This window comes from Grus americana, chromosome 5 (assembly GCF_028858705.1).
Source record: "Grus americana isolate bGruAme1 chromosome 5, bGruAme1.mat, whole genome shotgun sequence".
Lineage (NCBI taxonomy): Eukaryota > Metazoa > Chordata > Aves > Gruiformes > Gruidae > Grus > Grus americana.
In genome coordinates, this window is record NC_072856.1 from 41,200,104 (window position 1) to 41,776,819 (window position 576,716).

At 38.1% G+C, this 576,716-nt stretch overlaps 2 protein-coding genes and 1 long non-coding RNA gene across 11 annotated transcripts in view; 2 read left to right on the forward strand and 1 right to left on the reverse strand.

Annotated features, from left to right (window-relative positions):
• The first annotated feature begins 17,997 nt into the window (after positions 1 to 17,997).
• On the forward strand, positions 17,998 to 309,209 carry AKAP6 (A-kinase anchoring protein 6). 4 transcript variants are annotated; one of them, XM_054828350.1, is made up of 15 exons: positions 17,998 to 18,132; positions 77,582 to 77,939; positions 118,459 to 118,710; positions 125,279 to 127,057; positions 148,315 to 148,437; positions 164,290 to 164,386; positions 165,635 to 165,801; positions 220,511 to 220,659; positions 226,445 to 226,565; positions 257,147 to 257,293; positions 260,726 to 260,950; positions 278,076 to 278,291; positions 287,671 to 287,841; positions 299,681 to 303,108; positions 308,263 to 309,209. In XM_054828350.1, exons 2-14 carry the CDS (start codon positions 77,616 to 77,618, stop codon positions 303,065 to 303,067), a joined length of 7,158 nt encoding a protein of 2,385 aa, XP_054684325.1. In that variant the 5' UTR covers positions 17,998 to 18,132; positions 77,582 to 77,615; the 3' UTR covers positions 303,068 to 303,108; positions 308,263 to 309,209. The 4 variants fall into 4 exon arrangements, with proteins under 4 accessions (XP_054684325.1, XP_054684326.1, XP_054684328.1 ...); XM_054828351.1 differs by having other exon boundaries at positions 18,047 to 18,132; positions 165,638 to 165,801; XM_054828353.1 differs by lacking the exon at positions 287,671 to 287,841 and having other exon boundaries at positions 18,047 to 18,132.
• LOC129207433 (uncharacterized) lies at positions 94,956 to 100,464 on the reverse strand. The gene is made up of 3 exons (XR_008577438.1): positions 100,415 to 100,464; positions 96,925 to 96,986; positions 94,956 to 95,468 (listed from the first exon to the last, which is right to left on the reverse strand). It is a non-coding gene; the product is annotated as an uncharacterized LOC129207433 (long non-coding RNA).
• Positions 309,210 to 359,506: 50,297 nt separating the features above from the next.
• Positions 359,507 to 576,716, forward strand: part of NPAS3 (neuronal PAS domain protein 3) — a 631,693-nt gene continuing 414,483 nt past the window's right edge. For 2 of the 6 annotated variants that reach the window (XM_054828470.1, XM_054828473.1), the window contains exons 1-4: positions 359,507 to 359,847; positions 445,985 to 446,074; positions 547,338 to 547,582; positions 547,695 to 547,745. In XM_054828470.1, the coding sequence (XP_054684445.1) occupies positions 359,690 to 359,847; positions 445,985 to 446,074; positions 547,338 to 547,582; positions 547,695 to 547,745 (544 nt within the window). In that variant the 5' untranslated portion in view covers positions 359,507 to 359,689. Of the gene's footprint in view, positions 359,848 to 363,314; positions 363,825 to 445,984; positions 446,075 to 547,337; positions 547,583 to 547,694; positions 547,746 to 576,716 lie in introns of those variants that run through there. The other 4 variants (XM_054828471.1, XM_054828472.1, XM_054828474.1 and 1 more) reach the window with 4 other exon arrangements.

Here is a 576,716-nt window from a genome sequence, read left to right on the forward strand (position 1 = left end):
CCAGAGTGTGATTGGGCCTGGTGGGCAATGGCTGAACCAAATGAAGTAGTAGCTACTGAATAAAGCCTTTTGATAAGCGTGTAAATATAAAACCTGTTTCATAGTACAACTCAGAAGTGCTATTTTGAAGAGTGAGATAAAGTGGTAGTTGAAGCTCCATGTGTCAATCTTGGCAGAATCTCTGCCAGGTCCTAACTTCTGTTTTCCAAAATAAAAGCTCAAGTATAAAGAATTTTCAGTGACATTTAGGATTCTAAATAGTCAAGCCAATCTGCAGTGTAGGACTTGGGAGCTTAATTTTTATATATTTTTTTTTAGATCAATTTAATCCCAATTACTATCATGCTCCATTGCATAGTGGTAAGCTGTAGGTGAGGCATCCTATCTGTGTAGGCTAAAATCTAGACTCAGGCAGTCTCATAGACTCATTCAATGTGTCAGTAAGAGGAAAAACTAATCTTTCAATTAAAGTGAGATTGCAACTAGGTTTTATTGCAACTATGTCAGTCTAATGACCTTAGTAAGCTTTAGCAGGTTTTACACCCCATGGTGACTGTTTGTCTCTTTCACACTTTTATGCAGAAGCTTAAAGGAAAGCAAAGCTGTGCTGAGATGTGCAATCTGCAGCTGACCAGTTCCATCTTGTCCACTGTTAGTAGCATCCAGTGTCTTGCAAATGAAGCTAAGAAAAGTCTTTTGCAGACAGCAGGATTTTCCCTACTTCCCCTGCAAAATCTGTGTAGAGGGGAATGCCCATATGTTTCCCTGTCTTTGAGCCAAATGGCGTCGTGAGATGATGTTCATAGTCTCATTATCTCAGGGGTTCCACGCAATGATATGATTCATGAAATGATGGAATGTCTTTTGAAAGCTCTGGAAATAGGCTGACACCTCCCATTGAAACTGTCAGAACGTAGCTCCTCGCTCTCTCTGAACCAGGAAATGCTCAGAGGGCTGGAGGCAGCATGATTCAGGCTGACATGTCTGAGTCCTAGGCTCAGGGAACAGTATCTGGGGAGACTTGACTGCCAGACCGGTTTCAAATCTGGAAAAGAGCAGTGAATAAATATTTGAAATAATAGTGAATTTAGACGCACACATTTCCCCATTGCATTTTAATTCTGCCAAAGATTTCAGCCGTTAAATTGTGCCTCTTTCTAAGTCCTTAGTCTATGAAGACTTTGAATTCCACCTTAGAGCACCAATGCTCAACCACTGTAGCCTAAATCTGACCTCAGGTGCTTGAGTCATGTCAGTCAAAGTCCTGCGTGCCTCAGTGTAGCACAGGAGGTCCAGAACCAGGATGTTCCTATGTCATCTGCTATTTGTAACCCTACCTTGTTGGTTCAGGCCATTTTCAAGAGCGGGTAGTGGGCTGTGTAACAAAGGTTCTGTTTTGTTTTTACAGGGGCAGCTTTGCAAGGAGAGCAGGCCTTCGTCCCTCTATTACCTACGATGTTGCTTCTCACTGTTCCGTCATGGCACTGGTAGGTATTTCGTATGCTCTTTGCTGTTGTAAGTAGCCACTGCTGTTTCCTAGTTCACCTGAAGTCAGAGAGAGGCTCTGACACTGCCGTGAGGACATGCAGCATATATAGTGTGGGGTTTTTATGATATCCTGTCATTTTCCTACTTTCCACTCCCATCTAGACAAAAAAAGTAAAACAAACCAGCTTCTTCACTAGGAGGGTAGAGTAGCACTGGAGCAGGTTATGCAGAGAGGCTGTAGAAGCTCCATCCTTGGAGTTTTTCAGGACTTGGCCAGACAAAGCTGTGGCTGATCTGATCTAGTGCTGGCAGTAGTCCAACATTATTCAAGCCATGGATTGGACCAAACACCTCCAGAGGTTCTTTCCAACCAACATTTCTATGATTCATCTCTCCTCTGCAGCCATGAGCTATAAAACCTTGGAGGAGCATGACCCAGCATAAGGAATGGATTCAGTTTTCATCTTTCACAGTGGAGCTGTGTCTGCTGCTAGTGTAACATGCATGTCTCTTCTTGCCTTGCAGTAAGATTACTCAAGCACATCTACTTTTATGGATTTTTTTAATTTTTTTTTTTTCATTTTGGTCATGTCATAAAAGAGAGAAAATGAGGGAAAAAAGAGAGAAGAACTTTAGTGTTACTACTTTCAGAGACTGAGTAGCTACAGAAAAGATGGAGTGGAAACCCACACCGCATCAGAACATTTTGTAGATTCAAAGCATACATGTTCCTATGCATATTTGCTGCTTTGGGGCAAATTTGGATGGTGACTAAGTGTAGCTTACCATGCATATTGCCAAGAAGAGATGATGTATTGAAATAGGCGCTCATTTTCCTGGCAAGACCTGGCTAAACTACCACATCACTCATCCCATTGGGATAGAATGTACATCCTTAATTAGCCTGGAAATAACATCAGTGACGTGCCCAAAGGCATTTCTGGGATATCTCTCTCAAAATTATGACATAAAATTTATGGGAGGATTCCTGGAATAATTGTCTCTTCTCTTTCAGAGTTTCCAAAATACCCTGTTGATAATGTTCAGTTATTTCTAAATGTTCAGTTAGTTCTATATCTTACAAAAATACATCTGGAAAATCCATTTTTTGAAAGGTAGAAAGCTTAATCTTTTCACAAATTGCCCTAGGATATGGAAGCTATGAATTTCTATCTCTTTTCATTTTACAAAAATTTTACTCTCATGCACTATGCAATAAATACATAACTCTCTATCTATGTTCCAGAGCAACTATAAAGTTTTATAGGGAAGTATAGCTTATTAGGGGATTGTTCATTAAATTATGCTGCTTTATAGATGCTGAAGTTAGCTCTTTGCATTATTACTGAACGTATTTAAATCTTATTGCACAAAAAAACCCAAATAACTGCCTTCAGGTAAGGAAACACATAATCTTTGTTCCCTTTGCCATCTTCTCTGTGGCTGTATACATCTTTAGGATATAGAAGTTACAAGACTTGAAGATGCAAACATTTTGGTAGTCTCATGTTACACTACCGATTCTATTAGAGATTTGAAATAGTGCCTTGTAAAATGCAGAACAAAATTGTCACCAAATATCTGAGAAGTCAAATATTATTGCAATCTTACTAATAACAGGAAGCAATTAATATTTAGGAAAAGGTGGATGACAGCCATTTAAGCAAACTATACTTTCATTCCCAATTGCACTAATATGATTGATATATTTTTTTAAATAACCTGTCTAATAGGGAGAGTTTCTAAACAGACATTATAAAATACACTCAAGGTTTAACTTTGCTGAAGAACATGACAGGCCACTCATTTCTAGCTGCTGGGAGCCAGCATGGGAGCTTCAGTGCACTGCCAACAGTTATTCCCTCAGCAGGTTACAGCAGGATGGCTGGTAGAGTATTTGAGCACTTTCAGGGAGAACCACTGGCAAAGATTAGACTTGTATGAGGAAATTATGTGTCCTTCCTGCTTGTGGAGCAAAGGGGAAAAGCCACCAGAATTTCTGTGCCAAGGAGGAGAGACAGATGGGCTGTGGGCTCGCTTCCAGTAGGGGAGACACTGACTTGGGCTTAAATACCTTTATTACAGTAGGATGAGTGCTTGCTTGTGCTAGTCTGTCAGGAAGTAAGTACAGTGTTTGATTTGCTTTTTTGATTTCTACGGCACTGTGCTCAGGTTTGCACTGAATTATTTATGAAGTCCACATGATTTCATTCCTGACTCAATGGACACCTCAGCACCTAGCACTGTATTTGCAAAATTAGGATAATTTTTCTTAGGTACATTACTTCACACTAATGTCTGCTGAATTTTATCTGCCATTTTAATGCACAGTCACTTACTCTTATAAGCTCTTCCTGCACTTCTTCAGAGACAGCCATCATCTTTACTAGACCAAATAACTTAGAATTATCAACACACCATGCCACTTCACCTACCAGCAGAAATCCTCTGGTGACCTCCTTCTACTGTAAAAACTGTTTTCTCCTATCCTTTCTTTCCAATATTTCATCTAAGAATTCCTTTTTGTTTCCAGGCTGCTTAATATCCTCGAGAGCCTGTGGTGAGAAACTTTTTTGAGTACCTTTTGGAAATCCATGTGGATAGTATCACTGGGACCTTTTTTGGTCATACACTGGCTGATGCCCTCAAAGGTCTCAGTAGATCTGTGAGGTACATGCTCCTTTATTAAAATGTGTGGTGACTCTTCCTCACTATATTGTTTGTCACAAATTCTACTTATTCCTCAGTGTAGACACCAAATTAACTTATTCATTGTTTCCAAGCCATTCTGTGAAATCCTTTTGATTTCACAATCGGTGGCAGGTTTCCTACATGCTGTGCTTAAGTTATCAAGGCAGTGTTAAAATAGGAGGTAACATACTATTGTTAGTATCTTAGTTATCTCATGTTTGAGTTTCTTTTGTACTCCTGATCCAAGACTATGATTATATTAGGCTTTTTTACCGATTTGTTTCATAACAGCTTCTCAATACTTCAGTTTGAGACCCATCTTGTGACTCCCCTGCAAAGAGTTTTGGGGTATAAACTTTGTAAGTCTCTTCCATAGTAACTGTAGAAGTGAAAAATATATTTAGCTTTTTTGTTATGGTCTTAGCTTATTAGTACCCCTTGCATGTTCAAGAAGGAAGTTATAGTCTGTTTTGGTTTTGTGCTTGTGCAAGCTTCTATCCTCAAACTCCTTTTATTTTTTTTTGGGGTCCTCACTTATCATGTTTGAACTGCTATGGTTTATAGTCTTTTCTACATTTCTCATTTGGACATAGCTTTTTCTGTTTGAATGATGTCTTCCTGCCACTAAAATCTTCTTTGCCCTGCTGCTTAGTGGCTTTTTGCCCTTCTATAGCCTTCTTTGAAAGATGATGTGTTTTTTCTGTGCCTATAAAGTGGTGTCCTTAAGTAGTCAGTCTCCAGTCTGCCTGCAAGGATTTAACTCTTAGATTCCTCATTCAGCTTCTTTTTAAGAAGCTGTTGATGTAGTATCTTTCTGAGTTGATCCAGTTGTGGTGGATTGTTTCTCCTGTTAGGACACAGCATTTGTACATTACAGCATTACAGCTGAAGTTACAGAACAGCTTCTGATCATGACTTATTGAAACAGGTCCCATGTGCTACTCCAAAGTTATGTTAGTTTGATGTTACATTTTTATTCCATGCTACCAGCTATTCCCTCTTATCCCATACACAATATTTTATCCACCTTTCTCTTTCTTATTGGGAGAATCACTGTATCACATCATCTCTCTCCAGCACCCTTTTTCAGTTACATACCAGCTCTGTTTTCTCTCACATTTTGTTCTAAGATTTTTTTTAAAGCTTTTATTCTCAGCCTGTGCATGTCTCTGAAATTCTTTATGTTTACAAAGAAGGACTAACATTTAATTTTGCAGTTTTGTGAGTTGGTCTAATGAAAATATGTCCTTTTCCAACTTCACTTCCAGTACTGGTTGGTTTGATGGGATGCTGGTACCTTGATACCTCTGCCTTATGACCTGCACAATGCCTAGAATAAGTGAGTTTTCAGAAGAGATTTCTTTGAAATTGAGAAGAAAGTTCTTCAGATGCTTATGAGGAGCTTTGCAAAAAAAAAAAAAAAAAGAGAATGCTAGATGCTAGTAAGCAAGCAGTTCTTGAGATTTTTTAAGAGTGATGAAGTTTTGCACCTTAAACTGATTTGGAGATGGAATTATAAAGAGATTGGTGTGGTGGTGATGAGTTAGGAAAGCAATTGAAATTGAAACAAACAATTCACACTTGTGAGAAAGCAGAGGAGCGCGGAGAGCAATACAGGCAAAGAGACAGTCAACAAAAAGATGGGTTTGGTTTTAGAATCATGGAATCATAGAATGGGTTGGTTTGGAAGGGACCTTAAAGATCATCTAGTTCCAACCCCCCTGCCATGGGCAGGGACACCCTCCACTGGACCAGGTTGGTCAAAGCCCCATCCAGCCTGGCCTTGAACACTTCCAGGGAGGGGCATCTACAACCTCTCTGGGCAACCTGCTCCAGTGTCTCACCACCCTCATAGTAAAGAATTTCTTCCTAATATTTAATCTAAATCTACCCTCCTTCAGCTTAAACCCATTACCCCTTGTCCTATCACTCCATGCCCTTGAAAACAGTCCCTGTCCAGCTTTAGGTACGGGAAGGGTGCTAGAAGGTCTCCCTGGAGCCTTCTTTTCTCCAGGCTGAACAATCCCAACTCTCTCAGCCTGTCTTCACAGGATAGGTGCTCCAGCCCTCTGATCATCTTTGTGGCCCTCCTCTGGACTCGCTCCAACAGGTCCATGTCCTTCTTATACTGGGGACCCTAGAGCTGGATGCAGTACTTTGGGTGGGGTCTCACAGGAGTGGATTAGAGGGGCAGAATCACCTCCCTCAACCTTCTGGCCATGCTGTTTTTGATGCAGCCCAGGACACAGTTGGCTTTCTGTAGTTGTGCTTGGGAGTGCCCCGACCCATGTGCAGGACCTTGCACTTGGCCTTGTTGAATTTCATGAGGTTTGCATGGGCCCACCTCTCATGGCCGTCAAGGTCCCTCTGGATGGCACCCCTTCCTTCCAGCTTGTTGATTCCACCAGCTTGGTGCTGTCAGCAAACTTTCTGAGTGTGCACTTGATGCCACCGTCCATGTCACCAACAAAGATGTTAAACAGTGCCGGTCCCAATACTGACCCCTGAGGAACGCCACTCATCACTGGGGTCCACTTGGACATTGAGCCGTTAATGCAACTCTTTGATTGCGACCATCCAGCCAATTCCTTATCCACTGAGTTGTCCATCTATCAGATCCATGTCTTTCCAATTTAGAGACAAGGATGTCGTGTGGGACAGTGTCAAATGCTTTGCACGAGTCCAGGTAGGTGACATCTGTTGCACTTCCCTTATCCACCAATGCTGTAACCTTGCCACGGAAGGCCACCAAATTTGTTAGGTATGATTTGCCCTTAGTGAAACCATGTTGTCTGTCACCAATCACCTCCTTATTTTCCATGTGCCTTAGCATATTTTCCAGGAGGACTAGTCTAAATCCATCAAGGTCAGATGCCAAAAGGTGGCTGTAACTGAGTCATAAAATGATGCCAGAGTAGATTAAATCTGTAGCTGTGCCTATGGACAGACAAGAAGGGCTGTGTCCTAAAGTCATAAAGCAGAAAGACCTCATAGGGTTTAAAGCCCGTGGTCATTTTGCTGACTGTTGAAGAGGGATTCAGGCATTTGTTTTCCTTTGTCAAAGTAAACTCTGGCCTTTGGAGGAATAAATGAATGAGTGAAAGCAAAACAGGACAGGAGACGATTTCTGTATTTTCCATCACTGTTCAGTGGTAGAAGTTGGGAGTTTGCAGCGAGTACAGGAAGGTTTAAAAATGTAGGCCATTGAGTTCAGAATGGCTCTTGCCTGTGTTTCTGCCTCTACTACAGAGCTTCTGTACAACATTGGCCAATTTATTTAAGCTAAACTTCTGTCACATTGATACTTGTTTCCTTGTTTTCCTTGGGCCTGACTTGAAACCCTGGGAACTGGCTGGCTGAGTGCTCACAGCTGAAACTGAAATCAACAGCAGCTGTGCTTTGAATAGAAAACATGCTATAGGAAGCCATGTGCTCTTGAAAAGTCAAGTCTTGGATGCACAAAATTAGTCATACTTTTATTTTTAATCTTTGTGTGCCTTTGTTTATCTTCCTTAAAGCAGGATTAAAACCTCTCCCATTATAGGGATTTTGTGAGCGTGAAGGAGCTTGGTTTTGTGAAGCTTTCAGGTACTCCAGTGAGGAATAACACAGAAAAGTTGACAAGGAAATTTAATCATTCTGCCTTTTGAATTCCTACAATGAATGACAGCCAATGGCTGTCCACTGAATGAGAATAAAACAGGATGAAGGAGCAGCATGCTAAATAAAGTTGACCTACCTTATATAGGGAATGAGATTGCATTCTCCAGATTGCCAAAAACATGGTCTCTCTGAGTTGAACAAATATATTTCTGTTCATATACCATAGTGGGGGATGGACAATTATTTCACAAAACCCACAAAAAAGGTAAACCCACTATAAGCACAATACGAAAAGATGGACACATAAGAGGACCAATATATACAAGCGTTACGTAACCACAGTGAAGTAAGTGTCAGGCTGTCTCCTGTCATCGCCAGCCCTGATCCAGCATCAAGCACTCTCTGAGGTATGAACCCTTCCCGACCAAGCCCAGAAACAATATGTCAGAGAAATATGCAGTTTGGAGAGAGAGGTGAAACCATCTATCAGCTTATTTCTCCTAAAAGTGGGAGCGGCACAGACTCAACTATTTACCCTCAGCCAGTCAGTTTATTTTACTAATTTAGCAGGAAATAAACCCAGCAAAAATTAGATCATTTTCTGCTGAACTACTAGTGAGTTAAATGGGCTGATGAAATTATCTGACAAGTTTCATTAGTGTGAGGGAAGGGGTGGAACTGCACTGCTGGAAAGTTAAGAAGGGACTAAGAAAGAAGGACTAAGATTTATCTTCTCTTGGTAGAAAGTGAACAACTGGATCAGCTCAGCTGCATTTGACAAATTTTTTTATGTAAAACTGTGGAATCCAATCTTGCAATAGTAAGATCTCTTTTCTGTTTTCCATCCAGAGCACAGATGCCTGTCCCTTCCCAGTGGCAGGCAAAGGCCAGACTAGACACCTATAGGGGCTATGAAGGCATGGGGCAGTGTCAGTCTCGCTGTACCAAGGACTGCGGAGGCTCAGCTACATGAAGTGAGAATGCAGTCTTCAGAGACTGTGGCCAGTAACATCTGAAAAGTTCTACCAACACATATGAATTGAGGTTCTGAGAGATTTCAAAGACCGAGAGCACGGAAGGATGCAAGCAAAGGAGAGGGATGGTGAGATGGGCTGTGGCATAGGAAGAGGAGGGTGGGGAGAAGGTGTGGTTTTGTTGTAAGACTGGGAGGGGAAGACGCAATGATGCAGAGCCAGCTCAGGTCTATTAGGACTTATTAGATCAGATGCTGTGCTGTGTGAATGCAGCTGTACTGTCTTCAGGGAGAAGCAAGATTTTGAGGCTATGAGGTCTCTTTAAATGCAGCACAGAGCTAATAATGCTGGTTCAGAGCTAGCTGTTCCTGTAGCTGTGAACTGTGAAGGTGCATTGGAGGGACCCCACAGGGCCAGCCTGGTCTTACAGCCCTCCCTCAGTGGCAGTGCCCACCCAAGCCAGCCCTGCCTTTTAGCAAGAGCAGAGCTGTGGAGCGAAACAGCTGGTGCTGGGGACCTAACATCTATGCTAGAAGCATTGCAGGAGGTTTCACTGCAGGGTAGAGCATGTCTAGTTCCCAGGATTAAATAGTTCTTAGCAGTTGGAGTGCATTGGGTGCACTCATGGAGTGCATCTTCTGGTTTAGCTTTGTGAGAAAGGAATGCAGTTCATGTCCTTGGAGACTGGAGACTGCACAGTGATTTGAACCCAAGTACAAAAAATGTGGATTATTGGGAGAGTTGCTTTAAAAATGCGTTCCTGCTTTGAACCAGAAAGCTAATTTAAGCACACACATGAGGATCAACCAATCTGGATCTGGTTTGTGTTTTGAAAGGCACCTGGGTGGCTTGACATGGCCTTCGCCACTCTGGGCCAAGGGGGACCATTGCGTTCAAAATGTCACAGGGCCAATGCTGCCTCTCGGTGTTCTGTCCCTGGCTGTCTCGGAGGACCAGAACGCCACAGGAGGATTGGGAGTTGCTACTGAACATCCCCAGCATGGCTGGCCCTGGGGAGAGGGGTCTTCCCTGAGCAGCAGCAGGCACTCTGCACCCACGTTTTCAGATTTCAACCCTGTCGGCTCAGGGCTATCTTTTACCTCCCTCATCCTAGGAGAATAAAAACTAACTCTTGTACCCACTCTTCCCATAGCAGCTCCCTCACTTTGTTTTGCATGCACATTCATTGGCCAACTGGCCACAAATCTGCTCTGTGGCTGAGGTCTGATATAAGTTGTTTCACATTATCCTGTGGGCACGTTTAAAACTCAAGAGAGCCATTCAGCACCTGTGCCCTGGCATAGCTTTGGCCTTTTCCTTTCAAACTCTCAACAGTTTTATCACTTTGAAGGAAATTCTGGTAAAACACAGGTAAAGCGTGGCCAGGGTGTTTCCTGTAGGTCACTGCGGCCGCTCTCTAGCGGGAAATCCACTCAACCTGTACTCCAGGGTCAAATGGGGTTTTGGGGCCTTGATGAAGTGGCCAGAACTGCAGAAAGCTTTTTCCCCCAGGACTGTCTTGAGGACCATATTTAGCATGGCCTGGGCTGGGCGGGGGCAGGAAGGGCTCTGCAGGTGGGATCAATGGGCCCTGATGGGCCCAGGGTTTGGCCATTTCAGCCTGCAGCAGAGAGTGTGCTTGTGGTGGCAGGTCAGTAAGGGGGATTTGTCTTTGGTGCATGGGGGTGGGGGGATAGCTGTTGATAATTTTGCTTTTTCTGCTTGTGGGAAAAGCTGTTTCTGTCTTGGTTTTTTTGATATAGATGCTAAGCTCACGTAGGCAGGCAAAGGAGGGGCAGGCTTGGAGCTCCAGTGTGCTACTTCCATTTAGAGAACTTGTTTTTAGAGCAGTGCTCTCTGTAGTCCGTCTGGACTTGCTGGGATGTTAAATCTATGCTGTGCTCCAGTCTGGGTGGTAATGTTATGCTTGCTCAACTGTTTTTATTGTCTCTGAAGCCCAAAACATTTGTGCAGACTGTAACTGTAGCTAGAGCCACCTCTTAGATGTAGAGAGGCAGTTAATGATACAAATAGTACCTCAACTCTGATGAGCAAAGGGTATTTGTCCAAGGGCCAAAAGATAGTTAATGCCCATTCTGACATGAGGATGTTTGTAATATATAATCTAATTTAAAAGTAATAGATATAATGAATAGTGATTGTATTTTCAATATATGAAGTGAAGTATTTAAAGATATAAGTGCATGTCCATGTGGTAGAGGTTCTGAATAAGCAAGTCGGCAACAAGATATTCTAGCTATGATAACATAACTAAGCGTATTTGTCCTTGGCTAGTAAATATAAGCAGTTATCGTTTATAGCACAGAGTGAGTAAACTTGTGAAGTTTGGTGAGGTCGGTCCTACAGCACGTATGTACGATGCTGGTAAGGCCTTGCACAGACCTCCCAAGGAGCTGTAGCTGCCTGTCCTGAGGAGGGTACGTACAGCTCTACTCCAGGCGTGGGCATCTAGCTTGCATCCTGTTCCCTTGCTGGTGAATATTGGTTGCTGTTTGATGCCAACAGCCAAGGTAAAAAACCCAAGCTGCTGCAGCTTTTTAACTTTTTTTTTTTTTTCTTTTAAGATAATCGTTTGTCTGGGTTGCTTTAGCAAATGGTTTAATGACTGGAATGTAAAATGTTTTATTCTGCTTATAAAAGTGCCTGCTACACAAACGGTTAATTTGAGGTGGTAATATGCCAAGTAGGGCTTGTAATGTGCTGATGGACCTATTCTGCATTTTATTTTCTAAAGCTGTCTTTCTTCAGGGGTATCAAACTGGTATATAACATTAACTTCCTAAACATATAATGAGTTGTTTTCTGCCAGTGCTAATTACTTCTGCTATATAGTGAGTTTTAGAACCTTGCAGCAATGTATAATCATCAGAAGTTATCTGATATTTCTTGCTGTATTCTTCCTGCTGTGTTTTTTCTTTTTTTTTTTTTTTTTGTTGCCCATAAGCTCTGTATTCCATTACACTAGTAGCCAGACTTTTTTGCCATCCTACTGTGTTTAAATACTAACTTGGACTCCACTGAACATTGAACTCTTTTTAAAAAGAGAATATGAAAGATTAAAGCAGCCTGGTTGTAAATAGATGCTCTTAAAAACATTGACAAGAACTTTTTTTTACATTATTATTATTATTTTTGTTAAATGACTGTTGCTTTCAGATTCTAAAAATAGATCCCTGCTTTAACTAGTATGGGTAGCCATGCTGTGCTTTAGCCTTTGTGGGTATACATACAGTAGATGACTTAGCTTTAAACTAAAAGTTTAGCCTAATAGTGCAATGCCTGAGCTAACTTTAAACTAGCCAGTTTCAGAGAAAATAGCTGTAAATCCAGCAGCATGAAGCCAAAATTATTATTCAGCTTTTCCCATGGATTTTTCAGGCTCTTTTTTATGCCATTAGCCTGTTGTTCCTAAAATGCAATACATAGTGAACATGTGATATGAGTGGGGAGGAGCATCACAGATTGACTGGAGGGGGCTGAGGTGGAGGAAGGAAAATAAAATGTTTTAGAACACGTTGGCCCAGTATAGAAGTCAATCAGTGATGGTAGTCAGCTTGTTGTTTTCCTGTTTGTTTACAAATGGGGTTAGAGCTGTGCAAAACAATGTTAGCAGAATTTTAATGAAGATTAAGATTGTTTCTGTTTTGTTTTGTTGTTGTTTTTCTTTTTGACTAGGGATTTTTCTTGTTGGCACGACAGAGTGGAAAAGGAAGCGCTTGTAGGAGGAATAGGCTGGAAAATCACTGGCAAAGTGTAGTGAGTTCTGTAAGAGCAGGAAGATGAAACTATGCAGTGTTTTACAGCATGTTTGAAGCAAAAATAGAAAAGAATTAATTACATAGGATTTAATGCTCACTGTAAGATGAACCAGAAAGATGAACTTATTGGTAATATCCTGAATGGAAAGGAGCAAAATTGGTCTTTGGTGGTTGGAGAGGAGGATTTTGCAGCTTTCAAGATGTGAAGTGATCAGGTCTCAACCATGAAGCAGACCAGTATAAGTGGAGAGGAAACATGAGAAACAAGTTCAGAAAATATGGAAAGGTGCACATAATGAGGTATGTTAGTCAGCAGATACAGCTGTAACAGGCAAAACCAAGACTGTGACCTCTGGTGCTGTCTATTATAGTAAATGATGGAGTAGGCAGAAATGTTCAGAGGCACAACTTACAGCTTGATTTGGAAAAGCTTAAGTTTTATTACTAGAAATGACTGGTCTGTATATTGCAGATAGGTTGTATTTAATAACATAAGGAGAAAAATCTCAAACTAATTTTACTTTTTTTTTTTTCATATAAATGTTATTTTAATAAGCTGAAGACCTTCTAAGGCATTTTTTTATTGTGTTACTAGTATACTTCTTGGGTGGTTGAAAGCATGAGACCAAAGGAAAACAAATACAGTAATATCACAATATTATATGCCCTGGAGTGTTCTAACAACACAGTATTTAGTCCAGAGCTCAATGAAAACACCTGGAGTTTATGTGTTTCTCCATCTGAGGACCATCAGCTCATTAGTGGCTGGCAGAAGTGTCCCATTACTCATGTCCCTGCTGTAATCTTTTGGTGTGTTGGGAATGAGGATGCTGCCTTGCTTTCTGACACAATACATTGAGTCATGACTAAATAAGGCTTATGCTGGAATGGAAAGATTTTATTCTACCATATGGGTGTAGAAAAGGGGTGAATTAATTTTTTCAGGTTGTATGTTTACTGCTGTCTTTGTTTATTACATATTTTTCACTTTTTAATAATTTGTGAAGCTATTTCTGAATAGACCGAGTATTGGATGTTTGTGCTAGATGCATTCATGTTACAGGGAAAGAAGAAACCAATGCACCACCAGTTACAAATGTATTAACTTTCCAAAAGAAGAAGCAAGGTAGTTCCACTTAGGGAAACTGAGTTTTCAGCCTTTTTATTTCGAGGCCCACATGCAGACAGGAAACCAGTGACACAGTTCCCTTCAGGCTGTAGTAACAAGTGTGAATGGTTCATCATGTAAATAGGGACTTTTCTGTGTAATGATTCAGTATGAACGAGGGGCTCCAAACTCAAGAGAAACTAGTGTATGATTCTGGCCAGTGTGTTTGAGTTTAGCTGTGGGAGCACTGCTGCTTTTTCTACTTCATACAAGGGTGCAACTTTGCACCAGAACAGGAGTTCCCACACCTAGTCTCCCTTACAGTAGGAAGAGAGGCTCAGATGATCTCAGTGACAGAGCAGAAAATGTCCCCTACCTACAATGGAAGTTGACATAGATGTTTAATGAGTGTAGTCAAGGCAGACTATGTATATCTCTGACCTTTGCAATGCAATGTTCAGTTGATGGATTCAATACAATAGATTCAATAAGACCTCGATTTATATCCCTTTCCTTTTAGAGGAAGTCAATGGTGGAATGGAAACCCTGATATATAGCTTTTTAGTTCAGGTACTCCATGCAAAATCTGGGAGATAGGGTCTTGAACTGGACTACAAAATCTTGAATGGGAATCATGGCTTCCTCTGCTGAGCGTCATTACACATTGCTGATCTGTTGTGCATCAACATTCAGTACTTACAATTTTGCTTTTTATGCATTTTATTTTTAATTTAAAGCCTGCTTCTGGCTTGTCTGACAGGTAATTCAGAATATGCAATTCTCATTTCCTTTGGTCCTTCAGTGCACTTCCCCTTTTCTCTCTTGGCTATTTGGGTAGGGTAGCTGGCAACTGGTAAGCAACTGCTTTCCTTCATTTGGAGGGGGAAACAACACAAAAGGAAACATCTGGATTTAGCAGAGAAAAGGTCTGCAATGGCATTTTACTTTCTTTAGCTGAGTTTGTGAGTTGGCTCCCAACTCATTTTCCTGAACACAGTTAAATGGAAAGTAAATTATGTCAAGGTTAGTCCCTGGCTTATTACTGGTCTTACTGAGGGGAAATAGAACTTTTAAAGTTAAGGCAGTGCCTACTTATATGGCAAAGGCTTGGTTATTGGAAACCTCTGTGGATTGTGCAAATGTTAGTTATCCACATAAACTGACCTAAGGGAAAACAATGGCGGTAGGTAGATGAAACACTTCTTCCTTTCAGATGAACATCAATAACACTTGTCCCCTTCAAAACAGTTGGGGAGATCCCAACGTGAGGAAAGGGAAAGACACTATGGCTCCTGTTGAAGAGGAAGAATGTGATTAAAATAACAATTTAGAATAAGAAATTTATGCCCAGCATTGACCTGCATTGTTATGATTGAAAGTAGGATAAAATATTTCTATTTTGATAGAAAAAGGTATAGTCAAAGCCGTGTGGTTTTGGCTTGGAAACCCACTGGTGATACTTCAAAGTGATCAAGGTGTTCATGTGACAATAGGATGTGCTGGGCTCTCTCCCCATCTCCTGTTCCAGTGAACTGGAAGGAATGCGAATGGAAAGCAATTGTAAAGCTTAGATTTAAAAGATATGTCAGTCCTGGGTTGGCTGAATAACTGCAGCTGTCTTAAAACAAAGGCACTTTTTTTTTTTCCTTAATAAGTGTGTGGGGGGAAGCATCCAAGGCAGCTAGGCTGTTGTGGTTAGCAGCCAAAACCAGGACATAGGCCCAGCTCTCTTCCTCTAGAAGTGCAATTTTAATTAGGAGGTTGCAAAGCTCATGAGTGCTACCTTTTGTATTCATAAGGTAGAAATTCCTTTTAGCATATAGTGGTTGCAGTCCTCCATGTAAAGTCACTATAGTACCTTTCATAACGCCTATATGACAAATCCTTAGTTTATACTCTGCCTGGGATGTTCCTGGTGTAGCTGTCTTGCATGCAATCTGACATGTGCCCTGGCTCATGATAAACATTTCTGGGGAAAAATAAACAGCAGACTGATATTTAAAAAATACCAAACACTTGAAAATCAGGAAAATCACTATAATTTTGTCTCCATTTACTTATTATCATTTGCATATGTGAATAGACAGACTCATACAGTCTGTAGTTGACAGTAAATAGGGCAGAAGTCTTTGTAAAAATAGCCCGATATTTTCCCTGCTCCTGCCTGACCTCCCTCCCCATATTCCTGTGTGTCCGTGTTAACCATGCTTCTACTTCCCCCGTGCAAAAGGAGCTTACACGGAGGTGTCACGCAGCCAGATGTGTTCTGGAGGGTCTGCAGCAGGATGCCTGGTGGGGATGGCTACCACACTTGTGGTGGGGCTAGCCCAGGGTGTGCTTCCCAGATGGGTCCGCCCCATCAGTTGCACTTCCCCAGCATTCAGGAACAAAGGCCGAGCTGACGGGCATGAGGCAGAGCCCCCGTGTCAACTAGATTATGACTCCTGGCTTGCCGTAATGATGATCCTCAATCTCATTATTTTCCTAAGAAAAACAAAAGCTCACTGCCTTGGTTCAACTCCATTCCCGTAGCAGTAAAAGTAGTAAAAATTATATAAAATAGTAATTAGCAAAAGAGAAATAATTCCTTTGATGAAAACTTTCAGAAACTCATGTCATTTGAACAGTATGGCATTCAGCATACTGTAAACTTTGCTAAGTTGCAATGACATTCCTTAACTTCCATGTCAGTCCAACCTAAATCATACTTCAATCATTTTGTCCTCTGTTAAATTGTGAATTATATCCTCAGAGACCTATGAAAGTTTTAAATGTTCAAAAATCTAGAGCTATAGCTCTTTTGTGAGTAAAACTTTATTATGGGTCACTAGACCGGATTTGATATTGAGTTAGTTTGAGAGCGTTATTTTGTTGTTTGGAACGACATAGGTTTAATGTTAGAAGAGAGAAACTATCAAAAATGAGAACATACAGGGTCAAGACAGCACTAATTTGGCTATGACATTTCCTAGATTCACGGAGAGGCTTTTAGTCCATTAATTAAAAGGTATGAAGTCCTTTTTTTTTTTTTTTTTATTCTTTCCCCAAAGGTGTTGATGGAGAAGACAGTATAACTATTTCCTATGATTTCCTTTGAAATCAAAGATTAAAAATTTTACTTACAGGCTGAAGTTTAATGGAATGAAGGGCTTTAGATAGTGGCACCCATATTTATTGGACATCTTCAAGGCATTGAGGCTTCTTGGTTCAATTTGGCCTTTTGTTTTACTCTGGGCTTCAGCATATTAAATGTATAGGGTTCAGGCTTTTTGTACTTTTTTTTTTTTCCCCTACCATGTAGAAAAGGATTTTCATGGCTAGTGAAAGCAGTTTTTGCCAGAAACTTTTCTCATCCAAATACAACTGGCGAGTGGCCAAAAATGTGCTGGTTCTTCTTTGGTTGTGAATTTTAATTTCCAGACAGTACTTGTTCGCATAGCCTTTGCTTCTCTCATCACTGCCGTGAACAGAGGATGCAAGCAGGTTGCTGGTGCCAAAGGTAACATCTACAGGCTCAGCCTCCAATCCCAGCCCCCGCAGGTAGGTGACAAGGAGGGACTCTCCCCTTTCCTGGCCTTCCCGCTCTACCTGGGAGGTGGAGGCTAGTAGCAGTGTGGCCCACTAGGTACGCAGCTTGCCCAACAGCTTTCAAAGTCCTCACTCATCTGTCTGCCTGACGGGCAGATGAAAGCCAGGCTATTCAGCATGCAGATGGTAGCGCAGGTTGCCCTACAGCTGAAAAATGATAAGGAGGTTTTTACTTGGTTGGCTAGAAACTTCTTTACCCTCTTGTGAATAAAAGGCACCCACCCCCCCCTTTTAAACTCGTTGTCATTCATTCAACAGTGTGAAATCTGCTCATTTTGAAGTATCAAGTGTTTTTCCCTAGCAACACAATTTTTCTTGTAAATGACAGATTGGATGTAGGAGCAGGGTGGGGCAGGTTGAAAATACATATTTCTTAAAATACTGTTCAATAACTATTGTCTTTACAGCCTTAGTGTTAAAATCATACTACTGACTGTTCATTTTAAGTAAGGTTCCCTTACATGACAAACAAATTTGACTTATAAAATTTGTTCTTAAATTGACACACACAATATTAAGTTTTAAATATAAAAATAATTTATAGCTCATACATCTCAATTGTGTATCACCATGCAGGAATAATTTGTCTAAAGTGTTCCTTAATAAAAGGCATGTAGTTGAACATGGGCTCTAAAATCTATGGCACAGTACTTTAAAAGCCTGTTTGCATTTCGTCTGTTTCTTTAAAGGGCTTCTGTATTGTCTCGGACTCCCCTGGAAATGCAGTAAGGATTCGTATCACATCTCGGTTGCCATGGCAACAGCAGTCTTTCCCATAATGAGCTGCATCATCTGAACTGATGTCACAGCATCATGCAGCAGGTCACACAAGGCACCTCCTAGTATTGCATCTTACAGATGTGCTGTAAACATCAAAAGAGGATGATTTGAACGGGACATGGTAAGTGCAAAATGTTGTGCTGTTTTTAATTGCACCATTATATTTTCCTGTTTTATGAGGTTTTCCTAATATAAGAATGTGTGGGTTTTGCCTTGTGAAAATCATTTTGAAGAAAGATGCTGCATGCCTAAATATTATTTTTCAGGCAGACAGGCTAAGACAAAGGCCTACAGAAAACGCATTCAGTCTGAATGTTTAGACTTGTCTTTGCATTTCTGATAATACCCTGAAGATTTGAAGAGAATATATTTAAATTTCACAATCTAATTAAAGTTGCTACAGTCTGATTTGCTTAAATGGAAAGAATAGCTGTTTTCAATTTTAATCGCGTAAACATAGCTTGTTCCTTTCCCTGTCTCTTTATTTAAGCATTCTTAGTATGTGTAGCTCTTCTTTTAACCTATTTTATTTCAATAGCATGAATATCACCTATTTACTTTCACTGGCCTTCCATAACGTGATAGTACAGAAAATACTTTGCAAACCAGTGCTGAACAAGCAACTGGAACAGTTTTGATTTTAAACATGGTTCAGTCCTGTTCTGTTTCTCTTGGTATTCTTAAAAAAGCAAAACATTGATGTAATTGTCAAACAATAACCAGATATTTTGAAAGTACAGTAGCTTTTAGCTTTTCTACTGTTTGACTTTCAATCTGTTTTTTTAATAATAATAATATGAATTTAGTGGATTGTAGATCTATCTTTTACTGGAAGGAAAACAACTTGGTGGGTTTTTTTTTTTTCTTCTGCTGCAACTGCAGTAAAAGGTGTAGCTAAAGATTCAGGCATTCTGAGGGGGTTTGCTATGAATAAAATAATAGGAATAATTCTAACGTCTTCCGCCTCTACCATGGAAAGAAATACATATCTTTTATATTTAGCAAGCTGGTTAAAATCATGTCTATAATATTTAGCAATTCTTTACAATGTCCAATATTTGTTTATTCTCTATTAAGGTCTTGCTTCTGGAGGCCATGCTAATTTTGCTGAACTTCAAGTTAATCTTGCTGGATGGTATACAACATTAATTGCTTGATTTTGCACGTTTAAAAGGTTCAGTCTTTCAGCTGCTTGCTATTAGAAGGAAAGAAAAGACCAGACACATGTCATTTTAATTGATCAGTATGTCCACTAGGAATTAGGGAGTGGTCTCTGGCTCTGCTCTCTCTGTGTAGTTTGTATTTCAAAAGTGCAGCAAGAAAAAATAGCAACCGCTAATCTTGTAGTGATGTCTGTATTTATTGTAAGGCTTAGTCCCTTATACTTGATAAAGTACGGAGTAGTAAATATAATGAGCTCTTCATAGGGATGGGTGTGATGGTCTTGTCTGGCACAAGCTGGAATGGAGCTCCTATATCTTAATTAGAGTCTGTACTGCATCATGTGTGCTTTTTTCAGCATGGTCTGGGTACATTTGTTGGGGTTTTTTCCTACTGCAAAACACAAAGCAGATGACTGTAAATGAACATTAGGATGATGTTGCTTTATTTATTTGTGATGCATTTTACAGCGTAAAAGTAGTGCTCTCCTGCGCTTGCTGTGCTCTCATCAGGCAAACTCGGAAGGTATGAGTTAGCAAGACGAAGGGAGGGAGGGCGGGACAGCTGATGTCTGGTTAGTGTCAGAATTAGAGATGTGAAGAGAGCTGGTGAGCAATGCGTTTAACTTACAACTTTAGGGACCATCAAAGAACAGTTAATAAGGCGTGAGTGTAAGACATGCTTGGTTGGAATATTATGCCTTTATTAATAATAACAACAACGTATTTTGTTAGATTTTGCAAGTGACGTGATTATCACTACAATTTCTCAGACTACAGTTAAAAATTAGGGGAAACATTGGGGAAAAACAACAACTTTTGACAGTATTAATGGAGAGATGACCTCCTATGAAACCCCTAGTGCAGATTTTATTTTTCTAATAATGAGAATGCAAATCATGTTGTTTTCCAAACATAATTTTTTAAAAAGTTCTTGTTACTTCCTATTCCACACCCTTCTCACAGCATTGTTTGCCCTGGGAAACACCTGCTAATAATGGAGCTGTGATGACACTACTTGTTTCTTGGTGAACATCTTGGCTTATTCTGACTCTAGCTGAATGTCTTCGTTGTAGAAGATTTCCTGCTCATTTTCATATGGGCCCAATTGTTTCACTGAGGTCCATATATGAGGATATGGAAGAGTATGGAGTGATGAAGCAGATCTTGCTATAAAAAGCAAGCCTGATTGCCTGAGTCAGAGCATGACTGAATGCAGAAACACTACAGATGTAATACACTTTTGCTTGCTGTTGAGGCAGATTCATAATTGGTACAATCATGTGTAAGACAGTGTTCAACAGTAGAAAAACTGTGTTGCTTTCAGTTTTGTTGCACAGCTGGTTTTGCTCATCATTACTGAAGGCAATACCATTTGTAAACACATATATTTCTGTCCAAAGTAGCTGAATTTGGACACTTAATCTGGAGGCTGGAGTACTTCTGTATATGCAGTTTCATACTGATGTATAGTTGGAGATGGGCGTGTACTAGTGAACTGAAAGGATGTTCCTGTTTAATCTTTGCTAAGGGATTTTATTGTATCGTCAATTAAATAGTTCCTACATAGCTTAGTACTGAACACAGAAACAGGAGCTTGATTACCCCCAAAACAGCTGTGGGAGTTGATGACAAAACCCGACTCCAGTTGCTACAATTTTAACACTTTGTGGATTTTTTTGTCAGCATATGACAATGCAAAGCCTACTGAGGGGGGATCAGAGCATGTCCTCTGCGGAAGGAAACCTTTTTTCTTCTCTAAACAGTAGTTGAGGGAACCCTGTGCTCTAGACTTTATCTTCTGTAGGTCATGTCCCATTGTGGGTGTCCATCCATCCCAGCCCCCAGCAGCTCTGGAATGGGTCTGTGTCCAGGAACTCATCCCTAGAAAGTCAAGTCCAAGGAGTCCTCTTCATCAGAAGTGCTCAGACCTTTATTAGAACTGGTGGCATTTCCAAAATGCTGGTGAAATATTTCCTCCAAAGTAATTGAGTAATTAAAAATAATTGAAAAATCCTATACCACATCATAATTTACTTGCACCCTTCTGTTAAAATCTCTACTGTGTCATGAAAGAAATATTGACAGAATTCTGGGCTTGATGGGGTTTTGTGTGTCTGCGTATGTTGAGCGCTACTAGCTTCAGGGAGAGGTACGGTTGGTCAGAACGTCTGAAATTCCAGATTTGTATTTAAAAGAAGATTTATATGTATTAAAGATACTGAGTTTGTCTTTTGAAATAGTATATTTATATTTTGTATTGTAGGTATGGCCTATGCTATACAGTGAAGTGTCTGAATATTCTGTAATGAGACATTGTACTGGTATTACTGGGATAAAAGTAGTGATACATGAATAGAAAGATCACTTCAAAGGATCATCTTGCAACTAATGTGTCTGAATACTGACATTTCTGTGGGCTGGAGGGGAAAAAAGTGCCCTTTGCTTTGTCCTTTTGATGAAAACAGCCACTCAATAAGGCAGATTTCAGCTGCAGAAAATAAAAGTTGTATACCTTACCCCTGTGACGAGTCACCTGGGCTGGGCCAGGTCTTCCTGCCACAGGAAGGGAAGGAGCAACAGGAAAAGCTGAGCTGGATGGAGAGCCAGGAGTCTAGATTGCTGCTTTATGCAGTGGGGGAGCAGGACGCACAGTGAATGGAAGTGGTAACCGAAGGGCAACCATATCTGACATCACTGTCATGATCCAGAACTCTCCTGAAGAGGCAGCTGCCATCCTGGGCTTCTCAGTTTCTGCAGGCTTTGACATAGGGGAAGAGAAACTTCAGCTACGTTCCTAACCCTAACAAGTTCTTGCTATAGCCATTTTCTATTTTGTCGGTGCTTAAAGGCTCCTTGCCCCCTGTTTGCTGAGTGGACACATATGCTTTTTTAATCAGTTCTCTTGTACAAAGGCCCACAGAGTGTTTTCTTTCTCATGCCTAGTTTTGTGTCGAACATTTTCTACTGATTTTAAAATAAAAGCACCTAACCCCACTTCACACCCATCAAGTCAAACCTAAAAATGCACAAGTCCCTTAATTCGCTTGGTATGGTCATAATAGCTTTAACTACATGAATAGTCATGATACATATATGTACACACACATGTATATATATGTTACATCAGAAGGGTCATCACGAAAATCACCCTTTAAGAGTATCGAAATGTGCTTTTCTGAAGCAAAAGGTTTTTTATCTTTAAAATGTCTTCAGAAAAGCTTTGCTTCATGCAGAAAAGGGGTGGGGAATAAAGAAAAAAACCAATCCAAATAGCTCTTCCCTTCCTGTTTTGTGATTGAACTACAGGTTTCAAATATCTGGACTCTTGGGTACTTTGAATCCCAGCAAGGCTGACTCAGCTTTTCATCCCTCCAAGGTCAAAAAATTCAGCTCTGTGCAGTTTACAATGTCTGGCGCTTCCAGACAAGATGTTTAAAGCCAGGGATGCTCTCCGCTCTGCATGAACTCTCAGTTCTCATGGCACGTGTCAGATACAGGCTTGCCGCGTCAGCCTTGGCCAAAATGCTGTTGCCACCTGCTTCTTGTCCAGTATTCAATCCTGATGCCAGGCAAAGAGGGACTTTCTCTCACCTGCTGAATTAATGTCTTCTAAGGCACCTGGAAGTGGAGATAGCTTGTGAATGTAAGTGAAGTGTCCTCCAGCCTGGAGGACAATCATTGTGTCCTGTGGAGAGTACTGGCCTCAAAGTTAAGGGTGGAGGATAAGCACTATGAATTGTAATGACACTTTCTTACCTTCGCCAGCTAAGTGGCTTCTGCAACTGTTAAGAGCACCCAGGTCAAGTAGTCAGCTCTCTGGATGACTGTTTTGCAGGGTGAGGCAGTAAAAAGGCGCTGTGCAAGGAGAACCGCAGGACCCTCCATGTGGCAGTCAGGCTTCTGTGAGGCTGAGGGCAGGCGCGGAAAGGCCTGACCCCAAGTACTGCTGGTCCACTGACTCTGCTTTCTCAGAGACACCAAGTATGCTAAGCATATAGCCAAAACGTGCTCTCTCCTTGGCAAAGAGATCTTTCAAGTGATACTGATTTCTGTGAGGAAATAGCTCTATGAAATAGATTTCCCAGCCCCCCCTCCTCCCATGGTACAGTGTCTTGTGGGAGCTGACACACTTGAAAAACCGGCCTTTGTTAGTATTAGGTTGTACTAAAAGAAGTCCTAGCTTTTAGGTGAGGGAGCACCTAACTGCAATAATTAGTTCTGTTTTCGATCTAACTGTAAATCTATTACTTATGCATATGTTTGGGGTTTTTTTTCTCTTTCAAGAGTTGCCCTGTACTGAATGTCTTGTAAGCTGGACGTTGTCATAGTTTCAGGATTAGGATGCAGACATGAAGTTGCTTCATGAGCTGTCAAAGGATAATATGAATTTTTTACCAGCTTGGTGTGTGGATAAAATAAAGGAGACAGGTATATGAATATAAAGCAAGCCTTTTTTTTTTTTTTTTTTCCTGCTGTGTCATTTTTGCAGCATTTTCTTTCTGGACTAAAAGCTTGCAGCTGAGTCTCTTCAATCTTAAAATGCATCCTACCTAACCTCTATAACTCCTCCTTGTACACTGTGTTAGACTTACATTTCTTGTTTTCAGCTCCTGCTCAATTCTATCGTGGATTGACTTCCTCTGTGTCTTACTTGTTCTTTCCAGCTTTCTGCTCCTGAATGTTACACCTGTAATTGCTCTTTTCTACCAAGTTGCCCTTCATTTCTTATTTAAATCCCTTGGGGAAAAAAGTTGCATTTCCTCTGGACAGTCTCTAAAAAGTGGTTTATGAAAAGTTATATATGGAAAAATTATGGAACTTTGGGGTTGTTACTATGTTTTAAAATAACAAAACACAATTCAGGTATCTCTACCAAAGTTTAGACAGGACCCTTCCAGTGCTAGGGGCTGTACGAATACCTGAGAAATGCTTAAGTCTTTCTTGACTAGATTGCATTAATTTTCAGTTTAAATTAAGATGAGAAACTATTTTCCTCACTCTTCCTAAATATCCCTCATAAGGGATAAGTAACATGCCCAAGTTTCTTAGAAAACCTTTGGCAGACCTGGGAGAAGAAGTTATTTTTCTTATTGCTCGTATAGTACTTCAGAAAGAATATAATCTTTTATCTGTCTTTGTACTTTCCTGTTTGTGTTTCTGTGTTTGTTTTCTGAGGTTGGCTGGTTTTTGTTCGTGGTGGATGCATTGAGTAAAGCTGAGCTCATACTGGAGATCCACAAAATTTCAAGGGATTTAAGGAAAAAATGATTGTTACCTACCCTAACTTAAGCTGCAACTTAACACAATGATCTTGGGAATATTCTAGTCTTTAAAAAGAGGAGGATCTGCTTGCCAACCTTTTTTACACAAACCTTGACTGTACAGTTTAAAATTAAATAATAAAAATCCATACCTTAGTCGCAGGAAGCTGGATCTTTATAAGCTTAGTTGGCAACAGAAAGTTGTGCGCTGCTTAGTTTTTTAAAGAAATTAGTGCATTTGTTTTAAAAGTTTTAAAACAGTGTTTCCTCTATTGGCTAGATAGTGCTTGTCCTTTGACAGATCGCTGTGACAGAATATTCACTGCCAAGGGAGTTTATGAAAAATGTTTCTGCAAAATAGATAAAATTAAGAAAACAACATACCTGCCTACTGAAATATGAGGATCATTAGGTAGGGAACTGGAAAGTAAAGATCGATGCCTTGTTTGCACTACAAAGTACAGCCTTATATGGCTGTGAGCCTACCGAGAAATAATGTTGAACAGGTGACTTGTATTGCATTTTTGCCCTTTCAATAGACTTAAGATTTTTGACAGGTATTTATTTGATGGAGGCTGATAGAACTCGTACAGTGAATGCAAACCAAAAAGAAAGGAGCCACATAGTCTCAAGTCTGAGGGCTGTGTAAGATTGTTTTTAGTTGATATTGCAAGACAAGCCTTAAAGAAACTCAAATAAAATACTAGTTAGCAATGACAAAACTAATGAAAGACTTTTCTCAACACTTAGTTTTTGTCATGAAAAACTGCCCTTCAGAGCTGAGTGCTATTGACAGAATAAGTAGGGTCTACTGAGAATGTTTTCAAATAAGGACGTCTTTCAAAGCTGTTGCATGTAGCTACTCCAGGCTGCTTACAATTTTCAAGTGTGTTAGATCATGTTTAGAAGCAGCTTTTCCTGCTGAGGAGGCTAATTCCTTGGCCAAGGCAGTTCTGTATTAACAAGTGTGTATCCTTCCTGTACTTCAAGCTGCACTGCTAGTCTCCTAAAGCATACCATATTTTGTCAGAATAATAAACCAGATTTTGACTGCCACAAAAAACCCCACCCAAACCCCATATCTTCAGTAGGAAAAGGCTGCTGTCTGTCAGATTTCAGCATGTCTAGTCTGTGTTGCTAAGGCAGTGACACAGCAGATATGCGAGTTGCCATTTTAAGGGTCAGCTTTTAAAATATGCAGGGTGTATTTTATAGATCCTTAATGTATGATCTAGCCTTGTTCCTTCTCAAAACTTCATTGCAGTATTTTACTAGGTCATTACCACCCCACCCCCCATTCAGTTTTTGATGACATTATGCCCAGATACTTTGGAAAATAATTAGGAGATTTCTGATTTTCTTGTATCTGGAGAAGGTGGAGTCCAAATACGCTCAGTGCGTGATGTAGGAACAGACAGTGCATCAGCAACAATGATGACTGCTCTTTCAGAAGAAAGCAATTTTAACCATCCAAGTGCTTGGCACCTGTTTGCAATGCCATAGCTTTTTAAAGTAAACCTTTTTAAAGTAAACGGTGAAACCTGATTTTGTATTTCTGTGAATTATGCAGAAAACTTCTTAATTATTGCTTTTGTTTAGCTTCATTATGCCATTTTGACTTGGATTTTTAGTTTCATTTGCTGGTTCCACCTATGTGATCCCTTTTCTTTGTTGTAACTTGTAAAGTCACTTTGGTCAAAAGGGATAAATCTTCTTCAAATGTCTGTTGTTCCCTCTTCTCATTGGGTAACATGGAGAAACGTTGAGGGCCTGAATGGTGAGTTATGTGGGATGCTAGTATGAGATAATATTTGAGGTAAAGATCTTAGGTGTTCTCCCTTCTGTACTTGTAATGAAAACGTACCAAAACTAGTATGAGGACTTCCTGGGTTTAATTTAAAATTTTAATGTAAAATGATATAGAATAAGAACTGGTCAGAGAAATGATAAGCTACAAAAAGGTAGCCTTCAGCAGCGGCCTGTGACACTTGAATCAGGGAGACCTGGAAACTGCTTCTGGCACTAAATGTGCCCTTTGGACATTGTCTCTGAACTTGTGCCTCTTGTTCATCACCTGTGGAATGGACATGATACTGATGCCCTTTGTAAAGCACTCTATGGAAGTGCTAGATGACACTACTATCAATTTACATGCACACACATATACGGGCAAGAAAGTAGCAGATGCCAGACAGAATGGTGCAAGGGAACATTGTTGAATAAAAGACAGATGTGGGTGCTGAAAATAAAATGTAAAAATCTAAAGGAAGGAAACTAGCTTTTAGGATTTTTGTTCTGGAATAAAGGATTGCACAGTAGAAGACTTACCAAGTGTGTGGAAAATTTTGTGGTTTTGGCAACACAAAAATTACATTTATAAGCAGCGTATGCCAAACTGTTGAGCCTGCTTAATTGACAATAAAAGCTTAATTCTACAATTCAGTTTGAAAAGACCAGGCAGATATCTCTACTGGCTGAGTCTAAGTGATTTCCATATAGACAGAGAGGCAGCAACACCCAGTCTGTAAAGCTTGAGGCAATATATGCATGCCATTCTGCTGTAGAAGAAATTATTCCTTTTTTGGGAAAGAAGGGGGACCCACCAGGCTTTTGCATGGTCTTCAAGGGCTCCTTTCCATGATTAGGGCTTGATAAGAATTATTCTACAAAATGCTGTTTTCTCAGTCGCTGATGATTCATTAAAACACCTATTGTTGATCTTGATTAAACTTTTTTTGCCTAGGTTTTGTTCAGAGAGCAAACAACCCAAACCAGCTAATGACTGATGGATTAAAATGAGATGTAAGATACACAGGACTAACATCTGTTCTGAATTAGGCAAACCCCTGGGTTCTGGTGATATCGTTCTTTCCAGTCTAATAAATACTTATTTATTTATAGAAACCAGAATAGTTCTAAGTGTCAAGTGAGCTAAAGATGTGTATTTCCGATTCATGTGCCAATAGCTCAGGGAAGAGGAGCGTGGCAAGAAAGGCACCTTATGAGTGATCAGGAGTAAAAGTAGCCCCCACAATCAACCTGTATTGTTTTCTGACTCCAAATACAATTTAGAATCCGCTTCAGTTTAGTCTTTCTTAGACCTATATACTGGCATGCAGCTTTGATTCCTGTATTCATCCTCTGAATTGTTAAGGAAAATAATCTAAGGATGTAAGTCACATGTACATAAAACAAGCTAGTATGCTATACTCAGCACCTAAAATTAATGTTAGACATATTTGAATTCCAACAGCAAATTTTCTTGAACTTCCTTGAATGGCTTGTAAATTAAATTGTGTGGTTCTCTCTGTTCCTATTGGGTGTTAATTGTTGATGGAGTATTAGTGGGTTTTTGGGTATTCTTATAAACTGACTAGTACATCATGGTTTTAACTAATCCTTAATAAATTCAGACTCTGGACAGCAATTACCTAATCAAATGTATGAAGATAAAATAAGGTTCTGAGAAACATTCTTTGATTTGTCTGGCGCTTTCATTGGTATGGGAGAACCACAGGGAAGGCAGAGGTTGTAGAGAATATCAACAAACCTTCAGTCTGTGAAATGGTATTTCTTCCCCCTCTACATCCGATTTGAAAATTATATGTTCTGAAAGTGAAATTTGATAGCATTTGGAGCCAGGAAAAATGCCAGTTTGGCAGGGCTCAGAATTTTTTTTTTTTTAGCAATATTTTCCTAGACCGGAGAAGGCCTCAGGGATTATAATTAGCCTGTCTTGGGCTGATTAGTGTTGGGTACTTGAAGATCCTTGATCAACAAAATAACATATCCTGACAGCCTAGTGGAAGGAAGTCCAGCATTTCACTCCTCCCTGCAGGGAGCTGAGAAAAGAATTGTTTTGGTAGATTAAATCCTTATGAAAAAAACCGCTGGATGTATGTACTTAGAGGTGGTTATCTCCTGGGCCAGGATGCACAGTGCCTTATTCCCGCCTTTCAAAGCATTTTATTGAAAGTGAAGAAAGTATGATCTGTGCCGTAAGACTCTGTTTAAGCCCTCCTTGTCTTCTTGATAGTTCATAACTGCCTGCTGTGCCGTAAGCAAAATGTAGCTTTCTTCTTAAAACGAAAAGCAGATATCACCGAATCACGGAATGGTGGGGGTTGGAAGGGATCGCTGGAGATCATCTAGTGCAACCTCCTGCTAAAGCAGAATCACCTGGAGCAGGTTGCACAGGATTGTGTCCAGGCAGGTTTTAAATATCTCCAGAGAAGGAGACTCCACAACCTCTCTGGGCAGCCTGTTCCAGTGCTCGGTCACCCTCAGAGTGAAGAAGTTTTTCCTCATATTGAGATGGAACTTCCTGTGTTCCAGTTTGTGCCCATTGCCCCTTGTCATGTTGCTGGGCACCACTCAACACAGTTTGGCCCCATCCTCTTGTCACCCACCCTTTAGATATTTATAAGTGTAGGTGAGATCCCCTCTCCGTCTTCTCTTCTCCATGTAGAACAGACCCAGCTCTCTCAGCCTTTCCTCATACAAGAGATGCTCCAGTCCCCTAATCATCCTCGCAGCCCTCTGCTGGACTCGCTCCAGGAGTTCCTTGTCTTGCATCTACATCTTGAACTACACACAGAAATGCACTGATGATTAAAAGACCAAATAGATCTTTTCTGCTGATCTATGTAGTTCTATGATCAGAAAAACTGTAAACAAGCATTTCAATTTTAATTACATGTATTTTAAATCTAACTTCATAAATTAGTTTATATTATTTGCTAAAATGGAAATGTTATTGTCTGTGTTCAACAAAGACTAGAGAATGAATAATTAAATGGGATGGAGAATGTATATATTGGAAATGGTTCAAATTTCCTTCTGAAAATTGTTTCAAGTGATCCTAAAAGATCTTCACAAAAAGAAATACAATACTCAGTAATATACTATTGCAACATGACTGTTTTCTCAAACTAAACCTCTATGAATAGTTGCACTGTTTGTAATCAAAAAAACTTCAGAGTTGGTTATACTAACAGACATCATTTGCTACAGTTTGTTTGCAGCATTTTAACAATCTCTTCTAAGACATATATTTAAAATATCACAAAATCAAAGTTAAATTCAAATGGGATGAAACAGGCAATAACAAACAAAATTCCTTTCAGTAACCCTTTAGAAAATTGGTAAAGATGTGGGTCAGATTACCAGCCTTTTGATATAAAATTTATGAATCTAGTGGCAACTCTGTGGTGCTGAGAGTAGGAAAAAGTTTTGCCATCATTATCAATCGTACTAGGGCCTAGTATTACACTTTTTGGGTGGTAATGCAATACAAATAATTTCCTTTTTTTTAAGGGGAGGAAAAATATTGTTCTCTAAAGAGATTAGAGGAGTAGAAGTATGGGGGTGGGAATGAAGACTGATAACCAAGCATTCACTTGACTAGCTCATCAAGTGTGTGTGCCAGGGACCTTAACTTTGACTCCAAGAAACAAATCTAGAACATATTGAAACACAGCAGGAAAAACCTGATTTTAAAAAAAAATGCACAAATAAAATGTGAGCTTCTGAGAGCGAGTTTTTTGGTTTTTAAATAAGAGTGAGGGAGCTAAAAGGGTATAATGGTACTTTAATGGCTCCCAGGCTTTGCAATGAGATAATTCCTGCTGCAGTGACAAAGAGGAAGACTGTCAGAGTTCCCTTGAGAGCAGTGCAGTGCGGAGGCTGGGAGGAGCAGGGTCTGCAGCTCAGCAGCTGTGGGTGCACTGCTGCTCAGAGTGGGGTTTAGTCTAGTTATTACCCGTGATGATCATGCGTGCTTATAAATTATGTCTTGGAGCAGCCCAGAAATGTCAGCACAAGGTTAGTCTTGAAGCTACCTTAGCACTTTCTTTTCACGATCATTTCTCTGCTGGAGCTATTACAGGCATGCCACTGAAACTTGCCTCAGGAGGTGTTTAGTTCTTGTTCAGGTCTAACTCTGTTCCTACTGATTTCTCATGTTTCGCTTCTAATGGAAATCTAAACCTCTGGGTCTTATTCTTATAGGCTTACACTAGTCATTAATAAGCTTCAGGCCCAGTATCTTCCCATGTTGTGTGGGTTTTGGTTTTGTTTTGGGGTTTTTTTTCTGGTTCTGTGATTTCCCCAAGGAAAGTGTCATGTGGTAAATTGAATGAAGCCAAGCAGAATCCTTGGAAGTAGCAAAACCATTTGAAATGTGTGTGCCTCATTTGAGATTCAAAGGTTTGAAAAAGGGCTGTGTGACTGTAAAGATTTGGGAATAATCTTGCTCCCCAGTTTCCTGCCAAATAATGAAAATGTTATTGGTATCATCTGTGATGTTCAGGTTGCTGTTAGAGTCTTGAGGAGTGCTAAAGTATTTCTTGTGTGTTGGAAAGCCCATTATGATCTGAGCACAAGTAATACTATGCAGGCGCATTTTAGATTCATTTTTCAAGAAGCTAAGATGAATTCTTTGCCTTCCTGAGTGATGAGAAAATATCTTACCAGATTTGAAGGATTTTATACTGGCTGTAATTTTTGAAATATAGTATCAAGCTTTAACAGCTTATCATTTTGTTGGTTTTGTTTTGCTCTTATTTGTAATGTGAAAAATTCCCAATACTGAATTTCAGAAAAAAAATTCTTGTTGTACAGGAAACAAAGTTTCAGGTAGTGATTTCTTTGAACTTAAGCATAATGGCAAACTTAAAACATGAATTTACACGTATTATTTATGATAGCCTCAGGGAATGAAGTCCTGTTTAATGAAAAAGCAGGGAAAATAGTGACAAAGTACACAGGCAGTAAGAACATTGGTTTCAAGATCCACAGCTCCATCTGCTAATGTAATTCAACCCAATTTTGGAAAAATCAACAGTAGGTACAGTAGATGCCAGTTGTTTTTATAGAATCTAAACACAAATAAGCCGAACACAGTACTATGATCTGTTTTGGTATTAGTGTTATATTTCTAATGTGGTGGTGGTTATTGTTAATGTTGTTGGAAAGAGAAACTTAGCGTATGAAGTAATGCACAGATGCAAACAAAAGTCCTAAGTATCTCCTCCCTACCCCAAAACACATACTGTGTGAGCCTGAGAACAGGCCTGCAAAGGAACGTACCAGGAACGTGGCAGGTATGTGAGAGGATATTGAAGATTTGTAACATGAGCTCCTACATGACCTGTTACACACTATGAGGTACTCCCTCCATCACTTATTGACAGGTCAGATTTTTTCTTTTTTTTTTTTTTAAGTGATTCTTGCTGCTGGAAATATGTGGGGAGTGCTAAACGAGACAGTCAATAGTATCCCTTTGGGATGCTTGGGCAGACAGGGAAGGGGCTTGAGAGGAAGAAAGGGTGTGCTTGTGGTATCAGGGCACCCTGCTGCACAAGTTGATATGGAGAGGCAGCCAGGAAGAGCCCAGCTGGTGAATTAGTCTGGAGAAAGCATTAAAGAAAGGGCACAGAGCAGGAAGAAAGAATTTGGAAAGAACTACCTCAAGCAAAAGAGGGGAGAAATTGGGTTGCTGCAGGCTGAATGGGTTTGCTGTGGGCTGTAACAAGCTGAGGGAGAATGAGGTAAGAGCTGATACAAGCAGGCCAGAAGTTAACTGCTGCATAAAGACTCCACAGGCTCCTACTCCTATTCAGCTCCTGTCAAAATAACATGAACGTTGCAAACTCCTCTGTGGCCATCTAATGGGTATGATGCACTATTTCTAGTCGTATTGGGAATAAGTCTAAGAAGTTTAAAGTACAATATGCATCAAAATATATCTAATGGCATTATCCAGTATGGTTACAGCATGCAGAAAATGAATCAGCAGCAATTTAAGAACATAATAATAAATTTAACTTCGGCTAAGCAAGCTCATTTTTTAAATCCTTGGAGACTCTGCAGGATGTTTTAATGGGTCTTTTGTGACGTGGATATTTCCTCAGTTTAAAACCTGGACTAAATAAGTTCATTTTGCATAACTTAGGAAGGAGCCTTCATATGGTAATGATTTTAGGTCACTGCTAAGCTAGACCAGATGTGGATGAATGGCTTAACAGTGAAATGCTGCATATCCCATTACAAAGCTTTTTAGGCCTATATACTTACCCCCTTGGCAATAAGCTTGCAATTAATGAGTAAGTCCTTAATACATAGTTATATGTCAAAAACGGCAATAATACTTCCACCACAGTTCTCAATGATTTTGGGGAACCTTTGAAGACAGTAATTGACAAAATAAGTTGATGGAGCCATCTGTACTTAGGAATAAGTTGCGTATTATTGCCACCTAGAAAGATATTGTCTCCCTCTGTGTTATAGAGGTTAGCAGAGAATCATACTGAAACCATAAACTAAAGGTATTTTCTGGGTGAAAAGAAGGAAATGGTGTGATGTAGAAAGCTGCTAAATAAGGAATGAACTTTCTGAAATACCAGCTGTAGTCTTTAAGATATGAACAGTTCTCATCTTAAAAGAAGACATTATTGACTTGCAGAGATCCCAAAAAGTTAACTTTCTGTTCTCTGAAATATCAAAAATAACAAAAGATAATTTATCAACCTTTCTTCTTGTTGACGTTTAGTATAGAATAGCTCAGTTGGAAGAGACCTATAATTATCATCTAGTCCAATTGTCTGATCACTTCAGGACTGACCAAAAGTTAGAGCATGTTATTAAGGCATTGTCCAAATGCCTCTTAGACACTGACAGGCTTGGGGCATTGATCACCTCTCTAGGAAGCCTGTTCCAGTGTTTGAGCACCCTCTCAGTAAAGAAATGCTTCCTAATGTCAAGTCTGAACCTCCCCTGGCACAGCTTTGAACCGTACCCACGCATCCTGTCACGGGATCCCAGGCAGAAGAGCTCAGCACCTTCCTTTCCTTTTCCCCTCCTCAGGAAGTTGTAGAGAGCAGCAAGGTCACCCATCAGCCTGCTTTCCTCCAAACGAGGCTAACCCAAAGTCCTTAGCTGCTCCTCATAGGACATTCCTTCCAGCCCTTTCACCAGCTTTGTTGCCCTCCTCTGGACGCATTCCAGTACCTTCACATCCTTGTAAATTGTGGGGCCTGGAACTGCATGCAGTACTCAAGGTGAGGCTGCACCAGCACTGAATACAGCAGGATAATCCCCTCTTTTGACCGGCTGGTTATGCTGTGTTTTTTGATGCACCCCAGGACGAGGTTTCCCCTCTTGGCTGCCAGGGCACACTGCTGACTCCTACTGAGCCTGCTGCTGACCAGCACCCCCAGATCCCTTCCTGCAGAGCTGCTCTCCAGCCACTCCTCTCCCCATTTATACTTGTGTCCAGCATTACCCAGCTTTCTATTATATTTTAACATAACATAAAGGTAAATGTGAAATGGTTAAAATGATTGGGCTCTTAAGCTCAAATAGTGTTGAAAGCTTGGTTGCGACTGGGGCCTGGTCCTCTATTCTTAAGTCACTTGTAGATGTCCTTTTTTTTGTTTGAACAGGTGTTTTGCAGTCAGAAATGTTACGCGAACCCTTTGACAATGACCGACCTTCCACTAAATGTTATGGAGGTGCTCAGTCAATTAACTGAAGCCCTTATTGCATCTGTTTTGTCCACCATTAATTTTGTCTATATGTCAATGTTTTCTCATAGATGAAGAAAACAAAATTTAAGTAACAGGTAAGAATATAATTAAAATCCATGTTTATATCTTTACTTAAAAGTAATTATCAGTGTATCTATCTGTATCCTAAAACAATAGATCTGTCCTGTATTTACTTCAACATCAGTCCACACTGAAAAATCTTTTTTAAAGATATGTGCTGTGTTTTTAAAATGAAGGGGGGGGAGTATTTTTACTGACTTTGCAATATCTGAAATATTAAATGTAAAAAACTGTCTACTTGCCTCTGCAAAACAACAAACTATTAATATAAATAGTTGTGTTACTTTCTGAAAATAATAGCTACATCCTTCTGGCATGGAGCTCAATTTAATCAATGCTGACTTTGCATCCTTTATTAATTACTTTTTTCCCTGGGGTGAGTGATGATCTCCTTAATAAATGCAAGCATAGTAAAACTAGATCTTTAAAACAACAGTTGAGGACTTAAAATACTGGCATAAATGACATTTTCTCTGTGTGAAACTAAACAAGAGCCAAAATTTCTTTTTTTTTTTTTTTTTTTTTTTTACATCTGGAGCATATAGGTTAGGCATACATTTTTCAGCAAATTTTGTAGACAAGCTTAACAGGCAAGTGATTTTCTTTTCTCTGGGAAATAATGCATTTTCTTCAATAGTTTGAAGGCTGCTTATGGTTTTAAAAGTATATAAGAGGATGTGTACTGACTTAGTACCATAGGTCACTAGAAGAACTATTCAAACACTGGAGTGAGACCCAGGAAATTTTTTTCAATGCATTTACATGGGCTAGAATTTAAAGTTCCTTATGCCTCCCACAGTAAGAAAAATTGCTTGGAACAAGACTGAAAAAGCCACTTTGGTTCCCCTCATTTAAATTTTTCTATGATGAGATCACTGCAGCTTGTTCATTAAGAGATATGTACCATAACTAAATTATCTTAGGGCATTTTATAGAATTTAATTTTTTTTCCTTTAGAAAGTCAGAGATGCAAGTGATTAATGATTCTTTGTTTTTCATTAAATTGATGGAAATGGGCATTTCCATTGAATTTTCTGCCTTGATGAGTTTATTCTTAAGATTTTTTAGAAGACATTTACTTTCACATACATATATGAAATCACTAAGAATAGTTGCATTGCAAAGAATCATTAAAATTGTTGATCAAAGTAATAGGAAAATGAAAAAAATATTTATTTTGTTGTAGAGCTTTCTCTTGTTTTAAAACCAATTTGAAACTGATTCTAAAAGATATTTTGACTGGTTCCAGAACTTCATCTACTTTATTCTGAGAAATGTAGGTACAAAGCTATTATTTTTTGGAGGTTTTTTTTGAACAGCCTTGTTCCTCTGTTGGCTGACTTACAGGTAAAAGTTTACAAATAGATTTTAAAGAATCAGGGAGAAGAATTTGCAATTCCAATGATATTTTCTTACCTCCCTAAGAGAAATTTCTGATCAGCACTGAAAAGACTAAAAAATTGTGACATCAGAGGTTAATGGTTGATGAGATATTAACAACAACCTAAGAGGCAAAAACTGTGTAACACTGGCCATGTCTTTACAACCCCTTTCACACATGTTTTCTAATCTTTCAGATAAGAAATATCTCCCTAATCACATTAATTCAGAATCATCTGTGTTTGTAGGAGTATAGTGTTATCAGAATAAAACATTTTCAGATATAAAAATAAATGAAGTAGTAATAGTAAAAATAAAGGTAGTAGCAAAGCTGGTACCCATTCCAGTCCCTTTCACGGACAGCTTCCTAAAGAAAGATGTATTATATATAATAATAGAATTAAAAGCTAAGTGAGAAATTGAAATGCAGCTAAAAATAGATAGCTTTGAAGTCTGCAGCTTTAATGTATAGCAAAATATATTGGCCTTTTCAAACTATTTGGTCTTCTCATGCTATTCAGTCCTCTTAAAAGGGAAAAGAGGCATTCCTGTGGCTAATACGTGGATTAGCCTAAATGCTTGTTTGGGTCTCAAAACAATTTGAGATGTGAATTTTTGGGAAGTTTTGTCCTACTTTGCTCTCTGTTTATTTCTTTCTGCATTTGGATATTCTGAAGTACTATGGGAACACATTCTTGTGGCATTTCTGACCTGACCCAAATGAAAAATTAAACACTAGAAAACACCATTGCACTTTTGTTGGCTGCTGCTACAAATTGCTTCTGTGAGATTCACTACCATCATAACTTTCTTAAGGCACTGAAACTAGTTACCTTAGGCAACATTTTGCTGGCTACCAAGCATGAGAACTGTTTCTCAGTTTATGCACTCTTGAGGCTTAGATGAGACATAGGTGTTCACTGAACTTCAACTCTGCTAAAAGCTAAGTAGCAGACATAACTTCTGAATGACTGGAAGTTGACTTAAAGCTAAATGCTTTATCTTCATTTTCACAGCCATTACCTTTAATTCAAAAGTGCCCTTGGTTTTATTCCATGAAGTAAGAAGTGATGGGTGCTGCTCAATGAACAAATTAAGACTGGAACAAAATAAAGTACAGTCTGGAATGAAAAGCATTGATAATTGAGCTAGCAGTCTCAATCTGTAAGTCATCTAGCACCCAATAACTTTCATTCCTGTCAATGGAACTAATGCAAATCTAGGTGCATTGCTTTTTATGGAGGTTTTAGAAAGGGTGAAATCCTTTAGGAAAGTTGGAGAACTGGATCAGCAGGGACGGTCCTTGTAACAGTTTGTTCCTAAATTGTACAAATGGTTGAGCTTGATTACTGCAAAACTGATACACTGGCAACTCTGAACATGCCCATATTCAAGCTTTGGCTGGTGAGAGCTTGGAAAATCTATACTGGACAAAAAATATGCTGTGTGTTTTAGCACATTTTTATAAGATGCACATCAGTGACTATCAGGGTACAAACAAGTAAAGTTACAATAATGCCCCACAGTTCCTAAAAACTGGAATGCGTATATTAAATCTCTTTGCAAGAGTCCCAGGACAAGTCTGGTGCTGGCAATTCCATAATGAAATGCGCTATTTAGAAACCCTGAGATAACAGTAAATGAACTTGATAGCTTTGCACCGTATAGCACATTGATATGGAGAGCTCAGGCCACTAAAGCAGGAAGGCCACATTAGTGGAGTACTCCACCTAAGGCAATAATTTATCTATGAACTGGACTTTTTACTCATGGAATATGGCTACTTTTGGAGTAGTCAAATTCACAAGCTTGAGAAGCCCCTCACTGCATCCTGCTGTGTTTCGGGGATGATTCCAGTGTCCCCCTCACACATAGCCTCACCTGGTGTCTACAAGCAACTAAAGTCATGACTAAAGGGAATCTTGAAAACTGACTAATAACTTCAAGTGAATATTCACTGTGGAAGAATTTGCATCTGATAGATTTATATGAAACCCTAATGTATGCATGTATACATACATATGTATACCCATAGATGTTATGTAATGAGTTCTGGAATACTAAAAAGCTTTCCTATATTTAAAGATCTTTGCTTGATGACTGAGTTCATCCTAATTTCAGGAAGTGTCTTTCCATCTTCTCATAGAGAGGTGACGATTCTTCACTTCACCACCTGCAGTTTGGTCACTGGCAGATGGGAAATGGGTCAAACCCTCTCAGAAGCCATATGTTTGCTCCCAGTTGGGAGCTGAAGGAAGAAAGGATTGATTTAATCCTTATTACTGCAAGAGCAGCCATGTGGAAGGTGGATTTCTCTTAGGACCTTAAAAAAAGTAATTCTAATTAAGGTAGAAAGTGAATTGGAAGTGCAATACAATAGAATAACTCTGTGTACATGCATTTCTATTTCATCGTGATGGGTACTTTCTGTTGTTGCTTGTTTGCTGCCAAGCAGCTGCTTCAGCATTTCACTGGCTTGCTGTTTCCTCAGCTGTTATCAGCACTGCCTTTCCTCCTCCCCCTCTCCTAATTGAGATAATGGCCAATATAGTTTGCTAAAACCTCCTGCAGCACCCGCTGGGCTGCCGACCAGCCCTGGCTGTTGTGCTACTCTAGAAGCTGGTTTGACTTGTTGGCAGTTTTCTTTGTAGCTCCTGCAGCAGCTTGCCTCTAGCCATTTTGCTTTTCTTGTTTCTTGGGATTCTTGTTGCTTTTGCTGACACACAATCACTTCTTTGGACATGCCTTGTTTGGACTGGAACAGAGTTTTGTGAAAAGCAGTGTAACAGTACTTTATTATTCCGTCTGGAGGTGGAGGAGAATTTTTTCCCCTTGATGTTACTGAGTCCCAGCAAAGAGGAAATGCTAGCTCTTTATTTGCTTGAGGTATAGGCTTAGATGCTTTGCTCAGAAACTGCTGTAACCAGTTTAACCACAGAACAGGATAAGACGTGATAAACAGAAATTAGGAACAACTAATCTGGCAGCAGGGCAGGGATCTTGCAGTGGCTATAAATGATCTTAGCAGTAACTGAGGTATCACTTGCACTGGAATGTGACTGAAGTGTCACATTCTGCAAGGTCCAGACTGCAAGAGAAAAGAGGCTTTTCAGGCGTTTCTTTTGAAGTGTGCTGTATTTTCTGATAACTTTTACAGAGATTAAGCTCTAAGAAGTCTTGTGAGTAACAAAAGCTTAAAAGGACCACAGATTAATTGTTCTGTTGTGTCCTGCCAACATTCGATAGTTTTTCAGACCTGCGCTACCAAGAAGATTTCAAAAATTCCTGATTTGAACAGCCTTTATGCATTTGCTTTTTCTTAAAATTCCTTAGTGCTGGTGTTGATGTCACAAAGCACACATAGTGAAAGCATATATAAACATGTATGCCTGTATTTGTACATTCTGCTCTACTTGTGCTAGTTGGTTGTTGCACATGGTGCTACCAAACAGAATAGTCTGCTGTTTGTATGCTTATTTTTCTCCCAGCTTCAATTCTCTCTTGAATGTCTGGGAGGCAAGAGTGGAAAACCATAATTCTTCAGGCTTTAATTTCAACAGCAAAATGAGATTATAACAGGAGCAGGATTTGCTTTACATTACAATTTAACTCCTAATGTACCCACCAGTTTCTTCCTTTGCTGCAGTAATTAACGCCTTCTGATTTTTTCTCCCTGTCACAGTATTCTTCAATAATTCTGAGCCATGAATCTGTCAGCAGAGTGGGTGTGGGCACCAGCCCCACATCTTTGTCTTTGCTTGTTCTTGGAGCTGTATTTCTTCACTACCTCTCCTTTCTCACCTGAAAGTAGCCGGTAAGAAAGGGAAAGGGTCAAACTCCTTTAGTAAATCCATGTTGTATTCCTTCGAATTTGAGCTATAGTTGTTTCATGTGCATTCTCAAAAACTTTGGTTTTTTCTTTAATTATTTTTTTTTTCTTGGGCTCAAAGGGGTATCCTCTGATACCTCTCTGCTTTTGCTTGAAATTTTTGTAGTGGAACTGCTGCATCCTGATGCCTCTCCAAAGTCAGGACTCCTACTAATACTCACTTGACCAGATTCTCCAGAATCTTTATGTACTTTTTCTTTTGGGGGCTAGTGGGCAGCATGTCAGGAGGAGGACTTGTTAGGTCAAACCTTTCTGTTGAAATGCTGTGTGTGTGGAAATATGGCCGAATAGCCCAGGATGTAAAAATCAAACCAGTGTAAGACATTTCTAATAAAGAAGGGCAGAAAGAGGAAACAGGAGAATGTAGCTGCGCTGGAGAGAAGCCTCAATGCATGCACTGGAGGGCTGTCAACTCCTACGCTTACGTCCTCGTCCTCAGAGCTGAATCGTTAACCTGTGCTGAAGTAAACTGAGGTCAAATCTCTTTCTCAGACTTACCTGTTGGGTAAAGTTTCGTAGGGCTTGAACCAGAGAGTTTTTGTTGGCTGGCAGAGAAGTTAGAGAAAAAACTTGTAAAAACCATAATTAACTTGCAATGAAATTTTATGGTAGGGGTACTAGATGTGTTCTTTATCCCAAGGTTTATTTATTTCATTCTTCCTGTTTCCCTTACTAATGCGGCTCTGTTTGTAATAACATTTATAGGAACATTGGTGCAGACCAGCCACTAGCGCTTTAATCACTGTGATATGTATACATATATTTCTAGTCCTGTTTGATAGCTACACGCACCATGATGGCAATCCCAGGATACTTTTTCTATGCTTAAAATATGCTGTAATTCCATAATGTTCAAACTGCAGGCTGGATACCACCCAGAGCAGTGATCTCTGACTCATCCAAAGAACCAAGTGCTGAGAAACCCCTGAAGATGGTTATGTGTGCAGGCTTGGATTTGCAGCTGGAGCTGTGAGACAGAATTGAGAAGGAAGTATATGTGAATATTATCAAGGGATTGGAAGAATTAAAAGATCACCACCACTAAGACTAAGAAATGAGATCAGGGTAATTCTCCACTGTACTGGGAGAAGTATCCAGAAGCATTCTAGTGACAGGAGGGTGATGCATGTTCTTCACTACATACTTAACTAGGAATAAGGTACAATTAGGACCGAGGCTCAGCTAGGAACAAGGTTTGGTATGTTTCTCTTGCATCTTTGAACACGCAGACTTAAACCAGTTGTGCAAGTGGAGCAGATCAGTGTAACTCTATTACCTTAATTGAGTCTGAGGATCAGCCTCAAGGGGCTTATGCTGTTTGTTTTGAAATTATTCCTTTTACCCCACTCCTAAGTATTTCCCCCCCCCGCCCCTAAATTTAGCTTGTAGGTTTGCAAAATTTGGTACAAAGACTATTTAACTTTCCTTTGTCCAGTGGCTATTTTGCGATTGTGCAGAGTGGGAATAAGGGGGTCACAGCACAATACTTAGGATGTAGAAAAGATTGCAGCTATGTAAGTTGTGCCCATTCAAGCAAAAATACAATCTATTACACAAGTTAAGATATTCTCCTCTATGAGACCTATTTACTTGTGCCTGGATGGTCACATAAAGATATAAATGCATTTATATTTATATGCAGGCGAATTTTTTTTTTAATATCTGTGTAAAGTGGTGTGTAAGACCTTGATAAATGTTTACCATTTGACATGAAGTTTTCCGGATGGATAAATGCCTCAGGCTGAATTTTCTTTGGATTTCTTTTGGGAGAGGGAGACAGCATTTTTTTTAAAAAATATGAGAGAAAATACAGATTTGCTAGAATTAATAGAAAAATGAGCAAACAGACTATGAGAATTTCTTTAAGATGCTTTAGTATCTTTAAAATACTTAAAAAGCACACTGTAAAATAACAACTTACTATTGGTAGGACGTTTATCCTCGTGGTTTTTTGCTTCCACAGTCAGGCGATATGGTCTTGAAAAAAACATTCTTCATGTGGGTGAGATTTACAGTTGGTTGCAGTTTACCATGTGTTGCTCCTTGAAATTTCCAAAAGAGAGCAGGAATGTAGTTTTCCTCTCTTTCTGGTGATCTCTTTGCAGTTTTGCAAGCAGCGAAGAGGTAAAAGTGATCTACAGGTTCATAAAAAGTACAAGATTTCCCGTATCACAAAACAGTGTTCTAGCATCAGATTGCATGCATCTTGACAGAACATTCAATTCTCCAAATTTTTTTTTCCTTTCCAAGTATTTAACAGGTTCAAAATTATTTGTCAGTTATAGAGTAAAAACCCTTTTTTGACTGTAGATTGCTTAATTTCCCCAAAAGCACCTTAAATAGAAAATACAGCCAAAATGAGTTTTACATTTCATTCCCTACCTTCAACAAGTTTCCAAAATTTGGATCCATTAAATATCAGGTAAGCATGACGTGCAGATACTCTGTGTGCTCCTGTGTAGCCTGAGCACCAACATCAGCGTTGCAGTAAAACTGATTATATATAATGGGTGTTGCTGGAGTTGCTCTGAAGAGAGCAACTACTCTCACTTGAGTAAGCTCCAGGAGTCTGAGCTAACTTTATTTGTCGGACCGTAACTGTTTCCCTTTTTCTTTACTTCCTGTTAATTAACATGATAATCTCTTTGCATTTCTTTCGTGGGCTTACAGTAACTTGTATATAACTACATATCCACTTTTGTTCTAGAAACTTTCCAAAACTGTGAAAGATACTCAGTAACTGTTGATGACTTATACTTGATATGTTTTACCTTGTCTGAATCTGATGTTAAAATAACTGAGCCACAGAAACAAGAAAGGTAATTTTCTAGTGCCAGTTTTTAGTAGATCTGTAACCCTGGGGTAAATGATTTTCTGCCTTTTTTTTTTTTTTCCTAATGATGCTTAATTATTAAAAAATAAATAATTATGTTACATCATGTAATTGGGGATTATAGATCTTTTAGAGTTCTGTGCATTTTGGGAAAAGCTATAAGGCAAGGCATGGAAGAGATGAGAAAGGGAGGAGATTTAAAAGCTGTAGTAATTTGGATTTTTAGTTTATATAGAGCTAATAACTGGAATATGAATATATTTAGAAAATTAAAAAGCCTGTAACACTTTAATTTCCTTTCCCATGATATTGTCCAAAATAAATGGTAGTTAATGTGGTTAATCATACAGAAGTGGTGCCATTATTAGAATTATGCTGTGCCTAGGGGAAGCCATGCAGATCTGTTCCCTTCTTTGTAATATTAAAGTGCATCAGAGAACTTCTTTGCCTACCAACTGTTATTTACCTAATTAACATTACAATGTCGTGTTCTAGTTCCAGTATGCATTACAGACCCCAAATCAGTTCATTAGTCCGTTGTGATTGTTTGGTTACTGCTAATTACGATGCTCATAAAAAGAGCCATCCTTATTATCGCTTTGAATTTAAGTTGCACGCATGCAGGTTTCTTGTCTTCGATTTCATTTGACTCTGATTGCTGTAAACTACTTGAACATAAATTATAAAGATAAGGTACAATCGCATCAAAGCATGCCTTATTCACGCCTGAGTGAAGCCAAACATTGCGCGTTTGGGGGTTTGTTTTTCCTTTCTTCTTTGGTGTGTTCACCATGTGTTATGGTGGCATATCATCATCTCTCATCTGATAGAGGTGCATTTCAAAGGAAGACAGCTGAGACTTTAAAGATATCATGTGTTTTTGAGAGTATGGTGTGCACAGAATTCACCAGCTATGCAAAGTCTGGTATGTTTTCTCCTTAAAGATTTACTGTAAACATAGAGCAGTGTGATGTTGGTTTTGTGTGCATTCGAATGCACTTATGAAAAGTTTTGTCAAAACTCTGTTAGTCAATGTTCTGTTACTCTAAACAAACAGATTTGTCTTTGTATTTTTACTTGGAAAGAAACAGTTTGGCATCTTTTAATATGTTTTATATGAACAAACATGCATGCAAAATATTTGCATAGATGGCTCTCTTCTCCTTTTCCTTTCTTTGCAATATACCCCATCGTTCTTATCACTTGTATGATTCTGTTACGCAGCAGCAAGGTGCACTGCAGAGATTGCTCCATTCTGACACACTGTGGCCTTGTGCTCAGCCTGTATTTCAATTTTTTCCATTAATTTAGAAAAAAAAAAAACCCGACATATATATATATATATTTGTGAGAGCATTCCCTACACAGAAATATGAGGAACACAAAACTTCTTACCTGGCTTTCACAGCTGGGTTACAAGACTGAGGACCAACACCACGTGTTATTACTTCTGAGACTTCTACTTGCCGGAAACAACTCGCAGCCGTTTCCTCCCTGCTCCCTGCAGACTTCTGCCTGCAGGCAGACTGTCCCTGAGTTTGTAAGGGTCATGGTAGAGCAGTTAAAGCTACTCTTCTGTGCGATTGTGATCTCTTTTCCTTCTCCCTATGAAATCCTGATCTCTCCCAAACAGCGGCTCCTACGGTTCTTTATCTGCAGCTTGAGACAGCTGACAGCTGGGTTTTTATCCTTATCAGAAGGGAGATTTCTGAACAATGTCTGGCCCTGTTTCCAGTTTGCCTGCTATTACTATTTCCTTTATAGATTTTCCACAACAAATGAGTGTCACCTTTGCTTCCATTGTGCTCCAGCCCATGCAGAATATCTCGCATATACTTACTATCAAAGGACAGCAGTTTACAGGTGTTACCTGCAATCCAGAGAGGTAGCAAGCCAGGCAGTTGTCACAGTTTCTTATTTTTAGATGTAAAGGAGCTGTATTATTTTGCCTTGAGCTTCCTAGAAACTTCACTGTCTATGAGTAACTGGTCCAAGCTTTTAAAATCAGGTAGGTTTTTTCCCTCATTTGTATTTAGGTGGCCATTATTATTCTATTCAGAAACATCTTTTTCTTCCACTGAAAAGCATCTGTACGGTACACTAGTCTCTTCTGTTTAGCCTTTCAGCTATTGCATTTTTTACTGGTGTTTATGAAAGGATAAAAAAGGAGCATACATCAAAATGAAAAAAACATCAGAGAAAATATTAGCAGACAGTCTATACTGGTGGATATTCCTTTTGTAAACAAAAAGCCAGTCATTTTAAAACAAACTAATCCCCTGGCAGATACGCATAGTTACGGTACTTCTGCAGGACTAATGTGTAGTTAAGCAAGAAACCTTGATTGAGTAAAGATTACAAACCAGACCCTTTTATGGGGTCAGAGAACAGGGCAAAGGCGACAGTGCTTCAGGTGAGGAAGGCTGTTGTGAATTGGACAGGTTCCCAGACGCTGTCTGGGTTACCTGTTCTGGGGACTGAAGACGCCTTCCAGTGTAAGGACTCAGAAATGAAAAAGTAGCTTAAAGTCACTTTTACTTCTTGTTCCTCTTGAGTTATGAGTTCTTGTGTTTGCCTTGAGGACAGACAGCAGGTAGCTTCGCTGTATAGCCACGTGAAGGCAGACAGAAAACTCTTCCGAACAGTATTACTGTATTTGTTCAGATGTATCTAAAGTGGTGTCCTTGGAGAGCTAGCTTATCTCACATTGTATTTCTATCACTTTTCAGGTTTTACTTTTAAAAAAGCAACCACCCTTCAACCGACCCTTGCATAAATCCTACACAAGTAACTGCTGTAGATGTATGTATATGTTAATTATGAAGAGCAGAAATAAAAGATCGCAAACCCAAAACACTTTTCTGACCAGACCATATCTCTGTTATGGTATGTTTGGGGGTTTTGGGGGGTTGGTTGGTTGGTTGGTTTGTTTCTGTGAACAACCTGGGAAAAAAATCTAGGCTTAACTGCTTGAAAACAAGCTGATAAGAGTCAGTGAATTAAAGGAACGAGATTCTTTGAAAGGCACACATGTTGGAGGGATAGGCTATAGCTGCAGCTTCAGAAAAGGTGTTGCATTCAGGATTTTTATTTTTCCTTGCTATGGACTGATAATTTTTTTTTTTTTAAGATCTTTTGAAATGTGCAGTTGTTGCCTTAGCAGCATGCTCATTATGGTTGTCACCTGATCATATGAACTTTCTCAGTCATATTCACACCTGTCATGAGTTGTTAAAAGATTCTTCTTACTTATGTCCTTGTTTGTCCATGTTTAAAATGTACTCTTTCATTTTACCTGTTTCATAGAAAATCCTGAGATATTTTTTTTTGTTTGTTCCCACACAAAGCAGGGTAAGTAGTGTAGACAAAGAAATTCTTGCTTTAGTCCACACTTAAAGCCTGAAATTGTAAAGAGAAGATTCTTAAAGTCAGCTTCTAGCTTCAGAGCATTTGATTTAATAATAATAATGACCGACTCTGGCCTTAAAAGGAGTGTTTAAATATGTATTTTTCACCCTCAAAATTTCAGATTTTGTGCAAGGCTTAGTAATGCTTACGTGCAAGGCACACAGAGTTCTGGCAGGTAGGAGCATGACTGAGTGTAACATTAGGTGGGTTTTGGAAAAGACAAAACATGTCTACTTTTTTGAAAAGGGTAATAGTAAAACAATGCAGCATGTTACAGCATTATCAGGAGCAAGGAAAGAAGAAGGGCGGTATTGCTCAAGTTCAGTATGTCACTTCTAAGGACTTCCTACCGTGTAGAATTAATAATCTCAAAGTCCAAGCACATGGAGGAATAAACCGTATTTGATGGAGTCCAGCATATTCAACAAGGAGCTTCTTAAACTAAAAAAACCCCTTCCAAAACAAAACCAGCATAACAGAAAGAAAGATATAATTTAAACACAACCTCAAATTCCTTCCCTCAGCTCAGAGTTAGATGTCTACCTCCTCAGAGGCTCATGGCTTTGCATTTAAACAGAATTATTTTTCTCTCTTGGAATAAGAGGTGATGACTTCACACCATGCACAGATAGTCAGAGTGGAGGAATAGTTGGAGTCAATCTCCCAGGAAAATGTCCTAAGCATGAAGCTGTAAGGAGCGAGCTAAAAGATTTCATGATGCAATCTGCTCCTTTTTGTTTAAGATATCAATTGCACCTTGGGAATGAAATAGAAATCTTCAGTCTTCTGGACAAGTTGTTTAAACCTTTAGCTGGAGAGCTGTTCTTGTGCGTTGTATAGCTCAGTGTGTATTTAATTATTACATCCAGGTGAAACAGCTCAAGAAGAGGAGTTCAGACTGCAAGCCTAGTAACTTAGAAGATAAACTATCTCTTGGGAAGCTGGAGATCTGGCTTCAAATCCCTTCTCCACTATGGGCATTTAAATCTGTCTCACTTCCCAAGAAAGCAAATTTAATCAACTTTTCCAAACTCAAGCTTTGATTAAAATAGCCCTCAGTTTCATCTCTGAAAGTTTGGATATATTTTGGCCACATCTACTGGAGCAGGTGCTGTATGGAAGACGTTGGGGAATTTATGCATCCTGTTGGGGTCTGAGATGACCAGTGAGTATTGTATAGATTTAGGTGGCTATATACAGGCTCAGGAACAGGAATGTAGCTGCCTCAGAGATTTTATTGGACGCTAAAGAGGCAAAGTACTTTGCTCTGAATCTCATAAACTTCCAAGGGATTTTGAATAGTTTTGGATAATGTTAATGATCGTGTGGTTTTCCTATAACTTTGCAGTCTCAGGCAATCACAAGCTAGTCATCAAAATGCTGTTACAGCCAGAAGCGGGTATGATAATCTCATTTTATTGGCTTATTGACCTATCCTTTTTTGTATATGTAGGTGATATCTAACCTCTTCTTATCTCTGCCCGGGGACACAAACTGTTGTAAGGATGTAGTATTTATAATGTGCTGTCAGTATTAAAGTAAGATTGCATTTATATTCCATCTAGCACTACACACTATGACAGCTTAGAATGCACTGACTTCTCTAAACTGACTGATGCCTCTCCTCTGTATTTTGTTTTTGCTTCTGCACTTTACATCCAATGGCATTCATGAATGAGCATTGAAATATGTAGTGGGACATTGATCCTGAGTATTTGAGTGTAGAACGCAGGTGGCATGATAATAAAAAGTTGAAAGAAAACTGTCAAAACAGCAGGAGGTTGAAATACAAAACAGAAGGCAGAAGAAAATTTTACTATATAAAGACATTTATATAGCAAATATAAGTACGTATAGCAAACGTGGCAAGATTTTGCCACAACAGAAGTTCCTGAAATAACTACATAAACAGTGTTTTGAAGGTAAGAACACAAACCTTGGTCTGTTTTTTTAAAAAAAAAAAAAAAAAAGTACTGACTGTCCTGCCCCTCCGTCCCTTGCCTGTGAATTTACTTTATATTGCAACATAAACTTTAGCTCTTTGAGGTGAGCGATGGAGTTGGTAGCTGACAGAACCCACCTGTGAATGAGTTTAATATGACTTCTGATTTTCTAATATAACATGTAATATATAAAAGTAACTGCTAAAGAAATGTATTGACTTTCAATTTTTTTTTGCAATTCTTTTCTACTGTGCAGTATGACAGTGAACTTTTGAATGAAAGTTAAATTATGTCTCGTTACTTTTACTCACTGTAGTGTGTAGGCAAACTGAGTTTCTGTTTTCTCTAGTTCATGTTATCATATAAGAACCAATTGATTCATTGTATTTTCTTAATAGCCAGAAATGGTTTGTTTGCAAAACTGAACAAAATTAGACCTTTGGCATCTGTGTTTTCCTTTGCATCTGTTGTAGCTAATCATTTACATAGCAACACTTGCTGTAGAACTTTAATTTTTGGTTAAGGAAAATCTCATTTGCTGAACTGTGGTCCAATGCATACAAATATTTTGGCATATAAATTTGATCCACACTTTTAAAAAACTGGTTTTTTGTCTTAATCTGATAAGCTTTATAAATAAAAGTTGAGTGCAGGTCAAAATTAGTGGATAGATTCTGAACATAAGAAACTTCAGTCTTTGGATCTCTGTTTGCTTTTTGACAGGGAACGGTGGTATTCTCAAATGCCTGATTCAGATTACTGATATTGTTCAAATATTCTGTAGTTCCATCTTTCCATGTACATTGTCTTTGTTCAAACCATGAGCAGTCAAACAAGAATGTGATGTTCAAAACCAGGATAGTAGTTTGGCCCTTACCAGTATGGAAATCTCATGCAAACGCCTGTTCTCTGGAATGGAAACAAATGCCATCATTGGTAATACCTTCTGGGAAAGAGGAGAAAAATCTCTGGGAAAGAGGGGAAAAAAATTAAAACAGTAAAAAAAATTGAGGTCCTTAGGTTCTCTTCTGTTCCATAGTATCAGAACCTTCTTTGGAACAAGTACAAAATAAAATGAAAATCTATTTGGGAAGTGACTTGCCCCAAACTCGTATCTTGGTTTATACACATGAAATGTATGCTGTGCTATATGTTTTCCCTGATTGTGTTTATCATTACATACAGCTACTGTTATACAGAAAAAAGGAAAACCGCAGTTAAGTGTTTATGATGGCAAAGAAAAATTTTAGCAGTCTAGAGGAAGGATGAAAGACAGACTTTTACTGTAGATCGAGGTATTGAACTGTGGAAATACTGCAAAAGGTCACATCCGAGGTAGAAAGAGTAAAGGGAAAGAAAGAGAACAGTGACCTGGACACAAGAACACTCTCTCATATGCACATATACACATTATAGAATGTACACATATCTAGATGAATATAGGAAAAAGAGACAGTCTAATTCATGTTGTTAGTATATAATACAGGGTAGCTTAAGCTCACCTTCTTCATCTGGCTTTTCTATCAGTTTCATCTTCAGATACCTGTTATGTAGAACTATAGCTTGCTGGTTTACAAATTACTATTTTGGATACATCTGTTTCATATACTCATTTTGCAAAATTACCTTGATATGTACATTACATTCCAAATCAAACTGTATTAGGTGGATAATGTACCTACCATATTATATCCTAAAGAATGGAGCTTGTTCAGACCAGTATAGAAAATGGTTATTTTTTAGTATGTGCGGTACCAATCTCTCTATAATGAGATTTATGCTAAAGATGTGAAGTACCAACTTCCGAATTAGTGCTTTTCCGATTTCCTTTTCAGACAAACTTTGTAGGAATAACACTCCAGGGGAGAGTCCATAGATATCTGAGATGTACGCAGAGGAGCAGGAATTCCTTACCTGTCCAGATTTTACACTTTTTTTCTGACACATTTTTTTAAGTGAATACAAATGCAAATTCTCAAGGCTGTTTGCAACATATGTTTCTTAGAGGAGATGTGTTTTTATTAATCTTTGCTTTACTAACAAGCTACATGTGCAGACAGGAACTGTTGCATAGATTTTTAGTAAAAACATTTTTGAAGCAAAACATTGGAGGGAGAAAAAAAGCAGTGATTAATAAGTTTGTGGCCTTAAGGGCAGTTTTTAGTTGAACATAGTAAAAATGGTTGCATTGTGCTGAAGAGGTATAATACATCATGAACTTTAAAATGTGCAAATGAAGCAATAAAGAGAACTTGTGTTAATGGCCCATAACATAACGATGTAATAAAAGTGATAGCTGAACAGCTGACAACTGTGATTATAAAAGACCTTCAAAGAAAGTGATAATAATTTTGTAGAAAAACCTAGCAAATCCGTTATGACTTTTCAAAGTAATTTGGGTTGGTGGAAAATTTAGCTTTGTGAAAGCAGAGTCTGCAGTAGGCATGCAATCTCAACTACCAGGGCCTGCGCAGCTGGAAGTGTGAAGAGGGCTCCTCTGGAGTTAGGGGAGCCAGGTGTAGGGTAGTAGTAGGTTTACATTGGCCTTGCCACCTAGCTGTCCTCACTGCCAGCATTGTTCCAGCAGGCGAGCAGCCTGTGATCAGCTGTCCACTGGCTCCACCAGCTGTCCTCTGTCACCTTCCCTCCTAAAGGGACCTCGGACTTGGAGCTGCAGCTTTTGTGACTAGTTCAAGCGACTGCCAGCATGGTCCCCAAGAGCCCCTCAGGCATGATATATCAGCTCACAAGATCGTGAAGTATGTGTGTGCAGCCAACTGTGTTACTGGCAAAAATTCAGTTGCACGATAGGGCACACGTGCACACACCCAGGTACGTGACAGGAGTGTCTCTGTACCGACGAGCTGATGGGGAAGGCTGCAGCTCGCTTTCCTCAGGAGGGTGAGCAGCTCTGCTAGGAACAACTGCCGACAGTATGAGGTGCAAAACTTTTGAGCTTGGAATGCAAAATGCATCAGGACTGTTTATACCTACTGCAAACAGGCATTGACAGCTCCATATCGCATAGGATACAAACAAAAGCCGTGGTAATGGCAACTGATATAAATTCTTACTGTTTAGCTATGCCAATGTTCTCTCGCTCGGTGTCAGCTCAGATCTTGTAGAGATTGCGCGTACTTTTTCCCCTAGACAGGATCATGTTTTTTTCAAGGCTATGAGTCATGCTTTGCTATTCTTTTACTTTCAAGCTCAACGGAAAAGATCCAATGTGCAGTCAGTGGAGTGCCGAAGTGAAGGTATAAATCCCTCATCCTGAAATGTATTAAACTGAGCCTATAGTATATATGATAGTAGTGGTTTGACAACAATCACATGGCGTGTCAGAGCAGTTTTACAGGAACTGCAGGCAGACTTGCTGTTCCTGGAATCATATTTATATAAACAAGTCTGCAGCTCTTCAAAGATGGAGCAGTTCTGTAAGTCAGTGAATTTTCAATTGCTTCGGTGTCAAATGAGAAAACATCTAGCAGAATGAAACCTTGAGCAATAAAGACTGCAGCTATATACAAGATTGCTGTAATTACAGAATATATTGCTATGTTTTTGAAATTATTATGAATATAAGTACAGAACTTTCAGAATCTGTTCAGGAATGTTATGAATTAAACAGAAGCATTCCATGAGTATGTCCTATATAAAAAAAAAAAGAAAAAAGGATATCTATTAAGTATAATTGTAGTTCCTTATTTACGGAATCATTGTTGAGGTTGTGTTCAATACAAATTATTTTTCTCTACTTTTATAGACCTGTTTCTTCACTTTTAAAGAAAGAGGTGAAAAGAAATGGAAGAGGAGGTCTATTTTTCCCTCCTCCTGTCAGGCTGTGTTTGCAGGGGATCTAATATACAGACTAACTATTCCTGACTCTCTGACTCCGCACTTTCGGAAGCAGAGCTGTTCTCTGCAATTTATCATAAACACCTCGCTTTGAAACTCAATTTCAGTGTCAGAAACTTATATTGCCAATAGGCTGAATCAAACCAGCGTGATACAGTATAGTGTAAATGAAAGGCACCCAGAATAGGCTCACTACATTGTCAATCATGTTACTTCAGCTCTGCTTCAGGAAAGAGTATTGAAAGGCTACCCTGAAGATGATACTTTCATTGTCTATTTTCTGAAGTTCTGGAAAAAATAGTGGTTGGAAGTTTATTGGACTATTTTATGTACTGGATCCAAGGAAAATTCTTAATCCAAATTTGGGGTTTTTTTAATTGGATTTGGCCATGCTGAATTTTCTAACTGTAGAAATACAAAAAGATACAGAAAAAGAGGAAAAAAAAATCCATAATTACTAAAAAGTGTTTTCAGTGTAAAGCTTCTTTCATTTCAGTCTCTTTTCCCTTCAGAAATGCTTTGAAATGAAATTTTCTTTTTCCCACAGAAGAAAATATTTCAGAAATGCTAGCAGATAGTAAAATCCATTATTTACAAGGCAATATGTGTTTACTAATGAATCTCTTCACTTGGTGGGGGAGAGGGGTTATAGCTGTGAAATGGTGTTATTCAGAACAATAATGACAATAAATCAAGAGTTCTTTAGAGCATGATTAGGAGGAGTCAGTTGCTTATTTTCCTGGTAGTTCAGCATTCTTTACCTTAATGAAATGTAGTACGACCTAAGGGTCTGAACACTGACTACAGAGATCCTAATTTCTGTTCCAGCAGTCTTTTCTGACAATTTTCTTTCCTGAATAGTTTCTAGGTTTTAAAGTATTTAGATTTTTGCATATGTTTGAGCCCAATAACGTTCATTTGGCCGACTGATATCTTCCTTTCTTGATCAGCAACAGGCAGAGAATCCACCTTTTTTTCTCAGTAATTTGATTATAATGATTGATTACCCTTATGACTTCTTTCATAATTTGAACTTGTCTGGCTTCAACTTTCACACCTGAATTTTCCTCTGCTTTTCAATAGGAAACATTCCTCTTTGGAGGTTCACGTGTCCTATATGGAAAATGTCCCTCAGTTTTCCTGTTAATACATTAAGTAGCTAAAGCTTTTTATGCCTTCCAGTTTAAGCATCTCTATTATTATTTCAGTGACTTTTGCAAGACATAGTCCAGTTTTTCAACATTTTTTGAAATGTGTGTACCATACCTCCACACAGCATTCCATTCTCACTGTTACTTAGATTCAGAGGTAGTGCTAGTTTTTTCCTACTCTTCCCAGCTCCTGGTTTGTTCCAAAAATCGTATGAAGTCAGGTGATCACAGTGTACCATATAGCGCTCATTTTCAGTTTGCCCTTAATAATCCTTAATTTCTTTCCTGAGTCAGGATTCCCCCGTAGGTTAGTTACTGATTTCATTCCTTGATCTCTACATTTGCTTAGAATAAAATGCATTTTATTTATCGGGCTAGTTTTGAAAAAGCGTGACCTTAGCCACCGGTGGGGCTCCCCTGGAAAAGCAGGGGAGGCTTTTTGCTTTAACAGACTTGGACCAATCATTCTTTAGATTTCCACCAGTCTGTCTATCTGCAAATATTACGAGCAGTGTTTTCATATTTGCCTCCAGATTACTGGTGAAAATGTCAAATAGCATAGGGCCTCTCTAATCCCTGTGGAATCTCACTCAAAACAGACTTGTTTGATTCTTCACCAAATGTTTCTTTCCAAGATCCCTCAAGCTAGGCAGCCGCCTCTTAAATCTTTTTGGTTCTTTTTCTATTGAAAAAACACTACGTGTTTTATCAGTGTTTACCCCTCCTCACTGTAAGCATGACTTTGGGGTTAACAGGCGCTCGCTCTTGCCACAGGAAACCCTGCCTACGTGCCTGAATAGAAGTAATCAGCTCAGAAAGTGGGTAGGTTGTTATGGGAAAACTTGCGTTATTTCAGCTTGTTTCTTCTTTCGTCACTGGAGAGATGCATTTCCTATCTTCAAGCCTGTTTTACTTGTATCTTTTAAAGATGACTAGATTTGTTCAACCAGAAAGAAATTCAAAGCAGCAGAGAGGTGGCACAGACTGTCACTGCGTATTACTCTAAAGAGCTACTGCTTCAGTTAAATTTTTAAGTTAATATTCTGTACTCTCTGTATTCTCTGTACTCTATCAGTAATATTCAAAGTTAATATTCAGTACTGTATCTCTCTTCTCTGGTAGGCAAAAAGCTGGCTTCTATTCTGACTAAAGCTGTTTGGTAACATCAAGATAAAATGGGGTCATTACTGTTACAGAAGAGAATGGCAGTTGCTATTGTGCTATGCTAATGCAAAAGGATGCTTTCACAAAGAAAGAAGCTTGAAAGAAGATATACATTAAAACTCCTACAGGGAGCACTAGCAAATGCCAAAGTTCACCTCTTCCTTTGGCATTGCTACATCCTTCTGATCGTTTAATGCCTGTTTATATTTAAAGAATGAAAGTTAGGTGACATTCATATAGCAGTGTTCATCCAGATACTCCTATGCACTAAAAAAACTTTATGAGTGTTATATCTTTATTTTTCATTTATGTGTTTCTGTTACATAGTGGTGCATAAACTATGTGAGTGAATTATTCCAGGTTTCAGAATATTCAGTGAGAGTATGTACTCAGAAAGAATTGCATGTCTTGCATATCTTGGCATTTAGAATTGCTTTTTGATATATGACATGAGATTCCGTATAGGGAGTCCATACTCCATAGTATGACAGTTTCTTACTGATGAAGTAGTAAGTTGAAACTTGGGGCATTTTTGTAGGGTAGCTATTCAACTGCATTCAGTTACTGTTGTTATTTAATTAATGAACAACCAGGATGCAGTGAATCTAAACAGTTTGATATCGACATAATATTTGTAATTAAAATATTTTTAAACCACTCCTGTAATTTACCAATTGGAAGATTTCATTGTCAAATGTTTTCACATTCTCCTTCCTGCCTTATTTGTGTTTTTAACAGCAGCAGAATTAGTTCCCTCGTTTCTCTCGTTTCTCTTTAACATTCTTTCTTTCCAATGACAATTCACTTTCTCCCCAGGATCAGTGTGTAACTCATCTGGAAGCTTTTGCTACTCAAGGAAAAGGTACTGAAGTCATCATGAAAGTGGTCCTCATGGTACATTCAACAGCTTTGTAATACAAAGTAAATCTCAAGTTTATTTTAAAATGTGTTACTCAAATTCCAACACATTCTGCTGTACAATTCTTCTTTCTGACTAACATTTCAGACTGAATTTAGTTGAAAAGTGTTTCTGTGTTCATTTTGGCCTTAATACTGTATGTGCCATCAGATATGCAATACTGTACACAGACCAGCGTATCTATTTTGAAGAGACAGCAAATCCCTTAGTAAATGAAAGCAATGACAGGGAATAAAGAATTTAAGACTGACAGCTGAAATATGACCAAAGGTCTCTAAAGTGAATCTGTCCATTAGCGCAGGGTATTTAATTGTTAATAATATGCATTATTTCAGAGGAATATGTATTTCTCATAGATTGGTGAAAAAATAGTCCTCCTAAGTTTTGATGAAGAAGATTTCTAGCTGGACATACAATTTACAAGGAAGATTCTCATTTGTCCTGAGTAGAAAAAGACTCAGGACATAACGTTGTGCGGTCTCAGAGTGCGATTCAATTAGGGCATATACTTTGAACAAAATTAGAGGCCAAAGGTAGATGAGCAGATGAAAACATGTTCTAATGGGACGTATTAGGAAAATGAGGTGCGCCAACCATAAGATGGACTGTTTGGCTTTGATTCAGTTGGCAATAGGCATTTGAGATGTCCCGGAGCAGTGGCAGCTCTAACGCTTTTAGATGGTGGGGATCTCAGCAGGCAAGGGCACCACGCTTTGTCTTCTGGCGTAGACTGCTGCTTCTGGTGAGTTGTGCAAGGCTTGATACTGGCGTGTGTGTGATTCGTACTTACTGTGAGAAGGGAAATACAATTGTAACATGGATTGTAAAGGTCTGGTGGAGCGGAACTGTCTCCAGGGTAAGAGCTGCACCGTCCTAGAATATTCTGCCTGGCCCCCGGCTGGAATATCACAGTTTTCCCATAGCTCCTGTGTCATAGCTACCAGTCCCATGCAAATATCTTAGATATGGAAAGGGCATGGTCCTAGGTGCTGATGTTAGAACAAACGCGTTGAGGTCTCTCATATCTAATGCTTTGATACAGGTAGGGAAAATGATTGCAACTTAAGAATTACTGGATGTGAGATTGTTTTGTAGGTAAGTTTAAGAAGAACCGATGATAAACTAATTTTGGGAGTGAGAATTTAATTCAAATAGAAATAAACATCACAACAAGGTAAGGGATAGAAAGCTATTTAGTCACAGATGTTTAATGAGACTGCAAACAGTCTAAACAAATTGTTGATGTCACTGTTGCAAGCACAGGAATGCCTGTGCTTGCATGAAATCACATGGAGAATTTTCAAAATAATTACAAACAAAAAAAGTTTAAACTATGTGTGTGATTGAAACGTTACATATCTGGTATGCTTTCTAAATATGGTAAATAGTTTATTGCTGTGAAAATGAACTGATTTCATATCAAAGAAAAACTCTTTGTGAATTGACTATTAGAGTTACTCCTGAGACTGACTCACGTTTTTACTGGGTTTTGTTTTTTTTTTCTTTTTATGCTCCCATCACTGACTCTTTTTTCAGTTACATATTGTCATACTCTTATAGACCTTCACTTTATCTAGCAAGCAACTGTTTAGAATCATTTCTCACTGCTGAATTACTGAATAGGAGATTATAACTACTTTTTAGTTATGTACATTTTTATGGCTGGTATAAAGGGATGATAAATAAACTGGCATGCGATATCATTTACCTGCATTATAGTATCAAGTACGATCCCCTTTCAAGGAATATAACACTATTGCATTATGTGCTCTTCAAAGCAACAGGAGAGGTAAAAATGCAGGATCATGGAATGGCTGAAAAATGAGAGAGTGGTGAACACAAGTGGATTCGAGTATCAAACAAATCTAGAAATGATTTTGCAGTTCTGGTTCTTTCTTGGCACTACAAAGAAGGAAACACCTAAATTTGCTTAAAACAAACTTGTAAAAGGCCTGTGTGAGTTTTAGTACCATGGATTTTTATTAGTCTTTGCATAAAGTGATATATACTATGCTTATTTAATTTAGTCTCCCCAATCAGTTCGATTGTGAGTGGGATTGTCTTCAGAAACTGGCTAGAATGTCAAGCACAAACACTGACCGATTTGTATAATAAATCCTAGTGATTATACTTTTTAATTCATTTATGAATATTGCATCATTCTGGGTGTACCCGTGGCTACAGAAGATGTGAGATGACATTCTTGAAAATACCCGATATCTGCTCACCTGACAATAAAATCTTTTGAGTTTGAAAGGCAGCATTGAGGCTAGTGCTGCCTATAGCTGTAAAATGCTGCCTTTAGCTGTAAAAATGCTTTGACTCGGCCAAGATCGTAGGCACGTAAACAGATATCACATATGACTTTAGCTGGACAATTTACATAATTCTATGAAGCACATGATTTGATGTTTCTCTAGAATGGCTTTGATCTAGGCCATAATTCTCAGTAAGCCAGATAAAGAAAATGATTAAAATATTGAAGGGAAAAGAACATTTTTGGTCAAAATCTCTACTTTGTATATATGTTTTTGGTCAAAATCTATCATTAATGTTGAACTTGCAATTTAGAAACACAAATAAATACACATATAATTATAAATGTATAGGTCATAAATGAAATTAGTATTCTTATATGATTAATTTAGGTAATTTTTATTTCTTTGAAATCTTAGCATTTTCCTCATAATGGCGATTTTAGCTAATTCCATCGGCAATCTTTCTCTATTGTAATCAAATATAGCATCTTGTATAAGAATATTAAAAGTGCTTAATAGCTATACTTCCCTGCTTTTAAAGCTCTTCCAACAAATAATCTCTGAAGAACTGCATGCCATAAACATGCATTTGAAAAACCTACATTGGATCCTCTCACAATCTTTTTATAAGATCCATCATACCACCATGTTTTAGCGTGTGTGAAACTGTTGTAATTGATGAATAGTAAGTATTAATAAATCGTATACTAACTGAAAAGGAAGAAACAGGAAAATCACTGTGATAAGTACTTGAATATGATAATCAAAATGGAATAAAATACTCTTGAAATTTGGCTTCCAAGATGACTTCCAGGAAAGAATGTCTAGTTAACAAACTAGATGTAATTTATGACAAGTACAAGCATTTGTATTCCTAGTTTAGTTCAAACAGATTGCTAAATGCATTACAGTAAAAAGAAAAAAAATCCCATTATAGGTAAGAAGGGTGAAGTTAATGTTGGAGGAGCTGTGCTAGGTCTTTGTATTTACTCTGGGTTTTTTCATAGCTTCATGCTACATTTTAAGCAAGTGATAAGGGATCATTTTCTCCCAGAAAAGAACCCTGGAAACAATTAGTGCTCAACAAATGTATGTCTTCCATTTTAATTATTTAATAGGAGTGAAACTGGGTTGCCCTTCATAAACAAGGTGTCCCTACTTCTCTATTTGAAGTGTTCCATTCTGTGTCATTGTTACTAGAGAGTGAACCGATGCTGCCCAGAGGGAAGATGGTAAGTCCTGTATGTTCAAGAGTGGCTGTTACTTCGCTTGTCCCTTTACTTCACAGCCTGTAGTGCTGTAGCACTACTCCCCGGAGTGCATAAAATTCCCAGATATAATTGGGCTCCGTTTTGTTACCTCTGGTGGATATTGAAAAGAGTTATTAGCCTGAAGAATTTGTTCATCAAAGGGTGGAACCAGAGGTGCGGGGAGGCGATTTGCTTATTCAACAAATGCAGAATCAGCAGTGGAGTGCGGGTGTCTGACATGGCTTGTTCTTCATCTGCACAATGGAAAAGGTGAATGACAGCACTAGAGGAGCAGGAAAGTGTTTTCTGTGTAACTGAAAGCCCTAGCTTCCTATGATACGTTCCATATTATAGTATGATTTTATTCCTCCTGAAAATGTTTATTAGTGAATGAAAGAAAAAGCTTGGGAAAAACAATTATCTTCTTATACTGTCCATCAAAAATGACTATTCTAAGCTTAGAGGAGTTTTTAAGTTGTGATAGAACAGCATAGTTTTCATTCCACAAAGAAACATCTGTAATCCTTGTAAAATCAATTTTTCTCAACAAAAAGGACAACCAGATACATTCATCCATGATGCAGTTTGCCTTTTGCTTTGCAAAATAAATTTGTTTAAGACAGAAGCATCTGTTCCTGTTTAAAATATCATCAAGGGGTGTAGTTACCAATTAGAAGAAGAGCGATGCAGAAAACATTCATGTCATCTTAATTGTATCAGATTTTGGCAACTGCAAAGAAAATTACCTTCCCAGCAGACTGTTCATCTCTCCCTCCCTCTTAGCTTTTCACCAATTTCAAGATTTTTCTGGAAAAAATGTTATCATTTGTGGTAGGCTCTATAAATAGCATTTCATTCCACAGCTGCTGGGAATGCAGACATTTCCAGCATTTTCCACTGTTTCTGCTGGTAGCTTTCCGGCAGCTGGAATATCTCTGTCTGTTACGTTCTTTAGCTAGGCTCTAGAATAACTGAAGCTCATCACAGTCTTTTCTGAATTTATGAGGTAGACCACTTATCTTCTTTCTTTTCTTTTTCTGTCCTGGAGCCCTGGTATCTGACCTAAACCAGGTAAATCTCAGGAACTCATGAAGTGGCTGCCCTCACTTTTATTTAAGCTGCTTGTTTGAGCTTCCAGTCCTCCTTACTGCTGAGTAAGTCAATTATTTGTCTCAGATGCTGCTCACAGATTTCCCAAACAGCAAAATGAATTTTCATCGGCAATGCAGAAGGAAAAACAATATAATGAGAATGTAGCTTAAGTAGGCCACAACTTTTGAATGAAACACACCTGGGAACTCTCCAGAGATAACTTATTTATTGCAGATTGTTTCCTTACCTCTCCTTCGCTCAGGCAGTTAACCTCAACCAATGCTTGATGTTTTGGTTGTTTCTATGTGGAGGGAACCTAGTCATAAAACTGAAATTACTGAGTTGAAGTTTTTTTTATCAAAACAGACTTAGACACAAATGTTTTTCATGGGTTACCTCTTTCCTTGTTCAAACTGTGAAACTACTTTTTTACAGCCTAGGAGTAAATGTTTTGGTGCAAAAAATATGTTCCAACCACTATTAAATGGGTAGCTATGTTTAATAAATCAGTCACTGATTTTGACCATCATATTGTCATATTATACAGCGTATACATATTATATCCTTTGCATTGGTTCAATGATGGGATAACTGAAATGTGCAAACTCTATGGTATTTAATAGCATCATTTTTCATACTGCTTTGGTTTCATGTTAGTTCGTTTCTACAGATTTTTACTATACCTTCAATGCACTGAAGTGACCCCTTGGCATGAAAGAGGTATAGAAATAGGTACTGGTATAATGATTTCTAAAATATGTGGGTTTTAGTAAGTGAAAGTGCACTTCTGTACTGCTAATTGTGAAGAAGCAGTGGGTGTTTCAACAGGAGAAAAGATAAGGCCTTTAGTTCCAAGAAAGTAATTTAGGTCCAATGCCATTTCATATCCACTGCAGCTGCTCAGAACTAATTTCAAGTCAGTAGAGTCGCATGAGTGGATATCGTGAAGGTAGAATAAAACATGTAAATTGGAATTTGACAGCTGATTAAACAGAGCTGACAGTGTGTCATTAGATATTTTTGACTAAATGCATTCTTTGAAAATTCAGTTGTTTTAAATTTGGACATGTATTTTTTTACCTGCAAAACCAGGTTCCTGAGAACCTAGCTTGGACAGGAATTACAATGCGGAGGGCTTGCGAAACCTTCCTCTTGGTGGAACGGAATGGCCATCTGAGTTAAGAACAGAACTCTCCTTGCAAGGTGTGAGGCAAGAGATACCTTAACTGCAATTCACCACGGCCTCAGTGTAGGCCAGCATAAGCCAATGAAGGATGCTAAGGACAGGAATTTATCTTACATCTTGTCCTAATCAAATAAGTCACACATGTTATGCAATTCAGAATTCTGTGGGTTTTTTCCTCCAGTCCCTCCAGTTCTGTATGAAAAGCATGCAGAATATTAGTTTTTCTGTATTTTCTGTGCACCTGATGAATTTTCTGAAGACTTGGCTACTTGTCAAGCATGAATATAAACCACGCGTGCTAAATTTAAAGCCTAATGCCCGAGGGAGAATCGCTTCCTTGTATTTAGTAAGAGAAAGTCATGATGGTGGTTTTTCCTCTGTGCACAAATGGTTGCAGAAATCTTAAGCCAAGTGAGAGCTCTAATTCCTGCTCCTTTTTGGAAATGGCCTCCACTGTCAAAGCAAGCACCTTTAACAGAACTTCATGAGGTGCTTTGGGTGGAGCTCGCTCAGTCACTCCGATTTAATTCTACTTTTTGTAAACTTTTTTTTTTGATATAGAGGCTGGAATTGAGGACTGAGCCTTCCCAAGTGAGTATCTTAAAAGTTCAGGTTACTGTGGGGTCTGTAAATCATGTTTGTTTTTCTCTCTCTCTGAACAAAAACTTAAGTTTTGAGGCAAAACCCCAATATTCTAATTTATGCTGAAAACCTGTATTTTTCTAAAATACTGCTCTAGTATAATCATCACAGTTGCGTGGTTTAATGTACCATAGGAGGTTGGCAGCGGTGAGTAATTAAACTTGAAACTCTGTAAAAACTATTTCAGAGTAAGTCTGTAAAATAATCAATACATGTAATCAATATGTTAACTAATGACACAATTAAGGGGCCGATCCTGAACAACTCTGGTAGGCCTTAAAGGAAGTGATAGGCTGTCAGAACTTCTCAGAAAGAAGCCATAAATAATAATATAAAATTAATATTTAAAATTGCTCTCTGATTTTTGAAATTATGCATTAGGAGTGAAGGAATTAGAGGCTTATGCTTATTAAATTTTTCATATGGCCTTGAGAAAACAGTTTAACATGTTTGGGGGTTTTTTTGGAGGGGGGTTTAAGCCTTTTATGTTCCTCTGAAATTCTTGGTTTAATTGAGGAACAAATAAGTGTCATAAAAGAAATTCCATTTTGTGAGCATTGCAAACCTAGAAAGTGGTGACATCTGGTGAGGGGGAGTCTTATGGAATTTCATTCCCAATTTCCAGACTAAAAGCTACATATAAAAAACAGATGCATAATGTTTTCGGCACAGAATTTGCTATTTAAGGTTAGGAAAGCACTTGTAGAACCACATGCCTTTGTATAAATTCAGTCATTGCACACTTAAAAAAAGTTATCCTTGTAAGTGCATCTGAGATCACAATCATCATTTATCTTCGTGTACAGCGCATACAATTTTCAAATGGCTACACATTATTTTTTTCTACTTATTAGCAGTTTTCCATTGCAACATTTTTCTGAATGTATGAAATATCAATCACATTCCTGCATGCATATAGTTTGTAGCTATATGTTTACCCAGCTTTCTGAACAAATTCTGCCTATCTATATAACTTGCTTTTGCTGCATAAAAATGGTTGTTAATAAAAAAAGATATAAACTGAAGACATATGATTGACTTCTAGCAATATGTTCAAAACAATGATGACAGTGTATTTTTTGAAGGAGGTACTATTCCATCATAATAAACATTTTAGTTTTATACAAAATTTGAAAATCATACACAACAAGAAAATCTAGAGTAAACCTTTGAAGAATAACACCGGAAACAATTTGTCTTCTGGATAAGTGAATATTTCTCCGTTCTGCCCATTTATACTCTTCCGTTTTCATGTACTGTACGCATATTTGGTAGTAGGATGAAAAAGTCTCTGAATTGGAAATGCCTGTAATTATATGTACTGACTTGAAATTTCATCAAAGAAAAATGCTAGTTCATATCAGTATTTCATTTCTGCAGAATGTATTAAGATCCTATTGTTTCAGTAGGTGCTTGATCTAAAATTTAAATTGCATATCAAATTGAATGGACCTCCTGTGGACTCTTTTATGGCACCTCTGTTTATTGATTTATACTATTGAATTGTTCAGTACAATTCTGAAAATAATGAGAAAATTGTGTACGTTGAGCAGACTTACCAGAAGCGTACACCATGTATGGTGCAGAGAACAAGGAGTTTGCAGCTTATTTATTCATAAAATGTGCTGGTGCAAACGTCTGACTGCCTGCTGGTGGCAGCAGACAGGGTAAGATCCATCATTCTCGAGCTACTCTTATGAAGCAAATTATATCTTAAGAGCCTATTTGGGCTAGTACAATTATTTCTGGCTCTGGAAAATTGAAATATAATTTCTTGGTCACATCTGTAGGAGAATTCTTTGTGCTTGAAAGCATTCAGAGAAGTCTTTGGAACATGACTTGGAACCTTTTGTAGCAGGAGAAAAAATAATAAACCCAAATGAACAACCATAACTGTCTGTACATTCTCACAGTACAAAATGAGTGTAGCCCAGTCATAATGGGCCAGACAACAAAGACAATGCTTTCTGAGTTTTAGGGGTCCATGAATCTGAACCAGAAATGCCCAAACCTGTTTATTCCCATGTATGAGTAGCTTTTGTAACTGGAGACTGCCATCCTTCTCATCCGTGCCAGCCTGCAGGTGACTATAAAAATCAAATTGCAATCTACTGTGCAGGTGGTCTGGTTCTGTGATGTCTATTCTTCTAGTGCATGTTGGCCAGGACCCATTGTGCAAGGTCAGCTTTGAGATGATCTTTTTGGAGTATTGTAAGGTGATCTCTGCACCATCATCCTCTGTTGGGTCTAACCGAAAAATCTCTGTGTTTCGTTGACTCTTTGGTCCATTATCATAGAATCACTCACACAAGAGTCAAAAATCATTGGGGAAAGGAGGGAGGAAGAAAGAAGGTATCCAGAGTAAGCAGGACTTCATTCAGAGTCCTTGTTACCTATAGTGAATCTCCAGGCTTTAAATCTATATCCTTTCCTTTCGTTGCTGAGCCAGAGTCCAACTCCCACACAGACAGCATCGACGATGCTTCAAGCCAGAATTCTGGTGCCATTTCTTTAGTACAGTTGCAACAACATCTAGTCCATCTTACGTGCCTCCCTGGAGATAGCAAAATGCCATATATAAACAATGAAAACATCCTTATAATTTTATAGATGATGCTGAATAGTACTGATTTTTACTGCCTCTGCTTGCCTTTAGGGAGTAAAGGGTTCTGTCCCTCTTAACAATTTGTAATTACAGGTATAGTTAAGCTTTAAAACTAAATTTGTAACCACAATTATTTGCGATTTGGGGGATTGCATAAGTATCTTACCACTTCATTGTGTGGGATTTTGAGAAGTATATCTTGCAAGATTAAAAGAGGAATATTTTTCTTGTAAGGAAGTTTTGACTGGCAGAAAGCATGAACGTAGAGCTTTTCATGAACGGGGCAAACGGCTGAGAGTTTTCTTTTGCTACAGTAAGGATGAATCGTTCATGGTAGAAAATATGTCAATAAAACCACTTGAGCTATATGAGTGAAACCTCCTGCCTATTCATTTCTTGTTTGATGATATCCTGTTCTTTGTGGTGGTATGCTCTGAAGTCTGGCTATTTTGTCTTGTGGAGGTTGAATAAGAGTGTACCATCAGGCAGGACACTGAATGTTTATCTTTTAGTAAACCTTCATTCTGGTGTTGCCTTCTTGCTGATTTTTTCCAATATAATTGTTGGGCCACAATTTCTTCCCTTAGTCTTTCTGTTACTGTTGACTGCAGATTCCGATAAGCTAAGCCTCTTCACTTCACTGGGGGCAAAGTGCCTCCTTTTGCCTTGGCATACTGTTAAGGTGTCACGGTTAAATGTGCTCAAGGTAGTGCAAGCTCTAATGTTGAATAGATGAATTTATGGGGAAAGGGCAGTGCAATGATACACTAGTTCATGCTGATAAGCAGTGGTCTTAGTTCTTAACCTGGTAGAAGCTTTTTTCCTCCTAGAACTGACATAATAATAATAATTAAACTCTTCTTATTTCTGCTTATATCTTTTCCTTGTTTTACACCAGTTAAGCTGTATTTTAGATTGAATTTCCTTTCTATTACTCTGATCGCCTGTTTTTTGAGTCTATTCACTAGCATCTTTTTGTTTTGTATTTAAGCTTCTCATTTTCTTGTAGTTACTGCTGATCTTTTATTTATTTTTCTCCAGTCTGTAGTCCTTGCACTTTTGCTTTATCTGTGCTTCTTTTCACAGCACCGCTTTCTTTTATCTTCTGGTCAAATGCTTAGCTCTTGGAGTTCAAAAGTCACGTACAAAAACGGGTTTGGTTCCTTTATCCCTGATCCTTCCAAGATACATGTGTTCTTCAAGGACTGAGCTTTCTTGGAAGAATCCTGTGCAAGAATGTGTAGTTTTCAGTGAAACATTTCAGTCATTTTTATAGTATCTTCAAGACAATATCTGTCCAGATTGGAAAAAAAAAACCCCTTACCAGAAGTATTTTTTTCAAGTGCACTCAGACTGCAGGGGTTTGGATTTGCCCTTAATGCTATAAATAGCTGAGGTACTGATATGCGCCTGCATGAAGGGGATAAAGGGGCAGGCTGATATCTTCCCTCCTTCACTCTTATTTTTTTATTGTTGCTTTTGTTGTCCTAGTTGTACCCTTCCATTGTAAAATGGTGGACAAAGGTACTTCCTTTTTGTTTCTTCTTCTTCAGGGACTGTGCTTTCAACAGCACATGTCAGAACTATTGTTTCTCTCCTGGAGCGCATACGATAACTAACATTTGTGCAAAGCTACCCAAAGCATCAGTGTTAATGCTGAACTGCTTACATTACAAATATTATTTTAATCTTATAGCTAAAGTTTTGAAGTTCTAAAGTTTCAGAACAATCAAAATTTTTATTCCTCTTCTAGCTTAACTTAATTTTGGTGTATCTGATCAAGTTTATGGTAAAAGAAAACAGTGTTAGGTAACTAAGAATGACTTAATAGTGTAAAAATGTTTGTGCCTTAATTTTCTGTGTTCAGCTCTAAGAGCCCTTGAAACCCTCCTTTCTTACTTTTTACATTTTATCGACTTCTGTGAAGTTGGTCTTAGTTAAAAAATAATCAGAGAGATATCAGAATGAGAGTTACTTACGTCAGGGGATGCAGTCTGTAACAGTGCTGGTGGGTAGTCTTGGTGCATATTATGTACTTGTGTACTCATAAAAGTGTATTAGATGAAAATTTGAGAGAATTTGATACTGAAAAATGTCTTGGCCACTATCAGTATTGTTGAAACTGATTTTGAATTTAAGAATTAAGTTCTGCAATTGCCAATATTTTTAAATTTGGCTAGAGTGCAGATGCAAAATGAAGCTGGAAACATGCTTAAACCCTATCTAGAGATGCCATTGATACTGTTTATCATATAGCTTTTTTTCCAAAATTTGTGAGGTACAATGTGATGAGAAAGTAATTTTTTGGATTGTATTCAGAAGATGAGTGATGGTGAAACTATGAAGCTCTGAGTACAAAAGTTGAAGTTGTCTCTGTCATTTAGTATAATCCAGAAACAATAATTCTGCACCGGGGTTGGGGAAATACCTTTCTGATGCTTTGAGTCAATCATAAATGACCTTGTAGAATTGCACAATAGAAAGGAAGGGGATAAAGCAACTGTACTTATTATCATGGGTGATGGTGTCAATCAACTGATAGCACAGCACAACTGGGTATCTGTTTTTAGGTGACGAGTAAGTCAACATCAATGGTCAGGATTTTATCCAAGTAGTAAGAGAGGGAAAGAATTTGCAAAATAGTTACTGAAGCAATGGTTCATCCTTGTAGTACAGGAAGTATCTTATTTTCATTTATATTAAAAATTAATCCCCAAAATGTGAAAAACATTTAACAGTGCACTGTTACTGTGATAACTGAATGTCCAAAACAACTGAATGTACACGTTTGATAATGTATTATTGATATTAGATAGTACCAGGAACCAAAACAATAGAGCAGAACCCTTTAGTATGACTCAGTACAAAATATGATTTGTGGTCCAAAGAGCTTAGTCTATTTCTGTGAATCCCCAAATTGAGACAAAAAGAAATGGCTGTGGCATTCTTCTAGATTAGGCCTGAAAATACTGTATTTAACAGGTAAATTATTTATAGTTAAACTTTACATGACAGCGAGAATTTGCAGGGTCAGCTAGCCACAGTGTTGCGTGTCTCATATGATAGAGAATACTGATTTCCAAAATGGATCCGACTCTCTGGTCTCAGCAGCTGAATTGTTCATTGTTCCATAAAATAGCAGTTTCTTCAAAAATCTTTATTTATTCTAATACAATTATTAAAATTTAGTGCAACAAAGCTGGTTTCCAAAATCAAAGCATATCTTATAGCTATTTTATCACTGGGATGGGGGCTGGGGCAGCTTAAATGACTGAAGTTGCATTGTTTGCTCCGACAGTCTAATATTGTGTCCTGAAGAATTCTTCAGGTAGACTATTCTTTTTTTCTTAATTATTATTATTATAACTTTTGTACTGAGAGACTGAGCATCCAGTATTGCACTACCTATAATATATCTGATACTGCCTTAATTTAAGGAAGAAGCCCAAATTATGATCTTGAGTGACCGACATACTTTGTACAGTACATATGAGAGGATAAGAAATAATAGAGCTTAAAAATGGGCTGAAATAACCTTGCCCAATTCTTCTTGTCTGAGCTGTTATGAGGTCATATAGCTTGATACAAGTAATTAATTTCTCATAATCATCTTCCATAAGAAAAAGGAATAAGCTTGTTTAGCCTCTGGATAATTTTCCCTGAAAGAATGTTAAGATTTCTCCTAAGTGATTAGCATGTATTTATTATGAAACTGGAGTGTAAAATTACAGTGAAACCTATTATTTTTATTTTCCCTAACTTTGAGCTAAGACTTACAGCGGTGTCTTCATTCTGCTGTCATAGGAGAAATCCTGAGAGTACTGGCTTTGAGGTAACTCCTGGGAAAAAGAGCAGGACTGGTTGGAAGTTTGCAGTGAAATTTGTTTGCATCAAAACACTGTGTTTTTTAAATGTCAGTATTTGCTGAAAAGAAATTCTTTGTTTTTTCCTGTTTGGGAGGAGAAAAGGAAGAATTATTATTATTATTATTTTAATTGTTCAGAAAAAAGCAAACTAAAATGACAACTTAAATATGGATAAAATGAAATTTTGACCAAAGGAAGAAAGCTCTCACCCTCTTTTTCTGATGAAAGATGTCAAAAGCAATTTAAATGATCAAAGAATTTGAAGAGGTTAATTATGGGAAATTTTTGATGTGGTGATTTTTCTATCTCAAATTTACAATTTCAGATCAGTCTTGTAGAATCAATTAACCTTCAGCTAAAAAAATCCTGTTCCCATCTGCCAGGTAAATATACAGTTAAAGAAGCAAACTTGAACTAGGGTTCTGTGAGCGACGTGATAAGATGTTTTCAGGTAACTGGAATTAAATTACATTTTTTAATATGAATAGGTGTTAAGTTTTATTCTGAAGTTGAAATAAGGAAGTTCCCTTTAATGCACAATTGGAATAAAATTTAACGTTGGCAAAACAAGCGGACTTCCATGTATTTCAGCAGCAGCAGCACCTAGAGAGCTCCCAAGCTAGCCGTGTTTAGAGAGAATTAACAGTGATCTTGCTTGGAGGTGGAAAAGGTTGGTACTAGCGTACTGCACCACTCGCTTGGTGGGGCCCTTGTGCCCGCCAGTGGATGAGCACTTCAAAAAAAGTGACATGCACAGGTATAAAATGAAATGCCACGTCTGTGAATTGTTTTGTTTTAGGGAGTGGAAATAATCTGATTGGTATTTTGATGGTGGATAACTTTTCAAAAACTTCTCAACGACTAGAGTTTAAGATTGTTTGTGTGTATTTGCATGGACACAATTGCAGATTGTTTCTGCTCTCCTGCCTGACGGGACATGGGTCAGATCTGGTAGGCAGTCAAGGACCTGTGGTGGTATACACACCAGCAAATAAGCAGATCCTCTGCAAAACAGCTCTGAATGTGCTCACCTACATCTCACTCACTGCCTCTGTGCATACTTGAAGATATTTTTTAAATCCAGATTAGTATTCAGCCAAGCCTAGTCTTAATTCTGCTGTCTTCCTATTTAAAATATTTTTTCATATTAACTCTTTGGAGAAAAATTTTGCAACAAGGGACCACCTTCTTGCTAGAATAATTATTTTGTGTTCTTCACCATCTGACACTTGTAGCTGGTGAAGGAAAAAATTATATTATGATTGCAAATGCTTTGCTTACTACTGGTCACTAGAATGACAAAAATGGCTTTATCCAGGGAGATTAAAAAAAAAAAAAACCCCCACCCAAAACCACAAACCAAAATCCAACAACTGCTCATGTGTATGTTGAAGAATCAGCATATGAGAGTTGCCACTACGTATGTCTTCTACGTTCTGACATTCTGGAGTAAAAATTAGGACAACAAATGCCTGCGGTGGTGTAGGGCAGTTAACTAATAAAGGATGCTGAAGTAATGATGAATTTATATGAAGCAGCTAATTTGTCTTTGTCCATTTTAATGCTAATCTCTTTGCACCACATCATTTCCCAGTCACTGTTTCTTACTGCAGGGCAAACCTGCGCTGAGTCAGAAAAGGCCAGGAAACACAACTGCTCATCCCAGTGCGTTTGATTCTCTGAATACATTCCTCTACCCGTACGAGTCTGGCACTGTACGATTGTTTTCAATGTCTGTACGTGCTGTGGTGTAGAATTTTTTCTGATGTACCTCATAATGGTTGTCTAATGGGATCACTGCCAGTTAGTCTCCCTCCTTTTTCTTAAGTGAGAACATAAAATGATATGAGCTGGGAGTGTGTAAATTTTATGCACTGTTTCAGGCAAGATTTCATTATACATCACAGTGTTTAGGTTTTTACATAAGCATGTATGACATATTTTCTTCAGTAGAGAAGTATTTCTTTCTCTCTATGCTGGCTTTCTAGGCTCAGTGTGACAATTCCAATGCTCAATTTATTTCAGAAGAATAGTTAAATATAGGGTTGGGGTTTTTTTGGTTGATTTTTTTCCCCCAGCTATTCTTTTTGAGAATAATTACAGTTAATGCTGGACTAGAACTATTGGATATATTTTCAGCTGAACTTGGTGCTTGTGTAAAGGTGCACATGATAGCTCTTGAGATGTGAACTTTCTCTCTGAAGGAGAACTCTGCTTTGCCTCAGGTATTAATCCACTGCTTAATTGTAGGGCTGTAATACTGTACAGTTTCCACTGTATGAAATTCCTGGAGTTGGCAATATAGGTGCAAATTTTTGATATGATGAGTATATTGGATTTATACCGAAAACTTTTATTCATATAGATTGTCATACCTGTAGCTTTATATATATATATGCATACACACACATATACACACTGAATGTACATATGTATACTGAAGCATATACACACACTCTGAATATATATACATATATATGAATTTATATGTGTATTTATATATGAATATTATATTTATATATGAATATATATACATATATATGAATTTAGATCAGGGATTCACAGTTTATTGAAGTGTCTGAAAACACTGAATAAACTGAGGGCTTGATAGAGGTGAGTTCAGGACTATTTGCTGTTTGAAATTTTCAGTTATGCTTTAAAAGGAAGCTGTTTGCAGGTTAAGGTCTTTAGTTGAGTTGTTCCTGAAAGGAATACCTGAAAGGGGTCCTGCTTGGATCCACCAGGTCCTCCTTTGGAGAACTGCCTGCAAAAACCAATGCAAGGAGACTGGCTGAAGCACCCTTTTAGCTGTATAAGGTGGTTAGGCAAAATACTGAGACCCTGAGAGGAATTGCGCTCTACTGCTTTAAAGATCTTTGGACAAAGAGCACATAGGAAATATAACGACTGCTTCATTGACAAGAGGTTGGGGTTCTTTTAAAGAATTAAGAGACCTAGGTTGTGAAAAACAGCAACATTTAAGGCTTCTGGATAGCATGGTCTTAAGGTGCTATTTTATGACCTCCATCCTATCCTCATAAGTTACCTTTTTTTCAAGGCTGAGAGTCTCAGCCTGCTCAGTTTTCATGTGAACAGAGGTGATTACATATTCCTCTTTGTCCTTCAAATTGCCTTTTTTGAGCCCTTTTCCAGCTCCACTGGATTATCTTTGTGCGACGAGGGGGGCAGAATGACGCAAAACATGCCAGATGTGTACCATGGATATATATAGCAATGTAATGATTTTTATTTTTTCTTTATTTCCTATTCTTTTGCTAAATGTTCCTAAATATTTGTTTTCCTTTTGACAACTATTGAATATTAAGTTGCTGGTTTTTATGGAACTTTGATAATTTTCCTTCCAAGACATTGCTCTTGAGTAGTAACATTCATCTTGGAGCCCATTCTACACATGCAATTAGGACTGTTTTATTTCTCATACACATAATTCATATTTGTGTATAGTGAGTTTAATCTCATATTTTATTGCTTTTTTGGTCTTGTAAGGTTCTGCATTTCCTCAGAGTTTAAATTTGTCCCAAGCGTTTTGATACTTTCTGCAGACTTTTTCACTTGATTTTTCACCCCCTTTTCAGGTCATTCATCAGTTTATAGAGAAGCACAGTCCCTAGCAGAAGTTTTGGTGAAACTCTGCTTGTGATGTCTGTTTGTCTCCATTCATTCTCCATTCCACTGCCCATTTATTGCTACTCTTTCCAGCCTTTTACTCAATTATTTGTCCATTCAAGGACCTTCCTCCTTATCCCATGGCTATTTAGATTCCTTTAACTTTTGGCATAGAGTCTTGTCCAAAGCATTTTGTAATCTGTCTGGTTTTCAAAAGCAGTGGAGTGTCTTCCTCTAAAAAAAATGGTACTTTTTCAGGTATAGCATTATACTCTTTCTACTAATTTTCCTGGTATAAACATCAGGTGGAAAGGTCCTCCAGAAACTTTCTTTAAAAACTGGTATCCTAAGAACAAAAGAAGTTTCAAGTGAAAGGTCATGCATACCACAATCAGCAATTTGGCTGTTTCACCCTTGGGTTCTCACAGATTGCCTGGGTAGATAATGCCTAGACCCTGTGATCTGTCAGTTTGTTTCGTAGTCTCTCCCACTATGCCATCGATTTCAGACAGATCCTTTGCTAAATCCTCCAGAACTTCCTCTTGCCCTGATTTGCCACAATGTTTTCCAGTTTCTAGCTAAACACTGGCCTTATAAGATCTACGTTTTCCTTCATCTTGTATTGGAAAAAGAAGCAGCAGATACCAAAGAGCATGTTGGGTCATTGCAGCGTCTTAAATCCTGATTCATAGACATGATCAGGAACGCAGGCATCCATGGTGGGATTTCCGCAGTTAATCATTGGTTGTCTGGCTTTGCCATTAAAGCCTTGGGGGTAGACTGTTTAATGGACTTTAAATCAGCCACATTAAAAATTTTAATCATGATTCACATTAATGTTCAGGCTTAATAATGGCATTACTATGCAAGGCTCTCTTGTCTGTATCCTGCAGGAGTTCAGGCATCATTGTATTCCCTATAAGATATACCTTCTAAGAGTCTACACCCATCAAATAGGAGGCCCAGCAGTGCTAAATGAAATTTTTTCCCTTTCTGTCCAATTTGTTCAGATTTTTAGATGTAATAGTAGGATAATTGTAAAGGAGGTATTTTTGAAATGTATTCACGGGGAATAATATGAAGAGAAAGAACTAAATTGGGTCTCTTGGAATTCAGTTCTTTGAAAGCTTTTTGAAATTGTATTTCTTAAATCATGTAGGAAATCAGCAACAGAATCAGTGTAGCATGGATAGTGTTAATGTAATAGTAAATTCAGGTTGCTCTATATGTAGTTACTGACATGATGTATTTCTGGTTTTTGGTGTACTGACACAGTTTATCTTTGCAGTAGATACAATAGATTGCATTTTCAAGGAAAGATGTAATGAGCCTTATAACTTGGCAGAGAATTCCTGAGACTATTGAAATGTAAAAGAAATGGAAATATAACTTGGCTGTCTGAGATATTCATTTTGACTGGATCTATTTAAGAAAACTCAACATCAACGAACTCATTAAATCCGATGTTAAAATTTACATCATTAGATTTCAAAGTCAGCAAGCAGACATAATTATTTAATGATGGAGTTTCTCTGGGTTTTTTGGGCCATTTTGGAGAATGAATTGTTTACTTGACAGACAGGTGGCTGTATAGTGCTTATGGCTGATTTTAACAATATGTGACAGTAAGAAAAATTAGAGCTCATTAACATTCACTCAACCCAGTGTCTGCACCACTGATCAATGCTTGGACTACTGTATGGCTTAAAACGCTTAATGAATCTTTGTTTGACAGGATCCAACTGCTGTTGGAGGAAAACATGGATGATCTGATAGCTGGCAGAGTGAATACGGCCCGCGCTTTATAAACAAGGAAAATGTGAATAATTGGGGAGCAGAATGAGTGAAGAAGTCTTTCAAGACTTGTGGTGATTGATGAAGTATATTATGGTTGACACACACATTCTATGTTTTGCATAAAAGCGTTAGCATCTGATTGAGCGGAAAACCAGGGGAAAGCGAGATTGCCTATGTGATTAGTGGAAGGTAATCAGCCATCTGTTAGGCATAATGCACTTACTAACGATGACGATAGAAAGCATATGTGTGCATGTGCTTACACAGGATCTCTCACCTTTTATACAAGCATCCATGAAAATATAGAACTGTATAGGAAGAACTAACACAAGGCAAAATATAGTCATAAATGTGTAGTTCATAAATGTGTCCTTTCAGCAGACTGAAACGCTAGCTTCAGAAGTGAGAGAAACAAATCATTTGAGGTGTATTTTTTTAAAAAATAATGGCATCATAACTGTTTCTTGCTATGGTTGTGATGATGAAAATAAGGCTATGCCCTGAAAATACTGAGAGATGAACTTTTTATTGATCAGGACATTTTAAAATGTATTTTCAGCTGTTCACCTGAAAATTTAAAATCATCTAGTTTATAAAGCTAATTCAGGTACAGAAAGGATTTGGGTTAGAAGAAAGCTAGAGTCTGATGTAACATTGCTTGCCCACCTAAAACTGTCATTAATGCCACCAGGATTTTGTGATGTAGAAAAGACAACTGATCTTAGCTTTTCATGTTTATAAAGAACTTTAGTGGTGATAGAGGTCCTGCATAGAAGGAAATGAATCAATTCTTTACATCTTTTAAAAAAAAATTTTTGCATAGTAGCATGTAAAGAGCAACTCTGAAAATGTATTCAGTTTTAATATGTGTTCTAACACTTGTTATAGTGGTTTACAATTCACTATCTGTACATCTCTCAAAATGTGGAAAGACAAAATACTCCAGAAATTTAACAAACTCTAAAGCCAGCATTTAAAATCAGTCACTTAAAATACCAAACACCACAATATATGAACCCATAATATTGTTTAACTTGATCATACATTCATATCTTTTTTTAGCAAATGTTTTCATCTACTAGATGAGAGTTTGGTATACAGAATATTATTCTCAAATACACTTTTTCAAATTTCAAATTAAAATTGGTTTCATTGAAATTTGTCACATGTCACTGATGGTATGTTATGCAAATACTGGAACTGCTGGAGAAGGATTTCCATGCCCCATCTTGCTGTTTCCACCTTCTATGTTTCAGTATAAAAGTAATATCCTAAATATTGGAAGGCTAAGGGTATAGCTAGAGGACGATAGATGCAAGTGTCTATACGAGAACGGGGTGGAAAGCAGCAAATTGAGTCATCTTCAGTAGCCAGTGCCTTAACAAAACTTTATGAATTTAGTCCTCTGCAAGGCTGCTGACCTAGTTAGAAATATGGACGTCTAACTTGTATGTGGTCAGTAATCCAAAAAGCAGAACCTACTTCCGATCAAAAGTATTTTGGCAAGTTTTGTAACTCCTAAATTGCTTCAAGTCGCTATGTCTGTGAGATTTGCTGTTGCAGCTGGGCCTTGTTGTTTGCTATTTAGTCACTCAACGTTAGAACTTTGTAAAAAACACCTCTGTGGCAGCGGGGATTTTCCTGTTTTCCTTTCATATCCAGCGCATGAGGGTGACCGAAGCTTGTGCTCTTGCACCGTGCCAGCGCGTTTCGTAGGTCAGTGCAGGCGTGACAGGGAATTATGTTGCTTTGCCACAGTTGCGGAGGAGCTGGGGGAGGGATAGCGGGGTGGAGCTTACTGTTTCTCCAGTGATTTTGGGAGCACTCCTGTGAACGCCCCGCTTCAGTGCCAGTTTTCTCGGAGAGTGCAGGAGAACCTTTCAGTTTTCCTTACTCGCAGCGTAGTTGGATGATGATGCCTTTTTATTCTGCCAAGAAACAATTTAATGAATCTGTGTCCTAGGGTTTGGATTCAGTCATTTCTAGCTGCAACAGTTTCTCCTTTCAAGCATTTGTGGGCTTTTTAAAGCTTTCCCAGACCTTGCTAATTAGTATCCACAGTGTGTTTTATTATCTTTGTACGATTTTTTTTTTTTTTTTAAGAATGTGAAAAGAATGATCTATTTTAAAGTTTCTCCACATATTCTTACTTGAAGTGTTGCAACTTGTCGTGATCTGGCAGAAAGAAAAGGATTCAAAGGACTTGACTTTAAGAGCAACTAGGATTAAGGAGGTATTAGCTGTAATGCTGGAGAGCCAGTATATAGAGTCAAGCACATCGTAACAAAAACCAGGTCAGCAGGTTCCTAATGGTTGCTAATTGCAAACTCAGTGTATCAAAGCTAGAACTATGCTCTGCATGCAGCATGGACTAGCTTTTGTTTGCTTCTGCAGGAGCATGTTTTAATTTCTGTTTGCTAATTGCTTTAATGTCCTTACTAGAGCTGAGTCATGTTGAAAAACTCTCGCAGAGTGCCAGGGGGTTTTTTTGTGGAAAAACTACTAAGCAAGTGCTGCACTTCCTGTGTTTCTGTATCATTTAGTGATTCAGGACCAACTCTTTTGCTGGTAGGCAGGTTTAATTTGTTAATGACAAACATGCAGAAATAAGGACCACATGCACTTCACTAAAATTTCATTTTCAGGAGGAAATTATGTAAAGAATATGCTTGAAGTAATAAGATAGTTTTGGCTGTTAGAACAGTTGGTTTATATGCTTTAAAACGGGGACTATGAGCAGCAGTGTCTAACACACAAATGTTTTCAATGTGAGTGATTTGTCTAACAATGCATTTTGAGTATGTATGGCAACAGAGTTTAAGTTGAAAAATGGGCAGTGGAAAGAGATGGACTTGAAAAATGCTCAGCATCTTGAAACCTTAATGTCGTACAGTCTTGCTGCAGAGCTTTTTATATGACACCATTTAATTCTGAAGTCTTCAAAAATCTAACTAAAAGAGTTGGAAATTGTGCACCAGGCACTGAGAACGATTGGAATCTTCTTTCATTCCCTGTCCTTTATTGCACAGATAGAAAATTTTGTGCTGAAGTGCCAAATTAATATTTACTAGCTTAATATCAGTTCTAAATATTGTTTTGTGGGAGTGATAGATGTGCAAAAAATAATTTACTATGTAGTGGCAGGATAGGAAATAAAATCAAATTAACATTAAATATAATTTTTTTTTCCTACTCAGCTGTGAGAAGTAGGCTGGTGTTTGGATACTCCTTTGGTACTCTTATTGCCTGCAGGAGTTGTATGGATGCTGAGACTCTACTTGAAATATTTAGAAATATAACTCAGTATTCACAGTGTAGTTGATTTAATAGTGAAAGGCACTGGTTTCTTTTCTGCAATCTTATAGCTGTAATGCTAAAAGCTCAAATGCAGTCTTTATAGAAAAGAGGGTCAAACTATAAAAACTTGGAATGATGCCCAAATTAGTAGCTGCATAACTGAGTTATTTGCAATCTTAGCACTGTGGAAAAGGAATACAAGCAAAAGTTACTAAACTGTAGTTGAAGTATTTTTACTATGCGCTGGTTAAAAGAAAGAAAAAACAGCTTTAAAAGGACCTAATCTTCCTAATTCTCTTAATGTATACTTATTGAATATAGCTTAGGGTTGCAAAGATTGAAGAAACAAGTAAGTGCTCGTATAAGGTTTAGTGAAGTTGCGTGTCAAAGGCAGGCATGTGTCAAATTTAAGTCTCTCCAAAATTAGGTAAAAAAAATACATCTCCTACTGAATGAAAGTTTTCATAATGCTTTAGGTACTTAGCTCCAAACCAAGTGCATGCTGTTAAGTACTTTTTTTCTTGGGCATAGTGTTTACGGCAGCCTTCTGTATTACCTACAGCTAGAATGTACAGAGAAAGAGGTACAAAGTAAAATGTTTTACTTATTTACTGTTTCCAGTGAACCTAGTAAGTATACATTGGTGACACGGATTTTGGGCTTTAATAAAGCCACTCTTGTAAAATGATGTTTTAGTTTTAGGTACATATTTTGACATTTGGAATTCTTACTTATAAGTTTTGATAGAGTTGTTGCTTATTGCAAATAACTACAAACTAACAAAGCTACAAGAATTTAAACTTCAAAATTAAAATCTGCCTGCAATGGATCAACCAAGTGTCCTCAATAGTTGCTTCAAATTTGCCTTCAAAATTTTTGTTGTACATGATCTATAGTAAGGTGGACAGTTGGGAAATTTGAATACAACTTGAGATATTTTGTGTTTAGTCATAAATTTCAGGCCAAGGAATATGTTCTATTAGGTGCTAGTTTACAAATACCAGTCCTACATTAACTCGTGGAGTTCAGTAAAGTTTTGCTAGCTTTGTCAATGCTCAGTTTATGTTGCAGTTGTAGAAAATTGGAACATATTTTTCATCAATGAAAGCTATCATTTCCAAGGTGACTGTCTACAATGAGAGAAATGCGGTATTTGTTATTTTTCTCAAACAAAGAACATGTTTGTTCAAATCGACAAAGTTAATTTGAAAAACCTATTTATTCTTGAACTACTAGTGTAGATTTGCCAGGTGAAGAATTTATTTAGAAGTACAATACCTCTCAGATGTTGCCATTTACTCCTCGTCTTCTGAACATTTTTGTTGCGAAATTTGGTCTCATAACAGCAGCTTCTCTTCTTTTTATCTTTGCAGCTCTTTTGGAAAGAATTATGGTTTAGGCTTTCCCATGCTAGCCATGGATGTAGCACTTTCTCCCATGAGAACACAGGAACTGGATCCCATGCCGTCTGATGCATCTCCCATGCTTATAAACATGACTCCTACAGTGGAACGAGATGGGGAAGAGGATGTCATGAAGGAGCTTGATTCTGGCCAGCAGTACGAAAAGCCACCTCCTCTACACACTGGGGCTGATTGGAAGATTGTTCTCCACTTGCCAGAAATTGAGACCTGGCTTCGGATGACATCTGAAAGAGTCAGGGATCTGACCTACTCTGTCCAGCAGGACTCGGACAGCAAGCATGTGGATGTGCACCTAGTACAGCTGAAGGTAGGATAAATTTTATATTGCAGACTTTTCAGTGAAGGTGGTTCACCCTACTCTGCTGTTGGCAAAGTAAATAAAAGGGTTTTTCATAACTGCTGTAGCATGTCTGACAGCCTGTGTTAAAAAGTGTATAAATCCTTTTCAGGGAGATAATAGAAACGGTATCATTCTCAGATTTTTTGCAACATTATTTACTCATCACTTAATTCAGCAGTCATAACCATATTGATGAACATGTTCACACTCCAAGAGCAGGTAATACAACACTAACGGTAACCTGACCGGACATCTCGGAAGTGCCCAGAAATATTCCCATTGATTTTAATGGGCTTCAGTACCTAAAACTCCCAAATTTGTGTCCCAATAAGCATGACTGCTCGTTTGAAAACTAGGCAAGTTTCAGAGGCAGTAGTACAGAAAGGTGGTCTAATGTCTGGCCTTACAGTCACGTAAAGGTTACATTGGAGATTGAACTCAGGTGGGACTACATACAAAATGGTAAATGTGTAGAATTTTTTTTCCGTTCTGAGTCTTGGTAAAAATATGAAGTGACAAGATTCAGTCACAGCCAGTAAATAAACTTTTTTTTTTTCTTCCAGCAAGAAAATGCATTAGCAAGACTAGACTTTGTCCCCCCAAAAATCTGCGTTTTGTGTAAACTAAGAGCAAAATTTTCCCTTCCCCCCAACCTGACAACCGAACACAAATATCTTTAATCAATTATCTCTGTCTTGGTCCCAGATTTAAATTTCTGTGTTGAATCTTTCAAGATATTAAAGAAATTCAAGGTGAAATTCAAATAAATAGTGTCTGGGACCATATGTGTATGTTCATTTGTGTGGCTTGGTTTGCTGCAGCAGATGAAACGTGCTTTTGAAGGCAGCAATCTCCAAAAATAGCAGGCAAATGTTATCTCTTCAGACTGAGCTGTCTTCAGAGTTGCATTCTGATGCCTGTTTATGCGGACATAGTCTTCCTTCATACTCAGCGCGATGGTATTTTATTTGTGTTTATTTTAGGACTGGAGCTGTAGGCTGTCTTAAAATACAACTCTGTGTACTAGCGCTAACCGTAGAGCAATTGTACTGCAATCAGTCCTAACCAGGTAGAGAGCTGATCTTAAGTTTTTTATGGCCCTGCCATTTTCTGAAATATTTGGGGTAGATATTGCCAGCTTTGGATGAGAGAAAGGACTATGTCCACAATGTGCAGTAGGGTTTTAGCAAATGTGCCTAAAAGGTATTTCTGCTGGCAGACATAACAAATCTTGCTGGACTAGGTGCCCGTTCTGATCTGGAATTGCTTGTGGCTCTATTAGTGCAGTGCTGAGCGGAAACTAAAGAGCTGAGGAGCTTGTGGATGGTATTCACACGCAGCTGTGGGGTGGCTCAGAGCACAAGCAGAACTGATTTCTGCCTGCTTACAAAATGAGAATATTTTGTACGTATAATTCACTCTGATACATCCACTAAAACGTTTTATTGTGGCCAGTGAATGAATAGCACTCCTCCCAGTTTTCTCCTTTTTCGACTTTATTTGTGAAATTGCAAGAGTCAATGGTAGTTCATAAAATACTTTTCTAATGTTGTTTTTCCACGTAAGCAATTGCTGTAGCACCTAGGGATTGTTTGGGACTAGGAGGAAGTCTGGTTAATGCAACTGTAAAAAAAGGACAAAAGAATAACTTGAAGGAATCTCAATTATCTGCAGTTATCTGGTCTGTCAGCCTAGGGGGACCTGTCATGGAGGCAGTCAAATATTCTGTGTACAGAGCCTGGGCTCACAGGGAAGTGCTCTTTTTCTGAGTGTTTATACGTGTGTGTATCTCTCTGTGTGCACCATAATGACTTGTATTTGAAGATTTTTTTTAAACATTTGATATATTTTTAAATTTGTCACAAAGTAGCATAAAAAGAAAAAGCTTCCAAAAAGATCTCAAGTAGTAGTAAAAACCGCAGCAAAGCCGTAGCAAACACATTAGAAATACAGAGCTTCTGTAACCTGCTTACCTTTAAACCTGTATATGGACAAAAAGAAAACTGTAAAAGCAAGTGTTGTGGAAATGCTTTTATTCAGACTTTAGATATATTTTAAATTGTTTATCCTCTTGCATTATATAACTTAAGGAAAATCAACTAAGCAAAAAAAAAAAAAAACCCAAACATAACCTCATGTATATCTTCCTTTTCTATTTCTTCTGTGCTCTGAAACTTCTCCTTGAGGGGCTTCTTCCAGCTGATTTGGGTCCTTCTGGAATTGTGGTGCCCAGGCTGGACACAGGGCTCAACGTGAAACTTCACCATTGCTGAGTGAACTGGAAAAAGCATTTCACTTGTCTTTCAAACATTATGTAGCAGTTTAGTATTTTCTTTTTTTTTTTTTTTCACAACAGCAGGAGATGGTTGATTCTTGTTCAGCTTGTGAGTCGTTGTAACTCCCAAACTCCTTTGCTGTACTACATGTTTTTTCACCTCTCTCTTATCCATTATATCTGTGAAATTTTACATGTAGGATTTTACCTTTGTCCATTCTTGAACTTTTGTTGTGGGTTTTTTTTGTCTCCCCTTCCTCAAGTGTGTCTGTGACTTTTTCAGATCCATATCTGTCTTCTGCTATGTTTGAAGTATCTCCCCCAAGCGCACGTACTGTTATCATCTGCAAATTTAAGAAGCCATCTCTCTATTCCTTTGTCCAAATCATAAAGACAAACATGAATGAAACAGACTCAAGATAAAAGTCTATAACATACTAGTTTCTGAATATAATTTTTAAACTGCAAATGTAGCAATAAGGCAAACAATTTTTCATTTTTTCATAGTTGGTTTTCCTCAGCCAGGAGATGTTCAATTCTGTTTTCATGCAACTTTCTATTTGTTTTGGATGTTTAAAGGTGATTACCTTCCTCTGGCCATCAGTTGGCTCGTGGTGATAGGGCTGATTTTAGGATCTAGACCATAGCAGACTTTTTGTTATTCCTTGGAAAAATTGCTCAGCAAACAAATCACCTCCTCTTGTGAATTTTTGCTGTTATCCCTGTTGCAGATCTGTCTGTGCTTCTGCTCTTTCTGTAATCAAGAGTGTTGTTTCTTTTTTGTGACTTGTTCCCTGGGGATTTTGGTGTTTGCTGCCAGTCTCTTTTCACACTACATGCCTTGGGGCTTTACTAGCCACCACTGCTCCTTTGAAAATACTTGTTTCTTTCACTTTTGCAATGCCCTTTCTCAGAACTAGCCATGCAGCATGAGTGGGAGGCTTCTCTTATGTCGTCCCTTGGGAAATTTCCTGGAAAGCTCAGCTTCATATGAGTGCTTCAGTAAGCTAGATGCATGAATCATAACTCTCCGGGGTCTGGAATGCCTTATATTAGTCATTTATCTGGTCATCATTCTTAACTCAGGCTGTATCATGCTAAGATACATTTACATCTCTAACACATTCAGTGTAGCTGTTACTAATTGCAAATATTTGTAAAAGATAGGAAAAAAAAAGATGTTTTTACTACAAGCAAATCTAAAGTGCACGCTTTGTCCTTGTATTGTGTTAGCCTGCTGAGATGCTTTCATGACTCATTTACTTTTTTTTTTTATTCTGAATAAAATATGCTTGCTTTTACAGCAAATTCTTCCTTGGAATCTTCCTGAGGTTCAACTTGGATTCAACTCCCATTCTTCTGCTTTATTTTATATCCCTTAACCCTCTTAGGGAGGGGTCTAGTGTTTCAAGTTATTGATTACTGCTTTCTGTCTTTTTGAAAAACTGTAATTTTAGATGAGCTAGTATAATCTTCTGTGTTTGAGATGTCTGTCAACTTCTAACTTTTTGTGGAATAAAGCACTCCACCACTGTTTTGTGACTTAAATGTCTGAACCATATATTGTATATTGACGTAGAAACAAACACCCTTTATGCTATGATAATGTCTTTAGATCTTTGTGGACCATCGATCTTTACTCTCTTTCCAAGTCGAGAGACTTCAGTCATCTTTCTCCAGGATACCTGGGTCAGCCTCAAACATCTCTTGACTGGATCTTTCATCTTTCCTCCTGACTCCTACAACAAGATTTTCATGAACTTTGATTAGAGGTCACATATCATGTAATCATCCTTTTGCTATCTCTGTTTCTACTTTTTGGGGGTGGGGGCGCCAAAAAATTTTTAGTTCCTTTTCTCCTTTTATTTAAATCCTGGTTAAGAGAAGAGTGTAAGGAATGATTAAAACAAGATATTAAAGAATATTAGTTTCTAATATATCTGCATTAGATACAAGTTATTCCTTTTTTTCATTCCATTACAAGCATTTTGAAAAAATGTAAACCCAGGGTACTGTAGGTGTCTTTCTCATCCCCTCCTCTTGAATTCAGTAGGCTTTTATTGAATAAATAATATTAAATATTACTGGTTTTACTGAATCAATACTGAAGACTGGACCAAATGACTTTCCTGAGTACTTTTCAACTTTTTTCCCCCCATATCAGTTCCTTTTGAGAGCAAAAAAAATCAATATTTTTTTTCAGATGTTAAAAAGAAATCACTCAAAATATGGTTGAGTCTGGAAGATAACTTCAGTAAGTTCAATTTCTTGTAATTTGGAACTCAGAACTGTCTTTATCCTAATCTGTAAAAGGACTTAATGCTAGCAGCACTGCTGAAGTATCTCATCTACCACATGTCTTTCTGTAACACTAGAGACAGGGCTATTCTTCTCATCTTTGGTTTGATGACCCGATGTCTCTGTAACTCTGAGGCTCGTGACAACATACCTTGCTTCTACAGTTGTACAGCTTTTCAGTTGTGCTATCTAAAGCACCTTTAACTAAGGGTTCAGATGAAGTTTTCCTAGAGTCCAAATCTCTAGACTGTACAGACAACTGTGTATTATAAGAGAATTTGGAGAAGTATTAAGCCTCAGCATGTTACCAGAACATAATTGCTACTTTACAAATGATCACAGAAAATGTTGGTGACAGTCTTTACAGAAGGATGTATAGGTGAAGCTCCTAATGGAAATACTGTGTGGACTGCTTTATCACAGAAGTTAGCCATAAGAGACAACCGTCGTACAAAACGGGTGAAAATAAAACCTTAATTGGAGAGGTTGACTGAAACTTTGTTCAGCTGTTTTGCTTGCAGGCAAGTAGGATCCTGATACTTCAAGTGAAGGGTTGCTACACAAATTTATGAGAGCTGTTATTCTGAAGGAGGTGAAGGGAAAATAATGATTCTTAAATTCACAGAGATATTTCTGAGAAGACTCCTGGGCATGTTTAACAGTTATTCTTCATGAAACAAATTTCTCTGACAAATAGTTTTATACCTTCCACATGTGGGTGTTAGTATGAGTGTCTATAAAAGCAGACATTTGATTATAAACTATGGTCTATAGCTCAGTGGAGATAACATAAAGGCATATTATTATGTTTAGGTCTGAGGACCCACGAAGTTGTTGCACATAAATTTGTGGAAGTGTTGGTATTTGCAGAGAGTCTCAGGTTTAGCAAACAGGTTGAGAGCCAGTAATGCGGTAATTGATTTTGGCACTATTAACAGTCCTACACTAAGAAGCCACCTTAAGTTGCATATGAAATAAAATTAGTTTAAACATCATGGAAATGCAATTCAGATTAAAAAAGAAGATGTAAGGATTATCTATGCAATATGATATCTCTACTCTGAAATGTGATTTTCAGGTTTTGAGAACTATTTTAGATTGTCTATAGCTAGAGGACAGAATGCGCACACCAAATCTCCTAAAATGAAAGTGGGCTGTAACTACAGGGAAGCTGTAACTTCTTTCATACTGAACCAGTTAACATGTCCTAAATGTGTAGGACTGTGCATCCCAAAGGGACTCTCTTAAACTAATGACACTTGATAAATTTCAGTCTCCTTAATCCACTTAAAGCCGTAAACTTCTCTGAGAAAATTAATCTGAAAAGTTAAAAATTTGAAGGAGCTCGAATGCTTCAGTTGAATGCTGAGGAGGAGGGAAAATATTCTCCGTGCTATCAACAAGCATACCTAAACCCAAATTTACTGAAGAATTTTTTAAAAGGCATTTTCTTGAAGTAGTTGAGGTTTTGGTGTCCACTACAGATTTGAAGTAAATAAAAAATTACTCAGAATCTTCAAACTCTTTATGAACTTCAAATATAAAAAAGAAAATGCTAGCTGCAGCTGTATTGCAGACTCACAGTTCTGCGTATAAGGATTTCTTTATTGCAGATTGGTAAAAACCCTTTAGATCTTGGTTCTCTATGTAACATATGGAATATTTCTGTGTTAGATTAATTATTTCAAGGAAAATATATACAAAATCACTTCGCTCTTATCCTTTTTTCTTTTTTCCAAATCCAACCCAAAATCTCATCTGATGACAGTTTATGTTTGTAAAGCACGTAAACACCGAACAAACAGTAATTTGACTATAAGGGTATTATGTCTTACACTGGTTTTTATTTACAGTCATTCCAAAGATTTGACAGTCTTTGTAGATTACAATCTAAGTAACTGCAGATGTGACTGCTCCTTTTTTTTTTTTTTTTTCTTTTTCCAGATGGTTTAATACAAATACACCACAGGCAGAAATATGCTACCTGACTGGCTGCAAATCAAAACCAAGTTTGCTTATGGAAGTACAGTGAAAGACTAGATAATAAATACATTTATCTATATGGAACATTGCCAGTGGAATATATTTATATAAACACATAAAATATGTTTATATTACACTGGTATTGGTGAAATGCTTTTTTTGAAGGGGAAGGGTTAGGGTTAAGAGAACATTCTAGCTAAGCCTCTAGTCAAACGCTAAATTTATTGTGCACTTATCCCAACAACCTCAGCAGGGCAACTTTATATGCCTTAATTCACCTAGCATTTAACCAAGGGGTAATAGGATTTATTTGGATAAAACCGGATTTGTTGTGGATATTTCTTGAACTGTTTGTAGGATCTATCATTTTTCTTACATTCAAATTATTTTTCAGACCGTATATTATGCACTTCAAAAACGTCAGGCACTCAAAGTAACTCTACGGAAGCAGATGATATATAATGATATATGTCTGTAATGATAGCTTGATTCATCTACATATTGGCAGAATATATCTGCTATATGTATTAGTTCTATGCTTTGTAAACATAACATTTCATACACAATTTAAAGGAAGCAATTGGTTGGTTAGGAAGCTGTATTCTTATTTAGTTTGCCTCTGAACAGCTTGGTGGAATCACAGCATTAAGTAGAGCAGTCGAGTGTAAATGCTGGTAAATATAGATTAACTGTTCCGAAGTTGGGTTTTACCTTTTACTTCCAGACTAGACTTGAACGTCAAACAGGTGGGTTTATTAGCTCTTCTTATTTGAGTAGTTGAGTGTGCTTACATTTTTTAATTTTTAATTTTTCCTCTGTGCCCTGAGCATATTCCCCTCTTTTGGAAAAAAAGTCAGAATAGAAGACATGGAGTACCAGAAATAAAGACGTGTTTCTCAAACTCCATTTGGTCAATCACATTGTTTAGAAGCCTTCCAAGTTGTATGGCATTTCTACAGTCTTGCTCAGATTGAGGTTTTTAAGGAAAAAGACGTGACTTGTTTACCACATCTTAACATGCTTTACTACAATAACACTACACCTATAAAAAGTCATCTTGGTGTTGTAGCTCTTAGGCTAAATTCTCTTCTGCCTGAGGGCAGCAAAAACACTTTTTCCACATTCCTCAAAAATTGTCCTAATCCCTTGGCTATACATTATCACACATAAACAGAGGCTAATGCTCTGTTCTATAGAGAGTGCGATCCTGGAGGCATTAGGATTGCTGTTTGCTTACCTACCGCATCAGTGCCTTCAGGGATAAAAATGATGATCAAGTAAATGTCAATTTTCTAGGTGCTAACTAGGTTTAGAAATTAGGTGCAACGTTGCTCAGACTTGTGAGGACTGGTGGTAGTCTGAGCTCAGAAATGCAAAATTTTAGGCTGGATACTTTTAATAGACTGAGCAACAGAGGTGTACCTGTGGTATTTAGATATCTATGAGCTAAATGGCAACTGAGCAAGATGATTCAGGACTGCATTGTTGCCTGCCTTCTGTCCTAATGTTTATTCTGCTCTGGTCACTAAAGTTGCTAAGAATGCATTCCTGAAAGCCCAATCTTAAGTTCCTAATGGAAAAAAAAAAAATACTGTTCTGATTGCTTATAACATTTCTCAATAAATACATGAATGCATTGGATTGCTGCTAGCTATATATTATTGGTAATGCTGAAACCATTTTTGGTGTTACGGATATTTTATAGTAAGTCAGTATCTCTTAAGCCTATGTAGGCTTTTACACGTTTTTAACTTCAAGTACCTGAGTATTGCTAGTGACTGTATTGGTTTATTAATATTCAGACAATCAGTTTTTCAACAGTAACTTCAGAAAAAACAATAAATACCAACCTCTGTAATCTAATTTTAAAATTATGATCTAATACAGTTGTAGATAATACTGCAATTTCAAAATGAAGTTTTGTACCCTTAATGTTTAGCTAATGCACATTGATAATTAATTCTTTTTAAAAAAAGCAAAAAGACGACAGGTAAACACAATACTTCTTAAAAATTATGTGTATTTATACTGTGCCATGCATCAGCCTAATAGAAAAAAAAATTCCCCCTCTCCTGCCAGTATTGTTCAGTCTGTGTAGATACAATGACGTTAAACTGATTTTCTTTCTCCTGTTATAAATTAATAAACATGTCTATTGATACAGCCCATATTTACGCAAACCCACTCTCCTCTAACTGTGCTTGGGTGCCATAGGAGATATAGTACGAACACAGAAAGAGCGTACATACTTTATTGGAGGTTCAGTTGCCTTCTAAAGAAACGTTATTTAAGAGGATTAAAGAATTGGGAGCTAATAAAAAGAAGGAAAAAAAATGGAGAAACAATAAGAAATTCCTATCTGTTGTGATATAATTTCTGAGTAGAAAAGTGAGAACTACTTGGTTAGTCTGCTGTTTTCTATGTTTCAAGGGAATGAATGTAGATGAGAGCTGGAAAGGACTTAACTGGTAACCCCAGTCATAATGGAGGATCTGGCTTGCATAATTTATCAGGATAAAGGAATAAATAATAAATGTTGCTCACAGTGTGCTGGACCCCTTTTAATTTTGGACTTTCTAGAAGAGCAGGGAAAGGATACCAAGAAAAATGATTGGAATTACTGCTTTTGTGACAAAGGGACTTGAATATTCCTTGGAGTGGTAGAAGACACCAGCACTGGATATCCCTTCTGGGCTTGGGCAAAAGAGATTTAAAAAAAAAAAAAAAGTCATCATCATAGGTTACCCAATTGACTCATTTGGGGTCCATATGCACGGCCTTTGGAAAGGAATTGTGAACAATGTGTGGAGGATCTAAGCCCTCCCGTTAGTGCAAAGACACAATCTGAACAGCTCCGTAAATCAGCTTGAGTTTCCTCAAAGCAAACCAGTAAGGATACATTGAGCAAAAATACTGCAACTTGTGACATTCCTTCCAAGGGAGTGCTCGTCTTGGAAGGGTAGAGATGCATTCCTTAGTTTCTGAGCAATGTATTTGGACATAGACAGGTGATGTGCAATTCAGGGGAGTGTGGATATAAGAGTAGAGTAGCATCTGCAATGCTATAGACGTCTTCAGGTTGTCCTAAAACAGATGTTTGGTTTATTCAATAATCAGGAGACTCAGGAGAAGAAAGGTGAATATTTGCTTGTGAAAAGGGAATTGGAACTCTAAAATGAGGAAAAAAAGTAGGTGTTTAACCACTCTCCACTTCTTCATCTAGTTCTAAAAATAAAAACTGCAAAACCTCACTCTCATTTGGATGTCTACACTTTTGAAATATATATTTATTCTGGAATTTCTGGTTTAGACCTCAGCAATACATGAATGCATGTAAGTGCACTTTGACCAACTATAATGATTATTTCTCCCTCTTCTCACTTCACATTGCTCCTACCTTAAAATATGCTAATAGAGGATTTAGAAAATGAGCTGATGTACTCTACCAACGGTCTCTGGAGAAATATTAAAGTAAATATCAAATTCCAGCACAGATGTTACCTATTACAGTCTTCTCTAGTCTGTATCCTAATCTGACTCAAACACAAATGTTTACTGGATATAATGATGTAATGATATAAATACTTTTCAGTATGATGAAAAAAATGTATGTTAAGTCATTGTGCAAATTGATTAACCAAAACATTTGCTGAAGGAATGTATTTTCTCGTTTAGTATATGTATATGCGATGATAACACCTACTGATGTCTGGATTTCCTGGAAAGAAACTAAATTAATACTATTTCAATGGTATGAGTAATATTTACTAATGTCAACTTTTTAAATTAAAGGTCATTGATACAATATCATTATTTTTATTTGAAAGTAAGGATGCCAATGGGAATTTTTATTATGGTAGCTGTGACCTGGTTGAAAGAATTTATTTTATAAACATATATGTAGATATGTAAATATATATCTGTGTGTATAAACAAAAGCTTACACACAAAAAGCAGTGCCACATAAATCCTCCTGGTGATTTTTTTCATGAGGATTTTTTTGAGTCTGTACGTAGTTCAGAAAGTAGGATATTATTATGTTTTATAACAGTCATCTAGTTCTGATCTGCATTGTGAACTATTATGTTTACAGACGTTTTCTTGCTTTGCATGTTTCAGTAGGCTTTGTGGACATATTTCTTAATAGTCATTATACTGGCAGGGTTTGTTGCTCTTTCAGTTTATAATTACATGTCACTTATAACAGATATCTAAAAACTGTAATATGGCGTAAGGGAGCAGTCAAAGAACAGGCACAGAAAATTGCACAAAATGTAAGGAATTCTTTAGTTTGCTTCCTTACTGTTAAAATTGCCTGATGGGCTTTTATTATGAGAGAGTTGGCAGAAGAAATATCAGGTTACAGGATGATTGCTGTCTGAATGCCAGAAATGCACATGAATATTTCAGTAACATCACACACTTGCATTTTAGTAAGAACGAGTTCCACAAGTTTGTGATTTTTAAACATCCTTGGATATTTGTCTCTCAAACTACATGAATTCTTCCTCAGAATGAAATCCCCTTCTGTATAGTAAACCATTAAAAAGCCTTCTCTGGATTGATGGGATTCCTTCATAAACCAAGTAAAAGCTCCCAGCTAACGAGGAAGTAAGCGCAGCAAAAGGGTGCTGTGTATTTTCGGGTGGAGAACGCAATGACATGTCTGTATAGCTATACTGATGCTTTTAATTGAAATGTTGCCCTATGCATAGTACCCATCCTGTGACTGAGGTGTCTTCTGGAGGACCGAGATGAAGTTCATGTGGCCTTGCCCAAGCCTGATCTGTCTTCTTGGGGCGGTCTGGGAACCGTGCTGGACCCTGAGTTTTTCTTAAGGGTTGCTCGGGAGCTTGGCCTCATTTGCATCTAACAAATACAGCTGGGCGGCAAGTCTGGGCAGGAGCCTAGGTTCAGGCTAATGTCTGACTGACATTGTAGATGTGGTGATGTCATCTTCTTCAGAAAAAAATTATAAATACACACTAGATTTTTTTCCTTGGATTGTCTTAGGCTTCCTTGAGTATGTGTAAAGAAGCATTAGCAGTATTACATACGTTCATCCGAAAGATTTGATCTGAAGATTTTAATGTGTTCCATGAAACTGTCTCTAGTGACATTGTGCAGAATCAGAGACGATGAACAAGCTTTCTCTTTGAACAGGAGTTGAACTATTTACAATGGACTGTGCAGAAACAGGGAGGAAAAGGAGAGTTAATACCTACCAGTTCCATCTGTTAAAGCTTTATGCACGCTCTCTCCTCTTTCTCCTTGTAAACGATTCCCTGGAGGAAGATAATAGCTTTTGTGGAGTCACTTATGATTCTAGGCCTTGCATTTCAAAAGATGGGGCACTTTTTTTTTTTTTGAAATGTTTCCATTTCTGTTTGGAAAACACATGTAATTTAGAAGGCATAAAGCAGCACTGCATTAGCAATCGTAGCACTCCTAAATTCTGGCAGACCTTTCATAAGTTTTCACAAAATATAACATCTACTGGATCTAGTAATACATTGCAATTTCCCTTTCCCATTGAGCAGTGTACTTACTTTTCATAATCTGTATTAGCTGAGAAAATTCATCTCATAGATTTCAGTGAACCATATTGCTTTTATTCTCCTCAGCTGGCCCTGCAACCATACCTGCCCTTAGCTGTGGTTACATACTTCAAAAGGGACTTGAAACAAGTTACAGTATAGAGTCTTACCTTTTGGTGTGGCCATTCGTCTCTTGGTGTTCTGATGAGTACGTTTGCTTCTGATCACAACTTTTACAGACAATCAACAGGCGAGAAAGCAAGTAACATTTCTGCAGAATAGGTTCTGTAGACTTAATCATAATTTCTCTGGTAATGTATAGGGAATAGATATTTTTATATGTGCATTTCCAGTGTGACATTCTGAAGTGGTGCAAAGTATCTGTACTTTTGGATATAGCAAAGTATCGAAATGACTGCCAGAATAACAGAAACAGAACTGAATTTTTAAAGCTATTAAACTGTGTGGGATGAGCAAAATGGTTTATACACCACTCAATCAGTGTGTATGAAAGGTATGGCTGGAATTTGTCACTACATCCCAGCACCGTCCAGCAACTAGAAGACAAAATCATCAAATGGAAGTCTGCAAAATCATTAGCCAGCTATGCTCTAAAGTCATAGAGCTGAGATACTAAACTGAATATTCTTATTTGCTCTTCAGCAGTTATTTTTGAGGCTATATTTTTAAGAAGCAAGCAAGGCTAGAAACCTTAAATCCAGGCTTTTGAGGTAATAAATGAATTTCACAATCTTAAAATCTGGACATTTAAGAATATTATCAGGTATCACGAGACTCATGATAAAATAAAAGGAAGAGGGATATTTCCAAGGGCAATACAGCAGGATTTATATAGATGTGGTACCATTTAAGCTATCCTATGTTTTCTTTGCTGAGGTCATCTGGACTTCTTTCATACAGCATTTATAGGGACTTCCTGAAAGTTCGGATGTCTGCTTTAACTGTGAAGACAGGACAGTTTGTTACGCATTTGTTTGTCCATCATCAGGTACAGGGATCCCTTCTTTACCTATTTTTCACATGGGGCTAGCATCTTAACTTGAAATGGATAATTTTGATTAAAATAATTGGATTAAAATAACAAATGTTATGCAGTGCATTACCTGTAAATGTGTGTAACCTCATATGGGTTCTCGCATGTGATGCACACAAATATAATCTCTTCAGAGAGTGGTTTAAGTATCCACCTTGGTTCTGAATCTAGGGCAGCAGTTCAGTATGAGGGATTAAGGCAGATGTAAATAGGAAAAGTATCATGGGAAAGGAGCCAGTCTCTTTTCTCTGTAAGAACATTGCATCTCTGGTTACAAATACTGTTGTTTTCTTCCAAAGAAACACCAAATACTGACAGTGCTGTATTTCTTTCTAACTTCAGGTAGAATAAGTAAGGAATGCTGAAGACATGCTTTTTTACCATGTTACAATTTAAATTACATACTTTTGGTTTTCAGCTGAGATCTGCAAGAATAGCTTCCCTGATTCAAATCTGTTCCAGATTCTTTCTTGATCCTAATTATGAATGAAATTCTTATAATATCTCTCAATGTCTACCCCTGTTTTCTCTTTCTTTTTTAATGCTAAGGAATAAATAAATACAGCATCAAACTAAGCATTTGAGCAGCAAAGACTTCATGGTGATCTCCACTGCAATCTAAGCCATTGTTTTCTCAGTTTTGTAGTTAGAGTATTTGGGACTGTTTCATTATTTTTGCGCCAGTTCTTAATTGTTTGCTGGATTTTCTTTGCTATTGTGTTGTCTTATATAGGAGATCTGAAAAAGAGCAAATCAGAAGGAGAGGGCCACACCTGTAAGTTATTATAGAGGTTGCTTGAAAAATTACCAAGGAAAAACCCTTGTTATATAGGTATCTTACAAACTGCTGAAAAACTGATTTTCCTCTCTTCAAAAGAATACACGTGTTGGTGTGGACCAGCTCAGGAGTTCTGTTTTGCTAGGCTGCAAGGCAGTTTCTAGCTATCAGTTGCTAGCTTTATTTTCCAATCTCTCCCCTCTGTTTTCTTTTCCTTTCCGTGTTTTTCAGGTTCTCTTTCACACAATTTTTGTCTTCAAAACTCCCATCTGATTCTTGTCCTTTTAAGTTTTCTTCCTCCTGTTTGTCCTTCACCAAAAGCACATTGCCGAGTCATCTGCTACTATGCTGAATGGCTGCTTCAAAAAGCCATTCTTTCTTTCTTAACCTGGACCAATGCCACGTTCTGTGGAGAGGGCAAGAGCCTGCCAGAGCACATGTTTAAAATACTTACCGCATTAGAAATCAAGGAGGGATGTAGAGGACAACGCTGTTCTCTACACATGGGCCTTATTTCATTCTAGTGCCTTTTTTTTTATTAAGTCTGGTTTTGTGTAATTTTATGACCATAGAAGAGTAAAGAGAAAGTTCAGTTTAAAATCTTTAATACCTTTTCTAGTATGCTCAGAACAATGAATGCATAGGTTCTTAGGGTGTAGGACTTGCTTCTGCTTCAAAGAGTTTCTAGTATGGTCGTGGTATGTTCCTGCAGCAAATTAGCTAGTCAGCAGTTGGCCGTGTGTGTTGACACACAGTTCTGCATTACTAGAATCTGATCTTGCTGACTTTAAGGGAGGTTTTATACTTAGTCTTGCATGTTCCCTTATTAAAGACAAAGATTCAGTTGTTATAATTGAATGGATACTGGGTTTGTTGCCTTGCTGTTTGAATAATCTCGCCTTGAATAAGAAATACAGCTATTAGCATTTATAGAAAGGAGGCAACTTAATTTTTGTAGTGAAAAATGGCAATTGAGAAGAAACTATAAAGTAGACATCTACAATAATTTCCAAGAATTCTCCATTAAACTGCAATTATTAAATACTTCAAGTGTACCTTGAGGGCTTCACTTCATCAAACTGTTCCAGGCAAGCGGACTTTTTTGCAGAACCAGCTGCAATTGGGAAATTACCCAGCACATATAAGTCGACTTTCCAGGGCCAAAATGAACAAAACAAAGCTACACAAAGTCAAAACCTCTGCATTTAGTAATATACAGAAAGCCAGAGATGTAATATACATTTAAGACATAGTTTTGCAAATGTGCATGAAGTGCATGGCAGATGATTAGGGGACTGGAGCATCTCCTGTAAGAGGAAAGGCTGAGAGAGCTGGGTCTGTTCAGCCTGGAGAAGAGAAGACGGAGAGGGGATCTCACCTACACTTATAAATATCTAAAGGGTGGGTGACAAGGAGAATGGGGCCAGACTGTGTTGAGTGGTGCCCAGTGATAAGACAAGGGGCAATGGGCATGAACTAGAATACGGGAAGTTCCATCTCAACATGAGGAAAAACTTCTCCACTGTGAGGACCGAGCACTGGAACAGGCTGCCCAGAGAGGTTGTGGAGTCTCCTTCTCTGGAGATATTCAAAACCCGCCTGGACACAATCCTGTCCAACCTGCTCCAGGTGATCCTGCTTTAGCAAGGGGGTTGCACTAGATGATCTCCAGAGGTCCCTTCAAACCCCCACCATGCTGTGATTCTGTGATTTGTGCTCCTGGGAAGCCCTTGAACTGTATGGAACCACTTAAATGTGGAGTTTAATAACACATTTGAATTACTTTTTAGCATGTAAATAACATGTTTATAATGTTTTACCTCACTGAGTCATTTTTATAAGGATTAAAATGTCTTTATTGCATTGTACCCCTATTAGAGAAATTACTTTCACAATGTACAAGTTTTGTATCATGTAGTATTGTAGGAAAATCTTTGTAATTTATCTTCTTAGTTCACTAAAAACATAAAGGAGATAAATTATAAATTTCAAAAATAGCAGCTTTGTGTGTAATTAATTGCTTTTATTATGTACATTTAATTTTCTTTTTCATTTGTGAGAAAACCACACTAAATACAGTGTCCTAGAAACCTAGAATTTCTGTTAAAAAAAAAAAAAGGGAGCAAAAAAAAAAAAATCCCAACATGAAAACCCAGAGCCTCTGTGCAATAGTCTTCAGTAATAGCGTTTAGTAACTTCAATAGTAAAAAAACCCGATGAGACATTTCAGATACGGTTTACTTTACACCAGGCAGCTTTCGCTGCGATTGTGCTGCAGCACCACCTAGTGCTCCGGGGAGCTGAAGGAGTTTCCCAGCAGCTGCTCCTGCTGCTGGGGGGGGGGGAGAAAAAAAAAAAAAAGAAAAAGAGAAAAAAAGAGAAAACCAAAAGTTTGGTCTCGCATGCACAGAGCTTTGGAGCATCAATAGTAATTTGCAAGCGTTTTTTAACGTTTATCTGAAAAAAGTCGTTACTAATGTGTCAAGTTTAGCATAATAAGACTTACAAAATGAAATGCTTGATCTTGCAATGCTAGAGCTGATATCAAGCCCTTAGGGAAATGTGTGTACATTTATGTATATGCTTATAAATATTTATGCTGGTACTCTCATGAAGCATTCAATTTCTACAGTGCTTTATATGAGAAAAATAGTAGCCTGGCAATGCTGCTAATGGGAGACAGTGTTTAATTTAAGGGTGTCCCTGAAGATGGAGATACCTATAATCCCAGAAGTTTCTCCTTGGATACAAAATTACGTCTTCTCTAGTTCTGCATAGGTCACTGGATAAATTAATGTTTTAGTTGTTTTTACAGACTATTCTGAAGTTGTTTACACAGTGCAAGTTAGCATGATCACACCCACTGTATACTTGATATAATGCAGACCAGACAGACACAATGTGACTTGTATTGAAGTCCAGAATAAACTGGTAGCAAAATCAGGAGTACGAACAAGTTATTTCAGTTCCACCAATCCACAAGACCACTGCTGTTATCATCCCCTCGCCCTCTCAGGCAGTTCCTGAGGCAAGCTCTCCCTCTGTAATAGCACAGCTCTTTTACTGTTTTGTTTACGCTTCACAATTTATTTTAATGAAAATGAGCTTTTATATTTTGCAGCAAGCATTACATTAGTACAAAAAAAGTTTTCTGGAAGAGGTGCAGAGACAAATATAACAACATCCTGGAAATGTAATGTATCCAGCATGATAAAATTTTAGCATGAGAAATGCCCTTATGCATTAAGCAGACTAATGGATTTTGTTTAACTTCCTTTGATAAGTTAATGACCATCTAAGTATCTAACATCTAAATATGTTTCTAAATAGAAATATGATAAAGTCCTTTTATCCAAATGTACTCATGTACTCACAAAATGTACTCACAATATGAGTAATGTACAAATGTACTCACAAAACCAAATCAGTGAAAAAGATATAGGATAGGCTGAACTTGAAGCTCAAAAAGAGACTGATTGCATGAGCTGGCACGTATCCTCCACAGTATCTGTGCTCTGCCTTCAAAACCTCTGTGTGTGCTTTCCCTTCTTTTTCTCTCTTCTTTGAAGTCCTGTAAGAATTATTCACACATAAGACATACAGCTGTGCGCAGCAAACCCTGGTAAGAAGCAATGTGAAATATGCAACAAAATACTGTACTCATTTTGCGTGTGGGATGAATAAGGGGCTGACAGTCCACTGAAGCAGTGATAAGACCAAGATTTTTGTATGCCGCGTTTCCCCTAAGCTCAGTTTTCTTTCTGTTGCCTTGGAACAATATGTGCATTCATTTAACTGTGGAGTAAGACTGTTTGGTCTTTTGCAGTTTCATTTCGCTGCAACTCAGATGGACTGAAAGAACAGCTGAATAACTTGATATTGAAAACTTAAAGGTCATGAATATTGCATGTAACAGCTGTTTCCATTAAAAAAAAAAAATGAATGATGTAATCCCATTGCCTAGAAATGTCTGGAATGTGACAATCAGTCACTTGGAATAGGAGAAGGAAAACCAGTTTTAACCAGCCTTTCATTTCCTAGGAAAGACCATGTTTAGAGTTTTGCATGATTAAATCCTTCAGGGCGAAAGCTAAAACTGTCATTTGTCTAGCTATTTATTCTCTATGAAATATTAGAAATGCAGTTTAGAAAAAGAATTCCTCTGCAGCAGCCTTACTCAGCTTTTGGTTTTTCAGGAGGATGATGAAATCTTATAAGAGAAGTCTGGCTCCACTTAGAGTCTTTCAATTACAATATATATCTCTGAATATGTCAACTCATGCTTTGTAATGATAATGCATTGAGGATTTTTTTAACAGGATATTAAGCTTGAAAACTGTGGGTGAAATCTGCAGCTTCATCTGTTTTCACTGCACTTGTTTGCTGGAATAAATAGGAAGCCAACATGCCAACATGTGTGCACTCCAAGCAGCCCCATTTAATTCCTTATTTTCTGAAGGAAAGAATTTGAAAACGGAGGGAGGAATAGATTAAACCTTCAGTCTCTGCTGTGTGCAAATGGAAGATATGCTGCGACAAAGGGCTACATAATAGCTATGCAGTGAAAAAAGTGATTTAGCTTCTCAGTGATTCTCAGTTTAAATGCCAGTAATGAAAATGCCAAAGGCAGTATTTGCTGATGTTTTCTTTATCAAAAGGAGAGGTTAATGTCTATACTACTTCTCTGTGCCTCATGTAGGTGCATTTCTTCACATATTTCTTCTGAAGACATTAAATAAATGCAAATGCGTGCAGTAGGACGAGCACTTGGGACAGATTGGTTGTTAAACGTCATTTTTTAATTAAATTATGGTGATACACATGCTGCAAAAATCGTCACGTTAGAATGTATCTGTTTTGCTTTCAGTGTATTTGCTGCTTCTAACTGGTGTGGTTTACTTTTTTTGTTTATGCTGACTTAGGGGAGTGCTTAGGGAAAATTTAGGGAAATGATGAAAATATCAGTTAATTTAAACTTCATTAAGTTTGAACATTCCCGCCCTTGTATTTAGACTTGATTATATTACCTGCAAGAGAATGAACCCGTCCTTTTATTCTGATATCTTCAATGCCGCAAACTGCCTTTTATCTAAAAAGTCGCAGAACAACATAATATCACGCATCTGACACTTGTCTTGATACCCTTCTAGAATTATGGTGCACGAGTCTTTGATATACTCCATGCATAGCTACACTTGTGAGAATTAGTAAATACCAAGCAGAAGAGAGACCTGAATTTTGGTCTCTTGCATCCCGCCCAAGAACCACAGAAACATAAAAGAATTTTTTTTTTAATCATGCTCATTGAGTCACTTAAACAAACTGGATATCACGGCCAGAAAGCCTGTTCTCTTTTTGAGAAACTTTTCCAGTCAAATTGTACACAAATTTCTTTGCAAAATTTTGATTTAAATTAATAGATATTTTTTCCAGTAAAGATTTATTTACCTGGAAAACTTGAAACTAGCTTAACTCAAGTTATCCAATTTTGTTTGCCAAACTCATAAAAGATCAGGTTGGTTGCAGATGAGGGCTGCATTCTTAGTCTGTTATATAAAAACCATGAGTTTGTAATATAAATTATGTAGGCTGGTTGGTAAAGATAGCACAAGGGAAAAAACATAGACGTTAAACCCCAAACAAAAGTGTATCATTGAAAAGAGTTGCAGTGATGTTACAAGTTTGAAATGAGAAACCTTTCGCATCTTATTTCTGATATATTTTTGCTGAACCCCCCCAAAACCTCATTATTAACAAATCAAAACAACCCCACCCGGTAATTCTGTTTAGACTGTATAAGTCAACCCATGAGTGATGTAACTGATCATAGGTGTCACTTAATTGAATGTTTGCATTTTACCTAACCCTTCTAAAAGTATTTGTATTTCAGGGAAAATATATGACTCATTAATTCTACCCCTGAGCTGTTTTCCTTACTGCCTTCTCTCTTTCACATCTCCAGAATAAATTGCCGAAAACGTGCCCCATTGTGCAGAACTACTAGCAATAAAGATCTTTCAAAACACGATGAAACCATCCAGCTCTGCTGAATTATCCTCCTACTATGTAGTGTTTGTTTATTGAAAAGTCAGCTCATGTATATTATTCTGCTTGTATTTCTTTCACCATGGATTTATTCATGATCTTTATAGTTTTTCTGATTAAGATGGTAGTCCATTTCCAACTCACCAGTAGACTACATGCCTTTCTCACCCAACTTGACTCATCTATAGCCACCTCCTGGAACAGGGACTGCAATCAGCAAATAAAATACTAGCTAGTAATGCAAACGACATGCTGAAATGTGTTTCTTGGAGTTACCTGGTATTCAACAGGGAATAGATTTCCTGCTATTAGACAGCTATGAATCAAGTTTCAAAGAGAGAACTGAGCTGCTGATGCTCAGTTATACTTTCTCAGCATTTGACAAGTTACGCCCCAAAACGGCGGAAGCCCTTGCAGATTCATAGCATCTGAAGGTATCACGCCACTGTTCATATAAACTAAATATAGGTTTTAATTAACCTTGGAAAATCTATTTCATATTGTAAAACCTACTGTACCCTATGCACCTACCTGTTTAAGTACTGGCACTCGATGAAAACTGGTATTTTTCCTATGAAAGATATCATGCTTTTGAACCAGAATAATTTGAAACTGGAACTTAAATAATTTGCACCTGAAATAATTTTAAATAATTTTAAGCCATGATTTTTTTTTTATTTAATTTTTTTTTTTTTTTAATTTGGCCAGAGAGTTTCATATAACATTGTTCCAAATGATTTGAGTAAAGCCAGGTAATGCAGTGTAGGATAAAATCTTTGAGCACAGAGCAAGCAGCTGCGGCCAAAGCTGGAAGTGCTGTTTCAGTCAAATTTTTTTCCCCTCTACTAGTCCTAATCTGCTTTTTTACTAAGCACTAAAACAAAACATTTGCTGGTATTTTTCCTGCCATTTTTGAATCAAATACTGTTACCCTCTTTTTTAAAAATCCCTGCTTATTCCTATAGAAGTCCACCTATGTATATGTTCAGGAATTGTTCTAAAATGGAAAACACACCTATTTTATTCTAGATTTTGTGATTTCCAGGTTTTAAAAAAGCAAATGTATGAAAGAGGAAAAATCTTTTTTATTGACTTCCTTCTTAGAGTTCTTGGTGGCTGAGGCTGTCCTGCATTACCGAGTCAATGCTTTCCTGATGTCTTCAAATAGTTAGGTTATGATATTTCATAAGAAATCTTATGTTATAAAGGTATTCTTCTGAAAAAAAGGTAAGTGTGTATCCGTGACAGTAAGGTTTCTCTCCTTATGCTCAGGGTTCACAAGTGTGTATGCATTCAGGTGCTGTACTGTTTGTGGTGACTACAGTATCCTTCTGAGAGCTGACCATCTCGAAGGTATGTGAATGGTCAGCTCACTCAAAACCTCTAGCTCTTGATCTTGTGATATATTTGAAGACTATGGGGCCAATATTGTAGTTTAAATGTTGGTATTTGGGATGCCTCTAACAATCAGCTTGTCACTAATTGTTTTGAGTGCCATCTCAAATTTGTACATAACTCAGGATACATTTGATGTTTTTAAATGAGGACAAAATGAACATATGTTGGTTTCACTATTGTTTTCTCAATATTTTTAATTCTCAAAAGTACGTTTTGCCTCAGGTAAATTTTGCTACAAGATCAAGGGAGCAGTTTCATTCTGATCAGCGACGTATAAAAGTTAGTAAAAGCACCAACTTCTCTTGGCGGGGATTTTGTTTGGTTTTGGGTTTTTTTTTTTTCATTATTTACTCTCTCCTTTGTAACAAATCTCTCTCTTTAAATGGTGTTTCTGATTGCGGTGCTTTCAGAAAAGCTTGTCGTGCGTGTACGCGCACACAAGCTGGCTGACCATTATAGCTCTAATCTGGGGCAGTCGGAGGAGCTGTTTGTCACGGTTCCATCTGCGAGGTTAGATCTGCCACTATTGGAAGTATGAGGATGGGTGGGAACAAGAAAGCTGATCCATGAACAAAAAAGAAGAAAAGAAGGGGGGGAGGAATGAGAGTGAACAACGAATGAGGGTGTGGAGGTATGACTGAGCCTTTCGACATGACTTTGAAATAGTTAGCCAGCCAGAGAATTCAGAAGGAATCCAGGGCAAACGAGAGGTTACCAATGGCCTAGTACAGAAGAGGGAGCCCTTTTCAAGAGAACCGAGGAGAAACTAAAAGATATTGTTAGAGCCCAGCTGTTGTAAGTTCAGCTCTGTAAGTGATTTTCTCCTCCTCTTCAGGATGGAATAGGTATTAATTACAAATGCGAACATTACAAAAGTAATAGTCTCTGTTTTGTAAGTGATGAATCACTCCATTGGGGAAGTCATAACTTCCTATTAATACATTTGTTCCAAGCATATGATCTACCAAGTCCTAAAATACATTCTAAGCTTCCTAATATTAACCCAGCAAATATTTCCATTCCATTTGAAGCTTAAAAATGAAAATCAAAATAAATTGGGAGTCAGATACTCACTTTTACGCTGTGAATTAGAGGGTCTCTCCTCTCCGAGATCAGCTTTCCAGGGTTACCAAGTGACCAATATTATACTAGATTCTTTCCTGTCATAATGCCATAAACATTCTGCTGGAACTTAGGTCAGCGCTTAAAATAACCTTGCTAATTGCAAGTCTACAAGTGTCGGCTGAAATTTCAGTTAGCTGCCATAGAGCAGATCTGAATGCTGAGAAATCACTTACTGTAGCTCTGAGCGTGCAGGGGAAGAGCGGACAGGCCTAAACTTGATCTGCACAGTTACACAGGTAGAGGCAGCAGACTATTTGCTATATTTCATGCAAAACAAAAGCTGTCGACTCGGCACTGAAGATGGATTGGGTTACAGATTATCTGTGGCTTACATGTCTGTCTTTTAGACAGACACTTGTTTTCTGAATTGCTGGTTGCGTGTGACTCCTTTAGCTGAGGAAAGGAAATGGGACAGTCTTTTTTTTTGCAAAGCTGAAACCTGAAAACTCTCCTTCCAGCATAAATGAGGTAAGACAGCATTAAAGTGAAATACTTTACAAAACATTAGAAATGTCTAAAGCAATAAATTTTCAGTGTTTGCAAACTGTTTTTATCAGTAAGGGCAATTTATTTTTTTTTTAATCAGCTGTTTTTCAACTTCTAAAGAAGTATTGCAGGACCTAAATGTGTTTGGTTTGAAATAATACAATTAAATTCCTGTGCACTGTAAATCTAACTTGCAAAATTGACAGATCTTTTTCCCTGTGGATGTAGATTTCTGAATATTGAGAAAAGCTTGTTCAATCTCTCTCACTCCCTGTTCTACATCATGTAAAGTTTCTGCAATCACATTCTTAGGCTTAAACAATTTAAATCTTTCACATCCGAAGGTAAAAAAGATGTTTGTCGTGTGTAAAGCTCTTAGTCCCAAGTTTTGACGGGGAGATTATAGCTTTTTTCTGTGTGTGGAGATGAAACCCAATCTTCTCTATTCCCTGAGACATTACTCAGCTAACTTTTTATAGGTCACAGTATAATTAGAAATAGACACTGTAAGATTATAATTACATTACTTTGGCTAAAACTTTGACCTATATTGTGAAGAGATGTGTTTAGTAAAGACTCAGGAAACCAACAGACTGAAAATAATGTAAGTAATGGAAAACATGGAACTTCATCATTATATCTAGAATTTACTATCTTTATAAGAAACTTAATAAATTCTGGAGATCTTCGTAGGGACACTGAATATGATGTATGAACACTGATGCTTATCACAATTGCATTAATTTAGGAGTCCATTTTCAAAATATTCTGTGAGCTGTAACCTTTCCAAAGGCCCTTTGTTTTATTTTTGTTCTCAGCTCACAAAGTTGTATGTGTGCCATGTCCTGAGGAATATGCTCAGACTGCTCAAAAGTGTCTGTTCTCTCTGCAAAATTATTCATTCTCTTGAAATTGTATCTACAGAAAAAGTTCAGGAATTTTTTGTTAGCCAAGACTGTTTTCTTCAAAGATTTGCATTGGATTAAGATGATAAAGCCTTTTGATTTCCTAAAGCAAAAGTTGGCGCTGGATGGAAAATTGTTGACTGATGTATATAGTTTGTACAAGGTGCCAGAGGAATGGGAAATCAGCCATAGATTATGGCACCGGTTATGTCTGCTATTTGAGCAGGAATTTCTCATTGACTTTTAAAAAGTTTTTACTTTTGCTCTTCAGCTGCCTGTGCATCAGTTGCCAATTGCTCTTGTTTAGACTTTGCTGGCTAAGCAAGTTAGGACCTTCATCTGTATAATGGCAGTCATTGCCATATTCTTCTTGTGGTGGGTTGACCCTGGCTGGGGGCCGGGTGCCCACCAGAGCCGCTCTCTCACTCCCCTCACTCACCAGACAGGGGAGAAAAAGTATAACAAAAAGCTTGTGGGTCGAGATAAGGACAGGGAGAGATCACTCACTAATTATCGTCACGAGCAAAACAGACCGAACTGAGAGAGGGAATTCATCTAATTTATTACTAGGCAAAACAGAGTAGAGGAATGAGAAATAAAATCAACTCTTAAAACACCTCCCCCCACCCCTCCTATCTTCCCGGGCTCAACTTCACTCCCAGCTTCAACCTCCGCCCCCCTGAGCGGCACAGGGGGACGGGGAATGGGGGTTACGGTCAGTTCATCTCACGGTGTTTCTGCCGCCTCTTCATCCTCAGGGGGAGGACTCCTCTCATCGTTCCCCTGCTCCAGCATGGAGTCCCTCCCACGGGGTGCAGACCTTCAGGAGCAAACTGTTCCAGCGTGGGTCCCCCATGAGGTCACAAGTCCTGCCAGCAAACCTGCCCTGGCGTGGGCTCCCCTCTTCACGGGTCCACAGGTCCTGCCAGGAGCTTGCTCCAGTGTGGGCTTCCCATGGGGCCGCAGCCTCCTTCAGGTGCCTCCACCTGCTCCGGCGTGGGGTCCTCCATGGGCTGCAGGTGGAATCTCTACACCCCCTCATCCTTCCTCCATGGGCTGCAGGGGGACAGCCTGCCTCACCATGGCCTTCACCACGGGCTGCAGGGGGATCTCTGCTCCAGCGCCTGGAGCACCTCCTGCCCCTCCTTCTGCACTGACCTTGGTGTCTACAGAGTTTCTTACATCTTCTCACTCCTCTCTCTGGCTGCAAAAGCTCTCCCTAACTGGTTGTTTGGGTTTTTTTCCCTTCTTAAATATGTTATCACAGACGCACTGACTGGCTTGGCCTTGGCCAGCAGCGGGTCCGTCTTGGAGCCAGCTGGCATTGGCTCTGTCAGACACAGGGGAAGCTTCTAGCAGCTTCTCACAGAAGCCACCCCTGTAGCCCCCCCTGCTACCAAAACCTTGCCACACAAACCCAACACACTTCTCCAAAGTGCTATTCATGAAAGTTTCATTTAAAGCTCAGAAGCATCAAGGAGTGGAAAATTCTGCTACAGCTAGACGTGCTTAGCACTACACTAAGTGTAATAGGTGCTTATTACATAAATATTATTACCCCATTTCTTATCCTTTTCTGAATGATGTTTCAGATATGGAAATGCATCAGTAAATTAGGAGTCTGAATCCCTTCTGCTCCATATAAGAAGGACCAGAAAGCGGAACAGGTTGCCCAGAGAAGCTGTGGATGCCCTCTCCCTGGAAGTGTCCAAGGCCAGGTTGGATGGGGCTTTGGGCAACCTGGTCTAGTGGAGGGTGTCCCTGCCCATGGCAGAGAGTTGGAACTAGATGATCTTTAAGGTCCCTTCCAACCCAAACCGTTCTATGATTCTGTGATCTTTTTCCTCTTCCATGGGTACATCTGTGTTACCATTTTAGTTTGGGTTGAAAGCGTGATTTTGAAGTGAATCTGCTGTTTATCCCCATTCAGCACTCTCGGGTTCATGCTGGCAGCAGTCTCCCTGTGTGCAAACTGCTTGCTATTGCTCTCTGGTCTCAGCCAGCTAGCAGTTTCTTTTTTTTTTTTTAATTTGTTTTCTCAATCCCTTTGTTTCTATTTATGTTTCATTTGTTGTCACATCTGTGGTGATATTTTCTTTCGCGTTTCATCGGAGTTGATGCTTTCTTGTGCAAGTAGGTTTTACATTCAATGTATATGTGATTGCCTTGAATGAGTTAGAGATAAACTTAGCTGACATAGTATTTGCCTTTCTCATATCTATTGCCTGTACTGATAAGTGAAGAAACTTTCTCAGAAATTAATATTTTTGCTGGTTTACTTTGTTTTTGCAGTATGCTCACCTCAGAGACAAAATCAGAAAGTGTAGGGTCAAGTTCAGTTTTGATTATTACCTGAATTTTATTTTAAGTCTGCAAAACAGAGTTTTCATACTGTATTTTCTATAAATTCAAGTTTAAAATATCTTCAAGAGAGATTTTTTTAATTATTTTGATGCTCCATTGAAATTGTAAAAGACATAATGAAATGTAAACAGTAACAGTAGATTTTAGAAATCTTCACACTGTGAGCTTCAAAAGAAGGTATGGCTGATGTTTTGGGACCAGGTCATTACAATGAGCAATTTTGTCATCCTTCATGCTCATGCTTCGATCTCAGAATGAGAGACTGCTCTATTCATTATGAACTATGGCTTCCCTCAGCCCTTTATTAAGAGAGCTAAACAGTCGGTATGGGTTTTAGGTTGTCTTCTTGCTGGAAGGTAATTTATAGTAATGGGTAAGAGGAGTCATAATGTTCTACTTAACATATTAGTGTTTGGTTAATGTATTTTTGGAGGGCAGGATATTGAATTATAGGCAGTAGTAGAATTTTAAGAGAATGGATGTAGAAGGGATATATATATATATATATATATATATATATATATATATATATATAACGTTTGACAGAATTTCTCAGCTGACCAAGTTTCCTATTGGCTCAGTGTGACTTAGTTTCTCACAAAACTCTTGATGAAGACCTCAATTTTTAAGAGTATGATCAAAAGATGATTTAAAAATACCAATACTCCTTCCATTTTAATCAGACTTGCCAGTTGTTATGCCAGGAATGGCTGATATCCTACTGTGGCTTGTCAAAAAAGAGAAAACAGTTGCAGTTTTTGCTTTTTCTGTAGCTTAATGGTTTTCCTATTTTGGTAGAAGATGACTTGTATGGAAATATCTTGTACCATTGAAATTTGTTGAAAATATATAAGCTACAGAATCCCCTTAGACTGTAGGCTTTTGGGGTATATGGGGGGCTGTTTCTTGTTACCAGTTCCAAACCAGAAATCACAGTTTTGTGGTCAGGGCTGCTGAAAGTGTTTTTCTTTCCCAGATTGTCATACAGTAACGCTGTCTTTAGCCTACCAGAGTTAGTCAATCCCTCCTTGTCCATGGGCATTTTATATTACCAGAATATAAAAGTGGAGATGCAGTCCAGCTACGTCTGCAAGGCAGAGGGAGTCAGGCTTTGGCGGGGTTATTAGCTCAAGTGTGACACCACGAGAGTACAGTTACTGTATTGCCAGGGTCGCATCCAGTCCAGCAGCAGTACGGCCACTTCATCACAGAGGACAGCCTGTGAGCAAAGCTAGGTTTCTGCAGACCCACTCAGTTGTTCCAAGAAGAATATGGAAATACGAGTGCTTGCAATTTGATGTGCTTCTTCCCTTTCCTTCTTCCCTGTTTACACTTCAGGTTGCCACAGTCCAGGGTTCCTATGCCATTTCTTGTGAATCTTATTATCTATAAATTCAGGATGCAGTTTGAGCATAAATTGTTAACTATTTTTGCAGGAAATAAAAATATTTACAAGTGAATAAAATACAGAAATATGCATTTGAAGCTTGAAGTCACTTAGGTTCATTAACTTCCACACAAAGTTCAGCTATTGAATTTCAAAGGGTTATTTTACAAGCCCAGGCATGGCAACAGCCTTTCCTTTTCTCATTGCGCCTGCACAGTGGTAAGACTTACACTCATCGCTGAAAACTACAGTCTAGACAAAGATAATTTTTAACTTATCTCCGTGTAGCTAGAAAATAAAATGGCATATAAAGAAATGCAAAGCTGTTCAAAGATAAAACCTTTGTTGTCCCTGTCAGCATAAGAAACAATTTATCTCAACCAAAACCACAGGTCATGCTGTCTTGCTTTCTTAAAGGTGTGAACGACATTGACTATAAAGTACTTTATAAATCACGGATCTTATTCCAGTTAGCAACATGTAATAAATATATTTGCCTTTATATACATATGTGTATATATAAATGCATAAATATTTAAATAAGCACTGCTCATTTCCTGCTTCTTTCAAGGCACTTCAGTCCTACTGTGTAGTGCACGAGTACTTTCTCAAGCAGCATCAACATCTTAACAGCCATTAAGCCTGTCAGTGTTTTACACTGGAAAGTTCTCTTGCAAAGCTAAAACTGGCACTATTAGGAGAATTATCCTGACAGAGCCCAAGCTGGCTTCTCAGAATTGTCACACTGGAATATGCTGTGTATGAATATGCCATTGGAATATGCTCTACAGTCTCGAAACATGTTTCTAAATTACAATTACAGTGTATTTAAGTAGTTCTATGTATAATATTGTGTCTAATTTTAAAATTAAATATTTAGTTCTAAATACAGTATTAAAATGCTAATGACTGGCACTCTCAATCTTATAAGCAGCCAGAATAAGCATCTATTATTAATGACACTGAATTTTAGGTTCCTTAGAGCAAATTTAATTGGAAATAAGTGCTTCATTGTGCCTCTTGGATATGGCAATTTTTACTAGATTATGTTAGAAGTATTTGTGATTAAAGTATTGCAGATGTGGTATAAAATCTGCATTTTGATCACTTGCTATTTATACAGTATCCTCTTTACATCTAAATCAAAAAATCTAGGATATTATGGACATGATTTTGTTTGAAAAGAAGATACCATACACAAATCTTTAAATATACATCTGTATTAACCAAGAGCCACCTGTAGGATGACAGGGAGATTTGGAAATAATCAGATAATACAAACTACTAGATAATGTATGTTAATTGTTTTTATATGCAAAGTCTCATGTAAGCATTTTGATACTTGCCAAAAGCCAATTACAGTAGTGTGGATGGTTCAGTTAGCTTTGGGTGTCATGCCAGTCTCATAATTTCAGGTTTCAAATTTAGTCTCCATTATATTCCTTCTCAAAAAAGCCTGCAAAAAACCTACTGTATTCTTCCTTCTGTGGATGTACGTTAGGCTTTTTGTTTAGTTTTGTCTTTATTACATTTGAGGCCAAAAAACACAGGAACGTTCTCTGTGACCTACGCTGTCCCTATCACAGACAAATTAGGAGTGATTTCTAACATATTGTCTAATTAGGAATCAGACTATGCGGTTTGATTTGCCTGCTAGAAGAGCTCTTTCTGTAAGTAAATCAAGAAATTCCATGTGTATTTTCAGAAGTGAAATTAGAATCAAAATCTTGTACATTTTAGATGTCTTTAAGATTCAGTCCTTTAACTTTTAGAATTTTTTCTAAAATTTGCTCTCTTATTTCTTCATTCACTTAAGACTTGTAAGTTTGTAAAATAGTAATTTAAGTTTTCTACTGATCTTTCAAATTCTTCTTCCTGGATATAGCAAACTTAGGTGTGGGTTTTTGTTTGTTTGGGGTTTTTTTGAACTAGCAGTGATACATATTCTAACCCTGACTCTTACAAAGAGAGTGAGTGATACCCAGTGTGGAACAGGCCTGCTGGTACACTGGGTAGGTGGTAGCTGTTTCAGACTACTGGAAGTGGCTCCACGTGCTTGGAGTGCTTTGTAATTGTTACTAACTTATCGGAGGGTCCGCAAGAGCTTTCCAGCTGACTTGAACACTTGTCGTTCTGGAGAGAGGGCAGGAAGGTCACAAACAGCAAGCAGCATGCAAGACAGACTGTAAGGCTTCTTTTCCGTGTTTCTGAACCAAGCAAAAAAATCTCAGTGATCTCTGTAAGGGTTCATGGATTAAATGTTAGCTTTCATTGAACAACATAAAAGGGAACAACAGTGCTAATAAAGCAAAGTCTGCTAATAAAGAACAAGAAGGTTTGTGTCCTTTTTGCTGTCCTCAACAGCGACTGATGGAAAGTCATTTCAAAAACCTGTCACAGAAGCTCTTGGAGGCTTAGCTGCACTGATATAAAAGAGCCACTTATCTTGAAAACTTCCTATCATGCTATCAATTTTCATTATAGAAAACTTGGCACAGATGGTAGTTCTTCACTTCTGACCTGTTCCAGAAAAGAAGGGAGAGCACAGTCAGCATATTGAGCATTTGACATGAGAGTAGAGAGTCTCACCATCCTTCATCAAATTCTGTTATAGCCACTAAGATTTAGGTAAAGAGAGTGAATGATGTTAGCATTCTTTGGCTTGAGCAAGTCAAAACATTTTGATTAAAATTTTTCTCGTGTTCTGCATGTCTATGCAGAAGGACTGAATTTTTCTCCTGTGTGAACTTGCAGTTCCTTTTATTTATTTATTTTGACATCTTACATTTCAGTAGTTCGTTGATGCCTAAAATACTTCGTGCTATTTATGTGGGGTTACACTTTGTTTGTTATTTGAAACTTCATTATTTCAAGAATGAGACTTCTTTTTCTCCAAGAAATTTTTCTCTTTCATCTAAACTCTTCTCTTTAAGGGCAGCCAATCTCCACCAAAGATCCCAATTAAATCTATTGAGTTTAATAAGAACAAAAGTCTTCCTGAAGAAGTCTATAAACTGAAAAATCTTTGAAGAGAAATGCATCTACTTTCTTGTATAAACAATAAAAAGAGATTGGTTCATCAGAAAACAGAGCTCAGACAACAAAGATCCTATGGACCTGCAGAACGCTTAAAGAATTCTTGACATTTTCCTGTTCTATGTCAAGAAAAATCCAAATCTTCAAACTAAAAATGAGGAGAGAACAATAGTGGGACAGATTCAAAGCTGAGCTGTCAGAGTAATAGGTTAGCTGCATAAAGCTTTGAAAACTCACTGTCTTCAAAAAGATAACTATTTTAGTGAAAAATTACTGAACTAGTAGTGCACTAGCTAGTTATTTTATATTGCAGATCAAATTATGAAAGTTCGATCAAATAACAGGAGTGCTTTTCTTTCTGCTTTTTCATGTAGCTGACATAGTTGTTTATCACATTCATTTTTTGTATGTCTTGCATGAAATGATAGTAGGGGTTTCCTCATAGTCAGTTAACTGCTCTCTACACTGAGGTCAAAAACTGTCCAGTCCTGCCCAGGCTACCAAGAACTGGTTCTTTTAGCTACAGCAGACTGTGTGTGCTCACTGTGAATAAAACGTCCTTCTATTTGCATCCTCTATTTTCATTTGCTTGTGGTAATTAGACTTGTTAGAAATGCCTTTAAATTCCATTTAGTATATATAGCTTGCAGAATGCAAGAAAGTGCTGAGTAAAGAGGAAGAAAAATAAGGAGCAAAGGTGGTTACCTAGATGGTTGCAAAATATGTCCTACATACTTTCATTATTATAGAAAAAGTATAGAGTTGTGTGAAGAGATTTACAAGGTATTTGAAGGATGTTTTAATAAGTCTTCACTCTTCCATTTCAGTAGATATGAATATATAATACATGAGTATGCTTAGTATAAAGCTACCTCATCAGTTTTTTTCATTTCTTTGTGATCTTAAATGATCAGTGCAAGATAAATATATATGTTATTATAATTGTCCGATGAGCAGGCATTTGAAAAATGCTTATTGTTTTTCAAAACTTGCCTCTACTACCAGTTACTTGACTAGGTTTTCATACAGGTTTGGGTTTTGGTATTTTTCCTTATTTGTCAGAAGTAGCTACAATCAAAACCCACTACTGTATTGCACAGTTTAGTACCATCTATCTTCTTGCATGAAAAACTGCTCTAGAGTACCTGTGGAACATTGTCTTCCAGGGTGCAGTACAAAACCAGACTTCAGTGAGCACAAATATGACTTTTCTATTAAGTTTTAAATTTTTACACACTATTTTTTAAAATTCAGAAAGTTAGGCCTCTATAAAAATCAGTTTGCTTTAACATGCTTAAAGTAAGATAAGTGAAAAGTTGTATGGTTACTCATTGAAGAAATGTTGTACAGTGATAACTTTAATGGGCAAAGTCTCCAAAGATCGTGAGCTTGGCTGACTATGGCATATACAAGAATATATTTCTCATGCTGAAATACATATGTCTTATTTCTTATTCAGGTCATAACTTCAGGCACATTACATAGTGGAACCGGTGGAAGTTCAGGAATATGAAAGCATCATTGAGCTGCTGATGTCACATCCCTTTCCACATCAAATTAGTTGCCATATTCAGTTCATATATGTGGTTTCTTACAGAAATGAAATCCATGCATCAATTTTACTGATGTCAGGAATATCCCAGGAATGGCTAGCCCAGATTTGTTTACACAGTACTCTTTCAGTACAGTTCTGAGGTGTCTCATTTTACTGCCATAACTTCTCCTGTGGTTCTTCAGTTCAATCCCATCCCAGGCCTTATGGTAGAGTGGTTTCGTGCATCAGCTGTGGGTGGTCTAGGTGGACTAAATACTTCATTCCATTTAAGAATCTGGCCTGTGGTGAATGCTGTGACCAGAAAGTCTTCTTACATTAAAGTACTGATTAAACTTAATAGGGGAAATAATGTTTGAAAACAGTCTGTCTTCTCTGCAGCCATCCCCTCCTGCAGAAAAGGTACCGGCTGGCCTAGGTTTGTACGGCACTGCAGCTGGTCCTGGAAGTGAGCTGGAACAGCTTCCAGCAGCAACTGCCCTGCTTCTGGACAAAAGAATCCTTTTGCTTCTTCCCAGTAGGTTTGATACTTTGGCCCCAGCAATAGCCCATATGGCAAAACAAATGCAAGTTGCTGGAATCCTGAGACAGGAGCTTCACAATTAACATTTCAGGCATTGTTACTTAAGAGCCTGAAGTGCTTAGCGAGTGATATCATATCACATCTTACTCCCTTCTTCCTTTCTTCTTACTCTTTTCCTCACAGATTGATAGTAAACCAGTATACCTGCACAAGAAAAATCCTAATAAAACATGTCACATTAGCTACTAATAAATTATTATAGAGCAGCTCCATGTCTGTAACGATCCCAGGTAAGCCATTACTATTTTAGCAACTGTCAAAGAATTGGTGATTTGACTTACTTTTCACATTATTTTGAAGTACAGGGATATAAGAATGTAACACACTGAATCTTGAGAGAACAGAATGCAGTAGAAACATGTCTACTTAGAGTTCACCTAACTGGATATTTATTTTCAAAAGTTTTTCAAGCAATATTTGCACAATAGAAAATTGAACATCTTTTCTTGCATGTGTGTCACAATGACTAGCCTCCTGTAACACCTGAAGATTTCCATTGAAGTAATGTTTGAAAACAGGGTTCTCTTAAAGAAAACAAACAAACAAAAAACCCCCAAAGCCCCCAAAAACCCAAACCTAAAATATTTTTGTACCGGGAAAAGACATCTGTCAAATTAACAGCTTTTCCATATTCCAACAAGTTTCAGAATTTTATCAAAAGGTAAAATGAAGATTACTTACTGGAGTTTTGCAATTTTGATAATGTCACTTACTTATAATGATGAGACTAAATTAATCAAAATAAAAGCCAAGCTGGGAAAGGGAACAATGTGTAGAAAATGATGGTGCACCAGAAAAAGTTTCTATCAGTAGTATGCGTATTATCATGAGAGAAGAGCAGAGAAGCTTGCTTTGAGGACCAACGTGTTTCCAAGCTGTTGCTGTCAGCAGAAGGCATGGTCAGTGACCTTAGACCCCTCCTGGTAGCTGTTTTCCTGCTGCACTTTGCATTCTTCACCTGGTAAAATGCATTTGTTTCCCCTAGCCACTGAATGCCACAGCGATACCAGCTACAGTACTTTAGCACTTCGACTCACTTTCTGACAAACTTGTGACTTACAGTGAGTCTAGAGCCTTCCATGGCAGTTGATTTTGCTTTGTCACACTCTGGATTTTTCATGTATGTTTATGTTCTTTGACTTAATAATTTATTTAAAAACAGCTGCCAAAAAAAAAAAGTGAGTAGCATTTGCTCTTAAGTTTTCACCAATAATCCAAAATAGAAAAGAACAATTCTATCCTTATTATAACACTGTCTGGAGATACACACAAGTAGAGATGAAAAACTATTTCTCTTCGAGATGTCAGAGTGCATTTTAAAGGAAAAATGCCTTTCTGAAAAATGCAAACCTTTATTTGTTTAGCAATAAAACCCGCTCCATTTTGTGCTCTTTCTTCATGTATAAGCATAAAAGGGCAGTGCAGAGAGTGAGTTTAATTCATAATTTTCAAGTACATTTAAAAAAAATGAATCTGAAAATTCTTTGGCAGATATTCTAATTTTTTTCTGAAGAGAAGAATTTGTACATTCTGATTGGAATATTTGTCTTATGAGGAATTAAAATGCACTTAAAAAGAAAGGCCAAATAGATAGACATCTTCTTAAATCATAGATTTTGTTTTTCTTGTACAGTAGTCGTAAGACTCAATGGCAATCTGTTTTTCCTACCAAGGTTTTACTGTGAGATCAAAGAACAGAAATCTGCAGTATAGCTCCTCTGTCACTGATATTAACTTTAAAGCAACATACTGCAACCTTTCATCTTTCTGTAGTATCATGTACATCTTAACAGAATTTCTGGAAGAGCAGAGAAAAAATATTTTTTAAAGTCGACATCAAAGCTTAGTTTTCATTGACTCTTGAGGGTTTGTTTATGAACTTTTTCTTTGTCTACTGCAGTGTGTGCAGTTCAGGCTATTTTAGCTGACGCGGAGGGCTATGAGCAGGCTGATGGATTCAGCAGCTGCAAAGTACAGGATCAGCTGTCTGGAAGACTGAGTGAAGTGGGCAGTTGGCAGCCAAATGGATACAACCCCTGTAGCCTAAGAAATTCCACAGTCAGTGCTACAGGATAGCCCATGAGAGGATGACAAAAATCTTTACCTTAACACCACTATGAAACTGTGTAAAATAAAAATGCGTAGTGGATTTTTGAGATCATTGATTACAAAAAGTTGTTTTGGAAATGGTGCTTTCTAAAAATCAGGCTATACTAGCTTCTGATATGAAACTATATAGTGATAAAATGGGGAAGGATTTCCATGCTTATGTTTGTAGGCATTGCATTGACACAGAACTACACATATTTAGAAATAGATGCCAATAGATAAATGCTATTTTCTTATTACTTAAAAGTACATAGTTTATTTTATCTACCTGCCACTTCTGGTAAGAGCAACTGGCACTCATGCCAGCATTAAGATACTGTCTTGTGATACTGCTGTTCTTTATTTATAAATACAAAGTGTAAAAATGGCACATGACAATATTCTGCTGGGTTTGCTCTAATGCTAAATCACCTACAAGGAGTTAGGAAGAATGAGGACCATAGGCCATGTTGTACCAGCTCTTGATATTGAGCATTAGTAAAATTGGGAACTTACAGAATCATAGAATACCAGACTGGAAGGGACCTCAAGGATTGTCTGGTCCAACCTTTCTTGGCAAAAGCTCCATCTAGACAAAAGCACTGTCTAGACAAGATGGCCCAGCACTCCATCCAGCCAAATCTTAAAAGTCTCCAATGTCAGGGAATCCACCACTTCCCTGGGCAGATTATTCCAGTGGCTGATTGTTCTCATTGTGAAAAACTTTCCTCTAGAATCTGCACAGGAGTAACTTGCACCCGTTACCCCTCATCTTTTCCATGCGACTCCTTGTAACTTCTTTGTAGCCACCCTTTAAGTACTGGAACATGGTGATGAGGTCTCCCCTAAGCCTTCTCTTCTCAAGGCTGAACAAACCCAGTTCTCTCAGCCTTTCCTCATATGGCAGGCTTCCCAGTCCTTTGAGCATCCTGGTGGCCCTTCTCTGGACCCTCTCCAGCCTGTCCACGTCTTTTTTGTACAGTGGGGACCAAAACTGAACCCAGCATTCCAGGTGTGGCCAGCTAAGCGCTGAGCAGAGTAGGATAATGACCTCTTTATCTCTGCTGGTGATGCCCTTGTTGATGCAGCCCAGCATCCTGTTGCCTGCCTTTACTGCTGCAGCACGCTGTTCACTCATATTGAGCTTGTTGTCCACCAGGAGCCCTGAGTTCCTCTCCGCAGAGCTGCTCTCCAGTCAGGTGCACCCCAGTCTGTGCTGCACTCCTGGATTATGTTTTCTCAGGTGCAAGACCTTGCACTTGTCCTTGTTGAACTTCATAAGGTTCTTGTTAGCCCCCTCTTCCAGCCTATCCAGGTCTTCCTGCGGGGTGGCTCTCCCTTCTGAAGTGTCCGCTTCCCACTCAGTTTGGTATCATCTGCAGACTTCATCAGGGTGCACTTGATCCCATCATCCAGATCACCTATGAAGATGTTAAACATTGTTGGGCCCAGTATCGATCCCTGGGGAACCCCACTCGTGACAGGTTACCGGTTTGAAAAAGAGCTACTTACCACCACCCTCTGGGTGCGGCCTGTCAGCCATTCCCCACCCACCACATGGACCACTTGTCTAGACCATAACGTATGTAATTTTTGTGCTGTATTTGAACTGCATTAATTATTACTGAAAATTATTAAAGTCACAGCTGTGCTAGATATAATTATTTCATTTTGCTGAATTACATGTAAATCTAGACATCGGATACAGTAGTAAGAAAATGTTGTACTAGATTATGCCAACTGGATTTCACATTACATTGTTTCCTCTCAATATGCTGTTTTGTGCCAGGCACGTGTAAAGAAAAGGTGCAAGTAAATAGGCTGCAGTTTTATTAATGCTCTTCTGCTGAGGACTAATCAGCATTAACTTATACAGCAAAAGGGATCATTTATTTGTAATCATGTTCTCTTGATAAAGGGCTGGCATTAGCCTTTACACAGCTATTCTTCTGTCCTTTGCATAGCTTTCACCTTTCCATCATTATATGACAGTTAAAAAACACGCAAAGGGGATATCAATAGGGGCATAAATTCTTTTTTTTCAAACTTTATGTAAGATGAACTTGCCCCAAACGCAGGTCTAATCCATTTTATCCAGGAACCTGGCCTGCGGTGAAATGAAATCCAGTTCTTTAGACAATGGCTACAGACTCAGATGAAACAGAAGTCACCCACCAAAACAATGTTGCGTGATGCAGGAATGTCAATTTATGGCTCATAAGATTTTTTTCAAGAAATACCCAATAGACTAATGACCCAATGACCGTGTGCCATGTGTGCAGTCTGACATGTGGAGGACTGCTGATCAACTACTAGCTATTCACACAAGCGATTAGTAAATGTTCATTAAGACTGTTGCATTGACACTACTGCTCTTGAAGCACGCTGTCTGAGGGCATCTGCAGCTGGACTACACAGCATACATGTAATGATGGCACTGTTGCAAATTAAATCAGACTTCCCGAACAGTTCAATCAGATTTTCATCTAATATAAAGAGAAGAAAAAAAACCAAACCAACATCCCTAAAGATGATGTCATGTGAACATACTTACTGGCAAAGGAAAAAATCCTTTCTAGTCTCCCATGAAAGTAAAGACAAGACTACAGTGGCAGTTCAATGCTATACTAATTCCAGGCCAGAAGGGAGAGGGAGCTGATGATAAAGTCAGAAAATGGAGCTCAGAGTTTACATATTATAAAAAAGGTATGTAGGGACTTGATTTCCTTCCTGGCGCGCTCAGTGACTCAGAAAATAGCTTCCTGTCTTTTGGCCACCCACTCTTTCTAAAACCTAAATCCTTTAAGAGCTGGTACCTTGTTTGTTTCTGACTGAGACAGTAGTCTTGTATGTTAAGATTAGAGTATGTGACCTTTACTTGGATATGGATGGGGTCAATCTTAGGTTCTCTCCATATTACTGAAACTGTCAAGAGCAGTTAATTATCTTGTTAGTACATAAAGCATTTGGCTGCTGCTATGCTTGCAGTAGTCTGTAAGTAGTTCAGACTTTGCTTTTTGAGGAAAATGAGCAACTTATAACAAGCCATATAAAAATTAACAGCATGTGTCCTTGAATATGTGCTTCTCTCAAACCTCTGGTGGTGCTGGGATTTGCATTTCCATACAATATTTTCTGTGTTGTTGTGGAAAGTTTGTCTACTTCAGAAACCTGAGATGCTTTGGTATCTAGCGTAACAGTAGCTCAGGAGAAAACTTGTTTGAAGTATGGGTCTGAACTCTTGATTTAGAGTATTATCTGCATTCATTAGCCAATATTTTCAGTACGTTATCTGACAATTGTCAGGAGATGCTTATTGTTAATACTTTCTTCTTACGGCTTCATGTTTTCAACCTCTGTGAGAATTCTTCTGGCAGTTGAATTCAGCATGTAACTGTGTGTGTAAAGCTGGAAAATAATGAAAACTTGTTTTGCGGGTTGGCACAAACTTAAGCTCATTCACATGACTAGTCTAACTGAAGATATATTAAGTGTTTTTCTATAGATTGAGTCTACTTTACAAAGTTACAGTTACTGGGCAACAACCTATTTCCCTGAAATTAAACTGTTTTATGGCCAAGAGGAAAAAGATATTAACAACATTGGCGAGGTGAATGCAAATTCAGTCAAACTAATTCACTAAAAATATTCTTTACAACATTTCAAACAACATAGAAATACAACTGTGCTTTTCAGTCAAGTTTCAGTTGTAGTTGGATACATGGATAATAATATCCTTTTCCAAAGTTTGGAAAAGCTTTTGCTGAGAGTTTTGGCTTTGTGTGTCTGTAGAATTAGATTAGCACGCTGATCTGGTAACTAGAGCGTCCATTTTCTCACCTGGAAGTGTGTGGATATTTTCAGCCCTGAGCACTTGCAGCCCTACGTGTTGCCAGGCAAGGCCGTGTGTTTTGTATTTGCAAATATAGATGCTGGGTGTCACAACAAGGAGACTGAGGACAGAGGGGAAGAGATACCGCCTCTCTCTCAAGGCAGCCCCAAAACTCTGCTCATTGAAACTCCGTTTTGTGCTCATCTCCGGCATTTCTGGGAGCTGCTCCTACAGGGGACTTGATTTAGCTGTCTGAGCTTTATTAAAATGAGTTAGTACTGATAGTACTCAACCATAATAGTTTATCAAGGGCTAATATTGTGCTATCTGTTGTACAAAAATTATTTAATATTATCTAGGGATTTGATTTTGGTTTAATTTGTTACATACATACAATTACATATTCAATAATTTGACTTTGCTTTCAGACTGAAGATGTCAAATCTGAAGTGATAAAAATGATTGTATCATTAATTTAGAAAGAGTCAGCTTTACTGATTTTCTTGTTATTCTACTGCTACACTCTACAAAACCACAAGAGTATAAAACAGAGACATAAGGTTTCATTGTAGTTGTCTGATAGAATTGTTTTGATAGCAAATTTCAAATTAATTAGAGTTTTGGGTTTTATTCTCATTTTTATTGATGTTATGCATATACTACCCTTTACCTAAAAAGGACATTTCTGAAGGTTTGAATTAAAATAATTTCTTTATGTTTTTTTAAAAGAAATAAGTCTTGGATTTAAAATATGCTATTAAGTCACCTTTAAATATATGCCACAGATGCAGGAAAAACCCCCAAAAACTTCTAGGATCCAGTGCTATTTTTTTTCAGTATTTTAATCACATTTCCTTGCTTGTTTATAACATGCTTTTGACACACAGTTCTCAAACAGAACTGTTATAAAGCAGTGTTGTTCAGTCAATAGTCTATGCCTAAATATTCCTTAGTCTTATGATTTACCCTTCACAAACAAAATTAAGATTAGATTGTAAAGATGTTACACTGTATGCAGCACAGCTTAGAAATCCGGAATATTAATTGTTAAACGTGGAGGATACCATCAAAACCTTACTTTTATAACCTGATAACTTACATTTTCTTTTCTGCTTCCTCAACACAAGTGTTCACAGCTTCTCTCCTCTCCCTCTTTCTCCTTCTCCACTCATCCTCTTCTGTTCAGTTTTGAGTCCAGAACAAGCCTGTGCAAAAGTTAGTGCACTCTCATCACAGCAATCTCAGAAATAGCTTATCCACATTGAGTCTATCCCAGACTTTTGCCCTACTTGGCTATAGAGGCTAGATTAAAAGCAAATTCTGTCCAAAAGAATTTTGTTGATGATGGCACAGATTGTTTGCATTTTAAATGGTGGTGGGGAAGCAGAGAGGGAGACTGCTTGTGGCAATCTTACCACTTTCATTCCTATGGCTGTCTTCTAGGATGTCACTTTACAGTGTTAGTTTTCTGCTTCTGATTCACGTGATCTTGTTGTGCCATCCTTCTTTACTGTATGCCGTCTCTGCACTTACTGAGCAGTTCTGCCAAACAGGACAGCTGCTCGTTCAGTTGCTGCAGCATTGCCATAAATAAAAAACAAAAAAAATAAAAAAAAGAGAACCCTGGATATATTAATTACATTATCTTTACTCTCTGAAATAATCTACTCTGCATTTAATAAAAAGTAGTTGAAAAGTAGAGCTGACCCACGAAAGGACTATGCTTGTAGCTAAATAGCTACTTTATTTTTCCATTACAGGATATTTGTGAAGATATATCTGATCACGTTGAACAAATTCATGCTCTACTAGAGACTGAGTTTTCCCTGAAGCTTCTGTCTTACTCTGTCAATGTGATAGTCGATATCCATACAGTACAACTACTCTGGCACCAGCTACGTGTTTCTGTTCTGGTTCTGAGAGAGCGTATTCTCCAAGGACTACAAGACGCCAATGGAAACTACACCAGGCAGACTGATATTCTGCAAGCATTTTCTGAAGAGACTAAGGAGGTACAGTAAATAAATTTTGAGAATGTCATCTGTATTTGAAGCAGCATATCGATGTTACACATTTAAAATTGCTAGGTTAACAACATTAAGGATTGCTTACTTCAAGATAGTTTGCTAATGTTGTATTTTAAGTGACTTCAACTGATATCTGTTCTCATTGAACCAAATTAAAGCAAATTCAGGTGAACTTTCAGAAGTGTCATGCTAGTGGCTAGCAATGGTTTCTCCTGATTGAAATATTTTTCATAAAGGATTGGAAACACAGAGGTGCATCTGGTCCAAAGTCCCTGGTCTGGTCACTCATGAATTTAAGGTTCATATCCAATTCAAAACTCAATTTTTATGTGTAATGAATTCTTTAACGAAAAGCTTAGACATTTCCCTTCTTGCATACACAAACCTGAAGCTTACACAATGTTTTCCAAAACTTTCCAGACTAGGCCAACATTGTTTTAAAGCAGAGAGCACGGACTTTAATTTGTTTGAGTGGTAATTCTGCAACATGCTTCTAAACAGTCACGCATTTTGTCTGAGAAAGAATGATACACGCATCATACATTTTTTACTCTAATGGGGTGTCAAATTCACACATGTGTAAATGCTTTGTAAATCTGAATTCATTTGACTGAAATGCCTTTTCCTTTCAATTCATCATTACTCAATTAGCTTTGTGTCCTTCTGGACACTACTGGCTTAATTTTTAAAACTGAAAGAAGACACACATTTTTAATAGATAGGGTAATTAATGATTAATAGAAGATACCTTAGCATGTAGAGGATTCTTCATTTGCTGATAGTCCTAAGATTAGGATAAAATGCTTTTGTCAGGATTAGATAAATTTACAGAAAGAGACCTCTAGATCAATGCAGTAAGATTCTGCCACCTGTGTTACAGAGGAAGTCAGAAGTCCCCTAAACATGTCCTGAATTTCAGATCACTCAAGTTTAAAGAGAATGTCCATATTTCTCTGCTCTACGTTGGGTTTTGTATTTGTCTTTGGCACAACAGAGTGGGTGGTCCTGAAATCAACACTCAGATATGCCCAGGCCCACCTTCCACACCCCCTCTTCCTGATGTATACATACCTGGTGCTTCAGATTCAGTTTCTGCTTTGCTGTTGCTGGTAAACCTTGTCTGGCAAGTCTGAAGGAAATCCACGCTTGTTCAAATACCCAGAGTGGTGAATTAGGGTGAAGTCGTCATTTTATGCCATGACCGTGGTGATTTCAGGCCAGAAGGAAGGGGCAGATTCAGATACTAAGAAACAGGAAACGTCCCATCTGGATCTGATTACAACTGCTACAAAAACAGCTCCCCCAGTACAGGGGAGGACTAACTGGGGAAGGATAGATTATTTTTAGTGGGGAAAAAACATGTTGCCAGATAAGCTTATATGGTAATAAAAAAGACAAAATATCCTGACACGATTCTTTTTTTCCACCCCAACTAAACCATAAATAATATTTGAGAACATTAATGGCTAGCAATAGCAGGGACACAATATTAAGTTTCTGCTCTAACGCTTGAATAGGTTCCCAGAAATTGCTCTGCAGTTTTTAACCTTCAGGTATTTATTCAAGCATTTCATCAGGTATAATGGTAGTGGCTTTATTTGATGAAAATAAAAAATAAAGTGTAGAGATAATTGTATCTACTCCTATCTACCTTTTTTTTGAGTGTTTCCCCCATATCCTTTCCCAGACAGGACTACGTCGTAGGACTAGTAAGTGCCTCATGATACAAGTATTATCTATTAGGGATTTTCATGCATATGTGAACAGTGAGACTGTTTGAGCACACCTAGAAACCTTCGCCCATATAGATAACCCTTCCTTGGAGAATCATTCCCCTAATTTTCAGTACTCCTTGGGGATTATGAACCAGGAACGACAGCTTATTTTTTTCTCCTAAGATTGAGAAGTCATTTGGTTTGAAATCAATAGAAGGAAACTTTGACACACACAAAGACTTCTATTTTGGAATTCACTACCATAGGACACTTAGAAGGGGAAAGACGTTCAAAAAAGAAATGTGAAAAATAAGCAAAGATAGGAGGAATGATAACTTCCAGATGAGGAAGTTCCTGCGCTGCTCTTTGGTAGAAGCTGGGAGTGCAGGTAGAAACGTTGTGTGTGCAAGGGGGTATGTATACCCATGTCTTATAGCTCAGCTAGCAGAAAACATTTAGAACTGATGCAGAGACAGAATACTGGGCTACACAGAAATTTGATCTGAACCAGTACGGCAAATGCTATGCTTTTCTGTAGTCCATGAACCTATCATTTCACAAAATGTTTGGCTCACTGCTTAAGTCAGCTGTCTTCTGCATAATGGTGAAGAGTGGCTTTGGCTGCCAATGTTAACTGAGGAGCTCCATGGAAGAAGTGACCTGCCAAGGTTTCTTTTGTGTCCAGCAAGACAGTCTCATCTCGTTAATATTCACTACTCTCTGAGTTCATAGACTGCGTGGTCAATCACAGCGCAGCGGTCCTGCCTGGGCTATATTTACACTGTAGCTGTAACACACATAAATGTGCACAAGCTAGCCTCAACATGATGAACACGGATAACACTGGTAGAGTAGCTACCAAAACACGAAAGTGTACAGCACAGGCTGTACTGGGTTGGGTAGGAACCCAGCTCTTTAACTGGGCAGGCAGTAACCGTGCTTTTGGCTATCCCAGCAGTGCCATACTGAATAAGGTGCCAGCAGGAAAGAGCACATAAAGTTTTGTGGCTTGGAGGAAATAGAGGAACCAGTGAGGCCAGCCTGCCTGCCATGATGGAGATGCCAAATTAAGAAAATACTTTTTTTAATAAAATCTTTGGAGGACCATTTCTCCTTCAGGAATAGAATACCTGAACGAACAGAATTCAGAGAGAGATAAGAAAGAAAGAAAAATGCTTTCTGTGCAGCTGAACCTAACCTGTGAGTTTTATTTTACAATTGATAAAGCCAGCCAGGAAATAGGGAAAGGATCAGGATAAGGCTATGTTAAAGTGAATCCTGATGTTCTCAAACAGTTGATAAAATCACAAAATAAATATCTTACAAATTAAATTAGCTCATTTGAAAGACTAAAAAGAAATGCAGGATTGTGCCGGTTTAAATATAAATACAAGAAGGTATTGGAAACAGCCTACAGAGCATTACAGGAAGCATTACTGTATGAAAACAGACAAATTTTTTGAACTAAGGTATTTCTGTTGGTAGCCATACAAATAACTAAATGTAATATTTTTCTGAAATAAAAACAATAATAAAAACCTGGTAATATTGGCATTAAATAATTCTCCTTTGAAGCACACATTTAAGAGGCTGCTTGGAAAATGACCAAGCAAGATGGTTTAATGCATGTGATTGTAAATTTTATTAATGTTAATAAACACATTTTTAAGAGATGAAGGAATGGAGCTCATTACTCAGGAGAAATGAAGGCCCTTAGGGCCTTGGAAAGGGTTTTGATTTATATATGGTTTTACAGTTTCTAATCTTTTCCTGAGATTAGAAGGAAAATGCAGCTGTAATACTGATCATTGTTTAGTCATTATTTTCCTTAATAAATGCAGCTCCAAAATATAAATTTGACTGATTTATAGAAACTTCTCCTTTTAATTATGGACTATTGACAATGTACTATTTGTGGCATAGGTTCCACATCTGGATAGAATGTGCTAAATAAATGATATTTTCAATGTCCAAGATTATGGTTGATAAATAACTTTCTAATCAATCTTTTCTATAAATAATATCTTTAGCTGGAGGATTTTTTATATTTTTACTTTGAGTAATGCAAGTGGAGTGGGTAGAGTACAGGGCTCAAAGATTATATGTTTACAGAAGATGGCAAACGATAGCCTTCTATATTGAGACTATTCTTGTTCAGACCAAAATCCAAGTAGTTCATTGTGGAAAAGGGACACAAGCCCTCGGCCTCTGGAGGTGACGTCTGTCAGGCGTGAGGGAAAGGTATCTCTTCAAAGAAGATGTTATATGTCACCCAGGCAAGTGGACCACCACGGAGAGAGGTATCCAGTACCTGAGGGTACTGGTTTATTATGACCCGGACAATGCGCAGTTACCCACAGATCCAAATGAAGTCTAGTGTACCTGACTCATGGTGGAAGTTTGTACAGAGCACACCACCAGCATATGCCAAATCATTGGCAGTACTGGCCTGGAAAGATGAAGAGGTACCAATGGTGAATGAAGTGGCTGGTCAACTCCGGCAATACGAAGCAAATCTCTGTTCCTCCCTATGGGACTCTGCCTCACCGTGGAAAGACTGTCTGAAAAATCCAAAAACCTCTTTGGGAAACTGTCCCGGTAGGTCTGGCAACTCAAAGAGGATATGTCAAATTCCCTACCTGTACAGACCAGTATCTCAGCTATTAGGAGCAAGAGTTCCTCTGCTCAAGATCTGGAAGCAATCATGGACTGACCAGAAAGCAAAGATTTTGGAATATCACCAGAAGAGGAGGTGACACATGCTGAAGAGGCCCAACCGTATAATAAACTGGCAGAAAATGAGAAGCGATATGCCCTGTTCACTGGTGGGTCCTGGCACATCGGAGGTGGAAGGCTGCTGTATGGAGTCCTACAAGACAAGTTGCAGAAACTGCTGAAGGAGAAGTTGAATCGAGCCAGTTTGTGGAAGTGAAAGCCATCCAGCCAGCTTTAGACATCGCTGAATGAGAAAAGTGGCCAGTACTTTATCTCTGTGCTGACTCATGGATGGTGGCCAATGCCCTGTGGGGGTGGTTACAGCAACGGAAGCAGAGCAACTGGCAGCGCAGAGGCAAACCCATCTGGGCTGCCCCATTGTGGCAAGACATCGCTGCCCAGCTAGAAATGCTGGTTGTAAAAAGTACATCACGTAGATGACCACGTACCCAAGATTCGGGCCACTGAGGAACATCAGAAGAACCAGCAGGTGGATCAGGCTGCTAAGATTGAAGTGGCTCAGGTGGATTTGGACTGGCGACATAAGGGTGAATTATTTATAGCTCAGTGGGCCCATGACATCTCAGGCCATCAAGGAAGAGATGCAACACATACATGGGCTCGTCATCAAGGGGTGGACTTGACCATGCACAGTTTATCCATCAATGTGAAACATGCGCTGCAATCAAGCAAGCTAAGCAGTTAAAGCCTCTCTGGTACAGAGGACGATGGCTGAAATATAAATATTGGGGGGCCTGGCAGATTGATTATATTGTAGTCCCACAAACCCGCAAAGGCAAGCAACATGTGCTTACAATGGTGGAAGCAACCACTGGATGGCTGGAAACATATCCTGTGCCTCATGCCACAGGAACACTATCCTGGGCCTTGAAAAGCAAGTCCTGTGGTGACATGGCACCCCAGAAAGAATTATGTTAGACAACGGACTTGTTTCTGAAACAACCTCATAAACACCTGGGCCAAAGAGCATGGCAAGTGAGTGGGTGTATCACATCCCCTGTCACGCATCAGCCTCTGGGAAAATCAAACAATACAATGGACTGCCAAAAACTCTGCTGAGAGCAATGAATGAGTGGTGGGACCTTCAAACATTGGGATACACATTTAGCAAAGGCCACCTGGTTAGTTAATGCTAGGGGCTTCACTGTTCGAGCTGGCCACGCCCAGTCAAAACTTTTACATACTGTAGAAGGGGATAAAGTCCATTACTTCCCATAAAGAATATGTTAGGGAAGACAGTCTGGGTTATTCCTGCCTTGGGCAAAGGCAACCCCATGGAATTGCTTTTGCTCAAGGACTTGAGTACACTCGCTGGGTAATATGGAAGGATGGCGAAGTCTGATTTGTACCTCAAGGGGATTTGATTTGGGGTGAGAACAGCAAATGATTTAAATTGTATGATGTTAATTGGTACATAATACTGCATGTTATCACTACTATGATTGCTATATGCCATAACAACACTATTACAGTAAGAATCACCCAGATTAATGAAGAATGAACTTTGATGAAACAGAGCAATGTGCAGAAGTGATGAAACCACAACTGGCTTCAGCAATGAGCACCCAGCAACCTCCTCAAGACTGACATCTTCAACCCACAGACTATGAGCATGTACCGCACCAGATACACTAGCTGCAAGCTCTGGATGCAGCATGCAACAATCCAACAGCACATACCATCTCTCCTACCCTGAGAGACTTATGATGGATGGAGCCCAAAGTCATGGATGAAATAAACTCTATGGACATTTTAGAGGGATGGCTCATAGGCCAAGGGAATGATATCTGCGTGTACATATCAAAAGACAGGAAAAGTGATGGTGATTAATTGAAATGTATTGGGAAGTATAGGACCTGGGCATGATGTAGATGGTATGGAATAAGTGGTGGGTACTGTCGTGGTTTCATGCCATTTTTCATTCTCAAATACTTTGGAATGGTTTGCATATCTGCAGGGTACTGCAAAAACAGGCAGGTCAGTGATGAATGCTTTTCTAGATGTTAGGCAGTGAAACATAGAAGCTGATAGTTCATTACTTTGTGTGTGCTGTATATGAAAATCAATCATCTTAAAAAGTACCATTTCTTTGTCTATTTCAGGACCGTCTTGACTCTTTAACTGAAGTTGATGATTGTGGACAGCTGACCATCAAATGTTCTCAGAATTACTTGTCACTGGATTGTGGTATTACTGCATTTGAACTGTCTGACTACAGTCCTAGTGAAGATTTGCTTGGTGCTCTGGATGATATGACCTCTAGCCAAGGGAAAGCAAAACCATTTGAATCCTGGAACTACAGTGAGATGGATAAGGATTTTCCAGGACTTATCAGAAGTGTGGGTTTACTTGCAGTAGCAACTGATTCCATTGCTTCCCAGTGTAACGAAGCATTAAATGAGAAAGAAACCCACTTACCTCTTTCAGCAGAAGATGGAGAAGAAAGCAAAGACAGGAAAGCAACACATGAGCTGTCGCTAGTATCTCCTCCTGCAAACTCCTCTCTTTCTAAAGGACCTTGCTCTGAAGATGGTGTTTTACCTACTGACAGCAAACCAGTTTCCACATTAAAGAAGCCAGAATGCAATCTTCCACAGCACATCGGTGAAAAAATCAAACACTCTCACTGTGAAAACTCAACTCCTAAGAGGTCCATAAGAGACTGCTTTAACTATAATGAAGACTCCCCTACACAGCCTACATTGCCAAAAAGAGGTCTGTTTCTGAAAGATGATGTGTTTAAAGATTATATGGAAGCCAATGATTTAAAAAGGCAAATCTCTCAGTTAGTTAAAACTGAAATGAGTAGAAGTACACCCTCATTGTTAGATCCACCAGACAGGTCCAAGCTTTGCCTAGCTTTACAGTCACCCTACACTAACAGTCTATCTGCAGTTAGTCAGTCATATGATTGCTTAAATACAATAGGTGATAGAAATCTTGAGTACACAATAAATAATCACTTTAAGGACAGTTCCATAAGTCTAGGGAAATCTACTTTCTACAACTCTAAAGAAAAATCAAAGCACAAGAAGTCTCGTGACCCTCCAGAGAAAGTGAAAGCTGGCAGAACAGCTGGAGGTACGTGTAAAACAGCTGCGCCAATACCGGTCAAAAAAAGAGGACGTTCTCTACAAAATGGAATTACTTCTCATAAGTCTCAGTCTCTGGAGGAGACGGAAACAGATTCTTCTGCGTCATCAGATTCTCACAACCAGAGAGACCCAAATGGGCAATCACAAGGTAAAACTGAGCCTTTTAGTTCACCAACGCGTAGCCAAAAGAGTGCTTCCTCAGCTGGTTCTGACCTTACCAACTCATGCCCTCTTCTACTCGGAAGAAAGAATAATAAAAGCTTCTCCCCAACACCAAGCTATACTCAAAAAACCAGTAAAGATGGTGAGGTCTGGTACGGATCTGATGAATATTTAGCACTTCCTTCACATCTCAGACAGACTGAAGTATTAGCTTTAAAACTAGAAAATTTGACGAAGTTGCTGCCCCAAAAGCCCAGAAGAGAAACCATTCAAAACATTGATGACTGGGAGCTGTCAGAAATGAACTCAGATTCAGAAATGTATCCAACATACCAGACAAAAAAGCACAAAAAAATGGGTAGAATTTCACCAAGCTCTTCAAGTGATATAGTATCCTCCTTAGGTGACAGTATTGAATCTGGGCCTCTTAGTGATATTCTCTCTGATGAAGATCTTTGTATGCCTGTATCGTGCATTAAAAAATACATTGAAGAAAAGTCAGAAAGGACTACTGTCACTCAGCCCACTGAGACTTCTGCCTCAAATAAATCAGCTTTAATTCATCAACTGATGCAAGATATACAACATCAAGAAAATTATGAAACCATATGGGAAAAAATTGAGGTAAGGCAATAATCCTATGTTCTGCTCTGTTCTTGATAAACCTATATATGGAGATGGAGCTGTGGGCAGAGGTGGAGTTGCTTTCTTTTAATGATGAAAATAGTCTCATCTAGTGACTGCTAGAAGTAAAGAACAGCAGCGATCATTGTAATTATAATAGACTGCAGTTAACTTTTAACTATACAGAATTTTCCTAAGTTAGTTTACTTACACCAATGCCTTTAAACTTGCCAAAACATTATTTTATCAATAGAGCTTCTCTTTGCCAAGATCAGGTAGGTGATATGTTATTTTTTGGATGAAGTGAAAGATAAACATTGGAAAATCAGGGATCTTTGTTGTATTTGAATGAAGCTATACTTAATGTCATCTGCCTATTTTCTTTATAAAAAAGAATTGCTTTAGTCCAAGAATAGAGGAATCATTTTCTTGATTCCTGTCATATCATATATAATAACCACATTTATTTTTAATCAGTTCTCTTCCCTTGCAGTGATTATTTTCCCTCCAGAGTTGGTGGAACTAAGCATAACATCTTTTTTCTTTTTTCTTTTCCTTTTTTTTTTTCTTAAATAATCCTTCCTAAATAATGGCAATTTAATAGTGCAATATGCTAGAGCAATAATGGCAATATACTATCCCATTAAACTTCAGATGAGATGGGATTTCATTCTTGGCTTCTGGCATCACTTCTTCAGAAGTAACTCTTCTTTATAAAGTGGAAACATGTGCAGTAGTTAACATTACGAGAGATTTTTTAGAGAAAAAAGATAAACTTTGGAAAAGGAAGTTAATTTGAATGAATAATCAAATAAGGACATGGCCATCTCAATAATATAATTATTAGCTTAATTCATAGTAAATTTTTGGTTTGATTTTCTGGTGGGTTTGTCTTCCTGGCCATTGTAGAGAACTCTCCTTTTCAGAATATTTCGTGTCCATCCTCAAGATAGTTCAGTAAAATGGCTGTCAGAAACGAAAACTCCATCTCTGCTAGGTTGCAAATTCCTTTAAAATTCACAAAAGATGCATTAAAGGGCAATCTTGGCATCTAAATGCTAAATCTGGTATCTGCATTATCTTCTGTGTTATCAAGCTCTATAAGAGCTAAGAAAAAAGCAGGACTTAGTTTTATAACTTCAGTAAATGCTTCTTATGATGTGTGATTGCTATAACTTTTGAAGACATTGCAAGTATTATGACTAGTAGAAAAGTAGTTGAGCTAGAGATGTTTGAGTATAAAGCCAGGGTAGAAAACATAGAAAGAGAAATGTCTTTTAAACAAAGAAGGGAGCAGCAGCTGTCAGCCTTGAAAGAGTCAGCTCTAAAGGGCAGCACTTAATGATTCAAGTTGTTCCCTCAACTGGGGTTCATCTTCCGGACTCTGATGAAAGAACCGTCTTCATAAGTGCAAGCTGTTTCTGTGCTTAAGTTTGTGTAGTGTTCAAAATTAGTCCAGATGAAGCTGACAGATACAGAGCCCTTCATTCTGTGCAAGCAATAAATCCCATCAAAGCTGCTCGTGAATACGTAAGATGCTGTCTTTCAAATGATACTGTAAGAGTCTGTTTAAGGAATAGAATTGTTGAGTGTCTTAGGGACCAGCTCCCTCCACTAGGCACTGACTAGCATCCTTTTGGCAAGAAGCAGGTGGCAGAGAGACTTTTTGCATCCCCCTATCAAATCATCATGTTTATTTTTCTCAAACTTTTTGAAAAGGTGATTCTCTTTTTGGGGGTCATCTGTCTTTGTGCAGCTGCAGTTCAGTCCTGCCAAGATGGAGGAATAAGAACCAGCTGTAACTACCGGCTGCAGCTATAAACACCCACTTCTTCTCCATACCCATCCTCTCTTCACCTCCTCTGTAGAGAGGACTGAGCTCCTGACAGCAATTAAAGGTAGTTAGCTGTTCTCTGGCCAGGGTAATCCTTCAAGCTAGTGGTTACAGCTGCTGCTCTTGTCCTTGAGGACTTTGCTACTGCTGATGCTGCTGCTTCTACAATTTCTCGGTGTTCCTGGTTGTGATGAATATTTGGGAAATGTTGATCACGGAGCTCAAAAATAATCTTATGAAGTAAGTTGTGGGAAGGGGGTCAGAGTAGAAGAAGGGCTTTAAACAGGGTACCAGATGTAAAGAGCACTGCTAGGAAGAGAGAGCGAGCTCAGTAATCCATGCCCTTAAAAGCAGCACACAAGAAAGTTTCCTATTTATTTCATGCAGAAAGATGTACGCTAGCTACAGTAAATGGCTTGAAAATGTACTTCCTGAATGGTGAATAAAAATAATCTAGAGAAAAGTTTTGAAATGTTTTGCAAAGCAATTGTAGTATTGTAATACTTTAAAGAAATATAAGGTTTTCCCAAGCTGCTTATTCACCTGCGTTTTTCCATTGTTGCTAGTAATTATATCTTCTGCTTGTAAGGCTAGTAAAGAACTGATTTTTCAGCTCTTACCAAAGTAAATCCTGCCTCAGTAATGCTGTAGTGTCATGCTGAGGTACTTTAATTTGACATAAGTAATAGAAAATTCTTCCCTAACATTATGTTACGAAGTTTTGTAAAGAAATCTACCTAAAGATACCATACCTGTGTTACGACTGAGTCCTTTCTTTTGCTAGATCTCCTGTTTCACAGTTTCCTAAGCAGAGTATCAAAAGTGTACCATTGCTTTTTTAATTGTCGTTTGGCATTTACATGAATTCTGGTATTTAATAAGAATTCTCCAACTCAAAAAGGAGTTCCTAATTGCATAAATGCGTGTCTTAGCAATAATTCAATACTACTTCTGTTGGCGGTAGTTTTGTGCTAAAAAAGTTAGATCTGAAATGAGAACTTAATTAAGGACAGAAGAAGCATGCTCATGCCCATTAGTAATCCAGTTACACTGCCGCAAACATCTAGCCTAATATATTTTATTTATTGAGATTGTAAAATAAAACTGAAATAACTCAACCTTTCATTTTGGGATAACAACAGCTTAGAAATGACTGGCAGTCTCAAAATCATTGAAAGTCATATTTCAGCTAGGTAATAGGGCAAGCAAGGAAGTCTCAGTATTTTGTTATGACAGGAATAATTTTGAATTAGTATAAATCTGGTAATATCTTGATAGCAAGCAATTTGTTGAACACATGCTAAAGCATTTATTGGAAGCCTTATTCATCTCAGTTATATGGAGTCATGGGCAGAAACTGCTAAAATGTAGTTTTTCATACTTCCAAATTATGGACGTGTCCTTGCACGGGTATTATCATGCTGTTAATCTATCTGTCTGCGAACAGAATTCTGCTTGACTGGCCCATTTGCTGTTATATAGGATCACTTCCTTGCTTTGCAATAAATATGGCATGCTCTTGTCATATTTTGCCTTGCACTGTGGCTATTCTTTGGCATATGCTTCTTATACCTTTAGTACTGGGTACCTCCATTCTGGCGTACATAACAATTTCTGTGGTAGTTTCTTGTATGATTCAGAAATTACTTTTTGGAGTTAAATGTGAGAATAAGCGATACCAAGTTCTGAATGTTCCTCTTATTGTTAAAGTATAGTTCAGCTTTTACTTGTTACCCCAAATGAACTTTTAGAATGCAGATTAAGCTCTGTAGTTTCTGTTATACTAACTGGAGGGAAAAAAGATACAACAACGTAATTCTCACCGGTAAAGTCAGTAGAGTTCTTTGCCGTAAGAAGATGGCTGATTGCCACTTACCGTACGTAACACTAGGCCTCCATGGTATCAGTTTCAGAATGCTTTAGGGTTTACTTTCTGTAAGAAAACTAAGTTTTCCTTAAAATCATACTAATAATTGATTTTTTTCCCCCCCATTTTTTACGTGAAAACTGAAAAATTGGAAGAAAAACCTGATTTGGGGCTGATCTAATGACAGCGCATTTTCAATCATCTTAAGTGAATAAAATAATAATAGCAATAATAAACCTTGTTCAGACGGTTTTATCCCCTTCTCTCTAGTCAATACTAGATTGACTATATTGACATCTTTGTGCTGTAATCTGTGGTCACTGATAATCCTATTCTACTTGATTTTTGAGGGCACTATTACAAAGGATAGAAATGTAATCATTTGCAAGACACTATTTAAATGAAGATGCGTTTGCTTTGCAGGGCTCAGGGTTAATTGCATGGAGCAAATTGACGATTTTTTCCTGTTTTATTGCAGGCTCCATTTCTGTAACAGGCAGCTGAATTTCCTCTGAAAGAAGCAATTTGATATCTATCAATCCCATCTTTTTAGCTCATCACATTTCATGAATTTGCCCTGACCTTCATTGGCTCTGTATTTTGTCTGAGGAGCCCAGTCAGCCTTGGCACCGGTTACCCACCTTCTTGACGTGCTAAGGGAATAAAGTAATGCTGCTGTGCGTGTTGTTCTGCTCTGAATTAGAGCATGCCCCAGGGATCCTACAGCAAAGAGCCGGATAAAAGATTTTGCTGCCTTCCAGGACCCAGTCAGGGATGCCCTCACCCTCGTGCAACCATTTGTCCCCTCTGAACCCAAGATCCCTCAGTGGAGCCGAGATTAAAGACCCCTTTTCCAAATTACTGGAGTAACGAGAATAATTTTCCTGTCTGGGAGGAACTAAGGATCAGTGCAGTCTGCAAAGCAGGCTGCAATATGAGAGCTAAACTTGTTGGTGTGACAAATAACTTGTGTGCTTGGGTGGGAAAGATTTGCATAAAAAAGGTAGTCACAAAAGCTGACTAAGCAGTAGTCTTCTGCAAATGGTATGATGGACTTGGTAGAGCAAGTTTGTATTGGAGATACGGCTGGGAGTCCATTTGGGAGAGCCAGTTGATTAGAAAATATTTGGAGAACTGACACAAAGGGGAAAGAATTTGCATTGTTTAGATTGAAAAGGGACCGAGTTGCTTCTGGGCAGAGAAAGGACTGAAAACACACTAGTTCAGTTAATGCAGAACCTGGATTGCTTTGGAGGAAGCAAAGTTTATTTGTTTTTAGAGGAGATTTTTATCATTAAGGAGAAAAGCATGCATAGAGGACAAATGAAGTTTGGGCTGCGGGGCTAAGGTAGTGAAAGACTAATAGGAACTGATAACGCTGATAGGGCTTGGTAACAAAGAAAAAACATAGAACAGAAATCAGTGGTGACAGAACAGGTAGCAAAAGCAAAGATAATCAACAAGGAACAGGGCTGGCTTATTTTGGATTACCAGATAAAGGATTTTTAAAGTGTTGTAGTGCTCCACTTAGCCTTCTTGCTTTCAATAACTTAGTAACAGTGCCTCCAATGCTGACCCTCTTAAAATAAATGGATTGCATATTTTTCCTAATAGATAAAGTGCTTGCCAAATTTTGTTCACCTCTGAATCTTACTATACTGCTTCATACGATTTAGATTGAAATAGTACTCTTGGTTGATGACCAGTTTATAAAAAACAATAAGTGAAAGAGGTATCAGATCCAGAAATTCCTTGGCAACTCTGCAGTTTTCTCAGCAGTCTTGCTGAATTGTGCAGCATAATCGAAAATGTCACTTCACATTTTGTACTGAGGTTGTAGTCAAGTTTGTGCTTTGCCGGTTTGAGTCTGATGACACTCCCCTGCTTTGAAAGCCCATCCCTCACTTTTCAAGCTGGTTAAACTATTATTAAGCAGTAATGTAGTACACATGTGGAACCCTCACTTTTACTAGACAAATACTTCTTTACTAGAAGAAGATATTGAAATACAGTGAACCCTCTGTTTCTCCATAACACTTAGCTCCTAACAGTTTGCTTGAATTTTAAATAGCTCCTCCAAGGACATTCACTTTTCTTTGGCATTTGCTTTACCACAAATAGTCGGAGTGAGTTTGTCACGAGCAATTTTTGCAAAAGCAGCAACTTCTATGTAAGGTGTGCAAATTCTGAATTTGTAACTTTACATCTAAAACTAAATGCAGGAATTATGCTTCCTTAATGAAACACATCTATTATGAAGCATATGCTTGTTCAGAACTGTTTGAATTTCCAGTGTAGAGACCTCAGAATCATTTAGCAGTGAGCAGTTTTAGATCAGGGATTTTTACGTTCAGTATTTGGCAAATCATTCCAAATAATTTGGGGGGGGGGGGGGGGAAGAGAGAGGGAGAGAGAGAAATAGAAAAAAAATTGCTCACAAATAACTTAAGTAGCATTGATTTGAGGGTATGTCTTGACTAGTATTTAGAACTGATTATAAGGGATATGTCTACATCCAGTGTTTGGCTCACATCTGATGTGAGACCTTTGGCTGCAAAAAGCATCCCGATTCTCTCTTGTTGTGTACATAGTTGGATACCACCTCTCAGGTCAGGGATGGCTACTAACAGCTCAGATGAATGGAGGAACAGCTGCTTTTTCATACATGATTCTGTGAGCCCTCCTCTTCTATTCTAATGCAGTCACTCAGGTCAGCTTTAAGTGACCACTGGCTTTCCAAGCCAGAGTCATGTCTTAGTCATCTGTATCAAAGCCTAGCCACAAGCCTGCACCAGACCCATCCATATTATTGATTCATGAACTGGAAACTTTCTAGAAATTGGCCAAGGATTCTTTTTAACTTCTGGATCTCTGCTAATAGGCAAAAGGGTGCAGCAGAGCTGACAATGGGGAGAAGGAATGGTAAGACTGCAAGAGGTGGAGTTCCTGCTCTCACTGTAGCAAAGGACAGGCTCGAAGGTGAGCAGTGGGTGCCAAGTCACCTACTGGGAAAGTCAATAGACGCTCCAGGTAGAAAAGGGAGACAGCAATAACTTGGAGAACTAAGAAGTATCAACTTTAAGATGATCTTATGATCGACACCTTTCTATCAGTGCAGAGCCACTCTTTATTGTCTGGGATTGTTCAGTGCTTTCAGTTCTCTCATGGAGGTAAAGGGACTCAGAAACCACTGAAGTAGTTTTGGAAGCTTTCAGTGATGGAACTAGCTTTCAAAACACAGAGTCCAATTGCTATTGGGAGTTTACTTCAGGGTGCATATGGTGGTTTAAGAGGAATGTTTTTGTGTTGTTCTGGACTGAATCCTCTAACTGCTGTCTTATAGGGGTCAGGTACTGGGGAGAGGGTTGGTTCATTGTGAAGAGTTTGAGTTAACTTCTGAGCTACCCTGTTAACTAGTTACTGTACTGATTTTAGGGCTCCTTGAAATACCACTATTATTAAACAGGAAACTATTAAATTTAAAATTGTGGTTTCTAATATTCCCTTAAATATGGTAAATATAGAAGAGTGCAAGAGAATGCTCATTGCTTCATATTTTCATAGTGATACGCCTTTCCCAATATTTTAAGGTCTAGCTGTTCTGTTACATAATATACTTAGGCTCTTGGATACTTATGATTTATGTATCTTCTGTGAGGAAGTACAGGATATTCCAGAAGCATACAGTATACCCAAATCATGCTTTATTCTAAATATTTAATTATTTAAATAATACATTGTGTCTAGCTTCCACCTAAATCAAATTCCAGTCTATCTACTGTTGTTGATGCATCATTGCCTTAAAATGTGTACATGCTGGAGATGAATCAGAGCAAGAGAAATGTTCAAGGGTCTAGAGAGGATTAACCTGAGAAGAAAGATCAAGTCCACTTATGTAAGATTATTGCATAACTCCTCAAAATATGTTCATATCTTTTTCTTCTTGCGTATCTTTATACATTTTGACAGTGACTGGTTTTCATTTCTTCATCCCTTCCAGTATGTTATGATCAGGAATGAAACATTAAATCATGCTGACTCTTAAATCATAGTTGTCATCATTACGCATCAGAGTGAATATAATTTGTGGTAAATATGGACAGGAAAGTGTCTCTCAGAGGCTTGTTTCAGACTAGCTGTATGCTTACACAGGTATTTGAAAGTTATCTTGAAAGCAACCAGAAAGGAAAAAAAATGTTTTCTTGTCCTTGCTTTACATTTTGGAGCACAGATGACAATTCTCACAAAGAGCTGAGCTGTCCTTAGCAAATCAAACTGGAATCTTATCTGAATATTCCTTTATTGTTAGCAAAGGCTTGTTTCGAACGCTGATTCTTATGTGGGTCAAGTAAGGTTACCAGAATGAGGGCTAGATTTGCCTCTGGTTTCCCTCGGACAATGTTCGGAAACTCTCCAGGCTGACAGAGGGAGAACCAACAAGCAGATTTTTGATAGACATTGTACATGTTCAAGTCACAATAACTTAATATTACTAATTGCTTTTTCCCTGCTGATGCCAGCATCTGACTACCCGAGTGTTTCCTCATTGTGTTCTACGGGACTAAAGACACACAGGGTAATTTAAAATGTAAATACTGCTGCACTATTAGCAGCAACTGAACTATAGCAGCTAGCATAATATTGGCTCAGGTAAGTCCAAACTAGGGTCAACTTCATCTATGCAGGGCAGCGCAAATCTTCTATAGCTCTGTTGAGATACAGAAAAACAGAAAAAAATAGCAAATTTGTTAGAAACAGCAAAGCTTCCGGGGTTAAAAATAAAGAATAAGAAGAGAAAAGACTAGAGATTGTTTTTATTTTATTCTGTAAACATATCAAAATTTTGGGATGCCAAAAGTACGTCAGAATTAGGGTCCAAAGAGGGTGTTCTGCTAGAGACCATTGAAAAAAGAAACTATCTAGAAGGGAAGGTAGATGAATTAGGAGGCAAAAGAAAAGCAATTAATGGAGGAACTAATAGTGACAGTATTTCTTTGGAGACTGCAGGTGAACAAGAATCAAGCGCATAGCAGGAGGTTAAATTAGGAAATGAGACGAATAATAATGGAGTAAAGAAAAGAGGTGGTGAATCTTACTCTCTCCTCGCTGCTGCCATATTTAGTGAATAGTGGCAATCACCATTTCCCCTGTTTTTAAACTCAGAAATCTTAACTGTAAAACAAGTTCATGGGTCAAAGAATTATAATATCTCCTGTGAGGTGACAGGCTTAACCTCTTCTAACCAATTAACCTTGAATAATAGGAAATGCTGAATTAAACGTTCTGATTTTGAGGGGGAATCATGGTCATTATATCTTAAGTCATGTGAATGATATAGCAGAGGTCAATATATTTAGCAGTTACCCACAAGCAAACAGCATCTTCTATTTTAGTAAAAAGTGATTTTTTTCCTTAATTTTTAAAAAGTTTTAGACATGGTGATATATCGCCCTCTTGAGGCCAGAACTTGTTACTGCACCGATTTTACAGAAATTTTCTTCATTTGCTTCACAAGTGAACGAGACTCACATAACTTTACGAACGTAATTGTTAGAAATTCAGTGATTAAATACATCATAAGATAGAATCTTTCCTCCTTATGAAGATATTTTTTGCTTTAGTGTCGTCTCCAACAATTTTTTTTGCTATTTTATTCCACCAAATTTAATGTTTACATAGTGTTCTGATTTTGAAAAGTAATAGCATGTGTATGCCAATTATTAAGCTTTTAAAAAACATAACCTGCACGTGCACTTCTACAGATTTTGTGAAATATTTTAACAAAAATAAACCCTATCCTCTACAAAAAAAAATTAGAGATGTTGTCTCCCTGCAAATATAACTGCCATTTTAATTCTTATTTATAGAACTATAGTTATATTATTTAAATAAACGGTGTTTAATCCTGCTTTGTGACCATCAGGCCAAGAATATAGTGGCTTTCTTCCTTTATCTATCCCTCACTGGCTAACTTACTGGAAATGAATTCAGGGTTTTTTTTAAAGGCACTGAAAATCCTGTGGAATTAATTTTGTGCCATTGGGTAAAGGTATACAATTTGGCTAACTTCGTTCTTTCAAAGTGATTTGTTCTTTGTTTGGGAAAAGGTGAAATTTTTGGCAGTGCCCAAATCTCTGTTTAATTGACATCATGTCATAGGGCCACTCTGATCTCAGGCTACAGAAGCAACCATGATGTATGTATATCAAGTGCACCTTTCAAGGAATTAAATGCTGGGAAATGAGGGTCATTTCTAGCAACTATGAGATCAAAGAGTAAAGAAATGTTGGGACTGGTTAGGGGAGGTACCAGCGTGGCTCCGATTGAGTGTCCTCCGGTGCTGCCCAGCGTGCGTGCAAGGTAGCAGCTGACCCTTGGCAGAAGTAACAGCTGCACAAGGGCGTTCCACCCCCCCGTCCACTGTCTGAAGTCCAAATACTCAAGGTATGCAAACCAAGGAATGACGGTCATCCATAATTGTCTGTTTTTCAGAGCAGAATAAAGCTGTATACTAATATATTACAGAGGCCATTATATGGAAAAATTGCAAATGAAGATTAGTTTGTCTTTTGGAAGTAGTTCAGCTCATAATCAATACATACATTAGCTGTAAAACAATCTGAAAATAAGGTATGTTGCCAACACAACATTTAAAATAATTATTTGAAGAGGCAATGCAGTACTTCCAAGTACCCTTACATCACTGTAAGTTGCTTCAACATCAATAGTTATATTGCAGGATTTTTAGAAAAAGTGCATCAGACAACTAGCTTCACTGAAAATTAAGATACCGATTATAGACTCCCATTAACCACAGAGCTTGGATCAAGGTTGCTGCACAACAAAATGTTCATACTGAAAGAATAGGGACAGTTCTGATAAGGAGATTTGATTTTAGTTTTATCTGTAGAATAAATAATAAATTTGCACTTATGAACAACAAGTCCTGAATTAACTTCTACATTTTCTGTTCTAGTTTAGAGTTGCTCAGAGTGGACAAAAAAAACCATAAACATTTGGGACTGTGAAATAAATGTGAATATCCTGCAGCATTGCGCCACTATCATTTACACAGGACGTAGCAACTCATTTTGGTGCCTGGTATTTTTACCAAAGGCAGGCCCCTCTCCTGTGCTGTGCTCAGGGTCCCTCCAGAATCCAGAAGCTCGTTCCAGCTGCTGCTGCAGAGCTGAAGTTCCCCTTTCTGGGAGTTACTAGCATCCTCTGGGCTCAGGCAGATTTATTTGCTGTTCCTGTCCTTCCCTTGATACATCACTGGCTACACATTTCTGGAGACACTGTGTTCATAACTCGCTCCCTGGTTTACCAGCCCAGTGAAACGAGTATGTGACCTAAAAACATTCACATCTCTTAGCTGATCTCTAGATATGGCAAGTCTTTGACATAGACAGGGACACATGAGGCTATAATCTAAAAAGGCCTCAATTTAGGATATTTGATGCTGTGATACATAAGAGAACTGTACTAGAATATGTTTTGGGCACCTATCTTTATTCCCTAGCTACTGCTTAGGACTCTTAGATTTTATTAGAGAAGAAATGACTCATAAAAAAGTTATTTTAAGAGTAGTGAGAGTTTCTGTGAGACACGACCAATAACAGGCATCGCTCTTTGTGAATAAATATATTTTCAGAAACAACATGTTCAATTCTAGTAGTATGATTTGGATGATCATTCAGAAGTTTGTACATTACTCAACACTCAGTCACAATATCATGGTTGCTGACTCTCCGCTTTTAACTCTAAGAGCTTTTGCCTGCCTGTTTTATTCCCAATGACCCAAACAGCATCACACTTTTTTTAACTAAATAAATAGAACTATCTTGTTCTTTGCTTATATGTCCTCCTCCTCTATTTTTCTCTCTGTTTATGCCCCATTTCCTTATCACCTGTTCTCCCTTCCTGTTTCTGTCTCATTTTCAGGGCTCTTGGTATCCTTTAACTCATGTATTTCTCCTTTCTGCTGCTTATACTGTTCACTCCATAGTTTCAATATTGTTTCCTTGGGAACTTTTCCCAGTCAACCTCAGAATTTCACACAGGCTAGGGATGCTGAAAGAGATGAGTGCTAGAAACATGTGAATACAGATTTACAGACTTTTCTGACAAAAGCCAGTATTGATTACAACAGTGGAAGATATTTACTACTTTAACCAATATACCTGTGTCTGCATAACCCAGTGGTGATAAAACTTATTTGTGCAAGAGCAATGGGGTTTTTGTCAATATTACTTTCATCAGTTTGAGAGGATGCTGTAGCTAGCTTGCAGAATGGTTTTCAGGCGGTATAAATTGTCTCCACGAGAGGGCTGGCGCAGGCTGCGTTCCAGCAAACGCGATCTCTCGGAGGCCAGGCTGCAGCTCCGGCTTTGCCGCTGCCATCCGGCACTGTGGCCTGCCTTGGAACTTGAACAATTTGAAATATTGTCTCAAAAATAACTAAGATTCTAATTAGTATGCATGATAACTTAGGAGGCAGATAAGCAAAATTATTTTCTGTCATCTAGAATGTGAAGGCTTATGTAAAATTTTTCCATACAAAAAAGGATATGCTAATTTACTTATTTACTTGATTCCCAGGAGTGCTTTGAATCTCACACCACTTTTGAGATACAGCACTGGCCTCCTGTATTTTCTCGGCGTGAACTCTGTCCTCACCTGAATGAATGCAGAGGCTTAAAACCTTATCTGGCTTTGTGCCTGTTAACGTTACATCTCAGGTAGGAGGCATGGCCACGTCAGTATGAGAGATCAGCAGCCATTTTGTATGCCTGGCATTCTTGCTATCAGAGCAGATGGCATCTCTGGAGGTTTATAACCAATCCATATTGCTGTTAAGTTCATACCAGATGATTCTTTAAATGATGGATGAATCAGACAGTCTTTCCTTTCTCCTTCCTTCTCTTCACTAGTCCTCTCCACTCTTGAACACTTGCAAAGTCACAATGATGCTGGTCTTTCCTATGCCACTATATGACATTCATATGCATACCTGTCTTGACCTTGGGGCTACACAGATCTCTTCTCCTCAGCAGTGTCCTTCCAGCCTGTGGATTTTGCTTCTGTGGTTCCAGGTGTTCACTGATCCTTCAGAAGGCAGGGGGGAAATGTTACCAGTGGTGTTGGAAGCTTGTCTGCTATCTAAGAATGTACCTCTCAGGAACAGGGTTTAGGAAGCATTTGGCTTACTTTTCCTGTATCTATCTTTGCCCCACAGACAATCTGCTGATGCTAAGAATGTCCCTTTTTAGATCTGTCCTGGTTCTGGCAAGGATAGAGTTAATTTCACAAAGAGCCAGGATAGGTGAGCCGAGCTGGCCGGGGGCTATTCCATACCTTGTGACATCATGCTCACCATAAAGGGGGCCGGTCGGGCAGGGGCGGGTTCGGTGTGGCTCTGGGACAGGCTGAGCGGCCGGTCGGTCGGTCGGTCGGTCGGTCGTCGGATCGGTAAATTGTTCTTTGTTATCACCCATTGTGAATATCTGTTATCAGTACTGTTGTTGATCGTTTCCCTCTCCCTTGCTGTCCCAGTAAACTGCCCTTATCCCAACCCTCGAGGCTTTGCCGTTGTTTTTTTCTGTTCTCCTCCCCATCCCGCCGGGGGAGGGGTGAGTGAGTAGTGCGTGGCACCCAGCTACCGGCTGGGGCTAAACCACGTCAAGATCGTGTAAGTTTCAAATAGAAGTGGAGGCCTTGTGGTAGTTCTTTTAAATAGAAAGCAGATCTTCACCTTGAGCAAAAGGTAAGACAAGGCATAGGGTAAAGAAAGAATTATGTTTGTGGCATGATGGAAAGGCTTAAGCAATCTACAGAGGTACATTCAGGAATGATTCTTAATATTCAGATTAGTGTAACCTGCTCTTTGTCTAGAAGCAGAAATAAAGTCAACAGTCCCATGGGGGCAGCGAACTTTTTATTACACAATCAGGTTCACTGTCTTCAAATGTAGTTGGTTTTAATGGATTGAAAAACAACACTTTGCATCTTTCTCTGTATCACTCTTTGTAAGCCTGTCCTACCTTTATGGTTCAGGCTCTTTTACCTAGAAGGCTTTAGGAAACTAAGAACATCTTTAAAATCTTGTCTGCCATTCCTGCTCTAGTCAGAGCAGTATGGAAAAATAGCTTGGAAATGTTAGCAAAATCTGTTGATTTAGTAGTGGGCCAAAAGGTCCACAAAAATTAAGAGTACTCTATCATCAACTTTTAGGGACAAAGCTAGAACTGAGTTTGTGACCATTAGGGAAAATGCATTCAATAGTAATTTCTAATTCTGTGTGTGGTAGTTGGGCACAAAGCCTAGAGGGTGGCACTCATGAAAGATTTGTATAATTTAACATTGGTCTTAAAAAATTATTAACTAAACAGTATATAGTAGAAGACGAAGATGTGTCTTTACATGGATGTCCGCTAAGAAAAGTATTTAACCTTTATCTTTTCCTTGTTTGGAGGGAACATTTAATTCACGCATTCTCATAGGCTGGGCTTGTTGAGTAAATGTGCACTTCTTTAGCAGAAAGCTGCTAAATTTTATTTCTGAAGTGTTTGTGAATGAATGTATCCTGAACTGCATACTAAGTATTGCCATGCTACTGATGTGTTTGGTCAGTTGTATGTTTCTGCGAGGTCATTGTCTGCCGCAGAATCTTGACAATATCACACAAAGAATATTTTCCATTGTGGCATCTTGGTTCCTTGGGGATCCCTAACATCTGTACTGCTAATGGTTTTATTGTTGCCTCTGGGTCTAACTCCAATTAAACTTACTGTGGCAGTTTGTTTCAGCCTCATCCTCTTGAGTACCTGGATTTCTTTGACTTACCTTTGCCTATGAAGAAAGTGCACTTTTATCCTTTTGAAAATAAAGTCCATGGGCAGGAATGCGTTCCTCCTGAGACTAATATGCAAGTCCTTTTGTGGTTAGACAAAGGGTTTTCTTAATGCATTCTGTGATAGAAGTGCCCTTAGAGCCAGCCCATCCTTGTACACAGACCCCTCTGTGAGCTCAGTCTTTTTGTAAATCGGGAACAAACTTTACAACACTGTCTGCTTGCAACAAAATTGGACATTCATTTTTAAGCACACAGACTCATAACCAATTCTTTTAAGAAGAGAACTACCTTTGTGTAAGAAAAGGGAAGGTGGAGAGAAAAAAGGTCTGGGGTAGTGATTTAACAAGCACTGTTGTCTGGTGCTTCCACACTGAGGTTTGTGGAACACAGTAGGCTTTCCACCATCACTCTTTACCATGGCAGATGATTTTAGTATGTTTGCATTTAATAGTTTGTCACATCTCTCTTATTCTGATTTTACTCTTAGTTCAAGTCATTAGAAGGGCTTTATACTTTTGCAAATGCAATGACCAGAAGTGCCTTCAGTATAAGCCAGCATGTATGTTAAATGAAAATGTTAGACTAATAAAACTGAGCGGTGTTAACAGCTCAAAATTACAAGCCAAAAGGTATCAAAATAATTTTTCTACCTGTGCCGCGTAAGCACAGTAATTCTGGGATTTTTTTTTTTTCCATAAAAAGCAAAAATAAAATTTGGTCTAGGATGAGGGGCATAAAACTTTTCATAATAGTGTTAATTGGATGCAGTTGCATCCTCTGTGGTTTATGGCATAATTTTGGCAATGTTAATGCTAGCTTCCTTAAGTGTACATATCCAGATTCTCCATCTAAAGGAATCTCACATCAAAAATATACTAAAAACATCTAAGATACTGCTGCTTTTAGAATACACCAAAAAAAAAAAAAATTGCTTTGTTTAATATAGTAAAAATTCCATGTTTTCACGTTCTTTTTCGGTAACCATAAATGTGCTGTCCCTTAGACTAAAGCTCAAAATTACGGAACAGGGCTTTAGTCTGTTTCCATTCTAAATGTGGTCTAATAAAAGCTGGATTTGTAAAGTGATAGCTGCAGCTGAGATGGAAACTTCCTCCTTTCCCATTCCATTCAATTAATGAAAGCTGAACTTCAAAGTCCAAATGAGATCATTTGAAGTGCTAAAATTATTGAACACCAGAACTGTTTACTTTCCTATCTGACCAAAAAAAAGAGAGCCTGTAATGTAAAAGTAAAATTAAACCGCTGAAATGAAGTTCGGAAACTTTAAAAGTTCTAGTGCAAGAAGTGGTGTTAGCTTAGTTGAGAGGCATTTGTGCATAATTTTAAGTGACTCACTTGATAGTCACACATTTTTTTCATGACTGTGACAGTAAAAGCTTTTCTGGGAGGTCTTAGTTGTGTGCTATTTAGAAAATTGCAATCCAATGAGAATATGTCTGAGCAACACCCCTGAGAAGCTTAAGAGCATATCATCAGGGACTGGAGCCTTTCCACAGTATCACAAGCACTTACGAGCGCTATAAGCTCAATGGGAAAGTGCAGGAGGGGACTGTGGAAGCTGGAGAGACGCAGGGGGCGAGGAACCTGGGTTGTGTCAAGAGGCATTAGCGGGGTGCAGGTAGTAAGCAGTGAGGTGTGCTGAACAGTTGTCGTGAGTAAGGAAGAATATGCAAACACGATCCAGCAAAACAGGAAAAAGGAATGGAGTCAGGCACAAACTGCTAGGGATGCCAAAGTCTGCCTATTTGTGTGTTCATTTTAAGTAATTAATTTTTCTGACACGCATTTGGGATAGACAGAACACACACAGCCCTATTAAAAGTAATGAATTACATGTGAGACTTGACCACCTCCGTAGGCCTTCCCACCATGCTCCAGGGTTTCTTGCACGGGCAGCACAGCACCACAGCTGCTCTCCCGCTCTGTTAGCCCACGTGCCAGACACAACCGGGCTGCCTAACCCAAGATCCTTTGACCAGCTGCACTGGGTGCAGGGAGCCCTGCAGCCCCGTGCAGCAGCTGGGGGATCTGTATCTTTTGTATGCCCTTATATTTAATAGAACACGCTTCCAGGTGCACCCTTCCTCGGCCCTATATCCACACGCGGCTCAGAGCTGATCCATCCCTGCCCTTTTTGTGTGACTATGCAAGTGAATTCTCATGTCTTGTGATTCCAAAAAATTGAGCATTCTGGTCATTAATGAGGAAGTCTCAGGATATTTAGTTAAATCCCATCAAATTTATTTTTAATTCTGCAGTTAAATAATTAATTCCTTAATTCTATAGAACATTTGAATTAAGTATATTTTCATTATATAAGACACCAAAGCAGACACACTGAGTTACAGCTTTTTTTTTTTCCCTCAGTACTTACAATTGTCTGTCTTTTTCATTCTTATCCATCCAGAGCAAATAGAATTAGACCGCAAAAAATAACTTTGTACATGCCAAATTTCAAATGAAGCCATTTTTGCTCTAGCTTTGTTCAGGGATGTGTGATTAGAACTTTCTTCCTCCCCCTAGGAAAATCTATAAAATTTTCATGGAACAAAATGGAAAGGTGAATGTTTAAAAAATTTCTGTGCAGGGAATGGGAAGAGCTTTATCATTGTTTGGAAACTTTACCATACAAGTTGCTACAAATCATCCAATAACAACCCAGAAACATTTGTTTCTGTACTAAGCAGCATAGAATAAGAATAGCTTTATGCTGTGTCATGTAGGGGCTTGAGTTTTTTTAGTAATGTCTAGCTTGCTAGCACAGTACAAAACTATTACATTTGCAAAACTGAACCAGCTGGTCAAAAGGCAGAGACTGGATTATACTGGTGCTCTTTTTTTTTTTTTTCCTGTTCTGTTCCCCTCTTTTCTCTCTGAGGAATTCTTGGGCAGTAATTTTTAGCTTCAGTGTGGCTGACTATGGGTTTTCAACTTCCCAGAAGTTTTCATGGAAAATACAATAGTTTAATTTCCTATTACCAAAGCATGAGTTGGGTAGATTTTACAGTATTTTCATTATAAGTGCGATACTGTCTAGATCAGTCGAAATCAGCATAGGTTCACTGAAGTTTGTACCTGTTCAAACTCTTTTCCACCTTAAGAATGATGAAGAAAAAAAATCTAGAGAAAGAAAAACCGAAGTTCAAACAGAAAGAAGCAGAAAGGTAACAAGTGTCTGGGAAAGGATGTAAAGTGGTTTCACGGGCATCTTATAAAATGAAGAAAAAAACCTGAAAAATATCCTGTATTGGTCAAAAGTTGTCATCCTATGAATTTATTTCTTTCACTGAGTACTCCTGGATTTGTATTTAGGACTGTATATTAAGCCGCATCATTTGTTTTGATACAATTTGTGTTGTAATCTGTGGGGGTTTTTTTCAAAGCATAGTTTCATGCTCTGTCAGAGTCTCACAACAGATCTTCTGTATTGTAAAACAACAATTTTTCCCCTATTAGTTTTTAGAACTTACTTTGTCTAAAGCTTTTATTTAAAACATATATTCTGGGCAATACCCTAAATGATGAACAAAGCAACTGTTACCTGCATGGGCCAGCAGAGCAGAATCCTTCCTACCAGAGCTAGGCTACAGCTGATGGGGAGAACCGGCCTAGATCTCAGCGCTTGTCAGTAACTATGTCTTCACAAAAAAGTCTGTAACTCCAGAGGCGCTGCAGTTGATTATATTTGCATAGGTTTCAATTTCCAATCCGGAGCTGCCTCCCAGGCAGGGATGAGTCATCGAGCTGGTGGCTGGATGAGAAAGGTGGCGGCTCCGTCCTTGCTCGCTGCCATCAGGCTGTTAAAATAAATAGGATGGAATTATAGGCACCGCTATGGGGAAATAAAAAAAACCCTGAAAACAAAAACCACCCCAAACAACACCGGGGCGTTGTTTTGATCATTAGTTGTGACGAATGAAGCAGGAACCGCATTGTTACAATTTAATCTTACAACTGGAGATAAAAATAGTTTCTCTTCTGCGCGCCTTCTAACGGCTTAAAACACTCCGCCTGTAATTCTGCTGCGACGTCCGTCGCCAGAGGGATGCCCCGGGTTTGTTTCCCTCCCGCCGCGGAGCGTGTGCCCGGCCCGCGCCACACCGGGGCTCCGGGGGGGCCGGCACCTCACGGGCAGCGGACGGGCGACGCCGGGGCCGGGCGCGGGGCGGCGCGGCGCCGGCAGGTGGCGCTGTGGGCCCAGGCACGGCGCGCGGGCGAGCGGGCGGCGCTCCCTCCGCCGGCGGCCCCGTGCTGCCCGGCCTTCCCTTCCCGGCCCTCCGCTCTTCTCGGTTTCTACAGATGTGCTCTTTTGAATGGTTTCAATAAAATTTTATTGCCGTTATTTGAAAAATAGTAGGATTATTGTGATTTGTGCTGCCTGGCAGAGGAAAATCCCCCGCGGCAGGGCCGGGGCTGGCCACGGCTGGTGCTCCCCTCCTGCTGTGGGGCACCCCTCGGGTGCCGTGTCCCCAAGCCGCGATCCTAGCGTGCAGGGGACACTGGTGCCTGCAACTGTACCTCTTTTTTCTCAGATAACCTGCCTCATTGGGGTTCTGTAGGAGACTGTATCTATATTTTTTTCCCAGGCCCCCGAACTAGCCCCCAAAACGTTCCTTGTGCCCCACCGGGGCCTGCTCGGGCCCACAGCCTACCTCATCTGCGTGGCGAGGGGAGGTGTGCCAGGCTGCTGGAGCCCGTTGCTTGGGAGCGTTCAACTGCCCACGTGAAGTAGCAAACGTTAAAAAACATGGACACCTTTTGTGAGAGGGTAGAAGTAACTCGGTTGCTGGTAGTCGCTTTTTGTACTGGTGCAAGCCTGCAATGTGTCTGAGCACCCTTCTGAAGGCATACAGACATCGAGTACTGCAGGCAGATGTTATACGTGTCTGTCTCCGTAAAATACATGACGCATATACAAGAGAGAGCCTTTCTTCATTTTTTTGCACTTACCATATCACCTTGTCTCTCAAGGACAGCACATTGCTAAAATGCAGGCAGAGATTTATTGGAGGGACTAGAAGGACTTTACTCCTCCTGCTCCTCTCCCTCTCAGCTCACGTCTCCCACTCTTCTGCCAGTCTGGCACCTCTTATGCTCCTCTGCGAGCTGGAAGAAAGCAAGCAACAGAGCCATCTTGCCCCTCTTTGTCCCGTGGCTTGATGCAGGGAACTTAGCGCTTGCAGCATGGCCTGCTGCGGGAGAGGAGATGCAGCTACTTTCATTAGTTGTCCCAGATTGGAGGCACGTCGTCTCAGGCACTGTATCCACTGTTTTTCCTGTCTTCCTCCCCCCTTCAGTAAATGCTATCATACCTGCAGTATGCACTGGAGCATCCTGCCAGAGGCTAGCTTCGGTTCAGAAGCGCTGCCACTTCAGCTGGAAGCCAGGAGGTGATTACTGGACCCTGCTTCTTCACACGCTGTTGGGCTAAAATGACCCTGTTACCATGAACTTTGAAGGAAGTGCAGCTCTGCTCGGTCTGAGTTATTACCATTGCGCTTTGCGTAACGCAGTTGTGCGCCAACCACTCAAACTCCTGTTTCTGTCTCATTTAGAATTCCAGTTTCATGTGCAACTTTAGAGAAGGGGAGTTGGGCTCCTGAGTCACTCGGGAATCTTTAAAAGTTTTGTGCTTAGCTTGCTTTTAGCTATCTGAATGGACTAATAATTACCAGAAATCATTCTGTAAATAAAGCAGTGAGAGTGAGATACTGAGTATATATACCAAGTTGTTATTCAACTGGAAATTAAAATTCTCACCATACTGCTAAATTCATAGTTAATAACTAATAATATAACCAGTATTAGACCTAACAATCTAGTCTTATGGTGCTTGTAATAGATGGACATTCCTCTTCAGAGCTAATTTTCAGGGTGCTTGTAAACATCACGGTCAGTTTATTCCATTTACTCTCTTGCTTTGTGGTAGATAAGACCAGTAAAATTGTCTGTACTCAGTATGTGCCTATAGTATCATCCAATCATCTAAATTCAGGGGCACTATTTTTAATCAGACAATATAATTGGTACTAATCTTGAAATAAATGGTGCTCCTGAGAAGCAGGAGCTCCTGTCTTCTCAGGAGCACCATCTGTGTGGCTCATATGCAATCAGCAATATTTATATTAAATGCTATATATTCTGCCTCTCCTACTGTTTGATTTCTTCTGAGTCTCATCCTATGAATCAAAACAGGAATCACAAGACCCAAGTTCTGACAAGTAGTTTCTTCCCTCAGTCTACTGATGTATACTTTGTTAATGCAGCTTTGTTCAGTACTTTTTTCAACTAATGGTGCTCATGCTACACCCAGTCTGCCCAGTGCAAAGTCTTCAGCTCAATTTTCATTGTAATCTATATGCAGCTTTTTATATACCTCCCTCGTACCGTCTAAAACTTTGCTGTTCTCTCCATTTCGTCACAGTCATATGGATCTCACATTGTCCTGTCACAAAATATCGCCTTATATTATCTCCAGCAACACCTTTCTGCTCCTCATTTTCTAGAAGACCACTTGCTAATTGTTTTCTTCTTTGCATGCTTGTAAAAGGAAAAAAATTACTATACAATACTCTCCTGGCTAAAAACAAAACAAAACAAAAAAACCTGTACATTTTTCAGATTGCCATTTTACTAACAAATGTGCTTTTCTTGTTCTTTCTTTTTTCATATCTGGTAAGGGGTTTGTAAGCAAGCTGGATGAATTCATTCACTGGTTAAATGAAGCCATGGAAACAACAGAGAATTGGACTCCTCCTAAAGCAGAGACAGACAGCCTTAAACTGTACCTGGAGACACACTTGGTAGGACAAGATTATACTATGATTACTATCAGTAATTGAAGTGTTCTGCTGTGCTTTTTACTTGATTATTATTTTTTAATTACTAGTGTGCATCTATATTTTAATGTAAGATTTGCAGCATTACAGTTTATTTTGATAAAAATATCAAATTATTTTCTGTATTTCAACGGTGTACTGATAGCTTTTAAAAAATTAAATTAAAAGCCAGAATTACATTGCAATTCAGAAATTATCTCCAAAACTGAAAGAAAATGGCAATAGCAAAAGGAGAAAGGATAATGCCTTTTCTGCTGGTTATTCTAGGATTTTTACTACACTGTAACATAGCAAAACTCTTACTAGTAAGGAACTCTTATTCTCCCACAGTTTTAATATAGTAACAGAGTAATTTAAATAAAATATTTGAAATAATTATTTCAATCATTTCACTTGATGTGCATTTCTGTCATGTAATTAAAACAACTGTCACTAACCTTGTTCTTGTGCAAAAAGCTAAAACATTGGGTGGAAGTAGAAAACACTTGGATGAATAATTTTCTGAATATATTAGAGGCTAGAATTATAGATTGAGTAATATTTGAAAAACCTCATGAGACTTTCACTGAATTCTTCCAAGAGATGTTTCTGGTTATGAGGAGGTGAAACAAAGACCTGAATTAAACCAGGTATTAAGTTTTCAAAAGCAAAATTTTACGCTGTAGGTAGAGAATGGAGATCAGTATATGCAGTTCAATGGGTAGGTATTTTAACAGGGAAACTACTCTATCTGGTAAAAAAAAAAAAAAAAAAAAAAAGGAAGATTAAGCTAAGAAATTCCCTCTCCCTCTGCCAAAATCTTAGGTTCTTGCCAGTATGAATTGAAGAAAACCCAGTGAGAGCACTATTCTGAACCAATGAGCTAGACACCCTAGCTAGATAAAACAGTGCATTAGCTGAACCCACATCAGAGCATCAACTCCCAAAGCTCAGTCTCATTTCCAGTCTCTGATAATCTGATGGTGAAAAATTATTTGACAGTCCCAGGAAGTCACGTGATGCGTTACAGGAAAAACTGTCATCCTAATCTATCGTAATATTGGAGTGACCGTTATTAAATTAATTAAGTATACATTAACCACATATACTATTAGAACCAAACTGAAAATCGTCTTCAGAATTTCAGATATACAGAAATCTCCTTTGTGTCTTTTGTTCTTAAAAATTCTGTTGTAGTAGCGCCTACAGACACCCCCTAGATTAAGTGCCCGCTGTGGTAGTAGTCTGTCAAATGCAGTATGAAGACACTGCATTTTGACCTTATGTAGCAGATTTTGGAATTTGTGGCAGTTTGGATTTTTGCCTTGTACTGCACACATTTGGGTCTATGATTCCCATTATGTTTACAGGTGCTCTGAAGACACCGAGTACATCATGAGATCAGATCTCAGAAAAGGCATTGGTCATTTCAAGTTGTTTTCCTCTTAGTCTGCAACATGAAACTTTTGGAGAGATGAGTTTTTATGAGTAGCATTGCAGTTTTCACTCTTGAGTGAATATAAAGAAACATTGCAGGAACAGGGCAATCACCAGGCTGAGTCTCTGTCACAGTCAGTTTCTTTTTCCCCTTCTTCCATGGGGAGGAGCACCGTAGCTCTTTTGCAGGCAAATGACTTCCAACTTTGCCTTGTGCTTCTGAGGGAGGTGAGGCCAATACCATCTATCAGGCTGGAATGTGGAGTAGTAGCCCAGAGGCAACTCCTTCATTGCTAGAGGCAGTCAGAATAAGTGAGTATGTGGGCACCTGTACAAGTTCACTTTCCCCTGTAAGTACTTAGGCTCCTGTCTGTACTCTCTATATCTGCATCTTTGGGGTAAGAAAATCTTTGTATGTTTCAGGATGACTATGTAATGAAACAAGGTGTTTTTTTCTTTTCTTGTTTTCTGTGAAGAAGTAAAATGTCTAGAGAACAGTTCAGTTTCAATTTGATGATGTTATAATTATTTTTATGGCATATATAGCCAGTGAAAAAATCATTGCACAACCTGAAAAAAAGTAACTGTGACTTTTCTTTTTGGATTTCAGAAAACATATCCTATCATATTCATTTCTACACATCAGAATTGAACTATTAAAATACAGATCATTTTTGTATTGGGGAAGGTAGTTATTTGTGTTAATTAGATTGTCAGCTTTTCAGTGGTATTTGTCTGTCAGAAATCCTAATCTGTGTTTAAACAGAAGTATATGAACTTCAATTCACATTAAGCTCAATCTTAAAATTTCCCTCAGCTGAGTGTTGTAAGACAATGGCGATCAAGGTCTTGTGAGGGTACTTACACTGCTCATTTTCTTCTTTTGCCAGTCAGCTTATACATGCTGTCAGACTCAACTAAGATTTGTTGAAGTAAAGGGGGATTAGTATTTTAGAAGTTTAGGTTCCAAACTTATGGGTTCATAGTACAGACACCAGTAGCAAACTAACCTGGAAAACAAAGAAAATGTGTTGGTTGTTTTCTATATACTGCATCTGCGCTAGCAAACCTCATAACTATGATTCCTCACTGGTGCAGATTTTCTGGTTGTAGAAGGAGTGAAAACTCGGCGTAGATTAGTATTTTTATTTTTATTAGTAGAGACAAGGCCTTAGCCTTTGGCACACATTATCAATTTCACCACCTGTGATATTGTTTTCTTGGAAATATGTTTGTTGCAATAACAAAATTAGTGCCATAAAGAGAGAATATTTTGCATTCATGAATTAAATCTCTGCTGTCAAAATCTAAGAAAAGAAAATATGGGAGCAGGAAAGCAGAAAAATGTACTTGTTCCCTTTCTCATTATTGGCTGGGAAAAGTCTTGCAGAGGAGACAAGGACAAGGTTGTGAACATCTTCCAAATTTTTCATTATGTAAAATTCCTGACTGTTATTTTAGAGTCCCATTGTAAATCATTGATAAAGCATTGAATTTTAAAGTCTCTCCTCGCTCAGCCTCACTTTTATATATCTTTGACATTTCGAGAAATATTGTGGCACAGACACTTGAAGAGAGTGTGTTTATTAAAAAAAAAAACCAAACCACCACAAGAAACCTACAGTATCAGCTTATTAGAATGCCATCTTCAGCTTAAATTGGTAGAACTCCCAAATCTGTTGTTCTAGTTAATTCTTGTACCTGGTCTGGCAAGATTGACCACCGAGGATGTTAATCAGCACTTTGAAGCATAGAAGTAGTGTCTGTCTATTGCTCTTGGCCGAGCAGGAGCTGCCTGCAGACATCTCTGTGACGACCTGAAGGTCCTACCTGGACAGCTCCTGAAATAATTAGTGAATCACTTTGTTGTGGAGGTGGACAGCAGCCTTGCCTCAAGTTGGTCTTTGTTCCCAATTAGCCCATTATTACGTCATCTGTGCAGAGACTAGCTGAGGAGTTCCTGGGCCACCCAGAGAATTCACGAGCAAGTGCACTGTGTGTGCACACAGGCACAGCCCTGATACCCAAATACACCACAATTATAATTATTAACTGTAGGACAAATTGAAATTTCATTCTTAAATCACTGTTACAACTTAAATTCCACAGATTTTGCCATGATGAGTAACCATACAGTTTGGTAAAGAGTATGAATTTTTTCTACAAATTGAAAGATAGTCTGCATCTGGAATGTGTGCCAAAATAGACAGTCTTTAACTTGGAGGACAGGTTTCTTGCAAATTTTAAACCCCAGTTCCCTGATTTTCTACAGAACAGAAGTTGCTATATGCTTCATTTTAGATAACACCAAAGCATGAAGCTATCAATGAAAATGCTTTCGGAGGTCCCTGAAATGGTGACTGAAATTATTCTTTCTATTTTATGGGTCTTCAGAACTGAGTAACATCAGTGAAACTGATTTGGGAGCTGTGTGCTTCCCATTCATATGGGAAGGGCTGACATGGAGCTGCCACCACTTGAACTTCTGGCACCCCTGCAGGCAGCCACTCAAGCCGGCAGATGTTGAAACCACTAATGTTTTCATAAAACAGGGGTGTTTTTCAGCACAAAGCTACTTTGCCACAAAGGCCTCAGTCAGCCCTACTAGAGAAAAAAGTGAGGCAGGTTTTGAATTTTGTGAACGATTCGGCTCAAATCACTTCCTAATGAAAAGATAGCCTCATTGACCTTACCAAAAAGGAAATTCTGAAAATGGTTTCTGATTCACTTCATCTTTTGTAGCTCTTCTTTTCTATTATGCTGATTCTTGCCCATTGGCACCCTGATCAAAATCAGCTACTAGCAGACCCTGTGCATAGACTTGGTGGTATGCAAATCAGTTCTCATCAAAAACAGTGTCCTAGAGGCAGCTTCTGAGCTAAAAGCATCTGTCTAGATGTTATTGCTGTGCTTGTGAAACCAAATAGACTTTCTTACCAGCTCAACAAATAAGAATTCTCCATGTTGCTCTTGACCATTTTAGTTTGCTAAAATAGACATTTTACTGGTCTTTATCCCTGACCTGAAAAGATACACCATTTTAGCACAGTAAAGAAGTAAGCTAGCAAATGAGGAAAGGCGAAGAGGAAAAGGTTTAGATGAAAGGCACTATATATATTTGCTGAGGCCTGGGACTTTTAATTATGTAGTCTTAACTTTTCCCTTTGTTGTTAACACAATACTCTGTTTTCTTGTTGCTGCACAACTCCTAGTTGTGCACCTTACTGTGTGTGGTATGTTCTTAGGTCTTTTGACTCAAGCCATTTCGGTGTCTAGTGTCATACTTAAAGATAGATAATACAAGACTTTTAAATGGAAACCTACAAATGAAAAATATCTTATTTTAAACTTATTTGATGAAACTTTTTAAATCCTTCTTACATTGTTAGTAGATGTTGGCAAACAATATTTTTCACTGGAGATAAAATTAATTAAGGAGATGTCTTCTTAGAAATTTGGAACTAGTAGTCAGGCGTTTTTGTCCTAACAATCTTACTCTTCAGAATTTCTGTAAGATTAAAATTCTTAAATCTTGAGTACAGGAAATGTAGAAGAAATATATATATTCTTCAAAACCAGCTAAAGAATGGTCAGAGGTTCCCATGATGATTTACTTTCTTTCAAAGTGTCTGTTGCCTTCTGCCCTTTAAAGTAAGACCATGGCTATACCTTGCCTACATTTAAGTTTGCAGTTTGGAAGAGAGGAAATCATAGAATCATAGAATAGTTTTGGTTGGAAGAGACCTTTAAAGTCATCTAATCCAACCACCCGTGCAAAGAGCAGGGACATCTTCAACTAGATCAGGTAGCTCAGAGCCCTGTCCAACCTGACCTTGAATGTTTCCAAGGATGGGACATCTACCACCTCTCTGGGCAACCTTTCACCACCATCATTGTATCACTGTAAAAAATGTTTTCTGTATATCTAGTCTGAATCTACCCTCTTTTAGTTTAAAAGCATGACCCCTTGTCCTGTCGCAACAGGCCCTGCTAAAAAGTCTGCCCTCATCTTTCATATAAGCCCCCTTTACTGAAAGGCCACAATAAGGTCTCCCCACAGCCTTCTCTTCTCCAGGCTCAACAACCCCAACTCTCTCAGCCTTTCCTCATAGGAGAGGTGCTCCAGCCCTCTGATCATTTCCATGGCCTTCCTCTGTACCTGCTCCAAAAGTTCCATGTCCTTCTTATGTTGGAGGCCCCAGAGCTGAACACTATACTCCAGGTGGGGTCTCACGAGAGCAGATTAGAGGGGCAGAATCACCTCCCTTGACCTGCTGGCCATGCTTTTGATGCAGCCCAGGATACAGCTGGGTTTCTGGGCTGCGAGTGCACATTGCCAGCTCATGTGCAGCTTTTAATCCACCAGTATCCCCAAGTCCTCCACAGGGCTGCTCTCAATGATTCACTTTACTCTCGTCGTAACTGTGGATATAAGATATCCCTAGAAAAGATGGCAGTCAGTGGTTTCCTATTTCTCGAGACAGCACAAAGAGAAATTGTCGCTCATGGGAAGAATGGAGGAGGATGGCCTCTTTGAAAATAATTGTTCACATCAGGTTTATTTGTTTGTTCAGTTTTTTAGGCAAAAATATATGTTCTGTTTAGTTGAAACTAGAATAGCAAATATTGTTCTGTAGAAAGTACAGGTGGCTAGGATTGCATGGAGTCACTGCAGTACAAAGTGTTGTTTGGATATACTAAGTGATCATTTCCATGAATCAGAACTTCTTGGTTTTCTTTTCTAATAAATTCATGATCCCTGTCTGTAATTTTTAGCTCAGTTTAGTTGTAAGCTTTGTGCCACATTAAGATGCTTTTTAGCCCAGAATTGTTCCATCATGTTAACCTTCTCAGTCACTATATTTAGTTTACATGCTACAGTCTTAAAAATATCATAAAGTATCACTAGTACTTCAGAACAAATTATACAAGTTGATTCATACTAGCATTTACTTCTCTTCTGTATAAGAAGTTTAGATGTCATCTCCATTCCAAATCTAAATTCTTCTTAAGATATGGGAGTTTTGAGAGTTTTATTATCTAAAGAGAAATGAAATAAGAATTTTCCTGTGTCCAGTATAAATGTTTCTGGCAACATCATGTCTCAACACTTCTTAGTTGTAAACAGCAAATGCTTTCATACAGAAAATAGATTGTATTTTCACGTTTAAGAAATTGTATTGGTGAAGTAATGATGCTTCTGTGATATCTCATGATAACTGATCATCTGTTTGTAACAAGTCTGCTATGTCTGAAAAAAAAATAATTCTCATCTCCCTGGAAAATCTCATTTTCTGAAAAATGTCAGTTTAGAGAAGTGTTAAATACCTGTTCTCATTGAAAATAAGGTTAAATACACATGCCTTGGCCTAATCTACTGGCTGTCTTTGTGGTAGCAGTGGTAACAGTAATTTTATTAAAGGTATTAAAGCCTCTGAAATGGCTAAGTTACATACTGTGCTTTTGCTGTATGAGCATTTCCAATGTCCATGGCAGCCAATTTAGATTTTTTCCTCAAAATACACAATAGTATCTGCAGGATGATGGTGCTAAAGAGTCTGAGCACCATGAGTGAACTAATCTCTTGCTTCTCTAAGGACTTTGGTTTGAATCTATTTAGCCTATTGTTAGTTGGAATTTCTGAATTTTATGCTGTTATCTTGGAAGGTATTTTGGGTATGCCTGGGTTCCTGAATGTATGTCCTTTTATATAGGAAGCACTCCGCAGAATATACTAATCAGAGGAGAAGGGAAAATTGTATTGTCCAAAATCTAAACTCTATCACTTGTGAGGATTTTGAAGTCTTTTGATCTAAGTGTATGGAAATATAATGTATGAACTATAGTTCACATAGTGAACACATAGTGTTTGATCTATGTGTCAAGAACAACTGTATTGCTCTGTTGTTGTGTGTTTTTAATTCATGATGTTTGAGGTTCAAAAAAATTGAATTTTATTTTCACCAATATCCAGGATGCTTTTAAGTTAATGTTTATTGCTTTGGTGGAGGGAGCAGTGAGATCCTTAAAACACAGTCGTCTTTTACATGCAAGAATATAGAGGGTGGTATATTCCTCTGAGTGTGTATTAGATAGGTGATGGAGTTTTCTTAGAAAACAAGGCCAAATGCTGTCATAGAGCACATTAAAACCCAGATTGTTCAGACTTTGGGAAGTGTTTAAATTCATTTGCATTTGTGGGTGAAGCTGAACAAGGCAGGGTAACTTGATTTGGCAGTGTTACAAATGCTCATCCCTTTTCAAGTCTCACCACCCAAAACTCTACAACTCTTGGGTGCTGAGGTATCCCAAAACACAGATATTGTGAGTTTGAGCAGTGAAAGTTAAGGATTCCACTGGGTCCATTGTATGCCTCGCCTGCAGAAGAAACTGTTTGTATGCAGGGGATTCAGTGCCAGTAATAATATAATGAAATCAAACTGCCATTATAAAATGTTTTGAACTAACTGGATCAGGAAATTTCAGTGAAAAAAATATTCCACACAAGTTCTGACTTAGAAGCTTTATAGCAATTGCAGAATAATCACTCTTTGAATGACAACTTGGTCATGCTTTTTACACTAATTTATCATTGTAACAACTTTTGAAACACCTTTAAAAATTTGATTCGGAAGTAATGTTTATTTTACTAATAAGTTGCATAATGCTTATGTAGGAACTCTGTTAATTGTAATTTTAATGTCTATTAAAATGTATGCTATTGCCTAAAATTTTAGTATGCTGGTATGATCAATATAGATGTAGTCTGTAATTTGTTTCTGAAAGTGAAATGAAATTTATTTTTAAAAATTCTGAGATTGGAAATCATTAAAAGACTATAATACCAGGATCTCAAAGGACAAACAAGCACACTTTCAGCAACATTTTAACTATATTTGCTTTTACTTACCTGCCAAGAACTATAGTCCTCTCCCATGGGTTCTGTGCTATGTCTCTCAGAGGCATAATATCATTCCCACTTTAAGTACTAGAAGTAATACAATTGCTGTCTGTGTTTTGGTGTTTGCAATGCCAAAGCTTTCAGCAGAAATATAGACAATTCAGGGCATGAATGGAGGTCTTGATTGGTAAATGTTTTTCTTTGCATCTCCTATGACAGTTTTTTTTTTTTTTTCATTTCTTAATTCTACAGATGAATTGGGTTAATAATTTGAGAACTCAGTTTATTAGATATATTTTTGCTAAGAAGGCATTTTAGTTCACCTTTAAATTGCTTTTTGGTCTGTAAGTTAGTAAATTTATATTTAAATAATGTATACATATATAGGTTTTCTTCCTTTGTAACTCTATATTTGCCAAGGCTGCTATGCCCCATGAATTTATTTTTAGGTTGGAAAGCTCTTTTCTCTTGGTTAGCTTTTTTCTGTGTGTGGCAGGACAATATAACTTAGGCATATTTTGATGAAATAGCTTTCGCGCGTAGTGGGTCTCCAGGTGGAAGAAGTGTACCTAGAAACGTGTAAGATCATAGAATCATAGAATGGTTTGGGTTGGAAGGGACCTTGAAGATGATCTAGTTCCAACCTCCCTGCTGTGGGCAGGGACACCCTCCACTAGACCACATTGCCCAAAGCCTCATCCAACCTGGTCTTAAACACTTCCAGGGAGGGGGCATTAGCCAGACAAATGTCATCTTGATAGAAGAAGGTGTCAGAAGACTGTGACTTCTGCGGATTATTTCCTGAGTATCTAAGGAAGACAAGAAATTATCAAGGACAGTTATATATGGTGGACTGGACGTGCAGTTTACCATGCTTATAGCAGCTTAGGAATTGTTTCATTGTTTCATTGTTTCTTCAACTGAGATTCAATTTAGGAAATCTCATGTTACTTTTTTTTTAACAATGTAAAATGGTTAGACAGACAAAAGCAAAGAGAAATTTATGTAGTGAAACACAAAAGTGAAATTAGAGTTGGCAGCAGCAGAACTTACGTGAGTTTGATATATGAAATATCTGCAAAAGTAGTCTCTCTGCCTTCTAAACTAAATCTGCTTAATAGGCTTCCTGGAGAGTTGGGCTAACTATCCTTTTTCTCCACATCTAAAATTATGCATTCAAAACTTGGCTAAATTACCTAAAAGATGACAAACACAACAAGGAATGAGAAACAGAAATTAGGGGACCTAAAGTATTTAATGTGAGGAAGATTGTGCTACTCATATTTAAGAGGTAATAAAGGAAAAAAAACATGTTTTGCCTAATACTGGAATGGCAGAAGCCGTGACAGAGAAAAAAGGAGCGAGGTGGTTTTACACAAGTATGAATTACTGTAGGACTACTGGGGTAGAGCCTGCCCCTTTGTATGTAGTTTTTCTGGCACATCACAAATTCTGTGGGATGTGAAAGACCTAGCCTACTGCTCTGTCAACCCATTACATTGCCGTCCTTACTCCTACATTTTTATCCAGTCTAGATTTAAAGGTCTCAAGGGATCAGGGCTTTCACTGTTTCCCTTAGGAGATTATTACACTATCTAGTAGATCTGACTTTCCGGGGAAATGTCACTGGTATTTCTCTTAAATTTTCTCTTTCTTAATTTAATTCCATTAGTCCTACCTACTATACCATCTGATACTCTACTATGCTAGTAAGTCTTCCTTCTGCTTGGTGTTCAGATTCATGGAATATAAGTAGCTAATAATGGCCCTGATCATCATTTAGTCATGTTTATTTCTTATAATCTTCCACCGTTTCCACCTTTAAACATATTTTGTTTGCTCTTCACTAAAGTCCCCCCAGTTTGTCTCTTCACAAATGTGTGTGTCCTCCCAGGCAAAAAGTACAGTCAGATCAAGAGAAAGGTGGAGAATGCGTATCAATGATCAGAAGGTAAAATCATTCCTGTGGTTGCTATGATTATCTCATTACTAAACATTTGAACTCAGAATGTTCAGTTAATATTATGTTTAAATGAATGATAAACTTACTCAAATAAATTGTCTGAGCAGTCAAACCATCTTACATCTGATATACATCTACAGTGGCACAGTGCCAGCATGAGATGACGATTATAGGATTTGAGTAGTGAGGTTCCCAGATCACTTGTATGTCAATTTTAAAGGCATTTTAGATTATAATCTGATATTGTGAATCAACATAGACAGTGGTATTTTGCCCATTTTTATCTGCCTACAGATGCCAGTGGAAGGAATTACCCCCGGAGAAACCCAAGAAATTGTTGTCTTTTAAAGTTTTCTCATTGTTGCAGGGGGTAGAAGACAACATCTTCTTTCCACTAGCTATTCAACCTTAAAAAATATCTACCAGCTCCCATTGGTTACAGAAGAAAATACTGTCTGGTTCATCTAAGAAAAATGATGGTCATGTTGTATTAGGCATTAGAGATTTGCTTAGCAATTGGCGATAATTGGCCCTTTGGCCATCATTGCTATAGAGAGGGCATGTTCTCAGTCTTGAGGAGAGAAGAAAAAGACCCTTAGTGGGTGCTGCAGCTTCAGAGGAGGATTGACCATGTTCCCCTTAAAAAAACAAAGGTAGAATCCTTGCTATTGTGGTAAAAATCAGCCTTGACTATGGGGCTGCATTAAGCATTTCCACAGTGCTTGTGTTCTGTTTAACGGGTGGAGTGTCACTCAGAAATACAGCTTAAAAGAAAAGAAGAAAATAAAAAATTCTTTATAGTCACCTAGGTTTTATGGAAAATGTGAACAAAGGAGACATTGACTAGAACCATTTCACATGTAGCATTTAATTCCCAGGAAAACATGTCCTAGTGACTTGTAATACTAAGTAAGCTTTATATTCCTGATGAAAAATGTGAGGCTTTCCTAAATAAGATATTTCTCAATTGTTAAAAAGTCAAATAGTTTGATGATATATTTGTAGATGTAATACATGAAATGCACTATTTCATAGAAGATAGGATCTTTTTCCATGTACAAATTGTGTATGGATATCCTTTTTATATAACCATTGACCAATTAATTATGTATTTAGTATTATGTCATTAGAACACTAAATATATGACCATTTCCATGTTAATGTAAGGGCAGCTTACATGCTAGTTATTTTTTTGATTTACTGAATGTCATTGGTAGGCAGTGTTCAGGAGTGTGAAAATACCACTACATTATTACATGGCTTATTAGGTTATTAACTTGAGCACGTAAATACTAGGCAGTGGCTAAACAGACACTTTCTGTGTGGTCAGAATTCCTCAAGAAAAAAAGAAAAGCTACCTTTCCATAACCAAAAGTTGAATTCAGCACTTGAAATCTGGATATTTTGTCATAGCAAGCTATTGGGAGGTAACTGCCAGGACCAATACATTTGCAAAAGTAACTGTATATTAAGAATATAAAAGTAAATTTTTAGAAACTGTTTCCAGTCATAGTCCCTTTAAGACAAATGAAATGTGATAATTTAAAAAAATAAAATCTAATTTTCAACATTTTTTTCATTGAGATTATTGGTATATAGCATATATTTAATCAATAAGTGACACGTTTGTTGCTCCATTTTCTTAGAACTTTCAATTGTCTGTACCATTGCTCTCAAAAAATAAATGCCCTAGAAGCAGTGATACTTTTCTCAAAGGTACTTAAACACATTAGAAAAGAACCTCAAGAAAATTAGGTCTCAGGGGTACCCCAGTACACCACACAAGCTAATAGTCTGATTGACAGAAAATTAAAATATTTCTTTTAATACAGTATCTTAATCTGGCAATAGGCATAAACTGCTGTGTCATTTAAACTAATCTATATTTATGTATACATTGTAGGTTTACATGATACCTAGTTGCTTATTTGTGTTTTAGAGACACAAAGCATACTGGAAATAATTAGTTGGACACATCATGACTTAAAAAAACCCCAACATGCTTGTACAGAGTCTGTGTGCCTCTGGAAACAAAAATATTGAATAGTTGACTGTCCTTGCAGCAGATAGGAATATGTCAAGACTTGGGTTGTGTTTTACCAAATTACAAGGATTTGTTAAGAACAGAGGGTTGCAAAATAGTGAAAGATTGCATATTGGAGCTCGATATGTACATACTGTAGGATACCTATGCAATAGTTTCCCAAATTTAAGTATCTACAGCCATAAAATAAATCCTCAGGGGATCTTCAAGTATTTTTTAAAATAATTTTTTTCATTCCTAGTTGTACAGAGAAATAAACTGAGAGGGAGGGATTATTATATGCTGGAAAAGCGCTCTCTTATTTTTAGTGTGTTCAGAGCCCAGTATAGATCAGGAGGTGCTGCTTTTTCCCCCACGGAGGTTCTGCAGTATTGCTGTTCAATGGATCTATCAGTTTCCTAAAAGTCAGGGGACAGCTTCATTTTGTGAAGGCTGGGCTCCTTTGCCCCGTGCAATCAACAGAAGATAGCGCTCTGGGGCTTTGCACTTACGCTTTTGGAGTCCCTATTCCTGTTTCTTTACAGTTCTGTAGCTTTAATACAACGGCATGATTCCTGCCTCACTTTTCCTTTCTGGCTAAGTAAGAACAGTTGATATTTATATATAGGTGCATGGTGACTGGGAAGAGTGCATAGAACTTCATAAGGAAATTTTGCTTGTTGCAGCTTGTAAACTACATTAAATACACTGTAGTGCTAGGGTTGACATTAATGTGTTGTTTAAAAAGCTGCTGTCAGGCCAGTGCATATGCATTTTCCATAATGTATATGTGCTCATGTGTGATATTTAGACTGCTCCGTAGCTGCAAATGTGTCTGGGAAAAAAGGCTTTGATTAATTGACTTCCCTCCTCTTCTCCTTTCCTCTCTTCAGATGCAAAGTCTCCATTCATTATCAGGGAAGATCGGAGGAGGAGGGGAGCAGAGTACACGTGGGTCACACGCTGTTAGAGTTACAATTTTCCAAATGCCATAAGTAAATAGTAGGGAACGGGAAATATCCAGGATGGGAGAGGACCTCTGTGTTTGAAGGTCCTCCTCCATTCCAAATATTTGGTCTGATTTTATCTTTATCTGTACAAATTTGCATCTCTCCATTGTATATACATGTAATACTTGTTACATCTTCAACTCTCTTTGCCTTTTTCATGTGACACATTTTCAGCCCTGCATGTATGAGGAACCGTGAGCACTGATGTATTGATTGAGGGCTATTCTTGCCAGTGTTACTTGCCCATTTGTTCCTTTTTCCTAGGAAATTACCACCCCTAAGAAATTATATATACGTATATAATTCTAAAGCCAAAACTCATACTTCATTACATCAACTGACAATTCCTTTCACTTCTGTTTGTATTTATACTTATATGAATGGTTCCCTCCTTTTGATGCCTCTGTGCTGATAAGAGTTTATTTCTGCTAAATTTCATGTATGTTCACGCTATTTGTGCCATGCATAATTTATCCATAAAAATCAGAATTTTGCACAAGGAGAATATTGCTAGTCAAAATCCAAAAGTTTGGCCCCATCTTTATTCATCATATTTTCCTTCTTCAGTTTAACATTATTACTGGTTAATAGGTGCACCTGAAAATCAAGCTGTATTGTAGTATCTGGTGTGTTATGTTAAATGAATCTTTTCTAGGACAGCAAGTCTCTTTTTTTTTTCCTAATGAAAAAGAATACCTCATCTTTTCCAATTTTCCTATCAAACACATCCACATCATCTCGAGACACTGCCACATCCAGCTGCATCTATACTCAACTTCAATTATATGAAATTACACAACCTACTCTCAGGTCCTTTAGGTTCTCTTTTGCTGTGTGAGGCACACGCATAGTGCATTTCCTGTGAAGTGCATGATTACAAACTATTCAGTACAAGCCTGTTTTAAGTAAACAGTAAATTAAATATTGTCAGTGCTTGTTCAGACGTGCTGTTACGAAGGAAAAAGAACTTCTAGATTTGGGTTCATAAAACTCTAGATTTAAGAAAGGGCCAGACATAAACTAGTCATCCTTTTTCCTTTTTAACTTCTCTTGGCTGACCCAGTTGTTCAACAGCTGGTACAAAACAATATATTCAGGTGCCCATACAAGGAAAATTGGGCTAGACAAAATGCTGAAGGTAGCAAAATTCCTGTTTATTGCTCTTTATTTGAATGGAGAATTCTCAAAAACATTCTGTCACTAACTGTCAGGTACACTGCTGCCTGAAAGACTGTTAAGAGTCTGTCTGAGCAACATGCCTTTTTCAACCATGACAAATACAGTAAAAGAACATCATTTTATTACAGTTCTGGCAATATTATTTTCTGCTACGCCAATCAGCCTGCCTACAGGAGTTAGGAAAGAAAGGAAATGGTTGCTTCCCTAAGAAATGAGGCCTTTTGAGCATTTTGTGCTATCTGCTACTTCAGTACTAGCATGGTCACTAGTATTTGGAAAAGAATAAAAAAGTTTTATAAAAACCAGAAGCTACAAATGTGCACTTGCAAAGTCTCCTTTCATCTCTGCCAGTTAACACACTCCCAAGAGAAGGCAAAACTCTTTTCTTCCAAGGGGTCAAATATTGTTTTCATTCATTCCATAGACATTTCAAAGAGAACAAGAGTTGCATATGTGTGTTCAGGGCTGCGCATGATTTATGATTAACTACAGCAAGTACTCCTTCCTTTATTGTATTTTGTTTCTCTTTCTTACATGCATGTATGAGTAGAGAAGCTCTGGCAAAAAATTCACAAATTTATCCAAGTGATCAGTGGTGTATTAAATGGCATAACATATAGATCATGTTTCCAGTTCCTCTATTACTAGATTTTTAATGCAATTTGTAAAAAAATAAATATAAATTTAAAAAAGAAAGAAAATATTTTAATCACTGTTAAAGCAGAGATCCTTTGTAAACTAGTAAAAATATTAGTGCAAAAAAGGATGAAAAATACTTGCTTTGCAAATTAAGAATGCAGAGATCTAAAGCAGTCTGATTTGTTCTTTGGAAATGGATATGAGAGTTAACTCAGAAACACAATATTAATAGATTTGTATGAGTGCACATAAGGCCAATATATTCAATGCTGTAATTTTTTTATGGTTTCATAAATAGTGCTATCACCAACATTTCAAAGAAATCTGAAAAAACCCAGAGCTTATATGTGGTGGCATAAATTTAGTGTATTTTATAGAACACTGTTACTCCAGATATAGCCTACGGGTTGTGACTTTTCATAAAACCTAATGAATTTCTAGATTTGTCAGCTGTTTCAACACAGATGCACTTTGCTGATCTAATGGAAACATTTTGAGCCCAGATCCAAAATATCAATAGCTTTTAGTATTGCAAATTAGTTTGGCTATTGGGTAAGCGGGGATGTGGTTCTTGATAAAAAGCAGTGAGTAATTTTGTACGTGTGTTTTATGACAACTGCCTCTCCAGTGTCTGAAACTGAGGTTTTTTTCTCTGTCTTTTTTTTTTCTTTTCTTTTTTTTGCAGAGTTTTAAGTTGAATGTAGATAGCCACTGTGCTTTAAAAGAAGCAGTGGTAGAAGAAGGACGTCAACTTCTTGAGCTTATTGTATCTCACAAATCAGGTAAATCCTTCTGAAATATTGCAAGTCTTTATGTCTCCAGACTATTAAAGAATGAAGAAGCATTGCTGTAAATTACTGCATATATTCACTTCCTTATGTATTATTAATATTTACATTATCAGATTGACCTTCAAGATTTATAAATGTTTCATATACTGCATACAATGCAGTGATACTTATAAAATGAAATACTGCCTGCAAATAGTCTGTTCATTTTATTTTGGTCTTGCTGCTCAGCTGAGTTTCAATTGAAATCACATCACTGAAAACTTCACACTGACACATTCTTTGATGTAGGTGCTGTGGAAATAACATTAAGATAATGAATTAGGATTTCAAATATATATATTTTACATACTCTGCATGGGTAATTGCATTGGTAAAGCTTTGTTTTGCCACTTAAACTAATTCTTATATCGATTTTAATATATTTATGAGGAATAGATTAAAATTAAAAATACCTTTTTCCTTTGGTTAGGCTTGTCTTTTTCTGCAGAGGCCTTGAATTGAGAGGAGGCGGAGAGATATACTGGTTTCCCTTTCTCTGTCCCCACCATCCCCTATATTTTTAGATGTTTGCATGACTTGTATGATAATAGGGTTTTAATATACTGCTACGGAATGCCATCTTAATTTTGGCTTATTTAGCATGCTTTTCATCGAGGTTGAAGTTATCCTTTGGTCTACTGTTTTCTGATCATGTTATACATTGTGCCTCTATTGTTTCACAGCATCAGACAGATCTGTGCAATGTGAAAGCTATAGGAAATTAGTGACTTCTATGTATAGATCCAAAAAGATATAGAAGCCATAGCAGAGAAGGGTAGTGCATGTCATTATATACTTAGAAAATGGTAATGTGTAAGCTACAGAAAATATTTACAGGAGTTGGAGGTAAGAAAAACGTATTTGGAAGATCTTGAAATGTTTCAAAATAAAGACTAGGTATTAGAGGGTAAGATTCCTACTGCATAGATATCACAGTTTTTGTAGGATTTTCCTTTTCTTGAAATTGTCAGCTGAAACATAATCAGAATTTAGCATGATGGCTAAAAGAAATGTTTTGACCCTGTAGCATTGTTTTGCAGTATGAACAATAGTAATACTTGAATATATTGCTGAGACAATATATTAAAATTCTTCGTGCATTTATTCTTTTAAATATCCTACTAATTCTTTGAATAAAGAATAATATTTAAAGATGCAGTTGAGTTTACAGCTTTTACTTGTTTCCCCTTCATTTTGGAGAAGGACTGAAGGACATGCTGCAGATGATTGCAAGTCAATGGAAGGAACTACAGAGGCAAATCAAACGACAACACAGCTGGATTCTTAGGGCTCTGGATATCATCAAAGCAGAGATACTGGCTACTGATGTGTCTGCAGAGAATGAGGAAGGGACTGGGAGCCCTAAGGTAAGTGACTTGAAGTTTGCCTTATTTCCTCTTATTTCCATCTTCTTTTGAACTAGGCTCCACTGAAGTTTTCTTTCCACCCTAAGGCTTTTCATTTCTACTGGGTAAACTTTTTTTTTTAAATAAACAAAATGAAATGCCTTACTCTGAAACAATAAAAAATCTTAGAACTTTCAAGTTTTCCAGGAAGACCTGTCTCATTGTGTGTAGAGGGGCATGAGGGGGAACATAAAACATTTAGTAAACAAAACATAAAGCATCTTTAACATGAATAATCAGAATGGTTTTAAATTGTTTTGTTGCAACTATAAATCACTATAATCAGTGCAATCACTCAGCTCTGACATCCATTAGCCGCTTGGTTACAGCAAATTAACAAAGAAGAGAGAAAGTGATTCATTATCTCATTCCTGTTAATGACTATCAGATGCATTGCTTAATTAGGGGATGGCCATTGTAGTGGGAAGAAGGTCATATGCCTTTTCACAAATCTTTTTACTCTGAGTTTAAGTCCTCCATAATAGTGTATGTGTGGAATACAAGTACTTTAAGAATATGGTATTGACACCTATCATCATATTGTAGATATTAATTATTAAAGAGGGCTATATTACTTGCTAGTTGCCACACTTAATATTTGTAAGAGCATTTTAGAATGCGTTTAGAAACTTTTCATTACCATCAGTAGTAAGCAAAGGGGGTTGGGGGAGGGTGCATTGGAAAGTGTTGATTTTTCCAATGCATTCTAAGCAAAGAATATGCAGCAGAGCAATCCAATAACTCTTAACATCTTGGCATGCAGCAGGCTGAAATTTATAGAAAAATTCAAGATTCCTGTTTCTAGAAATAACAGAGATGGTTGTGCTGAGTAGATTTTCAGATTCTGATGCCAGATAATTCTTTGCATTGATATTCAGTGCTTCCTAGAGAGTAGTTTGTAGAGTGACTCTTGGCTAGGATTACATGAAATGTTCTGGTGGTTTTTTACCATAATCCTACATAGCAGGAGTGATCTTAGACATGGGGGATGAAGAGCCAAGGATAACAATGAAACAAAAATACAGGAAAAGGCCTACATGCAGAAGACACAATTTGAACTGATATCCCTCATGAGTTGTTTGGTGGAAAATGCTCCTGTGCCACATAGCTCTTACTTTAGGAAGTAGATGGCGGAGCAGCGCTTGGTTTCATAGTTAGGTCTGTTAAAGTAAACAGACTAGTTCAAAGTTAGGTTTCTACCCCGCCAGTACTATGACCCTATATCTCTGAACAGCTTGACTCATCCATGGACAAATGTCTAACTGTTTAATCAAAATTATCATACAAAAAGTGTTCTAAAAATCCAGCTTGATTCTACTATGAAAAATATGGAGTCCCTAGCTTGGAATAATTATACTGAAATATTTGCTTGGAAAGAGAGAAATGGAGGCATGGTTTATGTTGCAGTAAATTTTTCATATAGATAGGTGGTGTCTCCTTGCCCTGTGTTTTTTATTATGGAGATAGGAACCTGAAGCAATGCTTTCTTTGTGCCTACAGTTAAATAAAAACACAAGTACACAAAAAAAAAAGACCAAACAAAAAGTATTTTCAGGTTATGTCATTCATTAAATCACATCCCTGTATGATTCTTGTAAGTATGGGCAATAGTGCAGTCAAATACCATCTACTTCATGCTGAAAGATTAACTAAAATTAAAATACAGTTGGCAATATAACTGTAGATTTCAGTTTGCATTTATTTCAAAAGCCAAAAGGAACCTGAGAAGTATAATAGGAAATCTAAAGATTATATCTAGAGGGTATTTTTCCTTTTGCCTTGTTTGAGAAACTACAGGAACAGTGTTGGTGTTAGAAATCTGTAAAGAAGTAGGAAAAGGAGGAATTTCAAAGACCCTAGGAAACCTTTCCCTTAGGACTTTTTAAACATGTTTTCATAGCACTATGGCATCTTTTATGCAAGCAATGGAGAGTGGAGAGAGGGACATTCTGCACTCTAGAAATACTTTCTCAACATTTGTATCCAAGAATTCAGATTTTCCTTGTGAAATGTTTCATTTTATTGCACGTAAGTTTCATAGTGGTTTATAGTGATTGCTGTACAAGACTTCAGGGATTTTAAATATTTCTGATGCCTAAGCTCTTGTAGTGTATTGCATTCTCTGTACAATCTTAGAAAAACAATGAGATCTCCTCTTTAAGTATTTACTAAAACTATTATTCTGTCATTTTTATAAATAAACAGATGATGACTGTATTCAGCTTAAATTGGAGGATATAAGGTTTTGCCTTCTTACCCCATTGAAAAGTACCTTTAAAATTAAATCTCAGAATTGCCATGATACATTCCAACAAATACTGATCTAACATTATGAGTAGTAAACATGATATACAATACATCTGACTTTCTTTCAGAATCTTAAGACACTTAGCTAACAGTAGGGGTTTTCTCCTGTTGAATATAGTGAGTAATATTCTAAAATATCTGGAAAATAGGAAGAATGTTTGCATATATATGTGTATCTTGTGGTTTTTCACCTTCTGAAGATGTCTGAGACCACTTGTTTCATAACTGTTCTCGTTATAATTGAGCCACTACTCCATCAGGAAAGGCCTACTGAAACAGTAGTGCTTTCAATAAACAGTAAAGTGTGGTATTGAAAATTAACAAGATGTACTTTCTTATCTAGTGGCTGTGAGTGTTACTGCCTGAATATTACCCTGATCCTTATTACTCATAGTTTGGTGGAAAAGTTCATTGCTTTCTGGACAACTTGTAAATTAATTGTGCAACTAATATCCTTGAAAAGTATACAAATCTTAATAGCATTTGCCTACAGTAAACATTCTCCTTCATTCAAAATTGCATGGAATAGTATTCTTAGGGTCAGTTGTATGTTCTACTCCCAGCATGCATTTGGACAGTTAATTCATTACTATAATTTTTGGATCTGGATATTTTTGTTTTGCAAGTAAATATTTGAATTAAATTCTGGGTTTTTCTGTGTAACAGTTCAGAGCATCAGAATCTAAAGACTGGTAGGTTAAAAGAATAATGGCGTACTCTAGAAATATATGTATAGTGTGTACTTCTGGACATGTTCATTTCCAGAATAATTGCTCTATAACTGAAAAACATTTCTACTTTTCCATTCCAGCTTTAGAGAAATAAGCATGAAACTGGTTAAGGCATTGGGCCTAATGCTTAGAACATTGAAATGTGACTTAGTTGTCTCAGGTAAAAAGCACTTTTTGGAAGATTGTTTTAACTCTGTAATAGACTTGTCTGTCAGTGGGTTAATGATAGAAGCAGTAAGGATTTGAAGAATATTAGAAGAGGAGGTAAAAATATATTTAATAAAGTAAATCTAAAATCACAGAAAAAGTAGGTGACTCAGGATAACAGAGTTTGAAGTGGTTAAACAAACCTTTGTATAAAGGGAAAAAGAAAACCAGTGTAATTTCCTCTTGATATGTAATTAAGCATTCCACACTTCCAGGATCATTCAAGCGCTGGAACAGGCTGCTCAGGGAAGTGGTTGAGTCACCATCCCTGGAGGTGTTTAAAAGACACGTAGATGTGGTGCTTAGGGACATGGTTTAGCGGTGGACTTGGCAGTGCTAGGTTAACGGTTGGACTTGATGATCTTAAAGCTCTTTCCAATCTAAATGATTCTCTGATTCTATCATCTCCCACTCAGTTGTGCATAATTTTACAGTTTTTACAGTCATTCTAAAGAAACAGTCTTCAGTACACAGAAAAGTGATTTTCATCAAAAAAAAATGAAAACTTGGTGAAGCTATTTAATATCTACCACAGTCTGAGATTCTGGGAACGCTCCTTGACAGACAGTTTTATAGTGACACTGGTCTCAGACCTAGTGGGTGGACTAAACACTGCAGTCCAGAACAAATGCGTCCTGGTCAGTGTTTTAATATGAGGATGAGTTTGTGACATGGACAACAAGACAGAGCAAAGGTTAGAGACTGGTAACAGTCCTTTATTACTTCAGACTTGTAACTTGTCCTGGTCATCCAATTATGCTGCTATGACTACAACATTTAGATTAATACTTTGATACAAAAGGAATGCACAAATGAAGTGTTTTGGCATCTTTGTGATCAATGCAGAGAAATATCATATTTGTGAGAAGATATTTTGCTTTTTCTCAGTGTCTTTTATCAGCTCTAGATTTCTAATCTGCAGACATCAGTATGATGCATGTACTGTAATATTAAAGCCAACACACCGGTATTTTTTCTGATGTCTTCCATTATTTAAAAACAGGGAAAGTCTGTTATTGGGAGAGTCTTAAATGTTGTCAACGAATAACAGAGAGCATGATTTCAGAATCTTACTTACATAATCACTTTGAAAACTGGGTTGCTAGTATCCAGTGTATGCAATCAGAGTATTGCATATATTATTGTCGTGGTTACTGCTTTGAAGTGTCAAATGGCATGTGTAACTGGCCTTCATTCTCTTCTCCTTGAGTTAGTTGCTTCTAGTGATAGGGCAGGAATAGCATATGCTAGAGGGATCGTTTTACTTGGGTTGCTGGAGTTTCTTAAGTCACAGGGGACACTTAAAACTTCACACCTCAAACTGAATTTATTTATTTAACTTACAGTCTCTCTTTCTCTGTCTTCCACATGCACAGACTCAGAATCAGACACATGCATTCAATCCTGTGTCTCATGTTCTTAATATTGTGGAATAAAATGTCACATAAATAGCCATCACTTCGTCAGTAACAATATGAAAGATAATGAAATGGAAGACTTCTATCTCTGACATTGTACAGACATATGGAAAGGGAATCTCATCTGGTGATACACATGCCATCCTGGTCTATGGTTATCTCATGGCTTAATCAAGTCCTTTCTTGGAAAAGAAATGTACAAGGAAAGTTGGTATTTGTGCTTTAGCAGAAGTAATTTTTTTCTCTAATGTGACCATAATGAGCTGCATTCCCATCTAGATACGAGAGAGTTTTATGCCATGAATGCAACACCTTATAGATCAGACATTAAACTGAAGTTCCAACCACCTTTATCCAGGCTTACTTCCAGTATTAGTTAATTACCATCTGCCACCTTAATTCTTTGCAGTTTCAGCTGAATGTGTTAGTCTCTTCTGTTCAGAACAACTGGATAGTCTTGGGCACAGTTAAATAGTTACTACTTTTCACTTGTGAATACACTTTAAAAAGTATTTCTGTGCTGAAAAGTATTACAGCAAGTCAGTAGCTCACCATTCACTACTTCAAAAGATGGCAATAGGGGAAGTGATTTCCTGTAATTAGAACAGAAGGTTCTGCTATGTTGCCATTGGGGCGTAGTCTTAAATTGTTGAATATTTAAAAAGCTGTCTGTACATAAATTGTATTATTGTGCCTAACAGCTGAACAGTTCAAAATCATTCATGTGACATTTCAATTCTGAATCTTTTGGAACTTTGGAAGTCTAAACTAAAGATGCCGTGATTTCACGATCTTAACGATGCCATTAATTCTGCCTCACTAGGAAAAAATGCATCCACAGTTACTATTTTGCTTGGGTTTAGGTATTTTAGTATGTGACATTACAGTATTCTTGATCTGTCAGCTTCTGTGGTGGGGGTTTGAACCATGGATGAGTTGGTCAAATTAATAGAAAAGGTAGTGGTATTTACAAAATCCTTCTGTAAATCAATAGACAAAATTTTGGTTTTGCGAGGAATAAGCCTGCCTTTTAGCATTTTTACTGGAACATGTGAAACACAATGGAGTTCTTTTTATGTTAGTTATCCAAATGTAGGATTGAAAGCACCACTAAGAATTTCAAAGCTAATCAAAACAAGCTATGTTGATGTAACAATGAAAAGAACCTAAGAAAGAAGCAAGAAGAAGGAATCTTTGTGTCTTTTAGTGCAGCTAGACACTTCAAGTTCCTCAGTTTGCTAGTTTTTAATAATTTGCTTTATAAGTTAAGTATTTTTAATCTTACAGACATCACCTAGAATGTGCACAGACCTAGCCATCATTGTAACAAAAAGTATCTTCAGGAAGGATTTGAGAGGTGCAACCGTAATTTTACACACCATTTTAGAGTGGATGAATAAAAGGAAACAGAAGGGTGTTTTAGAATAAATGTAGTAGCAGAAGCTGGTAAAAGGACAGCCAGAATATGGAAAATTGAATGGGACTGACTTACAGTGAGTCTTAATTGTAGAAACGAGAAATACAGGTAAATGGGATCTACTGAAGGGTATTAAAGATGTGATCATGACAACTGGGCAGAAAAGCTTTGTCGAAGGTACTGTACCAGACTCTGAGAATTAGTTGGAAAATTTGACATGAGAATTTTGGTATAGATAGAAAGAAAACATAGAATTTTAGTACCTTTTAGTATCTTTCTGGTACAGAGGGTTTTATTGACAAAACCTGTGCCTTGCCAAGAAAGTCCCTCTCTTAATCACAGTTTGAAGCTAAATTTTCTGTAGATAAGCAGAAGCTTTCAAAAACCCATGCAAAGCCAGAGTAGCCATATAGTCTTCTATGTACAGAATGTTTCCTTAAGTTCCTCAGTGAATGCAATCTTAAATTGATACATTGCATGGAGAGTAATATTCACAGAATACCTCCTCTTCATCATGAAACTGCTAAGATTCTCCTGTCTTGTGTTTTGTATCTATCCTAGAGTAAAGGAATTATGTAGTTGAACAAGTTCTTGCTTAGTTAAAATGCTTTAACTGAGCAAGTAATTTTGGGGTGAAAGATTGTAAGTTTCCAAGCTCATAAAATTTGAATTTTAGGGTCATTAGACCAAGGCCTTTTTCACAAACACAGGCACAAGCAAGCTGAACCTTAAAACCTTCCTTTGGTCAGCTCTTTCACCAGGGCTTTCTCCCCACCACACCCTGAGAGATGCAGGTGTCAGAACCGTTGTTCCTTTTCCAGAGGAAGAATGTTTCATTCCAGCTGGCTATTCATAAGGATTTACACAGCTGAGATCTTCCAGGAAACACTGTAACTCAAATCGTGTCCTTGGTAGCCTTGTCTTGTTGTGCCTCTGTCAGCCTGTCGTGGGCTGTGCTGTTGGTGGGCTGTTTCACAGGGAAAGAGGTTGTGCGGTTCTTCCCCACTGCCTTCCTCCCCATGGGCTGGAAACCCACAGCTGGCGTTACTGAGATGTCCTGGGGTGTATCTGACCCATTGTTTTGGGGGTAATATTGTATGAGAATAACTACATTTTTTAAAAGGATTATGCAGATATTCTTGTAAACTGGTTAGTAACACTTTACCATTGCTTTTGGAAGTCATTTTCAGTTGATAGAAGAATTTAAACGTTACATATCTGGGAGAGCTGTATTTTGAAAATGTTGCTTTTGTTTAAACAGTTGTAGATTATTTTTTTCTGAATGATTGAAAGCAAAAACATGAGAGGTTCCCAAAAAAAGAAAAATTAGGGCTGTTGGATGTACAGTCAGCTTCCACATGGTAGATTCACTGCTATTTACTGGAAGCTGTTTTTCCTCAGTTGTTACTTGTGTGCCTTTTAGTAGGCAGGAGGAACAATTTTGTGTTTAATTCAGAGCTTCCCTGAGTAGAGGCTAAGAAGAAAGAATGAAGCTAAGCAGCCAGTGTTTGGACTGTAACAAGAGAAGACAAATGAATATGAGCTTTGTCCTAAACCTCTTCTTTCATGTTACATAAGCCCTGTTAAAACTTCTCAATATCACAAGTTAACTAAATATTTTGCTACTTTTTCATGAAATTGTGTCCCTGAAGTCTTAGTTAAGCAAACCTGGGTCCCATTTTAGCTTGCAGAGATTGTTTTCTTGCATATCCATCAACCTCCTTGCATGTTTGCTGCAAATTCCTTACAACAGTATTGTTTTCATGGTATCCAAAATAATTTTACTAATCTTTTAACAAGCCAAATTTCTAAAATGGTAGCAGAGCTCCTCATTTTTTTCCAATTGCATCTAAAAGTAACCTTATCTCTTGTTTATTAAGCTATGAAATATAAAATTTACAGACTCACATTTTAAAAGTCATGTTTTTGCAGCTGAATTGCATCTACTATTAAGCACAATATTCAATCCTGTTATAAAACATAGGTACTTTTTTAAACCAACATATTCTCATATTTACTGCAAAAATATCAAAAGTCATATTCTAATTGAAGATGTGAACAAGGAGTCCAAGGTATCTGTGATATTTATAGTATGCTTCTATAATTGTTACACCTTGGTGATTCTAGATACTGTATATTGATTACTTTTGGCAACTGTAGGCTCTTTAACAGCCGTCACTGTTAATAGAAACAGTTATCCTTAAACAGTTAGCAAAGAAATTATGATTTTTGACTTTAAGAATAAGGAAGGCTACTTTCTATTAAAATATAGATCAAGTTCAGTTTGAAAGATGTTTTATATCTAAATCACTCCACTGAGAACAAGTGCAGACTGTGAACTTGATGAGCACAGATATTTAAACTGACATACGCCCAAGGGGCAAATTTTATCATAATGCTATTTGAATCTTGAACACTATTATCTGAAACTCTGAAAGTATGTTAGGCTATTGTAACTTCACTTGCATAACTGGACCAACTCTGACGAGTTTTGTTTAGGCAAAATCCCAGTTGGGTTTGGCCTGTATTTGAAAATATAAACACACATGTGTATTTGTGCATATATTCATATGAACACATTCATCTTAAGTGACTTAAACTAAATGTTAACCACTCAAAGACCTTGATTTTTTATTTTGCTAGTATCTGTTAATTCTGCTTTCTCCATACAATCATATCGATGCATTTTTGTTCTATTATTTTTAATAGAACATATTTTCAGCAATGAATATTGCTGGAAGGCTTCTCTTATTCATGTCTGCCTATTGTTTCACATGCTTCTCAGATTTCCAGAGAAATCCACATTTAGTAAGTTTTTAGTAACACACACACACTCACAAATACACAGATTCATTTTACTGAAAACTGAACATCTCCCACTCTAAAGCAGAAATTTCTAGGATAGCCGGTCAGAGCTATTGCTTGTCTCCTTTTCTGTGTGGGCTCAATATCTTGTGTGCCCATTCAAGGCCAGGTTACTAGAGGCACAGGAGAAACAGGGTTTGTTGGTTTGTTTGTTTGTTTATTGTGTTTGAATTCAGAAGTTGATGGAACACACTAAAATAAATTCATAAATAAGCAAGGAATCCTAGCTGACTGAAAATGTCTTGGTGGAACAAATTTGTGGTTGGCTTTATAGATAGTGATCACTAATGAAGCAAATTATTTGATATTTAGATCTTTTAAGTTAATTTTCCTTCCTCATTTCTTATTCCTGCTCCCTTGCCCTCCGTGCCATCTGTTGCTCTTCAAAATAGTTCAGAATTTCACCAGGATCACAAGTGAAACAAAATACAGGACTGTGTGGCGAGACTTTTGTCATAGGGTTCACTGCCTGGTCAGACCCAGGTGGAAGTGCAGTAGGGCTGAAAGCTAGCACTCTGGAGACATCGTGGCTGATTTGCAGACAAAATTGGTTCTGGCCAGCTTAAACAATAAAGTTTGCATGTGTGTTCTACCCAGGTGTTGTTTACCAGTCATCACAATGATAAATATTTTGGATTGTTCAGATGATGTGGCATAAGAGCTAGAGGTTGGGCTTACAAGGTTTTCTTCTACTTTCTTCACTAGCCTATTTTGCTTTTTCTAGCTCTAGTGGTAGCAATGCCGTATCACCTCATGCTTCTCATCCAGGTTACCTCTGGTGGTGCAGGCTCCACTGGAGCAAACCCAGCTTGCCTCCTGTACTGAGATGCTTGCTTTTTTTTTGGTGCCAAACTGTTCCACCATGTTTTGCTTTAGGAAAAAATCATGCTTAAAAAGCTAGTTTTTCCCTTTTGATACAGTCTCCTAAAAATCCCGTACTTTAAAAATGGCAGCTTAATATGGATGCTATTGCCAATTGTCATTACTAAAGATTGTTGCTTCTGTTAATAGCATTCTATCTTTGTCATTTTATTAAAATGGTATTACTGCTCTGAAAACAAAAATTACCGCTTTATTCAATTGAAGAGTGACTGGCATGGCACTCCTCTGATCTTTAAAAAGAAATTTTACTGTCATTGTATTTGTGCATTAAATTAAGTGTTCATATCTACAGAATAAACTACCATCTTATAAATATTACTGTGTTTAATTATCAGTTCAGTATTTGAGTTTTTGCTGTTATGGTTGATGTCTAAGAGTGATTAAATGTGTAATGGAGAACAAAAGGAACATTGATGTGAACAAAGATACTATTAGATAAAGGTAAATTTTATCTTCTGCATGTTTGTATTCTTTTTAAAGTATTTTAATTACTTTTATATTCAGCATGATTGGGTGGCATTTCCTTTTTTTCAATTCAATTCCTATTTTAGTCTTTCAGAACAACATCTTCTAGCAACAATTTAATCTGTAGAATCTTTCAGTTCTGGTCTCAGCTGTATACTTAAAGCAGCTGTTCTTCACTGGCGTGGTCACAAAAGGGAAATCAGGTAAAATAATGTTTGAATGAAAAATCTACTTGGACATCCTGCATTTTAAATCTGACTTGTTCGTAAGTGTCTTGTAGCATAGTACACTTGACTACACTTAAACTTTAGATTCAGAGTGATGTTACAGATTTTGCTAGTTTTTTAAGCTAATCTATTACAAGGCAACAGAATACGAAGCTGAGCATTGTGTGACCTGACTTCTTTATGTGTATCTACATCATTAAAAAAAAAACCAAACAACTTTTTCAGTAGAGCACTTGGTGAAACACATTAAAAGACTGCAAGATGCTTATGGTAAAAGCATATGCAAGTTTGTATGTCAGGTCTAGTAACTTGTGGATAATATTTTTTGTATCTTTTTCTTTTTTAGTATTTTGCCAGGATTTTTAATTAAGCCTTTCCTATAATATCTCAGATGCTCCTAATTTATTGATAATTATACTTACCCAGGGTAGTGTAACTAATGTGGGAGATACAATGGGGACTGCATCACATTTAGAAATTTAGACTTGCTCCTTAAACACCTGGAAGTAACTGCAGAAAAATATGTGTGGTAGTCGTGTACTTAGCCACATCCCATGGGCAGCTGTAAACATTAATGACAGTTAACCTAAGATGGTTTTAAATGTAAAATGGGATTTCTGACCAGGAGACAGGTGGTACGCCATATTCTTTTATAATCGCCCCATAGCATGCTTTATGAACCATCATCAGGCCAGAGAGAAAGAATAGCTCATCTGGGCATGTACACTTCATTTCTTCATCTTTTTTCCTCTTTACATTCGTGTTACAGAAAGGAGCCAGGCATTTAGCACAGAATGCCTTAATCCTTGAGTTTATGAGCCCTAAGAACATCACAAGTATGGTTGATGCTGACAGGTCACATCATCCCTTATGAAACAGAGAAAAATGGTGAGAAGGGAGAGAGAAAATTACAAAGGAAAAAGTTCAGATCTGCTAAGAGTTTGGCACCATGTGTTCTGAAATAGTGAGCCTTAAAGCAATGATATGCAACAGAAGTCTAGAATGGGGCATTTATGATTGCTTACTGTCATTTCAGTTCGGAGGAGGGGGGCAAGAAGGAGGTGACTGAAGTCAGCTTGTCTTTTCTGTCCTTACTGTTGGTTTGGCAATTTTTCCTGGAGACTGCAAGGGTGTTAAGTACAAGTATTAACTTGCACAGGCTGCCCTTCTATCTTAGATTTGAGGTGCAAGACTTTAGAGCATTCTATAATAACCAAGTACTAGTAGAAGAGCAAAATATAAAGAGGAATGCAAGAAAATAGGATCGGTTTCTATTTTACGAACTCTGGGTGTAGTAAGATGAAATAGCCCTGCAACCAGGAGTGGAAGTATATGGCCAGCTTTTTTCTAAATATGACAATTAATGGGTTAGTTTGCAAATCTGTTATTTTTTGTTATTAACTAGTCAACAACATTAAGGTTTAAAAGTTACTTTCATAGGTTTCTAATCTAATAAAATGTTTTTAAAATATATTGTTTATCTGTTGGACAAGAAATGTATTAAGCAAATAAATAGAATATATTGAAGTTCATGTTTTTGCTTGTTCATCCATTTGGGCCTTGATTCTTACTCTTTACTATAGATATTGTATGAAGCATCCGTATTTATCTCAGTGGACTTATTCCTGACATGTATGGCTACAAATACTTTTGTTTGTAGAGTATCAGCTAATTAAAATAAATCTAAAACTGAACATGAAAAATGTTGATTTCCAATTCACTGAATCCTAGCAATATTATAATAAGTTTGGTTTTAATTCTTGAAAAACATATTAAAATTAAGTTTTCTCCCATTTACGTAATGCGTATAACTAAACTTCCTTCCTACTGTGAGACGGTTTCATTTATTGTTATTTGTAAACAGCTTAGTAAAGATGCATAGTGGATTGGTCTAGAAACTCCTTGAACAGTTTCTTTTGAAATAACACTACATACGTTAAGCTCAATTACACATCCAAACAGCCACAGCACACTTTTGGTAATTTATTCATTGATTTAACATAGTACCCAGAAGAGTCATGCCTGCTGTCAATTTTGTAATATATTATGTTTTAAATATACTCATGCTCACCCATGCACGCCATTAAGGTGTGCATAAACCTGTGTTTTTCTCTCTTGACAGCTATAAATGTTTGTTATTATTACACAAAACATATGTTCATGTTGTTTTTGTCTAAATTATTCTATCTGGGGCTATAAAGTTTTAATGTTATTAGTTGCCCTTAGAATTTTAATGTTTCACTGCTGTAACCTTCTTAGGATTTCTCTGCAATTAAATAGAAACTATTTCACTACAGCCTGGAAGAACAATATATTTTATACAAATAATAAAAAAAATCCTTCTTGCTCCATTTTCTTCCAGTGTAGTAAACTGTCTACTTGACAAGGTTCTATATACAGCAATCCTACCTGTAGTATTTTCCAGAATAGAATATTAAACTTTCCTACAGTCTTCTCATTAAGAAGGAAAATCTAGCTTAACCCCTTTAAGAAAGGAGGTATGTCATAAGCAGTTTGCTTTGAAGGTCCTCTCCCTGTTGTTCTCTGTTGTCCCCTTACTCAGTAAAGTGGCTCCATTACAGACGAAACCTCAATCAATGTAACAGATACACTATGAAAGAAGCTGGGGTTTTAGGAGATAGCATATTAGTGTAGAAAAATCATTTAAAGAAATGTCTCCTGTGTTGTCTTCTAAATAGCAGCAGTGTTGGCAATAGGAAAATGTATTACTTCCCCCCTTTCAGTTTTCAAGGCCTTTTTCTAAGGAAAGAGAGCAGATGGGAATTCATCCAAGGCATTAAAAGATATTTACTGCTTTTAAATGAGCAAAGGACTCATTTAGGACATTCTTTTCTATACACTGGATTAAGGCATTATATGCACCTTTTTTCGTGTATTTTGTGCCAAAATACCCTCTCATAGAGCTAGTAATGTATAACAGTGCCATGCAGATTTTAAATATCTGACTTTTATTATCTTATTTCTAAGTATAACACACTGGTATTCCTACTAGATTCATCAGGTTTTGTTCCACAGTCTGCCTATAGCTCCTTCACGTGTAAAGCAGCAAGAAAGCAACAGTGATCAGAACATTCAAAACAAACTGATTAGAATATGCTTGCTCTCTTAAATTGATTAGGCAAGATTTCTTTTAGGAAAAAAAAAAAAAGTTGTTTCTAACTGAATTTGTGCAAAATGCTTGAGATACTTCAACCCGAGCATTTGAATTGGAAGGTGCTTCATGAATCTTGTGTTAAAAACTTGAAATCAAAATTACCTGCCTGACATCTTTAAGAAAGACATGAGGAAGACAACATAGTTAATGGCATTAGTAGCTACTAATGCTCGGTATTTTTGAAGCACAGCATATGTAAACTTCAGAATGCCTTTTGAAAAAAGGTATTTTTTACATTTTACAGAGAAAGAAACCGAGGCAGAGGGGTGAAGAGCCTTCCCCACAGTTACCAGGAGAGTCATTAGGCCAGCTGAAATTGGAATTCAGGAGTTTTGTCTTCCAGCCTCGTGTTGAGCTCACTGAACCAGTAATTCTCACACTTCTACAGTAACAAAGATCCTTTAACATTTAATGCTTCCAGGACTCTGCCAAAAAGATTTCTTTCTTTATGAAAATGAATTCCATCCACCCAAATTTAATTTGTCTCCCCTGCTTTCCTTGTTCATCTTTATTTGTTCTTTCATTCGTTTTTTCCTTTCACTTCCCTTATGCTCCTGAATCTTTCTGTCTTTTTTTAATTCATTTTTCTTTTTTCCTCCTTTTGTCCACATGCTCTTAGAGAATTGTGTCTTTTCATCCCCAATGATATTTCTTTTTCTGTTCCTCATTTTCCCAAGGTATCTGAAACTGGCCCTCAGAACTGCTCTGTCTTACAGGGCCACAGTTGCTGCTCACAAACAGTGTTTCGTAGCACTCTAATTTTCAAGATTTTAATTATATCTGAAGCTTTGCCAATTACATGGTGAACTTCTGCATTGGAAAGAATAAGACCACAGCCTTCTATCCTCAGAACTGAAAAGCCTATAATAGAAAAAAATGTACCATTTGTTGAAGAATAGAGATAACAGGGAAAAAGCAGTGTGTCAAGGTACTTGGTTAAACAATAATCTCTTACAGAGCACTCATTACTGCTAAATAATTGACTGTGTTGGGAGAAAGGTTTCTATGTGAAGAGAGGTTCAAGAAGGTCAGTTATCTAGTGGTAATGACCGTAGCGGTCATTAGAGGGTATTAATGCTATTAAGAACAGAACTTTAACTTTTTATTGAAGTTTTTATTTAAATTATATTAACTTTGATTCAACTTTTAATTGAGGTGCAACCATCCAAATTCTATAGTCAGGAACCAAGAAGTAATGAACATAAAATTACATGTTCTTCTGATAGGCTGATGGGTCTTTAATATATTATAATTTCAAGAGTCTCTACAGAGCAGTTATTAGTATAAAACTATTCAGAGGTATTCTATTAGAATTAGGACTGGGTGACTGATTCAGGAACAAATCCGACTTGACCCGTAGCAAATGCAGACGGGTGTATTTTCTGAATCAAAAAGAACTTCTGTTCATAAATACAGTTGCATGTGATCTCAAAACACTTGCTAAGTTAAAGCAAAAATCCTTTGATGCCTAAAATGATCTGTCTTCTAAGCCTGATGCATGGTGGCAGCAGCACTGAATTTATTCTGAATTGAGTTTATAGTTCCATACTAGGTTCAGTACTCGTTGTATAGAGGGCCTCATGCTGAAAGTAAATAGGGACAGTATTGCTGCTGTTCTTCCAGCCACTACAAGAACCAGAGTCAGGGTATGTCTGGGGCTTCCAGGAACCTGAAACGTGAGCTACTAGGTGGAAGGACTGAGCTAATACTCCTGCTCCTACTTTCTATGTTGTCTTTTTCTCTAGGGCATTTTGGGAATAGGCTGCTGAGTAAGTCTAAAGTGCTGGAGGGCTAGAGAAGAGGTATGAGACTGTAAAATGAACTCTCAGGGGACCAGAGAAATACCACATGTCATGCCACCTTCTAGTCTTCTTGCAACAGAATTTTTTGTCCTTGCCTTTCTAACCTGAGGATGTAGTAACATGCTTTAAAATAACAGCAGCAAACCCAACATGCTACCAGAACAAAATGCTAAACACTGTTTCATCCACGCAGAGGAATGATGAGCAAAAGAATGGCTGATACATGATAGGAGTTAATCACATTGCCAAGTGCATGGCTGGGCAGGTGCTAAGAGACTTTGGTAAGAAAGGAACAGCATAGCATACAGAGGAGTGCAAGCTGAACAGAATCCTCCATGCTGTCATGGCAACTTTTCAAGGTACAATTTGAGAGCCAAAAGCTATACTGTGTTTATGAAAAACTGTGACATTAAAGATATCTAGCAGTCTTATAAAGTAGAAAGGTTAAAAGAATCTCAGGATGACTTATTTTTAACAAAGGAGAACAGAAGATTTTTTTGTTGCTTTTATATTAATGCGTCAAATAAAAACAATGAGGTTAAACAGTAGTTACTTCTTGCATTATTATCTGTCAGGTTTTTGTACAGTGAGGAAAACCAGTCACTAATACTATTAATGCAAATTGACCTTACTACAGAAAAAATATGCTGGGTTTTGGAAATGTTCTGGGTGTTTCCAAAACTTCCAGAATGATGTTCAGTTTGCAGTTCTGTTGTTCGTTATGTATTTCTATAGTTTCATTGTATGGAGTGATGCACAGTTCTATGAAAGCATTTTCTGTTTCTAAAATCCTTTGAACTTTTTTATTTTCTCATAATTACAGACTTGGGGAGTACTTTGTATTAAATTGGTCTGCTGCCATTTTCTTGCAGGGAAATTTGCTATATGAACTGATAATGGCTTTTTTTTTCCTGTGTAAAAAAAAAAAAAGTAAACTGCTTTACATTTTTGGTAGGAAGCCAGGTTTTTGTCATTTAGACATGTCACATCGTTATGAAAACATCATGCATCATAACACAACATAACAATGTGATTTGCTGAGATGCTGACTCCTCTTGAAAAATTGTAAAGTGGTGTGTGCATATTTCCATGCAAAAAACTACTTGAGCATTTTAGAGTGTTTTCCTGGGGCTGCCTGGTGCAGTGGTCTAATATATTAGCCTTTTAACAGGGAGGAGATAGGTTCTACTAATAAGTGATGTGCAAGTCTTTGTAGCTCTACTTCACAGGTACATGACATTTTCATAAAATTATAGAACAAATACTAAGAGACATTCCAGGAGGTCATTTAGTCCTCTGCCCTGCCCAATGGACAAAAAGTTAAAAATCACATCTGAACTGTTTCTGCTGTCTGACTGTTTTCTTAAAAACAGCCAGTGGTGGGTATTCTGCAACATCCAAACCAATTTATTCCAGTGCTTAGCAAACTTGAAAGCTTTTTCCCACTGTCTTGCCTAAATTTACCTCACAGCAGTTTATGCACAGTTGTTCCTGTCTTATCCCCAGAAGACACTGAGAATCGTTACTTCATTCTGTGTGGCAAGCTTTAACGTATTTGAAGATCACCATCAATTTGCTATTCTGTTTCACATTGCATGGGCTTGTTCTGTCAAATTGTAAAGCGAGTGTAAAACTAATAATAAATGAAAGTCAAGATAAATGACTTCCATGGTAAACACAAACAAACAAAAGAAGTGACATCCTCAGTGCCCCTTGAGATTCAAACATTATCCCAATATTCTGCAGTGTGGCAGAGAGCCCTCACTCTTATCAACAGTCACAGGAGGATGCTTCCATCTCCCTTGGTACTTTGGTACCGGCCCTGTACGTAGCAGTTGTTTCTCACAGTAAGACCAGTTCCATAATCTCTTAGACACAGTGGAAGAGGAGCCTGGAAGCTGAGACACTGCCAGTCAGGAGTATATTGTTGTTAACGTACTTACCTGATATGACATTTGAACTAGATTAAAATAAAAACATGAGAACAAATATTTAAGAGAGATTAAATAGTTAAGATGTTTAGAGAGGGCATAAATGAAGTAATAAAGTATGAATCTAACCTTTAAAATGACAAAAAATTCTCTCTGTGATTCAGCCTGGTCTCTACTTGCCTCCTGTCAAGGTGGGAGATAGGGCCTTGTGCATGCTCTGCATCTCCCATTCAGATCTGCTAGAGGGTCTAGACTGGTTTAATCCTTTACTCTTCAAAACTCCAGTTTTCTTCTTCAACACGGAGACATTCTGGCAAACCACTTTATTACAACAAAGTTTGTTTCCTTTTGGTAACTATGTAGAAATATTCCTTAATGGTACTCCAAACAATTTCCTGCACTCAGCTTGCTAGTAAACAACTGTTTCCTCAGGGAGATGTACACTTTCCCACTACTCCTTTTGTTGCTACTTTCAGTTCTCCTCAGTGTGTAATGTACCTTTTGCTGGACCTTACGTTCTATAGTAATATGTACGCTAAAAAAAATACAGGATAAGTCAGTTGTTCTTAGCTTTTTACTATCTCTTGACTAAGCCAAATGTCACTAGCATTTGGGGTGTTTGATCCTCAGTTTTCCTTTTAAGGAGACGTTAGTAGAAGACAAACAGATGAGTGGTTGTGGAGGTGTAGCACTGGCCAGATAAAGGCAAAAATACTTTAAAATTCTCATCATTTAAGTATTAACACATCTATTTATCCATGTGCTGATTTAAAGACAAAGGAACTATTAACATGACTAGACTTCAGCATGTTCTCAAAGGTTGCCAGAATTGAAATGTCTGTAGAAACATAGCATGATAAATGGTAACAAAAATTGGTGGAGTAGGAGTTTGGAGAAATGGAGGAAAACAGCAATAGGAGGGATAGGCATGTGATGTACGCGTGCGCCACGGTAGCTCAAAACTGGGAGTCAAAGTCATGTTTGTTTGAATTGTTACTGTCCTTTCACATTTGCCTGTTGGAACTGTGTAGGCTGAAGTAAAGTAGTTGTGGAAAAGGGAGGTGTCTGAAGCAGGCTGAATCTGATGAAAAATTGAAAAAGCAATGATAAAAAGATAACAAACTGAAGCAATACAGAGTAAAATAATGGGACAAGAAATAAGGTTACTATCTTCTCCTGGTTACTGACTATCCTATCTAAGCAAGGGAGAGGGCAGATCTAAGCTTGCTGAGATCAGAGCTGCTGTGCACTACCTGTCATGAGTGGGTATTCTTGATTTTCCGAGGTGGTAAAACAATGGGGAATGGGAATGACACCACCAAATGATGCAGTTATGAACGATACTGAAGATGTATATGGAGAAGTTACATTTATGAAAAGACAGCAGGGGTGAAGAAGCTAGGCAGACCTAAAACTTATTTTCTTTGCTTTTCGTGCAAGCTGATGGCGAGTTCAGAGCTCCCCTGGAAAAGCTGAGCTATTCTCGGGAACTTTTCCTAGAAGAGTGGTGGAGATGGAGGCTGTGTATGCAGTCTGGAATGAGCATTATGCCCATCCAGTGGCAGCACCGGGGCACATGGCAATTTCCTGTTTCTCAAGGATTGCAGTATCTTTGAAGTATGCAATGCAAAATAAAATAAAACAAATTTTCATGCTGTCCAGTTTATTTTGGGAATTTTATGCAAGATCAACTTGAGTAGAGTTCCTTCCTTATAAGAGCACTTATAATATTATCCCCAAAAGAATGGGAAAAGTAACTTTAAGAATCGCTGACTATCTGAATAAACATGAATCATCTTTTGACAACTCTTGTGAATTGCACCGTTAGGCTCACGTGTGCTATGTGAGCAACATTTTGTCAGGAAAGTCAAATGACTTCATGTATTGATATTTAACTGTAATTGAAATAGCTTAGTGTCGCATGGTATCTGGTTCCAATTTGTGACTTTGATTTGTAGGAATTGTGAACTAATCTTGCCATCACGTGTTACATTTGTAAACCAAAGTTTTAAATTGTGCTGATCAGACATATGTAGAAAATTACAGCTGCACTGCAGGCTTGCACCTGTGCCTGGATTTCATCTTTTCTAGTCTCTACTCAGGGCACATGTATAAGCTATGAGAAAATTTATGGTGTGGGAAACCTGTATTAGTAGTATGTGTACCAGAAACAAGTGGATAGGAAGTAAAATGTGGGTCTGTTTTATAGTTAGGAATCAGAGACAAAGAGATGGAAGCATTACTAAGAAGTTCACACAGCAGGTCAGAAACAAGGCAAAATCAGAATCCATATGTCCTTACTCTGAGTTCCTCTCTGTGTAGACTCTGTAAGTCCAGCCTGGTTCATTTTTTGGTCCATTGATTGCTACTTAAACATGGCAGAATGTAATGTAATAACATCTTCAATTAGCAAAGGCAAGGAATGGTGAAAGAGATCCCGCACAGAGTGGTCAGCAGTGCTGCTATTTCCTTTGCATCTAAAAGCTTGACTGCATGGTAGGCACCTAGGAGATCTTACTAAATCAATGACGTTATTGTGCAAAAGTTAGAGAGTATTAAGTTCGCATATGGATGTTCTAAAAGTCACCGTAGCTTGCTCTAGCTCCTTTGAGAAGGATTAAGGTACAGCAAATTAAGGCCACTTTAGTCCTGAATGAGTGTCCACATAGGGGATTAATGCACTTTAACTTATGCACATTAGTTCTGAAGCATTAGTTAATTAATCTTAGAAGTCTTGTCCCCGTGCTAACAAGTACACAGAGAGCTTCCAGACATGTTGATACCCAAAGTGCTGGTGAGTTATTTCTTTTTGCATCTCTCCTAATGTGACATTTTCTGAAGGAACGTATTCTTAAATATTTAAAAGTTCAGTATTTTAAACACATAGTTTCTAAACATGTGCAGTTCTATTCGTTTGGTCATTTAAACTTCGAAAACACGATCTCAAATAGATGATTTACGTTGACATCATAATGGTGTCAGAAAAGAACTCACTCCAATTCAGTAAATCACAATAATCTTTAAAAGGGGAAACATCACATAAAAATAAACAGGGTTAGGTATACATTTTCCACACTATACTATGATTTCAGCTAAGTATAAAAACTATTAAAATTGTATTTGCCCAGTTAAGCTGTATCAATGAAAAGCAAAGCACTATGTGAAAATATCCCTTAAACTTGATAGTTTCTCCTGGCAATGCAGTTGAATTTGATTAAAATACTTACTTCCCAGAGCACTTTTATTAACTTCTGAAACAGACTTTTTAAAAGATACTGCACAAGACATATCTTGTATTTAGAACAGAAAACTAGTATTGCAAATAAGGAATGAATGCTAGTAAGTAGTATTGTCATTACCCAAAATAAAAATAATTCCTCTAAAGTTGTTCAGAATTGAAAAATGGCCAAATGGACATTAATTTAAATGGAGGCACTTCAGGGAGAAAAATATGATAGAAGTTACTGGTCTGACTTCAATTATTTGCCATTATTTTCTTAAATGTTCATCTTGACTGCAGCTGTTTGAATAGGAAGCTGTCTAGCTATAAATAGTGAACACGGCAAATTCTCTGTTTTATTTCCCTGTTGCCTAACTTTACATTGTGTAATTGATAAAAGTAACCCTGGATAAAACTGCTGAAAAGATATGCTTGTATGAAAAGCTCAGAAGATATGCTTGTTTTCTTCCATCCCAGGCCAAGACATATCCAAAACAGTACTTAAAAAAACTATTTATGTTATTAAGCAGACATTCATTTATCCGCTTGTACACTTTGTTGCTCAGATTGTGGATCATGCAAAAAAAAAAACCTCAACAGAACAAAACCCCAAAACAAAACCAAGATAAAGTCTGAAAGGGAAAAAGATAATTCTTCATTCATCATGCATGCAGAATTGTCAGTTCATTAAAGTATACCTATAATTAAAAACTTAAGTTAATTAAGTTTTTAGTTTTTTATATTCTCGTTATCATAAAAGAGAAAAAAGAACATTCTGGAGGGATCTTAATGTCTCACAACTATTGCGGGTTGGAAAACATCCCATCTTCTTTTTCTCTCCATGAAATACTCTTACTGAAAGAAACAGAGCACAGTTTTTCCAAGATGAAAACTAAGATGGTTTAGGCCATAATTTATACTAAAAAACAGTGTTACAAAAAAATTGTTGTAAAGTACTTTTTGCAAAACAACAAAATATATTGTTAAACAACACCTCACTGAAAAAATGGTAGTGCTCGGAAATTTCCAAAATGCTTTATTCAGCACAGTAAAATTTTACATTTAATTCATTTTAAGAAGTAAGTCTTATTGGCTTTGACAATAACGGCTATTGGTAGTTTTGTATTTATCACTAGTGGCAGATTTTGTTGGTTTTGCAGTAAGCTGCTTCATCTGAAGTTTCATCAAAAAAATGTTTCGGATGGACTTATGGGCTCAGAGAAACTCGTGAAGAAGGGACTTGTGCTAGTGTCTGCAGATCCTGTGGGAAAGACAATGTTGAAGTCTTAGTTGTACAAGATCTCTTTTATATACTTGGTATCGATATTCAGATTGTGATAAATCAGGAAAGGCAGCTAACTTTAAGTTTATATTCACTTTGAATTTTCTGTCTGAATGTAATCTTTACTTTTGTTTTGTGTGTTAGGTGTTCTCATCTTTCTGGTTTCCAAAAAGAAAAGAAAAAAATCTATTACATGTTGCAGAGTGTAAGTGCTCTCAGATTATTTCAAACCGAAATAGGGATGGATGAAGAAGTTTGCTCTGTTTTGGTCTGATTTGTTTGTCTTTTAAGTACAACCCACAGCTTTTCTGAGCACAGGTCATTCACCAGAAAAATGAAAGTATAATTTAAAGTGAACTGTCAGATGTGTTAATTTCCTTTCAGTTTCTAAAATTAATCTTCACTTTTCCTGGATATCTGTAGCACAGACACTGAAAACTCGGTAAAAAGAACCCAACAGTACCCTTCCCCCCCCTGCTTTTTAGTGGTTTTTTTTTGCATAGAGTAGCACTTCCATTAGAAATCAGATGTCTCAAACAAGTTGACCAGTCTTTTTCCAAGTGGCAACGGGCAAGGGTTCTGCAATGGTGGCTTCACCTGGATCATATGAGGCTCCCAAAAGTGCTGTTCTGCTGAATTCTCCTAATTCACTGGCCCATGGTCCTATGTGACCAATAGAGCATGTGAAGGATCCATTGCTACCAATTATTAGCAATTAGTTCCTAAGCATCTCTTTATTGTCTTAATTACACACAAAGGAATGTCCTGCATAAACATTTCTTCATCTGCAGAGACACTTTCTACTGACTATTTACAAGTACGTTATCCACGCCCAGTTTGGTCAGTTCTGCAGCAGGAGCTGCCTGGGGGGTCTCTGGTCCTGCCAGGTTGTCCACGCAGGCTGTTAATCAGCACTTTGAAGCATACAAGTAGTGTCTGTCAGTTGGTCTGGGCACAGCAGGAGCTGCCTGCAGGAATCTGCAGGAATCTGCAGGACTGAGAGTCCCACCTGGAGAGCTCCTGAAACAATTAGTGAATCACTTTGTTGTGAAGGTGGAGAGGCAGTTAGGCAGTTGCCTCTTAAGTTGGTCCATCGTCTCCATTCAGTCCATTATCTCTGCTCAGAGACTAGGCAGAGTGTTCCTGGGCCGCCCAAAGAATTAATGACTAAGTGCACTGGCTGTGCTCACAGGCACATGATATCCTTGATTTCCAGCTGCACCATGATTACAACTTTAGCACAAACCTGAATTTCATCTTTATCTTACACCTATAACTTAAATTCCAGAACCCTTGCCACAAATCTCTGCTGTGAGAGACTCATTGAAGGTAGGTAGAACTGGAATATCTCTTGCAAAGCTATGTAACCGTGAAGAAAACAGAATTACAGAGGTGTTAGTATGTGAGATACAAAATTCTCTGTTTTGGCATATTAAAATACAAGCATGAAAGAGAGAGGATTTGTATTTGTGTATTTCATTGTCTATTTTTATTTGTGTATCTGTCACTCCAAAATCTGGACTGAGCGCACAATAGAGATTAATTAAAATCAGAGTTACTTCAGAAAGCACTTCCTATAATAGAGCTGTATTAGTAAATTACTTGTGACTAATAGTCTTTTGTAGCTGGATTAGAGGAATGAATTAAAATGTAATCTGAAATAACATTGATAGAAATTATGTCTGATAAATCCAAGGTAACTTCTATCCTTGACTGGAAATAGAATGCCATTATGCCATTGTGTGCTCCTACAGCAACACAGACTACGGAAAGTAGCTGTGCTCTAGGCTGTCCGTTTTCAAAAAATTCATTAGCGGGAATAATCAACAGCACAAATAATGCCCACTTATCAATTAGCTGAGTCTATAATTGGATTCTACCCACCTAGTGCCCTCTGCTTGTCTATTTCTACCATGCATTAAATTAAGCTAATGTTATAAGTATGTATATGTATGTATTTTCTATATATAATACATTTTCATCAGTATCTAAGGGTTTGGTATCATTTAATTTATTACTGTGACAATTTACTGCTACTCATCTGGTCAGAAAATTTCATCCCAAGTAATTTATTAAAAAGATGTCTGTTTTTTCAGGTTCAGATTAGCCCAGAGGCAGATGAGGTGTCCCTCTTAAAAGTTACTAGTGTAGGCGATTACCCACAGGGTATTTTCCAGATTAGTTGCCATGTGAAAAATAATGGATGACATAATAATTTTATAAACATTTTGGTGGAATATAATAAATCTAAGGCAATATTAATGTACATCTCAAGCTGTTAACATTCCAGAAATACTTCTAAATTAAGACACAACACTTCTCTACAAGCAAAGATGACTAAGAAAAGTATTCACATTGCACGTGTCGAGTTTCTGAAAGACCTTTCACAAATTAGCATTGTTCTGGACTTCTCAAATTCCATTTGCAAGCTTTCAAAGTCTATTTTGAAAAAGCATAGTGAAAGTAGTAAGCTAAAAGCAGCTTGCATCATTAATTCAGGGTTTCAACACCAACACCAAAGTTTACTTTGGGACACATACAAAGTTTAGCAACACCTCTTCACGCGTCTTTTTTAGATGGAACACTCTTCAAGTCCCCAAAGCATCATGTATTTAGACATTGGAAGCAAGGGCGATTTTTTTGAAAGAAATAGGTTTAAAGGGAGATTTGTATGAGGATTCAGTGATTGCTTGACACACAGGATTTGGGAAGCTGATGAAAGCATTAAGAAGTAGTACGAAGAAAGTATAAAGCTGGGAGTGGGACTAGATAGAAGATGGAAATTCACTGCTATGCAAAAGGCCAGCACAAAATCTATACATCACTTAGATCCTACTTAATCCCTCAACATAGGGGTTTATATAGCTATGAACTGTTTGAAGAAATTATGATGGAGCTTAAGTGGGACTCATGCAGAGGACTGATCTTGTGCCAACTCATTGCAAAATGAGCACTTAGCATATGGAGGAGGATTGTGTTGAGTCTTAGGAGTCATATGGAATGTATATAATGAAATGAGAGTACAGGTATAGAAAAGGTCAAATGATGAAGACTTTGAAAGTATAACAGGACGAAAGGAAAAAATATTAGGAAGTGTAAAGAAAATAATATTTCCACATGTACCTCCTTTAAGTAAACGGTAAGTTATGACTCTCCTCAGACTAACATCAAAAATGAAATTAAAAAGAAAAATAAGGTCTCTAACACCTATCTTGTTTATACTAATCAGGGTTAGCTTTATCCTAATCAACAATCTTAGATTCAATCTGAATAATATTTCATTAGCTTTTCAGATCTACCTTTCCTGTCTAGGTCTAATTATATCTAATGGAATGTAGCTCAACTCACTATATTAAATCATTAAAAAAACCCTCATCATTTTAAATGATTATGGGGCCTTGGGAAAGAATAGTCCCTCCTTCTTCTAAGACCTAAAGGGCTTGCCCCAAATACTTGTCATCATTTTTCTCCAGCCTGTTGTATGCTTGCAAAGAAACTTAATATATCCTTTTTCATTTGTAACCATCTATAAACAGCTATACAAGTACAAACATAAACATCTGTTCTAATCAATCCTCAGAGAAGGTTACTTATTCATAGAAGTCTGCATTCTCTGAGAGGCAGATATTCTTACAATTTTAATACTTCCATATTGTACTTTTTTCTCTGTTTGGTATCTTGCATATTCTGTTATTTGTAAAAGGGTTAAAGCATGTATCGAACTGTATTCAAACAGGCTATGCGTGGAATTGCCAAAATAGTCAGTACCATTCACACACATTGCAAATATTAGAAATACAGACATATATCACTTAAAAGATATTTGCCAGAGCAAGAGATATTACAAAAAAATAAATTCAAAGGAGAAATTCAAATTATTCTAGAAATAATTAGTCCCAAGCAGGTTAGCTCTCTGAACAGCGATAAGGAGCCTTTACTAGAGAATCCACAGAAGAATGTAGCATATTGGTTGATCCAGGGCTAGATCCTGGATTTTTAGGAGAGCAGTGGGGCAGAAGTTGGTGAATGGTGAAAGATGCTTGAAGAGAAGATAGGCTTGAGAAAATGTTACATCTGTATTTCATCTCTTCGTGTTTTGAGTAGCTGTAAGATATGTCACTTCTTAAAGGCTAAAAATATACTTCAAGAATTCCCAAGAATTTAAGGAATTCTGGGAAAGAGTTATAGTAATAATATTGTAGGTTTTATCACTGCTTATTTATCTTGCTGGCAACTCTAGTTCTGTGTATGTGTGACTGTGGTATCATGAGCCCAAAAGAATAAAGGAGTAAAACATATTGATTCTGTGTTTTATGTAGTAAAGTTGGAAACCAGATGAACATATCTTAAGACTGAAGGGAGAGACTCTTCTGGGAAATTCTAGGGAATCTTGACTTGAGCTTAAATATTACAGCTACTTATGTGAAGAGACACAGTAGTCATGTTAAGGTATTTATGCTGAAAAATGTGTTTCCAGCTCTCTAACCATTGAAGAATCCAACTCTATCGTTAAGAAAAAAAAGTGGTTAGCATTAGTTTTCTGGAAATGTACTACCATTTGTAGAAAAGAACAAGAGATGATTAATACAGTCTTTTTGTTTGAGGGAAACTATTCCACAAGATAAAAGGCTGTTGAGCTAATTAACTAGGTATCGGTATTATTTTATTTGCTTTTTTCATGTTTGCAAACTAACTTTATTGCTATTTTGTTCTTGTTATACTCGTCTATATATTGATGATAAGAGAATATAATTAACATGAAAAATTATACTGCGGTAGTTGGGTCCGTATTTTGAAACTTTAGCATTGCCCTTTTTGGAGTCGCATAGTTATTTCCCACTTGCATTCAATAATGGACTTGCAGTCAGGAGCATTGTATTTGCACAGTTTTGTCAAAACAGTTTTATCTCTAAAAGATTTTTATCTACATTGGTGGAAAAGTTCTGTTTAAAATTTTAATGTCATTCCTTGCCTCCCTATTTCAAGCAATAGAAGATTTTTTTTTCACTGATACTTCCTTGGTAGCTGTCTATTTTTCTCATAATGTGTAGATTTTATTTAATAAAATGCAAAGAGAAAAATCCTTGAAATTAGATATCTTCCTTTTAAATGAATGATGCAAATAGCAGCAAATTGGAACAACGTCCATGTATAAAATCATGGAAGCTACTATTATGTTATGCTACATAAAAAGCTATGCCCTGGCTATACGTAAAAGTGACTTGTTAAAGAAAAGGTTAAATAGGCCCCAATAAATTTATTAACATAGGAATATATTCTTATCGTGATTCAGAAACATTTCTTTTCCTTACTATCCTATATAAGGCTGGTATATTGTAGAAAAAATGTTAATATTTGTATAAATGTAGCCATAAGGGTGTACTAATAGAGTATATCTATGTGTACATTTCCCAGGGTGAATGCATGATGGTAGAACAATACATTGGGAAATGGTCAACACGATCAGAAATCAGATTATGTTGACAGTCTTAATTATTTCATTGTTTTTTTGTTAAAACTGTATCCTGACACAACATTACTGTACATATAAATTTGCCAATACAGTTAAAGTATATACATATATATAACGTGCTTATCAATATATAAAGGGAGGAAGGACAAATAATAGAAAGAATAGCCTTTCACTCTTGGAAAGGAGAAATTCTGAGTTTTTCTTTCTGTTCACAGTGTGTTTATATGTTTTCTCCAATAATTTTTTGCTGAAAAATTACTATCAGCCTCTAGGTTAGGGCCAGGATTATGGCTGGGAGCACAGGCTCTCCTTTCCTCTCTTTCATTTACTCAGAAGATTGTCCTTCTCACTGGGTGCTAGGCAGGATCCCTCTTGCTTCTCTGGCATCAGGAATCTCGCGTTTCTGATTCTCATCGCCCAGCTTCAGCAGGAAGAGCAGACAATACCTTGCATGCAGTCTAGCTGTCTGAGCAGTTACTACGAGAAATCAAATCTCTATTTTCAACATCCCAAGAGAATGCTCTAATTACCAAGCTATCAAGAAACAGATTAATCGTAGCAGCTCCAATCCCCTGATTTTTTTAAGAAAAGAGTGATCTACTTTTCCTGTAGAGCTAACCTGTAGGGATCTCTTATGTACATTTTGTATGTTCAGGAGGCATTTTATGGTCTGACTTCCAGATTTCCATGACACCTATTTTAGGTTTATAGGCGACTGTGTGAAATTTGGCCTTTCTTCATCATTTCCTATTGGTTCCTTATATAATGTTCTGCTTAGTGCACTGAATGTCAGGAATCCTATTCTTACTACCCAGCTATCTCCATGCCTTGTAAAGAGAAGTTGGCCGCCTTGCCTTGACTGTGAATTCTATTTTTAAATTGCCTCCCATGTGTATGTCTTGATCTGGGTCTCACATGTCTCTTTAATTTTACACACCTTTTAGGCACATACTATTCAGCATGTGTATAAGTCATGGCAAATTCAGGATTTTAGTTACAACTTTCATATTGAAAAAAAGATAGATTAAACAGCAGGGAGCCCAGTATTAAAGTGCTGAATTGAGTAGGTATAAGTCAACAGAGAGTTATGCATAAAATTTTTCCTGACCTTGGGAAGGTCACTTAAGTAAAAATATTCAAACCCCAGTGTTTAAGACTGCATACTTAAATCAACACTTCGATGCCTGAGTATCTTAGGTTTTCTTGGCAATAGCTAGGGTTGTGAGGCACCACTTCTGACAAGCAGACTATTTACTGTAATGTCCAGGTAGTAGTTTAGCTGTATAATTGTACAAGTGAATGTTTTTGTCTTATTAGCTGATATCAGATTGTCTCCTGGAGGAAAGATTTCCCCTTTGAGGTTCTCCAGATCTCTTCACCATTTGTTGGTATGAAGTTTTCTTTCACCTCATTAAAGAGGAAAAACAGTTAAATAATATGAATCTTAAGGATTCAAACAATAGGTAGGGACAACTATATATCAGCTGTGGGTGTGCATATTGTCTACAGCCTTCTTAACTGTTATTAGCTTGGGCTTTTCGTGTCAGCCACTGTATGAATAATCCATGGTTATTCAAAGTAATACAGCCTTAAAGTTTATCTATTTTCCTGTAGGTAGGCCTGGGGGTTATGGTAGGAAAATGCACCTGGACCTACCCTTCCATATACTAATTTATAGCTGATAATGTTAAATTTCATTCCTGTTGCCTCACCAAGTTGAAAAATTCAGTACAGATAAACCATAGTGCCTGCTTCCAAGCTAACATTCATTGCGTAACCATACCTTTTCCTGATAGTAAGTAGGAATTACTTTCTGTTTTCAGCTACACACCATCTGTCCATTTAGGAAAAAAAGAGAATGTCCTGTCTACAATGGTCTGGTCCTCAGGAGATTGGTAGTTCAATTTTATATTCTCTTTTCCTGTAGGAATATTCAAATGTGTACTAAGCAAGATGCTGATCTTCACTTCTTTTTTAATATACTTTTCACATCCTCCTCAGAATTCCATTTTTCCTGGTTTACTTAATTTTACCTTCACTCCCCTCTTTCTCATAATCTCATGATGACATTTTCTTTGACAAGGGGCTGGATACTCCTTCACTTGGAGACCAGCTGAGAATATCTAATGACAGGAAAGGTTTTCTGAGAGTTCTCATAAGGCTGCCAGCACTGAAGGGATGGTTAGCATAAGCACCACTGTATTCAGCTGAAGAAGTCACAAACCAGTCATCTCTGTTAAAGATTTATTTTGTATGGTGAATACTGACGCTAAATCCTTTGTTATTATCTTGATCATAAAATGTTCACGGGCACATTACTTATGTTTACACAGTTCCCCTATAAAAGAAGAATATCTGCTTTCCTAAAAAGACCTTCCTTCTTTCTAAAGGTCAAAAGGAGTCGCTACCATTCTGACACCGTGCACTGAAAAAATAGATCAGAAAAAGCTGTTATTAATTTCTCTGTATAAATCTGTGCACATTTTAAAAAGTGCTAGTGGCTAAAGCTTATTTGTAGCAAGAGCCACAGTCATATAAACGCTGAAAAAATACCTTTCATTAAAATCACAGGAAGCAATCAAGAATATTGTTTATTTATCCTTTTGCAACAATGCAATTGCCAAACTGCCAGTCTGAATCCAGGCAGTCCTACATTCTGGAATGAGTTTGTTTTTGCAGTTCAGTCTTGCCACGCTTCTACAAAAGACCGCAGGAAATCTCAGCATCCAACTATCACTATTTTTTTTCCTTCTGTTTATATATATTTTTAAAATTATGTTTCTTCTTAGTTGCTATCTCATGATTCCCAAATTATGATGCAATGCCATAACCCTGTGCATTTGACATAACAGTCATTTCTGAGAAGATGAATTGTCATGAAACAATGAGATGTAATGCAACAAAAAAAATCTGGCAGGCATAGTAGTGTCCTCAAAAGAAGAGTTACTTCTGTGGTATTTACAGGTATATATTGTGGTGATTAGCAAGCATAAAAGAGGAATTCAGATAGTCAAAAAATATGTTATTTTCATGCTTCAGAAAAATACTATACTGCTGCAGACACTTGAAGAGACATTTGCTGAGATACTTTGGTGCCCAAACATCCCAGAGGTCTACAAACTTCTAGAAGCATTTTTAGAAGTGCCTATACAAATTAGGCATTGATGTCCCCCAGAAAATAATGGGAATTTGAACACATGCATGCATACAGTTGAATTTAACTACTAGTTGAATTCCTGAGCTCTACAAACACCTTTGAAAATTGGTTATTTTGAGTCTTCTCTGTATTTTTGTTAAAATCTTCATCTTCCAACTACTTATGCCTGAGCAGATACCTACTGATTTCTGTACAGCCTTCTACACTGGGGTCCACAAGGGTCTGCCAATGTGCAGCAGACTGCGGGAAGTGAAGATACCATTTCTAGAGATTCAGTCTCTGGGAAGTTCTCACTAAGGAAATTGAATTGCAGGGGTAAAAATTTGGGCTGATTTAGTTCAACCATTTTAATTAAAATTAAAAGGTATTAAATCAATATGGAGGAATAATAAATAAAACTTGGTGAGAATTATGCTCTTGCTTGGTTTATAAAAGTTAGTGTGGGTATAACTAAGTCCTGAATGTCTGGAAATGAATTATCAGTAAAAAGAAAATGTTGAAGTGTAGAGACCACATCAGAAAATTTGCGGAAACACCCAGGGAAACTTGACTGAGCAAAAGAGATTTTATTCATCCCCACAATGAACAGGTAACTTTAACTGACACATTTTCTCCTACCTCTTGCATAAATGCTCAGAAGATGACCGTGGCATGAATTCAGTGAAAAGCTTAAACATGCACTAAAACTTAAAGCATGTATGTTGCCTCATTGACCTTGCTAAAGCCGCTCATGAGTCTAAAGTTCCTCTCTCTACTGGGGCCAACAAACACTGCAGTCAAAGGGCAGATTAAAGATAAAGGTTTTGGGAAGGGCAGTCTTCAGTTCTGGAGGTAGTGAAGATAACTATCTTCATCAATGGTGGTTAAGCTCCTGGACATTCCAATTTCTCTAAGCTTCTTTTTTTTCAGAACAAGAAATATTTAAGTCCCAGTAGTACAGCCAGAAGAGTGTGTAAGACCTCTCTGCCCAGTATTTCAAGATATATTTTTTCTTTAAAACCTTTGCTTGGAATATTATTTTTTTTAAAAAAAAGAAAAGGATAATTGATAATGCACCACCAAAATTATAAATAGGATAAATTATGAGATATAACTGTTGTAAGCATTAAATCCTCTTTGATATTATGCTCACATCTGTGTCTGATCATGAAACTGTTAAAATTAAACACAATTATCCGTAAGACAGCTAGGTTACTTTATAAAATTTAACCTCATTAGTGCATGCTTTTTGAATTGTATGTCTCTACATCTGCATTATGGACTGTCTCTAAATTCCTTGTGAATGTGTGTTCAGCAAGGTCTATGAAGTGTTGAGGTGTTCTTGGTCACTAGAAAAACCCCAAACCCAGAAGAATCACATTTTCCAATGTTCTTTTTGATGGTGAAGTAAATAGTAAAGCTTTACATTAGCATCATGTTCCATTAACACATAATAATACATAATAAATAATACATTTTCCCATAATTGAAATAAAAAGCCTTAAAATCTTCCAGCATGCAGTCCCTGAACATAGGTAGCCTAAAGGTCTCTCGTGAAGAGTCAGCTTCTATGTATGTGTTGGGCTCTGTGAGGACCAAAAGGCAGCCTATACTGGCTTGATGAGAAATGAACTACTCAGTGTTGGATTGCTACACATCTGTTATGGAAGGTGGCTGAGCCACTGTTTTGGTAAGACACACTTTCACCATTCTTACAACTGCTGTGGTTTTGTTTCAGTACATTTTAAAAAAAATAATGTACAGTCCCCTTGGTTTTGAAAGCAAGCTACTCCTTTTCTGAAGGAGCAGTGAGTGTAAATTTTAACTTTCACCTACCCTAACTGCTTTTGAAACGTTTCTGCACTGAAATCCAGAGCCCCAGTGAACATATATTGTAAGCATTACCTAAGAAAACCAGTCTTTTAACATTTTTTAAATTAGGTCTCTTTTATTTCTGAAAAGCTAATATCCAAACTAGCAACAGTAAAGATGTCCAGGTTTCAATGAAATATATTTCATAAATTAGCTTATCATTGCACTGATTTAGCATGCCTAGCAGGTGAAAGACAAAAACATGTGTTATCTTCCCTAGGGAACCTTCAATGAATGTCATTCTAGCTTCATATGTCTTTCTTCTCTCCCCTTCTTGAACTGATATAAAATTCTAATGTGTGCCCTCTGGTTCCATCTTCATTGAAATCTAGCAAAACTGCTGAAGGTAAGATAGTGGCAATGGTGCATGAAAAAAGGGAAAAGGAATACAGTGATTCATAGCATACTTGAAGAAAGTTGCAGTTGTTAACAGCACTACTTTTGTATGTAGACAGGTTAAAATGTGTCATATATCAGTGTTAAAAATAAAGTTATTCATCTTGGCTATTTTCTCAAAGTTCAGGAAAAAAAGGCAGTAAAACCTATGCCATGTGTATCTTTAAAAATTATTTCACATGTCTCTGAAAACAAACCAATGCAATCGCTCCCAATGGCAGCAATAGTAAAGGCAGCATTTTTACATGGATTTGCTTGTGTAATTTCTGTAGTTTTGAATAGTGATTGTTCTTTGTTGAAAAGCTTCCACATGTTTTCAATCCTCTTTTGTCCATGGACATTCGAGTTACTAACGTACAGTGACTTTTTTATTTTGCATTTTCTTTGGAAGTCATCATTGAAAGTAGACATGGAAAACACCCAATAGATCATCGCTGTCAGAATTTTAATTTATAGGCACCACGTGATCAAGAGTTCTTCTGTAATTTAACAAATTTGCACAACAGAGTAGAAAACGTAACCAAATAAGGCAAAATGATCCTGTTAAATATTGAGCAAATCAATAGCAGAGAATTAAATGAAAAGAACGTAATACTGTTTCCCCACATTCACGGTAATGAGAATGAAAGCAGCAATAAAAGAGTAACTCAAACAAAATGCTATGACCAAGTTCTTTAGTCCTTCTCTGAAAGGTGAGAGGAATGTGTTGTGGCATTGAGTATGTCGAAGAAGCAGAATCTTGACCAAAAGATTGATTGGCCTTGCTGCCTTCACTGGAACAGTACATAGTCTATGAAAGTTGGTAGGTCCAACTTTACCATTCCCTTTCACAGCCAGAGCGAAAAGCATTAACAGCCTTATCCTGCACACCTATACGTGTGGAAATGATAATCACTGGAGTAGGTGCCGTGAATTCAGAAAGAGCGCTATATGAATAAAGTTGCTGCGTGAGTACATGTTTGCGGGAAGGAGTCTGACTTGGTGTGTTGGCTACTGAACTCGCACTGATGTCATGGAAAGCTGCATGAGTAAAACCACGTGTAGCGCTTTGAAAATGTAACAATGAGCACATCAGGGGAGTGGAACATCCACTGACTTCAGACGGGCAGCATGATGCTACACAATTCATCTTCTTCAACCCCTCAACTTAAATCTTCTGCAGCTCACAAATGCACAAGCTGGTTTTGGGGGGGTTTTGATTGCTTTTTGCAGTTATTTGTTAAAAGGCAAGGATGACTTTTAGACAGTAAATCATTGGAAAGACCTTTAAGCCACCCAATTCGTAAATGACTTGTGACTGTACACAAGCCACCGTCACCTAACCGTATTTCAGGCTTATATGACATTTTAAAATAACTGTAAAGAAATGGAGTTCTGGAGACAAATATTTTGATTAAGGATATTTTCATTGATTCATTGGGCTTTGAATCAGGCTGTGAAATTATTCTTCATTAAACACTTGAAGAAAGAGGGGAGAAATATAAATTATACTGACTGCATAAAATAGATCATTAATGTGTTTTTGACAAGCCTGAGAGTCCAGTGTCATATCTGTCTGCAGAGGAAGGCTTTCTTCTTTTCCAGACTAGAAATGAAATAACCTACTGCAATTAGTCTTTCTAGAAGAGTGAGGTTTTTCTTAGATTTTTGACCCCATACGTACGTAGCGTTCAATCCACAAGTAAATAACACAAAAGGAACAAATATGTAGGTGTGAAGGTCTTGAGTGACCAAAACCTTTAAGCAAATCCACAACTTGTAGCGTAACTGTGGGAGTAATCCTATTGCCCTTCAATGGGACAGATTATGTGCTGGAAGTTAAGCTTGTGTTTTACAGAATTAGGGCTTTAGTTACTGGTTTTGCATTTTTACTATCAAAGTACTGTCACTTTCCATATAGAATATTCTCAGTCAGATGTTTTAGAGCTAGCAAGTGGTAACAAAATGTGTTCTTTATAAGACCACAACATGTCCTTATTTGGTATTGAAAAGATACTAAACAGTTTGATTTAAATCTTCTTCATACTTCAGAAAAAAAAAAAAAAAAAAAAAGATTGGTTCTTCAGTGGATTAGTGGCTCATGTAGAAAGCAAATTTTAGATAGGTAAGACAATAGGGTATGAAAACAGTGAAATACTTGCACATGTTTATGTGAGCAAAACTAAGTAGATAAATTTTCAATTAATATTTAAAATTAGTGTTTCTTGCTAATATTTGTTTGCTGATTATAAATGGAACTGATATTTTTTTTCAGTACTACGTACTGCATACTAAATTATTTGCAAAAGGATCCCAACCCATACTGAAAGCATTTCTGGACACACTGCAGATAGTTTGGTTAATGTCAGTAACAATAAATCCAACATATTTGGAGGCACACACTCCATATTTGTTAGATTAGAGATGCTAAATGACTGGTAATGGATTCAAGTCTACAGCCAAATAAAGCTGCATTACTCATAAGCATATGTATCCTCATATTCAAATGTAGAAAATCCAGTTAAGCTCCAGCCCTTCTTAGTTCTTCATTCATGAGATGATACCTTTACAGCAAAAGCAAATAAGTAAAAAGTTTCTTTTACCCCAAATTAAAAAAAAAAACCCACAACATTTTTTAAATATAAGTTCGAAGTTAGTCTTCCACAGATAGCCAATTAAATTATGCTAAAAATGACATTTTTAATTAAACACCAAGGTAAGCATAAATGGATTTCAAAATAATTAATCAAACATCAAAAAATTGAAACCTTTTTCTGCTTGAGCAGCAGAAATGAAAGAACCAGTCTTCAGGTCTCATAGAGATTCAATCTAATTTAATTCTCTGTCTTCTCTAAATAAACATTCCTAAAACCTTTTTTTCATCTGGGGGAATAAGGATGAGAGGGGTAATCAATATTTCTAGCATTTTAATTAAAACCGTTAGTGGAATAAATCCATTTAATTATCAGTTAATGAAATACAAGGTCATTTACCTGACAGGAACTTTGAAGGTGGATTACTAGCTGGAATAAAGTAGAAGAACCCAATGTCACAGCCATTTAGCTTCTGTCAAATTTAAGGTTAAAATCCTTTTAGACTGTTTAACCTATTCTCTACCATTTTCTATTATGTATGTCAATTGGCAAGAAGAAATACACGATCAAAACTTACCTGCTTCTAATTTTTCTCCAAAGTTTCTGCTAAGTTTCTATGATTTCTTTTCCATTTTTTGTTTAAGAGATACAAAATGCAAATGAATCCTGGGGTATTTCCACTTATTGCAGAAGGTCTGCTCCTTGAATGAAGTTAGTGTACTGTGCTTGAACTTTGTTAGGAAATTATTAGCAATTAAACAAACTAAGTGCAAATGTAGCCAGTAAATATATCTGTTGATGAGAAATTTTGAGCTTCTCTAGTTTTTGTATCTAGTGAAGAAAAATATGTAACTTGATTACAGAGGACTTTTAAGGCTGATGTTCTCATGACACGTGTAAGAAGGAAAACGGAAACAGAAAGGGTTCTCTCTGTGAGTACAGCAGCAAACTGCCCATGCTCCTGGTAGTGTCTCAATAGGACAGCAAATCAAGTGGGGAACAAAAGTTCCGCCAGGGACACAAATAGTGAATGTCAGTATTGGCAAGCAGCAAGATCAACAGAGAAAGAAATACTCTTTCCAGGATTCCGGGACAACCATGCAAGCACAGGAAAAAAAAAATCAACATTTGAGTGGACTGTTCCTCCTTCATGGTAGGATTTTAAGTTCAGAGTTGATTTTATGTAATTAAAAAGAGGTTATATCAAATTGAAATAGATACTAACTGGAATTATGAGGTCACACTGTAAGTATACACTGCCACTTGGTAACATGCTCTACTATCTTTTTAAAAAAAAAAAAAGTGGTTCTGTAAATGACATGCCATGTAATATAGTGCCTATCAAAGTGACTGTTTCTAATGTTCCAGCATCTTTTATATTTTGGCATTTTAAATGTAGAAATTTTGAAAACCTACATTTTATTTTGGTTTAGTGAGTTAACTTCAAAGTTGCATTCTCATATTCATTGTGGCTTTTGTAAGTGTAAGTCACATTTGCCAAATTACTCATAAACCTTCACAAGACAAAAATAATAGTTATCAAGCCAGTTCATAAAGGATGGTAGCTATGTATTTTCATAGCCTAAAAAAAGTCATTGTTCTTAACAAAAGGACATCAGGTGCTGTGTATCATGCACATTTTGCATTTAGTAATTACAGAAGTGTTCCAGGTGTGTTTAAAGTGGTGCTTCAGAACATGTCAAACTCTATGTGGTGCAAGACTGCTCATAACTTCAGTTTGTAAGGACAAGTTATGAACTATAGACAAGGGAGGCAAAGTTTAATATCTTTTATTAGACCATCTGGCAGAGTCAGAAAAAGAGCAGAAAGCTTAAGGGAAGGCGCTCAGCACAATGCGAGGTGGGCGGTTGTCTATGGCAGCCATGAACCCTTTATTGTCCTGTTTTCCTCATGATAAAAGGGGGCTGCATTATTCTTAGAGGAGTAAAATTCAATTTTTCCTGTAACTGCTGAAAAGCGTTGACTCCTCTGCACTTGGTTTCAAACTTTTCTTTGCTTGCAACCCCATGCTATGATAGTTACACTACAGTATGCATTTCTTATCTTAAAAATATGTAGAATATTGGTGTCAGGAATCCATGTCTTTGAAATTATTAGTTTATACATATATATACATTATTATTTTGTCACATGATTTGTAAGAGCATATTTTGCTTGCTTGAAAGAATAATAAGAAAATTGCCATTGACAAAATATAACCCATCCTTCATTTTTGAGGTTTAGCCTATTTTGCTAGAGGTACTAGAAGATTTTGAATGGCAGCACTTTAAAGACCTCACTGGGGAAAAAAAAAAGAAACCTTTCAAAATGTCATGAATGCAATGCACTTCATTCCCTGTATGTTTATAATTCTCGTATTACTGCAAGTCCTGAAACTTCCTTTATACAATTGCTTACTAAAGAAAAATACCGCACTGAAGAAGGACATCATCCCTACTACACTGACCAGTTTGAGAAGTCGATTTTCACATTTTAAAACTGATGGGTTTAGCAGATTTGGAAGTTGTTTATTTATAGTATTGTATGACGTGTGTGTGGTTTTACTACGTTCAGACTCTTTTAAGCTGTTCATTTTTAATAAGTGTCTGAACAAGTTTACATAAGGAAACTCAGTAATGGTGGCACAGATGAATGAAGAACTGATTTTAATATGGGAGAATTTCTGGGCCAATTATTCCCAACTTTTAGTTTGGCATTAAAAGGGAAGCATGTCTATTTTAACTTTGTGATATCAGGACTAATGAAGAGTATAGTGTTTGTAAAGTCCATCACCCTAACTTCAGGCTCATGTAGGTAGTACAGCCAACTGTGAAAGCAATCAGAAACTCTTTGTCACCCCCACCCAACAACATTTGTGGAAGGTTACTGCAACCAAAATGGAAGTTTCTCATTGTATCCTGTTGTCCCCAGTGCCCAGCAGCAGGGACGATTCCTCTGAAACAGTGAAAGAATGATGGGTAGAGCCAGCTGTTTTGCTATATGGCAATGATGACCTGAGGATGATTTTCTGATGGGGCTATAGAGGAACTGCTTTTTGGCAGAGTTATTGCATGTTCTACAGAGGAACAGGAGTTTCTGTGGCTCCTTGATCACTGTGTGGTCAGTACGCTGTGGGTTTTCCACCTCAGGATGAGACTACCTTGATTCTCAAGATGCTGCTTAGAACTTTTTTAAGCACTTTCTTTACATATTTTATTCCTGTTTCTTTGTTACTTCCCATGAGAAGAAAATATGTAGTTAAATTCAACCAAGTAAAAAAGACAAAAAAAATATTTTTGTGGATTTGTTCAGTGTTACCTGTAAATCTGAATATGCACAGACCTCAATGAACTCTGTATTGTGAAAATCACTGTTTTAAAAGTATTGTCACATTGCTTTACAGAAAACAATAGCTTCCTGATGTCTCTGTGTTACTCAGATGCAAGTCAGGACAGATTTTGACTATTTATGTTGGTTTCAGTCTAGCTGTGATTTTACAGGATATAAAATATGGTGAATTCAACAGCACATCATGAAAAGCGTTCAGCAAAGTATTCTTTTAGCTGTAATGCTCTTTTAATTTCAGGGAGAACAGTCAAAATTCCACAATATGTCCTGCAGAATCCCACAAAATCTGGCAAGTTGCACCAAAGAGATCTAGCTTTTTTTTTAGCTGGAAGCTTTGTAGATTCAGTGTCTGGAAAGCCTTACATTTGAGATGTGTGTGTGTGTTATGAATATGAAACACAATGTCAGATTTACTCCCATGGAGAAAAAGTGCTTAAAATTGATTAAGCAAATCTTTCCAGTTTTAAAGCATTTTTTTGTCTTCATGTTTCTTTCATGAAAGTTCTTTCCCATTTAACAAAAAGAAACAAACAGAACCCTGATGTGACATTGATGTGGTACTTCTAGGAGCTTCAGAAAGGACATACTCTTTTCTCTGCACATGTACATGCTGTCTTTGAGATCTGCAGATATTTGGACGCAATATGAATAGAGTGTATAGTCATTTAACATCATCCATTCCTTTCACTGCCAAATGCAGTGGAGATTCAGAACGTGCAGAAATTGTAGAAACAGATCTAGGTTTCTACTGACTGCATTATTCAAACCAACACATCCAGCATCTTACTATGAGAATTGTGTAACAATAATTAATATATGTTCCACCTCTACCTATTGAGAAAGGAAACACAGGAAATAAAGTGAGTGGATCAGAAATCTTCTTTGTGGTAATAATGAGGTTGTAGAAATGGAACTTACCATATTTAAAGCAAAGCTGTCAGGATCATATGAGTAAATGCATAACAGAAGGAAAGGATTAGGAAGATGAAGGTATCTTTGCATTGTTTGGAAATGACTTTTGAAAGATACTGTTGTTAAATTTTATTTAAAGAAGGATTTTTAAGCTGGAGCTCTGCACCATTTAATTTCACAGGCTTGGATGGAGTTCCTTATGTTAGATAAGGAACATACTTGCCAGACATTACTTCTAAATAAGAATTTAACTTCAGATGCAAAATAAAACAGTCCAGAGCCATAAAGACCTTGTCTGTATCAAAGAAATATTCCTGTATTTGGTTTGAAAGCATAAGTGTAACTGCATTTGTTCAAGTTCCCTTGCGTATAGGCCTGTAGAACTGTAAATGGGACCTGCTGTGCAGAAAAGCTGATCTTGAACCAGCTGTTACATCACTACAGCTCCCCGATGACTTGTACTCTCAGAGGTGATGATGCTCAGCAGCGGGCTTTGTGTCACAGCAGGACAAAAAGTTTTGGAGCAGCAGGTTAGTTCTTGAGGATGTTAAGGCTCTGAGCAAACTCAAGAAGATGTTCAGTTCATGTTTGCAAACATGTGTTTGCAGTCACAGGCTTACTTACTCTGGGGAGCAGCATGATATTAAAATGTGTTAAAACAAGCATGATGGGAAACAAAGCTAGTGCAGTTGACAGGACATTTATTTTTAAAATGTCATCTCTGGAAAATACTGTCTTGGACTCTGCCGTAGAATTAACAGTGAGCAGTGTTATGTTTTATATCAGCAGATCTGATTACAGCTGAATTATTTTCATTTTTAAAGGGACTATTTAGATACACACGCTTATATAAAATATACATATTTATACATTTTAGAAAGAAATTTTGAAGTACTATGTGAGTTTTCTTCATATTTTAGATATTCCTAAGAAATCTTTTCCACCATTTAAAATGTTCAGTTAAACAAGGATGTACATTTTATATGCGTATTTCTCTTTTTAAAATATCTTGATGTATTTAAAGAAAAAAAAGAATTGATATGTTGTGTGATTTACAGTCTTGGAAAAAAATAACATAGTCATAACTTTGCAGTTTTTGTGATGCATGAAGATCAGATTTTTTAATGTTGGTTAATGCTTTACTAATTAAAGTGTGCATGTTAATTAAAGCAGAGGCTAATGTTAATTACCTATATTAATGGAATCTCATGTAGCACCTGCCTGAAGCAATGGGTTCAATTTTCAAAATATCTCAATTAAGGCTGAAACTTTTGATTTGCATCTAGTAGGGTTTCAATTAACTGCATTGCAAACTTAAATAACACACTTAAAGGGATAATATCACCAATCACATGCAGCACAGTGGAATTGGTCGGTTCAATTATTGACTGCGGCTATGAGAGCTTTAACAGTTGGTAGGTGAGTACTATGGTATTGGCAAGTGATTATTGTCTAGGGCTGTCATCACTTCTGTGGCTGTTGTGAGAGAGATGTTAAATTGCTGTAGTTGGGTCTCACTGCAATTCCATTGTTGAGGGAGACAAAAATAGAATGATGTTTGCTCACATCCAGCATTTAATGGTGAAGATTCAGCTTGTTCCTCTGAAATAAATGACCACTGTTCCATGACATGGTGAGGCATTTTATCAAATGGGAAAGCAGCATTTGTGATAAAGTGCGCAATGTTGCAGTGTGCTTCTCAGCCAAGCCAAGAGATGTGATTGTATTCCCAATCTCTGTTTCAGCCACCACAGCATTACGTGTTGACATAGGAGCTTTTAATGAGCAACTTCAGGAAGCGATTAACAAAGCACTAGAAATAGATGCAATCATGCTGATTGGAAATTCTACCTAAGCTCCATAAACAAGATCGTAATGTCCTGCTACCATACAACTTTCTATGGTAATTATTCCTGATAGCTCCAAGACTTGAACTTTTAATCTGAGCCTACTCCAATGAAACATTGATGGTTCAGTTATAATGAAACCAAGATCCAGAATAACCATGCTAACTTTTGTTATTTGGACACACAGTTGAAGAATGGATGCAGGGTTCTGTGGTAGGATCCAAATTTTGTTCGTACATGTAATGCACAAGTATCTCCGAGCATAGTTCTTATGTGGCCTCTGTGGAAACAGACCACTAGAGAGTCAGTTTTCAACCATGCTCAGCAAAGAGAACCTGGAGCACAAGGTTGGTCTGTGGCTATATTATCAGGATCTCTCACCTGTACCTATATATTTTCCTGCTAAAAATGGCCTTAGACCATCCCACTACAGTGGGTGCTGACTATCTGTATAAGAGGTTGCCTGTGCCTGTTAATAAAAGTTGTAATATTCTGTGGTAACACTCAGGCTTAATGCCTCCATTTTAATTAATGCTCTGACAAAAGCAAAAAAATCTTCACAGTATCAATCGATCTGTTTAAGGAATTTGTGAGATTAGAATAAAACCCTTTTACTGAAATGCATTTAGAATATTTGTTTTAAAATATTGTAACGACCCTTAACTTATGAGTTATCAGTTTGTGACCTCTCTTGGGTCTAGATTAATCAGTGTGTAAAGATTTCTGTTGCTATTTTCTCTTCTAAGGAGTCTGTGTCCCACGTCACGTTGTAAGGTCGTTAGATGGTTTAGAACTCACACTTTTTTTGTCTATGGAAACAGATTAAGGTCTATCATAATCTGAGTGCCCAGAATCCCCATGTGGTAATACTCCACTTTTTTAACAGTATAATGTTTTTACATGTACTCTATCACCATAAAGTATTGTCTTATTTATGGTTACTGGAAATGTGCATCTTTTAATCAAAGCTCTTACTTGACAGATATTTTTTGTTGTAATTGAACTTCAGATTCCTGGAGTCAATGTGCATCATATTTTAGCTGTAGAAAAGTCACATTTTCATGGGTCAGGTGTTAAAATAAAAAGATGCAGCAGTTATGCATATTATACTGTCATATGTTATTGCAATCTCAGTTATACTTCCTAATATTGTTTGAAGGAAAAAGATTAAATTATGCAATTGTATAGTCACATGAAGATTTGTTACACACACGGATCACCTGTGGACATCTACATCTTGAGAGGGGTGATTTTGCTATTCTCAGTCTGCTTTGGACCTGGCTCCTTTTCCTTGTGAAATTAAAACATTTTTCTATATCCATGTAAATATCTGTCTAAACTTAAGTCAAAATAGCCAAATGTCTCCTGTGTGTTGAACTCTTGGTAGCACAGAGTACTGTAACAATAAATTGCGTATTAATTCAGCAATTTTGACTACATTCTAAATGAGAAATAATAGAGCAGCAAACAGGCAGTATCTTGTGTAATGGTCACGTCTTTGATGAAAATCTGTTGAAATCATTGTATTTACAAGATTACTGAGTTTAGGTCTCTCTGGGTATTAGTTGGCCGAAAGGCACTTAGCCAATTAAGGCTATTGGAAAAAATGAAAGCAATCCAACCTAAAGCTTTCTGAGAGGAATCTTTAACACCGTTTACTTCTCTTGCTGTATAGGGACTATGTTATAGCACTTTCAATATCTTGGGTATACTTCGTTTGGTTTTATTTAGCTGGGGTGTTTCTGTTAGGTATGAGAGAGAGAAAAAAGTTTAATTCATTGTTCATATTACAAAATAATATTACATATAAAACTTCCTGAAAAAGTGATTCTACGGTATCATTTTATTAGGGAACAAGGAAGGCGGCGGCGGCTATGCAAATTTGCGTGGATTTTTGTCAATGGTGATTTGAAAGGCACACTTGTAAAGTTCTTATTCTTACGTTTTGGCATATGTACTCCCCCCAGAGTGTTTGCTTTATGAGTAAGTGAAGACCTTAGGGGCTTTAGCCAAATCAGCTGTGCAGGTTTGGGCCTGTTTGTAATGGAGGTCTTGGGGAAGAGTAAAACAACTACAAGTACATGGAATGCACTCTGTTATACTGTGGCATTTTCAGCAAAAATGGAAAGAGCAAATAGGTTGAGTCGCATTAGATAGTCATGGGCTGGAATGTGTGGTATATTTTTTAAGGGGTTCACAGAAGACCCAATTGTACAGTCTTTACTCTGGCAAAATTCCCTTTTAAACTGCAGAAAGCTTTCCTAAATACAGCGTCTAAAGAATTTGAGTGCTGGATATTGGCTTTTCTTTTAAAGTTATTTTTGGAGCTTTGACACACATAACATAGATGTGAATCAAAATCTACCTTAAAGTGCTGAGATAAAAGGTTTCCAGTAAATTTTGTCTTGGTAATGCAATAAAGTGTTATCACATTAGAATCCTTGTCAAAGTAAGGTGTCTAACATGTTTCTGAAAAGGCAGCATTCATGAAAAAAAGAAGTTTTTACTGTTAGAAAAGAGGTGTCACTTTTGTTATATTGTAGGGCTTTAATTGTTCTGTTACTTTGTCTTAGCCTTGAACAGTCTCTCTACATGAGTGGATCATATCTTAATATTTTATATGTATATATAGACTGAGGTTTTTAAAAATAATTTTATATCACATCTGTTTTTACTGCATGTTGCTGCATGTCTCTAGAGGCATACAGCATTTTTATTTTCAAGTAAATTTATATTAGTTACAGTCTCCAGCTGTTTTAGATATAGGATCATTTCCTGTTGGTACAGTTTCCAGGACAATTCCCTTTTTTTCTTCTCAGAAGAATGAGAAATTTAATTTAACAAAGACATCCTATAATTGCCTTTGTATCTAGCAAGGTATCTAGCAATCTAAATATTTTATTTTATTTAAAACATCTGTCTACATAATATCATATGACTATACAAGCCTATATCAGCCTTCTGAAAGACAGCTGCTGCCACTTTTATTTAATTTATAAGAGACCAACAAAATTGCTCCTTAAGATAAAGCCCGTCTGCCACTGAGTCATATATAAAAAAATTGTGCAAGATGAAAATTGCTTGCATTTACAGTTCTTGTTAAACTAATCTAGGTCTTTTTCAAATTTAGAAGCATCATTTTTCCTTTTCCCTCTGCCCCCCCCAACTCCCCAATCACTATGGAAACATAGGAGCTTTACATATACATTTTTTAGAAGCTCATTTTATTAAGATTGAAGGTACATTTCTTTTTAAGATGAAATGCAAACTAGAGTCGCATCTTAATTGCTCACTTGTGGGATCTATTTATCTCCTGTTATCTTCATTTTCACAAACATTTGGTGCAAATTATACTGGTCAGAATTTTCATGCAGTTTTTCAGAAAATATATAGGGTGTCAATATAGATCGTTATCTCTTTTGTGTTACTAAGCTTTGTTTGCAGTGATTGTAAACTGTTTCTTTGTATGAAGCAACTCATACTGAAAAGAAAATGTTTAATAGATAGTATCAATTTAGGCACGGCAGCCGCCCTAGAAAAATAGACATAGGCATTTTACAGTATGTCTAAATAAGACGAGTTTACCTTTTCCAGGGAAGTAATCAAAATATTCCTTTTTGGAGAACTAAGAGTATGAAAGGAAAATGTTTATGGTTCCCTACTGGCACACAGTTATGATTGACAGGAAAAACCAACATGTATGCCACATGAGACATCTTGTTCAGGAACTTTCAGGAGGGTAGTAAATTGGTGTTGGCACAAACACAAAAAAATAAAATGACTTGATTCAGCAGTTTTCAATTCTAAATCCCCAGGCTCCAAAGAAAGAAGTAAATATTCATCAAATGATCAAAATTTATATTGATTTTTATTCTGCATTAGCAGCTCAAAGTCAAGATTCTTGACAGGGTGGATGTCGGTTTGAATGATTCTCTTTGAAATAAGGATACAGGCACTGGGCTGAGTGCTACTGTGCATTCCTGAACCATAGGAGAAGACTATTAGAACCCTAGGAAGCTAAATTTTTTAAAGAATAGTATAAAGGCATGCTTGTTCTGTACTGTTTTGATAACTAAATTGTTGTTATTAGTATGTAAAGTAATTCTTGTTGTTCCTGCTTACTCCATCCTTGCCATTATCATCTAAGGACAACTTTTCTATAGTACTTCAAAGGGGAACGGTAGTTCACGTACTATAGTAACCGAGTTAATATCAGTACTTCCCGAAGTAAGTGTATTTTAGAGTGAAGTGCCAGCCTGGCAGAGCAAAGGAAGCAAAGATTGTATCTGCACATTATACATCTTTAATTTTGCAGTTTCTGCCAGGAAGTAAATAAAGATCTTGGGGGAGGGGGCGGGGGAGAGGCGGATGGAAATCCAGGGGAAGAGAATGTGAGCCTGAATGCAGCACTGAAACACAAATGTGATGACTGTGATTACCGAGCTGTGAGATTTAATGAGAAAGCCTGTATTAGAGTGAAGTAGAAAATCATAACCAGCACCTCTAGTCTATAGGAGTATAATTGGATCTCAGTCCCCAGCAAAAAGTAAATAAATAAGTTAGTGACATTTTTAACAAACTTAAATATATTGAGAATAAAAGGGGAAGTTATCTCCATTACTGTACTGTTGCAGTATACCTGGGGTTTTTTAAGTACCTCAGCTTGCATTAAAATGAGATTCATTGTCATAAAATGGAAGACGAGAATAGTAAGTGTGTGTTGGGGGGGGAGTTAAATAAAAAAGCAAAGTGAGGCAGAAATACTGTAACTATCAAAGTGTTAACAAATTTCCCAAATGTCCTAGGTGCTTACAATTCAGCAAACATCTTTAACAGCATAGCTTTAAAATTAAATTTTACAAACATTATGGGTAATGCTTTAATAGTATGCAAATTGCAATGAAGTCAGCAGCAGCAAAGCTGACCTCTCAGCAATACAAATATTTTATGTTTAAAACAGTTATCTTTTTACAGTTCCCTCTACCTCAGTAGGTGTCAGGTGCTTCAAGAGGCTCCTCATCTGAGGATCATAAATAAACTCAGAGGAGCAGCAGTCTGTGCCTGCTTTTTATACATGGCAAGGCAGTTGTAGAAATCAACATATTAAGCTATATGTTTTGCTGTTGCTACGACAATTACAAAGATTTTTACTAATAATATTTTTTAAAATTTCCTCAGAATTTTCTGTTTCTAATTTTCCTCAAAAAACATATATATATATTTAACATATGTGTAGGAAAAGTAATGTTTAGAGAAAAATACTTAGCCTGCATTTCCCTGCTGTTATTTAATAAATTAATTAATTAACATGTAGTTTTTATCCTCCTTCGTAGCCTGCCTATTCTTACTTAATCTTGCAGTGGAGACAGAGTCCCGTGTTCATATCTGTACAATTTTATATCATTAATAGTTCAATATCTAAAAAGTTGTTGAAAAAAAAAATTAATTTCTCCCTGTAAGGGGAGAAAAAGTGATCTTAATTTAAGAAAAGAACCTCACCAAACAACTTACATTGTATAGTAAGAAAACATTCCCATTTCTAGGGGTAGTATAACATCAAATAGACTATCTAGGCATGGAAAGAATCTCCTTCCATTTCAGAAAAAGTCAAATAAGCATTCAGTGAGTGAGGTCCATTCAGTGTAGGAGTTTGGGCTTGAAAATGTTTGACACCGTTGAGCCTCTCAAAATATGGAATCTAAAGGAGACTTTAGCTCTAAACTTCTGCAGTTTTGTGAGTTGGTACGTATAGGAAATTGTGGAACTAGTTGTTAAGCATATATATTTGTAATGTTTAGGTTAATATGAAACATTTCTCAAGCATATCGAAGTTTAAAATTCAGCTACTTGGAAAAAATCAAACTGTTTATGCAGTACTTAAAATAATTGCTATGTAACATGCTCACAAATGATGTAGTATTACAGAAAAAAGATTTCATGTTTTTTCTGTAATATGGCATCATCTTAGTAGTCATTTCTGCATTTTATGTAGGTTCCTTTCGCATTAAATAACAGAATTATACAAAAATCTCTGTTCATGAAAAGATATCAAAACATAAAACAGGAATACTATTACAGTATGGTAAAATTAATTAAAAGTCAATGTGTATTACCAAAGTAACTTCAGATTCATACATTGCAAGCTTAAAGAAGTAAATAATTACCTTCTATTTACTTCCAAATGAAATTTTTCAATATAATAAATTCAGATAACTTGAAAGCCACTTTCTACAAATAAGTCATCAGATTTCGCTTCGTTGTGAGGCAGTACAGCTCCCAGTGATGAGAAAAGAGATTTCTCCAAAATATGCACAAAGTAGATCTCTGAGCAAAATTTCCAAGGAAGAGGCCGTTATATTTTTATATTAGCTTAGTCATGCCTTCCTGGGATATGTTGGGTAGTTTTTCCTAGGAGGTATTGGTTTTGCAATACCTGCCTTCCCTCATTATTTTTAAATAGAAATGTACGTGTCCATCTGCTGCAGAGATGGGGGCGGAGGAATGTACGCCGTCACTCTGGAATTTCTCTTGCACACGTGTGCTGTCCCGAATTCTGAACATCGGTACCTTTAACCTTGAGGGCATGGTCATTCTGAATGCCCAGCCCCACATATCGAGTTAGGTGCACTGCTTGTCCATGTGGTTTGGTGCACAAGCCTTTTAGAGGAGCATGACTTTTAGAAGTATCAGTGCTTTGGATGGTAGGCAGACTCTTTAACAATCTCTTTTTAAGCCACTTCATTGCTCTAAAAGTGCAAACAGAGGGAATGGTAGGAACGATCAGAACTGTGCAAATAGTGGAGGTTTTAATTAAGTAAGATAAAGTTTACAATTTTAGCACATTGACGAAAGGCTTTCTGTGTCTTTCTAGTCTTTCCTCTTCTTGACTACTTGGGGATCTCGAGGCTGGCCCAGAGAGGTATTCAACCTTCTGTTTAAGCACAGCATAGCTGTGTTCTTACCTCCTGTAACAAATTGTTTTCTCTGCCAGGCAGGAGAGAAATCAAGACAAAAGGTTGTGTTGATGAATTGCTACTTTAATAGGAGAAATTCTTCTGGGTTTGTATGAATGGGACTCTTTGGGCTTACAGTTCTTGTGGCATGTGAAGAGGTGTCACTGTCGGAGCTGGAATGCACGTGGCGGTTTTGATGCAATGCACGCTGTTAAGTTGATGGGTTCATCTGGTTTTGCATCCTTGTTAATTCTGCCTGGTTTTAGCAAGCACTGTTCTGTCACACCAGCCCTTTCTGTTGTCAGAGCAAGCCTGTTCCCCACCTGCCCCCTGATTGTTACAAACCCTTCTTTTGCATCCTGGCTGTCATTCTCTTGTTCTGCTGGCTGGAGATGCAGACCTGCAAGTCAAGAAAAATAGCAAGAGATACTGGCCATTGTTCAATTCCTATTCTTACAAGGACTTTTTTTCACCTTGCAATTTTGGGATGCTATTGTCAGAAACTATTCAGTCTTGGAAGTCTCTGGAGAGGTTAATCCTTTCATACTTCTTCAATGCTTTTTGGTATTTGTGATATAGGGAACTTCTCTGGGTACATAGCTGAGATCATTTGATGCACAGGGCATGCCACACTCTTGTGTTGTATTTAATGTTACACTGAACAGAACCAAAGGCAGGGGGACAGTCCGGAATTAGACACCAGAGGTCCAGATTTTAAATTAACAGCATGATCAGGGCACCTCCATGGATTTGGTCGGACAATGCTGCTGAGGCCACGCTACTGATTGCATTTGCACTCCATGGCCCTGAAGTCACAGGTCATGTTCCTAATCTTTATAACAAAACAGCAAAAAAACTATATACTTCTGAAGGCCAAGGGAAACCCTGCAAAAAGATATTGCTGTTATTTACTGGCTTTTTTTTTTTCTTTTTTCCCCCCATTATTTCTGATGGCTCTGGGAACTGCCTGAAGTTCTGCTTGCTATAATACAGCCCTAGTCTATCTAAAATTTCATTTTATGGCTCCTGTGGACAGACTTAAAATTCACTGTGCTGTTACTGTTGTTACTTAAACCCTATGATGTGTTTAAGTACCTTAATAAGTAAGAATGTTGTTGCCTTGTAATTTTGCTCGTTCTATGTGGAGGTTTCACATTGTTGTGATAGTTTTAGTACACTGAAAAACAAAGTGATAAAGTTATTACCAATATAAAAGCATTTCTGAGATTTATGACGATAAAAACACTTTGCTAAGATTTTAACTGGTAACAAGCATGCCCTGATTAACAGAATTAATTTCCTGCATGATCAAAACACAGCGTGTCCTTTGTAATAGGACTATCAAATGTTCAGCTCTCAGTAAACAGATTTTATGATACAGGATTATATTTCAATCTGAATCAGTCCTGAAGAAAGTGTGCAAGATGAAGGATGGAAGAGGCAGGAGAGCCAAAAGCAGGAAGGGTAACAGACTAAGAAAGAAATCAACTGCAGCAAGGTTGTTGTTTTAATTGGGGGGGGAGGGGGGGAGATAGAGAAAAGAAAAAAAAAAAACCAACAGAAGATAAGAGTTACTATCTTGCTTCAACCACAAAAACAGATGCCTACACTTGGGGTAGAAGCAGTACTTCCAAGAAGCCACCTATAGTGCCAAGAAGCCTAACACTGCCAAGTGGTTGACTTGATGATCTTAAAGATCTTTTCTGACCTGAATGATTCTATGATTTATACAATGCCATTTAAAATGCCAGGGTGACTTATTGGAAGTATCACTTCTATCCTAAGTGTTTTCAGCAGCAGCAGACCTGTTGGCTGGCTGTGGGGATGGAGTGGTGGATGATCAAACTCTTGCCTGCTAAAGAACCCTTTCTGTAAGCTACATCTCCATGGAAGATATTTTGAGCTGTGTACTCCTCAACATAATTTTACTCAGTAGCTGCATCTGTGACAGAGCCAGGGTCTCTTTCATGTCCTGTAATAAAGCCTTCTCCACAGCTTCATAATGTGGAGAAATAGACAGAATATTGTGGCAGAAAACAACAGAAAATGCTTGAGGGCTCAGATATGACCACAAAAATGCTACTGTGATCAACTTAATTCTGGTAAGGAATTACTCCAAATTTTATCTCCCAAGAAATTCACCAATTACAAAGATACAAAGAGTACCAAGCTGGGATGTGCATCCTTTTGGAGTGGTGCAGCTGAGTTTGCACTTCTATAAAATATACATATAGGTGAACCTTCTAAGTCTACATGCTGTATATGCCATCTGACCACCTCCTTGTTTGGCAGAAACTGGAATTTGTGCTTTGATCTAAGAGACAATGTTTTTATCCTGCTTAAGTTCAACTAATGACAGAGGAACTGAACTATGTCTGTATTTCATATGTAATTCTATAGTAATTGCAGTCTAGTGTGGCAGTGGTATAGCTTTTCTACAGCACTGTAGAGAAAGGATAATGCAAGATAGGATACTTTCATAATTCAAATTCAACTGAATGTATTATAATTTGTATATTTAAAACACAGAATAGTTTGCTTATAGTAACATAGTTCATAACAAAAGACTTGTGCTCCCTAGGAAACGGTGTCTGAAAATACTTTCGTTTCAATACCAATTCAGTGATATTTATTCTAGTACATTCCAATATAAAATTTTTTTGCAGCAGAACAACACTAGTACTGAGTTCTTATCTCCAATTTACACTGGTGTAAATTCTGAGTCTCTCATTTGACACTCTATATACAATATAACCTTTAAATCTCCTTCCTCCCACAGTAACAGCCATTATCCCTTGTCTTGTCTTTCTCCACTTCAGAATAAGGTCATTCTAACATGTAGGTCTAACAAGAAATACAATGTATTTTCATTGATTTGTATTGTCACTGATTACCCCTTCGTGTTATATAGTGATCTGTATAGTAAAGGACATTCTATGTTGTCATGCAAAGCCAGTCTTAAGGAACAGATTCTGCACCCCAGGCTCCCTCAGTTTATTTATAAGGTCTTGCTTTTTAGAAAATGAGCTTGCTGACAATAGCCTTGAAAACATTTACCATTATTAATCGATCGCTAGAGCTGAATATTTGGCACTAGTATAGAATTTTTTCACTGTTTTTCCCCAGAGACTACTGTTTTTTCATAGTCTTGTTCAGAGATTGGATCCTCCAGGCTCAGGAAAATGAGAGCATTTTGTCATTTGATTATTGGAAATATCTCAGTTTAATCTACAACAGAATATTGTAAACTCATTCCATCCTGGTAGGACAGTGACTGTTAAAGAATCTGCACAAGTGTGTAACCAGACCGTCACCAGCATCTTTGTCTTTTTCCTGCAAAAATAGTCACCTAGAAGAGGACGATGAAGTGGAAAACAACTGCTGAGTATCATTCTTTGGCATTATTTTTTCCATGTTCATTTTTTCACTGATTCTGACTTGCTACATCTTCTGAAAAAAAGAAGAAACTGAATTCCACTACTAAGATGGGGCACCAAGAGTAAATGAATGATTGCCTGCCACCCAATTTCTATTACATGTATTTGGGATGATGCATATCTCAGTAGACTTTCTCAGGATTTGCTAGATATCCATGTCCATAGAGATTAAGTTCTTACAGCTGTGTTAAGTACCAAGAAAGCATATGTAGGGCAATCTGAAAATGCACACTTAAAATAAGCTAGAAGGTAAAGCAAGTAGCTTTTCCATATTTGATTGGCAATTAATAAAGTTGCTACTTTATTGTTCTGCCAGAATACTGCAAAACTGGTCCTTCATTATCACTAAAGATTTTAAGTTGAAAATAAACTGCCTTGGATTTATTGCATATCTGTGCTGTGTACTATTTTCTAGACTGTGCCTTGGGCCTGTTAGTTCAGAATGAAGGTTTTTGAGACTTAAACTGATCAATACTGACTCGAGGTCTTCAAAGCCTCTTTGGATTTGCAGTTGATATCAATAGAACAGGGACCAAAAAAATGCTTAAGTACAACAGTGAGATAGATGAATTCATACAGAAAAGAAATCAGAGAGATCCATCTGAAACTCTACACTGCCTGAGTTTGAGTTGCCATAAGAATTCACAATAGTTGAAGACAGAAATTGTGTTTAAAAACAAAAATAGTTGATTTATAGAAGGATCATATTTCTGAGGTACAAGAACTGGGACACAATTGCTTGTATTCGGGATTCGTAGAGTATGATGTTGATGGAGTTCATAATCCTCAGTACAATAGGGCCTTATAGCTGTGAGGAAGAAATAGTGGATTCTCATTCATCCCTCTCCGCATATTTACTTACCCTTTCCTTCATGTTTTTCCTTTCCCCCTCTATTCTACTTCATCCTCCTTTTTCTTCTCCCATTTTTCATAGACATTAATGATTTGCCTATTTACAAATATTTTTGCAAGTGAACAGAGAATGAAGGGGATTGTGTATCAACTTAAAGGTAAATGCGGCTGGAAGGGGAAGAGGAAGGTGATGATGTTTGGGAAAGTGATGATGTTTGTTTATTTGCTGCTTTTGGTCATTTCTGAGTTATATAAACAGCAGTTTTAATTGTAGTTTCTGAAAAAGCATGTTTTATAGCTCTCTCAACTGTTAATGTTTTACTCTAACTGGATAGTCCCAATTAGTCAGTTTTGTATTCAGGTAATGTTTCTTCATTGGTAGCCCTGTGTGGCTTAATTTTCCACTGTTTTAGACTAGGTATGAAAGCCTTGTGTTTCATTTATGTACACGCTAAAAGACCTGCTTGGTTTACTTGGAATTTTTGTCTTCTATGTCCTTGGAAAATTGCTAGCATTTTTTGTTGGTTTTTTATTTTAATTTCTCAAAAACGTATTGGGGTTTACTGCCAAACATAACAAATCTCACTGCAAGAAGCAACTGAGAAAGCTGTCAATGCTTGAAAGAGAAATTTTAAAAGGAAATGGAATTTCCAAATCAGCTACATTATTACTCAGCAAAAATTGCACCAAGGCAAGGCATAAGCAAATATACATAACTGTTATTACTGCAAGCTTATAAAGACATTCCAACCTCCCTTCTGACTTTCCCTCCTGATGTTCTTCAGTGCCCATTTCTATTCACTTGCCTACGTTTTTCCTAGATTTTGCAGATTTCCCTTCTCCTCTCTAGCCCTTTCACTGCTTTCTCTTTACAGCTGCCGCTGTTCCATAGGTCGGTAACTCTGTCATGCTGTCAGTGGCCAAGGAAACTCTTCACTCCCCTACCTCCTGCCGTAGAAAATGCAAGAGGGTCCTTGTAGAAAATTTCCTCCGTGCTTGTTGCATTTGCTTGCCATAGCACCCAATAGTTAAACAGGCATTCTCGTCCCAATGGAAATACGAGTATGTAGTTACACAGAAGTAGCAGGTTTTGAAGCATTATCAGAATTCGTAATGTGCTTTTCTTTTAGTGAAGCATATTAAAAGAAAACAATAGCATATTGGTCCCAAAGTGCTTTTGAACTTACTCTACCCTCTGTTCTTTGTCCTGTTCCTAGGGGCAAGTGTGGCAAACAGCAGGTTTCATCCTTTTATCATCTGGTTCTCTGAGCCCCAGAATCAACTGATCACCACAGCTGCAATAAATAAAGTGTCTATTCAATAAGTTATGATACCAAATATTATTCAACATTCTCCTGGCCAGGCCCAGAGTCTGATGGAAAACAGCACGTCTCACTTATTGCCTTTTTCCTTGCAATCAAAATTGCTGAGTAATCAGTGGGAAAGCAGAATGTGAATAATGCCCATTTGCTTGGTTTTGTTTACACTTGCTATTTAAAACAAAAATACCTATAGCAATATGGCTTTCATTAATTGTGAAGCACAGACAACGTGTTAACAATATCAGTCTTGAAGCCTGTAAGAAATGTAATTTTATGTATCTACCTGTTCTGTCATAGTGCGTGATTTCTAATATCTTTTTCATTCAAGTCCAGACATTTTTATGCAGCATTTGATTGGACATACATCTCATGGAATATATAGCACATTCTCTGATAGAAACTTAAATAGTTCAGTTCCAGCACTGGGGAATACACTATACTTTTATCTGGCTTAATGGTTACAGCCTTTTTGACTGTCATGCAAGGACAAAAACGATGGTGTGTATCATTTGGTTAAAATTGTTGCAGTCCAAAAGTATTTGTTTTAAATGCATTCTTTCTGGATTTGTTTTTTAAAAAGCTCTGTTGTGGTTTTTTTTCTCTTTGTTTTCTTTCTCTAGGCTGAGGTTCAGCTATGCTATCTGGAAGCACAAAGAGATGCTGTTGAACAGATGTCCTTAAAGCTGTACAGTGAGCAGTACAACAGTAGTAGCAAGCGAAAGGAAGAGTTTGCTGATATGTCAAAAGTTCACACAGTGGGAAGTAATGGGTAGGGAACTATTCTTTTTGTTGATTTATTCTCACTGATCTGTATTTTTTTTTACATGATATACTTTTTCTTACTTCTAGTTAACCAGGATTTTTCTTCCTAGGACAAGAGACAGGTGGAAAAAGCTCTCTCCCTATATATTTTTTTTTCATATATGAATGCAAAAAAATAATGAGTTCTCAATAATTCATCCAAGTCGTGGTTGGTTCATAGGACTACCTAATATTATCTAATAGCAATCCATTATTTTGATTTAAAAAAATGTAATGTGTTCTTTTGCTTCAGACTTTTCTCCTCCAATGGCTTCATGTCTTTTGGTTGCTTAGCATCTTCCAAGGGACCATCTTTATAATGTATTAATACCTCTGCAAGACAATTCTCTATAATTGTTATTCTACTAGCGACTAGGAAATATGAATGCGAAGCCGTTCACTTATAGTTCACCAGTTCGAACATCCCAGTTTTGTACTTCTAGAAAGCTTTAATTTCAACTGTTTTCCCTTAACTTGGTTATATCAGTCTGGTTTTTAATAAATATAAACACACATACCCCCCCACACACATATGTATGTAAGTGTATATATAAAAGGACTCTTTCGAGCAAAGAATCTTGAACAAATTAATCACTGGAGTATGCTAAAATGAAGTTTTGCTGCCTCTCCCTTTTTCAAAACCAAGAAAACTTGTAGTTCTGGTTTAAGACTTTTTCTTGAAGGTCTTTTGAAAATCGTATCTTCCAAATGGTAGCTCCCCTAAATGAACATAAGATCATACCTGTGAGTTCATAATAGTGTGGGGCAAAAGCAGTTTGAAGGAGCCAACTAGTGCTCATTTTTTGGGTACACCATCATCCTGATACAAGGTTTTTTGTAACCAGTAAATACAGTAGAACTTTTGCCTACAGTTTCCTATGCAAGAAAAGTCATTGACCAAGGTATTCAGGAGTCCTTTATCTCCAGAACTTCCTTTACCAATTCTTAACTCAATGTTGAGGTCTTGGAAACACAGTTTTATTAAATTACCGACTGTAAAGATAAATGAGCCTTGTAAACATCCCCTCTTATTATACGGAAAGATGACTGTTTTAGAAAAGTTGATGTGGGCTAATTATGTAGGATTACTGAGATCTTGATTACATATGCAGAAATCTGTCAGATTCTCAAACACGCCAGTGCAGCTAGTGCCAACCATAAAAATAATTTGTTCAGAATTGGTGTGTATATGTATATAAATGTGCACTGGGGGCTACATGTTCAAAAACAGCTTCTAATTTTGCAGCCACTGTTGAATGCGAGCAAGACTTAAGGTTGGAATTTTGTGTGGGATGTGAGACAGTGAGGCATCAACAGACATTTGATTTTATTGAGGATAGGGGATATAAAGCTTTAAGCCTCACGGAAAAATCCAGTTTGTAACTCCACACACCATATGTGTAAAGCAAATAGGCTCTTAAGTGCACTTGTTTGCACTTGTAATTACATGCTTATTACTGGAATGGTAATCTACAAGTGTTCCCTACCTTTTCTGTGCTGTGGTCACCTTTCTGGGCCCTTAGGTCCATCCCAGCCCTTAGAGGCTCAACAGTGGCTTAAGGGGCCAAAGGACCAGAGGGAGACAAATACAATACCATGTATTCAGCCATTGTAGAAACTGGATTGCGCTGAACTCAGACAGGAAACTTCCAGTTGAACCAGTCTGAGGTATAGTATTGAACACAATGGAAATGCCTTTCAGCTCTTTGAAAATACAATTGGTACATCTCCCTACTGCATAAAAATTGTGGACAAAAAAAACCTGTGGCCAGAAATTCCACAGTAGGACGACCTAGCTAGAGACTGAGATCTCTACAGAGAAGGGGCCATTTACACAACTGGGAAAATTAGGGTGTCTATCCATTAGATGTTGTGGAAGTTTGGCCTAGGAGAAAGAGTGTCTACAGGGAGAACAAGAGTTATAGTAGATGGACAATTGTTTATATAGTGGGGGGAAAGATTCGGGAGGTGGCTTTGTGTAAGAAATAGCTAAACTGAGATAGGTAAGGAAGGATCTGCAGAATAGGGTGATGCCAGTGGATGTGTAAAGAACAGATTTCCTGCAGAACAGCGATCCTGTTAAAACAGCGAAAGAGTGTTCTCGTGTATCTGCATGGAAATGGCTGAAGTGACAATGGAAGAGAAGAGAACTAATATCCACTGCAGGAGAACATCAGCTAGCCAGGCAGCAAGAGGTAACCAAGAGCAGCTGAGGGCAGCTATAAAACGTTAGAGCAGATCTGGCTGGAGATACTGCATCCCCTCAAAACCAGGGAGGAATTTATACAGGTGCTATTGGGAGGTACGGTTACGATATTTACAACACCATTACACAACATGAAGGACAGGTCCTGAGATCCTGTCATCACCTAGTATTGGGCCTTCACGGATGAGGCTTTGAGAAATTTGCGTTAAAAGAGGCTTCAAGTATGCAGAATATAAGGCAATTTTAAAGCTGTTAAGGTCAGAGCTCTAATTTCTCCTATATCCTCCTAATAAAAACCTGTGTATGGAAAGGACTTCCAAAAAATGATGACCCAGAAACTTGAAAGAACTTTTTGTCTGGCTGAATTTTTTTTGGTAGGCATACCAACGTGTTTACAGTATTTCTAAATACCATGTGAGTTATGCCATCAAAGAAATAATACAAACTGTAAGTGTGTGTCAAACATGGGGAAAAAGGCTGATGGAAATAGCTTCACATTCCTTTTTATTTATTAATGCCACAGACGAACTGGTTTTCTCATGAGAAAGGTGCTCATGAATTTTCATTCAAAATAATAAATTGATGTCCACATTTTAAGAAATATGTTTAGGGTTCAAGGGATTAGACATGCAACTCTGCATATCTGATTCCCTGTTTACCAAGATAAAATATACTTCTTAATGTCATTTCAGTTATTATGTAGCTAATGGTTTTAGCTTATTAACCAACAAACCTATATTAAGAAAGCTGTAGTTACCTGCCCTTTAACTAATACTATAGCATTCTTGTTGACAGTGTTTGGGTACTCTTAATGGAGGGATATTTTTTTGCAATAAACAGATGACCTAATTTATTCTTTTTTGGTGGATTTGGATAATTAACCAAAATTAGATCTTTTCTATAGTTCTTGCCTCTGTAACACACATCAGTATTTTGGAAGTTATGCTTTCCCTGATTCTGCCTGTGGCAATATGAAAAAAAGATCTGCTAAGCCCAGGAAAAATAGATTCTGAATAAAAAAGAAATATTCAATATACCACAGAAATACTGACAGGTACATTTTAATCTTAACCTGTCACTGATCCTACAATTGCTGGATTTTCTGAATATCTTTTTAGCGGCTTAGTAACTTACATCCTCTTCCAAATAGTAATTTAATAGTAATCACTAGATCTATCCATTTAGATGTGAGGCATTCATTTTAAAAACAAAGCTTTTTTTTTTTAATCAAAGTTATTTTAGAACTATTAACAATTTTGCAATCAATTTTTTAAAAAAAAAATCATAGATGATGCTTTGACTTTACTGTCTTCAGGCTCAGGCAAATAACTTTGATTAAAGATGCTCCCAGATTATTTTACCACAGAGAACCAAAAACAGAGAATAGGCACAGTATGTAAACTATGGGGGGGGGGGCGGAAATCCCCATTACGTCTTGCATTCCTTCCTGGGCTTTTTTCAGTGAATCCTGTTTCTCTTTCTCTCTGTTGTTTAGAACTTTAGCTAGAAATCAAAATGTTCAGCTGCTTCCTAGCGCTTATCTGGGTTTTATAAAGGTCAGGGAAAAGTGCTTTTTTGTGTCTTTAAAGGATCGATTCATTCTATTACACCAATAAATGGACAAAATTGGACTGTAACTAAGACATGGTTCTATAGATGCAAAGCAAGTGTTTGGATCCAGCACATGTTCTGCCCATTATAGTAAAATCCCAGTCCACTTCCTGGTGCAGTTCCCAAAGGCACCCCATCCCACTGTGACAGCAGCAGGTCATGAACGTTAGTTAAACGTAGACTTTGATTCCCATCATCTTCATAACTTGATTTAGATTTTCACTGGTACAAACCAACCAAGTCCAACTGAATCTGTACCAATTTATATGGGATGAAATCTAGTCTCTTATGTCATAAAACATATGTTTTAATAACTGCCTGTCAGTTTTATCACTTGGGATAATATTTGGCTAAGACCGAAGGGGAAAAAAGGAGCAGTAGATACTGAAGATACAGAATGGTTATACAGTTTTCTGAGGAAGGGATAAAGATTCAGTATCACTGTAAATACACCATTCAAAAATGGAGTTTAGTTTTATTTTAGTTTCAAAATGATATCTGAGCCAAATACCTCCTGAAACAGGAGAAAAGCCGTGAACTCCAAATGAAACTATTATATTTCAACAATAGTAACTTGCCCTTTTATGCTTGCTTTTCTTTATAATAGCATCATCGCTTACCTTCTCAGGGCAGCAGGCAATTTTAAGTAAGTGCACCTCATAAATTATTGAGTAAAAGTATACTAAGTACAGTGGATTAAACTAGAGAGTTACTTCAGAAGCAGGAATCAACACTTGTGCATTATACAAGACTTCCTTTGTTGTCAACTCATTGAAAATAACACCACAGAAGGCAAATGCTTTCTTCTCTCTTGCTTGCTTTCTTGCAGACAGACAGTTCTACTTGTCACAACTTTATCTATAAGCTTTCAAAATTACCATGCATATGGCACTCTAGTTAATAACCGAAACTGCGATAGTATTAATAACATTAAAACATGTTTAGTTTATTGTTTCTCTGTTGAAATACTGCTAATTTTTTAATGGCATTGCTAAAAAAGTTGTTAATAATTGGAGAAATTAGCTTTAGTGGAACACGCGCTATTATTTGATCAATATGGGGGTTTCTGATACTACTGACAAGGCTTTTGTTAGTTCCAATTTTGCAAGTTTGAAGATCCCTTTTCAAGGGGTATCTTTTTGACGAACGTGCAGTTTTTCCGCATGTACCTTCTGTCTTGTATCACAGTGTTTTAGAAGAATCTATGCTTTACTTATTCACTGGGCTTTCAATAGAGAATCACATTAATCCTTTTAAGCTCCTTATTCTAATGATTTATTTTGTTGAAAACCGTAGTGATCCTCCTTTGAATTTTAATGATTGCTGGCTATTCAAGGATTCATTGTTTTGACTTCCTGTCCTTACCTTTGTTTCTTACATGTCTGTAGGGAACACCTGTCTAATACTGTATCTGGCCTTAGTTCTCACTGGCTTACCATATTCACTCAAGCCTATCTTAAGGCGTTAAGTTGAAATGCTAGCTACTCATCCATGAAAATAAATGTAGGATATTTACAGAGATAGGCAGATAGACAGCAGAGGGATGGCTGAATGGATTGAGTCGTTTTTCGATGAAAATAATATTTTTATATGAATTATATCAAGATGATTGTTGCAAAGTTTGCTCGATATAAAGCCAGCACTTTAAAAACCAATGAACAACAACATCTATGGGGGATTTCTATTTCAAAATTTTTGAAGCAAATGCAGTATGCCAACAGTTGTCAGGATTTGGCATTAGCCGCTGAATTTAGGTCATGGCACTGGCTTAAATTGGATTTCAGTTTTCATTTTCATCCACTCTGTATAAATACAGAATGTCTCTTTAGAAATATAACTAGGAACATCATGAGTTTTCAAGAATATATTATTCTAATACAAGATTTTAACAACTACACAGTATTTATGCATAATACATTTTGTTCCTTATCTACAGCCTTTTGGACTTTGATTCAGAATACCAGGAGCTCTGGGATTGGCTGATTGACATGGAATCCATCGTGATGGACAGCCATGACCTGATGATGTCAGAGGAGCAGCAGCAGCATCTTTACAAGGTTAGCGCTACCGTTACTGCCTTTACCTAGCTATAGAAGATCTGATTAGCTTGACAAGTCTTTCTCTCACAGGATATCGCTGCGTTCATTGTATGTATCATGGTGTCTATTAGAATTCCCTTCCCTGTCCCCAACCTCATTTCCATCCCCTGTGCGCTGACAGGCTGCACCGACATCATAATTGCAAGAAAGTTCCCTTTATCACATTCTATTTGGTGTAATTCTATAGAAGGACAAAGATTTGTCTTCAAGATGAATAGAAATAAATGAAACTGCATTAATAAATAGACTGAAACAAAATGAAGGAAAAAAATGAAATGGTAGCATTTAACAAAATGTGTTTTGATTGGAGCTTTCAGCTGGATTTTTATCCACCTTTCAGACCTCTTCTGGGAAGAAAGAAATTTGCCTTGATTTTGGTTTGCTGCTGCCAGGATACAGGACTTTTCAATTTAATTTTTATTAGTTATACATAAAGCAGACATTGTCATGTTAAGTCATCGCACTTGCTTGTGATTTCAGCAAAATGATTTTGAATTTGCATATTGATTATAGGGTCTTCATCTAACATACATATATATATATGTACACACACACACACACACTCACACGGTTTCTCTTATTTGTCATAGCAGCCTTAGCCCAGAAGCTTTATAACTTCTTTTAGATAGATAGTACTTTTAAGAAGTTCCCCAAAATGTGTGATTTGATCTTAAAATTGATTCAGGCTTTACTGTGTATCTGAGAAGCTGTAGTCTATGGTCTGAGGGGCGATGGGGGAAAGAAAGGAGGGGCTTTCGACAGAAATATCAGGCTGCAGTAAATCTTCCTCATTTAGGCAATTTTTATTGGAGTAATTCTGACAGTTGTCATCCTTGAATTGCTTTGAGCATATGGCATATTTCAAAGAGCAGATTGTGAATCATAAAAAATAAAATTAATAACTAACCACAGAATCAGCAACAGTATAATGACAAGAAACAACTACCCTCTAGCTTTTTTTTATTTCTTATCGAATAAATGGTACATTCAAGGTCAAATAGAAGTTGTTTTCTTTCTTCTATGATTGCACGATTTGATAATTTCTTAAATATATTTTATTTTTTCTTGCTTTGGCATCCTAATTTCTGGATTGTCTTCTTGCATTTTATTCTTTCTAATTTTACTCCTTTTATTTAAAAGACACAATGAGAAAGGGTTGTCACATGAGTTAAAATATGTTTGTAAATGGAAATATGGTTTGGGTCCAAACTATTTTAGGCTTCAAGTGAGTTTAATTCAGTGGCCTCCATTTCTTGCTTTGGCAATCATTTCTTATTTTTGCTAATGTCTTCTTCCTAACTTTCTAAATATTTAGTCAGACAGTCCTGGCCCTGGCTAGGCTCGGAAATGAACAATGTCAGAAATGCGTATAAAGTTTCTTGTGAATCTAAAATAACGTGTTCTGGTAGGGCCTGTCCATACAAGACCAGCTTGTACCATGCCTAATCTAACCACTACTTGTAGTCCTACACTAAAAAACCAATAAACTTAAATTTTAAGGAAACAGTCCATCCATCAGTCTGAAAAGGAGCAAAGCTTCAGCAGCCAGCCCAAGTATTTTAGGTGCTATTCAGGATACTTCCCTTTCTGATATCCAAATGTAACCATTAAGAATACATTAAGAATGGTACGGCTGGGATAATAATGCATGGTGAGAAGAATAAAAAAGGGCAATAATTTAAGAATTAGTTTGCAGTACAGTGTGGTAGCAAAATGAGGAATATTGTATATTCAAAATGGGAAGTAATAGTCTCTTAATATTATGAAATTCTGTATTATGATAGGCATGACACTTCCAAAAGCAGAAAGTTTCTTCCAGAGAGAGTAGCTGAGTCTGTAGCCTGTGCAGCACAGACAAACCAGCGCTGCTTCCAAAGCACAGGCAGCTTATTTGCTCTGCAGTTTCCTCAGGGCGGCATCTGCTAATTAATAGAGCCCCCATCTCAAAAGTACCTGTCTGGTCACTGTAAAACCACTTGAAGAAGGGTAGAAACAGTCTGCCTGCCCTCCCGCGGTGACTATTCTTTGCATATTCCTTTCTAATGAAAGCAGCAAGCAAATTGTTAAGGATTGAAGGAAAGACTTAACTAGAAAGGTGGAGTTTGGTTTAGAGATGACTAAGGAGTGTCCATAACATAAAGCAGGAGGAGTATTTGCAGGTAATGTAAAAAGCTTGAGTGCATAGCATTAAGATTTATTAGCCTTTCAAAAAAAAAAAAAAACAACCCACCTCCTAAAGAAGTGTTGAAAGCCCCATAATTTCAGACATTTAAAAGTAGACAAAAGAAAACATTAGCAAATGTAATTGAGGGAACAATTCTGCATGAGCAAAGGAGAGATCAGATAAATCACTAGGTCTTTATCATCCTTAATTTCAGAGATTCACGTAACAATGAATCATGCCCTCAAAAACAGTATTAATAGTTTTATAAAACTACCCTAGCAAGCCTCTCTTCTAATCAATAGTGACGCCCTTTTTATTTGGAGGCTCTTATACAGAGTGGTGGATGTTCTAGTGCTCGCGGCTAAGGGGCACTGCCTCCGCTTCACGGGGAACACAGCCCTTCTGGTCTGTAGGGAGAGAAATCTGTGAAGAGAAATTCAGGCAGCTATTATTATCAGAATTCCTCAATGATGTGGGGTGTTATGCAAACACAGGTCTTGCTTTAGTTATTCTTTATCCGTTACAGCTTCAAATGTGAACCTGTTAATTGCGCTCTCTGCATTTTGGTGGATTCTCCTAAACCCACAGATCCCTCTTCTCAGTTATTGAGCTGACAAGTAATTGCACCTCTGAGCCAGCTCAGCAAGCTGCCTCTGCCAGGGAGCCTGCTGTGGTATCACTATTACCAACAGTAATCATTGCCCCTAAGGAGTCTACGAATGGGAAGGAGCAATGATAAAACAGGTAAATCGGAAGGGAAAAGCATACATTAAAGCAGCACAACGTAATATATAAATGCTAAAATTGCATATGGGAAAATAAAATGTATTTTCATGGTTAGACTATTTTCCTAGTACTCTATTTTCAGATTTAATATAGATTTAAGTCAACTCTCAGCTTAATTTTGTTTTGTAATATTCCAGGAGCTTCGTAGTTTTTTATTAGGATCCTTATTATCTCTCTTTAACTAGGTTTTATTTTGCCCTTAATATAATAGCAGCAGCACAGCCATATTTTTTTTAACTCTGAATATGTATGTATGACTTTCTCTGGATTTCTTAGATTTTAGTGCAAAGATTTACAAAAAGAGAAAACTATTCTTCCTCAATATGCTCCCCCATAGCCCTAAATGATTTCAGCTTTACAGTCTTAAACTAGCTAATGATTTTGAAAATCAACTAGTGTTTGATAAAATGGCAGTCACGGAATGAATTTCTGACAGTTTATTTGTCCTCTAATGCTTTACCTATTAACTAAGAAAAAATTAAAAGGAGCATTTCCATGTTTTCGGACTCTCACTTCTTTGTACTGTTCTAATAGCTCAGTTTAATGCCAAATGTATCATGTTTATTTCATTTTAATCTACTGCATGTGAGCCTGATCTCATAAGCTCTGAGTACACAGAACTTGCATTGACTTCAGCTGTATTCATATGCTGTTACTGGAGGATCAAACCCAAAGAATTTAAACTCTGCTAATTAGCCCTTTAGTGGGAACTCGAGTAATTCTGTACCTTGAATGTTCAAAAATGAAGCAAATCAGTATTTACAGGAACAGTGGAGATTAGAAATGAGTATACTAGGCAGAAAAGTTAACGATAATTCTTTCCATTTTCCTCCGAAGATTAATTGCAAAACTTAATTGTGTTAGATTAAAACCCCATTTAAATAAGTACAGTATGATTGTTAAAATTGTTAGTATGTTCAGAATAAAATTAACTAAACATTTTTAAATATCAAATAAAAGGAACGACATTTTTCTGTCTGATTACAAGTAATGTATGGTGGTTTTAATTCAAACTGCATAAGCCGTAAGTCTTGCAGTACTAACTCTCCAGCAACGATGGTCATGATAGATGGAAAAAGACACTTATGTAGAAGTGCAGATTTTGGAAACATTTAGTTGGCACACGGCTTTTGAACAGGTTAACTGCAAAACTATTTCATCAAAGGGAAGCAGTTCACCGTATTAAGTAACATGAAAAAGCACATCAAAAGCTAAGGATACCTTTCCAAAAAAAGTTGAGGGGAAAAACTTCTCGCAGCAGTTTTTGTTTGCCTACTGGAAGCTATCCCTCCTCGGAAGGTGCAGTTCATTTTCTCCTCTGGGTGTGCTGCTGCTCCATTGTGCCTTTCTCTCTGGCTCAGTGTGCTGTGGCCCTGAGTGGATCAAACAAACCGTGGTGAAAGTTTCCCTCATTTGCATCACTTCTAGACAGCCCTGTCGTACTCTTTGCTGACAGGAAATCACTGTCTTTGTCACCTTTTTTCAGTGATCTCCTTTTGGCAGAGATTGGCCATGTGACCAGGATTAATCACAACAACAGTTCTGGCTCAGAACTCAATGACATGTTTTCCTCAGCACTTCAATAATGGTGTAGAGGAGTCAGTAGGAAATGACTACATTAATTTCAGAGTGAAAAGATAATTAACACTTAAGGACTAGTGCTATAACCTATGGAGCTATTATTCAAATTAAAACTAATTTATTGCAAACTTGCGAAACCCCACCACCACCACCCTGTCCTTTAATGCAACTGTTAAAATAATCTTACAAGAGTTCCCCAGTTTAAAGAGAAGCACAAACTATATTTAACGCGGTAATATAAATACAGAAAAACTTAAACATTTGAAACTGGAGGCTGAAGTATGTAGAGTGCTTACTTAGATGATATGAATAGGATACTGGCAAACAAAAGCAGCAGTGTGCTCCTAGAATGCTGTGCTTCAAGGAGTTTCCTTGGCAACAGAAACGCAGTTCCAAAAGTAGACAGAACTTTCCTCAGAAAACATACTATTAATAACAACCTTCCGGAACAACTTGGAACAATTTGACTACTTGGCAATAATAATGCCAAGTGTTCTGCAAATTAATCTAACACATAACAGTTATATGTTTCTCTTGCCCATAATTCTCCTGAACTGGGGGACTGAGTTCTCTGCTGTTAGAGGATACAAATGTGCAAAGCGGTTCCAAATGCTGCACAAGCAGAGAGAAGGCTCAAATAGCAGCAGCCTATGAGGATCAATTAATGTGCTTCGTATCATTTTAACTTGTAAAACAGATTAGTTTAATTGGATTACTTTGTTCCATTTAAAACAAGTCCTGCGTACCTACTGAAGCCACATTGTAGTTCAGTCTTTATTTCAAGCAGATTTTCCATATAAAGAAAACTTATTAAAAGATTAACAGCCTGTAGAGTGATATATTTGGATAATATGCTTAGGGGACTGGTTATAAACTAGAAAACGTGAAGATTTTTGCTCCTACGCTGCATATTCTGCACGGTCCGGGATGCCTTCTGTCTGTCTGGTAATCTGTCAGTGCCTGCACAGAGCTGCTAAAACAGTCGGTGGGAGATGATGATGATCATTGCTTTGGAGGAAGCTCTCAGCACACTGCAGGATTGAGCCCCTTGTAGGTAGTAACTACAAATCTGCTATGCGTGCAGTATTTTTAGGTATGTCATCATTTCTGTATGAGCCAAGAGAATAAACTAATTTCAGATTTGCCTTGCCAATAGGAATCATTAGAATTCCACTAAAGGCCATAAGTTTACCAGACAGGAAAGGTAAGCTGTGCTACTACCTCGACTTTTCGTGAATTCTTAGATCTAAAGGTTAAAAGTAATCAATATCTCATTGTGCAGCCTGATAATAAGTAATAACCATGATGTTAAAATCTAAATGATTGCAGATAGCACTTAGGTGTGTTGATCCATTTGGAAGGGATTTTTAATTGCAATCAGAATAGTCATTATAGTTTGCTAATAAACTTTTAGGCTACCTTGCAAAAATTACCACCTTTTTGAAATATGACTTTAATGCTATTAGCAAATTATGTCCCAAATTATGTCCCAAAGTAAAAGCTTTTATTTTATCTGACAAAGCATATGTAACACTTTTTTTAAAAAGTGAAAGATTATTCTGCTAAATAATATCAATGGAGATATTCATTAGCAATAGTAAATTACAGCATTACTTATAACTACATACATGGATTGCTACATGCCTCAATGGAAGCTGTTCTTTGCCGTTGACATTGTAGTATGTTTTTAACTGTCATGTATAGTAAAATGACTGCGCTAAGTTTTGCTCAAAACTCTGACTTCAGTTACTGTTCTTCACGAAGTTCAGTAATTTCCATTTGTTAGGCTGGTGTTTTTTTTTTTTTTTTTCCCCCAACAGATCAAGAACCTCTATGACTTTCCATGCTAGGTAGGAAAATGAACTGTTTTGTATGAGAGGTCTCAAAAATGCCTGATACCCCAAGCAAGAGTAAAAATCTGACTGCTGTTAGAACATCAATTAAATGAGTTCAGGACCTGACACAGCAAAGTTTCCTAGTCTCTTATTGCAAGGGGTGATGAAATTGGTTGACTTTTTCTACACAAGTATTTTCACTTCAGTTGCATTGGAGAACAGAGTGAAAACTCCTTTGTGACACATCCTATAACAACCAGCTCGTTCTTCAGTGGTCCATATGTTTAACTTTGTAATATGATTAAATTCCTTGCTACTTCTGGCAAATTTTATATGTTAAAAAGCAGAAAAGAAATAATTGTTGGCGAAAAGTCTTACTTAAAGCAGAGAAATTTACAACAGGAAAACACTGATTACTGTGTCTACAGAATTACAAAGTCTAGAGAATGGATAAAGAAAGAATACGAAAAATATTTTTACATTTTCTTGGTTGCTTCCATAATATATTTCAAATGTAAACATGCATTTTTAAAGGCAGCGTTGTAATTTCTGTGGAGCAGACTCCCTGTATTTCTGCAAGAAGTGGCTTCATGCATTTCACAAGAGTAAGTGGGTTTCTCCCATTTCTTCCCAGCATGACATTGAAGATGAACTTCACATTGTAGCAAAGCAGTATTTACTGAGCTTGTAGCAAAAGCCAGCACAGCTTTTGGGAGATTAAAGCAGTGTGTCTAGAATGAAAGAGGCATTCGACTTCAAACAAAAGTAAATGTGTACCACATAGCTGTCATCACCATTCCTTACTACAGCTGCAAAATGTGGACAATTTACAGTCATCACGTCAAGCATCTTAGTCGACTCCACATGCTCTGTCTTTGTGCCCTTGCTGGTATAAAATGGTAGGATAAGGTCCCAAGCAGTGAGACCTTAAAGCATTGTCAAATACTCAGCACTGAAGCAATAGTCTGGCACAGTCAGCTGTGGTGGTTTGAGTGCGGATGTCCAGCAGTAAAGTACCCAAAGCCATTTTCTGTTCATCAAGCATGTGTAGTTTTTTTAAAAATGGAGATGGCACCTTAATTCACCCCAAAGGATGATGAAAATTACAACCTTCATTGCTTTCTATATGCTAGGGCTGCCTGGTGTCCAAACAAGGTAGCAAGGGCTCAAAATTAGTCTCAGATATACTAAATTATTCACATTCTCTGAAGTACAAGTAAGGATAGCTGAAGTATAGCAGCACTCTAGCTTAATCATTGGACCAAGAGCCCCTAAGAAAAGGTCTTATAGTTGTGCTGTTATATGTGCAGTCAAACACCAGGGACAACAATACCGGTGCTGCAATGTTCTTCAGTACCCTGAACTGAGTGAAGAGGCCCTAGGATGCTCCAAAGCATGGGCATGTTCTGATTTACATTGTTCTTAGCGCAACCTTTCCAAATCTTATCCTTTGGTCTAAAGCAGTTTAAGTTATCTGTATTTTCTTGTTTCCTGACACACTGGATCACATGCAGACCACATGTAAGCAGTGCAGAGTCCTAGGAGCTGCCCACTCTGAGGCTAGTATTTAATGTATTATGGCAGATTTTATGAAAGTTCGTATGAATCAGCTGACTAAAAACATCTCATGAAGTGATTTGTGAATTTGCACTCACAATTCACTCATAAAGTCTCATATACAATAATGTCAGATAAGGGGTATCAGCTCTCTATAAAGACAAGGAAATTCAAAGAAGCCAGGGCTGCTTTTTCTTTGTCACCCTGCATCTCAGAACCTTTAGTCTAATATTTCGCAGCCTTTGTTCTGGGTTGTGAAACCATGTACTATCTTTAAGATCTTATATAATGACTATATAACATAAAAATGGCTCCATCAGGTCGGAGAATGGTGTGTCCTATGCATTTCTCCAGATATTTTTCTTCCATGAGGTTGTCCAGTAATCCTAAACCTACGTAATCTTACAGAAGCCGTAGCATCCTGTCTCAAGGAGTTCCACAGGTTTAACCCCACACTGTGATGAGCCACCTTCTGTGCAGTGTGGCTGTGCATCTGGCTGCTCTAAAGCTGCCTTCCACTGGTCTCACCAAATAATATATTGAAATAAAATAGCATTAGAAGTGTTAATAGCACAATGACAACATAGTTTTTGAAGTTGTGTGTGGAAATGTTCTTGGTTTTTTAGCAGCTTGGTGGATTAGGCTTTTTTAGAGGGATGCAGATAAAAATATCCCTAGCAAAAAATATCCAGGGCAACAGTATTACCCTATTCCTCATGTTAGTTGCCAATTTGTAATTCACTTTCCTATTTTTTCACTTCATACTCCAGGAGAAAATATATTTTTTTCTAAACTCATAAGAATTATGTGCTTTATCCATGATGTTTTGCTTCATAAACATAACACAGGAAATACTATTTTCTTTCCCAATTACTCCTCATCAGTACACCTCATAAATAATTGATACTGTAATGTTTCTTTTTAAAAAATAAACAAAAAAAATGACCACAGAAAACCTTTTTAGCAGGTGTTCTATATGAAACCCAAATTCACTAAATCTCAATAAAGTTGCAATGGCAATACATTCAACGCATACGTACCTAAATTATAAAAAATAAATTGCAGTGAAGTATACCAGTTTATAATCTCCTGAATTTCTATTTGTATATGTATTTGTATTTTTATATAGATGATATATATTTATATATTGAAAATACATAAAATATCAATACAGAATATTGATATAAAATTATTTATTTGTCTGTACTCGTAACCTTTTTACATAAGGTTAGGTGATGTTTTTACATTGTGTGCATACATTTTTAATACATTGTACTAAAAATAGCTACAGCATTTTGTGCTAACTTCTTCTTCTAACAAGGTAAAATGAGAGATCGCTATAAATTCATTCATAGTTGTTGCAGTTGTGGTTGCATCAGGTTCAATGGTGTCCTAGGGCAGGCTCCAGCCAAGTCCTGTGGCCAGTGAGAAACGCCTGTGGTGGTTCTTAACTTCTTGTGGGTGCTGATATTTTAGCATTGCAAAACATGGTTGCTGTAGAATTCCAGTGATCGTGAACTGTAATCGTTAAAGTTGGCTCTATGGAGAGATGCTTTTGGGTGAAGACAGCAGTTGTACCCTTCACATCCTGTTGTTGCAGAATGACAAGTGTTGTTACAGATGTGCAGGACAAACTCCAGCTGTGTCACTGAGCAGACCAGCAGCACACTGTCACAGGCTGCAGCGAAGGCTATGGAGAGGTTGTAGTTTCCCCAGGGGTCATCTGTGAAGACTAAATTAGATGACTACAGGAGCTAAGTAGACCAGCCTCTGTCATGAGGAGGTTCCTCTAATGGGTGATTCAGAGCAGAAGCTTAAGTTAAGCACTCTGAAATAGTTTCAGAAGAAACGTTTTCTCTCTTATCTCTCTCTCCACTGATTGTATAAAGAGGTTATGAAGATCAGCCTCACTCAGCATTACCTCTCACTGACTCTCAGTTATCATGAAAAGAAGGGTTTTTAGTACCATTGTGTCATGTCTATGCAATATTCCAGGTTGAAACCCTGCTGTGATGCATCCAGATTTTGACAGACATTACACTGGAGTTTGATCATCTCTGCTTTACCAATTGATTTTTCTTAGAAATGGGAGATGATAGATACAGAATTGCTGTTAGAGTTTTTCAGGTGGTAACTTACTAAAGATGAACATTAGCCTTTTTGAATGATGTATGGAGACTGACATACATGGTTTTTGCTGGCCTTCATCAAGGAGGACTATGTGTTGGCTATGCAGGTGGAAGAACAATAATTCCCAAGATCTCTTAGTGTGTTATCATCTGTGGAGAGATCAAACAAACACCATCAGAGGTGAGAAGTAGTTAGTTATGTGATCCCACTTTGCTGTCTCAAAAAGTTCATCTCTATTGTTTTTGGTTTTCAGTAAGCATATGTAATTTATAGTCAGGGTTCAGCAAGTCAGTAGTCAAATGTCTCGTAGTTTGAGCATGGAACATTGTTGCCTTTTTTGCCCCAGGTCCCAGAAAAAAAAAAAAGATAGAAAATACATTTTTTTTCATCTGAAAATATTTAGCTATGTACTAGAATACCTAAGGTGTTTATGCCGGAAGCTGAAACATGCAATACAGAGAGAGAGAGAGAGAAAGAAAATAAAGCAGGTGATCAAAATCACCCCTCTTTTCCACCTTTGCCTCTGTGAGCTGAGCTAAGGACCCTTCTGTCCATTCCTCTAACAGTAATGGTTAAAGGCTATGGCCATTGTGTTGTATGAGCCTTAGAGTGTCTTTGTGCAATCAGTTTCCTTGCTAAGAAGAGAATAAAATTCACAAGATGCCTACTAAATTTAAAATGGGTATGAAGATATCTATTTGATGCAGTTTTAATAAATTTATGGGATGATTTTTTTGTAAATATGGCTAAACAGCAGTTCTTCATCAACTCATGAATAAATGGAGCCCAGAGGATTAGGCACAAGGGAGCAGGTGTCATTGCAGGTATAGACTATTGGTCTGGGCTCCCTGGGCTCACCAAGGTTCAAGAATCAATCAAGGGAGTGAATAAAGAGCCAGTTTAAGACCAGAAATATTAAATTCTTCCATCTTACTTCCCCAAATGTAGCATATGAGACCTGAGACAACAGTCATATTAGAGTGGAAGGAAATATCTGCAATTACCTGGGTAAAAAACACCTAAAAATCATAGGACATAGTAGTAACTCTGAGCACCAGGAAAACTGGAACTCCAAACAAAAAAAGGCTTTGCTTTGAGGCGATAGAAACAATGGTTTAGTCTCTAAAAAGAATTGATCAGAAAGATACAAATAATTCTAAGTAAATTTAAAGCTATAAAAAGGTTTTCTTAACCACTATCAGAAACAGAAAAGAGGATATGGTATGGTGCCAGGAACTAGAGCACCCATGTGTAACTGGAGACAGAAAACATTTCTTATTTGTATCTTTTCCCCAGGATCGCTTGTGAAATACACAGTTCCCATTCACAGGGAAGACATTAGAGGAAAGCCGATATAATATATACCTCCAAAGAGTGGCCAAACTATCCAGAGAAGTGCCAAAACAGAAAGAGCAGAACACACACATAGATGTAAGTCAAAAGAACCCATGAAGCAGGGCAGATGCAGACTGGCTGAAAATGTAGGCATTTTAGTGCAACATAAGTAGTGTAACAGGCAACATGAAAAGTAGAAGGAAAAATGTTCTTGAGAAAAAGAGCCAGCCAGACAGATTGAATATTGCCGTTACCTTTGAAATTAAAATATAGTGTCTGAAACCATTGAGAATTTAAGGTTTTAATGAAGAAGGAGATATCTGTAATGTGACTTAAGCAGATCTAAAGATTCTCAGTGTTCTGGCAATGCAGAAGGCTGCCAGGCATTCAATTGCTATATTTGCAACTATGCTATTAGATCAATGACTAATTTGATACCAGCTGGATTGTGGAGCCAGCTGCAGTGCAACACTGATAAGGAGCAAAATTAGACTGGAGAGATGCAACCAAGCACTGCAGATGTGCAATGAAATCATTATGAGACCAGTGGATAAATGTAGTCAGTCAACAAGGAACCCCTGAAATAAGAGATGTCATCACTTAAAGTTTACTATAGTTGTTTTACAAGAATTCTATGCACCCGTGGCCACAGATCTGTACAAGCTCTGGTTTCAACTGGAAGGCAATATTTAAAGCAGTACCTGAAAGAAACACGAAAGTCGCTGTGATTGCTCCCTAGCATTCTAGCTGAATATAACATATCTGGAAAAAAGAGCACTTGGATGTTAAATTGAAGTTAGCACAAAACCCCACAAATCACCCTAGAGTCCACCAAACCAGAACTCTGTTAGTGTAGAAAAGTGCTAAAAAAGGCAATGTGGCAAAGCAGAGACCATGCGCCCACAGAAAGTAATGCTGACTGGATAAACGAACTATTAATGGTTGGAAAATCTTGGAGTAAACTGATTCCAAAATCATTGAACAAAATGCTGAAAGCCTGGGACATGTTAGAATTTTTTTTCAGTGTTCACTGCGATGTTGAAAACACGTCTTGGCATATTGATCTGAAAGAACAACACAGGCACTTTTTTGCTGCATATTTTGTCAGGTATCTGTAGGCTTTTATGCTCACCAGTCTGAGCTTCTAGAGGTATTCCAGTGTAATATGGACTAGGCACCCTTTCTCTAGTGAGTAGCCGATGGCAATCTAAACATAGGAAACAGAAATGTCAAAGAGGCAATCCATAAGCAACTCCTAAATGGAGAACTGGACAGGAGTATTAATCTAAATGCAGAAAACCTGAAAGAATCTGAGTCGCCTGTGGGTGGCATCTGTTGATTGTTGAAGGACTTTGCTGCTGGACGTGAGAAACCAGGAGCTCCTCAGGAAACAGTCAGAACACTTGACAGATGGACGGTCCAGTCTTTCACAGAGATAAACAACCGTTTCTGCAAAGTTTTTGCACACTTGGCAAAAGCCTATGGATTTATGCCATGGTCAATACAGAGTGACTCAAAAAAAAAAAAAAGTTAAAGGACCAAGGGCAAATGGCAGGGGGGGGGGAGGGTGGATGGAAGATACCAGTCACTTAAATAGTAAGACTATTTTAAAGGACTAAGCTATGGTCTTCTACTTTAAAGAAGTGAGGTATCCCCATTAAAGAATTGCAGAACTTTAGGAGAATATCCCGGTGATATAGTGCTCCTGTAGCAGCTCCTCTATCATTTTTCCCCGCACCATGGTAAAAGTAGTGAATGAGTTTAGGGGTAAGTAAGAATGAAAACAGCATTCCTTCCAACAGAGATCACCAAAGAGCCCTGGTTTCTGAAATCAAGGAAACTAGGAATTTCTATCTTGCCCAGAAGCGATGGCACATCTTGCTCCCTTCACATGCACAACGCATTTGTCTTGCAGGAGAGGTAATGTACCACAAGTTGTCTGATGGGCAATATCTCACCTTTAAAACACCACCTGCTGCCTCCAGCTGCAGACAGACCCACGCCTCTTTTTTTTTAAACTCAATTCGAGTACTGGATGTATCTCTACAAAATAGTGAACGGTACTGAGTCCTCTGTAAAAGCAGATTAACATAGTTAGGCACTTAGTATAGATGAAAGCAAAGACAATATAGTTATTTAAAGACACATGTCTTCATTTAGGTCAGTTGTCTGTAAGATACGTATCTATATACATGTATTTTGTCTAACAGCGCGAATGCTAAATAAGTGAGCTTTGCTATTCCTGGCACATTTCAAAGTTACTCAGAGTATTAAAATGTTAAGCAATAAAATGTGTATTTCATGGAAAATGTTTCTGTTTGGCTCACATTAGTTAAAATTCAACTCTTCCTGTTAGAAGCTAGATTAAAAGGGAGGTAGAATATTGCTGGCCAACTGCAACAGGCAACAGCAAGCAGAATTGCTTATTGGGGGGATAGATGAGATATATGTGAGGAGCTTTTTGCATCTCTTTTAAAAGCCATGTGTCCCACACACTATTTCTTGGCTGAATGGCAGGGTATTCTCTCTCTGTGGACTGACTATTCCTACAGACACTGCTCCTCATCGCCATGGTAAACCAGCAGGTAGGAAATCCTGACCTTGGTGCTGAGGCATGCTCACATGATAGCTGAAATTTTCTGGGTTGTCCCTGCATGTTTAAACAGTGAGGAAATATATTTCCTGCACTTTACCCAAGTGAATTCCTGCCAGAAAATGAATCTTCTACCAATTTCCCCTGTTTCCTTCCCTTCAAACCAGTCACTAGAAATATGCTACTATAATAACTCGCACATCATTTAAAAGCTGTCATGCTCGTGGGTGCCTATATATGTTCTGAACATCTCTTCACTGTCTGGGTAACCTCCAAACATGGAGACCTACAGTGATGGGAGAGCTGATGGTTTAGGCATTTGGTTTGATTAAAATCAGCATGGACCATTTGGATCATGCATATGATTTGTTTGTAAATTTGATGTAGAGTTCTTATGAGAAAAGGCTTTTATATTGATATTTATGGTTTTGTAAGACTAAAAATAGTGCAGAACACCCACCATTTCCAGTCACATCTATATTGCTTTGCTCTCTGTCACTTTCTAAAATCTTCCCTCCTGAAGCATACGGTCCCTTTTCCAGGTTTTTCAGAGCCTGCTGCATCTTTGAATTCTTGTAGTAGCTATATCTTTTAGCTTGCTGACTCAATCTGCCAGGGCAGAATTTGCTACCCTGGTGCGATAGATTGTAACACCAGCAGATTCTGGTTGCATAAATCTCAAAACCAGGCACTCTCCTGTGTTCTGATCCCTAGTTGTCAGGTCATGTGACAGTTGAGGATCTTTCTGAAGTTTTGACCTTAACTCATCTGTTCAGGCACCTCAGCTCCATGTCACTAGTCAGCAGTGACCTTACAATTCATATCCACTTCTTTTGTGAGTCTGAACGCACAGCGTCAACAATAGCTTGCGCTGCTGCCTGTTGTCATTGCTTTGTATGGCCTTACGGTATTTGGACCCAGATCTGTGGGCGTGGTAGTTTTAGTTCCTACATCCTTTGAAGTAGTGGGCCTGGCCAACATATTTTTGTGTTCAAGCTTCCCAGGGAAGCTCCTGGAAAAGAGTCATGGATTTTGTTGATCCAGAACCTGTTCTGGTCTTGCCTAGGGAGCTGAGGGGTATACCATGATAGACTGACCTGTTGTGGAACCTTATTTTGTAAAGTGGCTCAGAGAAGCCTAGGAACTTAGCTTCTGTTCATTTTTAACACAAGAAAACATTAATCAGCCTTGGTATCCTGCTTCAAGGAGTGACCACTCCCGGAAAACCTAAGATAAGATGAAGTAACGCTAGCTTTTAGATATACTTACATTAGTTCCAATAGGCTTTAGTTGATGGGGTTTATGCATTTCTTTCATGTTTGTCTTTTCTTTGTACGGTCCTCTAATTTTGCATTAGTTACAAATGGATAATTAGCTGATTTGACCACCAGGTGGCCTACTACACTGTGTTGTTGGCGTATGCCTAACTCACGTCTTCAGAAGGGTGTACAATAATATTTATTAAAACTTCTGTTGTTAGATGGCATTATTCCGTGAGGGCAAGTGTGGCATTCGTAATCTTAACTTGGTCCTTTTTGTTGTACCAATGAAATGTAAAGGTATTCATACTAGTGGGACTTCTTCAGGCCTATGAAATGTAGCAAAATTAAAAACATAGATAATGTCCTTAAAGATTTTTGCATGGTTTAAACATTCAGACCTTTTTCTTAAGTGCTTAATGGCTTTACCAAAGGACAGTTAACTTCTGCTTCTGCCATTTCTTCCACACTTTATTAAAGAGGCAAAGAATAAAATCAATGCAATGGCAATTCTTCAAACATCAGTACCAAATGCCAATCACCAATGAGCTGGAAAAATTACCTTTAATAGGGTTAATGTAGTGCTAGTGTAGTCACTTAATGTACAAAAGCTCTATGACCTGTTCTAAAATATGTATTCATTACTTTAATTTCTTTAAACTTCAGTTCTATAGCAACATATTATACCTCTAGCATAATAGCTAACAAAATGACCTAAAATAGTTGCCTCAGATGTAGATTTGAAAAAAGTAACCTAGTACTGTTAGGAACATGGAGTATTCAACAACGTTTACTTTTTTATTTTTAGAATTATCACTAATTATAAAATGATTGTTAAGCTAAGAAGTACAGCCACTTAAACTAAGACGTGAAACCACCTTATTTATGTCATTGAAGTGCAGATACCATTCATGAAGATTCTGTCACCACAAAAACTGGAGTCACTAATTTTTCCTGATATTCTCAATAGAATGTATTCCTTAAAAAATCTGAAAAACACAGAATAAGCAATGGGATCTTGTTCTTTACCCCCTCATCCTTTTCTCAGTTTTTCTCTTACATTTTTCCATCTTCATTTGGAATTACTAAATTCCCTACATATACAGTATAGTATAACAAGCATCCATTGAGCAGGCAGACAACAGTTAAAGTTGAAGACATCGATACACATTACTTTAAGCATATATCTTTTCTCAGTGGGCACAGATCTTTCCAATTTGTATTTGAACAGCCAGACAGCTATCATGGCATGCATGGTTACCAGGATAGGCTTTCCACAAAGCAGGACCAGAATGTCTTGAGAGAATGCCAGAAAGACAAAAGTTCATGTCTTTCCTAGTGTTCACTATAGCTGAAGTAGATTCAAAATATCCTGAATTTGCTTCCTGTTACTTCACTACTGGCTTTGTGTCCTGATATTTCCTGCTGCTGTGGTCCTTTGAAGCATTTCTTTCCTTCTCAGATATATGCATATTTTTCCAGTTTTCAAGACGTGCCTTTTTCATCTTCTTTACGTAGAATTCAGACATTAAAATAGCAATAACTTACCAGTCTCAAAATCCACTGACATTGCAAGTGTTACATAGATTTGAATATCAATGCTATAGTCACCAGTTTATCAGTCTGCTTAGAGCACAGAGATTAGCTTTTCAGTGAGGCAACATAAGTCAACACTAACTTGTGGGTGGGTTTTTGTGGGTTTTTTTCCCAAAAATCCATTTTTACAGTTTCATTGCAGTATCTTTACAGAATTTTGTTTTTAATTGCTATGCTGTGTGCTGGTTTCAGAGAAGCTCGTTACAACATGCTAAACACAAAGGGGCAGATTGCCCGGTCTGTCAAGATCACTTCACATTCAACTTTACAATTTCCAAAGTGAATCTAGAGCAATTGGTGATGTACACTAGAAAATACTCTCCTTGTGGGTGAAATTCTCATTGGTATCACTCACTTCATCTGCTACTATGGTCTTTTTCTCCTGCTCACTACCCTTCTTTCCAACATGAATAGTAGCAGAAAAAATCTTTAAGTGAACCAGGAGAGCCTAACAAGTAGAAGCCAAAACACGAGTACTGGCAATATTATCCATAAGCACAAATTAAATCCAAACCCATTATTTTTCATTTATATCAGGGCCAAGTTATTGAAAATTGGCTTTCTGACAGCCCTAGGAAGAATCAAGCCTTAAGAATGTCTGAAGTGTTTGTTCACCAGCCTCTGCAAAAATTGTTCTTTTTCTCTATGTTTTGGTTCTATAAATTGTAATCCCAGAAACACCAAACAGAGTTAACCTGAAATCAGTGCAAGTCGTCTGGTTTCATGTTTGATTCTTGTAGTAACGTCATGCTTTCACAGACATTCAAGCTATTGGCAAAGGTATAAGACGATAAAATAGCTGGAAGTTAAAATTAAACAAATCCAAACTAGAAACAATCCATGCAGTTTCTAATGGTGAAGGAAGCTAGTTATTTATCATCTTACCAAGGAATGCTATGAATTTTCCATCATTTGAATCTTTAAATCAGGGCTGGATGCAATACCAAAAGATTTTCTCTAAGCCAGAAAGTTGAGAGGTTAATACAAGAAGAGAAGGTAAGACTATGGCACATTTTATACAAGTGGCGAGGTTAGATTATGACAATTTCTTGAACTTCAGATCTGTGAATCAGCCCAAGTTTTGTCAGAGAATATTTTGGCAGAATGCCATTAGAGATGAGAAGAAGCTTTCAGCTTTCATCATGCCAGCAAATAACAGAGTTCACATTTAGCAGCAGCATAAATCCTTGAAAACAGACACCTGAAATCAGGGAAATAGAAAGAAAGAGAGGAAAAGTTTCCTTTGTTTCTGTCTTGCTACTTGTTCAGTAGACAAAATGAGTTCAGCATCACTGCATTCATGTATTCTTTTAAAGGTAACTATTAGTGTTGGTTCCTAAACATCTTGTAGAAATAAAGATTTATTGAGTTTAGAACTGAGGTATTTTCTATGATGACTAAAGTGTATTATAAGTACAGTAATTCTTTTTTTTTTTCAGTCTATTGGGAAACAGACAATGTTAAGTAGTTCCGAGCTCAGACAATACGTTCTGTTGGACAGAACGCTGGAGTAAATCTCAAAAGACTTGTGTTCCCACATTAGAGATCTTCCGTGACACCAAGCTCGGTGTCCGTCTGTATCCCACTTTCCAATTTTAAACCAAGAATAATATTTCTCCCGTCACAGGACTGTTGCAAGTCTGCAGCTATTTGGAGCATAGGAATGGCAAGCTTGGGCCTGCCTGTTAAAGGCTGCATTAGGCATGCCCTTGCTGGTGGCCATTTGGGAAGAGGCTAAGTATCTCTCCTAGGCACAGCAGCTGTTGGACCTGCAGAGAGACTGGCTTTCAGCATGTCCTGGATTGTTTAGTTTCCAACATTTCCAGACAGAACTGAAGTTCATAGTAACATCTCCCTGCGTTACATCGCATCGCAGTATAGCAGAATGCATATTTCTGTTCCTGGTGGTTCGTGATCACGCCTCACGTACTCCTCAAAAGTTACAAGGCTCTTAAAGGGCAAACCCAATGACACATGCAGGTGGCCAGAAGCAGGATTTCTTTGTATTTTTCCCTTTTCTTTTCCCATTATATGTGTGATAGTTCCTCTCATTTTTATTGCTTAGGTTTTGTCTGTCTGAAATTATTTAAAATATTAAAATATTATTACATTCAGAAAGCCAATTTTTAGAAATTAACTCAGAGTTCAATTTTCTAAGACTCCAGAGGTTATAAAAAACTCATATAATTTATCATGTATGTTAGTTCTTAGAAACAATGGCCACACTGATATAGTCCTTTAAATATCATTCAGCAAACATGGTGGTGGTGTTATGTGATCTAGAATTGAAATACATCTTGGAAGAAGTTTTTCCACCTTCAAGATAGTCTGGCTCTTGAAGAAGCTGCTTGGGCATAGCATGATGCTGTTTCCATCACCAGCGAGGAAGAGAGAAAGCATCTGTGTTAAAAACCCATAGGTCCCTCAGCGTGTTTCCAGTCTCAGGTATTCTGAAGAAGGCTAGTTGTTAGTTCTTGATGTCCGGTCATCTTTATACACTTAGTTTGTTTCAGGGACTATTGAACTTCCTATCGATAAAGCAAAAAATGATCACTGCTGTAGCTTTCGCTATCAAAGCTGTTAATACCGTAAAAAATGAAATATTTTCTTCCATGTTAAAATAATTCAATGACATTTGTGAGGTGCACAACTTCTTGCCAACTCTTCTAATTTAAAACATTATCTGTTTGAGGAAAACATATGTTAGAAATTTTTAATTCAGTGATAGGAAAGGCACTAATGAAATATGCATGTATGAATTTTGTATTGCATAAGTTTCCTCTTTCTTGAAATGTGATTAAAAGCCAAACATCTGGATTATGTTTGAAAAGCTTGAATTTCCAGTTTTCAGAGAGATTCAATCTATTTTGACACTGTACACTTAGCCTTAACATTTTCAGCATGCTGTTAACATTACTTGCTATTGTAAAAAATAAGTTCAGGTTTAAACAAAGTTGGACTTCTCCTAATGCTAAAAATGTTTTCTGAAATAGCTGTTTCTGCAGCATTCACACAGCCATGGTTTAGGCTGTGTCAGCAGTTCCATTATAAATTTGCTCTTGAAAGCGATTTGTAGTTGATCATAAAAATAACTTTTCAACTTGAGAGTATATTTTCTTTTATTATAAAAGTACTATGTTTTTACTTGAATAATATCAAAAACTAAATGTTGAGTTTTTAAGAATTTCTAAAATTCAGCATAAAATGAGATTAGCCTACTGTTAACACAGATAATGGCATTGGGATGCCAACTTTCTCCTTTTGTTTTAATAACATTAATGTGTACTGGAAAAGTGAATAGCTATTATCTGCTATGTCTCTTGAAAGGTTCAGGATATGTCTGTCTGAAGATGATAAGTAATTAACTATATAACTTTATTTTTAACATGTTTTAACAATAGTTTTGATGCAGTAGGTTGTAATAGTATTGCTATAAGAGGAATTACGGTGATTGCCAGTGTTTTAGATAGTCAGTGGAGATGTTTTAGCACTCCTGGTGGACCTGCTGCATGTGCCAACTTTGACATAACTCAAGGGAAATTATAAGGAACAAATCAAATAGCACACTATAAAAACTATTAGCTTTCACTTTACTTAATACAGTACGGGATGTACATGTAAAAGAAAAATGACATTTTTCATTATAACTTTGGGGCAAATTGAGACATCTGCTGTCAACACCCTTTCTGATCAGCACCTAGATGGGCCCTCAAACAGGTGTAGGTTCTGCTGTGTAGAAAAAAGTTCAAATGCTTTAAAGATCATGTTGTTACCCTGTAGATTCTACAGGTAATGAGAACTCAGATCCACATGTTCTGAGGTTAGGGACTGAGCAAGCTAGCTGCAGAGTCTGTCTGGTCTTGACTTGAGGTCGCTCACCAGCCTGCAGAGATTGCCAGGCTGTCACCACAGGCCAGGGATTATTTTCTTTTCTCACAGTTAAAAAGGTCTAGTAATGTGGATTACTAAAGCCACTGTGCCTTAAATGGTGAGTATACTGGTCTGTGTGGATTCTCCTGTTCTTTGGTGGAGACTTTGAGTTCTGTCTCTGTTGGTCTGAGGAACTTAGATTTCCATTTGGCTCTTTTTGCAGTGGAAAACCTCTTCTCCCATGAAACGGTATAGCAAATAGGTAAGAAGAAGAAGGATCCACAGATATTCTAGCCTCAAACATATCCCAATAGGTTTTGCTAGAAGAGAGGATAATTTATTTGTCGATTTTCAGTCAGACTTCACTCACGGGAGGCTATTACTGACCACCATTAGCATTCTGGCTGAGTAACAATGGAGTAAGGACTTCAGAAGAGCCAGTCTGTGCCAGATAAATGCACAAGAACATCCATTTCAAAATAGAATGATGCCTGTAACACACAGCCTGACAATAGTCAGTGCATTTGGAATTAAATCTTTGTGTAGAGGAGTTCCAATTTTGTGTTTCATGCATACTGCAGAAGCAGGCACAGCTTGGCAGAAGGGAGGATAACAGGTTATAAATTACTTTCTTTGATTATCTTCTTCAAAAAATCTCCATAATCTTACATTGTTGTGTTTTATTTTGTAAAAATGTAAATGTGAAAATGTAGCTATACGAGATTTGGTACATGCAGGGTCAGCATTTCAGAATATCCAGCCAAGGACGGAGCTGCAACTCCACCTTTTTGTTTCCAGGCCAAACAGTCTCCCTGCCATCAAATACATTTTCTGCTCAGTAATGGGCTAACTGCAGTCTACACAAGTATTTTGGATTCTCCCTTACCCTGTCGGTTTTTTCCTTCATAAGTATACCTGAGCACTAACCCAAAGGTACGGTAGTTATTAATTCCTAAAGAGCACTATTTTTGATTTATTTAATATTAATTATTCTCCAGGCAGCTAAATAAATGTAAATTAAGCTAAATCCACATTTGATATTTTAAGCATGTCTGTTGGTTGCATCTGTATTAGTCTGTGCCAAAAGTCACACCTCTGGTGCAAGGTGTGAAAAAACCCTCAAAGCTCTTCCAGCATTGTTGCAAGCAATACAAGAGGAATCTCAGAAATTCCTTTGTATATCAGCCAGAGATCCCAGTAAAACACATAGTTTACGAGATCGATAGATTGTTCTACATGAAGTACACCAACTCTATGGCCTTGCCTGAACTGTGCTATAACCTGTATTGTGGGACCGTGTTCTACCATCGCCTGCCAGGGTTTGTCTTTACACGTAGGCGGGCGGCCCTTTGTAGATCTAGCGGAATCTCGTGCACCTGATACTTGATTACCCTTGCTATATGAATTCAAACTGCTGTGTTTTGCCTATATGTTCTTAGCAATTTAATTATATTTAAAATCTGGTTAATAGTGTAGTAAATAACTAGTATTGCTACAAAATTGCATTCTGAAGGTAATGGGATTGAATTTCAACACAAGTTGACACTCAATTAAAATTTCCATATATCTAGTGAATTAGCCAGTTCTTGGCTGTTATATTAAGGTGGATGTCTTCCTGCTTAACTGAACACTGAGCAAGACAGGCAAAATGCATAATAAAGCCAAATCAAGACTTAATGTACCCACTCAAATTTTTATTGTTTGTATCAAGTAGTAAGCTTGCAGAACAAACTCAGGGATGTGGATTAAAAAAAAATTTGAATAATCAGTATTTAAACAAAATTCCTCTACATTTAGGGTAACGAAGCTTAAAAAAAAAAAAAAGAGAAGCCCTTAAAACTTCTTACTGAATTACTGCCATCAGCCAGTAGATCCATGGGGCTTGTTCGGCTAAAAGCCACAACAGACTTTGTAATGCAATGATGTAATCTTGGCTTTGTGTCATTTATATTCAACCTAAAAAAACAATTTTCCTGAATAGACAGGCTGACAACAATATTGTTCAGTGTTGGTTTTTATTTGGATTGTTTCCAAATGGTTCATATGCCTCCACAGCAACACCCCATGCCCGCTTAAGTTTTTACTCTGAATTCCGAAGTTTCCCCCTTTTTTCCTCGCATTTTATTTTGCTTTTAAAGTCCCAGTTCTGTTTGTGAAACTAACCAGCTCGGCCACAAAATTAGGATGTATCTTGCAGAGTGCATTCATTTTACTTTTTGCATATTTTTCCCGAGGTCATGTCAAGGTTAGTTTGAATTCCATCCTACATTAAGACTTCTTTCACAGCTATTTAGCTCTGCAGCCTACTCCCCGCTGGGGTCTGCCCCTTGGGCACGTCAAAGCTTCAGACCTGACAAATCACACACAGATGAAGCTGTACAGTTTTTTAAACAGTTTCATCAGTAACGTGGGTTTTTTTTCTTTTCTTTCCTTTACACTATACTTTTTTTTTTTTTTCCACTGGAGTTTATTCTCTGAATTGCAATATCCTGAAGACTGATTTCCGTATGGAAAATTCCCTCGCACAGACGAGTTGTAAAATAGAAATGGCGTTGTACAGTACGTGCCACTCACAGCCTCCCAGAAACTGAAAGTACTGCAGATCCTCTTAATTAGTAACAAGCTATAGCTCCTTGTCTAATAACTGTAATCGTATTGTTAACATCTATTTGCACAGAAGAGCCTAAAACTATAAAGGCTGATAAATATTCAAAATTTATCGTCCATATTGCAAACCCGTTAGTTATCCAGGAGAGCTGTTAGTTGTTCACAGGAATAAACTTCTGTCATCCTTGGGATTACTCAGATGAGTAAATGTTCATCGGTGTCAAGAAATGACGCTGTGCTTCAGCAGCAATCCTTATGGGACTTGGGAAATTTTAAGTGGGTGTATGTGTGTGTGTATATATATAATTAGCTTCACAACTATATGCAGGGCTTTCACCACCTACATTCGCACACAGAGACACCCCCCCCCCCCCCGTGTATGTGTCGCTGCACAAAAAAACGATTTGAAGTCTATAACGCAGCTTGCAGGTGAAAATACATTTTCTAAAATTCTTAGCCGTAGACTACTATCTGTATTTTAGCATTTTGTGAAACTAATGGTGCAACACCATTTCCCGTTTAATTGATGAAGTTAAAATGCTTGGCTGCTAATGAGTGTATTAGCAAACAATATACCCTTAACAAGCTTAAGCAGCTCAGGATTTTAAAAAGCAGCTTACTGTCCTCCTCATTTTTATAAGACAAAATGTACTGCCTTCTACAAATTGCTTGATCGACTGATGAAGTACTATAATTATAGTTGTATTGCAGTTTTGACAAAGCCACAATAACAGATTGTAGTTTAGTCCCCACTCTAGGCACACAACTCTTTGCATTACAAAACCCAGTTTTACTGGTCTAATTCTTACCGAGAACAAAAGGCACCTGGAGATGTTAACTATATACTAAAAGAAAACTTGGAATCTGGGAAATAATAATATTGAAGCATGACTTTTCTTCTCGCAGTTAGTTCATTGGGAATGGTATCTAATGAAGAGTTGTCTAAAGGCTTGCTTGTTTGGAACTAATTAAAGACAGATATCCTAAATAGAAAAAGGATCATGGGAATTACATTAGGTGTCTGGAGACTCGTTATTCTTTTGGTACTCTGAGTAGATTGTGGAAGTTGTTAGGGATTCAAGAAATAAGGCAAGCTAATAAAAAGTTCTATTTTTCTGGTTATTGGCCAACTATTGTATTTTTGTTTGCAATAAGATTTGTGCCAACAGGCTAGGGGCTTGAATAAAACATTTAAACATTTGTGCATTAACACATTATGGTGAAAAGAGAGTCTTGTGCTTTCACTCAGTGCATTTCAGCCTTCAATTAATGTGAAAGCACTACAATGCCTATGCAACTTCTCTTGCCTAGTGGTGCACCATTTATCATTGCAGTTTTACATTGACCTTGACACCCACTTCATTAGAATAAAGATTGTCTACCATTTAGGTTACATTGTTCCTCTGCACAGAGACCCCATGCAAATTTCTGTTCAGATAGAAGAGCTGTGAGCCTGTCAGAGGTCATCTGCATTAAATGATTGCAGCTATTTTCCAACTGCTTCTTTTCATTCTACTCAATTCAGGCTAGGAGGATCAATCAAGCCCTCTGCCTGAAACAGTGGGACTGCTGGGAATATAACTGTTTTTGGTAGTAGTGGATATGCCCTAAACAGTATTAAATATTTAATATAAATTCATTAAAGGGCATACAAAGTCTTCAAAAAGATATTACATTTATAGTAAAATTTAAAGGCTTGGGATCACCTTCCTTAAAAAGAAGGCAGAACAATGGGTACCAAACTGCATAATTTTTTAATGTAGGCAAAATTTAGTTCATGAAGTTACTTAACGTTTCTTTCAATGTGTTTATTTCTCTAGCTGCCACAGAAGGGAAGGCGTAGCAGAAGTGTAATCCGCATTTGCTACTTTCTGCAACGAAAACGCAAGGTGTCTGCAGGGGTTTAAGACAAAAGTGCTAAGATTTGTTTTGTTTTACAGGCAGGCACCCATACGCACATGCACTCTCACACAAATACATATTGTACTATTGTGCTTATTTGTAGGGGAAAAAAGCAAATGGAAATAAGTTAGCGCTCTCCTTCTTGAGTTTTCTGAGTGATATAATTGGAATTAAATTATTAATGGGAGATACTTAAAAAAGATTGTTTTATGATCTTCTATTAGAGAATTTGCAATTCATTTTAATATTTGTAGTTTGATTTATATTAAAGATAATGCAATCTATGTCCAATTAACAATACATAGCCAATGTAATATGATTTCCAGATCATGCAAATGGAATAAACTAGAAGAGGAAAAACTGATTCTTAACCTCAGATGTAATTTGCTGTGTGAGTTCTGGCAATTTTAAATGACATTGCACTTTTTAATTTTTCCAAAGGCTCAGCAGCAAATTTATCCCAATCAAGGAAGCCTATTATTAATTTACAAGGACAATTGTAGGAGTCTTTATAATTTCCCTGTGCAATTATTTGCCATAAATTGCTAATAGTGAAATACATGAAGTTTGCAAGAAACAGCAACTGCTATTTATCTAGACAGATCACTCAGCCCAGATCTTGAATGTTGTCCAGAGGTTCTAGTGCTATTCACAGCGTAAGAAATATAACCGAGCTTCTGGATGGTTTCTAAAATGTTTCACACTGATAGTACCAAAAAGGTAGAAGCATTAAGAGCTATTGTGAAGGGTAGGCTGGCCTCTAGCAGATTCCTTCACTTTGCTTGTATACAGCTGAGCTTTGGACCCTGGACTTTGGAATAAAAAGAGTCTTTGTTCATCACTGAATGGCATTAGGCATGGGCTTCCTAAGGGGCCACCATGAAGCCTAGCATGAAGAGTGCAAACATTATCCAGAAAGCGAAATGAGAATCTGTGTGAAGAGGTGATGGACAAATATTGCTTGCTATACGTGCGTTGCTATATGTTGATGTATATTTATATTACATATTTGGTGAATTTGCTTGCAGAGTATTCTGTGCTCAGTTTCATGCACGCAGTATATTTTGCGGATGCGTGCCAATGCTGACTATGCGCGCACATAGAGACACTGAACACGCATGTGTATGTATTTGTGTCTGCAGCAGTCGAAACACCCCGAAAGGCAAGTTTTGAAAATTTAAAGATCCAATCCAGGTGAAACTAAAGTTGCAGGTCACTCAGTTCTGATCTCAGTTGTATATCATACAGTGCCATTTGACTGAAGATACTTTGTTAGTATGTGAATGATGGAATGCAGAACATCTACAAATAGCACACCCTTATTCCAATAATGGAGAAAGTTCACTGGCTTAATTCTTCTGTACTTCGTAGCCATAGCTCCACTGTGTGTTCGGTATGTCTAGTCTCTTTTCACTATAACCAACAGAAGCACCATACAAAAGTCTAACAATGGATGTCTTAATCTCTCTGTGTGCTTTTAGAGCATTATTTTGAATTCCATCATGCAGGCTTTTTTTTTTTTTTTCTTTCCTCTTCTGAAGTTTTATTACAACAACAGAATTCCCAGGGAGCTTTAGGGGCAAGGTTCGCATAATATTGCCCTAAAGTTTTGCTCGAGGGGTGGAATCCGCACCCCAGTCCTGATCATCTTTTTGTGATGTTTCTCTTTCTGAAAGATGCAGTGCGCAGTCTTACAGAGTTGTTAACTGTGTACAGATTTTTTTATTGTTTACCAGACAGTGCACATCTACGAACCTTTCATGATGATTTCTTTCTCTGACCTCTCAGTGACTAGGCATCTTGTTCCTTAACACTGAGGGAGGCTGAAAAATGCTTGAGTTGCTCAATGTGTGCCTTCTATACCAGTTTCAAAATGGCTTATTCTTCTGGTTTCCATGGTGACAATTAACACTGTTACAAGGCATTGTTCCAGTCTCCATTTGGGCAGAATTTTCGGGTGTGATTTTTCACACAAAAAATGTTTTATATAATATTTTAAAGAAAAAAAGGAAAAAAGAAAAAAGAAAAAAAAAAGGGCACAGTTTAGTATAAAGTGTCTAAAATGTGTCTCAATCAAGCCTGCCTGGATTTCTTAGAATATTTTTATCAGGGGAAGTAAGGTTTTAACTTGCTTTGTTTTGAAATTCAACTTCTCGTGGTTCTAATATTTTTGCCAAACTTATTCACGGATAAATGCTACTGCCTTTTTTTTTAAACTCTACTATTTGTCCTTTGAGAAATATTGATCGCATTGACTGAGAAGGAATAAAAGCCAAAATCCTTTAACTTACATATCAATGTTTTGGATTTCTTTTGACTGGCTTCAGGAACACAAAACCAGCCATGCATGCACACAGCTAATCATGCTGTAAATATTTTGCAGTTTTTCCAATGTTGTTTAGGGGTTTTTTTCCCCGTTTTTTTAATATGACAGGTGTTGTTGGAAATTAAATATTACTCATCTATTTATTATTGTGGCGGTTGTGAGAAACCTGTGACTTTAACTTTCTTAATCTCATTTTTGGCTATTAAACAGTAATCTATATCATAGCATCCACATATTGTCACAATGGAGCAGCCTTTGCTGACTTAAAGCTGAGGAAAGAATGAATCTGAAGATTAAATTATCTTCTCACCGCAGGATTAAGTAGTCCTACCAGACTAGGGTTGTGCAGCACTGATAGAGCTGGTAGCTAATTTTTCCATGCAGCTGCTTAGAGTGTAGGTGTTTAATGGATTAAAAAATAGCACTAGCAATAGCATCTAGTGCTATCAGTTCTTAAACTGTACCTCCTGTACATTAAGCTCTTCCCTTAACTTAAAATACACCCTGCATATTAAATATCCAGGAGTGAAACAATACTGATTCTGAGTCACATACCAATACAGCTAATAACGATCTGAATTCTTTCATCTTTTACAGTTGCAGTATAATGCATTTTCTGTCAATCAGCACCTTCATCATGCTTGTTTATACAGTAGGTTACACGGTGACAAAGACAGAGCACGTACATAAAATCTAGCTTATTTATTTTTTAATGTAATAACCTTTTATAACATCTGTCACACTATTTGGATTATGCTGCACTGAATTATTTTACCTAGTCCAAAATGAAATGAAACGTCTTCTGTTTCTGTGTTAACAAGAGCATCGTAGTTAGGAAACACGCAATGTATTTTATTTCTTCATCAGTCCTGCACCGTCCAGGAACGTACCCAGCCCGGGCAGCAGCAACCGCCAGCCTAGAACAGGTGAAGAGAATTAACTAGCGGTGCCTGCACCAGTGTCACACAGCTAGAGGACTCCCTCAGTCTATTAATTCACTTGACAAAAGAAAGGGAGTCGCGCGAACTGGATTTCAGTGCCTGGCAAATTGGACTCTGGATTCCCCTTGATATTACACGTACTTATGGAAATAATTATGCAAATCCTTTTCAGCTATATCATCTTTAAATAGAAATCAGATTACATAAAGAAGATTGTAATCTCCTCCAGTAACCGTTCTAGCTGAAAAGGCAATAATACGGCGGTGTACTTGTTGAACATTTTAGTCCAATAAAATGGTGTTGCCTCTTGGCGGATCCAGGTCCCTCCTGCCACAGCTGGTTGATGCCTACTGTCACACACTTCTAAAACCTTAGCCACAGTGCAGCAAGGAGCACAAGGCAAGTTCTTTGTAAACAATTCCTTGGGTTTTACTATGCATATTCATGTAATTTTGGATACGCAGACACCTGATCAGTGTTCATTAATAATGAGAAATGGTTTAAATCACCTCATTTAAAACATTTGCTCTATGATCCACAAATGACTAATATTTGCTGAAGTTTACATAATACAAATGATGTGCATGTGTTGTGTAAATGAGAGATTAAAATATGAAACTAACAATATGCAAACATATGCATGGAAATGCTGAGGACCTGTTAGCTGAAACAGTGATTTCACACCTTTATTATTTTCTTTAAGCTGTCTCCAATTGTATTTTTGCTTTGTTTTCCTACAGAGCGTGTTCTTGGATCTGGCAAAGGCGCCCATGTTTTAAACATTCCTTATTCTAGTTTAATTTTTTTATACTTAGCCCAGTTATTAACATTTTCAGTATGAACTGCTATAGCAGTTTTCCTGGCTGAATTTAAAGCAAAGAAAGCTTAATGTTTAGGATGCAATTTGCTAATAGCTATGCATAATTTATGTATGTCTTGTAAACACCTTTGTAAGAATATGTGCTGAACTCTTGTCTTTCACTGAAAGGTGTGGTTTTGGCCGTGTCAGAAGTTCTATTTCTATGAGGGTTTTATACATAAGAGGGAGAGGGAATTAGTTTAACTATATGTAGGGTATGTATATGAGTAGATGCCTGTGTGTTAAATTTTATTTTTTTATTTACTGTACCAGCTACTAAAACATAATTAATCACTATAGTAACTATTATATTTAATATGTAATACAGCTTTTCAGAGAATACAGGTTTTAAAGACATTTATTCGCCAGTGTGTCTGTAGATTAAAATATCTTTTTATAGATTATATAAGTAATATACAGTTAAAATATTTAGAAAGTCATACTAAAGTAATTTTGAAAGAAGCTTCTGTTTTTTCTTCCTGTTTTCTCTGTCCTTTTTTTTTTCTTAACAATAAATAACAGTGCAGGAAAGAAAAGGTAGTTTCAACTTGAAGGAATTATTGGACTGTATGAGCATTGTGGCTGTTCTCGTTTGTGTGCCATTTCACCGCTCCTGTTGGTTGATGCAATAAAAAATCAACTTACTGGTATTGTGTTGTAAGGGAGTTATGCCTAATTGTTTTTCTGAGGTGAAACTCTCACGTTTTCACATGTAATAGCATTTCAGGCCCGTATATGAGACAGAATCCACAATGAGAGAAGAAATACACAGCACAGGAAACATAATTAGGAAATTATTTCCTTGCTGGGTTTTTTTTTTTTTCAATGGAGAGCCTCAGTGTTACTTGCTGAAGTAGCATATTTGAAAAATAAGATACCACTGACTTGAATGAGACAAAGGCAGCTCAAGCTTCAGATGAGAGTGTTAGTGAATATTACTGTGCAAGTGAATAGTGAGTGAATATTACTATATGTAATCAGTTGCTAACTGTCTGCATAGATACGTCACCCAGAAGGCTACGTGCTTGGTACCTAAATCTCTTATGACATGTCATGAGAAGTCCGTGTGCTTAAAAAAATAAAATCAAAAAATGGCATAGTGAGCATGATCATAACTGGGCGCGTAGAATTAAAGTTTAATTTTTTATAGCGAAAATGCTTTACAGGAGCTAATATTATCTATTTCTTTTCATTTTAGAGATACAATGTAGAAATGTCAATCAGGCACCCGAAAAAGATGGAGCTGCTTAGTAAGGTTGAAGCTCTGAAGAAAAGTGGTGTTTTACTACCAAACGACCTCCTTGAAAAAGTGGATTCAATTAATGAAAAATGGGAACTGCTTGGGGTATTTGCATTTTTATTACTGTTTGTGGGTTATGTGTACATTTTTGTGTGTTGAAGTACGCTGTCTGTCTGATTTCTAATTTGAGGCACAAATATCTCTCTCTTTCAATTCACCACGTACATTTCAAACAAGCTACTCATGCTATTATAAAAACTCCATAGTATTTTCCTCTTCTGTTGATTTTTTTTTATTCCATGCTTGTCTCCTGTCTGACTTTAATAATTTTAGTTCTTTAATACATAAAAAATGTAAGTAAAATATGCCATGTATTACGGGTATGCACCAAGTCAACTATAATGCAGTATATCTGATATACACTGACTGTCATGCTTGAGTGAATGTTAATAGAATTTATTCTGAAGGTACATGTTAGAGACATCTACTGTTTAACTATTTACTATACCCTTAAGATGAAAAGTGGGGTTGTCACTGCATATTTCAGGTCACACTGATGGCTCAAAAACAAATATGCAGATTCAGTACAAATCTGAATACCTGAAGCTAAGAATACAGCCAGGATATGTTTCATGCTGCTGTATTCAGCTCACTTTGACAAAAGCCAAAAAAGTTTCATGTAATTCATTTCACGCTATGATGGGCTGGGTCTCAGCCAAAGAGTGAGATACAAGAATCTGGCAAAAAAAGCAATATAGTGATTCGGTTACCCAGAGACTAGTGATGGCACCGTGCAGGAGACACTATTGTCCTATTGTTGTAAAACAGCTGAGAGAGAGAGAGAGAGGTCAAACTATATATTTTTCCATCCACTTCTCTCCTTAATTGCCTTCACTTCAAATCAAGGGTAAGATAAATTTATAAATTACTTTAAATGATTAATTATAGATGTGTGATATTAGCAATACAGTTACATTGCATAATTTTGCATGCTATTATCTGAGTTTAAAAAACATTTCTAATATATTACGAGTAAGCTATATGTGCAACCTGCCAACGGCATTTTAAATTCTGACTTGTGTCACTTTAGCTTATTTGGTAATGCAGTAGCCACTTTACAGAGGGTGGGGCTTTTTTAGTTCAGCACAGTTGTTTCTAATCGCTTGATTTTCTGAATGTGCAAATTGTCGGAAAATGTTAAGAGTTGCCTTATGACTACTGAGCGTATTACTTTTTAATTTTAATCTGCAGCATCACCACGAACATTTTGAAACTATTTCAACATTAATAAATTTACTGATAAAAAGGGGGCTTATTAACCTATTCTTTTACATCTGATCATGACAACTTAGATTTTCAAAATAATTTCATTTGTAAGCATTACTTTTATGATTTTCAATGTACTTAATCAGGTTAATTCAGTGGTACTGATTAGAGCTGGTAGGATATAAAACTATGAGATAAGTAACTGATCATAATTCTGAAAATCTAGAAAAACTCTGTCTTAAAAAAAATTGAAGCCCTCCACTTCTCAGTATGTTAAAATCAAAATATACCTCTGGATTAAGTTTTGGCATTAACTTCAGCATTTACAGAAAAATAAGATATAACTATTACAGTTTTTCTGCTAAATGCAATTTCATGAGTAATAAGCAGAGTTTGATAGAGTTTTGTTTAATTTAATAAAAACCTCTGCAGAAACTAACGGCACTAGGCATACTGTTTTAATTGGCATGATTACATTTTAATTGGCATGAAAAAAAATAAAGACAAGGATTTTAACTTCTAACAATGGTAAAATAGAGGGATATGGTTTTTAATATTACTTTCATCTAAGGTGAACAGTGTGGAATGGAAATACATTAGAATGAAATGTCAGTGGTGCGTACAGTTTAATCTGTGAAATTTTGTCCCCTGTGCTGAATATTACTCTGTCTCAATTGCATATTAAACAACCCTATCAAGGCAGGCATTGGCATCTGCTGTGCTGACACAAATTGTGAATTAAATGAAATTGATGTCCTCTGTCGTATATTTATGAAGACGGACCATTCTCTGAAGTATTCTGTTTATGAAGAATTTATGATTGCAAACTGTTCCAGAACAAAAAAGTGGCAATAAATTCTTTTTTGTGACCCTACCCTCCAAGGGCATTGATTTCACCTCCTGCTGCTACTTTTGTTACAGCATAAAAACAATAGCTAGTGCTGGATTCCACTGAGGGTCTTCAAATTATCAATATTTGCACCATGAAAATAGAAGGGTGTTGCCAAGAAAGCATGTTTTTCAGTTATGATCTCCTAAAGATGTTATTTACAGAATGCCACACAGTAGATTAATGTCTGTTAATCTAATTTTATTTGTGTTTTAAAGCTTATTTTTGGAAGCTAACTTCATTGTTATAAATTATTTTCCAGTAACTTTCTAAAGCATGTATTTTCAACAGACAGCCATACTGGGTCACCTAAAACTGTATCTTCATGTTACAACAATTAACCACTGCTAATTATCAGTTTAAAAGGTTATTGGATGTGATTGTCAGTGTATATTCAATATTCTACAATCAGTAGCACAGATCTAGTGCTTATAATAAGTGTCAGCCTGACAGCCTCTTATAGGTCAGATAAAATACTGCTTGCCATAGAAGAAGCAGGCAAGAGCATATCTCCCTTGTGATGTTAAAGGATTGCCTTTCAAAATAATGAAAAGGAAGGTAACTTTCTATCCCTGGCCTCTTCAGAATATTCATTATGCTCACAGCGTCCACTATCAAAATGTTATTCAGTGGTTCTTTTATTAGAAATACTACTTTGAAAAGCTGGAGTAAATTAGTTTCATTAGCCATCAGAGGTGAATGTTTATTCTGGGCCATTATTTTTAAAGTGGATGCTTAACATGGAGAACTTAAATCCGAATTTAGTTGCCTAAATAATTGGCCTGATGTTCAGGAACATTGAGGGTTTGCAATTTCTAGCTTATCGGCATCTGAATGAGTTCACCCACTTTTAAAAGCAAACCAGCTGTTTTCTGACCTAACTGCTCCTGTATACAGCCTCACCTGACAGATCGTACCTCAAAAAATATTTCAGTATTCCAGTGTTTCACCAAAAACTTAGACGGTACCTTGGATAAGGTTAGCGAACTCAGTGCTTGTCGTCTTCTCCGTTGCTGCCTAGAAACCAGTAACTCTCATGGTCATAAGCATCTAAAGCCACGGACAAATTCTGTAGAGTAACTACCTGAAAAAGTTATGTACCATTTTGTCTCCTCTGTCCGTAGTTGCTCTTAATAAACATTGATTTATCATGCTTCCAGCAAAGTCAGTGACCCAGAGAGAGCAGCATAAGTGAGAAACAAGGATACAAAAAATGAAATTGATTGAAACAAGGAAACAAAGAATGAAATTGATTGATATTAGTAGTAATTATTAAAAACTCCACATCTCTAGTCATCTAACAGATGCTTCTTGTTGCACATTAACCTGTATATATTTTGGTACATAAGACTAATCTATGTTTTCTTTATCCGATGCATTAGAAAACCCTAGGAGAGAAGATCCAAGACACAATGGTAGGGCACAGTGGGTTAGGTCCACGTGACCTGCTCTCGCCTGAAAGCGGCAGCCTGGTAAGGCAGCTGGAGGTCAGGATCAAAGAGCTGAAAGGGTGGCTGAGAGATACAGAGCTTTTCATCTTCAATTCCTGTCTGAGACAAGAAAATGAAGGAACAATGAATGCTGAGAAACAACTGCAATATTTTAAGGTAATAAAAAAACAATCATAGTTTTCATAGAGACTCCTCTTTATGGTAGGATAAAATATTTATCTTATACATAAGATAATGCAATGCATGTACATATGTAATCATATATTCATATTTTCACCTTCATTTATGTACTGTGTATTCATTCATGTTGATTTTATTGAATCTTTCCAATAATATTTATTCCTTAGACTTTTTGCAAAAGAGAGCTTTAGAGGGCTAATCACACTGCAATCGGAAAAGCAATAGTATTCTTTCATTCTACTTCACTATAAAGCTGAGTTTTGCCACAAAAAGCTTCACTCTGAATTTCACTCCCTACAACAGTTAAATTAATTACCGTGTTGTGTGACCATCAGTTTAATAGCCTGTTTCTCTGCACATATGAGTCAAGAATAGCCTATTTGAAGTTACATTTACAGAGATATAAATTTAGCATACATGAGAAAGCTTTCAAGTTTGTGGTAGATAGATATGTGGAAAAAGACATATACACTATGAGATTTGCATTAATCTAGGCCACATCTTAAGCCTAAGACTGAAGATTTATGCAAAGGAGGGAAAAGAGTTGTAGTCACAACGCTATATTCAGATGGATAAGCTCCTTCAACTGAAGGCCAGCATTCAGCTTTGCAAATGACTTAATGGAGGTTGTGTGTTTTGTTCCATTCCCCAAAAGTAGTGGGGCTGTTTAGGAAAGAGCGCTATTAAGTTGGCAAACCAACCTGGTAGAACCATGCGATTTTCTTCTGTTCATAGCTATCACTTCTAAATAAACCCTCACCTGAGTCATCATTACAGGTCACTTTACTCTGCAAGTGATCTTTGACCAAAGAATAAGAGAGGAATCACGAGTAATTGTTGAGCTTTAAAGGTAAATAGGTTTTTCTCTTCCACTAGTACATCAGGGTGTCTAGGGCAACAGTACTCTTAAGGTGATGGACAATTTATTAAATACCTACCTGAAAGGGCATGTTGCAAACACTTCTAAGCATCATTCTTATACAAGCGTTCAAGAAAACAACAGCAGAAAAATGAAGCAGTCTTCCCAATTAGTCATTCCTTAACTCTTCCTTTTCCAATCATGACGATTAGTGAGAAGGTTGTGTCAATGTAGATAAAGCTGGTAGGGATTTTTTCAGGTTCCTGAGACTGTCCATTTGAATGCAATTTTAAGTTTTCTTATGACATCTATATTTTATTTTTTTTAATGATTTGTGGTCTTCTGCTAATGGGGAAAAAAGTCATGCTGATTCTGTTTGTTCTATTGGTCAACTTCAAAGCTAGTGATTATGAAGGACTGTTGATAGACCTGCAGAACTTCACAGCAATAGTTCCATGTTTTCCATAGGAAATGCTGGATGCTTTTTATTTCTGTGGAAAATTATGGCATTTGTTTAAGTGCATAACTATGGATTTAAAAATCTAATTTCAGACAAAATTGTTTTTAAATATACATTTTTCTATATATGGCTAAGACATATATATATGAACAGAAATACCATAGCAATGTTACTTACCTATTTGGAATTGGCATAAATCTCTCAAATGAAATCTTTTAATACATATATGACATGATGTCGTGCCAAGAGCTCTAGAGATGTTAAACAGGATAGTACCACCCACCATGATGTAACCAGAGTATTTCATTACTCAGTTGATGATCTATTAATTACATAAATAATACATTAATTATTTTCAAAATGGTAGCCATTAGAGTATAAAAATAATTACCTATCAAATATGGTGAGAGCACATCACTTTGTCATATATATTAAACCATCTTTGTGTCATTAAATCTGAAATCCACTATAAGTTAAGTTTTCCATTCTTCACTGATCTCCTGGGGAAGTGTATAAAAGAGAAAATGGATATAATTAACAATACTGCAATGTATAATACATATATTTGAGAAAGAACATTTAGAACATTTTCAAAAACATTAGCTATGCCACTAGTAGGAAACCTGCTGGGGTTTAGTTTGACTTACTTTCCACTTAACTTAAGAGTTTAACCTTATTACTGCTTTCACTGTGGTAAGTGAATCATTGTTTCTTAATGGAAATTTATTGTGCTGCACCATCCCGATTACACACATAGCCACTGTACACAGAGAAACATTTTTAATAAAATAAACTCAACAATGCTGTTGATTTTCATTCCATAATGTTACGTTTTAAATTACACTTATGCCTTAGGAAAAACAGTTATTTCATTTTTTAGGTGCTTTCCTTTCATTTTGCAATGGAGGATGAATTTAATATATAGTCCACATGCAGTTGGAACCCAAGATGAGAACAATGTGGTGGGAGGAGGGGTTGTCAAATTCACTAGTAGGAAATAATTTTAACTTCTTTTATTAAAAATCATGCCATATTAATTTGAATTTTCTTTTTATTAAAGAACATACTACTGCATTACTTTTGGGATATTGCTGTACACTAATTATACTTAGCATTTCTATAGTACTGTCCATTCAAGGAGCTGTACAAACGTTAATGAACTAAGCCCCGCTAAACCTTTAAGGTTGGTATTATTATCCCCTTTTTAGAAATGAGGGAAATAAAATGCAGAGATTAAGTGAATTTTCCACGTTTTCACAGAAAGTCAATGGCTGCGTTAGGGTAGAACCCAGCTATGGTGACACTAATCTTTGGCACTAACCACAAGGCAGTCCCTTCCTTCCTTCCTTCCTTCCTTCCTTCCTTCCTTCCTTCCTTCCTTCCTTCCTCCCTCCCTCCCTCCCTCCCTCCCTCCCTCCCTCCCTCCCTCCTTCCCTCCTTCCTTCCCTCTTCCATTCTCATATGTGATGAAAAGAGACTACTTCCTTGCGTTTACCACTGTTTCTTGTTTATATTCAAAGTTCAAATCCTGCTGAATATGTTTGGCTGATTTTTTTCCATTATTATTAGCATATTTAGCTATTAGAGTTGCTAGAATATTATTAGTTAAGGTCATTACTCGGCTTATGTAAGGTTCTGTATTTATACTGGTTTTGTGGAAACTGTGGTATGCTTTGGTCAGCCCAGGGATCTCTGTACAATACGATGTGAGGCTGTTCTGCAGAGCCATTTTGTCACTCATTCCACCAGCTTTCAGTGCTCCTGGCTGCCTCAAACCTTTTCATATTTAGTTGCGAAGGAGAGGCACAAACTTTGCTTCAGTCTATAGTGACACTTGCTGGCCATTCCACAGCAGCATTAAGTGAGCTTCCAAGCGTAGCCTAACCCGGGCTCCTGTCGAGAAGGTGGGAAGAGCGAACGCAAGTTGCCCAGCTGTACAGGGGGAAGCGTGGGTTTCTTACTCCTGGCTTGTTTTCTTCTGTTGCAACATGAAAAACCCATGAGTCTTGACTAAGAAAATCAAGAGGTTGACTTAAAATTCGTGAGATCTTCATAACTATGTATACATTTATTTTATTTATTCATCCTTTTTATTTCTGTTCTGCGTTTTGAGTCCCTTGAGTTCATGTTTTCTAGCTTTTCACTGAAACAATGAGGACCAGAACCAGAAACATACTTTTTAAATAAAATACAAGATTCTCAGGTAAACACATAATTCTAGCAGCTGAAGGACCTAATGTCATGAGACTAATAATCGGCACAACTGATTTCCTAACCTAATGATGTATGGCAATTTTGTGGGTCAGGAGAGATTTGGAGCAGGAAAGAATGAGGAGCAATAATAAAAAGAATTCACATTCTTTCATGAAAGTTTTAGTAAATTTCATTTGAGTAAGGTCTAGCCAAGAATTTTTTTGCTTGTTGGCTTGTAAGTAGAAGTGTTCTGCCACATTTGCTTTTATATGTCTGGGACTTCAAAAAGCATGATGTTTTCTCTGCAAAATGCCCTCCAGAAGACAGCAAGGGAGCCTAAATGATTATTCATATATTTCTGTCACTTGCAATAAAACTTACAACTTTAAGCATTCAATATAGAGAAATGACCCATCAGCATCAGAAAGGTAGTTGTTATGGCTTTGGCTCACAGATCGGCTACTCAAGAACAAGCCTAGACTTGCGAGTATCTGTCCATCTCCAAATCCCTTCTCAATCACGTAGAACTGGGAAAGCTTCTATTGCTTTTGGTAGCAAGATTTATAAAGGAGCCTGTTCTCCTTCCAGGGGAAACAGGATTTTCCTGTTCAGAACAAGATTTTAGCAGAGGTTTTCTGCTAAATGGTGTTCTTTGGCAACAATAGTGTTTCATTTCATGTAGTTTTCTGATCTGGTTATATTTGAAGCAATAAGCAACATGCTATATATATTGTCATGCCTGTCTCCTAAATCTGTATTTGAGCCTTAAAAGAAGAGAAGTCTGATTTTCAGCAGTACTGAAAGCTTGTGGTTCTCATTGACTTTAGTCAATGTATTCATTGAAAAGAAAGAAATCAGACTGCCTATTCGTAACAAAAAAATGTTGGAAATGTTTTCTCATTTAGTATTTCTAAAAGTCAATGGTCTATTGAATTCCATAGCTAGTAGTATTTGTAGCCATTTCTGTTTGCCTTGTAAACAGTGTAAATTATCTGATGCTTGTAACTATTTCTAATGACTAGACTCACTCAGAAGTGTAGGTTTTCATCTTCCACTAAATTTGTGACTTAGCATACCAGATGATACAATTTCATTTAAAAAAAAAAAAAAGTATTTCTCAGCACCATCTCTTATTTCTCCAATGCCTGAAGCAACTGAACTTTCTGATTAAACAATATAGGTTGCATTGGTAATTAACAATCAATCAGTTAATCAGTATTTCTTATGATACTTTATATTTAACTGAAAAGTTTGCATAAGAGTCAGCACTGCACATCTTACAAGCAATTCAATTAGACATAATTCTATCAACTAAAACACAAGTGAGTTTGGGAGCATATAAGATTATGGACAAGCTGAAATCAAAGAAAAGTATTAATTCTGAGTAAAGGTTTGGAGACTCAGAGATTGGAGAAAAGTGCTGGCTGTTACTACAGGTGCCAGGAATCACTTTTGCTACTGCATTTTGGATACTTTACAATTTTTGGAATGATGTTCCTGGCAGAGCTGCAATCAAAGAATTACAGAAATTCAATGTGCATGTAACAAAAGTATGCAAAACCGTTTCCAATAAAAAGTCCAAAAGAAGTCAAGGAGGATTTAATTTTTATACCTCTAAGATGATTAAAAAAAAAGTTGTAATAATTTTATTAAATATCTCAAAAAGAGTGTGACTTCAGAGCCCTAAATCTTGTCACAGATGAAGAAATGTTTACCCAAATTTTGTATGGATTAAATTTTAACAAACAGGAAGGCATGCAGTATTAAGTCATATGAAAAACAGGTAGGATTCCAAAGTCAAATGTAGCCTGATGCCACTTACAATGGTTTGAAGCAAACTCAGACTGAATTTACATGACCCACCATCCCAAAGCAGCACTTCTGTAGACCACTTAAATGAGAAGCCACTTCTTTATAGTAAAGCAGCTCTACATATTTTTTGCCAAAAATGTGGTATTTAGGCCCTAATACAATACGTGGTTTTATAGATCTAATTTGATTTTAATATATTCAAATATCAATGCTCAGTACTATATATATATATGTACACACACACATGGTACTCAATACTTAATATACTCAAATGTATCTCAAATTTTGATTTAATTTTCTTATTACTTAATGAAAGAAAGTTCAGTTTGTGTTTCAATAAGCTCTCCCCGTTTAAAGCAATACCCATATAATTTACAGTTCCCATTTAGGACTAAATATCCCATCTGAGATAGCAGCTTTCATTCCATCATCCCATTTAGATTGTGAAGCTTAAACTGTGAATTCTCTCAGGTTTTTTACATTGTTACTTAGTTTTTAATTAATCAAAATCTCAAAATTAATCATAAACACCATCTAATTGTCTAAAATCATTTTGCCCCACAAGTGCTCCCTTTGCTGGGGGAAAGAAAGGGACACAGAAGATCTAGCCACCAGGGATGGTTAGATCTGACATGCTGCAGGGTTCCACAGAGCTGTCATGAAGTATCTACATGCAGTTCTACTTCAACAGTGGCAATGGGCTTCTGAATTGAGATCGGGGTGTGGGATAGAGGTTACTGTAGTAACAAGAAGAACCCTGAGTTCAGCGGAGCTCAGATACAGCAGTACATTGAATCCTTTGGTGGAGGAGAAAATAGCCTAGTGGCAATTTTCAGGCTACTAATTCATATTTTGCTTCCTCCTAGGTCTGTTTTTTGTACTGTCCCCTTATGTCTGGTATACCAAGATGATTACCATGCAGACAGCATAGCCATATGGTAGAGTTATGTTAAAACTGGCTAGCTTTACATACCTTCAGTGCAGAGATCTTTGAGCTTCTTTTATAGTAATTGCGGGGGGCAGGTGGGAAGCACTTTGGGGATGTAATTAATCTGTTCTGTTTTAGGCATCTGGCTACGGAGAAGATATACTGTACCTCAGAATATCTACTTCTAAATGACTAGCTCAGGCATCAAGTTCCCCATTAGCTCAGATGAATCCTACTCAAGGAATCCATCAGAAATGTCTTTAAGACTTGAGGGGCTTGAAGATGTTGCGACAACTGCGATCCCAGCTAAGAAAGATTTACTGCTAATAGCTGTGAGGTTCTCCCACACTAACTACAGGCTTATTTCTTTTCCAGAAAAGTTGAGCCCGAATTTCTCTCTCAGCCCTCCTGAATGTGCAATAGTGTGCTTGTTTGAACCAGTGTCACCCTGTTAACTGGAACTGGTGAGAAGGAAGCAATGGGGCTCTTGTCCCTGTCTTTCTTACTGTACTGGGATGGTCTGCATTTAATTCCCATGTCATGAGTAGGCTTGTAAGACTTGAGGTCTGACTCAAGCTGACTAGAACAGAAGACACTCTGTCTTACAGTGAAAACTGTCCAAAACTGGTCATTACAAAGTAAAACTTGCAATTTCATAGCGACAAATGGCTTACAGTTCCTTTCCCAAACCTTTTGCATCAATGACATCTGCGGACTTTGGGCTATATTTCCCCTCTCAGTCATGGCCTCTTGAAGAGTCAGATGTGTAGAAGTGAAAATAGCTGACTTGACTTCTTTTGAGAGAACATTCTCAATTCCATCACTTATTATTGTCATTATCATTGAAGATATAATTGATTTTCTGCTTTTGACCCACCCAAATGACTACTTGAAAATGTGACTGCTTATTGTCCTACTGTTGTCTTGAAGATTTATTTACTACAAAACCAGAATCTTTCTCCTCTGTTACTATCAACCTGGAAAAGTAAAAAGGAGAAGAAAGCAAAAGATGACGAAAGAAAAAGAGAAATAAATATTGACCCTAAAAATAAGACAAGATTGACCTGCACTAGTTTACAGCGAGGGCTGGTACTTTGGTTGGCCTCTAGGCTTTATTTCCTTTGTTAGAGATAACGCATAGAAAAACAAGTACAGTGTGGACTGGAAATATAAGAGAGTTAACAAAAATTCACTGTACTGTCTCCATTAAGGTCCACTTTGTACTACTGCATGTGATTACACGATTTATTTGATTGTCTATAACTGCCCCTTTGGAGCCATAGCATTGCATTTTCAGGTGCAAATCTCTCTGATATTAGTGGATTATTGATTGAATAGTGTTCTCTGGAGCCATTAAATCCTACTAACGAGGTTTTTCTTTAATTGGTGGATCATTGACCTAGTAGACCGTTGCCTAATTTTGGTTTCAGTACTGGACAAGTTTCCCAAGTTTCATCTTTGCATGTAAGTTAATAGATCATAGTCCCAATAGGGAATAGTGTTATAGACTGTATTAGTACCTTTACTCACACTAAAAATAATTTCATACTGCCAGGAAACCCATTGATTTTAGTAGAATTATTTGCAGGGTGAAGTGTAATTTAGTATGAGTAAGAATATGAGTGTAAAAAGAACAGGCCTTCAGTATACATTCTGAAGTGTTATTGCAATCCTTATCAGGTATATTATGTATCACAGGTATGAGATGTCAGTCAGGAATGGGATTTGCAGACTGGCAACGTCTTACTAGAGACAGCAGAGTGGCATAAATTATGCTTGCTGCATAAAGTCAATGGGTAAAAAAAAAAAAAAAAAAAAAAAGTATGTGGATTCCTGTCCTTTGCAGGATGATTCCCTTACTGGTCTGTTAGGCAAGCGCTGCATTTCCTCATCTCAGAATAAAGCTGAAGGCCTGGCCTCTAATCTGATGGATTATCTGTGCATTTTGGCAATGCCTGGTCATGCAACGACATTTGTCGTGCACCACCTTTCCCTTTATCACAGTGACGCTTATTTTCATGTTTTGGGCACCATAAGAGGAACCTCATTATGTTCTCTAGTCTAAGCTTTAGTGAAGGGAAGAAAGCCTGTTTCATGCCAACTTTGCTTTCATCCTATCTAGTCTTCTTACCCCAGTCCTGTGGTCCAGGCAATGGAGGAATGGCAGTTGACGGTGCAATAATAGGAGTAACGCTGAGCCTCTAAGACCGTCATACACAAACAGTCACCTTTGGCTTTTGACGACCCTTAGATTTTGACTGCCGTTCACAATTCATCTTGACCACATCACCTGCTTTTGTCCTCACCTCTAATTCTAGCCTTCTCCTAGCCCTGGGGCTAAACTGTGCATGTCAAAGTCATGTCTGCCTAACTTGTAGAAAAGGCAAGTTAATGTTAATTTAAAATTTAACATATTTATGCCAACACTTGCCTAAAACTTATTATGCAAGTAAGATACTGAGGTCGGCTATGAGATCTGAGTGAACTTACCTCATCGCAGTGCTGCCTGGCTCTGGTTGATTCTGCTGCAAGTAACTTCTTTTGTTGGGGACTTAGTTTTGTCTGGAGCTGAAACAAAAAAATGTGTGTCTCTGTGTGTATTTATGATTAAGATATGGCAAAAGAGTGAAAATTATGTTTTTATGCTTTAATGATATATCCATTCTGAGGATGCGTTGCTTTTTTGAAACAAGATGAGGAACACCATTTCTAGAAAAGCCCGCTTGTTGTCCTTGTGCGTATACAGATACACATGAAAGCACCATAATATATTTTCCTCTGTTTACCCTGGAGCAGCTCAAGCTGTATGTTTTTGAATCCAGGCTAAATTTGCTTCACTGACACAAGAAAAAAGCCAAAGGAAATCTCTTTTTCCTTACTCATTAGATGTGTTTATTTTCCCTTTCCTATCACCCTGCCTGTCCTGAAGACTCCAAAAGATTAGTCTAATTTATTTTATGTTTGCTGCTTTCCCATAAAAAGGTAATACCAATGCACTGCAGGATGTTTTTTCCTGTAATTCGGAACAGGGTAAACTCTCACTACATTTCAGAATATACCAGGCCCATTGCACAGGGACAGCAAAAATGCATGTCTACCATCTGTGGGGGAACTAGATTAAGAAAGGGAGTAAGTACAATATTATTAACATCTGAACCTCAGCCTGAGGGTTACAGGTATTGATGTACATCTGTGCAAGGAAGTTTTTCTTTTAAATCCTCTCACATAGTTCTGAGGCAAGATACAAAGTTTTAACAGTTTTAACTGTTCATTAAAGATGGCTGAAATTCTGATACCTAAGAATTTTTAGGCAATTGGAGGGGGTTTCTTGGCACCTAATGAGTGATGTATGCTGAGAAACATCTTGATTTCTTTTAAGCTGTAATTCTAAGTGAATTCCAACAACTGGAAGTAAAGTTGAGCCTAATTTATGCCTTACTAGATTTTTTAAAGTTTCCACCTCTACCGTAAGTCATTTAATCTCTTGAATTTCCACACACATTCATTGGAAACTCTGCCCAGTGTGGTGATCTAGCAAAAAATTCAAGTTTGCGATGTCCGCTACAGGCAAATGAATTTTTGGGTAGTGTGGTTCAGGATTCATTACAAAAGCAAAGTGCAGCACTGATATTTATCCTGTCTGATGCTTTCCCTACTCTTATTTTAGCATTTTCTGGGGGCAAAAAAAGAAACCCTAGCAAATTGTGCCACTTCTTTCACTATTTCTCTGTTGGATCTGTTTCTCTGGAAAGGGAACTTCTCAATTTGAATGAGAAGAGGGCACGAACCGAAGGCATTTATAAACACAAACAGTGCCAGACTAGAAAAATGGATCTTCCTGCCATCACGTCTGGCTCCTCTGTCTCAATGACTTGGCTTATCCCCTGGAACCAACTTAACCCCAACTTTGCAGTGTGTAGTAAATAGCTCTAAAATATTTCAGTGTGAAAATGAATCTAATTAATCCCCTGTATGATACACAAGAAAAATAAGACTTGAAAATCTACGTTGTATTTCAGTAGGGAAGATGCATTTAAATCCGACACTAGTTTTCTTTTATTTTTAAAAGTTACCTTCCTGTAATTGCACACTAGTTTAGCGCTAAGATGGGAGCATCTTAACAATAATGGGCACTTTTTTAACAGATTATTGCCAAAAGTGCATTCTTTATTCCAGGGAGACACTGTAATAGATACCAGCGCTTTAGTAATGATACAAGCAATCTGTAAGCTATTATAGTTTCTTTTATAGTAACTTAATCTTCATATTGTTTTATATGTCTGGAATTTTAATAGTTTTTTTAATTTATGAAGAGAAGTGTATTACATATTACTAGTTGCGTGGGAATATGAGCTAAATATCAGACCATTGAACTATATGCTTACAAACAAATATTTTGCAGTACTTAAACGAGTATAAGGAATAGAACAAAGAAATTAAAGAATGTCGTACAGATATAATAGCAGCTCTTATGGAATGAGCCCAGAAGCATCTGTTCTGGATTGTTACTGTTTTTAATGCATATATTGTACTTCTGGAAAAAAATGGGAAAGAACATGGGTACTTTTAGAATGCTATTTAAAATAAATATTTTATTTAAAATAAATATATTTACCTAATTAACAAATTTATTTGCATTATTGATTGCAAATAAACACAAAGTCCCATGTATTTTTTTAATGCTAGTGAAATGAATGAATGAATATTTAACCTAACTCTGTTAAGCACTTGATTACATGTGGAACACAAGGTCCTATGTCAATTCTTGAAGCCAGTGCAAAAATGAAGTATTTTTTCCTATTAGTTCATTGCCAGTTTTAATACATATAGAAACAGACACAGTTCAAAAGGAATATAGTGAACTGTGCTCAGACTTGTAAGAGAGATATCGTAACACTTTGCTAAGCAGTGAGATACCGAGAGATATGATCAGCGTAGCAATTTAGTGGTTGTAATGTTATTAAAAGTAAGGCTTTTAAATAGAGAGAACCAGTTCACTGTTTTGGAAGAAGTCATAGTCTACTTTAAACTGTCATTCTGTATTTCTGACTTGCAATTAGATGATATTTCTAAAATGTCAGTCCCAGATTCTGTTGTGACCGTCATCGTAATAAAATGTGACAGCAAAGATATTATATCAATACTTTTTCCATAATTAGCATTAAAGATCTCTCAAGGGTTAAGTACAAAGGTTTTCCACTGAATGGTCTGCAAGCCTTGTGCCTTTAAAATCTTTTAATATAGCCAAGACTGGTGACAACCAGGAGACAAATCTATGAACAAACCCGTTTGGAGAGAATAGTTTTGTGGTGTGTGATGTATGTTACGTAAATGAGCTTATTAGGACTCTCATCTATTTTATTATTGGTGCCCAATTTAATAGAGGCATTTAAAAAACAATATTTCTGCCTGACTCCTTGAAATGAAGAAGATACATTGATATAATTGAGAGCAAATGATTGCATGTTGTGCCATTTAATCATGTCATTTTTCAATTGCTGTTTTTTGCACTTCACTGCATACTTATAGAATATTTAGCTTCAGTATAGATTAAGTCCCACAGTATGCAACTGAGTAGAGTTCCCATATTAGGTGACATTTTCCTTTAACCTTGAAATCAGCAAAAGCAGACAGGTTTGGCAGTATTTTTCTAAAAGATGACAAGTCATCATTCATTTCCTATCTTTGTCATTTAGCTTTTTTATTTTGAGGAATTACTTTTTTTTTTTTTTTTGAGGAATGATTTGGTTTCTCTTTCATTCAATAACAGAAATTCTTATTTTCATCATGTGTCTTGTAAAGATGGAAATACAGGGATACATCACCCCAGACAAGAGAAGTTCCAACTGGCATGGCCATTTCACAGAAAACACTGAAAACTAAATTTTATCCAGCAATTGCAAGCATATTATTTCCTGTTTTCCCTCTATTGGTGTATTAGTGATGTTAGCTGTGATTCTTAAAGTTTTACATTAGCACATTTGAAAACTGAAGTGGTGCACAAGCCAAAAATCAGATGTAAAAAGGCAAATTACATTTTTTTAAGAGTTGCAGTTTGATTGTTGTAGTCAGAAGGGTAGCTTCCATTCTCAGATTTTTGCCTTAATTTCTGCATATGGCTGTTGTACAAAATAACAACAGTTTCGTCTTCGTTTCGTCTTCCATCAGGCAACAACTGATGCAATAGGAAGGGCACCGTTCCCTCCCTCACATACCCACATCCTGTAACAAGGAGAAAGGGTAAGCCTTTAGCAGACCACAGTTAGACAGAAACTTCCTCTTGGATCTGGGCGTTCCAGATTTATCTGCAGTCAAGCTTCTTTCGTTTTCCTAAAAACACCCAGCATTGCTCATACGTGGAAACGCTACATAAGCCTAGAAATAACATTTGTCTCAGCATACCTTGGCATTTCTTCTGAACCTGAAAGCACAAAGAAAATCCATCTGTTACTATCTGTCATCTTCCAACTATTTTCAAAGCTCTGGGCACCTCTGACATGGACCATTGTTATTCCTAATTGCAGAGTGAAAGCAAGAAAGATGGAAATGGTTGAAAGAACTTCAGATCACCTCAAATATATGTGGATTATGTGGATTTAAGTGAGCTAAACTAATCTTAAACTGACTTTTAAACTATTTTTAAGCACAACCAGTCCCCCAGAATTCACTGAGAACCTTAGTACTTTTAAATGATCAATACTAAACACCTGCTCAAGAGCTTTGATGTAGCAGTGCTTCAGTGGCCACCTCATCTACCATGTTGTGTGAGAAAGCCTACTTCCCGTCCATGTCCGTCAGTCGTGCAGAACAGGCAGCGCAGCACAGCTCAGGCATTCATCCCCTGCAGGAAGGCTGAGGGATGAAGGGGGACCGAGGCTTGAGACTCTAGTATTGCTCAACTTCCCACCTTTCTATGCCTCCCACGCTCTCTGGCGCTGCCTAAAGCTGCGCACGTGTTTCTGGTCATGTGCCATTCGCTTAGGAGTCACACAGCTATGCAGAGCACCTTCTGTTCAGATCATGGCTACTTCCATCCCCATAGATAGTGCCATTAGCCCATGGCTTGGAAAGAGTGTTTGATGTCATTTGACTCAGCAGGAGCTTTTCCAGATGATTTAAGGCATGGTATTAACAAGCTGTGAAAGTAGTTTCAGCTAGCCCTTTTTAGCTATGCGGGTGATAACTTCAAAGCACTGAAAATAGGAGTAGGCAGAGGGAAGAAAAATCTTCCAAGATTCTAACAGCACAGACAGGAATCCTCAGTATGGGAAAATATGACTTGTAACAACATTATAATGAATAACACCTCAATGTTATCATAGTATCTGTTGTGAAGCAAAGGACTCAGGCACAAAGTCAAGTTCGTACACGGCAGCTGCAGTTACTGTGTATGCTCTTAGCCTGCAGCAAGAAAGTCAAATGCATTAATTTAAGTCTCGCTGCAAATGATATAAGTGAATGTGTTTCTCCCCCATTTGCAAAGGTATGGATTGTATTTACAGTTATCACAGCTCAACGGACACATGATAGTGTGAGGAGCCACAATCGAAAGTGTCTGATCTCTTAATCTATACTTCAGCAAATCTTCTGCACACACAGGAGCCTAAGTGATCCTCCTCAGTCTCCTGTTAGATCATTTCCTAATTTTCTGAACCATCAGGTACCCAGTAGCTTATTGTAGCAGCTGTAGACCATCAGACCCAAGCCTCAGTAGAGATACTAATAATCTTTTTCCCTTTTTTTTTAATTAGTCATGAATTATAGCTGTTAATTCACAATGTAGAATGTACCTTGCAAGTAATTAAAGTAACCACGGTCCTGGAAGCATACTTGGTGTGTACAATTGCCATATTGGCAGGTTTTTATGCCATTTTAACAGTAGCGGAATTTGGATGGGTGTACAACACTGTGAGATGTCATGTCACAGGATATGGGCAATTATTGTCTCCCTTTAGGACACTGTATACCAGACCCTAATACTGCTTAGATCCATTATTGCTAGTGCTGTTATACAGGGTTTAAAGATGTCTTTACATGATTAAGTTCTCTGGCTTTTAAAGTATTGTTACTATAGCCAACTCTTTCAACACGCTGTAAGATACAAGCACTTCATTCTTCTCCTGTTTAATATTAACCATAATATCATGTAATAAAATTGAAACAAAAGTGCCATAGGCCTAATTGTACTGTCACAGCCATGTAAATCAGAAATAGCTTCAGTAAAGCTACTGTTATTATGCTGGTGTAAAATTGATGTAAATTGGAAATGACTTGGATGTTGTAGCTCTGCCTTCAGATAACACAATGTAAAGGCCTCACTTAAACTCACATATAATGGCTTATGAATGAAATACTCTTTACCTCATCATATTATATGGTATTGTATCAAAAATGAACAATATTTATAGGGGATGACATAATCGGATAGATCAAGGTAAGTTAATGTTATGGGGCCAGATTCTGAGCTGTATTGACTTCCATGAAGTTAATACATAGATTTTGACTGCCATCAGTATATAACTTACCGTCACTTCCAGAAAACTGAATTGCTTAGCTGTTACACAATGTAAAATGAGAAGCCAGACTGTAGGTAGATTTTTTGGTTTGGTTTGGTTTGGTTTTTTTCTGATGTGACATTAGGCTAATGAACAGCATCAGAAAGGAAATGTGCCGGATGTGGTGGTTACATCAAGAACTATGTAGGAAACTAGTAATGAACTCTAGGAAAATAAATAAGGGCAAGTTCAGGAAATGTAAGTGAAAATGCAGCTCTGGTATAAATTGAATAATAAAATTCCTGGTCATATTTTGCCATAAATAGTGGTTTGGGAATTTGTCATTCACCTTATTTAAAATTCAGAAATATTAAAGGTACAGGGTTCTCTCATTATAGAAGTAATAGAATTCTAGCTATTACAGAGTTAGGGTAATTTAAATAGCTATAGAATGCATTATATCAATAAGCGGAACATCTGTATGAAATGTCCACCTGCTGATATACTACTCAATGTACTTTACAATGAAATGTACTTAATCATTTTAAGACGTCTTCTAATGAAGCCTTATCGGGATTAACATTTTGAACACAAATACTTTTAGGCATTAAAACTTCTGCTTTAAATGAGATTGCATTGTCTTGTTTACCCTTGTTGATTAATAAGCAATCTGTTAACTGTTAGAACGGCCCAATTGTGCCAGTGAAAGTAGATTAGTAATTCAGCTATGTTTGTGGGTTTAATCATCATTTCTCTTGAAGGCTTTGAACAAAAAAAAAATCATTTGCACACTATCTGTAGGCAAAGAAAAGATATATATTTTTCGATGTTTTGCTTCAGACTTTCAGCTTAGTGTTATTGATCAAGCACACACTTCCTGCAGCAAAATACTCATTTGAGGTACAACATTTCTAAGTATAAATTCCAATTTTAAAAGAAAAAGTGATACAAAAATCTGGAACTTGAATTCACTTTCTATAGAATGCTATTGTTTTGCTAATAAAATTCAGGAGCGCAGGTCCTGGTTTTTTATCAGTTAACGCTTGTGAACAGCTTTGAGAGATGCGGTGGCTTTTTTGTTTGCTTGTTATGATTAACTGGAGGCTTAAAGGCAAATACCCTGTCTTCAAAAAAGATGATAGTTCAGATTTTCTCATGGGGTCATGCACTTTCATCTGTGGCATCCCACAGAGGGAAACAGATGTTGGCAAGTTACAATTTAAATTATCTGGAAAGCTCCCACGTGTGGAGCACAGTCCTGTTAAATTCAGGAGTAGCACAGGCCTGTGATAATAGTTGAATACTTGAACCATGCAATGCCATAAAAGTGCAGCGTCTCAGAGGCTGGGCTGAAGCAGTCATCCTCAGATGTGTTTGTGCCTTCTGTACCCCAGCTTCATAGGTATTATTAAAACCCATTATGAGTTAATAAAATCCTGATTTGATGTTGAATGACGGTAGAGTGTGATTGTGGATAAAACCACGCTTGAAAGCACTCTATGCCATTAACTGCTTCCGGGTGGTAGATCTCTCTTTAGTTTTGGCATGTAGGATGCATTATTTATACTGCTGTTCAATGAGATTCTCAGTGCAGTTACTTGGGTTTCTGGCGTAGAAACAACATATCCTGGCTCCCATCAATATTCAGCAATATTAGGGCTTTGCGATTGCCTCCCATCGTGCAGTTCACGTCAGACTGCATTCTTGGTAGCACTGGAATCGGTATGATGAAATAAATGCAGTGAATTACTCATCTTTAAGAAGGCCACAGTTATCACAGTATTCCTACATTTACTTAAATATGGAACTACCCTGGAAATATTTCATGATAACCAAAAACATCTGTAAAGAATTTTATACTGAATTTTCTCTTTCCTTAAGGTTTCTCCTCTGACAGGGTACATATGACCCATAATTTCTATTGTTTTTTCTAAAAATATATATATTCTCATTGCATGACTACAATTTTTTCCCCCCATTTTTTCCTGAAGAATTTCTGAAGCTGATTACTGTCAGGATAACTCATTTCAGATGTATCCCAGTTGAATGAAAAAAAAAGGAAGAATAAACCAGTCTACACCATAAAACTTTCAACATTATTGAGACAGTTAGCTATGTATGGCATTTGTTTGAAGAAGACTGAAAGTAGCTTTACTCTTTTGTGCTATTAAGATTAAGACTGTGTTTATCTGAAAATAAAACGCTAAGCTTTGACACTAAGTATGGGAATTTATGGAAGAGCTGAAAAAACTATTGTAAGACAGAGATTGGGCACCATTTAATATCAGATAATAATTAATGTTTCAATTTGCAAAGTATTCCACACTGACATCTGTTGTTTGTCTGTCCTGCAGTCTCTATGCTGTGAGATCAAACAGAGACGTCGTGGGGTAGCCTCTGTGCTGCGATTATGCCAGCACCTCCTGGATGACCAGGAGACCTGCAACCTAAATGCAGATCACCAGTCCATGCAGTTGATAATCGTAAACCTTGAGAGGAGGTGGGAAGCCATTGTCATGCAAGCTGTCCAGTGGCAAACAAGGCTACAGAAGAGATTGGAAAAAGACTCGGTGAGTGATGCTTGCTTTAAAAAGATCTCATATGGTTTCGTTCTTCACGAGACACTTTTTCAGTGCGAGACAAACACATTCATCTCAGAGTGTTTTCTTCTGACCGAAGATGCCATTCCTAGCCTTTACTGCCAACAAGTGAAGCTTTAGTTTTTCACAAAGCATTGTATTCTATGGACAAAACTGGTTAATGAGATAAACTCAGAATATACGTGTTCTGTTTGCTGGATATTTAATCTCATCACATCTGATCCTGTCAAGTAATGAAAACAATCTTCTCCCATTGACAAGTTGCTCAGTACCTAACAGAACTGGGCCCAGAGACATATTTCACTGACTGTAAATATATTTCAGAAGAAGTATTTCCTATGTAAGTAAGACTGGTTTTAATTAGCATCCCAGCAGTAGATGTGTATTTCACATAGAATGCCATGGGTATGTGATTAATATACGATTCTGTGTTATTTGAATATAAGTAAAATGCATTAATTTGCTTTTATCTCAGGAAATGATTCCTAAGAGGCAAAATAACACTTTGCTTAAACCATCCATTAAGTGGCATAAATTAGACAGGTTTTCTACAGCATAAAACTATAATACAAAGCAGTATCTACATTTAAACAATAAACCATAGGGGGAACAAAATAATCCCTACTGTAACACCATTGACTGTAATGGATGAATTGGCTCAGCATGTTTTGTGCTACCATCATAATGCTGAAGTCTGTATACTGCAGCTACATTGACAGCGATGATAACCCTGTGTAGTGCATATACTGAAGAGCCTTGAGAGTTGAGAACAAGTGACATATATTTAGCTTACATAATTTTTTAGGTTTATATCAAGCCAATAAAAGGAAAAAAATGCTTGACACTTACATGCTTCCTAACAATTATCTGAGTAATAGTGAAATACTTCTTTTGACTTCTTTTTGTTAAAGTTCCTTTACAAAAATAAGAGAAGCTGTAATTCTCTTGCTCTGTTATGGTAGTGTAGTACGAAGATATACAAGACATTGTTCAGAAACACTAGCAGTTCCTGAGTGAAAATACTGTTAGTCTAAACAGGCCAAGAAATGGTGAGTTAGTGAGGAGGATGCTGTGGACAAGTGAACTGTCGAAGGTAATAATAATCTGTTTGTGTGCCTACCTTTATCAAATGTTATAAAGTAGGAGTGCTCCTCTGCCTGTTTGGTTTATTGGCTGCTTTGCTTTAGGTATTGAGATAGAAATGGGACTTGAGGAAGGAACAAGGTTTGAATAGACTTTCAGGACAAGTCAAAAGGGGCATGTCTCTGTATGAGGCAACATAGAAGGAAGACATTGAAAAGTACATGTTGAGTCAATGTTGGTTTTGTAAGCATGGGAGTAGTCAACTGACAACGTAAGAAGTGTAGGTAATTGAGGAGAGTCAGTTAAGCCCTCAAAAATTTGATCTGGTTGGAAGAAGTGTAAAAATGATGAAGCTACATGTGATTGTAGAAGGATATAGAGAAAGGAAAATAATATTTTTCAGCCTTTCCTTATACATCTATGTGTAAAGAGGGAAGTATGAAATGAAGAGGAATGGTATTGGAAACAACCAAGGAGATCAGCTAAGAGCTTTCACTGTATCACCAGCAGGAAAAGGTCAGATCTTAATGATGCTAACTTTCCTCTCATAGAGCTAGTGAGAGCTGTAGATGTCACAGCTGATGCAGATTACCAGAGGGAGAACAGTCATACTGACAGAGCATGAAGAAAAGAGGAGATCTGGGGAGGACAGAGCAAGAGTTCCATTTTGTCTGTGCTTAGTTTATGTTAATGGTCACTAAGAAGGAGATATTTAAAAGCCAGGCACAAGAGCAGGGTTAGAAGCAAAGGAGTTTACTTGAGCCCTCAGTCCAGAGGTGGGAACTGCAGGTATCTGTGTATTAGCATCTAAAAAGGAGAAAGGGAAACAGGTAAGGAAAAAGGCTTGTTCGAGCCTAGTGAAAAGCAGAAGATGAAGGAAGAACAATTAGCAAAAAAAAAAAACCACCGAGGAGGTAGAAAAAGAATCTAGAGAGCAGAAAAATCCAAGGCAGTGCTTTGTTGGCAATCTGATCAAGTGGAGTCAAAAGTAAAACAGAAGCTGGTAAAATAAAGATCATGAGAAAATGTTAGAGAAATTCCAGTGGAATTAACAGAAGAAACAGAATTAGCAAGGATCCGGAATGAAGCTGAATAGAAAATGGAGGTAGGAGTTTTAAACAATGCATTCACATTTACATGAGAGGAAAGTCAAGAAATAAAAGACAAATGCCATCTCAACAGTGGCAGAGAGACAACATTCTTAAGTTTTGATGATAATGAATCTGGAAGAGCAAGAATTGAAAACAGAAGTAAGAGAAGTCAGCAGTGAAATAGGCTGGGCACGTGAATGGGTTAGAAAATAAATATAAGACTGAGGAATAGAAAAGATTGATAAACAAAGAAACTATAATAGTAAAGTTTTTTAATTCTCTTGAGAAATGCTGCTTATATTTTCCATCTTCAGAATATTTTTAGTTATATCACTAATATATTACATCAATAGCTCTAGTAAACTGTTGGTTAGTGCCACACAAAAAGTTTAATAAGCTGACCAGCAGTAGAAAAAACAGTTGAATTTTGGAGCTTCAAAAACAAATTTGTGCAGTATTAGGCAACAGCTAAACCAAAAAATAGTTCTCAGAATCCTGAATTTTAGTTGCTAGAGACTGAGTATCTGTTGGGTTTATAACTGCCCAGGAGAGATTGGATTGTGTTTCTACTGTGTTTCTCTAAAAGGTAAAGTACCACAAAGATGATTAACTGCCTTTTTCATCTACAAAACTTATCATTCTATTGTAGTGAATATATATCTTCTATTGAACTTGGAACAGAAACAAGTTGCATTTGTGAGGTAGCTTAGAGAGTGCTGAACAGAAGTCCAAGTTACTGTAGTGAAAGCATATTATCTCCTTTTGAATGTGGGCAGTTGCCGTGTGGAAGCAGTTTGCTGTTCATAGCTGCCGTTACTCTAAATAAACTGTTACAAGCTCATTAGAGCTTGGTGCTGCTCTTGTGTTTCTGTTTGGGATTGCAGTCGATCAGGAGTTGAGGCGTGGTGAGGGTATCAGTATGGCACCTTGCTTGATATCTGGACACTTGGAACTTCACGCAGTACACGCTGCGTTGTTCCTCCTTTGCCTGAGATAGCTTGGAGTTATTTGCTGGGCTGAGCTGACTTTCACCGGGCAGGGGGGGTATCATTCTTTCTGCTGAGAAATGGCAGCCATTTAGAGCTATCGTGATGCTCATCTGATTTTCACTGTGGGCTGTTTTGTTTTGCAGCCTCTCATCCTAGGCTTGTTTGTAATAATATGATTATTTGAAGTATGTCAGTATCTACAAGTTTCTTATGTTGATAAAACTGTCTGTATTCTCAACATTTAAAGATGCCCCAGCCACTGCAGGATTCAGGTTTCTTTGTCTTCCTTGTCCTGAGTTGGCATGTTCTAGCCTTCCTTTTCACTCAGTTCCTGTGTAGTCATTTCTTGGGTAGGTACCAGGACTGTTTCTTCTGCTTCCCTATCTCTCTGTATTTGATGGTGTGCCAGTCTTGGCACATAAACAGTATCCCTTGGTAACAAGTCTTTATTTGTGGTTGCCCACAAAATACTGTAATTTATGAAAACAAATAAGATGTTTTTATACCCTGATGGCATCTGACTCATTCATGGCATCTGACTTGCTGACAGTAAATAAGATAGCGCAAATGATTATATTGCCTCATATAAGTACCAGAGTCCCTTGCATCTTCTACTGTCTTCTTAATTTGTGTACTGGGATCTTCCTTTGTCCTGTTTCTGCCCCTTCTTACATTCAGTCACTTATCTGGACCACTTATAGCATTACAAAGGTATGCTGGAATTAACCACAAAAGGCTTTTAGGTTTCTTTTGAATTGTTTGACTTCATTGATGGTTTTCAGCAGTGTTTAATTTTGCTCTACTTTTGCAATAGCGGGCACCACAAGTTTACAAATAACAAGAAGATATTAACATGTACTACAAGCACCTAAAGTCTAGTAAAGAGATCTCCTTCTCATAAATCAAAAGTTATGTCTAGAATGTGAAATTATCAATAAGAATCACTCCAGAAGGATGAAATGCGGTTAAATTCAGTAGGCTAATCTGGCTATAAAGAATGAAGTATTCATACAATGAAAAAACCATGAAGATTACGTTTAAAAAACAGTAGGACACTTGTCTGTTACTGGAAGCAGTCCTAATCTATTTTAGCAAAAGAGGTTTTTATTTCCCCCATCTGTTTTTTTGTGGTAAATTCTTTTCCCCCAGATTTATCATTCCATAGTTTGCCGATACGATGTTATACGTCACCTAAATTTTAGCTTCAGAATTACACAGATGCCTTATAGTATGCCTAACAAGACCCTGCTGGCAATCATCTTAAAAGAAAAAGGAGTCTGTCTGGCAATCGCAACAGCAATAGCAACAATCTTTAGTCAACTAAACCCAAAATTGCCATCTAAAATTCCTGCTCAACAGCTGGAGAATCTTTAACTCACTACGCACTTTCCTTAAGAGGGTCTAGCCTACTAGAAAGACTGAACAGTTGAAAAAGGATTCGGGACAGACTCAGTCATGGTCATGCCCACAAGTTTACAGCAGTTAAGTCAAAGTGGGAATATGTAAATTGTTTTATGCAAATTTTTTTTGATCTTTTGCTCAGCCAGCGATATACCCAATGTAAGTTATGTGTTTAGTCTCAGTGGATTATTCCAGCAGCTACAGATGTTCACAGCTTGGGGATGTCCTGTCCAAGTCAGATATGTCTCTGTATAGAAAGCTGCCATGAGGTGACCATAGAAATTCACTTTTCTGGGACTGCTTTACCAATACTGGAGTATATAAAACTGTTGTACTGCTGTGGCTGAGAGAGAGAGAGAAAACTGTGGTTTCTAATGGATTTTACTTCTTACATTGCAATTCAATATTCCTGCCTTTTTGGTGACTGGATGTGCTGGTTTTGGCTGGGATAGAGTTAATTTTCTTTATAGTAGCTAGTACGGGGCTGTGTTTTGGATTTGTGCTGAAAACAGTGTTGGTAACTATTTTCGTTACTGCTTAGCAGTGCTTACACAGAGCCAAGGCCTTTTCTTTTTCTCCCAGTGAGTAGGCTGGGGGTGCACAAGGAGTTGGGAGGGGACACAGATGGGACAGCTGACCCCAACTGACCAAAGGGATATTCCGTACCATATGACATCATGCTGAGCATATAAAGCTGGGGGAAGAAGAAGGAAGGGAGGGAATGTTGGGAGTGATGGTGTTTGTCTTCCCAAGTCACCGTTAGGCGTGATGAAGCCCTGCTTTCCTGGGGATGGCTGAACACCTGCCTGCCCACGGAAAGTGGGGAATGAATTCCTTGTCTTGCTTTGCCTGCGCACATGACTTTTGCTTTGCTTATTAAACTGTCTTTATCTCAACCCATGGGTTTTCTCACTTTTACTCTTCCAATTCTCTCCCCCATCCCACCGGGGGGAGAGCGAGCGAGCGGAGATGTGGTGCTCAGTTGCTGGCTGGGGTTAAACCACAACACTGGAGAAACTGTTTTTCTCCAGACTTCTCATTCATTGAATGAGAAACATATCTGTTCTATGGAGCAGGCAATCTCTTTTCTTATTCAACAGAGAGGGCTAATTATTGAAGGGACAGTATTAGTCATGCTTTTAAAATGGAGATTTTGAGCTAAGCGATTTGGGTTAAGGTGCTGTAATTCTTACATTGTCTTGAAAATGTCTGAAATATTCATTTCTCTGATCACTAACTTCACTGCTATGCTTCATGAAAGAAGAAAAATTATTTCTCTTGTTCTCCTGAGTCGTCATGTGTACACTACACTGTATGTCCAGCAAAACCCCCATCTGTATTGGCTTGAAAGTATGCTGTACATCCAGCCACATAATTGAAAATAATAAGGCCACAATAAATGGGATGGCCTTGGGGTATAACACCCAAGGGATTCAATTGGTGTCGCTTTGCATCAATGTCCATGCATCATGGTAATTGAGGTAACATAACCAATTACCACATTTTAATTAGAGTTGTAAGGACTTGGGAAAATCTGCAATGGTGAGACAGCTCACTTTGAGAAAAAAAAAAAGGCACCTCTCGCTTTTCCACAAGCTTGTTTCTTAGCAGGTAAAGAGCCTGCTTAACACTCTCTTTAGGATTTTTTCCAGCTTCCTCTTGGTTTCATTCTTTATAATGCACTTTGAAAAACAGGTTGTTAAAAATACTATATTGCTTCTGATCTGGTATCTTTATCCCTTTTCTCTGTTTATCTGTTTCTGTGATGCTTTCTGGAAAAGTTTTTAATAATGCTGGGCATGGTGTCTCCCCTTCACTTCTCTATATTTAATTTACTGGTGCAATATTTTTTCAAACCATGGACTGACACTTGTTCCAAGCTTAAAAAAAAAAAAAAAACCAAACAAAAAGACCAACAAACAAAACATCACCACAAAAAACCTGCCTTCAGAGGTAAAAAATGAATTTTTCATTGTTCAGTTATTTGTTAGATAGCTTCACTAAGCAAAAACTTGGTTTCTTAATCTTATTTTATCACAAGCCATTATTTTGTAAGGCAGGATCTAGATAAAAATCTTGCATAAAATTTAGAAGTTCATCAGAAGTGCCTAATACAGCAAAGTACAGAGCGATGATTAACTTAACTGTCTGAGGAGAGCACACTACATGTTGTAAGGTGCTGAACACCTATTACATGATCTAGCCCTCAAAAAGTAATTATTTAATGACTAATGTTTAAACCTTTACTAATTGTTTTTTTCATTATCTATCACAAGGCATTTTTGTTTTGTATTGGACCTCTTCACAGTATAGCATATGACAATACAATCTTGATTGCTTGTCTTTGCTTCTGTCCATCATCTTGGTTTATTCATATTTCAACACTGAAGACTGCTCACTTTGGCTCTTCCTTAAAATATGGATTTTTTAAGTGAATGGATATTCGATTGTAGAGTCTGTAATGTGCTGCACCATCCTCGTACTTGAGATGCGTGTGGTTTTGAGCTTCTGGGTTGCATTGCATGCCTGATTTGTGACATGGAATAATTATCTGTAGGATCTAAAATGAAGTTACATAAATGGTGAACATAGGTCTACATTCTTCTTGGACTTTAATTCAAGATAGGTGATACGCCCCGCATTCTTGCAAGACGTTCTGTATTTCTCATAATTTTCTTGAGGGCCAGCCACAGTTATGATGGCAACCATCATGGCAGTATGCGAAGTCTGAATGATCCGGCAAAACTGAAGCTGGTAAAATCCTTCTTGTTGAGCAGATCTTGGTAAAAAATTGCAGACCCAGTGGACTTTAGTCAAAATTAATTCAAAATTCAGATAAATACTCTCCTGAGTGGTCACCTGCAGTGATAGCATTTTAGAGTGAATAGAAAAAAAATAATAATACATTTAAGTTTTCCCACAGAGGTCTCCTCAATCCTCAGAGAATGCAAAACTTTCTGTCATAACTAACAGTTTAGGGCAACGATCCAGAGGTGAAATACTCCATGCGACGTTACCAGTTTGCTAAATTATTCAACTGTTTCCCTCACCTCTGGCAGATGTTGTTATGTTTTGCAAAATGATAGGAGGCCCAAGGGGTATATTCAAACTCATAACCCCAGCCAAACCAGAACAAATTCCAGTCCTCTGAGAGAGCAAACCCTCAGAGGTGGTCATCTGAGCTCACTGCCCCCCAGTCAGACTTCTAGCTGTTGCTCTAATTTTAATCACTTTGTGGGACTCTTTAGTTGTCTGTTGGATTAGGCAAGAAAAGGCTAATGGTTAATCCAGACTCCAGAGACTAAGGCAGCCCTATTTCACTACTTCACAATCTCTGTTAAACCGTAGGAGGCCTGAGCTCTCCCCCCGGCGAGGATGGAAAGTAAAGGTACATACTCCTAGCTGTCTCTACAATCCCAGAAGATGTTTTAGAAGGCTGAACTGTTAAGGTTGGAAGCAAATGTACTCACCAGATCTACCTTGTTGCTTGCGTGACCTTTGTTCTTTCCTGTTAATGAAAAGGGAGTACTGCAATGAAGTCTTCACATGTAGGACAGTTCCAGTATGGACAGTGCTAGCAAAAGGCTTTCCTGTGGATCCTCTTCCAGTGCAGTTTATCTTTGCTCCATAAGGTGAGCCACCTAGAGCAGAAAGAGTAGTTCAGCATTCTTGCTCTTTCAGTCCTTTTCTCTGCACTGACATTTCCAGACATACAATGTTTCCTGCTAACGTTGATGGTGTTGATTACATATGAATTTGTAGTTTCCAATATAACGAAACCTACAAGAACATTTCTTGTAGCTTGTTCAACCATAATCCTACAGTAGCACATTTCAATCACCATCCACCTCAACTGGACTGAATATACTTCTTTGAGATGCACGTTTCTCTTCTGTGACTCCTTGATAATTCTGCAGACACATTTAGTTTCTTTGCCCTCTCCAGGGTACCCAGCAAACTTTGTAATGAGAGGTGAAAGTTACTTTTTTGTTGTTGGCATGAGCACAGGAAGATAAATGAAATTACATTAAAAGTAAAGAATTATTTTAATGAGAAAATCAATTGCTGCAGTACTTAATTACTCCAAGCCCCCTTTGATTTTCTTTTCTTGACGAAGCACACATTTCTGTGCAGTATTTGAAATTTACTTGCTTTATTAGAAGACAGGTTTCTGTATGAGGCTGGGAATGCTTCAAAATGGCTGATCATGGTTTTAAACAAAAAGGCTACAAAAGCCAAATAAATAAGACATGTATTTCCCAGTGGCATTTTTAAACCAAACATGGTTGCTTGACCATGTATAACTACTAGCCACAGCTCCTACTACGGTGAAAAACTGACTTCAGGTATTCAAGGCAGAAAATGTCATGATCGCAGTGTTGCAGGAGTAGGTTCCTGGTGCTATCATTAGATCAAATCACAATGTCTGAATTGGGTATAAAATACTGTGTCTGTACTAATGTTTTTTAGTAGTGTCCTGTGAGCAGTTTGTTTCAGTGACTGACAAGTCTTCTCTTTAAATCACAGATACGTTGAATTTTTTTTCTCTATTATGCTCTATTATGTTAAGGAGAGAATTACCTATGCTTGCTGGCACAATGCCACAAAGTTTTGTATATACATCTACATCTATATGTATTTATATTTAAAAAGAATTACTTCTTTGGGCTTCGTTAACCTTTTCTGGTTAATGGAGTTTTAATCTATTCAAATGTATAAATTCAGAAAGAGGGAAAATTGACGTATTTTAAAGTTGCTTAAACACTTTAAACTCTTATTTCTCAGGAAATGTCAAGGCTGGTCAGTGGTGCTGTGTTACCCAGTGAGAAACTGGAAATCTTTCCTTCTGGGGATATACAAAGCTTCTGTGTTCATCCATGCAGCCGGAATGTACTTCTGTTTCTCAGCTATCTACTGGCGACTCTGTGTTTCAGACTGGTGCTGCTTTGGAGTTGGGTGAGGGAATTTCATAGCTGGTAGAACGTTGGTAATACTCCTCTGCTGATCTGATTATTTTTTTTAAATGGTTGGTGTTTATAAACCCTCATGAGATTTAGAATGCCAGTGAAGCCCTCAAAAGTGTCAATTTATCACATGGCTCTGTAATTCAATATATGATCATGAAAACACTGTCATACCTCTCATAGGTATGACACACCTCTCATAGTGTTTGACCCTCATTGGTGGTGTATCTAACATTCTTAATTTCTTTGCATTTGTAGGTAACTACAATATAAGTAACTCAACTTACCACAATTTTTTAAAAATAAATATTCAACAAGTAATTAGAAAAACTCAAGTTTTGAGACAGTAGAATTCAATCCTATAAAATCCAGATATGTGAGCATCATAACTTTATAATGGGAAAAGTCAGCATCACAATAGCAGGTTTAGGTCTTTATAGCGTCGTGGCATATATTCTACCAACCATCTGTCAATCTATTCATCTTTTTTTCCCGTGCTACAAATTAAATAATAGTTGAAACAGTGTGGGTAAAGCACTTTACACAGCTTTGATAAAAAGATATTTCCTGCTCCTGAAACGTTCATTAGAACTGTAAGATGCAGAAAATGTTCAAGTGAAATCTCAGGAATAATCAGTTGTAGTAGGAAAATATGTAATATTCAGAAATTGGAAATCAGATGTTTCCAATGCATGTAGATGCTGAAAGAATTGTCAAACACCATTTCAATGGCCATAATAACTCATTAAAAAAGAAAGAGAAAAAGTGGCTAGGTTTTTATTTTCAAGGACTTCAAAAGACCTCACTTCCAATCTAGGCACTTAAGTATAGGGCCAGATATTTGAAAGTGCTCAGCAGATAGCTACTCTCATTGCAGTGCACTGTGTTCAGGTTACAGGATGAAGCCAGTGTTTTATTCAGATGCTTAATATCTGCTAATCATAAGAACATGAGTCAGGCCAGCATTGTTTAAAAAATTAGAGTTAAGGGAAATACAAAATTCACAAACTTGCAATTTTTTAATTAATTTAATGACTTGTTGCACTGCATCTCTAATGACCCCAGTTCTGCAAGGAATGGTACGTGAGTGTAATTGAAGCTAATTTTCTGATGTTTTATTTCAAGAGTTCTCAAACAAAATAATTTTTAGAAAGAGAGGAAGAAACCTTGTTTATATATATAGGTTGTACAGCAGTTATTTCCATTTTACAAAGGTCTTCCATTTTGGATGGTAGAGTCCCAATCCTCCAGCCGCTATGCAAATGTATTTGCAGGATCTTCAGTAAGTATATGCCTAATCAGTGTTTCATTTTTAATATTATAGAATGTTCAAGGAGCTGCATCAGCTGTAAGCAGGCAGGAATACAATAAAGAACTATTTAAAAAATGCATGAAAATAAATAAGGTACAATTATTCATTTTTTTTCTTAACACACAAAGTAAAAGGTACCCAATGAAGTGATCAGGCAGGAGATTTAAAACAATCAAAAGGGAATACTACTTTCATGCAGTGCATAATAAAACTGAAACTCGTTCCTACAGGATATAATGGATAGCAAAAATACAAATGAGTTCAGTAAGTAATTAGACAAATTAATAGAGGAGACATCAAGTAATGCTTATTAAATTCCAACTCTGAAAGTCCCCACAGACTGGCTTCTCAACTCTGAGATGGCAGCTTCTATACCATTCTATGTGTTTGAGGATTTTTTACCTTTTCCATAAACATTCACCACTGGCCACTGCAGGAGATGGACTCAGCTGAACGGACTGTTCATCTCACTCAAAATGACAGATGCTTTTTGAAAGCACATGAACTTGCAGATTTGAAGGACTACCTATGCTATAATTTTGTGTATAGAAAAGAAGTTTTAAGGAATGCCTAGAGGGTTTTCATTGTATTTGTGGTTTTTTTTCACTGTTTCCAAAGACTGGGATGTGGTCATTTAGGTAGTCTGCTTTCACCAGAAGAAAACTTTGAAAAATGTACCCACTTAACAGTTTTTCAAGATATTTCTAGCACATTTTCCTGTAAAATATACAGAAAATAGAATGCATACATCTACTTAATATTTAAATATGTACACACATTTATGTGTCAGAGGTACTATGCCATACTTTAAATAATAAAATGTAAATCGTTAGCACTGATGATCTGAATTTCATTTCTCCTTACATATAAGACATTTGTGTCATCGTTGTAGCTCTAATCCATATTCAGGTCTTCGTGTTTGGTGTGCAGTAATATGTAAATTACCTAGCCAGCTGCATTAAGCAGTGTTTGTTTATTCTATTTCTTTTGGCATAGCATATAACTGAATTTCTGCCAAAAATGTGGCTGCTTCAGGGAACACTGTTCGAGTAGAAGGAAGTTTTGAAAGGAAACGCACATCGTAAGTCTTTACTCTGTGAAACAGTGAAATCAGAACAAACTTTCTGTTCATAAAAATATCTGTATTAATGTAAAATAGCGTGCTTGTAAAATACAATGAGCAGACTGAATCTTTTTAGAATGTTCTGTTTACATTGCCTTTGTAAACAAGAATACAATACTAAGAGGCAGTGACTTTTTCATATGTGGGAAGGGTGACTAAAACTGGCGAAATGTGAAAATGGAAGGTTTAAGAGAAATTATTTTAAAATGGCATATTAATCTCCCCTAACACATAGCATTTAAATGCATTTAAATTTAGAAAGCAGTGAAGTTTAAGTGTTAAAAAAATTGCATTAATGATGCATAGAGCTATCTACTTATGCTGGCAGTCCTTTCAGTCTTCCAGTCTGACACTTCCTTTTCTATCCAGCCAGCTAATTTCCCCTCTTTTGTGAGGAGTAACTGTTTTCACACTAGTGCTTACCCAGCAAGCCTCCTCATTGTTTCATGGTTAATTATCTTCTTGAGCTTCACCTTCTCCAGCGAAGGGAGAAAGACTGGGCCTCCCCACAGCTCTAATGAAAGCTAGGTTTTAGAGATGCACTGTGTGAATAAATGCAGTGTCTGAACTAGCAACATAATAAATGAGTTCCTAAACTTTATGGAGTCACAACTTATCCAGCAGGTTTACTGAACAATGCGGAAAGATGCTTTATTTTAAATATCCTTTTTTATTTTTAAAAAGGGGGAGGAATATTGCTTCGGTGTGAAACCAAATACCATAAACTGTTCCAAAATCTCTAAGCATTACACAAAAGGTGCATGTCAAACATTCAGTTTCAGTGCAAACCTGAGCTGCTGCTGAAAGACCTTGAGCTCTGTACTTTAAAGTTGTACATTAATAACATTTATGCCAGTAATATTAATACTAATAGCCCTGTGCCTCTCAGTTATTACACCACTTTGTAAACTCTTAGTACTCATTGGACTTTTTGTGCCTCACCAGCACTGAAAATATTAGTTGTGGGTAGACTTAAATCTTCAGTTTATGTTCTAATTTGAGCCCAAGTTTAAAATGGGTAACATTTAAAATAAACTCTCCTGTAACAGAAGAAAGTTGAACAACAGCAATAGTGGTTTTGTAATAACGAGGTACTCCTCATTGTAAGTCTGTACTCAGCGAAACTAGGGCAGGCAAATATAAACCTCTCACCATTACAAGATATAGTTGTCCATTACTTCGTCTTCTCGTAAGTGAATTTCTACAAGGTATGCTTATATTAAATAATTTCTTAAGTGACCAAATTGTGCATATAACACTGGTACTCAAGACATTGCACAGGATCCCTTCAACGTACTAGATTAGACTGAAAATTCCAATCCTTTTTTTCCAGCCAGCTCCGGGGTTGTGTTGGCATCTATTATGTACAGAGAAAACTATAAACATCAGTACTTACCAGTGATGGAGACAAGAAAAAAGATCTGGAAGTTCAAGGATGAGATGATCTTAGTGAAAGAGCTCTGCCTAGGGACCTTTTACACTTGGAGATAAGGCCAGTGTTTCTATTTTGCAACATTTGAAAAGCAGCTCTTTTCAGATATAGGCTGGGTAATGGCAAGGAGCAGTTATATTGTTGTAGTCTCAGGGTGCTTACCATTGTAATTTTGATTCATCGCCAGGAGAAGTCTCTGCCACTTATTGACAACAGTGGTGTTTAACTTAATGCTTGGAAATCCATACGTAGGCAGACTATGAAAGTACTTATAATATGTAGCATTCTTCAAGCCTTTGACTTCACAGTACTTGCTTATTGACTCTCCTCTAATCGATATCCCAAATTTACAGATGGTGAATCAATGATTTCAGGAAGTGCCTGAACTGAAATCACAAAGAAATTGTGTTGAAAATTTAAAGGGGCAGGGGGAGAAGTCCATTCTCTTTGAAAACATGAGTTAAGCAAATTTGGTAGTCTCTCAACTGCTTCATGAGGAGGAGAAACTGATGATAGAGCCAGATATTCTTCGTGCAGTCCTGTTATTCATAAATAATAGATAAAGTCTCCCGTTCTAGTATACAGGAAGAATCTTTATTTAAAAATTCAAGCCTCTCTCCTACAGCACTCAGTGAGAAAACTTTCTTTCTAGGTTTCTCCTAAGGTCAAGCTCCCAAGGGCTTATGTCCTATCCTTTTGTACCTTATATCTATCTGTTTCTATGGTGATTCTCACTCTAGTGTTTCTCACAAACATTCATTTCTACTGAAACAAAGCTCTTAAAAACTCTGTGATTCCAGCTGTCCTTGTGTGCCTGTTGTAGGTTGGAGATGGCTACTGTGTCTCCTGAGTCCATTCATAGTGTCCACTGAGTTCTTCTGGTTTGACTGAGAGTACACCATTAAAGGAGTACCAGTTCCAATGTAAATGATACTAAATTGAAAGTATTCTTAACCAGTATGTAGGCATCTTAACTAGTACAAAGACAAAACAATAGTGATTTTATTATACCACTGTAACTTTGCCAGTACAACTTTGTCTATGGGCATCTGAATGCAGAATGCAACTGATTTGCCATCAATAACAGCGTACCAGTGAAAAATTGTGCTGAAGTTCTGCAATGTAGACAAGCAATAGTTAAACCTGTTTAAGCGTGGTCAGTTCCACAGATTTCCTGGTTTTGGTGGATTTTTTTGTCTTAACCCTAAAGCCTGATCTTTGCTTGGGTCAAATTCGGAGACTTGGCATGGATGAACTCCCACCAACTTGCATGGGCATCTATCTGAGGTAGAGTGCCAGGATTTGCTCTTTTCTGAACTAGGTGTGCATGGCAACATTTTGGATTTGAGTAAAGCTGGAAATGTTTTTCTAAGAGTTTCATAAAGGGCTTGTGTTGGATTCTTGCACAAAGAAAATCATATATTCCTCTGAAGTAAAGGTGAGACCGAAATGACATTCAAGGGCGAAAAATCCTGTCATGTAACCTCTTGACAGATGAAAAGAAAACTACAAAGCAGCAAAAACAACAGTCAGTAAAATATGCCATGTAGCCAGGTTTTCTCATCACAAAAAAAAGCAAAAAAAAGCCCAAATACACAACTTGGAATATAAGTCTAGGATTGTAAACCTATTCAGATGACAATATGATTCGATATAAAAATGTTATAGATGTTCTTCTGCTCTCTAGTGACATTTAAAGGGCTTCTCTAGCAAATGAGAACTGGAGATGTTAGAAAGCCATATGAGGATATCGTGGCAAAAAAGGAAGCCACTGCTTCCGTAGTGCCTGGAAAACAAATAACGGGCAGTGTGTCAGCAGTGATACTCTGGGTGGAGTGCAAGGACTAAACATGTGGAGTCCCTCCTTTTGCCTTGGTCTGTGATAGAAGTAAGTTCCTGCAGGCCTTCAGTGGAGGCGGCTCACCTTCTGTTCCAGCCTGGCTTGTCTGCACTGACTGGTGTGTGGTGGAGGGGCTGGAGCCTTTCACTCTTTCTTTTCACCATCCGGCACTGTGGGCAGCCTACCAAGAAAGTTAGAAGGCCCTCACAGGACTTGTGTAGGCACGACTGACCCCAGAGTGTTACCTAACACCATCAAGTGACGTTTAAATAGCAGCAGATTGGTTAGAGAATGGCCAACTTCTCTGACTTTGTAAAAGACTACTACTACTAGTAGGGACTAATAGTTTTCAACTGGGCATGCTCTTAAAACGTCATTGCAATTATTTCATCTGTTGCTTAGAAGATGTGCCCACAAAACCGCTATCATGATAAAGAAAATTATCAGTTTTAAAGCCTGGGTATGATAATCCTATCCTCCAGACTTTAGTTTCTGAGCATTATAAGAGAACTTCAAACATCGTCATAAAGACAGGTGCCTGAGCAATGGTGGAACCTCAGTTGTTTCCATATGACCCAGCCTGCACTGAGACCCTTGCAGGTGACATCTGTGACTGCAGAGAGCAGAGGTGAAGTCAGTGTCCTTCCTGTGGCACAGGAATCTGTACATACAGCCACCCGCGTGGGTCTGGCAATACCTCTAAGCATCCGTAATGCCTAACAGAAAAGCACAAGTTCTGCACGTGCAGGACTGAGCTATCAGTTCCTCAAGGGAGGCAATAATAATTGTAAAATGAAGCAAGAGAAAGTATGAACCATAGTTTTGGATCTTATTTTCTCAGGAAATAAACATGTACCACCTTCTTTTAACTGCAATTAAATCATAATCAGTTTCTCTAGTGATCAGTGATGAAGCATACTGCTTCCATATATTTTGAGACCATACCGTAATGTGCAGATCACTTTGGTATTATGCACAAGGAATGTTATGCATACACTTATGCACATTGAAACCTTGGTGTTGGGAAATGGGGACAGTTTTCTTGTTGGCTACGGTATAGGGGACCTCATTTAGAAAATGAACTTAAGTGAAGCAGAGGTGAAGTGGGTACTGTACACATGACTATTTCCCTCAGCAGAAGTACTTGGCATGCTTGCATTTTTCAAAAGACAAAATCATGTTTGTCTTCCTTGAATGTGCACGCATTCCTGGAGATGGGGGATGGTTTTCTTGCTTTCTCCTTCTTTTTCCCCTGGCCCCTAAGTGCAGTTGAGTTTGGATAATTTGTCCACAGCAACTGAAGGATATCTTGCAGGGGAGGGAGGAACAGAGTTTGTATTTATTATTGTAAAAGCTCTTTTTTTCATGTTAATTCCTTTAAAAAAATATAATAGTATGTAGGGGTTACATTACAGGCCTGTTTCACCAACACAAAGTATCTGTACTGGAGTAGCACATGCAAATGAAGCTGAAACAGAGAATCATTGTTTAATAAAATTTGATACAGTAAAAATAAAACTATCTGTGTTTTAGTAAAGGAAACAAATGAAAAAAATGCATTTTTAGGGCTTTTTCTTAAAGAGCATTGGGCTTGAGGAAATGTCTTTATTTGGCTTAATAAGCTTGTTTCTTCCCATTAACATTTTCAGCAGGTTAACTGTTTAACCATTAAACACCAACCCTACAAGCATTTAAGTGCACACTTCACTTTGCTCACATGAGTTATCCCACTGAAATGGGAATACTGTCCTGAGCAAAGTAGTTCAGGGTTCAAATTAGGAACAGCCAAACTCCTTAAAGCAGTACTTTCAAATCTGTTAGAATGAATTCTACTTTTCACTCTTCTGAGTCTGTAATTTAATTGATTTTTGGCTTAATGCTCTAGTTTGGGCTGGGCTAGAGTTAATTTTCTTCATAGTAGCTAGTATGGGGCTGTGTTTTGGATTTGTGCTGAAAACAGCATTGATAACACAGGGATGTTTCCGTTACTGCTGAGCAGTGCTTACACAGAGCCAAGGCCTTTTCTGCTCCTCACACCACCCCACTGGCGAGGAGGCTGGGGGTGCACAAGGAGTTGGGAGGGGACACAGCTGGGACAGCTGACCCCAACTGACCAAAGGGATATTCCATACCATATGACATCATGCTGAGCATATAAAGCTGGGGGAAGAAGAAGGAAGGGGAGGACACATTGGGCGTGATGGTGTTTGTGTTCCCAAGTCACCGTTAGGCGTGATGGAGCCCTGCTGTCCTGGGGATGGCTGAACACTTGCCTGCCCATGGGAAGTGGGGAATGAATTCCTTGGTTTGCTTTGCTTGCGCATGTGGCTTTTGCTTTACCTGTGAAAGTGTCTTTATCTCAACCCACAAGTTTTCTCACTTTTACTCTTCTGATTCTCTGCATTAAGGCAAATGGGATAAAAAGCATGGTGCAGTTCTCGCATGAGTAAAGTTTTCCCAAGTGAAATGGCGATAGAAGATTTGTCTGCTTTGTGTAAAAGATGCATTGTGCAATACTATACAGTTCTTTGGAATGAAAAACAAAATAGGCAAGAGAGGAAACAACAGCATTTTTTCCCAGTAAAATGAGCAGTCAGAATTTAGCTGTGACACCAGCTGACACAGTGTTCTACCTCCCATCCTCTGTATAACACCAAGTAAAGGATCAGTTTAGGGAAATTTAAATGTTCCATTGGCAAGACCTAACAGTCAGTGCAAACATAGGCTGGAGTGACACCACCTTCCATTCTTCACTCCAGAGCTTTATTCAAGAATCTGTATGGTGCTGCTCTCTCCAACAACTACCTCAGTGTCTAAAGTCTCTTTCTTGTTTGAGCAGCTTGCTAAATTTTGTTAAAAAGAAAGAGAGAGTATATATCCCTGCTAAAAATGCCAAATATAAAAAGTTTGCAACTTAAGCTGAGTGGTTTGTTTCAAAGTTAAAACTTGTTCTGGACTTGGGAAGGGCTGCCAATGTAGCTGGTAACAACTGAAGTTGTAGTTCAAGGGAGGTGATGCTTATAAGAAAAGTAGTAATTCACTAATATCAATTCAGTCAGTTCCTTGGACAGAGAAAGCTATGCTGGTAAAATCACCATATCTACGTAAGAGCCTTTGGAAGTATAGCTGTGACAATCAGAAGGGAAAAAAAAATCAAATCCTTTACCATCATAGCTCTTCCTGCACAACTTCTGAGTATATACCAAGCCTCAAAAAAGCATGCGCATTTGAAGAATAAAAAATAGGCTTTGAAGTAAGGAGCACTCAGTAAAGATGAATGGGCTGAGGTCACAGCTCTACATGTTTTATTGTTTTAGTCCATCTGACTTGCAGAACAAACAAGGCAGGCAAGTGCTGATTTACAGGGGGAAGGTTATCTTCCTGACCAATAAGAACCAAATGTTTTGGTTTTGAGAAACAAAATCAGATTCTATGGAACATAAAATCCTTGGAACCTGCTGCTGATTTCCTGCCTTCGGGAATTTTTGTTTGCAGCTGGCAGAAGCTTAAAACAGTAAAATTGTGCAGTTTAAGAAGCTTTTCACAGCAATGTCTTCCTCATGCTAAGTATGACAGAGTCGTAAAACATGCCACAGAGAAAATGAGTAATTGTAGCTGATTTCTTGTTTAATCTGTCAGGTTTTCAAAATAACTTAATTTAATCATTGTCATTCTCTTGCACCCATTTTTACTTGCAGGTAGGTTAAGGGTCAGCCATAGGTGGGAAACTGGGTCCAACTAAGTACCAGCCAGGAGCCATTATGAAAACATGGCAAACTGCCAAATCTAAATATGGGTTTCTGAACTCTGCAGAGTACAGAACTGCTCTGATAGCTGTAGTTGTCTAGCAAGTGGGTGTTTATGGGAATTTAACATTTAAGCTATCAATAGCCAGTATCTCACAGAAAAAAAAAAAAAAAAAAGAAAAAACCAAAAAGCACTCTAACAAATTTACTCCATAAAAGCTTTGGGGTAGGTAGATCAACAAAGAGACTCTAGCCTTCAACATTAGACACAACAGAATCTCAAAATCCCAAAAGCCTCCTAACCTGCCAAGGAGGAAAGAATTCTTTGGCACTCATTTTTCTGCCCATAATTATGTGCAATATCTTAACACAGCTGAAGTACTCAGGGACCTAACTTACAACTAAGCCCAATGAAGCATGGGGACACAGATTTATCTTACATGGAGAATGTCTCGGTTTATCAAATATGTTAATGATCATATCACCCTGCTGAATGGCAGGTAGCTGCTCTGCCCAATTTGGAGAAAATAATTCTTCCTTAGGTCAGTTGAGTGTTTTTAGCCATTGGTCTACTGGACATACTAGGATAGCCTTGTGTCTTGCATGGAAACAGTGCCACCTATATCCATAATTAAATAGACACTGGAGCAGGGATTTGGACCTACCTGTGCCTCTTGCCAGTCAAATGTGCTGAACGCTGCACTGCAGGATAAAAGTCTCCTCATCTCTCTATGACCCAATTAGTATTTAATTGTTTTAAGCAAAATGAAACAGGAGAAGCAGGCTGCTTTTCAGAACGGCATGTAGGTAGGGCTTCTCCTGAGAGAATGGGAGCCTGGTTCAAGTCTCTCATGCTCAGCCTGACAAAGCGTCCCATGGCCAAAATCAGTGCCCTAACTATTGAGCTGTTGGAGAACATCCATGATTTCTCGCAAAAGGGATGAGCAGCTTTAGTTTCTACTTCAAAGAGACAGTTCCCAGCTGAGAATCAGAGATTCGTGCCTTCCTCTGCACAATTAACTTTGCCCGAGTCTTGATGAATCTAAGTCACTAAGTAAGTTGTGTACAACTGCACTTCATTGGACTACAGCCTCATTTTATCTCCTTGTACTTCAGTAACTCTGTAAGTTTGTTGTGATTTAGATTGCTGTTTGGCATGTGATCAATGCTGTATTTGAAAAACAAAACTTGCTCCAAGAAAGCTCAAGAGAGTGAGAGATCATAGTTGAAAGGTTTTGTGGAAAAAGTGCTTGTTTTTCTGGATGCAGTGATCATTGTTCAGCTGTTAAGATGATTTAAACTAAACAGTTCTACTTTAGCTAACAGTTCTATTACAAGACTTATTGTATAAGCAAAATCTTCCCTAAAGTGGATGCCTCTCAACAAATAGAAAAATAAAATTAAATTAATTGGTGCTCAGAGAACGAGCCCAAAATCAGGGACCACTTCTATCTTATTTTGAGAGGTGTAAGGTAAGTTGGTACCATTGGCCATTTGACACATCACATTTGAGTGAGAAAAGTTGTCAAAGTGTTCTTTCTCTCCCACACATGTTTCTAGAAGGAAAAATTCTCAATATGATGTGTTCTAAGCCTATGATAGCCAATATTACTGGAAAGTTGCAAAAGTCTTGAAAAAGCAAACTAAGTTTAGCTCAATTATTAATTAGCCCTTTCCCAGAGAAAGGTGTCAGCACAGACAATATTTGAAATTCATGTAGTATTTGATTAGACTGATTGATTGTACTTACAGCCGAAGAGATTAACATTCATTAATCTTACTGGTCATTAGTATTGCCTTTATTATCAAGTAAAGAATAAATAGAAATTCTAATAAAAAGTCATCAAGTCTTGTGATTTCCAGTGCATTAGATCTGTTGTTTTAAGGTTGACAACACAAGTTTGTTATAAACACATCAAAAATCCTTTAGTAAATCCTTTATATCTTAACTCTTTTAAACTTAAGCAGGCTAAAAGAGATTCTCGTATATGCAACATAATAAAGTGCTAATCGCATGTTTTTTACTAACACACTAATTCACTCCTGTGTGATTCTGCAAAATGGTTAAAGCTTGTTACACATAAAATTACTATCCACAATTAATCTGTATTTAAAAAGTCAAATTTCTGTATTATATTTTGACAGCAAATAAGAAAAAAACCTTAAGACGACTAAGAAATCATGCAAAATTTAGTATTTTTCATTTTAATCGATCATTCTAATGGTACACAAAACATAAAAAAATTAAAAGCTTATTAGTGATCATTGTTCCAAATATGCACTTTACTCCCGTTAATTTACTTCTGTGATTTCAGTGGAAGCATATTTAAAGTGCAACTGTAAATATTTTTAATCTTTGATTTTTTTTTTTTTTACAGGAGCCTCTGAATGTTATTGATCCCAGTTTGATGGATCTAAATGGTCCAAGTGAAGATGCGCTAGAATGGGATGAAACTGACATCAGTAATAAGCTGATCAGTATTCATGAAGACTTAAGTGATCCTGATCAGGAACTCAAGAAGGAGGATCTAAGCCAGAAACCTGCTTCAGGAGAATGCGGTGATAATGATGTGAACGAAGATGAAAGTATCAGTGATCGTGGAAGTCCTCTTTATTGCCCCAGCATTACTTCCCCTTCAAATCCTCACATCTATCAGGTGTATAGTCTTCATAATATTGAATTATCAGAAAAAAACCACATGCCTAATTTGAAAAAAACGTCCAAACTCTCCAGTGTAACACAGTCTAACATTTTAAACAAAAGTCTTAGTAAAGACTCGTCATTTTCATCTACCAAATCTCTGCCAGACCTAATAGGGGGGACTACATTGGCAAAACCGTATAACTATATGTATCAGAGTGGAAACATAAGCAGGCATTCTGAGAGTGAGAGTGGGATAGTGAGTGAATGTGACACAGAAACTACAAATAATTCAGAAATTTTTTTGCTAAATGATATTGAAAGCACCCAGAGTAATCCTGAAATTGGGCATACAGAAACTCAAGTGGATGATATAGTTGATGTAATAAAACAAAAAATAAAGCAAGATGAAGAAGACCATGCTAGCCTCTCAGATAATTTCCAGTTGGCACCTTCTGCATGTTGTGGAAGTGAGAATGATGAGGATTTGGACAGCATTACCATGCGTAACCCTGTTTGTCTAGAAGAACTGCAAGGAAAACATGACGTGTTTACATTTTATGATTACTCATATCTTCAAGGCTCCAAATTCAAATTACCAGTGATAATGAAACAATCGCAAATTGAAAAAACACATGCAGAGGGCAGTTTGTTTCATGGCTTTTGTTTTGATAAAATACCTGCTAAATCTGAACATAAGCCTGGAGAGTCACAACCAGATGGGTTTATTCATGACCATACTCTGGCAAATATCCCTGGAGAATCAGATCCCAATTCCTGTAAATCTGCAGAAACTGTAAGAAAATTAACTGTTACAGAGAATACAAGACAGGTTTCAACTTTATCTCGTAGTTCTTCATTAGAATCTCTGTCTGTAGTAGGTGATTTGTTCAGCTCAGGTATTTTTAAAAGTGGGGATGGTCTTCAGCGAAGCACCTCTTTGGAGAGCTGGCTGACTTCCTACAAAAGCAACGAAGATCTTTTCAGTCATCATGGCTCAGGAGACATTAGTGCAAGCAGTGATTCTGTTGGAGAGCTCAGCAAAAGGACATTAGATCTTCTGAATCGCTTAGAGAATATCCAGAGTCCTTTAGATCAAAAGATAAAGCGCAGCATCTCTGATATAACACTGCAAAGTAGCTCTCAAAAAATGTCTTTTACTGGACAGCTGTCTCTAGATATTGCATCCTCGGTCAACGAAGACTCAGCAGCTTCTCTCACTGAACTCAGCAGCAGTGAGGATCTTTCTCTCTGCTCTGAAGACATTGTACTGCACAGAAATAAAATACCAGATTCAAATGCATCATTTAGAAAACATCTTAATAGATCTGTAGCTGATGAGAGCGACGTCAATGTCAGCATGATTGTTAATGTCTCCTGCACTTCTGCTTGTACTGATGATGAAGATGACAGTGATTTGCTTTCAAGTTCCACCCTTACCTTAACTGAGGAAGAGCTAGGTATCAAAGATGAAGATGATGACTCCAGTATAGCAACTGATGAGGATATTTATGAGGAATGCAATTTAATTTCAGGACTTGATTATATAAAAAATGAGCTCCAAACTTGGATTAGACCAAAATTTTCTTTGACAAGGGAGAAGAGAAAAAGTAACCTCAGTGATGAAATTCAGCGCAGTAAAGAAGTTAGTAATGAGACATCAAAAGCCACAGACACATTGAGCATTGAAACACTATTGAATGGTTCAGTACAGAAAATATCAGAAAATAATGGCAATAGTAAGAATGTACCACGTGATCGTGAAAAAGGGACAAAGAGTCACCTGATGAAAGATATTTCTCAGGCTGTGAAGGATCAACTTGTGGATGATATGGAGAATGGCAATGTTGAAAATACTCTTGGCAGTCAAAAGGAAGGTCTTGGTAGAACATCAGCAACTCCGAAAACTCATGCATCGCTTGATGTTAGAGAAGCTGAAAATGAATGTTGTGTCTGTGAAGCATTTACAGACAGTTCAGATGATTCACGTATGGATGGCAAGGAGACTGTTCTGTCATCAGATGGATCCAGAAACCCTCCAAAAGAATGTCAAAGTCATCTTCAGCCTGATCGTCACTCTGTTGCTTCCTCTCCTGCTAAAAAGCCTTGTCTTGAATCTTCCTCAGAAATTAATTGTGCAGACACACAAGATACAGCTTTACAAACAACCTTACCTAATGGTCATCAGCATAGAATAAGCATTGCTGAAAAATCTACTGATTGCTGTACAGCCATGAAATCCAATGAAGCAGAATGCAACTCTTCAGCCAATGGTTCTGATTTGTGCTGTAACTGTGAATCTGCTGCTTTTGATAAAAAAACCATGGAAGATGGCTCAGTACACAATTTTGTGAAGGAGATAATAGACATGGCATCAACAGCTTTGAAAAGTAAGTCACAACCTGAATGTGAGTCATCTGCTCCAGCTTCATTAGCACAGATCAAGGAAAAAGTGTTAGAGCACTCTCACAGACCCATTCAGCTAAGAAAAGGGGACTTCTATTCTTATCTTTCACTTTCTTCTCATGATAGTGACTGTGGAGAGGTAATCAAATACATAGAGGAAAAGAGCAGCACTCCTGTGCCACTGGACTTCACAGATGAGAGAGAAAATATTGAATGCTTTTTTGAAGCCTGTCCTGAGGAAGAACGGGTTGAGCAGCAGCAATCCATTTCTAACAATGTTTCTGAAACATCTCCAGAGTCACTAGGCGAAGTGACTCTAGAAACATTAGAAAAAGTTAAAACTTCATCTGAAGGTAGGGATTTATCTTTCTTATGTGATGATGACAATGATATAAAAGTCCCCAATCCTAACAAACAAAGTGCATCAAATTTGAAAAATGCTGCTGATGATTTGCTGATTTCAGATGGGAAAACTGGAGGTTTGGAAAAGAATTATCCAGAGCTTAGCACTAAAAAGAGTAGTACAGGAAAATCACCTGGAACTGAAGAGCCCAAAGGATGTGTTGCTTCTTCTGAAGAGGCTTCAGCTATAGAGTTTCAGTTAAAGCCTGGCCACCCACAGATAAAGGATGCTTTGCATCAGAACAGTAAAACTCTTACTTGTGAAGAAAACCTCCTGAATCTTCATAAGGAAAGACATATAAATATGCACAGATAGAATGTAACCTTCTTCAGACACGTACATTATCCTAAAAACAGGTATGTACTTTACAAGTTGCACATTCTTTTTTTTTTTTTACTTTTTTTTGCCCCCTTTTTTTTTTTTTGTACAATGAAAGGAGATGAATCACCATCCAGGGCTTCTGTTTTATGATAGTGTTATATCATTTGTTTTGATTACATTATAATCCCGATTTACATGCCACTGGTCAACAAATGCAGTGAATACTAACTGCTTCTTGCCCTTTGGCTTTGGACTGACTGGAGCTGCTCTCTTCTACAACAAATCTGCTATCTTGCAGAACTTGGGAATTCTTCAAAAGCAGTATTTCTGTATCAGCCTCCTCTTCCCTCCTCAAATGAGCTGTGGAACCAGAAACCAGTTCTACTCATTGATCCCCTTCTCCACAGTCATCTGGCCTTATGAGGTGTTCAAAAGCACTTGATGAAGCTGAACTTCCAGTTTTACAAGAATTTTGGGTTGGAGTTCTACAATATTTCCAGACAAGCCATGAAGAATGGCTAAGCAGACTGGAGAATAAGTAGAGAGATAAGAAGTCATCTCTTGATGTCAGTTTACCATGATTTAAGTTCAGTAAGCCATTCTTAAGGACACAGTTATTACAACACAGTGTTAGACCAAAAGTTGAGGTTACCAAAATCAGAAATCTTTGCAACATCATTAAAGAGTATAATGTGAGGGTAATGCAGAATAAAGACCTGTATACCAAAGCAGATGGAAACTGATAGCCACACAGCAGTATTGGAAGCTTCAGTTCTATGTTGTGGTAAGCATTTTGAAACATAAAATGGTGGAACCTAAGATGAAAAAGTGGCTCTGATCTCTTCCAAAGTTTGAAAGTGTTTCAGATCTGGAGTTTCTGACCTCACATAAATGTCTAACGATAACTGCACATTTGACAACAAAAGAAGATCTACAAAGCAACTTCTGGATCAGATCCTAGTGTGTAGCACTGCTGCTTTGAGTCTCATGAGTTGTTTGGTGACCCAAAAGCCAGCATAGCTGTATGAGAACACTGTTAGTCTTTGGAAACACTCCTCCAGTAGACCAGAGTCAGCATGGCAACTCCAAATGCCACTCCAGTGCCAAATGCTGCTGCTTGCCGGAAGCTGTAGCAAGGGAATTTCCAATAAGACAGAAGGCTAAGCATGGGACCAGTTTTCCCCAGGAAGTTCTGGAATCTCCATCCTTGGAGATTTTCAAAATTGAAGTGGACAAGTCCCTGAATAATCTGATCTACCTTTGAAAATAGCCTTCCTTTGAGCAGGAGGTTGGACCAGATGACGTTCAAATTTCCTTCCAACCTAAGTTATTCTATGATTCCATGATGTTGCTAGGAGAAAAGGCTGTTATTCATCACTGCCCATGAAAACTGCTAGTACTCTCCTATTGCAAACTATATAGCTGTAGCAGAGGATCTGGGCCTATTTATACAAAATAGATTGCTTTGCTGCTATTAGATATCTAACGTCTGCATTTCCTAATTTTGCTACATTATATTACTATGCTTTGGGCTTTTCTTTTGCACATATTGGCAGTTTACCCAACATTCACACAGTCACATATGTATAAATATGTCTAGCAAAGTCTTTAGGTTATGACAGCAATGGTCTACGGCTTGCCACTATCTCTTTCAACACATATCTATATGAATAATGCATTACCTTGGAACCATCATAGCAAAGAGGATATTTCTTGAATGGCTTTGAAATGGGCTATCATGACCTAGTGATTGCCAATTAGGTTAATACTTGGACACATCCAAACAACTGGAGAAGCAATGGAAATCAACTGGGAATTACAAACCTCACAGAAGGTATTATATGTTCTAGAATTACATTAAAAGGATTATGTGTATGGAAGCCTCTATTTGGAAATTGAGATGATGAGAAAAGTCTGAGGTTTATAAGTGATAATTATGTAAACATAAACTTTTCCTAAATTACTGTTTTATTAGCTTTTTTTTTTCCCCACTCATTTTTATAATATTAATTTAAGGAAGAATACTTACTATAGTGAGTGTGATTTTATTCTTGTTCTTGTTCTTTCACTGATGAAGATAATAACATGTCTTTTCAATTCATTAGTACTTTTCCTCTGAGGATCTCAAAATACTGTGTAAACTTTCCCGCAGTCTTCAGAACTTCATAGTTACTTACCTGGTAGCCGGCTGTATTTTTCATAAGACTGGGATACGACAATATCCAGTTAAAAAGGCATAAGGACTAAGATTGGACATAGAGGATGGAGATATTAATAAATGCCCCACAATGCAATAAAATGTAATGCAGAGTCTGTACGCAACAACTTGATAGGGTTATGTTATGATTTTAATTTTTGCCCAGGGGTTGACAAATATTTTAAAGGTAACAAAGCCCTTCACACTACATCCCACTTTTTAAATTTAGGAAGATATACTGTTTCTGAACTGATACATACAGCGTTGCTTCCCTGGAAATTATGTACTATGTTATTCCCAGTAGTAAAGCCCTAGGATACCTGTAGTTTATCTCTGGCACATCAAAACCCGAAAATATGAGCTGCTAGATTTGGTTTCACTAAAGTCTGAGCTCCCTTCCCCCACTCACAAGCTTGGTGCTTTAACTTCATCTCTCATGCTATGGGGAATGAATTACAGAAGCAATCTATCCTAATTTGTTAACTTATTCAAATAACAGTTATTATACTTAACTATGCTAAAGATTATCTTTTTGGTGGCAGATTGTTTATTTTTTGATGAGGCTAATTACTGATTTTCCAAAGGTAATTTACATTTATTACTAATACATCTTTTAAAATGTGACAGATAAATGTTGTTCCCATAAGTGTATTATGAAAAAAGTTACTATTTAAAAACACATTATTTAATTTGAAAGATAAATGGCAAACACCATTATTTTTCCTGTAGCACCTGTGCGGTAAGCTCATTTAAATGTGTAATTCCATGTGTAGCTGCAATACTTAGAGAAAAATATTCTATAGTATATGTGTACCTTAAAAGCATACTGAGAATTCAAAGCTGAAAAGGCATAGTTTCAAATGTTGTTTGATTTGATACTGTTTTAGTATTTGCCTTGGCTGTACAGGATAATAAAACTCATAGTGAAGAAAATATTTTTGCGAAATGTTGCAATCCTGTTATTTAGCAGTGTGTTACCAAAAAAAAAAAAAAGATGATTATGGGAAAATAATAACAAATCTATAAGCAGGCTTAAAAATATCTCTGTCAGCACTGACTAGTCTCTCATATGAGCCAACATGGAGTTCTTCAACAGAGGTGCTCATAAAGCTATGCCGATTTTACTTCTCAAGTAGGGGACAGTTTGAAAGAACTATCTTTCTGTATATGAGATCATGCAATCTTCTGCTGTCCCTGTGACCCAGGACTCACCAGTGGGATGGGAGTTTTTAGTCACGTATTCAATATGTGTAGAGATCAATACATTAAGGAGGTTTATGTGATATGTCCAAAGTCTTTTCTAGAGGATACGTTTGACTTCTGTGTGTAATCTGTTAGTTCTTACAAGTAAGTCACAAAAGCTATTTCCTTCCTTTTGTACAGAACTTGTAATTTAAACTTAAGCTTTAACTTAATTTAGGGAAAAATATTTTACTTGGGCTTAAGAAAACTAAATTGGTTTTATCTGAAGAGCTGCAGTGTTAGCCAGAATATCCTGCCACTTACTATAGCCAGGAGAAGCCCGGGACGGGCACTCAGAAGGCCTGACTGTTATTGCCTGCTCAGCAATCGATTTTTGGTATGACTTACTCCTTCCTTGCCTCAGTTTCTTTAGCAACAGAATAATGAGAATAATGATCCATGGGACCTGTGAAGCATGATTTATTCACTGAAAAGTGTTTTGAGATCCACAGATAAAAGATGATACATAAATGCAAAGGACTGTTAGTTAATTATTCATTACAAGAGAAAAAGAATATACAGGTTTACACAACAGTTAATATGTAATCATTTACTTTTAGAGACTGGGACTACAACAATAATCTAAATCTTTGCTTACCATTTTTTTCCTAGTAGTTTTTATAGGGACGTAGATACTATAATGTTTCTTTATAGAGTTTAAAAGAGTCTGACTTTTTAGCTCCTTACAGTAGCTGACTTTAAAAAAATTAAATAGAATAAACAGATAATCCTGTATTGTCTACGAATTACATAATTTTTGAAAAACCTGACATAATCCGTCGATGAGACTTTTCTTACTATACATACATGAAACTCATGCCAGAGTTGTAGAAACCTTTTGATACAACCTTCCCCTTTATTCAGATCCATTCTTCATTAATTTCTAAACAAACTGTTGAGCTTTTCACTATTTTCATGTAAGTATATTTCTTCTATAAATGGGGGGGGAGGAGAGGGGGGCCAGTTACAACAAATAAGATCAAAGGAGAAAGCAACTGGATAGATCCAGATATTCCTGCTTAATTTGGAAGGCACATGCGGCATGTCTGGAGTGCCTCCTAGGAAATGCCTATGAGATGTACTTTGCACTAGTCTTTGAGCTGTATTCTGACAGTTATTTCTTCATAATCCTCATCATAAGCCTGTGCTCTTGGATGAATAGCTTAACCCTAAACTCTGAGTTGGATAATTCTATAGTATGAAAATGTAACTCATTGCCGGTACTAGAAGTGTCTAAATAGCTCTTTACAATTTGAAAATACAGTGATGACGCTGACAATTCTATTCGTGGACCACTTCTGTGACAATCTTTTCCTCCTCTCCATTGTAATCTTATTCTATATGTTTACACAAATATTAAAATAAGTGATGGGTTGATGTTTTTGTTACTTGGCTTTTGAAAACTCCCATGTTTTCATTGATTGGTGCACTTCTGAGTGCGCTGAAGGTAAGTTTGCAGGTAAAGATGAGGACAGGATGCAGGGAAAAGGTCAGACTTGATGACTTCCCTTGTTTCTTTAGAAACAAAGTCTTTACAAAAATCAATGAGTTTTCTACATCAATACAATTTTTTACACTAACTTGTACCTCAGGCTGTTAAAAGTCATTGTTTGCCTACTGTACGCTTCTGCATTAAAGGCTCTGGCATGTGATCATTTAATGACTATCTATAGTTGTTCTGGAAGAGCTATGTTTTGCAAATAAAACTTCATTTTCTGTAACCTACTATTACTTTTTTGTTTCCTTTTAGAAACTTGGCTGCAATTCAGGTGCAGGTTCATCCTGTAAACCCTGGGATGACCTCCAATTCCATTGTATCACTGCCTTTCATTACACTGACTCCCAAGATAAATTTTCTTTCCAAATGTGATTTGTCCATGTTGGCTTTGTGATCTGGCTGCATATGCTAGTCCTATTCCAGTGATCATTTTGTATTGTAGCAAGGCCGTTTGCTTTCTTAGGGATTCCTCTCCCAAGCTACCTCTAATGACGTCCCCTTCCCAAATTGGATGCTCCTGTACTACTTATCACTGATTCTGTTCCTTAAAGTTTTGAAGTTCCACAGAATTCATGATCAGTTTGGTTCATCTTTTCAGAACTGTACCTGTCTCTACTCTTCTATTTTATGTATCAAATTTAATATTTATGTGTATAATGCATAAGTTTATTGAAACTATTTTACTTTTAAAGTGACAGTTTTGTTGGATTGCAGCAAAAAGAAGTCATTAGCCCTCCTGATTCAATACATCTAAAAATTAAGCAATTAAAATAAATGGCATTTTATTTATTTAATTTTAAAATTTAATCTATGCAACACTTCAAGAAACAACTACATGGTGTTGTATATTAGGAACTGTTGACATTCTACTGAATTAAGTACAACATTTTGGTTTTTTATGCTTCTTGAGGTGGTAATGAGAAAAAAAGTTTTTAAAAAATGTGTGCCTTGCTGTATTTCTTATACCATTTATTAAAAAGCTGCTTTCACAGTAAAATTATGTTGGTTTGAAAGAAGGAAATAGCAAGGTTAAGATGTGTGAATAATTTCTGTATATATGTATAACCAAGTGCAAACATTGATGTATAATGACAGTATAAAATGCTTTCATGTTTGTGATGTCCGGTGATGTGGAAAATATAAGCCTTAAAACCATTAGATTGCATGGTAATTAGAATTGGCATAATAAACATAGTTTATTGGGGAAAAAAAGCAGAACTGGTGATCTGTTTTACCTGCGTTCCAAGAACAGAATGCTTTATCAAAGTACAGAAGAATATGGTCGTCTTTGCAAATATCCCCTAGAGATATGCGATTCCATAGCTGGTGAAGATTTGTATTACCTGGCTCAGAGGTAAAGAACCTTTTCATTAAAGGTTCTGCAGGTCTTTTGGGCCAAACAAGGAGACACAAATATTTAGGAGTTTGAAGTAGTACACCGCCGACCGCAGTGGTGGCAATGATCAAGCACACTTTTATGGCAGGTCTTTTGTTTGTTTATCATTAACAGTTTGTTGTCCGAGTCTTAAAATTCCATTCATTTACATTATTATATTGACTAAGCTGTATATGTATTTATATAGACACTTTCACAGTTGGCTGTTTCTGTGACTTAGACTGTAGATTTTAAATGTTAAAACTACATTGGATGGCCAAAACAAGCCAGACAGCTTTATAACCTCTTTCTGCAAAATGGCATTCATCTCCTGATAACACTGTTGGGAAGGGACGTCAGGAAAGTTAAAAGGCAAGGAATGCTCCCCTGTACCACCTTTTATCATTATTTTTCCAAGTATATCAATGTTTTTACAAAAAGCTTCAACATTCTTCTTCCTTTAAAAAATGTGCATCAGTTTGACAAGCTTAGCTAGTGGCTTAGAGGAGCTATACTGACCAGCTGATATGTTCATACAACACTGAAGGAACAAGTATTTAAAAAAAAACCAACCTCATGTTTACCAAATTCTTAACAGTTTCCTATTACTGCAAGAGAAAAATTTCCACTGAGTAGCCTTGGGTAGGGCATATGATCTGGGTAGGGCAGCAGAAACAACTCTTAGCTTAAAGAAAAGTGTAAATAATAAGAAGCAATTTTTAAGAGAGCCTTTTGAACACCGAAAGTTTTCTCCTCTTGCGTATATCTTGTATCATGCGCAAATCTAAAAAGGTAATCTATAATTACCTGATATATATATATAAAAATAACTAAATAGCTAAAGATTACTTTAATATATTTTAAATATTTTTTCATTATGTGTAAAGTAATTTGGAATATAACCCTTAATTTTAGTAAAATATTTACAGTGACAATTATGTTCATCTATGAATTATTTCAAAACTTATTTTTAAAATTGTCTTGACAGGGGAATTGAGTTTGGAATCATTCTTTTTTTTCTTCCTAGCATTTTCTGATTTATATTGCATTTTTTTAAACTTACTTTGACTATAGTCATACCTTACCCTGTGATGACAGGCAAACTAATAAGTCAGAGGCTTTTCAGATCTGTCACCTCACCCAACAGACTCTGCAGAACTCCATCAATTACTTGTACCATTCTATTAGGCCATTTGCCACAAATTCACTTTTTTCCTGGGGGGGAAATAGTAGTACTTGTCAAATCAATAAACCACATATTCATGATACAATATCTGGAATATTACATGGCCACAACTCAAATTTCTGTGGTTCCTTTCCAAGAGATGCTGAACATTTTAATTTAACTAGTATTCCCAGATGTATATTATTTGGGCTTATGAGATAAAGTCATCATTTTTAGGACTGTGATGTAAGACTCATCATTTCACCTGTTCTTTTTTTGTCATGGTTAGAAGCTTTACCTTTTTTTTATTTTTCTTCTCAGAATATATTGGACTTAATATTGTCAATAAAAAATGATTTCTGAAGGAAAAGAAATCTCTGATAAGTCATATGCTTATGGCCGAACTGCGCCTTGAACTTGCAAGAAGTTCTAGTGCTAACTCCCTCAAGAAAAATATTGGCGTAGTGTAAAATTAATGTTGCTGTACCAATTTTACCTCTAAGATCAGCCCATACATAGATTCCTGTGTAGATCCTGTTGCCTGCTGGTGAAACTCTCTCGTGGCGTAGACGCGTGCTGCAAGCTTTCTGCAGCATTTATCCCCACCTCAAGTTCCATAGGCTGCTTTTTATTCCACACACTCCCTGGCTCCTGCTTGAACAACACCTGCAATGTGTGAGGAGGCCATTTGACAGCAATGGCCCCGACACATGGATCTCCCTTTCCTGCCTGCTTCACATTCCTTCCACGGAGAGCCAGAGCTCTCCAGCTCTAAGCAAAGGGAACGCGCGCTAACACCGGTGGTAAAACGCGTGCCTGGGACTACGATTTAAAAGGTGTTGTGTAATCACAGTAGTTTTCTATATGGATAGCCTTGTAAACCATGTCCCCAGTCTTTCTCGCTTCATGGTTTGCCTTTTTCCCAAGGTAAGTCAAAGAGTTTCTATGGAGCAGCGCCTCTGCACCTTTGTTACAGCAAGAGAAACGTAGGTGGCATCTCTATGTCCTTACGGTTGTTTGTGTATTCGTTGTATACATGCGTACATGTAAGCATGCAAACACAGGCAAAGATACTAAAATTGTTCCTGTTTGTTTCACAATAAACTCAAATAAAGAGCTGCTGTCAGTTAGATGGCATCTCGACCTTCCTCCTTGGTGACAGGATCCATGGATGACATAGCCTCCCGTGTCACATATTTTAGAATTTTATTCCAATACCCCTGTGTTGAGCAAAACAACATAGTTTGACTAAAATGTATCTGGTAAAAGGGCTGCTCTTTTTTTTTTTTTTTTTTAAATTTGAAGACATCAGGAACAATGTTGTAAAGGTTCTTGTGCTGCAGTGCACAGAAAAAGGGTTGTTAATGTTTAGGCCAGACCATACTCATACGTGGCTTGAGAGGATTAACGGTGGTGTTGAGTCCTTAGCCAAGTCAATCTCCTTCACTGACAAGTTTCTACAAACTTATTCCTAATAATAGCATCCCTTTCAGAGGGATCTTGGCCAACAGATGACATCTGATCTATTGCCTTCAGTGCTCTGCTTCTAATTTTTCAGACTCACCCTGTCTTTTTATACCTTTTCTACCAACCTGGCTCACTTACATTTTTCATGTGACTACCGTTTGCTTAGTAAATGCATGTTCATCCCTGTTTTTAGAAATGTTTTAAGGACTAGACCATAAATGAACGTGGCATCACTTAGGTCTGTGCACTGGATGAATTCTAAGTGCTTCAGTGCTTTAAAAATGGAATTTCCTATGCAATAGCAAGAAGTATTACTTTATTTCTGAGGGAGTGGGGAAATAAGCTAAGTTAAAAGTGAAGTCAGAATTGTATAAAGTGGTAATTTCAGTGTACAAATATATCATGGTTTAACCCCAGCTGGCAATGAAAGACCACACAACCACAGTGGGATGGGGGAGAGAATTGGAAAAGTAAAAGTGAGAAAACTCATGGGTTGAGATAAAGACACTTTCATATGTAAAGCAAAAGTCATGTGCGCAGGCAAAGCAAGACAAGGAATTCATTCCCCACTTCCCATGGGCAGGCAGGTGTTCAGCCATCCCCAGGACAGCAGGGCTCCATCACGCCTAACGGTGACTTGGGAACACAAACACCATCACTCCCAACATTCCCTCCCTTCCTTCTTCTTCCCCCAGCTTTATATGCTCAGCATGACATCATATGGTACGGAATATCCCTTTGGTCAGTTGGGGTCAGCTGTCCCAGCTGTGTCACCTCCCAACTCCTTGTGCACCCCCAGCTACTCACTGGTGGGTGTTGTGAGGAGCAGAAAAGGCCTTGGCTCTGTGTAAGCACTGCTCAGCAGTAACGGAAACATCCCTGTGTTATCAATGCTGTTTTCAGCACAAATCCAAAACACAGCCCCATACTAGCTACTATGAAGAAAGTTAACTCTAGCCCAGCCAAAACCAGCACAAAATATTACTGAGATATTGTAGTTATTGTCAAACTAATAACTAAAAATACAAGAATTACATCATACTTAAAATGAAATTATATGTCATGGAAAAGAACAGGTAGACAAGTAAATGATTTTACCTCTGCCTTATAGTGAGCTCATGTCTCTGAAATTCTGGGTTTGCAAATAGAAGTGAAAATAATTTTTAAAAGCACACAAATTTTTTAAAGATCTCTCTCTTTCTTGTAATTACTGTGAGGATGTTTTAAATGCAGCAAGGATCCAGATGTAGCATTTTCCACAGAAACGTGAGAGTGACAGGGAAAGGGAAACATATTTGACAAGATTTGAAGCAATAGTGGAAAAACACAAAACATTCTTGATGCACTTCTTTTACAGAACAGAAAAAAAAATCAGACTCTGGAGGAACTGATACTGAGCATCAACCATTTACCCCAAATCTATAACTTTTTTTTAAGGGGAGATGAATGGTACTGGAAATAATGTGCCCTCAGGCGAGGTGGTATGGCAATTTTTTATACAGGCTACTGTATATCTGTATGTATACCTGAACTTCTCTGTAGCTCTTGAATCAAAAGTCTGATCCCAGAATTGTGTTTGGAGGGCATGGGTTTTGTTGTTTCTTCAGGAACAAATTTGGGCTGAGAAGTATCTACCTCTCAGCTTGAACATGAAGTTGTAGCAAGCAGATTTTAAATGATGTACAACGACAGACCAAAAATTATAAGAGAAAAAGAAAACAAAAAAGCAATCTTTCTGTAAATCCTGGTGGTCCCCTGCCAGTAGTTTAATCAAGAATACTCTAAGCTTTGTAGGATTATGGTAGTTCTATTAACTGATCTTTATTTGTCCTGACATACTGATGCCAGACAGATCTGTCTCTCTATAGTTTTTGTTTTACTTACCTCAAAGTAGGGCTTTTCAAAGTGCTGAAAAAATTATGGAAATGTCTTTTCAATGTTAAAATTATGGCACAAAACCCCCCCAAAAAACCAAACCCCACAGCTCTGTTGGGTTGCTGAGCATCTGTGCCAGCCCAGCTGATCAGTGATGCTTTTGGCCATATTTTGTGGAGGCAAAGTCTTTAAAAAGCTTTTCATGCATAGAGAGCTCTATTTTCCACTATTAATATAACTACTGGAGAAAGCTGCCCCTGTAAGGGGAGTTTGCCTTAAATGAGAATATAAATGTTTCTCAAACCTGTTGCTGTTCATTTTACATATTCCTGCATCTCTTATCCTCTGGTCTTCTGAGCTGAACAGTTCTCCACTTGTACCTTTTCTTTTTGAACAATTCAGCAACTAAAGGAAGGGTTGGCAACTCCCAGGTAACGTTTTGAAAGGTGGGCAAGTGGCAGGCAGAACAGTAGGGCCTTGGAGCGAAGAGAAGGTGGCTGGTGGATATGTCATGCTGCAGCTGTGCCAGCTAGGCTGGAGGGAGGGGTTGGATCTGCAAATGGCTGGCTGATGACTGAAAAAGAAGAGAGAAGCTGAGGAGGAGGTGGAGCTTCAAGGGTGGTTGATGAGAACTAGCTCTGGTTAAAATATTTGTGGAACGATAGGAGCGCACGCTGTATTGGAGCAGATTTACCTCTATTGCTAGACTTGTTACTGCAAACTGTAAAGTGATGCTATTCATGAATACTCATTTTTCTGAATCTGCTGTTCGGTATGCCAAGCATATCAATCAGATGTACCATTGTCAGTTAATTAACATTTGATTGCATTAAACATAGGGTGTTGAAGAAGAGGTTTCTTCTCGGAGGGGGAGGAGTATCTATGTGTGAGTTCTTCGGAGGGGGAGGGATGTCTTCTTAATAATTATAGTCGGTTGTTAGTAAAGTCAAATTGTAATCTGTGTGTACATATTTCTGTGCCACTTGCCACTCTTATGGCCACAGTAAGAGGGGAAGACAAAGGCAGTAAGTATGTCAGCACCTTAGTCCATAGCCATATATCCTGCATACTGAATTTTCATATGTAGAACAGCATCTGAGAATGTAAAGGTCATCATATTAGACAGGTGTAGAAGTAAGATATGTGAGAAGAGAAGAGAAAAAGAAAAAGAAAAAGAGATTAAAAGAAAAGAAAAAAGAAAAAAGAGGAAGAAAAGAAAAGAAAAAAGAAAAGAAGGAAAGAAAGTACCGAAGAGGGGAAAGGGAGGGAAGAATGGAAGGAAGGGGAGAGAGAATGTTGAGTTATGCCTACAGGATGTATCTATAACTATTTGATAGCAATTTGTAACACAACAGACGTGATAGTATTCGAATTAATGAATGGTTTGGTTAAGACAAATCTGTCTTTCTTCTTCCCCCAGCCACATAATACCAAGTCACTCACGGAAATGGATTGGTAGTGAATTTAGACATGATGGAAGGAGATACTGTACTCCTTTGCATGATATATAATTAATCTGTGGAATTTCATTTCTACAAGAAATTACTGAGTCAAATAGCTTAGTGGGATTGTAAAGGAGTCTAAATATAGAATAGGCAGCTGTGCTAAGATAGCAGGTTAGTTCAAACTAATGACAGTGGAGAGCAAACTTCATTCTCCATGATGAAAGCTGTTGTCTGCTGAAAGAACAGGGGAAATTTCCCAAACCCAACGCAGAAATGGCCAAAGCAAGATGGAAGATTTCTGCTTTTCTCTGAGGCAATCAAAAATGGGCCGCTGACAGATACAAGCCACATACAAAAAGCATAGAAAATGCCTGTGTTTCTTTTCTTTCCTCTTCATTCCCCTGTTGAGAATGAAGATGTGATGTCAGAAACAATTTCAATTACTTCACAAGCTACTGTGCTGCAGCATAAGAAATTATCTCAAATATGATTTTGTGGATAACTGTAACCAGCTTTCCATTTGCCGTATGTAGCATGTACACGGTTACATAGGAGTTAACTATGATAAATTATATTTCAATAAAGAAAACACTCATATTTCAGGCCAGTTGGGTAACAATATTTCAGAAGAATCACCCTTCTTTAATCATATACTTTGATGGAGGAATGCTCATAAGCACATCAGCACAACTCAATTCTTTCCATGAGGACTGACATCTTAAACTGCTCTACACAATGAATCACCTTGTCAAATAAAGTGCAAAATGGAAAACCTGTTTTCAAACTCATCCGATATAATGACATTTACAACAACATGTTTGAGGTGATAAAGCGACAATAATAATTATATTTCTCTTAGACTTCCAGTGTACTTTGAAAGTTTTATGCAATCATATGCTCTTTTTTTTTTCCTTTTCTTCAAGAAAATTTTATACCAGGACTTTTGCTTTATGGGTCTTTAAAACAAGCCACGAGGGAAACCACATTTTGCATACAACTGGAACTCTTAACTTTAGCATTTTCTTAGAAGAAACTATATAGTTTCAATTACAAGCCAACTTATGATCCTCATCTGAAGATTCAGGTGGTTCTTCTAGAATATGATATGCATGAAAATTATTTTCTTGTGGTTTTTCAATGGTGATCAATAATATTTACCTTTCCTGATCCTTATCATGACAGTAAACACACTAGTGAAATATCTCTGAAAGTATTTCTTAAGCTTAGTTAAATTAAAATGATGATATGAAGAGAGTCCATGTTAACCTTAGAAATCTACATTCTAATAATAATGTTTTATCATATGCTCATGAAGTCTGTGGCAGGATAAAAAAGAAAGCAGTTTCAGGAACATCCTTCCAGTTGCTCTTGCCACTAACAGAACAATGTTCTTGGCTTGCCCTGTGTCACCTACTGCAACCGGCATCTCTGAACCGGGGCTGAGATTTCACCAAACCAGGTCTGCAGCTGAACCCTGGCATCTGTGAACAGGGGCTGAGATTTCACCCAGCTCTTCTAAAAAGAAGGTTTGACGTGACATTTTTAGAGGTATTAGGACTGCAATTATTTAGTATCTGCAACAAACACATCTAGATCTGGTGCTGTAGAAAAATAGGCCTCTGCGGAAAAGCTTGACTTTCAGTACTGAATGTGTGTGTGGAGCTGGAAAACAAAGGCTTAAGAACGTGGGATAAACTTCCCAGACACTCTGGTGAACAGCAGCTGACAGTCTTTAATAGGACAGAATGAAATGACAGATCAGGTGCTCGGAAAGTAGAATTTGATACGTGATCTATATGAGCCAGCACCCGGAGAAGAGAGGATTTGGTGAGGCACAACCAAGAAAAACATTTCTCAAGGTAGGTGTGGGCTACTACCTGTAACTGCTACAGTTATATACTTGCATCTAAAATGTACTCAGCTGGTAAATACATCATTCTTACAATATTATTTGCTGAAATATCAGTTTGGGTAGAAATGTCCTTATCTTATGCTTCATTACCAATGGGACCTCATAACAAAATGTTCAAATGAACGTCTCATTTAAGTTATTTCCCCCAATGCTCCTTCTTTTATGATTATATTGTTGCACAAAAGGTAACAATAGACTGGGTTTTGGAAGAGTATCTGTTTGTTATTGAAAGAAGAAAACAAACAGCAACACACCAACGCTTCCTCTCTACTCCTACTTGCAAACAGACACATGAGCATTTTTCATCAGCCAAATTCAAAAAGAAGCAAAATTTCGTAGTATACAGTCCTTCCATTTATGCCTATCCACATTTAAAACCAGCTCCAGAGTCCTTAAACGTAATTTCATCGTGACAATATAAGTGAACGGAAGCCCAGCTATTCCTGCCTCAGGATCCATAAATACTGGTTCTGAGAAGGGAGCTCTTGGTGATTCGTCGACGAGTAACGCCTGTGCCATACAGCAGGCTACAGACTCGCATTGTCTGTTTTGCCTATCAGGAAATTCTGTTCTCAGCACAGAGGACATGATTGGAATGAAAGGGGGAAAGATCCCCGAGTATTTCTTCCTTCGCAGTGTTGGAAAGTGGAAGTTGGATAGTGAGGTCTTGTATTCACCAGGCAAAGCAGGGTATAAATAAACAAGTGGTGATACAAGATACAAGTATGGGAAACTGGATGAGACTAGGAAACAGTGGCTTTAAAAGGCAGCGTTGTTACCATGTAAAAAAGTGCCACAGTGGCCCCATAAACAGCCAGTCTTTATGCAAGATACTTTTCCTCTACGTCGATGGAAACCAGAAGCGACTAATCTGAACTCATTAAAGTGCTAATAAAGCGGGATGAATCTGCCTGTAGAATCAGAGGGCCAGCACCTGTTTGAAGTGTGGCAAATGACTGAAAAAAAGTCGCAGCATCTTTCCTTAGCCCAAATCCTTAAACGTGTTTACATACTGTATGCTTAAAAAAGGCATAGTGATTTCTTTGTGCTATAGCAGTTTCATCCAGACTATATTTCATCATATGTCAGTACTATTGTTGAAGTAACAATCTGGCATTTTAAACATGATAAGCTTGCCACGGTGCTGCATGTTACTTACTACTTCTATACCGGACGAGGGGGATTTCATTATTTTGTTCTGGATCTAGAAATCTGCTTCAAGGTCCAGTTAGAAATAGAAGGTTTAAAAGGTAATTCATTTCATAACCTAATCTTAATCATAAACCTAATTTTTGTAGTTGCGAATATCTTTGGAAACAATAAATAACAGCTCTCTGAATTTCAATATCGAGTTCTATACCAAACTACACACTTAAAAGGAAATACAAATACCTGTATTCTAAAGAAATTCTACTGGTTAAATAATAAATTAACTAGCTATGTTTTTTAAATTGCATGGCAATTTGTGACTATTGCTGCCAGTACAGGATTTTGCAGAATTTAAATCCTTTTCACAATTAAAGCTGCTAAGTGCACAGCGCCATTGCAAATGACAAATTGCCCTTTGGCACTGGCTAATGACAGAGACCCAGCTTCTTCATAGCATACCATGTATGCTAGGATATAAACGTGAAAAAAGACAGTAATGACGGGAAAAGACCTTTAAATGGATCAGTGAGATAAGTGCCCTAGATTAGACAACGGAGTGGTGTCTGGATATGAATTCCTGGCCGCTTTTGTGAGACTAAGTTTTTAATTTTTAATTTTTTTTAAGACAGAAAAATGGAATAGGTATTGCACTATTAATTTGTTTCACAGTCTATGAGTGAAGAGTATTTATACATGACAATGCTGAAAGACTTAGATGTTACTAGTGTAAAAACAAAAGCATTAATGTTTTTATAAATTTAATACTTTGTATATTTCTAACGCTTATATATGAACTCTGAGCAGCTGAATAATTTCGTGATTCCAGAAACTGTGCACTGACTTTTCCTGTCTCAAACAGTACTGCCCTCTTGTTTCTCACCACGGCTAGACAAGCCCATACTTTTGCAGAGGACAGAAAACTCTTTCCCCCTTCCCTTTTTAAAGGCACAGAAAGCTGAAAGTAAACACACTGGAGAAAGTGTAAAGAAAAGTGTGTCTCAGAAAAGGGACTAGTATGGGGGGCTTCACAGCAACAGCAGAAGACTGACTGTCTTTGCTCACACTGGAGCAACCTCAAATTTTCTTAAAATCAAGTCCCATAAGGCCAATATTCAAGTTCTGAGGCTGCCCAGAGGAAAAGGTTTGTCAGACTATATTCTTTGTGGAAAAGTTGTTCCTTGACCTTTTTTGCCACTGTATGTCTACTGCAGCATAGGGAGGTCAAAAGTGCACTACTTGTTAGCACCAAAGATGAAGCTTAACCAGACACTGAGAGCAATGATTGTCAAACGGCTCCATTTGCAAGACAAGAAGTGTATCCTTAGCAGAGCAAGGGAGATGAAAGAGATTATTTTCTAGGGGTCACATTTGTTCTTCTTTTCTGACCTCTCTCAAGATTGCAAAAGAAGCGGTAAGAGTTTTCTATAGCAAAGAGGTGCTACAAAGAAAACGGGACTGTGCTTTCCTCATCTCTTCTCTGCTAGTCTTCCAGCCACGGTTAAGCTCTGGTCTGCCTTTCTTTCTTTCTCTTTCATGAGACCCTAGTGAAAGCATAATAATTGAATAGAGAAATTAAAAGGACAGTTTCAAGTGCCTGTAATTTTACATTTTAAAGCCCTTCTTAGAACCTGGAAATGAGTTTGGGCTGTGGTTTGGAGCTTTTGTTTGTTGCTTGTACTCCTTCCCGCTGTTCCTGTCATTAGTACCAGTATGGTGGCAGCACCTAGGAGCCCCAGCCGTGGCTCTGTGAGGCACTGGAAATAAATAAGCTGCTTCTGGTGTGCGTTTCCAGCTTCCTTCTGTTTTTTATTGATGACAGCTTGAAATGAACTTACCCGATTTAATTTCTGGTGACCATAAACTCAACTCCATCCAAGGTGTGGGAACATTTCAGGGAGCAGGTGGGTTGCAAAGCCGTCCGTATTCCATCCCTTGGTTGGTAGGCCCCACTCCACCAGGGTGCAAAAACGAAATCTTGCACAAGGACAGACTCTTTTAATAGCTACTCAGAGTTCTGAAGATACTGCAATGACACTATAGCAATTTATAGAAGTATCTTAGCTGATTTTTAAACCAGTTCTTTGCTTCCTCTTAGAAGCAGGCAAAACACATCCAAAGCTATTCTAGCTGTAGAATATTGAGGTTTTGAATTTGAAATAAAACATAAATTTTTGGCCAACCACTGAAGTCTTCAGTTTATCATATATTGATAAGATGAATTGTCATTGAAAGTGATGTGCCTTTTTTAAAAAAAAAAATTAATGAGTATGAAACTCATCAATTCTCAACTCTTTGATAAAAGATCAGGATGGTGGATAAATGAAAGGGTTATTATAAGGCACAGTGTGAAGTAGGTACTGATTTGTATACTTCTCTATTGTGACCTAAAAATCAAGTTTGACCTAATTTTTCAAGATCAAGGAGAGGGAAAAGTGAAATTCTATCCAGATGTAACTTAGAAATATCTTTGAAAGCAATTGACTGGAAATATGGGATAAAAACCCCTAACTTACCACAAAAAAAAATAGCTAAGTTACCACAGAAAAAAAAGCTATTGATTACATTTTCGAATACTTCCATCTTGACAGAGTACTTAACAATCCAGATGTCACTTGATAAACATCCCCATAGTGGGAAGCTCAAATTATGGCCAAATGCTTCAAAGCTATGCAAAAATTTTAAAAAAATGCGGTAAGTCAGTAGGATGTAAGGCTAAGAAAAGAGAAGAAATTCTGACAGTAATGGGCTACATTGTTTAGCTTCAAATGGGATTTCATGTACCTTTGCAAAGCTCTCTATCATAGCAATGGATTCTGTGATTATTTTTCTTATGACTTTAATTTATGTTTTACTGTCAGTCATCAGTGTTTGTTTAACACGTGGAACAGTTCTATTTAAACAACCCCTCAAGCTACTTGGCTAAACTTGCTATCCATTGGGTGCCTCGGAGGATAAATTATTGAAATCTAAGCAGATTAATACCTCATGCTTATTCCCATGGCTAATGCACAATTTTGCAGTTGGAATAAGAGTTTTAAGCCAAAATTTTAAGCGATGGAAAATTCTGCCTGCCTTATAAAGTAAACAGGTTCGAGTTGCCTTTTGAGTTTGGGAGGAGCCCTTAAGAATCCCTTAGTGTGGGAGGGATGGGCCGGTCGCCCCTGTGAGCCCATTGAGCAGCTTTTCAATAACTAAAACTCAGGCAGACCATCTCCCTAGTTAAAAGGATAACCTAGGAATGGAGAAGATCTTTAATGGTATTTCATCTTGTTCTTGAATATGTTCACATCAGGTAGTGTTCTTCTGAAGTGAATAAAACATCATCTTTAATGGGACAAAACTGTCACTACTTTATTCAAATTTCTGGGCTGCTTCAAAACATTGTTTTCCTGATAGTTAGAAACTTTCTTCTAATTTATTTTATTTTCTATGAAGAAGAATCTTTTGCAACAAGATACTGATGACAGTTATTATATATAAAATATTTTATAGCTAGGACACAGCATCTTTCTCTCTTCTTTAATCAAAGATATGAAATGGATGTTAAATGTCTTCAGTCCTGTAGGTGCCAAATTTCCTTGATTCTATTAGCCCTTGCCCTCTCTAATATTTGTGCCCTACTTCTTCCTGTCAACAGCCACTATTTGTCTCGCTGCTTACAATTCATGTTAAAAGCTCTTAAGTTATGGCATTCAATATCATGGTTGACAAAAGAACAGTCTTTTTTTTTTTTCTTTCCCTTATGCTAGATAGGGATCTTCTAAGATGTTTTAGAATTTCACAGTACACCCCACATGTCTTAAAACCCCCTTATAAATACTTTCTCATTTAACTTCAAGGAAACAGGGGGAAAAAAAGAGGGGGGGGGGGGGGAAATCCCGGAAACCAATCCATTCTTACAAAACCAAGATCTGAATAGAGAAATACCTCTGCAGCACAGCTGTAGACACACTTGGTTTCCTCCCCACCCACTGCAGCCCTAAAAGCAAGAAAGAACATGGTGTTCTAGTGCAAAATAACTGAATGTAGGTCTCAAAATTTGAGGATCTCAGTCCTTAGCTGAATCTTGAAACAACAAAGTTGTTTTTCAGAAATTCTGATTAGCCCCTATTTCAATGACAGCTTTCAAACTAGGCCATGTAGATTGAATTTAGGCTCCTAAACCTGAAATAACTATTTTAGGTGCCCAAAGTAATTAAATCTGATGATCTGAATGCTTTGTAGTGCTATCAGAAAACTTTTAAGTGTCAAGGGCAATATTAAATATAGCTTTCAACAGATAAAATGGCTTGTGGCCCTGTCTCTCCTGTTCTCTCTCACTCTCTCCTTCTCTTTCTACACTTTTTTAACTCAAAGATCATCCTTCATTTTAGCAATGGAGTGTTAGGCAAAACTCAACATGTAGCTCAACACTAGTGTAATACAAACTGACTGTTGTGATATGGACTGTGCTTCCAGCGATGAGTACAAAATACTGTACTTACTTAGCAGATTTATTTTTTTTGTCCCTCTTCTCTTGAATCTTCTGCAAATCACATTTTAAAGAGCAGGCATGACCTGGATCATTGTGCTCAGCATCTTTTATAAACTCAGCAGAGCTGTAGAGAACAAGTACAAAAAAACATGCTTCTGCCTTGACGTATCAGAAAGAAACAAGAATACCACGGAGATTGACCTGAGCATTATGGATGTATGTTATGGACCACAGCCAGGATGTGTGTTAGGTTAATTACCTCAGAAATAGTTGAGTGACAAATAGCAATGATTAATTTAATAGAAAAAAAAAAAGTTATGCAAAATGTATCAAACCTAATGAAGATCCTACTGCAATTATTTCCTTGTGCTTGCTAAATCTTTCAAGATCCAGATGCTCTTCCAATAATTAATTGTATAACTTACCACGCTTCTCTGATTTAACTTTTAATTATTTGCTTTGGAGAAAGGAACTACTCAAGTTGGTTTAGGTTTTTAAGTGCAACAGTAGTTTTTCAAATACAGAGATTACAACTTACATTATTTTTTAATTATTTTAATTACTTTCTAGAAAGTAATTCATTCCACAAAACTCAATATAACTGGTCATTCTGCACCCAGGAGGTTTACTGTTGGAATGACTGGCATGCAGTAGGCTAGAACTGAAGTATGATGCCCAAATAATATAGCCTTCATGCAAAGAATCAATTATCTGGTTGGTATCTATCATGATAACATACTCCTACAAAAGTAAAAGCATAATATGATACCAGGAAATTAATAAGGTCTGCTCGTTCTGAAAGATAATAATGGTATATGACTTGGATACAATACATAATGTCCTGACTGCATATAAACAAACTCATTGATTATAACCATTTACATATGGCCTATATTTACAGGAAAGGCTAAGAAAACAGAAAGAATGTGCATTGTCATCAGAGGACCAGGTGCCATTCAAATTTCTAAGCCATCGCTTGATACCGGGTGCTGTTGATGCTATAGTTAAAACATGCTTGGAGCTAACTTAAATGTTCAAGGTGTTTTTGTTTCAAATTCAGTAGGGGATGAAAGTTCAGCTTTAAAATCCAGGAAAAAATGTCTGCTTTCATTGTACTCCTAATGCAAAAGGCTGAGGATTTAAACCCAGGTCTTTTGTGCTACATCCCCATACCCTTCAGTACGTGTCTGAACTGGTGCAGGGCTATGCTCACAGTCTTTGTCCTTGTGAATATTTAATAATTCAACAGGCAGGACTAACAAGGATTTCCCTTCCAAAATCCTTGCAGCCTTGTGGCTATAGCACTAGCCAAACAGTTAAAACTGAAGGTTGAAGTCTCCTCAGGCACGGTAATTTAAACTGGCTCCCGTATTTGGGGAGTGCTCTTATCACAAAGATACTGTAGATAGGATGGTATTTTCTTTTCAGAGAAGACCAGTCATCACAATGGCTGTTGAGTCTTGAGAGGAAAAAAAGGTTTCCCAATATATCATAAAGCATCTTCAGTTTAGCAGGATAATGTATAAAACTCTATCCCTTGTTTTGGGAAGACTTTATTTGAAAAGTATTTCTTCAGTTATGTGGCCAGGCTATTAGCTGAAGATATTCCCAACTTTTTCTTCAAAATTATGAATGTATTAGCTGTCGCTGTGATTATTCTTTCACTGTATATTTACCAAAATTGATACCTACGTATTGTATCCATGAGATAGATAAACTATTTTTGGTGGACAAGTAAAAAAAAAAAAAAGTTTCCTTTTCTAGTAAAGTGTTGAAGAGTTTTGTTTGTTTGGTGTGTTGTTGGTTCGTTGTTGTTGTTGGTTTTTTTTAATTAATTACTTGTTCTGACAATGCTAAGAGAATGGAATCTATCTTTCTGGAATATTCAGGAAACACTATGTACAAGACTTTCAGATTCCTTTGAAATTCCTGTTCAGAGCACAAGCTCATATGTAATGGTACACTATCACAGTATCCAAAAAAGCCACTGTAAATGGAATGATCTTGCAGCTTAATGAAACAAGCAGAAGTTAATCATCTGATTAAGGTTGTGGCCTGCTTAGATATAAAAGCTTCTCATGGAATTTGTATATAAATTCCATATTCTCAGTACCAGAAGAATAATATTTACTTCACTGCAGTTAGGCCTCTTTAACAGAAGGGGAAATAAAGCACAAAAATTGGCATTGGGGAATGAATACATGAGCAGTTGTACTGAATCTATATGAGGTGAGCACTGACAGAACAGCTATAAAAAACACTCAGTAGTAAGAAGAGAGCTTTACGTTAATGTTTCTTGGCCTGCTTTTGAGGAAGGCTATGTCAACGATCTTAATGGCAGATTTAGTCTCTGCTCTTGTAAATCACTCTGGCTGTAAATAAGAATCCATCTATGTGGACGTCTTCACTGGATTGGGACCACTAAGTGTTGTATTTTTGCTGGAAAGATTATGAGACTCTTCAAACTGTAAATCTGAATACATTTGGATACCAATCAGGCAGTTCTAACACCAGCAAAACTCTCGCTGACTTGAAGGGAGTTTTGTCTGTGTAGAGAAGAGGATTAGCCCCTCACATAGTTATTTCCTCAGAGAAAATATTAGTGGAATGAGACATGATGCATTTCTTCTGAATTTAACATCATTTTCTCAAAATATTTTTCTCCTATTTGGTATCTCCACATCCATATAAACTCTTTGTGTTATCACATACATCTGAAGGCCATTGACCTAAGGATCTTCATTCTGCCTTTAAACCTATGTTACACAGAGCAGGCATTGGCTTCTCATCTATCTTGACACCATTTCCCAGATTTTTTTATCGTGCTATTAATTTATCATTAACGAGAATAACCCGCATCAGAACAGCTGTGGCAGAGCCACTTCTGAGAACTGCACGCTGACAATACTTTAAGTTCACTTGGTGGGAAACCTCACAGATTCTGTAGAACTGGTGTATTTATAAATGATGATTCCTAGCTGATGTCTTACAGAAGGCAATGAAACAAATGAAAAGAACTAATGTCTTCCTTGGCAGTCTCAATCGATAGAGCCCTTTTCTAGACTGAGAAAATTAAAACCATGATAGGAAATATCTGATAACACAGGTTAACAGCTACTGTATTTGAGTCTCGTGTAGCTAGAGACTCAGTGGGCTGACCTAATACCATAGGAAAGAAGAGTTTTGAACTCCAGCAATAATCTTCACTTCATAAATACATGAGGAATTTAGAGTTAATATCACAGCTTTTATTCAAGTCTAGAAAGGAGAGAGCAATCATTGCAAGAAGTCTCCAGTCTGAATGCCAGTTTTGCTCTGAAAACAGTCGATTCAGTCAGTGAATTGGACAAGTAGTAATGGGTAAAATTGGACAATTGCTACTAATTCTTCTATATAGATCAAGAGAGGATGTCAGCCTCCAAATTACCTTTCAAAAGTACTATTTTAGCATGAGAACAGACAATTTGATTCATGTCATGCTTTAAGAAGTGTAGGTAATGGGAAAGCTGTTGAAGCTGGGAAGTAAAAGGTGTTGAATGTTTTGAATGTGCACTGGCTTTCCTACACCACGGCCTATGTCCACATGCGCCCTCAAACCATGACTAGGAAATGAAAAATTAACAGAAAACTGAAATGAGTGGTTGCATGTGCACCAAACTCCAATGGTGTAGTATTTATTCTTGCATATGCACCAAACTCCCATGCTTATCTTTTACTTTATATAAAGATGGTTCCTAGAGCAAAATTAAGTGTCACGAAATGAAAACATTGCTTTATGTGTACAGGATGATGAATAACTCCCCTGTAATTCCCTCCCTCTTTAAAAAGGTTTTTAGCTCTACGAGAAGTGCCTATAACAAATCCCTGCTCGTTTCCTTTCCGAGCTTCCTGAAAATCTTAGTTGGGGACCCTCCGGTTTCACAGGAGAAAAACTATCACTTTGTTCTTTGAGGGGAGGCCCAGAAAAGAATATTTGAACTTTGCATCATCTTGCCGCAGCACATGCAAGCAGTATCTATAATTGTCGCATAAGCTTTACTCAGTTTCATCGCTTCGTCTGTTCACTCTGTAATATCATTAGTTCTGCAGCGCTTTTTTTTTTCTTCATGTGGAAAAATAATTACATCATGCAAATATTGTTCTTCTGGTGCTAGGCACTCTATATTTCTGTTGGAATTTCAAGAGAAGCAGCGTAAACATCAGCCACAATTATTGAAAGTATTTCCCTCTGTTAACATTACTTAAAATAGTCAGTTTTCAAATGCTTTGAACAAGAAGTTAGGCTAAATCGTATGAGATGCCTATCTTTGCATAGTTTAGCAAATGCTATTTGCTGAAGAGTTTTGGGAGAAAAGTAAATTAAAAAAGCCAACAATGACTCTGGTTTAAAATATATATGTTTACTGATCCCTTTTGGTTGTGGCAAGGATATTGTGCTCTTGACAGCAAGGGACTAATAGGATTTGCTCCGCATATTCTTTCCTGCAATAAATTCTTACGGATGGGTATTACGGCAATTATATCCCAAAAAATTACTCGAGCAGTGCTCTATGTAGACAAGTAGGCTTATGTCAGACTTTCTGGTACTTCCCATCTTTCTGAAATCTGAGCCAATATGTTGTGAGGAGTGTCTTGGTCTACATGGGGTCATGGGGGAATTCTGAAAAAATCAGTAAATGGAATTTGTTCTTTCCCTGTCTCTCTCATAGCTCAAAGCGCAATCTTTGTGTCCTCTACATGTGGCAGAATCTTTCACATAAATGAGATGGGAAAGTGAGGAAAAAAGAGACGTGGGGAAAAGTGTGGAGGAAAAGAGTCACGAAGGTTACAACTGGTCAGAATTAATGTACACATTAGGATGTTACACACCCCTTGGACTTCATTTCCTTTGGGTCTCAGAATTACTCCCTGAACTGAGATCCACAAGAGTTTTATTACAGTAATCAGTACTGCTTCCTCATGAAAACATCAGCAAAAATTTCATACAATACTCTTGATAGGCAATTTAGAAATTGAGACATACCATTCCATGTCCTAAACAGGTTTCTAATTAATTAAAGTGCTAGACTAGTTGGCGTTTCATCATACTATAGAGTAGAATCCAAATGGAATCTCAATTAAACCAATTTTACACTAAATCCATCAACTTCCACAATTCAAATAAAAGGAGAAATATATGACAAAGACAAAAAGGAGAGACTCGAATGCTAACACAGGAAACGTAAAATGTGGAGTTGCAATAGAGTAAATAATTATCTATAATCACTGCCCTACGACAGACTCTTATTGACATCAAAAAACACTAAATCTGCATTTAGTAGTGCTTATATTACATTGAGGAATATTTCAGAGACATGATTTCATGGTTGCATCACTTAACAAAGAGTTGGTTATCTTTATGGAGACAAATGCAATATTAGTACCACAGTTTTCTGTGCTCTTGCTTACACATTTCCTGGTCAAAAAATTAGCTGCTATGTATCTCTCAGTTGCTGAGCCTAAGATCCCAAACAACTTTTATGGCCTCACTTTGTTGCAGATCATTCATATTTAAGACGATTCATACATAGCCTAGCATTTTCGTTTGGATTCAAAGCGTGCTTTTGAACAGTAGCTCACAATGATTTCCACTTTCCAGGCTTCGGTTCACATTGCAGGTGGTGTGAGGGCATGCAACCTGGATTGCTCTCAAGTAAAACATTTCAAAAAATTGTGCCTCAACACAGTAGGAGTAATGAGCTCTAATGCACAGGAGCTCTAATGCACAGCTCTGATGTAGATGAGCAGACTAGAGCTAGTTTGAAAGAATCCTTTTCCCACCCTCCAGGTAGATATACATTGGAAAATGTATGGTACGGATGCTGGATCCTGAGCACCAGCTGTTCTCCTCTACAGCTCTGACGTAGGCTGTGTTTACATGATGAAGTGGTGCAGCCAAGAGAAGCAGATTTGTAGAGAAAAACAATTCAAAACAGAGCAAAGAAACTTCCAATTTATACAATATTTTGGTGATTGATTTGACTTTTACTGAAATAATGCCAGTCTCCCCACTGATTTGAGAGCTGATTCTGTGTGTCTAATGAGCTGTAATTAAAAATAACAAACATTCTCCTCTCCCTTCCCAAAACCATGCCTGTTGCTCGTTTGAAAGCTCACTCTTCTCAATTTGGTAATTATCCCTACCATATTTCATGATTACTTTTTTCCTCAAAGGAGCGGTGCCAAAAATTAGGAGGCTGTATCAGTCTCAGTGGCAAGGTATTCACAGGCTGCTTAAGCTGCTTTGTAATTTCAAAAGGATGGTCATCTTCACCTGCCTGGCAGCCGCACATAAGACTCACGAGGCGAGTTTAGTGTTTGAGCTCTGCCCGGAGGGATGGGAACTCAAGACCAGAGTCCTGCTATTCCAGTACTGTGTGAACATAAAATAAATAAATAAATAATAATAAAATAAAAATCGGCTAGGACTTGTGTCCTGAGCAAGAGCATCTGCTGGCGGTGGGGAGTCAGCCAAACTGGCCATCAGAAAATCAGTCATTTTTTCTCACAAGCTGAAAGTTAAATCACTTGTAAAGAGCTCTCTACTCACATACGTTGGAACCATGTTATACAATAGTTTGTTGATTAATGTTGCTTTCCTAAAGGCTTGTTATTTTAATGCATCATATATATTTCTTATGTCTCCTACATTACAAAGAGAGAAACCAACCACACTAGGAGGACCGGCCAACCATTTACAACAGGGTGCAAGATCCCCTGCCATCACGGGTAAAGTTTAGACACTGGTTTGTGCTCCGTGATTCCAGAGCTCAAGTTCAGTCACTTCTGAGACTGCTCATGCAGATGTCACTGATGTTTTTAAGTCGGCTTTTGATGCTACAAAGAACCTGGTAGAAACAGACTGCTTGCAAGTCTCTGTGGTTATGTCTTCTTTTCTTTTTTTTTTTTTTGTTTGCTTGGGTTTTTTGTTTGTTTATTTCGAAGATTCACATTCAATCTTTGTCCAGTTTTCTTTGACTGAAAGTTATTCACTGAGGTTTCTTGAGTTTATTTCAGTTATTCCTTCAGGTAATATACCAGGTGTCTTTTTTCTTTATTATTTACTACAAAAAAGAGTCTACTTCTTAAGTGCAGGTGGGCTTCCTAATGATATTAGTGGGAGCTCTGTGTGTAAAATAAGAGAAGATTAAGTTATTTCATTTGGGGGAAAAAAAACCCCCACAACAAAAATGAAAAAACACCTGACAGCACCTTTTTTTCAATATAAAGCAAACATGGTGCAAAGACATTCCACCTTCTTCATCACTCACGTAAAAGGAGGACCAGGGCCAATAAACACAGAAGACTAAAGAGTCCTACAAAATAAGCACAGTGAGTTTAAAACTAGTAAAACTTACCTGTTGAACACGATTACTTTTTTTTTGACAGAATAACTGATGCCCTTATTAAATAAGCTAAAAAAGTCCGTAAGAATCTGTCTGGTTGAACTTGAATGTGAAGTTGATAGTGCTGGCTGTACTACATTTGGATTCTGGTTAAATATTACACTATATTATCTTCCAGTTTTTACAAATTCAGATTAGTTTGATTTGGAAGATAGTTCTCACTTCATGTGACAGCCTGGACAACTGTATACAAAGAATATACAGTGTCACAGTCAATGGGAAAGAGAATGCTAGATACCACAGGAATCTGTATTATTCTAGGCCTTGTTTAACTTCATTAATGATCCCAGAAAGGCAGTAAACAGAGCTACTAATTTTCATAAATGATGTTGAATTGTGAGGAGCAGTCATTACTTGTGAGGAACAGAGAAGTAATAGAGGAAATCTAGAAAAATTAGATTTGTTAATAGAAAGTAATCAAATCAGATCCAATTACAAAAAAGAAAAGGTAACACAATTAGTACTATGATCCTAAATGCCCTAAAGGTAAGAAGAAGACCTAAAACTGTTCTTTGAATAAGATAGTAAATTATGGTGAGAGCAAGCTAGATATGAAGATGCCATTTGATAGAGCAGAAAAAAAAAAAAGGAGCACTGCAAATGTGGCCTCTTTCTTTGTGCTTGACTACCGCATCAGGAAGCCAGGAGGCAACGTCCTTATAAAATAACTGATTCAAAGCCCACTGAAGCAAATGGAAGGACTCCAGCCCCTGTCAATAGGCTTGGATCAGGCCCTAGGCATGTCTGTGTGAAGTCACTTGGAACATTGCATTCCCTTTTTAGGCACAACCATTACCACAAAGACATTGAGAAACTGAAGGAAGGCCAGAAAACTCTACTACCACAAGCATAGGGACTGGAAAGACTGAATTCAGGGTGGATTGATTTAAATCAGCACACAGGAAGCTTGGATTTGTACAGTTAACTATCTTGTTGTGCGTTCGTACTTTATTTTCCTTAAAGAAAAGTTTATTCTTTCCAATAAATGAGCAGCAAAACATGTTGGTAAGTAACTTTTTTTTTAGCTTCCTCAAATTTAAAGTTTTTTTACTTAACTGACAACAATTAAGTATATTTATATAAATATCTTTTTAATTTAAAACTGATTTTACCGAAGACAGAAAGTAAGAGACATGATTCTTTCTGGCTACCATGTCCAAGATTTTATAAATAGTTAATCTCAGTCTTTTCCCCTAGTTGTTATTCAGAGACTAGAAGAGGAAAAGTTATTTTCCTGCTTTTTAAAAATTGCAATCTGTTTTTCAGTTTTGAAAGGTGTAGCTGCTGGACTAAACCAATTAGAGATAGGGAAATGATGAAACTATTCTCTCTGGATCTATGGGCAGGGCTGCCATCAGGAGCTAGTCTAGCTTTCCAACAAACTCTGGCTTTAGGCACATGGCTACTGACTTTCAGCAAGTTCCAAAGGCTTTTTGTCTCTCTTTTGAACTTCCACAGCAGATATACACTGTGCTTTTAAAATGACAAATTACCTTAAAATTACAATAACTTGAGGTTTTAAGGAGCTTAGATCAGCTGTCTTATACAAATGTTCATATGGAAAAATATCTTGTATGCTTAACTTCGTGCTGTCTTTTCCAATTTTCATCCACTTGATTGCCTTACCGTATCTTCCTTTATTACTAGTAAACTGTTAACGTAACTCGAGTGAGAGGGGAGCAAGGGAGAGTACTATGGTTAACAATCTATAAGTACTTGGAGTACTTAATTACTCAAGTGTTAGGCAGTGTGTTGCATAGCCGCCTGAAGAAATGGCTACTAAAATAGGTAAGGAGGAGAAGACAAAATTTCACCATAATCCATGCTTTCCACAGTGCTGGCCGGTGTCTAGGTACGAGAACTAAATCATAGCAGCACCTGGAGCTCGATGTCCTCTTCTCAAGCCCATTCCCTCCAAGGGTAGAGTCTTGTGACCTGTTCCTGACTCGTGATGTTTAGGTCCCCAGCAGACAGAGGAGTTGTTAAGCAGCTGTGTAGAAGCACATGTGGGAACACCATAAGCTTGAGAACGGATCTTATCTACAGTTACATGGGCTGACAATATATATGGCATATCATGAAAAGATAAGAGACCTACCAGAACAACTGTCCTTCAAAGTGGGCGCTGTAACGCTTTAAACCAAACAAACTCACGGAGAGATCTGAACAATTTGATGCATTCAGGCCAAAGAGTCTCAAAAACAGTCATGGTTTTCAGGTACTTAGCCTGTGTTATCATGAAACTGGTTTGATGTAGGGATTTTATCACAGGCTACTCCCACTGACTTCAAATCAATTTACAAAGTTTCATAGCTTTGAGAAGGTGGTACAAGTAATTTTAAATTGCACATAAAAAATTAGTACATGCTGGTCCAGAGCAGGTGTTTTTTTTTTTTATTTTTCTGTAGTCACACTTGTGTAAAACATTGTTTCAAAACATTTTGTATTTAGTCTGTTTTGCAAACTTGTTTGGGAGAGCAAAGCTATGGCAAAGAGGGCTAATAGAAATAAGAAAATGGATGAGGACAAAAGAGGTATCATTAATTCTGGATAGACTTTTATTGATATAATCCCTCTTTATTTTCCCAAAACAACAACAAAAAAAAGACATTGGAAATATTTAAAAGGACTCAGAAAAGCACAGGAATGTCTTCAGTTACAGTTGAAAACACAGGCAACTGTTTCCTACTCTTTTTTTTTTCACTTGTCAAAATGCTCAAATCTAAGTACCTATATAGGGTGGCTGTAGTTAATCACAAGGATCTATTTACTCAAACAGACAGGGCATAAAATGAGCCAGTGACTGAAAATTGCAACTAGAAAAATTCAAGCTAGAAATAAGATGCATTTTTTTGACAGTAAGAAACTTACCTTGCATCAGGAAAAGTTATATTGTTCTTAAAATTAAGATGGAATCCTTGGACTTTTTCTTATTATCACAAGAATGGGGCAAGTAAAGGCTTTGAACTCATTTGGTTTGGTGGTCTACTGCTTGCTTAAAGCGGCCTTCATCACACAATTTTAGGTGCCTAAAATTTTGGGATGTCTATCTTAGCTGTGATTGATTTATTTCAGCAGATGTCTATTTCTCTACACTAGCTACAGAGGTAATCCTGATGACTAATTTAGCCTGGGAGAGCTAAAATTTGCACACCTTAAGCTAAGTGAGATGAATCCTACACCAGTAGTCCAGTTAGACCTCCTTAGGTTGTGCTTGTAATCTGTATTTCCAGAGTATTTTCCAAGCAAGTACCGGGGAGGCTTATGAATTTAAATGGTTAGCTTCCAATATCCTCTAAAAGAAGTTGTACTGATCCTAGAGTCAAGACAGGATGTGTTTCTAAAACAGATTTTCTAGTTCAATTAAAATTTATGGTCTCTGTTATTCAGGACTTAGCCCAGTTAGCCAGAACAGCTCCTTCTGATCTTAGAATTTTATTATGAAAACCACTGAATGGAATCAAATTTTGTTATTTAGTTTCTATCTATAAATTTAAGAAAAATGAAAATAGGGAATAGTCTACAACGCCAACACTGAGAAAAAAAAAATTGCCCCCTCGGTACTTAATGTAAACAACGAGTCAGGAAGAGAAAAATCTGTGGCATCCCTTATCTTCGTGCTGCAAAAAAGGACATAATCTGGCATAAAAAAAAAAAAAATCATCCACTTAAGTATATTGGCTGAAGTACTCCATAGCCTTTGTACTTCTCTCCATGATGAGGGAGAGGACCAAAGAATCCATGTAATGATAGATCACCTCTTACAGCTATTGTTGCTCTGCCACCTGTTCTGAAACGGTCATGCCAGAAGGCCCTTCCAAGTGAGCCTCTGCAGCATATAGAATACACACCCATCCCAGGAAAGCTTTCTTCAGCATGGTCTGCCTATTCAGGAGCTACTTACAAGCGTTCTTGCTGGTGTTTCATTTGACAATAAAGGCAAACTTTTGGTCTAGTCAGAGGACTTTTTTCAGACATTGTCCTAGCTCCTCAAGCACGAGATGTTAAATGTACCTTGTATCTACATAATTAGCTTTTCACGAGAGTGTGAAATTTACTCAAGAGCTGAGGACCTGAGCCAGGTTCTGTGAACCAGTTTGCTGTCCGATGAACTCCAAAAGAGAGAATAAGAGCTTTGAGTTTTAATGGCTACTGCCCTACTGTCTTTAGTGCTGGATGAAATTATATTGCACTTGTGCAGCCTTTTATTGCCAGGAGAAACATCACGCAAGGTGACAGAGAATAAAGAGATGGTCTAGTGATTAAACGTTTGTGTCGCTCTTGTTGAAAACATTACACGTAAGTGCCAGTAGTTATATAAACAGCATTTTATCTCATATTGCATTTTTAAGATAGCTAGTTTCATCTTGGCCTCCAGGATGTCTTGTCAGAAGGGCATATAGCCACATAGGCTGTGGTCTTGTCCAAAATTACTCAACATTTGGATCTTTGTGTTTCAGAGTATTAACCAGATTACAGGTCATAATCTGTAAAAGCTCCCCTGCCACTGCTCTGCTTGACTCCATTCCAGATGAAATCTCTTCAAATAAATCCTGGATCACAATGATAGTGCTTTGTGTGCCTACAGCCAAAAAGGACACCAGAAAAGAAAGGGAGGGAAAAAATTGCATGTACATAAAGAGACGTTTCCTTCAAGGGTAAAGACCTAAATTAATGAAGTTCTTCATTTATCATCTCTGGAATTTTAAAGTATCTGTTCTTGTAAGAGAGGCCAATTACAATATTTAGGGTAAAGTAATTCATCTAGTGATCTGTCTTCCATTTGAAACTTCTTAATTTCTTATGCCCTTTTCTGTGGATCCACAATGTGAACATACCTAGGCATGCATCTGTTAGTTATGGCAATTTAGAGCAATTACTTAATTAACTATGACATATGGTTTTGTTTTACATTGGGAGTATTAGACCTGTTTTCTTTTAAGAGGAGAAAAGAAAGGCTAGATGCAGACAATACACATGAAAGGAATTAATTTAATTTGTTGCATCACATTAGGCCATTTACTGTTTACCATTCAAGACAGCTAGGGATCCAACTACCTGTTTCTAAATCCTTCATGAAATGAATTCTTGCTCAACTGCTTCCATTTATGGCAAAGAATACTGAGTGCACAAGACAGGGAAGACGACACTTGCAATCAGGGACATAATTAAAGTAAAATGTATTTATAGAGTTTTCTATAATATGACTCCCCACACTATATGACCACTCCATACAGACTAATCCCTATGCAAAGGTGAAATTTAACATCACTAGTTCCATTACAAATGTATTGGGTCTGGCTCAGATGGAGTTATTTTTCCCCATAGCATCCCCCACAGTGCTGTGCTGTGTGTCGGTAGTGTTGGTAACACACCTTGACAACTTGTCACAAGTGGGGTTCCCCAGGGATCGATACTGGGCCCAACAATGTTTAACATCTTCATAGGTGATCTGGATGACGGGATCAAGTGCACCCTGATGAAGTCTGCAGATGATACCAAACTGAGTGGGAAGTGGACACTTCAGAAGGGAGAGCCACCCCACAGGAAGACCTGGATAGGCTGGAAGAGGGGCTAACAAGAACCTTATGAAGTTCAACAAGGACAAGTGCAAGGTCTTGCACCTGGGAAAACATAATCCAGGAGTGCAGCACAGACTGGGGTGCACCTGACTGGAGAGCAGCTCTGCGGAGAGGAACTCAGGGCTCCTGGTGGACAACAAGCTCAATATGAGTGAACAGCGCGCTGCAGCAGCAAAGGCAGGCAACAGGATGGTGGGCTGCATGAACAAGGGCATCACCAGCAGAGGTAAAGAGGTCATTATCCTACTCTGCTCAGCGCTTAGCTGGCCACACCTGGAATGCTGGGTTCAGTTTTGGTCCCCACTGTACAAAAAAGACGTGGACAGGCTGGAGAGGGTCCAGAGAAGGGCCACCAGGATGCTCAAAGGACTGGGAAGCCTGCCATATGAGGAAAGGCTGAGAGAACTGGGTTTGTTCAGCCTTGAGAAGAGAAGGCTTAGGGGAGACCTCATCACCATGTTCCAGTACTTAAAGGGTGGCTACAAAGAAGATGGAGACTCCCTTTTTTACAAGGAGTTGCACGGAAAAAATGAGGGGTAACGGGTGCAAGTTACTCCGGGGGAGATTCTGATTGGACTTTCCTTTAAAGTTTTTCACAGCGAGAACAATCAGCCACTGGAATAATCTGCCCAGGGAAGTGGTGGATTCCCCAACACTGGAGACTTTTAAGATTTGTCCGAATGGGGTGCTGGGCCATCTCGTCTAGAGGGATGTCCTGGTTCTGGCAAGGCTAGAGTTAATTTCACAAGGAGCCAGGACAGGTGAGCCGAGCTGGCCGGGGGCTATTCCATACCTTGTGACGTCATGCTCACCATAAAAGGGGCCAGCTGGGCAGGGGCGGGTTTGGCGTGGCTCTGGGATGGGCTGAGCGTTGGTCGCTCGTCGGATCGGTAAATTCCTTTCTGTTATCACCCTTTGTGAATATCTGTTATCAGTACTGCTGTTGATTGTGCCCCTCTCCCTTGCCGTCCCAGTGCCGTGCCCGTACCCCAACCCGCGGGGCTGTGCCTTTGCTTGCCCCCTCTCCTCCCCATCCCGCCGGGCAGGGGTGCTCAGCCGCGGCTGGGACTGAGCCACGACAAGGGTGCTCTTGTCTGGACGGAGCGTTTGCCAAGAAAGGTTGGACCGGATGAGGTCCCTTCCAACCTGGTATTCTGTGATTTTATGGTACTGATGCTTCAGAAACTAAAGTGAGTTTCCACGCTATCTTGTTGACTGTTTTTCAGACTTAGTGTACTGAGCAGTCCCGCATGTGAGATGCCATTACTCAGGCTGCTAATGGGCTGATAGTTTTTCTATTGTCTCGTAATGACCACGGCAGAAGTTAACATACCAAATACCCATTAGTCTGAGGGTCTCCCAAGAAAGTAATTGTAGTATACATAAAGGAGGGTACCTAAAATGTCATTGGTATTCTAACATGAGTTTCCTTTGAATGTGTCTAGCCAGAGGAAAAAAGAAAGAACAAGGTATTTGCCCCAGGTGGAAATCGGAATGACAGTACCCATTGTTTCTAATAAACAATTACCCGAGGAAACTCAAAAGAAAAAACTACAACAATTAGAGACCCTGAAAGCCAGAGACTTGTGAAGAAGATTCCAGTTCTCCAGGTTGGCAGGGGCCATGGAGAGCCACCCACAAGGGTTTGGCTGCTTACCTTGTTAAACACTGCCTGGTTTCACCTGACGTGATCTGTAAGGCTGTAAAGTAGTCACCCTTCAAGTGCCTTTCATGTGCACTTCAAATTCTTTTTCTTTTGAGATATTCTTCACGAACAGGATTTCCCACTTTGAAAGGGAGGACTCTTTCAAAAGATGACAGACCCTCTCAAAACCACATAAAAAATAAAAAAAAGTAAAACCAAAACAATGCTTTGGCACAGCCCTAAAAGGTAATGTTAAGTAGGAAGGGTTTTGTTTTCACCTCTATCAAACACTTTTATTACCTGACATGATTTTTCACTTTAGTGTTGTTTAAATGCAATGTTTTCTTGTAATATATACGTACACAACAAATTACGTGACAGACTAAATGTGTTTGAAAGTGTCCTTGCATCCTTATCATTTGCATTTCGAACTGCCCATGTGGGTTGTACACATATCATATGGCTTGTTGCCAAGGCATTCAGCTACAACACAAAATGTTTTCAAGTTCAAAGCTTGTATCATTGTTCACCTCATTCTTATGTTTTACCCTCACTTCTGTTATATCACTAGAAGATGTTTCCTTTGCATCAATAAAATCCTTAATAACTTGTTCACTTTTAAAATGTGCAAGCCATAAATAAAAAAAAAAGACTGATACATAAAGATAAAAGACGCCAGCTTTGTGCAGCTGCTATATTCAGCTATTTTTAAACAGTCAGTGTATAAGGATCCAGAAAGTTCAATTAACCCATCCATAGAGATTTTATTGCTTTGTTAGTGACTTTGTCTCCCACCCCAGAGCACATCTGCGGACCCTGTTGCCAGGATGGTTCCACATGGGCCTGGGGCTTCAATGAGAAGTCTCCAGCTGCAAGACCAGAGCCTTTGTGCTGGCAACCGCTGACAAAATAAAAAAATATAGTTTAAAATATAGGTCAAGTTACCTGAGTACGCTCTACTTGCATATAGTATCAGTGGTCATCTTTCTTTTGTATGTTTCCTGGTGTTAAATTATTCCCTTTCTTAGCAAAGCTTTTTAAAAATAAATAAATATATAAATAAAACATGATAGAGCTGCTTTTCCCCTCTCAACAGTCAGGTTTTCTCTCTTGAGTGGTAATTGGGGAGGGGGAGTACAAATCTAGCTTTGAATTTCTTGATTGCGTTTTTGTGCTTGTTGCAGAGATTTTTCTTTTCTTTATATATGCACAGTAACAACAGAGATTGGGAATAAATTCTACTTGTAAAATACTTTTTAGATGCCCTGAAAGTGTCTATAAAGAAGGTATATGATTGAGTGGAATATAAGAGCAGAAGACAAATATCTCTATGGGATCTAGAAATTCTCTAAGTTTTCTGATCCTCCTTATTTATTCAGCAATATGTGCAGGACTTCATTGTGTGTCATAACCTATGGCATCTACAACGATTTACAAAGGTTAAGGATTGCATCTGCGTAGTCTCCATTCTCTTGTGTTGTACACACTTTTCCTTTTTGATACTTCTACTCATTATTTTTCAAGAAGCACCTACCTCACAGGCATCTGTACTAACAACAGATTTTTGGACCCATGTGGTCAGAAAGAGCGCATTAGGATACCTGTTACTTACTGAGTATATTGTATCTCACTTGAAATGGTGACAGTGCAAATACAAGTCACTAAGACACAACAGTTTATGTTACGCTGTAAGAACAGATTGCTGTGGTGATTGTAGGCAAGCAGTTGAAGGACAAGTGCTGTCACTGGATAAAGCATGTCATGATTAGACTTCACTACTCAACCCCATCCACATTCTGTGTTGAAATTTAAAAAATCCAAGCTATCCTCTTAACTTAGGATACATTACTTGTATCACAGAGTGTGTGTGTGTTTGTAAAATAAAAAAAGGTTTAACATGAGGAAGTGGTGGAAAGAAATCATTTTCCATTGAGTGAGAGCCTGCATTTCAGGAAGACGGTCTTCAACCACTGTGTTTGTAATTTTGCTTGCATTTACCTCAATGTCAACGTCATATGTGTTTATCTAAAAAGGAAAAAAGATTCTTCTAGAGCTACTCCAAACACAAGGAAATAGTATAGAGTATGCGTTGTAATAATCTTGCCCTTCTTACTTTTTGGTGAGGTGGAATGCTTTGGAAAATGTTCTGTGAAGAACCTGTTCAATTATTTCAGGTTTTGTGTATTTTTAATGAATGTGTCAAGTTATGCATGGGCTCAAGTTATCATGCTGAATCAGAGCCTATGAATATGTTGGAAACAGAAGGTTTCCTGAAATTCTGGAACTGACAATTGAAATTACACAGGAAAAAGACAGGAAAAATGCAGACAAGGTCAAAACAGCTACAACAGAGACTCTTCAGTAAGAGCAGGAAAAGGGAAAGTTGATGAGGAAGAGTGTATCCGAAAAGTGTAAAGTGGCTGCAAAAGAAAGCACTTGGCAGAAGAAAAATGGGTTGGTGGCAGGAGAGAAATGTGGGAATTAATAGGCCAAAGTTATGCATGTCCTGGGAGAGACTTAAAGGAGAAGCTGTGAAACTGCCCGTCCTTCCGCCCCTCTTCCCCATCCAGTGTTTATGCATATATCTCTGAAAAGAAATCTTGGTCCAATTAAGCAAAATGGAGCTGTAGCACCAATTTCAAGTGAAGCTTCTCAACTCCACCACTTGCCTGGCCAGGAAGAAGTAGACTTGACCGTGATCAGACACACCTCAGTACCCCAACGTAGGTGGCTAGTGTTGCTTTTGCTACCCAAGGATAGCCCACCTGGGCTATACTTGCCACTCCAGGAGCACACTGGTCTCCCACAGGACCTGCCAGCTCCGTGTACCCCAGGATGACTCAGGGGCCTACGAGCCCATGATAAGACATCCAAACTGCACCCTAAATTCACTTGTCATGTATTTATCCAGAATATCGGACAACCGTAGTTTCAATGAATGGTCAAAAGCAGTATGTGGCAAATAATCACACATTTGTGCTAAAAGGTTAACAGTAGGAAAATGTACAGCTAAAATGTTAATTTTTTTACCATGTCTACATAGTAAAATTTAGCAGATCTACATACACTGGTCTATTCAGTATAATTTAATGCTGCTTCAGTGAATATTATACATGCTCCTTATTTCCAATACCGCCAATTTCAACTTACAGAAAAGATTTCACAAGTGGAGAATGTCTCTCTTTACAAACCCTAAGAAGATATTTAGAGCTGAGGACAATCACAGAAATTTTTCAAGTTACCGTTTGGGTCAGCGTCAAATGTTAAACCAGGTTGTACAGACAGAGAGCTGTAATCCACACACTAGTGCGTTATTAAATTTCTGGAAAGTAATGAACTGGCACTGGAAGTGAAAAGGAAAAAAAGCAGTAATGTGGAATGGCCCCTTATTCAGGAAACTTTGAAAATGTGCAGCCATAATAGCTGTGGTGCAGTTCCTTTAAATGAGACCTTGGTATGCTGTGGAATAAAGTCAAAATAGGAGATTGTGGCATTCCAAGTCATACTGAATAAATGCATACATTGGGCCAAATTGTGGTCTTATTCACAAGGGAACATTTTTTCCCCCCTTTTCAATAAAAAAAAAAAGAGCTGAGAACACTTTAAGATACAGGGCACAAATGTGTAATTATTCTTGGCTAACATGGTAGCTGTTGATCATTTAATGAAACCATAATTACCATATAATGGCAGGGTATTTATATGACAGATTACTACGTTATTACAGGGTAAGTGCATGATTATTTCTGTCCTCAAAATCAGAATAAAAAACACATGGAAGTGGAAAAATAAGTTGAAAAAAGAGGAGGAAAAAATCTGAATTTCCCAATGCTACTCCCATATTGTTACTCCATCCCCACCTCAATCGCACAGTGATGGCAACGGCCACCAGCATTCACGATGAAGCCAAATCTCCGCAGGAAACCCATGCCACAGAACAGCAGATCATGAGGCTCTGTGCCAAATGGCGACAGCTCTAGGCTTCATTGTGCTTATAGTTCAACTGATTCAATAGCAACTTGGTCACCGGTCTCTTGTCCTCAGGAGACACTATACTCCTGCTTGCTTAGAGAGGTAGTATGTACCATGGATGTAAGAATTCACACTGAGAAGTACTTAACTCCTACGCCTTTAGGAGAGAGCAGCGAACTGATGTGGATTTCAGAGTAATACCGGTTTTGTACTGGGTGGAGAAGTTGAATTCGGCAGGACTACGTATGGGCTGAGCACTGTTTGGTATGGTTTGAGTTCAGTGAACGCTGCTGGTGTTCACCACCATGTGGAGTTTTGACCATCTAGTAAGGATTGATTTAAATGGTGAGAAAATACTTAAATGATTCCTTGTTATGGGGAAAAAAATGTATTGACAAGTCGTGAATTTACAAAGCTGCGGAGAGAGTTTTATATGCTGAATACAGTCCAACCCGAGCTTTACAAACAGGATGGCAACTTTCCATGTAAGAGACAAAATTAAATTGTAAACCCATCTGATTCACTGATTACCCAAGTCCTACCTGGATGTTAAAAGATCTATGCAATCACCTGCGCTGCCTGAATCTTGCCTCTGCATCTTCCCAGTGCCACTGCAGCTGTGTGGGAGAAGGCCAGCTCTCCCCGCTTCCAAACAGCACGCACCGAGCCAGTATTCTAAGTTACAAGTGATTGTAAGTACAAGGCTGTGGCCCTGAATAATAACTTCTGAATTTGATGGGATTCTTAACTCTGGTTTTCCTAGATTTTTATCCAAGAAGCAGCATTGTTGTAACTATTTTCAGTCTTTAGTTATTTCTTTTCCTTTTCCTTCTTGAATGTCTTTGCAGGGAGGGAAAATAGACTCAGGTAAAGGCCACATGCTGTTATGTTTGCTCAGGATTTATCCTATATGTCCGTAAAAGAAATACAGGTTGTAAGAAAAAGAATGTAAAGGCACTACGAAATCATTCTGTGTATACTTACTTAGAAGACAGCTATAATTGCAGTACCTTTGTAAATAGCTCCCTTAATAAACTGGTTATTACTCTGAATGGTCAATGATTGCTCATAATTCACTGCTGCTAGGTTATTTCTCTCTGCAGAGGAAAAAAAAAAAATCTCTGGTCCTTAAAAGGGTAGTGCACCCACGATGCCGCTGGGAATTCGGTTACGTTAGAGTCTAACCCTGCTCTCCCTGAAGGCAAATGGAGCCCCAGCACGCTCCCACAGGCAGCAGCAGTGCTCGGTCATGAAAAGCAATAGGTCGGGAGCTGACTACACGCGTCGCCTGATAGAGTAACGACTTCCTTAAACTTTTTCATTGATACACTTTATTCAGTGTGGTGCCTTTGGCGAGCCCCCCCCCCCCCCCCCATGTTTACTCTAGATGAACATTAATGAATGAAAGAAGTTTTATGAACTGTACCCTCTGCTTCTGGTATCTCTTCGTTACAGGCTGCTTCTGCCTCCTCTGTGGTTTTGGAATTATAAATGGTTTACAATATATTGCCCAAATACTATTAAAGTAGCTCCTATAGATAAAATGGAAACTAAAGTCAATATTATGAAGGTCTAAATTCAGGAGATTGAAGTGTTAACATTTTTGCCTATTTGGTGTTCTTTGTAAAGTTTATTCTTATGAAGTTAAATGTGGCTAGAATCTGAGTTATTTTAATGTTTTGCAGATTAAGTGTATTTATAAAATCTTCTCTTAGAAGTGCTGGTTCCAGAGGAAATCAACAAAAATTAAGGTATTCAGCACCAGAACAGGAATAATCCTATTCTTCTTCTTTTGGGGATAGTGATGTTTTGACTGTTAGCATTTCCATTAGGAAAGTAATCAAGAGAGTTTTATCAATTCTTTTTTTTTTAAAGAAGACTTTATCACTCAACAGGATATCAGGAAACATTTGCCCTCTCACCTCCCCATCTTTCCCCAAATACTCATTTTTAAAAAATCTTCAAGTAATTAAATGCTGTGTTACTCTGCAAATCCTTTACCGCCATTATAACGTTGTTATCAAGGACCCAATTCTTCTGGCGCAGTAAAATTTCACTGACTTCAACCTAACGTGGTAGGACTTCAAGCAAGTCTCATAAGGAAGGGCTTTAAAATAAAGTTCAAAACAATTTGTAATTACTTCTTAGACATGTGCTCTATTTGTCAGCTATTGTCTGTACTCTTCCTCTTTCATCCATCTCTGAGCAAAGGTCATATATTAGTAATCTTATTTTCAGATTCTCCTGGCAAAAAATCAGACACTCAGGAAATTTTCTCCCAAGCTAAAATAAGCCAACTCCCAGGATTTCAAATTCTGGCAATCCAACTTCTCCAAGGTCTCGTAAAAATTCTGGGCTGTTATCTCCATATGCCCGATAAACTTTTTTTGTGATCGTAATTAAAACCGTCTGTCCTTTCTCTGTGACTTCAGGAGAATGGCAATGAGTCACAAGAGCTCTGAAAAAGCTAGAAGAATAGAGGCTGAAGCTAGCAGCCCAGAATCACTTAGTCTGCTATATTTCACCCACAGAAATGTAGATCCAAAGCACTGCCACCTGCCTCTTAATTCAGGCGACTTCAGAACAAGTCACCGTGGCAGAAGGCTGCATCGCAGTTAGCATCAGGAGACAGAGGGAGTCCTGGGTTTGGACTGAACCACACAGAGATGTAAAGTAATTAACTTGATATGGAACATCGTTATCCTTGTAACACTAATTTTTACTCTTCTTGTATAATCTATTAGAACTTCCCAGTAATATGTTTTCAACAATATCTGGGTAAAACATATTTCTTGAAATACAAGAGCATGTGAAAAGCGAAATGATGAATATATGAGGGACAAAAATGACACTGAAACCATTATCGTAATATTATTAAGGGGAGAAATACTTAAATTGCAAAATATAATTTGGAAAAGTAGTTCACTTTGACGTTGCTTTATTCTGTAGTATTTGTGATTGCTCTTTATTTCTCAAACCTTGATATCCATTCTCCAAAATTAATTGATTTCCTGTCTTTTTTGAGTATTCTTCAGTTTTGAGGCTTTTTTTGTCACTTAGAGGAAGCTTGCTCAGCAGGTGGGTCACTTCCCCAGCTCCTAGAGCCCTGGTCTCCTCCCCTGTTAAAATGAGAATGAATTTCAGAAACAAAATGATCTGATGTTAGAACAGGAGATGCTGGAAGATATAATCTTAATGAAAGCCTTAATAAGCTAATTGTATTCCTGAGGATCTTCTACATTGGTAATCTGATGCTGAGGGAAGTAAAAAATGGATGTTTGACATGTTCCTTGGAAGTTCAGTTCCTCCCTGATGAGTCAATTCGTTATGTAAAACTAAGCAAACGTTCATATGCCCTGGTCCCACCATTCTCAGGAGGAGTATCATCACCTGCTTCGGCTCCCAAGTTCGGGGGAAGAAGTTGAACGTCATGTGAGAATGACAGCATAGGTCTGAAGCATCAATACGCTGCCTGCCTCCCGAGAGACTTGATGACCTCGGCACTCTCCCGCGTTCAGAAAAGCAAGTGTCTCTGAAGATCTGGATCTTAGGTATCTTAGTATCACTTTTTTATTTTCGAAAAGAGTTGGGTACTTAAAACTATTTGAGGACCTGGATCTAAGCTCTGCACGGGGTCAGGCTTTTTAAGTAGAATCAGGTTTGCGGATCAGAGACGGGATCTCTATCAAACAGCGTGCAGTGCTGCCCTAATAAAGCAAAACAGGTATCTACCCTGAAACAAATACTCTAAAAAGAACAAATGCATTCCTGGTATAAGTCTCCTGAAATCAGCACAAAAGATGAAATTAGAAGCAACCTTCTTAGGGAAAATCTTTTATTTTTAATAAATAATATTTCTTCAGTATATAGTAATTTTAAAAGGCTCTCCTTTATCAATTGATTTTGATTTCATGAAAACATGTACAACTACTAATATAAGCAGGCTTATCAGTTCAATTTCCTACTGAATGTTCTTTTTGTTAGTTTTCTTTATTTTCTTTTTAGTTTCCTGCTTTATAATTCAGAAGGTTTGCACTGTATTCCTGTACATATTTGGTTTGGTGCCCAGAAACGTATTATTTTAACAGGGCTAGTTCATTAAAAGTTATTACTTTACAGGGGTTCTACCACGCATACGTAATTATATATATGCCCTTCTATGATGAACAGTGTGGTAAAGTTACCATAAAAAATTTTGCTTTTTAGGGTTTATCATCTCTACCATTTCAAGTCACATTGATTTGACTAATCCCGGCATCTAACTTTCTTACTTCAATTTTTTTTTTAAAGGTATTAAGCTGTCAAAACATAATTTTCATTCTTTCTTCAGTAATATTAATCCTTCAGAAACTATTGGGACTGTGAATTGTCCTCCCTTTGTGCTGTCCAAGGAAGAAAGCAAGCGTAGCTGCTAACACACAGAACCTGCCTCAGCCAAAACCAGTAAGCCACTTTTCATTGACCTGCACAAGGACTGACTGCGACGCTCTCTCAAAATCCTTCTCGCTTACCGTATCTTTCAGTAGCTCCATGTCACTCTACGAAGAGTTTTTTGAGAACATCTCCAGATATACAATAGAGTTCTTTTTTTCAAGACTTTAAGAAAGATTTGAATGACCAATTTTATGATGACAAGAATCTAAGTGAATTTGTAAGATAAACAAATAAGTAAAAAGAATGACATTTCCTTGCAACTATCTGCTTCTATGAAGCTGCATCACAAGGCCACATAGGGGTAGAAAAAAACTCTACACGACCTTTGCTGAGATTTGGCATTAAGAGACTGAGGATCAGTGCGAGCAGTGTGACAGAGCATTGTACTAGTGTAGCTGGTCAGGAGCCAACATTTCCAAGATGACCTGAAACGCACGTGTTATGCTGGTGCGACTTTAAAGTTACATAAATGTCTTCTGTACTGAGATACTGGATTTGCTTCCTGCAGCTAAGGCAGTATGAGCAAATTCATTGATTACAGTTGAAGGACACAGGACATTTAGCGTTTTGCTGCTTCGTTCTCATCATTGCCCACCTGGAGTTCTGGAGGATAGGTTTAAGACTACTTAAGCTAATCTACATCGGCTGACTTTGACTTTTAAAGTCCTATATTGACTGGCTTGCACATACTTTGTTTATCTTTTGTTATCCTATATACACCGTCTAAGTTGGCTTATGTCCTTTGTCCCAATGTTGATGGGACATTAATACTTTCACTCCAGGGGCTCCACAACTACAGAATTATTCTGAGCGCAAAGACACTTGTGATTATAAAGAATTAAACATTTAAAGAAACTCAGAACTGCTGTATTTATACTTTAAAATTAAAAATGTTTACAGTATCATTTTTAATCAACGGGAAATAGATCTAGAGCACAGAACACTTTAGAGTTGTGGAGGAAAAAACAAAACCCAAAACTGTACATCAATTATACAATATGTGATCCCTTTGAGCTCTTTATATACCTCACCATATCTAGTTCATATTTGTGTATAGTATTTGCCCATTTCCTTTTTTTTTTTTTACTGTAATGTGATTATACAGTGGTAAGAGTTTGGGGAATGACAGCATCCATGAAATGGTAAAGCAAAGGAAGTCTCTCACTCTGAACTCCTACAAAACAGAATAGGATCTAGTCGTGCATGTGAGTTCCTCTAAACATTTGAGAAGTTAATAGCGATGAAGTTTAAAAAAATGTTGAAGATTCCTTTCCTGATGATAAGTAGCTGAATTTATTCTCCATTAGTCACGTATTGCAAACCCTGTAAGTGTTTTGTGTGTGTGTGCGTTTCACTGAAGTGAAGATATTCTTGCTCTTGTGGCAGAAGACTTGTTTCTTTTGTATTGGGAGAGAAAGGCAGTGAATGTGTTTTTGCAATTGCTACCCTTCGCGTGAGACATCGGACTTCTTCCGCCAAATTCTCATGGCTAGCTAGCAAAAGCAAGAGCTTGAGGCATTGTAGAGAGGGTATAGGATATGCGATATCTTGCCTGATATTTCTCTCTTGGGAACATGCTGTATGATTATGTGAGTTGTGCTGTTAAATGGTATTGTACAATTATGCTAAAAGCCTAGCTGCAACATCTCTTTACAGTCACTCCACTGGTGTCTGTGATACTACTCTGGGTTTTTTTTCTTTAATACATTGTGTGAAAGTGATGATACACAAATCTCGTACTTAATATCTTTTTTTTCTTCACAAGACAAGGAAGTATTGAATGTAATTGCACTGCGTGGGGTTAACTTTCTGTAGCCTGTTCCCTTGGACTTCAATGGCTTGATATCAGAAATTAATCTCCACAACTTCAATGAGTCTCACTTCTGATAATGTTGGCCCATTGACTTCAATGAAACACTATTAAAAATTATTCTCAATTCACTTGAATACTAATTTTTAATAGTATCAGACAACTGATTCCACTATCATACTTTTAAGGCCAAATGTCAGACACTTCATAAAGACAAAAGCAAACCTCAATATAGTTCATTGAAAACTTGTTTCTTGTGGTTGCAGTTTGTTGACCCCAGATAAGCAGTACTGAATATTACCTCATATGAAACAGAAGCATCTTGCAGACTTTTTTGCTAGTTCCCTTTTATAAGCCCCATCCCTGGAAGTGTTCAAGGCCAGGTTGGATGAGGCTTTGGGCAACCTGGTCTAGTGGAGGGTGTCCCTGCCCATGGCAGGGGAGTTGGAACTAGATGGTCTTTGAGGTGCCTTCCAACTCAAACCATTCTATGACTGTATGATAAACATTTTTTGGGGGGTGGGGTGAGCGGGAAGATGAAAAACCCAGAATGACACTTTCAAAAACAAATGGATCAGCACTCTTCCTTGTCCTTCATGAAAGTCATATGGAAAGTCCAGTATGATATACTCAAAATACTTGTTCATGCTTTTTTTTTTTGGTTATACTTTGTTTTGTGTGGTGTTGGGGTTTTTTTGTTTTGGTTGGTTGTGGGTTTTTTTGTTAGGAGTTGTTGTTGTTGTTCTGGGGTTTTGTTTGATTGGTTGGTTTTGTTTGGTTTATTTTTTTTAGGAAGCTACAGAATTCCTCCAAGAAACTTACAGTGGACATAGTTGGGGGAAGGCAAGCATGCTTGCTTGAAATAGACAACTCAATTATTACTCACATTCGTGTCTGAATAAGGTGTGTTGCAGTTCTAACCACTACACTGTACTTGAATGCTGCTCTTATTTTTCCTGGTTTCTCAAAGGGAAAGTATAATCTGAACTGTTGTTTTTTTTTTCTTCCATCCATCCAGATCTCAGGTTTGGTATCTGTTCAAGGCATACACATCTGTTATTTATGCATTACAATTTGCCTTGTTTGAGCTCTTCAGAGTTTGTCATTCATTTAGATTTTCTGTTGTAACCACTGATTTAACTTGAAATCTATCCCTCTACATGCAAGACAATTTTGCCATTTTCCTTCAGAAGCCAGACAATTTATAGATGAGCTCAGACCAAATAAATCAGGCAAGATGTATTTATAGGTCTAATATACCATATATATTAATATATATTTTTAATCACCATCATACTGTCACTCTGCAGAAATAATTAGCTGTGAGCAGGGCATACACATCTGCTATCTAAGCAGATACTATTGCTGGTATCCAGGCTAGAACACTTCAGAACAGCCCGTGTTTAGAGTCAGTCACTGCATACTGCTCGTGTCCATTAGTGATGAGGTGAGCCTTCTTCGTTTCCCTGCACTAATTCACCTGAATGACCGTGTAACTATAATTATCTTTAGACCGAGCAATTTCTCCACGAGAGAACATTTACAGTAATTCTGAACAAAGAAATATAGATTCACACTCACATTAACTTCAGTACTTAGTGGTGGAAAAAGGCATTGACTCATCTTCTGCTCCACAGCTCCTCTTCTCACAGCGTGAAGCCTCGGGAAGTCCTCAGTTTTGCTTTCCAAACAAGGGCTGTGTCTCAGTGGTCTCCATTTTGGGTTGACGAGATCTCTGAATATTCATATACGAAAACCAGTGGCTTAACATTCAAAGATACTGTTTGCCCCCCCCCCGACTCTAAGTGAAGTTAATGGGAGAGTCAAATTCTAGTTTCCCTGTATGACAGTGAGGATTCAACCCTGGATCTCTTTTGAAAGGTCAGTAGCAATTTTATCTTCCTGCAGCATCATAACTGAGCCTAATAATAAATCATTAGGCATCTGCTCGCAAAACTGTATTATTTTTTTGGATTATGGAATAATGTCTGTATGGTAAAATGAACAATATCAACATGCAGTCTGTACCTGAAGAAATATCGTTTGGTATGTTTGTTATGAAGCGTGGTATGCTAACATTCAAGTTAGCAGGTTTTGCATGTATATGGTATGTATGTTTGTTTCTTTTTTTTTTTTTCCCCTAAATACTTGTTTTCCCTGAAAACCATATTAAGGGACATTCTTTCAGTTTTTAAAGATCTTCCTAACTAACAGTGAAGATAGCAGATATTTTAAACTCTATAAATTAAATAATTTAAGTCCAGCCGTGTGTGTTCTACTAACCTAACAGCACCATATCAAAGTATGTACAGTCTATTAGAGATAGCAGGACTTATAAGTAAAAGGAAGACAAAATGTTTTGCAATGATGTCAAGCATCATCTGTTATAACAACAAGGTCGAAGAGCTTACGGTCTCTCCAAAGTCAAATGATTTTGTGTTATTGCCACTCATGGACTCTTCTTCACCTAAAAAGCAAATGCAAAAGAGTAATGTTAGTGGAAGTAACAAGGACCCATAATAAGAATACTCTGAAAGTTAAGAATATTATTGCTATTTAAACTGAATATTTCTTCTTCCTATCTTCAGATATGCAAACTTTGAATATTATTAATGTATAGCATAGAAAGTGTAAGATGTACAATGAGTTCAAGAAAAATCTTAACCTCGGGTTTTTTTTTTTTCTGCTTCAGGTGTTTGATATATCAGCTTTAGTCATTTTATTAATTCAAGATTTTTTTTGCATATAATATCTTCTTTATTATGCAGATCTTCACCCCTCATACTTCTCCATAAGCTGACAACAGTTGAGTAAAACTGATTAGAATCAAAAATTCAGCTTCAGAAAGAGTAATAGATTATAGTATATTCTAGATAAATCTAGTCGCTGTACTTGGTTGGCATACAGTGAAGGACTGGATATGCAGAAAAGCTGTTACTGAATTGATGGCACAGAAAATATCATGAACTGTTAACAACATTCTTCAAGACAAAATTATAACTTTTAAATTAATTCAGTGATTGCATTTGAATATTGGAAGAATTACTGCTATATAGTCTGGATATCCCCCAAAAGATTGAAAATTAGTTGTACCTGTATGATAGTTTTTATCTGCATATGGTTTAATTATTTTAGGAATACTAATTTAGTCCAGTTAAAGTCAGTCATCTTTCCTTTTATTTTTCTAATGATGAAACTTCCCATGATGCTGCAGACTTTGAAACAAAAACATTTTTCCAGAAAATTGTTGCAGAAATTGAGAAGCTGAGGAGACGAATAGTGATTATTACAAGTTGCAACTAAAAATAAACTCTGTCATTGTGCAGATGTTGTTGCTGTTGTTATAACATCTACTTGTATGAACTCTCTGATATTTCTTTTTGTTCCAGACTGAGAAGACCAAATCTATATTAAAAAAAATATGCTTGAAAATCCATAGGAGTTTTTCTCCAGAATAAAGGACCCATGTCAAAAGACATTACAATTTGGCTGGAGGAGTCCCCTTGCTTTTATTTCTGTATTATGTATGGAGAAGAAAAAGGTGACACTCTTAGCAAGTGCTAACTTTCACCACCCAGACCTATTAATGGAATAGTAAAAGAGTCAATAATTTTTTTTTAAAAAGTGTGTACAAATAAAGCAAATGCGGTCATTACTGGTTGTCAAGTTAATAAAGACAAATGAGTATCCATCTTGGGACAAAAATAAGAAAGGTATGATAAAGCCTGTTTAATGAATTTTGAACTAAGAGAAATTATAATTTTCTTCATATGGACATACATATCTACCCAAACTATACATGCTTCACAGCTAAATATATGTTGCCTCAAATGTGTAATCAAGAGAATAATGGCCAAATTCCATAATATTTAAAAGAGAATATATTGATGACAAGGCAATCGCATCACGTGTTTCCTCCAGAGTCCAGAAATTCTCCATCTAATATGTTGCCAATACCTAATAAAGCAGGTCTCAAAAGGCACAAAGACGTTTTCTATGTTGTCCACTTGTGTATAAAAATGAGGTAACATGATCGAACAGCAGTGAAAAGAGTTAGGTAGCCCTTTTCAGCAATTTCCAGTGAATGAAGTATTCCACTTTATTTAGACAGAAACTACAGTTCAGACCACTTCCTGATAATGAAAATACCCTTTGTCGTGGTGAGAAGACCTACAACCAAAGAACAAAAAAGAAACTCACTCTTACAGTTTAGCATGTTCTGAATGTGGTGCAATTTATGGCCAGTCTGTGGGCTACCCTCTGTGTGAAAATGAAAATTAAAATAAAGGTCTAGCAGTGGACTAAAAAGATCTCAGATTATTTTCTGGTTTTCTGGTAAAATTAAACTCCCCAAGGAAGGAATTCTGAGGAGTGAAAATAAGGACGCTTGGTTGGGTGCTGCATGTGACATATGTTGAGATCTTCTCAATGGTTACTACAGTATGGATAGCAATGACAGAAGTGCAAGTAATGTGGACGGAAGTCTAACTTTGAAGTAAATAAAGCTATCTCTTCAAGGTTCCTGATAGACCATGTCTTAATACTGGAAAGGTTTGTTTGGTTTTTAACCCAAGAGGAGTTTGAAATGGAAAGAGTAAGATTGGAGATGTGTTTAAACTTTGAAGGCCTCCTGTGAGTACGCTCAATACTTGAATTTCTTGATTAAGAAAAAAAGGAAGGAAGGAATTTGGACAATCAGCTTCTTAACAGTGAGGACTGAAACTGCAGAATAATAAACTGTTGTAAATAAGAACGGTACTCTGTCAGAGATTCCTGTACCTAGACTTGGATACATGTTCAGACCGGCCAGCCTGCATTCAAGTCTTTGACACACGTATTTTCTTACAAGTTTTGATTATTTTTGGAAGAACACTAGGGCCAAAGATCAAAGTATTTATTTCTGAGTCTTATGTATGCTTGAAGTTTCAGAAACTGTTAGCAGAGTCCCAGATTTACATGGCTGCCCACCTGGGACCACGCTGCGCAGGAACACAATGCACTATCTTCAGTGAGTGGAAAAATAACGCTGCTGTTATAAAACAGGAAAGAAAAACCCCAACTGTGGAGAAGCATGGCTTTAAGGATCCAGCACGGCTTTAAAGTGCACTAGATCCTTACCAGCTGAGAGATCCCAGCTCCCACTTATTACACTGCTGGTTTTGGCGCTGACTGGGACTTCCAACCTGGGCAGTAAAGGAGGAAACGCAGGCGTGGGTAGTCTTGTGAATTTTTGTGTTTGGCGTTCACTGCTGCATGACTCAGCACAGCACCGTTGGTAGCTACCAAAGAAGAATGGCTACCTTGGACTGTACTAAGCTTGTCTGAAAGGACTCCGAGAGAAAGCTCAGTGCTTTTTTTTGCTGTCTGTATAACTAACTTGGATTTGATAATCAAAAAACCCCCAAAGAATTAGGAGAAAGAGAGCATGTTTGTTTTCTGTTTCTTCTGAATTAGAAGGGAATGACTCTTTAGTGAGGGAAAGGATAAGAATCAGTCAAAAATCTTAAGCTGCCTATTGATGCTGTCTTTCCAGGACACACCAACAGCTGCTTCCGCAAATTGACAGAAGCTGAAATTAAAGGTAAATAAATAAATAAATAAATAAAAAGGAAAAAGTGTGTTGACTAGCCCTGTGTCCTTTATAAGTTTCACTTATCTTATGGACGAGCGGGTCCAAAGGGAATTACTAGACCAAAAATCTGAATGTGGTGAAGGCACAGGATAATATGCTGGTATCTCTTAGAAGCCCTGGAGATAAAAAACATCTACGTGATTTGTTTTTCCACTTTCTTGAATTAAGCTTCTTATCAGGCTGTGTGGTATGAATCAGGTTTTTGTGGAGGTGGAAGCAGCACAATTTAGTTGTGGTCTCCATGACCCCAATTTGATGCCAACGAAGTAGCAGATTACTCTACTTTGGAGGCATAACACTGATCTTGAAGACAAGGGAAATGGATACGCAGGTGCTAAAACTGCCTGGAGGAACATCACAGATTACAGGCTCTCTGCAGAAGCAGGTAGAGTCTGGAAAAGCTGGCTGGCTGCCCCTTGATCTTCTGTTCGAGCTGCTAGAAAATTTGTGGGGGATCAACACTGCAGGAAACCTCTGGTGCTAAGAGATAACTCATTCACTAAAATTTGGGGCCAGAGCAAAGTATACAACGCAAGAGAAATTGACTTTAATACCGATGTTCCAGCCTTGGAAAATGAGCTATCCTTTGTCATGACGCAGCGGGCCAGAGGCGCTCTCTTGCTTTCACATAGAGAGCGAATTAGGCTGGCTGACGACAGAGAAAACCCAACACTGCGTCCTGAGACAGCTTAGGTGGTCAAAACGGAGCCTAGGTACATACCTGCGGGAGCGCGAGCGACGTACCAGTCCTTCTCCGCTGTGGACTCTCCATCCTCGTCAGGCGCTCAGCTGCCAGTACCAATGAGTGAGATCCTACGATTAGCCTCAGACCTTAGCTGCGTTTTCCCGGTGGCGGCGCAGTGTGCTAATCGCTGAGCCATTGGGATAGCCCTGTAGGGCATTCTTCTAATAGTTTTTCTAGTTCTTCCACTGATGTCCTTATACATCTTTTATGATTTCGATAGTGATGCTACTTTCCCCAGGCACTTTCCTTCTATCTTACTCTCGGCTTGCTTTTCTTTTGAATACAGGGGGGAGGGGGCTACCTTAATCTTGCCCTTCATTCCCAGCGCAACCTTTCAGAAAAGACATTTCTCTCATCCGCTCTTCCAACCCTGAGTGCATGTCAAGGAATTGTAAAGATGGAAAATATTCGACTACTTCCTATGTGAGTTTTGATGGTCTTTTTCCTGACTTTCTGTTCTGTATAGAGGTTTTTCTTCTAAACGGATGAACAGCCAGTTCTTTTTGATTTAAAATTAAACTCCAAATATTTTCTTTAAACTGCACTCATTGCTTTTACAAAGGAATGTAAACAAAATGCAGCACGTGACATCATTTGAAGAAGAAAATTATGTTATCTTATATAGTTCTAGAAAGAAACTGTATTTTTTTAACTGCAGCTCTTCTCTAATGTGCACTGCTGATAAACAGTAAAAAGGAATTCTTTCCTAACTATATATTTCTCTCTCATTATACATATATAAATTCCTTTGGGAATAACTTTAGCAATATAACTTGAGATATGAGGTAGCTGGTATATGTGAAGTATTAATAAGAAAAATATTTTCACTGCATATATGGTATAAAGCTCTTGGAATACTACAGGTAACAAAAGTATAGGTCAGTTAAAGAGTTTCCTTATCCCTGTTCTTCCCATAATTTTCTTCCTGCAGGTCTATCTTCTCTTGTTTTCTTCTCCTCTGTTATTTTCATTTCCCTCCTCATCTTCCATTCACTATTATGCAGGGCGCCTTTTGAGGAGCTTCTTTTGCTTCACACTGACAATACATATTGGTAGCAGCAACTGAAGCAACAGTCAGCGGACACTTGTAGAGATGGCAAGTTGTAAAATAATAAATCGAATATTTAATACTCAGACAGAAGATGTGGACTTTATCTGCACTTAATGGGTGGGGAGGCTGATTACTCATTCATAGCTACGCCACTTGTGAATGATGAGGTCACCCCTATCTCAGGAAGATAAATGCCATATCCTGTTATGACATATTCCTTTTATATAAAATTAGTTCAATTTTCTCACTAGTGAGGAATCAGTATAACTAAAAAAAAAAAATCGCTTCAAGATAAAGGCATTTTTCTACTGTAATTCATTATATATCCTATTTTCATTTTATTTCTGTTCTGTTTTGTTCTATCTTATCCTGTTCTACGTATAGTATTTTACTCTCTACCTAAATGATATCTGACTAAAGTGAAGCAAAAATTAGATGATACAATGAAGCTTTGTAGCATTCTCTCTCATACCTGTCACAGGCTCCTTCCAACAGCAGATAATGAAAATTCAAAGTCAAACCATTTAACTTTAAGTAAATGGAAATGAATTTCCAGAGAAGAGATATTTTTTCACCTGTGAAAGAAAGGAACAGTAGTACACTGACAATGCGAATAAAGATATAATATATAATTGTGATAGAGAGGTATATGTAAAGCATAAATATTAAATGTTATTGTATTACACACTGTCATGTGTTTTTAATTTTTATCTTTACTATGTTTTTGCCTAAGAGAGGAAGGTCTACAGTGAATTGTTAGAAACAGCAGTACTCTATTAGAATATTTCTTAGCTTGATCAATACTAAAGCAACTTGCAGAATATCTTACAATAGTATATGGTATTGAGACAAAAACCATGTCACTTAGACACCAGAACCTGTCAATAATTTGAGCAAAATGAGAAATAAACTAAATTAAAAATATTGGGCTTGATTCTCATCTCATTTACACTAGCATACTGCACTGAATTAATTTAAATCCATCACGGGATGTTGTAGCACTGGTGAAATATGTGGCAAATTGGGTCCACGCTATCTAATATGGCACAGAGTATAAGCTTGATGAGAGATATTTTCATTGGTGTATAAAATAAGTCTCAGAAATTCTTACTGGACTTTACCATCGTGATTAATGTGGGGAAAAAAGATACAATCAAAATGGACTTTTTGTCAGATATGAGATAATGGGTTTTTTATTTGATATCTTTTAAGGGCTATGAGAAAGAAAATGCTTCTGTATTCTGTAGACATTCACAGACCTACCTTTGAATTCTGCTCATCTTACAGCATACAAAACTGTTTGTCAGTAGTTCCACTGACTCAATGGGACTCCTCGTGCAAGCAAAGTTATCAAGACTGACTTTTCAGTTACATTAACACTTAAATTAAGATATTAATCAATAGCCATAAAAATCTTATTAAATATCAAGAGATCCTGGTTCTGCCTACGCGGATGAAAAGCAGTGACTTTCAGGACTAAGCTGAAGCAAGCTTGGCTAAAGGCAGGCTCTCTGTCCTGGCAGTCCCTTTGAAACATGAAAATCTGCTTAGAGTTGCCACTGTAGAGCAGAGTGACAATCAATGGATGGGGACTTCGACATGATTACATCCACTCTACTGCCTGGCCATACATTGACAGACAAAACTACTGTAATGGAGTGATCATTTGGAAAATGGCTACTGCGCACATTTAAATTCCTTTCAGTGTTATTCCATAGCCAATTAGAGTGGTAGCCCAGCCTATATTCATGCCAGTCTTGTACTATATTGTAAGAAAAAGGAAAGGAGCAGCTCAGAAGTCTTTAATTATTCCTCCAGCCATTTATTGACCTGCTCTCTAAAGGCCATATACGGGCCTTCATCTGCATGCAAAATTCCTATTGACATCACTGGGAGGGCCACAGGCAGATGGAGGGTACTTTGTAAACCTTACATTTTAAATATGTTGTAAGAGAAAGGCACAGAATTCGTAGTCCTTTAAAAAAGTGAGCAGCTTTATCTAATATTGCTCTTTAAACATGGAGTCTGAATAACATTTTTCCTAGCAATAACCTCCCTCCTCTTCTCCGCAAGCTATCTAACCTACACGTTTCTGTAAAGTCTTCATATTTAACACTCAAACAATTGATGTCCCCATAGTATAAACAGGGTAGATAATGAATATAAGTGGGATAGAAAATTAATCCTACTTGCGAGGAAAGAGAGTCATAATTCACTTAGGCTTCTCAGCTCTTACGTTATGAGGTCTTCAGCTAACTCATGGGATCCATTCCACATCCCACAGATGCTCATTATGAATTCTTTTTATGTGCAACATGTGGGGACTAACCAGTTTCATATCTCCTGGTATTAGCTGCAATCCAAAGCATTTTGTATTAAAACAGAATGCAAACACAGATGCTATTTAATACAAAGGATTTGAATGCAGTCTCTGTTTTAACATAAAGTTGGTGTGTCTTAATTTGGTTTGGAACAGCAGTGGAAAGAAAAGTCAAGATAAGAGGATATTGTTAGATTAGGAGCCAAGCTATGATTCCAAGAGACACACAGTTGCATGGGAAAAGGGGAGACTGGCCCAGGTGACAGCTTTGATTTATGGAAGTAAAGGTTACGATGCCTTTGGAGCGATGGGGCAGCCTGGGACATCTGCCCCCTTCAGAGATGCTGCCATAGCCTTTCCAACACCACGCGCATTCTGGAGTGCAACCTGTATTCTGTCCCATGCAACTCCCCTCGGTATGAGCCTCGGTTTCCTCAGAAACCGGCCAGCAGTACAGCTGGTGTTTGTGTAAGGTGCACTAACACGGTGCGTTACTTTCTTCCCCAGCTGTCCACTCACTAGGCTGGCAAAGAGTCCAGTTCTCCCCCCTGCATGCGCGGCACTTTGAGCTCCAGCAACCAGCGGCTTGGAGCTACAGGTCCGTGGTTTCGGTGTCACTCCAGATGCGGGGAGATCTGGCGGGACCCTACTACGGGAGGGGTCCCTTTTTCTCCCGTTCCCCTGCTGCCCTTGACTCGGCACGCCGCTCTTCTCCCCTCCTGCCCTCCGGGACGGGCTCTTTACCCCTCGCCTCCCGCTGCAGCTGCAGGGAGGAGGGGACACAGAGCGCAGCCCCGGGAGCACCCGCCGAGCATCATGGCGAGGAGGACTCGTGTGTCCGTGCCCCCTCCCGCAGCGGCTGCGGCGCCCACGTCCGCAGCAAGGCGGGGGAGTTGCCCGCGGGAGGGCGTCCCGCCGCCGACCCGCGCTCCCCGCCCAACTTTCCGCGCTTCCCTCCCGGCGTCCGCTCCCGCGCAGCGCCGCGGCCGGGCGGACTCGGCGGCGGGCGGCGCCGGCCGGGGCAGGGGCACGGTTCCCGCGGGTTGGCGGAGCCGCACACCGCCGCGGCCCAGGATAAGCACTTGGCGGAGGTGGAAGAGGGCAAACCCACCCGGAGCGCAAGGCGGTGAGGGCTCCGCGCAGCCCCCGGGGTGGCACAAAGGAGCCGCGGCGCTGCGGCCGCGCGTCCCGCGGGGACGGCTGGGGACGAGCCGCCCTCCTCGCCGCTGCTGGTGCGGTGCGTGCCGCACGCGGAGGGGAGCTTTGCAAGGGGGGGTTGCGCGGCTCTCGGCGGTATAATTGATATGTTGAAGCAGCAGTAGGGATCAGTGCGTGCACACACACCACACACCTTACAAGTTTGACTAGCAATAACATTGCTGCACACTAGGAGGGGAGGAGAGTCAGCTCCCTATAATAGGGAACAAACTCTGCCATTGCACAAAAGCGGCGCATTTCCTCGCTTGTGAAAACCGTCCCTTCATAGAAAGAAGAGGAGAGGAGGAGGAGGAGGGGGGGGGGGAAGCAAAAGCAAGTTACCAAGAGCAAGAACTTGTGCTGCAACAATCCTCCACTCTTCCTCTTCTCCTCAGGACTCTGGGAGCAGGGATATTCCTCCCCCTCCCCCCCGCACAGTTGGCGCTAGCCCAGACTGTGGTCAGCCGCCTTTATTATTACTTCATTGAGACAGAGAAATCCTCTAAGACTTGCATTTTGGGTGGAGGGTGGGGGGTGGAGGGACGAGAAGGAGGAGGGAAAAAAGGCAACATTTGCTGCTCATCATTTTCACTGCACCGCTAAAGTAATTGCGCCCCCGTCTCTCCTCCCCGTCCCTCCTCAGCTTGGATTTTTCGCTTATATCTGCAGCTCCAGTGGTATTAGACGTACCTTTTTTTTTTTTTAAACTGTAGCTCTGATATTCCACCCTCCCCCCCTCCAATCTTCACGCGTTGCATGTTTGCAATTCGGTAAAATCCCCCCCCCCCCCTTTACCCCCAGCCCCCCCAAACTCCTCTCAATCTCAGCCCAGCAGCTCACATCAAAGCGCCCTTCCTCACTCACAGTGGCCGCCACTCACTAATGGGATTGCAGTGTGCCTGGCTCTGCTGCTGCAGCCGCCGGAGGGAGAGTCGCTGCTGCTGCACCTCTTCGCCGAGACTCGCCGGGTGCTGAGCCGCGGGGATGATCAGGATCTTCCCGGATTTCAGCGTGCAGGTGACGGCGGCGGCGGCCGGCGGGGCGGCCGGGGGGGTGCCGGCGGCGCCGGGCATGGGGCGAGCCGGCGCCGCGGCCAACGGCAACCCGCAAAACGTCCAGGGCATCACCTCCTACCAACAACGGTGAGCACCGAGTGGGAGAGGGGTGTGCGGCTCTTCCTCAGGCTCCCTCACTTGCTTTTTCTTTGTGCTTTTGTGTTTCTTTGTTTTCCTTTTTTTTTTAAATCTCTCCTTGCTATTTGTTGGGGGGGAGCTTGGTTGGAGGGGAGGGTTTTTTCTTTCTTTCTTTCTTTTATCTTTTTTTTTTTAAATACACCATCTTTTAAAATGCACTGAGAAGTAAACACAATCTCCTAGTTTTGTCTTGGATGAGCTGGAAAGCAACAATAGAAAAAAAAAAAAAAGAAAAAAAAAGTGAGACCCCGGCAGCGTAGCTTGGCTGCTGCAAAGTTTGGGATCCCGTCCGCTCATCCTTTCTAAAGAGGAATTTCTCAATGTCAATGCCTTGTGCAAATCCCAGTGTGTGGCAGCCAGGGGGATAATTGATCATGGTATGCTGATTGATAATTTGCTTTCAACCAAGAAAGAGAACAATTTTCACTTGGGGTTGCACACTTGCAATTCCACATTGTAGTTTAACAGTATTATCATGTCACCTGTTACTACAGGGAAATATAGCACGAAACCCTAAGTATACTCAGCACTGTTATTTTTTAATCTTAAATGCATTCTAATGCAAATGCAGGAAATTCACAGAGAGCGCCTTTAGGAAGCAAAGCGTAGAAAGTTGGCAGCAAGTCATAATGAAGTTTAAAGACCTTCCCCATTCCCCCTAACAATTCATCGATATGTGCTGATACTAACATGAAGCTTAATTAATTACCTGACATTTCTTTGTGTTTCTACGAGGCAAAACCTGAACTTTGAATCTGTTAGTTTTCTCTAGCATAAGCTTATAAACAAAGCCGAATCCTCAAAAAAACTAGATGACAACAGATAAATGTAGGCTGAAATCGGAACAAAACATTTACATTTCTCTAAATGCAATAAAAATGGCACTGTCCCAAGTATCTTGCTTTCCACTATTGCATTAAATTAAATACTGAGAAAAATGCGGTATAATCTCAAATATCCAAACTAAATATCTCTATGATGTAAAAGAAAAAAAAAATCATAGGAAGTTTCAGCGTAATATTTCAAACTTAATTGGTTTAGGAGCCAGATTTAGATAATTGACCATTGCCTGTTTTGTTGTTCAGCAACTCTGAGTTGCTTCCTATAGTTTTGGAAAACACATGATGTATTTTCCCTTTCATGCCCATGATAGAAAACGTTAGGTGGTAACTTTTGTAGGTTTTAATAAATGAAAAATTAATAGGAAGCTGATACTCCTGAAATAATCCCTGATGATGCCTAAGCACTTTCTTAGCTGAGTAACATTTGAAACTAAGCACGAGTCTTGTTTTGCTCAAGCAAACACACCGATCTTTCATATATATATATATATATATATATAAAGATTGTGAGAGATATAAAGAATGGATTAAAGTTTATTTCTTTTCATGGTTTCTGTATGATTTTTGTCGCTTATAAAATATTTAAATTACAATGGAAACTGACGGACACTTTAACGAGGAAGTACAGGCAGCAATCACAATAGTTTAGTCTGTGAAGTGGGGAAGTCAAGGGTCAGAAATGTCAGATTGGCTTTTAGACAAATGAAAGAGACCTCTGGAGACTTTAAGTTAAACAGAAATATAGAGACAAGGCAGCATGCAATTTTTTAGTACTTTGCGTTTAATAGTTTGATTATGTCAGTCTGTAATCAGGAAGAAGTTATAAAAGCAATACTTCTCTGACAAACTACTAACACCTCTAATCCAAATAGTGCTTAGCAGATATCCAAGTACTTTGACTAATAGGCATCCAGACCAGTCTGGCTGTCTCGCACACTAACCTAACAAGGGGAAACATTTTTGCACTTCTTCCAAATTTTGACTATATGTTATCGACAAAACAGCGTGCTTTACGTCGAACGATTTTTCTTCGTGCTTTCTGGAAACGCTTAAAATATACCAGACACCGACACCTTCTTACGCTATTGCAAAAGCCGAGGTGACACCTGTTAACTTTTTTTTTTTCCCCCCCTTTTTGGAGGCGAGGAGACAGGTTTGCCGGCAGGGAACGGCATGTGGTACTTTCTAGACCCCCCTCTCTCCAGTTCTTCATCTCCACCTGCACCCCCGACCGCCTCCCGCGGCCCCGGCAGCGCGGCCAGCCCCGGGGTACCGCCGCCGCGGGGCCGCGGGACTCGAGGCCAGGCGGACGCCAGCCCGCCGGCGGATGCGCACGTGCGCAACGGCCGCTCCCCTCCCCACCCCTCCTTTCCCCCCCCCCCAGGGCTGCGCGGGCGGTCAGGGCCGCTCCGCGCAAAGTTACGCCGGGGCCCGGTTGCCTCCTGCGGGAAGAAACCCTCCGGCCCCCGGTGCGCGGACGACGCCCCGCAGCCAAACTTCCAGATGCTTTGCTAACTTCTTCCCCACCGGCTCTCCCCTGCGGCTCACACGCGCGCGCATCCCCATCCTCCCCCCCCGCCCCCCCCCCCCAGCTTTTGGAGTTGTCGCGGAAACGTTTCTTGTGAATAAACACCCTCCCCCCCCCGCACACACCCCCCGACTTTCGGGGCTTGCTCCTTTCCCCAAGGAAGCCCGCTGGATTTTCCCTGGGAGCAGGATCAGGCCCGGGAAGCTGCACTTCCAAGGCAGCAGCAGAGCAGCCACAAAGTTACCTTGGAGATGGAAAGCTTTTAGCGAAGGAGTGATTTCTCCTTTAAAAGCTCTCAGCGGTCGGGTTTTCCCGATGTCCTGGAAGGAACAATTAAGGTAGCGGTTTCTTTTCCCCGCTCCTTTATTTCATGATTAGTTTCATAATCTCCAATAAAACAGCGTGAAGTGCTACACCCTTTCCCAACAAAGCGGGTCATCACTCTCAGTTAACGTTTCCAGCATTACGCCCTTTATTCCGCCAGTACCTAGCGCGTACTCTCCGGACGTGCGTGCACATTCCCGGAGGGGGCCAGGGGGGTGCGCAGGGTCCCCCGGGTCCACGCCGTCCCCGGGGGCGGGCTCCGCCAGGCACCCCCGCGTACAGTTCTGTGGGGCCGCAGGGCGCTCGCATCCCCCGGCCTGCGGCCCCCCGCCTGCCCGCGCCCGGGCCCGTCCTCCGCCGTGGGAGCCCACGGGGGGATACGCCGCCTGCGCGCGGTGTGGAGCCGCCGCGCTTCTGCGCCCGCAGAGTTGCAGAGAGAGTCTCTGCCTCCCTCAGCCCCTCTTCCCTGCTGGAGCCCAGACTCCAGAGGAGGAAAGTGTGCGAAACTGCAACTGAGTGGCGTTGTTGCGCCGGCAGCGGAGGCTGTGTCCCCTGCACGCAGAGTGGGAGCGGAGCTGGGGAAGCAGCTGGAAAATGCCCAGAAATACTTTCACAGCGGTCAAGCCCGGAGATCCCTGACTCCCCTCCTTCCCTCCCCCGCCCCCGCCCCGCTAGCCCCATGGCCTGGCACCCCGCGTAGCCCGGCCCGCGGGCGCGGGGGTGTGAGTGTGTGCGAGTGTGTGCGAGTGTGCGAGAGTGTGTGTGTGTGTGCGTGTGTGTGTGTGTGCCGCACCTGCCGGGCGATGCCAGCGGCCGGGCTGCCCGCCGGGGCTGCGCCGCGGCTCGCTCTCCCCGCCGCCGCCGCCGCCGGCCGCCGCCGCTGCCTGCGCTGGGCATGTCTCTGGGGCCGGCGGGGCCCCGGCTCCCTCCGCTCCTCGGCTTATGGACGGCGGCAGCGGCAGCAGCAGCGCTAGCAAGCAAGCGAGCAAGCAACCTGCACCAGGACTGCGCGGAGGAGTGGGAGCCCGCGATGCTTTGGCCTCAGTACTTTTCCTTAGCCTGTCTGGCTAACCAGGGCCATTGCTGGCGCCGCTGCTGCTGCTAGACACACAACACACACCAACATCAGGAGGGGGAAAAGTAAGGGAGAGAGGAGAAAAAAAAAAAAAAAATCCCAGGAAGATGGCGCCCACCAAGCCAAGCTTTCAGCAGGATCCTTCCAGGCGAGAACGGTAACACTTTCTCTTTATTGAACCTGCAGCAGCAGCAGCCGCAGCAGCGCCGGGCCGGGCCGCCGCCGCCGCCGGGGGCCGGGGCTGGCTGCCATGCCGGGGTGGGGGGACCTGCCGCCGGCACCCGCTGCTCGCACAGCCGGGCACCGGGAGTTCCTCCTAGTGCGTACCGCCAGCCGCACGCACACACACACGCACACAGACACACACAACACACAGACACAGACACACACACAGGGCGAGCCGCGCAGCAGCAGCTCCGCTCCGGCAGCCGCACCGCCGCGGCTCGCCGAAGCCGGTGCTTGGCAGGGCGCGTTGGCGAGCGGGCGTGTGTGTGTGTGTGTGTGTGTGTGTGTGTGTCTGCGCGGAGGCGGGAGGCCCCCCCCCCCGGGCGGCCCCCGCCGCTCGGCGGTCCCGGGGGCGGCGGGGCGCTGCGCCAGGCCCGGCTTGCCGGGCGGAGGGGCCGGCCCCGCCGGTGCGGTTCAAGTGCGGCTAGGCCGGAGCGGGGGGGGGGGGGTGTCACGCCGCCAGCTGCGCCCGCGGGGCTGCCCGGCTCGGCCCGGCCCGGCCCCCTCCGCCCCGCCGCCGCCGCCGCCGCCGGGCGGGCCGCGGGTGCCGGCGCCCCCCGGGGTGGGCAGAGCGGAGCCGGTGCGCGGGCGGGCGGGGAGGCGGTGCGGCGGTGCGCGGGGCCCGGGGAGGGAGGCGGGGGCCGGGAGGCGGGGGGGGGGGGGGTCGCGTTACCCCCCGTTTGCTTCCCGGCCCGCCGCCTGCCCCATATACTTTTGTTGGGGGAACGCGCTTGCTATTAATCTGCTCTGCTGCTGACACGAATTGCCCGTAGCGGATTTGTTCTAGTAAAGTGAATCTTTCTAGAAGTGACTGGTAGGAAACAAGAGTACAAGTTCATGTGATGTTACTTTGTGATTCTTACAAAAGTATTCAAAGCTCCGTTGCTACACTGCGATGAGATGTATGCCCAGAAGGAGAGCAGCCAGAGGGTTTGGGGTGGGCTTTCCCTCCCACCCCCCCTTCAGCATTACAAGTGAACTTGAGGGTAAGGGGTGAGGAAGGTTCCTGGTTAGTTGTAAAAATGGAAATTAACATTTAGAGAGCTTTTAAAAGTAGCTGGATCGTGTGTTACTCGGTTTATATTTCACAGCACAAGTAAGTCTGAAAAAATGTTTAAACAAAAATAAAGTCTAGGGAATGAGGCTCATTTTAATCTTAATTTCAAACTTACATTTTTTAGTGTGCTCAGCATTTCTAGTACAACTTCCAAAATCCACAGATTTTATCTAAATAGCTATGCCATTTTTCCTGAGGAAGCAGACTGCCCGGTATCAGAAAACCATACATTTCATATTCGCCACTGAAGTGTTAGTGCGGCTGTGTTAGATGCATTAGTATTAACTGTTGCACTTTGACAAGGCTATATTGATATGTAGCAGAATTTGGAGATACGTGTAATGGGAAAACAGTGCATCCTCAGAAGTCAATGACTTAACTTACAGATTTTCATCTTCAACTATAAATATTTTTTTTAAATGTCTGTTTCAGTGGCTGCAAAGGCATTTCTACTGTGTTAGTAACACTTACAGCAGCAGGCTCTTCTCCTGCAGAGTTCTTTGTTGGAAAAACAATTTGTATCAATAAGTCCTGTCCCCCCCAACACGCAATTCTGCTGTCTTCTTTCTGAGAATGGTACTATATTAGTGCTAAGTGTATTTGCCAGGATAGCTTCAGTAATCTCTCCGGCAGAAGCATATTTGTGTGCCATTTTGGGAATTTCTCTGAGATAGGAATCTTGAAGATAGAATTAATTTCTAGGGGAAACTTCATAGCCTGTGCATGAGTGCTTTCTTTATCACCTGTCTCCATTTGGCATTCGGAGAAGGTAAATCAAAGTGCGCGATTTGTTATTCTGCTCCACTTGAGAGCTGAACTAAATAACACTTGGTCTGAAATTCTGATTGAAGTTGTAGGAGGATATACTGTATTTAATTTAATGCCCTTTAATAGCATCTTCTTGTTCAGCTCTGATGCTGTCATTTTAAAGGTTGGATCGGAGTAGTTTTTCTCTGTAGGGAGTGGGAGGAGTAATCATTTCAGGGGAAAAAAGTAGTCTAAATTCCTAGAACGCTAATAGCCACAAACTTGGCCTAGTGTCCAAGCAGTTGTTTTTTGCCCTTAGGGTTCACTTTGCTATCACTCTTTACAATGCTCTGAACAGTTGAGGTATAAATATTACATGTAGAAGTTGATGACATTTTTTTGTAGCAGAAATAACGGCAATCTGTTTGTTCTTTAAAAAAAAAGTTTTGGAGAAGATCGATCAGTGTTTCAATAAACAGGCACTCATGTACATTTTATTAAAAGTTATGTAATGTGCTCCTGACGTCTTGCACGTAACTGTTTATTTGTGCTGTCTTTGTAGACATCCTTTCAGCTGCATGCACCACGCTATTTGAAATACAGGCGCATTATTAGTTACTTAAGGGGTTTTGCAGTTTCTTCTTAGTTGCTACTTTAGCAAACTGGCTCTCAAGATGAAGAATCCTGTAAGCGAACTTTGTGTACGTTCTTTGTTTAGTCTTCACTTCCACAATATTTAGGTAGATTGTGTTACATTTTTTCCAGCAAGAGGTTAGTGATTACAAAACAAATGTAAAAAGTAGTAGTCTTGAATGCAACCAAGCACTTGAATTGTTTTGAAACTTTTTTTTTTCCACCTGTTTAGGATTTTTAAAGAATGTTTGAAAAGTTACACACGTTTGTTTGATTTTCTTTTGAACTATGAGTGTTAGGAAATTTTACAGTTATAGTAGCAGTTTAGAGTTTTTCAGCTGTGTGGATATATAACCAAGAAAATTAAATAGACAGAAGTGTCATGCATATGATATGCCAGTATTGATTTGTAAAGCATATCATAATATCAGAGTGCTATTGGTTTAAAGTGAAAGAGAAAAAACCCCCTCTATTTTGGCATTTCTTTCTAGAGCTTGAGCTTAAACATAGCAGTGATAAATGATGATATGCATTGTCTAACACTTGCTTTTATATAAATAGCTCCAGAAGATTGCTTAAATGATAATCGAAAATATGAAATAGGGTGGCCTTCATATCACAAGGCCAGGGGTCTACAAATGGAAAAACTGAAATAATGAAATATTTCCAAGGCAACAGACTGTCAACAAGAACAGTAATGCATGGGCATATCATAGAGCTACCAGAGAGGATATTAGATCTTATAGCTCTAGAGCCAGGAGTTATAATGACCTTTATTAAATAGAGCCCTCCCACATTACAACAATCTTTCTGATTTCTGATTTATGGATTAGCAGTCATACTACTCTTCATAATTTGAAACATTCTCCCACCATATTTGATTTGCTGCATTTTTCTCCACTAGAATCATACATTATTTAGAGCTTACATGAGAGTATTGATCAACAAAAGTTATATTACATATTTTCAGTAACTAATGGGATTCTGAAGAACAAGGTTTTGTCTGCAGCACTGTTTCTACATTCTTTACAGCACAACTGGGTTTTTTTACAAGGTATATCCAGTTAGCTTGTTTTGTACCAATTTAATGGCATTATATTCTAATGCTGTATTATAAATAAGGTATCAATAATTAGAGAGTTTTGTTAACAGATTAATACAGCACCCAGAACCATAGGTATTTTTTAAGACAATATCAAGATATATTGTCAACATCCGTCTCCTTTTATTAGTGTCTCACTTGAATTTCGGAGTCTAATATACTGGCAGTTTCAAATCACATTTGTTTGAAACTTGGCACACAAGTTGCCAGCCCAGATGGGAATTTTACTGCGAGAGTGATGTAAAACAGTTGTTGAAAATTGACATTCTAGGCATTAGCTTCATCAGCGTCCTTCCTAAAAAGTACAATGTTTAAATAAATGTTTGTTTCATAAAACTATCTTTGTAACAATACCCTCTTTAGTGGAAAATGTATTCTAAGATAAGAATTTTGCATAACTGATGCTGACCATGAAAACTAACTGCTACCATTTTATTAACATTTTGGGATTGATTCTGCTCCCAGTGAGACCAGTAAGATGAAGCCGTTTTACAAACATGGCAGAATTTCATTTGATATCAATTAAGTAATTGGTTTTTTAGAATTTAATGTTATGAGACCATTTCCTGAAATCTCATCTCATGTGAATAAACCTTATATTCAGTCAGTCCATCAGATTCATTTTATATTACTGTCACTAGTAGCTCTTGCAGGTGTAAAAGCACCTCATGTGAGATGAGATTTCACCATTAGTCACGTTGTTTCAAAATGACTCAAACGAACTTGTTCTGCAGGATGTCAGCCTGGAAATTTGTTTTTACGTTTGAAACATAAGGTATTTTAAAGGTACATAGCCAAGACTTTGCGTTTTCAGCCCAGTCATTTGTTTCTCTGGTTGGTTGGTTGGTTTGTTTATGCTTAACGTTTGGCCTTTTTTTTTTTTTTTTTTTAAGAAGCTGCCAAAGATTTATGGCCATGAGAGGAAATGTTTTGAAAATTCATTTAATAATAATTGCATTTTTTCAGAAGAGGCAATTTCTTTCTATGTAATATTTATAAGGCTACTGCATGTTATCTTTAACATACAAAGTTCCATTAGGGCGAATGAGGTGCGTGACTTTTTGTTTAATAAGACTTTGTATAATAAGGATAATTTGTAATAATATTGCATTTTGCTGCATAAGAAGATGTGCCCATAGTAAGAATATAATGGTTGCTGCCATGTCTTATATGACTAGAGCATTGTTCTGTGACTAGCTCGAGCAGTAGTTTTGCAATACACAAAGTCCTAGTCAAATGAATGGGACCGTTGTGCCATTGATTTGAGCAGGACTTTGAGTAGTAAAAATATTCGTTAGTTTTGTATGCTATAGTAATATATTACACAGGACAAAGAAGGTACGGTAAGGGTAGGATAATATTTGTGTCTGTAACTTGGCAGAACTGGACCCTGTCTTGGGCAGAATATTGAGTTCAAGTTGTACCTTAATCTTTAAAAAAGTCCCAAATGAAATTATGCATATAATTAAACTATACTACAGAGAATCGCAAGCAAGGATACAAGTATTTTTGCCATATAATTCAATAGATTTGAATTTGTTCTCAGTGAGAACGCAATAACAAACTTTAACGTACTTAGTGGGAGGAGGAGTGAACTTTGCATCTGTCTATTATTATAAAATGCGAAAGTCTTGAGATTCTCAAGTAAAAATGGAGCGGTGCTCAAGGAGATTCTGATCTCAGCCTGCTGCAGCTAGATACTGAGAGTTATGCCAGCCCTTACCCGGCACTCTGCATGCAGAGAGAGTCAGGCACATTAAAGTACAAGCGATATGTAAGCAAGAATTTGAAACGGATTACCGAAAGCAGAGTTCTGAAGATTTGTTACAGGCTATTTTCCCAGCCTTTCTTCTATGTTGCATTTTGGACTTTCACTCTTCGGTCGTATCTTGTTGTTTGTCTGTTCTAGGGAACTTCTCACTGATGTCATACGATGTCTGAAGAAGACTTTAATATTAATGCTGAGCATTTCTGTAGATCTGTTTCTTTATATAGCTTAGTGTGCTTCGAAAAGTCTGTAAACACTGTTCTACACATTTTACTGATGAGGTAGTTACGCACAAAACATTTTTGAGAACTGGCAGAAGTGGCAGAAGATGTCAACGTTAGCACTAGGAATAAAATTCCAGCCCCCATTTTGACTGTGTATTCAAAGATTACGCTGCCTTCGTTAGAGGGATTTACATTTCTTTTACAGGCAAAACCTCCACTGAAATAAAGTGCTTTCAGAGAATGGCTTGATTGCAATTTAAAATTAGCTGTTAGCTTGATATATAATAGAAGTTCAACACTTACGTTAAATAATTTAAGTGGAAAAGTACTGTTCCATTACCTGCAGGCATGTTAGGTTTACATATGTATATAGTGAATTTACGGGATATAGGCTGAATAATATGTATGTATATAATCTACAATAATGTCCCTGGGGCTTGGATTTTTCTGAAGAGCCTATTGGATTTAGGCATCCAAAACATACTGCATTTCAGTGAAATATGGGCACCTAAATCCTATAAGCCCCTTTTTAAAATACTTGCCTGGGAATTTTGTCTCCAACAGGAATTTAGAGCAGGCTTCATTACACATTACATTGTTTGAAACTGAATTTTATTGAGTAATGAATAGCCTTTGAACAGTCATTTTGGATTAAATCCTAAAGGGTTATAGTTTTGCTTGAGTTTAGGCACAGAATGGATACATTTATATTATGACTGGGGGGAGGGGGGGGATTTTTTTTTCCTCTTGCTTATGCGTCATGTTTGAAAGTCATGTGCAAATTCACATTTACGATCAGTTTACTCACAGCCTAGGCTTATATGACTTAGGTAGCTCAGAATTGTCCTGCCAAAGCTGTAATTCATTTAGCCAAAGTATAACATACCAAATTTTAGAAGAATGCTTGTTAGAAAGCTGTTTTTTCTTAGAGATGATGGGAGGTAGAATTTGTTACTTTGTGGGAAAAAAATGTAAGTGGGCAGTCTTCACAGGTCAAGGTTGAGGTCAATAGAAAGAACTGAGTGACTCAATCTGTACAGTGCTGGCAGTGGGATTAAAAAAGGAAAAAAGTCTTAAAAAGGAGAATAGCTGCCAGTGGTACTTATCCTTCAACCTTCACAGCTGCAGAAAAAGTAGCTGATTTTATTTGTCTGACTATAGTTAGATGTAGGATTGGCACATTTGCTTCACCTTTGCATAAATTACTAACAGTATGGACAGGAGGTTCTCAAAAAAACTGCACTGCAAAAAACCAAAACTATTTTCTCTCGGTAAGTAACAAATAGAAGATGAACATAAAAAGAGAAACAAATGCTTTGGGCTAATTTATTTATTCATTCTTTCTAAGTTGCTGTTCAGTTTTACAACAAAACTTGCATTTCTTGTGGAAAATCAAAAGTACAGTAATTTTTTTCAACGGCTGAATGAGCTAGATAAATGGTACTTAAGTAGCAGTGTTTGAAGGATCCAAGTAGTTTACTAAAGTATCTTAATTAATTGGATGTTCACTTTAATAGTGAGGTTTCCTGTTTGTAGGCAGTGCTCTGTAACAAGAACATATATTTGATACGTAAATGATACATATGATTTCAGAAGGCCCATTTTTATTCAAGATTTATTTTTACTAAACAACTGGTTCAGATCAACAAACAGCAAGAAATAAATGGAAGTGACAGAAAATACAGACCTCAGATGAGAAGCATGATAGATAGAAAAGATACAGCAGGTTCCAGATCTTTCAAACACATATGCTGTTCCTTTTATCAGTCAGTCTACTTACACTCAAATTTTGAAACTAAGAGGTGCCGTCTTTCCTTTTATTCCTTTGTTAACAGGAAGAAAAATGCTTCTCTACAGAATTGCAATTTGGAAACTGTTACTCCATGCTTTTTGAGGGCAGTTTTTCAAATTTTGTTTTTGTATCACTTCTCAAGACCAGAATAGGAGACGGTAGGATGTAGCAAACAATGCAAATCCCCTCTTTTCCCCCCCAAAATTATTTGACATACTGAATGTGCATCTTTAGGAACACCCAGTATTTAGAGTCTGGATTTAGGAATCCTTTTGGAGTTAGGATTTTTTCGTTGTTTGTTTCTTAATGGTTTTGTGATACTACTGCAAAAAAGTATTTAAGTCCTATTCATGACTTACTTTTTTCTTGTGGCAATTATTTATATATTACAATATATCAAATAGGAACAAACTGCAAAATGATTAAGGAAAAAAGTGTCTTTTAACTGACAGAGAATGGCAGAATATTCCACCTGAAAAGCAAAATTAGAATTATTCTATATTTATTCTGCTTGTTATTAATTGTGAGGAAAACTTTAAAAGATTTTCCATGGACTTGTACACATGTATACTGCAAAGTGTAGGCAATGTTCTATGTTAGATAGACGCAGTATATGTATTTGCTTGAAAGGAAATAATGCTAGTTGATTGTCTTCAGCAAGCTATAAATGTCTTACTTTAGATAAAGTTAAATGTAAATACATGCATTGGAATGGCGATTTTTTTCCCTCTAATGCTGTGAGGGAAAAGTAGGCTCATCCTTTTTTTTTTTGCACATTTTTATTGTTCTGTGTAAATGTAATTTGTTAATCCTGTGAAATTTGTCATAGATAAATTTGCTTGGATTATCTTGTCACCACCGTATCTGCATTCTTTTGTTCATTGCTTATTCATAATTTAACAGTCTGGCAGTGAGCCTTTTTGGGATGCTCACAAAAGATATATGACCTCTACCAGCTGCTACTATAACCTGCAGAATGCACAGCAAGACATTAGAAACGTGAGGATTCCTCTACTGATTAAAGTGCTCTTCATTTAAACAGTCTGTTCATAAGAATCTCAGGAATCTTTGTGGATAGCAGTTTTGATTTTTCTTTTCTCACAAAATTAGTTCTAACATTTCCCCCCCCCCCCCCCCCCCCCCGGCCCCGAGTGGGAAAACTAACATTGAATCTTAAGATGGTGGTGCTTTGCTTTCAGATGGACTAATGGAAATTAAATCCGCCATTATATATGCATATGTATACATAAGTGTGCATGTGCATACACACATTTGCATACATCTCTACGTATGTCTACCTTTGCATGTATATATATGTATTTCCTGCAATTTTACAGTGGGAGAAATTCAAGCCCACGTATGTTATTTTAAAACTAACTCTTCTATTAGGATATTTTTCAGCACCTATTATTATCCAGTACTAATTTACAGAAGAGTTGTCTGATTTAACCCTGCTTTAGCCCCAGCATCTTACAGACTGTATTGTGTAAATACTCGATATTATACAGTACACGAAAGACATTAAATAGGATGTTACTTGAAGTGTAACAACATTTTAGATTTTCATTATTCTCCCGACTCAGTTTAGCATATAAATTTTTTCCCTTTTTTACTTTTTCTTCTTCTTATCTGCAGATCAGCTTGTGAGTAATGGCTAGTTTTTACCTCCCCTTTGTGCTGGCACATGATTATAGTTCAAAATAATTCATTGCTAATCCATGCAGTATTGGTTCATCTCCATCACTCTGTTTTGTGATTAGAGCCTCAGGCCTGTAAGAACATCCTTCTGCACAGTTTTCTGTCCTGATTTTCTTTGACCGCAACCCATATTTTAAATAGTTCCGTCATTACTGTTCACCTACCAATCCTTTTGCATTTTTCAAAACCGTATCAATTACAAGAAATTAATATTTGGGGGGGGGGTTTTCAAGGTTTTATGAAAAATATTTGTTTTCCACTGCAGTATGTCTCCAGCAGTGGCGTATATAGGTCTTGGTTCATCTCAGCTGATGATGGAAATCTGACTTGAGTTTCTCATTTTTCCTTAGCAGCCTGAATTTCCTGTCTACTTATTTACATTAGGTGCCTCAAGAAGTCCAAGATCTTAAAAAGAAACACCGTGTCTTTCTGAAACAGACTATAGTAGAATAGTAATTACAGTCTTGTCATTTTTAACACAACGTTTCAAACAGAGCTGGTGTAAAATAAAGCTGACGGAGGAACTCTTAAAATATATGTCGGGCCTGATCCCACTACGATCACTCTGGTTGACGTCCCTGTTTATTGGGTCAGATATGAACTGATATGACGTTAGAGCTGGGCTTATATGATATAATGATACCGTACCTTGATCAGATTTAAATTTAGTATTTCCAGATTATGAAGCAAATCCATCATTTCATTTCACATCAAATAATGCTAGTTTTATGGGAAGGTCATCTAAAAGATTTTTCAAGACTTTGTTTCAGCATCGAGTAGTCCTGTGTTCCTTTTAATAATTACTTTCATCTCATTGTAGCCGTGTGTTTGAAAGTGTAGGTCAATAAGGATGATCGCATTCAGAATTTCATGATCTGTGTAGTGGAACAAATTGAAAGCAAAGCCTGTATCAATCACTGTGAAGGGAGGGTTAATTGTTACTGCTTCTCAAGCCTCTGGACAGATAAACCAGTAATGAAATACTTATTGCTCTGATATGTGAATGGTTAAGGATGAAACAATGGAAACAGAAGCAGTCTTCAAAGATAACCAAAAAAAAAAAGCAAAGAGAAAAGAATAATCTGGACCAAAGTAAGATACTGTATATGCTGTGTATTAACATTTTTAAAGTTTGTTTGTTTTTTGTTTGTTTTTTTTTTTAATTTAATAAAGCCTTCTGGTAATGATATAAGACAGCAGAATGTATTAGGTTTCTAAAGCAAATATAAAATATGAATTTAAAAGCTTTTATTATGCAAACAATTTTAAATGGTTTACATAAAGTCTGGACCTTAGGTAAAAGTAACATTTCTAGCATTAAGTGTTTTCTTTTCTTTTCTTTGTTTGTCATTTGTGGTACCGTTAAGTGTGGGGTTTTTTTCTTCGTTCTTTAAAAGCACAGCTGTATTTACTAAATTGAGCATGTTTTGTTTTCTTGTGAAGTCATTTTAAAGCATTTTGTCTACAGCCAACCAGGACTCTAACGGAGTGTTTAAAGATAGAAGCTGCAAAATAAAAATGAGTGCAAAAACAAATTATGATATTACAGTAAACATTAACTATTTCTAGAATGTGAACTTAACATTTTAAACATCTGTTAGTTACTTATATGTTGAAATATATGCAAAAATATTTAGCCAAATTGAAGTCTTAGGTCCATGACAATCATCTCAACACAGTGGGTAGTTCTGAAAATTAATGAGAATGATAATACTGTAAAGACTGTTCCAGAGTTTGCCCAAATTCATTATCTAAGACTCTTGTTAAGAACATCTCAAAGAATTTTAACCAGGAAAATATATTAATGGTTCAAAAGCATTTTTCAAAACGGTGATTTATAAAAGTATAATGGAATTATATATGCAAGAGCTATAGTTAGAAACACAAATAACACAGGAGCTGCACATTATGAAGGAACATTTTCCAATAGCTAGGGTACTTGGCTTTGATTTTGTCCATAGGTGTCAAGCTTTCCTTATTGATTTATATTTTGCGATGGAGGAAATGAAAAAGTAGAGGTAACTTACAAAAAAATGTATTTTTGACTCCTTGTTAGTTACTTAATGAGGCCTATAGCTGCTTAAAAGCTAAGTAAAGTAATTAATAATTTTAGAACTGGTGTAAATGTCCTTTAGACAATCGAAAAGCACTTTTAGGAGGAAGGGTGATGAGACACATCTTTAGATTTCTCTTCAGAATGTTAAGAATTTCCTGTTGCCTGTTTCCTGATGGGATTGACGCAGCTGTGTATCATATGGAATGAAAGAGGAACCGAGTGCCTGACTTTGTTTTATGCAAGTCCTTTATTTAAGAAAATGTATGTGTTGATTTTGCCTTTTTTTTTTTTTTAACAGATCGCTGATATGAATGCTATACACAAAATTATCCAAGTGGGAGCTAATTATAATTAATTTATCTATTTTCTAAGGGGCAGAAAATTTTAATAACTAAAGTATATTACTTAAGAATGCTTTTTTTTCTTTCTTTTTTTTTTTTTCTGTGTGCAATGAAAAAGAAAGCAGAATGCTTGGAAGATTACTATGTCGTCTCCATTTTTATTTTCAGAAGTCATCGATATATAGGAGTATGCGTATGTGCATGTGTAATTGCTGGAAAACAAATCAGTTTACAGAGTTTCTTACTCATTTTTGGTTGTTGTGCAATCTGTAGCACATCTAAAAAACAGTTTTCATGGGAGATGTGAATTCATAAAGAGAGGAATGGAAGGATCCAAAATAATTTTTAAACAGTAATTTTGATCGAGACTGTGCCACTTCATGGACAGGTTCTTTGAGGAGAGTTCAGAGTGGGAAACTGTATTAAGTTTTTCAGTAATTTCATTCCATGGTGAGAGAAAGCTTAGCAGATGGCGGCTAACCTGGTGAACTGATCTGGGAATGGGTGAGGGAAAGGAGATGCAGATCTGTAGCAGAGGGGCCACCTTTCGCTTGTAGCCCAGTTCCCGGTAGAGTCAGGAGCTGTGTCTCCTAAAGCTGTGTAATACTGAGTTCCAGTTGGAATTCATGCTACGACAGCAGAAGCAAACACAAATGCAGGGGGTGTTGCAGTGACGGGCGGTAGTGCCAAGGGCGTGTTAAAAGGCAGAGCAGAGGCATATGCAGCTAAGTGGGGTGATCCCATTGGGTTGCTTCTGAGACTGTCTCTCCATGCAAGATACGGACTTCTAAATCGTTATGCAAATCGCACTTTAAATCTTAAGCTTTGATCTGAACCTGCCAATCAGCTGTGGAAACAGTTGACCATCTCCCTGTTCTTTTTGCCCTGTGACTTCTTGGCAGATGTCCTCTTTCTGCTGTCTTTGGGTACTTTGATCGCTTCTTCAGTGCATCCTTTGGACGATCTTTCTCATTCACTATCCAGCTTTGTGTGGGAGTTCTGCAACGTGTTGTCTCTCAGCCGCCTCCTTTTTTTCCCTTATTCTGCTCTTCATCTTTGCATAATCTTATGTGGAAACACAATTCAAGTATCATCTCTTTGCAGATGATTCATAAGCTCATGGTATTCCTATCCCAATGAAAATGTAGTCATGCTTCTCTGTCATCTCCTTTATTGTGTAGTTTAGACTCCTGTAGTCAAAATAGATCTCCTAGAGTTTTTTCCAAGCCCTCCATCTAGTTTTTGGGATAACATTGCTATATTGCCTATTAGGACAGGTCTGTAATTTGGCCATCTCACTGATACGGACCTGTGCCTCATAGCTTGGCCATTAAAAAGGCAAGTAGAGTATTTGGTATTAGTAGGAAAGAAATAGAAAAACAAACAGAAAACATGAACATTGATATAATTATGCCAATCCATAAATCCACAATGTGTGCAGTCCATGTATTATGTGTACTTTTGTTATCATAATTTCAAAAAGATACTGTAGTTTGAGATAAGGGCATGAAGGCTGATTAGATATATGGAACGAATTTTGTCAGAGGAAAAGTTAAATAAAGTAAAATACTTCATCTTGGAAAAGAGATGCCTGAGGGGAATTGGCCATAACGTCACGCAAGGCCTCAAGAAGGCAATCAGGGAACAATTATTCATTATTTCTAATATTATAAGAACAAGAAAACATCCTGTGTAATTCTCAGGAAACAGTTTTAAAACATTTAACTTTTCTTTTGTTTTTGTTGTTTTGGGGGCTTTTTTGTGTGCTCCCCCTCTTCCCCCCAACATAACATGCAATTGAACAGTGCAATTCCTTGCCAAAGGGTGTTTCAGAGGTCAAAATATGAACAGGTTCAAAAATGGATCAGGCATTACTCTATTATGTCTCTGAGGAGTTATTAAATGTGATGGTGATGATGCAACTCAACTTCGGGAAGTTTTTACACAGCTGACTGTTGGATGTTGACATGGGATATGACGGAAAGGAATACTTTCTGTGCTACGTTTTTTTTACTGATCTAGTATAACTGTTCTGTTTTGTTCTTAAGTTCTTTGCATTCAGATGACATCTAAGTCTTGTAGGCTTTTCTGCCTAATGTCCCTGCCGTATGTGTTTTCCTGCCTACTCTCCAGTTAAATTCTCATCCTCACTACCATTGAGGATTATTCTTTCTCTAGTCATACCTGTCCAGAAACCTCTTACAGAGATAATTTTCAGAGTCACAGACTGCCACTGACCATGTCTTTTTATATCCCCACTGCCCTCCCTTCTCTGGTCCATCAAATGTTAGGAACTTACCCTAAGTTTCAAGCCCTTCTTCACCTAGCAGTATCTTACCATTTCTCTTTGTCAAGGTTTTTCTGTGGCCCATTTACCGTATTTGCAAACACACATTTGTTTGATACCTCATGCTCAGACTAGTACTCCTTTGTAACCTCGCCTTTTGAGTTCATCTCTCTTCCCAGGATGTTCCTTACCTGAAATGCCCACAAAAGCATGACACCATCAAGCTACTTCTAACAAGATACCACTTCTTGTGATGCTTGCTGCTGTCGCCTTATTGCTTCTAAATAGTTTCCTATCTCTTATCTGATACTTGCACTGTAAGATTTTGGGGGCTAGGGACAGGGGTTTTGTCCTTTGTCACTTGGTTACCTAGTTACTACAGTTACTACTGCTAATCTGAATATTTTTGTCAATAAAAAAATAATAATAATGTGTTACCAATCTTTACTTTTCTGTGTGCTTGGTTGATCTGGGATGCTGAGTGCCTGTAAGAGGAAGTGATGTCTTTTAAGTGTGTTGGGGGGTAAAAAGCTTTTATGAATTTCAGAGGAGATGGGACAAATTAATGGCTGAGAAATCATAGAATCATAGAATGGTTTGGGTTGGAAAGGACATCTAAGATCATCTAGTTCCAACCCCCCTGCTGCGGGCAGGGACACCCTCCACTAGACCAGGTTGCCCAAAGCCCCATCCAACCTGGTCTTGAAGACTTCCAGGGATGGGGCATCCACAGCTTCTCTGGGCAACCTGTTCCAGTGCCTCACCACCCTCACAGTGAAGAATTTCTTCCTAACATCTAATGTAAATCTACCCTCTTTTAGTTTAAAGCCATTACCCCTTGTCCTGTCACTACATGCCCTTGCAAACAGTCCCTGTCCAGCTTTCCTGCAGGCCCCTTCAGGTACTGGAAGGCTGCTCTAAGGTCTCCCCAGGGCCTTCTCTTCTCCAGGCTGAACAACCCCAACTCTCTCAGCCTGTCCTCATAGGAGAGGTGCTCCAGCCCTCTGATCAACTTTGTGGCCCATCTACTGAATGGTACTAAATACGTATCTATCTGAGGAAGTGCCTGCACTGAAAATAATTGGAGACTGCGGGTGCATATCATATATGCTGTCACTGTTACATTGTTCCTTGCAATTCCTTTTGGGGATTGTTGGAGATGGAATACAGGAGACACTGGTCTGACCCAGTACACCACCTGTTGTGTAGGATGTTTCTGGAAGCTGTAGCAAGTCTCTTTGGTGATTCTCTCTCTTAAAAAACTGTTGGAGAAAACGGCCTCAGCTAAATAGTTTTGGCTGGTGTTATTTTCAGCACATTTCATGAATGGATATGAGATGTGTCACAGCTTAATTGCACTGCTCCATAATGTATTTTTGTCTCATGTTGATATGACTAAGAAATACCTTATTGGGACTGTATGGACAAGGCGTCATACCATATGATGCCTTGAAGAAAAAAAGAAGAGTCCCGCTTTGAAGAGTTCATAATTTTAATTGCTGTTTATTTTTCATTTGTTGGAAAGGGTTTTCCATAACATAGTAGTTAATTTTACACTCATATTTGAAGTTTGATTTTTTTTTTTTACCATCAAGCAAAGTGCATATTAAACAGGCTGAATTCAGTAAAATTAAATGCTTGGATATTATTTTGCTTGGTGAAACCCCAATGGCATAAAATTAATTGTGTTGATGACTTGAACATAGCAATGAACACATGTGAACCTCACTGTGTTTTATACTTTTAAACTGGGATGCAATCTATTTTATACATGCTAACAGTAAACAAAACCAACTAGTACTGATATGGACATTAGTTTAAAGGGCATATACTCTGAGTATATATTGATAATTTTTGTTAAAGGTATGTAATATAAGTCTCCGAATAATTCCTGTATTTCTGTAATTTTTGGAGAAATAACTGATTCATAATAAGTTTTGTCATAAATATGTAAGTTTGCATACTGAGATAGGTTATCATGTTGTGTTGGGTTTGTGTGGCAAGGTTTTGGTAGCGGGGGGGCTACAGGGGTGGCTTCTGTGAGAAGCTGCTAGAAGCTCCCCCTGTGTCTGATAGAGCCAACACCAGCCGGCTCCAAGACGGACCCGCCGCTGGCCAAGGCCAAGCCAATCAGCGCCTCTGTGATAACATATTTAAGAAGAAGAAAAACACTTAGAGAGCGAGAGCTTTTGCAGCCAGAGAGAGGAGTGAGAAGATGTAAGAAACTCTGCAGACACCAAGGTCAGTGCAGATGGAGGGGCAGGAGGAGCTCCAGGCGCCGGAGCAGAGATCCCCCTGCAGCCCGTGGTGAAGACCATGGTGAAGCAGGCTGTCCCCCTGCAGCCCATGGAGGAAGGATGAGGGGGTGTAGCGATTCCACCTGCAGCCCGTGGAGGACCCCACGCCGGAGCAGGTGGAGGCACCTGAAGGAGGCTGTGGCCTGTGGGAAGCCCACGCTGGAGCAAGTTCCTGGCAGGACCGGTGGACTCGTGAAGAGGGGAGCCCACGCCAGGGCAAGTTTGCTGGCAGGACTTGTGACCCCATGGGGGACCCATGCTGGAGCAGTCTGCTCCTGAAGGTCTGCACCCCATGGAAGAGACCCACGCTGGAGCAGTTGGTGAAGGACTGTAGCCCGTGGGAGAGACTCACGTTGGAGAAGTTTGTGAAGGACTGTCTCCCGTGAGAGGGACTCCATGCTGGAGCAGGGGAGCGATGAGAGGAGTCCTCCCCCTGAGGATGAAGAAGCGGCAGAAACACCGTGAGATGAACTGACCGTAACCCCCACTCCCCGTCCCCCTGTGCCGCTGAGGGGGAGGAGGTTGAAGCTGGGAGTGAAGTTGAGCCCGGGAAGATGGGAGGGGTGGGGGGAGGTGTTTTAAGAGTTGATTTTATTTTCTCATTCCTCTACTCTGTTTTGCCTAGTAATAAATCAGATGAATTCCCTCTCTAAGTTCGGTCTGTTTTGCTCGTGACGATAATTAGTGAGTGATCTCTCCCTGTCCTTATCTTGACCCACAAGCTTTTTGTTATACTTTTTGTCCCCTGTCTGGTGAATGAGGGGAGTGAGAGAGCGGCTCTGGTGGGCACCTGGCCCCCAGCCAGGGTCAACCCACCACACATGTGTGTAAGTTTAATTAATTATATACACAAGTATTTGAAGTCACTTTTTGCTGTTATATCAGCATAGACGTGGCATTATTAGAGAGGCTTCAGATTTACTAAGGTAGAAGCAGGTATACAGTTTGCACTTCATAAGTTCCTCTAGCTTGAAATAATTCCTCTCGTGTTGATTTGTTTAAGGCAGGGGAGGGGAAAAAGAAATTGGTTGTGGAATGCTGTTCATCAGAAGGTTGATATCCATACCTGATTGTGTAATGAAGATCTGATAAGCAGATCTTGAATCGGTGAGATTTGGAGAGTTCCGGAAAGTGAAATTGAAACTCGGATGGTCACATTTCCTAAGACCTTGAGAGGGAAAATAGTGCTGGTTCTAGAAAAACATTTTACTAATATCACTGTGTAGCCTTCTGAATGAGCTAAATACAGCTGAGAAGCTTGAAGGAATGTTTTGGAAGGAGAGTGAAAGGAAAGTTGATTTCTTCCATAGCATACTTGGAAGAGGAGGAAACAGCCTGATTTATTTTCAGGTTTGAATGTGTATCACAGTCTTGATACATTTACTTTATAATACTTTTTTATTACATTTACTGTATGATGTCATGAGAGGCTTAGACTATGACTTGCTTCGAATCACAGAATAGCTGAGGTTGGCTGGGACCTCTGGAGATCCAACCCCACCACGGCCCCTGCCCCGAAGCAGGGTCAGTTAGAGCAGGTTGTCCAGGACTCTGTCCAGTTAGATTTTTGAATATCTCCATGGATGGAGATTCCACAATGTCCCTGACCAGGTTGTAGTGTTTGACCACCTAATGACAAAAAAGGTTTTCCTAATATTTAATTGTAGTTTCCTGTGTTCCTGCTTGTGTCTTTGCCTCTTGTCCTGCAACCGCACACCTCTGCAAAGAGTCTGGCTCCATCTTCTTTGTAACGTTCCACTAGATAGCTGCAGAAATGAGAGTTCTCCTTCACCTGCTGTTCTTATGGCTGAGCAAGCCCAGTTCTCTCGGCCTCTCCTGGTGCGTTATGATGTGGTGCAGTCCTCTATGTATCTTGGTGGCATTCTGCAGTGACTTGCTCCAGTCTGTCCCTATATTTCTTGTATGGAGAGCCCCAAACTGGACTCAGTGCTCCTGATGCAATCTCACAAGTGTTGGAAAGAGAAGGGCACCTGCTGCGTACAGTCTAGTTAATATAGCTCAGTATGCAGTTGGCCCTCTGTGCTTCGAGGTTGCAAGGGACAGAAATTCACCTGCAATGAAACAGTGGGAATCAACGTCTAGGACAGAAAGATCGAATCAGATTCTTTTAAAATGTTTGGGATCATAATAGATGCTAAGACTATGGCTGTAGCATGGTCCATAGGTAATAAGCATCAGTTATTTTCTAGAGGGGAAAAAACAAAAAAAAATTGGAAATGGACAATTAACAGTAGTAAGAAAAGTTTTACTTCCATAAGAAATGGGTACTTGAGAGAACTGTAAATAACTTTTAAAAACTCATGAAAGTTGCAGCTGGTGACATTTGGGTTAGCTATGTCTGATGTGTCTCCAAGAGATATGCGATGCTTCAAGAATGGCAAAAATAAGATTAGATATTAAATTTTCCCTTCATGGTGCAAGAATGTTTTACATCGCGTTGGCAGGATAGAAATGCACAAAATAAGGTGGAGTGGATGAATAATTTTTAACAACTGCTTCCGGACGTTAATAAAGAGCTCCTGTGAACATCCAGCACTTCAAAGCCCGATTTTTCAACCAGTGTTGCAGCTCATGTTAATGCCTATTACTGACCTGGAAACAGTATTATTGCAGGAAAAGAAATCCTTGTTCTGTGGGAGCAGCAAGCTGCTGAAGAAATGCCTACTGCTCAAATTTGCAGCACAGAGTCTCAAACATTATTTATAAGGGGAGCATTTTGTTCTTGCAGTGGATCATAAAGGATTACACTGGCTGTAGAACACGAAAGACCACTACTGATACAATTAGGTGGTGTTTTACTCTGCAGTCATATGATTTCACTGTTCAGCATAAAAGATGGCATAACGCTTGCTTGCATGTCTGGTGCTTGTTTCTGTCCTTATAGTTGAAGTACTGTGCTTGTGTGTAGGAGGTCGGAGGGCTGAAAAGAAAGAAAGAAAGAAAGAAAGAAAAGTTCTCAAGGAAAGCTGACCTTGGTGAAAAAGGAAATGTCTTCATGAAGAAGAGTGTTTTCTAAGGGACTGGACTTCTTCATTTGTGGAGCAGGGGATTCCAAATGGAATCCCTGAAGTGAAGAGTTACCTTCTAAGTAAAAGTATTACAGGGTATTACAGAGTTGTTGAGAGCTGCATGGCTTCTTCTAGAAGGACCAGATCAGAGGTACTGAAAATTTATTCCTGTAACCCGATGGCTGGATTGAGGGTAGAAAGGGAAGATCTTTTGATCTGCAGAAGGGAAGAAAGGAATGTTAGGCAGTGGGGGTATCATTTTGTCTGGAAAGCTTTTTAGCCTTTGGAATTATTCAGGGCTGTATATGGTGTGGACACTTCTCTCTTCTCCTCTTGATCCCAGGAGCAAGATACATTCCATGTATGATGACAAGGGTGTATCTGGCCATGCAGGGAGTGCACATGCACTTCAGGTCAAAGCTCGGAGGCTGTGTGCATATCTCTTTACATGACAAGATGGGACACATTGAGTGACGAGTGTGGGGGTCTACTTATTGCTCTCCCTGTTCTTAAGGAACCCCAGACATGGACAAGGACAAGGTCATAGGTCAGCTGAAGGATTTGCTGAACCTGATTGCTGTCCACATATTGGATACTCTAAGCTCTCTTATTAATGAAGGTGAAGGCAGGAGGCAAGATCGAACTTACTACGTTTTATCACAAAAGTATTCATTTGTAAAAAAATGGAAACCAGGATTTGTAAAGTACTGCCTGTTTCTCCATCAAAGGAGTTGGATAGAAGAAGGTGGGGGTGGCTGACCAGGAGTTACGCTGGGAAGCAGAAGCAGGACAGAGTGCGAACAGGAGACCAGGTCTTGAATGATCATTGATGTCCAGCAGTTGGTGGTTTGTGGATGACACTTCACTTTGGAAGGTAAAATATACTATAATCAAAAGCTGTAATAAGCACCTTTAAAAAGAAGAGAAAATTGGTGTGCTTTCCTGCTTTTTATGATTTCATGCTTTTCATGACTTTTAAATTGGAGGGAGAAACCTGCCCGCTCTTACAGGTGGACATTACAGACCCAGCTCCCTGTTTGTAATTAGAAGTGTATCATGCAGGGCAACACACAATATACTACTAGTTTTACTTCATTTGTAAAATTATTTCGCAACAGAGAGAACTAAAACGATAATGCAGTTTCACCTATGTAGACAGGTATTTTTCATTGATATCCTTAGTCAAATTCTAGTGATGGTGAAGTAAATTGCAATATTCCCATTGACCTCAGTAGGATCAGATCTTACCCTTCTTTCACTGATAAACTTGGAAATATTGGACAGAGGAGGTAGGCTTAATTTAATAATAATAATAGTAATAACAACCACAACAATAATAATGATGATCATCGGACACGCTAGGAGTTGTTGATCTTTGCACTTCCTATTGGAAACTCTGAGATTGTAGCTGCAGGCAGTGGCACAGAGCTCCTTACGCTGAGGCCTTCTTCAACAAAAGAATAGGTGTTCTAAAAAAATCTTGGTACGGATTTAGAGAACACTGAAACTGCTTTACAGTATTGAAAATACATGGAAGCTATCAAGCTGCTGGAAACTTTCTGCAAGAAACAATAGATTCATCATTAAAATGGCACCACACAAACCACTTAATAAAGTGCTAACAAGATATTAAAAAGTGTGCCTTGTAATAATACCTGAGATACACCTCTCTTAATGAGATATTGTTTTAAGATCAAATATTGACAGATACGTTTTTAACAGTGTTTGAAATTATGTCAAACTTGAAATTTATTGCCCCTGGAGAGCTCTTAAAAACTTTTTTTTTCTAGCAAACTCTTTGTTAGTATAAAGTAATGGATTCCAAGAGATTAAATTTGAGTGTTTAATCAAGATAAAATCTCATTTTTGCATAGGCCAGCAGCTTTAAAACCATAGAATTTTGAATGCTTAGAATTGAATTTTTACCTCTGTGGTGTGATTCAGTGGAAAAAGTAATTGTCACTGTACATTTCTCCACATCAGATTTTTTAAAATAGTGTCATCAGCTGCTTTGCTGACACAGGTAGGGTGTTAATTGATTTTATTTATTTGAGTTCATATCGAACTACAGATCATTATTTGTCCATAGAGATAGCAAAATAATTAATCAAGAAAATGTAGTGCTGAAATAAGATAGAGTTAACTTTTGGTCAAGTATTACCACTTGTGTAGAACTGAGCTGGAAAAGTAATGATAGAAAGATAAAATTATCATCACTCTTGATCAAAGAGAGTCTATAAAAAATAGTTCATTGGCTGCCTCTTTGCAAAGTAAAGGTGATGAAATTTATGAAGCGGACCGAAGTTCTACATTTAGGAAAATAATGCTATAACAAATGTAAACAAATCCTGTCCATTGTTTTGTGTCTAGTGCAAAGTTTTTTGTTTTTTCAAAAAACTTGCAAGTCAGATACATGTTTTCACATATTGAGATTTTGTGGTTAAGACTAAATAAGTTAAAAGGCGGATAAATAAATAAATATTATACATACTGAAGAGACATATATAAATAAAGACGGTACTTGGGTAAGATATCCGGCTATTGCTAACAGCAAAGCAAAGTAATGGTAAGTCCATCGCAAACAATTCCCTGCCCAGGAAGCACAAAGCTTCTCTTTGAGGATGTGACTGGGGGAGCGGGGAAGAGGTCTGTGGCAGCGTGTGCTGTGATAGACTTGTCAGTATTTGCACTGATTTTTCCTATCAGAAGGGTGTTCATTGCTGTTGTAGTGATGAATTCACTACCGTACGATGTAAAATAATTTGGCAGATGTGTTTTATACAGGTAAATTAATATAAATCGGCCCTACATGGTTTTTGAGAACTTAGCTGTGCAGCAGGAATATACTAGAGCTCTTTAAAGCTTTCAGTGAGAAACATTAGTTTAAAGATTAGAAGAAGAAACTTCAGGATGCCTGTTGATAGGCAGCTTGTGCAGAAATAAATAGATTGCTGCAGTTAAGTCAGTTAATTTATCTGAACTGATTAAAAGGGTGGAAATAATTAAATCGATTAAATAATAATAACAAAAAAGTGCTTAATATTATAACAATTATCATGGAAATGGAAATTAACTCCCGGAATATTTTCATTTCTTATCTGTGATAGTACCTAAAAATTCTAATGGCTCTTCTAATGTAAATGAGGTCAAATACTCATAGTGTCAGAGAAGGAGTTTATATATATGCACAAAAATAATTGGAGTAGCATTAGGGAAGGCCAGCTTGTCAGACATACTGAGAATTCCTCCAAACCAAGGGGTTTGAGGGAAAATCTGTGTGACTCTTAACTAATCTTGAGCATAGATCAAAATCCAAGCCTATCCGGAGTGATTTGATTTGATCCGCTGATATTAAAATGTTGAAGAGAGCAGCAGTATCTAGTGTTCTTCCATTTAAAGTGGATTCAATAGTGACAACAATGTCAAAATGATTGAAATTTGCATTTTCCAGGCTTTAGGATCGTACTGGGAATATCAGTGTGGATTAGTCGTGAGCTCTCTTTTCTCTGATAGAAAGTACTCGGGAAGAAAAAAGGTGTAAACCGTGAGTCATTTTTTGCCACTAGTTATATCCAAACAATTCCACTGGTGTTAATGAAGTTGCGGAGTGTAATTGAAAACAGAAAGCGGCCCTCTGCTATTGAACTTTAATATATATTCTGAAAATGTTTTCTAGGAAAAATAAATTAGTTCTACCAATAATTCAAGAAAAAGATGGGATTTGCTTAGCTTTAGGTTACAGTCTTGATGGGGTGAACACTTTTTTGCCTCAAAGTTTTGTGATTATTTGATTAATACACTGGTGTTGATTTTCAGTTTATCAGTTAGATGCCCCCAAGAAGAAGTGAAATTGAAAAAAATTGATTAATTGCTGCTTATAATTAAACACATAGAAATTAAAAAAGAATAGTATTGATATTTTATTTTATTTTAATGCTGGACTCCTGGGAGACAAGATTAATTGAAAGGAGAAAGAGAAACAAGCCCTTAAGGCTGGATAATGTATTGCTTTCAATTTTACTTGCTAGTATAAACAAAGCAAATGCTAAAGTTGCCCAAGAAATGGAAACTTGGGTTTGCAGATATGTTTAAGTGAAAATCTTCAGTAAGTCCTAGTAAATGATATTGAAATTGCTAAGAGAAATGCTACTTTAAAGCAAACAAATAAACGATGTTGTCTATTAAACAGTTATTTGAAGTTGCAGGGTAATATTTTCAAAACAGCCAGAGTGGTTCAGGACCTAAGTTTCATTTTCAGATATGATTTATGTACACCAACTTTAATCTCATTGAAAAGGACAAAGATGCGTAAGCGCTTAAGGGTCTGTTTTGAAAAATGGGACTTTGGTTTCCCAATCACTGCTATTTTTTTAATTGTTGCCCACTAGCAATAAAATGTCATTTGGGTTGTGTTTTTCACAGAAGAAAATGATGGTAACACAGAACGTCATCCAGTTTTCAGTAGAAGTTGGACTGGGTTCTTTATTTTTGCCAGATAGGGATACTTTTGAAAGAAACAGTTAAATTCTCTGAAGATGTGAAAACCTGATCCCAAGTAGTAGATAGCGAAGGGTGTCAAGATTTCACATGCGAACATTTAAAGTCTAATAACAGTATGTGCAATATGCAGATGCCACAGGTTGAATTTTAAAACCAGTTCCCTATTATCATGTGGTTTTAGGCAAAATAGCATTCAGCATGCACTGGTGCTCTGCTAAGTGCATGCTGATGCCGCAAACATGATCATACACATTCAGGTCCTGTTACAGAATGCGTGGCCAAGCCTTTCAAATCCTTACATTTCTACTTCTGATTTAATATCTAAGTACAGGGATCCTACCCACTTAAACATTTTCAGGATCGTTCATATATTTAATGAATGAGTGCTCAGTGGCAACATATGGTATGCCAGAACATAAAGTTATCCAACGAACAGAGCATCCATTTATTTTTTTTTTTTTAAATTTAAATAAGCAAAACTAGACAAATATGAAATTAATTCAGTGCTACAAAATGTAGAAACACCAGGCCTGGAGTATAACTTTGTTTTAAATATTTTTCTTAATTTAAGGAATTTGTATACCTCTGTTAGTCCTGTAATGGTGATCTGGTTTATCCTCACCATTCAGAAGCAAGCAGGCAGAAGGCTTTATTTTAGAATTTTTACATCACCATCTAGCCTTTTCTTTTTATTACTTTAGGTGCATGGAACCACTTTATTTTTGCTTGTGGCTAGGGAAGTTACCGAACGCCTCCCCAGAAAGCTGGCCGTCCTCTGAGCCGATTGAGACGTTCTGTTCTGCCAGCTCCTCGGTCAGGGAATCGCTCTGCTGGCAGGAGCACCTGGCATTTGTCGTGGAGGACATTCCCCTATTGCGTTCAGGCCATGCCACGATCGCTTTAAATACTTCAGATTAATACATAGCGAAAAAGGCAGAAAGAACCCCTGACAAGCAGTGTAGTATTAACAGAGCTTTGTGAAGCTACGCTAAAGATTACTGAAGAGGTGGCTTTTCTTCTGTCACGATAGAGGTACAATAATTCCATATTTGTCCATTCCTAATTGAATTTTATTTTGTAATGGATCTTGGAGCATCATTGCTGACCAATTCAGACCCGCTTCAAAGCTCACAGAAGTCAGTCAATGGAAAGACTCTCAGTGACTTCAAGAGATTTTGGATCATACTCTTAGTCTAACTTTCTCAGAAACTCTCCTTCAGTGGTAGCTTTGATGTGTTTAATATTATTAACTAGACTTGAAGAGTAATAAAATCAATACATTTTACTTCGATTTTTGTCTGATAAATTATCAGGGTAGCCACTGCTCTTACTAGATAGCGCCTGTGAAATGAGTCACATCACAGAAATCGAGAGTAGTTTCTGAAGGTTAGGACAGCAAGATACTTTTCACATCACAGGCTTAAGAGAACCTGTAAAATGTGGACTATCAGATAGACTAGCAAGTATTTTTGTAGGAATTTCCAAAACACAATCTGTCCAGGTTGCATGTTGTACGTCGTCTTCAGGGGTCACGTGAATTTGCATAGATTTCGAAAAATTATTAACTCACTTTGACTGAAGAGTTTGATTTTTTTTTTTAAATGCTAGTTTTCATGAAGAAAGAAGGCGGAATTGCTTAATCCTTAAGTATGCAGCTGATTGCTAGTTATTCATGTTTGGCCTGTCCCATAATACCACCACTAATTTTTGTGAATTTCTCGAAGGGTGTCCAGCATACTTCGCAGGTTTAAGTAGCTCTTTCCATGCTGCGTCTTGGGTTCGCAGTTCCCCGTCAGTAAGTTTTTCTCTATTTCCGTGGAGTGCAAAGGCACACACTGCCATGGGCACTATGCACACAGCTGGGGAAGGTTTTCATTTTGAATCTCTCAACAGCGAGGTTACGCGAGGTGTTATTGCTCTGCCATTACCCTCTCTGTCCCTTCATCATTTCTTTTGATTTGCACAAGAGATTCAGGAATTCCCCAAACACCAGCGTATTCATTAGGGTCACTTTTATATTTTAATCTTTTTGGTGGGAAAGCTTAAGCTTATTTTTGTCTTGACACCAGTAGATAGAGCCAGATTATTAGTTAGTGTTAAGTACTCTGGCTCCATTGGCTCCAGTGGAGTGTTGTCAGTTTACACAAGCAGAGTATCCAGCTGAGTATGTGCAGTGCAGCTAGGAAATCCCATAAAAAATCATTCCAACTTTCCCTTTCTGCTTTTTCTATTATTTTCTCTCCATTCGTATGCATGGTTTTATGCCTTAGATGCAAAAACCTTCTCTTAGTGTAGGTACTAGAGCCAAAATTTTATATAATGTCTTGATATTAGACACTGAAATAAGTCAGTGCCAATAAGGTCCTCTTAGAAGCTGGCCACTTATATTTAGGACATCCGAATTTTTTTCATCGCTTGGGACCTATCCCAGGTGAAATCAGTAAGAGACTGTTCTTCAGTTTCAATGAAAGCTAGGTAACGCTGTCATTTCTGTAAATTGTAGGTAGATACTGGAAGACTGCTGTATGCATTCACATATAAGTATGGGAGCCTTAAAAAACCATGTGATTTCTATTCCTGACAGCTGATAAATGTTTGGTATGTTGTAAGATATAGAGAGGATTGTCTCAATGCACAGTGTACCTTGAACTTCTACCCATTGCTTTCCTTACATTTCTGTGTTATTTTTTGTAAGCTCCTATGGTGCTCTTTGAAAAGCCTATTTTCTACCTATAAGGTCTTTAGCTAAGAGCAGAGTTTTCACAAAATTCTCTTTACTTTAGCACTGTTGGCCAAATAGCTACAAATCCCGAGTAAGCATATGTCATTGTTAACATTAGTTATTAAAATGTTATCATTTGATAGTGGTGTAAACTTTGGTAGTTTCAAAAGACTCTAGGGTGTTGAGGTTTTTCTTTGAGCTCTTTGGATTGCTATTTACCAAAACTGTGTTGGAGAAAATCCATTTGATCCCTCCTTTCTCTTGATATATAAACAATATATTACACACACACACACACACACACATTTGAACCATAAAGGAAATGATATTTTAATTCAAGTGTTTTCATAAGGTGAGCTTCACTCATATTAGCTGGAGCATGTTCATCACTATTTTTGATCTCCTTGCTTTTGAAGAGTAAGACAGATTTGTTGAAACTTTCAGAAGGACTCTGGTCCTATCTATGTTGGTCTAAGGAGGATGATAAATATAGTTTCCCCTTTTCTTAAGAAAAGCACCAGCATTCCCTAGGAGGACGAGGAGTAGGAAGGGCCAGCCAGAATGGCATGGGAGCATGTATGTCATGCCTTCAGAGCCTCAGTGACGTCACCGTATGCTGACTTTGTTGTTTCTTTCTTTATGAGGTTGGCCAAGGGTACTTACAGGTAGGCAGAAAAAGAGGTAACTGAGAAACTGATTGATTGTTTCCTATTTTATGAATAAGTTAAAAAAAAATTAATTCTAGAAGAGGATCACTTAGAAAATAGCAAGGCTGCAGTTATTCAAAAATAACAAGGGCTAAATTTAGATGATAAGTGAAATCCTGTTAGTCATAGAACTAACAAGGTTGTCCTCATCATCGTTGGATTTTGGGGAGAAAAAGGGATGTTATTTTAGTGTGTTTTTCTTCCTTTGTTTTCACACATTGTAAGCCCCCCTGTAAGGACTGACCATTGTATGCCTTTTTATTGCCAGCACGCTAAAGCCTAGAGCTTGATTAACCTTTGGGTAGTCCTGGATTATAAATGATTGGTAAAATAATAAGAAAAAAGGAAACCAAACTTATGAATGACTGGCTCTAAATTGAGGTCTAAATTCAGATAGAATGAGTTTTTCATTTTTAAGTTACAGGGAGTTGACGGTTTGGCAGAAATTTTGCTAGGAAGTGGTTTTGGATTTTGGTTTACTGCTATGGGAGTCGCTAGGAATTGGAACTGGGTGTTCCTTGAAATGCAAATTTTTGCCAGGGGTTTTTGAGCATGGCCATGGAAACCCAGGAGGCTTAGGTACTCCTTGGCATTTCCCACCCTTTTTTGTGGAACTCTGTAATTAAGGGCCCATCAGTCTGGAGTGGCTGATCGGAGAAACAGAGGGTTCTTTCTTAAGTGAAAATATGCTTTCTCTGACTCAGATCTACCCTCTGGATCTCATTCTGAGTTGTCTGGAGTGTCAAGTTTAGTTAATTGTATATTCCTGGTGAGTAGGAAAACTGGAAAAAACTCTTGCTTTTGGTTTGTTGTTTCGTATGTTCTGAGGCTTGGATGGTTTCGTCTTGAACTCCAAGAAGGCTGTTGTAAAGGTTGAATCAGTAGCTTGAAAAATGTGAGTTATTATTGACTGGCAGGATTGGGTTCAGCATAAACAACTGGTCTGAAGGGAAGATCTGACTCACAGAAACCAAATTTCCAGGTTAAAAAAAAAACCCAAACCAACAAACATTGTGTGGATTCGATTGAGCTTTACCTCAGTTAAAAAAATAATGAAGAGCTGCGTGTTAAATTTTCTACAATGTCATGAATTATAATACTGAATCCAGTGTCATATAAATTGTAGTTTTTTGTTTCTTGTCAGCTACAACAATTTCAGCAGAGCACAATCCGTGTGAAAGTATGAATAAAATTCAGGGAGTAGCATCAAGGACTTCTGAGCTCAGGAAACTGAGTTTGGCAGTGCTAATTTGTATTAAAGTTGTTGTTGCATGACAGCAGGAAAAAGATTTAATGCTTGCCACCTGAATCAAGCCATGGAACATTGGTTTCTATAACTGCCATGAATTTGAATCAAGGCCAATATCTCTAAATTTGAAATAAACTGATACTCTGTCTTGAAAGAAGATACAGGCCACTTATGTTGCGGAAGGTATTTAGAAAATGTATTTCAATTTAATTTTTAGCAGTATATATATCTTTCAAATTTTTAGGCACTTTAGCACTGGCCTTTCTGGCTTTTTCTATATTCCAGCAAGTATGCAGCCTTTCAGTCATTTATTTATCAACGTCCAGTCTTCAGCTAATACTGATTTGCACAAGTCCACAGATGCTGGTTTTACTCCCACTATCACTATGCAGCCACTTACCTTAATCTGAAAGTCATTTTTCTTTTGTATATAACTGCATTAATGGAGAAAATCAGATTTCAAGCCAAGTGGTCACACTATGAAGCTTTAAAGTCATCAGATACAAAGCTTGTACCATGAGCCTAGTGTAACAATATTGCCTTTACAATAGCATATAGTGTGATGATACCTTTCTTTCTAAAGGGTCCCCAGATGCTTTACAAGCAGGTAGAATGTAGCATTTCTTTGCTTCTCTTCAGAAAACAGGCAAGAACTATATGAAATTCTTTCCTGTATCTGGACTGGCTTTGAATCTCTGTATAAATACCACACATTTACCCACAGACATTATTTGTCATTGTAACAAGAATAATTTGAATATTTACATAGTATCTGGGAATACTGAAACAGAACCCTTTTTTCCGAAATGTAAATTAAATTTCGAACATCCTTCTATGGCTGAGTGCACAAGATTGTGTGAAGTTTCAGGACTGGAGGTGTGAGGACTAAGTAGCAACGCTTGAACCCAGCCGCTTTCTTTCTGCACACGTCCTCTTAAGAGTAGGTTCTGTTTTTCGCTGGATACAGAAGGTCCTGGTAATTGATCCATTATGTGGGAATAACTTAATCCACCATTGTAATTAATTCAGCCATCTAGATTGAAATGTAGCAGCCGTTTCATAGCACGTAATACACAAAAATCTTGTGACGGAAGGGGGAAAAGATACGGTATGCATCTGGAAGTGCCCAGGAAACTTGTAGAGGTAGAAGGCAGCTATTCCGCTAAAATTATTTGATGTCTTTGTTGTCATATAACATACTTTCTTGGGTTGTCTTTCATGTCCCTGATGGAGCCCTGAGGATATACTCCATTTCAACCCTGTTTTTAACCTCTCGCTATGCTCAAAGACACAGCCTCCTTGCTGAGGAGGATGGGATTCTCTTCAGAGCCTATCAGTGCTGCTCCTTAATCGGCTGAAGTGGTGTCTGCACGATAACAAGAGGTACTAGTCTCACCCCAGGTTGTGCCAGCTTGGGAAGCTATAGAGAGGCTGGAAATTTAACCCAGATCTGTGGCATGGTAATACAGAGCATTACCTTTAGGCTAGCAGGCCTAGCTACAGTCCATAGTTGAAATTTAAAATGATTTTAAAAAATGCATTCAATTTGAAATGCCCCAAGGTTCCTATCATTTGTGAAGCTGCATCTCTTTCAAAATATTATGAGCGACATTGAATTTTTGCTTGTGGTGGATGTGTTATAAATATGAAGAATGATAAGCTGTGGGGGTGCAGAAGAATATAAAGAAAAACTTGCACTGTCAAGTGTTGCTGCTGTCATTTAAGTGGCTACATAGCATTAAGGTTAGGGACGACTCCTGTTATTGAGCTTATGCCAGAGACTTCATGAAACAAAAATGCATAGTTCATAATTTATGCCTCTCTTTTTTAAAGGGTGTGGGAGGTAAACTTCCTTTTCAACATTGTATTTCCACTGAGCATGAAAGCTGTTGTGCAGTATTTTTCACGGTTGTATGTCTAGGTTTGTCTAGCAGCCTGCCTTTCCTTTACACACTTGCTGTCTTTTGTGTGTAGGGCTAGTGCGTTCTAATGAGTCATAACACTTAAAATTATATATAGCATATATTACCAAAACATACACAAACACAATATTATCGCTTGCATTTCATGGTACTGTGTACTCCCTTCTAGTATCAAATGTTTGTATGACACTATGTATTTAATTTTTGAGGGGGAATAATTTTAAGAAGGGCTGAATAAGTAGAAGACAGAACAGCCTATTTTTTGTTTGTTTGTTTGTTTTGTTTGGGTTTTTTTCCTCCACGGCAACTCAAAAACAGTGGTTAAGAAACCTGAAGAAACACTGCCCTGTTTAGCCTTCGTCTGTTCAGCAATCCTGCCTGCAGCTGATAATCTTACATTATTTTCACATTTAAACCTCCTGGTTTTGGACTGCTCCTCTGAAGTATTTTAACATGATTTCCTTCAAAAGCAGTCCCACTTTTTTCCCGTTCCTACTTTAATGCTCTTTAATAAGCGTATGGCACAGTACTTGCGGTGGACAACAGGCTGACATCGTGCATTCGATGCATGCCGTTGCTGCTTTCTTAAAGCAAAGACTTCCCTTCAAAAATCTATTATCTTAAAGCAGCTGATTGTCTTTCCTGGGACAATTTAATTTACTGTGTAGAGTCAAAGGAGAGAAGGAGTAAGCGAAAAGGTGTTTTTCTTGACTACAAGTGCCACAAGCTCAATCTGGAATTTGAAAGTCTAGCTATGTTCTTTCTGGTTCATGGATCACCAACAAGGAGGACTCCACAGCTGGAACTTAGCTACCAATTCTGCTGATACAAGAGCCAGAACAGAATCCAGCGTATTCTCCCATAGCTGTGTTGACTGTGTAAAAGAAAGACAAAAAGTAGAAAAACATTTTTTCCCACTAAAGCAATTATGATTTAAGAAAGAGAATGTGGTAAGACAGTACCATGTTCAAAGAAATCTGTTGATATTTTTCCTTTTAAGTGGTGGTAACAGTTGCATCTCTTCCTGTCATTACTGCATTTGGAGAAGTGGATTAAAGTAATAGATACCTCTTGATATACTGTTAAAGATCTGTTGGGAGCAGGTTTCCCTTCTTTCTGCAGCACAAGACTTGGATCCCAGTTCCAAATTACACGTGAAAAGCCAAGGGTGTCCCAAGTCCTACCTTCTGGCAGAACGTGCTCCAGAGATATTTCTACACAAAAGATGACAGAAACCAGGCTTCTCCTGGTTTAATTGCTGTGGAAAGAATAAAGGTTCACAGTGCCTGTTCAATCTCCCAGTTCTCATCACTCTAAGTGTTTCTGTCCATTGTTTTTGCTTGTAGTTTCTTCAGAGTAAACATTTCTGTTTAACCTGCAGGATTTTTAATATCGACTATAGTATGTGCAATCTAGGTGCCCAAATAATCAAAAAACAAAACCAAGGCAAAACCAGACCAAACCACCACCACCAAAACCCTCTCCTAAGCGAGCATAGCAGTTTTTTGAGAACTATATGGCATTTGTCTACCTGAAACATGGTATGGTTTTGGCAGAATATGTTGCAGCCAGTGTACGCAGGAAAAAAATGTGTATGCGTTTATTATGGGTGGTAAGGTGACATCCTTATGTTCTGTATATTATTTTATTTTATATATATATATACACAGAAATGACCAACATGTCAGTTCAAGAATAATAATATCCAATAACATGCCCAACCTGAAAGTGTCTCTATTTCTATATTTACAGAACACGGAAGTTTATATATATTGTGTGGTGTTACTTCTGACTGCGACAGCAGTTGGAACTTCACAGTTCAAACAGGCTATGTACATATATCTGTGCATATGTAGTATATATTTCTATACTGATAACATTTGACACTTTCTCTGGGCCAATGATGTCTTTGTTAAGGCTGGGTTTAGCATTCTGAGTACATAACCATCTTTAAAACAAATAGCATTTTTAAAAGTACTCGCAAAGTGCATTCTTTTTCTCCTCCAAATATAGCAATCCTCTTTTTTTGTCTCTCCCAGAGTTAAAATTTTCTGACACCCAAAATGGCAAGAACAAGCCTTTGGCAAATTATAGCTTTTGTGTACGGAAAGATGGCACAGTTCTAAAGTTCAATGTCTTGAAGCTCTTCAGGGCTAGACTCAAAATATTTAATACCATTGGAAGAGAAGAAGTTGAATGTAGAGGTATGGTGTTGGTTTGCTTTTGGGTGTTTTTTGGTGTTTTTTTTTTAATGGGTGGAATGATCTCAAATATATTTCCAAGTTTTTTTTAAACTTTTCAATATTTTAAAAAATATTTTTGTGTAACATAATGTAATTTCATGTAGAAAAATATGGGAGCTTGGTGGAATGCTCTAGTAGTCTAGCATATTATGATATAAAAGTTTTATTAATTATAATTGCATCAATTATCATGGGATAACTCCCAAGCTTTGCCTCTCGTAAGAGGAGTTCTTGTCCTGAATCATGCTGATGATACTTTTAAGCAATTTTACCTTATTATATACCCTTTATATCCACACCTGTGAAGTAGTATACACATTCTGTGTAAAGTAGAGTTTCACACAGTGAGAATTCAGAGTATTTGCAGAAATGAAAGTTATTGCTAGTACATGTCTTTATTCTGTTGAGAATTTTTCATGGTTCCTTTCCTCCTGTAGTTGATTTTTTCCTTTCCTGTGTTTAATTGGGAGTGATGATACATAACATCCACACAAAAATATACAACGTTTGGTAACAGCGCAGTATTCTAGCCTGGACCAGGCTGTAGTGTGGAAATGCGGGTCTTTGGGGTAGATAAGATTTCACTTTTGTAAGGTGCAGAAGTGAATGAGGGCTGCATTTATGTTTTACACCTTGGCCAAATAGCAGACTTCTCTGTGATGTAACCTGTTAAGTTGGAGAAGCTTTTCTGTGTAGCTGCCCTGCGGTGCCGAAAGTAAGTTATGAATGCTGTACTGTTTAAGAGCAGAAAGGTTTGCCTGGAAGAGAGCGGTGTGCCTGGGCCCCCTGCTATTGAGAAGATGCCAGTCAGAAATGAAAACGTCTTTCATGAAACTATAGCGAACTTCCCTGTGATACAGTACAATAATGCAAGGAATTTTTAGTCAAAACCTGTAAAAATAAGTATAATGCCTTGGAAATGGCAAAGAAGTACTTGCTTATAAGGGACTATTTTAAGAGGCCGCTGCCAAAAATATGTGTGGTTTTGACACAGTTTTAGAAGTGACAGGATTGAGGAGTTTAAGCCATCCCCCTCCTAACCCCCCCCGCCCTTTGAGATCTCCAGTTTCTTTTGCCTTTTGGTTACAACTACAAAAGATGTCTTCTGAGAAAAATGCTTTCTGCATGACATCAGAATAAAGGAATGTTCCACACTATTCAGCATGCTTAAAAGTATTGGTTGACTGAAATAACATTACATTTAAAATGAATGCTGAACAGAAGGCCAGCTAAGGGAGAAAACAGAGCGGATCATGTTTTTGCAAACTTTTATCTTTAAGAAACATTGATTTATTGGACTTTGTAGAAATGTTTTCTTTAAAATAATAAAGTTATGCTGTGTGTAACAGCACAGTAAAATAAAAGAGTACTGCTTGTGCGTGATAGAATGCATGTAGCCACAGGTAAAGACTGAAACATTTGGAATCAGAACATAAAAATACATGCATATAGACATTACTACAGATAGGAAAATGCTGTAGGAAATGTATTTGCTTTCTGTAAAAAGTCTTAGATTTTTCTCATTGTCAACTATTACTTTTTATTTTGTCTGACTTCAATGTATTTTTAATATAGTATTAATAAAAGCTAATTATTCTCGTAACTCATGCATTTATAAAAGTGTTTATTTTTCTTGAGCAATAACAAATACATTATTCCTTGGACACTAGCCTTTATTCTTTGGCATTTTCCATTTCATTTTCCTCGGCACTTGGGACAGTCAAAGAAAGGATTGGAAGAGTGTTAAAAATAGCAAAAGAAAAAGGTAAAGCTTAAGCAAACTATCTTCTAAACAAACAAAGTATACCTAATAAACGGTAATGATACTAGTTACTGTTTTGGCTTAAGAATTGTATCAGTTATAAATGTAGGGGCCTCATTGTCCAGAATCATGAAAATGTTAATTTAATTACTGCTTGTAGTGTTAATGAATAATTACTCATTACAGATCAATGGATCACTTTCCTTGTTGCAGAGAAAAGGAAGCTTAAGGTGCACTTCAGTTTGTAGGTGAGAAGGAAGACTTAAGTTTACGTGGTCAGATAGTAAACGCTTTCCTATCAAACCACTGGTGCATTGCTGTGAAAATCTGCATGAGTTTGTAGGGCAGAATAGGAATCCAAAGGCCAGCCTGGAGAGCGCGTGGTGGCAGGAATTTCACAAATACAGATGTCAGCCATGTCCTTCACCGGAGGCATGGAAGACTGGAAGCTGGGAGAGCTGCCAGCGCCCGTCATCAGTCAGACGTTCTTGCAGTGCAGCTGTGTTACGTGGGTCCTGGCCATACGCTGTAGGTGTCATCTAGGTTTTAGTGTTGGTTGTGTGAGTCCTCTTAAATTTATACTTCTAGTTAATAAACTAAAACCACTCTAGAGACTGTGATCTATGCAGAAAAAATGAAAACATGTCCCCAGAGTGGCAGCATTAGCTCAAAGAAGAACAAGCAAGGCTGTCAGAGCAGGAGGCTGCAGGGAGGCACTTGCATCCCCTCCTGGGAGAAAGCTGCCTGCTCTGGACCTTTCTCACCCAGCACCCTCGGAGCAGGAGCCCGGGAGAGCTGGGGGAGAGCTGAACCCGGGTATCCAACAACCTGAGTCACGGCAGAGCTGCAGCACTGAAGGGAACCGAGGAATTACAGATTTTTTTTTTTTTTTTTTCCCCCAGAAATGCAAGTTTCCATGTAGGTTTGCCCAGTTCTATGGAGTAAACATTTGTGGGAAGAGCGTTTGTGTTTTTATAAAGCTTGTGGAAGAAGGGATGAGCAGGAGAGAAAGAATTGCATGATAAAGGTTGCTACAATATTGCCAACTCTCATCTAATTATGAGTTAATGAGACTTGAAGTTTTACTTGAAATCCCCTGGCATCATGTGCTTGTGTAGTTCTTTTAGCCCTCTTTAACGAGACTCTGAAAACCTTACAGGCTCAGAACCAAGACGACTTATACCTTGAAATTTATTGATGTTATTACTATTTTATTATTTTTATTCTGCATCTCAGGAGATTTTTGTTGCTGCGGTTGTCAGCCCTTCTACAGTGGGTACCTATTCGATGAATGCATACGATGTCTCACACCAAATGAGACACCACCCGTTGTCGCGTCTTGCGGCACGAGAAGCATCACAGCGCGTAAGAAGCAAACCAGAGGAAGGGGACATACTGTCCTCTGTATGGACTCTCTGTAGCAAGTCACATCCACACAACAGAATATTTTGGGTAGAAGAGTTTTGTTGCCTGTTTTCTTTTTACCATCATCTGTACGAATAATGAATTTGCATTTGATACAGTCATAAGGTTATTTGGGGAGATATCTAGAATATACTAGAGGTGAAAAAAAGAAGAAAAAAAATTATATTGTTAGTTTTAACTTTGCATTTTGGAAATAAATACTAAAGTAGTGAGGATAGCACCATCAGGCAGACAGCAGGTGGGCCAAGCAGCAGGAGGGAAATGATACTTGCTGCACCTGCTCTGCACACTTTAAAAAAAAAAAAAAAAAAGAAAATTTGGTAATTCCTGCATGACACCTACTTCTATTCTGGTATTTCGCTTCTGTATTTTCTTAGTTCATCTTAAAATACATGGGAGGGATATCTGGAGATTTCAGACCACTTTATGGTGTGTAGATTTATGTGTATACATATATTCTTATAGGTATCACCATGCTACCTGAGCTGTAGTGTGATGCTAATAACGGTAATAAATTAAGCCTCTTTTATTTTCCTGATCGAGATAGTCCACTACTATTATTCCCATTTTACAGGTGGACAAAAACTAAGCACAGGAAGAGGAGAGCATCAATTCACGGCTTAACCGTAAATGTAATTTATGGGTTATAGCTTAATTGCGTAGAGGATGGAGCCAGTGCATAAAAATGTCTTTAGTTTCCTTTTGCTCTCTTGCTTCTCTGCTGGTTCAGTAACCCTGTACTTCACTGAAGAATTTGCTGTCTGCTCTAATTTCACTCAGATTGGAAACAGCTGCAGGGGTCAGAAAGTGCATCAAATACCAGCGTGGCAAAGGAAGTGGCTGAACCTGGCCCTATTTTTCTTGTGCAAGGAGCAGTAGAGAAGACAACAGCATACAAGCTCTAGGTTGGATATGTGGTGCAGTGGGATCAGCTGTTAACTAGTCAAGGCAAGATTACCCAATTAAGTCATTATTAGGGCTATTGTAGATGGAGCATGTGTTGCAAAGCAGCTGGTTTCTACCAGTAGGTTTGGCTCCAAGTTGCTGGCTCCCGGAGCTGACTATGAGCTATTAGGGGAAGTTTCTTGAGAGATGGTTGGTCTAAAAAATGTGTTCAGGATTAAGGTGTCTGGTGTTCCTGGCTTCCATTTTCGGTCTGCTCCGACTTGTTCCAGATGATCTTTGGTAAGTCACTTTGTGTTATTTCTCTCAGCTTCCTCCTTGATGGAATTTTGTCCCGTTGCCTAACATGGACACTATGAACATTACTTGGGTAATAACACTGTTTTGCTTTGGCCACATGAATTGTCATAAAATACAATGGTACTGTTTGTCTTATTGCACTGTAATTTCTTCCTTGGAGGTAATCTGCTACAGAATATAGCACATGCAGGGATTTTTAATTTGACATTAGAGCTAAGATGTATGGAGTAAGGCATATTGAATAAATTAGGAGGGGATGAGAATTCACTGTCTAGTTTGTCTCCTGGTGATTGTGATTACTGAGAAAAGTGTATTTCTGCCTTCAGAAGTTGGATAATAGTCAAGATGCCCATAAAACCTATTTGAAAGTTAAGCGTTTTGTGCTACTTGATAAAAATTATGCTCCTTAAAAAGAGGAATTTTGCAGCTTTAAGGGCCCAATTCTGCAAAGAATGCTCCAATATGCAGTCTGTAATTACAGTGTGAGAAATCCAATTACTAGTAAACAAAGGCTTCATAAAAGTAAGTACGATGACTAGTAATAAGAACTGCAGGACTGTGTCATATACAGTAGGAATTAAATAATTGCTATATTGACTAATTAACATGTTTTTCACTGGCCACCAGTGATTCAGGATTTCACTATGATAAAATGAAACTTTTCACTTGAAATCACATCCTGCTTATCAAGGCTTGTACTTGATCATAACTCTTTAGCTGTAGTATAGATGCTATTTTTTGTTTGTCTCATTATGAAAGAGGAGAAGAATCGCTGAAGAACTGACCATAAGTAAAGATAGTGAACAGACCGTTGTCTGAGAACTGTGACATTCTCAGGAAAATCAGGTACTTATTACAGCAGTACAGAAACTTTAGTTTAGCAGTAAACTACAGCTGGCTTGAAATGAGAATTATAGATAGCTTGATTGAATAGATTAATTAGGTGCTGTATTATTCTTTAAATGAGAACTCCCACAGTTTATCTTCCAAGTGTGTGAAGTACATTTTATGTGGTTGTTCAATTATTGTGTGCATAATGGTGGAAGAGCCCGTTCTGCCTGCAGAAAGGTGGCTCATATCCACCTTAAGAGAACTCTTTATGAAATGGATTGCATAAATAACAGCTAAATTTTTGGGGGGGAGATCCTCTTTGTCTCCCAAGTGTACTGTATATTTAACTAAGCTATCACTGTCAGATGACTTGATAAGTAATCCAAATATTTGAAAGAGAAGCTGAACATTGTGTCCATAAAAGGAAAACATTTTTAAAAAAAAAATCCTTGCAAATAACACTGTATACATGTTTTTGAAGAGAAGTTTCATATTAGGTGGCAAAGCTATTATCAATACATTTATCCTTTCAGGCAGAATAAAGGAAATCCTTCCCTAATGTGAAATTAGGACAAGTAAGCAATTCCAACAAGTTGTTTAGAAGTTTGTTCCTTTTGTTAGTCATTTATAACTGTAAACCAGCTTTGCATCTTGAAATACAGCAAGTCAGGGAAAAAAGCAGTGTTGCAGGGGGTTTTTTTTAAAATTACTTTTCCCCAATGAAAAATAAATATGTAATTGAGCAGGTACAAAACCTTTGTTGCAGAACGTACAGTAGTGTAGTTACAAAAGACAGACAGGTTATTGCGGATGGGCTGTTGTTTGGCTCTTTTGTGCTTCAGCAAGAGGAAATTTTCCTTTAGCATAGATTGTCTTTTGCAAGCTGACAATCATTATGTTCAAGTGTGAAGAAAGCTAGCTGCCTTAACTTTAGCAATTCATTGTCTGTGAAGTTCTCATCACTGAGTCAGCTGAAGTCCTGCTTCTTCACAGGTCAGGTGCAGCGCTGGTAATCAGAATTAAAGCTTCTCTAACCTGGGCTGCTTGCTAAGACACCTTCCTCATGAGTTAGAAAAGCAGGGAACGCTGGCCAAAACTGGCAGTGGGGTGTTTTGGGGTTGGGGTTTTTTCTTGGTGGATTTTTGTTGTGGGCTTTTTGTTGTGGTTGGTTTTTTTTGGTGTTTGGTTTTTTGGTTTTGTGGGGTTTGGGGTTTGTTGTTTTTTTTTTTTGAGATAGTCTGATTCTAATCTGTACTTATATGACTTTGTTGGTACAAGTATTATAACCGCCTCTGAAAATAAGATTAAGTCATATGCTATTGCACCTAAATACCAGTTTGTATGTCCTGCTCTCTAAGTAATCTCTCATTCAGAACTTGATGTGGAACTATGTGTACATACTTTCTAGATTTTGATTTTAATTTTTTTAAACACTTGACCTTTTAGAGTCTGTGTCCTGAATTACCTTTAAAATACTTTTTTGTTTCCTCCTAGCTACATTAAATCTTTATAACTTTGGTGATCTTTATCCTCTTTTTTTGATAATACATGTATATATTTTTGTTGGTGTTATTTTAGTTGTTAAAGAAATTCAGTTTACATACTGCAAAATGAACTTGATATTAACATACTGTATTAAAAAGCAGAAAAGCCTATGATGACATTCTGAATTTCTTTAGAGAAGACAGGGATTCCCAATTCTGAAGTTGTAAATCTTCAGCCTTCTGATAGGCCAGAAGCACAGCCACAGGGTTTGCAAGCCTCTAACTGTTCCGAGTATCGCACAAACTGCAGAGCGCTGATGACTACAGAACTATGAAGCCAAGATACTTGTTTATGTGGTTCTGTCCTTGGTATTGCGATGCATCATCTTTGTAAATTTCATCTCATCGCTGGAAATCCCTGTGCAGTTTAGGTGCAGGGATTGATAATAAGGCTTTTTGTATTTTATAACAAAGGCATCTGAGGAAAGATGGAGAAAGTAATTGCTTCTTTTTGGGTTGTCATCAAAATACATGACTCTATAGCTGAAAGAGGAGTCTGGTGTGCTAACGCGCTATCTGCGCTACGCACTGAGGACTAAATGCTTTCTATCTCTCACAATAGTAATGACAAGTAATTGAGGAGCTCTGCAGGATACAGAGAAAGTTTTAATTTGTGTGTGCTAAAGACTGATGAAAAGACACATCATATCTTGCTTCTCTTTGATGCCGTGACCATGCCTGGTTTCCTTTGCCAGCACTGTAGGCTTTCTGCGTGCTGTAGGTCCATAAAGTTACCCTCCTGGAAAGGAGGCTGCTCTTGCCTCCTATTTCTTCAGCCTCCCTTTCCCGCTGACAACAAAAGCTGTTGTCGATCCTGGTTTGGACTGGCTTGCTTTGGGCCATATACCATAGGTTAGTAATTTTATACTCATGGGCAACGTTTTTGGGGGGGTTGCTTTTACTCTGTAGTAACATATGTCATACCGATGTTTATAGTCTAGCATTATAAAAGTAATCTAATAGTTACATGTGGGTCGTATTAGCCTTCAACCAACAAAATACTTAGACATATGCTTTAACTCTAATCCAGTGTATAATCCCATTGACTCCAATGCACTGCTCACCTACTAAAAAATAAGAATGTTTAAGTGCTTTTCCAGACTGAAGTCTTTATTAGTAACCTGCATACTATGTATGTGTATTGTTCAGATACACAGGATATTCACGTGGTGAATTATTCCTTTATGTTTGATAGGATTGAATAGTATTTTTGTATCTGTCTGCTCTATTCATTTTTCACATGTTAATGACATTCATCTTGTCTATCTGTGGCGTTTTTAATGTGCCCATCACCAGAGTATCTGTCTGTCTCTTCTGTAAAATAAATGCCTCTCAAGAAGAGATAGGAATGGTAATGCATGTGTAATTATTTAAAAAAAAAAAAGGTTATTACTGAAACATAGTAGCCTTCCTTCCCCCACTCCAATATTTATTTTCCCTAGTGACAAAATCTGCAGCAGAAAGCACTGAGCAACAAGTTTATCAATTTGAACAGGCCAACTGCACAACTAAATGTATGTGAAACTTAACAAATCCCTTGGGGAAGCTGACTGTAAGAATTTCCTAGTCTGTGTCGAGTTACTGAGGTGCGACATGGTGGATTGAACTTAATGCCTTAGGCAAGCACAGTCAAATAGAGAGGGTTTAAGATTTTGCTGTGTCCATGAAGGGATCTGATGGTAGTTGTCTAAATTAAGCTTTCAGAAAAGAATATAACACTATCATGAGCTCTTTCCCTTGAATATTTTGGCAGGTTATTCTGGTTTAAAAGAAATCCAAGTAGGATTTCCTCTGTGTAAGCCTCATAGCAGTTGCAAAAAGATTGAAGGGTTATTCCTCTTACCAGGAATAGCAAAATACGGGAACAGAAATTTTCCATTACGCTGTGCTGTCTATTTTAAAGGCATAACATCTAAGCCAAAAACAAGGATCCCCACCTGCATGGGAATTGACTGCTATGACCCTGTCGGTGCTGCTGATGCGAAGTCTGCAGGGACTGCACGCCTGCCCTAGGTTTCTCACCACCTCCTTTCTTCTTGCCTCCATCACCGTGAAGGGAAAACAGATCCTGGTGACCAGTCTGGCCTTAGTGACCTTTATGATCCTGTAGCAGCTAGCCTGAAGAAGGTGGCAGCAGCTTATGGAAGAGCCTGTACGCTTGCTACTGAGCTTAAATGAGGTTTGCCAGTGACAGCAGTGCCTTCAGCCTACAGTGCCAAAGAAGTCACTTGCTATGTACATGCAAAGAGCTGGAGAGCCACCAGGAGGGAAGGGAAAAGCACGGGTACTCAAGTGCTGTGCATAAATCCAGACAAATGAGCTTGAGCATTTTTGGAAATTTTTTTTTTGAGCTGAGGTGAGCTGGTGTCCTGGAAGGTTGGAGCTTTTGATCACTTGTCTGCAGCACAGCTTCAGCCGTAGATGATACAGGGTAGCCTTGCCCCATGCCTGGCATGTAGCTCAAGTTCTCAGAGTGAAGCTGGAGCTGCTGGTAGAGCTGGGCCTCGAGTAGAGGGGCAGGATTTGAGCTGCCTCAGTCATAGCCCTTAGTGGTGGCAAAGTGAAGATGGGGCTTCAGAGTTAAAAATCACCTCCTCCCTCCTTGGAAAACTAGATCTCACTGCGTGCTGTTCGCCCTCAGTTCTCTTTGCGATTTCTAGCATCATTTCTTCTCTAGTGTGTACACACAGCTGTAAGTGATGTTATGACTTCTTGCATCACTCTTCTTCCACAAAGGACCCAGCTTCTTGGGTCACTGCAGTGTAAATAGCATAGCTACAAGGTGGCCTGTGTGTAAGGCACAGGAAACACCATAATTTTCTCATAATCTGAGGCAAGCGTTCATTGGCTGGCGAGTGCTTTTTTCTTTTTCCTAAAGCATCCTGAGATTTGGACTTGAACAATTGTTTTACTGATCTCTGACTCTTTGGAGATTTATTTTTTTTTAACTTGTTCTCGCTTTTTTATTATTTTGTTGTTCATTTAAATTGGCTAGGTGGCAGTTTGCCTTGCTGCCTGGTAAGAATGGGGCTCCTTCAGGTCTTTGCATTGCCAGTATTGGTGGTGATCTCAGCTGTAGGGTGAGCCTATGCGCTTTTCTCATTTGTTAACCCAGGACCTCCAGGAATTAGCTGGAGTCAAATAAATATCATGGGATATAAGAATAATGCTGAGCTCTCCAGCTGAATGGTATGTTTACATCAAATCGCTACTTTTTTAGTTAGATGACAGGAACTGATGAGTACATTTCTCATGCTGTCCTAGACAGACTGTTGGTCAAGTGTTGAACTTGAGGGCCAGGGGCCTCTTTAGCCATTGATTCCACCTCAGAGTTTCTGGTTCCAGGGAGATGAGACACTGCTCCAAAACCTGTAGGAACAGGGAATTAGGCATATGAACGAGTGTGTTTAATCTGTCTCCTGTTGCTCAGAGCAAGCAGTAGTCTGCCAGCACAGTGACCAATCCCTAGAGTTAATTACCATAATTCATTAGCAAAGCCTCACTTCCTGGATGATTCGAGTTGATTAGTAGGCACTTTGTTCTGTCACCTTTTTTGGCTGAGCGTTCAGTTAGAGGTTTCAGGCTCCAAAGACTTAATGGATTTACATGTAGCACTTACCCAGCAGGGAGAAACAATTGGAATCTAATGCAACCTGTTGCTTTTCACGTAGCCTTTGGGACTTGGTGCAAGGGTTAATTTGGGAAGACTTTTTAACTCCAAATAGGGAAACTTTTTTTTCTCCTGTGCTTTCCTTCTGAGACCTGTGACCTTTTTATATCAGCTGATTACAGCTGACCACTTTGAGAGAACTTAAGGTAATTCATTGCTCAAATGCTAATAACTTTGCAGTAGGTTGTAGATCTTCCTGAAGAAGAACAGGAGCTATGCAAGTTTTCTATGGGACTGAACACATGTATATTGACAGGAGCCATTATTTTTCAGGTAGAGAAAAAAAAGCTACTTGTTTATTACCAATGTGTGACTGAGAATGACCAGCCTTTTATTTGCGAATGTATTTTAGCAGACAATGGTATGCAGTAGGAGCCTATAAGTCATGATGCTGTAGGAAGGTCCCAGACAAATCAGATGATGTACCAGTTGCAGTGAACCCTATACTTGCAGATTTTGAGCAGGGTATAGTGACTGTTCCTCCTGTTTGTGGATTTTGTCAATCCCTTTTTGTATGTTTGGACTGAAGCATTGCTCAGTTCACCTGTCTGTGTGTTGTCCCACAAGTGGGATCATTTACCTGGTGTGCAGTATGCTGATATACAAATAAAACCCAGGATATATAGCAAAATTTTGTTAATATCTTGTTCCAGCTAATTTGACTTACAGGCAAGATCAGCTCTTCCCGGTATTGTTGCCTGAGGACATAACACTTCCATTTTTACTTTTTCTTTTAATTTTCTTTTGTTCTGCTTCTCATTCAGTTACAAAACTAATAAAAAATTTAGAATAAGAGCTATGTTTTTGAAGAAAGGCTAAAAATGCTCCCTTTCCTTCCAGAGTGATACTCCTGAGGCGGGGGGGGCGGAAACAGCATTGATGGTCTCGATTTTTAAGTATTGAGCTGGGAAGGGAACAAGTTGATGTGGAGAAAGAGTCCTTTTTTTGATTCACACTAAAAGGATCTATAATCCTTGAAGTACAGGAGTGTAATATTGACCTTGTATAATATTGCGAAGCTGGCTCATACACTGATGCATTAGGTCAGAAGTTAGCAAGTAGTGAAGTTATTTTCTTCAGCGAGGTATGTTAGCACATATATAAACTTAAAGGTGGTTCCAATGACAAATTATGCACACACTTACTTATTACTCAATTCATGTAATAATTTACACCTTATCTGATGTTACAGAGTTACTTGAATACCTTTGAAAAGGTGCTAGGAGTTCAGTACTCTCTGACTAGGTTTGGTTGAGAAGAGTCAAATACTCTTGATTTGTCTGGTTGTCACATTTTTGTTGAAGCCTTTTGCCAATTTTTAGGGTATGTGCAGTAGAAGACAGGAAAGGAAGAATTACTGCAAAGGAACGTTTTATTGCCATATACGGGTATTACCCCATCTTTAGTATCTCAAAACAAAAGAGTTCAAGTCTCATCAGTATTGGTAGACTTAAGAGTTTGACATTAGGGCTGGACTGCATTTCTTTGGGGTCCAGTGGATGTGGTGTTTTGCCTTGGGCTCTCATTATTTACTACTGCAAGGACTATTGTCTGTCAGATAATACTGTAGCGTGAGTTACTGTATTTCAATAAAGCTGTGGCCTTGGCCTTTAATCCGGTTACCAGAGATCTATGTTTTCTGTCTGTGTAGTTCAGAGTGGCATTTGCAATGTAACAAACATTTTAAAGATTTACTTTCTTCTGGCACATAAAGAATGTTATTCCAACTTAGTGTTTCTTCCCGAAAAGAAGTATGCATCTTCAAATACTTAATTTCTAATATGAACGAGTAACCTGACTAGCCTTATATACCTTAAGTGTCCCGGCTTTAAAGAGAAGATTTTCCATTTTGTTGAAAAGAACTTGCCACTGTTCTTTCTTTCCATAGTGGGTTTTGCATAGAAGAAACTAGCCAAAGTTATTAGAAAAGCGAATACTTCAGTAAATTGGGATATATTAATGCTTTTAAGCTTTGAAGTTTATTTCTAGTAACAAAAGCAATTCTGTAACATCACAATATATTTAGTTACAACTGAAATTCTGTGAAAAGATAAGCAAAACTTGCATTTAATTTGCTGTACTCAAATCTTAATAAAATTATTTTTATTTAAATACAGTACAAGCAGCAATAGCATGTGGAGGTCTGAACTGACTTTAAACCTTTCCTAGTTGCGGGGTTCTGCTCGAGCCCTCAGGCACAGTGAAGGGGCCGGCCAGATGCAGAGCTTGCTCTAAGTCGAAGCTAAATGAAAACAGAGCGATGGAGGGGCCTGGAAACTGGCAGGGCATGGCTCTGCCTTCCATCCCCTGATAAGCAGATCTGGCCAGCTTCCCACTGATAAAGATGATGCAAAAATCTGTTGCATCCTGGACTACTGGTGCAACCATAGCTGTGGGACGCATTTAGTTTCTGTTATTATTAGCAATGTATCCTACCAGGCTTTTTTTATATTCTCTCTGCCTGTCTCATCAATACTATTCTGTTAAAATCAAATGGTCTTATAATTAACACTTAGAGCATTAGTAAATGGAACCTTTTGCCAAGCTTTTGTTTTAGGAGTTCTGAAGTTTGTATGGCAATATCTCCATCTAATCTAGTGTGCAGCTGACATATGACACAAGTATTATTATGAACCAGCTAATTTATTTGTGGTAATGGGCAATAAATAACAAATACTAATTCATAACAGAGTTTTTCATAATGAATTATCTGTAAACATTTTCCAAAACATATTAGCTTATTCAAAAGTTTCAACTGCAACTTAAGTAAATTTATTTCATACTGATTTGGGAGGTGCTGTTCATGAGACTAGTTGGGATATGAAATTTAAGCTCTTTCAATTGGGCCCATGATCATTTTTATTCCCTGATTGAATTGATACCCAATGTTAAAACTTGTAACTCAAATGCTAGTGGTTAGAAACTCTGCAGTAGGCAAAGCAATTCCCCATTTCCTTACACAATTCTGTTGGGAAACCATTTTGCCAGGGCACTGGTAGAAAACAAACACAAAAATGTGAATATCATAGAAGTGATGCTGGGAAACCACTAAAGTGAACAGGTACCAGTTTCTGCAGCTTGGGAACAGAAAAATAAATGGCTGCATGTGAAGAAGCACGCTATGGATAAGGATAATCTATTCTGAGCACTTTCCCAAATATGTTACCTTCCCAAGAACTTCTGCATATTTGTCCCTCTTCTGTCCTCCTTCCTTCCAAGTAAACATTTATAAACTGCTTAATCCCCTCTCAACATGTGCATATAACTTCCACTAACACTAATGGCAATTACTTATGCTTAGTGCCAAGGAAATGGGACCTCTCTTAGGGTCAAATCAACTTCATTTGCATAAAGCCATGTAATTGACAGGTCCAAAAATCCACTACTGCAATCCAGGACCAAAGTGCTGGGGCTGTATGCACGTATAGCCTTTCAAGTCACTCCTCCAGTTGCTTGGCCTTACTTGCTTATCTCTAGCATTTCCATGGCTACCATTTGGCCAGTTTTCAGGTTTTTTGATTAATTTTCCTGTTGCCTTTCTGGCTGTCAGATAGGAGTTTGTGCAGATTTCAGAAGAGGTAACGTATCCCATGATTAAAGACAGTAGGCTTCAAGAAAGTGCACTTCACGAAACTCCGAGAGTACGTAGGTAGCTTTCTGGAGGAAGCAGGAGCATGGCGAACTGGCGTGAAGGCAGCTGATGGCTCTTCAGAGATACGTTCACAAGGGCAGAAACTCTTAACTTTTCTAGTACAAAGAAAGGAAGCTTAATGCAAGTCTGGTTTAACTAAACACAACCTCTTCAGCTTGAGGGATGTTGCCAAAAGCTGAAACTGGGTCAAATTATTATGGATGTGTATAAAAGAATGGTATGGAGAAGTGGAGATAAAATTTGAAAGACTTGGGCACAAAGTGGAAGTCAACTAGTAAGAGACAAAGCACTGAGAAAGCAACGATGAGAAAAGGGCTTGCCCATTACTTAGGGAGTAGGTAAGAGATGGATAAATGCTTTGGCATCCTCAGAATAATTTGTTAACTTCTTGCTGCTTAGTTTTCACTGGAAGTATTAATGGGCATCAGATGTCTTACTATTAGCATCCATGGCAAAGTGTGAGAAACTTGGGCGTTTTTGTAAAAAAAAAAAAAAAAAAAAAAAAAAAAAGAATACCTAGGTACGTAGAGTTGTGATGTGGGTGTCTTTTGTTGTGATGTTTGTTTGTTTGTTTTAAATTCAAGAGTAATTGAGAATTGGCCAGGCTGCTCATATAGCTGGCAGCAGCATCTATGAAAACTCTTGGCGAACTGGTGAGATTCCTAGTATGCTAGCAGGTGTGGGGCTGTGCTCACACTCCTTACTTCAGCACATGAGCTAGATGCCTGAAGTAGCAACTGGAGATGATTCAAGACTCAGCGGAGGCAGGGTGCTCCTCTGGCAGTGCCCTTCTGTATAAGAAATTCTCATTTAGGCATTTCATTTCCTGAGGGAAGTCTGTGAATACTGTCTCCTCACTCAACCATGCTTCTTTTTAAACTTTATTAACCCAGACACCAATAGACCAGTCAGCAAACTTCAGTTATTGGAAAAATACACATTGCTCATAAGCATCTGGAAGATAACAAAGACATATGTAACAGACAACGTGACTTCTTCCAGAACACAGCGTCAAACCTACCCGATTTTTTTTTTTTCAGTACTAGGATAAGCACGCCTTATAGGTAGTAGAGAAACAAGGTGTATCATACATCATGATTTTAACATACATTTTTGTAAAATTCTAGCTTTTAGTAAATACCTTAGTTTTGATATTATTTCTTCAGATGTTCTATGATAAGCATGATTAAGATGAAATTACCATAAAAGGGGTGGGGATGATGATTGAGAGAAAAGTCGTAATCAGATGGAAAGCCTGGAATCCTAACATAGGTACCAAGCTCATGTCCTAAAGTAAGCCCTGTGAGTCCAGCTTCAATGCAGAAGGAGTTTGTGGGATGCCTTTGGGACCCGACCTCAGTCTGGTAACACTTGTCTTCACTGATGCCTTGCATGAAGGAATAGGAAGTACTTCGTTTGCAGTTGTTACCTAGAGCTACTTGCAGCAGGGAAGGTCTGTGAGCACTTTAAATCATAGGGCTAGGATTCTAAATTGTATTGATAAACTGAGGAAATAAAATAGATACAATTCACTGAAGGGAAGTGCTAAACTTTATGATGCAAAGATTTTAAATACTTGGTGGGAAGATGGTCTAGGAGAAAAAGCACCTTGGGGTCATGGCAGTTGGCAACAAGCTGAACGTGAGGCTAGTGTGGCATGTTAATACAAAACCAGAGATTGGATCATTCTGAGATGTGAAACAGGAGTCTTGAGTAAGTACGTGAGATCTAGAAACCTTGGTCTAAAAGGAAAAATTGAAAGAATTTGAGGTTTTTTGATCAAGGAAATCCTAATGAAAGGGACGTAACTGTCTTTAAATATGACAAGTCAAGTGTTCCATGTGTATCCTGAAGCTAGGACAAGGAAACGGAAGAAAACCACAATGACCCTTTTTCTCAGCCGCACATGAGCACATTTGGATGCTGTGGAAGGTCAAACAAAATCTCTTTTGGGTACAAGTAATGGCAACAGTTTCTTGAATTGATTTAGACATGCTTCCCAGTCCATATAATGAGCCAGTTTGAGATGCTGCTTATTTACTGATTAAAAACACTCCTTTCATTAAAAAAAATAAAAATACCTGTGTGCATATCTGCACTTTAACAGGTAATAAAGCTAGCATTGTCATGAACTGACATGTAGCCTGCTCCTAAACACTAACTTCATAATACTTCAACTATACAATCTTCATATTGGCATTATAATGCTAATACAGTAATCTTGTTCTCTTTATGTATATACCGTGGCATCAGTGTAGCATGTAAGTGTAAACTGAATGTGCATTAGAAGGGTGTGTTTTGGCATGGGTTTGGGCTTTAAGCTTATTTTGCACAAAGCGAAAGACTGGAAGACTTCTCTTCAAATTATGGTACAACATGATTTGGGAGATGATGCTAGAAGATCATTCCATCTGTTTCTCTTGTTCTCTGTGGTGGTGATAGATGATAAAATCCTAAAGGCTGCTCTTGCTTCCAAGCATCTGCAGCTCCTTTCTATTTGGCTATATTTGTCTTACGATATGTTTTCTATTTGGATATATTTGTCTTATGAAATGTTGTGCTCAGTCAGATTACTTAGAGTAGATGCAAACAGAACTGTTTTGATTTGGGAGAAAGTGAATATTTATAAAGATCTTTGGAAGTGAATTACAAATATTTGCTGTTAGATATAAACTGGTTCTCTGGTTTACTACTGCGTGAGGCTTTGGAAAAGATTAAATAAGGCTCAGGACTACTGAATCATGGAATTCAAACATGGAGAAGACCAGTTAGATCATCCAGTCTTTCTGCTCATATACAGTGAATCTCCACAGTTTATTTTCTAGTCTAGCTTTGTTATAAAAGTGAAAAGCTAGTAGGCTTCTGCCATATGCCCAGGGGGGCTGTCTTATGGCCTAATACACTCTGCTTTTAGGAGGATTTTCATGATGATGTGTACATTCATTCTTTAACCTCATCCTAATGTTTTTTGTTGTTTCTTCATGTTTCCAGTTAAGTGGATACAAGTTTTCCAGCCATAATTAGACCATTTTAAATGGTCCTTTGCAGCTATAACACGACGTTCGTGTATATCAATGGAGAATCTATACGTATTTGGCTAGACTTTTGGTATTCTTTGTATCTCTTAAGCCAACTGCTGTGAGAGTGGGATTCAATGTTCAGCTTTGCATCACTGGAGAGTGCCTAGAACAGACTGGATAGGTGAATAGGATACCTCAGCAGCAGTCTTCTAAAGAGAGGCAAGTATAGACACCAAGAGAACATCTGAGTATGGTATTAGATAGGATATCAGAATTTTTGTGGTTAAAAAGCAGATGCCTACATATGCCAAAGCTACACGGAAGTCACAGGCTGCAAATGTAGCGAGTTTATAAAAATGTGGGCCAATTTCTTTGCAAGTTCAGCTTTGACTGAGAGGACTGATCAGGGCATAGCAAGTCCATTCTTTCTTTATGTAAGAAAGGTGTGGGTTTTTGGCAAGGGAGTGCTCAGTAATCTATATGCTTCTAAAAATCAAATTTTTGTATTTGCCATGCCACCTGAGTATTACAGGCAATAAGAAACAGCTTCTTGATGACAGCTGGGTAACAGTGATCAAAAGAAAGCTGAGGTAGTGCTGTCTAGAAAGATGGGTCACTGCATCCAATCTGTATTTGTTCAGTGATTCTGAAACTGATACCTCTGGAAGTTATTTGAATGTGTTAAGTGGAAGGGTTAAAAGAATTAGAGCTATAAGCTTAAGGGAGGTTTGTAGAATAAAACCGAATTTAGTAATTCTGTTGAATGTTTATGAAGTAAAAAAAACCTTAGACCCGTGCCTCTACATTCTAGTCCTGCACTTGGATACTCCCTGCAACTCCCTCTACTTCTGCAAAGCCTGAGAAACATAGGCAGGGATTCAGAGAATGATGTATGTCTTCATGGAAGATTAGGGCCTGATCTGTTTTATCTGTCATTCTGAAGTACTTCTACCAATAGCTATCATCAGAATTTGCCTTGTCTTTCAAAATTATCATGATTCCTTTACTTTAGTGGTGCCTTTTGTAAGATATCTCCGTGGCTTGATCACAAAATGATCTACAGAAACCTAGAAACAAAACTTTATTTCAACTTTTGGTAGAAATGACAAAATTTTGATGATTTGCCCTACAGCCAATTTTGACGCTGTCCTTTTATATCTTTAATTACGTAGAATACCCACTGATACAGGAGGCGTGGCTTGGCAGAGGCAGCGAGAGCAGAGCACTAGGTTGGCTGTTGACTTGTGTAACTGATGGATTTTACTCACTGTGGGCTGGATCCTGGCTCTTACATCAGCTGTAGTTTCCTGACGCTGGTCTCGCAACACAATAGCGTAGAAGAGCTGTAGCTGTATTTGAAGAGGAAAGAATGAAATGAAGCATAGTGCCATCAGCGATAGTTGCAATTGGTAATAATAGTCATAGGGTGTGGGAGATGGTCTGACGCGTTCACTTCTGTACGTCTAGTGCTGACAGTCTGCAAGATGTAGCATGTTCGCTGGCCTCTCTGTACAGCATCAGTAGGGAAGGAGAGCTCCCTGCGCCCCTGCTCCTTGTCTGAGACTCCCAAATGCTGAACAGGACGTGGGCTTTTGGCTCCTCTTTTTGGGAGGTGAATTATTATATACATAGCAACAGCCTATAACAGAACCATTTTGGTTTCAATTGCGTTCAAGCAAAACGGAAGAAAAAACCCAAAACTCAAAGACGTTTCTACAGTTTGCTTATACAGAAACATAAAGGAGTTATTTTCAGTTTCTGTCTTCTACAGACAAATGCTAGAAAAGCAATGAAAAGGTTAAAAGGGTGAGAGATACTGTTTTTACTTGCAGAAGGTGACTTGTAGAGAGGTAAAATGGGTGCTCTTACAGGCGAGGTGGAGAAATGAGGCAGCAGGTAGAGAGTTGTGGAGTGGTCAAAGTTTTTTTGTTTAAATACTGTAAATCTTGTAAGGAAGTTGATTTGACTGAATGTGTATATATATATATATAGAAAGGAACTGGCAGAAAAGAGACTAAGAAAAAGATGTGGAAGACAGAATGTTTGCGGCTATAGAAAAATCATTTTTCTGCCCTCATGTGCCATCATGCACATGTAAAAGTAATTTATAAAAAAGTTAATTTGAAGTTTCTGTAATTGTAACTACAAGTTATGAATAATAGGTGAATGTACACATAATACTATAACAATAATATGCCCAGATCATTTCTTATACTGTGTATTAAAAAAACCCCAACCAAAACACACCGAACTTTATGCGGTTATTTGGAATGTGATAAAGGTTAGTCCATTAAACAGCACATTATTATTTGTTCTGTTAAGAGAATAAACCTGTTGAACTGGAAGAAAGCAAATTTGTTCTTACTTATTTATGTGATGGAGCTGTCTTAAATTAGTAACCAATGAGACTTGGCCTTTTAAAGGAATGAATTTACTGATGAAAAATTACGTGGTTTTGTTTCTTCTATGCTGTGTTAACTTTATGGGTTAAATTGATTTCTTAGCATATCATCAAGCCATGGTTAGAAGAAACATTTTTTTCCCCTTATTTTGGAAGATGCCAAATGCTGCAGTACTACCCATGGATCTGCAATGGTAGTTCATGTAACCAAAATCATAATACTAGAATCAGTTGTTAGATTATTTTGGTTTTAATTAGAAAAAAATTACCCTCTTTCTGAAAATATTTGTCCTTTTTGTAAAGAACAAGTACCACGCTGTTGGCTTTATGTCCTACACCTTGTGTGTGTGCACTGGTTTTTGGAGTTTTCTTCTTGTTTAGCATTGAAGCCTGGAGCATAACATCACGTGTTAAATAGTATCCAATGTAAACAGTGCATTTTGTAGATTTTTTTTTTTGTAGTAGCAGCTTAAATGATTATACAGAATACAGGACTGCAGGCAGATAGGTCTTATTTTACTTAATTTATTTTGCAAGGATGCAAGGGAAATATGAGTGTGCAGGTTCTCCTGACTATGTCTGTGAAATGCCACTGATGGCACTGGGTTGCTATCAGTGGGATTGCAGAGGTGTAATTTGAGTATACTTAAGAAGTTGAATAGATGAAGCCAATAATGTCCCAGTGGTCCTTTGAATTTGGCCCCATGAAATTAATTTCCACCTCAGCTTGTACACAGAATAAATTAATTCATACAGACCCAGTACTGCTCTTCTGTAATCTGTGTAATTGCTTGTTTATTCCAGCACCTGGTAGGTCTCTTTATCTCTGAACTTTTGTGCTCTGCAATATTAGCTTGTCTAAGGCTGTAAAATTAAAAGTTACTTAAGGATTTTATTGAGCTGAAGCGATTGTGTTTTCCAGCCATAGAGGGTTTGTTTACTTAGCAGTGATTCAACCCCACCCAGTTGTAAGGCCAGCCCAAGCTGTTATCACACAATAGGACTTGGTGTTTGACCATAACTGCACGTCTCACTCAACAGGCAATCAGCATTTTAATTAGTGATTAAAGGAAAGTCATTGTACTCTAGCTGCTTTATCACAATAGCCTAATAATTTTGTGTTGAATAAATAGATAATGCAAAAGGGAAACCTCCCCTCATAATGTTGTTGTCATTAAGGGCTCTTTTACTCATTTGTGTATGTATTAAAACACACATGACATGAATAGAGGTAATTATAATTACTACAGGTTTTTTGGCAGATTAGCTGACTTTTTTTTCATTGTAAACCTTTTCCTTTATAATGCCACTCCAAAATGAATGCAGTATTTAAAAGTTCAGATAAAGGTAAGTAGCGGTGGCTCTGGCTCACCAAGGTGTGGGGATGTGAATGATTGATTTGCTGTGTGTATCGCTGGAATTGGGTAACTTGCATCGTGACTGTGATGTACTGTGTAATTGATGCAAGCCCTTTCATAACATTCTGAGATTGAAATCAATATTTATTTGGAGTGCAACAAATGCAATAAGCTGCATTTCTTGTGTAAGCATTGGTCTAGCTCCATTTCTAGTTCGGTTTTGTAGAAGATAGTTCAGAAGCAGCTAACCACACCAGAACGTGTGTCAAAGAATTAGTTAAGAGGATACAAACAAGAGATGGAAAATAATCCAGTCTGAAACTATGAGTGTACAGAGTTAACATATTCTTTTTTATTATGAAAGGGATGACACTTATTAATTTTATTTCCTACTACAAATATTCTTCATCTGCATATCACATAGATGGGAATTGTGTGTCATTAAGTTTCACTATGCTTTTATCTATGTTAACAGTGAATGTCAGACACTAAAACATGCAATAGTTTGGAGACAATTAACAAAATCTCACCTTCTATGTACCCAAGAGATTTTCGTCAAAGTAAACAGGTTATTGCAAAAGTATAGTGCTGTAAATACAAATTTACAGCAAGGATGCTCCTTTGATGCTTGAGAAGTCTTGGTGTGAGGGTTTTCTGTTTCTTTGGTTTTTTTCTCTTTTGAAGAAAACCACTCTAACTTGTAATGAACTCACCCATTTCTAACTAATAAATTATAGTGCATGATAGCTAAAGGGACACTGTGAAATAAACTACTGTGGGTATTTTGCAAAGGATTTATATACCCAGTTTTGATTACTTGGAACAGGGAGTTTCGAGTGCAGTGGCAATTGTCATCTATGCTTGCTTTGCTAAGCTGTTATACTCGGGTATTAAAGTTCAGAGAGCTGTGAGGGCAGGGACTTTTTGCAGTCCTGTTGCTTCACGATGCGCTTTTGAAGCGTTACAGTTCTTGTTCTTAAGAGTCAACACCCACTCCGTGTTCTCAATACGCTCTTAGTAATCCTCTCTGCTGGCAACTTTGGCATGTTGAAACAACAAGCTCACCCACACCTGACTTGATAAAAGGAACTCTGAAATAGATGCAGTGGTAATTTGCCACTAGATTTTTAGAAGTGATGTTAAATGATTTTGTGTGTTATTTGCTTGAAAGTATTGGAAGTGTTGTGTGAACCATGTAAGGGACAGTTCTCGTGCACAGGTTTGCTGTTGGTGGTTGGTTTTTTAGGCTGTCCTCTGTCCCCACCTCCCCTAGCAGGTGAAGTCCACAGAGATATTTGGACTTTTTTGGCACTGAAGTAGGAGTTAACTGCTGCTTTATTTTTTTCCCCCCAAAGGTGATTGTTAAGGGGATTGTGAGGCCTGTATTGCTAACACATACGTTGCTTTATAGGCTTTTTGAAATACCCATGCAAATACCTTAAATGCTCAGAGCGTGTATTTGTAATATATAACTTAATGGAAAAACATGTATAGAATAGATGAGGTACCAGTGCTGAAAGTTGCTAACTGAGCCATAATCCCTCTTCCTCATAGGTTTGTATTCTCAGCAACTGAATTATCTTGGTAAATGTCAAGTCCAGATGTAGGGTGTTCCCATAATTACAGTACTGTTGAAATGTTACATCCATATAACCATATCTAATAATATTCATGAAGTCAGTCAGCATATTGAGTGCTTGGTAGTTCACATAGCAATGCCTTACAGCTGTCCAATATAGGAAAATTTTGGATACAAATCTGAGCTTCAGTTGTTGGTTCTAACACCACCAGATGAATCAAAAGATACCAGCTTTACAGCTACAGACATCAGCTTGTGTATGGAAGTAGGCACATCCGAACCCAAACTCTTGTTTTGCTGCTTCCACGTATCTTCCTATCTGTTCTGTGTCAGACTGGACCAGAAGTCTGCAGGAGTGCCAATGCCAGAAGCTCTCACCGGCTGGGCTGCCAGCCTCCAGCGCGGGCACCAGACCGGCTGTGATCTGGTCTCTAGCAAAGCTGGCGACCATCACTGACAGGAGGCAACCTGGAGGTTTACAAAAAAGATCTGCCTGTGTTAGTTACTTCAGATGTAAATGTTAGGAGGCCAAAAACATTTTTCTGGGAGCTGAGACACAATGTTAGCATTTACTTTTGAATTCAAAGATGTCCTCCAACATCACTTTTGGGATGTACTTCTTTCAGTACAAAGTACTAGCTGATCTCCACCCTCATCCACCTCTCCTTATGTATTGGATTTTAGTCTGGTTTTTAAGTTAGCTGTACTTTTTCAGATTGCTAGTGAAAAGGTTTTTCTGCCTTCTGCTGCTGGGGATGTTAGTGTTGTCAGCTGTTTACAATCATATCCTCTTTCCTAATGTGTTAGAATGATGCTCTGAGACACCTGATCAATTTATGTGCATTTGGAGTGACAGGTGAGTTAAGGCATTTTTAATGAGGTGACTCATAGGGAGAATGATGTTGGCCCATTTTGGTACAATGGCAATTCTCTATTTCTTACTGGAAGAATAGAAAGAACAAAAATACTTCCAGTTGTGTACAAAACAAGACTTGAAGTCAGTCTTAATAATTTTATGCTGGCTATCCAACTTATCTCTGTTCCTTTGCACACTACAGAAAAAAATCCTTAAAAAGAGAAGTCTCTTGTGGATGACAGAAGTGTGAAGTGCAGTTGTATGTCAGGCTTTTACATTGTCCATGTTAGTGAAACAGTGATGGGTGGAGAATTTTCCTGTGTGAGTTACTGTAGTCACTACTACCACCGTAAAGGTGTAATTCTAAAATACATGATACCAAACAGTACTAAACCTATGTGGTGCTACTGTGATTCCTGTAATATTTGTGATAGCAGTTGGGAGCTGTGTTGCGCTTGGCTCCCATCAGCTGTGCTGTCTCTGTCTTCCCAGTCTTGCCTTTACCTGAAGCAATGCCCTGTGGGTGGTGGAGTTGGTCAGGAGGGAAATGAGTAAGGGAAGAGTACTAGGGGAGAGGTGGGCATTTGTTCCAAGCTAGGATGACAGAGCTGTCCTGGAATTACATAACACTGAGGACATACATCCTATATGCTTAAGAGTGACAGATGGGGAGGTTGGGGAAGGAAATTGGGACCATGTTTTTCTGCTGTGCACCTCTGTGATGGAGACCCCCAGGTGTACATCCTGTACAGGTGACACGTAGGTCACCATTCCGGAACAACCAGATTGTGAGCCGGAAAGTCAAAAGGTGAAAGATCCCTGCTAGGATGTGCAGTCCCCTGAATCTCCACTGACTCTTCTCCCCAGCCTAGTAAATTATCATATGACAACTATTCTTTTCAGTTGGTAGTTCATTTTCAAATTGCTTAAAGGCTAAGAAATATCTCTGTGCTGCAGAAAGCAGCTGGACATCTGGGAGAGGTTTTAGTGTTGGTGGATTTACTTGCAGTCCAAGGCTCAGTTATCTCCTTTGTGAACAGTGTGACAAGCTCTTTTTTTTTTCCAGAAAAAAGTAAAATTGGTATGAAGCTTGACATGTTATTTGCAATGACTGTTAGCCAAGCTATTGCAGAATTGCATATATTTCTCTGCTCCTTTCTTTTGGCTTGAGGTTTTGATGTAATGAGCAACTTCTCCTGTAACACTATGTAAATACAGCGAAGTCCTCTTTACTGTCATCATTAATAGTATACTAGCTGTATTATATAATATGTTATATGTGCATAATCAATACCTGTGAGAGCGGGATGGGCATTGCATCATGAAGCTTTCCTAACAATGGAATTACTAAACGAGTCATTTAGATGGGTTTTCCAATAACTGTTTTGTACCTTTAATACTGTAATCACTTCTGGCAGATGGCAGTAAATATATGACTCTCGTGCTCTTTATAATACCTCTAAACCAAGTTTAATAGTAACTTGATACTTGTATCAAGTAGTATCATGACAGGTTTTATCATCATGAGTCAAATGTCATCCTCCATTCCTATGCCGGATGACATGTGTGCATGGAGGGGAGGTTTGTTGTCTTTTTTTTTTTTTAAGTCATTCACATGTGACTTAGGTGTCTCTTAATTGGTGACCTCCTTCCTCTGCAAGTATCAGAGAACAACAGACTTGTAGAGTCCTGTTGTCCCTCCTTCCTGTTCTGGTCTCTTGTAATCTTGTTCCTCCTGTTGTGTATTCCCGCTGAGATTAAACGTAGTGGCAACATGCCAATCCATTTTGGAGAACCTGCCAATTTGGGAGTGGGATGTTCGTTGTGATGTGGTCCATGCCCTTCCTTCCTAATAGCTCCTAACTAGCTGACTTAGCTAGTTCACGCTGAGTTCCAGATCTTATTTCTATTATATAGTTGTACCATCCTGGTTGGTAGTGGCTTGGCTTGCTGTGAGGCAAGGGGATCAGTTTTCTTCAGCCTCTTACTCAGTTTTTGATTTCTCTTTTTCTAGTGTACAAGCACGTTGACAGAAAACCCATTATATTTTTAGCACTGTAAGAAGGTAGCTGCAGAAATGTTTGCAATTAACAGAATAAGATCTTGAGAACCCTTAAATTATGGAAATAATTTTTTTAATAGTCAATATTGTTGATGTCAAGTTACAAGGCAATGTATATTTCCCTGCACAGTATTTTATAGCAGTCTGTACATATTAGCTGTTCAGAATCCTTTTGTAAACATTCAGATTCCCAGTAGTCCTTTCTCACTGTAGTTATTAAAGCAGCCAGTACTTATCACTGGTGCTATTATCCAGAATTATAAACAGTTAATAAACACACTATCCTCCAAAGCTAAACTTTAACAATGTATGTTTTATTAATAAAAAATCATAGGGTGGGTTGGGTTGGAAGGCACCTCAAAGACCATCTAGTTCCAACCCCCCTGCCATGGGCAGGGACACCCTCCACTAGACCAGGTTGCCCAAAGCCCCATCCAACCTGGCCTTGAACACTTCCAGGGCGTCCACAACCTCTCTGGGCAACCTGTTCCAGTGCCTCACCACCCTCATGGTGAAGAATTTTTCCCTAATATCTAATCTAAATCTACCCTCCTTCAGCTTAAGGCCATTACCTCTTCTCCTACCACTACGTGCCCCGGTGAACAGTCCCTCCCTAGCTTTCCTGTAGGCCCTTTTTAGGTACTGGAAGGCTGCTGTAAGGTCTCCCTGGAGCCTTCTCTTCTCCAGGCTGAACAACCCCAACTCTCTTAGCCTGTCCCCATAGGAGAGGTGCTCCAGCCCTCTGATTGTACTTGTGGCCTCCTCTGAAGTCGCTCCAACAGATCCATGTCCTTCTGCTACTGGGGGCCCCAAGAGCTGAACACAGTATTCCAGGTGGGGTCTCACGAGAGTGGAGTAGAGGGGGAGAATCGCCTCCCTCAGTCTGCTGGTCAAAAAATAGACCTATAAATGGTATAAAATATATATGCTATTTATAGATCTATTAATAATATATAGTACATTAATATGTAATTCATTTTTTAAACATTAACACAAATGTTCCTAGCCACTTGTCATAGAAAAATGTTATTCTCCAACTTCAGGTTATTACTATTCACATAAAAGTCACAGGACCTACTTGGAAATGAGGATCCTCTCTACTAAATGTATAAACCACAACAGAAAATTATAGTTATATCTTCTCATGGAGCTGATGTGGTGCTAAGTAGTACTTCATATCAGGACACCTCCTCCTAGACCTAAGGCATAGACACAAATTAATTTTACAACTAAATGTTTACAATATACAAAGCAAAGTTGTTTATGGTGTTTTTTTAAAGTGTACATCTGAAGAATTAATTTTTATTTTTATGAATTTGAAATTCTTTACTTGGCTTGGGTTGAACCAAAGCCTGAGGTGAGGGGGATTCCCTTTCTTAAATTTTAAGTACATTGTCTGGCTTCTGTGAAAATGCATTTGTTGTCCCTTAAATCAAGTCACTGTTAAAAGATCCTTCACTTGCAGTTTACGTTTTTTGACATGGTGCAAATCCAGTAAGGTCTTATGCCATGGGTTCTATGCAAACTTCTTCAGTATTTATTTTCAGATCTGAATTACCACTCTTCTATAAAATAGATTGTACCTGTGTTTGCAGAACCCTCCTAGTCCTCTAGTTTCTCATTTGACATATAGGGAGGTTTCATGTCATGAACACTCTGGCTAGGATAACACTTTCAAGACTTCTTAATCATTAGCGTTTTGTAAACTGTCAAATGGCGTTATTTTTGGCAGGAAGTAACGCAACTGTCTTTCTAATTAAGTTTTATAACTTCATAAGCATAGAGTCCATTTAGACGGGAACTAGAACTGCAAGAGTGGACTTTGCTGTTACTCAGTTATTTTGATGCAAGTCTGCACGTTGACAGTCTTACGTGGTGTAAGAATCCGCTGAGTCCAGGTTGGCTGGTTTTTGGTTCTTGTGGCGGTGGTCTGTTTTGTGGGTAGGTTGGTTGGTTTTGGGTTTTTTTTTTTTGTTGGGGGGTGGCGGTTTTGGTTTTTTGTTGGTGGTTGCTTTTTTGTGGTGGGGTGTTTGGTTATTTTGTTTGTTTGATATTATTTCAGCTCTAGGTTAGAGATGTAGGAGAAGGTCTTCAAAGAACTTTTAAATCATGGTATATTTCAAATGATCAGTGCACAATGTCATTTTTAGAGCCAAATTATGGGCTTTTTTGGTGTAGATGATGGGTCTGCTTTTTTGACCTGCTTTCATGAATATATTTTGATGCAGCAATATTTCATTCAGGTGGTTGGTGTTTTCTGTTTTGCTGATCAAAACAGACTGACCACGCAGCAAAACAGCGAGCTGCACAGTGTTGGGGAGAAAACAGTGCAGTGGGGAGAAATGAAAAAATCATCTATACGTTTACCAGTCACTGCGTGTGCATGTGAGCATTGCGTGGTTGATGTGCTAGACATATTTCATGTAGAACATGTCGTTTCTTACAACTCACTTTTTTGGTTCTTGTAATGTGCCATATTACAAATAGAGCGTTGCTGTGGGCCCTCTTAAAGCTGTGCCAGCCTTGTGCCAACAGTGCCTTCTCTTCAAGTGGTCTTAACTGTCTGTCTGAGTTATAGTATGCTTGATAAATGAAAGTCTGAAACGGTGTTTGTACTGCAGCTTAAAAATATGCATATTGTAAAGCTATTCAGAAGTAAGGAGTTGAACCTGCACATTGGGTTTCAGCCATTCAACCAAAGACAGAAAGATGATTGAATTCAGTCTTAAATTTTATTGAACTAAATTTAATGGTGAGCACAATCACACTCTGTGGTGATTGTTTTCAGTGCTGCTTTATTAAGTTATGTAATGGCAAGAGTTCAAACTCCAGAGATGGTTGAAATGGTAGATTTAGAGACTACGTTAGGATGCTTGTCAGTAACAAGTATATGGGTTTTCAAAGTGCGGAGATTTTTACCTAGATATCGCTGCAGCTTGTGATTTTTATTTAAATAGTTTGGAGGGTTTAGACTTAAGACTCTGCTTTTTAAAAATGTTTTAAAATCTTGTTTTATTCCCTAAAGATTTGTTTTCCGCTGTTGCGATTAGATGATGACAGCTAGCTGGCTTTTAAAATTGATCAGGAAGTATTCTGGCAGTCATTCAGTGTTGTAATAGCACTTTAATGGATATGAGCTATTCACCCAGATCAGACTCAATGTCAAAACAGGCGAAAATACAGCTGTCACTCTGGACAAGAAGTTACACATATGCAAGCAGCTGCTAATAATACTGGAAAGGAAGCCTTATAATAATGCTTTAAAGGTGCATGCATGTATATGCATAAATACCGCTCCTACATGTGTAGATGCCTCTTAACAAACGTGCTAGAGCCATTATTTTCTGGCCATGGGTGTGCTTAAGAAAAAAAGGGAAACCTATACTCTGACCTGTGAGGAAGTTGTGATAAGTACATTATGTGTCTGTGGCCTCCCAGGTTTTTTGAAGAAGCTCTGAATGATGTGTTGCTGGGACTGTGGCGTAAATTTTACCTTTTAACAAAATGACGACTTTGTGGGTCCTCATTTAATGCTCGTGTTGTGCTGTTGGTTTCAGCGGAACTTTGACCATGCATATAGATCAAAAACATGGCTGTAGAAATGCAGTGGCTTTTTAAAAGGCAATTTTCTGTCAGAAAAGTTAATAACACTATCTTTTTTTATGTTCATATATATGTTAGAATCTCCTTTTTTGTCAGGGTACTTTACTCTCCTTTGTGTCCTACGGTTTAAACTGGTCACATCTATGGCTTATTTTAAGATCCTTCAATGTCAGAGAGGTAATTGGATAATCTTCATGTGGACAAAAGCATTCATGCTTTCCTATTGGGAAGAGCATGTGTAGTTATACATAGAGCTGATGCTTGATATAAATGAAAACTATGATTTCTAGGGATGGTATGCTTTCTTTCCTATTTGGAGTTTTATGATGGTGGTAAGTAAATAGAGTACAGAAATACTTTGTTTGGCTAAATAATGCTTAAGAAAGTCAAGAAACAGTGAGACTGGGAAATGCCTTGTACCCTCTTTTAAAATACAGTAGTACATCTCTTGCCTAATAGAGGCTATAGCCAAAGCTAATCGGATAGCGTACAGGTGATGGGGATGGTCTTGCTTGATTTTTTTTTTCTACTCTTGCTTGCATTAGTGAGTCTGGTGGCTTAATTTTGTCTTTTTAAGGGATTTTTTCCCCCTAGAGTTTTAGCTTGATGTATTACCCAATGTTAAAGTATGTGGGAATTGGGATATGCAAATTTACGAGAAATACAGATGTCCTCTGAGTATATTAAAAATGTTCACATAGCTCCCTAAGCTAAAGGGACAAATCCAGATGTTGCAGGAGAGTATTTCAAGAAGGCTGTAAAATAGTAAGTCACTTATATTGTGCTTGTGTATAAATGTAAAGATTCTGTAATGAAGTTTGAGAGTGAAAAATAATATATATAGATATGCACACACACATGACGATATTCCTGAGCTTTCTCTTTTTTAGACACACACCAAACTGCACTCAGCAAGTGTGGGGAGTATAAAATTGGCCAAAAAAACTTGAGGGTTAGCTTTCCTTTTGTGTGGCTCAGAGGCATAGGAAGGACTCTGAACAGGCCAGTGAAGCAGTCCACGCTAAAATGCGAAGTCGTCTGCCTGGGCTGAGATGTCGGAGACAGGGCTGTCCTGGGGGACAGCAAGTAGAGGAACGCGTGTCACCTTAGATCATTGAAGCACTGAGAGGAGGAGGAGTGGGACTATCCCGTATGCAGTTCTTGTTGGCTAAAGCAGTTCTGGGTTTTGTGTCATTTCTAATCTATAGTGAAAATAAAAGTAAACACTAGATAGTGCTACATGTGACATGCATATCGGGAGTATGTGCTTAATAGACTCATGTTCCTCTTTAGACATGTAGGTCTGCATTAGACTTGACATTGTGCCCATATAAATAGAATAAGGTCATGTTCTATATAAGCAAATCTGTATTATGTATTGCTTGCTATATACCTGAAAGCTAGACAGCTGTTGCATCCTTTTGTAACCTTCTCCTAGAAAAGGGAGCTATTTGCAAGCTCATGTATTTTTCCTGGATGGCTGGATTTTCAGAAAATGCTGAGTTTTTAAGTCTTTACAAAGTACAGTTTAGGAACCGTATTGTTTTGGCTATTTAAAACAGGAATCTCTTTGCCCTAGCAAAATTTCTGAAGATAAAATGAGTAGTATGGCATTTACTCACAGATGCTGTGGTTTTACTTGTTTGTTTGTTTTTTGTTTTGGAGTCAAAGTGAATCAGGAGAAAAATTCTCTTTAAAACACTAACCAGAAAGAATGTTTTCCTACCTGCAAATTGATTTTTTTTTTTCTTGTACAACAGTGTCTCCCCCCCTCCAAAATCAAAAATTTACTTTTTTGAACAGTATTGTGCGGCATTCATCTGCCTAATGCTCCTTTTCTTTTCTGCTCTCTTGCTATTCCGTGAAAGATTTACAGTGCCTATAACCACTGAGCGCACTGAGGAGAGAAAATATGCTCCTTTTGACTTACAGGCTTTTAGAACTGGTTCCCACCATGGTAACCACATATGGCTGTGGAGTCAGGATCATGGCAGACTTGCAGCACAGGCATCTAATGACTTGTTGTGCCTGGTATAAATTGCTCAAACAGCATCCTTCCAGGTTTCCCTCTCAAGGGAGCAAATGCTTTAAAGAATGACCTTCCTCTGCCCCGGCACGTCAACCTGGAAAGTTTCTATTTGCTATTGAATTCTTGACAAGTAATAGGCAGTACTTAAACCTACTTAGGACATAAAATGTGAAAGATATGCTGCTTTTTTTTTCTTTAAACCAGCATTGTTGTCTTTAATATCGCATAAAAAGTATGTTGCTTGCATTTCAGATTTTTCTTTGCTTTATTTTTTTTTCTTGTGCCAAGGCATCCAAAAAGGCATTTTGTTTTTAAATGCCTCTTCTAAAACTAGAAGACCTAAAATATCTTTTCAAAACCATTGTTCTCAACCTTCTCATCCTTGAATTACACAATATTGAAGTGTTCATTCCCTCAGAATTGGAAGGACTAGTAGTACCCTCCATGTTGTCAATAAATGACAATACTGAAAATATTCATTATCTTAGTCCTTTTTCTGAAACATCAAATCCATGAGTGTTTTTTGCTCTAACAGAAAAGGGGTTCATTTTAAGTCATTATGAAGCAAGCAGACAGCAATTGCAGCATTGTCTTTGTGATCAGTTCTGGACTGAGTCTTGCTACTTCCACTCAGTGGAAATCCCAGAAGTTTTTTCATAATCATTTCTCTTACTGCAAAATTAGAAATTCTTGTTAAGATTCAGGGGGCAAAATCTTATTAGAAACTAGAAAGAATCCATATCGGTTGTCCTCCTTTTTTAAACTGAGAAAAATAATGTGCAATTATGGCTAATTACATATAATCCTTGGTAATCCTCCACAGAAAGTACAAATTGTCAGGCCACACAGTTCTCTTCAGGACCTGAGCTGCTTACATGTGAATCTGAGGGGGTTTTTGGTGTGGGGTTTTTTTTAAATATATTCAGTTCAGTGTTGACTTTTCAGCAATCTTGTTATGATTTAATATGGAATGCCGGTTAGGAAGGTAGTGGAAAAAACCAAATGTCTATAAAGCTGATAAAGGTAATTAAAAAAACCCAAACCTGATTTTTGCCCTTCTTTAGAAAGAGTAATATTTGTGAGGTTTAAAAGTGTTATATTTGGAGATTTTTTCACTTGGGCAAATGGTTCATGTGAAAGAAACGTCTGTGGATATTTCAAATATATTTGTTTATGCTTTTAGGGGGGTATATTTGCTCCTTTTGTATTAGTTGCAGCAGGAGGGGAATTCTTCAATCTTAAAAGAATTGTTACTGTCATCTTTGTATAACTGAGATCTGTTGGGTTTTGGTATCCTTGTTTTAAAAACTAACAAACCAAAAAAAACCCCAACCCACCACACAAAACCCAAGTGAATCACAAGTGGTGTGGTTTAGGGGATAGTGTTGTAAAAGTATGCTTCTAGCAGATTTACTTCTCCTCTAGGGATTAAGTCGACTGTGCAGAAGCTCACTATGTTTTAGGTCAATCTGTGAAAATGTCTAGTGTAGAACTGAAAGTTGCTATTCACACCATTTACTCCAAATATTGTAGTTTGGATGAGATTGTTGCTGAAGTGGCTGAATGTTTTGGTAAAAGCATCTTACAAGTAGAAGATGCAATTTAATGCTTTGCACTTGATTGAGTTTACTTTCTATACAGAAACAACAACCTGAAAAAATGAAACGGCAGTGCAGTTTACTTGGAACACACCCACCCGCCAGGCTCGCTTTGCTTAAAAGGATGCATATGGACACAATATATAAAGGCTTGAGTTTTTTGGGGTGGTTTTTCCTTGCTTTTTTTTGGTGCGTTATCCAGAGAGGGGTTAGTGTTAATTAACACACAAGCAATATGACCATTTATCATTTTCATTGCAAGGGTCTAAGGCTATTCCTTTTACACTCGGTAAATATTAAAAAAAAAAATTATATATATGAGAGGTTAGAAAGACTCTTGAAGTTTAATTTGTCTATTTACCACCATTATTCCCCGAGGCCTGTATTTTATGCACACACCTTTCCAGAGCATGCTTTACTGCTAATTGAACTTAACCCAAGCCCAGTCGCTTATCTCTCTTCTTCCTTATTCCCATCCCTCACGCTCTCGAAGAGAAAACTATACTTGGATTTCAGATTTCTTTTGAATCTTTAATCAACTTTTTTTTTGACAGCACAGGTCATTTCAGTTAGTGGGGTGATGGAGGACTTTGAGGGAATGGTAGAACGTTCTCAGTACAGGACAGCGTTCTGTCCAATAGCCACAGTAACCATTCTGGCTTGTGGTACGAATGGCGCTCCTGCCGCGCATTCCTCCATCCATGGAGCGTGTGGCAGCAGCCGGTACAGCTGTTGGTGACGCGTTTCTGAGGAGTCCCCGCCGCGGTGCCGTGTCACCCCGCGCGTTCTTTCCTGCCCGAGGAATATCCGCAGCAATGGATGGCACGACCCTTTCCGTGGTGTGTGCAGGCCTCGGGCTCAGCTCGAACTCTAAGGAAAGCAAGTCCCGCAGCTGTCCGCTTTCCCTGTGTGCCAGCTGGGGTGTCCCAGATAAGCCTGGCTGCTCTGGGGGTGTCTAAAACAGCGGGGACCTGTGCCACTGAGGTCACTGAACTTCCGATTAGGCTCGGAATTGAAATTAGGCCCGGTGTGTGATAGGCAGTCACTGTGGACTATGTTGAATTACTGTGGTTTGGTTTTGTTTAACTATTTGGGATTTACGGTCTGTTCCGTATGGGTGGCTTGCAGGCTCCGTTTTCAAAACAGCATGTTAAAATAGCTTGGTCTACAGTTGTCCTAATGATTTATTGTCTTGCTAAGGTCCTTGTCCATTAAATAGCAGTCCTCTGTCCAACTGTAAATGGAAAAATGACTTTATCTTGGCTACCAGTAGTATCTGGGAATCCAGTAAGAGGTAAAAATGTTTTGAGGCTCACGTTGTCCCCTCTTAATGGGAAGAGGTAGCTCTGGATACTAGCACCGTGAGCCTAGAGGAATGCCTGTCCTCTTGGCCTCTGCTCATGGAGCCAAGTCTGTGGCTACTCTACAGTTGATGGTCTTTAGGAAACAATCCTGAGCACTGCCATGCTTTTGGATGTTCCTGAGAGGAGCCATCACAGGCAGTTTAACTATACTCCACATATTAGAGGAGATGATAATCGTATGGTGTGTGGCGTCAGCAGGAGCCTGTAGATCAAATAGCATTAGTGGGTTTGACTTTGTCCGTAGCCAGCAGGTGCTGATCCATTGAAGCCACACTCAAAGCTGTGTAAGTTTTCTGTACGTTTACAGCACGGCGTTATGGAAGTTGAAGAGTTATTGAGAGGTGGTAACTATGATGGAGTTTTGCAGTGCAAGTTAATGACATTTCCTTGTGGATCATTCTGCACGGAGCAGCAGATCTCTGCCATCACTTCAGTTTGTTAACCGTAGCCACTGTTTGAACATTTTTTATTTTTTTTTTCCCTCTTCATGCGCAGCAGTCTCAGCTGTTTTGTGGCAGGCCAGTAGTACACACACACACCCTGCACGGCCACCTTTTGCCCTCCTCTGTCTTAGTGAGGGGCCCTTCTGCCCAGCTCCAGCGTGTAGCAGAGAGGAGCATCTGGCCCTTTGTGATTGGAAACTTGCTGGGTAACTGATTCCTTATGCAGAATTAAGGATGCTGAAATAGACCCTGATGACAGCAAAGCTTTCATGAGAGGGTTCAAGAAGTTGACATTGATGCCTTAGAACAGTTGAAAAGAAATAATGACGTGGAAGTGAACTAATATAAATAATTTAATAGGAAATCTCTGTGCAGTCTCAAATACAGTCCTCTTTTGTTCTGAAATATGTCAGTGTCTGGCTATTTTGCTGGTGTTATGGAACCAGTATAAAGATCTAGAAAAGTTGTAAAATATTGTCACCAGCAGAATAGCAGAGTCAGAGCATTTCAAAAGAACAGCATTTTTTCAGAGAACAAATTATGCAAAGTAACATCGGGGAGGGAAGGAGCACTTTATCCTTACAGGTCTTACCATTTTAACATTACCCTGTATGTGATCTTAACAGTTTGGGAGTTGACACTTTTACAACATGCTGGGCAAAAGTACTGGAAATTCAGTTTCCTGGCGTTGGGGGGAAAAAAAAATTGAACAAGGCTAGCCTGTCATCCAAGTAACTTGAGAAATATCCCTCTAGTTAAGTTTAATGCTTTACTCATCAGAACTGATTTTTTTTAATTAAAAAAAAAAAAAAGGGGAAGGGGGAGGCAGAAGCTGGCCACTACTACTACGTGACAAAATATGAATAATCATCAACACTGTTCTACAAAACAGGGATAGTTGCTAATATTCTTTGCTGGAGTAGTCAGGTTTATTTGGAATATCAGTTTGAAAGTAAAACAAAATACAGTTGTGCATCACCTTTTTGTATATTTACTATACTGATGCATTTAAAATATTTTGTCCGGAGTTGCATTTTCTTTGCACTGAGTGTGCCTTTGTGCGCATACCTGGGAGGTTTGTGTGAACAGGCTTTCTGTGCTTTGGTTTTTGAAGACTTCTTAGGTTTGTGTGGCTTAACGATGTTTTAATAAAAAATACTGTATACAGTTGTCTTCAGCAGCATGAATATTGGAACAAAGTACAGTTTCATTAGTAGACTTAATCTATAGCAGTTTTCTGGGTTCGAGGTAACATTTGTGTATGCTAAACTGGGAGGCAAGAGACCTAATCTTATACAGGTTTGGTCTGGGTGTTGGTTTTGGGTTGGGTTTCCCCCCCACCAGTCTTCTTCTGCTGTATGGTTGCAGTCTAATTTCCATTGTATTCACTCTGCTATAGAAATACTTAATGTCAGGAAGGAGATATTTACTGGAATACACGAGTCCAGAATTCATCATGATTCAGTGTGAAATCCGCTTGCCCTTTGCTCCCCACCCCCTCTTGAATTGGAATGAAATGTGCCTTAAACTGAAGTGAAATACATCACATGCAGCAACAGTGGGCCCTCGCTTCGCCTCTATTCCTGGTGTGAAATCGATACACTATCTTTCCTCCTGACCTGTTCTGTGACCTCCATTGCAGCTTTCATGCTGAACAGCAATTGCTTTGAACAGTCTGGGTCTGCCACAGCTCACAAATGATTCTCAGCTTCTGTCTAAAACTGGTGCTGATAACAAAGGCTTGACTTTAAATAATGCAGTTGTAGTCATCTTCTAATTATGAATTACATGAAAGTGCGTGGTCTTCTATTATTAAGCACTTTCAATAGCATGTACAGTATGCATGCAGCCAGAATAACTCCTCACTGAGAAGACGCAGGAGTCCTGTTCCTAAATCTATCTGATAAAGTTTATGTTGTATGGGAAAGGAGAAATGTAGGAAATACTTCAGAAGACTATTCATGCTCTTTTTAAGTGGAAACACATTTTTCTTTGACTTTATCACTGGCTAATACGGTAGAATAATTTTTTTTACTAACATTTGAATGTTCAAAGGAAAAAGCATATTGGGCAACGCGTACATTCAAAGGAAGGGGGCTGTTTCTCAAACTAAGATGTTTTAAAGCTGTTGCAAAACTAAGCAAAACCCAATCCTTTGCTTAAAAAGGAAAAAAAAAAAGCAGAGGAAAATACATTCTGCATTGCTGATTATGAACTAATAGCGATGCGGGAAATATCAGCATTTTGAAGACTTATTTATTTATTTGTGAGCGTGATTTACCAGAGGATTACTGAAAGCAAAGATGAATTGAAGATATAATGGGCATTTATGCTTGCACCAAGAAGTCTATTGTGCTATTAGCTAGATTACCTTAATAGCCTTTACTGGCTTTGAAAGAGAGAAGCTGCATGAACTGCTGGATAAGCATTCATTTTACCAAAATTTTGTGGTAGGAAATAGGATATCTACGGATTTCTGTTATGAAATGAATGTCTCTTAATGGAGTATTCCTCTGCCATTCTTCTCCCCAAAACAAAAATGTAACTGTAGCAATTTTGGCATCATCATTGAAGTAAAAAATCAGCTTTCAACATAATACAGTTTACTAAGCCGTGCTAAACCCTGTAATGATAAATGTACTGTCTGGATTTCACTTATTTATGTAACTGTTTACAGTGAAATTAGTAAGAGAGAATGTTGCTCTCTATATACATTTTAACAGTACTTAACTATATAAATAATCTAATTCTTTTATTGCTCCTTCTTGTGTTCATTCTGGCTATTACCAGCTTAGATTTCTTATATTGCCAGAATCTGGGAAGAGAGAGATGTATAATAATGGTGTCTATGTAATACAAAGAACCATAAGAGTGGTTGTGTATCACTGGTGTCAGACTAAGCAGTATGTTACTGAAATAATGTTTGTTAAGTGATACCTGTTTGGAACATTTTCCAGTGATCTTTATGGTATTAGTTTTACCATTACTGTCACCTTTACGTGGAGAACTTCAGGTGCGTAAAACTCATTTCCAAAATGTAGTCGTATCATCGTAACGGAGGGACTCAAGACATACTTATTGGTGCAGTATCACTGTCCAGTAGCAGTATTAAAAAAACAAACAAACAAACCCCACAACCAACAACAAAAAATCAACCTGCATTAAGAATTCTCTTAAAACATGCCTAAATGGGCTCTTAAGAATCAGATAACTGGGAATCAAAACTAAAACAAACAGGTGGCGCTGCTGGGAAGCTGCTTTTTATTCTTTTTCCCCTTCTAAGCAAGTTGAAATGCTTTTTAAAAAATAAAAAAAAACTTCTACTGCATTTTTCTCTGAGGCTTTCAGTGCCACCAGCTGTTTTCTCTCCCTTAATACATTTAGATTGCCTTACGTTTTCAGTCATTGCTCACGAAGAGGTGTATCTCAAAAAAAGATGCCTTTTAGAATAGGACCAAGTCAGCAACAGGCGATGAGGAGTTTGTATATTGAATTACTGAGACTACTCCTTAACATCAACATCATCTGTTTTGACTGCTAAATGACACCCATAGTTTCCTGTACAACTCCAGGTTTATTTGCATTAATTTTAGACTGATCTCTATTAGTTGTTTCGTTTTGAAAGTCATTTAAAACATGTTGCATTCTAAATGTGGATGAAGTAACATATCGCAATATATTCAGTTCAACCCCAATATTAAAGAATAGGTATGTGTGCGGGAGCGTAGTTTCAAGGAATAGTATCCCCATTCGCTTACCTGCAAACGAACACCAGTTGATACGGTTGCTTATGGTGTTGCATAAAACTCGTATTTACATACCCGTGATGGAATTTGCACTTGCCAAAACAGGAGGGGGAATTTTTTGTTACTTAGGAGTGAGTTCCTGTTCAGATGCGCGTGTGTGAGTGGTGTGCACGTGCATTTCTGCACACCTGGTGCTACAGGCCTAAGTTCAGCATCGACAAAAACTTAGGCCCCAAGTAAGCACAGGGGAAAATAAGTAGCTCACATTTCCACGTTGCTGCTGCTGCTTTTTCGTTGTAAACAGAGTCTTAGTTGAATAGAATCTTTTCTGTGAGAGTGTATTTTGTGAGGAATTGCCACACAGTGTTTCAAGAACTGTTCTTGTCACTCAGAAGTTCAAGATCAATAATAGGGGTCTCCCATTCATAGGAATAACCAGTTTTAATGGTGAGAGATTTATAAGACCGTGTAGTGCTCAAAATCTTTTTGAAACAGCACAATAGTATGCTAACCTAAAAATAAAGTGGAGAGCAATTCTCGCTTTTCTTTTCACGGAATACTCCCAAACAGCATTTTCTAAACATTTTATTAAAGTTAAATTCCCTTAGCCAGAGGTTTTCTTAAAATTGTTATTGTGAATATGAGCAAGTAATACAGGGTATGTTCCCTCCAATGAATTGCTGTACAACAAGACTTGATGCCTATTCTACCATTCCCCAAATCTGATACCGAGCAATTTATCTTCTAAATAATACTCCTGAGTACTAAATCTGAAATGTTTTGGCTTCAGCCCCAGTCAAACTTCAGGAAGCTTATTCTCAGGAGCATATTCCCTACCTCTGTAAATTTAATTGTTATAATGAATAGAATACATGTTGTCAAGATATTACTTATGAGTATTACCTGTTTACTTTTTGTTCCTGAAACAGAAAAGTCAAAATGACAGCATGAAGCTCACATAAAGGTTTTGGAGGTAAATTATTAGTTAAAAGAAAAAAAAAAATTCTGCGAGATAAACCTGCTAAACTGGGGTTTGAAAAACTTTAGTACTGACATGCAACAGGAAAAATGTTTGCCCCTGTGTTCTGTAGAGCTGTTCATAAGACATCCCTGCATCATACTATCTTAGGAGATCCTGTCAGCAGAAATGGACTAGCAGTAACTATATGAATCCACCAGCAAAAATACTGTGTATACTGAAGCACCAATGACATGGTCAATGGGCAGGTCTATAGCATCAATAGTTGGGTTTTTTCCCCCTCGTTTAGTTGTCAGGGAATTAAACCTACAGCCCTGTTCCGATGACTGAGATTAGGGACTGAAGATCACACTTAGCCCTATGGGTCTGGTTCTGCTACTGATTCTATTCTCTGTTAAAACAATGCCAAAATGAGTGTTCAAGTATTTAAAAACCAACCAAACCAAAGAACCCCCCAAAACAACACCTTCTTTTATTCCAGTAACAATACCAGTAAAACTAACTTAAAATGGACAAAAAATGCTTTTACAATAAAACGCTTACATTATTTGAAAATTAAAAATTGCTTACAACTTGAATGTACAGAAGAAACAAGAATGACTCCTATGCTTGAAAACAGTGACTCTCTAATTTATGAGAAATTTGTTACCAAATGTTAATCAGAATGAGGAAAAAACGGTGTGATATTTCTGACTGTCAAAAGTTTCTGAAAATGTCCCCCATTAGATTTTTTTTTTTGAGGAAAATTTAATACATTTATGAGTCTTCTAAAGAGAGAATAAGATCTGGAAGAAGCTCACTTCTGCTTAGGTTTGTAGAGATTAGAAGAAGCTGTGAGGGACTTCTGAGGCACCTCACTGAGCTAACAGGCAGCATATTGGCAAATGATGCATTGCTGACAGATGAAACGTAGTGCACATTGGAACAAAACAATTTGAACTACTCATACACATTGCTGGGTTCTAAATTAACTATAACCTAGAGGAAATATGCCTGGATGTCACTGTGGGCAGCTCAGTGAAAATCTTTGCTTTAGCGTGCAACTCTAAATGTAAAAGCAAACAAAATTTTAAGCTATATTGAGGGATGGGGTAGAAAATAGTATTGAAAATGCATCTATTGATACTATAGCGTGAGCATTACAACAAATATATTGTGATATATAGATCGATGGTATGACATCACTTGAATAATTATGTTCAGTTCTGATCACTGTAAGAGATACAGCAAGAATAGAGCCAGTCTGAAGCAACAAAAATTATTTAACATGAAGAGGCTGAAAAGATTGGGTAAGTATCAAGAGAAGTAAGATGAGAACTGAACGACATACAACATACTAACAGAGATATACACTGAATGCTCCTATGTACTATGCTTATAATGGGAGATGCAAGCGGACATAAAGCAAAATTAAAAGTCGACAATTTAAGAATGCAGAAAATGTACTCAGCCTCCTTCCCTATGCTGTATGATTAATTATTGAATTTCATTGCCCTCTACATCCATGATACCAAAAATGTAGAAAGGTTTAGAAAGGATTTGACATTTGTTGAAGTATTGAGGACATTCACCATTTCAGCAGGGGATGGACCAAGGGTTGGGAATTCAAGACCTCACTTCACTTCAGTCTGATACTGACCTGCTCTGTGACCTTGGGCTTCACCTCACAGTTGTTCTCAGCTGCAGACTTTTTCTTTTAGTTTTAAAGGACCCTGGATAAGGCTTACAAAACTATTTAACTGCTTAACTGGTAAGCAGGTGCTAAGCTTCCTATTTAATCGATATAAAGTTAGGTTCCTATGTAAGAATTAACTCTCCAAGTGTTTTGTGTATCTGGCCTCCTAGACAGAGGATTATCTCTATGTAAACAATACTAAATTTCAGAAAAGTTTAAAAAAAAAAGTGATAGAACTATGTATGTTAAGGTATATGTGAGCCAACTATTAACTGGATGGACTTCTGTAATAATCTTAACTTCAGGGAGGGTGGTTTCTTGTTTGTTGTTTTTTTTTTTTTTTTAAGCTGTTCATACTTTATGTGCTTATGAAATGCAGCAAAACATCAGACCCAAGTAGCATAATCAATATGGATAATTGCTGCAGTCTGTGCTGCTTCATAACATCAGTGCAGTGGGGAAACCCCCCCCAAAAAAAACCCCAAAACAAAGACAAATGGATATGCAGGTTAGTTTATATAATAGTCCACTGCCCTGGAAATTGCTTGAAGTCCTTCTAGCTACATGAGATTACTATCAATTTTGCTAGGAGTTTCCCCAGCAGAGGCCAGCCCTGAATTTTATGATGAGAGGGGACTCGTACATGCAAGTCGGCCAGAGCCTTATTACTTTTCCGTTCAGGTATCCCATTGCACACTGCGGTAAGGGTTTGGGATACGCACGTAGGACTCTTTGTGGTTTAGGCAGCAGGCAAGCGCATGCACGGACCATAAGAGACAATTATTTCTAGAAAGAAAGGTCCATATTGATGGTATTCTATCATATGTTTCACTGGTGCGCTGTTGTCTGCTCTTTTTCTGCCTATGATGATCTTCAAATTTTGATCTGATTTTGTTGTAACACTTCTGCATCTTGCTTGGAAATCTGATGGTACAGAAAACACATTCAAGTTTGGGGTTTTTTATTTATTTTTTTATCCTGACCGGTGTACAGACTAGGGGTAGAAATGAGTGGTGGTTATAATGGTGGCCTGACTGCTTCAGCCCCTTCCTTTCTTCAAGGGATGTCAGAGATACCCAAAGTGTCAGGCAGAAGGCCCAGGTAGATTATCCTCCCTTTGTTGCTCAGCATTGGTCAAATCAACAGAATAATTGTCTACGTTCCTCTTTGGCTTATTATCATTCAAGCTTCTGTCGTGGTAGGAAGGAATCTTGTACCAGATCCTATGTTTTAGCTTTAAAATACTTAATTTTAAAAAAGAAAGCATGAATATAATTACTCTGTTGAAGTTATTCATGTGGTTAAAAAAAAAAAGTTGTAGGACCTCATTCTAAAGCTGTCTATGCACAAAAATGAGGAAAGAGAATATTGGGATACGTAGAAAGCTGAAGTAATGTAGGGAAAAGCTGGCCAGAGGTCAAAACAAAGAAGACGCAGACACGCTTTAATTTGGAAATTTTAAGTACATCTGAGTTTCTGTAATCTCTTCTATTTCCATGGCTGATGTCATTTAAGTTTTGGGTATGAGGTGGAAATTTGGGGGTTTCTTTCCTTATGTTAAAATTCTGAAAATAGAAAAGGCTAACAAAATGTTCTAATGTTCGTTAAAAAAATAAATCACAGTAATTAGAAACCTTGAACTAGATTTCATATGGTTTGATTGACACTCAAGTCCTTATGTTTCCTAGTGACCAAATGTCTCCAAAAACTGAGGCCTGGGGCTGTCTGAATCTGGGCCCTCACACTCTTCATCCCTGATTTTCCAATGAAAACCCCCTTGTTCTCTGGAAGCAGTTACCACGCTGATATTCGCAGAGTAAGAACAGAGGAGATAGATAAGCTGTTCAGAACAGATTTCTCAGTTCTGAGGGAGGAAGCTCTAATTCATGCTACTTTTACTGATCGGGAGGTGAATGCCTGACTGCAAGAGCTTTCCTACACAGAAAATGCTTCCAACACCAAGCCTGTGTTACTACTACAAGCTTGAAAAATTATGTTGATCTCTGCAGGTGTAGAAAAGAAGCAGAAATCAGTGGTGGGTAAGAATCACAGGGTTAAATGTAGCACCTTGATCTCTGCCAAGAATTATTGGGGAATTCTTAGAAGACAGCAACAAAGTTAAAGAAAAGAAAGGTAGATCTTGCACAATTTCTGGCTTATTTTCAAATATTTAATGGGAAAAATATTTCAGTGTCTGGGAATTAGTGACCAGATTTAACTGTAAGCACCAGATCTGAACCTTACCACGGTTATGCAGCCAAAATGAGGCAGGAGGGGAAAAAAAAGTTATTCTTTATCTCCCCAAGTCTCTTTCAAGTCTCCCCAAAATGCTGAAGAACCCAGCAGAACATTCAAATTGCTGTCATGAGTCGGGTCATCTAACTCCTGTCTGTGAAGTCTGCAGTTAGAACACTTGATGGTTTTCCCTGTTGTCCGTGTTGCACTCAGTGAGGTCTCGTCCGTACCAGGACATCGGGGAGCCTGAGACCCAGCTTCGTGTTAGACCACCAGCAGACACGTAATGCCGAGTGTCATTTCCTCCACAGATGTTCTTCTGTCCCGTCTGAACACAAAGTGTGGCAAAATGCTATCCTCTCTTTCTCTCACAAGAGAGAAAATTAAAAATAGATGAATAGCCACCCCAAATTATCTGCTGCTCTTTTAAGAGGAAGAAGCAAGCAGCCCCTCAAGCTCATCTCTGATTTGCCTTGCTGGAGTCTGCTGACAGCAATACATTGGGTTGAGGGCAAGGGGAATGGCAGCCAACACAATTTAAAAAAAATCAGCCCGGTTTTCTGATCTGTCTGTCTTAGGAGAAAGAGGACAATCTTTTTTTTTTTTTTAAGAGGAATAATACTGCTACAAAAATTATACGGACAAATTGTTTATATTTGGCTAGTTGTTTACTGTCACAGTGATATGCAATGTACTTTTTAAAAGAATGAGAGGAGTAGTCTGGTTCCTAACATCTTCCAAATACAGATGTTGCCACATCTCAGAATTTCCAATCACAATGAGAAATCAGGCCTATGTATTGGGCTGCTACCTTTGAACTTGCATCTGTGGTAAAGAGGATGGGGATATGGGACTAAAAAGTTAATCTCTTTCAAAACTTTTTTTTCTGTATTGAAATCCTATTTTTAGTAAGTGTACAGACTTCTGCTGAAAGTTAAACGGCCAATACCAATGAGAAGAATGTGTGTCTGGTTCTTGGATGTCCTTGATACGTGCTTTGCTCATGTACCCAATTCTCCTGAAATACCTTTACTGTCATTCTTTGAAGACTATAGAGTTAAATGGAGAAAACCTTATTTTGCTGATTGTCTTTCTATGACTTTCTATAAACTCTTTCATGAAATCCCTTTGTTAAATTGCTCAATGAAGTAACAAGTTCTGTTTGAATATTTGAAAGCCAGAGACCAAACAATATAAAAACCAGTAATGCTGGGACAGTCTCATTTCACCATGTGCTCCAAATAGAAATACGAGCTATAATCCCCATCTTCTGTAGGGAACTATGACTCTTTAAAAACTGAATTATTAGAAAATGTTAAGTTCGGATGCTGAAACATTAGGGACATATATAAACAGATTTAATTTTAAAGAAAGTCACCTTGGCATTGGTGTAAAATATTCTTGCACCTTAAGATTATATCTTTTCTGAAGAAAGAAATCAGATCTCTACAGAAAACACTATTAGAATTCTCCATCCTGGCAGGATGTATATAGGGTAGTAATTTTAAGGCTTCATATCTATATTTAGAAGGAACTGTAATTCTAGGAACTGTCCTAATTCTGTACAAGACATGCTAGTCAAGGTACTATCTGGTATTCTTGACTCCCACAAAAAAGGGCATTTTCCTAAGAGCCTTATTGTACCAATTCACATAGGACATACAGGAATTACAGAGTCTCTACCTATCTGTCAGCCTTAACTCTGAATTTTCTTGCTTTCCAGGATTGTTAGCTCGTTGCATTGCTTCACTTAAGATATATTTTTTTAATAGTTTAATATCTTACTTATCAGAGAAAAGCAGGGTCCAGTTAGTTAAGGTTTCAGTTGTACGTGTAATGCGACTTCCTAAGCTTGTCATGCATCAAACTGTTATGGCTGGCAATTGTTTAAAAAAATTCATTTTGTTATGAACTAGCCTGTTTTCAACTGGGCTGTTCAGAGATGGATTGCTTTCTGGAGTTTTTGACAGGTGTAATTGTTAAGGCGTCATCTGTTCTTGTTTGCACAAAATACATTTTAGCCAACTGTAGGACTTGCCCGCTAATCTTTCTCACATCATTCCATTCTTTGCTTGCCACTAGACAAATCCCCTGTTATTTGACCAGATGGTGGAAAATCCATTCTCATGATAAGTTGCTTCTAGTTTGCATTTAGATTACCTGCAAAAATGGAACAATTTACTACTCTGCCTCTAACCATCTCTTTCCTCCCTTTTTCCCTTAGTTTGACTTCTTGTAACTAATTATTTAAATTCTGCCCTGTGAGTTAAAATTAGTCATAGCTTACACATTCCACATGTATGTAAATGCACTTAAGTTCCACCTCGAGTTGTATGATAAATCCATCTAGAGTTTAGTGACACATAAAGATAGGAAGATGAGCTGCCTGATGTGCAAACACAGCAGCTGATAATCCTTTCACATCTGAGGTGATACTTTCCCTAAAAAAGTTCAAAAGTATGCAGCCTCTAAAAACCAAGGTCAGGTGCGAGAGCGCACCCAGTGTCATTTTCTTTTAGCGCGCGCACCCCAAGGAACAGAGGATACAAATATGAAGTGAAATATCATGTTTCATGCAGTGTTTCTAGGCATTTTGTCTGCTATATTGCTAGCTTCTCTGGAAAATAACCTTCTGTACTACAGAGTTAGAGTTACAACTTAAAAGTCATTTTTGCCTTTATTATCATGAAGTGGCAACTTTTACTCTAAAAGCTTATATGAGAATAGGTGTGTGTGTGTTTCTCAAACCGGCCAAAACTCAACTAAAATTGGGGTGAGCTAACCACTGCAAATTGATCAGACTGAAATACTCTTCAGTGCTCTAATTTTTAATACAGAGAAAAACACAAGAAATCAATTTGAAAGCATAAAATAGAACAAAAATATACAGTACCCAGAGTAAATAGCCAATATACAGTTTTATCTTGAGCTAAATCAATTTTGTATGTGGAACCTGAGATATACACTCTATCTGCTGACTTAATGTGCTAAAAACAAGTTAGCAAAATTAATTTGGTGAAGATTGTCTAAAATTATTTGGTTTAGAGGGGAAAAAAAAACCCCACAACCAAACAACAAAATCTTGTCTTGGTAAACTTTTTTTATCCTAACTAGTAATTCTTGTGACTTTGTTTCTGTTTTGTGGGCATGTTGTTTGGTGGGGTTTTTTTATTTGTTTGTTTTTTAAGTAAGGAATGCTGAATAAGCTGTTCTATGAGGTAGTCTTAATTTCGGGTTTGTTGCTGACCCATAGCCTTGTACTTATCAGATGATAATTAATTGCAAATGTAAATCTATTAAATGACAGCTAAAGTGCATAGGACAGAGGGCAAACAGGTGTGATGGTGTTAGGTAGCTTCTAAATACGTAAAATACAAACACATTCTTTGTTCAGCTTAAAAGTTGACTTATGGAAATACACTTACCATGCTAAAATGAACCTTAACAATAAGAGACAAACATCATACAAGAAAATGCAGGGGGGTTTGTTGGTTGGGTTTGGGGGGTGGTCCCAAAGCATTGCTCTAGGTGGTAGCTGCATAGCTATAAACCTGGCGTGCACTTGGAAATCCATTCCATAGTGTCTCAGGACTGTTTGCTTTTTCAGGTTAAGCGCTGTAGACCCCATTCTGTGCTAATTTAGACGCCATGCAATCTTGATGAAGTCAGTAGGATTTTAAGAGATTTACATTGATGGCGTCTTTGGCTCGGTGTTTTTGGATATGATTTATTTTTTTATTATTTCTGTTTCAGCAGAGGGGGAATGGAGGAGAGTAAAATAACTACACAAAATTGTTAGCGAGCATTGGGTAAGGGCTGGGTCCAAAAAAATTCATAGGATCTTGGCTCCTGAAGTGGAATCCAGCCCTATACAGTGCAAAGGAAGACTTATTTCCCTTGGCCTAGGCTCCACAGCAGCTCCTACGTTGTGTATAAAACCTCATATGTTTCTCAATTTAAAACCAAAATACAACAAACACCCCACCCCCCCACTCCAAAAACATGTTCCATATTCTAATCTCTTTCCCTGTCTTTGGTTGTGGTACCTAATTCTGGCTAGGTGTGCAGTAGGATTGTGATTCTCAGTCCAAAACTCTGGTGTGGGCTTGAATCACAGCAAGGTTGAGGTTGGAATGGACCTCTTGTCCAAGCCCTCTGGGGTGGAGAAGCAGGGTTACCCAGAGCGGGTTGCTGAGGTCCATGTCCAGGCAGATTTTGACTGACTCCACAATCTCTCTGGGAGAACCTGTTCCAGTGCTCCATCACCCTTGCAGTAAAAAAGTGTTTCTTGATGTTCAGATGGAGCCTCCTGTGTTTCAGTCTGTCATCATTTGAAAAAAGAGCAAGGACCGCCCTTATGATAAAAACTAAAACAAACAAAAGCCAGCTGACAGGTGTGCTGCACTAGCTGGGTGCAGCAAATACTTATTTAGGACCTATTTCATCATAAAGGTGTTCAAACCTACATCTTCTACTTCCCAGAAGAATGCCTCAACTACTTCAGAGTAAAGGTTTTCTGGAGTGAGCCGTATTCTACTCCACTTGTTTAACTACTCAAGTAATAATGATAATCAGTATTACTATTCAAGGTTCATTTGGCCAGAGAACCAGTGGAAGAAAGAGCATAATTCTGAAGCCCTGTGATGAGGGCACTCATCTGGGGAGGATTCTGATAGTTTTTACAAGGACCGCTTATGTGTTTTTTGAATGACTCTTAATATAACGTGCTCTCACTGGTTCTCTCTCTTTCATCTGATGAATCCTGATGTAATTTTTGATTTTTTTTTTTAATAGTACTATTGTTTTAGCAGGAGGAGTTAACATGTCCCTTGCTTTAGAATAGTTGTTATGAAGGAGCCTGTGGTAATCATTAAAGCTGTGGGGGATGTACATTTGAACCTCCTCCAGCCCAGGAGGCATGGAGAGCCTAGGTTCTCCTGTATCTTTGCAGAAGCTGTGTTTAAAAAAAAAAAAAACAAAAACAAAACCAAAACAAACAACAAAAAAAAAACAACCACCAAAACCAATTTCAGTGCACTGAAGATCTTGAGGCTTGAATTCACTTTGATGTAGGCATTTCTGGGTGACCCAAAGTGAAGTGTTCGTGTGTCTCGGGCACAAACAACATCGAAGAAACACTCCTCTTCTGGATTTCTTTTTTACTAGCTTGCATGGTTCCCTGCAGCTAGCACTTGCGTTGCGAATCCCATTTTAAGATACTTAGCTTTCCTCGTACGCTGTGTATGGTGCTTAGGCATCTTGCTTAAAGGCCCTGGCTATCGCAATAAACGTCTCTCTGGCAATGCCTTTGTCGGTGAATGCAGGAATATCCCAGGATTTGGAGGTGTTTGGTCCTGCCTTCGTCACGTAGCCATCTCCTCCCTCCCGCGTGTAGGTTCCCATGGGCTGAAAACAGTGCTGAGGCATGCTCAGACCAGGTTTCCAATTTAAATTAGCAAGGAACCAGGGCTGTTAAGACCTGAGATAGTGTGCGCTCGCCGCCCTGTGTACGTGCAGTCTTACTGAGTGAGGAAGGCCCTCAGTTTCCACAGTAGGTAACTTTCCATTTTCTTGCAAAGCTCATTGCTGGATAATGATACTAATTTTTTTCTCAAACCTCCGGTCTCAAATTACTGTTGAAACAAATCCGTGATTTTAAAAAACAAGGCTAGCTTAGAGCTATATAGATGTAATACTGTAAAAATAATAATAATAAATAATAATTATATATTGACAAGAATATTTTTAAAAAAAATTCACAGCCTAAAATTCTACACTTGAAAAATGTGTAAAATTTCTCAAATAACTTTAGCGAACTACCATTATATTAAAAGCAAAAAAGGTATTAATTTGTGGAAGATACAAAAGCATCTAAAATGTGTTTTTATTCCAGAGAAGAGGGAGGAAGGAAAAAAAAAAAGAGAGAAAATTGGTGGGTACTGTTTTGTGTGCAATTCCCAAGTATATTTTAAAAACAACATTGAATTTTTATAGCCAAATTATATTTTCTGCTAACAGGGAGTTGGGGAGGGATGAATAATGGAATGATTGACAAATCTTTTAGGGCCTTATTTTACAAGATGCTGTGCACCTCCTGATTGCTGCCAATCACTTTCATTTTCTTTCAGTCGATCCGAGAACATATGGCATTATTCAGATGGTGCTGAGCACCTTCAATCACAGTCCTCATAATGCCACAACATCCTCATTCTGTGCAAATGTGAGAATTGCTGTTGACATTTTAAATTGGAGGGTTATTTGGTCTTTGTCTGGACAAACTCCCAGCTGATAAAAATGGATGTTCTGCCTGCCGAAGGATTGCAACAGTAAACAATAAATAATCAATTTTATAAGCACTACTGTATATACATAAACTCTGTGAAGTATCAATTTGGTTCATAAAATTCTTTATCTCTTCCACTTTTATTTGACGGGGGGAAAAAAAAATACTGTTCTTGTGGAGAACTGAAGTTTAGTTTACTCTCAGTGCAAATTTTGAAAAGTGGAAATTCTGGATGTTATGTGCACAAGGCAGTTGATTTAAAGAGATCAGAAAGGGTGTTTAATTTTTTAAAAAAATAAATAAAAAAATAAAATCAATTTCAACATACTGATTTGTCCTGCATTACAGTTACCTGTAGAGAACCTCTAGTCATGTCTATCTGTTTTTGATGCCTCTACAGAATAACTGTCCAGCATCCTCTGCCCAACCAATCAGAATGTAGGAAAATCTACCGATATGACGGAATCTACTGTGAATCTACCTACCAGAAGTATGTTGAAATCTGTGTGAGTCTTGCCTCTAGCTCGTGCATTTAGTGCTCGTGCTCTCCCGCTATTCAGAAATGACACGTGTGTTGAAACCGTACCCTTCTACTTGCGTGCAAAACCTCTTCAGCAGGGACAGAAATGTGTGGGTTTAATTCTTTGGGGTTGCGCTCTAAAAGCTAAAAAGCGAACAAAAAAACCCCCGATGACTTTACTAAATCTCTTAGATGTGCTTCTGTACAGTGCAATAAACAAGAGTGTATACACTAGAAAATCTAGGCAAAATGTATTGCACAGGTGCTTCACATCTTAGGGATTTGAAAGGTGTGTTATGTATAAATTAGCTGTCACTTTTTTTCACTCGTGTAATGGAATGATGAGTTGTAATTTGCATAATCCTTTAAGAAGTCAAATTATACTGTCATGTAGCAGACTTAACATGCTAGCTAGGATTTCATAGCTGTGCAGCTAATTAGTATGTACCTTACAGGACAGTTAAATGGAAGTTGAGTCCTCTTGCTTTGCAGCCGTTTGCCTTTGTCCGCTGCCCGAGCGGAGCCCGCTTTTGTGCGGAGCTCAAGATCCTTCCCGGCGCTTCTGACAAAGGCGCTCTCGCTGCGGGCGGGCAAATGCAACGTGCTTGACTTCTTCTGTTACTTTTGCAATCAGTGAAGTTTCTGTCTTATTGTAGTGGGGATTTAATAATCCGTTTCTACGTAGATTTGAAAAGTATATGTTTGACAGGTATGTTGTAGATCATTTTGTATTGATGTGTTGCAAATGCATTGTGAGTTTTCTGTTATCTGGCTGGATTTTGAATCTGCTTTCTGTCACTTGGTGTTTACTTTTCACACTCCAACTATATTATTGTTTTGTATCCCAGTGTTATCGTTATCATCTTGTGTATAACAGATTTCATTTTCCAAACCCCCCTTAACTTCTAAAAATCAGTTGTACTCTACATTGCAACAAAATATTTCTTTGGCAAGGCAGTCTAATCATTGTAACTTTTTAGGTCATACTTTGTCATCCCCTCTTTTTATTCCATAACCTGCTGCTTGTTTCCTGCATCTTTTCTTTTAGTAATAGGTAAAACCACATCAGTAAGAGCTGTTACTTCCAGCGTAAATGAAGAGTGTCATTTTGGTTTACAAAAGTGAGAGGAAAAAAGAAATCTAGATTTATCGACATAATTACAGCATCAATGTAACTTGGTGAGCCAAAAGGAAAATCTGACCTCTTGCTTGGCTTTTTTGTGAATGTCTGCTTTTGGTGTGAGAGATGATTTATTCATGATTTTACATTGACTTATAAATATATTTTTTTTTTGAAGACTTTGAAGTTTTGATGGCTTTCTCTTCTATCTCTCCAAATAATGGCAGTGTCCGGAGTAACTGAAATAGTCTTGATCTAGCTTGGTTTTAAATGTCACCACAGAACTTCGGTGATTTTACTTTTCTCGTAACTTCAGTAAGCATAACAATGCGTTCATTTGTTTAAACGTACGAAGCATATTTGTTGTGCGCTATTTATATCAGTTTTTAGAACAACTTCAAGATTTTGAAATTTTGTGGAAATAAGAAAACTTGGCACGGTTTGTCATGGGTGTTAAATACAGAGATTGCTTCACTCTGCTGCAACGTAGTGGATTATCTTGATTTTTTTAATTACATAGAATTTATAGTCACTACAGCTAAAACCAACTAACTGTGCTGAGCACAAAACGGAATAGTAGATGTTCACTTATAAGTAGGTATACAGTTGCAAATAGTGTTTCAAAAAAAAAAAGGCAAAATCCAGAAATCAGACAGGTGATGAAATAGTGTTGGTTTTGACATCTGTTTTGTCATACCTGAAATGTGAATTTTGAAGTATTATATCCCAGTTCACCCCACTTGTAAAAAGCATACATTATTTTAGAAAACTACTGGCTAAGTCTTTGTACAGAAGAGAGTACTTTTTGATTAGTGAAGTTTTCTCTTGGTACTTCTTCCACTCTATTTAAGCTCTCCAAGGCATTCTTTCTGTCGTCTTCCCAATGGATGTTTTTGGTGCTTTTTCCCATAGTAATTCATTTCCGATGATATAACAAGTTACTGAAAACTTCTCACTAATCAAGACCAAAAAAAGAAAAAAAATCAAGCTATATTCGTGACACTTTTAAAGCTTATACTTTAGTGCTACAAGACATGTGAACGTTTGGCACTAGATACCGTTCTCTAGGGAGAATGGATGTAGAAAGGCTGCATGGTGTTCAACAGAAAGGGCCGTGTGACCTTCCTTTTTCCTGTAGGATAATTTCTGGGCTGGACACAAACCAGCAACCTGATTATTCTGAGAGTTAAAGGAATTTTAAAGACTGGCCATACAGAGTAGGACAGCACACAAAATCTGGATTTAGGAGCTTGACTGGTTTTTTTTCCAACCTATTTTAAAATTAAAAGAAGTGTTCTGCAGAGAGCCTACTCTGGATTTATGCTTAACCATGTACCTACTAAAGGTATTCTGTGTAAAGCTACTTAGCAGTTGAAATGGAGATATTCTGATCCTTTCTGTAAAAAATTTGAAAGGATGATACCATGACCACCTACTCCAAAAATATTTTTCAGAAATCGTTCGGAGAATTAACCTTTTTAGTTAAATCTTAGTGCTAATACATACTAGAAATAACAGTTTGTAAGAGTTCTTAAGGGTGTAGATTAGTAAATACGTCATAGTACTATTAAAAAAAAAAAGTGAAAATTATTTTGCAACACCAGTTCCTGAGAAGCTGGACTAATGATTACATTAGCTAATATATATATATAAAAAATAGGCAAGACAGTAAATATTTTAATACAGATTCCTCTAGGCTATTTAGAATCCTCTTGCAATTGAATCTCAGCTGCCGTTAGACATCCTGCTCGGAACAGAGTAGAACACACAGTTTCAAAAGCTGATGGCGAAAAAAGAGATTATTTTTTTTTCCTCTGCTGTTGTCTGCCACCTTGGTTGCCATGGGCCTACGTTGTTTTAGGTGGTTGAGCATGTAAATATGCTTTTTAAAAAGCTCTAAAGTAAGCTTGAAAATAATTACAAATTGTTTTTGTGTTCACTAGTGGTAGAGACTAACGCACCAAGCATTCTTAAAAGATCTTACTATTGTGATTTTTGAAATAGATGACATGTCTTGAGCTATGGAGGTTAAAATCAGAGGCCTGTCAGTTACTGGCCTGGAATACAGCTGTCCATCAACTCCTGAATATTTCCCCTCTTTCATTTCCAGTCCCCGCAGTTGCAGCCAGGAATGTCCAAGCTCTTCTTTTATGATGTCAGGCAAAACTGACAACAAAAAGAAATATTTCTTGTTCAGTTCTAGCTGCTTCACTGTAACCAAACTGCCAAGGTTTTTCCCTCTTGCCCAGGTTGAAAATCCTTTCTTCTGCTTGCTTAGACACCTATGGTTTGCACTCTTGTTCACCTTTATGGAGTGTCAAACAGTGAACAAAGCCCGGGTGGAAGATCTCCAGAGATAGCCCAAGAGGAGCACAGCTCCCTGCCCATGCCCTGGTTTTATTTGTTGCTAAATTACAAGGAGTAATGGTGTGTCAAGAATAGGGTTTTTTTTCCCTTGTCTGCGGGGAGTCTCTGTTGTGTACAAGCAGAGGATATCTCAGGGTTTTTTGTTCTCACCCTGGAAGTTATTCCATTCGTGAAGTGGCCCTTCAGAGTATCACCTGGGTCGTGAGGGGAAATTCTCAGTTTGGTGGCTGTTGTGTGCTGTTTCCAAAGCGAGGGTGGAAGAATCATCTCTCTGCCATTTCTTCCTCTCCGTATTAAGCAGCCTTAAGGTCGTGTCTCTCTTCGGCAGTACAGAGAGCAGGGGAGAGTTCTACAGTAAGGTATTTCCTCTGAAATCAAGAGCATGGAATAAATATGTAAGGAAAACACCTTGCTCATGTAAATTCTAGAAATACAGCTATGGTCTTATTAGCTCTTTTTCCTTCATTAATCCGCAAGTTGGTGAAATGGGCACAGAACAGAAGGCTCATTGATTTCAGCCTAAGAAGTGCAGCAATTTGTCCTGGAAGGTGTAGCTTGGTCATATACACATTATCATCATGAGCCTGTAAATGCTCGAAACAGCCAATTGTAACAGACCAAAATAAGCTTCCCTCAGACTATATGTTGACTCAAAACCATAAATATTTGTACATCTGAGAAAAGGGCTACACCATTCTTGTCAGCCTCTGAGGTTTAATTTAAGATTTGTTTATTTATGAAATGGATAAAACAAAACCAGAATTGCTTTGTATGCCCAAGAAATCTCATGGCCCTGGTAGATAACACAAATGAGAAGATAAACCTTTAAATGGGCCAAATAGCTCTCCCAGGGTTTCTAGTGAGGGAATTCAGCCAGATATAGAACATGGGAAAATGAAGGATTTCTCGGGGTCGTTGTAGTCTGCAGTGCTCATCGCCACCTTAATGTGGACAAAGCAGTAAAAGACCTGCAGAGGAGGAGCTAGTGGGTCCAAATGGAGATTCACAATGTTGTGACAGTGGGTTAAACACCTTGTTGGCTCTTCTGCAGCTGGGCTGCTGGTTCAGGTCCATATAGTCATTTAAGCATCACAGAGATGTTGATAATGGCTGAGAATTTGTTATCTTTTTCCATCTTCTTTGTTTCTTAGTGGTGGTGTGGCATGTAAATTGACTCAGATGTAAGACTTTTCTGACTTTTTGTGTATTCTGACTCATCTGGTATCATATAGCTGAGGAAAAGATACAGTGATCAGAAACAATTATTTTAGCTGCAGGAAAAATATGTAACATGTAGGATGACAGCGCTGTCGTTCAAGCTAATGCTGTAGGCTACGTGAGGTTTTTTCCCAGTGATGACTTCAGTATCCCATGTTTAGGGGCTAACCTATGAGAGAACGTACTGAAGAAGCTGCTATTTAGTTTGATCCACTCTAGTAACACAGAAAGGAGAGGCCCCCCATCTTCTTGCACAGTGGATCTTTCTTTGGGGTGGTGTTCTCCCACTTCACATCTTGATTTTTCTCCTCACAATATGAATTTAATAGATGCATCTGAAGAAAATTCTACCTATCTCCTCTTCATAAATTTGACCTCTTCGGAAGTATTGAAAGCTATAATAACCTAATTCATTCTCTATCAGCAAATGGCAGAGAAGCCACTGTGAACTCATGCAATATAAATCACCTGATTCCTACAGCCTCAGTGTGTGGCTGCCTGGCAAAACTTTATCCCTGTTGCAGCTGCCTACGTCTGCTCTCACCTTTGTGTAGCTTTGAGCATATCTGCAGGTTCTCTGCACTGAGCTGTTCTAGATGTCTTTTGCAGGAAGAAAAAAAAGTCTTTAACCAAGTTTAAAACATGTCCAAAAGTGAGCCAACGTCTCCTTACATGTAAGCGCTCTCTGGGTAAGAAATGAGATGAGCTGTGCCACTTTAAAATGATTAATGATCACTGGCTAGCATGAAGTTGAACATCTAATCCTTGGCTGATTGGAGCATTTGAGAGAACAGCACTCAAAAAAATGTAATTTTTCAATAACAGAAATTTTGTCATACTTATATTTCTATTATGACACAGTTAGATGTTGCACTGGCTTTAAAATTTTACTTTGAGACTAATGGAACGTAGACTGAGTAGAGAGTCAGTGCGATGTATACATGTTACCTGAAAATTTTCTTCCACTGAATAATAAAGGGCCATGTTGAGGTTTACAAAATCCTATTCAGTTTATAGTTCAATACAAATTTTGAAGATTCACTTAAGCTTTGCAGTATCTAATTGTAATATCTATGCTGAAGTGAATTTGGTATTGGTCAATTGACCAATTAGGCAATTACCTTTTGCTGTCTTGCATGCAATCTCTGTTAAACTGGCTGGGTCTTCAGGTCCCACAACCACACCCTTTCAATAGGCTATTATTCACAGTCTGCTAATTCTCTTTTAAAGCAGGGGGTTTGATATTCTACAGAAATTGTTTCATTTTCATTTCAGATATGAAGGGTTCTTTTAGTGTGTTGTTTGGTTTTGTGGGTTTTTAGTTGTTTGGAGGGGTTGTTTTTTGTGTTTTTGTGTTGTTCTCCCCCCCCCCCCAGGTCATGCTACTGGTTTCAGAAATTGAGAGATCAATTCAAATTATCTGTGACTGAGCTACTCTGTGTATTCAGCAAGGTTTCACTTTTCCCATGCTCTTTCAGTAACTTGCTGCTTTGTACAAATACAGAAGCATTAATACCAACTATATCTAAAATAGTACTTGGGGAAGCAGTGAGCAAGATAACAAGTTCATTTGGCATACTAACAGTTTATATGATTATCCCACAGCTTGGGGAAAGGGGGAATAATTACCCCTCAAATATAAGGAGTAAGCCAAAATACCTGCACTAAACCTCACATAAGTGCCATGGGCTGCAGTGACAAAGCTATCCTGGAGCATTTCAGGTATACCTCTTGAAAGGTAGAGTTACAGTGCTTTGCTATTTTTTGATTTAAAAGAACAATATAAGATAGTAACACAGTCTTGCAAATTCTGTTTTTAGAAGGAAGATCCTGATTATAAGAAATTTAGGTGAAAGAAAATCCTGCCTTTCTTTAGATGAACTGTACTTACTGTTAAAGTATTGTTACCTGATTTTTAGTCTGAAGTTTTCTAACTCTTTATGTAGAAGAAACATATCAAATCCAGCATTAAGAAGCTGAAAAGTCTCCCTTGAATATTCAAGATACTCTTCAGTTCTTCCCTTCCTCCCCATTTGGATATTTGTAGCCAGTAACCCAGTGATCCTTTAACCTCTTCTTTGACAGAGGTTTCTCATTCTCACAAGACAAGTTTTCCAGAATTTGACTGCTTCTTGTAGCTGTTTGATGAAGTCTCCTAGTTTGATTACTAGTCTAGTCCATTAGTTGTTCCAGTGGTAGTGCTCAGGGATCAGAGATATAAACTAGAACGGCGTTGTTACGTGCTGTTTGAAACAGATTCTCTGTCTCAACATTGGTAGTGATTTATATAATCCTTTCCTATTGCTTCTCCATGTTTATCTCCTTGTATGTCAAAGGATCTTTTTCGCTGCTCCAGCCAGGGTATTGTGCTGTAGGCTAATATTAATTTGGTTATCCACCATCATCCATATGCCTCTTCCTAGGTTATTATATTGTCTTTGTTTGGAATCTGTGCTCTTAGTTACTAGACAGACAGCTTTGTGCTCAGCTGTGTTAAAACACATCTTATTCAGGTGAGCCCAGACTGCCATGCAATCTGTGGAACTGACAACTCCCTGGTATTTACCATTTTATTATCTTTTGTGTCATCTGCAAATTTTACTGGGAAGGATTTTATGTTTTCTTTCACATCACTGATTTATTCTCCCGCACAGGTACTCCGTAGGGAATAAAGGGCTCAAGGAGTTCTTTCCCTGCACGGAGTACTTAGGCTAGACCTAATCCATATTTCAGAGCTGCTGGTCATAATGGCTGGGAGCAGATTAGGGCTGCCGGCACTGATGAGTTGCAGCCAAACAGGGGCAGTGAGTCACGAGCATGCTGTCTTTACTTGCAGCAGTACGAGATGGCTGCAGCCTTTCTTTAAAATAATGTGAGGCTTGTTTTGTATAGTGATGCTGTTGAAATACAGAGGACGGTTCTCCCTTGAAAATTTGTGTGTCCATAGTGATGGCTACTAGTGAATTCCCATCATTTAATTTTATTTTTTCTTAAAAAAAAAAAAAAAAGGCTGTTTCTGGAAACAAAGCTAGATTATTTGCAAATGTTTAGCAAAATTAATGAATGTGTTTATCCAAAAAGAAGGACAAAAAGGTAGTTTTGGAAACCGTGAAATCTTTCATATTCGTTTTCTTCCTCAATGAATTCCAAATGATGCTTTTATTTAGAACTAAATCTGCTTTTCAAATAAGTAGAAGATTAAATAACAAAGTCATCAAACATAATGTTTTATTGCAAAATAAGTTCAGAGTTTAATGGAAATGAAGCTTTCGGATAGTATTCTGTCCCTCACTTTTCCTCTATCCCCCAAAAGGATTTATTTGAGCAAGCCTCAAAATCATGCTCTGAAGTTTTGTGGGTGGTTTTGGGGGGTTTTTTGGAGGGAGGAGTGGGGGGTTGGGGTTTCCCCTTAAGTTGGCTACTTAGCAGACCTGTGCAGCACTGTACATTGCTTAAGTTTAAGGCCTAACTTGATTAGCAATCTATTAATTCTTCCACCTAGCCATAGGGCTTCATGATACAAAAGTGACACAACTCCTATTTTTGCATCCAGATGGAGCAATATCACTAAAAGTCTGACTTATCTATGACAAAACTGTTGACTTTGGGCTATCATAAAGGAATTTTAGCAGAATCTGTAGTCAATTTAAAGTATTTATACTGATTTGCTTTTACCTTTAAGACAAATACTGCTCCAGTTAAAACATGCAAAGATTTAGCAAAGTCTTGGTATACAGAAAACTTGCATTACATTTTGTAAAATTATTTTTTTGTACCACGCTTTTGTCAGCTGTTCATGATCTTAAAGTTCCATGTTCATATACACATATGTGCATATGTGCACATACCTACACACACAGTTTTGAAAAGAAAATACAATAACTTTAGGGAAAAAGACAATGGAAGCATAAAGCATACTTCTACCCAAGTGCAATAGGAAGGTGATAATTCTTAATTTATTTTAGGGTGTAAAGCAATCCTGTGGTGTTGTTTTGAAAAATGCAACAAACAACAACAAAACCAAAGCACCATATGAACCAAAGATTATATAATTAGGATTTGCCCTTAATTTCTGGTAAGTAGGGAGTAAAGGTCACAAGACTGACAAGAAGGAAAAGACACAGCCTGTCACACTTCAAAGTTTTCTGCTCGTTTAGCAACAGGAGACTCACGCAAGTAGATGCTGTTGCCTTGTACAGTTGCATTGAACTTTGTGTTATAGTTTCATAAGTGACGTTGGGTTCGTGCCATCTTTGAGGTTGCAGACTGTGATGCAGAGTAGTTTAAGATGCTGTATCATGTACCATTTAATCAGGCTGTGCTACTCGGAGTATGTGTTGGGTACTGGGAATAATTTGTGTGTAAAGTCTTTCCAGCTGCATCTGTATAAAAGGTGAAATTCCCTTACCTCCACACAAAAGTCAGTTAAATGGACTGTGGGGAATGGCGCAGCAGTTGAATGAATTAATTTCGTGTAGCTGTCCGTAGCTCGCTGTGACGCTGCAGTGTGCTTACTCCACAGCTGACTCGCAGCCAGGGCCCATGCACATCTTTGTGGAGTTCTTGGGCTGCTGAATTTCTATGCGTTGATCAATTGTCTTCTTGCCTAGAAGTGTCCTGTATAGTTTTCCACCCCCTTGCTAAATTCCAGGGACTCATTTACACGCCTAAGGCAGTAGCTCCGTAAGCCTCATGACTGCCATGGACTTTGCTACCTGTTACTATTACCTTTGCTACCTCTAAGATTGGAGGCCTTCCAGTGTTAGGAGAGGGAACACCAGTACTGTCCCGTTCTTCTGCATATCCTCTCACGTAAGCTACTGTACGTGCTGCTTCACGCGACTGGGGCGGAGCGGCTGCTGTGCGTTCCCCCTATCCCCAGGGGAAAATCTGCCACTTCTGAGAGTGCTCTATGCTGGTGATTCTCAGTGATGCACGCAGACGGTCCAGGTGAAGGGAGGCAGCGCAAGGATTTTTCAAGCTGTGTAATGGCTTGTGACACCAGTCACATTGCAAGGTGCGATGAGTTTGGCAGCCTGGTAGTCCCGGGGCTGTCTGGAAGCACCCCAAGGTTGCGGGTGCTCCCTGCGCTAGGCTGCAGACTAAGCAGTATATCACCTGTATAATCCATGACCAATACTGATCAATGTATTGATTGTAACTGTGATTTGGTATAGCGTGTACTGTTGCTTTGCCTAGCAGCATTTTCTTTGCCTCAAGAATGCTGCATTCTCCACAGTTTGAGCTGGATCTTGTACTAAAAAGGACATTTGTATTTTGCTAACTTGGCAAGTTGAATTGAGCATTTTTTGTTACTCACTAGGGATAGAAAATGATCAAAATATTTTGAGTGAAATACTGAGCTAAGATTAAGAGCAGAATAGAAGCCAAGTCCATAGTATATTTTGCTGTAACTTGGTCAATTTGAGGTATTTAAGTGGTGCAGTATCCCACTTGGACAAAGCTGCATCAGCAGAAACCTCTAAGGCAGATACTATTTTACTTGCAAAACTGTTCTTTTACGGATATTGCTTGTTTTGCTAATAAGTGGTTATTTTCCTGTATGAGTCCAAAGCAGACCGTTGCTGATATAGCTGATTACATGCTTAGTGCTTTGCCACAGTGGTGTACCAGGATTGCTCTATTGGCAAAATGCTCCTAATGCAGACCTCTGATTTTAGTCATTCACTCTTCTTGATTTCAAAGCTCAACAAAATAAGACTCCTATTGTAGAATTTGAAGGGACTTTAGTTGTTCCACCACTCTGTAGTGAATAATCATTGGGATAAAGAGACCCAAGAGCTGTACTGCATTTAAAAATCAATCCTATTTTTCATAATATAATTAAGTTTTTTGTCATTTGAGAGATTCTTGTTGTAGACTTGAATTAAGGGTGAGAAACCTAATCTTCTGAGTTGCTTCACATATTTCGCTTTTGGTCTTCATAGAATCCTGCTGATGGTGTGATTTGCCTGATTAATTGTGACAGCGCTATCCATACTAAATCCCACACGGTTTGCCTTGAAATCAAATGATGTAAATGAAACCTTTCCAAAAATATTCTGAGTTCCCCCACCCACCCCCTGAAATCTCTCAGCCAAAATTGAAGTGCAAGGCCTGGTGATCATAACCTAGTCAGCCACAATGCCTTGTTGCGCGCTTTGGGCAACACCTAGATCTTATGCCTAAGAGAGCATTTTATGGTTATTGTAGCAGGAGGCTTCCTCGCTTCCAGGGGTAGCAGCGTGCTGTTAGAATCGCTGCGTTGCTGCTTGATTACTGGTGATGGTTATGTTACGTACTGGACTCAGCGTGACACAGAGAGGCAGTTCTGATTCATATCACCCTGGGGAGCATCAGGCATGTATCCAGACCATGCATCAGCATCAATGGTAACTGTGGCATTGAAATTGCTAGAAAAGGCATGGAATCAGATAATCATCCATAAAAGAGTGCTACTGAATGGCTGTGAGGTTCACAGCTGGTAGATTTGTATCTTGTGGGAGCCTGGTACTGTGTAACAGGCAAAAATCTGTTAAGTTTACTAAACAGGTTAAGGCAACCACGGTAGGGTTTTTTCCATTGTTGATGTTGACTGACTTCTACCGCACCTCCTCCCTAAGTGTGCTTGTGAGTTATAAACATACCTTTGGTGAGAAGTCAACAGAGAGCAAATCCACTGCTCCAGGTTTAGGTTGTCTCTTGGAGGTTAAACTGAAATCTAGATGTTGTCACTAAATGGAATGAAATACGTTCCACAATGTCAAAAATCACATTAACTCTACTGATGACTGTCAGTTAATTTCTCTTGCTTAGATACTTTGGTGCATTCCTGTAGCAATACCTACTTCACAAGAGTAAAAATAGCCCAAGCAGTGAACTAGTCATCCTTCTCCCAGTTTACACCAGATACCATCTATTTTAGGTTGAAAACTGGGAATAGATCTTCTCCCTGAATTTGAGGGAGATGCTGCTCTTAGAATCTTCTAAGAATTCATAAGAAAGGGGCATAAATTTCATGTTTCACAGATGTTCAGGTCATTTTTATATGAGAATTGGCTTGACCCTTCAATGGACTGGCTTTTATTAGGAAAAGCGCCCTTTGCTTCAGCAACAGTTTAAGGAGGTGAAGTCCTTCTCTGAGCTTCTGGCCTTGTAGAGCCCCCTCACCTGGGTGCTTTTTAAAGGATGGTTAGCACTGGCCGTACAAGTCTGGCAAGCATCCAAGTACAAGGACTTGGTGGCACGGCAGCAATATGCTCATACTTGTAAGTGGGAGGTTTCTTGTTGTCTTTTACTTGCTATCAGAGTCTGGATGCGTGTGGTCTTGCTCCGGGCTGCCTATGACCACTCTTTATCCGTGTGCTGTTAGGATGTTTGCAGTAAGCCGGAGCGTAGCAGAAAATGCTATTTGATGTCAGGCTCTGCACAGGGAAAGTAGGGCTTCACAAGGGCTCCTATGCTCTAGGAGTTGCTGCTCTGCATGTTCGAAGTGTGTTTATTCTGAAGGCATGGTGTAAGGCTTATCTGTTTACAGATATATATTTGATAAGAGGTGATTTGGTGAAATACACCAAAATTAATTTTAATATGTAGCTTCTTCTAGATTAACATGTGTATGTTGTTTTAATCTTTTCCACGTGCTTATCTAAGACTAGTTTGTAAATCTCACAGCAAATAAACAAGTGCTTACTGATGGCCATCATATTCTTCCTATTTGTACCCCCAATAACATATTTGTGGCTTTGCAGACTGGCTTGCTCTGATGACTCTATGTGTAGATAATTTTGATTGACAGATAACGAAATTCAGCCTGGACAACCAAATCCAATGTATGCAAATATCAACCCTTTATTGTTGTGTTTAAGCAAAATTTTACATCTGCATTAGCATGAAAAACATAGTTTGAGTTGATATGGTTGTTGCATATTGCATAAAAGTAGCAAGATGACATAAAGAACAGAAAATTATTATATTTTAGGCCAAATGCAGTAGTAACGATAAACAGGAAACTACTGGTTTTTTTCCCCCTATTCGTGTTTGTTTTGATACTGAAATTCTCCCCACCACTAAACTGTATCGGTATTTATTCATTGCTATCCCCATAGCTTCCTCTGTCACTGCTTGTGCTCGCTGTTCTTTAACCTCCAGCCCTGGAACGACGGGTACGATGTTCGTTACGGCACTCTATAGAGCTGTCGGGAGCACTTGGGTAGGTAGATCAGTGCCTGATACTGGTTTTAATGTGCCCATCACTTCCCTGGCTTGAGGCTTGTGTTTGGGAGACCACAGTATGCATTCCAGATGGCACCGCAAACAGCGTCTGCCAGGGAAAAACAGGTAAATATAATGAAGCAGGGAGGTAATTGGGGAACTGTACTGTGTAATTTGATTATGGTCTCAGATGCAAGGGATTAAAAAAAAAAAAACTAGTTAAAACATAAATACTGGTGTTACAATGTTTATTATATGGTAGTAAACAATCCAGTCAATAAACATATGAAAATTTAGGTCAGAGCAGTAATTTACCATGCTGGTGAAGAAAAATGTTGTGGTAGAATGAACTATCACGCTATTGCTTACAGATTTTTTTGGCATGTGGCTTTTTCAATGATGTATTTGAAAGCAGATTTAGAATATGAAGATCATGCTGGTTTTTATCCTCATTTTAGTCAGATGAAAAAAACCTTGATGTGTATATGTACAAATGAATTTTCTAAAAAAACATGTTCTACTATGTGATATCAATTTTTATAAGCGCACAGGGCATGAGTGTTTTTTCTCTGAACCTTTTTCTTTTTTTAACCCCCTTGCCCTTGTTCCCACCTTCTTTCAAGAACTGTGAAGAAAAAAGTCTGGATACCTTAAGTTTTGGGTTTTTTTTTTTTTTTTTTCATTTAAAGTCTTCCATGTCTTTAAAACCCAATAAACTGCTTTCTGGCTCTCTAGTATTTTGTGAAGATAAAAAGTGGTTTGACAAAAATTCTATTTTCTTCCAAAGCACTGGTCATACTTCTGGTTTTCAGTTCCTACCAGAATAATCAGGTGGCTCTTTCCAGAAATTGTTTTTCCAGATTGTCAGAGGAAGATTGGATTTAATATAAATTCAATGTAAGATCTACCTTCCTTGAGATGTGTGGGTCTTTATTAGATAGTAACTGCTATTACCTTTAACTATTTCAGTTGCCGTAGGACTGGTCTCATTTGCCTTGTGCCTATAGTCACTAACTCCTGGGTGCATAAAATCATGTCTAATTGGAACAGTAGCATTTTACATCTACTGCAGACTCTCTCTTAGCTACAAGTCATAACACAGTGTAAAATAAGTCTATATAAAATATCTATAGCATATGGATCAAAGAATATTTGTGATGGAAGGAAGTTCACCATTTGTAATTTAGAAATTCAGTGTAAATACCGAGTTATTTAGGATGATTACCCTGTGGAGATGTGGCTTGTATGGGGAGTGGATCACCGTAGGACTGTGGCTTGCCCTGAGTAGCTAATTACATCTGCACGTATGGGTGTGAGTTCGGTTGTCACACTGGTGTGCGTAGATATACTCGGGGATGCGCAAACACATACAACAGGAAAGCTGAATCATTCCTGTTTGAGTCAGAGCATGCCTATAGGAAGGAGTAGAAGCAAAGAGCATACGTTAACTCCCAAGTCTTTAAAACCGTAGAGCCAGAGACACTCAGTCACCGGAGCTGGACTTGGGCGGGATGAATGGATAACTTGCTGACTGAGACAAATGGAGCTTGAGCAGGAGCAGGGTCCCTGCTTAGCTGAAAGTCGGCTGAGGCACAAGAAATGTGGCTGAAGAGGATAGCGCAGGCAGAGGGTGACGGTGGTGGTGAGGGGAGAGGTGTGTGCGAAGGCGAGAGCCCTGCGATCTTCAGAAGGTGCTGCTCAAAGCCCAAACGATTCTCACGAGCGATGGGGAAACTGGAGAGCCGTATTGTCTATCACTTTGTGTGCTAGCAAAAGTAAAGGGTAGCTGGTTTTGGAACCCATGGAAAAATCTGCGTATCTTTTATTTCAACTTTTACATACACTGGAAGGGGTGAGCTCGAAATCACCAGGGCTTAGAGCTCTTTGCTTCTGCTCCTGATGGCTGGAGAACAAGGCCAGCATTGTCTTGCAGGAATAATGTAGGCTGTCGTGGAGGGGGAACCAGGAAAGCCCATGCCTAGTCATTGTGCCAGGGAAATCATGAAAGCCAGCGGTACGGTTTTCTCAGACTAGAAGAGGCTTAAGAGCTCACAGATGTAGTGAAACCCAAACACGACAGCTAGATGAGCGGCAACACCATGGCTGCTACGGTATTATGCATCAGAGGGAAGATCTGTGGTGTGCCAGCTTACTGTTTAGATTTTACGGATCGGTCAGATAAGCTGAACATGTGCTGACCGGAGTTGTAACATTTCCAGAAAAGAAAACAAGACCTCTTGAGTTCTATATCCGTCTAAAAAACACATACAGAGAGCTTTAACCGCTCTGTGCGAGTAGCTAATTGCATTATCAGTCGCAGAGTCAAGCGGGACGCAGCAGAGGAGCACTTAGTTAAAACACTTCAGTGCCCTTTCTGTAATCACATGTGAAACATTCTGGGTTTTGGGGATTTTTGCGGTGGGGTTTTTCTGGGGTTCTTTTGGATGAAGAAAGGGTTCCTCATTGTGTAGTGCAGTTTTATTCCTTCCCTGGACAGCAAAAATGTAAGCCTTTGAATAGCAGAACTGTTCAGATCTGACCCAAGACTACCGCTGCTTGTTGTTAGTCAGATTTAAATGCTAGCTTACCTATGTTTACTGCTGAGTGCTTGTGGCTTTTTGGTTAATTTTATCAGGATTTTGGTAAAACTCCATTGTCTCGTTAGGGGCTAGAATCAAATAATAATTTTTAAAACCAGAATATCTTATTGATTTAAAAATTGGAATCTGAGGCACAAACACAGGGAAAACAGCTTTTTGTGACTTTGAAATTGGGATCCCATATACTCCAGTATACTGGAAGATGTAGAGAGTTTTCACATCTAGGAGATGGACTTGCTTCTTTTCCATTGAAACATTTTAGGAAAACAGGATGACATCTTAAGCTTCTTTATTGTTTTTATCTGTTTTGTGTTTTTAGACTTTCATTTTAATGTCATGCCTGTTATTGCATCATTAATGTCTTGTTCTTTTGTCTCAGAAATGTGTCCTGAACGTGCTTTTATCTCTTCTTATTATTGCTTGTAAACCTCATACTACTTCACCACTGTGGCACAGCTAATGCTCTTTTCCCTTGCTTAAGCCTACCGCAGTCTCTGTGGCCCTGCCGTCAATCACCAGCTGGATGCTGAGACAAATTTTTTATAGCAGCTTCTGTCAGCAAAGAGAAAATATTTTGAAAAATACAGTCTAAAAGCTGAATGTCAGCCTGCTGAGTGGCCTGGTTAAACAGGAGAATTGACTCTGCCAAGTTTTTGTTGTTGAGGGTTTTTTTTAATTTAAAAAAAAAAAAGTGGTTTGGGGTCTAGCCCAAATAATAAACAAAATAAGAGTTTCTTGGCAAGAACCCACAACTGACTAACTTACTAAAATTCTTAAGCATCTCCATGACTGTTTCTGTCTCCACCTTTCCAGTGCCTGTAATGTGGGAGTTTTCAGTCTGCTTTGGGTGTCACAGAGGAGTAGCAAAGAACCCATAAACTCCGGTAGCTCTGTTGGATCCTCTGTTGTCCCCTGTTTTGTTTTATGCAAAAAAAGCCAAATGACTGTAGAAGTGTGTTGTTTCTGGGGTTCAAAATCCTACAACAAGCAATACTCTGTATCTTTGCATGAAGTATTGCAGAAGAGATTTTGGATGTCCCGAACAATTGTACTCGGCCTTCATGAGCCGGCCAAAACACGCACAGAAGATTTAGATAGGCAAGAAGCTGCGTACTTTTTAAAAAATCACTTTGAATAAGGATGGCGGAAGCACACGGCATAATGCGTAGTAAATCTTGTATTGGAAAGCCGCAAACCCCTTGTTGAGAAGTTGCATTGGTCTCTTGAGCCGGAGAATATTGCTGTCTTGCAGATATATTGTTGGAAGCTGCATTGAGAAGTGCAGCCTACTCGTTAGTTGATAAATAGAGATTAGAATCATCTACTAGGCTATTTTATGGTGCTTGTTAACAATATTTACCTTCCTAAATTGATTCAGTATAATCCTCGCTATGGCTTTACCTCATTTCTGGAAGACATATAGATAATGTGGTACTTATATGAAGTCTTGCATGTCACTGAAAACCTGCTGTATTTCCTTAGTTGAATTGTGCGGCAGGATTATATTAACATAGATTTTGGAATATCTGAGCTCCCATAGGGTATGGTGTGTGGTTGATATGACATGACTTGCCTTCAACAGTTGTTTTAACAAGATATCCTTCATATAAAATATACCAGGCTGAAAGGCATAACTGAGTGAGTTTAGTAAGAAACACTGTTGGCAAAATTCCTCACTTTCATCTTTATCTGATTAATTCAAGGCTGAATGTTACCGAGAAAGTATTTTCAACCTAGCATAGTATTTGGTATGTTTATTTAAAAAAAAAAACAAAAAACAAAAAACCAAAAAAACAAAAAACCTGCCCCTCCCAAAAAAAACCCCAAACAAAACCACCCCAACCCCCCCATATTATTTAGTACAAGATAATGAGATAATGTTTAATAAATTGTTAAACTTGCTGCAAATATATGTGCATTTACTTCAGTTGAAACCCATACTGCTTAAAATATCTTCTCACTCCTCCTAAAAACTGCTTTAATAATACATTAATTAACACTTCTGTAGTACTTGGCATATTTAACACACAAGATAATTTACAGTTCCTAATATTTTAAACTGTGTATTAAAAGACTAGCATTAGCGAACAGAAAATACACTGTATGTGAATATAGCATTAAATGCTAAACATATAATTTACATGTAGCTTGCTCTTTAATTTATTAAAAATAGATATACTTTAATGTCTTGATAATACTGCTAATGCTGTTTGAATTACTATTAACATTTTTTCAAATTCCTGCTGATGGCTTATTCTTTTTATTATTACCATGCAGTGACTTAATATCTGATAATACCAATAATTAACTTCTGGTTTATTTAAACAATTTCAGATTTTACGGCAAAATATATTGTGGTTTAATGTTTATCTAGTTTCTCCTTGCACAGGGCTTTTTGTATTGACTGAAAAATATTCAGCCAAATTAATATCTGAAAATTCATATCTGTGTACTTGCGTCAAAAGGCTTTGACCATGAACTAGAAAACAGATTTCAAATATAGACAGATTTTTACTATCTCTTGACTTTACGCTGCAGGGAAAAGCTTACTACATGAGGATACTAAATGGCTTGAGAGTCTGGTAATGGGATGTGGAGACCTTCACCTTAGGTCACTAGTTTGAGTGTAGCCCAGGTGGGTGGAAACTAAAACCCATTATCATCTGATGGCTCCTGGATGGCCTGCATGAAATGAGTTGGTGGTCCCAGTCAACTTCCTAGTAGGAAGGTGTCAATATTGCAGAATCATCATCACAGCTCTTGCAGATTGGGACCCTTGCTGGAGGTCTGTGCAGAAAAAACAGTGGCCGGAGTGGGTTTAGGCACTGAATTGTCCTCCTAACCTCAAGTGGTTCGTGTAGGACAGGCAAGAAGCTTAATTGTGTAACGGAATGGAGAAAGCATTGGTGCTTGTTTGGCCAGGTCTGACAGATCTGTTCAGCTGTGTTTGGCTCCCACTATCATTGCTTACAAGGTACTTCAGAGAAATGCTGCATGCTCCTTATTGTAAGTGGAAGGTCTGGGAAAACAAACAAACAAACTCTCAGACAACGTTTTTACATTAGTTAACACAAAGTCTGGAGAGGCTATAATCCTGGTTGAATTGTCCTAGTTGACTCTCAGACTAGCTGGTTGAATCCCTCGACTTTTCTGCCGTAATTTTGCCACCAGTCTCCAGTGATGACTTAGTGATCCTGGTACTAGAGGAGGAAAGTAACATACGTTATATTATTGTCAGAGGCAGTGACAGACTTTTAATTGTAATCACTGTATAAAATCAGTGCTCAAAATCTAATTGTTGTGGGGAATGCAAGGCATATACTGTTTTCCAACTCTCAGAGAATTGCTCTTTTCTTAAAGCTTTTATGCATAGTGGCTTCTGTGTCTGTCTCGAACGTGGTCCTGATGAGCTAATGAAGTTCTCACCTGGCTGGATAAATGCAGCCTCATCAGACACACTCTGCTTTTTTTGCTCAGGAAATTGTCCTTGGAGTCTTCTGGAGAGCCAGCCTGTGGGATCACAGACTCCTGTATCCACTCCACCTCCCCAACCAAAAATTAATTCTTACTTTTTATACCTGGGCCGTGGGGCCACACCACTGGTGAGAGAGAGCGCGTGTTCCCATCAGGTTACGGATACCTCCAGTCACGCTCGGGGCGTAACATCGTCAGTCAGAGATGATATTTCATCCTAGAAAAGTCATAGGAGCAGAGCGACTGGGGTGTTTCACCAGTTATACTGACATTCACTTCACTTCCTGCAGTTTTTGTTGTCTCATGATTACGGCAAGACGATGCCCGTGTTTCAGCTTCATTCATGTGCCGCAAATTTGGGCTGGGTACTGGTACGTGCTGGTCCTTGGGTGGGATTACCGTAGAACAGAGGCAGAAGCGTGTGTCGTGTTTCTCATAAATTTCAAGCAAATGTTTATTTCTCCTTAGAATACAGTAGCCCCTTCTTAGATAAGTTGAACAGTGAATTAACTAATACCAAGATGCTGGGCAACTTACTGCTGGATGTGTTAAATTTTGTGTTTCTAAATATACAAATATAACAGGTTTATAGTTGGTATCCCAAGAGCCTATATAACTTAGCATATTCTGTGTGCATCCTCCCTAACAAACGAATCAGATGCATAGCATCAGGCTGCCTGAATACCCTCACTTCCTCAAATATTCAGTGACAATTTATGGATATTCAGTTATTTGACTTTTCTCTGTTTGTTAAGATAGTGATGCTTGCTTCTTTGCAGTGAACATTGTTTACAAAATTGCAGGAGGATTTTTTTTTTTCCTTGAGAACAGTTAACAAAAGTTCTGAAGGGAGTATATGTTACTCTTTTAAAAGAACATTTGCCTATAATAGGCAAATAATAATAATATTTATTATACTTGCATCTATTTTGAGATCAATAAGTGTGAAAGTTTCAACAAAAACATCCACAAAGCTTGTGTATTGTGCAATATAAGATGGTAACCAATTTGAATGTTCCGATAAAACATTAGGAGGTAAACAAAATTGCAGGAAGCTTGAACTAAATATTATCTTTTTCAACACTAATAGGGAAAAAATTTGATTCATTTGTTATATACCAATCTTTATTAGCTGAATTTCTAAATAATGGTGTATTTAAACAGATCTTGCTTGATAGTCATAGGGGGTTTTGTTAGTTTTGTGATGAGAGAAAAACAGTTACATCTGACAAAAGGAACTCTCTGATAATTGTTCATATTTTCTAATAATTTTAAACTAAACATTTGTGCATGTTTACTGCTGCGGCTTTGTTTTTCAGCATAGGTAGTTCCAATATGTAGTTAACAAAAATCTATCAATTTGCTTTTTTCCTACCACGGCTTTTCAAAACACCGAAACCTAGTGCTGTGACTATGGATGATGATCTAGGGACTGCATGAGTTAGAGGAGTCACAGTAGAGGTTTGTAACTTCTTTTAATTTGCTAATCCATGCATGGAACAACATTTCCAGCATTACCCAGAGATTAAGCCCCAGGGCCAAGGGCAGGGCCTCAATTTTAGTTTGCTAGTGATAGGCATACTGTGGTTAGAACTAGGTCTCCGCTGTGGACAATACCAAGCCTTTTCAATTTAAATTTCAATAACGGTAGCAAAATATTAAACATGGAGAACATGAATTAAAAAAACAAACCACCCTGTCTCTGTATTCAGTTGTTTCCCTGGATAAAGTATATACTGTAATATGGGAGACCAAAAAATTGTTACTTTTTTAAAAAATGGAAAGAAATATAAATGAATACAATATGTTAATTTTATGCAAAATATTTATTTCTGAGGGTGTGATTATTAATGAGCAAAGAACAAAAAAGATAATGATTTTTGTGTAGATGATTGCATTAATGTTTAGCAATGTAATAAGTACTGCACTTCAATACAATTTTTTAATAGAGTTTTGTTTACTCTGATGATTAACTGGTAATTCATTCACATTAAGTTGGCTGGTTTTAATGTAGGTCACAGGAATAGTAATCACTTTATTTGTTGACAGTAACTTTATGAGAGTGGAAAGATTTTGGAGCTGTAGATTCAAAATGTAACAATATTTTACATAATGAATAGACACCGGTTTATTATAATACATTATAAAACCTCTTAAAACTGGAGAAGACATACTTGGTAGCATTCGGATTTTTAAAATTACCTTCCATCTTAAATATATATATATTTAAATGAATATATATACATACACAGAGATTCTTCTGAATTCAGAACTTTCATAAGAAACTCTTCACTCACATTCATTTCAGTGAGATGGAAGCAGTACACAGCTCAGTCAGACTAAATAGAAACAGAAGAGCCATTTGTAATCACTGCCTTCAGTATTTATTGGAATTACATACATTATGTGGTCATCTATTACAGCTGTATGGATTATGAATGTAATTGTGCAGTTAATTTCCCTCCTGTGAAATTTCCTCCAATGCCAATTTTTAAGAAGGTAGCAAAAATATTACAGTTCGCTTAACCAAAAAGGAAGCCGCCATTGTAGTAGTATCTACATCCAAATAGATGACACAGGGGTGGGAGTCTGGTATGAACCCCAGAAGCTTAACTAATGGGAAAGGCAAATCAAAGATCAGATTAACCAGTCCGAGAGGTCTTGGCTACTCACTGTGCTGTAGAAATGCTGCATCCCAGGACAGAAGAATCAAAGGAGGAGCACACTGTCTGCCTTAAAGCGATGCTTCTCTCTAAGAGGAAGGTCCTAGTCCTGGACGTTACGTGTACCTGTGACTCCCCATTACCTTTGCTCTGAGTGCTGTACCTAGAAAGCTTGCAGAATCTGCCAGGATGTGGAGTTATCAGAGTTACATAGTCATAACTCCTCTCGCTAGGTAGGGGTAGGTACGGGACACCTTTGCTATACTCTTCTGTTATTCACTTCCTAAGAAATTTATGGCATTAAGCTCGTGTGAGCGTTTGGTTTCCTGTCCTTTGAGTTTGGGAACAACGATTGCAGATTTCCTTGTGGATATCTTTAACTTCTTTCGGATTGTTGTCCGTATTAGGTACTAAACGAGCAGAGGCTCCACGGCGAATGGTACCGTGGCTCCAAACTGCATGGTGTCGCTGCTCAGCCATCGGTACGCTGAGGAATGGCAGTTCAGAAGGGTGTCCTGGAAGCTGTAAATCTCAATCCTTTGTCCACTCAGATTCTTTCTTAGAGAATAGAGTTCTCTATGATATTATAAGGTAAATAGCATGAAATCACTGTGCAGTTATGATTTTCATTAAGCATAGTGCAAAAGGATGTTTTTCATCACCTTTTTCAATAATTGGTCACATTTTTCATTGCAAATACAACCCAATCTTTAACAGACCTCTGATTTTGTGGCAAGTGTTATCTTGGGTCATAGAAAATATAAGGTAATGAGATACTGCATTTGTTTCTTAGTCCTTGGCATGAATATACATGCTATTGCATGCTGTAGCTATCTCTAGATCTATTTTTAAGGAGCCTAGAGTAAATACTTCAAGAAACCTCATTGTTTATAGCCATTAGCTTTTGCTCATGATTGTCTTGGTGTTTTGGGGATAGAATAGTATTAAAGAGTGAAGCAACTCCAGAGTGTTCAAGGGAAGATTTATTTAAATATCTTCTCATTCTAACTGAAAAGAGTTCCACTCTGGTTGGTTCCATTAGTTGGGTATTAAAACCCTTCTGACCACTTCATAATGATAATGAAGTCATACCCGTAATAAGTTTTAGGTCAGACTAGTTGTGACCATGATAAAACTTGTATCCTTGCCGTTTAATGTTTGAAAGGTAGGTAGTGCAATATGTGTGTGGTCTGAGTTTTTTGCAGACGTGATCTGCATTTAATCTGGGAAAATTAATTCCCTAAGCTGCTGGCAGGCAGCATGTACTTGTTAATTATTCAGGTGGATGACAAATGCAGAGCAGAGGTTCTCGCAAAGACAAAGTTTGTATGATGCATGTTTAGTAACTGATAGGCTTGACATTCTGTGGTGTCTTATTCAGTGCTAATCCTAATAAGCTGCCTGATGAGATGAACGCCTATCCTCCTGTCCTTTAGAGAGAGAAAACAGAGATTTGAAAGAACTTCATTATAGCAATAAATCCCAGACTTTCTGTTATTCCTGGAGAAAAGAGATCTTGTCCAGATGAATCACACACACAGAGAGAAAAAAGTCAGAATAGTACTGTAATACAGAGTATTGAAACGAACAGAAAACTCTTTTAAATGTCTCCTCTGTAAAAGCAGCTGCAGTTTAACTTTATCGGTAGGCCAAGTTTATGCAGTTTAATGCACTTCAAATTCTTTGGCTTTGATCTACAAGTGATATAATCGTATGGATGTATGATTTCGCCAAGCCTTGCAAGTTGCCAGGGAAATAGCTTTGAAAACATTGTATTTACTGTAGCCGTAGTTTTCCTTCTCTGTTTGTTGGTAGCGAAGTACTACGCTGTGAGTGTTCTGTCTGTCAATTGTACCAGGCAATGTTCAGGGCCAAAGTTACCCATAGGCACTGGAAGCATTAATAACCAAGAGGTTGCAAGGGCAAGTGGGTCCTGGATTTTGCCAAATGCTTTTCTTCTGAGTTGATTTCTTTCACTCTTTCCATGTTTTCATTACAGTAGGAAGAATGGTAAGAGACTTAACTCCCCCCTGCAGTGCAGAACACCCAGCACCAATCTTGAGTGACATTTCTTAAGTTATTCTAGGGCATAATGACCCAAGGTGTATCTTTTGTCTGTTCACTGCTCTCTTCCGTGTGACAGGCTTTTCTTGTGGCTATCTGAAAGAATAAAAGATGGGCTTTTTGAACAGGAATTTTTCTATAAACTTATAGGTACAAGCAATTCAGTTTCAAACACTGTAACTTTGATAAAAAAGCAAACTTTCTACTATATCACTTGTTTGGTTTTTTGGTTTTTAAATTTTGGGGTTTTTTTAAATTTGGGGTAGATGGATGTTGATGGAGGATTCCTGTATTTTATACTTTCGTGAAACTTATTTCTGTCTTTTCAACTGCATTTAAAGATTTCCTCTAGCTCAAATGAATGTGAGTCTGGGAGAGGAGTCACTAGATTTATGCTGAGGTGGCGGTGCTTTAGCTCCTCTCACAGTCCTGCCCCTTCTCTGTGCGTGTGTGTGGTGGGGGGAGAGGGGGGGCAGCATAATGGAGTACTATAGGTCCAGGTTCTGGTACATTGACAGAGGCCTCTGATAAAACCAGAGTTGTTCCTGAAGTATGGTGGATACCTAATAGCAATCGGAGAACAACATTTAAATATTTTGAGGGGAATATTTTGTGGCTCATGAAGGTTAAAGAATTACAGTAACATAATGCACTTGTTTATCTTTACAAAACACGTGGTGCGTTGAATCCTAGCTCTGAGCAATCCTCCTGTCTTGAGGTGAAGGAAAATGTTAACTTAATTTACAAGCTAGCAGAGTCCTGGGCCTCTCCAGATTAGGGGCTTTTAATCAAATGAAATTGTAGCTAATAATTGAAACTAGTTTTCTGATGCTAACTGTGAAATTCAGCTGAAATCACCAAACTCATTTCCACAAGGTTTTAAGAGCTGGTTGAAATTAGAGTGTAGCAGGGAAGGACTTTCGTTTGTTCCACCAATTTATGTATGCTCTTTTCTTTTTCTCTTGCACAAGTTGTTGGGCATGGCGATTTCAGTTCTGAGACCGCCAAACTCGCTTCTGCTAAGATTTAAGGTTTGGCTGAAATCAGAGTACATAGGGATAAGGCTTGCGTTTGTTCCACTAATTTACGCATCCTCTTTCCCTTTTTCCTGTGCAAATTGTTGGGCATGGTGATTTCATTGCTGAGACTTAATTTTACCTAGCAGAAAAATGCATTATGTACTGTGTAAGTAATTGGTGTCTACAGAGTAATTTCATAAGGTACTTGATGCATAATAGCATGTACTGAGCTATTCATAACAGAAAAAAGTTATTTTAGACAGTTTAGCCCCTATGGTTAAGCTCATATTCCAAAGGATAGCCCTTCCTCTTTGTGTCATTATCTTTTCTTTATATTTGCAAATGAAAACAACATGGCGTGAATTCGTAAGGAAAATAATAGATTGCGATGTACGTTTTAGTATGTGCAGAAACTGTGACTTGTTCTTTGAACAGAAAAAGCAAAACCCTGGTCACAATTCATTAATATAGAGAATCCCCACTATACTCAAGCAAACCTTGAAAATATTGTATGTTAGCAAATCCTCATTAAACTGTCATATACACACTTCGATAAACTTTACAAAATATAATATTTTAAGAATGCCCCATTAAACTGTCATGTACTCTTTCTGCATTTCCTTTGCTATTATTGCTTGATTACCAAGATATTTGTATGCTAATTGAAGCTTTTTTTCCTTCTAATCGGCCTTCTTCCCTCAGTCATTTAGGGCAGAATCTGAGATGTGAAAGAGAAGCAAAGATTTATCTTGGTTTCTCTGAGGAAACTGTTCTTATCTGTGAGCTTCCAGAAGAGAATTTGCACTGCCTCTAAACAACATACCATCAGATCTACTATTTCCAGAGAAGCACAACTGTGGTGGGTTGACCCTGGCTGAAGGCCAGGTGCCCACCAGAGCCGCTCTCTCACTCCCCTCATTCACCAAACAGGGGAGAAAAGGCATAACGAAATGCTTGTAGGTCGAGATAAGGACAGGGAGAGATCACTCACTAATTATCGTCACGAGCAAAACAGACCAAACTTAGAGAGGGAATTCATCTAATTTATTACTAGGCAAAATAGAGTAGAGGAATGAGAAAATAAAATCAACTCTTAAAACACCTCCCCCCACCCCTCCCATCTTTCCGGGCTCAACTTCACTCCCGGCTTCAACCTTCCCCCCCCTCAGCAGCACAGGGGGACGGGGAGTGGGGGTTATGGTCAGTTCATCTCACGGTGTTTCTGCTGCTTCTTCATCCTCAGGGGGAGGACTCCTCTCATCGTTCCCCTGCTCCAGCATGGAGTCCCTCTCACGGGGTGCAGACCTTCAGGAGCAAACTGCTCCAGCGTGGGGTCCCCCACGGGGTCACAAGTCCTGCCAGCAAACCTGCCCTGGCATGGGCTCCCCTCTTCACGGGTCCACCGGTCCGGCCAGGAACTTGCTCCAGCGTGGGCTTCCCACGGGCCGCAGCCTCCTTCAGGTGCCTCCACCTGCTCCAGTGTGGGGTCCTCCACGGGCTGCAGGTGGAATCTCTACACCCCCTCATCCTTCCTCCATGGGCTGCAGGGGGACAGCCTGCTTCACCATGGCCTTCACCACGGGCTGCAGGGGGATCTCTGCTCCGGCACCTGGAGCTCCTCCTCCCCCTCCTTCTGCACTGACCTTGGTATCTGCAGAGTTTCTTACATCTTCTCACTCCTCTCTCTGGCTGCAAAAGCTCTCGCTCTCTAAGTGTTTTTTCTTCTTCTTAAATATGTTATCATAGAGGCGCTGATTGGCTTGGCCTTGGCCAGCGGCGGGCCCGTCTTAGAGCCGGCTGGCATTGGCTCTATCAGACACAGGGGGAGCTTCTAGCAGCTTCTCACAGAAGCCACCCCTGTAGCCCCCCCGCTACCAAAACCTTGCCACGCAAACCCAACACAACGACTTTTACCCATAGGGAGTATTTTATCCCCCCAATAGATGCACAAATCTGTAACTTCATTGTATTTGCACCTTGGTACCAGGATCAGATGGAGTGGCAGTGGAATGCCCCATGCCCTGTTGTTTCCTCCCTTATTGTGTTTATGCTCACGGCTTCTTATCAAATGAAATTTTTGGCAGCACTTTTGAGGGGTATTCTGACATCTTAAGCTGTTCTTTAGACCAGCACCTTGGCACAGTGTTTTATCCAGTTCCTGGTTGCATTCTAAAACTGTGTTTGACCCAATTGCGACTGTGGTTAATTCTTTGCCTCTTCTTCCCTTTGCAATGACGTGATTATGTTGCTGGTGCTCTGAAGCTTTTGGTGGGAAAAGAGTGGTAAAAGAAAGGATAATTTCGTCCTGCTTTTCTGATGTTACAGCTGGAAGCTCAGGTAGCTCTGTACAGAGAACATAGATTCTTTTGCAGGCCATTCTGAGTAGGAGCATACCTGATCGCTTTTCCCTGATGGGAGAGGAATGAAGCAGAATTGAATTGAAGCTGGTGTTGCTGCCTTGACTCTCTTGTTCCTTGACTTAGAACAAAAATAATTTAAAGAAAGCACTATCACTCTGTCCACAAATGAAAAGAAAGTAGAGCCCCCTGTAGAGGAACACCCCATGTATTGCTCCACCAGCCCTGTCTTTGATTGTGGAACTGAGCCACTTTTCTGCCTCTTCTGCTTTTCAAGCTGTGGCTCTTGCCAAAGCTAGAGAATGAAACTGGTGCCCGCAGACAGAGAGTTGGTTTTAGAACAAAGGCAAGATTTGGGGGACAGCTATCCCAAAGGAGCATACGTGAATAGATTTATAATATGAACACGTATTTCCCTCTCACCTTCTTGAAATGCAGTTGTGGTGATAATCTTCAGTACCTTGTTTCCCTGCTCCTCTCAGCAGTGCAGCGTGAAAGATCAGAACTGAGAAGAATGGCCCATAAATGTGGTTTGGACTTGCGGGGCATGCAGCCGTACGCACACGTTCCTGAGGGACTCCTGTTGCACAGGAAAACTAGCAGACTAAACCAGAGCTAGAGAACAGCCAAGTCAGCAAAAGGGAGAAAAACCCCAACCAACCCTAAACCCAAAACCCAAACAAACCTGACTACATGCTTTTGCCTAAGTGTGCATAAACTGTAAAACCAGGCTTAAGGTATCAATGCCTGCGTAAACAAGAACATCTCTATGCCAACAGGCACACCTCTCCCCAGACTGCTTGAAAGAGGGCAATAGAGGGATAGTCCTTCTGTTGCACACAAGTAATGAAGTAAATACCCAGCTGTTGTGACAAACTGCTGCTGTTGGTTATCGTGACTTAATGACTGAGTTTTCTTTTCCGGTTACCACTGCAGAATCCTAATGCCCAGGTCATCACTCCCAGCTGTTGTGGCAGCTTAAGAAGTGGTTGGAAAGGAATCCTGGAAAGAAATCAGCAGATGATAAAGAGCTGCTTAGATAACCATTTTCTACTTTTATTTGTGCCAAACCTTCACTCAATGTTTATAAAGCCAGAAATTCCTCATCATGTAACTCCAGCCTCTGTCACTACTGAAGTTGAATGTGTCTGTTCTACCAGGGAATCAGCTTTTCTTTTTTTACTGAGACACTTTTACTGAGAATTGTCTTTTTCACTCCGCTGGTTGTTACCACCTTCCCAGTTTAGGTAAAGAAGGATGCAGCCACCTTTCTCCTCTTAGGAGAGCCCTGAAAACAAAGTAACAAGAAAACTCAAAGACTGATTATAATTTTAACAATCTCCACTTGTTTTTCAAAAACTTTTTGCCAACAGTGGCTCCAGTCAGGCTACACACTTCATGAGCTTTCTCATGGAAAAAAGTGGAAATTATCAAGATGCAAATCCATTTCAAGCAAGGAAAGCAAGGCTCTGAAATCAGATACTCAGCTGCATCGATTCTGAACTATTGCAGTCAGATACTGCAAATATTTGAATGGTAAATTCAAATCCCATAGAAAGGAATAAAAATCATGTAGTGCACTGAAATAGTTTGTGAAGTAAGGGAAAGTAAGTCTTTGCATGTGTTGGACAGAATAAGTGAGGTAAACATTCCAATTGCATCAAACATCTTCAGGTATGTCAGCCATTCTTCCTGGGGTAGCAGAGGGAAAGGATTTCAATACAGAAGCATGTAGAGTATCAGTAACTTTGAGTCACTGAGACTGCCAGACTTTTTCTAGAACTGCTACTTTATTAACATGGAAAGGAATTTCAAGAATAACTCCTGGTCTTGGCTACCCTGTATGGCCATGTATGAAATGAAGATCAATACAGCTCAACCTATTCCTACTGTGAAGGGATTGGAGATGAGCAGAGGAAGACTCTGCTTCTGGTTTCCAAATAACCTTGTAAAAAAGACTTGTCTTCAGAAGAACATCACTTACCATGTTCAGATAATTTTTAGATTTTATAGGTGAATGGGACCCTTTTTCTTTTCCTGACTTTGATCACAAGCATTCTTTAATACTCCTGTGGTGTGTCTCTTGGGATTATGATAGCAATAGTGGCTTTGAGGAACAAGGAAATGCACTTCTCTCTCTAGCTAATCTTTTTGATCAGGCTTCTATAAAAATGGAGAGTCTAAACAAATACAGAACAACAGAGTTTCTTGGATTCATATAGACAGGGCCATATGTTGCTAAAATAACCCAATAATAATAGAGGAGTTACGTATGATATCACATTGAAGAAGGTCTTGTCTAAGATGACTGTTAGCATTGTTTGGGAAATCCATGAGGATAAAAAGATAGTGTCAGAGAAAAAACAAATCCAAAATTCTTTTTTTGGGGAAGTCTTATTCCATACACCCATTTATGATCAAGATGTCATGCAATAGCTACCCAGTAATTTTAGCCTGTCTTTCCATACAGTGTCCAGTCTCATTTATGATCTAGGTATAACTGCATATTGTGTGATTCTGCTCCACACGTAACAAATGAAGTAAATCAGGATGATTCTTTCGTTGTCTCTCAGCTCTTTTTCATTCTGAAGATTTCTTCCTCCTCCGATTTAATGTCTAGATGGCAAACAGAAGGGTTATGGCTGTGATTCACTATTATCTCTGACATCTGGTCTTATCACTAGGAGACCTGTGTTGGCTATGAAAGGCAAAATGTGTGAGAGTTCTTTCACAGAAACTGGCAAGAGTAGGATTGGTCCCACTCAGGAAGTTCTCCGATATTGATCAAAGTGAGCTTCCTATCTCGGTACACCCAGGGTGAGGGAAAAACCCACAAAGCTTCGCAGGGCTTAAGTTTGCTTCACATAACGGCTACAGTGCTCATGAGTATCTCATTCCTTTGAAATAAATTTGGGCAAGGAAAAAGGAGCACAAGATCTTTCTCCCAAAAATCTTCCTTACCAATATGTAGTCTTGCAGTATTTACCAGGCCATAATTCTCATGTTATAGACTTCTAGTCATAAAATGACTTTGGGAAGGAAAAAAAAAGTCTTTTGTCATATTCACATGCATACTTCCAAATACTCTGCCAGTTTGTCTGGTTCTGATTGCTTCTTCCACCAAAAGGAAGCCTCCATGTCCCTAGCATTAAAACTCTTGTTATCTCTTTCCTTACTTGCATTATCTTTTTGATTCCCAACCTATGTGCAGGTAAAGTCAGTCAATTTCTTATGTGGCTGTATGGATTCTCTAATGCAGCCCAGGATACCGTGCAACTTCGTTGTTGCAAGGGCACATTGCTGACTCATGTTCAACTTAAGGCCCACCAGGACCCCTAGGTCCTTTTCTGCCAAGCTGCTTTCTATCTGGGTGATTCCCAGTATAATATTGGTGCATTGAAGTTATTCCTCCCCAGGTCCAGAACTTTGCAGTTTTCCTTGTTGAACTTAATGAGGTTCCTGTCAGCTCACTTCTCCACCCTATAGAGGTCCCTCTGGATGGCAGCATGACCTCTGGTGTATCAGCCGCCCCTCCCAGTTGTGGGGAGTGTCATCAGTCTGTGTCATCAACACACTTGCTGAGGGTACGCTCTGCCCAATCATCCACATCATTAATGAAGATGTTAAATGTCTTATGTTCCTTGCCCTTTATATTGGCCACATATCCTTTCCCTCTGAGTCCCTTTCTAATCTAATTTTTCAACTGAATCAAGTTCAAACTTTTCATCTCTATCTTTAAGGATCATCTCAGTTCTTCATCCCTCTACCTATCTGCTCTTATCATAGTGCTGCCTTCCCTCCTGCCGCTAGCGCGAGCTGAGAACACCTCCTTGTCTCCTCGCACAAACGCTCCTTGCATGAGGAATTCACTTCTACGAGTAAGTGCCAAAAAGAGCTGGTACGCGGTTGGGGTACAGTGATTTACTGACATCTTGGAAAATTGTTGCTGTTGTGGGTAATAGACTGGTGGTGTTCATAACAGTCAAACATGCCTGACAGGGTTTCCATAATAACTGGAAAGAGCATGATTGACCTTACCAGAGAAATGATGCTGTAGCGAGCAAAGTCTCCTGTCTCTGAGCTGGCTCGTGCTAGAGGCGACCACCACAGACAGCATCCTCCTTCAAGCAACCTGAAAAACTCACCTCTTGAAACTTATCCTCAGGGTTCTTTTTTGGCACAAACAGATGTTAAGTATGTTTATCCATAAAACATTATGGCTAACGTGACTTACCGTGTGTAGCTGATACCAATCCTTTTGCCATATTTCTCTTCTGTTCCTTGCCCTTCAGACCCATGGTCGACTCTACTCAGGGTGTAGGCATTCACGCTTCAGTACTGTTATCGTGGAGTTGAGTGCGCATGATGATAGAAACGATGACGACTGCAGCTTGTACTTCAGCAGGAACATTGACATAATAAAGTTCCCTGCTTTGGGACAGGAGAGACAGAAGTCAGACTGCTTCTGTTGAGGTAGCATTAATGCCGTTTAGTCGAACATAAGTACCAGGGCATTCTGTGGGGTGGAATTTTGTTGTTGGGGGATTTTTTTTTTGGTCTTTGGGAGTGGGCAGAAGGAGTTCAAACCACCTGCAGCATTAGTTCTTTGGGGGAGAATTACCGAAGTACAGAGTGGAGGCAGGCATGAAAATAAACCTATCAGTGCTGCTAAATTCTGATGGCTCCCATTGTAATGAATTTAGCAGGGAACTGAGCCTTCCCTTGACTTGTATCTTTTTGATTTGGGATTCTGCTTTCTAAAGGATGCCACTTCACACGCACTGTTTATTTCTGCATGTCAAAGAAATTATGATTAAAATTCTGAATGCTCACAAATACAAGAATTTTCACCACATAAACATTTAACTGTATTGGGGAGGGGTGAGCGTACAGGATGTTATTTGTTGGGTGGGTATATCATACAAAAGCTCTTTGCCTTCAGGAAAAACTTCAAAGGCAGCCAGGGACAAAATGTGGCTGGGCAAAGGGAAGGTTTTTTTATTCCACAGCAATATCATAAAAGCAGGGAGAAAGTGGGGATGAGATAGGTTTGGGATTTCTTTTTTTGTAAATGAAGGGTAGCCATGGCTTTTGTGTAGTAGTCTCAGGGCAGCATGAGTTGGGCAGCCCTAGGTGGTAAGGCAAAGCAGCAGGCAGTACAGAAGGACGCGGGACGTGGCGGAACGCTGACAGTGGCACGTTTATGTTGTGGCAGTACGAGTTCAGCACACGAACCAACAAAGATGTCATAAAAGCAGGCTGTGAGAGAATATATTTTCTTTTTTTTTTTTGTGATAAACTAAGGATATCTTCAAGTTTTACAGAAGAGTGAAAATGAGAGGTATGTAGGTGAGGGCGTGTAGCAGCCACTGAGGGCAGCAAGGAGTGGAAATGCTGAAGAAACCGGTAGCAAAAAGGAATGGGGTATTGAAAACCTGAGAGAGAAATTGTATTTGAACATTACTCAGTGTTGAATACGAGATCCAGTCTAAATTGTTTTAAGGTTGTGAAATGCTTCAAGGATAAGAAATGTTTTCTGGAAATAGTTTCCTTAGTAAATAGTGTTTGTTTACAAGAAGACAAGTTTTTGTCAGCCGTTGTAACATCAATTAGGACAGTGACTTTTAAACCAAAACTAGATAGTTCCAACAAAGAATATCTAGAATAGATAGTAACAAGTGATTGTTCTGTGCTCGTTGGAAAAAGGAAACCTCAGCATAGAGAAACACCTCTCTGTCCCATTGACTTACATCTAGATTATAGTGTGTTATAAAGTGCTCATTCTTTATGTATTTTTATATATATAAATAAAAGTTTCAGGACTGAGCTTTGATCAGGAGGAGGTGGCTTTTGGGAGCCCACAGTAACGCATTCCCTCTCTGAGCTGCTCTGAGCAGTGGCCGTGATTCAGACCTGCAGGTCCCACCCTACTGACCAGACCTTCACGTTCTAGAACCGGACAGTTGCCTGGAAGACTATTGGATCTTAAACATCACAATACCTAGGTTCTTTACTGCACAAGCTATCTTTTGGTCCTCTTACAGTAACTCCTGTGCCACCCTGCAGGCAATTCCTCTGAAGGATGTGTTTAATTTTGTATCTGTTGTTTGAAAAGCGACTTCGTTTCAGATCTAGAATGCTGTCAAAGCAAAGTGCTTCCAGGTGGCACCCAAACATGGCTTAACTCTGGGTGCAGCAAGTGGTCTGAGTGCTCTCACGAGACTTGAGAGTTTCTCATCTGCCCAGCCATGTTTTAGTGTGCATACTTCCAATTTTACCACCATGGAATATTTTCCAGCTGGTGTTCAAAAATATTTGCTTCACCTTTTATAGTTTGCATTTGCTCTGTCAAACAAATGTGTTTGATTTTGCTCTTGTCGCTTACGTTGGGATATATGTTCAGCAAATGGACGGAGAAGAGAATGCACCATATTGCAAAAAATCTTTTTTCAGCTACTTTTTCTTGTCTCTGTCTTTTTAATAGAGATCTCTAGCAGCAAGAAAAAAGTCTTCTGTGATGCAAGGAAGTAATGTGTTACGTTGTTTCTTTGTGGGGGTTTTTTGTTTGGTTGTTTTGGGTTTTTTTGAAAAAACTGCCTCTTATTTCATGTTAGTTATCTCTTCTGTTTCTGGGCAGGATGTGTTGGTTTCAGTGCTAACTTGACTGCTTTTGGTCTGAATACGCTTACAAATTTTTTTGTAAACTGGAAGCTTGGAAATGTAGACTTTAAGTCAGTAAATGGTCTACTTGTTAAACTTGCAAGTAATTGTGTGTAAAGAATGTAGAATATTAATAATGGAATATATTGTGTGAAACATGTTCCTTTTAATTGCAAGTGGATTTATAATCACAATGTCTATATTGGGCTATGCAAAACAGTGGAGATATTTGTATATTTTGTAGTCAAAGTTCTTTTCCCTCGGGAAGAAACAAAGCAGCAAACAGAAACCAACTCTGTAAATGTTTCAAGCAGATTTAGCAAAATCAAGTACTCCTGCTACTGTTCTTTTCCTAGAACTGAAAATCGAATGGGTATACTAATTTAAGATTATTTTTGCAAGTTAGAGTTAAGGCGTTTTGCTCAGATGCTGCGGCTAGATTTCGCTTACCATGGCCTGTATTGTAGGACTCTGTTTATAAGTGCTGTCGAATAGATGTAGTGAGGCAGCTTTCATCACTAAATTCAGAACGCTAAACAATATTAGGTTTCAGATTTCTGTCAAGCAAAACAGGGTGAGGTCACAAAAGAATTTCTCTATATAATACATAAAGTCGGAATTACTTGCCAAACTGTAGATCTGACTGTAGCCTCTTTTTATTCTGAAAAAAATTCTCTTGAATAACTGAAAGACTTCTGTAAAGTTAAAAGATTGTCTAGAGGAAGCCATAAAAATAAGAAGTGACTGTATTGTCTCCCAACTGCATTCTATTTGTGCTAATTTCCAAGTCTTCAAGGAGTTAAAAAAAGAGAGTGACATACTTAATTTCATTTTGACTTGAACAACAATTACAAAGGCAATCTTTTGGTTCTTTTCCAAAACTATACCACAATACAGCAAAACAGGGCTGTTGCTTTTACAGTTTGGGGAATGCTAGATAGTAACACGGTACATTACCAGACTTGGCGAGAGCTAATTTTCATTGGCTTTCGGTTATTAGACAAGTTGTAAGTTGCTACCATTGACAAAATGCCAATAATGTAGTCATATATCAGGCATCCTTTGTTTAGAGGAATGTCGATCAGAACCCACTCTGGAAATTACAAAGTGGATGAGAGAGGTTGCTTTTGGATATAATTTGATAAAAATGTAACATAGTAATAAGTATTGATTACTTAATCTAATTTATATTCATTAAAACCTTTAAAAAGTATTTTATTAAAGGGTCGGATTGTTCTTTTGTGTAGAAATCCTTGATCGGGGGCAAGAACCTTCCTAAACATCCTTCAGAGGCTTTTTGCAGTTTGTTTGTTCCGGGAACCATTCAAATAATTCCAAACCCTTTCTCTGTCTCGTCTGCCCAAGCCTCGCTTCTTGTTGACAGAGATTTGTAGCATTCATTCTGCTTCTTAGATGACTGATATGTTCTCAAATTCCCTGGCAGCAAACCCTGTAGAAAGCCAGGTTGGCAGCGTGTTACTGGCTATACGGTATTACTGGCTCAATCAGTGCTTCTTATTTTACCAAGCTATTTAGGTAAAGAGGATCTGTGTGTACCGAGTGGATCTGCAGGAAATGCCCAAGGATGTGACCATTAACAGAGATAGGCTTAATTGGTTTTGAGAAAATATTAGTGCTGGCCATTTGTCTTCACAGTTTAGTCACCTTAACTTCAGGCAAATACAAATATTAGAAGGGAAATGTATCTAGTAATTTCCCTGTTTTGCAGTGATGTGCGCTTTTTTTTTTGACTGCATCCTTTGGTTCATGATTTAGGAAACTTTCTCTTTCAGTGGACTTTGACCACAAAAACAGTTAAGGCTCTAATTTAGTACATCTTAACCCATTTTCCAATTGGCTTAATAATGCATCGACTAGAGAAGAGCAGCTGCATCATTATGATTAAACAGGCAAAAAATATTTAAAATCAGGGATTTAATTGTATTTTGTTTGATATTTGATACCATAACCTTTAGAGGTCTGGTCACTTTAAAAGGCTACCATTTTGCTTCTCGCTCAGCAAACCCTTCCCGCAGAACAAAGCGTTTTGGGCCGCCGTTCCCAGATGGGGCTCCTGCCACACCAGACTCCAGCATGGATGCAGAACTGCAAAACTGGCCCTAATCATCATCTTCAAACGGCCTGTCTGCATTCAATAACTTCTCCCACATTTTGTTCACTCATGTTTTGAAATTACGAAAGTTAAAACCATCGTGTCGGCTTTTTCCGTTCTTTTAGGGGGGGTTGATGTGGGATTGGATTTTTCTGTGTGAGACAACTATTTAATCTACATCTTTAGTTACTTAAAATGTTTAATCTCCTTCCCCTTTGTTAGTGTTTATTTAAATAACCCAGTCAGTGTGCTTCAGATACTTTGCACTTGCCTGACATCTTATAACTAACGAACTACTTTGCACGTTATCTGCAGATCAAGTATTATCTCTGTGAAAGAGTGAAATCCATCCTGCATATTGATGGCTTTCCAAAGGCCTGCATATCTTTAAAATCCTGCTTAAGCCCTCAAATAAACTGTAAATATAGTTTTAGTAAAGCACAGGTACAAACTGTGTACTAGACCTCTGAACACGATGATTTTAACCTAGACAGATACAGGCTTGATGCTATCCTCACTGTAGCCAGAAGCTGAAGTTTTTATTAGCTTCTGCAGTTCAGATTGAATCCCAAAATTACTCAGGCACACAGAATAATTAGAAATATTTCTAAGCTCAACTTGCAGGGCACCGTTGATGTTGGTGCCACGTGCGTGACTTCAGTGCAGCTTGCTGAGCTTGCGCGTAAGCCCCGCTTTCAACTGATGTGTCAGAGGTACCTGCGTAACAGTGCAGTCGGGGAAGCTCAGTGCTGGCCAGGAGGAGGAGGTAAATCGGCTAAGGAGGATGAAGACAATCTTCTGTTTTGTTTTATTTACTGCTGTGAGCAAAGTAAATATTTCTTTCAATTAATTCTTGTAGCTAATCAGACTAACTCGTCTTTCCGCTGGGTGGAAAGAAAGTTTGCAAGTTGGCTTGATTCCTTTCTGACTGAGCCTAGTTTGGCTTTGATGCTGATCATCCACGCTGATACGAGAGCAAGCAACTAGTCACAGTCCAGACCAAAGTAGAGATCCAAGTGTTAAGCCTCTGCAGCTAGACCTGAAGCTGAGCTGCCAGGGGAATGGCGTGTCTGTTTGTATCCAGGTAGGAGCACTGGAGGTGCGGTCCCCTTTCTGGGATTCGGTAACGTGAGTCACAGGGGTCAGGCAGAGCGTGGTCACCGAATGCCACCCCGTTCTTAAAAGCGTCAAGTGAGATGCGTGTTTGATAGGAAGCAAGCTACGCAGTTTCTCTGGGAAGTTTGAGTTTTTCCAAGCCCTTGATTTGTTATCTCTCACTGTGTTTTCCAGTAGCAGGTCATGGGGCATAATTGGCTATTGCTTCCCTTGCGAGCTTCACAGGCAGCTGTGCTGACAGCTCTCGGGTTGCCTCTGGGTCTGTCATACAGTAAAGCTGCTGATGGGCTTTCTGTGTTGCTTACCAAGCTACAGTGGATTTAACCGTGCCTCCTCCTGAGCTGTGATATACGACTGAATTCCCTTATTCAAGCAAAGCACACCACGATCTTCTGTACTTCTATCACATCAGTGGAGACGAGAGGAAAGATATTGCTATACTTACTGCCATCGCTTCACTTCCAGCATTTTGTAACAGTAGGGATTTAACAGAAATAAGTGGTTGGAATTATTAGTGAGCAGGTAAATGGGAAGCTTGACTCTTAAATTTTTTACATTATTAATAAGAATAGTAAAACACCAGAGCTGAAGCTGTCTTAAAAGCAAAATAGTCAAAAGTTGATTACTTGAGGAGGAAAAAAAAAAAAAAGAGAGGAAATACTGCTGTTGAATTTCCTTATACAGAAAGAGCATTCAGTTAAATGGAAGGAAAAAGGAATTAAGTGGTTTGTAAATGCAACTGGTTTTCTGGCACTAGAAAATTCCTACGTGAATTTTGTGATATGCAAGAGTATAGGAGTTCAAAAATCAGAGCTGTGAAATAGCTACTAACATATTTACTGTCCTGTGCTGGTAAAATTTTTATTTTTTTCATTTAAAAATGTTTCTGACTGTATCAAATCTGCAACAAAGTCATCGAATCTCCAAATGTAGCCTCTGAATATTTTTTTGAAGGAGAAGGTACATTTAAAAATGCTGTGACAAATCAATATAAAAATGTATCTAAAATTACAAGTACAAATAGAATGTTGTTCTTGACTGGTTTGCTTATATTGAAACTATATTATTTTATGTGAAGTATGTGTAATAGAGCATTAGATTTGAAAACTCTGTGTTGAATATTATTTCTGACAGCCTTTTTTAGGGTCACTAAAATTCCAGTAATTCAGTACAGAATTGAAGTCGGTTCCAGAGAAAAAATTTAATATAGTCTGCTTGCCTGCCAGCTTCAACGTAGTTCCCGAGTATTGAAACGGTTTGACACATTGAAATATAAAGTGCATTTGTCATATCTATTGGTGGAGTATTTTATGTGATCACATCTAACAAAACTCAAGTCAGAGTAAAACTTAATGTTATTTTTACCCCCTTCTAAAAAGAAAAAAAATTACTAGGGAATATAAACTATTCTTCGTAATAAAAATATAAAGTCTTATCTGGTAAAGTCACGTTGGCTCGCAACTAATTTCTGTTGTATACTGTTTATTTTAGTGGTTTTATGTAATACTGATGTTGTGTTGCAGCAGTGTGCAAGTGTTCTATAAATGTTCACTTATAAAACTTTTCAGTATTCTCTTTCTCTATCCTTGCACAAGCAATTCTGTATTTTACATGCAGATAGTTTATGAATATCCTGAAGAGAGATTAAATTGTGGTGATAACTGCAACATAGGTTCAGAAAAAATAATATCTTTTTTTCCCCCCCTTGTTGTTAAAACATTAGACTTACTGATTACTCGCTCAAACAGGAGCGAAGAGACTAACAGGCAATGGGAACGTAGGATCTCCTAACGGCTACCAAAACATCTTTATGTTGGCACAAGGCTTGTTTTAGCTTCTGTGGACTTTGGGTCAAGCTCGTGGTTCACGCGGAGCCGAAGCAAGATGGTTAGGCTGAGGCAGGGATGTAAGCGAACAACTCTGAAGCAGATGAGCCTTAACGGGAAGCGAGGAGGAAGCCCATGTTAGTGGCTTGTCCATATATTCCATGCGTGGGGGCTTTAGACAGATAACACGAGGGTGTTTCGTCAGCGCAGGCACCCAGTTCCGTGACGCTGTAGCTGCCTGATGCTAAACATGGACTTAGCGATTAGATTAGATTTACAAACTACCTGAAAAGCACGTATAGCGTGTGTTCACACGCTGTAGTTCCTGTCGTTATGAGGCAAGCTCTGCTGCCCCTCTAAAATGTCACAGGGCTTTCCCGGGGACGGGAGCAAAGAAGTGTCTGTCCTTCCTGAGACTCGTGCCCAAGGATAGACTTGATTGTAAAACACGTTTCCTTATTTATTTGTGTATTTTTTACTTAATCTTCAGAGGCAAAAATGACAAGGAAAATACCGTAAACACTCTGCGCTTTCACACGTACTCTGGTCCTTTGATGACTCGGCAGCATTATTAGCAGTAAGTTTGCTTATTACTTGCTGGGTGATTATATTTCTTCCACTAGCTATTTTAGTGGTCTTCAGTCTTCTAAGTATAATATTCCAACGTAAAGCTTTCCCAAGCGATGCTTCTCTATTAGCATTGTAGTCTAGTGAAAATAGCTTTTTTTTTTTATTCTGGATATGAAGGCAAGTCTTTTTGACCAGTAATATCTTTCTTGTGTAGAAAGATAGTACATGAATGATCTGATTCAAATATCTTTCATTATAATATTACAGAAGGAATACTTTTTTGGTAGAGTTTAAAAAGTACGCACACTTTAATAGTGCACCTGAGTACGATTGGGCTTACACAAAACTTTACGTGAATTTGAGGATTCGGATTGCTTGCCCACACTGCGTGGGGGTTTAAGATTAACAGGTTACAAGCAGAAATGCACCTATTCATTATTAAACATCTCCGTTGCAATATAGGAAGCATACTGAAGAGTGAACTGTGTATTTTGGAGGGGCTGGGAACACGACAGGAGAACTTTCAAATGAAACTTGGTGGGCCTTTTTGCTGCAGATTTGAAAATAAGTCCAGAAGGCTGAGCTTAATGTAACATGTGGCAGGTGGCCTGCATTTGCCTGGAGAATTCCTCTAGGGCAAGACAGCTCAGCAAACACATAAATCCTTTTTTCTCTGTTATCTAGTAGCACATTTAGTTGCCATGGGAATTTTATTTATGCAGCAGATCCTCTGCAGTTCAGTTTGTGCCTAAAGTTTAACTGTACAGCTGTTACCGTAAATACTACATGGCAATATTTTCAAAACACAGCACCTTTGAACAAAAAGAACATGTCTCCTCTATTATTGATTTTGTTATGTTATCAAAATACCATTTTGATTACACTAGGATAGTGTTTCCCCAAAAGCTTCCTAAGTTGATCTAAAGTGTGCACCTCCTGTACAGCTCTGCCTAATAATTATTTATTTACTTGGAAAAATACATCCAGCATTTTATCTGAAGAGTTTATCATAGCAAGTGAAATTCGGTAACTTGCAGGAGGGAACTTCATAGGAATACAAAGCGCATATATAGCGTTCTGCTTACTTTCAGGCTATTGGTTTTCCTTATTTGCGATATGTAATAAAATATTAACATAGATCTTATTTTAGATCTTTTTTGTTTATTTGTAGTTCTGCTTTGCTTGCCAGGGACATGAGAAGAGTTTTAAGTTCATAGGCTCTGGTCTGATTATTAGAAACAAATTTGGTTTAATCCTGATTTGTGCAACAACAAATAAATCAGTTTTCTTTGTGCAAAACAGCATGGGTTTATGAATGAAAAATAGAACTTGTACTTTTTTAGGAGTGAACAGATTATTCAACATTGTATCCTGACCCACTCTCTGTAATCTCTTGATTGCAGAGCGTACTAACTATAACTTTTTTTAATTCTTTTAGTGCTGAGAATTCAGCAGTATCTTGCTATTGATTGGAAAGTTTTCCTTGTATATAAATGAAATATTTACTCTTTCCAAAAAAAGATGGACGGCCTATTCTACAGTACTGTTTTACATAAATACAACTGTGATCAAAATACAAAATTAAGGCTTCAAGACAAAATTTTAATGTTAGATTTTAATGCATTTTTTTTGGCACAAATCATAACGGTTTAACGTCAAACCATGTTCCTGCAGTAACAGTTATTAAACAAGATTCCTAGTATGAGCACACAACTTCCAGGTATTTCCTCTTTTCAGTATAAACTGTTTGAATATGAATATTCAGAAAATAAATTCCAGCAAGATTAGTAGAATAAATTAAATGCTTGAAATGGCAGCAGTTTGGAGATCCTGAGTTCTGCTGTTCAGGTGGTGTTTTGGGTCTCTTCAGCTTGCTTGCTGCTAATCATGGGGCTATAGAGAACAAAAAAGCTACCTCTACCTGCACAAATTTCTGTTGAAACTTACTGTGCGTTAAGCCAGGCCGAATGGCAAACATACGTAACGCAACAGAGCGCTTCTATTCCCTTTCCACTGGTAGTCATTTAAAAGTAGATGGGGGGGGGGGAAGCATATATTTGCTAGCAGCTTTACTCGTTGCCTGTGAGAAAAGGAGTTTATTGTTTGGCTGACTGACAGATGCTATGTGGACAAAGCCTGGTCAGAAAATTTTCCTGGCCAAGATTTGAGACCTGCTCAGTTTTTATTTCCCCACAGCAGTGTTGATTGCTAGAAATCTGGTATGGAGGACTAGGGCAGCGGTCCTAGAGGGCTGGAGCTGCAGCTTTGGTACCGTGCTGTGAGCGTTCTGGTGGACTTAATGGGTTTAAGACAATTCTGCGTGTTTAAGAGCTCGCTAAGCTGATATGCAAACACATACAGCCACACCTACTGTAGCAGATATGAATCTCACTTTCTACTGTGACACATGAGATCAAATGGAGTATGGGGATAGGCTCTGCTTGCTTTGATACTGATAGAGAAGTTGTCTGAGCTTGCTCATATCTCAGGTGCTCCTCAGAACTGTCCATGCAAGAATAATCCTGGAGGTTACTCAGGAGCAACGCTTATAGCGAACCGGAGAATGAAAGATTGTGAGCATCTAAATTTAAGATTTATGTGCAGAAAGAGAGTGCGTTTATCATTCCTGTCTCTTCATGGCATTAGGACTTCTCTAAAAAGGGCCTTTCCTGGTTTTTAGATGATGGGGGTTGATGGAATTTTCTGACTTTAGGGAAAACTTATTTATCTGGCATGTCTTACTGAAAGAAGGTTGAAAGATGACTTGTTTCATATTGCATAACTACCTTCATGGGGCAAAAACCTGGGGTGCTGCCGCTGCTTTAAAAGAACAGACAATGGTAACAGGAGCCCCTGGCTGGGAGCTGAAGCCTGATGAGTTCAGCAGAGAAACATGGCACTCTTGGGGAATTACTCTGAGCAAATGGTGGGCTCGCCATCTGTAGATGTCTTCAAATTTAGATTGGCTAACTTTCTGTAGGATATATGTTAGCCAGCAAAGTTATTGATTTCAGTAGAGAAGTTCAGAAAAAAAGAGGCCCAAAGTAGGTAACCTAACAAGTCTTTTTGGTCTTAAACCCCATTATCAAGGAGCTTTTACAGGAATAAATTATATTGTTTGTTCTTGCACACTTGTAAATTCTTCCGAATGTGGTCTGAACACAGAAGAGGGGAAACTTCTTCCTTTGCATGCCACATAAGGAACATACTGAATTCCCAATAGTACATTTCTGAGAAATGAAGTCTTAGCAGTGTTCCTATGAAATTCCCAGACCAAAGCAAGAGGCATATGTATTGCTTTCTGTACATCAAAAGGACAATTATTTTCATTAGTAACATGGAAAATTTTATCTTATAACTTCACAAATTTCTTTAATGGAATTCACACATTTAACTGGGCATTCAGGAATTAGATATCATTGCTGCTCTCAGTCCAGAAATACTTAGATGTATAATAACACACAGTTATTGCCAGACAACTTAATGCTTCATATCTAGAAATTTTTAATCATAGAATAACTTGGGTGGGAGGTACCTTTAAAGGTCATCTAGTCCAACCCCCCTGCAATGAGCAGGGACATCTTCAACTAGATCAGGTTGCTCAGAGCCCCATCCAACCTGACCTTGAATGTTTCCAGGGATGGGGCATCTACCACCTCTCTGGGCAACCTGCTTCAGTGTTTCACCACCCTCATTGTAAAAAAGTCTTCTGTATACCTAGTCTAAATCTACCCTCTTTTAGTTTAAAACTAGTTGTCCTATCACAACAGGCCCTACTAAGAAGTCTGTCCCCATATTTCTTATAAGCCCCCTTTAGGTACTGGTAAGCCACAATAAGGTCTCCCCAGAGCCTTTTCTTCTCCAGGCTGAACAACCCCAACTCTTTCAGCTCTTCCTCATAGGAGAAGTGCTCCAGCCCTCTGACCATCTTCATGGCCCTCCTCTGGACTCGCTCCAAGAGCTCAATGTCCTTCTTGTACTGGGGCCCCCAGAGCTGAACGCAGTACTCCAGGTGGGGTCTCACAAGAGCGGAGTAGAGGGGCAGATTCACCTCCCTCAACCTGCTGGCCATGCTTCTTTTGATGCAGCCCTGGATACAGTTGGCTTCCTGGGCTGCAAGCGCATACTGTTGGCTTATGTCCAGCTTTCCATCCACCAACACCCCCAAGTCTTTCTCCACAGAGCCGCTCTCAATCCCTTCATCCCCCAGCCTATATTGATACCAGGGCTTGCCCTGACCCATGTGCAGGACCTTGTGCTTGGCCTTGTTGAAGCTTATATGGCTCATGTGGGCAGCTATTTGAGGTTTCCAGGTCCCTCTGGATGGCATCCCATCCCTCAGACATGTCAGCTGTACCACTCAGCTTGTCATTGTCCGCAAACTTGCTGAGGGTGTGCTTGATCCTGCTATGTCATTCATGAAGATATTAACCAGTCCTAGTCCCAGTATGGACCCCCGAGGTATGCCACTTGTTGCTGATTTCCATCTGGACATTGAGCATTAATGTAAGAATTTATATTTTACCACTGATTCTCTGTGGCAAAAACTGTAAATTAAGGTAGCAGCTCAGATTCTCTAGTATCACAGGATAGAAACAGAAGAAAAATGTTTACTACTGCATATTTTTCAGAAAGAAAAAAAAAAGCTGTAGGCTCCTCATAAATTTGAGAAGCTTCTGGTTTTGCATTGTATAACCTGTTTATGTAGTAAAACTCCAGGACGTTTATTTTTTTTAAAAAAGTACGTTCAACGATGGAAAAAGTTTTAGAACACATGTATAAGTAGATTTTTTGTTAGTATAGGCTCAATTATCTCAATAGAGATAATTAATGTACAATAAAGAAAAGGTATAAAAGGCAATTGCTTTGTGTACTTGATGTAGTGATTTTGCAAAATTAACTAACTTATGCATGTCAAAATATTTTAGTCATTTCTAGCACACTCCTGAAAAAGTTAATAGGTAACTTTTTCTGGTCTTGTTCTGTCAGTGCGTGAAAATGCAGTGTAATTCAGTAGGTACAAACATCTTTGCCAGCAATTGGGCATTTGCAGTGCCTAAACACTATTAATGAGTGCTATTTCTGGCTTTCCTGGGTACAATTTACTCTTATAACTTAAAATGTGTCATGAAATGGTAATTTCTCAAATTTTGCTTTTCTTTTTTTTAGTGGCATGTGTTGCTTTTAGAGGAGCTGGTGAAACAAAACATTAAAAATAATTAAAATATCTATATAAAGACATTCATGCTTCACCTCACTCATATTTTAGCACTTGCTTTCTCAATAGAGTGTAGCTTCATACCTAAAATTGAGGGATTTTGAAGGATGTTTACTCTGTGTGGTATGACATATTTTTTTTCTCTTCAGGTATTTGTAGTTCACTGAACTGCAGATATGCTGTGTTAGATTAGTCAGAAAGAATATAAAATTAACGAAATTAGGATCAGTTCCCCCAAGGCAATGGAAGCTTTTCACACCATTCTGCTCTAGCAGACCCAAGGTACTTGGTGATAACCCCCAGGGGCAACGTTGGCTGGAAATGTTAATTGCTTCTACACATGAAAACTAAAAGGAGACACTTAGAGGAAGAAAAAATGCGAGGAGATAGTAGGTTTGGATCCTTGACCCTGTAACCCATCCTGTAACAGAACTGAAGAAAATCACACCAGGAAGCTTGCACCACTCCTGCCTTTTCTGAGCTCAGCAAGAACCTGTGGTGTTGACTTTTCTATGTGAATGCATATATTGCTGTCTCCACTACAGGTTTCTCCACTGGTTTAGAGGCCAAGGTTATTGGTTTTTTTAATGCTAGTAGCTGGCAGAAGACACCAAATTTTGAAGGGTTTTCCCTTGTTACATGAAAGGGTGGTTTTGATGTTCATGGTGCTCAAAAAATTAAAATATAGAGAGAAACCCACAAGTCAGCAGCCTGCATGGGAAGTAGGAAACAGAATACAAGGGGATGGGAGAAAACCCCATCAAAGCACTGGTGTCAGTCCTCTCTCTCAAAAGCTATGCACTCTATTTCTTTATTTTTTCCCCCCATTGTTTCTCTCCTTATTAAATCAGTGTGTCAAACTTAATTGCATATTTTAGAAAAACGTTAGACCCTGCATCTCCATGGGGCAGTGAGGATGGGGGAGGAATGATCAAAGCTTGTTTTCTTGGGGCTCTTGATCACTTTGAGTACTACTTGTAACCTGTTCTTCAGTCAGAGATGGAAAGACCCCTTGATGCCTTAGCTTGTGTGAAAAATTTGGGGCAGGTCCTTACTGGGCCAGAAGCTGCAAGAGGTTGCAGGAGCTGTCAGTGATGTTTGGGATTGCTACTTCAGTGCAGCTGCTCTCCATCAACAACTGTGTTTTCTTACCTTGTGTCTTGTATTTTTACTTCAGTGAATAATCGTCTTTCCTTCTTGTTCTCCAGAACCCGAGGCCCTGTTTTTTCTTTTTCTCTCCACCAAATCCTTTGAGAAAGCCAAGTAGCATTCTGTCCATTTCCAAAGGGCGTTTATTCCACCAATTTGTTGCCCAGAGAGGCTGGGAACAATTACTTTTCAGCTTTACTTATTGCCACTTTAGTGATAGAAAGGAAGACCGAGAGCTGTTCTTACCACTTTAAACTGCCTTTGAAAGGCTCAAGTATACTTTTTATATTAAAAAAATCAATTACACTGCAATGTCACCCATTGGTTTTTCACATTCAGAGCCTGAAATCTTGGAAACATCTAAGTTGTTTAATCAAATTGTACCTTTTAGTAAGGTAGAAGAGACATGCTGAATACACACACTAGAAATACTATATGAATGTTTCGCAGTTCAAGCTTGTGATTTACTAGTATAATTTTGCGTTTTCCTTGGCCTTGTAAGTCCTATGATCTTCTGTCAAATATTATTTTCCTGAAAGAATCCTACTAATCACTGGCAGATTCATTTCTTTTGAATAATGTTTATTTTTCATAATGCTTCTTTTATCTAGTTGGCAATTTAATTTTTTTTTATTTTGACTTCTTCCCCCCCCCTTGATTAGTCTTGCATTCTTGAGCTCTTCACTTTTGACAGTACACTCAAGGAGTTTGACTTGGGCAGTTCGGCTTTCAGGGTGTGGCATCAAAGACGTGAAGCTTGTATATTATTTGAAGACCGAGCGCTTTAAGGAATGTATAAGACGCTGCAGGCAGCATGCTGGGACTCCAAGGAGGCTACGGTGCACGGTTCCTCCTGGTGAAATCCCTGGGAGAAGTCTCTGTTTACATATGTGACTGACATACATATAGCTTTCTTAGTTCCATATGTTACTAAATGTGCTATTAAATAATACACTTACAAAAGTATACTGTGTAATTATATAAATCACATACTTAGCTCTGTAATGTTTAGAAATATCAAACACTCTTACTGATAGCATTCTTGTCTTCCTGCTACCAGATATCATGCTAAGTAACAATTATACATTGGAAACAGAGAATAAGAAAGATTTCTTCTGTGTGATTTTTGTCTGCCTGGTTTCTTCACTTTCTTAGTTGTACATAAAATGTCTTGAGGCTGTGGACTTGTATTATTGATGTCTAGAGAAGCTTACTGAATCGTTTTGTTCAGGAATTATTTATCATTTATTCTGAAGAGTGTTATCAGCCCTTTTTAGAAGAGAACTTGTTGGGTTTATATTTTTTATTTCTATGCACAACTTAAGCGTGTTGGAGAAAGGGCAAGGCTCGCTTTTCTCCTGCTTAGCTCCTCCACTGAGTCTCACATTTTGATATGAAGAGAGTGTTTCTAACTAACTATGAAGGAATTTGGGTGACTCTAAAATTAGCACTTAAAATACCATTCCTGTATTCCTTACTAAGCATTTCATCCTGCATATTTATATTTTATTGTTGGTTGCATGGTTGATATTGTTCCATATTCTGTCCTGTTGTGCACTATGTTGCCTTGCTACCGCTTTGTAGGTCTCAGTGGAGTTTGAAGTTGGTCAGGGTTGGGCCCTGTATCGGTACTTTTTCTCACTTGTATGGCTGTTGTTAGCTGCTTGCTTTTCTTTTGGAAAAACGGAGATTTAGAAATTTACATAATCTGTCTGTACAAACAGAATTTCAGATGCTAATTTTCACTTGTTTGTTAATCAAAGGTTTTGAAAAGGCAATGTTAGTGTATTATTAATAACTTTAAAGTACATCCTGTTTATGAGGTAATAACCTTCTGTCGTGGGCTGAATTGACTTTGAGCTTAATTAGCTCAGAATTTGTTTAATACAGAGTTAATCAACCTCACAGTGGCTGTGGAGGAGTTTTGGGTTTCTTTTGTTTTTTTACTGAGCCAAGCTTCAAAAGATATAAAGTATCAAATGATGGATGTGCCCTAAGAAAATAAATATATGTAATATGTGTTTATAAAAGCCTGAACCTATAAAATGAAAATTCAATATAAAAATCAGAAACTCCTTAAATAGACTACTTCCTTTTTTTAAGAAAAAAACACTTATTACTGTACAGTTTCACAGAATTTTATTGCTCAGCATGAGATTTGAGAAAGGAAGATAAGACAGGGAAATAGCATTATGTAGGCATATGTATATGTCTGTATGTCTGCTGACCTTATACAGTTTATTTGATTGGAACTATAATAAAGAGTAAATAAATACATTTATAATAGTGATGTGGAACAGAAATACTTCTGTCTGTTTTGAAACTAGCGTGGTGGTTATAAAATACTGAGAGAGTATATCCCTGTCTGCTTAGAGTGAGAAGATTTGGCTATAGTATCTTAATAGCAAACTAGCACAAATAGTAGTGATAAGGCACGGAAGTTTGTTACATGAATTTGAACTGACAATAGGACTCACATTTTTAATATTAACCTTGGAAACAGCTTCAAGTATAGGGAGATTTTTCTACAGCAGTTTAAAACCAATAAATTTTGATGTTTTTCTAAGGTGTGTGCAGTAGTTAAACCAAGAATCAGTTTAAGAATCCCATTATCTAGGAACCTTCTGGTTTTGGGATCTAGAGATCTATATAGCTTATTTCTACACTAACCTAATGGGAAATTTCAGTGCAGCGTACTTTTTTATTTTTAATAACAAGTATTGGATCACAATATCACAGGTCAGCTCAGGCTGGAAGGGACCTTAGGAGGTCTCTAGTCCAACCCCCTGCTCAAGCAGGGCGAGCTGCCAGGCTGCTCAGGGATTTTTCCCGTCAGGTCTTGAAAACCCCTAAGGACCGAGATGCTACAGCCACCCTGTGCAACCTTTGGCACTGCCTGACTGTCTTTGCAGTGAAGACATTTTCTTTTATATCCAGTCTGAAACTCTTTCACTTGCACTTAGGCCTGTTGTCCCTCACCACCTGCCATGTACTCCTGCAAAGTGCCTGGCTCCATCTTCTCTGCACCCTCCCCATACGTACTGGCAGGCTGCTCTTAAGTAACCACCTCAAATCCTCCTCTTTTTTCAGGCTGAACTAGCCTCAGTCCAGCAGCCTCTGCTCACAGGGCGAGTGCTCTGGCCCCTGACCGTCTTGGATAGTCCTCTGCTGAACCCCTTGAGCTGACCAATATCTTTGCTGAATTGATGAACCCAAAACTGGACACAGCATCTAGATGTGGTCTCCTGGGGCTGAGCATGGGTAGATAATCTCTCCCCTCAATCGACTGAGCTCATGTTCAGCTCGCTGCCCAACAAGATCCCATGGCCCCAGGCTTTGTCCATGTGCAATTTCACAAGGTTTCTGTTGGCCTAATTCTCCAGCCCATCTGGGGCCCTTTGGGTGGCAGCCCTGCCTGCAAGTGCATCAGCTGCGCACCACCCCCCCTCCCCCCCCCCCCCAAGTTTGCTGTCATCTCCACAGATGACAAGAGACCACTGTGACACTTCCCCCAGGTCACTGATAGAGATCTTAAACAGGCAAGTCCTACAATAGACCCCTGTGGTACTCCAGTTGTAATCAACCTCCAAGATATAGTACAACAAATTAACCACTACCATCTGATGCCAACTATCCCGGCAGGTTTTGTACCCATTTAGTTATTTTTAATTTTTTGCTAGTGTATTTTGAAGAGAACAACTTTCTTGGATAACAACTGGATCTACCATTGCTCCTGTCAAATGAGAGAATGTTGCCAAAATATATGTTAAAAATTACTTTTATGTGTGCTTTTTAACAACTTTTTATGTTATTCAAAACTGACTGCTCCAACTTCGGTAGACAATTCTCAAGTTTGTAATCTTGTCATCTGGTTACTTCTGATGAAGTGCCTTATGAAATTGAGAACAGTATCCTAGAATGGCTTATAAATACTGAAAAGTGCACAGGAATTTTTGGCAAGCTTTGTAAGCTATGTGAACAGGACACTTGAGGATTGCAAAATTCTTTTTTCTTTTCATTCTGTTGAACATGAACAGTGTTCAGATTATTTCAGCATGGACTAAATATGACACTTCAGAAGTTCAAGCCCAAGCAAGGGGGTGGGGAAGCTCCATTTAGCTTTTACTAAGATGTTAATCTGAAAATGGATATGTTCTACAACAGGTCTACAGCACAAAGGTGGGAAGGGAAAATAAGTAGGTTTGGACACACATGTGATTAAAACAAATTGAAGCTATTTTTACGAGACCAAGCCCCTAGGTGTCATTCGTGTTTCAAGATTTGTTATCACCCTAAAAACCAAATTCTTTAGCTTATGCAGAAGTTATGGTATACAAGCTGCTTGGCAGAATCTGAAAACCTGTCTGTTCTGGAGGTCAGAACAGATGGTTATAATTGTTCTGGTTTTAAAATGTATGAATAAATCTTCAACTGTATTCCTCTTCCACTGTTTTACAAGCAGGAAACTAAAATATAAAATAGAAATTAAAAGTATTAATCAGCTAGGCTAAATCCTTCTGGTTTCCTCGTTACTTCTTCCTGGCTTCATCTGAAGTGTTTAGCTTGTCTGTGTTAACTCCAATCTAACAAAACTTCTTGAAACCAGTCCTTAGGAAGACAGAATGTGGCAAGTCTTTAGTGAAGCTCCAAGAGACACAAAACACAAGAAATGTACAAATATTTGCAAATATAAATTTCAGCATCTTGATTTGTGTGTTAGAATAAAATGTAAATCAGAAATGGAATCCATTTCATATGGATGGAATTTGTTTGAGTGTGCGAAAGCAATGAAGAACTGTTCTTGCTCTGAGGGAGAATTAATGGAAAGGTTTGCAAATTCTATGATTCTCTGCTGCAAAGAACCAAAAAACCAAAATATGATTTTACAATTTGTTTTGTGTCTGTTAAAACATAACCCTATCACCCCAACGTAGTCTCCAGCTAAGGATTATGCTATATGCTCATTAGGAAATTGCATGGCTAAAGCAGCTTTTCTTGGACACTGATGTCCTGGTAACAGTTGTTCTCATGAGCAAGTATTTTCCTTGCCAAGTTATAAGCCCTGACCTACTGGTATCCAGATACAAGCTTTAGATTGTATATGTGCGCAGTCTCAGTGATTTCAGTCAGACTTATGTCCAGTCTTATACTGAATAGTTAAATAATGAGCTGAATTTATGCCTTCAGGAGATATCATCGTATAAGTAAACTAAAATCCTGGGTGCAAGGGGGAGTGTTGAAATTAATCTCTCTTTTTTTCACTACGGCTTCCAATGCTGTCAACTGTGGTGTCCTTCTGAGGTTGCTGAAGGAGTCTTCATCTTGTAAACAGTAAACATCTTGTAAATCTGAGTAAAACTTACAAATCCATAGACATATGTTTTGGCTAAATGCTCATTTTTAGAACACTAAAGATGACATTCAAGGTCAGGTTGGACGGGGCTCTGAGCAAGCTGATGTAGTTGAAGATGTCCCTGCTCATTGCAGGGGAAGTTGGACTCCCAACTCAAACTCTTTTATGATAGTTGGGTCTAATATTTTATACAGCTCTATTTTCAGCTTGTTACAGTTAATACTTGTATGCTGTCTTTGGGCCAGATTAATCATTGGGTTGAGATTGGGTTTCGTTTCTGTGCTGAGGACATGCTAATGCATTTGTCAGTTAAAGCAGCAAATCCAAACTGTGCTTTTATTGTCTGGATCAGTTCCCTGGAAAACATTAAAATATAAGTTATGTTGATTTTCTTTAGTTAAATTCAAGTAAAATGAAGGTTTTTCATTTTGTGGCTCTAGCTATAAGCTTAACGCCACCTCAATTTTTGATGTAGCTTTTATGTATATATATTATTCGCAGTACAGGATTACCACTTCAACATCCATATTCCTCTTGGAATCTGAAGTGTCCTTTAAACATCACATTGGGCAGATTATTAAGACTTCCTACTGTCATTTGAAAAATGAAACCATACTTTGTCCGTATTTATCCTTGTCTGTTTATGAGAAGCTGGCTCAGGGTTTTATCTCCTCCAAGCTAGACAACTAATGCTTTGCTCACTGGCCTGCCAAGTGGTCTCATTACCAAGCTTGAGCAAAACTCTGTTGCCAGAGAAGTATATCTTGGGGAAAAAAAAAAAAAAAAAAAAAAAAAAGACAGCATATCTCCCTAATCCTAGCATTGCTGCATTGGCTACTCAGAAACAAAGGATTGATTGTGAAGTTGACCTGTCAGCCCCTTCATGGTCAAGGTCCTGAATATACCTCCTGATTTAATTTTGAGATATATCGCTTCCAGGCCTCTGTGCTCTTCAGTGCCCTCTTAGTGCAAGTTCCAATTACGAAACTACAAACCTTGCGTGATGGAGGATTTTACCATTATGCCCAACAGCTAAGGAATAAGCTGCCTTTCTCAGTTTAGGAAGCTCATGCTCTGTGCTTAAATCTCCTCTTCTGAAGATTTGCTTGTCTGTCTCTTTCCTTTTTTAGTGAGAAACATTTTATACGCTGTAACTCATTCATTTGGGGACTGTAATATATTCTATGCTGCTATGCAGAATGGAGTGACAACTGTAGTTTTAAGTAAACTACTTAAGTTTTTTTCATTGGTTGTTTTGAAAAAAACCCACCTTTTAAAACTAAATTATTATTTTTGTCAAAAGACAAAACAGTTAACGGGAAAAGATTCTTACACTTAGGAGAAGGGAGAGGAGGGTCTCAAGATTACAGCACCTTCCAGTATCCAATAACTGGTCGTTTATTTGGATTTGGAAAGCTTAGAGCCAAGCTTATCTATCTTTACTGAAATATTTTAATTATCAAGCTGGTGGCTACTCTGGGGTGAGGCTAAGTCATTTCTATGATGAATGTGGTGTTCATATAACTAAGGTTAATTGATGGTTGGATCTGAAATTAGATCTGATACATCTTGCTATAGACCATATGCTGTTCTAGAGTAAATATCTGTATCTTACCTCCAGCTTTTGTTATACTGTTGGAGAAAACTGAAAAAAAAACCCTAGTTTTCATCTCAGCATGGAAGGAGCAAAAATTTTTAATTGCTTGTTGAAAGTTACAGATACTCCATTTTCATATAAAGAGACTGATTCATTAACCAATGGTCCTTTGCAGAGAAAGTGTATTGTTTTAATGTTTAAATTAAACACTAGAAAATAAATTAAGGTTAAAATATTTAAACTCTTCTAAAGCAGAGTAGTGTCATGAACAAAGGAAAAAAAACCTAAAACACTTTTGTAGCAACCTTCCAAATGGATAGAAATAGGGAAAGATGACTTTTCTTAGAGAAAAGGGGGCTGTAGTAATAGACACAAAGAAATGATGGCAACCTGGATGAGACTTTCGGCTGTTTGGATCTCGGAGATCTCATATAGAAGAATGGGCAAGATTTAGGTATAAGCTGCATGTGACAGCTTATGAAAAGGTGGAGCAGCCATCAGAGAGGTAGAGGAAGAGTTAGGATGATGGAGTAAAGGAAAAAGTGAAAGGGTGAAAAGGAAGAGAAGGATTTGGAAAAAGAATATGGTTGAAGTGGAAGAGAAAGAAAGATGTGGAGAGAGACTGCTGACTGTGGAGGGATTAGAGATTCTGGTGAGGAGAGCTCTAGTGAGTGCAGTTGTGAAAGTCAAATGGAGATTGTCTGGATGGGTGAGAAACTCAAATGGCAATTTTAAATTATGTATTCCATGCTTCCAGAGAGGAGTGAGAGATGGGCTGGTAGGCGGAAGGGCTGAGGGAGTGAGTGTGAAAGTTGTCCTGTGGCATCCAGGTGACCGCAAGGGACAGATGTAGGAGCGCTAGACATCTTTGCTAATAAGCATGTATCGTTTTACAAATGGAGCAAACCATAACAAGTCCCGAACTGTTCGATGCGTCACATAGTAAACAACCGGTGAGTTCAGCAGAACTGAGCAGGTCACTGGGCAGGTTTGGTGGAGAGATGGGAGGTGACAGATGGATCTTCTCCCCCCTTCAAGGGGGGTGCTGCTTGTCTTGGTAGGATTTGTGTTGTGCTACCTACAACAGCAGCTCCTGCTAGTGCCTACGTGCCATAGGCTTTGTCAGGGTACGTATGTTTGGCAACACAACTGTAAATTCCTGCCAGTTTTGTATCTGTTTGTTTTTATCAACAACAGTTTCATTTCAACAACCAATTAATAGCCCTAGATATACTGCATAGCAGCAAAAAGGTCTATGCAGCTGCAGTTATTACCAAAGCAAAGAGTTGAAAGGTTTACGCAGTCCTCGGTAGTGAGGAAGAGCATTGTGCAAAGGATGAGGAGGGTTGTGCAAAGACAGAGGCTGATGCGTAGCTCTGTGTTAGCCAGAGCAGACCTACAGGAAGGCTTTCACAGTTTTAAAGGTTTTTTGGCAGTGCTTATGGGGAGGCAAAAAAGGGCGAAATCATATATATTTAAAAATGTATATTATATTTATGTATTTGTATGTATATAATTTTTTTATAAGAAAATAATGTTTTGTGTCAGGAAAGAAAGGATTATGGAGAAGAAAAAGGGAGGCATTTTCAGTGATGTATCTGCTTCTGTTAAATGTGCTTGGCTGATATTTATGTGGAACTTCCACGGTCATTTTATTTTATAGGCTAATGTGAAATCAAATTCCATGCTGGGCAGTTGTGATTGGTTAGGATTTTCTTCTACAAATTAATAATTATTTGTAAAATAAATAGCAGTTATTATCCTTTAGAAAAGTTGAGAGTGAGGAGGAGGAGATGAGATACTGTTAAATAGAAATGTATGTGGTTCTTCAAAATAACTGAAAATATTACCCTCAAAGAATTTAACTGAATGCTAACTGTACTATAGTATATGTAAGCACCATTAGTGCATGAAAATATGTCTTAATGTAAAAAAGTTTTATCAACATGGTGTTTTCCTTTCACCTGAGCTTCTAACAGGTTAATTTCTTACTTTTTCCCTTGTGGATTACAACTAAAATACTGTAACATAGGAGGTATTAGCAGTCTTTTGTCAGCCAACTGAATGCAATGTTTCTGCCAATTAAAACAACGTGTATAGTTCATATAAACTCATCCACTTTGAGTTACAGATATTTAAGGCAGATTTGAAATGTTAGATTATTGCAGAAAGCTTTGTGTGCATGACATACACAAAATAAATTTAATGTAGTAGTTCTAGAAAATGAAGTTGTTCTCAGTTTATTTTTGCAATAAGTGACCATTTGGGGAATCCAGGTCATGTTATAACTTTTCTAGCAAAAAAAGGTGGTGCTGCTTCTTTCTTTGCTTGACTGTTCAACGTGCAGCTGTAATGAAAACAAGCATTCCGGTATTTTAAAGGAATGGTTGTAGAGAAAGGGGTTGATCTCATTGTCAATCCTGTTGTATGTGACGTCTTGGAGAACTGACCTTTTGCAGCTCGTTCACAGGGCTTCATCTTCCCTACTTGAAACTATGACTTTTTCCAGTAGATTTCTTTAGCTTTTGTGCCCTTGCCCAAGTAGATGTTTGTACAGTGCTTTGTTTTTGCATACGGGAAGCTTCAAGCCAGAAATTTCCCTACAGGCTTTTTTTTCCTCTCCCATATGATTTTTCTAAGCCCCATGATGCATTTTCAGGACTACATTTGCAATGCAGTTTAAAAAAACAAACAAAACCCCCAAAACACCGACCTGAACGCGTGGCCCGTGTAATGTCTTGGAGAAAATATCTTCACCACTCTTCACACCTTTATTTTCCTTTAACCACGTACTTCATGGTTTTCATTCATTGTACTATCATTGGACAGCAATCAAATAAATGATGCCTATCAGAGCACAAGTGCCTATTTAAATTAAAGGAAAGCAGTTAAGGGTTTTTAGATGCTAATACTTTATTCAGATGTTAGCAAATGACTTACACACATGTAGGCAGTAACAAAGAAGAACAGTACATGCTTTTGGTAATACGTGATCTGGGCAGCACAAAAAAGAAAGGAAGCTTGGAAAGTGTAGTTTTGTGTTTTTGGCAATATTTTGCTCCACGCAGTGCTGCCAGAGCAAGAACAGTAGCGGACATTGTCTGAAGCGTTTCTGACCATCCTCTGAACTCTTGGACCACCCTATGGATGGATGGTTGCCGGGACGTTTCTTTCAGGGGAAGAGTCTCTTCCTCTGCTGTTGCATTTTGGCTGCCTTGTCCTTAATCAGAGCGTGTTTCTTTTTGAGGTGTTAATCTCTCTGCCTCTCCCACAAATGTTGTCATTTGCACTGCAGGCGCTCACTGAATTCCTGTGTCCTTCAGGGTGCAACTTCCACTTCAGATTTCAGTCTTATTTTGACTTGGCTTACAAAAATAAGTCAGAACGTAATTCACAAATCCAGGAAACTTTCTGAACAGTCTTACAGGCACCAAGCACTCAGCAGGAATTAAAACCTTTCTCTTTCCTGATAGCGTCGCTTTTTCATTTCCTGGTTTGCAAGAGCAGAGCAATGAGAAGGAGGTCCAGGGAAGCCGAGCAGAACGTGGGACAAAAGTGCTAAGGAGAGCAAGACACCTTAAAAGCTGTTAGGAGCAGCTGCGTTTTGATGTTGATGAAGGAAATGGAAAAAGCTATTGACTACGGCCAAATGCAGCCTGAAATTCCAGAAGTGACCTGCTGTAAACCCGCTCAGCACGCTAGCGAGCGCTGGGTGTTTAATGCTGACATGCTCTGGGGTATATGGAGAACAGCCAAGCAACGCGATGGCTGTATGCTAAGAAAATAAGCAAGTTCTCATGTGGTTTTTTGCTGTGTTTTGCATGTCACTGGAGTATAGTCATAGTGGTAAAGGATGTGGCTCTACTGCGCTGCTGAAACTGTAGTTAGATAACCGCTGGCACTGATGGCAACTCATTATTTCTAAGAGTAAGGGTGTGAATCAGATGGTTAAAGCAATTCAGAGGGTTTTTTTGGAACCGGATCATAAAATGCTTCATGTAATGCTAAAACCTGCTTTCATTGGCTGATGCTACATACTCCTGAGGCCTTTGCCTTCATATCATCGGTTTTGGTATGTCAACAATAGCTGATGAATGTTCCTGATTTTTATAAATGGTCCGCAAAATATCTTCCTCCTTACAGAAAGTAGCAGACAAGTGGCGGTTCTGTCATATCTCTAACTCTCACAACTGCGTGTGTCTAAGCCCAGTCCGTTGGTACTCTTCCTGACAATTACAGGGTCCAATGCGTGGTCTACTTTAAAAATATCCTGGATACTATATATTTAAATATTCTTTTTTCTTTTAATGAATAGCAAATAACACTAAACCATTTTTTTTAAACAGATTAAAATAACGCAGACAAAAAGGAGATTTGGTTCATATGTTTTCAGTAAAATATAGTCATACTTGTTATGTAGACATGACGTGGGTACACTATAGCATACTGTAGTTTTTCAGCTAAGGTGGAGGGAGCGCTTTTGCAGACATAGTTTGCGTGGTGCTGCAGAAGACTGAGGATTTCATTCTTTCCTTTTTATATCCTGAGTGAATTAAGCTTGTGAGAAAGAAGGGGGCACATAATAGGGCTCTCTTGGGCAGAGCTTGGCAGGAAGGTGTAGTGGCCTTTGAAACTTTAGGAGGCATTCTTTGATTCTTTCACAACTGCAGTTGTGTGGTGGTTTAAAAAAAAAAAAGTTATGTAATACGGTTTCTGTGACATAAATAAGCTTGTTTGCTTTTAGCCTCTGAATAAATAATACATTCCCAGCCTTACATTTCCTGTAACAAAGTGAAATGTGAATAGCAAAATAAAATCCCAAACATTTTGATTCCTTTATGTTTTTTTCTTGCCTTTCTTAGTGCTTACTTGATGCTTGGAGACTAATACCAAGTGGAATTGAACACCTGCAGCTCTCACTTCGAGTTATGCTGTATATTGAAGATGAAGGGAATTGCAGGTGTTCTGTATTTCCCAGAACTTATCCCATGTGCCGTTGCCTATCTGGAAGGACTTACTGTTCAAGCAATCTCAGACTGAGATTTTCGTTGCTGGATGTACTTAAGGCTTTGAATATATGACAGCTTATGTCTATTCTGTGTTTATTTTTTCCCCCTAATGATAGGTTCATTTCTTATTTTTTTAAGTTCTTGAGATGGTTCAAAATTATTTACATAACCAGATCTCATATTGGGATGTTCTGTAACTTGTTTGCAGGGAAAGATTATTTGGTAGCCATCAGCTATATCCTGTCTGTATCACCTGTTATCTCATCACCTGATTTCTTTACTGCTCTTGTCTGTGCTTCTAGATTTCTACATGAGTAATTGGTGTTTTTTCAGGGTGAGGAAATGGTGGTGTTATTCTTTGCACATCTGTGCAAGGAATTGATTTTGCATTTGATTTTGTTTCTTGGAGACTAGTGATACCAACCATCCTATTATTATACATTTGTTATTAAGAACAAACAGCAGGGAGTAAAAATAATTCTGGTTAATGTTCTCTGAATCTGAGTTGCATCTTAGATCTGCGTAATCTTTTATCATTTTCCCCAGATCTATTTTCTGTTAGATTCAGTTGAGCCAGACATTCTTTCTAACCTTTTCAGCTTCAAGGAAAAAATCAACTAGTTTTGCCATTCAAAAAATTCTGGCCTTTCACTGGAACCTTTGCCTATATATGGGCCCAAAGTTTATTATTTCAACCATGTAGTGCAAATGCAGAGCTACCAAACATTAATATAAGAGCAGAAACATGGTATGTGGGGTTTGGTGCATAATTTAGGATACTCGTATTGCTATTAAAAAAGGAATTGCATGATCTTGCACATGTTGCTCAAGAAAGGAGTTCTGATATTTGAACTGAGCTTCAGTTCAAAAAGCATCACATGAGAAATTACAGGTAAATTATGTGGTAAGGAACAGTGGGAAATATTAAATTTCAAATTAATGTAATGAAATTAATGATTCTGAACAAATAAAAGGGGGTTTTTGTGCAGATCAAGGGAGGATATAACCCTACATGATCATCACACATCAGCAAATATGGAATGCATGTTTTGCAGGCCATGCTAGTAGATAGTGGGAGAGGGAGAGAAGATGGGACAATCCTCATAGGTCTTCCAGCCACCCCTTCCATTGCTGGGGCCGGTGAAACTACCTGTGTCACTATTTATACAATATAAAGTACCCCCCCAGAACACTCAGCATCTAAAACTCTTTGCAAACAACTAATGAATTTCCACAGTTCCCTTTTTGAGAACTTAATTCTCAAAAATGTTTATAAAATTAGGTGAAAAAACAGATTAGAAGTACAGGACTTAGATTCGAATCTGACCCTAAAGATTTTTCCACATCTGCCGTAACGCCCATATTACCTTGTTGCATTTAATCTTCTCTAGTGTATATCAGAAATAGCTCACAGAAGTCAGAGGAGTTACGCATCTGTACAACTGTAAATGTCATTACCCCGAGAATCACACTCTGGACGTTGCAGACTCTTTTGTAAGTGTGTACGTTTAACTAAGGGTGCACTGGAATGATATTTCATACTTAAGTTTCAATGTCTTTGGTTTTGATATCACTGGAAAGTCATCTATCAAGTTTGTCTTGCAGGGCCTTTGTCATATGTTTTATAGCCTATTAGACCAGAATGTAAATCAACTTTAGTTGAATTTTACTGAATATATTTAAATCTGTTGGAATTCTATGGATTTTTTTTAATTTCTCCTTATACCAGATCGTTATGAAAAACAGACAGAAAACCCTAGTCCATGTGTAATATGCACCATTTCTGATAAATACAGATTGGCGATACACAATATAGTCACATACCACATTTTCTTGCTTGCCTTTTAAAAATCCCCTTAATTATTTACAACAAGATAAATCATTTAACATTTTAAATTTTAATTATCTGCAGAAATCAGCACTTAGTATTCTATGCCAAACTTTTAAACTCTGCATAGATTCTGAATTTCCTCTAAATAGATTTCAATTAGGCTTCTTGCGCATTTTTGCTGGGAAATAATTGGAAATATAAAAGACCCATTTAAATCACCATCCCCTTCTCCAAAAAGGGGCAAGATTACATACCCAGCGGCCTTTGAATTCTTGATATGCCTTCAGAAGTTTTCGGATATTTGTTTTAATAATTGTTAAGAATTTATTATGATGCATTAATTGTGTGCTCTGCAAGTTATTAAATAATGAGTTCAACATATTAATCTTTCATGTTATTGTTGTTAATACTATATTTAGGAGTGAAGCATTAATTAAAATATTCCTTTAAAGATTCTTCTACAAGAAAGCAGTATGTATACTTATCAAGATACTTATTTAATCTATGGGGAAATGATTGCAAGGAAAGTTTTGATATAGCATATGCTGAACTTGAATTAAAAAGATTTTGGTTATGTAGAGTTCAAATTACCTTTGACATATTTTTGCAGGTTAGTTACAAATTCTCAACTAAACATAGAGCTCTTCTTTATCATAGAGCCTAACATCAGATTTTAATCATATTTTGTACCCACAGGGTTTTAGGTTTCCAACAGGCCACCTGTCTCAGACATTAAAAAATTCACAGGACAGATGGGAAGGTGAAAGTAGTTGTCCTTGGATAAAGAAATTCTTACACTGCAGGAACAGTCACAGTCAAGGCTGGCCAATATATCACACGTATACCACTTTCTTCTAGCATTGCTGTATCATGATTGCAAATTTCCCTTTAGTAGTATAAATATAGAATTCATCACTTATCCTTTTTCAATAGCACAATTTGCAAAACCTGTCTCTTTTCCACGTGATCTATGAATCACTGAGGGATAACACGACATGCATAGTACTTCAGCAAATACAGTGTGTCTTCTACACATACCAGAGCTCCTAGAATTTCTATGTTGTTTATTAATGACACGAGCGTATGACTATTCATTTGTGCAGACCTCTGGCACTGGTTTGATAGGTGTGATGTATTTTAATATGACAAATGTACCAACCTAAAGAAAAGTGGTTATTGGAAAGTAATGGAAAACGGTGATGCTTCCTCCCATGTATTGTCACAGTTTCCCAGAGATAATAGTTTTTGAACATCACTGGCCAGTACGATGTTGTGGACCATCTATTATATAGCAAGCATTTGGCAGCATTTTTAAAATGCAAGGGGCAAATTCTGACCTCAGGTATATGTAGCCAGTTTTCATTGACCAGGTATTTAAGAGCCACCAAATCAATTGGAATGATCCTTGTGCTATGTTTGTGATGGAGAGAGAGCAGGCCAAACAGCAGACCTTCCTGTGTTTGGCTCCCATGAAGATCCCCTTCTGCTTTGGGCTCTTTCTACTCTTCCCTGACACTAACGTTTTTTCTTCTTTAATGGTGGTATATACACTGTTCAACAGCTGTTAAGTGTGCACAGGTTCAATAACAAGCGTTAAGCCTGTGAGGTTTCACCTGACCTGTGTGACAGAGGGCTGCTACGATGTGGCCTGGAGAAAGGTCCATGCAAGTGCCCTGAAGCTGGTGTCTAGCCTGTGGCCCTGGGAAAGCTGGGTTTCCCTGCCTAGCAATTCATGTTTCTAGGTACATGTTTTAAAAGTCTAAGAGAATCTATATGCAGGAAAAAAGTAATAAAAAATAATCTCGTGGTAGCTTTTGGAGGTTGCAAGTTCATATTGGAGATTGCTTTTTCAGTGTATCTTTTGTTGTATACCAGCTACTAACTTAATCACTGACTAGGGCGGAATCAGAGTCCCTCTGCCCACTTTCCAAGTGTATGCCCTGATCACCAGGTAGGGAGGCTGTGGTTGTCTACACGTTCTTTCTCTCTGGCCCAATTAATGCTGATTCTTTCGTACAGAGTGCAGGGGGGATTGAGTGTACCCCGCTGCTCTGAAAGGGGTGATGCTGATGGTTAGTGCGGGCCCTTAGGCTGTGATCCCTCAGGCAGGGGAGGAAATTGAACCTGCTGTTTCTGTTTTTCATAACTGTTCTAACCAATAGCCTGCTGTGTGAGTAGAAGCACATCATCTCTTCTAGCTTCTGGCTTTGAATGAAGTCGTAACTGCGTGGTACTTTGTGCAACATCTAGCCACAAAGAAGTGATTTAGGCAGGATCTGAGGACACATCAGATCGGGGCACGTTACTGGAGATAGGTGTTGAGTAGCTGTGTAATGATGTGTCTTGGTCTAGGTCCTCTTCAAAGTGATTTGATCTCTAAATGTATCTAAGAAATAGGGTTGGAAGGGACTTGAGTTTGGCAAAAAAACCCAACAAAGGATATGTACTTCTGAGCACAGATCTTCGCTGTCATGTGCAATTGTAATATCTCTTACAAACTTGCTTGATTCCCTCTTCAGGTCATGGAGAATGCTTGACTCTACTGGTAGAGAGACTGAGAATGCTCAGTCTACTGATGTCTGGCCCAAATTCTTACTGTTTTGGTAGGTAATGGGAATGAACCCAACACAGGAAGATGGCAAGGCGCTGAACCTCTTAACAAACGTGGGAGAGTTTCCTTTATAGTGTCAGTGTGTTTGTGGGATACATCTAGGTCACCAGTGAGCCTCTTTACATACTGATTTCCATGAAAGTTCTTTCTCAGAAGCTTGGATACATTAAATCTTCTGTGAGCAGGGCTCACTGAGACTTATCCTGTGCTCTGAAATCTTTAAGAAAGTCTATTCGCACAAATAATTTCAGCTCTATGGACTATAATAAATGTGTTCATTCTTGTATTGTGGTGCATGTTTGTGTACAATGTAATGTTTTGTTTGTCTTTCTTTTTCTCTCTCTCTTCCTATATCTTTTTTTCTTTCCCCTCTGCTTTGTCCTTAATAAATATGTTTGTTTAGAAATAAGGATGCGGAAAGACAAGCATGCCTGATATTGAAGGACGGTATGCTTATGTCTAATACATTAGAGCATTTGTTCAAGAATAATTCATTTTACGTGAAGAGTACCCCTGTAAGGGTGCCAAGGTCACCAGGACTTTAGATTATTGGCTGCGTAAATGCTACTTGTGTGTTTTAAAGGGGTAGCCTTAACACTTCATTACAGTTCTTTGAAACAATTAGTTTTATTCATGTATTTATTAAGGTTTTTATTCCTTATTTAAACATCTGATACTTTTTTCTTTCCTTGTTTTTTCTCCTTGTCTTTTTATTATTCATGTCATAGTCCAGAAGTAATTCCAGCACAATTTCTGTTCTGCTGTAGAGCAGCAGCTCCCAAATGTGGGGTGCTGAGCCCAGAGGTGGGTTGTGAATGAAACCCTTGGAACTGCTTCTTTACAGTGCATAGGTGTACCGAGAGATACCTGTCAAACAGCCTTGTACAGAAAACGTGAGGAGCGAGGGAGGACAGGAGCCTACCAGAGCTGCAGGAGCACTCCTTTAATTCAGCGTTCTTGAAAGAAGCCACTTTTATACATTTGAAGTAAAGGAGCCATAAGTAAGTCTTAAGATTCAGGCATTTCAGACACACGACAAAAGTTTCAACCAGAAATATGAAATGTTCTCACAAATTGTGCTCTGCATCTCTTTTAGTGAAGGTAGCTTCCCTAAAGATAAAGGGCAAAACCTTTGTTTTCTGTAAATCTAGGAAGCTCTAGATTACTAGAGGTAAGGTGCTTTACACCAGTGGAGAACTAGCCTATAAACCCTTTAAATATATTCCCACTTTCTTCCTTTCGAGCTATTTCTTCTCCCTAGAATGCCTAGTATCTGCGGTTTTTGTAATGAGCTTTGGGTCTAGCAACAAAATGAAATGAATTTGCTTTGTTTTAGAAAACAAATCTGCTGTAGACTGCCTGTGACCCACCGGTCCCATTGGTGTATCTGACTAGTTTTAGACTGCTTGGTCGTATTAGAAGAGGCTTTGCAAACTAATTTGAATATTTTACACTGGTACTTATATGGATAATAAAACTGTAGTTTTAACAGGGATTTATGTGATTGTGAACTGGGAGCGAGATGGCCTGCAGCCTCGTATTTAAGAGGGAGAATTTCTGCACAGGGCTGTCAGCTAGAACGTTAGTCTGCAGCTGGAAGATGTTTTGGAAATCCTTGCCAGTGTTAAAGAAAAAAGTGTTGAATGTGAATCCCTACATTATAACTACTGTGGGTAAATCCTATGACTGTGTTATCAGTATAATCCCATCAGTGAAGAGTTTGCGCATTATATTTGTGAATTAATTAATGAATTAATGCCAGTTTTCTAGAGGTTTGCAGCCTGTGTGGTCAAAATCTTGATGTGTTCATTCTTTACAAAACTGAAATGGCAAATGAGCGTTTGATGAACTCCTGACATGGTTACAGTATTGCATAGGCTGCTCGCGTTATCTTGCACAGGGAAGGAGAGCACCGAGTTCCTAACATCATCACCAAGAAGTACACAGACCTCTCAGATAGTTACTGTTGACAAAAAAAAGAGACTGGCCCCAGGACACCAGTGTGAAATCATGAAAGCATCTCAACTCACGAAGAACTTACACTTAAAAATATCATGTAGAATTAGTTTGGTTAGAAAACCTCTGCACCGTTCATTTATTATTTAATCTTATTTTACTTTGTACAGACAAGCTATCTGGCCTAGTGCGAGGCTTCACACAGCCAATTACTTCAAGGTGTTTAGTTCATTTATTATTTAAAGCATAAATCTTGTACAGGTTGTCCATTGACGACCCTGCGAGGAGTCTATAGTAAATGCCTTTCATCATTGCTGACTGACTCATGCACACGGACCTACCTGCTGAGCTAAATAGCCAGGAGAACTGATGGATTTGTAAGATATTGGATTTAATAGCCTTTTTTTATATGCTTAAGTGATGGAATTTAGTATCTATAGTTGAAGCCCAGTGTTAGGATTTAAAAAGAAATGAAATTTTATATAGCGTCATGAATTGTATTTGGTTCTGCTAATTGAAAACAGTGCCCAATTTGTTTTGTATGCTTCTTACCCTAAAATGTATTTTTATAGCAATTGCTTGTGTATTTGAATAAACAAAACGTTGCCATGGGAAGCTACCTAACGTATTTAAGAGAATATTCATAGAAATTCCCTTTTTTAAACGCAGGTTCTGCAGCTCTGTTTGTTCTCCCCCTCCTTCCTCACATCATTCCTCTCAGGCTGATTTTGCAGTCTAGCGCAGCGATACCAGCAAGGTGCTCTCTGAATGGCTTGGAAAGAGACCTGCTCAAGTAATGCGCCGATTGCATCTGACGGGTTTATGTGCCATTAACGGTGTCTGTCCCACACTGAATGTGCCAGGTATTTAACTGGGGACTGGTACTAATTTCAGAGCTAATACTAAGCCGTTCCACATCAATGCTTACAGCAGGTGGTTTGAATTGACAGTGTAAAGGGAGGGGAAAAAAAGTGAGAGAAAATTACCATTGTACTATAGAATTTCTCTGATTGAATTGACTGATTATACTGTCAAAAGAGCATTGGGAAACTGGCAGTGCTTATGAGGAGGAAAGAAATGACAGGATTCTTTTAGAAAGAGGTTCTCTGACTTTGCGCAGTCAAATACTTCAAAAGGATGATAAGATTTCACGTTAAAGGTTTTAATCTAGCACTTAAGAAGTCTGTATATTCTCCAATGTATGACTTTTAAAGCTAGTATCCTGTGTAAACTGATCCTACAGTTTTCTGACTCTTTACTATCCCCTTTCTGTACTCATCAGGTGATTCAGCATGAATCGACGTAGGTGTTTCAACACAGTGAATCCCACCTTTCCATACTACCTTTGGTTTTGAGTTTAAAAAACAAAACAAAAAACCACCCAACCAAAACCCCACCCCAAACTGCTGCCTTCCAAAATCAACAGCACAGTTGCATTTGAAAAACAAGTTGTGTAAGACGCCTGGAGAATGTATATGAAGAAGGTGTACTCCGCGGCTTACAGTATTGCAAAATTATCAAATACATAAATAAACAATGTCTTAAGTGAATCTTAACTGCATTAATACCTAATTCCACTTGCAATTGAATTATTTTTTTAATACTTTTTTTCAGTGGAACAAGACCAGGCACAAATCGGAGAAGTAGTCTGAATGTTCGTTTTTGGGGGGTTTTGTTGGGTTTTTTTAGTAATGTAAATTAAATTGTTCAGTAATGCCAAATTATCCTGTTCATTTCAAGTTATTAACTATGCCTTGTGATAAGACTGGGATTTTTTTCTTTAAGTTCATGTCTGATGGGACAGATTTTACTTGATTGTTATAATCCCACTGATTTCATCTGGTAGAATTCGGGATTTACCATCTACTCCACTAAGGGGTTGTGCGCCTCTTTGGTGATAGCACCAGTGACCAGGAGCATTTTCTCTCTATGTAGGCTCCAAAATTGGATGATAACAAAAGCAGCTTTGAAAAGGCCTCCAATCTGTCCTTGCATGGGTGACACAGAATTTCATGAATGTAAATAAAGTAAATATTGCCCAATTCTTTCTGACATTACAAAACAGTTGACATAAGAATTTTTCTTCTAATTTGTCTAAAAAGAAAGTTAACTTATGAAGGGTAAGAACTGAATAGAAACAAAAGTTGATTTTTTTTTTTATCAGATAGATCTTATAAATCACTGCAGAGACTTGTTAACCTTTTGTTTTAGGAAATCATGATAGTTAAACTTATTAGGGAAATTATCTTCAACCTGCGAAGAGAGAACTTACTATAGGCTGCTAGAATAGATACTCTCTCATTTATTGTACAAACATGAGTGTGTTTCCCTTCGTGAGCTTTGTGATTTATATAATTGGGGTACCATTGAAAGGTAGGCTTCAATGGAAGCTGGGGGGAGCGGGGGAGAGTGCAGAGCAGTCTGCTGATCTCTTCAGTCATAGCACAGAATGTTATATATAACTTATATATGAATGTTATATATAATTTAACACATATATGATGATGTAATATACGTGAGTATAATTACATTTCTATGTAATATGTAAACATGCTAGCAGGAAGCTTAATTGTGCAAGGAAAGGAAAAATTCTCTATTTGAAAGTGTATTAGAACATGTACGTTTGAGGCATTGTATATCATGTTGAAGGCTATGGCTACATTATAGTCATTCCAAAACGCCATTGCAAACCGGCAGGAACTGACATTCCATAGGATTTCTATGGTGACTATAGAGTTTGTTCCACTGCTTCCAGAGCAACCAGTTGTAGCTTATAGTAGCTTTAGGGCTAATACATGGAGCTATGCAGTTCTACTTGCCTTTGAACTTTAGCACTGAAAGAGAGTGCAACATAAATACAACAGGCAATATATTTTTATCATCTGCAGACTTTATCAGACTATTTGTAGTTTGGCAAACACAGCAGTAGAATCTGGAAGAAATACAGTATCTTTAAATTGTTTTCGTATGTCAATCCAAGTGTACAATCATTTCTTCTCTTTGCATTTGAAAGAAACCCAATCCTTGCTGCTTTGGGCTTTTACGAGTTGTAAACGTTGATATTACAGGGGGAAAAGTATTTTGTTTAGACCACACTTATCTAGGAGGCATGTTTGCTTTAAGTTGGTGTTCAGGCTCTTTACCACTTTGAAAGGGAAAACTGGTATGAAAGAATGACTAGCCTGACTGCTGGATTCACGAATTTCACTTCTCTTTGTGTATGGAATGAAGAGATATATCTTACTGTTTCATAGCTGACAGGATGAATGGTGTAGTTTGTCATATTTATAATGTGAGGGGAAAAAAGTTAATACCATGTAGCATGTAAAACAAAATGACCAGTGCATTGTATACAAGGAGAAGAGGTTAAACTGATTGCTGTTTATTGCTCTGAACGTACTGCTAGCTGGAGATTAAGGATCAATTCTTCTTTTACTAACTGTCACTCTCCTTACCTAGGATTAGTTTTTGGCATAACTTCAATTGAAGATCTCAGTAAGTTTTATTTGGCTGTCAATTTAATTTGATGCGAGCTGATGAAAGTTAAGTCCAGTTCTGCAAAAGAAAAATCAGTAGTGTGTATTAAGCTTTGCTGAAAAATTTACTTATGACGTCATTCTTCTCCCCAGTAACATTTTATGTGTCATTATTTATCTAACAGGCACATTTGTTTTGTATTCCTGCTCTTTCTCTTTAAATTTAAAACTTCATTTCTGCATGTGTCACGGTTTCTTACTCCAACTCGTGATGTCACAGGTGGGAGCACCCCATAGCGGGGAAGGGTGAATGGCATGTATCCAGAAGCGGGAGGGTATTGCATTTGTGGAGTGAAAAGTAAAAGCTTTTCATACAAGAGAAAAATAATTGCAAATAAATGGAAACCTTTTAACTTGGATAATGTACATGGTGCAGCTCTCTGTGGTGGATGTGCAAAGTGGGTGAAAAGTAGAAAGTAGGAGGGATTAATTCTCCGATTCTCTGAAGACAGACATGGAAACATGGTCTATGGACAATGCTTCAGGCATGTTGAAACCATTCTTTAAATCTGTCCCGTCTCAAATTTTACTCTGAAAGTGTGTTTGCCAATTGTAAAATGATAAAAAGCTCTGCTGATTTTTTTTTTGACTTACCTCTAAAAATCAGTTGAAAACTATGTTCATAGCAAACTGGGAATGACATACAGAACATAGTTTAGTTTGGAAGGGTTAGAAACTTTTTTTTTCAGCATTTTGGGAGTTCTGTAGCCCTCTGGTGGAATTTAAGGAGAATCTACAAGTAAAATATTTGATAATCAGTTATTATTCAACCATGGTTTACCAGATAGCTGAGTAAATATTCTTTAGTTGTTTATACAGGAGTGGTGCAATTAGCCATAAAGCCTGAATTTCCAAGCATTGCTTCAAAAGTCTAGATTGTCTTTTTTTTTTTCCTTAAAGTTTTGTATCTTGCAACAGTGCATGGCACAGGAAGTAAAAAATCTTAAATAACTTGACTGGTTAGGGAGAGACCACTTGATGAGAAGGTTAGCAAGAAGTTTCCATGTCCTGACCAGAAATGTTCAGCCTTTCCTGATCAGAGATATTCAGTCTGTGTCCCTGAAAAGATGGCTCTGGTAGGAACAACTGTTGTATTTGCTCAGGAATTGATACTTAGTTCTGGCAAAGAAATTTATCTGGTTTGGTTTTGTTGCTGAGTGAAAAGCAAAATGTCTTCCAGAGTGCTGCTCTGGTAACAGGAGAGGAATAAATAGTGACATAGTAGTGTAGAGTTATGCAGTCTTAGTAAGAGCAAGCGGAAGCCAGTTTCCTTGTAGCTAGTGCAGCAGAGGTAAGGGAAGAAGAGCACAGCAACAGCGGGCTTTTTTGGGGTGGAGGTAGGGGAACAGCAATAGTAGAGGTCCCGCAAGAAGTGGTAGGGCGTTAGCAACTTACTTTTCAGGTGGCATAGTCTCATTGCAGTTGATTTTTAGAGAAGACACCGGGGCGTGACTCCTATTGATGTACATGGAAGGAGTCATGTCAGGGTGAATAGAAAGGCAAAGGAAAATAAAATCATCGTAGGGAAGAATAAAGATTTGGAGGTTTGGGAGTGAGGAGATCTGCTGAATACCTGTGTGAGGATGAAAGGAAGATGAGGGTAGTCAGTTCCAGTGGGAAGAAGCAAGTGGTTCCTCTGGGGCTGGGCACTGAACTCTGATTTTACAAGAGCTGAGTTTGGAAAGACAGGAAACACGGGTGTGTGTTGGAGAACAGGGGTTCTGAAAGTGAGAGTTGAAAAGTACTCAATTCTTGGTGCATGGCACAGCTGGTAGAAGAAAAAACCAGCCAACCAAAAAGCTGACAAATAGCTGGTGAATCTGAAATTTTAACAACTGGCAGTAGGAATTGCTCACAGGATCTCAAATTCTACAGCATGGGAAGTGGCAGTGGCCAGGAAATAAAATAAATGGCAATTCTAAGTCGTCCAACTCTTTTCATTGTTGACCTGGTAAGTTTTAAAGTAGTTTTAGTCCTTAGCTGGAAAAAAATTTCATGATGGGTCTACAGATGTATAGAATGTTTACTGATGTTCTTGGTCTCTTAAATAAATTAGTCAGCTCTGTTAGACAGTAGAAGCAAATTCTGCGCTGTGGCAGGGAGAGGGGCAAAGTATCACTTCAAGCTGGGAAGCTGGTAGACCAGCACAACAGGGTAGGGTTTACCGTATTCTCCATTCCTCTACTACCAGCTCAGTTTCTGCAAGAAACCAACACAGAATATATCTACTTGCAGAATGTATCTACTCAAAAGAGTTTCAGAGCAGCATAAAGATCTTGAAATAGCTGTCAGGATTTCTTCTGTGAACACTAGCTGTGTGGCACGCTAATTCGCATGACTCCCATCCCAGTCTAGTTAAGACAAAACAATCGGAACTGGGAGGTCAGTGAAGTTGCAAATAAAACACGACCATGTAAATTGAAGCTTATCCTGATATTGCCAAGTGGGAAGAACATGTCTAGGTTAATGCATTTTTGGAAATGCTCCGTTCTGACATTTGAATCACGTGCAAAATGTGTGCTCGTTGAATTTCCAGGTGCTACACATGTTGCTGAGGTGCCCTGCTGTATTTGTGTGATTGTTTGAACTACACAAAGTTGAGCTGCTCCAAAGACTAGTAGCTTGTCTCTGCTCTCCCCAGCTCACCAGCACTCTCCGCTTCCCACAGGACGTTCTTTTGACTTTATTCATTTCCGCGCAAAACAAGTTCTAAGATCTGCCAGCAGAACTTCATATCTTAAAACCATGAACACATTTCTTTCTCTTTTGCGGAATTTCAAGGCTAAATCCTTTGTTAGCCTTTTCAGAAAGGAATTTAATTGCTCCCAAGCCAGGATGCTTTATGCCAGGTTTCAGCCTGTAGCCACTTCTTACTGCCAAGTTCTGAACCCCTGAAAATAAGGGCTTATAGAACTGCTGACACAACCTTAACTATAATAATGCGAATGACACCACCATAACACTAATGATAAATGGCATACATTTTAAAACATTTAAAATGATCATAGCCTTAAAGTCAAACACATCTGGGAAATATTAATGGTATATGAACTGCCCTGTGTGGATCTGAATTATGAACAGCACAGAGATGGAAAGAGATAAATTGCATAATAAATCACTTTACTTATTGTATTGTTTACTTTAAAAAAACCATATATACTTTCTGTTTATGCAGCATGTCAGCTGTTTGAAAAAAGATGAATAGTTCTAAAGTCATATTTATTCCAAAGAATGAATATTTAGCACTCCATGGTGTCACACTGACTTCAGAGAAATAATTACAGTGTATGGTTTTACCAACAATGATGCTCAGAGGCCATTGAGTTTGTATATATTTAGTATGGTTTTATCCTCTGATCAGTTTGTTCTTTTTCATTTCATGAATTTATAGAAGTCAGGTGTTTTTCCAATCCTTCTTTCTAATTTGGCAGAAATGACATACAGGGCATTGTCTCTGATGGTGCTAAATGGATAATTGAAGAAAGTGTTTCACAGTGTTTCATCATTTACTGTATTATAACACCCTAATTCTATATAACTATTACACATGGTTTGAGATTTTATTTCTTCCACTTTGCCAAACTGATTAAGGACAAGGGAATTCAGGGAGCTTTCTTATCTCTAAGAGTGTTGGTTTTGTGTGAATAAGTCAGGTGGACTTCTTTTAAAATGTTTCACTGGGTACTGAAATAATAATACCAACTTATGAGCAAAGTTCAGAGGTGCACCTGAGGCACGAGGATTTTTCAAGGGGCTGTCTATGGGCCAAAAGCCCCACAGTCAACCTCAACCCATCACAATAAAGTCCCAAACATCTCTCCCGTGCTGTTCATGCATGGATCAGATTGTGGTCCATCGAGTCTTATCCATATCCTTTTCTTTTGTTTTTTCTTCTCTCCTCCAGTCTCCCTATTGAAGAACACAAATGCTTTTTGGGGGTGGATTGTGTTTGTTGTTGTTTGGGCTTGGGGGGGGATTGTTGGGTTTTTTTCCCTTCTTACAGTCTTTCCCCATGACCATTGGCTCTGCCTCGGCCTTTGGTAGGGCTGTCATCTCTCTGCTTCAGGTGTTAGGGAGCCCAGCACAGAGGCTTTCCTTAGCTAGGACAGATTTAAAGGTGACGTGCAACCTGAAGCCTTTCAAGCATCATTTTTTGACAGCTAGTGCAAGTATGTACATGGAGAAGTAACACTGTAGAAACAGTGAACATTGAGCGCTGAGCAGTATTTTAATACGTTCAACATAATAATTACATTTTCCTTCTTGAAAGCATGAATTTTGCTTTTTGTGTTTCCTTTTGGTTTTGTCTACTTTCTGATGTCATTCGTCCTTTTGTCTGAAGCCCAGACACTATTTGCTCTGTGGCTTCTTCAGAGGCTTCTCTCAAAACTAATGCTTTTTCCTCTAGTCTTTCCTGTCCTATTTTTTTTTTTTTTCAGTTGGTTGGCAACATTTAGTTCTTCCCCCTCGCTGACAACTCAGTTCTGGAAATTTTGTTTCCATCATATCATTTATTAAATCTGCTGTATAGATGAGCTAGGCAGTCTCCTCCTCTTTGTTTCCTGCTGTCTTTAGAAAATGCTTGCTTTCTTATGGATGATGATATTCTCAGTAACCATTTTTCATATATAGTCTTAGAACAATAACAGAATGGTAGGAAACGTAAGAAGAATCAAAGCTAATTGATATCATAAGGCTATGAGTTTGAAATGTGCTATTCTCAATCAGTAATTTTTTCTTTTTTTTCCTACAGCTTTTTCTTTAAGGGTACTTTTTAAAAAAAATCATAAATATACAGCATGATTTTTCTACTTCTCTGCGTTTACTGTACTGTAAAGTATATGGAAAAATATTTTCCTTTTGCAAAAGTATAATCAGGAGGTAATGTTTTGCTTCTCAAATGGAACTTAACTGGAGGAAACTTTTGCTTTGGTTCAGAAAAGGCACAAATGCAAGTTCCACAGAAAGATGCTAACAAAATGATCCTACAGTTCCCAAATTGCTTGAGGTTTATACTAAAACTCATAAATCTTATACTTTTGATTTTATGTTATTCTAAATATAAGTAGTAATAATTATTGCTTCTTTGCAACAACGAATTAAAGAAGTGAGCATTCAGAGTCTTCAGAAAAGTAAAAACACTATGAAAAAAGAAAAGTATTTTGAAAGTTGTTAACACTTAAGAGTGTTTTTTTTTATCATGAATTAGATGTTATTATCTGAAGGCCAGGTTCTGTGAAATACAATTTAGCCTAAATAACAGAATTAGCCCTGTTCAATCCCACATTGTGACTTAAAAGAACCAAATCCTTCGTATCCAAGTGTTCAAATAAGGTAGCATGATCAGCAGTTCTGAAAGATGCAGCGTCTCCCAAGGTATTCTTTGTGAGAAATAGGAGAGGAATTTTTTTTCATATTACTAGCATTTTTATATAATCTGAAGGTTATTTTAAATTTTATTTCTTGAAATATTTGTGTGTTAGATTGATTTTTGTGTATATTGCCAAATCTTATTGCAATCAGATTGAGAGATGAACTTGGAGATTGTTCACACCATTCTATTCTTGGGTTTCTCTTCCACTTATGGGAATTTTCACCTGATTATTCTTTCCTTAATCTCTTTCAAAAATCCTCACCAAAATAAGAGTTTGAGTCTCTTGAAGAGATCTGCAAACATGTTTGCACCTTGAATTATGTTGGTTGTAATACTTAAAGGCACTGAAATGCTGAGCCGGTACTCCAGGTTCTCTATTGTTTCTTCTATATTCTGCGCAGATTATCGTACACTGCTGACATGTGTCTGAAATGTACTGTTCCTGCACAGGATCCCAATAAGTCTCTGAGTACATTTATTAATTAAGAGATATATATCAAAGCCAGAAGAACTTTGACATGATTCACAATATCCCTTAAGATGGTGTCTTCTATTTTATTAAACGGTTCACTGTATTTTTGTATAAAATGGAAGTTAATGTGGGCTGTGGTCCAGAAAAGCACTTTAGACATGTACATAATGTTAAACATAAATAGTTTCATTGACCTCAGTGGCACTGCTCATTAGTTTATAATTATTTATATATTTATTTCTGTATTTAAACATCCTATGGAATCAAGCCCACAAGCAATGCATCCGCTGAATGGAGCCAGAGTGGAGGGTAGAAACCTGCAAATCTAATTTATTTTTTTTTTCATCATAACTGCTACTTAAACCCCAGTATTATTTTTGACATTTATTACAGTGGATGGAAAGGAACTACTGCTTGGTACTTACCAATGTGTTAGAAAGGACCCGATTCTGTTTTTTTATTTAAGAAACATTAATATAGAACTAATCTGTCCAATGTTACATGACTCAGAGCTTTTACTTTTTGGAACTCTTAAAACCGTTCAGGAGAACTTTTTCTTCTTTTTCTAAGTACACATTAAAAAAAGCATTATGATTAGTTGTGTCCTAAAATTTGCTGTTGTACAAGCTGTAGCAGTCAAAAGATTAGGCCACCAGTGTTATTTTGAGCTGAATTTGCAGAGACCCTGATGACTATTTTCCAAAACTGGGGGTGTGAGGTTTTTCTGGGGGGGAGTAGGGGTGGGGGAATGTCTTGGGATCATCCACTAGCTGTGAGATTAACATTGAGAGAGAAATCAGTTTAAAAGTGAGCAGTGTATTGCCTGAATTCTGTGAAATCTTTTGTAAAAAAATTCTTCTGAAAAGCTGTGTGTGTTTGACACCTATGTGTGCATGTCATTTACTTCATGGTTTTTGTATATGCATCTGATAGAGGAGATGTCCCCTACACCCCATTGTGGACTTTATTCAAAGACTACAGAAATAAGTGGAAACACTTCTGTTGACTGGAGTCTTTGAACTCTGGGCATAAATCAGTCCAGCACTGATTGATATAAATGCACTTTGACACCTAAAGATTCTATAATCTGAGTACCTGGGAGTGATAGAAATGGCCATGGGCAGGTGGTGTCACCACCCCAAGTTTTACTTTCCCCATTTGAGTTGCTTCATAATACACTCATGTATACTGTGCACATAGTCATTTTTCTAACGGCATGCAGCAGGCAAGCATTCAAAGTGATCCTTCAGACTCCTCTTCAAAACTAAATAATTCAATGTGGGTTTCTTCTTTCTAAATTAAAAGCAAAGAAACCTGTTACATATGCGTATGCATAGGAAGGTGTGTGTGTGTACACGTAAGCATGTGCGAATACACAGGCGCAACACGCTTGTTTTGCCACTAAACTGTTGCCTAAAGAGAAAAAAATGGGTTTTAGCCGCTTGTCATCAGCTAAAACTAGTCCACTTCCATGGGCTTCCACTCTGCCGTTGCAGGTGTGACTGATGCATCCGCGGGCGTACCCAGCCTAGCCTCAACCAAAGGCAGTCAAGCTGTAGCAACGTGGATTTCAGTGCATGCTAAGTGCCCAAATATGCAAATAGCCTGCTGGCTGCCTCTCTGCAGCGCGCCCTGGGACCCGCGATTCGCGGCTTTACCATCGTTCATACCGCAGCTCGCTTTGGTCTGCCTGCACTCGCGCATTCTCACCTCCGCTTGCTGCGGAGACAAAGCCCGGGTGGATTATTTGGAAGGCAGTGTCTTGTTACAATTTTCTGTAAATGTGAAAACTGTCTTTTTTCTAATGCTTTTCTAAAGGAAAGAAACTGCATAAGGTTGTATTGTGAACTCGACAGTTTCTGTGCAGCCTCTAATGTTGGGTAAAGTACAGGAACCGCGCGGATTAATTGAATATGGGTCAAAGAACTGTATCCAAAGAGTCTACCTGTGCTCCTGCTTCTGTCATTTCTGATGCCTGAAAAGCTGTTGCCTCCACATGTTCTGCTTCAGATGCCAATGCATGCTCCAGGGAGAAGGACATACTTTGCATCTATGCATATCAAGATGGGAATAATCAATCAGTTTTTCTCCCACCCAAATAAAAAGTGTTTGGAAGACTGAAGTTTCAGTTCTTTTGCAGATGAATTATTTTGTGTTAACTATTGTCTGAGGACCCTTGCTTTAAAAAATAATACCAGAGAAGCAAAGGTAGAATAATATCCTATATTTTTCAGTCCTATGACAATGGAAATAGGATATGGTATAATTCAATAAAATTAGATTTTCTGTTTAGTTAGAATCCATTTCACTGAAATAGTTCAGAATCAAAGACCTGCCTTCTCAGTAAAGGGGGAGAAAAACGAGCCCGGTTGTGCTAAAAATGTAAATAGTAAAGAATCTGACCATGTAATTCTTTATAGCAATAGTGAAATGCACGTTCTAGATCCAAATGTTTAAACTTCAGCAGTTCTCATGCAGATTAGGTAATTGTTTGCCTAACTGCCAGCTGTGAATTCAACTGCTGGTTAACTAGCCAAAAATGCGGATTTGCAGGTGAATAGAAATCCTTACACATTTTAGTAATGGTAGCAACTGCACCAAATCGAAGTTTTAACATGCTGAATGGTGTTTTTTTTTTTTTTTAAAAGTCACCCTGCTAAGTATATTGCACACACTTTCTCCTACTTTTTCATATTTCATCAAGCAATAGTTTCAAATGCATGCTTTGAAGATCTGTAGAAGTGAATGGTTCTAGAAACTGTTAAAACTCACTTTCAACCTCCCATTTTTCAGATAATAAAATTTTACCTATGCATGGCTTATAATATTCTAAATTAGTCTTTGATATTGCTCTATGACTACTGCTATTGATTTTTGTGACCATTTCACTAAATCATTCTTTTGTGTTTGAAGAAAGAAGTTATTACTTTGAGATGAAATAACAGGAATGGAGTGGTATCAAACGTTTGGCTGGACACACTTAAAGCAACCAAACATTTGCTGATGTATGCCCCGCTGGAATAAGTGTATTTGCTAAGTGTGGAAAAAAAAAAAAATAAAATCACAGCCATTGCTAATACCTCTATGGCAGCAAAACTGGAAAGTAAATGGAAGCATACCGGAATAAAAGTCTAATAGTTTATTCCATTTAGGGAACAAATATAATGTAATTTTTTTCCTCCTTTTTTCTTTTTTTTTTTCTTTTGCCAGTGTAGGCTAAACTATGGTTACACAGGATGTGGGTCATGGGGGGAAAAGGACCCTAGTAAAGACCTAATGATATAGCTGTTCTAAAGCACATTCATGCTTAAGTTCTCATATTAAGGTTTCGGGGTGGGGAGAGTTTGGGGTTTTTTTGCGAAGGGCTGATTTGGGGATTTCTATAAAATAATTCAAAGACCATCTGTAAAATGCGATCAAAGAGCCGTGTTATAATTCAGGTTGGTCTGAATATGGAAACTTTTTTCTTTTAAGCCTATGCTTATTTTTTCATTCAAGTAATGAAAAATTGACCTGTAAAAAAAAAAGACAGCAAATTCTTTCGATTTTCTCTTCGAGTCTCTAGTCTTTCACATGTTTAGTAAGTCATCTTTTGCCATTTTACATTATCTCCAATTAAGTAACACTTTCAGTACAATGTATTTTGAATATTCTGTATGTTCTCAGTTTTTCAAGAAATAAGCTTATACATTGTGACACATGAAACAAAAGCAGAAAAGACACAAGAATGCAGCTGTTTATTACTAGCTGATGAAGAATTAAATAACTTTTTTGGACCATCTGCAAAGCTTACTCATATGGCCTCTGCTTTTTACTGTCGTAAAATGTAGCTTTTGAATTAGTGGCGAATTGGAGCTCTGAAATTATCACTACTAATCACGTATTGTGAAAGAATGGAAAGTATACTATTCACAGAATCACCAACCATTGCTTGATTTTTATAGTTACTGTATTTTCTTTCTGTGACAGTGGCATATTCTAATGTGCCTTATCTCTTGCTTTATCTCTTCTTAATTTAAAGTGCTAGTGATGAGGGAAGGGTATGCCCCTAATCCAAGGTTAGGAGGCGAGAAGGATTAATCTAAATGGGGTCACAAGATTTTCACCTCACCCTTCACTATGGACTTATAGCAGACAGCCCTCCACAGGGTAAGGGAGAGTCACGCGAATCACAGAGCCTTTGGAAGCAATAGCAAGGTGGAGCAAAGATGCGTATCTGGCTTTTTGTTCTGAACGCTACTGTTCTCTAGCTGAGAAACAAATTATAGGGAGCTATGGTTAAATTTTGCGTCTGTGTGGGATAGCAGTAAAGGGGCAGAAGCATCTGTCTGATTATGCAGCAGCCCAGCTGCAAAGGTCAGTTCAGTATCTCAGGATTGTGGGAGAATCAATTCATCTGTGAAACGTGTAGGAGGGAGGGAAGGACATGGGGGATACCTCTGTTGGTGCTCCCCCAATTTGGTATTGTTTAGGAACTTGCTGAAGGCGTACTTCATCTTATCATTCAAGTCATTAAAGACACTAATTGGTATTGGTGACAATATTAATCTCCGAAGGACACCAGTAGTAATTTAGTTGCCAGTTGGGCTTTGTACCACTAATCCTAGCCTTTTGAGTCTGGTGGTTCAGACAGTGTTCCACCCACCTTACTGTGCGCTTACCTATACCTCACTAGTTTGGTTAGAAGGACCTACTGGGAGACTGTGTCAAAGATGTTTGCAATGTCAAGGTAAACACCACCGTTGCCTTCCCTGTACCCATCTTAAACAATCGTCTCATAAAAGGCAGTTGAGTTGATCAGGCATTACTTGTCCTTGCTAATTCATGGTTGCTGTTCCCAGTCATGTCTAGTCTTTCATGGGCTTGGAAGTGACCTTACCAATGAATACCAGGGCTGTGATTGTGAAGCTTCCTCGAACTCTGTAAAAACAAGCTTCATCTACTTCCTTTTCTTGGTCAGATGGTCTGTAGCAGATGCCTACCGTGACATCACCTATGTTGCTTTGTTCTCTGATCCATACCTTTAAGCTCTCAACTGACATGCTTCCATTGTCCTCCTTTTTCTACCTGTTACCTCTGAACTTCCCTCCCTGCTGTCCCTGAGCACGAAGGGCTGGAGTGTGCCAGGCTGCTCAAACTAGACAGCAATCAAATGGAACAAAGGCATGGAGGGCAAAAAGGGGAGACATACCCTTGATGAGGGGGAGAGGTGCATCTTTTTTGAGATCTCCCAACTGACCTTAATTTCCACCCTTTGCCTTCAAGTCCTTCCTGTGAGATTGCTGTCTTTTTACCCCTTCTGAAGGTCTTAGAGTCAAAAGGCTGGATATCCCCTCTCATTATCCAAAGCCCAGATGGGAATTTGAGAGCAGAAAAGTATGTAACTCAAGCCTTATAGGAACCCAAAGTAGGAGGGAGCAGAGGCAAATCTGTGTGTACGATCAGTGTTTGTAGCACTCAGCACAAAATGTAGATGCTGTCTTTGAATGCGGTGTCTCTTGGAGCAATGCACCTCCCCACCCAGACTGAAGATTGCAGATCACAGCAGAGCTTGCAGAAGAGGGGGAGGTGAACGGAGAGGATGGGATCCATTCCAGGGAGCTGAAATTGGCCAAGAGAGTTAGCCAGTACTCTTGGAAAGGCATTCTGACTGCAGCCAGCTACTCTGACAATGAGTGCTTGTAATGAGGAATACATCTTGCACAGAATGCATTTGTGTTGAGGGAAAGGGAGTAAAAGGCACTGAAAGGAGGATAGTGAAGAATATTACTTGTCCGCTGAGTGAACTTGCGTCTCCCAAGGGTTGGAGTACTCGGTGATCCATAGAAAGGGATTCTCCTATTACGTGTGAGGGCTGCTACACATATAGAAGCGGCTCTTGCCAACAGCCTGATAACGTAACTCTGATAGAGGGAGGGGTTCTATGTATGTAGTTAGAGCGCCAAACAATAAGGGTGAATTACACCTTTCTTTCAAGCAGCAGCCCTAAGAGCTGTGGCTTTTTCTGCTTGCACCTTCAATACATGGGCTGGGGTGACGAAAATAAGATCTTTGCTTTGATTGGTCACCAAAAGACACTACATTGTCCCTTTCACCCCACACCCCAAAAATAAATAACTAAAATAGGTGGTACGAAGATCTGATGAGGCTGATGTTCTCTTGAAAGCTACTTTTAGTCAGATAAAATTTGAGACAGGAAAAGGTAACTTCTGATTTCAGTAAAAGGTAGAGAAGGGAAAGGGGTCCGGAATAATCCCTATGTTTAGAACTTTCACGTGTATCTTTTCTGGCAAACTAAGCTATTGAAATATTCTTGACTGTGGAGTTCCATGCTTTAAGAAAGAAATTGGTGTGTATTTCTGGATGTGCTTCACTCGGAGGTGTGCACATTTAGAAGAAATTGAGTATTGCAGAGAACCAGATGTCGTGACAATCCCCAGCTGGGTTTTTGGCATCTAATGTCTGTAGTCACCCGGTATGAGCTAGAGCAGAATATGCCGTGCTCGCCTCTGAAAGTGTGGGACATGCTCTGCACAGGGGAGTTGAGGTTGAGCTTTCATCATTTGTGGTTAAGTTGTACTTAAGTTGCACAGAGATGGATTCTAACATAACTCTGATAGAACCTAGAATAGTGTGTTTGAAGTTAGTGGAGTTACTATATTGTGAAGAGGTATAAGAGATCATAACTGGGCCTGCTACTATAAAATAGTTAAATAGCACTGACTATAAAATATTGTTAAATATTAAAATGCACTTTGTTTTTAATTTTGTGTTAGAATATAAACTTGAATGCATGGATTAAAACAATGCTTTTATTAATTTAAGGCTCCATAGTTCTCCAAGGAGGTCACGGACTCACAAAATATGATAAAAAGCTGACTTTACTGTCAGGACGTCTGATGGTTTAAGGATATGTAAACAGTTCATAAGGCCAGACAGATCCCAGTTGGCTACGTATCTGAACAGCCTTGTATGAAAATGCTATTTCAGGTAACATCTAGCTGTTTTTAACTAGGATTTGGCATTAGTCAAACTTTAGTTTAATTCAAAGACATTGCTGCATATTTTAAGAAAGAAAAGCATTCAGATGAGAAAAGTTGGACTAGCATGGTATGAAAAAAGCTTTCAGAATAACAAACTGTTTCTGAACCTGGAAAGCAGAAGTAATTAATAAGTGAGTTTTGCTGTGTTTGTTGTAAACCACTATGAAGGGAAAGAAATCAAGAGAACGGAGGCCCTGAGGAACCTGGCATAGATCTGTTCTAAGATCCTATTAGAATGCAATTCAGGAAGTTGGCTGACGTTGTATTTGCCATGGTTATCACTGGCATGCTGTGTATTATTTATTTCTATCAGCTACTGAATAGAGATATAGAAACATATGCTGTCAATTATATTGAAATCTATGTCGTTCTGTGTCTGTGGTTTCAGTGTACGGTTGAGTTCCACTAAAGTCCAAAACAAACCAGTGCCCCAGCACGGCCTTAGGATGGAGCTGAGGAGAATTTAAGAGATTGACTGACTGTGTTTATTAATGTTTAGCACTTTTCATACTTCTAAGTAAGCATTTCTAAAGGAATGGTAATTTTGGTCAGATTCCAAGTGGGCAGTTTCATTCTGGCAACCCTTATTGTTCTGGCAGCTTCAGCTGAATATGTCGTCTTGCTCCTATCGTCACCTTTCCTTCATGAATATGTTAAGCTGGTAGCGCTTAGAGATGTGTTCTCACTCATTCTGTGCCACCCTCGCTTATATGAGCATTTGTACATCCATGTGGTAAACTGGATTAAGGAACCTGTAAACTAACCCGGTAAAAATCACTTACTAATTTTAACCTTACCTATTCCCAAGGAGATGGTGCAGGGTGGGAATACAGTACTGGTGTTGAGAGGAAAGTGATTTCTTTCAGCCGTAGTGCTAGCCTATGCCAGTTTAATGGTTGTGTAGCTAGGATCTTGTTATTTATTCCTGTACACAGCTCCCAAATAGAACATATTTTCAGTAGTATATGAAATGATACCTATATTCACTGGTGTCCAGCTGTTTCAAGTGAAGGGCTAAACATGTTTCAGAGAAGTCAAGGGGATGCAGTCTGTGCTTTGAAACAGATTCCTACATCTGTTCTGTTTTCTTTGCACAGTTCTCTTTGCTTTTGTTCTTTTTCAGGAGAAAAAAAGAAAAGATATATCAGCACCCCCCACCCCACCCCTGAGTGTTGTATGGAGAATTCACTAGCTGATATAGGTAGAGCCAGCTTCTACATCTCATCCCTAATGCATGCATATGTATGCGCCCTGGAGTCTGAGACTGATGGGAGCTCACTATGCACCAGCAATTCCCAGTTGGCCTGTGGTGACGTGGGTACCAGGCTAATCCCTCATCTCTCTTTCAGTCTCCAACAGGAAAGCTGAATGCACTTTCTTTTCTCAGATTTTCCTTCTTTTGTTTTTTCCTCCTCTCCCTTTTTTTTCCCCTTCTCTTTTCTTTGGCTATTTTATCTGTGTTGGGGGGAAGGAGAGCATCCTTGAGGAAATGTTCCCTAAGACCAGGTCAGCTCAGGTTTCCTCAGACTTACTTAGATGCGAGCTGAACAGCAACTGTTTTCTATGTCATGATGTGATATGATATGCTGTGATATGGGGCCAGTTAGAAAGCTGATAAGCAGTTGTAGCAAAGAAAGGAAAGCAGCTTTTTGGAACATTCCCAGCTCATACGAGCATTGCTCCAGCAGCTGCAGTAAAAGCAGTGGGAGGCAGCATCCCATAGCAATGAGGCTGATTCAAGTACTTAGGCTTTAAAAGTATGTGGTGCAGGGGTTACATCTTCAATTCCACATTAAGTACACACATTCTCTATAGATAAGTTTTCGGGACTGCAGTTTAGGTACACCAGAGCTCAGTGTCACCTAACCCACAGGCTGGACTTGCCTGCGTGGGCCTGAATCATAAATTCTGATTTATTCAAGAGATCCTTGTATAATCTTACTGAAATGAATGGATTATTTTTATGAATAAACTTTGCAGGTTTGGGATCTGTGAGGATTTGAAAATGTATTACATAAGCTAAATCTTAGAACAGTTTTTCTAGCAGGCTAATATTGCAAGTCTGTGGGTCAAGTTAGTGTTTTGCTCTTGATTACACTAGAAATTAGCATAGGACTGAAATTAGAAACTCAGATCACTGACAATCAGCCTCTGATATTGGTGTTATTTATATAATTTAAATATATAAGCATGCTCAGCGTGCCCCAAAAGCATCTGCCAAAATATGTAATACAGGTTATATCATCTTGCAAAGGGATGAAAGACGACTAGTAGCTCATGTTTTATACTCAGAGGCTGATATTAACTGCTCGAACAAGAACCACGTTCCAATATTACAAGATAGAGTGCAGATCCAAGGACAAAATTTGGCTTTAAAGAACTGAATAGAAATTATTCTTAGAAAGGCTTCAATTATCTCCACAGTAAAACTACTAGAATCCTCATTTTCGTCACTAGAGACACTTGATGAGAGTAGCAGATGGCCACACAAAGCATCCATGCTATTTTATTTGAGATTTTAATGTAAACTCAACTCGTAAAATATTTTAAATAAGACTTTTAAAATTGGCACAAGAATTCTTATTTTTTGAAGGCTGTAAGTCTAAACAATTCTTGAAGTAACCTGAAAATCAAACTTCTACTCTGATTTAACTTGTTCTGTTATTGCCATATAGTCGTTACTTTTTACTGTCCAAATCTCCTCCTGATACTTACTCTTCTTGCATATCAGGCTAATACCTTCTTTTATATTGGCCGTTAATAGAAGACTCTAAAGCTGTTTAGTCTTTTTGGAATTTCAGTTAAAAACTACTTGGTAGAAAAAGTTTCCTCTACTCAGCCAGAATTCTAGCGCCGGCTTTGGTCTGTTTGTGGCTGTCACTTTTCAGGGATGCTGGAGGCAATTATGAGACTCCTGTTCTCTGATTTTTTTTTTTTTTCTACAGGAGACAGTCACAAACTGGAGGATCGGTACACATGGGTGTATCTTCAGTAGTCCCTGCCACAGGTCATACGAGCACGATAGTCAAGATCCCATTTTGTCGTGTCAGTAGTATCGGTCAGCAGGCTAGTGGTGTGGGAATTAGCATTTGTACCTTATTAAAGCTATAGTAAACCCTGTTGCGCAGTGAAGTCCTTAAGTGCCTGGAAGGCGTTAAGCATCGCACAGATACATCGACTCCTTCTGCATTATGGGGAACACTTCAGCTGCTTTTTCTCCCTTGCTCTTAAGAGCATGATTTTTCCCACCATGTGTTTTTAAAGTAGGCATTCCTAAGAATACAAATAATAGCTGTATAAGCCGAAATCGCAGCAACTGCTGTTGTCAACAGTCATGATTTAATTATGAAGATTGACTCTCTGTATCTCTTCATCCCTAAGTAGAGATGAAAAGATATGTGAGGTATGCTATACCCAGTCTACAAACGAGTTTGGAAAAGACTGCAAACCTGAAAACCCTGGTGTAAAGAGAGTACTAAATAGGCAAATTCTCTGAGTAAAAACAACGTGTCTCATAAAGGTTAATTCAACATAAGTTTATTAAAGTCAAATTTAATGTGTTTTATCTGTCTGGGCTTTTGTTCTCCATTCACTTTTTCCAGGCGTTTAGTCACATTGTTGAGATGAGCACATATCCCAGTCAAACAGTTATAGGATTATTAGTACGTGATTCCCACTTGACAGCAAAAGGTTGGAGATTTAATTTGTTCAGCTGCTGCGAGCTTGCTGAAACAACTGTGTACCAAAAGAAGGATTCCACAATTTTTTCTCATTTTGTTTTTCAAATATTTACTCTTATGAAATCACTTAACACTAAGGGTCCGTGTTGTCCTTTGAAATCAATGGAGTTGGGCAGGCACATCTGGTGACAGAATTAGACTCTGCTTATTTTTTTTCCCTGCTCTTAATTCTTCAATGGTAGGAGTTGCCAGGACTAGCATTTAAAAAAAACAACAATCCTGTCGTATTTGAATTCAAAATGTATCATTTTGACTTAGATGTTTTTTTCGTATTACAGTTTTACAGTTGCTTACCTATCTTTTTTGTAGTAATAGTAACAACTTTAACTGATGCCATATTATGTATTTATATCAGGGATCAGGCTGCAAATTCATTCTTTTCCAGAGAGGCAGAAAGATCATGTAAAACTGGTGACCACATGTTGACAGGCTGCATGATTTAACAAAACCAGAGGCAATCATTTCAAAGAAAAATGTTTTATTTTCTGCCAGCAGAGTATAATGGAGAGAAATTGGCTGGTATTATTTTTAAAAATTGCTCAAATCACTGTAGTTAGTATAAAATTGTCTCTGGAACTATTTCCTGTAAGTTAACCAGACATATGATTGTATCCTTTCTATTTTGAATACTGAAGCTCACATTTCATCTGTCTTGTGTAGAATCCGTCAGGTATAATAGCTCTTCGTGATAGTTCCTTCTTTTCCTCTTTCTTTTCTGTAGCTAAACCCCCACACAAACCTAATACAGTTGCTGGTTTTAAGCATCACTCAGTAGCTGTTACTAGCAGTTGTTGCACGTCTTTCCCCTTCCGATGAGCTTGTAGATCTATCAACAGGTGAGTTCCAAGATTCACGTGCAGTGTTTATGGGTGTATATTTTTATTTCCTTTTGACTCCGAAGTATTTCTGGTTTACCTGACTGAGGTTATCCCAGTGTGCTGGTTTTGGCTGGGCTAGAGTTAATTTTCTTCATAGTAGCTAGTATGGGGCTGTGTTTTGGATTTGTGCTGAAAACAGTGTTGATAACACAGGGATGTTTTCGTTACTGCTGAGCAGTGCTTACACAGAGCCAAGGCCTTTTCTGCTCCTCACACCACCCCACCAGCGAGTAGGCTGGGGGTGCACAAGGAGTTGGGAGGGGACACAGCTGGGACAGCTGACCCCAACTGACCAAAGGGATATTCCATACCATATGATGTCATGCTGAGTATATAAAGCTGAGGGAAGAAGGAAGGGGGAGGACGTTGGGAGTGATGGTGTTTGTTTTCCCAAGTCACCATTAGGCGTGATGGAGCCCTGCTGTCCTGGAGATGGCTGATGCCGATGGGAAGTGGTGGATTAATTCCTTGTTTTGCTTTGCTTGCACCTATTAAACTGTCTTTATTGTAACCCAGGAGTTTTTTCAGTTTTACCCTTTGGATTGTCTCCCCTGTCCCGCTTTAGGGGATCGAGCGAGCGGCTGTGTGGGGCTTAGTTGCTGTTTGGGGTTAAACCACGACATCCAGTGGTACAGGTTTTAAATAGAGTAAGGTGGCATTTTCAAACACAACTTCCAGGGCATCTTTTCACTAGGAGCAGGATTATGCCAGCACTGTGTGATTTTGAAAATCCCACCTTAATTGTTTTGTATGTTTAGAACATCTGTGTGAATAATGGCTTTGGAGATGATCTCAAGAATTCATTATTAAAACCATGGCTATAGGAATATTTTACGATAGAGGCTCACTTAGTGTATGTGTCTGGGTATACTAAAAATCCAGTATTTGGGCAATGACTTGAAGTGGAAAACATGAACAACGCCACTACCAATGTTTTTGAGGCCTGGTCATACTGTCCATGTCGAGTAACAGTGCTGGTTTGATGGCAAACAGCAATCTCAAAGGTTTTCAGTGGCCTTGGAAGACTAACAGTATTCTGCTACCAGCCCACCTGTGACAAATTTTCTGTTTGCCCTCAGTGATTCACACTGGTGCTCTTAAATAGTCTCCATCTCTGTTCACCTTCACAGGTCGGCCTCACAGTGCTGTAGCAGTCAGAGCGCTGGGTAAGATGGCCAAAAGGTTAGGAGCAGAAATGCTGGTCCCAGTCAAAGGAGTTTAAAAATGGATAATTTTAAAGCATCATGCTGTGGCTGAATAGGGAGGCAATAAAGTTGTCTTCATTTTTATTTCTATTATTATTATTTATTATTATTGGAACTGTTCTGAACAGGTGACAGTCCGGTCAATCCAAGTGGTCCATGCTGGGAAACATGGGAGCCTTTCTCTCTCTGAGGAATTTCAGTTCATTTGGAAAAGAGAAAAAAAATTAAATCTGGATAAGCAAAAAAGGCATATCTCGTGCTGAGGGAAATTAAGAAACTTTTACTGTCTCTGTTTCTGAGTTCTGCCATTTTGACCTGATTCTGCCATTTTACACCAAAAATTCTGATATGATGTAAAAGAAGCTCTTGCCTGGTTGTCTTCAAAGCAAGTGATTACTTTACCCCTCAGAAATAAAATGAAGAAATGATTGTAGAGAATTGGTCTGGATTACACTGACAGAATTCTACATGCCTGGGAGAAGATATGTTGGTTTCTGGTGTTAATGAATTAATGTTTTTCTCTCATTTTACATGCTCTATAGCCTATGGAACTTAGCAAATCTGTTTCCATTTCTGAAACATAAATACTATCATTGGGCATGAGTAAACACAGGGAGAAATACACAACTGATGTTGTTCATAGTTATATCTCAGTATTTCTATCTTCTGTGAACCCCAAATTGAAAGACTTAAGTTTTCTTATGAGTAGCAGAGCACCGTAGCCCAGTATGATCCTGTTTCAGATACGGACTACAATAATCTTTAAATCTGTCAATTTAAATACTGAACATGGAAAATGATGTTACCCATTAATGATTGGTACTGGGTTCAATGATGATTTTTTTTTAGTTGTTTTTATGTTGAAAAAAGAGAGTTCTAAAATGAAGACTGGAAAACATATAATGACTGAGTTTTAGTCAATTGAGTATCTTGTCAAAGGGAAGGTTAAAAGGGCGACTTGATCATGGCCTGTAATTACCCAGACAGGAAGAAGATAGCAGATATTTGGAGTTTCTTTTGTTTAGTGGACAAAGGAATTGCAAGATTCAGTGACTGAAAGCTGAATTCAGCAAAGTTGAAACTGGAAATAAACCACAAAATGTTAATGGTGAGGCTAATTTAAACATTGCAGCTGCTTAGCAATAGAAATTCTTTACTTCTTGGAGTTTCCAGATTAGGATAGATAGTTTTGCAAAAGAAACCAGAATTACTGGGTAATGTTACATGGCCTGTCTCATGATGAAGATAGTTCCTAGATAATCATGACATTCCTCTCACATCTAGACCTGTGAGATTTTGCAGGGAGGTGCTTTACCTGGTGAGTAATTAAGAGACCGCTTGAGGCAAGGAGCTTTTCAGGAGGGGACCTTACCTCTGGATCTCACTTTCTTTCATGGTTTGCTGTTGTTCACGTTTCTTGAGCTCTGTGGCTGGTTCGTTCTTTCTGAGGAATTGTTTTTGCGAGGAGCTTTACTCCTTGGTGGAGGTGTGGCCTGGGCATCTGTAGGGCAGTATATCAGAGTACTGATAATTTTAATGCCTTTCATGCATGTAGGCTGATGGATTTAGGATATTGCTACTCTTGCAGAATATTCCTGAAGAAGGTGAGCATTACTGAGGACATGAGATTTATGTCTCAACTGTTAAAGCATTGAGGCTTTTGGTTAAGCGTTGCTTTTTACAGTTTTAGGATAGTAATTGATGATGCCTGTATTTTAAGGAAAGGTTTTGGCATATCACTACTTTGGTCATAATATGCTTATAGCATCAGGTCTACTCTAATTAAACTGGTTTCTGAGGAGAATTAGTTTTGGCTATACCGCTTCTGAAAATCTTTAGAAATTAGATCTTGGGTCTGCCACAGGTGCCTGAAAACTAAAATATGTAGGGACATACCTCCATCACAGAAATTACCACTGTGTGAGGCAGTTCATGGTCTGGGTTGAGTGCGTAACCTCTGACAGCTGAGTTGTCCTGGCATTTCAGGAAACACATGAGCCCAATAATGAGTGTGGCCAGTACTGATATCTGTAAATGGAACAAGGAGGAAGCTCGTCCTTCTGCGATCAATATGGGTTTCATTTTTATCCCACTGTATGAAAACCGTTGCAAATATAACAATATTGTGTCTCTTTCATATGACCTGTAAGTCTTTGTGTTATGCACCTAAAATCCACAGTGTCATATAACTAAAAAATGGTTCAATGAATTTTTATCTATCTGCATATAAATTTCATTTTTGGGATCAGCTGAGAACCAGAATGAAAAATTTCAGCTGAAAGGTTATTTCTTAAAGTTGTAACAGACTGAAAGTAGAAAGAATTTCTGTCAACCTGTTACAATTTTGCAGTGCTACTATAATGCATTGAAACAAGATGATACAAGCAGGGTTTTTTCTAAATAAAATGTTAAATATAAAATTAATTCATTTGGGAACTAAGCACTTTAACTCATATGTAGGTTTTCTTTTATTTATTCATTTATTATGAGTGGAAGGGAAGGTGGAATGGAAGAAAGGGGACAATATAGATTTTTTTGTGAGCTTCTTAGGTTTCTGGGGATCGTTAATGTATTTCATTCCACCTGAAAAAGTAATTTTGTGGGCATGAACATTATTTAGTTTGAATTGGTGAGATGCACTTTGTCTTTAAACGAACTTTTTATGACTAATAAAAACTGAAAGTTTGTAATTAGAGCTGAGACTTGTGGAGCACTGTGCACAGTAACATTGCTTCATGAGGCTTTTTTTTTTTTTTTTACTAACCTGTAAACTATAACACTAGTTGCGTTGCCAGTGGAAACACATGCATATGGTTGCCTTGACATTCTACTTAAAATTTGGGGAAGGATTTCCTCTTGCTAAACTGATTGTAAGTTTCTGCAGTATTTGGCAAGTCTTTCATGTTCCTTAGGAAGTAAGAAGATGTAAGTACAGCCTAATTCCCCTAAGGAACAGGTAGGAGGTAGAAAGCTAGCCTTGGAAAATGCATGTGAATACTGATTTATGTAAGAATGATGAGTTTGGTTGGGTTTGGGTTTTGGTTTTTTTTGGTTTGTGGGTTTTTTTTTTTTTTAAAAGTCATTTTTCTGTGTCCAAACCTGTGCGCTTTTCTTTGTTTCTTAAAACTTCATACTTTGCTGTAACACTACCACAGTGGTATCTAAGCCATTACTTTAGACTTGAAAAAAACAAGTGGCCTAAAAATTGCACATTTTTTTTTCTGTTTGTATTACTGTTTTCTGGCCAGACTTTTTTTTCTCCCAACTTCTTCTGCCCTTCACCAGTGTTTGTGTGACAGTGACAGAGTTGCCACTTGTCCCAGAAGGTTAAATAGAGAGTAAACATAGTTCCTCTGCAGGGGAGTCCCTGGAGATTGTAGCCTGCCCTGGAATTTGTAAGTGGTAATAAAAGTTATTTCAGTGGAGGTACATGTGAAAACCTGCTTGTGAAAACCTTGCTGTCTTGTGCTCTACTGGAATTCATTTACACTAAATTGCTCAGGGTTCAAGCCGTGGGCTAAAAGTGAAAGGCCTTGCAGCTCATTCATGCTCTACTGAGGCAATGGTTCAACAGCTAAAGCTGCACCTTGGACAGTGGAGCTTGTACTTCTGGAAAAATAAGCTTCAATAAATCCATCAGCTTCTGGAGACTTGCACAGGCAGCAGGATCTTCCTAAGACTGCAGAAGAAAAATTTTGCATGCACTGCTTGGTTTTGAGCATTCAAATAGATGTATCTACACCCACCACCCAGACTGGTTGTTGCCTTTTTTTTTTTGTGCCGAAGGTATTTTTAAACTGGGTAGCTTGAGTATCAATGACAGAGTGACCTCTATCAGTACAGGTTTAACACAGGCAGCAAAAAACATGCAGGGCTGAGGGCTGATGTTGGTCGTGTAGCTCATTGTCTGTCCTGTTGAAGTTATATTGTTGTCAGTTTTAAGATAGCTCAGTTGTGTCTCTGTAAACTGCAATAGCTCCTTTGGATTGCAGTGCTAGTGCATCCTGTAGCCCTTCATCGCATCACCAGGTCTTGTGAAGACTCCCATTGGTAGGGTTTGAAACTACAACTTGCATACGTTCAGCATAGACCCATCAGTGTAAGAATAACTTTTAAATGGGAAGGAGAGAATTATGAGATGATGAGGATGATAATTGTAAGAGTTAGTAGGGAGATAAAACATGTTCTTTTCTTCAGAATGGGTCTTGGTATTATAGTAATTGAGAACACGCCACCCAGAGATTATTTATGTGGCAGCAGTGAAAGAGAGAGGTTGGAATTCTTGCCTTTTTTTCCTGGCTCTGAGAACTAAATTGGAGCGGATAGTTACAGAGAGCACAGCCAACTCTAACAAAATCCCTATTTAGGTCATCTGTAAAGAGCAAACATGGGATGTCTGAATGCAATGTTGTGCTCGTAGGCCTTTCGGCAGTAGTAAAACTTCATGGTATAGATAAACTACCTTGCGCAGACACAGATTTTATTTAAAAAAAAAAAAAGTGGTTTTTTTTAACCTGTGCAGCTGTTTATTCCAGAGCTACCACTGGTAAAATAATGTTATGGAAAATAATGGCTGTAGCCGATATAAATGTTCCAGCAAAAATTTGTGCAATAGCTCTGACATAGGTGAGGAAAGTAGCAGCTGTTTACTCATTCTTTAAAATATTAGTTCAGAACCAGATCAAAACCCCCTAATCTGAAGCATTCCTTCTGAAAGATGGTACTCAGAAAAGGAATATAATCAGAAATTTGGATTCTGTTTGTTAATTTTGGAGTGATTTATTTATGTAGTAACTGCTACTTAGCCCAAAGTGTAGTGCTCATACTTACACTATATAGCATATAGCAGTTTATTTAATATGGTATGAGAGGCAGCATATTTACAGAACCTGTACCAAAGCTATCTGGCTTTGTAATTTAAAGTACAACATTTACTTCAAGGAGGTAGCTGTGACGTGCAGTGACTTTACGTCTCTCTTGTCCTCTTGTTTTCCCCATATCACGTAAAGGGTGCAGTTTTTTATATATTTGTGAGACTGCCAGCGTTCAGGGCTATAGTCACAGTCTGGCAACAGTGTACCGGTGCTATTTCTTTGGTTACCCATAGAAATACTATAGTAAAATTGCGTTTTTCATCTTAATGCTGAATAAATTACTTCTTTACATATTTGGTAATATATTCTCCTGTCACATAACTCTTGTTATTGTTAATTGGAATTGCTTATGCTCATTGAGGGAGGAATACTTTTCATCCTGTTTTGAATGAAAATCTGTAATCTTGAATTTGTTTCTAAACTTCAGTCATGAGGAGAGCAGTGCAGGAAATTGCTGCTGTTCCACCAAATTAGCTTCTCAGATATCCTTTTAATTGGAGACCATAACTCAGATTCTTAGTATTTTAGGAAGCTGAACAATACAAATTGAAATACAGATATTTCCAGTAAGGGCTCAGTTCAAAGAAGGCTTTTATACACAGATGAGTCTGCTAACAAATAGCATGTCATATGATAATGAGACCATGTTTTCTTCCGCAGTTTCACATTTCCTAACTGCACTGCTGTGAAATAAGCGGAGTGTTTATCTACACTCTCTTAAACTGACAAATCTCTGCTAGGTTCGAGTGTGCCCACTATAGACAGAATGTAGGTACACAAAAAAAGTCTAAACTCTCAATCAGAAACACACCACTTCCAAATGCAATATATTACACTCTTTCAGACCATTCGTTTCCGCCAAAGTATTCTGTTTTTAATGTAAAGACTTCAATTTATGTTTAAGAACAAGCAAACTATAGTACTTTGACAGCCGTTCACACTTAATTTCTTTGCATTAAACCAACAGCATTCTTTTCCACAAACATCCATTGTTAGGACAATGCTCTCAGACGGAATTTATGAGAAATGGAATTATGTTACCAAGGAGATAGCATTTACTATAATGAAGAGTAGATCCTAGAAAATGGCCCCTTTTACAGCAGCTCAGAACAGAGCCACAAAAGCAATTGATTGGTCTTGGCATTTAGTCTTATATCAGCTGTGTCATCCATAGCTTCAGGAGTGAGAACACTAATCTGAAGTGACATTTCTGTTCTGGCGGGCTTTTCTGCCCTGATGAAAGCAATTACTTCATTCCTAAATGATAATTTGCAGGAGTTTCAACCACTTTAATTGATAATTTTTTGTTCTGAGAAGTTCAATTGTGAAGTGATTAGCTGATTTGGTAAATAGAAATTTAAGGTGTGAAATGTACAAGTTGCTCCAAGGTAAAGTGCTGTTTATTGGGTGCTGCAAAATTGCTTGATAAAACTGCAGTTTCTCTATTATCATGAGGCTGGCAATTGCTTAGTTCAATATAGGAAGGAAAAAAAAAAAGATCAAAACACGAGTGTTCTGGTTGTAGAGTTTGGGTTTGAACTGGTGTATCACAGCTCACTTAATTGTTGCTGTATCAAAGTGTACGTTAGTTTTAAAAGATTGTGTAGGATGGCAAGTTTGTAATCCTTAAAAACCTGCCAGGTTCCTATTATTATGTTCTAACGACTCACTTTGGAAGTAAATCCTGTTATTTAAACGTTGCAACAGAGGTGCTTATTGGCGATAAAACATTCGATTTAACGATTAGTTCAAGCGTACACAAACCTTTTCCTTGAACCACGTTTACATATCGAAAATAAAATAAAAGAAACCCCTTCTGTCAAACAACCACCCCTAAAAAACAACCTCAGGTCTCACTGATACAATAAAAAGCTTGGGTTAATGTAGGTGTTAATTTTTTCATAAATTGCACATTATTTTTACAATAATTGTAAAAGCATATTTGCCAAAATGTATTTTTGCTATCTACAAGGAAAAGAGGCTTTTTAATAGAAACCAGTTCTGTGATATTTTCCTATATAGTGGAAAAAATAATGGTCATTTCATGTGTTAAATGAGAAATATAAAGCAAAAATGAAGGTCAAACTGATTTAGCACATCAAACAGTCTTTGTCAGCCAAGCTTAATATATCCTGAGTTTGTGGAACAAATGAAATTTTGCTGCTATGTTACACTTTGCTTCCAAACAACCATTACAACTGGTTTTATATATTGTGTGAGCATCAGACCATCAAACAGTGCATCTTTACTGACGTGTTGCTGCAGTGATGATCTACAGCAGCAATCTGCCATTTATATAAGGGCAAAATGTGCATCTATATTTAGTTGTGAAATTGGCCTATTATACTCTTGATGTTTACAGAGGCTAACATAAATTAATGATGACAGCTATGAGCAGTGCATTAGTTAAGCAGCAGAGTTTTTACCTTGAACTTGAAGGTTCCAGCTTTAACTTCCAGTATATACTATACAGCTTTCTTCACACATTAAAGAAAGTCTTCTGAAAACATTAATTTTTCTTGGACAGCATTAAATCGCTTCAATTTGTGGACTACGCCATTGACGATCATGTCAGATAATGGTTTCGTTTACATTTTTGGCAAACTCTTGCCCTGTGAGAACAGTGATCTGTATGGTGTGGCAGAAATGAATGCCCATGAAAAGCGTTTGCTCCTTGAAAGGGTCTGCTTTGACTGACTTTGAACTTAGATGTCAGATATCCCTTGTCTGATAAAAAGAACAGTTTGAGGAAGCGGTGTGGCTCGCTAGCTTACGTATGGCACTTTGACCTGAAAGTCTACTCGTGCCGCTCGTGTCCGAGCAAGTATAGATACTGTAGTAACTATGGATTCCAGTTAACTACGACCACAGATCTGACAAGTATGCAGGTGTTCAAAGGTTCATGAGTTAAAATGCTGAAGTCTTTGATGAATTTTTGATGGATGAATTTTTAATACAGGTCGACCTTTTTCCTTTGAGGCTGCACGCTAGATTAATTGATAAATAGTGAGACTGAGCAATGTTCGGATCTCCTAAGCAAACAAGTAGAAAAATCCATAAAAATCTGCTGTCTGACTTCTCAGATGTACTTAAAAAAGAAGGAAGGTGGTAAAATTTAATGTGGCTTTTGATTCTTCTCCTTTCCTCTTTTTTTTGGAGGTTTTACCCTCACAAAAGTATGCTTCTCTATTAAACAGTGTAACTGGTTTTTAGTAGTCTTGAAGTTCTTGTACCCTCAGTTCAGAAACAATCTGTGTGAAAAGGAAGTCTATGAATAGGACAGTGGAAAAAAAGAAAAAGAAGGGGAGAAAGCATTAAGTCAAAAAGTTATCTCAAATAAAAAAATCCCCGAAGATAGCAAAATAGCGTGTAGGAATTAGAGGTAAACATATTAACATACTTTCAGTATCAATTTTTCAGGACTAATTGAGTTAGTCTTAGGAAGTTGGAGAGGATTTTTTCTTCTTTTCATTCACATCTGCAGGAACATTAGCTTTCTTGCTTCGTTCTTTTATACTCACTTGTATCCACTATACTGAAAAAATATCCATTTTTATGCATATTTGTGAGCTCCCTAGAGCATAACACTTAGAAAAACAGAACAATAACAAACCCCCTTGACAATAGGAGGCTTTAGGCTCCTGCTGCCACTGGTGGTGATGCCTGACTTGCTAGGCTGGACTTTTCAACTGCAATATGTGCAATTATGTAGTGCAGGTTACTCTGCTTTACTTCCTTCCAGTCTAAATCTTTTTGTTTGAGTCTGAAAACGTGCACTGCTGTTCAGGTGAATACCCACTTGGATTGAACGCTGGTTTTGAGATGTCACTACGAGCAAATACTTTTGAAAAAAAACCCTCAGGCATAAGAAGAGTCACACAGAAGCAAAATAAATCAATATTCCAAATAATTGGGTCATTTCAATATTGATGCTATTCCATTCTTTGAATTTCTAATTAAGTGTAATTGTCCTGTGAGATCAGTGAAATGAAAACAGATTTTTATAGGCCAGACTCAGGCCTATGGGTGACCGCCTATAGGTGGCCTTGGACGTTATCTTAATGAATTGCCCAGGCATTAAGAGTCAGCTTTTCTATGTATCTGTTGTTTATAAATGGGTTTAACTGCCCTCATTGTTTGCACCGGTCAGCTTGAAGCTCCAGAAAAAACTCTCCTCAAGAATGTGGCTGAGAGAACAGGTAATGGATTATTCCTGTAATAGATCAGAACGTATACATGTTTGTATTAGTTAAATTGTCATATTCATCCATTACATTGCATATAAATACAGAATGATGTAAACAGGTTATTTAAAATAGAGGAAGGGATCTAAAGTTGATCTAAATAGAAAAATGTCTGAAGTATGACAATACTATGTCATGTCATATTAACATAGAACGAGGTAAGAACAAGATAAGGGGATCTTCCTAGTATATCTCATATAGAATTGCACAAATGCACACCTGTGGACTCAGGAGCAGCATAAATTTATTTCCTTATGTAATACTACAACTAAACTCAATAGCATGTAAGTATTCTTCTATTCTTTATATTGGAAAACAATGTACACGGAAGGACATACGTAATTGGAAGTGTCTTTCAGGGGCTTGATGGGGTTGGATCACTTAGCTCCAGCCCAATTTTTTTGCACAACCTTTCTGTATATCTGATTTCTGTGAAATGGATATAACATCCATCTGACTAGGGCCTTTGGAGAGTTGGATAATGTTTATAGTGGACCTTGTGATCCTTGAATTTAAAAGGCTAGGCTAATATAAAAATACACACACACACGTGCATATTGTTTCATTCTCTAGAAAGCTTGTTATAAACATTATTAGATATTGTTAAGTGTTATTGTTGTCCTGTATCTGGTCTTGCTGCTACTAATCCATATTGTTGTTAGAGGCTTAAGAAATTCGCTAGTGGTCGATAACGGCTGAATTAACAAGTATGATATTGTTTTGTATTCCAAGGAAAAGTGCTCTGTTCTGGTATACTGTTGCGCTTGTAAAGTTTCTTCTGAAATCAGGGAGGATTTCAATAGAATTATTAAAAATGCTCTGCATCCTTTGTGAGAGTTTGCCATACTTCTGTGCTTGTAGTTAATGAAAATGAGCAAAACCGATGACGGCACGCTGCAGACAAGCTGTCCGCTGGCTGGAGCCATTATCTGGAGCTCAGCAGCCTGTCTGTCCCTCAAACCTTGTTTTATGGCCGTCGCCCCCAGTCCAGTCTCTCTTTGTGAGAAGTACAGTGAGGGTACTGTAAAGCCCTACCAGTGCTGTTATGTGGGGCTGAGCAGGGGGAGACTGACATCTCTGAGAAGCCCTGCTTTGGGGGGTCTTGCCTCTTGTCAGATTTAAGGGGACAGCGTAGGTGAAATGTAAATGCGAGCTGCCTTTCTAAAACTGGGCAAGTCTGCGATATATCTGCTTCCAAGCTATATTTTGAAATTGCAGACAGAAATATTTATTTGTAACCACAACCATTCCCCTGTTTTCATTCAAAATGCAAACTCACGGAATTAAATTATTTCACTGATTTTTACCGCCCAAAATGAGACACAGAAGCGAGGTATTGATATGCTAAAAAATCCTTGCTAATGTAGGTCAGTGCATCTGTTGATATACTGTAACATGGTTGATTGCCATTATATGCTGCAAAAATTAGGAGCCATGATTGTCCCATCTTTAAAGTGACAGATGATGATCTGTCAGACGTGGAGATTGTGGGTGTGCACACAGATATGGATGCCCGTATATGCTTATGAATATGAAATATATAAAATGATGTGAAATAAAATATGAAGCAGGTTAAGCTTGGAATGACCACAAGCACAATGAAATCACAAGTGAGTTATGAGTACCAATAAAACTTTTATGCAACACCATATTATCATGTCTTCTGCATCTGCTGTGTCTTCAATAGAAAATCTACTTTAGAAATGTTGTGTACACCATTTTAAAATTATTTGGTAGTATTTATTGCACCCTTTCATCCATAAAAGCCAGACCCCCTTTATATCACTTCATCTGGAAAGGTCCTAAAAGGAAAAATAATATATATTTTAGAAACCTACTATCTAAAATAGCATTAGTTTTTCCAGCCATTAAATATCCTGTTTATACAGTACTGCATCTCAGAATTATCGGGAGCTGGAAATCCCTTAGTCTTCTTTAGTGGACTTCGTATATGGAAATTTGGTGAGAAGTATGTTCTTAAGGGAACGCATGAAGTTTTGCCATTATATGACGACATCATCCTTTGATATCATACAGTGATGCACACCGATCTGATTATCTGTGCTCCTTCCCCTTATCCACATAAGGCAAGGAGGGAGCAATATTTATGTCCCTTGAGTATATTTCGCACTGTTACTTTCTCGTTGGTACTGTGGATAGGGTATGTAGATTTGCTTGTCTGTTGGGGGGACCTTCTCTATCACGTAAGAGCTCTTACATGTGCGATGCTTGCTTTCTTGGTGCTTTCTGAATGTTTTTGAAACCCTCTTAGTAAACATGGGTACAGTTACCCACACTTTCATTTTTCTCATTAGCAGGAGAGCCTGTGGGTATTTCTAAATTTTTGCAGCCTGATGCCCTAGCAAGTTCGTTTGTTACCAACAACCACCTCTAATCCCGATGTCATATGTCAGAACCCGGGATGAGTTTTGCTCCTGTGTCAGCACCACTGCTTTCTGTTGTGAGCTTCACACCCCTCTTTTCTAGCATCTTCTTGGGATTATCAGTGCCAGCACTTTGCTCTGTTAAGAGCATCTGATGATGAAGCTGATGTTGTCTATCAGAATCATAGGTGCCAGACAGGATTAACAGTAATGTTTAGGTCATATCTAATGAATTCCTGCATCCTGCTGAGGAAATCACTGCTCACAAATTAAGGACTCATTGTATCAGCATAACTACAGTGCCCAATGCTACAAGTGTATTTCCCTGGTGGAATTATGTAGAGTAGAAATTAGGATTTGCATGTGCATTTTGACAGATGCTGTTTCTAAATTTAGCTTAATGCACCGATGCCAAGAGGAGAGTGCTACAAGTTACAAACTCCTTGACTTGAGTGACTCAGTGAAGCTTCCACAAATGACAGTACACCAAATGGTTGGGAGAAAAAACACATTATGGATAGTACTATTCTTAGGAGTTTATTTTGTATGTCTATTATACCAGCTCCCCATCCCTTGTACTTTGGGGTTTTTTTTATTGCAAAAGTTTGAATACAGATAGGTGGCTTTCAAAGGATGCTGTTTGCTTACACAGGTAGCCTCACTTTTCAGTTTAACCGAGTTCCATTGCAAACTGTTAGCGATCCAGTATAATGCCTTATAAAAGTTTGCATTGCAATATATTCTTCAGTTTCAGCAATCTCCTGAACCCTAAACAGGATTTGTAAACTGTGGATTTGGTCTTTGGTGTTGCTAAGGAATATCCTATCTTTTCTAACTTTTTTTCTGTTTCAAAAGTTGCTGTGATCTGTAATATTTCTGATTTATTTATTTATTTATTCGTTTTACTAGGGATCTCTAAAAAGCCCTCTTCTTACATAGAGGCATAATTAAGTGCTTTGGAAGGAAGGTGTGAACCTCTTGGTGCAGCCTTTCAGAATAGATCTAGAATCTCAGCTCTTCTGGATTCCTCAAACTTGATTTGGGGATTTGACATCCTCAGGCTTGGCTTCTGGAGGAAAAAAGTGTGATGGCGAGTAGTAAAGGCCGTCCCTTGTGCCATGAAAATGAGCTTTTGCTTTTCAGCGACTGGGCAGAGGCACTTGCCTGCCTCTCCCTTATGTTACTGTTGTAGGTATTTAACTTGCACGGGGTATCTTACTTCACTGAAATTAATTGGATAGTTCATACCTCACAGAGCTGTAGCTTCCAGGTTTCTGTATATACACAAAATTTTTCTATCAGCTATATTTAATGCACCTTTTGAGGGATTTTACACATCTACGATGGCAGAGATTTGAATTTGGACAGAGATGCATCCACAATAAGCGTTGTGAAATATTAGTTTTCAGGTACTTTTCTCCTAAAATAGAACTTACAAATCTGGCTGCTGGTGGTCAAAATAGAATTCATGAAGACAAGCATGTACTTCAGAGTGGGATTCAGTAGGATGGCATATCCTTACCTGTGGGTAAGGATGTGCCGTTTCCTCCTGTATCTTTAACTCACCATCCCTATTTCTTAGCCAGACTGTCTTTTTAAATGTAATTGCTATTAGTATAGAATTGTGTAGGGAATATAATTTGTCAAGCATTCTCAGGGAGGTGTGATAGAGGGATTTCATTTGTGTTTTAAGGGCCCAGCTGATCTGCCCTTTCAAGTCTGAGGTGGCAGAGACAGCCATGAAAATGCAGGTGGTTAAGAATATTAAAATAAGAGAACCTCTGTAGTTTAAATTATTTCCAAATTAGAAAGACAGGTAAATAGAAGTCTCAGAATGATGGTATTAGGTCTGTGTGCCTAGACTCTACTGATCCACTTCATGGTAGTGCTTTTGTAGATCTGGCCATTATGAGTTTTTGTTGATAAAATCCAGGGTTTCAGGAAGAGTTGTGGAAGTTTGAGAGAAGCGTGTGCTGTGCCGCTATACGCCGGCTGAATTGTAGCTCTGTTGTAAACTAATAACTAGTTAACAGAACTGTGGCTGTAACTTCATCAAATTAATAAGTAAACAAAGGAAGCAAAGGAAAGATGGAGTCTTTGTGAGGGACAAGAACAGTTTCTACTCACCTTACGCAGTGATTGGCAGACACCAACCCCAGCATGAGCACATCAGCACCAACCTCTATGCACCAAGGCAGAGGTATGGTCAAGCTCATCATATCCTGAATTGAATGCTGTGCTCTGTTTAAAAAAAAAAAAAAAAAGAAAAATAAATTTTAAAACCTCTCATTAAAAACAAAAGAGGCAGTATCTGTTCTTTGTATTATTTACACGTAGAGTCCTAATCTTTTGGGAAGTGTACTGTACATTTGTGTCTTCCCCAAACCACACAACGAAAAAAGTTAATCCCTTTTCCCTTGCAAAGCTGTAGTACTATATATTGAAACCAACTCAAACTTGAGTTTCCTTCGCATTGCAAGGAAAGATCAGGATAAGATCCCAGAGGTTGCCTGCTGTCATCACAATGTGCATTTAGCAGTTTTACACCTACCAAGCAAATAGCCCAGGAGTAAAATCCAAGTTACCTTTAGATGTTGCACATGGGTGGTAGCAAGTGATATGTTAATGCAACAGGACTAAATGAATGTCTTTGCATTTCCACCGGCTCGGTGTAAAGCAGAAGGTCCTTTCTGACCAAAAAGTTGTCAGTCTGACGCGTATGTGGTAGTGAATTACAGTCAGAAATGTGAAGCACATAACTCTATTAACTGCTCACTGACCCCTCTGACAAAGGTTGCTGTTCCCACAGTAAGGACACCCGAACAACTCATGAAGAACAGCTTCGTGAAATCCAGGAAGGTTTATGTTGTTATGCCAGACTTACGAAGCTGCTGTACGACCTGTTTGGTCGTCTCGGCTGCACTGCAACCCCTGGCAGAGGTGGCACGTGCTTCAGTCGTTTGCTTTTAACCTCCTTTTCCCAAGAGTCAGACTCTGGTACAAATTTAGAAAAATGGGTCAGGAGAAGCAATGGCATCTATGCAGATAAACTCCACATGTACGCAGCATTCTTGGGAATCTTTTCTTGCAACTGGCAGCAGAAAAAAGAAGGGCAGGCTAAGAAGAAGGTGGCTGAAATGAGTTAGGAGTAGTTACTTAATATGTTAGCTACCACTGAAACTCCAATGTTATCATTAGTTTTAATCATTCAAAGACTGGACTACCATTAAATATGTCCTGAAGTCTGTACATACACACAGAACAGCGTTTTGAAAATGTGGTAATTTGTATAGAAGACCAGCAGTGAAAAAGCAAATTGGTTAAATGCGACAGAACACCAGTATTGATGAATGTCCTACTTTGTTTATTTTCTTTCAGTTTACAAGCTTTGAGGAAGGAAAAGTCCCGAGATGCTGCTCGCTCTCGCCGGGGAAAGGAGAATTTTGAATTCTATGAGTTGGCAAAGTTGTTGCCACTGCCTGCAGCGATTACCAGCCAGCTTGACAAGGCATCCATCATCCGACTTACAATTAGCTATCTGAAAATGAGGGACTTCGCTAATCAAGGCGATCCTCCATGGAACTTGAGAATGGAAGGACCTCCACCTAATACATCAGTAAAAGGTACGGAGTAAATATGTTGTACAGTGTCGAATATGGCAGCCTTTAGTAACCTCTAAATTGAAATTTTTACCATCATCCTTTCTTCTTTCCCTGCATATCAAATCCTTTAAAGGGATACAAATGTGGAAATCTGAGGTCTGCATGAGAAAGACACCATGTGAAGGTGAAATAAACCTCTTTATTTTTTTTATTTAACAACGAACCTATTGATGTAACTACTGTTACAGCTGTACATCTTCTGGGTGACGTAAAGCGTTTGAAGTTATTTAGCAGTGATTGTGTTGCTTTGTTTCAGTATTTTATGTAAGGATGTGTTTGAGAGGAGCATGGCATTATTCCTTGATTTGAGGACTCGATCTCTTGATTCACTGGCTAACCCTTAAAGGTGGAATCATGTATTTCTGAAGTTCAAGAACATCACATCCAAATTTTTAAATCTATAGGTTAGAGACTAGGATTTTATTTATTATCTTGTAATGTGTATAGAAATTATTTTGACTTTTGAGCCAGTAGGCATCTATCCACATTTCAGCTAAAATAGACTGTTTTCGATATTAAACGCCCTCTTTTCATGCTCAAACAAGCAGTTGGGCAGCGAAATCAATGTTTTAGACATGAGTTGCCACAAAAGTCAGGTAATAGAGGAATCGGTTATTTTAGAGGCTATGTGCGTGTTGGTCCTAAATAGTGTTTCCAATTACTTGTGTAAACGACTTTTTTGTAATTTTGTTTTTACTCATGCAACTTGTGTAGATGAGTGTGATCTTGGTGACTGGTAAGTATTTTAAATTAGGGACCAAGCTGCATTAACAGAACTCAAAGTTACCAAAACCTGGGAATGTCTTGGCTTTGACAGCACAGAAAACTACCTTGTTTTATTTTAGCTACTGATCTCATGTTTTGGAAGAAACGTATTTTGGAAAGAGGCATGTGAGATTTGAGCACTTCAGGGTTTTTTCCACACATTATGAAACTTAAACTCTCAATCTGCACTAATCTAGATAAAATATATATTGCATGAAGCAAAAGAAAAAGCTACCTTTAAGGGTGGAGGGGCAAATAAAACCTTAATTTATCAGTGCAAAGCTGCCCGTGAAGGGTTACTGGTCTTGATGGTGCAAAGGGCTTTTACCTGATCTTCCATTTAAAGGAAGTAATATTAGTTAAGGGAAGTTACAATTTTCAATGGATGGAGATAGACATGGAGGGCAAAAATCAAAGGACTTTGAGGCTGATGATTTAGTAGCTGGATATATTTGCGTCATTTCATATATTTCATTTATATTATCTGCCACATCATATATAATTTTCATGGAGGGGAAAAAAAAAGGTAATAATTACATCATCCAGAGCATGAGTATAACATGGTTCATCAGGCTTTTGATATAATATGCAAATGTTCCTCATTTTTTTCAGGATGAGAGTTTATTCTCAGGCAATTAAACAGTGTTTCAAGGCAGATGTAAAGTGGACTGTGGTGTACGATCTATGATCTGTCTGTTAAAATAAATAATTCCTCCCAAAATTTCTGTAGGCAACAGATGTACAGTGCTTCTACAAGCTGTCCTATAGTATGGAAAATCTGATCTCTGCAGATCCCTGTGTATGTTTTCAGAGTATCTGGGATCTGTTTTTCATTATCCTCTTGTGGAATGCGTACCTGAATACTGAAGCTTCCTTCTTGTTTAAAAATTCTAATGAAGAGAAGAATTTTAAGGAGAACGAAACCTTATTCTTAGACAACAGCATAAATAGTCCGGCCTAGATTAACATGTTTCTCCCTATGAAAAACCTAGGTAAACATTTAATGTCTTTTCACCCTATCTGATGTAATAATCCTGCTCTTCTACCCATCTGGTGATATGGTTCCCATTCCTCTAGGCGTAAAGGGTGTGAGGGAGTTAGGGAAGGATTTTTGCTTTCTTTTTGTTTTGTTTTTCCCCTGTTTGAGTACTTACTGATGCATCAGAATATCAAAATAATGCTTGATGAAATATTGTTTTGTTGTATAAGAATTCCCCATAAGCAGATTTAACTGTATAGTACAGGTATATTTTATTACTTCACCAGTTCTCGTTACATAGAAACCTGTTAACACATTCTGATCAAACATTCATGGAATTACATCAAAAGAAATTAATTTTCATTTATTAAGGTCGCTTTGCGCTGCCCTTGAAGAAGTTCATATGGATAAACAAGCTCACATAAATAGCTTGCAGCTTCATGTGAAGTATGGTTGATAATCCTACAATAAAACACTAGACATTATACTTTGTGTGTGCCCAAGCAATCTTCTGAATAGACTTAAAGGTATTTGGAAAATTATATGAGAGGTACTTACGTTGCGCAGGCAACTGCTTTCTTTTTTTTTCCTTTTTCATCCCTCAAATGTGTTGGCCTGCTTGTGTTAATAATTAAATTTCAAAGCTTAGTTTTAAATTTGTCCCCCAGTACTGTACAGCAATTTATTCATTTTAATTTAGTGTTTCAGGAAGGTCCTTTACTCTGCCCGGTATTTATCACAGCTTTTCTTAAAAGTCTATAAAGGCTGATGAGTTTGTTTTCTTATGCCTATTGTGTAGCGATCGCTACAAGTTGTGCTTGCAAATGAACACTCAGGTAACTCCATATAATATTTTCAGAGTCAATTACTTCATGGAAATATCTTGAGCAATTGGAAAGTAACAGATAGTTTTCTCCATTATTTTAGAAATATCTGTATTGTTATAATACAGATCAAATCTACAATGAACATTATGCATTATTCAAGAAATGACCAGGCATTCTCAGCAGTGTTTCAGCTAAATAACTGATGATTGTAACCTTTAAAGAAATCTCATTGTGGTGACTATTGGTAAATCATTTCTCCATTCGTAGTAATCTTTGTTTAGAGGCTATCTAGAAACCATTATATCTTTTATTAATCTTAAAAGCAATAGCCAATGATTTGACATTTGCTAAAAATGGACAAATTTTCCATCTTCTAATACAGCAGACTTCAGTCAATTTTTTTGGGTACGTTGTCTAAGGCTTTCTGTACATAGGAAGTATTAGGCCTTGTAAACAAATACAGAACTTGCAGTAGATGGGTTTAAAGATTACAATTCCAGTTCTTAAAGACCAGAACATGATTCTTATATGGCAGAAAATAATCAAAAAGTTATTTAGGGTCTGTAGGAATAAAATTATTATTCTTTGCATACTACATACAGTATGTGGTGAATTACAGTATTATTCTCCTCTGTGTCCATCCCTCCAAAAGTCTTTGTTTCACTCCCGATGTTTAAGGGGTGTGTTCTTCACTGAAAGGGTTGTCTATCATTGGAACAGGCTGCCCAAGGAAGGGGCTGAGCCACCATCCCTGGAGGTGTTTAAAAGACACGTAGATGTGGCGATTAGGGACATGGTTTAGTGGTGGACTTGGCAGTGCTGGGTTAACAGTTGGACTTGCTGATCTAAAAGGTCTTTTTCAACCAAAATGATTCTATGATTCTGAGGAGAACATTAAATGAGCTGCTGATCAATTTTATGTACTCAGAGGTTTTTTCTGAAAGTTCTAATCTGGGAATGGAAGTATTTTTATCATATATACTGTGTGTTCAGCCAGTAAGTTGTGCTTTACATGACATGGCACTTGAAGTCCTCTTGTGCGTTCTGATTGTCTGACCTATACCAGGCCCCGTAGTCCTTTTCCACCATCAAAGTCTTGTGAGAACCTTCATATTTTGGAATATTGTCTTCAAATGATTGACTCAAAATTTCTTTATATTTTTATCACAATCTGTTGCTGAAAGTGTTCAAAGATTGTGCGGCTTTTAATGTTCTTTTCCACTATGTTGTAGCTGTTTTTCCCAGGCTATATTTTCTTCCTTTTTTTTATTTCAAGTGAAGAGAGGAAGAGAGAGGAGGAGTGTGAGGCACCATGATGTTCTCTGGTGTGTTGAATGTGTTTGGCTGATGGAAAGTCATGCCATGTATTTCCTTTTTGGGTAATCTTTGGGACACTGGTACTGACTCAGGACCACCATCACTATAAAAAGAAGGCTCATGACTCTCTGTCTTCAACAGAGTTCCCTGCATTTGCCATTTCTGTTTGTTTCGAAGCAGCAATTAAACCCAGGACTCTGTGCCCAATTTTGCAAACCCTTGCCCTGGGAATTTGCAATGATGACATCAAAATAATTATTAGATTTTAATTCTTTTTTAGTTGAAGTGAGGTGTTAATTTTTGTCTTTGGAGATTACAAGTGTTTGTGCAAGGCCATGAGTCTAAATTCCTACTGAATGACGTGACATAAAAACTAGGGTACGTAGTTTGGGCAGTTGGACAACTTTGGGCAGGTCTCTTCTTTGAATGAAAGAAAAGTAATGGTGGGATTATCCACAATCTCAAGTTATAAGTGGGTTTATCCTGAGCTTTTTTTTTTAAAGCCAAATCTTTATATTTTATGTTGCATAACTAAAGTAATCTTACTTATCTTCTGCTGTAAGAGAAAAGGTGAATGAGAGATTCTAGCTGAGGAGTGAAAAGGACTTCAGTAAATAATACTAACCAGCTAGTAGGCTGCATGAAGAATGTCACTTTTAGCCACCTCTACTTTTAGTGTTACGTGTTCTGCAATTAGGTAGTTTTACACATCTGTGTTCTGGAACTAATATATATCGGTATGAAAAGAACTCAGATGCTGTCAAAAGCGTGAACTGAAATTTTTCGTGTCCAAATTGTTCTTGTCCAATGTAACTAAATGACTCTGGCATGTTGCTTGCAATAAAGCATTCAATGTTACTTCAATTCTGCATTGGTAATGAAATAAAAAAAAATGTTTTCATAATCACAAGAAGAAAAATTATACTTTAAAACAAGATTACACCTGTTTCCTTCAAACTAGCATGTTTTTCAAAGGATCTATTCTCAACATAAACAAGTATGTAAGTATAGTTTGAAAATGAACTTGATGTCTTGTTATACTACGGAACTTGGGGTTGAGGAAATAAGTCCAGCACTTTGAATTCTCGGGGAAAGAAAATAAGCAATAATGATAATTGGAAAGTATGGTAATTGTTCTCCCAAATGTCAAGTGGGATTACTTTCATTAATTTAAATACCTTTTTCTAATAATTTTTATGCTGGATATGTATGCATTTTTAAGAGATAAATAAATGGTTCTCTTCTGAATGATCTCATTGTGGAAACCCTTTAAATAACATTACCTGTGGTTAGCCTTTTATTTTTTAAACTGAGTGTTGTCTTCTGAGCAGGAGATGCAAGATAGTATGAGTCTTTCCCTGCCAAACCACACCAGCCTTCCACTAAGACCAGCCTTCTCTTCTGAACCACCACACAATTCTGTTTCAGGGAAACCATTTACAGGGGCAATTACTTTCTTCCTCAGTGTTTGCGGCTTAAGACTTTGTTTTTTTCACTGAGAGACATGAAGAGGTCAATCAGATGAAAACAGCATAACGCAGATGAGTTGGCGGTATTGCTTGTTATGAAAAGGGTCTCTGGATCTGGCCATCCCACTTCGCGTGGAACTTCTGCTCTTGTGCTGGAGAATTCTTGATAGACCTGTAATTTATTTCTGCCTATCTTGTAGGCATTATTCTTATGAGAATCTGATTCCTGTTTATGCGTAGGCTACTATAAAGCGCTCTGACTGTATGTACCAGTATCAAACACTGGTTGGTTGTAAACATAACGTCTACCTGTTGTAAACCTGTTTAGGTGGCCACAGAGGCAGTGCAGCCATAGGAACTTAGTCATTGACCTATTGCGTAGGTTAAAGACGACGACAATAAGGTGGTGTTTGAATGTAGGAAACAAAAGTAGGAAACAAATGCAGGAAACAAATGCTGGAAATTTCAGACAGTCAGTGCTAAAACATTAATGTTCTTTGTGAGAATTATTGATGGTTTTCTAGTATGAAAGATATGGAACCCAAAATGAGGTAGATCTGTTTGAATCTCATTGTGGTAGATAAGATGAATTGAATACTGGACTCGGAGTTGGTGGTTGCCTAGTGACAAGTGATCATGACCTGATTGCTTTCAATCTCTGCAAATGGAGGAGGGTGCCAACCAGTATACTCTGTGCTTTTGAGGGACTAATTGCCCAATGGAGAAACTTTTATGTGTGAAATTGATTGTGAGGAAAAATTTTGGTGGAAAAATTAAAATAAAAGTTGACTAGAACTCTTAAACCATAATTTCATAAATTTTTCTTTCTTGTGCACCTGAAAATTATAAAACTGCACCCTTTTTCAGAATGAAAGTGAAATCAATAATTTGAAAAATATGTTTATGTATTTATGTAAAACTTTGGGAATGACATGGAAATATATAGCAATTAAGATGAAGGAATGTCTGAGGTGCAGAAAGTCGACAAAGATTAAGGAAAAATCTAGCAGGATTAGAAAAATTAAAGGAAAATTGGATTTATGTGTATTAGAAATGGGAATTTGGGCAATGGTATAGGCTAATTAGCAGTAAGGTATAGTAAAACTTCTACTGATGCAGCAAAGGCAGGAAGGCTTGATACAGGTTTCTTTAAGCGCTTGCCTGTACAGAATCCATTCTACAGGTCTTTATAGTTCAGGTCACTGTTAATGGCGGTAACAGCACATGCAATCATAGTCATCAACAATACAAAAACTTGGGGAGAATTCTACTGTCAGAGTTCATAGTTTGGTGAACTCGGCAGTGTTAGGTTTAGGTTTACAGTTGAACTCAATTTTTTCCAACCTAAATGATTGTATGATTCTGTTTCATATCTTCTTGATCAAAATGGGATTATTATAGCTTGCTGGGGGTTTAGTCATCCTGTTCTTCCTTGTTTGTCTCTCAAGCTCCTAATCAAAAGCATTCTGCTACTGGAATCCAAATGCTGGAGTCCCAAGCATGAGACTTCAGGAACTGCCTCCTCTGTGTTTGAGTCATACCCATACGTGACAAATGCTATCTCTTTTCTGTTGGGGAAACAAGAAATCTTTCTTTAGCGTCTGAATCAAACTTTAAAAGTACTTGAAAAACAAAAAGATATAATTCTTAGATGTCCCCAAAAAAGCAGATCTTCCCAACAGAGCGGGGAAACCCACGACATCTCCGTAGTGTCCACTGACATCGCCCCACCGTGGTTGCTATGGTTCTGCGTTGCTTTGATAGGTTACCTGCTGTGATACAAGCAAGGGACTCTGAAACTCTTGGGCATCATCATCCTGAATCCCAGCTTGCAGTGTTTCTCAGATATTCCAGAACTTTTGAATAAATTGTCTTTTAGTGTTCTTCAGGCAAGGATCGGGTTAACTGGTATTGGCCTGATACAATTTTCAGCATCATCCATTCTTTGCAGTGCTGGTGCTGTAAAGTTTGCAGTACAGAGCTGTCTTAGCCTCAAAGCAGTTGTAAGCAAAATATTGGGGAAATGTATCCACTAAAGGGACAAAGAAACATTGTATATTTTTTTTCAACAAACATGGGTAAATGGAAAGTAATTCTTATAAAACAAACCCAGCTTAATTCTCTGAAATTGCCAGCCCAGTTAACTAGGGTATGCATTGTATAATGGAGCATTTGTAAGGCATTTGACTTACTAGTGTGTAAGAATTACAGTTTTAAAATACTGGGAGAACATTATATTGGCAGAACCAAGCTAAACACATTAGCTGCATAACTGATTGATCTTGGAAAGCAGATTGAAGTGTAAGATACTATTAAGAAAGGAGTTTCTGTGGTTCTCTGCAGAACCCTCTCTGGGCGTGATCATCAATGAATTGGGACTAAACATGGCATAATGCTTAACTGAAGATTTGCAAATTACAATGATGTTTGGATCATAGACGATGATCTGTGCAGTTTAGTAAATCAGACCTCCTAAATTTATTTATTTCAGTATAATGTAATGAAAAACATTATTACTATATTTTTATTTTTGTTGTCCTAAACTCCAGGCTACTGGCTGTTGCTTTGTAGTTAATTTTGCTACAAGGCTTTGGACGATTTTGGTTTTCTTGTGATGCAGAACAGGAACGATGAGAAAAGCATTTCAAGTTCAGCTCTCCTTTTTTGCATGAACAAAGGCATAAAAAGAACCTACCTGATCCTTCCAGTTCTGCCAGCAGAAATGATAGAATGATTTAGTTTCTCATGGTGCTTTATTTGTATCGTAAAAAGTTCTATCCATCACTTCTGTGGAGACACAAAACATTTACTGCTGCTAACAAATTAATACTTTCTAAAATGTTGTCAATCAGATGTCAGTCCCTGGAAGAGTTGTTTATTGCTAGAACTCCACCTTACATCTTAACAATTAAATAGGAAAACAACCAAACAGTAAGTGTTTTTAAGAGCGAGGAAATAGAACAGGTGACTTTAATGTCTTTTCTCTCACTCCAAGCCACTACTGTATTTCCATTCTATTATACTGCAATTCATCTTCCTTTTTCTCTTGTGCTGTTACACTGACTTGGTCATTTTTTGCATTTTCATTATGTTCTTTTAATACAGTTTATTTTTCTTAGCTGTTCTTTTTTTTTTTTTTTTTTTGAGTCCTTAGCTGGAAGACCAAATATGCATAATGTCTTCCTCTGGTACTTGGCTTCCAGTGTTGACTCTCTCCTTTTTCTAGTCCTGTATTTTTCTCTACGTGTTTGCATTCTCAATGCAGGCTTGGTAATGAAAACAACCTGGTGAAGAATATTAATATTTAAAAGAAACCTAAAAAAGTTTTTAACTTTTCACTTCATTCTTTCTTCCTTCAATGTGCACGTCTTTCTGTGCGCAGTAATCCTCACTGTGTCATTCAAAATTCACTCCTGAATTCAGAACAGACCTTCCTCATTCATCATCTAAAAGATGGTGAATGTTGCCGTTATAATTCATGGTTGAAAACATTTGACAGTATTGGCTGAGGAGGTTTTGGCAAAAGCACGGGCTTCAGATTTGCAGAGGTAAATACGTCAGGAGGAGAATAGTATTGACAGTTGCATTGGCTCCAGCCTTGGTGATGATCTTAAAATAAGTCAGGGAAAACTTTCAAATTAAAAACAAGTTAATTACTTGTCATCCAGTAGAAATTTCTATGTAAAAGTCAGTGCCACAACAGTCCACTTTTCCAAAGCTCTAATAAAATGTTTCCATATGATTTTTACATTCATGTGTTATTTTGCATGGGTTAGCTCCAGGTGGTCTTTTTTAGAAGCATGAATATCCTAGATTATATGTGCAGTCTACAAACTTTTTCAAATAATGCACATGATGGGGTTAGCCAATTACAGATGTGCAATAAATCCGGTGTGCCAAAAGCGCTTGTTCTGCTTTTTGCTTTTAGTAATCAGAAACAGACAAAAAGTAATCACTGCTGTAGTTTTTGATATGTAAAATGGAAAAAGGCTGTTGCTATCTGTAGATTGTAATATCTGATAGAACTTTTGTTTGTGTTTTTATTTGTCATTTTCTGGACAGAAGAAAAGGGTCTTTGCTATGAAGAGTGTTTTGCACATAGCCTCGGCGAAGTTTAATATTGTGATGCTCCATTTTGCAAATGAAAGCGGTTGAGAAATTGGATCTTGTGGTTGGATGTAACCGTTTCGGTATTGCTATCATACCTTAGCTCCTCAGCTGAGCAGAGAATGTAAGGACATACCCAAAGTCCTGATAAATTCAATAGAGTTTAGCCTTCGTTTCTTCTATTAACGTAGCTTATTGGTTTTCTGGGTCATCTGAACTTCTACCATATGTCACTTCTTTCAGACCTTGTTGAGTCTGTTGCAGAGATAATAAATATGTCTGTATGAAAAGCTGAAGTAGATTAACCAAGTGATAATGAACGTAGCAGAGATCTTAAAAACAAGAAATGAAGCAAAAACCCCAGAGAGGGAGCCATGGCCTTATTAGTACATAGACACAAGGGAATAAAGCAGTGTAAATGAATGAGCTTTTATAATATTTGTTATACCAAGAGTTACATCACTTCGTATTACAAGTAAAAAAATCATGACTCAAAGAAAATATTTTGTCTGAAGTGAAAGAAAACACACAAACTTTTTTTTTTTAAAATGGAAAGAGTAAATCTGTGTTTCCCATCTCATATGTTTGCAGTTATATATTTATTAATATTTTCCAAAGTGGCTGTCTCAATACTTGGAGTAAATAATAGTCAGAGCTCTGGAAGTGAAGTTTGAAGTACATGGATTTAATAATAATTCTTATTTTCATGTAATAGTTATATTAGATACCTGTGGTCAACAGAGCGAGATTTAGATACTGAAGGTAGACCAAGAAATTTTAAAAACCAAAGTTCAGTGATTTTATATCTATATAATATGCAAGTACAACCACAGCCTGACCAAAGTTTGACCACAATATCAACGCAGCTTAATTTCTGCAACTGTTCTCTTTGAAGCCAGAGGAAGGAAATCGAGTTTCCACCAAATCCCTATGCTCTTGTGGTCTCCCATTTCAATCAGGAATATAAAGTAGAATACAATGAATCCATAGTAAAGACTTTCCCAGGACATTAGAGAGATCAGTAAAAACTGTTTTCATTAGCTGTCTGTAATTAAAGAACACCCTTCATAGAGAGCTTACGATTTAGAGAAGGTGTAAGCCTCTATATCTATGCGAGATTGCGAGCAAAATAAGAATTTCCACACAGCTGGGGACTTAGGTGGTGTTTTAAAATATCAAGCTCCCTTAAGAAATGTCTTTTCTGTTTATTTGCTAGCTTTTAAGCCAAGCTGAATATTTTTATTTTTAATTTCAAAGGTTTTAGTCATACTGTGATTTCTGTTCCGAAGTAAGGAAGGAAAGGCAAATCCCTAATAAACTACTTAACTCCAGTTGTGCCACAGTCATTGTCCTCATAAATGGAGTTGTTAGAAAATGCTTACCTTAATTTCAGTGCTTGAGCACGTCACTCCTTATAATTGTTACTTGCAGAGTTAGCCGAGTGCATCTGCACAAGCATGTGTGTGTTGTCACTTTGTGTTCTACTTGTATCACATAAAAATTGTTTTTGCTTTGCTTTGCATGGGGTGGTACCACACACAAGTACAACATTCTGTGTCTTATTTCATCATCTGGAAAGTCATTAAATGCATATTCATAATCATAAAAAGAAGAGGGAGAAATACTTTTTCACATTTTTATACGTACAAACAATTCTCAAGCGTTACCTATAGCAAGTTGAATAATATTGTCAACGTTACCTCACTTTAGCTTTTATAGAAAACAACAGTTGTGTACAGGTTTAGGAAAAATCAGGAGCTGTTTTTTTGTTTGCTTTTTAAGTACATATGACATTTCTACAACTATCAGAGCAACTCTACATTTATATATCCCCTTTCAAATTTGAATTGCTGTGTATGCCAGCTGTTTCTCATCCTCTTGATGAAGCAGAACAGTGCTGATAATGCTAATAGAGAAATTGAGGCATCTACAGATTTAGGGCTAGCTTTTCAAAAGAGCGCAGCACCCCAACTGGGGCCAGATTTCAAAAGATCTCTGATCCTATTCAGCAACAAAATAAATAGCCAGATTTTCAAAAGATTTCAGCACTTTGGTAATCTGATCATAAGAAGCAGCTGCTGAGCACATTGCAAAGCCAGCCAAGAGTGACTCGTTCACTATCACGTGAGAAGTGTGTGGAAGAGCAGGGAATAGAGCCCTCTTCCCGTGTCCCAGGACTAAGAGTCCAGTTCTTAAGCAATAACGCTATCTTCACGTCCTTTGCAAGAATACTGTATTTAATGAGCTTTTCATTAGGAAATTTAACCCACGTCTGTGAGGAGACAGTTTTCAGAATAACGTTAAGATTTACACTCAGGGTAGATAATGAAGCAATCAAATAGGAGGAATATTGCTAATCCATTTTATATTGAATCTCTGTGTTATATTGTCTTAATTAGGTATATCTTATAAAAAGAAAAGGTCCCTTCAGTATTTTTTAAAGATTTTGCAGTCTGTTGCCAATCTTTTAAGTGTCACAAGAAAAAAGTTAGAGTAACTAGGTATTCTAAAAAGCCCTGTATTGTATGGTAAGTCCGGGCGGGATTTTCTGTGGGCTTCCGCCCTCACACCACGTTCTGAGGGCATAGCGTTTATTTTTATTTACATTTTAAATGTTTCTTTGCATCCCTTCCTAGAGATGAAGAAATGAGATGTTTAGTTTTTCTGAAGATAAATATTTTCATTGTTTAAATACTTCGGCACACTATTTTCTCTTTACCCTTATGTGTCAGGCTGTTTCTGCTTATTTTGTGCATAAATGTTGTTACTTACTCTTCTTGTCCTGCTCTCTGTAGTTTTTATCTCTGTACTCTTTTTTTTTTTCCTCTGTTATTCTTTTGCTCCAACATCCTATCCTGAAGACTTAAAGGGCAAGTTTTCTTTCACAAATATTACTAAGGGAGTGAGAGGAAAATTAACAGCTCACCTAACCTCATCATACATTTTGCTTTTGTAATTGGTTTCTTCAACAGCCTCATGGAAGCTGCTGATTCTCCAACAACCTCATTAAACATAAAGGAACTGTATTCTTCATACAGACAGCTATGTTGAGAGGCCATTTGGCAGCCTTGACACTAAAAGCTCCAACGTTTTACAAGGTCTACATATTGACTCACCCATCATGAGCTTGGAGTCAGCCCAACAGATGTTCCTTGGGTAGAAGCATCAGGCAAAGCCAGTGCTTTCCAGTGTGTGCTTACTGGCAGTTTTGATGTAATTTGGTCTCCAGCAGTGATAATGCCAGACAGTGAACATGGCATGGGATGTTCTTTGAAGATGCCCGTATCTGTCCTGGAAGGGTTCTTGCTTCACCTGCCAAGCAGGAATATGAATTTTGGAGACAGCCTCCATTCAGTATGAACCGAACTGCACACAAAGGAGGGATACGATGGTCAGAAGATGATTGATCCTTGAAGTGCAGAGCACTTGCAGAACTGTTTTGTTGAGGTACAATGTTGAGCAGGTGTGATAAGCATCCAGTCTGACTTCTTGCAGACCCCAGACAGAGAACCTCATCCAGTATTTTCTGCATCTGTTTGAGATACAGGTTTATCTCTTTGGAAAGTATCTAATGTTGATGTAAAGCATTTAAATGATAAAGAATCAACTACATCCCTGGGCAGATTGTTCCAACGGTTAATTACTGTCACTGTGAAAAAAGTGTGCCTCATTTGTAGTCTTATTTCAGCTTCCAAACACTGGATCTTGTTATGCCTTTTTCACTAGATTAATGAGCTGCCTACTGTCAGAAATCTCTTCCACATGTAGGTATTGTGATCCTCTTAACCTTCTTTTCAGTAACTAAATAAATTGAGCTTTCTTAGTCTTTCACTATAGGGAATGACTTTCAGAAGTCTAATCACTCTTGTAGCTCTTACTTGAGTCCTATCCAATTTTCTAACATTTTCAGAATGGAGGAAACCGCAGCTGAACACAATATTTCAGTAACGGTGGCATGAAAGCCTAAAGTAAAAGTTGCGGTATCTATTCCAGTGTGATAGTCTCTGGTTTATCCCACTGATGTATATTTGATATGCGTTTTGATGTAATATGAATGTTTTTTGGTTTGGTGGGGTTTTTTGTTTGGGTTTTTTTTTACTTTGGGAATTAACATGAATTTCTCTCTCATTGTGGTGGTTCTGGATTCCTTTTACTGATAAAGATTGAACAATGTCAAGAGGTAAATTCCTGGGAATAATTGCGAATGCTGAAGGTTACCTTTTGTATTTTGTTTCGACAGAGTAATTATTTCAGCATGAATAGGCTGTGGTAGAGAGAACTGAACTTAGCAGGCACCGCAAGCTGAGATTGGGGAAGTAATCTTCTGGGGAAAGTGGCTTTCACGGTTGGGATATTGAATGGGCCAGGATAGGTACAAGTGCAATGTTTGCTTACTACAGAATTCAGAACATGGCTGGAAACAAATAGCTGTACAGGGTTTCCTGAAGAGTTCCTTATGCCACCTTCCAGTCTGATACCCATCTTATTCAGACAACTTGCATTGGCATGTCAGGTATCAATTTCCTATCTGGACAAGAGCAACTGGACCATAGCCAAACTAAGTGAGCTCAGGAGATCCTTCCTAAGCATGCACAAAAGGTTTCCTTCCACCCAGACCTGCCTCAAAGTCACCTCTACACACACACACACACAGAGTCACAGTCCTAGTACTGTCGTGCACAGAAGTTAGGGCTCTGCAAGGAAAAGGAGCTCACTTTCTAAGACAGCATACTAACTGGAGCCAGAATTTTGTATGGAAATAGGAAGAAAATAACTCGTCCTGAATCTACACTTCCCTTGGTTCAAAATTAGAGTTAAGTTGACTATCTGCATGATTTGAGTTCAGCTGTCTCTAATATTTCCAAGTATCAAAAAGTCATGAGCCTTGTCTTTAAGAAAAAGTGGCTTCCTTAGAGTCAGGTAGTTTCTTCACAAGTGTAAATGAAGGAGCAGATTTTGCTGGTGACTTCCTTCAGTTTGTGTTCTCAACAGTAAATTCTGTAAGTAACAGACAAAGGTTTCAAGCTCTCAGCCATTTACCACTGTGAATTGCTTTGGGAGAAAGATATTTTACTTTCTTTTTAATCCTGTACAAAAGCTGTCTCCTCAGACTTCTGGGTCAATTCCTTTAACTTTCCAAAAATGCAGTTGCATTCGGTTAACTTTCCTAGCCCAGGCAGCAATCTTTGGTCAGCTCAGGGGAAACCGTGCTTCAGTCCTCACTTCAGAAGCTTGGGATTTCGTCTGTCCTCAAAAATTTGGGGAATTATTTCGATTCTATGCTACACTAAAGGAAGCGATATCAGAACTTTAAGTCTTGCTTCTCTTGTTTATGAATTGAGTGAGAAAAGAAAAGCCTTGGATCTGAAACGGTATCACCACCACTCTGCCCGGCAGCAGGCTGCCAGGAGGAGATTGGGTGTACGCTTACAGGCAGACTGAAGAGAGAATTGACTTTCTATCTCTGTTGCTTTCTTCCCTCGTCTCACGTTACCCAAATGACAATTTTTCAATTTACCGTACCCATACTTGCCCTGGTTTCTTTCCCAAAACTATTTACTAGGGTTGTGTTACTCAGAACACTAGCCAACATTTAAGAATGCTTTGGCCTCTCTGCACACACTGTTGGTTATGAGTTATCCAAGGATAAATTGGATATTTATCCAAGGATAAATTGGATAACTGCATTCGTTTGCACGACTTCTGTACAGAACTTTTAAACCTCTCTTTTTTAAAAAAGAGAAACTTAAATATTAATACATAATATTTGAGAGGCAAGTCAGTCAGATTAGAGATGATTTCCACTATTAATGGAGTTCTTTGTGTATATATTAATGTATTTTAGTAAGTTACCGTAGAGTAAGAAGGTTGAAATAATTTGAATCCACCTGTAGTGTATCTTATACTTCTAACAATTTCAATTTAATGCCTCCGTTTAGTTTCATACTGATCATTTATACTGACAAAAAGAAGGAAAAGAAAACAAGGAACCTGTCATCAGTCATTCATTTAATCAAGTAGCGAAAGTAGATAAATAAACATACTGAGTTAATTATTCTTCTGTATGTAATGATTGACAATAATGTTAATTTATTCCCTTTTTTAACCTTTGACTGTCAATGTAGTTGGGTTTAATAGGCACCGACAAAATGAGAAGAAATAAATTTCTGATAGCCACTGCATGTTGCTAGCATTGGAGGGTTTTCTCCTGAAACTTCTCCCTGAAGATGTATCAGATCTATGTCGTGTTATTTTTCACACTTTTTCGTGCCATGTTTCATGCCATTTTGGTGATTGCTATTAGTTTACAGACATATGGCCAGGAATATTTCATGAATGAAGAGGTTTCTGGAATATACGGTATTACTTCCTCACGTTTATATGAGAATTGTAATTTGAAGATCTCAAAATCCTTTGCATGTTTTATTGCAGGGTGTATTCAAAAGCTAGCAACGAAGAGTGTTACAGCTAATAACTTATGTTATCTGCTCCACCCGTCAGACAGCATTTCTTCCATAATGAATCCTCTGTTCCTCCTTCGCGATGTTTTACTGGGTCCATCCAAAGTGAAGAGAGGATTTTCAGGCCCGTTGACTTACAGGCACAGAATTCCCAAGGCAGCTGTCCCTGTTAGGAGTGCAGGACAGTTAGCTCAGTCCCTTTCCCGCCTTTTCACCACCAAATTGCATCCCCGTGTGTAAACAGGCATCTAAATAGATAGATTCCAGTTAATCACTCTAGCTTCTGAAATATCTTTCTGTAATGATATTCCTGTAGATTAGTAACAGTTGTCCTGAACAATACACAGAGAGAACATTTTGCAACTTTTTTAAAAATACTGCGTAGCATGTCATTCAAATAAGTGGAAGCCATGGTGTATGACATGCTTTTTATCTAGCTTAAATGGTGCATCAATGTACAAAATACTTCGCTTCTCATCTTAGAAATAATCTGGTTTTATTCAGGTGTGTTTCCTGCAGTATTTTAATAAAAGTGTTGTTTCGAATTTCAGAGATGAAAAAGCTTTGCATGTGGATCTATGTGTTTTAGTAACTGAGCCCAAAACTTCTGAGGCACAAATGCATGAATTTGGATTTCACGGATTTTGTGTTTGGATTTTGGGAGGGGGTAGGTTGCGTGTTGGGTTGTTTGTTTGGGGTTTGTTTGTTTGTTTTCCTGAAAGAGTAATCTAGTTGCTTATAGCCAGAAAATCTCCCAACTGGCCATATGTTTTCAGAGGTTCAAAAATGGAAATTATTTCTTCTACTCAAAAATTACGTGCAATATGGTTCCTTTGTGTATCTTTTTAAGGAGAAGGGGAGACAGAGTTGGTAATGAAATTTCTCTGTACACAGGTTTTCATATATTAAGAAAAAAAAAAAAACCCAAAACCCCAAACCACTCCAAAACCAACAGAAAAACTAAAAAAACCCCAACAAACCCCTTTGTCACTTTGAAGAATTCTGCCACTGTAAAAGGAGAAACACAAAAGGATTCAGAATAGATGGAAGCCAATTGCTGGTGTGGTGTGTAGGCCTTAGTCCTTCAAAGGTATACTTTGTGGTTTTGTTAGAGATTTCCTGACGGACCTGTGTCCCCAGGGACGCACACCCTTGATGTTTTGTGGCCATCAGAGAGACTGTGGTTCTTTCTGCCAGACTATCAAGCTGAGGCAGGAGCTGGGCGGGCTGTGGTGGGGTGTGCAGCCGTGGTGAGCTTTGCGTTGTATCGATGGCACGGCCTTGTTGGTCACCCTGCGTAAGGGGAGTCTACTGCCTTTCGTAGCAGGAGTAAGGTGGAGAGGCCCCCAAGGGCAATTTGCAGGCTGTAGACCTTGTTAGTGAGGGTGGGCGTGGAGGAGACTGTAAGTGTTAATCTGTAAGGGGCAAGAGGTAAGAACACTTTGTAAGGGCTGGAGGAACAATAAGCAGCCACTGCTGCAGTTGTCTGAGTCTTGACTCTGAGAATCTTCTCATCCCATACTCTGTAGACAACTGGAGGCAAAGCTTTGTTTTTGTTTTTCAGGCTTTGTTTAAAGGTCTAAAATTTTACTCTTTGGGAAAACAATGAATTTTCTGACTCAGGTCATACCAAACGCTATATATTCACTAAAAAGTATTCTAAACCGAGATTTATTTTTTTTTTTCAATAAAAAGAATAGCAAAAAATGTTTAGAATTATTTTCTCCTCATCGATTCACTCAGGACAAAAATGTAAGACTCTCTAGCTGTGTCGCAAAACATAAAATAGAGGACACTACTGTAAAAATCCTTGGAAGCAATCTGCCTAAATTCTTCCTCTGCAGCGGAATATCTCCTCTACCCCTTCACTGGGCTGAGCACAATCCTGCCCTTTGTATATGACAGCTTTATGTTTATTAGCAGCTGTTTTCTCCTAGCTAAGCTTGACAAATGATAGGGAATAAGATTAAAAGGACTATATTATTCTGCTTTCTGGTAGGGAAAGAGGGAATTGCAAATACAACTCGTTCCATGGCTGATGTCCCGTTCTGAGCATTTGCACTGGTGCTCTCTGGTCTCACCGCTGCTGGGGGAAGACGTGCTCTCGCAGGTCGGCATCCATGGTAGCTGACTGATGCTGGCACAACCTTTCGCGGGACTTCTCACCGTGATTAATTTCTTTTTTTGAACCAGACATGTTCTAGAAAATAAAGCACTTCTTGCTTACTGAAGAAATTATGCTTATTTTAAGAAGAGAATGTAGATTTTTCACTCTTTTTTTACTATTGCCTTTCTAGCCTTTAAAAACTCATAATTAACATCATATTTCAAATAATACATTTCAAAAAATTATAAATATTGAAAAATAACATTTGTAAAAGACTAGTGTAAGAATTCTAGCCAATTTCTCATATTGCTGGAGTATAACATCTTTAAGACAAATTGTTGGGTTTAAATGAATATGTCATACCAAAATGCATTTGTATTTTTAGTATTCAGAAAATTAACTAGTCAAGGATGTAGAATATTTTGCAATATCATGTCTAAATGTATTAACACTGTATCGATAGGTAATTCTAGGTTAGATGACTTTGTAGTTAGTTGTCAGACTATGAATTGTTCTAACAATAATGATCAAATTACAATATCAGTAAATCTGAATTTGAGTGATTTTCAGCTCAGCAACTGAATATTTCCTTAAAAAAGATTTTTTTTTAATGTTTGGAACAGCTATTGGTGTCAATAATAGACTGATATGTAATTTAATGGAAATTCTTTTATTTCCATCTTAGATTTTCTAGAGTTTCCTCTCTTATATAGCATTTACTAAGTATTTGAATTATATTTTGCTTTGTATTTTACTGGGCAGCTTATGTACTCAAAGCATCACCTAAGTACCAATAACACATTCTTGACTGAATAATGATGTATGTTGGATGTTACTTTTTTTGTCTTATAAATGGATGGCAATTTACACAGCTGTGGATGTGGGATGTTTCAATCCCAGACCATGTTGTAAGAAAAATTGAATGACAGTGAGCAAAACAGCAGTAATTATAAAACTAATTACTAAATGCTGATGATGCCCATAGGCTTTGCATAACTAAAATTAGAAAAGAAAATTGCTTTCGGCTTCAGAGAGGCAACATGCTAGTTATTTCACTGTTTCAGTCAAAATGGAACATGGTGTATAAAGTTCAATCAGGAAAAAACCCACATTAGTTTATGCACATGATTTTTTTTATACAGAAATGTTAAAGAATTCATCCTTTGTGTCTTTTAATACAAACATATCTGTAACATAAATTGAGAAAAGTGTCATGAAGCTACTTGTTGAGTATCTTTCTATATGGCTTTACAAGGCCTAATTTACTATTGAATTACTTTAGCTTTGCTGTTTATCAAAGAACCTGCATGAATATAAAAAAGGAAGTATTTCCTATCACCTAGGCCCATATGAAATAAATGTTTGGGATAAAAAACCAGGAGACTAGATTTCAAAATTCCCTCAGCTGAGTTCCAGCTCCTATTATACATAACCTGGGCAGTTATGGGGACCATATTCATTTGTTACACATGTATGTGTTTTCCCAGGGCTAGAACTGCTAGAATGAATCTTAATGACTACTTTAAATATAGTATATTTTATGTTGATGCCTGTATTACATATACATTAATGCATACCTGTGTTTAATTAGATACACACATGCACAGAATACTTAAATGGAGCTTACATATATTAATAAGCAAATGTAATGTGCCTTGTATAGGAGTGCAATATATATTTCAGTGTGCATTTTTTTAACACGGCGTTTATGCTTTTTCCTGCAGAAGATGAGAAACTCTTATACATTCTTAGCGTATTTCGTTAAAAATTTATTTTACAAAAAAAGGATTAAAACGTTGATCAGCTCATGAGCTAAAAAAGTATTAGTGACATGAAGACAAAGCAGCAACGATTCAGGAAGCACACAAGGATTACCACTTGCAAGACTCAGCTTAACATTAAGAATCTATGTTGTTGATTCATACAAATTACATAGACCTTATGGCATTTATCTTCTGAATTCAGGGTTGGTTTGTTGTTTTTTTGGTTTTTGGTTTTTTTTTTAATTCCCAATTTTTCTTTCACTTTTTTTAGCTGAGCTGGGAAATATTTATATTTGTCCTGTGTGAGCAGCTGATAGATAACACCTTCTCAAAGACTTGAAAGGAATGCTCATTGCATTCTTGTCTGTTAGTATAGGTCAAATGAATAAAACCCACCAAGTTTGAATATGTTTTTAACATCCACATAGTTGAAATACATCTAGATTTTACAGCTGTTGATAATCGGATCTAAAAATGAAAAATCCAAATTCTGTAATCTGAATTATTTTCACGATTGTATATCTCATTAAATTTTTTGGGTTTTGGTAAGTACACGATAAGCCATAGGAACATCTTTATTTAAACATTCATAGGGAAGCATATTTTAAGTGTAGTAGAGTCATAAAGTACATTTCAATATATAAACATTACAGTAAGACTTTTTTTTTTTGGTGGGCCACTGAGTTATTTTTCATTCTGTATGTCCCAGGAAATTTGTACTAAGGCAAAGGATTCAAAATAGAGGTGCCACATATTAACGCAGAGAATAAAAAAAAGGAGTATTTGTTTGCCATATTTGATTTTGCAGAATCAAACTCTGTAATCCTCACTTTGATAAAGTCCCCACATTTAAAGGCAAATTTCTGCTCAGTTGTCAGGAGCACTATTCTCATGCACTGTTTATACGTATAACGTATACGGTTCCAATCCAGGTTTGTAAAAAAAAAAGTCTGAAAACGGTATTGAGGACATGAAGAACTAAAACGTCTCTCCATTATGAATTTAGGCATTAAAAGCAGTAGCATTTTTTGTAACATTATTTCTAAGTTTCAGATCTGATTTCATTTAAAATGATGAAGTGATGCTGGTGAATGGGATTGTCTTTGAGGCATTCAAGAAAGCAAATAAAAATTCCTTCCTGTAAAGAGGACACCATTTTCTCAGAGGTTTCTGTTGTGTTACACTTTAGCGATGTCTCTCGTTATTGTGTGAAAAGAAACAATTTATTTTCAGTACTTGAAGGACACAGAATGTCTGACTGACTGCCGTCATAGCCTGTTGTTTTTAACATAAACATTACAGCTGTGTTTGCCTTGAAATATTTGGCCATTATCCAGTAAATCTGTGCTGGAACACTAAATTATCACCTTATGCCCTCCTCCATTGTAAGAAAGTGCTTTTGTCAATAAAACATTGCTGCTGTCTTTTCCTACTTTTTATTTCTGCATATTCAGGAACTTTTTTGTTTTGTCGATCATCCTTTAAAAGCTTCTAACTAGTAAATGTCCTGAACAGGTAACCTAACAGGCATATAGAAATACTGATGTAAGTCCATTCTTAGTAGATTAAGAAATTTATACTTGGCCCTATTTTTTGTGAATATTTCCTAAGTTTTTAAGATTTTAAGAATTTAAACTCTCTGGCTATTCCATCATTTTCTTGACAGATATGTAGAGACCTGTATCTTTGTTGTCTTCTTCCTATTTCACAGCTATCACATTCTATCATGTGATTGCAGGGTGTATCTACATGGTAAAACCAAAGGTAATTAAAGCCGATGAAAATAGCAAACCTGACATAATCTCAGTTTTCACAAGGGCTAGTAAGTAGGTGAGACTTACAGTACTAACCCTAAGCTATATCCTAAGTTATTTTTTTTCACAACTGTTTCAAATTGATCTCCTTAATTCAAGATAGTCAGCGTTGTACACAGGAGAAATGGGGCTCGTATTTAATAATCATGTATCTTCCCCATTAATGCTGGTATCTGAAATTCAGCGTACAGTACATTGCACAAGATTGGGTGTTGTTCCCGTGTACGTATGTGAGGATAGAGGAATTACTGAATGTTCTACCTTTCTTCCAGTGTTCTTGAAGGAGGTTTTTCCCATATGCTAGCTGTCTTTTCCTAAAGTTGAAGGGGTTTCCTAGTCGATTTTACAAAAACCTTTCTACTTCTCTGTGCCGTTCTTTGATTCTTTGAAATACTTTCCAGTATCATAAATAACAAATCTCAATTAAGAAAAAGATTTAAACATGTGCTTAACTTTAGGCATGCGAGCAGTTCCATTGATTTAAACAAGATTATTCATTTGCTTTGAGTTAGTCATCTATTTAAGGGTCTTGCTGAACTTGAGTCGTAACAAAAAGGCAAAGAGTGGCTCTAACATTAGGACAAGAATTGCCTTCCCCAGCTTATTATCTTTTCAGTCTTTCTTTGTGTTTGTAATCCTTTATCAATTTATCAGTCTGTATGACAGGCTTATATCTTAGACAATTCGTATGCTATTTTTCAAGTCTCTGTTTGTGAAAAGCTGGGTCTGTTGGTTTCCTGAAGTCTGTTCTGCATTACATTTATTGCATTCTCTACACGGTGTTTTTAAGAACTTACAAGATTGATTTTAACCACATGCATTTAGATTGCAGAATTTGGTTTGAAATCATTGCAAAGACAACCAGAGCCCTTGTGAATTAAATCTCTGAGATGTCATCATTGTATGATAAATTTAGCTGATTTCTGCCTGTTCTGTGTTATTGGCACAAGGGAGTGCATCAAAGGTGTTTAGCACAAATAAACCATGTAGTTATCTTAGGAAAGAAGCCTCTGTTTTTACACAACAAGATCGGGTCCACTTTCTCTATGATCAGAGTATTACAAAGCTAGCAAAGAATAATTTATATCAGAGGTTCTGTGATGGAATGAAATGGAGCTCTTTTGAAGTATGATCTCTGAAAGCACAGCATGAAGCTCAAATAAAGTGAAGGACATTCGCTATTACAAGTAATGTCCTTAATAATCTTGTTAGTCTAGTCTCCCTCTGTACGAGACAAATGGAACATTATTGGCTTATGGGCTGTAGTAAATAATTTAGTTTCCAATATTCAGGCTGCTTTGACAGTAAATTAAAATGACATGAAAGGGGCTTGTTGAATAAAGAAAGTATCCAATCAAATTTAATTGGCATGACTAAGGCAGTAGAAATATGTTTTATAATTAAACCATGTTGTCTTGGAGCTTTATAAGCATGTATGAATCAAAATGTCAAAAATTCTTCTTTGATACTGTGCATTTAAAACTTTGCATGGTGAATAGTTTTCTTAAACAAGGTTCTAGACATGCATATTGATTCAACATGAAAATAGTTATAAAGTTTTAAATAAGTCTGGTTTTAGCATTTGTCTACTGATCTGAGGATTTTCTGTAAGACTCCAATGATTTTGCAATCCACTCAAAAACCTGACTTCTGTACCAGTGTTGCATGATCCAGCCTTTTACAGGGGTATAAACTCGGCAATTTTTCACCTGTTGTTATAATGCTGGATGGCTGAAATTAGTGCTAACAGGTGAAAGCGTAAAGGAAGGAAGCCAACAGGAAGGAGCGAAAAAAAGGAAGAAAAAATAGGTGGCAAACTAAAAAATAATTTTCTTTTACTAAAGGGTTTCTTTAAATGTTTCTTATTTTAGTCAAGCCATTTTAGAGTTCACATATATCAACCAAATATTCATTGTTGAGTTCTTACCTCTCTACCAACGTAGTTTCAGAAAAGGTATATTGAATGTGTAATTTCCTTAGTTGCATAGAGAGAAAACATCTCTGTGGTTCCAGGAAGGACAGTACCTTTACACATTTCCAATCATTCTTTTGCTCTTACATACAAAACTCCCTAGTATATAATACTCAGTTATTTGCACATCTCAACGATGCTTCTTTCTCTAAAAAGAAAAGATACAGCTTGTCTGGCTGTTTAAAAGAAAAGATTTTCCATAGAAAAGTTTACCTATGAAAAAGTCTTCTAAATTAACCTTGTCTTTTGGAAATTATGGATAGATGACTTCTATGTTAAGAATGTAATTTAAGTTCCTACAGCCTACTGATGTACTTGCATAAATGGATGCTAGGATTCTAAAATTGATTACACTCTAAAGCACAAGAGGAAAAGACATAGATACAGAAGTGGAAATGAGTGGCAGAATTCAACTTTTTTTTTTTTTATAACCTTGGCCATGTGAATACATCGAACTCTTAAGTGTGACATCCTGCAGTGCCAGATGCTCTAGTAAGAAAAGCGTTCAAGCTAGTAAAACCTATGCTATGGATACTATGAAAAAAGGGTGAAAATCTCTTGTCAGCCTCAGCTAACCTACTCTTCCGCAGGAAGAAAAGTTTATCTTTGATAGGTGTAGTGACTGGATGTCCAATTGCTTGTCCTATATCCCATTCCATTCATAGATAAGTAGGTGAAAATTTCTAGCTTTTAGATGAATGAACTCTATGTCACCAGAGGTAAATAAAGGCTCTAGCTGGTCTTGTTCAACAGCTGGAAGCCTCATTCCCCCTGAAAGGAGAATTGAGAGTTGAATGGGGGGAAGTCTGCCTTGAATTTCTACTCATGACAAATCTGCACTTGTCTTCCCAACATTGTGTTCCTTCATAATTTTATTCTCTTGCATTAGAGCCTTGTAGATATATTTCTAGAGTGAAGTGCAAAACCTTATTAAATGCCTTTCAACTTCCTCACCTTGGACTACTTTCTGACTCATCAGCCTGCTGATTAAGCAGAATTTTACCAGCAGTGACAGTTTAGTCATTGATGTTTTATATCATGCCAACCAGGTTGAACTGGATAAGCTCTCCATTGTAGTTGAATCTTAGTAAAACTCCAGCCGGGGAGCTCACGTTCCTCTAGCTATGTCATATTTACATCAGCATAAACATGGAATACCTTTACTGGAAATGATTATTGAACTTACTGCTGTGAGAGGTTCGTGGGCCTTGACTCTGTTGGCTAGTACTGTTATTCTGGATTTCATATCTATGTCCAGTCTCCTGATAGCTAAAATTCTTCTCAGTTTATCTTCAGCTCAAAGCAGCCCAAAGAATTGCCTCTCAAGAATGGATTCCCATTGTAAGTTATCAGCCAGTAAAATCCAGGCACAGTGAAACTTATGGCAAAACTCAATGGCAAAATAGTGCCAGCCCTTCCATTGCCAAAGAAAATAGCAAGTTATTTTCAACAGGTCAGGATTCCACTGCAGAATTACTTTTTTTTGATGCTGATATCTTAAGGTTGCCCAGCAAGCCAAACTCTGACGCATTTTTCTGGAATACTTTTTTTGTCTGGTGGCTGGTTCTTACAAGAATAAGGTTTCTGAATGATTCTTCAAAATGAACGACATATTTTTGTATTGTGTTGCATCTGCTTTGTGTCAGCATAAATTCCACTGATTTTAACCGGCCTTGAAGAAAATATGGTGGGAAAAAGACTTCAATTTCATGATTGCTGATTACGTTTTTTGTTCTATTTACATGATCCCTTTTTTCTATAGTTTTTCTAATTTGTTATTTCAGATTGAGAGTTGCTAATTTTTTTCTTGATTCTCCCTTGTTTACTAGACCTAGGCACTCTCCTCTTGTGTCTACCAGAATTTTAATATAGTTTTTTTCCATGTATCTTTTTGTCAAGGAAATTAATTGGTAGAATAAGGGTCAGTTCAGGTAGACTCAAGATTTAGACTGCATTAATTTTGTAGTGTTTAGAAATTGCACAACTCGCATGAAAAAGAAAAAAAAAAAAAAGAAAAAAGGCAAATTCTGTTTTGGTGGTTCATTGCCTTTTTTCAAGTGTATTGTTTTGCTATGTGCCAAACTGCATTTCTTCTTCTTTGACACTGAAGAAGTGTACTTTTATTTGATTAGAATGCAAAGAGGCCATTTCTAGAGAGAAATAATATATACTTGAAAGATCTTGTGAAAAACAGTGGGGGTTGGGGGGGTGGTGTTTGAGGAAAAATAGATCTCTCTCCGTGTGTATAGTACTTTCCTGAATTAGTATTTCAGGGCCTACTTTACCCATTTAAAAACAAAACCAAAAAGGAGAATGCAAAATTGTAGTTTTACATTTGTGATTTAGTTAACTAGACAAACTCCGTAATGTCAAGAGCGTCATTTTTTTTGTTACGAAGTCTAGATTATATCCAGTCAATACAGAATAAGGCTTGGAAGCTATATTATGTGAAAAATGACCATACGTGATAGATTTTTACAGAATAAAATTCACAGTGATACAATTGCTTACCTTTTCACAGTGACACTTATTAGAACTTATGAGAATCATAAGAGGTAATCGCCTCCTAGAGGCAATATAACTTTGTGTTTGTTTGTTAGAGCACTGTGTATTATTGGGGAGATATGTAGTCCATCTTGTTTAGCTAAGACAATGCTATACCGTGTGCCACCGTACCATACTCAAGTTCTTATAAACATCTTATAGATGTTTTATGATTTTATGGCTTCACGAACAAAATGTTGGATCTTTTTAAAACTTTAACAAAATGTTTTGACTATGTTGAGGGGTTTTTTTCCTCTTTATTCTTCACTAACCTCATGCAGAATATGAGTATTTTTCTTCACTGAAATTCATCATCCATTATTTCATGTAGGTGAAATATGGGAGTAAAAATAGTAGAATTTTTAAGGCTTTTGTGTAGACTCAGGAGAGTCTTTCGTGCAATATCTAACTGAAAAGGTAATGAACTGTAAAATATGTTGAAATGATTGGGGATTAAAAATCTCTGGTGTGTAGTGACAGTACAATTATATTCCACAGTAAAGGTTTCTTATATTAAGTGTAATAAATAAAACTTATTTTTTTTTCACTGTGATTGGTTGTCACCACTGTAATGATAGCTTTGACCTTCTTCCTCTTCAAATGTCGTTAGCCTGTGACCAACTAGTCAGGATGCTATAGAATGAATTGGGATGGCTGTACATGAAGGCAGCTATTGAAGAAAAAAAAAAAGAGAAGAAAAAAAGACTATTTAAGCACAAAAGTCTGTGGTGTAACTTTTGAGTCTTTTTGCTTTGCTGCCCCTGCACAACTACTTTACTCGCATTTTCTGTCTTGCAACATGGTAATTTATCTTAAGACATCTTTAACTCTAGCCCCTATAACTATCCACTTAGCTCTAACACATCTAGTTAGCATTTTTAACATTCAGATTTATATACGCTCATAGCATGATGTTCTTTCTATTCAAACAAAAGCAGCCCTGTTCATCGGTTTGTGGGGACCAACTAGAGGACTGCAAAATAATTTCCAGTTTCTTTTGAAGATGGAGGAACATACAATTCCCTTGTTAATAAGTTTGTGTTATGCATTACCAGGTGTAGAACGTAAGCCTCTGTTTTAACATTTCGAAACCTAGTCTGAATTGTGAATACTATAGAAATACTAAAGGACATAGTTCTTCATTAAAATTATGTGTCTTCTCTTTTCCTCCTCCCTCCGTCCCCCTTTTTCTGAGGCGCTCTGTGTCTGGCTGGGACATGAGGCAATAGCTGCCTTGGTTGGTGACCTGTTGGGCCCTTCATTGTGCTGTTCCTCTGTGCAATAACTGACTCCTTCCTCTTCCTGGAGACTTGCAAGCATCATTCCTACAAAGACTTTAGCTTTTCTTGGCTCAGGGAGCAAGGAGTACAGCTCATTTCATTGCTGTAGCTCTGGGATCTGTACAACTTCCCTTCTCGACTGTCGTTTTTAGAGGCAGTTATTTGTCTTAAAGGAAACCCTACCAGGCAGCAAGGCCCATAAAAATAGGTGCGTTTGTACTAATATTTGACAGACTTTGTAAATATTATTGCTCTATCCTGTGCAATTACACAGCAGTGTGTCATTCAGCATTAATGATCTTGCGAACAACTGTATTGGTATCTAAAGCCATCTAAATAATGATATTTCTACTTGCTTAATGGGCATTCCTCATATGACCAGTTACAAGAAATGAGAGCTCACTTGCTCTAAATTTATCTGAACCTTGAGATGGGAGAACTGAAAACTCCTTCACTTTATGAGAACTTTTGATTAGGGTTTGGGTAGGTGGATAATGAAAGAGTGAAACATTGAAATGTGCCTAAATAACATGCTGTTACAAGCCTTATGATAGATTTGTGTTTGACTTAACAGCTTTTGGAACCTAATAAAAAGAACTTAATTGACAATTTCTTGAAATTGCTAAGAAAACCTAGTGATGTTGGTAGGGTATAATAAGGAGTTTTCTCATCACTGTCTTCAAGATTGAGCCTATACAAAAAAAAAAGGATTTATCTCTGTGGTAACTCTAAGTAATTGATATACAGACAAGGTTTGGTTCCAATTTGCCAGCAATAAAGTTGTAATAGGGTTTTCTCTGCAATTTTAGCCTTAATGTGCTCATTCCAAAGAGCGGTATTTTTCCAAGCGAACAAATAACATCAGTAAAGCTTACGATCAGTAATAGCCCCACACTGATGCTCGCATTAAACTTGTTAAATCAATTCAGTAGACACTTTCTAAAGTGGACTGTCTGTTTACTTTGACTTGCACCCTGTGAGGATTATCCATCAGTTACATTTATTTGAATGATCTTTACATTTGAAATTTGTAATTGTTCATGCATGATTGTGGTTCCAAATCTGTCTTCTCATTTTTTGCAGCTTTATTTTTGTGACTTCTGATTTTTCCACCTTAGTTTTTTTGAAGGATATGGGTATTTAGTGGCACACAGTAGAATGCATTGTATGTTTAGCCTTATCCAAATCCTAAATGAGCACTTTGCTGCATAATTATGGTGACTTCTCTTGGTAGTTATATATTTCATATTGCTGTTTACTGAAGGTACCAATCCACTATGTGCACTATTGTTCTTCTAGGATAAAAAAATTAACATATAAATAATGTAGGATTACAGTATTTTGAAATAATTAGCAAAACGTGGTAAGTACTAAATGATTTATTAAAGATGTAATTTAGTCAGATTTGCTGCATAGGATATTAGAGTGCAAAAAGCCATACCGTACTCTGCAAGGAATCATTTTGTAGATGGTTAATCTACCAACTAGGCTTCATTTTTCACTCAGAACAAACCTGGTATGCTACTGCACACTGCCTTTTGTCAGTAAACACAAAGAGAAATCTGAAGTAATCAATCTTTCTTATCAGTAGCATTCAGTATGTTTACCTTTCTTTTATTCTTTGGCTCTATAAAACCAGACTAATATAAAACAAAATGTAAGAGTTTAAAAGTTTGGAGTTGTTTATCTG

What these genes read in the sequence shown, in the direction of transcription:
- AKAP6 (XM_054828350.1), top strand. Translation starts at nt 77,616, where the DNA reads ATGCTAGCCATGGATGTAGCACTTTCTCCCATGAGAACACAGGAACTG. An exon ending in TGCACCTAGTACAGCTGAAG is followed by an intron (nt 77,940 to 118,458) that starts GTAGGATAAATT and finishes TTTCCATTACAG; the next exon opens with GATATTTGTGAAGATATATC. An exon ending in TGTACCTGGAGACACACTTG is followed by an intron (nt 148,438 to 164,289) that starts GTAGGACAAGAT and finishes TTTTTTTTGCAG; the next exon opens with AGTTTTAAGTTGAATGTAGA.